This window comes from Strix uralensis, chromosome 5 (genome assembly GCF_047716275.1).
Source record: "Strix uralensis isolate ZFMK-TIS-50842 chromosome 5, bStrUra1, whole genome shotgun sequence".
Lineage (NCBI taxonomy): Eukaryota > Metazoa > Chordata > Aves > Strigiformes > Strigidae > Strix > Strix uralensis.
The window spans coordinates 25,463,577-26,040,292 of record NC_133976.1 but is presented as its reverse complement, the minus strand read 5'-3'; the positions used below and the strand labels follow the sequence as shown (position 1 = coordinate 26,040,292).

Sequence of the window (576,716 nt, the reverse complement as noted above, 5' to 3'; positions counted from 1 at the left end):
CCGGTAGCTCTGACCAGCCGCGCCGAGCTCCCCGCGGTGATTCTCACGGTAACCCTCGGCAGTCAGCGCCTGCAAAGCCGGGCCCTTCGAGCACGGCTCGGAGCGGCCCCGGGACGCCGCCGGTGAGCGGGACTCCTCCGCCGGCGCGCTCTGCGGCACCCCCGAAGGGCTGCCGGGCTCCGCGCCCCCGGGGCCGCCCCCACCGGCCCCGCACCCCGCTGCCCTCCGAGATCCTAGAAGCCCCACACCCCCCTCCCCGCCGAAATAGACTTTCCTTCTCACGCCGGTGAGGGGGTGGCGGTCTCCCGGGGGGCTGCCCCCGCGCGGAACCGCTCTCCCCCCGCACCGGCGCTGCAGCGGCCCCGGGGCCACGCTCTGCCCGCGGCGCCGTGACCCCCCCGCGGCCTCCCCCTCCTGCCTGGGGGGGGTCGGCCCCCTCCCGCGCGCGGCCGCGCGCGCGCCACCACACTCGCTCGCCCACTCCCCTCCGCACCGCACACACTCACACCCCGCACACACTCACACGCGCGCACACGTGCGCGCCGCCCAGCAGCGCGCGGTCTCCGCCCCCCCGCGCACACACACACACACAGACATCAAGCACACCCAGGCGCACACCCGCGCACGCACACACACACAACCCCCACAGCCGCGCGCACAGGCGGGCACACCCGCGCACACCGCGCACTCCTCCGCAGGCACCCGCGCCCCCGAGTGCGCGGAGCGGCGCGGAGGGCGGCCCCGGCGCGCCCCCGCCATGCGCTGAGCCGCGGCCCCGCCAGCTGCCAGCGCCGCTGATCCCGCCCGCCCGCGGCGTGGGGGCGGCCGCCGGGCGCGGCCGCGGCGCGGAGCCGGCTCCCCGCTGGGGAGAGGTGCAACTGCCCGCGGAGGCAGGCGGGAGGCTGAGAGGCAGTCAGACAGGCAGGCAGGCGGGAGGAGGCAGAGGACGATTTGGACATGCTCATTCTCGGGCGCTTGGTTGCCTGCATCCAGCTCGTCTGCATCCTCAGAGTGGGTGAGTGATCTCTGCATGAATTCACCGCTGGGTTTCAGACCAACTTTTCTCCCCGGGCCCCGGTGGGGTTTCCTCCCTCCGACCCCTTCTGCGTACAGCTGCGGGCGCAGTCTCCGGCTGTGCCACGCCGTGGAACGCGCTGTCAGCACCGCGGGTGGGAACGTTTCTTCTACCCGTTTTTCCCTCAGCCTCCCGCAGCCGGGCTCCGCGGATGCGCGATATCCCCACGCCACCCCCGGCGCAGGCGGGTTGCCCCGGGGGGGGGCTCGCCAGCCCACCCTGCCTCTGCTCCCGCAGCGGCGTCTCGCGTGGCCCTCCGCGCCCCGCGGAACCGGTCCCCGCCGAGCCCTCCGCAGGGGTCTGACCCGGCGGGCAGCCCGCACCCGCGGGCAGTGGGTGTGCGCCTGTGACAGGAGGGAGCGAGGAGATCCCTGCCAAGCAGTTTTGACGTCGAGCTTCTCTGTGGACGTGGGGTGCAAATTTTACTTTAGCCTCTCGCACGAACTGGTTCGAAGAGAACCGCGGATAGGCGCAGAATTTCGGTCCAGAAAAAGACTCGTTCTCCGAGAGCGGGCAGCGTCAGTGAGTGCCCTGAAACAAGGTGTAACTGCTGCCTCGGAGAGCGAAACGCGAGTCGTCCGTTCACGTGGGACCCTGCATACAGAATATGGATTCATAGATTTTAGTAGGACTACTTACATAACCAAATTATTTTTCAACTCATTCAGATCTGTGCAGCCGGAGTGCACCCTCAAAAGCATGCAGTGCTCTGTCACACGGGATTATTATTATAACCAGCGTGAGTCAGTTGATGCTGTTAGAAGAGCTGCCTTAAATACTTCGTCAAATAAATATTAGGAGCTTAAGTGGTGGGTTTTGTATCGTATTGAAGGATCATTTTGAATTTATAAGCTTCTGTCAAATGGATCACTAGAAAATACTAGCTGCTTGTATTTAAGTATGAGGAACTTAGGAGCTTCAGCTCATTATGTACAAAACCAGTTTTACAATACGTCTCTCGTGATAAAGTAGGCACTAACCTACATTTTTCACCCAATAGGTGGTGCTGCTTCTGAAACCGTGAAGCTTTATAAACAAAGATCGGTGTTAGGTTACTCGGAGTGAAAACAGTTTAGTACCAAGTTCTGCTAGTTAGAGGAAACTACTTTTAAAATCTTGTCATGTGAAAAATATTTTTACCTCCTTTCTGAAAGTATAGTGGAATAATTCAAGTATAAATGTGATGAATGTAACTGACCTTTAATTAAAATGTATGATCTTTGTAAGGGCATTAATAGCATTTTACTGTCACTTTTAAACTAACCTCTTTCTAAAACCAGGGTACTTACTCTAAAATATTTCTGTTATACTAGTTTGGCAAAGAATGGCCTGTCATAAAACTTTTGATAAGTTTTCGTAACATTTTTCTTATGTTGCCAACCTGTTCCATAAGATCAGGTATATTCCCAAGACTATTTAAAGGACAAAATTAGCAGGTATTTGTGTATGTGTGTGGAGGTATATGAAAATATGTGAGTACGAATCAAGTATACCATCATATGGTCATAATGTAATACAACACAACACAATTCAATTTTGGGGACTAACTTCAATGTTCGGGTGATCCTACCACATGGCAAGCAATGCAAGACATAAACATAACTTTTTTATAAAATGTATTTTTTAATAATTTAATCTCATAATGTGGTTTTGTATAATGTATATATTCAAATACATGGTGTCCATGTGTGTGTTATATTCATGAATTTAAAAGATCTGTTAGAATGGAAAAACAAGGTTTTTTGCCTACACATGAGGTATAAGTGCGACTACTTTTTTTTTCTCTAGCCTGATACACTATTGTTTTCAAACCTGACCTGAAGGGAACACCCCTTCTAGATGGGATGGATGATTTGGTGGTTCATTCTGAAGACTCATGAGCTAGACTGCTCAGTGTGTTCGGTGACATGATTTTTTTCTAAAAAAGGCATACCCTGTACAGGTTATTAGACTAATTTAATCAGATTTCATTTGAGTATGTTCCTCTTTGAGTATCTCCCCATAACTAAACATGCTCTCATCAGATAGTGTTAGTTCATAAAAGTAAATATTTTGTCAGTATTTTGACATTATTTCCTCTTGGTTTTTTGTAAAAAATAAAATATATTATTGCATACTACCAGTGTATGGTTTTTAGGGCTTGCTGAGAGAGGAGCACAGGATCAGACAGGCTGGGTATTTCTGGTATGGAAGAAGCCAGACCCAGAGTTCTGTCAATGGAGTGTTGCTGAAGAGCATGGCAGTCTGCCTTTGCGTTCTGGAGACTACGCTTACTAGTTCGAGGCTAGGCAACATGTAGATCCCAGCCTCATTTGCTTGTAGTTTCAAAAAATGTTGAGTTCTCAGCTGATCACGTAGAGAGCTCTGCAGGAGGTCCTTTCTAATGAAACTGTTTGGGAGTTTTGCTGTGGCTTCTGGGAGATTCAGCAGGAAAATCTAGGTCTCATCTGTGTTCAGAAAAGACAAGAAAGCCACGTCAACATCACTGAAGAAAAACCTATTAGAGCAGACAGAGGCAAAAAGTTCTTTGGGAATGACAAGACAGTGGCAGTTCATTCTCTGTGTTATTGAAGACATGCTTAGGGGCTTGATTCTAATATCACTGCTGAGATATGAACAGCACCTTCCTCCACAGTGTTACTGAAGCCAAGTACTCATGTAATTATTTATGGAGCAGGGTATTATCTGAGAATTCTCAGTGAATGCCATTCAGTGAAGTTCAATGGAACTACTTGTGGAGTGAGATGCTATTCAGTCACAAGTAAGGGCACATGAGAAGTCTTGTGGGATTTGTGGACACTACTGTGTACTTAGAATAGAGATTTCCTATGAAGTCTTTCTGTTACTAAAATTAAAGGAAAAAAAAACCTGTGGACAATTCACTTGCTTTTCTACATTTTTATTTTAAATGAGAAATATATGAATCTGTAATCTTTAGGCTGCACATATCTTAGGCTGAAGATATTCTTTGAAATTCTGCCCCAGTTTACTGATGTGTTCCGTGTAACCTCCTGAAAGTCAATGGGGTGTGCCCTTTTTTGTAGTTTTTGTCTCATTGTGCTTGTGGAAAAAAATCTAGAGTCTTTTCAATAAGTAGATTATCTGTGACTGTGTAGGCAAGAAAATGTTAATAGAGAAAGGAACATGTTTTAACAAATTACATTATAGTTGTGGCTAAATTTGAATCAAAGAGGTGTAAATATTTAGGCAAGACTTAAAAAATATTCTTGCTAGCTTTTGCTAGAAAAACGTATGGGTAATTTCCCCAAATAATGTTAAAAGTCTCTCCAAAGTTATTTCATCTGCACCTTACTACTGTCACTGACCTCAGCTAGGGTTTTGCCTTTCAAAATGCAGCTAATTAAACTATGAATTGTTTACTTAGTTGTGTCTCACTTTAATTTTTCACTGTCTAGAAAAGATCTCTCTCTCACTTTTAGTTTGTTTCTTGCATCCCAATACCATGAGTTATTCACACAAAAGTAGTAACATTACCCTACATTTTCTAATTTTTATTATATAATTGACAACAGGACTGTATTTCCAAGCTGGCGGACAGCATACATCTCGCTACCAACAAGAAAAGTAACTTCTCTGTGCTTTTTACTGGACAGCCCCAACTAGTAATGATGAGAATCTGAAGGATAGCGTTGGTTCAGCTTTCAAAATCCAATCTCACTTTCTGTTCATTCTCATGTCTGCATGTTTAGATTCAGTTAGACCGTTAGATTCCCTTAGACTGTTAAAGCACTACGGGGTCAGAGCCTTCTTTTTTGCACTAACCTCTGACAGTATTTTTGTAGGCTAGATACTTGGCATACTTCAAACTCAATTTCATCACAGTAATATTACTGTATATTATTTTTAATGCTTTAGCATATTTTACACTTAATATGGCATGTTCTTGTGGATGCTGATGCATAGTTCCTATGGAGAAATTTAGTCCTGTCATTATCTAAAACATGAGCTAAAACAAAAATAAGAATTTTAGGACCGTTAAACCATCTATTTTCATCTGTATATGTTCTAACTGTCTATATGTTATGCATTTTTGTACCATAGAGATTGATATATACCAGAATCTAAATATACAGTATGGATTTATTTTAGGTTCAGATACTGACAGGTATGAAAAGTTGTGCAGAAATGAATGACATTTTGAAAATTAATATCAGTGTAACCTAATATTTATTCAGCACACTAGTCTGTAGGACATACCTAAAATAGTTAAAGCTGTAGTTTCCAATGTTGAATCAATACAATGTATAAGGGGAGTTTTCTAACTTGCATTTGGCATTACTTCATCTCTAAATATACTCTTCTATCTGAACTCCTGGAAAAAAACTAAATAATATATATAAAAATAAGGTTGTAATTTGAAACTTTATAATTATAATCTGGATTGTAAATCAGGATGTTAATTTATGAATGTAGGCACTTGCCCATTTCTTAAGGAAGGCGGTTTCCTTCATTTTCTGTGCTCATCATTTAAATGGTCACTTCCCACTATGAGTTCTCTAATTAGAAATTTAAGGGTGAACAGATTCTGTTCTTTTGCTGACAATTTCAATTCCTCTTCAAACGTGCCGTGCTTCTCAGTATTCCCTGTAGGGCCTGTAAGTCTGCAGCAGTTCCGGAGCCCCCCGCTCCCATTTAACAGCTCAATTCTCACAGCTTCGTGCACCATTTATGTGGCTTTCCTGTATGAGACATCCTTTGGCTATTCAATAAGCTTCTTTTCCCATAAAGACAAAAGTTACCTTTTTGAATACGTGTCAAGGCTTCTGCATTAGAAAGATAAATCAACATAAAGAACAGGACTTACAGTATTAAATAAACAAAATCCATTAAACGAAAGATAGCAAATTTATCAAAGAGGCTGGGACTGCAAATGAAACTTGGCTCCAGCAGGTTGTTGAGGAACTGTTGGCAGCAGAGTACTTTTGTAGGAAGGTATGATGCAGGTTGCTTGTTGAATACAAATTACTGAAGTTGGTCAATTCAGTCTTGAGGCTCAGGTGGAAATAACTGGAGATTTTAGAAATGAGGTGAGAGTTTATTTTACTTACTTTGCATCGCTGGCTGATATTGTGGAACTGTCTGGTGGAGGTGAAATAATAGACTTTAAGAAACATGGGCACTGTGTAAACATGTCACGGATTATTCTAGATGAGGCGTGCCTCTTAGAATCTCCTATTGCCTTCTATTTCTTGCCCATAATTAGATTCAGGTAATCTTTGATCCACCAGAAGTAGCTATATTTCACCCTAGAAATTAATATTTTTCATTACTAATCAAAGACTCCAGGAGCTATTGTTTAAGTTAGCTCATTTCAGAAATCCTTATTCTGGTAAAAGTCCCGTGGACTATGCTACATCTGATGAGGAAAGCTCAGCACTGAAAGTAGGACACCAGTGGAATTTAGATGCCTGAACCCAAAATTTTAATTAAAAGGGTCCCTGACTCAGCTAGTATGTTTTGGGGCTTCCAGGGAAGCTTTCAGGCAGGTACAATTCCTCTTCTGCATGTGTCTTATCTGACCCTATTAACGTGCGTCTCAGTGCCTCTTTCCCTCCTAAGTTTAATTGGAATCCAAACCCAAATGTTCTTTGAAATGACTTCCCTGATTCCTAAGTAAATAAGGTTTCCCTAAATAGATGCTGACAGGATCAGGTGTCTTGATCTCACTGCTGTTGCTACTTCAGTTTAAGACAAAGAACAAGGCAATTCTTACATTGTGGCACAGTGACTGAAGTGTTTCACCAAGGAAAGACAGTCCAGAGGGAAGACTTGTTCTGAGCTAAAGGTATTTGAACCTAAATCTTCTGTTTCCAGATGTTAGGTTTTATCAAATGACAGGACTCTTCATACCTTGTTTAAGCTGAAGCATTTTTCCTTTAAAAAAAAAGAAAAAAAAAAAAAAGGGTCAATTATAGGGAAGGGCTAGGGAGGAGGACAAATAACATCATTATGCCACTGTGTAAAATCATAGCTAACCTAGTTATTAAATACTTTATGTGCTTATGTTTCCCTCATCTCAGAAAAGGCACAGCAGACTCCAAAAAAGTAACAGAATGGCAACAGGGTATCTGTTTTCAGGAATGACTAAATAAGCTAGGACTCCCTGTCAAGAGCAAAGATAACTTAAATGTTTGTTTTGTAGAGCATTATAAACTCACAAGTGGTGGGAATAGATTCTTCACTAACTCTTCTAATACAAGAACAAGGGGACAGCAAATGAAGGCAGTAGGAGACAGATTTACAGATAAATAAAGGCGTAGTTTTTACTGCAACAGGTGATAGACTCGTGAAACTCTGCTGTAGGTTGCTCTGAGACCAAAATGTTTTGAGGGGATACGAGATAAACTCTTGAAACAGAAACTTACTGAGGGTTGCTAAGCAGATGGAAACCACATCCATTTCAGGATTTTTTGGAGGTGGAAATAGAGCCTGGGAGAGTTTGCAAGGAAATTTTTAAGCATATCACATAAGTTTGCCTTTTTCTTACTTTTTCTTAAGCATCTGCTTCAGGATTTTGGAGGCAGGACTCTGAATTGGTAGGATAGGAGAGCAAGAGAGAAATAAAAGTTCTTATGCCTGCTCCTACTCAGTATTTCATTATCCACTTGCTGGATGCAATGCATAAATCACTGCCACTGCATTTTCTTTGGTTGTGCTCTAAAAAGAGCAGGTTTTGCTCATTTTTTGAAAGTTGCAGATACTCCCAGAAGGGGATTCTAGGTTGCACTTCTGAAGAACCCAACCTCCCAAAGGTGGGCAGAGCTCAGATACGTTTCCACCAACTCAGCATTTTATATCAGCTGTCCTGGGCAGCTGAATGCTTTCTGGGCAAACCAGTTGCTTGTTATTGCACTCAGCTGCCTATCTCACCAAAGGACAGTGTAGGAACCTGAACTTCAAGGCTCTGGAGCCTTCTCCTAGTGCTTAACAGGTGGGTGATTCAGCTAAATGCATCTTGCATCTGGGCTTTTGTCTGTGTCAGGGCTCCTGAAGTATCATTTATACCACACCTTCAGATTCAGCAGCTAAAAGATGGGCTAGACATGGCTTGGCCACTTGGCACATAAAAAGCAATATTTACTTCTTTAGATTTTTATAGCATCCAGTTAGACAACAAGGAAACATATTTTTTTCCTATGGCCCTTTATGTTTCACTAAACTTACAGACTGTAGAAAATTCTCTGTGTGATGTTGAAGTACTAGAGATCCTACTTGCAGGTAGCATTCAGCAATGTGCATTTCTGTATGGAGGTATCAGGACTGCTCACCTGACTAGTGAGAGATTTCATTAAGAGTTTTCAGGTGCAGTATATCTGTTAGTACTTTGACTCTGAATTGTTACCCTCATTGCCAAAAGGTTTCTGCTAGATACTGGATTACCTGAAGACTGAAATATAAAGCAGGTATCGGTTGAAGAGGTATCCATCTTCACTGCCTTATTTATCTGTTTGCTGAGATAGGATAACAGTAAAAGCAGTGAAGAGTTGATTAAACAATAACATCAGAAAGGGAGAAATAAGAGATATCTAGAATACTTGACTGTATGAAATCATGTAACAAAATTGTTCTTCAAAATGCTGTAAATAAAGGATGCTGCATAAAAATAAATGAAATCAAATGTATTTTAGTGAATGAAAATGTATGCTTTTGTAAATGTCCTAACAGAATTTGACTACGAATTCCTGACTCGTTTAAAATTTCCTTGGAAATCATGAAATGTTCTTTAATTGTAACAGGTTTTGTGGGTTTTTTTAGAAGCTATCCAGGACAAATTCGAGTTTTTGCTTAAGTAAATGGAAGGATTTAGTGACTTCATTGAGATTTAGACTGGTTTGTATCATAATTCTTCAAAATATAATTTTCCAACTATAATGCTATTTTTTGAAAGTTGTCAAAGCCTTGGAAAAGCAAAATTTGTAGTGTTCTGCAGGAGCAGCTTATATTGAAGAAACTGAAAGCTTTTTGAAAGCTAAAGCAAGTATTTTGAGGAAAAATTAAGCCTTTAAAATCAGTGTTTAAAAAAAGATTCTTCATTTGCTTTATATGCTGAACTCCATGACTTCAGCAGAAGTTCCCAAAAAGAAACACATCTGCTTGCTTAGATGAAATAGCTAATGATCAGAGTAACAGCTGGCTTTATAAAAAATGACCTAATGTTACTCCAGACAGTTTGTCTTCTAGCTCCATCCCCAAACTGACCAACTGTGTTTCATCTATTTCTACCCATTTGAAAAAACAATTTTGTTCCAAGTGTATGTCAGTTGTTTCTATCATTCCCTTTTGTAATTCTTACTCTGTTAGGTGTGTGTAAGTATATTAACAAATTTGGGAGGCTAAGGAGCCTTCTGCCAGCCCCCTGGAGCACTGCTGTTAGGTGTGTGGAATATTTCACATTACATGGTGCACTCACCACACAACGCATCCACCCATCATCTGCAGAGTTTGGGGTGAGTCCTGTATGGTCTGTAGCTACTTCTTTCTTTGTAATCTTTGATTTTTGGACAGTAGCTTTGCATTTCATGTATCTTGCAATGTTGCAGAAAAATCCCAAGGAATCAGGTTCTTTTTGAGGGTTTTTTCTTTTGTTGTTGTTTTTCTTTGTTAACACACTTTAGGCTTGTGTTTAAAAAACTGTATCACTGCAGATACACAGATCATATCAGTGGAACTGTGCGTGAATAAATCCTGGATGAGCATCAAGGAGAAAAAGATCCAGATGAGCTATTTAAGTTTTAGGATAGTGCTGACACAAAGCCAAATGGATATAAACTGGAGCAAAAAGCCAACCTGTTTTTTTTTAAGAACAGAGTATCATGTTTTTTGCAAGATCCTGTGGCTCCTGCAATGGGAGAGAACCCCATCAGTGATCTAGGAGTCCCTGTCAGTGAGTACTGTGGTACAGTTTCTGCTGTGCTGAATAAGAAAACTGAGCAGTGTGCACCTGGCTGAGCCAGCCAGCTGCCCACCGCTGAAACAACATAAACCAGTCATTTCTTGTGATGGACTGATAACATTGTGAGCTGAGATACTGGGGACTGAGTGGTCGCTTAACATCTCCAGTACCACTCAGCATTTCAAACTGCACTGAGTAGTAAAAATGACTGAGTAGTCATAAATCTATCCAGGAAAAGAAATACGGTCTAATATGAAGTGAGAAGACTTTAAAATGTGCATTTTGGGTTTAATTATTGTATTTTGAGGCTGTTAGTAGTTCACTATTTTAAGTAAGATTACTTGCACAAGCACAAGGTAAGAAACCTCCTTTAAAGAAAAGTATTTGAAATCTCATGTGGTTGTATGACTTCAGGAGCTAGGGGTTTTGTTAAAATACTAGCCATTAGAAGATCTTTGAGAACCAGCAGTGCTCTCACTTTCTCACATGATACGACCATAGGAAATTTTAATTCATCATATTTCAGTGTCAGATTTTACATGGGCTGAATTCTGAGAGTATTCTCAGGCTCATCCACCCATTTCGCGTTAATTTTCTCCATGTCCTTTCACATTCTCATATAAAGGGTTTGGCCTCCCCGACAACCTGGTGAACACTCTCCTCACCATGTGCACATTTCTGCAAAGACACAGGCACTTATGTGTTAGTCTGCTAATGTGAAATTACTCTCACAACTTTGTAAGGGTCCTCCTTGATGGGTTTCTGCCCCTCTTTTAATGTGTATTTCTTACATGTCTGATACAATTCCTCTTCACTGATTCTTCCTGTATTTTGTATTATCACTAACTTTCTCCCCTTCTTTATTTGGGATAAAGGAAAAAGGATTAATATGTTGCTTACTGCTTTATCAGTATGGTAAAAAAAACCCAAGCACATTAGTCAATATAATATGTATTAGAACTAACCAAACAGTGGATAAAAAAAGCTAAATTCTGTAATTTTTTCTCTGTTTTATTTTCTGCACCGTTGTCTAATCACTTAACCAAAGGTTTAATTTTTGATATCTCTTGAGAGAGAGAAAACAGATTTCTGTATTTATCATATATATATATTTGAGTAGAGGTCAAGTCAGTATTACATTCAACAGAATTCATTCAGGAATACTTAAGACTGCAAATTATTCTTTTAATCCATTAGTGAAAAATCATAGAAACATAGAACGGTTTGGGTTGGAAGGGACCTTAAAGATCATCTAGTTCCAAGCCCCCTGCCATGGGCAGAGGCACCTTCCACCAGATCAGGTTGCTCAAAGCCCCGTCCAACCTGGCCTTGAACACTTCTAGGCAAGGGGCATCCACAACCTCTCTAGGCAACCTGTTCCAGTGTCTCACCACCCTCACAGTGAAGAATTTCTTCCTCATATCTAATCTAAACCTACCCTCTTTCAGTTTAAAGGTATTACCCCTTGTCCTATCATTGCATGTCCTTGTAAAAAGTCCCTCCCCACCTTTCCTGTACGCCCTCTTTAGGTACTGGAAGGCTGTTACAAGGTCTCCCTGGAGCCTTCTCTTCTCCAGGCTGAACAACCCCAACTATCTGAGCCTGTTCTCATAAGGGAGGTGCTCCAGCTCTCTGATCATCTTTGTGGCCCTCCTCTGGACCCACTCGAGCAGGTCCATGTCCTTCTTAAGTTGTGGGCCCTGAGCTGAATGCAGTACTCCAGGTGGGGTCTTATGAGAGCTGGTCACACTTCTTTTGATGCAGCTCAAGATACAGTTGGCTTTCTGGACTGCGAGCACACATTGTTGGGTGATGTTGATGTTCTCGACAGCCAACACCCCCAGGTCCTTCTCTTCAGGGCTGCTCTCAATCCATTCTCCATCCAGCCTGTATTTGTGCTTGCAATTGCCCTGACCCATGTACAGGACCTTGTACTTGGCGTTCTTGAACTTCATGAGGTTTGCACAGGCCCACCTCTGAAGCCTGTCCAGGTCCCTCTGGATGGGATCCCTTCTCTCCAGCGTGTTGACCACACCACACAGCTTGGTGTCATTGGCAAACTTGCTGAGGGTGCACTCAATACCACTGTCCATGTCACCAACAAAGATGTTAAACAGTACTGGTTCCAACACCAACCCAACCCCTGAGGAACGCCACTTGTCACTGCTCTTCATTTGGACATCAAGCCGATGACCGCAACTTCTTGAGTGTGACCATCCAGCCAATTCCTTATCCACTGAGTGGTCCATCTGTCAAATCCCTGTCTTTCCAATTTAGAGACAAGGATGTTGTGCGGGACAGTGTCAAATGCTTTACACAAGGCCACATAGATGATGTCAGTTACACTTTCCTTATCTACCAATGCTATAAACCCATCATAGAGGGCCACCAAATTTGCCAGGCACAGTTTGCGCTTAGTGAAGCTGTGTTGCCTGTCACCAATCACCTCCCTATTTTCCATGTGCCTTATGATCCGCTCCACGATCTTGCTGGGCACAGAGGTGACACTGGCCTGTAGTTCCCCAGGTCTTCCTTTTTTCCCTTTTTAAAAATGGTGGTTATGTTTCCTCTTCTCCAGTCAGCGGGAAGTTCACCAGACTCCCACGACTTCTCAAATATGATGGATAGTGGCTTAGCAGCTTCATCCACCAGTTCCCTGAGGACTTGCAGATGCATCTCATCAGGACCATGGACTTGTGCACCTTCAGGTTCCTTAGATTGTCTTGAACCTGATCTTCTTCATGAAAAAAGATTATGGGAAGCTATCCTTTAATCTGAGGTTTTTTCAGTCTTTTCTGGTTTGTGCTATCCACTGTGGGATTTGTAACGTGTGAATCAGCAGAGAAAATATGTTTCCATGTGGCAGTAGTCTTCGGTGTCTGTATGGGAAGTTCCAACCTTTTTGTGTGAGGTGATAAGACTGTGACACAAAATCTGCTAAAGATTTGTCTTGAGTAGTGGCTGTAGTCATGGAGGGAAGGATGACAACAGGAACGGATGTATACTGTTCATTAGGAATATGTGCATATCTTAAATGATTTGATTAGCTTTTGCAACTATTTAAGTGTTTACAGTAGGAAAAGAGATACATCATATTAAAACAAATTATGCAAGTGCAATTTAAAGCAGATTAAAGATACCCTTATTGTCCTGCTGAATGGGAGAAGACAAGTTCAGCTAAATCAGGTGAAGTTAATAAGGTGGTGATGCATAATGGATAGTTTCAGATTGCATGCAGTTGAGTGAAATAGAAGAAAATATATATGAAGCAACCAGAAAATGTATTCTTGTTTTTGGTGAATAAGGTAATATGAATTAATCAGCTTTTTCTGATATGATCTACACATTCTATCACAGCTGTAAACAGTGCATTTGAATAAAACTGTAATCCAGGTTTTCATGGAAAAATTATAACTATTGAGGGGTTTTTGTTCATTAGTTGAAGAATTCCTTGGATGTGCAAGAGTTTTTCTAAATATATGAAACCCTGGTCCCCTGAAATCTGCTGTTCACTTGAAATCAACAGGAAATTTGACCCACTCAGAATAGCTTTATGGTTAAATCAAAGAAGAACCACTCAAAATGCTGGGTTAGGCATCCTGCTTGTCGTGTACAGAGCGCAAGAGTTACAGGTACCTAGACTGGAATTCATAGCATCAGCGTGTCCAGTGCTGGGACATGCAAGCCTGGCTGGTAAAATAAAGATGAATGTAGGTAAGAAAGTATAAAAAGTAACAAACGGGGAAGTGCCTCTTAAGGCCACATATTGAGAATAACTATGCTGAAACATTTTGTTTAGACAGCTAGACCTGACAAAAAATGTCTTGGAATTCAGAATTCCAATAAGATGTTCATACTGGAGGCTTCTCATAATCATCTAGTAGTACAAAATTTGCCAAAGAAAATGGAGATGGCAACCCTAAACCTTTGCCATGTAAGTAGGTTTGAACCACAGCCATGGAGAGCAGTATTATCCACAGGGTGACAGAGCACAGCACAGTGCTGATCTATACCAAGGCTGAAGGTGGGAGCAGTAGAAAAGTTTGAAAGAGATACATCCAGTGTAATGGGCGAGATAAGGTGGTCCAGTGGTTCCAGGTGCCAGACTAGATTTTTGCCCTCCTTTCTTCACTGTGACCCCCCTACCCTGCCCCAGAAGCAAAAGCTGCTGCCGTGTGCAAGTAGCAAATCCCTGGTCTCCTACTTCTGCTGTGGGTCCCCCCATCTACCCCTGCCATGGCCCCCCACATCACTGTCTCTGTGGCTGCAATAATGCATCTCTCTGCTGGGACAGATGCAAATGTGGATGAAGGCATTTGGCTGCAGAGACAGTCTCTACTGCTGGAGGGGCCACTCTATCTGCAACAGGGGATAGGAGACAGGCCAGGAAATATGTTCTGTAGCCTGGATTAAAGCCTCAGGTCAGCAGTTGGACCATGCTGGGTTGTCTCTCAGTGGAAGGAGTGTGACATGGACTTCCAGTCCCTGTCTGATTATTTCTGTTTTTTATGTAGCTACTGTCCAATACAAAAACCACCAGGATTTCTGTTGACTCCTTTAGTTTTGAAACCTGCTGAAGAGTGCTACTGTATTTCCTAGCTGGGTTGGTCTGATGCTTATCTAGGTCTTCTGGGCCACTCTGAATAGCCACCAACTTACCCTGGATCCATGAAGTCTGTGAGTCTTTCAGTCTTTGACCAGTTCCTATTTTTTATGTTGCAGAAACTGAACCAGTTAGACACAAAAGTGTATTGCATCTCTACCAGAAAAGAAAACTCTGTAGGTGTTATCATTAGTCTGTGTAGGAAACGTATGCATTTGTACCACACCTGTTAGAATAGCAGGAGATTTTCTGCCACAGGCAGATATGGCAACCGAGTGAGCAACAGCTGCAGTGTCATGGAAGAATATACAGCATGTGCTCCTTTTTGTAGCAAATCAGCTGCTTTAGATGGCATAGAGACCCCAGATTCATTTCACCAGTGAGTCACTAAGCCTCCCTAAAGCACCATATCTCCAAGGCTTTCAGCTGAGGTAGAGCGTATTACACTGCTTGCAATACAGCCAAAACCTTAAAGGCTTAGTGAAACCTATAATTAATTAACACTTGTGCAACACTTAGAAGATATAGCTCACAAGATGGGCACTAAGGCTGTTGCAAATGATTTTAAATCTACAAAGCAACTTCCTAAAAACCTTTGAAATTGGCAATTACAATGTTCTGTCTTAGATGGAAAAGCTTTGATAACTCCAGAGCAGGAAATAAATGCATGACTTAAACTGGAGTGATACAGTGACAGAACAGTGGCAAACTGCTAATACACTGGCGTGGCAGAGGGCCAGAGGAAGATTTCCTGTTGCTCCTTCCAAAACTCAATTTGACGCTATTTCAGTATTTCTGTATTGTATAAATGACTGTGAAAGGCCTAGGAAGTCTGCAGTTGCATGTACTTATGGTCTGAAGATAAGACTTAATTGAAGAATTTTACTTTCATGCCCTCTTCACTTTTTTGAAAAAAATTTCTATGCAATTATAAGGCCACATTCTGATACAGAGCTAGTAATGAACCTAATAAAAATATTCTGACCTGTCCTATGTTCCAACACAGATACTTTAATGAGATTTAAAAATTATTGATAAGATTTTTTAAAAATGATAAAAATATGTCTGGAAGCCTATTGTTTTCTCTTCAAGGGTAGGAATATTTTGTAAAGAAACTAACTAAATGTAGTCTAGAAGCTTGATTTTGCCATGGTGTTTTCTGAGAGCAAAATATTTGAAGCTGTCATCTTTGCTTAACTAGCGCTGGTTGTGGGTTCAGCAATGATATCCACCAAAATGTTTCCCTAACTTACTCAATTTTTCATGAGGTAATTAAAATTTAAGAGGTTATGTGGTATAAAGCAGTGTAGTCTTTGCTCGTGAACTTTCTACACTTCCTCATATAACTTCCAGTTATTCATGGGTAGAAGAAAGAAAATAAGAACATTTTAAGAAAATAAAAGGCACTATAGAAAGACTCTGGTTTTAAGGATGTATGGATATTTTTAAGTTAGTGTAGTGCTGTCACATGCAAATAATGTGTATCTGTTGAAGGCATCTTCAGAAACAATTTATTTACTTTGATTAATTGCTTAATAAATTCTCCCTAATAGATGTTTGAGTAAGTGAAAAATACTCTTTAAGTTGCTTCTTGAAGGAACAAATATTATTGTAATGGCTTTATATCATAATAACAAAATGAAATTACATCCAGATAAAATGAGGGAAAAAATGTGTCTCACTACTTGTCCATAAGCTTTCCCCTGAAGGATTAAATGTTAGTGCTATGCCTATTGATGCAATACCAATGTACTTCAGAAATTTTAAAAACATTTGAGAAATATATAGCTAGTTATGGGAAATACAGGCTTTTAAATTACACGTTATACTTACTTCATTCCATGGACAGATTAATCCTCTAACAGGGATTTTACACGTGTTGGATATTTAAACAAAAATGGGATCAGAGGTTAAACTGGCATGTGGAGATGCTATATAATCAGGAAATTGCTATCATTTATTATTTATGTATCAATGACATCTAGGTGCATTTGTCAGTGACCAGGGTTTCATTGCGTAAGGTACCATATGAACACAGCAGGAATATGACACCTGCCCTAGGGAATTTAGAAATAAAATACAGAAAGAGAAGCTGGATAGAGAAGATGGGAGGCGCTGCTAAGAAAAAATCATATATTAGTCAGTATAAAAAGCATTTGAGTTGGTGAAGCAGTAATCTGTCACATCTTTTCTAGTTATTCCTGAAAGTGTGAGTTTTCAAAGAGGTATTGAATGGGACTGTCTCAGATCCTCATCTGTAAGGTTGAGGTAGTAATACTCTACTCAAAGGTGTTTTGTGTGTACAAGAGCATGTTCGCATTTCTAAAGCTCTTTCAGAGAAAAAAGGTTAACTCCAAGTCTCATGTCATAGGGCAGAGCCCTGCCGTGAGGATGTTATGCAGGTAGCCTTTGCTGTCTCCATGGTACCTAAACTGCGTGTGCAGGCAGGTGGGTTTGCAAGTACCTGGAGTCCCTGGTGCAGCCCCTTGTGTGCCATGTAAGCCCCAGGCAACACTTGCAGGTGAGGAGAAGCATTCACCTGGAGACCTAATGTATTCTGGTGAGTCAGTAGGAAACTGAAAATCATGAGACCTGGGAACTGAACCTGGCAGGCAGTGTCAACTCAAGCATTTCATTTTACCTTCTTTGCCTCAGTTTGCTGTTTGCAAAGCTGAGATAATATCCCCATACTTTCTGAAGTCAGTTCAGGAACAAAAGCACTGTGTAAATAGCAGGGTGCACATATAGTATACAGTGTGAGCACTGGCATGGGAGGAGCCGAAGTATGCTGCTTCTGATGAGAAGATAGCCCTTTCAGCAGCAGCACAGTCTTCCTCATGGTGTATGGCTTCACTTAGGTGAGACTGCATGTACGTTTACACCTGACAACTTGGGTCAAAATAGCTGATCTGAACATTTATCCTATGGTGGATCCTCTCTGATCATAATTCCAAATGGAAATTCTTAACCCTGTGTGACCCAGTGGTACCAGAAACCATGGTCTGCAACAAGGCCTGTTACCTCATAGTCCCAGCCTGAAAGTTGGCACGGAGAAATGTGGCAAATCTGATAGGTGTTTGCCATATAAAAGAGCTCTAACATCTCACAAAAGGAACAGTTATATTGAACAGGGATACCACTGATGTATCTAATTACTGTACTTTAATGTTCATATGCTGTGTATAGCTAGAAGTGTGTAGGACAGTCATAACATCCTAAAAAGTTGGGTCTTCCTCATGTGTAGCAGTCAGTACAGCTTGGGTCCACATGTCGTGTTTGATGATGATAATAATAGTAATCATAATAACGATCAGAATATCCTGTGTCATTCTTCTTCATGTATCACCCTTCTTCATTCTATGAAGGTGAGCATGTGAGCATGGATATAGGGCTGGTGGCTGTCAGCAGCTATTTTACATCAGCTGCCATCTGAGTTCCACGAGGTCTTGCAACACATACTGTTTAGGTGGTCCCTGGTGCCAGATGTATTGGTACAGCTTTTCTCTCTTATGCCCTCCATATTGCCAGGTAAAAAGAGACATGAGTCACCGTTCATGCTTCAGTGTTTGCTGTCAGTGACCACACTGCGTTGTCCTGATACATTATTGTTGTCTCCAATTCTGACTTCAGGGGGGTGGTGCTCTGTATCTGTTACTCATAATTCAAAAGTAAATGTTGACTTTTAAGTTGTGACCATAAGGAAAAATACTCACATGGACAAAAGCTTTAAATTGCACAGCAAGCAGTGGATAAAAACCTATCATTTTTTTTTTACACTCTCCTTAAAAAAAAAAAAAAAGAAGTTACAAATTAACAAAAGGACCATTCCAGATTTCTGTTGTCTTCCAATAAATGATGACTTATAGGGGGTAAAAAAAAAAAAAAAGTGGTGAGTCCTACTGACAAGAGGAAAAGTGTTAATGGTACTTTCCAGAGTCCTTATTTCAGAGTTCATAGAAATCCCACAGAGAGATTAAGAGAAAGGAAGAGAGCAAATGGAGGAAAAGAAGAGCAAAAAAAGAAGGGAAAAGGGGAAAGAGGAAGAAGGGAATGAAGAAGGAAAGGAGGGAGGAGGGAGAAAGTTTGCAAATGAGACACAATTGGCACTTGTGCAGCTTCTGTTTATCTCATGTTCTTTAAGTTTGGTGCTGCTGCAGTCTGCAACTACTCGCCATTTGTAACTACTAGAAAAGGAGACTGGAGAAGGCAGTTAAATTACTCCTGCTGTGACTTTTACAGGCATCGCATCACCAAACCTGGAGAGAAATGAAATGTAGTCACTGAAGCCCAAGCTTTCAATCTCAGTTGTTTTTAATGACTGGCTTCCACATAGTGAGGAAAATGAAGAGGGTAATGCTACCAATTTCTTCTTTTTTAAAAAAATGCAGCCAGATGGAGTTTATTGCAGAGCAGTTTGATATGTTCATTCATCACAACAGAGAAAAAAATTGTTCAGAGCAAGAGATGAGGAGTTTTTCTATATTTGCTTTTAACAGGAATTGTTTATATATCTTTCTTGGCATCATCACCACAGTGATCACTAATGATACACAGGTATGTAATACTTCTAGCAAATACATAGTGAATGAGTTATAGAAAGACACTTGTTGACACTTGTAAGGAGAAGTTAAGTGATGCAACGAGAGGAGCAATGATGGGTTTGGGGAAGGAAGAGACACCACTCCCTTGCCCCCTTAAGTGCACTTCCACACTTCCTTGGCCTGCGTCTGTGAGTGACCCACAACCCCTCCTCTGTTCTGCTGCTCATGGGGGACGTTATGCACTGCCCTTCCCCTCCTTCTCTTCCTCAGCCCCACATGTGGATGTGACCCAGATTTCCCTTCAGAAAATCCTGTTCTTTTAGAGGCAAGGAGAGTTCTTGTCTGACAGGGGAGAAGGGAGTCCTGCAAAGCAGATTCTGGGTAATTGTCACTTCATGCCTGTGGCAAGCATCCATGTCTGAGATTATCATTTAAATTCTGTTTATACAACATGCAGTCCCAATGCAGATAGAGTTCTGTGGATGTTCTGGCAATATTACAAATAAATGATAGTAATAGTTGTTAATAATTGAGTGCTGACAGTGATATTCAGGCCCTAATGACCATTGTAACCTAAAAATACCCCAAGGAGCTTTATTGTTTTCCAAAGACAAATGTGTATTCTTAGGCTGAAGGTACACAATATGCAAAACTAAGATTTGACAGCAAAACCCAGTGCTACTGAGCATGGCACACTGCTGCCTCTATGGACAGAATATAGTTATGCATTACAGATCAAACAGGGACTTTGCTGGTTTTCCTCAAAATGTATAGACGTTTGGTAATAACTTGTTTTTGTGAGGGAACATCTGAAGAGGAGTTAAAAACCTTGGACTTGCAAGGACCATGGCCAGGAAGAGTTTTAGCATGCAAGGGGGAACAGACAGGCTGGCATGGTGTGTAAATTCTGTAAATTTAAGTTCTTTTTCAGGGAGACAATATTTGGAAATAAGTTTCCACTAAATTTCACAACTATTTTAATTGGAGAAAGCAACTCTAAATTCTTTTTGATGCGATATCTATAATGAGTGCTATTTTAAGAATCCACCCAAGGCTTCAGTTGTGAAGAAACATGTGCTTGACTGGGTTGCATTCTCTCTCAAAAATAAAATTGGTGTTCTGCTTGCAGCTCTAAAGAGAAGATCTTTGTTCTTTTTCCTCCAAGCCAGAATTCCATGATGGCTGTGATGAATATCCTAGTTTTATGGGGAAAAAAATTTAAAAGAGAAACAAGTTGTCATTTCTTATGGAAAACATTTAAAAAAAATAACATGATGTTGTCAGGCAAAAAGGCATACTAGTGCAAATCCTGATCACAATAAATTCTTCTACTCAGTTCCAAACTGTGTCCATCAACTTTTTGATGTACATCTATTAGGCAATATGCTTTTTCTGACATAAACTATGTAACAAAAATTTGTTGTATAATAACTTATAATTCGTTGTGTAAATTTGTAAGAGTAAGATAATATTAGGGTAAGGACTGGTATCCAAGAGCTACGCTTGAATTTAAGTGACTCAGATGCTCAGAAAGAAATTAGAAAAAGCTAACTGCTCATGCAAATGACCATATAGCAAACTAAATAATATTGTTCCAAGTATACATAAGCATCTACTTTCTTTAATGTAGGAAAGTATCCAAAACATGGCCAAAAATGTGGAGTAATCAGTGCTTGAATGAGAACCACCTATTATTCAACATACACCAACGTAGCCTCCCAAGTACTATAAAGATAAAAATAGAAATTAAGATACCAATAAAACCAACAGAACCTTTTTTCTTAGTTATATTCTTCCATCTCCTTTCTTTCCAGTGCTAATATGGAGTTCATAAGAGTCCAGATATGTTTTAGTGAACGAATAAAACTTAATCCTAACATAAATAAACTAGTAAGCTGCCAGTATAAGAGCAGTGAGCCCATTCATTTGGCAATAAACCAGGCATTTCTGGATAAATTAAAATGCAACCCTTTCATCACTGCTTGATTTAGCAATTAGTTGACATCAAACTAGCAAACATGCACTAGACAGAGAATACAGAATGTGATTTCTCCATATTAATACTCTAATCTCTCTTTCATTGCATACCTTCATAGTAGGCAGAATTAATACTGATAGAATTTCCATTATTTGTTCAAAAACCTCCCAGTCATGTTAAAGTGTTAGTTTGCACTTACCTGACACTCAGCACAGATTAGATTTTCCTTCAACCTTATCTAATTATAACAAAATTAATAATGACAAGCCTTGAGAAAGTAAGTGCATGACAATTAATAAAGAAGTCGTTTAGATATGAATGAGTTTGCTTTGCTGATGGTGACAGGGCTCAGCCTATGAATCAGCAGTATGAGAGGATATGCTGAGAAAAGACAACCATGAAGATAAAGGTAAATTATGAAGTCCAGATGAGACCCTGGGGACTAGGAAGATAATATTGGGTAAATCAAATTTGAGATGTGGGCTGAAGCACAAACATATAGGTGAAAAGAGGATCTTCAGTTTGATACAAGAAAAAGGGAATGTTCGAGCAATGATCTGTGTGTTATATGCAGTCTCAGAGAATGATTCATCCATCATTCAGCCCATTGCTGGCAGCTTTCTTTCCCTGGGGAGTTAATTTGATGGCAACAGCCTGCCCTTAGCTGTCACTTTTACCAGGGCTGAGAAGCCTGTTCCTGTGGCACTGAGCTTACCGTGCTTGCCTGACACCATGTGTGCACATAAATAGGTGTCTGCCTGCTCTGGAGTAGATAGCCACTTAAGAGCAGGCCAGAGCAATTTGGCCATTAAAAACCTCTTGGTCTGTTCCCAGAATGACCTTAGGAAAAAGGGTCTGACTGCTTTGACGACTGCAGCTGTCTTTCAGCCATTGCCTATACGGATTTTTCAGTGACACGTGAACCTGCCCTGGCAGCAGATGAAGTTACAGGCCCTGCCCACTGAGTTGGACTTTGCATGATAAGGTGTATGAAAACAGATTAAATAGAGCAACTAAAACATTAGAAATCTGGAAAGAAGTGCATATAGAATGATGCTGGCAGGAAGGTTAACCATACAACTTAAAGTTAGCAAAAACCAGATGAAAACTTCTGAGCCATAAAATAAAGCAAAAAGAAAACAGAAAAATTATGAATTAAAGGAATGAGAGAAGGACAAATAGAAACTAGAAGACAGCAGAGTGAAGGCTTGGGTCCTATTCTCAATTAATAAAGAACTTCCTCCAGAAAACTTTTTTTTTTTTTCCAAAAGCTCTATTTTCATTTATACTTTAGGCTTCACATACACACGATAGTTTTAATTCCCTTTCTTGTGGAAAGAGAGATGAAACATGTCCTGTTTTGGAAAGGTGTGATGACTTCATTTTGATCTTCAGCCCAGGAGTGTTTTACCAATAGAGAAATAAAAATGGCCAGATACACACTCTGTGGTCTTCTGCACACTGACCTCAAAAGTGGGTGGGTTCAGGTATTTATGAAAAGCCATGGTCCCCTGAGAACTCTTATAATGAAAGCCAAGCATTTATATGAAACTTGGAATTACAGTAGAAGGCTAGACCTTTGTTAGTTTTTTCTTCCTAACCTCAGCTGTAAGATGTGTAGGAGATTCATGCTGCCATGGGTCCTTTCTTCTATTCTGCCTTGGAGTACAACAGAGGAGAGTTATTGCTGATCCATATGTTCTAGCCATTCAGGGACTAAATATCTTTCCTTTTTGGGGTGAAGGTTAGAACTTTTCTAATGTAGACTTTGATACAGTTATCTATTTCTTGTTGAATTCAGTTACCTGTAATACATGCCTCATGAGAACTTTCAAAAGGCACTGTTAGCGCAGATCGTAGCCAGCACACTAACAAGAGGTGTGCCTTACTCCTGCAAAGAGAGCGCTTATTTCTTCCTGCTTACTTCCATATGTCATTCTCTTCGAGTGAAAAAAAATGTTTGATTTCTCATTTTCTTCTCTTTTCTTGCTTTGGTATACCTGTACAGAAACCCATGGTTTGGAAAGAGGCAGTATTCTTCATCATAGGTTATATATAACTTCAAATAATCAACACTTGTAGCTTGGAGAATTTACATTTCCCATAAATGAAGCAGTATATAATTTATATATTGCTTTTTCACAGCAAAGCTATTTCCTTTTTATTGGGAGACTTATTTTGATGAAAGTCCCTTGAAGCTGATGGTAAAACTGAAGTAACAAGTTAATGATATGGAGTACCAGAGAATATTGCGTGAAGTATTGAATGCTGGAATGCAGAAAGCTATGTGGATATATGAAATATATTTGTTGTTAGTGGTAGGTATTTATGGACTGAAGAAAAGATTTTTCCAGTTTCTTTTCCCAGCTATCATATATTCTGTGCATGCCCTTGGACAATCACTTAGAAACTCAGGATTCATGTCTTTTTCAGATGAGTGTCAGGATGCTTGATTTCTTCCCAGATTCACTTTAAGAGCAGAGTTTAAGGTACAGCCTCAAGATTAGTTTTGAAGTCCCAGACAGAGGTCACTACAGACATGCATGCATGATTATTAATGTCAGCTCAAGGATTTTTACTTGCTAGCATTCTTTCACACACAGAATAAATGATTGAATAATTTACTCAGAAAAAAACAGTGCCTCTTACTAACTTCTCTATTTTCTTTTACTAAGAAATGTATTTTATTGTTTGGAAATAACTGTTAAACCCTGTATTGGGATGAGGAGATAATTTAAAGCACAAGGGGTGCTTTGCTTTAAAGGAGAATAAGGTAAGGGAAAAGTTTCTTCCAGGTCATTTGTGGAAATTGTGTTATAAGCTATCTGAATTGAGGCATTTTAGATAATGTTATGATTCTTTTGTACTCTCAGATCACAGCTAAGCTTAATGGTCTCAGCAAAATCCATGGCAAAACTTCCTGTTCCTTTAATGGAGCTACAGTTTCTGGCAGGGAGGTTTGGGTGGGTAAGGGAGACAAGAAGGAGCTTTGTAATTAGAATTGTTACATGGTAGTCTGACTTAAAAATAATTCACAGCTTGTCAGAGAAACTAGCAATTATCTCTGAACTCTGTAAAATTTCCATCCTTAAATATAAAAGAGAAATCTGTTCAATTTGTAATTATCTTTATGGGCTGTAAAAATAGGCTCCAGATAAAGAAAAAAATAGAATTTCTTTCATTAAAAACCACGAGTTTGTTAGATGGAAAGAGCTTTACTATGAAAATGTTGGTCAACTTAAAACCTCAAAGTGATTGTGTTAGGGGGAAAAAAAAAAGTATTTCATGATTAGAAATTCCTTCAGCATGTACACAACAGAGTCACAAGAAGGGTTTTGCAGGAGTAGAAGCTACTGAGAAAGGTTTGGAAGCCAGCAGAGGGAGGGTTGTGTGGAGGGAAGACACAATGTTGGTTAGCCCTAAATGAACTGAGAAGGGTGGAAGATTAAGGATTAGATGGCTCAGAAATATAAACTGAAGCGTTTGGGACAGGCTGTGCATCCATCGGTGCCTTTGGAGTAAGAGAATGTTCAAGTAAGACACTGACCTTCATGCTGTAACATACACATCACCAAGAGGTTAGCCTAACAGGACCTATCCAGATTCCTCAGAAAGAGCTGGAATTCTCCTCAAGAGGCACTTTGTAACAGCAGGTGTACTGCTGCTTTTTAAGAAAAGGTTCACGGTGAGCATTAGGAGCATTTGAATTTAGAAGACTAGAATCTCCCAAGCTCTTTTTAAAAATTAATTCCTAATAATGGTATATAAACATAGTTGCAATAAATTCAATATCTGGTAGACCTTGTCCTGAACTCTCCTCATTCAGAATCCTTGAATGCAAAATTACAGTGGTGTTTTATGGACCAAAACTGATTTCAATGAAATTTTTTAAACAAACTTTATAAGAATGATCTAGGGGGAGTAGAAGTACCCTCCTTATGTTCACAAGAGTCTGGTTATGTCAAAAATGCCTGTCATTTTTAAAAAGGTCAGCAAATCCAAACTGCATTGAGGACACTTATTGGTCATGTGAAGATATCATATCTTCATTTTGTTTTATGAGTGACAGATGCACTACTGTGACTTGCAGAGTAATTTTTTTGACATAAAAAAGCTCACTATTGTGGCATAGCAGAGTAGCATTTTTATTGTACATAGGATATTTCCAAACTGGTTTGATTTTGCAGCAAATTAGCCTAATGCAGTTGGATAATGATTATTTATTTTAAAATACCATTTTAAACAGTTACCTAAAATATTTTTTCCTTACTGTTTAACTAATTTGCAAGTTTTTACTGTAAACTGTATTTTAGGAGACAAAAGTATGTATTGTTTGAAAGTTTCATCACAATATTCATGCCAGTGAAAGCTTGGCTGCCTGTTTTCTCTGCAGACTTATGTAAATTTCTAGGGACCTTGTGTGAATGGAAGGAGTCTGAATTTGTGTCCATGGTAATCTGTTCAGTGTGTAGAGGAAGTTACAATGGCAGTAACCCATGAAAAGGATCAGTTGTTTTCATGGAGAGCAGTCAAGACATGCTTTGAATTCAGATAGTCAACTTAATCAGAGCTGGACATCGTTTTTTAAGGGTTTCTCTTTGAAAGAGCTTAATGCCAGTCACCTGCTACCGTCAAAATACATCATTTATCTGTAAAGGGGCATAAAAATTTAACAGTTAGCGGAAGAATGGATACATCCCTGAAACAAAGAAAAAAAATAATCCTGCAGTTATTTACGACCTCCACTTTGGCATCTAGAAGCATGAAAATGCCATAGTTGTCCTGTCTCATTACCTGCCTGCTGCCACTGGGAGCTGAGTGAATTCACGCAGTGCTTCTTTAGGCCTGGATTTTCAGCAGCGCCAGCCCTCTCTGCCTTCCCAGGTGTCGTGGGAGTGCTGCCTGAGCAGGGGTGGCCAACACATCTGGGAGGCAAGAAATAGAGGAGTTTGAGCAAATGTGGTGATTCAGAGTCTTACATCAACCTTCACAGGACATGACAAGAATTCAGGTCTAGGCCCCAACTCACCTTGCTTCTCCTCAGATATAAATGGTTCTGCTGGTACCGCTGCCCTGATAAGAAGAAAGTGACTGAGACTATATTCCCCTTTACGTTTACCAGGAGAAATCGTATGTAGCATCCTCATTTGGGTCTTCCTCCTGCATTTAAATTAAATTACTGTACAAGGAATAGTAGGATTGGGCAACCTATGTTTATTTGGCTATTCAGCAGAGACTTAATTTGCAAGATTAAATAATACCTATCTTAGCTACATCTGTTTCAGCTAGTGAAAGTAAAAGATCCCTCTGATCCATATCTTAACTAATTTCCTACAGGATATTTGCACAGTTTAATGATAGACTTGTATTAGGGATGGCTTGCTTTTGATGCTGATGAGGATGTCAAGGTTAAAAATAATAAATACAATTAATGTGAGGAAAAAAAAGTTCAGTGTCTATAATTCATATAAGTTTTTTTACAGTATCTGTCTGCTGCTACTTGAACATTTTATACCAGTGTTAGCTAAATGAATTTGCTATATTGCTGCGTGAAGCTGCATTTAGAGAGCATTGTAACTTCATTTCCTGGCCTTCCTTGGAAATGGCATTATCCAACAGATTTCCAGTGGGAAGAGGCAGGTCTTGCAATGCAAAGCTCTGAATTAACACAGCAAGAACAGCTGGTACTTGCCCTTAATCCAATTTAAGAGCTGTAAATTCCCAGAATTATTTTCATAAGAGCTACTACGCCCTGTGTATGTTCACCAGTGGAGATGTTTGGACATTAAAACTATAATGGGAAACATGGTAACTGCTCAAGGCACGAGGGAAAAGACCATTGATAGATGATCATGGTGTAAGCAACATCATCATTTCATCAAGATAGAGGAAGAACAGTTAGGTAAGTACTGTAATGGCTGGCATTTTTACTGGACATTCAAATTGTCTTTCTCCATGGGAGCAGACAGTAGCAGCAAGGATTTCCTTACAAGTTGCAATAAAAAGTAAGAATAGACAGAAGTCTACTGTTCAGGAATATTACTTGCCTTTACAGGAGGCATATGGTTCAATGGCCAGTTGAGGCTATTCTTCTGGTTCTCCAAGTCAAACACATTTAGATAAAGAAGAATGTCTAGAAACTATCCAGAGGAAAAAGCAGTATTAATAATAGCAGTAGTCACCTAAATAAGTGTTTGTAGATGAACTGGGTTTTGAGGATGAACTGTACAGTGAGGAGTCACAGAAGTGTGCCATTTGAAAATACCACTGCCTGTGAACTTATAGAAGGTGTACTCTGTAGTGTTGGTTGGGCCAAAATCTACTCTATCCTACTCTCTTACAAGGGGAGTGAAAGGCAGTACTATCTAAAAACAGCATTTGCTCTTTGAACGTGGTGGATATTCCAACACAAAAGTAAGAGTCACATAATCCCCAGTTCTGTAAGGAGGCTGCAACTGATGCATCTGAGATTTTTCAGTTAATTAGGTGTATCAATTCACAGTCATATTCTGCTGTCCCTGACAGAATTTCAGACTGTTAAGGGAGACATTGCTGAAAAGCATCTAGGGACACATTCCCTTGAACCCAAGCAAAGGAAGAGTCAGTCAATCATATCGCTTGCTCCAGCCAACGTCTCAAAGTTAACTTTGTTGTTTACCTAGATGCAAGTAGAGTATCTGTTATGGAACAGTAAGTGATACTTATTTTAAGTTTTAATAGTAGCTGCATTTCATCTAGGACAAGTACTACCACTGTTTCAAATGCCGTGGATCATTCATATGTAGTATGGAGATAGGAGGAATAGCCATGTTGGGTCATACCTGAATTCAGTATTGTCTGACAGAGGCCAGTGCAGATGCTTCAGAAGAACAGGCATGAAATCCCACAGTAGGTAGAAGTGAGATACTTCCCCAGTCTTTTCTCACACATCTCATCTATGCCAGGTGCCTTTCTATTGTGATAACTCCACATATTATTGATATCTTTATAACTATTTCAGTCTTCATTTGAAGGCTGTTAGCCTCAGTGGTTTCCTGCAGTGATAATTGGCTAGATGTGAAAAAAAAGTGTATCCTTTCACTGATTTTCTTGCTTTCAGCCTTCTCATTAATGCCCCTGGGTGTTCTTGTTCTTCTAGAGAGAGGGAGAACAAAAGTTCCCAGTTTTCATCTTAGCAACACTCATTATTCTTTATATTTGTTTTCTTCCCAAAATAAGCATTCTTAACCTTTTCCATCTCCCTTTATTTGGAACTTTTCCATGGTCACTTTCATCAGTGTTCCCTCTCACACATGTTATTGTGCTTAATTGTTTTTGAGAAGGCAAGACAACACAGAGTGCAGTTTTCCAGATGAAGCAACTCTGGTGATTTGTGTTAAGGGGCAATAATGTTCTTTTTTCACCATTTCTGACATATTTCCAAATTTCTGCTTGGACTCCAGCTATACACAGAATTAATAACTTGATTTAGCTGTTCAGCGATGCCCTGGTCTCTTCTTTCAGCTGATAGAATTAATTGAAAACCCAACAAAGTAAAAGTAATTTAGTCTTTCTCAGTGCCTTTTTTTCAATTATTTTTGCTGCTATAATGTCAAAGCCGAACATAATTTGGCATTGTTACATGTTTGCCTTGCTTGTTACAGGTCTCTGAACTTCCTTGAAACCATAGTCCTACCCAGTCTAAATAACTGAAACATCAGTGCATCACAACATTTTGGCATATCTTCTTGAATCTTTTAGTTTAACCATCTGTTTCCCTTTCTGGAAAATTAATAGACATTTTGAAGACTTCTAAAAAATGGCATTGCTATCAAAACTGGAAATATTTTTATTTTGGAGATCTTTTAAAAAACTTGTGCATTTTATTTGCTAAAGGTTGCTGTCAGTGTACTAATTTGGCACCCTTGCTGTTCCTTGAATGTCATTTCAAATTATATTGCAGTCATCACTCTAATGGCTCATTTGCTGTTCTCTAGGTGACCTGTCAGCTGAGCATGCTATATGAGTTTCTCAAGAAAGGCCTCTGCTCATTTGTGTTCAAGAGCTACTTTTCAGATTTGCACCTTCATTGTTTCTCTAAGCTTTATCCTGTTGGGTCATTTGGCCATTTTACATGTGGTCATTGAAATCTTATACATTGTGCTGACTGTTTCATCCTGCTACCCCTTAGGAATTAAATTTGCTTTTCTGTGCTAGGCTCTGTGGTATAGCTGTATTTATATATATATATCCATGTATTATTAGGGCTCACAGTTTGTTCTGATATGGAGTCAGCTGTATGTTCCTCTCCTCTCAGCAGTTTTATTTTCCCCACGGTGTTCTCCAGGGCCTAGAAATTTAAACCCTACTTACTCACTCAAGGAAGGGAGTTTTAACACTCTGTTCATTTTCTCTGTTTGGGCCTGCACCCTTAATTGGAAGTATTTGTAAGAAAACAGGCAGTGAGAGAGCTTCCAAGTCTATATGTAAACTTCCAGGCTATCCCCTATTCATAACTCTGCATTACTAGGCGTGATGTGTAAGCCAGGCTTCCTCCCTAGCACAATGGCAGAAGTGTCTAAATGGCTCTAGGACAAAGCGTCCTAATTACGTGCCCAAAGAATATTCACAGAAGACACTCGGATTCCAGCCTGTTGAAGTTTTTCCCCATACCATAAAACCTTTATATAAATATTCATAAGAGAGGGGGAGACAGGCTGACACACTTCACAGGCTGCTAATTAATGCCTTTACCCAGGGTTTTAGTGGTCTACACCTAGACCAAGGACAGGTGTCTGTTTACAAAGGGCTTTGAGGATTTTGAGAGCCTGCAATGGGAGTTCAGTGTTAAACCCCTTTCTAGAACTAATTCTTCATCACTTAAGAGCCTAAACCCCTTAGTTTTGTTGGGAGTTGAGATCCAAACCAGCAAAGAGTTTAGGCAGGTGAATTTCCAATGTGGGAGTGACTTTATCAGTCCTCTTGTAAGTTCACAAATCACTTTAGGTGCTTTGAAACCTACTTACAAGATTTAAGCATGCTCAAACCATTAACTCACTATACATTTTTAGATAATGTTTTCCCCTGATTCTGGTTGCTGTTAATTGACAGAGCAATTCGTTACTTTATTAATTGGCAATAAAAATAATTTAATCTTGGTAGATGAGTCATTGCAATTAACTGAAAACAAATTTAATAGGTATGTTGTATTTAATTTCTTGATGTTACAGCATTTAGTTTGTAGTAAAAATTTGCCAATGAATCATAATGACATTCTCAGGCTTCCTGATTTTTGTTTCAAAGATTTAATTTCTTACTGTTAGAAAGTCACAGTCAATTTGCAGTTGGTTATTGAGTGTTGACAGCTGACTGCCACAATATATGAACTTTCAGTTGCATTGAACTAATCTGAACCTAGGAGGATTGCTGCAGTGAGATTCTCAGTTCAAACTGTGTTATACACTCAGTGTAGGATTGCAAGTAACAAGAGGTCAGAACCTCCATTTTGTGGTTCAGTGCACAAATTAAGGCTTTTCATGGAGTGCTACCACCACCTGAGACCTGGGAAAAGGCTTTTTACTGTGTTAGTGAAAGGTTGGATTATATGGGGAATGGTTTTTGCAGTAAGGTGAAATTTCACGATTACAATGATTGATTAAACCATGTATCTATCATCTTATGGGGCTATTATTTCCACATTTTGGGTCAAACCTTGTTCAACTAGGTTTATGTCTGCTGACAGAATTCAACAGGGATTAGAACTGAAAGAATATGAACTAACAAAACAATATTGTGGTGTTTTTTTCTGAAATCACAAAGCTGTATTCTATCTCCTATTACTGTTATGTAAAATGTGCATAAATGAGATATTAGGAGGATGGGTGGGCGAGGGATGTATGCCTATATGGTGGTTTTGTGTTCACATGGGGCTTACATAGCTTCCCAGGCAGATTTACCTCCCCTCTCCAAGATGAAGATCATATTGATTAAATACAAATGAGCAAGGTACATGACTATATAGATCATGCAACTATCTGGTCAAAACATCTGAGTCTCCACTTCCAAATGTTATTTCTGTCTGAATTCCAAAATCACCTGTGAAGTTCCAGTTTTGTGGGTGATGTGGGACAGGACTAGGATGGGAGTCCTGTTTCCCTCATGGTACTCTCTTGGACATACATAAAACATGACACAGAATTTGACCTCAAAACTATATCAAATAGTAGATACAGCATAGATAATAAGGTACTGAAGAGAATAAAAAATGAAGTCAAGAAAGGAAATGTGAAGAAAATAGATTTTAAATTGGCATGAGCTTACCTTATTTGACATGTCCTATATTTTTTTTTTAAATCTGACAGAGTAAATAAATCAAGTGTTAATATTGGTGTAGTTAGCTACCATAAACACCTCCAGCAGCAATCAGTACACCTTTTTGTTTTCAGCAGTCTATGAAAGTAAAAATATTGTTCTATAGAGTAATATACCACATTTGTGTATGTTTGATGAAGCAGAGGACCAGATACTGACCATTTGCTTTTCCAAACAACGTGAAATATGCTGGCTAGCAAGAGCCTAGTGTGAGCAGCAAGTGCCTGGACTCTATGAGAACACAGCTGTGGTGTGGCTCTCTATTTACATAGCGCAGGATTTGGCAAATGTGGGGGAAAACCCAGACCATCCACTTCCCTGTGGAGGTACTATTCTTACATAAATCCTCTTAAACCCAAGATTAAATCTGGATTCCTTAAGGAACGTCAAGATATCCCCTTTTTTTGGTATTGTTTTAACTTTATGTGATTTCTTTTCCCCAAAAAAATCATAGGAAACTAAAATGATGATCTGTTCATACTGACTTACAAATTTTTGAAATCAAGTTCAGAATTGCTGGAGCGAAATGAGTTACCCCAGCAAAAGCAGAGGCCTCACTAATTGAATTTGGGGCTGTGTCCTTGGTAGCTGTAAGGTCTGGATGAGGGTTTTGGGAACCCCAGCCCCATCCAACAGCACCAGTCCTCCAACAAACAGCCAGCCCTTTCCCACTGCTACCACCTCTGAGCAAAGCTCAAAGATCTGGGAAAAACTCTGGTTGAGTGCACTAGAATTTTTTTTCTGGATCTATGTGACATGTATCTCTTTTTCCAATCATTTCTGGTTTTAGGTTGTGCCATAAAGGTTAAATTCCATATACATTCCAAATATGTCGGCGTGAAATCTCTGTTAGTATTAAACTGTCCTTAGAGTCAACAATTGTGGTTTGGCCTATTCAACAGTGAGTTTTCCAAAGGCTTTTCTAATTTTAAACAGCAGGAGTCAGATTAAAAAGGGAAACTTAGGTAGAAGACAGACACCCAAGTCCACAGTTACCCAAGTCCTGAAAATACTGAAAAATAGTTGCCTGACTTCACAGAAACCCCAGTTCTTAACCTGAAAGTCTCTCAAATGCTTAAAATTCTGCTCTAGAGTTTGCTGAGAATTTCTCAGTTTGGAAGTGTGGAGCAGCTTGGAGCCTACTTCATATCTAAAATATGCTTCTAATTTTAAAAATTAGTCATCTTTCAGGCACCCTTTCAAAATTAAACCTTGTCAGAACATGCTAAAACACACATTGGTAGTGTTAAGCTCCATGTAAGGTATTACTGACACTAATTCTCCTTTTCATGGACATCAGGAGACAAGTTCACTTCCTTCCTCTGCCTGGGGAGGTGTGAATTTATGTGGCAATTGCTCCTCAAGAGCACCCAAAGGCAGATACACACTATCTGCAGGAATAGGATAGAGGGTACTGCCCTGTGCTCCGGGTGAGGGGAACCTGAATGGGGTAGGAGAGAACACAAGTGGCCATCCGAATCTCTAGTCCCACAGTCAAAGAAGCTGTAGGGAAGGAGGGAGCATTCATTTTAGTTCCTCACCTCAGTGTATTTGGAAATACAGTGTTATGAATTAATTTAAAAGTAATTGCATTTATTCTGATTATTTTATCTGTGTAATTTAAAAGTAATTGCATTTATTCTGATTATTTTGTCTGTGATCTCCCTTATTAATAATTCTGCTATATTCTTGTGAAAAGAAACCTTTTTTTTTTAAAAAAAATGCCAAACATACATTAAGTGTCTTTGTTTTGCCTTTGGTTTGTGTTTTTAGCATGCCAGTGTTTGTCACATTTTTCTCTGTTGTCTCTAGCAATCATGAGACACCTGGTTTTCTTTTTCAAATGATATGTTTATGTAATCAGTTGCAATAAGGAAATGGCTAAAGGAAAAGAGTAAACATGAGATTTATAACATGGCACAATCATAAGAAATTGCAATATGTATGCATATATATTTATATGCCCCTTTTGACAAATCCTGATAGCTATACATATATCCAGACATAGCTATGCATATATATGACATAATTGTTAGGATTTGTCAAAAAATGTCAGGTTTTTCATCGTATTGTTTGCATTATGTTCATATATTTTTTATCAAATAGAGACACATAGGCAGTTGATATCAGGTGTCCATGATGAGCTTTGGATTTTTTCAGTCTTGATGTTGTGAGTGTAGAGCTTCCTCAAGGGAGTAGATTGGTTTTGGTAGGGCTTTATAAAAGGTATGTGGCATAATAAGAATACTTACACAAAAATCAGCCGGGCAACCTCTGTCTTCCCCTTTGTTATTGAAAAAAGAAATGTACCAAGACATTTTGAGTAAATACCTCCCTGAAGCAAAAGAAGATATTGCTATCTAAAGAACCACCTTTTAAGAAACTTACTGTAACAGAACTGGAGCAATAATGGTGGAGTAGAATTTGTAATTCCAGCCTCAAATAAATGAGAAAGGAAAATATTTAATAATTAAAGACTTCCTCCTTCAGAGAATATATTTCTCTCAATATCTCCCCCACCAGTACCTTCATAGGATTCAGCCTAAGGCTGTTCATTAGGGTCCACAAGATTATTTTAATTATTGAAATAGTTCACAAAAGAGAAAGTTTCTAGTAGCTTGGCTTCACAGTGCTACTGTGCTAAAAAGCATTTATTTCAGTAAATGCTCCTTTGAGATGATGTGCATAAGGTCTACTCTCAAGAGTTTTAAATATTGCCAAAGCTGTAGAGCTTTACTGATCTGTAGATGTTAACATTAACAGGCAGAGAGGCGTTGGAGAAACACAGTAAAGATTTTTAAAAACCTTTCCAAGAGCCAGTTAAGTGTGAACTCTGAGATTTTGGGTATAGGAGTTAAATTTGGTTTATTTTTCACTGCACTTCTGAAATGTCTATTGCAATGTTTCTTCTTTGTTGGAAAGGGGATTGTAAATGTTTTTACACTTAGGTCCTAAATATAAGAGGTAAAGCACATATTCTTCATTCCTAATTATATTTATTACAGTTCTTGACATGCAATTTTGCTAGAATTCTGAATCATAGAAGTTTGTCTGTGAAGTACCTAGAACATTGAAGAGGATCATTCAAATAAAATTCAATTACCATTATTATTGATGTTTAAACAAAGTCCAGTTCTGTTTTAACTCTACCTCTTTCCTACTTCTCTGGTACTGCTAACAGAGAAGTAAATTCATTTTGAAACTAAATGCCTATGGTTTCACTGACTTGATTGAGTTTTTGTTTGTTCATGTCTGGTCTGGATTTACTTTATATGATTCCATGAATTTACATGTGGTGCATTAAAAGACTATCTGGGTATGGGGAAAGGACTTTGGGTAGCAGCAGAGTTACATGAAAGCGTGTCCTAGGAGTCACTGCTTGATACCTGTTTTTTTTAGTAGCAGTTCAAATTTCTATCGTAAACACCAGTTTGCCTTACTTCATACGTGGGACAATAGTGTTACATCTTTGGGGAAATTACAATCCTCCCAAGTCCCTTCTGGTTTTGGCTTTGCACACCTTTTTAGGTGCTTCAGCAGCAAGCCAGTTATCTAGCTTTTCTGGGTTACCTAGTTCTGTAGGTTCTTAAATTACTGAGATATCTTTGTGTTTAGCCCAAGAGCTTCACATGCACTTAATTTCACTCACTTGTGCATGTTCAGAAATATCCGTTCTGGAAAGATAAGCACCACTCTCCCACATAAAACCTGTACTGTCAGCTTTGTTTGAGTGAGCAGACACTTGAATGCTACTTTGGTTACCAGAGAAGCCTTAACACTTACTATAGCCAATGCTTCAGCTAACTGCTAATGGCTATGTAGGAAGCTGAAGTGTATCAGACAATTTTGCTCCATCTTCAGATGATGTCTAGGTGCACAAGATCACAAATGGAAGGAGATATCTAACATTTCCTACTACTTTGCTTGTAGTCAGAATGAAGGTGGAAGCAAGTAACTTAAACAGATTGGATCATAGCCCATGGAATCCTGAGATCACTCCCACTTTCCACTGGCTCCTTAGGAATTTCAGGGGCCCTGTAAACCCCAGGCATGTAAAATTCCAATGGGGTAGAACATAAATTGGCCAAACTGAAGTCCTTGTTGCTTTTGCATATACAAATATACTGGAAAATTGTGATTAAATGTGATTTATAAACCTCAGCTGATACTGTAGGGATTAGCCTTTTAATTCGTAGAACTATTCACTGTAAAGTTGTGACAGGTTAAGTAAGCAGAGTGTGTATTAATACTCTGGTGCTTAATGATAACTGCTTTTAAATTAAACCAATTTATCTTTTTCTTCTTTTAAAGATTTAAACACAATTTTTGTTAGTAAATACACACAACAATTGTCAAATTGTAAGAGGACTTCTGTTTTGGCTTTATATTTAGTGCAGGAAAAGTCTCACTTTTTCAATCTGTATTGGAATGAACAGCCTACACTCAAGCATAATGAAAGGAACTGACTCTCTTTATAGACACCCGAACATCTACCGATGCATAAAATAAACCTACACAGAAGGAACTGTGGGTAAAAAAAAATTTAATATTTTTCTAAGGCTGTGAGAATTCTCAGACCCATCTTGACAAAAGATTTAAACACGACGACTTTCAGGGAGAAAGAATATATGAAATTGTAGAGGTGGGTTATTAAAGCATTTTGGTGATTTTAAGGATTTTACAGATGTCATTACAAAACTAAATAAATCCATAAGAGAGAGACTTTACTCAGGCAAATGTGGATCATTCTCTCAAAGGGATTTATAGATAGCTCCTGTCAGTTGGAACTTCAAGACTGTTAGCAGGTTGTGCTCTGAATCTTTTCAGTTCCTCCAGTATAAATCAAGAATTATTTCAGTTGAGGCAATGAAGCTACACCATCATAAGATAGATGAAAGGTATAGAAGTGGGTCCTGTGACCTTCCTGTCAATGGAAGGAGCTAAAATAAGGAGATGACGATTGTTGAAGAAGCAGTCCATTTATCATCAGAGGTGATTTTGCAGATTTAGCTGTGTTTAAGGTTCTGTGTTTACTTTCAAAAGTAGAACCTGCATAATAAATGTCTATCCAATCTATTTAATTGTATTCTTTTCATATTTGAAAAGCACTGAGCATCTGTTTTGCTAATCACATATAGCTTCTTTTTTGAATTTATTATTATTCCAGTTTTGCAGTTTGTCTTCCTCTCTTTGACTTCTTTGCAGCAACTTTGTCTGGTGTCCCACTTCTTAGCCACTAGCCCTGTACAGATTTTCTTTCAGCTACCCTGTATAACCATTGTTCTTATCATACCATTTCAGCTTGTTCTACAAGTTGTAATTCTTCTCCAGTGAAGAGATTTGTGTCTTAATCTAAAAATATGACTTTCAAAATGTTTTACAGTGTATAAAAGTGCTGATGAAGAGTAGAGATAGTAGATCAAGTAGGGCATAAAGACTGAGCTACCTCCCTCTGTTTGAATGAGCAGCATCCAAGACATTCACATGTAGAAATAAGCTGGTGCATCTTTGTAGCCTTCAGTGGAGTTGGGTCAGTTTGTGCGGTGGAAAATCTGAACCTTGGTGAATAGTCTTGTCCTTCTAAACAGTTCACTGGGCAAACACAATAGTATTTGAATAAAAATTTTAAAACTGCTTTGCTAGCTCAAGCCACTTTTTAATAACCTGTCTCTGACAATGACCAGTAGCAAATGCCTGGGCATTAAAATAGGGCAAATATACAATGAGAATTTCCCGGTATAATCCTCCCAATTTCATCAGTGGACTTAGTGAGCCAAAAGTGGTGTCACTGTGTTTAAGAGGTGTTTGTGGATTTCTCCATGGATTTTAAGAACCTTTTCAAAACCTGAGTAAGCTTCTGGTATTCATAGCTTCCAGTTTCTGCAGATTCAGTAATAACAGGTGAACATAGTAGAGATTTCATGAGACACAATTTATTTAAAACAAGAACTTCTGTATTTATCAAAAATTATCACTTATTTTCAGTGATTGCTCACATCCTTGCTGGCATAAGAGTTCCTGTGCTCTTCCTTGGCCTAAGAACCAGAGGTTGAATCCTGCCCATGTAAATTGAAATTCTCATCAGTTATAATACCAACACAGTCTTTATCTCCATGACTGTAATACATTGCCATTATCCACTTATACTAGATGAATGCTTATGACTTTGGAACCTGTCCTGTTTCCTCCCAAATTAGATTTTGGGACAGGAGAAAAATACTGAGTGACACCTGACTTCCCAGGACCAAACCATGTTGGCAATCTAAATGTGTAGTTAATAGTGCCTACCCCTGCTGTACATGCAGAGCATCAGTGCCCTGTTTGTAGAAAATCTCACAAATGCAGACGTTACTTAATGGTCCCAAGTCCCATAAATATCATTGTAATGCCAAAATCTCCTAAATGCTGGCTCCACTGCAGGTGCAACTCACAAAGTTCAGGCCAAGTGGAGGTAAAACCACAAGGAGGTTGTCCTTTTGTCCTCTTGAGTCTAGCAGCTGCTGTCTCTTTACACTGTTGTGGCAAAAAGGACAGACATAGAGGGCTGGTAAAATTACAGCATCCTGGTATAAATGACAGTGCCACATTACGTCTGAGCTGGTATCCTGCATAGCAAAGCAGCATGTTGAGTGCAGCGTCCCCAAACATAGCTTGTGTCTCAGGCACCATCCTCAGAATACCCTTTTTACCAACGCTTAGGAGAGGGGTCTCTGCTGGACACTATGGGCTTGTTGCCTCAGCATCTCGGAGAGGATTTTCCCTGACAGAATTCCAAGGTTTAAGGTCCCATTTCCACTTCTCTGACTCATTTTCGTGACACACAGTGCCAAGTGAAGAGGGTCTTCCTCACAGACATTTCTTTCTGTTAATCGTTAAAGCTATTCATTTTTTACCTTTACGTATGAATAAATACTGAGGATCAGACTGTTTCATTCACAGTGGTAAATCAAAAGCAACTCAACTGAGGTCAGTAAGTGCAAAACGAATATCAGACTCATGTCAGAAGGAATAAAACCTGGTTATTTATACTTTTTAAACTGGAAAAAATATGTACAAGATCTTATTAGTCCCAGCACTATGCTTTAACCAGAAACCCATCTTACCTGTTTGCCCCTATGAGACAAGGTCAGACACAAATCGGTCAGTCCCTGTAGTGCTAGGGCCTGAATAGTAGGCCCTGAAACAAAGTTACCTCTAGATGAACCTCACAACCAAATGTTATCCATTATTAGTATCTGCTAATTAGTAAAATCTATATTACCATTAGCATTTATTAATTGGTATCTGATCATTAACAAAATATGTATGCTCACTAGTGAAAGATGTAGCTTAGACAAAATGTAATCAGTAGTGAGGATGAAATGTTGTGAGAATGTGTATCCAGCTTCCCTTGTTTAGCCTTGTTCAAGGCTGAGAACCCAAGTGTTTGACCTTGTTAGAAACTCCCTTGGTTCTCCCCCTGAGCCCTGGCCAGGCTTTGGGTGGAATCCAACAGGAGGATGAAACCAGATGTTTCTGCTCAAAGAAAAGTGCAAGTCATTCTGACTTGCTGATTATTGGTATATAAGGCTGGACCCTCTTGCAGCGACTTTGGAAGCCTCACTTACGGATGGACGCACCACGTAGGTCTTCCCACTTGCAGAGAAAGGTTGTCCAAATCCTTGCTGCAGCTGGGGCTCCCCAGCAACTGCAGATGTGGATGTTGGTAACATATGCAAGTGGTGATGGATCTTTCTTAATCACTATTCTCCCCATCGTGTAGTAATGATTAGGTGCATTACCTTGCTTGTTCTTATTTTCTATAATTAACTGTATGTAGTAATAATTAAGTGTACTATTCTGTATTTTTCTTATTGCTTATTTTCTGTTTTACTTGGTTATATCCTTTAATTATTAACAGTAAAATAAGCCTACTTTTTTCACTCTGGTGTCTTAATTGGCATCCTCGATGAGCAAAACAGTCCTGCTACCCCTCAGGAGCAGGGAAGCATTTGCCACTTATTCCTGACTTCATGGGCCTTGGGCACTGGGGTGCACGCTGTTTGGAGACAATGTAAAAGGAAATAAGTCTCACAGCCTCAGACAAAAAACTGGCTTTGAAGGAGGGTAGAAAAAGGGAACAAAAAGCATTTAATGATATCTTGCATGTCTCCTTGACAGGCATAGAAAGATAACCTTAAAACTTTAAAATGTGATCCCACAATTGAGCTGCCTTGTTCTATGAATAAATCAACAATCTATGGAAACATGTTCAACAACTTCCTGGAAGCAGAAGAGAACATTAAGGACTTTTTTGCTTCATAAAGTAGCACCTCAGCCAGTAAAATTCAAACTATTTTGGGGACTGGCTGGAGATGTCAGTCAATGTCACAGGAGTCATGATGACTGTCAAGCTGATCAAACTCAAGTATCAGTCTCATAGATTTACATATAAATCCACAAATTTAACATCACTTTTGCCTTCTCTTTTGTGAAGATGTTCTCATTATTACTATATTAATTTAAATTAAATGTAAGGAATTTAAATATTTAAACAGAAGTACCTGCTATCATACCATGAGCAAAAGGGATCTCAATTTGTTAACTCAAAATACTATTTTTTAAAAATTAAAATATTTTCCTTCCAGCTGATCTCTACACTGTTAGCTGGTCAATACTGACAGTTTACACAGCAATGCTTTATAGGATGCATGGTTGCATTTTGCCAGGGCAGTTTACAGAAGTAGCTCAAGGGAAGAATTGTTACATTCACTCGTCCTCATACACTCACACACAGCTTTTCTCTGACACCCGTGCTAGCTAAGATTCTTCAGTCGCTTCCTTCCCCAGATGAAATGTGCTTTCCTTCCCCAATTTTCCCACATATTTGTGGTGGAAACAAGACCAAAACCACTGACTATCCCTGCAAATGTGAGAAGGGGCATGGCTGTGAGTGTGCTGTGAAGGGGCTGTGAAGCACAATAGGTGAATAGCAGAGGAAAGAAGGTGTGTGAACTCCTAACGTCTCCTGGCATTTATAAAGACTTTTCGTAAGATTTACTGGGTCTATAAGTGTGTAATGCACCAAAAAAAGTGAACCTTGCCCCTTTTTTTCTTGTTCATTGAAGCTATCGCTCCTTGTCCATCAGACCTCCGTGTGGAATTTTAAAAGTGGTGGGACACTCTCACGCCCAAACCCTTCTTAGTTAGCATATGAATGCTCAACTGATTGTTTGAAGTAACAATTAGAAGGACAATGGATAAAGGAGGAAACTGGAGACAGCAACTAACACCTGTGAATCAGAACTTAAACAGCTTTCTTTTACATAATTAATTAAAGAAGCAGACACAATGCACATTGACTTGAAAATGTGGTCCAAAGACAATGCTGGTGCATGTAAATCCCTTTTCAGTGCCATTACTTACATGTGAGGTTTGATCTTTTTGTAAAAATCTTAGTCATCAGTGAATGTTGCAAAGTGTTGCAAAAAAGGGGTTTTTTTTGGCTGGGAGGGAGAAAGGGAAGAGAAAAACATTTAAGGGCAATCGCAATTTAATGGAGGAGGCAGAAGTCCTGATGAAGTTATTAAAACACTTGGACTTCAGATAGGTAGCAGAAAGTCATTATAAGACATAGGCCGTTTCTAACCTTGCAAGTACCAATTATGATTTAACATCCTGTAATAAACTACTACATACATTTCTGCATTAAGGAAAAAGAAATGGATGCTATGAAACTGTTTCGTTAAATTGTATTTATTACAGAATGTGAGCAGAATTCTACAGTGCTTTCTCAAGGAAGTAATCCATATATGTGCCCAACGTGCTCATATGCAATTATTTCTTCAGTAGGTTATATTGCACTTCTCTAGACCAGTATTTAATGAAGCTAGTTAACATTATGACTCTCGAAATGACAGTCTCACAAAACCTATATCTGCAATTTACATATATTAATAAGTATTAGGGGGCATAGTCTATTTGCACACATCAGTAGTGTTGCTAGAGTTGTGCTGGCATAAAAAGGATGACAGTGAAGGTTATTCAGTAGTCAGAATAAATCAGTATTTATACAGTTAGATATTTCTCTCTGGAGAAATATGATGTCATTGAAAAGCATCTAATATCTAGCCTTCTCTCTGTATAAAGTTTATGGAGATACAAGTAACTTCACATACTTCAGCTACAATGTTGCTGATGATAGTACACAGTGAAATACCACTTTAGAATATTTTGTTCACTATCTTTAAATGATATCTATTACAAAGTTAGAGAAAATATGTGAAGTCCTGAGCACACTGAAGCAAAAGTTTAACTCACATTGACTTCCAAGTAATCTAGATTGGTTCTCTCTAAAGGATATTACAGAACATGGTTTCTTCAAGGGGGAGTTGTATTAATTTTAAAAGGGAAAGCAAGGTTGTGATGAAAAATGGAAAAGCAGAAAGACAGAAATAAAGGAGGGGAGGGAGAGAGAGAAGAAAGAGGAAGAAAGAAAAAAGAAAACGAAGGAGAGAAAGATAGAGAGGAAGGAAAGAAAAGAAGGAAAGAAAAATAAACTGAAATGCACTTGTTTGCTTTGTGTCCTTTGTTGATGGTATTTCTATTCTGGTTAACCAATAATTACCATTGAAGGTCCAAGATAAAGACAAAGTAAATAATTAATCAGTAATTAAAACAATGATTATCATGTTGGAGGGGGAGTATGTCATCTACACTTTATGGTCCTGTTAGGCTTCCAGTTTTTATATTGTAAATTCATTGCTATTTTGCAGATTTGGTGTACGGATACTATAGACAACAGCGGAAATTAATTGAAGAGATTGATTGGTCATATACAGGTAAGCAAAACTGTCTATTGAAGAACTTACTTCACTTTGATATTCTCATGTTTATTATTATAACTTCAAGAACCTGTTGTGTTTGTATACCATTTAACATATGCCTATACAATTGGTAAAGTAAAAATGCAGGAAATGGAATCTGAGAAGCTGCAGGAACAACAGGAGAGACTATTTTAATTTCTCACATCTGTTACCTTTGGAAAGTCCTCATTCTTAAAACCTTAACCTGAGACATGACTTACTTGATGAAGGCTGGGCCAATAAATGGTTAGATGCTCATTTATCATCTGAATATTACTGTTCTGGCAAGTTTGAAAAGCAGACAGAAAGGCTGAAACAAGGCACAGCACATTATGTGGGTAAGAACATATCCCTATACTGCATATGAACTTCTGCGCTTTGCTCCTGAGCACCTGAGCATCCTTTCCAGGTCCCCCCCTGATTCTCCTAAAAAAATCAGTTATTTGGGCTCTCTCATTTGCATAAGTAAGAAAGATATACCCTTAAATTCTGCACAACCTTTGCCTCATCACAGAAGGACTATGGGAAATCACAATTAGCCTCCTAGATTCTTCTGTAAAAGTCAAGCCACTTTCAGTAATACTGAAAAGGTAATTTGTCCTAAATGATAGGTATATTTTACCCAGAATATAAGACGTGGCTTCCTGAGGATGTGCATAGACTCTTACATTTTTAATGATGTAAGTTACTGTTACAAAAACAACCAATTTATGAAAAGAAATAAGGACTGACAAATTTCAGTCTTATATTTGGCTCAAAATATGTTCCTGTAGTTAAAGAAAGTTACACTATTCTTTTTTCTTTCTCTCACTCTCTCATTTTTGAGACAGCTTTTATCTTCCAGGGTAAAACATATCTAACAAGTTTTGAGCCTAGAGAGAATTGAAACAGGCTAGTCATAAACCCTTCAAAATGAGATTTATAATGAAAACTCTCACTTACACACATTGTACTGCAAAATCCAAGCATAAGATCAATCAGTACAGTATTTCGTGTTCAAAATCCATCAATTTTTTAATATTGCAGTTAGAGGAATGCAGGGATAAGCCTCCAGGATTACAGGTGACCAGAAGGCAATTTATGAGTTTACTTTAAAGAACAGCAAACAAGTTTTGCATAGGATATCAGAGGATAGAGCTCTTCCCTAGGCTGCACAGAGCACCCACCCACAGTGCAGCTACTGCAGCAGCCACAGGTCATGTTTGCTGGATATTTTGGATGGCAAAACAGCACAGACTCTGCAGGCCAGAGGATCCAGACCTGTTGGTTCTCTCCCTTAACAAGTGAGATACCTTTGTGTAGTCAATTCATGTGCTTTGCCCTACTGACTCTCCTGTTGGCAAAGCCTTTTCTCCGTCCAGACCTATATGGTCAGGTGCATGTGATGCACGGCGTGGCTGAATTCAAGAGGAGCCCAGCACTGTGCGCCCTGCCCCTGCAACCTCCTGCCTCTGCAGCATCCTGCCCCTGCAGCCTCCTGCCTCTGCAGCATCCTATCCCTGCTCCTGCCGCCTCACCAGACCCTCTGCCGAGCAGGCTCTGTGTGCCCCCAACACTCATAATACAGCTGGCTTCACGTGTGGTCAGATGTGGATTTTGAAAGCTTTTTGGGGGGGGCTGCATGTAGATCAGGTACTCAGTGTCTAGGTCTGGCACCTGTATTGTGAGCCATGTGGTATGTGGTACTTTCCTGAAAGACCAGGCAATTGGTTCATGGCATAAAGGGAATACAAAAATTCAGCTTTCACTTAAAATAAGAGAGTCTTCCTGAATGTGAAGAAAAATTACAAGTTTTAACATTATGTGTTGGAGGCACAAAAGTCTAGAGGCTGAGGCATGTTGATTTTGATCTCATTCATTTATTATATAATTTGTTTAATTTAATCTCATTATTTTATTCCTGGGGCAAGCAATATCAGGTACTGTATATATAACTACTATACCTAGCTCAGACTTAGGATTTTGAGACGTAGACCAACATGCATATTTCTGAATGGATGACCTGTGCTTTTTCAGTACATCCTTTCCTCAGACACCAGTTATATTCTTCTGTCTTATGACCTGCTCACAGAAAGACCTGAAAAATTAGCCTCTGTGTGCCAGTGAAGTGTTATGAGTGGGCCTGGGGATCCTGCAACCATAGAGTTTAATCCACCATAGCTAAGAAAAATCTGGCTTGGTAAAGACTGGCTTGGTGAAGTAATCTGAGTTTGAGCAGATGTAATTCTCTATATCAAATAACAAACTTCAGATACATTAGCCACAATGGGTCAATATACTCCTTTACTGGGATGGTGCTGTGAGATGAAAGTAAAATACAAGTAGAGAAATAACATTAATCTTACCTGCTGAAATCATGCAATTTCTGAAGGTGAAGTTTCATAATAAAGCAATTTCACATACTGTAAGTTAATGTGAGTCATCATCAAATTTTGATTCTTGGGTAAATGTCTAAAGGCATAAATGTTACTGGAAACATTTTGTAGTACTTCTAAGGGTTGTGCTTTAAGCCATAGACAAATCCTACTTTTGCAAGCATGAATTTAGTTTTTTTGTGTCCTGAGTTTGCATATATTTGCATAGACAAATACAGCATTAAAAAAGTAGAAGACACAAGTGCTCGCTACAGATACATCCAATTTTTTCAGGAATAAGTGGCTTCTAAGGCTAATTTATTAGTAAAATTATTTTAACCAACTTTCATTGTATTTTTCATTAAAACAGTGATAGAAATAAAAATTTTATGATCTCATAAATATTTTCAAATGATGTCATATACTAAAAGTGAATCAGCCATTTTTGTTGTAGAAAAACCAAGTGTTCTGACAAAGTTCATTTCCTCAAGTCAGTTACATACTAATAGATGACCAAAGATCATTTAGACAGTATTTAGCTGCACCACTAAGGTTAGGCAATCACATACTATTTCAAACCATAAAGTGAGCAATATGAGCTTCAATTATTTCTCTATCATAGAGATGAAAGATTAATTTTTATGATGCTTTGTTTATCTGCATTGGTTTTGCCAGAGGGAATGATATAATGCTCCTTTCTGTTTGTTTGGTTTTTTTTTTAACATGGCTGGTTTATTATAGTCTGTGAAAACTTCAAGTCTCAATGTTCACATGTAGAATTATCAAATGATACCACAAAGAAGTATTTTTTTCCCAGTGAAATTTCTTTCTGTTGTGGTTTCTTTCTTTTGGGATTTGGGTTCTTGTTCACAACAAACAAGTTATGTGGCTTAGGGATAAAAAACCAGCTGAATTCTGTTTAAAGCAAGAAATTCTAAACAGCCTTCCAGGAATTAGAAAAGCTGAGGGTTTTTAAAAAAAATTTTAAATTGAATTTACAATGTAAATGAGTAGCACAGCCAATTCAGTGTTCTTTGTCTCATCATTCACGAGTATTAAGTTCAGTTTGTTCTGACATTCATTATGTGATACACTGATACACAATTGCCGTATAAATACTGGCAACTCTGATCTTGAGGAAAGGGTGATTTTAGTATAAATTGTTGGGTCTCTGGGTATTCGAAGAACAATTTTGTTGTTTGCAAACACAATATGAATCATATTTCCTTTTTCTCTGGGGGGAAGCACCAGGAATCACAGAATCACAATGTAATTCAGTTTGAAGGGGCCCTTGGAGATCATTTGGTCCAACCCCCTGCTCAAAGAGGAGCGAACTTCAAAGGTGAAGCAGGTTGCTCAGACTTTGCCAATCAGAGTATTGAAAATCTCCAAGGAGGGAGATGCTGCAGCCTGGACAGTGTGTTCCACCGCCATTTTGAAGAATTTTTTGCATTTAGCCAAATGCAGTAGCTCTTACTGTAACTTGTGACCATTGCCTCTTGCCCTTTCCCTGTGCACTGGTCTGTAGATTGCCTTTACATATCAGTAGACTTCAGCTAGGTTCCTCCTCTTGTCTCCAGCCTCAGCAAACTCAGATGCCTCAGCCTCTCCTTGTTCGTGATGTACTCGAACCCCCTGATCATCACAGCAGCCCTTAGGTTGTTAGTATCCATCTCATACTGGGCTGGGGAGAAAGTCAAAATTGGATTCCACATTCTCGATGTCACCTTACTAGTGTGCAGAAGAGGGAAGTAGTCACTTCTCTTGCCATGCTGGCTGCAATCTTGCTAATGTAGCCCATTATGTTGTCGGTCTTCCTGGCTGCAGGGACACACTGCTGACTCACACACAAGTCGTTGTCCATCGGGATAATTAATTATGATCTCTTCAGGTAATTTTTAATATCAGGTGTATCTCAGTAGTAAAACTTGGCAGTATGTTGATGATGCACTTCTGGCCCTTACACCAATACTTCACACAACGACAATGGCTAAATGTAATGGCTTGGTTTTGCTCCCATGTTGAACATTGAACTAATCTTGTTATCATTCTGTGTCTGATTCAACACCCGCTGGAGATATTCCCCTAGTTTATCATTCCCTATTACTATCGCTACACAGACAAAATCTTAGTTGTCATTTGAAAGGCTGTTTTTGCCACCCCAGGTCCTGGAAACTTGCACTGATGTTGTCAAATATCAATGCCTGTAGTTTGGCTCAGAAATTAAAATGGCCTTATTTTCAGTGGTACTGAGAAAATGTAATTCTCTTTCTTGCCCAAACAAGATCTAATCTTCTATTTTCAAATGTTGTTCTATCATCTTTCAGTACTGAGGAGATTCTATTACAAAGTCACTCCTCATAAAGTTTATAGGAAAGTAGGTTGTTGCTTATACTGATAATAATTTACAGTGTATTTTGCTTTTTACTCAGCCTAAAAAGTGATCAAGGATCTACACTACCTATCTCAGCTGTGGCTCAAGAGAATGATTTTAACCTTGGTAGCTGATTCTACTTATTCTGTAAAATGTCTGCTGCTTCTATTACCCCATAATTTAATCCAGGTAAACTGGAAGGTTTCAGGCTCTCCCCTCATCCTCACCCTGTCTCCCTCTTGAGCAGCCATCTGCTGGGAGGATGGACAAGGCCAGGCTTACAGGTGTTCTTTCTGTCATGCAGCTGCAGTAGAGTAGAAGCTGTGCTGAAGAGTGTGTGAGTGTGGGCGCCTGTGCATGCTCCTTATGCAACAGCTCCAGGAGCAGGGCAAAGGAAGCTAGAGCATAGAGGTGTGGGGTCAGGGTCCTATGCATTGCAGGTCAGGATGGAGTATGATAGAGGACCCATTTCGTGAGCCAAATCCTGACAATCGGGCAGTGTGGGAGAGCAGGAGGCATCAGCTGGAAGTGGGATCCGGGCGCTGCCTGCTGAACCAACTGATTTAATGGACAGTTCTACCAGACCAAACTGAAATGTCTCCAAGAGAGCTCTGGCCAAAAGCTGACGACACCTCCTTCCTTCACTGGCTGGGTAAAACCATGCTCTGGGGAGATGATGCATACCAAATTAAGTTCAAATTTTTTCTTGCTAGCTAACTACCATGGCAGTATCAGCATAACTTTGTGAGAAGATCTGGTCTTTTTATCACCTCCGGTGAAATAAATCAATTTGTGTTTTATATTCACCAAGTGTAATCATGACTGATGTGCTAAATCATTTGTGATTAATAAAGAAAAGCCTATACTCTTGGGCTCTGTTGGTTTCTCAGTAAAGAATGCAGCATAAGAAATCAAAATAACATGCATTCTTTTATTAACTCACATAAAAATAGCTCTGCAGAGGGTCTTTTCTAGTCGACCTTATGCTTCAGAGGCTGTCATGCCATTTCTTGCGTGATAGCTCATTGCATGTATTTACATCCCCCAGATCACAGTCACTCATGGTTCCAGTGTTTTGTCACTAAATTCACAGGCTCATTAATTAAAAAACCTATTACATTATTAAGGTTTAGGGAAGGCTGATGAATCAGCAACAGAAATTACAGTGTTACGCATCTGTTCACATCAAAGAGACATGGTGTCCTCAAGCAAGAAGCTACATGCTGGCATTGCTGGACATAGAGAAATTCCTTTAAAGATATCTCAGTGTACTGAATCAACAACACAAAACATGTTATTCAACACAAATAAGATATCTATTCAGTATATTTATGAATTTTGAATTCATATGAAGTGATATAGTTTGGAAGAGTCTGTTTCAAACATCCTTTCTTTTCAATCACGAGAGCTGATCATTGAGCAGTAGAAGGATACTAGCAGCAAAGTGTAATTTATTTAACTTTGATTCAGTCAATACTTGCAGGATAAACTGAGTGGAAAACTGTTGCAAGGGGTTTTTGGGGAGGAGGGAAGAGAATTGAACCCCATTTTCATGGACTTTTCAAAGTTGCATGCTTCTAGGATGGGTATGAAGAACCGCATGTTGGTATTCATATTTGGCTCACCACTGGTAAAATTACAGCATTTTTCTTTCAATAAATATTTAAGTGATCTGTTTGCCCGAGTTTCCTGATAAGTAACTGTGATAAGACCTGTTCCTTATGACATTTCACGCCTTTAATGCTATAAACAAAGGAAACAGCTGGGTCATTTTCAGAAACTGCACAGCATCTCATTCTGAGCATCAACTAGATTATTGAAACGCAGGAGGGTTGGTTTCTGAAGTATAGAAATCAAAGGATGATGTATTTGCATAGTGTGGCACTGCTGTTTTGATAAGGTCTGGCCAGGGGTCAGAAAGATGTAGAGACTACCCATTAAGTAAATGTGTTTGGAAATTAAAAGCTTTTTTAGAAGTGCTGTCTTTGGGAATACACCAAAGTAAAATGAAAAAAGCAGATTGTGGATATCTCGCAGTAGACCACAGCCTCTGGTTAAGCCCCTTTGCCCTTCAAAATGATCATAAAAGTATCCTCATGTATATACTACTGAATGATTTCTCAGTGCATTCAATCTATGCTGCAGTGGAAAGGATATGTTCTCGAGGAGTACTTGCTTACAAAATGCAAAGATGATTACTTTGAGATCATCATCACCTCCATATCAATATGATTTATGGATCTGTGAAGTTTAGACCCCAGCAAATAACTCTACCATTGCTTTATGTTTACAGAAGGCCTTGCTTTACTCACCTGCTACAGCCTATTTGTTTAGGACTTTCTTACAAACAATTTTACGCAGGGGCTATTCTGCTGTATTTATAACAGTTTTGGGTTTTTTTCTAATGTATTCAAATCCCATTCATTTCAGTATGCACAGTTTGCTGATGTACTGAAATAAGAGCAATAACTAATTCTGTGCAATGTACTCAAAAATTTGAAACCCTTCACAATCTTGCTCTAACTCATTAATTCAGTTGTAAACAAACCTTTCTAGATCGTTTTTCCATGGGTCAATGAGGGTTAAAGCAGTCCTCCAAAAGGCATGGTTAGACAAGTCTTCGTGGCTAGGAGCTCAGAGAGAAGGAAGATAAGGGTAAGAGGATCCTGAGAAGGAGGGGGCAAGAGGAGTGTGGCCTCCCCTGTTGACAGCAGAAAGCTCTCATGCAGGCTCAGGTGCCCCTGAAGCCACAACCACCACAGGCTCAGTGAGGGATGTATGCTTGGTATATTGCAAGTGTTAAGTATATTAATTAAGTATATTAATTAATTAGTTAAGTAGAGCATACTATTTCAATTTCTAAAATTTGAATGCTAAGTTACTGCAAATTATTGTAAATGAACTTAAACCACATTTTCCTGCTGTACTTTGGAATTTTATTTTCAAATGTTATGACCTTTTTCCCCAAAAATAATAATTTTTCCAAAACTTTTCAATTTGAGAAACTAGAGAAACCTATCAGCAGTTCTATTTTGGATGAATCAGCATTTGCTGAAAAAAAAACCCTAAACCAGTGAAAAATCCTGACCTTTCTAAAATTAAGTTGTAGAAAAGGCACAGTTTCAGTTCCACAGGTCTGCCCCTGCCATGTGTAAAGCATGTCACCTTCTCATTTCAGAGGTAAAAATAAGCTTCTGTTTATCTTCAGCTGGATGTTAGATCCAGCCCAGTTTGTAGCTTGGTGGCTGGACCCTGTGCTCTCCTTTGAAGCATTAGCACGGTTGTTGCGTTTCTTTCTACCTGCTCACTCGTATGTAGTCCAGGAGGTTATGCTGATGTTGGCAAAAGCTAGTTCAATCTGCAGGCTTGCTGTAAGTGGTGGTAATTTGCGATAAAGAGGGTAAATTATTAAGGGGCAGGAATCATTTTTATTTGTATGCAGAATACTTTCTGTCAAGAGTTTCTGAGGGATGATGTGTGGTGTTTATTTATATACAGTTGGTTTATATGCGGTATCATAACTTACATTGGCACAGTAACACAGTTCTAAGAAACATGAATTATACAGGCATGTTATACAGTTTATTATTTCCAATGGGGAGATCCACCCTAGGAAGTTTTCCCAAAGAAATCCGTGTTTGTTTCTCTACCAGGGTAACAAGCTTTTCACACCACCCCAAAGAAATAGTGGGCATGTTGAAAAGCTGCTTACATCACAGAGGAAGTATGTAATCCAAAATTAAGGCTCAGTGCCCCTGTACTTGTCCTTGAATTTCACAGCCTTTCTTCCCTTTGCCTTTTTTCTACAATTGTGGTGCATATGAAACCACTCTTCCACATTTAAAGTCATCCCTTCATGTGGAGAAAGCCTGCTGAAAGCTGCCAAAATATATAATTGTTAATTTGCAGCAGTCCGCAGGACAGTGGCTGCGGCACTGTGCATCCACTAGATTTATCAGCTGAACTCTTCCCTTCATTATTTGGTTGCAGAATCACAGATGTTCAGTTCTGAGCATCTCTTTCAGCTGTGAAAGGTGCACAAAGTCCTTTTCATGAAAAGCCAGCTCAGGACATCTAGCTGTATACATATTTAGCTCAGCTCTTGCTATACTTCAACAGTTGTGCTTACAACAAACTCCATATTTGTCCTGTGGCAGCCTCTTTCTGTTCTCTTCCAAGAGCTTTCTTTATGAGAAATTAAACTATGGCTTGATCTGATATTGCCTGGTATTGATCCTATTTTAGGAGCCACAGAAACAGTTGACTGTCTTCTTCCATCCTTTATCATAGATGCCTCATTTAAGAGTTAAGCTGTTTTCCCTCTGAATGTGGTGTTTCTCTGTCAGGTTTACCTGATGAAAACTGTTAATCAGAGACATTTTTAAAAGGCAGTTAAGAAAATGAAGATATTAAAATAGAAAAGCAAAGACAGGGACAATGTGTTGAATGCTGGAAAATAGAAAGAGGTATGATGGTACTCATCCAGAGTACCATCTTACAACACATGCAGGACAACCAGATGATCAGGCCCAGTCAGCATGGGTTTATGAAAGGCAGGTCCTGCTTGACAAACCTGATCTCCTTCTACGACAGAGTGACCTGCTTATTGGATGAGGGTAAGGCTGTGGATGTTGTCTACCTTGACTCTAGTAAGGCCTTTGACACCATTCCCACAGCATTCTCCTGGCGAAACTGGCTGCTTGCGGCTTAGATGATCGCATGCTTTGCTGGGTAAAAAACTGGCTGGATGGCCGGGCCCAAAAGAGTTGTGGTGAATGGAGTTAAATCCAGTTGGAGGCCGGTCACAAGTGGTGTCCCCCAGGGCTTGGTTTTGGGGCCACTCCTGTTTAACATCTTTATTGATGATCTAGACGAGGGGATCGAGTGCACCCTCAGTAAGTTTGCAGACGACACCAAGTTGGGTGGGAGTGTTGATCTGCTCGAGGGTAGGGAGGCTCTGCAGAGAGACCTGGACAGGCTGGAGCGATGGGCTAAGGCCAAGTGTAGGAGTTTCAATAAGGCCAAATGCCGGGTGCTGCACTTTGGCCACAACAACCCCCAGCAGCGCTACAGGCTTGGAGAGGAGTGGCTGGAGAGCTGCCAGTCAGAGAGGGACCTGGGGGGGTGATTGACAGCTGGCTGAACATGAGCCAGCAGTGTGCCCAGGTGGCCAAGAAGGCCAATGGCATCCTGGCTTGCCTCAGAAATAGCGTGGCCAGCAGGGACAGGGAAGTGATCTTACCCCTGTACTCAGCACTGGTGAGGCCGCACCTCGATTCCTGTGTTCGGTTTCGGGCCCCTCACTACAAAAAGGACATTGAATTACTCGAGCGTGTCCAGAGAAGGGCAACAAAGCTGGTGAAGGGTCTGGAGCACATGTCGTACGAGGAGCGCCTGAGGGAACTGGGGTTGTTTAGTCTGGAGAAGAGGAGGCTGAGGGGAGACCTCATTGCCCTCTACAACTACCTGAAAGGAGGTTGCAGAGAGCTGGGGATGAGTCTCTTTAATGAAGTAACAAGCGATAGGACAAGAGGGAATGGCCTCAAGTTGCTCCAGGGAAGGTTTAGACCAGATGTCAGGAAGTATTTCTTTACAGAACGGGTTATTAGGCAGTGGAATGGGCTGCCCAGGGAGGTGGTAGAGTCCCCATCCCTGGAGGTGTTTAAGAGTAGGGTCGACATAGCGCTGAGAGATATGGTTAATGGTTGGACTAGATGATCTTCAAGGTCCTTTCCAACCTAGTTGATTCTGTGATTCTGTGATTCTGTGATTTACATGTAAGGACTTGGAAATCTGGTTTCAAACTCCTGGAATTTCCCTAGCTGTGTAAGGAGTCAATTCAGGGCTTGGGTGCATGATCATAGACTGACAAGAATTATTTTTACTGAGTTAATGGCAAAAACAAGCACACACCAACAAAACCCCCACCTAGCATTACCCCACCTGAAAAAAAAAACCAAACAAAAAATACCGTTGCTGAAGTATTTAGGAATACTGGATCAATGGTCCATAAGTTCTTTTATCTCAGAAAGATTGGATTTTCTGCCTGCTTGTACATGTTCTGACCACTTTGCATATACACAGAACAGTATGATCAATCTTTTTTTTTCAGCTATATTTTTTCTGTCAGTTTTCAGGAAGGCAAATTTTTATGGCTGGAGTGCTAGTCAGTGAAAAATTGCAAGCAAAGAGGTTTTTTTAATTATTACTCAAATGCATCCTCTTGAAAGCTAACTTTACAGTAGTATGCATGTTATGTGTGAACAGAGCTCTCTGAATAGGAGCACTAGCACACTACCTCTTTAATCTGTATTTTACCTGCTTTCAGAGTATCCAGAACAGATCAAAGGCGACCAGCACAAACACACAATAGACAATATGTAACATGTTTTCTTGGGCAGGGAGCACATATTTTAAATAATGCAACCATTCATTTTCTTCAGCTGTAAGTACCCACTTCAAACAGATTCAGCACGATATTGTAACTAACCTCTACCAATACATTTAACCACCAAGAAGAGATCTGTATACCTGCCAGTCCTAATGTGACCATACCATGTGTCTCTGATCAAAATGAGAACAATACTCATTCTCCTCTGCATAAAAGGAACTGATGATAATCTGTTGCAGTGACTTGATCACACATCTGAAGTTCCCTTTGAAATCATTTGTTTTGTCTAGGAAGCTGTGGAGCATATGCTAAAAAGAGCTTTTCTGGATGACTTCCTGTGTCTTCTCACTCCATCCCTTTCTTCCTACCCTTTCCATTTGACACTCTTTGACATATTGGCTTATTTCCTCTCTCATGGTGCTGCCACAACTTGTTTCCCTTTAGCATTATAAAATTTGACTTTTTCCCACCATCAAATGATTGTATAGGGTTTTGTGGCCTACTTCTTCCTGAGATTCATTAATGGCTGCACGAAGTAACTGTCAGTTTGGCACTTTATCTCCTGTGTTTCCAAGAGAAACTCTTTCTCCTCCCAAGTAACTAATGGAGAAAGAGCCAGCTGAGTGTTTCCCTGACTATCTTGCAATCTCTTCCAGCTGTCTTTTCCTAAATGTCAGGGACACTCTCCAGCGTGGTTACCATGGTGCATTCAGTTGACATGCCTGCAAGGGTTCACAAAAGCAGCACACCCACTGCACATTTTATAGGAACATACGATGAGGGAAAGCACTTACCTGCTGTATCACGGTTAAATAGAACGTAGCAAAAGGTGCTTTTTGGTACATACTCTGTATAAGATTGGCCCCAAGTTGGTACCATAAAAACCATCAATTAATTAAGAATATTCTCTCTGTCCCTCTGTTTGTAGTGTTGGTGTACCTATAGAGGTTTTACAAGCTAAGTATATAACCTTGCTGATGAGCTTGTGAGCTCAACAGGTCAATACATAAATGCTGATGAAGAACAGTGATATTTACACTGTGCTATATTCATTAACTACCTTCTATAAAAAGATTTGAAGGTGTTTTATATTTCCTTATAATTTATTATTCAATCTGAAACATTGTTATTAGCAAAAAAGCTTTTCTTTGATGTGGCTTCCTGGTGTGAAAGTCAATACAAATAAAGAACATCCTGCATCCAGCCATTGGAAAACATTATTTTTTAAACCTCAGGTTATAGCTAGCAGCCTGTAGACAGATTTGTAGTTGAAATAGCAAAACCCTTTTTAAAATGCTGACATATTTAAAAACTCACTTTGAAATCCTATGCAACTGAGTCATATTGTTGTATCTAAAATATATCATTCACTTCATAAACAGAGTTCAAACATAAACATGAATAAATTACTTTCTTACAAATAATAAGCTTTTTCCTTCTTTTTCTGTGTCCCAGTAAGTTCTGTTCCAGTTACTTGTTTCAGGTTAAGTAAGTTGGTCATACTTGGTTCAACAAATGCTTTGGTAGACTGGAAACTCGTTGCTTCAGATTCAGTGATCATAGAGAGAAGAGCTTTGAACTACAGTTACTTTGGTCTGTCTCTTTGATAAAAGTTTCATAGAAACAAAATATTCTCCCAGTTGCTCAACTTTAGCCCTTGTCAATGAAGTCAGTAGAATTTTACAGTATTCATTGAACTGCTCAGGTTTTTCTTATTGGGACCAGATATGGACTCCCCGACTCCAACACCCTGCTGTTACAAGCAATTGTGCCATCTAACTCTTGCATAAAATTAATCAAACTCTGTTTTAAAAGTAGTCGTGATATTTTGCTTCATAGTTTCACTGAAAGACTATCTCAGAACTCACTCTTTACTTTTAAACCTTATCTGGATTTCCAAGCTAGCTATATTAGCAGACCTTTGAGATCATCTGGTTCTTCTGATAGAATTGGGGGGTTAGTTTGTTTTTTGGAGAGTTCTTTTCTATTGTGGATATTTACCTGCACTGATATCCCTCTCCTGTTCTTTTTTTAAATTAAACCAAGATAGTCTAGTCTGTTGTCCCCTTTTGATCATTGCACAAGCTTTTTCTGCTCACCCATGATTCAGCTAAAATTCTTTTGTCTTCAACATGGGTGACGAGCATCTCATGCACTTATACCAGATGAACTGTCCCCAGGACTTCATGCAGAAATATTAATACTTTCCTACCTTTACTAGGAGTTGCTTGGTTAGAGTTTCAGAATACACTTCCCTTTCCATCATACTGTCTCTTTAGAGTTCTCTGAGACTGCCAGACGTGGTCTGATTCTCCTCCTCCCCCATGTTTTTCCTATGGTAAGATTCTCATTAGTAACGAAAACTCCCACTAGTAGTCTCTAAATGTATGATTTTACAAATTGCATTGTTAAATTTCATGCCACTTTTACAACTTCAGTTATCAAGGTCAGCTGTTTTTCGCATATGCTATACTGGACCTCCTTGTGATGGCATGTTTTCACACGTCATGTCATCAGTAGGTGTAATTAGCAGAACTGAGAAACTCCAGAGTTGCCCACACACCCACAGCCTACTGTCTCTCATTTATTGATGCTTACTATTTTTCTCCTTCTCTCATATTTACTAAACAAGAGAAAGTACTGAGTTGTTAGATACTATGGTAACAATTTTGGCTATTTACTGATCAATGACTTCCAGTTATTTCCTTCCTTCCTTCCTTCCTTCCTTCCTTCCTTCCTTCCTTCCTTCCTTCCTTCCTTCCTTCCTTCCTTCCTTCCTTCCTTCCTTCCTTCCTTCCTTCCTTCCTTCCTTCCTTCCTTCCTTCCTTCCTTCCTTCCTTCCTTCCTTCCTTCCTTCCTTCCTTCCTTCCTTCCTTCCTTCCTTCCTTCCTCCCTCCCTCCCTCCCTCCCCCCCTCCCTCCCTCCCTCCCTCCCTTCCTTCCTTCCTTCCTCCCTCCCTCCCTCCCTCCCTCCCTCCCTCCCTCCCTCCCTCCCTCCCTTCCTTCCTTCCTTCCTTCCTTCCTTCCTTCCTTCCTTCCTTCCTTCCTTCCTTCCTCCCTCCCTCCCTCCGTCCCTCCCTCCCTCCCTCCCTTCCTGTGTCCCAAGATATCTGAACTTGGATACCAGCTAAATAGCCGACTATGTTCTCATTCATATTCTACGGCTGGATTCAGCCTCACTTTAACTCCATTGACTTTATAAGCATGAGTCAATATAAGGAAGTTGGCTTGTAAAGTGTTCTGTATCCTAGGAAAAATATCGCTTATGTTGAAAGTTTATTTCCTGTTCAAGCATCATTAAATTGCAGTGATTTATAGTCTTAAAATAAATGCTCATATGAATATTAAATACTCAGCAGCTTTATTATGCTATCACCCACAGATAAATCCTATTTTGATAAATTCCTATGTAACTTTTTAATTATTGCTGTGTGAGTACTAAATTTTACAACTGCAATTACCTATATTCAAATTTCAAACTTTAGTCTAACAGCCTGAACTGAAGCCAGCCGAAATCAGTGAAAAGATATCCCTTAACTTAAAATTGAACTTTGAATCCATCCTACCTTACAGTTACAACCAATTTATGTCACATTAACAATGGTGTATATTTCTAAACAAAATTTAAATGTGTGGATTTTAGCCCTGATGGATTGGGTAGCACAATTTCTTCTACTTTCAGTGTGTAGAAATTATTAAATGATAGGAAAAAATCATAGCAAAACTTGGAATGTTTGGCAATTAGGTGAGGAATCACTCTATAATACCCAATGGCAATTAGCTGTGCCTATGCAGACCCCTCATTATTTTACATTATAAGAGAAATTACAGGCGTATTATCTTGATTCTACAAAGTTGATCATCAGTGAAAATTAATGTTGACATTTAATTGTCCTGAAGCTTCATATTCAATGTCTCACTAAGATGAATGGCTCAGTTTACACTTTCCAGAGCTATTGTTTCAGTCTAAGGTAGTACCAGATCCAAATTAATGCATGCAAGTATAGCTTTTTCTGCCCAACCAAGAATGATGTAGACTTTTACAAAGTTGATGGTAATGTGAAAATATAATTTCATAGAGCCTATCAATATATATATCCAACAAAGCTTCTCCCTGGATGTGGTATTCTTCAGTATTTTCACTAATATCTCGGATGACCAAAGGGGGAGAGGGTATTTGCAAATTCAGGGAGGACACCATGCTGGAAGTTGCAGGAATATTGGGTGACATAATCAGAATTCAAAATGAGTTTGGTGAATTGGAGAAAGGTTCTGAAATCAATCAAATAGAATTTGTCAATACAATGGTAACAGTAAGCACAAAATACTCCAATCGGGAAAGAAAATCAAGCATATAGATGCAAAATGGAGCCTATCTGGTTAAGTGGCTATATAGAAAGTTAGCTATAACTGCATCTGAATTAACAATACGCTGTTGTTGCAAAAAAGGCAATCCCATTTTGAGATGAATTAACAGGAATGATGTATGAGGCATGGGAGGCAATTATTCTGCTCTACTTGTCACTAGGAAGGTCTCAGCTGTACTTCTGCATTCATCCTTGGGCCACACACTTGCAGAAAAGACAGTGACAGATTGAGAGAAGGTCCAGAGAAGAAGCAAAAAGAATGATAGGCGTCTAAGAAAACCCAAACTCCTTGGAAAAAAATCAAGAAAGTAAGTTAGTATAGAAAAGGAAGTTATGATAATAGTCTTCAAATATTCAGAAGTTGTTATAAAGTGATCAGTTGCTCTCCATTCCACTGAAGTGACAAGGATGAATCAGTTTAATTTGTAGACGAGAAGGTCTAGGTGCAATATTAGGAAAAACTAACTCTGAGAGTAGCTAAACTCAGGTTGCTTAGGAAGGCTGTGGAATCCCTCTCATTGAAGCTCTTTCCAAAAAATGGGGAAGACAAAGCATTAGTGAGGGATAGTCTAATTATACTTGATCCTGTAATGAAAGAAAGGACCCAGATGACCTTTCAGTTTTACACATCTGTGATGCTTTGGGGCAACTTAAGATCCTATTGAATCATCTTTCACACAGCACCTAGTGTATATGTTGTTACATAGACAAAGAGAATACTACCAACCATTCCTGAGGTTACCGAGATTTTCAGTCCATTACTACTTTGTTAATCATCAACTATTTGTCTAAGAAAATTATGTTCTATGCTAGGTCATTTCCCCATTTTTGACTGTTTGAGCTGTGGGAGGAAGGACTGCAGGGACTATTCCAGACAAAAATGTGCTTTTTATAAGGAGACCCAGAAAAATGTATAACTTCTGTCTTCTGGAAAAAAAAAAATGGCAATCTTTTATCTGAAAGCCCTAGTATGTCCTCATTTTGGATCTGGAACCTTGAAGAAAGAGGTAGCTTTTATTTTATCAACTCACTTTCTGTCTAGGGCAAGTTTCTTGGGCAAGCTCTTACCATCATGCACTGACATACAATATGTGTTGAATTAATTTAATGTTATTTGGGTGATTGAGACTACTGTAATTATTTTGAGTGGAAATGCAGTAGGACCCAATGGGGCAGAAACTTCTGTGTGAGGGCAGTAATTTCTTAAGCCACTCAGACTTGTTTCTAGGTCTTGTCTCATTTGTACCTACAATTCAAATTTGACGTGGAAAATTTCTTGTAACTCTTAAGTTCATAACTTTTTGTGGGTCTTATCAATCACCCCTCCAAAGTTTTTGGATACGATTTTGAAACCCGAACTCATTTGCTTTACATGGATATTAAAAAGTGTTTTGTTTTCCTTTGGACTTTTATTGCAGACAATTTGAGATTAAATTGATTTCATTTTCTGTCTCTTGGACTACTGCAAGCCTGCAGTCATGCATGCTCATTGCTTCTGTCTAATGGAAAAGCTCTTTATGGTGGAGCACTGAGGGCTGACAGCACTTTCTTTTTCGTGCTGCTGAGCACCTCTGACCAGCTGGACTGTCAGCAGCTGGAACTTGCTAAATTTACTGTTGGAGCAGTCCGAGGGTTGGATATTCTGCATTTGTACAGCTTTTAGCCTCCTCTGTATTCGTGGGCACAGTGTGGACTAGCAGAGCCTATTGTTTCATTCAGCCTTCTGCAGTCCTGCCATAGCAGTGCAGCTGCACAGTGTCACCTGTTCACCCAACTAATGGCTTCTAGTGGATGCTCTGTATTCGTCCTAGCAATCACATTTTATGTTAATGTGATAATCTGAAAAATCGACTTTGCCAGCATGCTATCTCAGAATACCTCCACAGCTTCCTTCAAGCAGCACAGTGCATCACTGGTGCTCACACATTTGTCCTTGGTGAATCAGTTTTCTTCATGTCACACTTTTTTGTTTTCTGCCTAGCTGATGAGTTCCTTATAATATTCCCAGAGGTGACTGTACTGTGGTGTATGATGAATCCGTGTCCCTGGGAGGATAATGTTAGGTTTCTTTTTGTGTGTCATAATGATACTGCATAATGGAGCCAGAATATATGCCTACAGATGGAATAGTTACAAACAAAACCAAACAAAACTCAACAATAGCAGTTGTAGTCACTTTTTAAAATGTCAGGCTTGCACGTGCATGCCCCCATCAACCTTTCCTACATGTTCTTTAAAATACAAACCACTTTCTGTTTGCTGAGCAGGCCAGAGCAGTGACATCATTGTGTAAGTTTGGTGCATGCATTTATAATAAACTGACATGGTATAGGAGTACATTTAAGTAGATGCTCTTTTAACCTAAGATATAATAATACACACATTTAGGACCTTATTTCAGCTGAGCAGTTCCTTGAGGTTACTGGGAACCGAAGACACTGCAATTTACAGGCTTACACACTTGGCTGATTTAAAGACAGAGATGCAGTCAGGAAAAAACTGTCTCTGGCACTCCCAAACATCTTTCTTCTACCCTTTGACATCTTTCTATAACCCATGAAGTGGCTATTCTAGTTGTCAAAAATCACTGGCTTTTTTCTGGAAGCAGAGCACAGAAGTGCTGGTGTGTATGAGGAGCAGAGCTGTCTGTCTCTGCATAAGGGTATCATGTTCATCCAGATCAAGTATCACTTGTCCTTTTTTATTTTCAAAGGAAACATCCAGTGCTATTAATTAGTTAAAGTGAAATGAAATATACAGTCAAACAATAGTTTTCCATTAAAATGACCTTTGGAAATACATTCAATTTTCTTTTCACCTGTTTGTGCTCTCCATCTTACACACTCCAAAGTTTACAGCTTACAGTCTCCAAAGTTGCAAGCTCCTACATGAACTGTGACTACTCTATCTAATCTCCTACAGCTCCTTTTTTCTTCCTGGATTATGGTGCAATTTTCCTGCAAATCACCACAGCTCACTGGAATTGAGGTTCCAAATGCAGCTTCCCCACATCTCAAATTAGATTGTCTCTGAATAGAAGGCAAAAACTAGACCTAGAAGGAGAGACCAGACTTCAGGCTGGGCCCTTGCCCTCCTTCCCCTCCACTAAATGTTATAACTACAATGTGAGAGTCAGGCTTCTTTTTGCCTTGAGAGATGAGGTCTCTTGCTGTCCAGAGGCCACAGCAGCATAGCCTTCTTTGAAAGGACAGACACTTCTCTCTTTTACTGGTTAGGCGGCCTTTTCCTAATGTCTTGGCATAACTCCTTCAGGAAGAATAAACCCAAGAGTTCAAGTCACTGCTTCCTCACACAGTGCTCTAACCACTAGTGCAGAGGCAGTGGTATACTATCTGTGGCGATCATCCTCATTACCATTAAAAGAAAATCAATTGAACTGGACAGATTGGACTGCCCTTTAAAAGGTGCCTGTCTTCATTATAGCCAGCGAAGAGAGAGGCATTTAATTTATGAACATTGGATCTCCCCCTGCAAGTCCTTTCGCCTTCAGCTGTGTAGCGTATTTCACCGGTTGCATTAGATGCATTGCAGTAAGCCTGTGCACTGCCACAGAGAGATGGCCAAAAACTTCAGTGCCTTTTCCTTCTCAGTTTCCTCTTTATGTTTGAGTGAAAATATAGCATATGGATGCTCAGGAGAAAAACATCCTTTAAAAATAGGCAATGTGATTTTCAAACCTCAAAGGCTGACAAATGTGATCCCTCAGCCAAGTAATCTGTTTTTCTTGAAAATGACTGTCCAGGTTTCAAGTTGGCAGCAAGCATCTTTTAAACTCTATGCAGGGCAGCAAACCTGCAGTTTAAAAGCCAAAATCATAAGCACAGATGCAGCTTATGAAATGTTGAAATGGCTAAATGCTTCTTAAAGGTTATTTATATACCCAGTTACCCACTTCTTATTTTTAATCCTCTGCTTCAATGAAGGTTGTTTTTACATTCCACATCTCATGTAGGAGGCTGTGCAAGAAGTTATTAATAAAATATTAATGCTGTCATCCCACAGGACATATTGTTTATACCATCACAGATGCAGATTACATCTCAGATCAATGGACCAATTTTTTAAAAGCCTCTTTCTAAAGCAGCAGTTGGAGTATGATTACAGTTGTCCACAGTAGTTATATCATACAGCAAATTAGGAAATATATGTCAGGACCCATTATTCTAATGGGGGTCTTGTAAGATTTTTAAACAATGTAAGTAAATGCCAGACTTGCAAACCAATGACCCTCTTTGAAACAATATCCCGAGTCGAGAGGAGAGAACAAAAATATTGTTGACTTGTGCGTGACTGTCAAGTTAATGCTTCACAGGAACCCACAACACTAATAGCCCTTCTTGAATACAAGTTCTTCCTTTCTTTAGCTCCATCATAAGGTATCTCTTAAGCACTCATTAGACCAACACAGATGAAAATTGGTATATTTGTTTTCAGTGTCAGCTACCACCATTTCAGTCCTGGACAGATACAAAAGAGACAGCACTATACTGCTCATGACACTTTGTTTCTCGCAATATTTGTAAAGAAACATTTTGTTTTCAAAACCCGTTAAAACAGAGTAAGATCTTCTATATTTATGCTTCATCAAATGCCCAATATGTACAAGGATGAGAACTATAAAACTGTATAAGGCAGAGGATGAAAATTCTCCATCCTAAATGGCCATTTAAGTAGCACATCTGGAGAACTGCAACTGCCAAATTTTTAGCAAGCAGCAGCAGCAGCATTAACAAAGGAACCATTGTGGTATGTGTAATGGCAATATTTATTTTATGCAACTAGGAGTTTGTCCTAATACCAAATTAAATTATGTACCAAATTAAATTATGTACCAAATTAAAGGCAAGATCATGCTTTACAGTCTTTCAATGGGCTCTACTTATTATGGGACAGGGACTTGTCGTACCTAATCTGAAGGGGTGAGTTTATGCAGATATACAGCTGCAGTAAAGTCAAATGGCATGGGAATGCAGAGTGGGCATAGGCTGGGAGTAAAGCTCCCTTAGTACTCTGTGCCTGCAAGCTGAGGATTATTTGAACAGTGATCGAATGTTCTCAGGAAATGTGTTTTAATTAAATTCTGCTCAGCTAAGAAGTGAGACAAGGACACAATTGTCAACAAAATCCATTCTTGATGGGAGACTGAAAGCTAGTATCATGAGTCCCTCACAGTGTCTCTCAGTATTTTGCTTTGGCAGGATGGCAGTAATATTACAGGTTGACAGCACAGAGGCTGGCAAGGACAGCGCTCTTCAGGCTCTGCTTACTGATATTGCCAATGTGGTTACGGAATATAATTTTCCAACCTGTGGAGTAGTATGCACAACTCATCCCAAGGTTTTGTGGATCGCGTAAATGAGATGGGGTGCCCAGAATGGCCGTGCAGAACACTTGTAATGCCCCAGGAGCTCTGAGCTCTGGTATAGCTTATGGCAGCTCTGGTGAAGAGCTTTTCTTTCTGACTTGGCTTCACAAGTCCATACTATTTTTTCTTTACAACATCCAGAATAATGGGAAAAGGGTACTACTGTATATCTTCATCAGCAGCCTAGATGATGGGGCAGAGTGTACCCTCAGCAAGTTTGCTGATGATATAAAACTGGGAGGAGTGCTGAGGGACCTCAGCAGGCTAGAGAAATGGGCTGACAGCAACCTCATGAAATTCCACAAGAGAAAGTGAAAAGTCCTGCACCTGGGGCGGAACAACTCCAGGCACTGGTACATGCTGAGAGCCAACAAGCTGGAAAGCAGCTTTGCAGAAAAGGACCTCAGAGTCCTGGTGGACACCAAGTTGAACATGAGCCAGCAATGTGCCCTTGCAGAACAAAAAAAGGTTAATGGTAACCTGCGCTGAATTAGGAGGAGTGTTGCCAGCAGGTCATAGAATCATAGAATCATTCAGGTTGGAAAAGACCCTTGGGATCATCAAGTCCAGCCATCAGCCCTACTCTACAAAGTTCTCCCCTACACCATATCCCCCAACATCCCATCTAAACGACCCTTAAACACATCCAGGAATGGTGACTCCACCACCTCCCTGGGCAGCCTATTCTACTGTCTGACCACTCTTTCTGTGAAATTTTTTTTCCTAATGTCCAGTCTAAACCTCCCCTGTTGGAGTTTAAAGCCATTCCCTCTTGTTCTGTCACTAATTACCTGTGAGAAGAAACCAGCGCCCACCTCTCTACAATGTCCTTTCAGGTAGGTGTAGAGAGTGATGAAGTCTCCCCTCAGCCTTCTCTTCCTCAAACTGAACAGTCCCAGCTCCTTCAATCACTCCTCATAGTATTTGTTCTCCAGGCCTCGTTAAGGTCGAGGGAGGTGATCCTTCCCCTCTACTCAGCCCTGGTGAGGCCATACCTGGAGTACTGTTCTGGGTTCCTCAGTGCAAAAGAGTCATGGACATATTGAAGAGGGTCCAGTGAAGGCGATGGGCACAAACTGAAACACAGGAGGTTCCCTCAGAACATCAGGAAACACTTTTTACCTGTGAGGGTGACTAAGCACTGACACAGGTTGACCAGGGAAGTTGTAGAGTCTCCATCCTTGGAGATATTCAAAAGCTGTCTAAACATGGGCCTGGGCAATTGGCTGTAGGTGGCTTTGTTTGAGCAGTGGGGTTGGACAATGACCTCCAGAGGTCCCTTCCACCCTCAACTATTCTGTGGTTCTGTGACTCTGAGTAACAGTCTCACACAAAAGACAGATCATTACTAAACTGGAGAAGGAAGGAAATGAAAGAACATGGCAAGCTAAGAAATGACAAGGGTGAGTGAATCTCAATAAAAGTTTGTATGGCAACTCTGCAGAGAGTAGGAGTTTCAGAGACAACCACCAGTGAAGGAATTATTTATCAGAGCTGTAGTGTGACAGGATATTTGTAAAAGCAGAGGCAATATAGAAAAAAACCTAATTTTCAACAGATCTCCTGTGACTCACGGTCACAGACTGGCAGTATTTTTTGTGAAGTCAAAAACATCTTTTCTTTGCAGAAACAATTCCATGGAAACTCCACTCACTGAGTCTTCTAGATTTGATGTTTCCCCACAGGGAGGTAGGCTGTACTGGAAACAAGAGATTCAGGGTATTATTCTGATGAAGGGTATTATTCTGAATTAAGCTGATTCTGATGAAGGGAAAGGTTGTTGCTGCCTACAGCAGAGAGAAATTATTAAAAAAAATAGTTCACAATTACATATGCAAGAAGCTGTCTCTGCATTTTCTCAGAAACTTTCATTTACATAGTGCTTTTGCCTTGCTTTCCCACCCCCGAGCTCCCATCTTTTTCTAATCTAATATGTTATTCACTATCTTAGAATTGATGCTGAAGAACCATATAATTCATCTACAGGTTTTTTTGGTCAGCCCCTTCAGATAGAAGTCTTTGTGTAAATGTCATGCAAGTTGTTCACGAGTGAGACTAATATTTTCATATCTTCCAAACTATACCAAGAGATACAGATTCGGTACTTGGACTTTAGTATGCCTTGCCTCTGCGATATGCCTTAGCTAGAAACTCTGGCCTTCTGTCTCCTCTTTAACCATCATAATCTTTTGTCACACTTTTCCACCTCAGTTGCAACCAATGCCTGCATTAGTCATCCACAGCTACCCTGGTTAGGGAGAAATTTTACACAGGTCCTCAAAGAATGAGAGCACCGGGAGACTGTGACACATACACTGTGGTGTAGAGTGCACATGGTAAGCACAAGGGAAGTTCTTCCAGAAAAAAAAAAAAAAAGAAAAAATGTTTTAAAAGAGTAAGTAGTTGGTTTATACCTTGCATAACCTAGGTGAGGTTTTCTTCTCTGATTTCCCTGCAATCTGAGTTTCTTGTTTGAGAATATAAAAATTAAACATCTTCATTTGATATAGACTTCGGTCAATAGAGGTTTTGTGACTTTGGTTATAAGAGGAAATTTTTTCACAATGAGAACAATCAGCCATTGGAATAATCTCCCCAGGGAAGTGGTGGATTCGCCAACATTGCACACTTCTAAGATTCAGCTGGGCAGGATGCTGGGCCATCTTGTTTAGACCATGCCTTTGCCGGGAAAGGTTGGACCAAAGGATCCTTGAGGTCCCTTCCAACCTGTTATTCTATGATTGAATAGTCATGGAACTGTGTCAGAAATCTCTTAATGCATGCGATGCTATTTGGTGCTAAGTGCCATATGACATACACTAGCCATTGTGCTGGAATAGCAAATATAAAACAACCAGAAATGCATTATATTTAATTATTTGTAACAATTACTTGCTCTAATTGCTTTAGTAATAGTGGAGTTTGATTTGCCACAGAAACATGATGTATTTACATGAACAGACTAGTGATATACAAGGTGTTCTGTACGTTCTGTGACCAGAATAGCTGGCTGCTCACATGGATCTGGTTGTGGGACTGAGGTCTAATTCAAATGAGAACCAAAATACCAGAAAATAGAAGAATTAGACTGTGATTTAGGGTTTATGTGTGCCAGTAGAAGCTACATGAAGTAAATTTAAAGCAATATTGATATGAAAACTGGAATCCCCACTATGAACTTTTGGCTCAGAGGGATAGGCTAGGCAACAGTTTCTATTTGTTTCTCAGTACAAGCAGTGCAATGATTTAATTCTTAGTTTCAGAAAATATGAAGTAAAAAACAGGGGTCCTAACAGCAGCAAGACATTTTAGGCCAGTTTTATCACCACAAGACTCACAGAGGGACAAGAACTTACTGGCTGACTGAGATAGATGTGAGACCACAATTGCCCAGAGATGCATGAATTAAGTGTGTGCCTCTGTAGCAATTAATGCTGTTTCCATCCTCATTTCAAACAATTTCCACTGTAGGATAGAATGGAAAAGCTGTGAAGGTAAATGTTGTTAATGGACAGTGAGTTCCCCATCTGAGGTTACACCTACTACTCAATAGCTATTAGCTATGCACTCTTAAGAATACTCAGCATTGAAAGTGGCTTTGAAAGTTCTTAATACTGAAAGATTTTAAAAACTGGTTAGGCCTTTTTATAGATCTGTAACAGAAGAAATACTTGCAAGAAATGCCTACTGTGTAATTTACATAATGCTGTTATCACATCAAGGCTGGGTAAAACCTTACTCAGTGGAAGAGTTGGTAGTGTTTTTGAGGATACAGTAGTCTCAAAAAAAGACCAATCACATAATAGTATTATTTAAATTTAACATGGAATATTATCAGAGGAAGTCATATATGTCCATTGACATTGGTATAGCAGTTATGAAAGTTATCTGTAATAAAGTCTGTGGACAAAATGAAAACATAATGGTAACACTGAAATTATACTTAGTCCAAGTAAAGTAATAACGTGAGTGCTGAAGGGTTTGTGGAATGTTAGGAGGGGGTTGGTTTTTAACATTTTTGGAAGGATTTTTTATTTTTGGGGGAAAAGGGAAAGAGAATTAAAGTTTTTGCTATTGCAGTCAAAGTCCTTGCTAAAAAGCCATTTTGTGAACTAGAATTGGCTTTCTAAAGTACAAAATAAGATAAGAAATTGTGTAGATGAGCACACATAAAGCTATGGCTCCGTGTAAGAAATCCATATGGCTCGATATAATAGTATATAACAGATTCTTGCCCATTACCTCCTGTTATCCTTACCATTATGCAAACATAATATGTATTGAAATTCCCATAGAAGTGTGATACCAAATCCTGCTAAAAGATGCTAAAAAGAAATCCCACTTTTCTATGGCATTACGTTCTTCTAGAGATATGTGGGAGCTTCATTTTATAAAAATTGCAGCTCTATAAAAATGAGAACCTGGGGAGCAAAAAACCAGAATTACTTCTAATGTCCTTTTGGACATTAGGGTAATTTATCTGCTGGCATCTGCTGGGACTGACTGGCCAGTGATGTAATCCAGTAGTCTTTTATCCTTATATTTGTCTTGCTTTGGTTTATTTCTGTTTAGTCCTTGCTTTTCAGGATCTGTATGTAATTGTTGAAATAAATGCCTTTTGCTATTCAAGGATAAATGCCAACCTTTTTCATGGCTGTTCGTGGAGTTTTTGCATCTACAGTTCCACTAGTGTCGTTTAGTAGTGATTTTTCATGTATGCACAGCTGATATGATCCAAAGCTCAGAGAATCTTCTTGTGATTTATTTATATACTTCAGCAGGCTTTGGATCAGAACTTATGACTGTGGCCTTTATGAGATGTATTATTCTTGTAGATAGGCTAGTACTGACAGAAGTTATTTTCCTAGGTGATAGCAACATAATAATGCACATGTTTGGTAACAGGAAAAAGCACCCCTGTGGTATACTGCCACAGGACTTTTCAGGGAACTGAACAAACTGCTCATTAACATTTAATGGTCCAGGAGGGAGGGAGGAAAGAGGGAAGAAAGGGAGGAAAGGAAGGAAAAAAGAAAGAGGGAAGAGAGGAAGTGGAGTGGGGGAAGGAGGGATGTCATACCACAACAGGACAAAAAAGGGAACCATATTGATTTTCTCAGTGAAAACCAATACTGTTAGATCCATTGATCTGTTGAGAAGCTGAGAAGGAGGAAATTGCATGTTCTCTTTTAAAATTTGTTGTTGCATTTTGATTTTGTACTGAGTGCCTGGTTCTGCCACCCAGGATAATTTCTAAAATACAGCAGAGCCTGCCTTGTAGTAATGAGGACTGAAAAGTGAAGACTGTCTTAGTGCAATTCATTAGAGTTAGATGGTGATCTGTACTCTTGTAAAAATGAGGTTTCTTGCTGTTGAAGATGGGTTTCATTGTGCTCATCTCCTGGGACTGCATCAACTATCACTTATCAGACAGACACTAAATGCTGCACTTGACATAGATTATTGCTTCCTCTTTCTTTGCTCCAGCTGATGGTCCTTTAAAGTGCATTTTTTTGGTCTGTTTAAAATTGGTGCAAGCTTTGAGTCTACACAATTTTTGCCATATGCAGCCATTACATTTCTAACAGAATGGTACTTTCATGATATGGGACAGAGGGAGATACCTCCATAAGCTTCATTTATGCCCATGTTCACCAACAGAAGGACAATATACATCCACTTGTTCTCTCTGCAGTAGCTGTAAGTTTGGGAGTAAGCTTTACTTAACAGTAGTACAGCTGAACAGTGATGGGGCTGTACCATGTTGGAAAGCTGTTGCTTTTATTTTGCAAATCAGGCTGGCCTTAGAGGACAAAGCCTGTGATCCTCCCATTTTATTTGTCCTTCCTTGCTAGCAGTAGGCCAAACAGCTCAAAATCAGGTGGGGAGTCCTCTTCTCGTGGAAGACAAAACAGGCCTTTGACATTGCCATGACACAAAATGGACAGCTAATTCTATGATATCCAGCATGAAAAAAAGTGCAGCTGTCAGTATATGAAATAAAGTCATAGGCTACGTTCCTCAGCTCTGGCCAAAAGGCATTACCTATTTCTTAGGCCGGAAGTGAGTCAGCTCCATGTATTCCAGTTCTGTTTTCAGCTCTGGTTATTTGTGATCTTGGAATGATCTTTGTCCCTTAACAGTGTTGTATTCAGTTCCATGATCTTAAGTATTACTAAAGGTAAAGGAAATCTTTGTTACAACCTGAATTCCTTGGAGCAAGGTTTGTAATTATTCAGGCCTTCCAATTAGAGCTTCACATATTGTCAAAAATGAAATAAAAGCACGAGAAAGAATGTGTTTCTTTTTTACTGGACATTTACCGATTTGGCACTGTACCCAATTTCCTTTCTTAATACTTACTTGAAAAATATAGCTTAGATCTTAACACTACATTAATTATAAAAGATTACTTGGCAAGTTTTCATTATATATTGCTACATAATTTGCTAGCAGCACTTATATGCAAATTCAGGAGCAATGGAATGAGAATAATAGAAAAGAGGTATCCTAAAAGGTTGACTGAGTTTCTCCCATAATCCTTGTGCCAGTCTAAACAGCTATCACATTGAGTGCACTGCAAGTGGAGCATCAGTGATAATCTGCATTTCTCTGTCATAGAAGTGTTTGATTATATATTTTCTAACTAGCCTGCAATGGCCAGATTTATTGGGGAATGAAAGAAGGAGAAGAAAAACAGCAAACAGTTGCTGTATTGAAAGAAAGCTGTCCATTGGCATTTATCCTCCTACGCATTTTGCTCAGTAATTTGCTTAGTCTGACTATGAATCATCAGACTGACTCCCAGGAAGAAAAATCACCAGGCAGCCACTGTATTAATAATAGTGATTACAGTTTTCCGTAGTATCTCAACAACTGTAGTTTATTCTATCAGATTTTTTTTTTTTTCTGGGGGGATAAAGTAAAAAAACAAAACATTTTTCTTACTCAGTTGCTTTTTGGTTATTTTATTCAGCGATGTCTCAGTGACCATAGATGTGAAGGAAGCATAAAGTTTATGTTCAAATAAATAAACAAAAGATGAAAGAAGGATCTGATAATCCAAAAATAACAAAATGTTTCATCAGAATTTTCCTGACTTACAGTCTATGTTAGATTTTAATAAGGGGTAAGTGGTCCAACACATTTTAGATGAGGAACAAAGAAGATTACTATACCAGAGTTCAGCTGAAGTCAGGTTAGTGCTGTGCCGTGTTTAGGGTATTCTCAGTAAAAGTCCATATTTGTCTGTGTTTATACAGTACATATTGTCTTCTTTGCGTGCACATACACACAATACACAGAATACAATGTAGGTATGTTGATACTTAGATAAAAAAATGAAAAATAAGGCACTAAACAAAATAATAGATTAGGTGTTGTGGCTTGCCTGAATGCATCTAGTTGCAAAGCAGCTAGAATTTTTTGTTGATTCTGTTTGCTTTATTTGAAATATTACACCCTACAGTAAGAAACTGTATTTCATTAATTTCTCTGTCAGTACATATGTGCCAAAAAAAAATCTGTGTGACAGATATATTTGGCTCCTGCTCATTTAGAAGCAAGTTACTTTATTAGTGTTGAACTTTGTTTCAGTGCTATTAAAGTTTTTTGGAGTGGCCATCCAGTTACTCTGTGGGCTGACTCTCTTTAACCAGTATAATTTCATTTTTGAACGCTTGACCTAGACATTGACAAGCAATCCAGTCTTGGAAAACCCACAATTAAGTCACTGAGATGGGTGTAATAATTGACTAAGCCCAAACCCTTTCACCCGTTAAAGTCTGGCCTTTTTCAATCTGAAGAATTTTTATAAACTTTATGAGGCTGATCACGAACAAACTATAGGGGTAATTGGGGCTTTTGGAGGGGAAAAACACAAAACCCAAAAATCCTTACAATGAAGAGCAAGATGAAGCAGAAATGTTGTCTTCTGTTCAGTAATATATAAAATTTAAGCCTTCCACTTTTTTGATGACCAAAATGTTTCCCTAGAATGCAATGTGTTAGGTCATGGCCTTTGTAATATGAGCTATGGTAACATTCACAGTATTAGTATTAGCAATACATCTCTCTTTGGGCCAGTAGTGCACCCATCCAGAATGTGAATTGAAATAATTTTTCTGCCTTGGAGGATTAGAGACTGCATTGTGCAACTTTTGGTAATAAGCTAAATGCCATAGCTATTAATGGTATGAAGCATCCTGAGGTTTGTTGTTCTCCATCTCCTCTGTTCATCCAGTTTGGATGCACTGTATAAATAGTGAAGCAGAAATGAAGAGGGAAAAAAAAAATAGCTCTACAGTTTAGTGTTCAGAGCAGTGTTGATTTGGCATCTAAATTTAAACTTTGTCTGAGTATAAGTACCCACATTTTCATGGCCTTATTTCTGATTTCTCATATCTCAGATAAAATGCATCTGCTCTAAAAAAAACCAACTTTGAAATCACTTAACACTTCAAAGTGGTAGTTCAATAACATTTTTGATAAGGCAAATCCGTTATTAACAGTCCACACAGAGGGGATATCCTTCGTCTTCTATATGTGTCCAATCTGTATTTATAAAAGTAATGATATCATTGTGAAAGCAAAAGCTGATGAAAGATGGAAAGGAGGGAATTAAGCAGAGGTAAAGAATCCATCTCTCTTTTCTGCTGTCTTTCATCTATAACATAAACCTTAGGGTTCACATCAGTTTAAATCATGAAATAATAAATGAGGTAGGAGCAATGGAAAACCTGAATCAGACCTGTAAGTATTTCTGTACTACCCATTATTGTCAGTCTGAGAAGCAATGTTTATACTCTGTAACTGGTTAGAGTCTAAAACTTACATGGTCTTATATTGTAGCCCTATTTCTAACTAACAGTAGGTATCTAACGGCAATGATGTTAATCTCCCAGTGTTTCAAAGCTTACGCTTGTGAAGGAAGTATGGCTTCTCCACCAATATTTAAAGCATTTCTTTTTCTGTAACTGTCATTAAAGCTAAAGCTTCTTACAGTTCCTGAGGGAGCACATCCTAGGAGTATGCCTATTCACAAGAAACATGATCCTAATAAGAGCTAAGAATGCAAACTCTGTGATGTCAAAACAACAGTTACTGAAGTGCTGGGAAGTAGAATTTTCCAAGTAAAAAATCTCCTCACTAATGCAATTTTCTGACATTGTTATTAATCCCATAAAGCTCAAAGTATTATTTTTAAGATCGTATTTCTTCAGAAACTACATCCATATTCAGTATGAAGAAGTGCAGAGTATTCGTTTCACATATTAAGAATCTCATTCATTGGACTTGAGGTTTACATTTTAAGTTCTTTATGTATATTTTCCATTGATTCAAAAAGATATCTTCCATTTTTCGTAAATTGTATATTACATTCAGCCAGTACTGATACGTGGTAGTAAATAGCAGTACTCCTAATGAAGGTTTATAGCCCAGCAGACACGCATGTAGTAGTCTGTGAGCATGCTGAGAAACCCCTTTCCTGGCAAATTGCTGGGAGGACCACAGCCTACTCAGTTTCACAGTTTCTCTTCAGCCCTGCTCACTCTTTCTGCTTGCATGGGATACTGACACACAGAGAATTGTCTGACAGATGCTTTTCTTTCAAGTATTTTTACAAAAGACAGAAGTGCAGTAACACCTTGTGGGTCAGATCTTCTAAAGGCAGCAGCAGATGTAACTGGAGACCAAAAGGAGAATTGGACACTCATTGCAGGGATGGGATCATTGAGACTAAGAGTGAGGAGCAGAGTTAGGTATGAACGTTTCCTAGAAGGAAAGGGTAGGAATATTTTCTTTGGACATTCTGCCCTGGGCAAGAGTGGTAAAGATTGTGGTATAGGCAGTCTTCTATTACCTTGTAATCTGCTTTGTTCAGGCTCATTTTCATTCATTGTGAATTGTCAGTTACTTCTTCAGAGCTGACAGCTTTGACAAACATTGCTTCCTCTGTGCACTCTTCAAGATATATTGTGCACAATTTATTCTCCTCAGATTTCCAAAGCACAGTTTGGAGGAATTCATTTTCAAAGCTCAGTTTCAACAATATTTTTCAAAATGGCTGGCATGGCTTTGATTTATGATTTCCATCATAACACCTACAGTAAAACAATCTGCTCTTGTTTAAAAACATTTGGTTCTTTCGCTTTTACTTTGGCTTTCTGCAAGTCATGTAAACTGCAGCAGTTTCACCACCTGCTGCCTACACTGGATGCGTTTACATTAATGCTTTAGTTCAGATCAGGAGTGGACTTCTGAAGCAAATCTCCTGGCTGCACCCCACTTGCCAAGCTTTGGTTTGCAAGGTAGAGTTGTCTCACAGTGCATGACATGCGTTCATCTCAACTAATACTAAACAGGAGATGTGCTGCAGGAACGTGCCTAATGCACTTCAGTAGCTGATGGGCATTCAGCCCATGGGACCAGACAGAGCTAGGCTGAGGTTAAAACCTTCTGAGAGACATATGGTATGGACATCTGGTCCTCAACCCCAACTGTTTCACTCTATAAATCCACTTGTATTGGTCTGCACTACTTGCTAATACAGACACAACCATTATCTGCTCCAACATTTGCAGAATTTATGCATAAACATGTATTTTGGAGCTCAAATATAATTTGGATCATTATGACTGATCTCCAGTTCCTCCTGGAATTCTCTGTTTTCCTGCCCCAGACTGGAGCCTGTCATTGTTTTCCTGTACATTTCATTCCATAGCTTTTGATTAATGCTACAACTTCTCAGTAGTTATGCAAGTGTGATTTTCCACTTGACATGCGAAATGTACACAGATCTTGTTCCTCGTTACTGAGCTCAATATCATTTTTGCCTTAGAAAGAGAGCTTCCACATTGCCTGTGCTCCTCAGTGCTGAGATCACTTGCACTTGTTGTAAGCAATAATAGTATCCTTGCTTCTGTAACTTTTACAGCTACATCAGCTTCTGGACCACAAAGAATAAAACTGATTAAAAGTTGTCAAATGCCTCTTCAGATTTGCCAGCAGGAGCATTGATTTGGAGCATTCAGTTAATTTGTTGTAGCTGGAAGTCTTACCTGTTTTCCTCTGCAACCATGGAATACTTTTTTTCATTTATCCTTGGTTGATTTCAAGCTAGCATTCATGCAGGTATGACAGATATTTTTCTTTTTGTCAGCCAGAGAGTAGCTGAAACAGTATTTACATCTTTTTCATACATAATATACATAGGTCAGCTTCTTACCACGACTGTTGATGAGTGTATAGCAATATGTAATTACTTGAAAATAAACTGTTCTAAAAGTTCCTTTGGGGCACAAAATTCATAGATGCTGTAAGATTTTAGTAAGGTGTAAACAACAAAGTTCTTTATGAAACAAGAAACTTTTTATTATAATCAATTACTTCACTGAATTACCTTTGTTTCTACACAGAAAAAAGATTATAAAATCTTTTTAGTAAGCTCATCTCATAGGTTTGAGACCTTTCTGGGGGACAGGAAATAATGTTCATCTCACCAAGCATTCTAATTTCCCTCATTTCTTTCTGGTAATACTTACAAAAAGCTTCATATCCAGACTGAAAGAAGAAACTACCTTGGTCAGACCACAGCATCACCATACTGCCTACAACCAGCATCCTATGTAACTCTGCATGCCCTGGCTCAGGATGTTGTGATGGATTACAGTGTTGACATGACACTGTCTTCAGGACTGAACTAAGATTACTGTTGTTATCATTAGCTTCATGCTAGGGATTTGTTATTTTCTATGCTGAGGCACAGATAATGACTATCAAGTCAAAGAATTTACATTCTGCATAAAAAAAACCACAAAATATGAAATGAGAGTTGGAAGGAGATTATAGTTTCTCTGATTTTAATGTATTTGTTTTAACTGAACCTGATAGTAAGGAGGTTAAAGGGAAGGTGCAAAAATGGGATATCTGCATTCATCAAAAGAAGCATGGAAGAAAGTACCCAAAACTACACTAGTAGGAGAGAGAAAAGAGTAGTATTTTCAGTGACTTCTAATGTCAGTGGTAGAAAGAGCAGAATAAAGGGAATGTATGTTGGGAAAAGATTCATGATGATGTTCTGAAGGAGGGACTGCAGTTGAGCAATGGGAATCAGTATGTCAGTGAAAAGAGAAAGGAGATTTCTACTGCCTTGGGGCAACAGCAGGAGCTGGGCAAGTCTTGGGCTGTGGTGAAAGGAAGGAGCAAACGAAACAGAGCGTGGAGTGGGGAGCGCAGCCTAACTCTGAGGAGCAACCATGAACAGCTACCCTGGCCCAAACTGGCAGAGACTTTCAAAGAGCCAGGGAGGGCTCTAAAGAGTTTGCTGCAGCTTGGAAAATCACTGAGCTGGCTGAAAGCAGACCTGGAAACAAGGGCCTGTCTACAACGATGCACAGGGCAAGCCCAGAATTGTTCTTTCTGTCCTGTCTGACCATGTTTGGAGGCTTTTCTGTTTAAAAAGTTAATTGTTCTAGTTTATATTTAATTAAAAATGGCTTTTTTAAAAAAAAGTCCTTCAGTATTTGTTAGAAAATTCACTATAGAAGATCTGAGCAGATTCATCTCCAAGTTTTGGCTGACTTGGGTTCAGAATTCCTTAAGGTAAGCTTTTGAGAGAGAAGGTGAAATATTAGCCACTCTTCTTAGGAAAAGCACATTAGAAAACAGGATATTGCATTATTTGCCCAGGTGATAAACTGTAACTGACTGCTAATGTGCAGGAGAAGCCTGACTTGAGGAGCTGGAAGCTTACCCCATGTGCCATTCCCAAAGGGATCACTGCTTGCTCGGTACAGAGCCCTAATCCCCACCTGTGGGATATTCAGATTCATAACCCTATGATTTAAACTCATTTTGGTATGCTTGGCTGTTGTGCCTAACAGTTTCTTCTGTTGCTGTTTACAAGAAGTAAATAGGCTTATATACCATCTGACTTGCAGTACTTCTGATGCGGCAAGGTGATATTGGTAACTTGCTTGACTTGATACTTGTTGAATAATTTAGCTCAGGCTTGTTTCTAGGTAGCTAGCTATCCAGATGAGCATCTTGAATTACTGCCTATTGTCATGGTTACAGGACTGGCTGCATCTCTTCTTCCTTCTCTGAGTTTTCTGAGTGCAATATGAGGGCTGTCCTTGCCTGGGGTACAATATAGCAAATCTTCCACTAACAGAGTTGGATGTAGCACAGCAGCCTGTAAATGAGCACTGGATCTTTTCAACACGTCTAATAGAATTCAAATGTGTGCATTGGATGCACTAATATTATCTCTTAACTACTAGTAAGTGGGAAGCTAACTGAAGCAATTATGTTTTCCTAGGTCTGTGCAGTCAACTCTTGGTTTTAATTAGCCCTTTGAAGTGTTACCAGAATTCTCTGTCAGGAAGAAATATTTATATGTATGCAAACACATGAACATACACAAAATATTGTATTATTTATATTACTATATTATATAAACAAAATAATCTCAGAGCAGCTGCTAACCCCCCACACTGACCTGTAGAGTACTTGAGCATTTCTTATGGAAAATAAGTCTTTGGTGAAAGACATATCATAGAATCACAGAATCATAAAATGGTTTGGGTCGGAAGGGACCTTAAAGATCATCTAGTTCCAACCCCCCTGCCAGGAGCAGGGACACCTTCCACCAGATCAGGTTGCTCGAAGCCCCGTCCAGCCTGGCCTTGAACACTTTCAGGGAGGGGGCATCCACAACCTCTCTGGGCAATCTGGTCCAGTGTCTCACCACCCTCACAGTGAAGAATTTCTTCCTTATATCTAATCTAAATCTACTCTCTTTCAGTTTAAAGCTATTACCCCTTGTCCTATCATTGCATGTCCTTGTAAAAAGTCCCTCCCCATCTTTCCTGTAGGCCCTCTTTAGGTACTGGAAGGCCGTTATAAGGTGTCCCTGGAGCCTTCTCTTCTCCAGGCTGAACAACACCAACTCTCTCAGCCTGTCCTCATAGGGGAGGTGCTCCAGTCCCTGATCATCTTTATAGCCTCCTCTGGACCCACTCAAGTGGGTCTCCTTCCTATGTTGGAGGCCCCAGAGCTGGACACAGTACTGTAGGTGGGGTCTCACGAGAGCAGAGTGGAGGGGGAGAATCACCTCCCACAACCTGCTGGCTACGGTTCTCTTGATGCAGCCCAGGGCAATTGGCTTTCTGGGCTGTGAGCGCACATTGTTGGCTCGTATTCAGTTTTTCATCCACCAGACATGCTGTCCATGTCTATGTTGTCTATGTCTGAACTGGCCACAGTGAAATGCCATGCTGGCCCCTGTGCCCTGGAGAAGGTGCCCTGCTGCAGCTCAGGACATCATGGCTGCTCTCATGCTCTCACCCGGCAGCTGCAAAGGTTGATGGCTGGAGTGTGCATGCATGGCCCTCCATGGGCAAGGCTGGGCCATACAGCCAGGCTCTTCAGCCAGAGCATCACTAACCTTTTTACTTTTTCAGAGTAGAATCACTTTACCTTCTTCCCTCTGTGCAAGGATTTTTTTAAAGATCTTACTGCTTTTATTTATTTAAAAATCTCATTGAATGGCTGACTTCATTGGACAGAAGGAATGTTAATGACATTCATATGATTAAAAGAGTTATTTGGAAAGGAGGGTTTTGCAGTAATTCCCAAGGTTTTTTTGAACACCAATTCATTTCACCTGAAAGAGCTTTTTTTCCCCATTTTATTTATTATTTCTGCATATTGTGTGTGAGAGGGGTTTTGTTGTTTTCCTCCTTCCCTAGGGATTCATAAGCATTTATGCATGATGTCTAAAATGAGGCTTAACTGTTGAAGGTACAATGCAATGGTAGGTGTGCTAAGTATTGCTAGATGAGGCCTAAAAGAAGGGCAGGTACTCTGGCTGCAGATTGTAAACTGTGTTTTAACATTCCCACATTAAAAAATACATGGATGCCAGTTTAGATTTTAAATGTATTTACCCAAAATGTTTTTCTCTAGGAACTTTGAACCAAAAGAACTGGGGAAAGAAATATTCAGCCTGCAATGGTGCCAAACAATCTCCTATTAATATAGATGAAGATCTTACCCAAGTAAATGTGAATCTGAAGAAACTTAAATTCCATGGATGGGAAAAGGAAACTCTGGAAGATACTTTCATTCACAACACTGGCAAAACAGGTATAAAGTCATGTTTGGAGTTAAATGAGGTCAGAAAAGTGGTATAGGACAGACAATCAACCAAGGACTTTTAAGGAAACATTTTCATTTCACTTTTCCTTAGCTTGTGCATTCTGAATTTATCCATTAAATAAATAAAAAAAAAAAAAAAAAAGGTAATGACAATAGCCAAGCATAATAAAGAAATCATTAAAACACAAATTAGAAGTACGTGCACAGACAGATAGTCAAAGCAATCACATCATTACTATCATTCCATCATGAACACTTCATTGAAGCTAAACAGTAATTTAGCATTTGCTATGAAATAATGTTAATTATTACTACATATCTAGAATCTGTAAAAAGTATACAAAAATGATTTTTTAGAAGTATGAATACCTTACCTACTCATCTGGATTAGCATGGATGAGTTGTGATTTCAAAAAACTCAGGATGGGATTCATCTCACCTACACGTAGACACCTATAATGTAGATACTTGTGTCTGAATTAGACTTCTTACATTCAAATAAGAGATATAGGTGCTTTTATGGTCTGATTTGTCTTACCTACCTTAGAAATATATTTTAGAAAGAAATCATTTATGCCTACAAGTGCCTATTTCTCCCAGCTATATAAGAAGCTTATGGTGGCATTTACACTGTAAGATAAATTTTTTCGCAAGCACTTTGCTGTATAAATCCAGGATAGCAGTAACTAAAAGCTGCTTCTTGGAAATACTGTTTCTTGTTTGGGGCACAGGTATGGAGTATGGAATCTCTTAACAACTGTCTTTGACCTTCTATCAGTTCCAGTGGGATCCCTAGACCAACATTTTATTTTATTTTATTTTATTTTATTTTATTTTATTTTATTTTATTTTATTTTATTTTATTTTATTTTATATGATTTTATATGATTTTATTTTATTTTTCCTAATTTCTGATCTTGGCCCCATCATGTACTTCCTACATACTAGTCCACAAATGACTGACTTCCCTCTTGCTTTACTAGTTGAGATAAATAATGCATTTGTCTTTTCAAGAGATCCCCAAGCAAACATTCTTCAAAGTCCATAAAAGTGAACTGAACTCTTCCTCATCTACAACAATTCAGATATTATAAAAGCAACCACTAAACTCTGCAGTTAAAATAGTCTTCAAGGTCTTGAGGAAAGGAATGTAATGAAACTGAACTTCATTAGTGCTGTTTTAGCAAAAGGTCAAACAATTCACAATCACTGGAGGTGGGAAAGCCAAATGTGGGGCTTTGGTCTATTCCACCCTGCTCATTCCTTCCAGAAGACAAATGCTTCATCCCATCTGGTGTTTGTGTATAGTTATGTCCAGCTGAAGACCTTGTCATCACCTTCTCCCATGGGAGATTGCTCCACAGTTAAGGGGTCTCACAGACAGGACAGTCCTTCTAGGAGCTGGCTAAAATTTCTTTTCATGTGTTGCCTCATGATTTGTATCTAGAATTATGATAATAATGGTGGGGGATGCTTTCAGGAAGCTATGTATTTCAGGAATTTTTCTTAGACAGTCAGATTGGTGGCTAAACCAGTTTTCTGAGCTTCTTAATGTAGTTCTGTGGCTAGTTTCAGACAACAGGAGACCAGTATAATAGTGCATTTCACTAGATTAATATTTTATGAATTGCAACATGAAATGAAACATATTTCTCCATGCTAATAGTGAATTAGCCAACTTCTTATTTTGTTTAAATAACCAATTCCCTGTCAAATTCCTTATAAAATACAGGGAAAAAGGTGTATCATATTTACCTTTTAGCACATAATATTGAACTATGAGAGTCATAGATGCCTTGGCTGGCTTTTATATTGACACTCCTTTTTATTCCCTCTCTCTCTCTCTTTGTTCAGTGGAAATTAACCTGACAAATGATTATTATGTAAGTGGAGGTGGCTTAGACACCGTATTCAAAGCAAGCAAGATCACTTTTCACTGGGGAAAATGCAACGTGTCGTCAGATGGATCAGAACACAGTTTAGAAGGACAAAAATTTCCTCTTGAGGTAAAGTACAAAATAGATTTTGACAACTTGTCATTCTGCAAAAAGTAATACTGGTTACTAAATACTTTTGTTTATCACTTGATTAAAGTCTATTTGCGAATATAATCATTCACTTTATTTTTATTAGTAATCCAAATTACTAATAATTAAATGATGCATTTGAGAAGGGCAATGTAAAGCATTATTCCGTGACACGTTGAGGATGTCTAAACTGTGCATTTTCGCACATGGCTTCTAAGATGACATAAAGAGTCAGTTCTGCTAATTTGACAAAATTCAAGCTGCCTCTAACAGTTAAGCTTCTACAAGTTTGGCCCATCATATTCCACAGCAGTCGGTTGTTTAAAGTGTAAATGGACTTTTCAAAGCTGGGGCTTTGCTGAGAGCCCATGGGAGCTGCTGGACCTCACCAAGACAAAGTGCGGCCCGTGTCGCTGGGCTGGAAAGAGAGCTGGCAGTGGCATGCCAGGAGCCACCATGTCAGACCAGGTCCTGGGTGCAGCCACATTCATGGGCAGCCAGCACAGTGTACCCCTGGATGGTTTGGCAGAATAGCTTGCAGCAGCATAGGGATGAGGTGGAGGAGAGGAGCAGCTCTTACTGAGATCCATGAGGGCATTCTGCAGACCAACCTTTCAAGCCTCAGCATGGCATTGTGATCATTTTCCAGCTAAGAAGACCTAGTTGTGGCAGGCAACTGTCCTGCTCCTCACTCCGAGCACTTTGGACTTCTATGTCAGAGCAAAGCAATAGAGCCAAGGTTGTCCTATACTCTGTGGAGAAGTGTGAGCCAGAAGCTTTCCCTGGTCATTGTTGTTTCCTTTACCTCATTAGCCATTTAAAAATTCCCACTCACACTCCACCTGTCCTGCCAAGGTATCAAAGAGAATGTTCTCATCCATCATCATCACATCAAAAGGTAGTAGGAGCAGGACACTCCCCCATTCATGTTGGTGACGCAGCGCTGGAGGGATTTCCCAACTGCATCTGGAGAAAGAGAGGAAGGGGTGCAACAAACCCAGTGCCCATGACAGCAGTCAAATGTGGGCACAAAATACCTGGTAATCTTTTATTACCGATACTTCACTTACTGCAAGTCAGATGAAGTAGAGACATCCTGCCTTATTATCCATGTTTTACCACTGATTTCAAGATTCATCTCACCTGAGTACGCCAAGTTAGATGTCCAGTATCAGCAAGTTATCTCAGTTTACTGTATTTTCTGTGGAGACCATTGTGCTCCTTGAAAGGATAACTCCTGCATACTTAGTGGTTCTCCAAGAGAGGTCGTTTTTAGATAGCTAACAACTGGTGAATTCCATTCTATACCTTCAGATCATGCATGTGACATAGATAAAAAATCCATATATTTGTAATAAAACTTATTGTTTGGACATTTTTTCTCAAAATGGGAACATAAATAAATAACTGCATTGATTTTTTTTTTTAATTTTTGGTATATATAACATTTTAATAATTTTTTATTTGCAGATGCAAATCTACTGCTATGATGCAGATCAGTTTACAGATTTTGAAGAGGCAATTAAAGGAAATGGAAAGTTAAGAGCTTTATCAATTTTGTTTGAGGTAAACAAAATATATCTTTGTGTCATTAAACAAGCTTTGAAACATGACAGATGTTCAAACTTAACCAGAATTTAACTGGTTCTAATGTGTGATTGCTGAGTTAAAAATTTGCATATGTCTTTCTAATTTATTCTCACAGAAAAGCAAATGGGCAAAATACATTTGCTCTGCTTTAAGTCATCTATAATTCTCGTGGTAAACTGCAACTTTCAGTTTTTTTTCATGAAGCCTATACTGTTAAAAAAATGAAATTTCTTTTTAACAGATTGGACTAGAAGATAATCCGGATTATAATCCAATCATTAATGGCGTAGATAGTGTTAGTCGTTTTGGTAAGTCTGCCTAAATGTTTTATTAACTACTGATTAGACTAAATTCCATTTCACTGTAACTATGAAACCTTAAAGACATTGGGGAGCACACTTCTTTAGAGCTCAGCCATGTCTATTTTGTTAGAAAAAGCAAGTCATCTGGATAGACTAGAGAGTTGAGCAGTCACTGACCGTATGAAATTTAACATGAGCAAGTGCCAGATTCTGCACCTGGGACAGGGTGATCCTGGTTGTACGTACAAATTAGGGATGAGAGGCTGGAGAGAAGCCCCGCAGAAAGAGAGCTGCAGGGTTGCATTGATGGCAAGTTGAGTAAGTGTCAACAGTGTGCCGTGACACCAAAAAGGGCCAGCTGTGTCCTGGGATGCATCAAGCACAGCATAGCTAGCTGGTCAAGGGAGGTGATCGTCCCACTCTACAATACACTGGTGCAGCCCCTCCTTGAGTACTGTGTGCAGTTCTGGGTACCTCCGTATAAGAAGGACATCAAACTATTAGAGTGTGTCCGGAGAAGGGTGACCAAGAGGGTGAGAGGTCTCAAAGATGACACTTAGGAGGAGCAGCTGAGGACTCTTGGTTTGTTCAGCTTGAAGAAGAGAAGGCTGAGAGATGACCTCATCACAATCTACAACTTCCTCAAGGGGGGAACCGGAGGTGAAGGTGCTGATCTCCTCTCTCTGAGGACCAGCGATAAAACATGAGGAAATAGAATGAAGCTGACTCAGGAGAAGTTCAGCTTGGACATTAGGAAAAGGTTCTTCACTGAGAGGGTGGCCGGTCGCTGTAACAGGCTCCTCAGGGAAGGAGCACCTGGAGCATGGCACCAAGCCTGTCAGTGTTCAAGGAGCATCTGGACAATGCACTTAGTCATATGGTTTAGTTTTAGGCAGTCTTGCGAGGAGCAGGGAGTTGGACTTGATGATCCTTATGGGTCCCTTCCAACTTGAAATACTCTATGATTCTGATTTATTTATGCCAAGACTGAGTATTTGTAACAACAGCAGTAAGTGTATAAATAGAACTATCATGAGGAATTTGCAACTCTTTAAATACTAAATCAAGAGGAATGCCTGATTTATTCTGTGAGTTTTCTTAGTCATTCATTTCTGGGTTTTTATATGTGATTGGAAGCCAAATAACCCTGTTGCAGCCGTCTTAAGATGTGTTTTACAAGTGTGAAACCATATGAATATCAGTATTCGGTAGACTCAGTGGAGATGAGTTCTTTTTTAGTAGCTCCTGGGTAAATCTGAAATAGTATAATTATATTTATACTAGCATTATTCAAACCAAACGTTGACACTTTGGTATTTAGGAATTGCTCGTGGTTTTATGTCAGAACACATGGACTTCGGAGTGGTGCATGAGGAGATCGGGGCTCTGTTCTAACTCAGATTCACTATGGCTTCACAGAAGAATAAACATGAATGAGCCCTTTCTTGAACAGGGATAATTTCTTACATCATGGCAATGACCTTAAGTAAATGGCTAACTTTGTCTCAGTTTTCCTGTATGTAGTGACACTTGAGCTTTGTAAAGCCTCTTAAGATCAATAGGTTGAAAGTGTAAAAAGCTATTAGTCCACTATTTTAAAAGCTTTCAAAAGTATGATACTAAAATCAAGATTGTTTTTCTACAGAAAACAAACACCATTCAGCAAATACAAAAGGGAGCAACTTTCATAAATTGCAAAGACAGAGGAGGGGGAATTATAGAGCAGTTAAGATTCATTATCTTTGTGTGCCATCTTCTATGAAACACAAAGCAGAACAAGTAATACATCAAGGCAGACACTGTCCTACAGCCTTGGAAGGAGCTGTAAAACTGTCAGCAGTAAGATTCAAGATACAGCCACTACATGGCTCTTCAACAATCAGTAGAATATCGTTATCTTGAATAAAATGCAAATGAGCTTTGAAAATTCAGGTCATGACTAAATCAAGTTATTCCTCCTGAAGAAAAGTGAATAGCACACAATCTGTCCTTGTCTGCGATGTACATGATCTGTCCTTGTCTGTCATATCTGTATTGTGCTTATTTGAATCACAGTTGCTGAGTTCTTAAGCTCTGCAGAGGAGCAGTCCTGTTCCTTCTGGACAAACTCTGTTTCTCATCTTTCTCATCATTAAAGGGCATTTTAAAATCCAAAGTTGCAAAACGTATAGCAGGATTCTTAATATAAATGAGACATTTCATGTCCCCAAGCATCTATATAAGTGGCCATATATTTTTACTGAAGGAAGAATGCATTAACTAGACACATACCAGATAGCAATGATAGCTTCTGACTGAAGGTTGATTAACATGTTGACAGGAGAAATAGAAGGATGGGCTTTGCTCAACCCTGCTAAATGTTCCCTTTTCATAACACATGGATAAGAGAGAGAGGAGGAGCTAACTCTTAAACCATAACTCAGTGGAACAGTCGCTGCACAGAAGAAAAGCATCAATAATTTGAAGTAAACTCTTAATGTAATTTGATGCTCTCATCAAATTTGTCAGGAATTATGAAGTCAAAAGCAGGTCAGAAATCCATACAGGGCTTAAGAAGTAACATATCTGTAAAACCACAAGTTAATGCACAGTCTGAAAATTCATTAGATATTCATAATTGAATACTTATCAAATAGGGAGAAATTTAAAATCAGTAACTTTAGACTGAAATAAGGTATATAAGGTTCTACATTATTCCAAGGTGTAAAAACCCAAATATTTTGGATGCACCAGAAAAAAATGCAGATAATTGTCACAAGACTGATAATTGTCACAGACTGAAAAAATCTGCTTTGAGAAAGTTGGTACCATTTCTGCCGATTTTTGTTGCTGGACTTTACTGTCATACCAGCATGAACTTAGCTTCCTGTGGATGGACTCCCAGCAATTTCTCATGCATGCTCCCAGCTGACAAGGTACCAGCTAAACTGCTGACCTGAAAGACATGATAGTATTTTCACAGGACAATAAACAGAATGGTCATATGCTCCTGGAGGAGGTCTTTGCATCATTCTCTGCTTTGTGTAAAGCTGTTACCGTTTTTCGCTGTATTATCACCATTTTAAAAATCCCTGTTCCACAGAAATTCTGCTTCTGCCATCATGAGTAATATAACTCCCTGGTCCAACATGATGACAATTTCCCCAGGCAGTGGTTTTCTGCAGAGGTTAAGATCCTGAGAGAAACTCAACACCTTGACCAAGTTCAGGGAGACTTTGAAGCCATGTCATGAGACCAAAAACAGAGATTTAACATATTTTTTCTGTGAAGTTCACGGGTGAGACAAAGATTTGGCATCTTGGACATTTACAAGTAAACTTACAGGTGAACAGATTCTTGTGAACCAATGTACTGATTATTTATTACTGGAATAACTCATTACACCTTCCCAAGTAAACAAAGTTGCTATTGAACAATACTTACTCAAACTAAATAGAAAAGGCTCAGCAATTTATTTGTATGCTAGTCTCTCTAGAGGCCAAATTGTGAATAGCTTCAAAATTAACATGTTCCTATAATGATAATTCTTTTGGAGAGTGTGATTTCTATTTATTCATTGCTTCGGAAGTATTTAACCTATCTGACTCTAAAATAATTTTTTTCAGGAAAACAGGCTGCCTTAGAACCATTTACTTTGCTGAACCTTTTGCCAAATGCAACAGACAAATATTACACTTATAATGGGTCTTTATCAACTCCTCCATGCTCTGAAACGGTTGAATGGATTGTGTTTAAAGATACCATAAGTATTTCTGAAGACCAGGTAATTTGTTTAATGTATTAAAACCAAACAATTGTACATAATACCAAAGAAAAGCAGTTGCCATATATATGGTAAAAGCTTATGTGGCATTCATTCCCAGCCCAACAACATAGCTTTTCTTTTATCTAGTTGCAAATTTTTCATGTAGCCATTAAATTAGAAAGCCTGTATATTACTTATGAGTGTGTTATCTTTTCCCGTTTTTAGTTCAGGACTAGATTCTGAGTCATTTATTGCCTGAGAAGGGAGTAAGAACACACTTCCTAACTCTGCAGGCTGTCTGGACTTCTAGCCTCGATAAAAAGAGGAGTGCAAAACACTCTTTCCATATTCCCCCAGCCAAATGGTGGTGACTGGGCAGAGCATAGCTCCAACAGTAGAGGGGTTGAGAAATACAGGTGGAATAAAACATTAGATATACTGTTGGTACAGAGGAACAAAAGTTCAGTGCCACCCGGGAGAGCTCAACTGGGAGACTTTACCCAACATTTTTTCCCCAGGGTTTTTGCTTGTTGGCAGAATCTGATTAATTTGTTATGACTTCTGACTTCTTTTTCCCTCACCTCTTCTAGTTAGCAGTATTCTGTGAAGTCCTTACAATGCAGCAGTCTGGCTATGTCATGCTGATGGACTACCTGCAAAACAACTTTCGAGAGCAGCAATATAAGTTCTTTGGGCAAGTGTTTTCCTCTTACACTGGACAAGAAGAAATTCATGAAGCAGGTATTTACTGAATAGTCATTCCTGTCTTCACAGTTTGAAAGACAATTTTCAGTAAAAGATTCATCCTAGTATGAAGATACTCATTTTAAATTGTGTAGAAAGTAGCATGCTGTATTATTACTCATAAATCTATCACTTCAGGGAAAAAAACTAGCAATCATAAAACATGTCAGATTAAATGGAGCAGAAAATTAAATGCTTGTCTTGACCAAACGTTCAGTGAAGATCACATCAGTTCAAGCTTTCTTGCACTGTCCTTTTGATGTGTTTCAGACTTAAACAAAGCTGCCTTTACAGGAGGTGCAAGAGGATTTTGCTTTACAAACCCATTTGGTTCTTTGTTGTGTAATGTGGATGCTTTTCCAACAGAGGCTGAAGTGAGGTCACCAAATTCATTTCATGTAGTCTGCTGAGAAATTGATGAAGAGAATCCCAGAAGCCAGATTCTGTTCTCTGTTTTACCTAAAACCTCAGGGAAGTTTGTGAAGGTTACATGACCAAAACAGTCCGTTATGTAATGGGAAACAAGATCTAGCACTAAATATGGAAGTCGATGAGTTCTACACTCACAAACACAGAAGAATAAATAGTAAACATCTAATTTTGGGGCATTGTGTTGCTACTTTCCCTGGAGGTGTTTAAGAGTAGAATTGACATAGCGCTTAGGGATATGGTGTAGTTGGGAACTGTCAGTGTTAGGTTAATGGTTGGGCTGGATGATCTTCAAGGTCTTTTCCAACCTAGATGATTCTGTGATACTTGGGTAGGGATACCTTTAGATTCTTAAACTCAGTTGCGCTGTGAACTGTGCTTAATTAGACATCAGACAGATGCCTGAAGCATGCGGCATAGGTGTTCTCCAGATTAGAAAGAAGTGTGGTTTCATTTTAATTCATCTTGGTTGGGTGGATATTTTTTTTTCCTACTGGAAGGATCCTGTGTATGAAACCTGTGTGCAAGCTAGGGGATGTTCATCATTCAGAACTGCTGTTGTTCCCAGCAGGTCCCCTGCACAAGTACATCACACTATTTTGCCACAGTGCTGCACAGGATAACTTTACTGCTTCATTTCTGTAACCAGTCAATGACACTTCTGTTTTGACCTCAGCCTGTCATGAGCTCCTCAGATGTAGGCCCAGGATATGAATTTTTTTGCGTTGGTCTAAGCCAAGAAATACCTGTTCTGGCAGGGTTTTTTTGTTTAGGTACTAAGTAGCACTTGAAATTTTGAAGCTTGGGCAAGGAGTGTGGAATTGAGCTGTAGCAATCAAGTAAATTATCACAATTAAATTCATTGCTGTTTCCAAATAGACTTACAATGGACATTGCTGATTTGGCCTAACTTAAAGAAAGATCATCCTTCCCCAAATCACGCTGTTTAATGAAAGTCTCTGAGAGACAGGTCACTGTAATACAGACCACCTGTTCTTATGTCCATGCTGTCAGAAGGAAACAAATTTTCTCAGTCCTTTATAAATAGACGTCAATCTACAGTGAAGAAATGCCATAGGCAAAGGAACCTGTGAAGACAGAGACCAGGACTTCTTCTGCCACCTGCAATCCACTTGCCTCCCAGGTGGTTGCACTACAGTCATGGCCTTGACCCTTCACCTCAGTCACTGCAACAGAAGGAAACTACTTTGAACTGTGCCATCCTAATCTATATTTCCATAGAGACTGACAAGAAGAAAAGCTGGATAATACTGTTTAAGATAGGCCTCTGCTTCCTTCTGTCCACTTCATGTGCTGACACCTGAAGGAGCTTCCCATGTGCTGTCCAAAGCAGTGTGTGCATTAAAACTGCATAGCAGGTTGCTTCCAACCAGTTCCATTTCTGCACTATATCGAAGAGACATTCTATGAATTTTCTATCTTATCTGTGAGTTTGGTATCCATGCAGATAAGTAAAGCGCGTCCAGACTAAAGATAATAGGATCCTTTCTGCATCGAGTTATACCATTTAAATTAGAACACCCTTCCATTTCATGTAATGATAAAATGTGTTGTACAGAGCATCCAAAATTTCTGTGTGTGTAGACTTGTATAATACCAGATAAATGGGTTTCAGTCTACCAAGTTTAAGAAAAAAGTGTCCTGCACTCACATTGCTGTGACAGCAAACACATGTAGTATCTATTTCAAACTAGGTATTTAAAGTAAGAAATTGTGGGTTAAAAATTCTGGTTTGGCCATAAACAAGGAGGGACAGAAAGGGATCATGAAAATTTCAAGTCTTCCTGTATATATTTTACATTTGTGTTAACATTTATGTGCACTATGTAAATGCAACAACATCACGTACACATACATATGCATATTTGTGTACACACACACGTATATACAGACCCACAAATGCAATTATAGGATTTGTTTAATCTACAACATTAGAGAAACATTTGTATTTTCACCTCCATTTTAAGAGAAGAAAAATAAAAAGCCCTTAGAAATCATTAAACTTAAATGTTGAGATGTAAAAACTGTAACATGAATGCCTGAGTCCCCAAGAGTAAATAGGCTTATGTGTGTCATATTGCAGAGTTCTTGTAGTCAACAGAGAAAAAATAATCTTTGAAATCCCTTTAGACAACGCAAGAGAAATGACAAGAGAGGGCCTTACTCAGGTAGATAACTGAAAAATTACATTGTGTTGTGAAACCTAGAATCCCAATTTTCTCCTGTTGGATTCAGTGTAAACTCTCATTAGGCAGTAGGATTAAGTGCTTGTTTTATTGCTGTTATTAACACATGGCATTTCTTAAGTAGATCGGTTTCCTTAGAAGGGCTAAAACATTCTTTCTATTCAATTATAAACTAATTTCAGCAATGTATTGTCAGAAATTTTCACACAGTGACAACCTCAACATTCTTGGTATACAAACACTACTGAGGACATGGCAGATATTTCATTGCTCAAGCCTGCTTAGTGATACATGTAATTTTCCCGTGTGATATGTATGTATGCATATATGTATGTATATATTTAAGAAGATTAAAATAGCTAATCCTTACAGCCATACTTGAGGACTCAACTCAAAAAGGGTTTTGAAATTGTAATGCTTTATCTCCACCAACCTCAGCTGGCGTGAAAATCCATTTATAATAGAAATCATTGTTTATTCCTATAAACCTGAGAATCATCGTGGTAGCTGCTGGGCCCGTTACATAACTTCCCATCCGCTCCACTCTTCCTGTGAGTAAGTGCAGAAACACTATTCTTGTTAATCTTCATTGATTTAGTAAAGTTATAAAAAGCAATGGGTTCTTAAAATTCAAGGCTGACAATATAGAATCCTAGAGTCATTTAGGTTGGAAAAGACCTTTAAGATCATCTAGTCCAACCATAAACCTAACATTGCTAAGCCCACCACTAAACCATGTCCTTAAGTGTCACATCTACACATCTTTTCAATACCTCCAGGGATGGTGACTCCATCACTTTCCTGAGCAGCGTGTTCCAATGTTTGACAACCCTTTTGGTAGCGACATATTTCCTAATATCCAGTCTAAACCTTCCCTGGTGCAACTTGAGGTCATTTTGTCTTCTCCTATTGCTTGTTACTTGGGAGAAGAGACCGACACCCACCTTGCTACAACCTCCTTTCAGGTAGTTGTAGAGAGCAATAAGGTCTACCCTGAGCCTCCTTTTCTTCAGGCTAAACAATCCCAGTTCCCTCAGCTGCTCCTCATACAACTTGTGCTCCAGACCCTTCAGCAGCTTCATTGCCCTTCTTTGGACACACTCCAGCACTCAGTGTGTTGTAGTGAGGGGCCCAAAAGTGAACACAGTATTCAAAGTGTGCCCTCACCAGTGCCGAGTACAGGGGGACAATCACTTCCCTAGTCCTGCTGACCACAGTCTTTCTGATACAAGCCAGGATGCTATTGGCTTTCTTGGCCACCTGGGCACACTGCCGGCTCATACTCAGCTGGCTGTCGACCAACACCCCTGGGTCCTTTTCTGCCAGGCAACTTTCCAGCCGCTCTTCCCCAAGCCTGTAGAGTTGCATGGGGTTGTTGTGACCCAAGTGTCGGACCTGACACTCAGCCTTGTTGAGCCTCATACAATTGGCCTCAGCCCATTGATCCAGCCTGTCGAGATCCCTCTGTAGAGCCTTCCTACCCTCAAGCAGATCAATACTCCTGTCCAACTTGGTGTCATCTGCAAATTTGCTGAGGGTGCACTTGATTCCTGCATCCACATCACTGATAAAGATAATAAACAGAACTGTCCCCAGTACTGAGCTCTGGGGAGCACCACTTGTAACCGGTCACCAACTGGAGTTAACTCCAGTCACCACCACTCTTTGGGTCTGGCCATCCAGCCAATTTTCTTATATTCTGGTAAAAAATATTTCTCAACATATTTTCCCATGCAAAATGCAACTATGTAAAGCTCAGCAGCTATTTTAGTTAAATATTCTTGCAAGACCAAGGGTAAGGACTGACACCCTTACCATTTCACATACCACAGACAACATAAATTCCATTCTCAGATTCTCTCAAGACATTTCCTCTTGTTCAGGATACTTTCTACTCGCATAATGTACCAGGTGTCTGTGGCAAGCTGTTGGCAGCGGGGTCTGCAGGGCAGCCTCTGTGAGGAGAGGCCAGGGCTACCCCATGCCAGACATTGACCCACCACAGGGCACAGCTGAATCCCTCGGCCAAGATGGTGGCCTCTGGGAATAAAAAGTAAAGAAGGGGCAAAACGCTGCAGGACAGTGGGGAGTGAGGAAAAAAGTTTGAGAAACAGCCCTGCATACACCAAGGTCAGTGAAGAAGGAGGGGGCGGAGGTGCTCCAGGCACCGGCACAGGGATTCCTCTGCAACCTGTGGAGAAGACCATGGTGAAGCAGGGTGTCTTGCTGCAGCCCATGGAGACCCCAGGCAGGAGCCGGCTCCTGGCAGGAGCTACAGCCTGTGGAGAGTTGCCCATGCAGGAGAGGTGTTCTGGCAGTATCTGTGATCCCATGGGGGACCCACACTGTAGCAGTCTTTTCCTGAAGGACTGTACCCCATGGAAAGGACCCATGCTGGAGAAGGTTGTGAAGGATGGGACCCCATGCTGGTGCAGGGGAACAGCATGACAAGGAAGGAGTGGCAGGGACAAAGCATTATGAACTGACCACAACCCCCATTCCCTGTCCCCCTGCGCCACTCGGGGTGAGGAGATGGAAGAATCAGAAGTCAAGTTGAGGCTGGGATAAAGGGAAGAGCGAGGAGAAGATGGTTTTAGTTTTTGTTTCTCACTATCCTACTCTATTTTAATTGGTGATAAATTAATTTCCCCAAGTTAAGTCTGTTTTCCATGATGGTGATTAGTGAGCAGTCTCCTTCTCTTTATCTTGACATACGAGCTTTTTCATCTTATTTTCTTCACCTGTCCTGCTGAGGAGCATGAGTCAGAGAGTGTCTGGGTGGACTAGCCAAGGTCAACCCAGCACACCCATCTACTGTGGTGCTCTACCTCCATTGTAGAGATACAGTAGATGGAATATTGAAGAACTGCTAGGACTACTTGCCACACACTGCTGCAGAGAGCTGAAAAGCCCTTGAATGTCTTAATGTAAATGAAGTGGTTTCACAGCTTCCACAATTGAAGATCTGGATTTAAAAGATAAAAATCTCAAACACAGATTCAACTAGAAGTAGAAGAAAGAAACAAATATAGAAAAAAATCCCCTGAGTTATCCAGTGCTGCCTCAGAACTACACCTGGTTTTATTCCAAGCTCAGAGAAGCTTAAATCCAGGCATAATTATTTTTTTAATATATATATAAATAAAGGGCTTTTTGTCAAAACCACAGCCCAGACAGTTTTTGACAATGATTTGGCTAATGTACCCTGGTGCTTCCCAATGATGCAATTCTGTTTAGATTAAAAACTTCTAAGTTATATGGGTAGCATTTTATTCCACAGAAGAATAAGCAAAGACAGGTGCATTATAATGATCTGGTATGCAAAACCAGCATCTAAGTATTCACCCAAGGAAAGCAGAGACCTGAATTCAAGCCCAGCAGGGGTTTGAATAGGTCTCTTACTTCCTGTGAATAGCACTTTGCTGCCTGAGACTTGTAATCCAGCTGAGTGTACCTGTGATTTACTAGTAACAGACTCGAGAACTCCCTTTCTTGCAATCTCTTCGCCCAGATTTTCTAAAAGTCAGTATCAGAGCAGAAATCTTTAATTAGGTAAGTTGTTATGTGATCTCTGCTTTTCTCAGTCTCTGGAGAGGGAAAATGGGAAATGGCAGGAGCAAACTACCTCTGTGTTACTAAGACTGGCAGAAGAGGAAAGGAAACAGCACAGGCAGGGTGGCTGATGAAGAGGCATCAGAAGAAGGGCAAGAGACAACAGCTTGGGAAGGTACCAAGGTGAAATAATATGCAACTGACTGTCATGTAGGAGTATGATTGGTCACTGCTGACATGAACAGGATCAAGAATCAAAAGGAAGTGAACAAAAGGGAAGATAATTTTTTCTTGGAAAATAGTTGGAAGAACCGTCTGGAAAGAAAACAAATAATATTGGAGACACCAATCTTGTATCTTGAAAAGTTTCATAATACTTTTCAGTTAGTATGAATACAGTCAGAGATTTCAGAACCAAATTCACTCACAGACGAAAAAGAGAAAGGGAGGAAAAAGGACAGCATTGAAGAGTTTGGAACAGGGAGAAGCTTGGTACTTATACTGTGAAAAAGCATTTGGAGAGTTATTTTAAACACCTTCGAAAAGAAATAGCTGAAAAATATTTTGATTCATTAAAAAGGAATGAAATCGGAATTTAAGTCATCTTTAACGCTCAGAACTGAGAAGGGACTCATCTTTGCTGGTCTAGTGATTCCCTTTGGCCATCTGGTGGAAATGGGGTGGAATGGCAAGTTTTAGTAATGGAATGGAATGGACACAATTTGAGAGTATTTTCTTTTTTAAAATTTGGTCTTCCTTTCCATCAGTTAAAAGAATTCAGTGTAGTAAATAAAATGGCATGTCAGATACATAGCACAGTAGATTCAAAACCTGGCAAGCTACAGAATTCAGCTAAATTGCACAGACTAATACTGCCTCTACCATTAGCTCACACACACAAAAAAAAATAAAAGAAAAAAATTTTTTTTTGTTTATTTTCCGTTGACTAGTTCAGACTAGAGCCGCTCAAAACTGCCCACCTGCATACAGAACGGAAGTAATTTTTTCAAAATATTTTTTGAGGGGTTTGAATGCCCTCCTGTGTTCAAGTGGTAAATTGCAGAGTTAATGGAAAGATTTTTTTTCCTTTTTCAAAATGCAGTATTGTCCACCAAAAGCGTTGTAGTATCATAGTGTTTGCTTCCCTTAAGAGAACTCCAAAGAATCTACACTTGTTTCCTTAATTAGCTAGGTAGTTTGTTTTGCTTGCTTTTGCTAGATACTCAAAGTTTGTTTTAAACAGATTATGAGATTTGAAAAATTATGTTTCCTCATTTATTCCAAATAGGGAGTGATTATGTAATTACTTGTGCAAAAGTCAATCTAAAATTTTTGTAATAAAAATATATCCATGCATGGGGTTTCAACTTTGGTTGAAATGGTCAGTGGCTATCTGTCCCTGCTCTAGCTTTTGGGAAGGTCCTTTCTCATGTACTGAATTTTCTTTCATATGTGCCTTTTCAGTACCTACCATTTCAACCAAAGTTCAAACCCCATGCAGTTTCAAAGAGATGTAACAGGAAATGCCAGGGACCCCTGGCCCTCATTCTGAGACATCAAAACAAATCTAGTTGCTGTGCTTTCAAGTTGGGAATCAAAAGTTAATGAACACTTTTGACAGTCATCTCTGTTCTTCAGTGCTGTGTCCAAAACCACGGTTGCCCCACCAGCAGAGGGGATGATGAGAGCAAGGAAGGAGAATGAGGTCTCAACCCAAACCCAAATCAATCATGAATGATGCAGCTGTACATGATGTTACTTTATTTTTCATGTAGCACAACTTACTGGTAATTTTTCAGTGAGCTTCAGCTAAATAATTTACATTTTCTGCTAATGTAATTTTTTCATACATGTTAATCTACCTTTGACCTTGTATATTATCTTTAAGTCACACACAGGTACTTGGGCAATTTAAAAAACAACTGTCAGAGTCTCAGTAGATTTCTACACTGGTAATCAGTACATCTGATTGTCTAGAAATGTATCAAAATATTCAGCTTACTTGAATAAGATGAAAAGAGTATTGGAGAGAAAAGGCTGGAAGACATGCAAGGGTAGCTGCCTGACCAGGCTTCTTCTGGAGTGCCTAAAATGATTAGGTTCCAGACTCACAAAGAAGGTGTGCATGAGCCAGGCCCAGGACTGCAACAGTCTGATCAGACTTCTTCAACAGATGTCTACATGGTGCCTTAAAACAATAACAACGTGAAATCACTACCTGCTCACCTAATCATTTCTTACCCTCTCCCCGTTTTCCTTTTGTCTCTTCTTTAGGTACTATGAAAAGATTCAAACATCCTTGAGAGGAAATTCAAGTGTGATAGTTTAACCTTTAAAAACAATCTACTATAGATTACAGTCTATTGTAGCTTGTGAGAGAGTATGCAGCTTGTATTAATGTTCTCAGGAGGTGGCTCAAGATCTTAGTAGTCATTTGTACTGTTTAATAAATATCATATTCTTTCATCTTTTCTTTCTTCCAGTTTGCAGCTCAGAACCTGAAAATGTTCAATCTGATCCGAAGAATTATACTAGCCTTCTTGTTACATGGGAAAGACCTCGGGTTGTATACGATACCACAATTGAGAGATTTGCTGTCTTTTATCAACAGTTGGATGGAGAAGACCAGACTAAGCATGAGTTTCTGACAGACGGGTATCAGGACTTGGTAACTGTAAACTCTTCAAGATTCATACAAAGGGGGTGATGGCATAGCACTCACTGTTAATTACCTTAAGGGATTAAACAGTAGCTGGGAGCTGATTCAATGAAAAATTACTTCTTTGGCTGCAGCTCACAGAAGCTGTACTTCATTTTTTGACTGTGAAGCCACAAAGACAATTAAAAAAAAAAAAAAAGCGTCTCTTGCCCAGAAGAGATGAAGCTTTTGCGGATTACTGTTCTGATTTGGCTATACTATCCCTGAAAGTTTATGACCGTGTCAATCTTAGAACTCCTTAGCCATAAAACGCTTAGTCAATTAATAGTGATCTGTGCTTTATTGCTCACTGGTGTGCAAAGAATGACCTACACAAGCAACTAATAAGATTCAGTACAATCATATTGCTATAAATACTAAGTTACTGATTACAGCTTCATGCTGTTTTCCTAATGTGATCTGGTCCTCTAAACCTCTTTAAAGACTCATAACTTATCAGAGATAGTGTTATCTAAACTAGTGTTCATCATTAAATAATTACGTAGTTTGGTGTCTTCCATGTAAAAATTCACAAGATTTTCTTTAAAGTTGACTGAAAAACAATTGTGGCATAAAATATAAAAAACAAACATTAGAGGCCTAGAAGAAAGGAGCTTTATAGTTCATATGAAAAATGTGTTATGAAAAAATTAACATTTTCACATATTTGCTACTTACTTGTAAGTAAATGATTAAACATGTTTTTTCTTTTAGGGGGCTATTCTAAATAATCTGCTGCCCAATACAAGTTATGTTCTTCAGATAGTTGCTGTTTGCTCTAATGGTCTATATGGAAAATACAGTGACCAAGTCATTGTTGATATGCCTTTAGAGGACCCAGGTAAGTGGTCTTTTGAGCTTAGTGATCACTTATAGCTGAAAATCTGTACTTGAAGAAGTAGTTTGTTTGCAAACCAGTTAAAATGCGTGGCTATCAAAGTATGCTAAAATGAAATTTCAAAATCGCTGCAGTTAACCTTCAGCATGTTCTTTGCTACTGATATTTTACATGATGTAATTCTCCATTCCTTGTAAACATTACCTATGAAAGACTGCATATTAATTTTTTTAACTCTTAAGAATATTCTGAAAAACACCTTCCTGATTTCAAATCTCACAAGTGTATCATTCAGCAATATAATGTAGGGAAATAAAACCGTGTTTGGTATTATTTCTCTATGGCTCAAACATCATCCCAAAATTAATTCATACAGCCAAAGTATTAAGGAAACAAGTAATACAAACCAAATTTATGACTTATAAATATGTATCAATTGATTTTGAAATTTGATTTCTTATGATTACTTGGAGTTTGATTTCAAAGGGACTTGTGGCGATGGAATTCCCTTGCTTCTTAATGCTGCCTCGCAAAAAATCAAAAGGCCTAACAACCAAATCTTACTGATTTCACAGCCAGATTTAATTCTTCTGCCTGCTGGTAAATATGAAATAATTTGAAACTATAGCATGAAGCTTGATCTTGTCCTTAATAATTCCTCAAATTCAGTGGAAGTTTTAGCATCAGACCCAGTTCTTATCAAAGTGAGTGAGAGCTGTGTTTTTAATTAAGAACCCTGTTACTAATCATAGGAAAAAAATCAAAGATTTTCTGATCATCCAAGAAACCATTTTTTATCTAAAGGCCTGGATTCTTATTGTTTATTTATGGATTCTGTAAGTGCAGTTTTACACTTCATTAAGTCTGTTTAGCTACAGCAAAGTTCTTAGCAATGTTGTGATGTACTTGGGAAAATAGGTCAATTTTTCATTTCAAGGGAACCACATTCCTTTACACCGGGAAAGAATATGATTCTTAACAGTCTCTATCACATGAATTATGAACTAATAATGGTAATAGGCTTATAACAGTGCGTTTTTGTCTGAAGGAGGGGGACACAGGTTCAGGTACAGTACATAAAAATTTTCAATAAACATTTAACTTGTCTTTCAAACACAGTGTATTAAGAAGAATGCATTTTTTGGAGTCCTATGCTAATATCTACCAGAATTTTCCTATTCCTCTTCAGTTTTCTGACAAGTCCACAACAAGGTTCTGATATTCTGCCTGACATTCCACTTTTCTGTTTATCCTTTATCTACCTCTTAGATACTATTTCCTCCACTTCCTTTCCAGAATTTGCTGGTTTTGTGTTTGAAGAATTTTCTCAGATGAGAGTTCATCTACATACCCCCACATCCATTTCTACATGGAATGACAAATAAGCAGCATAGTGTTGTCATTATTAAACAATAGTTCAACAAATCAAGTCAGTGCCGTGCTGCCATCACAACTTTAAACTCTGAAAATAGACATTGCAAAACAAAATCCAATGTAGGCAGTATCCATAGACTAAACTGCCCTACTACTCCTGTTGTATCCCTGCTTTAAGGACAAGTTACATACCACTCTGCTATGTGCTGTGGCTCCTGTTGGAAGGAAGGGTGGATGCAGAGGCAGGAGGGAGGTGGGAGCGCAGGGGCTGGGTAACCACGGAGCCAGCACTGCAGGCAGCACTGCACAGTGCACCTGAGTTGCAAGCACATACTGCTGGGGAACAAACTCAGTGAGAGGGCAATGGGGTGTTCGGTAGTCTGCAGCTAGCCAGTGGTGTAGATACAGCCACTGATCATGGCATCACTGGTGTGTTTTCTGTTGAAGTCATGCAAAAAAAGCAGTGGCTTTGCATTCATCTCAGTAGAAGAAAGAGGGCCTTACATTGGAAATACACACTAAAAAACTAATTTCATCTTCCAGTATATCATCAGAAATCTCTCTGAGATTTGTATTCTCAGATGAGAATTTGGTGCAATAAATGTTATATTTAGCAGTTCTGAGTGAAGGTCTGATATTCTCATGCCTTTTCACACAGAAACACCACTCATTTCTTTTTGTTAAAGAAATGAGAAAATGTAATGGAAGGACACCTAGAAAGCATAACAATGTAAAGATGTGTCTGTATAAAATATGAACAGGTTAGTGTAACTACGAAAATGGTATTTTTGTGTTTTCTGTCATTTGAACATTTAAATATGTCTCCTTAATGTTGCATTAAAACAAATTAATGTATATAAGTATATTCTTATCCTGTGTTTTCTTGGTTTTAAATAAAGCATTGTAAAGAGGAGAGTTAAATAATCTGCCTATCAGAACTGTATAAACACCTGGGTTTTTTTTCAAATTTCAGGCAGTTCTGAAAATTTGCAATAGCTTCAGGTCTGCCTAAGGTTTTTATTTTAGTTTTCTAAAAGCTTCAAAATTGAGGAAGATTATTTCAGGTCAAATTAAGCATTTCAAGGATATTTTAAACTCAAAAAAAACCCAAAATTAAAAGAGAGAGAAATTTATAAATAAAAATGAAATACCAAAATTAATATTTTGCGTGTTTCAGAAAAATTGTTTCTTTGGGATGCTTCCTATCTGAAATGGACACAAAGTTATTAAATGTCTTTGTCTTCTTTTGACACTTCCACAGCAGCACATCTGAAAGCATTGGATAAGGAAAATTCAGGGGAAAATCTCTCCCATGTAATTAGTATGATTCCTGTAAGTGCACATTGCTCTATAAATAAGTTTTCTAGGTGCTGTCTCAACCCTGGATATAATTCTAAAATATGAAAAAAACTTCCATTCATTCCTAATATTAATGTTTATTTGCATACTTACTTTTACTAATTATTTACATCTGAATTAACTGTTGCAAATATTGAAAATATTTGTATATTTAATATTTTAATATTGCAAATATTAGACAACAGAGATATGAGAATGTAGATATCTAATGAGAAAGATTTGTTCAGATAAACTTGCTGGTTACAACTATAACATCAAATTGGTTTTGTGATCTGCTTTATAGATCTTGAGGCAAAAGGGGATTTCTTGGAGCTCCTGCTTGTGAATTTATGAAAGAAAAGTTATCTTCACCATGAAGACATGAAATAGAATTGATTCACATAAAGCATAAGCTAAAACTTTCATTTGCAAGAATTACTCTAAGTAAGACAGTTGAATTAAGATTAAATTCTTTGCAGTCACCTCCAGATAAGTTATCTTCCTGTAAAGAGCTAAGAGCTAAAAATCATGCAGAAGCATTAGATGGGCCCTTTTCCGGGAAGAATTCCGCTTTTAATGAGGGCAGTTTCAGTACACTGTGCAATATAAATCTGGTGTTCAAAAAACTCACAACCATTGTTTTAGCCTTTTCTTTTTGAGATGCTTGCAGGAGAGGGTGTTTCTCATGCCTTCTCCCCACCCTGTGTGGGTGCCTCCCATATGTGGTTAGTGAGGGCTCTGCAGGCTCTGGGTGATCCACAGACCAGATTTAAACCCTCTTGTTCTCATCAGTAAGAGGGAGGACCTCTTTCAGGGCGTGCTCTCTGCCTCAGTTTGTGGAAGCTTCAGGAGCTCTGATATGACATTGGGCAAATGATCATAGTTAAGACCTCTGCTCTTTGGGTTTTTCCTAAACTGTTCAGAATGGCAGCCTTTCATCTTGTGATATAGCATGTGTGAACATTAAAATTGTTTCCAGTTAGTTTCCATTTAGTAAAGCTCACCAGATTCCCTACATGATGTAGATGCACAACCTCCATTGAAAATTAAGGGAATCATGCACATGATTTAGTCAGCTTTGATAAAAATCCAACCTTTATTTTCCAATTTTTTGTTTGCTATTAGAATTGGATTTTGAATGACTATCTAAATGTGTGCTTTGAGTTTCTAGATAACATCTGTATAGCTCTGAAAGTTCTGCAGTAGTTTGTTGTGTAGTTAATATCGATGTTACGTGCTTTTGCTGACACAGGAAATGAAAAATAAGACTATATCTCTCCTCTCATCTTCCTTTGTGTAGACTTTGATTGGTGTTTATCAAAAAAACCCATGCTGGGATATGGCTCTCAAATGCCATCTCCTGCACAACAGCTCATGCTGTCAGCAATGCTTTGTGACGGTCTAACTATGCAATTTCTTTGTAACTTGTCTTCATGATTTTTGTCCCAAAAACCACTAAGCATATCTTAAATGTTTCATTTAGGAGATGCTTTTTTCTAATTTTGTACTGATAAATGTAGAAACTGAAAACTAATTCAATCAGAAGAAACAGGCTTTACTTTTGTTCTTACCATGGTGTTTATTACATAAGACAGTACAGAAATGAAAACAGTTTATGTTGTGCGCATTATTCTACAATTACAAATCAGATCGAGGCTTTTAAAAAGATTTGCATTGAACATAAATATAGGGAAATAGTTACCTTTTTTGTCTTTGTTCTATCATTTCTTCATCTGTCATTAAAATGAACTGTGAAAAGACCTCTACAAAACTTTCTAACTAATGATTTAATTATTTTATTTTAAAATGTAAGCTATAGAATAATCAATATGTGGTTCCAGAAAAAATAAACAAGCTTGTTCATCAACCTACATCAATGGGTTGTTTTTTGGAGGGTGCGGTTCTTCTCCTTGGTTTGGGATCTTAGCAGATTTCTGTAGTCTCCCATCAAATAAAAAACTCAGCCACAGGATTAACAGAGCTTCTGTAAGTGTGTGTCTAATGCTTTTGACAAATACATTTTCTGTGACCAACTAAATATAAATAGGGTTTGTAAAATGCCTGAAGATTTAGTGTTCTTAATATATACATTTTTTATATATGTATGTTAATGCCACTCCATGGAGACAACAGCAAGAAACTACAGATTTCTGCTGGTGGAATTTGAGAGCACATACCCTACTGTATACTCTAGCACAATTAGCACGTTTTATTTTTCTGATTGAATCTGATTAAAGATCAACTCAAGAATAGTGACCACAGAAAGAATGGATAGACTTTCTCTGTACTAAAAACATTTTTCAGATAATTCTATTGATTACATAATACATGGTATGGGTCTACTGTAGGAAGACTTTCAAACTACTGTCTACCATATTTGATTTATATCATTGAGAAGCCAGGGAATATCATTATCTCCTCCACCCTTTCCTCCCCTCTGCTCCCCTCCCCACCCTGTCCCGGAGCCTCCTAGGCTTCCAGGAGTCAGAGGTAAGAATTTTTCTCTATCTTGTTAATGAAAGGTTAATTCAGTACTTGGTAATTTATAAATGTTTGTTACAGAAGAACAATTTATGAAGATTTTGTGCAGCATTGTTTAGTCAAAAGTTTTTTGCATGCTATAATCTACAAATGAAACTGTATAAGCTTGTTAGTTTGATAAACTTTATCTAGTGTATGTTGCATATAATAAGTGTCTCAATTTGTTTTGAAAGGTAGATACGGACAGATCAAAGAGAATACAAATTAAGTCATAGATTCCCATCTGACTTTGCAGAGAGGAGAAGTATAAAGATGACATCTAGTGTATTGAGGAAACTTCATTTGGGAATTGTGGAAGAAATGCAGATGTGGCACTCTCTGTGACGCTGTTGTTAGAACCACTCCCCAGATTGAGACTGGCATTATCCCTTAGTGCAGATCAGCCCTCAGAACACATGCTAGCACTGACGTACAGACAGAGTGCTAGAACATTGCTTAGGAGAAAGCCTTAGGCAGATTCAGAAAGGGAATGGATATTTCTGTGGACAAACAGAGCAGTAAGATGAGTTAATGCTGTGGAAGGGGTATTAGATTTCATCACTGGACACCTATGCCAGTTCCTACCAGAGATTTGTAGGTTTCTTGCAACCTGTTTTGAAGCCTCTCCATCATCAGAAGTACGATATTGGATTTGGCCAAAAAGACAGAGAAAGAAGGTGAGAGACTAAACTCTCTAAACTTAGAGAGAAGAATTTTCATCTGTGCTGTAGGAAATTAATTTCTTGATACTGCTTCAGCTGTTACTTATTTATGAAAAGTGGGGAGGCCTCAAAAGCCTTTAATGTAGTTCTTCACAGAGCGCCGAGTACCTGTTTATTAGGGACTTTTTGTGGCATGTGGTACAACTGGGTTCATGTCCTTACATTAAATCAAGTGAAGTGGGAGTTTGAAAAAGACCTTAAGCACTGGACTCTAGGAAGGCTGGGTCTCCTTGGTCTGCCCTGATGGAGGCAGGCAGCCTCCTGCATGCTGAATATGATAGCATGGCTGTTGTGCTGGTACCTAACTCCAAGCCTGGGCGCAGAAAAGAGGAATTTGCTGCATGAAAATTATAGAACAGATCATTTTACAAGAATATCTTCAGGGCTTTCAGATTAAATGTAGAGAAATAGTTGATTCCCAGACTTATCTTTTTTCTCTCTTCTGTATTTCTGCATTAAACTGTACTTTCTCAGAAAACATGCTCATAAACTTGATTCTCCCTGGCCAGAATGTGGTTCCTCAGTGCAGATCCAACATGTGCTGCAGTATCAAATTAGAGCCAGGCAAATCTGTTGTGTCTGAACATGTCCTGTCTCGATGAGCATTGCTACCCTTAGAGCTAGTCCTCAACCCAGGTGGTAGGCCACTTCTCCAAACACAATCCTACAAAACATCTTAGACTGGGTCTCAATAAACATATTAACTAATCAGTTGAGTCCTTGCAGAATTATAATTCTGTGAATTTAAAATGTTGGATGATATGCTGTGTATTTTTGTTTTATAGAGGCTGATCTCATTCCTGAACTGAATGAAACTGAAGAATATGAGGTATAGCATTCATTCATTTTTAAGAGAGTATTTCAACTACATAGATTTCAACTTAAATTGAAAGGGTATTCTTTGAAAATTTACAAAACTGTGTCACCAACTGAACATATTATCTGCATTTATATATACAAACATATATATTCATATACATACAGCCTTCTCTTTCAGCTAGATTTCTTCATAGATAACTCTGGAGATACCTCACTATTTAGTTCTCTGGGGCTGGAGATACACAGAGAAGTAAGGGATATCTCAGGATATGCCTAAATATTTTTGAAAATGGGGCACCAAGTTACTTTCACCTCCAAGTGAAGTCTGACAAAATTGTTTATTTAACATAATCAAAGCTGTCACCCAGTGTTAGGCTTTTTAGTTTGTTTGAAGAGAAATCTGACTTGGACTTGCTTATAATGGTCTTAGCATATAGTAAACTAAAGTAGGGAGGAAGGTAGTTGTGCTGAAGAGTGAGATTCATGTGTGTCTGCTATCAGCTGAATTTAACAGTCATTCCAAAATTCTTGGAGAGTCATTTACTTTTCTTGAACTCAAGTTAAACTTTACAGTATAACTCTATTTTACACAATTTTGGATGTTTTTATGATAAACTCTGCAGACTTCATATTTGGTGACCAGGTTTCCGGTGTCCCGTCAAGGAGAGAGGTGAAAATACCACAGTGAGGTTTTTAACAGTCACTAATACCAATTTTACAACATGGACAGTTCCTTCAGTAAGACCTACATTTGTATCAAGTAATCCCTCAGAATTTTTATTTTATATTTTCAGTCTATGACCACAATATTCTCACTGAGTGGCAAGTCCTTGTTAGTTAAATAGACAGCCTGTGCTTCCCTGTCTATCTGTTTACCCTCTCTTGTGCTTGTGGACACTGAATAACCAGTAATACAGTTATTTTTCTGTTGATGTGAGCTACGTATCTAGATTATTGTATTGTGTCTGTCAGGACAGTAAGTGAGTGCCAGTGAACGGCAATTTATTTTTACTTGAACCAAGAAAGTTTAAAAGCACAGACATTGCCATACAGAAAGTAGTTTTTCAGAAACAAGGGCCCGTCCAGTCCAGTCGAGGTTTGAGGACACACAGTCTAGGTGTTGCTGTCCCTACATTTTAGGTGTTTAGCCCTTGGAATGAAATCTAAACCTGAGAGTCATGTCTGAGGTACTGTATATTGTGTGAGTGCACTAGAGGTTCCTGGTACAAAAAAGGGACTGCAGTGTGAAGCATGGCTCTAGCCTAGTGGTTAAAGCCCCCACTCTGGGGAGGCTGGATAAAAGCTAACAATTCTTATTAGCTGGGTGCCCCACTTGATATTTATTCGTCAGTGCTTCATCTTGGGCACTTTCTTTCCAAGGCTGTTGATTTTACATTCTTCTCTCTGCTGTGCCCTGTTCACTTCAGTGCAGGAGTGGGAGATCTACTCAGCCTAAAATATAGTGGAAACTGAGGATTTCTTAGACTAATATCTGTGTCCCAGTCTCCTATCTTTTGTGTGTTTTCTCTCAACATCATGCTTTTGAATAAAAACAGGTGGGTATTGCCACCACATCACCAAGCCAGATCTTCAAAAGAAAGAGGTTGCCAACTGTATTTTGAAGAGGCTCTGTCCTGCTGGTGCCTCTTAGGACTATGTGTGCCTATCAGATCAAGTCCCTTCAGAAACTGAAGGTTCCCCTCAATCTAGTTTGCAGAGTTGTGCTCAGACAGGTTTGTTCTGGTGCATTTCTAGATGGTGGCACAGCACAGAGCTGTGAGCGCTGCTGTGTCTTGGTCAAAACGAAAATGCTGAGCAAGTTAGATGCTTCCACATTAGGTTTTTTGATTTGGAGCAGGGAAAGTTGGAGAGGAGACGAAAAGATTTGAACTTAGATCCTCAAGGACGGCCTAAATCCTGATTGAATTTAGGGATGTAATTTTTTGTTTTTTTCTTTTTGGATCTGTCCTTAAAAGTCAAAACTCTAACACAGATTTTTCACAAAGTATCATTACTCATGTTCAGCAAACTAAGGGTCATAACAAGGACTACGTGGTATCACTCAAAACACTTGGGAAACTGTTACACTCATGTGGATCATCCTGAAATCTTTTCCAGAAAACTGAAGATTCAGCGGATTTAAGGACAGGTCATAAATATATTTTACAAATTCTGTTACAATGACAATTTAATTAACATCAGGATATTTGTGCAAATCTCTTAAGACATTCTGATAGCAAAACCATTTTTTCATTGATGTGTACTGCATATACAGTTGCATTTTATTAGGAAAGAGGTAGAGCTTTTTAATGAAGTAAATAAATACTATGAGTGGATTTTGTTTCTCAAACAGAGTAAAAGTAACACAATATTTAAGAAGTTGTAACAGAGGATTTTCTTGTTTGTATTGCAAATAAGTAATATTTTCCAGAGAGAAGGATACATGTTCTTGCAGCTAAATATTTTGCTTTAAGACCAACAGTCTCCTCAAGTGTTGTCCTGTTTTTCCTCTCTTATTTTTATGGAGCCCGGAAAATGTATTATTGCAGTTTTGGTTTTCGTTTGTGTACAGTGTCTATAAACGTTTTTAATTGTCTTTGGCTATGATATTTTTTCAAAGGATGAAGTTGATGAAAAGGAAACAGAGGTGGATGAAGAAACTGCAGTGATTCCTAGCACTGTCAGTACAATAAACCAAATGAGGAAAGCTTTCCAGGTGACTACATCCAGCTACAGTCAAGAAAAAATGGGGACAAAACCCAGTGCAGCTAAAGCAAATAGATACTTAACAAGAGAAGAATTGCATGGTAAGGATGTTTTCAAAGCAGTTTATTACCCTACTTCTCCACCTGTTAGTGAAATTTCTGACGAAGAGGAAGATCCTTTTTTGGAATCCCGAGCAATTACTGGAATTCCTCCTCAACTCATTGACTCCACCAAAGGCGTAGAAGAAGAATACATATACCTTTCTTCAGGCACTGAACCAACAAGAATAACCACTACTGGCCATAGTGACGAAGACTTCTTACTGTCTCCTTTTAAACCTCATCAGAAATCTGATGACTTTTGGAGTTCAGTTCTTACCACTTCTTCAGCACAGCTGATTACAGAGGAGACCTCCCAAGAAGACACCCTTCCTTCAGGAAGCCCAGATATAAGCATGAATGATCTTCTTTCCCAAAGCTCCATTAAGTATGTTTCAGAAGGTGTAGCACCCTCAAGCTCTGATGAGCCTACAAAGCATACTTCTTCCACTGATGGAAATTTATGGTTTCATAATGCTACAGATCTGACAACTCAATCTGTTGATACATCGGATAGCAGGCAATTGTCTCAGACCAGTTACACTGATGTAGAGGGATTAAAGCCAGCAACAGTGCCCTATTCCAGCAGCCCTGTGATTTCACAAGACACCTCAGATGCGGATTTAGAATTGCCACATTATTCTACCTTTGCTTTCTCCTCTGCTGAATTATCACCTCACTCTGTCTCTTCAAGCTCTGGAGAATATGGTTCTGCTTCTGCTGCCAGTGAGGTACTCTCTCAGACAACTCAACCAGTCTATAATGGTGAGATACCTCTTCAACCTTCCTACAGTAGTGAAGTGTTTCCTCTAGTCACCCCTTTATTGTTTGACTCTCAGATGCTCGACACTACCCCTGCTACATCAGATAGTGATGTGACCTTGCATGCTACACCTGTATTTCCCAGTGTTGATGTGTCATTTGAACCCACCCTGTCTTCCTATGATGATGTACCTTTGCTTACATTTTCCTCTGCTTCCTCAAGTAGTAAAATGTTTCACCGTTTGTATACAGTTTCTCAGATGTTTCCACAAAGTGCTACTCCAGCTGTTGCAAGTGATAAGGTGTCCCTGCATGCTTCTTTGACATTGGCAGAGGGTGATACATTAATACAGCCAAGCCTTGCTCAATATGCTGATGTGGTGTCACATCAGAGTACTCATGCTGCTTCAGAGACACTGATATTTGGTCATAATAGAACTCACATATTTTCTCAAGTTGAACCATCCAGCAGTGATTTAAATATGCATGTACTATCTACAATGTCTGAACTTCCTTATGCTTTGTCTAGTAATGTGGGCTCCCTCCAAAGCTTTACTGTTTCCTATGACTCCGCAGAATTTGTGCATGATTCTGTTGACGTATTTCGTCAAGATCCTTTATTTAGCAGCTATAACAATGTACTGGTGCATAAACCTTCTTCTGTAATGTCACAAGCTGATACTTTGCTACAGCCTACGCGCTCTCTATCTAGTGATATGGATTGGTCTGAAGCATATTCTGGTAGTGAGTCCCTTTTGCCTGATACAGATACTTTGACGGTACTTAACGTTTCTTCCTCTGATTCTGTAGATGAAATTACATATGAATCATCTGGGTTTAGTAATGTTAATAAGATGCTTCAAAAAGGTGATGTTATATATGGAGATGAGAGAGAACTGAAAATTTCCTCTTCTTTAAGTGAAATGGCTTCCAGTGCTGAAAGTAAAGGGATACCTGAACTTTCTACATCTGTTTCTAATAATGATGTAATTAAGCAGAATACGTCTCTGCAAGAAAGCCCACTTCCTGTTTCTAGCACAAAGGGAATCCTTCCAGTCTCTCTTGCTTTTCCCACTACTAAGATATTCGATCATGATATTAGTAAACTTACAGAAAATCACCTTTCCGTTCAGCCTTTGCATGTTACAACTCCGGCCTTTGATGACACTTTGCTTAAACCTATGCTTAGTGCAAGCTCAGATCAAGCTCTCTCTGCCCCTGCTTATAGCAAAATGTTATCCTCGACTCAGCCGTACTTTTATGAGACCTCAACTACATTAAATAATGAAGCATTACCGCAGTCCTCCTTCCAATCTTCTGGTGATGGCACTCTGCTTAACACAGCTGCAGTTGTGCCTAGTGATCCAATATTGGCTGAAAGCTCCAGGGTTCATAAAGATAGTTCTACATTTGACCAAATATTGCATCAAATGGCACCAGGTTCTGCTACAACTGAAACCATGCTGCATTCTACATCTGCACCTTCTGTTGCTGATACGTTGCCAAACACTTTTAGTAAGCCCACAGCGTCACTTCAAGGTTTACCTGTTTCTTATGCAAGTGAGGAATATGTTTCATCCAGTTTGTTTAACAGTGAAGATGTTCAGCAGGTTATGCCTTCATTGTACAGTAGTGATGTTTCATTACAGCTGACCAGTTTAGAAAGTACAAATGCCTTTCCCCCCCAAGCAGTGAATGCTGTAACAACTCCTTTCCTAATAGGTGATACATTATCACATGTAGCTACTCCTGCAGACAGTCATATCTCTTCAAGTGTTTTTGAAAGAAGTGAGGCTGCCAGTGTCTCTTCAAGTTCTACATTTGGTTTTGATCCTGTACATATGCCTGCAGTTGTTTCTGATTCTGACGTGTCCATTCATCACACTCTTCCTTTACCAAATGTACATATTTCTGTTACGGCTGTTCCTGCCAAAAGTGAGATCCCTGTAAGTTTGAGTAGGTTGCTGGTTCCTTCTAGAGAATCCTCTGGGTTGTCTCCCAGTATCATGTCCAGTACCGATTTGTGGCCTTCTGTAGTTGAGGATGACTACGATGAATATGATGATGGCTTCCCTGTAAGTAACTGTATCTCATGCACTTCCCATAGAGAAGCTCAGGATATGGTAGTAGAGGAAGAAAATACAAAGGTAAACAATAACAAGGATCAGAGTAACCTAATTATAAGCTCACATTCTGAGAAACCCGAAGAAGAAGAGAAAATTTCAACTGCTGCATCAGACAGTCAGATAAACCATGCCATGGACAGACATAATTATACATCCGTACCAACTTTGACAGCAAGTGTGATACCTAAGAAGCACAACGAATCAACAGTTTTGGAGAACCACATTCAGACTGCTAGTGTCCAGTTGCAAAACACATCAGAGTCTAAGTCTTGGGCTGTTTTTACAAGTGATGAAGAAAGTGGTTCTGGCCAAGGTACCTCAGATAGCCTTAATGATAACGAAACTTCAACAGATTTCAGTTTTCCTGACCTTAATGAGAGAGACACTGAAGGGGCAGTTGAAGCAGGTAACTCAGAATTAACTCCTGGATCATCACAGTCATCAACCTCATCTGTTACTAGTGATCACTCATCAGTATTCAACATCTCTGAGGCAGGTTAGTTATGGATAAGTCTAATGAATGCCGTGGAAAGCTGTGAGGGGATACTTTTGTGCCATAGAGAATGAGAAGGTTTATCTACATATAATAAAAGGAGAATATCACAGTGCCAGTGGGTGTGATTAAGGAAGCATTGGGGAACAGGGGGTGCATGCTGAGCTGGCTATCTTGTGAATGCTACTTCTGGCTACTTAAAACTGCACCTGAGATATTCTTCAGTAAAAAGACTCATGCTCTGCTTTTGGATAGATGTGTACTGTCAGCAGAAGTTGGGTGATGCATAATCTAAAATCAGAATTTGTTTCAATGTTAATTGTTTAATTTTAGTTTTAAAGGTTTGAAGGATGTAAGTTCTCTGTACAAATATAAGTGCTGCCCTTATGGAAATACACCAGAGGAAACCATGCCTCTGCCAGAGGAAACATACCTCTGAGATTCTGGTTTTTAACTTACAGCAGCACATTTCCTCCTTGTGGGTTTTTTTGTTTTTTCTAAGATGTATTGAGCAAGGAATAAGATGCTTCAGTTTGATTCTGATTCATCTTAACTCATAAAAACATTCATTTGCATTCTTACTCTGTATGCCACCTTCAAATTTCAGTGAGATGCAGACTTTTTGTGCCAGATTTGCATATTTCCAAAATACTTAGAGCCAGATTCTCCTGTACCTGCTTATATTTAGTGCTGTTTTCCTATGTAGTCCTCTTAAAGTCAGTGAGAGTATTTGTGATCTGTGATTCCAAGGATAAGGTCAGAAGGCAAAACTGAACCTCACATAGATAAAAACCTGATAAAGCATTTCTTTTGTATTTAAAAATGCATTGTGGAATACCTGAAATATTCAGACACATAATTTGCATTGCCTCTTGCTAGACTATTGAAGAGCCATGAGTAAAATCAGAAACAATCTATGGTGTTTGAAAAGAAAACAAAAAAACAGCAAGCAAGGTTAAATTGGTATTTTAGAAAATAAACTGAACTTCCATTAAGTACTCACAGCATCTGTAGAGGGCAGTATTATTCAGCTAAACCCACTAAGAAATGGAATCCACAAGGCTTGGGAAATTTTCAGCCCAGTGCTACAAGTACACAGTTAAATCACATGAGGTCGTATTACTCATGAGCAACAGAATACTAATACGAAAAGGTAATAAACTGATACTCTGTGTAGCTAGGGCTAGTAGAATGTGAAAAATAGAAAATAAAATAAAATAGAAAACATACTGAAATTAGTAGGAGTCCTAACAAGGTAGGTATTATAAAACTGAATCAATAAGTGAATTAGTAGGTAAGTAGTTACCACATTGTGTAAAATGCATAACATTGCTTTAAAAATCAGCAAAAAGAACATCAGTATTTCAGAATTTATGTTACTAATGTGAATGAGTGTTACCATAAGAGATTTATAGTTTACATAATGGGTGTTATTTGAATTGTTACTGATAGTAACTCAGAAGGGATTATACATTCCTGGAGTAGTAGTAATAGTAGTACAACAGACTTAGAGTTTGTCTTCTAGATATCATTGAAAGACACTATACAGTATCATTTCATGTACATTATTCTTTCCAATAAATGATGCCACATATTGTCTTTTAATAAACTGGAAATTCAATGTGAGCATGTCTAACATAGTCTCCTGTAAATCAAAGACATCTTTGCTTAATTAAATTATAAAGAAATGAAACAAAACCAAACCAAACAAAAAACCCTCTCAGCTGAGAATTTGTTTATGCATTGCAGTGAATTCACCAGAAACTGATGAAATATCTTCTTGTGACCGTTACAGAAAAAATTGTCGTTTAAACTTTTCCCCATCTTTGTAGTTGTTAATGCATATTTATGCTTGTTCTGAACTAGGGCTTTCTCCGTAAGACCTCTATGGCTACCTAAACCTTTCAACTTCAGTTGAAAAACTGTAAGAGAAATTAATATAAACAAATATGCAGAGGATCCAAACACATCAATTATTAAGAAGTGATGGAATCTACTATAGATGAGACCACCTTTTCAGCTGCCATCATTAGAGCGATGGCCAAGAAACACCCCATTACAGGAGAAGCCTGCTTTTCATTCCTCATAGAAAGAATCCTAATAGGGTTTGGTCATGCAGCTTGCAGGAACCCTGTCATCACACAGATAAGACTGGGTTTTACTCTGTGAATTAGTCCAGAGTTGGATAAGCAAGTGTGAGTGCTTCAAAGGGATTATATTCTGATCTCTTGTGCATACCCATAGTTTCTTCTTAAATCAGTAGAAAATTCTGATTTTAGCCTACTCACCAGAAACTGAGGGACAGATTTTTCAGAAGCAACTTGTGCCTGCAATCGCTTTGGCCACTGAGCTACAGGATTTAAAGAGTAGTGATTGATTTGGGTGTTAGAGTACTTTGAAATAAAACCAAGAAAATATCTGCAAGGTCAGAGCCTAAACCTTTCTGCATATAAAGCCCTGAAAGTCCCTAAACTCAAGAAAATAAAAGCAATCAGAGAGCTGCCTTGAAATCTGTACTGTGTGAAGCTATTTGGTTTTTGACATCCTATTTAGCACGTGTGATTTGTTGTCTTTTTTTTCAGATCCAACTCCATTCCCTCCTCCCTTTTGTCAGAAAGATTTTTATTCATGTAGAATTGGTCCCTTGAAATCCCAGTGAAGTGCAGCTGATTTCTAGACAGCAAAATCTGCTCCCATGCAGAACATTCATTGAATTTGGACTGTTCACAAAAGTAGAAAACATTCTTAGAAAATCTAGGGCTACAATTCTAGCAAATGCAAAAGTGGTTATTTCTGTGTTTTAATTCATATAATGGTCACAGATCACAGTAAACTGCACAGATTGAAAAGAATCAGTCATTTTTTGTCAAAATCACAGTTTTAAACTGTTTACTTCTTGAATTATGACGAAAGTTAAAAACGCAGGATTGGTCTTGTCTACCATTGTGCTCCCTTATTTAATGAGATTATGAAATTCATTGTTTTAATCTTCATACACATTCCTATGCCCAAATATTTCTGTCACCCGGCATTACAAGGCTAACAGAAACGTGAAATCTAGACAATATCTAAATAATATTTTGATCACCTGTAAAGATGTAGGTGGAGGTAGGAAATTTAATTCTGGCTCCAGTATAGTTGGGGGAGGAAGTACTGCAATTGGATTCAAGGGAAGGAGGATATAGCTGTAAAGCAAGTTACAGAATGGGTATTAAAATACTGAAGGCTTAACTGCAATGCAGCAAGCACACAGGGACTATTGTAAAAAAATTTTCCTGTTAAAATATTAGCCAGAGAAGTGATTTGCATTATATGAGAGACAGTTTAATATAAAAATGTTCTTTACCCATTCCCATTTTATATATTCAGATTCCTTAACTCAGTTGGCTTTCAGCTAATAAACAGATGAAAATAAAAAACATTCTTCTCCTATATTTTAACAACAATCTGCTATTCTTACAAAGAGATGTCTCCACTGCTGGAAGGCTGAATCACATAAGCTTGAACACTTTGCTTTACCCTCTTCTGCTTATTTTCTGTAAGCTGGTTTGCAAATATATGCACTTTCTGCAGTACCTAGTAAAAAATAGAGGTAAGTGGTTTTAAGTAGGCTCATAAGACACATTCACTTGTGCTGTGCATTTCTCAGAATTTAAACATGGACTGTTTCAATTTTCTCTGACTGCAGAGGCAAGTAATAGTAGCCATGAGTCTCGTATCGGTCTAGCTGAGAGTCTGGAATCAGAGAAGAAGACAGTTATACCACTTGTGGTCGTATCAGCCCTGACTTTTATCTGTCTAGTGATTCTTGTGGGTATTCTCATATACTGGAGGTAAGTTGTTTTTTGGTTGTTTTTTTTTTTCAGTTCTAAAGAGCTCTGATTTGAAAAATGTGATTGACATTATTGAGCTGGTTTACAGGAGGGAGACTGGATCTTGTCTCTCACTGTCTTTGTATTGTTTCCAGTGCTGCAGTGACATAAAGCTGGCAAAATAGGGTGGTTTCTCTCCGAAATGCTTAACTACAGTTCTTTTTGGTTGCAGAGGATGAAACCATTGCAAATAGTTTATTTCCATGTTGAGAGATTTTAGTAAACAATTACTTGTGATAATTAATGCCTAGAGGTCAAGTGACTTAACAGAGCACTGGGAAGAACAGGAGGAGGAAGAAAAATAAATAGGATGATATGGTTTGTTTCCTATCTTTCTAATCTTTTAACAGTTAGAAAAGGTAGTTGTCAATTTAGGATTAGAATCTATGATCAACAGGACAATGTGAATAAGCAATTCATATAGGACTGTAGGAGTGTGCTGTAGCTGACATTGTGTGCAAGACAGAAATGGGATAGTTTAATTATAGTGTAACAGTATAAATGCTTTAAGATCATTTACTGAGTAGCTCTTACAATGTGCTGTGATTAAAAGGTTGTTCTACTTTGTGATTCTGCCAAAACAAGATTTACCCCCTAGCCTTGCAAACCATTCAGCAGGTAGCTAAGGATGCATTTCATGTGTGCACACATGCTCAGGTTCCCTCATGGGCATGTTTCTGTGTGATTTGTTAAACTGATAAGACAGAAAAAAATATTAGGCTAAAGAGATATGATAGCTATAAGAAGTCATGATAACATAAGCAGTGAGGGCAAAAGACTGTATCTATACTGTGAAATAAAGCAGACCAGCTGGCATGGCACAGCTGTCTTCCACACAGCTTAAGTCTCTTCCCTCACAGGGGGAAAAAAACGGAGTGGCTACATTCACATCGCCTACTGGGGATGGTCTGTGCCCTGTGCCAACCCCAAACTGTGTCAAGTGTCATACAAAATAATGCAAGTTGGCCTGAGCTAAAAGCATACCAGGAGTCTAGTTAGCCATGTGACAGTATGTGGCAGTGCTTAAGCCTTTGGCTCTGTTTCATTGGTTCTAGATAAAGCCAGAGAGTCTTCCTAGGGACATGTCTGCTTAAGCTCTCATAGGGCTCATAGTTCATGCACAGCCCTAACACCTTCTTGAGTGTGCAGGTTGCCAGAGAGGAAACACAGTGGTGGTCCAGAAGAGGGAACTAAGTTGCAAAAGCTTCCTGCCATGGAGATTCTTGCCATTTGGTGATTGTCAGGCATCTGATCCTGTTAGTGCTTCTGCAGTGCTAACACGTAAACTGGCAGCAAGAAACAGGACCTTGCTCTTCCAGAACCTCTACGAACAAGGGGGAAGGCAGGACTAAACATCTCACAGATGCTTCCAGTGCTTGTTTCTTCTTTTTTTTTTCGCTACTCAATCCTGCTTAATCTAAAATGTATAAAAGCGATGAAGAACCAGGAACTAGACCCCAGACTGCCCTTTCCAAGCTACTGACTACTGTAATCTCTAGGCCGTGATGTCAGGGTTGTGCTTACTGACTTTTCTTCTAGTCTCCTGACACTGGTTTTCTATCGGCCCAGCAGGGTATGTCCCACATGGTGACAGAGTACAACCCATCCCTGAACAGACTAGGCTTAAGAAATTGAGTTTCAGCTTCCTTTGTTCCAGTCAAGTGTGCTAGCGAGCCAGACAGCCTTCAGCTTGATTAAAGACACTTTTGAGCACTGAATTTTCATATAGATTTCTTCCTTCCAAAGAAGTAGTTAATTGCCTTAAGAATCGCACAACTCATTTCTTAGTTTATGTCTAGTTGGATAATTAAACTGTCCATCACAGGATTTCCAGCGAACCACTTTCATACTGAGAACCTTTTCCTGTCTTTCATGTTACATGACATCAACATTCATATTCATCTTACTATCCCTGATGCTAACTAGTATGTGAAATCTCTTCTATTTGCCAAAGAACACCATCCATTTTAAGACCCAGATTGTACAGTGCAGTTCTAGTAATCCTGCACGTTACAAGCTTGTTTTTGTCAAATAACATTGTGTTCATTTTGTATTCTTTCTCTGGGAATGAACAATTCTGTAACATAGGTCTTTCAAAATAAAACAAAAATCCCTTTAGCAGTAATATCTTCTTGACTTGAATTTAATCTTTTCTGTATTTCTTATGTACTACAAAATAAAATATGGAGCTCTTTTTTTGTTAATCCTCAAGAAAATTTTCTTGGCATTATGATAACACCAGTGACATGTTTCTTATTTCAGAGGAATGAAACATAAAGAGTACGTATTGTAGGTAGGACTTTGTGGCCCTCTTTCAAAGCTGCTAAGACCCTCATTTCTTTTTAAAGCCTGGGAAAAATCAGAACTTCATTGCTATGCAGTTTTTATTAAGCCTGGAAAATATTATTATAAAGTTGATAGGAACTTTTATTGTTAGATTTAGGGGGTTTTTAAATAATTGATGTAAGCGGTCAGTGTTTCTTTTTATAATGCTTTTTTTTAATGTGGGCCAATTATTTTCACTTATTAAAGTTCATAAAAAGTTTAGGTTTGCAAGAAGTTATTCTATATTCCTTTGGCAATGGTACTCAAAAAATTGCATTGGTATATCCTAGCTGGGTATTTGAGTGAATAGTGCTTTGAGTTGTTTCTGCTATTACCTCCTAATTTGAATATGCAAAAGGTGTATTTAGTATGGAAAACTTGTGTTATTTGGTTTAAAAACAAATAACTACCAAGAGCAACAAGTTCTAGTTCCTCAAGGTTAAAAAAAAAGGCAAAATTATTTTGTTCTTCACTTGAATGACTTGTATTAGAAAAATAATTCTGTACCATCTGTTGTTTGGGTTTGGATTGTTTTTTTTTTTACATGAAATTGTTAATCAGCACTAGAGGAAATTCCCCAATCTCTTCACTATCTCATTAGGCACAACTTCAAGCTTTCTGTGATAAAATATTCATTTCTCTGACAGGGATGAAAACTTTTAATGGCAATATTGTCTAAAGATTGTCTAATTGCCGGTAGGAAAATACGCAATTTTGAACTACGCTAGTTCTGTCTATTGAATCTTTTGTAATTCAAACAATTTTCAAGCAATGTCATTTTCCTTTCATTTCTTCAGCATGATTAAGATTACAGTGGAATAAACAAGGAGAAGATTCTTTTGCCTGTTTAGCGGCCTTGTTGTCCGGATAGATTTTTTGCAGCTTTAGAGAGAATTGTCTGTCCAAATCTAGTGTCTATCCATCTCTCTCAGTATCTATCTACTTGATTGACTCCTTGCAGCAGATATGCAGCAGGGATATTTGAATCTCCTTGCTCTCTTATTTTCATTTCTAGATGGCTTCATCATTCCTATATTGCTGAATTAACCATATCTGTTAAGGTGACTTAAATTGAAAGTTTCTCTGTGCCGACATATAATAAACTGGAATTGCTTATATGTACTGTTTTGGAACAGTTCATAGAAGTGATGAATGAAAATAAACTTGATGAAATATGTATAGGAAGAAATGTCAGGCTAGTTGTGCAGGCCAATTTTTATAATGGTTATCATAAGAGCTTGGAAAGTAGTAAAATTGTAACAGTTGTCAGTGGGAGTTGTACCATTTAAGATTATTTTTCAACAAATATATGTGAATCTCAGTAAGACACTATCTCTAATAATGTGACCAGCAAACTGCTAATGCAGTTCCAGCTACATTTGCATCTGTAGACATACTGAATATCAACTAACTGACATGAAGTCTCCTAGAAGTAACATGACAGCAATGCTTCAAAAATGACCAACCCAATGACAGACAGAACCCTGAGTAGTCATTTAAATTTTAGCTTTCCTCTACCACCCTGTGTCTTTGAAACACAACTGTCAGAGAATGTTCATTTTCTTATCCATGACCTGAACTGATATGTTGAGTCCTGTGTTAGCTTTATGGGAACTGAGTTGAGAACCCTCTGTAAGGATAGTTAAACTCGCACATGCAGAGACACACTATAAACGTATTTAAATTTACAAAGACCACACTCATCCATTCATGAAGGAAAAACTTGTCAACCATGTGACGTCAAATTATAAATGTGTTAATAAAATTTTAAAAATGAAATTTCAGCTGACAAGCACTTAAAAATTAATTGGAACCATTTGAAAATGGAATAATTGGAATTGTTGGATTCACTGAGGATCCATTTAAAGATCCTTTGGATCCATCAGATCTTTAAATGATTGGAAACATTTAAAAATAAATTCTAATAAGTGTTTGAGAATACCTACTGGCAGATATCCTGTGAGCACAAAGACCCTGAAATTCTCAGAGAAAGAAGCAGTCGTGCCTCTAAGACCATTCTGGGCGAGCAGTGGATGTGCAAACCCATCCTGTCTCAGATGCCTCTGACTTCCGGGGTTCAACTCCCTTCCTCAGCTGACACAAGCAGTGAACACCCTGCACGTGTGCACACTCACACACGCTCAGCACTTCGCTGACAATCCCAGTCAAGCTCTGAGTAGTCCCTGCCCCAGGGGAGAAGTAGGCAGCACATATCCTCGGCCAAGGTCCAAGGACTTGCATGCCAGAGAAAGTGTCCTCCAGTCTGAGGCATAGTCTTGTCCCAAGTAGTTCACATTTAAGTGTTCATTCAGATCCTGTTAAACTGAAGAGCTGCTGCTGCATACCTTCCTGTACAGATACAAACACTCTAATTAATTCAGTGGCTTAGCACTATCTCCATATGTAAAGTGTGTGTTCAAAGAAGTGTGGTGTCTAAATTACAAATTACAGTTTTAGGTTGAAGATCTAAATGCTGTGATGAAAGGTGTAAATTAAATAATCAGGTTAACATTGAGTGATGGGACCTTTGTCTGGAAGTTTGAAATAGTCATCACTTTTTTCATTAACAACAAGTGATAATTAACGAGACATGATTATTAACATTAGGTTTAGTCATGAAGGCTTTCACTGCGGATGCAGAAGCAGATGGAGTGCCTATTTATGAGTCTTATTACAGGTTAAGTCAACTGCTATGAATTTGTCTCCCAAATGTGCTAAGGGTGTAATTTATTTTCAGTCACAATTAACTTGTTAAAGATTAAAGATACAGTGGCTCAGTGAGGGATAGTGAATGTATGGCATATTATGAAGACATTTTAAGTAATGCTTTAGATGTGAAAGCCATTATGCTAATTAAATTCTTTTTACCTCAATCTTTTCTCAAGCAAGGAGGTGACAAAACTCTGTAATGTTAGTCCATAAACTTTATGTATGATCATTGTTCATAAGCAGTAGGCGTTAGAGGGAGGGCATTTTTTGGCTTTAGAGCTCCAGTGTCAGGCTGTTTGGCAAGTTTGGTTGGTTGGTGTTGTTTTTAATGAACACAGTACATCAGCATTCTCTGTGCCCAGCAGGCAGGGCCAGACTTTCTGAAAGTGTTTAGTGATTTGAAGTAACTTTGATACTTGCCTACCTCTCACAGACATTTCACACACAGTCCTGAGACTAACTCTTGGGTGTTATGCTAACATTGAGACAGCCTCTCTCACTTCAGCAACCGCTAACTCTATGGGGTGCTAATGTTAGAGCCTCTTTGAAAATTAGAAAGATGTTCCCAAGCACATCCTGAATGTGTTCTTGGTCTTCATCCAAAATTGCCATTTCTACATAAAACTAAGTACATAATGGATAGTCTTACTTCAGACATGTAATACAGAGCCAAAGCTCCTCTATGAACATCACAAATATGTTTTTAGAGGATTCTAGCTGGACTCCAAATTAGTCATGTGAATCACCAGAACTATTTTGCATGCCATGATTTTCCCTTCGATGTAGCTGTCCACTTTTTCTTGTGTTTTAAGAGAATCTGGATTGTACACAGACAGAAAATGCCCAACAAATTCCAAAAGTAGGGGTATGTTTCCCAGAGGTTTAATGCAAATAAGCTTACCAAAGTCTTTATGATTTACATTAATGGTTCTAGAAAGAATGACAACATCCACATGTTCCCTATCTATTTCTCAAAGTAACTTCAAAATTTCTTTTTGATTATAACAATTATATGAGGAGTTTTATCAGTGCAGTGATACAGGAACAGTACAGAAGAATTTAAAATAACAGTGATTACACAAACTAGCAAACGATCATACAATAGCTTCAGCCAACAACTTTGAAGAAGCAGAATCTTATAAATATAAAATGAGATTAATATTTTCCTGATGTGTATATTTCCTTTTAAATGTAATGATGAGTGAATAATGTTTCAAATAGACTAAGTGACCCAGAGTAAAGATTGTTATTAGCATGTCTAATCATATGGAGATTTTTTTAATTAAGGAGGCTTTGCAATGCTTACAACAGCAGTTGGTTATTTAGTCCCTTGAATAGCTTGGACTCTTAACAGATGCTATTCTTATTATCTTCACATCTGGATTACAGCACAGATACACATAATGTTGTGGGTCATATTTCAGGTTGATTCCATTTGTATTCATACTTCAGTGTTTTTGCAACAGTGGTAGCATCTCCTGGAGTTATAAATTCAACTCCGGGAAGTCCTCCGTGGTTAAGGTGTCCTTCAGTGTTGTGATTACATTATGAAAAAATTGTTTAGCCCCAGTGAGAGTAGTTCCAGAGACACCTTTTTGTCTGTTACAGAGCATGTTGTCTTTTATTGCATTTCCGTGTCTGCAGTAGGATCTATCGATGAATTACCAGAACTGATCTCGTACACTGTTCCATCTTCAGGCTAGCATAATCACATGAAAGGGAACAGTAATGTGTGCAAACTTGGATAAGCAAGGAAGACCATGGCATTTTTTATACTTGGAGTTGTGCAGCATCTACAATAGCTCCTGATACAGAGTTCCTCTTACAGCTTTCACTATGTCTGATGTGTGCTCTGTCTTCTGCCTCTGGTATAGGTAAAGATGTATGAACTATGTATTATGCTGAATTAATGTAGCATCTTCAGGTTGTATGCAGAATTTGGTGGTGTGCTGGGGGAATATTTATATTATAGCAGTAGTATTTGACACTCCATTAAAAATGGTTTGCAAAACCATGATTTTCTTTCTTACTCAATAATGCCAGAATTCCAAAATGTCTCAGATAATTTTTTTTTTTTGCAATATTTATTTATGTTTCTTCCCCTCTAGGAAATGTTTCCAGACTGCTCACTTTTATTTAGAAGATAATACATCACCTCGAGTGATTTCTGCTCCCCCAGCTCCAGTCTTCCCAGTCTCAGGTATTTTTTGTCAACTGTTCTGTGGATTGGTGTTAGCCGTTGGAAGGTGCTGCTTTGTGTGTGTCCATATAAATTCTTCACATACTGTAACATCTGTAAATCGGAGATTTATACCCTCTTGTACTAATAAACACCGGTGCACTTGATGTAGGCAGTGACTAGTGTTACTAATATTCTCTCCTGTAGGTAGCTCAGAAGAGAAATGTCCTCACCTTACAGAGTTGTCTCAAAGATACGCTGTGCCATCTAGCCATTTGAGGTGTAGTCTCACTAGAGGTTTACACCAGCAATATAGAGGATTACACCAGGAATATATTCTGCTGTATTTCTGCCTTTAGTTGAATTTGTCACATATGTATAAAACATGACTTATTCTTTTTACCATCAAGACCAATACATGCCTCATCTATCTGCATTTCATTTGCAATTACAACGTTTTCTTTAATTTATAGATTTTACTAGTATAGTTACTACCAGTAAAGTTCTCTGTGAGCCTCTCATACAAATGATACACAAGTGCAAAATATTATTAGCATCTTCTGGTTCCATATCCACCACAGTTACTTGGAGAAACTGCTGCTTTTCTTTCCTCCTCAAAGAGTATCACAGGAGCACATGCAGCCCTCACAGCTTTTTTCAATCTGAGTAGAATGAAAAGTACTTTAAGTAGATTAATTCTACAGCAGATCCCAAGCCATGAGAAAAGGATATCTTGTTCCACAAGTAATGTTTTTGCAAACTGTTCTGTTACGCAGGGGGATGGGTTCCCTTGGAATGACTAAGGGAAACAAAATCAGCCCTTGTGTAGACAACTAGTAAACACATTTAATTAAGTAAATCCCAAACAATAGACTTCTGTTGTAAGTGAATTATAGGCATCTTTACATGCCTCTTGTATTGACTGCTATTGTTAGGAGATGCATAACCTTTTTCTAAATGGTTAATAGGCAGAGATATAGCTTGATTTCAGAAAACGTGATTATATATGAATGTCAAGTGGCAATCATTATAGGAAATCTCTGCTCTTACTCTGTGTCATTAACTATATTGCAGTACAACTGTATCATTTTCTTGCATTTCTTCCTGACCAGCTCACCTCAGGGAGATAATGTTTTCCATTGTCATAAGACAGAATTGTCCTTACAATTATTCTGAGCACTTAAAATATGTGTTTTCATGCTGGAGGTTTTCCTTCTGAAATAGTGATAAATATTAGCTTAACGAGAAAAGTGTTTCTAAGTGACTGAAAGATACATAAAATATTTATGGAAAAAGCTGCAAGCACTGAGGAAATATATTTGTTTTATTTTGCATGCAACAGACGTCAAGTGAGCAACTTTTGTGTTTTCTATTGCACAGGTGTTTCAGCAATGTACTTTTACAGCAATTGAGACTAACTGCAATATAATGGCAAAGAGCATAGAGCAGGAAGATCATTTTGTAACTGCTAAGTTTAATTTTTTATTATGACTAAAAGCACACTCCACATATCTCATTATATATTAAGTTTTCCTTTTCTGGGGTTTCATTGGCAGAGATAGGAGAATTGCAGTTATTCACAGAAAATGCCCTGGCATTTCACAGCATGATTCAAAGATGCATTCAGAACAAATAATGAATTACAGGGTAATATTAGGACCCACTATCAACCTTTAAGTAGTTTCAAGTGGTACCTGCCATTCAGATATAAAATATATTCCTGGAGTCAGAAGTGATTGAATTGGGAGATTAACACTGGCAAGGAAATAAAACAGTAATTACACCAAAACCTGAGATCTCTTTCTCCCTTACTGTCCTTGCTCTTAGGGTCATTTACCTTCCCTTCTGGTTTTGTATTTGCATATCATTAGAGTAAACATTTTATGCCAGGTTTCATGTCTGAAGTGTGAAGATAGTGTTACACACTTGTTCAGCTTCTCTTAGGCTTGACTGAATAAATTCACTTTTTGTATCCAGATCCATTCATGTAAGTGATGGATCTTAATACAAATCAACAAATTCTTGGTAACTGAAACCTAAAATTATTAGGTGGCCTAAATACTAAACATTTGTTGATGTAAATAACAGGTCCTTGTTCAATGTTTTTGGTGTTTCTTTTTCATATGAAACAGTGATTAAATTACAAATTGTTAAATAAACATATTTTTAATCCATGAAAGGCTTTGGAAAAAAAAAATACAACCAAAATTATTCTTCAGAACCAAAACTAGTCAAAATAATATCATCCTTTAACAGGTAATTAACAGATGACTTTGTTTACATAGCATATTTGCAGGAAAAAGAAGATTAAAAGTCCCAAAGGTTTTTGAGATGATCCCTAATGGATGTTCTACGCAAGAGTATTTTTCTGTATTAGTATAAAGTAAAAAGGAGATGTCCTGAAATATAAACATCAGATGGAAAATTCAGACTCAGTATCAGGACCCAGAAGTTGCATGAATCACGTTTATTGGTTGAGAATGTAGATATTGTCTTTGTGGGTGTCCAGAAATTCTTAAATTTAAATCCTTCACTTAAAAATAGAAGTATAAAGCCTGATGTGAAAATTTGCAGTCAGTACTCCCAGGATCAGACATAGGATTATTATCAATAGGTAATCACAGTATCATGGGGAGAATGGGGTAAAAAGCCCCTACTGGAAGTACTCACTAATGCAATAAAAGATGAAAATTGGTTATTGTTTCCTTTGGATGCCAATGCAAACATGCCACACATCAGTTAAAATTACACTACTACTAGCATGGTGTAATGCTGCATTAATTTAGTAGGTTTGGGACTATGCAGCTAGTCCATGTACTGTATCATAGTCCCACTACAACACTAATCAGCCTAAAGAACCCAGATGACTCTGCCTGATCATTATTTCTTTATCAGTATTATTCAGAGCTCTGAACCCTCTCCCTTTGAACATCTTGTAGCAGACTGCTAATCCTCCCATTTCCCCTTGACTTCACAGGGAGTTCTGAGTGCTCTTCAATTTACAGGCAAGCTCAGCATCTTGCAGAGTCAGCACCTTGATTTTGGGGCTTAAAGACAGAGCAAGACCTAGCAAGACATTTTTTATATCTTCTTTCCAAATAGTCATTTAGAAATGTGTAAGTGTTAAAGAATGATTTTAGAAATGTCAATGGTGTTAAAGATTGTTTTTATTCTTGTGGGAGTTGTTCATGCCAAAAATTTCATTTCAGGATGTTGTGTGGATTGCCTACATATAAACTTCTTCATATGTCACTGGCTTTTTATTCCTCATAAATATATTTTTTGTCTTTTCCCATCCCTAAGATGATGTTGGAGCAATTCCAATAAAGCATTTTCCAAAACATGTTGCAGATTTACATGCAAGTAATGGTTTTTCTGAAGAATTTGAGGTATGGCTCTATGACGTCATCTTTCTTCTTAGCACATACAAATAATGTTAAGTTTAAATACCTGGAAACAACTGGGCATGACATTCTGACTTAGGGACCAATTTCATAAACGCATGTAAATACAAGTACTGTGAGCCCAGTAAGGACTGTTTATGCATAAAGACTAGGGAGATTTATAAAAGCTAACAGGACTGGGATGCAAATGGGAATGTTTATCACTGATAAAATACTAAATGATTGTGTGAATAAACTATGCAAAGATAATGCAATCTATATGGCTTATCAGATACAGGTGTAGATCTAAAGCTTTTCCAACACTAATGCAAATTGAATTTTTCAGAAGCTACCCACATTTGCTTGTTCCATTTACAGAGAAAAAACAAAAGAAAGTAATAATGAGTACACTTGGCAAGACTTCTGATTAACAGGGGAGCTAATGTAGTCTTCATATGTGGTAGTGAAAGCTTTACAGTTCCTTTCCTAAAGTATATGGTTCATAAGAGGTATTTCAAAATTTTGAAACATATGCTCTCATGATATAATGTTACTATCACCATATGTAATTAATGAACTTCATTGTTTTTCACATTCATACACATTACAAGCAATTTAAAGATAGATGTGTTCTAACTTAAGCCACATATAATAAACATAAACCCAAACTCTGTAATTTAGAATTCTTGACACGTGATTTCTAACAAAATCAGTTAGTTGGTATGGAAACAAGTTTTTTAATTGATCTCTATTAATTTAAAATATGACTGTAATACTCCTGCTGCATAAACAACAATACTGAAAGTAAAAAACATAGTTCTGCATCTTTTGGTTTTGCTTTTGTTTCCCCAGTCAATGTATTGTGATCTAATGGACGAAAAATTCCATGACATTCACCTAACTTTCTTCATCAGCATTTCTTCTCCAATTCATTTAACATTCATAATATCCATCTGATTGTGGGACCAAACTTGTAAATACTTGTGAATGTCCAGTACACGTTCATAGGTTACGCACGTGCATACGCACTGACAAGACTGGGCTCCAGCTAGACTGGCTGTTAATAAGAGCAGATGTTGAAGGACTATGTGTAAATATGATGGTAACGAAGTTATTTCACCATTAGTGAGGACAGCAATACAGAAATCAAACTGTTCATCCTAAATTGTTCTTTTCCTAAAATTGTTCTTTTACTAAATTACAGCAGTGACACGAAGACCAAATATACTATGTCTCACTGAGCTACACCTGCACCATCTGAAATATTTCATGCTTGTTTTAACTATTACAAAAAACTTGATGTTCTCCTCATTTCTTGGACATCCTTTTTGGCTTTGCAGACTACTCCAGAATTAGTGTCCTGGTCTTTTCTCTACCAATAAAAAACTTAGAAGATGTGAAAAAATTGAAATATAGTCATTGTCTTTGCAGAGTTGGCATACATTTGGAGAGTACAGGGGTCATTCAGGTTTTTAATTTATATTACTATAAAACAACTCATATTTAAAATCTAATTTTCAGACTGGTAACTACTTTTCATAGATATGTATTTAAATAGCTGAAGGCAATCAATATTAAAATAAATCCTAAAAAGTGTTGGGAAACATTATTATAGTACTTTTAGTGATGATAACGTATTTCCTACTTAACAATGTGGACCTTATAAATGCTTGAGTTTCCTGTCAGTTAAAATAATCAATAAAATAGATTAATTTTGTGAGTCTTATATAATTTGTGCCTGTCTTCTTAAGCCTGTCTCTCTCTTTATAGAAACATTGGGTTCATTGAGAAACTGCTGGCAGACTGAGGGCTGTAATGCTGTCCTTCACTAGAGTGCCATGAGGCTGGCTGAGTGGCACGCTGTCCTGCTCCAGAGGTTTTACAGCTGAATGCAAAGAGAGCAAAAGCATTCCACAGAGAAACTAAAGCATTTATAAGGACCAGTAACAAATCCAATGAACAGTTAAATATATAAATAATCTGGCTAAAGTCAGTGATGTTGCTCCTATGTATAAGCTTTCACTGGCCTAAGGTCTAACATGAAAGCTAAAGACAGGAAAACAGATGCCAGTATTTTACCAGGAAAATTATCTGTTTCCTTTAAGAGTTACGTCAAAATATTCAGCTTTGTTGTTATTATGGAGATATATATTGCATGACCATAACTGTTTTTTCCATATAGTAATTGTAATCTGTATAAACACTTTTATCCATTTGTTCTGTGCTGTGCAATTTGATTTTTTTTTACTTTTTTTGCATTCATTCCCTCATTAGACACTGAAAGAGTTTTATCAGGTAAGGAATTATTTCACTGCATTTTTTTTAGCAATGAAGTAGTTGTAAAATGTCATAGATAATTGGGCATAAGGTTGTGGTTCTTTTTGTGCTGATTTACTGTATTTTAAGACATTTTATGTATCTTAATCCTTACTAAAGTATGACATACTTTTTATTTTCAGGAAATCCAGAGCTGTACTGTAGATCTAGGTATTACATCAGACAGCTCTAATCACCCCGACAACAAGAATAAGAATCGATACATAAACATTGTTGCTTGTAAGTAAATGCATCGAGTGGTGTTATAGACAAGTATAGATTTATATGTTATTAGAGGAAAAAAAATACCTCTGCACTGAAAGCTCTGGCTTCTGTTCAGCAAAATGCTTGGAGAGGAGTAGCATGATATTTCACATCTCTTCAAGTTAGTCCTCTGGCATTCTGCTGTTTTGATGAACATGTGTTAGCAAGACATATTTGTGTCTTCTGTGATGACCCAGAGGGAGTTGGGAGATTTCATTATAATGCCATTATAAAGCCAAAGAAGCTGTGTTTTGATTGCCAAAATTAATCCATCTTTGATCTGGAGTAATGATGATTTATCCTCTCTAGGAGCTTCACAATCCCTGGATATATATTTACTGTCGTATAAATATACTGGTTTTATGTTGTATTGTACCCTGCCACAAAGTAATAGATCAGCTTCACTAGCCAGGACACATTTTCCCATTGCATCACCCTTCTTCACTACCCCAGATTTTTCTTTTCTGAAACACATCTATTCAGTTTTGTTAATCTCTCTTCGAAGCTATTGCCTCTGGGATCTTGATCATTTTGGTGGCTTAATACATTTTTCCTAACTCTCTATAGTATTTAAAATTTGTTCTGATAACAAGAAGCTCTAAATGAAATATACGTTCAGCATTCAGCATCATTAGACCTTAATAGAAAAAGAGAGAGAATCAGCCCATCTGGCAGAAGACAATGTAAACCAGCATCAAGAAATCCCATTCCACCTGGCTGAAGATACCTCTAGAGGGGCGGAAAGTCAGGGCTTTTCCTCTGCCACTCTGTGTTTGTACCTGATTGTACAAAAGGTGCCAACCCAAGCAGCTTTTTTATCAAAGGGCAGTGTGCAAGCAGCTTAGGGCAGCTCAGGTAGCAAGAATTGCCCTGTGCAACTGGATCAAGTCTTTAGTCCTTATAATCAGTGCAGGCTACAGAAAGCTTCAGCTCTCCCTGAGGTAGCCACTGCTGACCAGTTTCTCCAAGGTCCCATTGCTCTCCAGTCCTCGTTCTTTGACTTGGAATTACTGGTGCCTACTGTCATTTGAGACATCCCACTGTGCAGGCTTGGCAGTCATGACACAGGATTTACAGAAGACCCATGCCCCTTCACAAGCAGCAGCTGGAGGCTGTAGGGGAATATGTCACAGTGCCTAAAATGACCCCAGGTGCTGCTGTTCAGGCAACTAAATTCTGAATCCCATGAATCCTTGGATTCATTAGTTTATGCAAACTAGAATTTTGAATCTGATTCATACCTAAGCAGAAGATGTTTCATATGTGATTGTCACTATATTAGTCTTGTGTAATGTAAAAATCCATTTCAGTATTTTTTTAAAAGATTTCTTATAGACAGAATATAATTCTTGCAGAAAACTATGCTTATTTTCTCCCTTGTTTTACTACAGATGATCATACTAGGGTTAAATTAGCACAGCTTGCAGAAAAGGATGGAAAACTGACTGATTACATTAATGCCAACTACGTGGATGTAAGTGCCTTTTCTACCTGCCAGCCTATTCATCTGTCCGCCTTTTCTGTAAATTCTGACATATGAAGGTGAATAGACTTTTTTAAAAAAGTAGCACAATATTACAGATTTTGTTAAAAAAACCTTTGATGATCTAAGTTAAGCCTATGAAGTTAAAACACAGGTAAAACTCCAATTCTTTCTTGAATCCATCTTGATATTGTAGCAGCTGAAGCTTAGTGAAGAGTTTTATGAAGCAGAAAATGTTCTGTCACATCTGAGTCGTTTCAAAAGCATTTCGCATCTGAATGTTTGTTCTTTTATACATTTTTGGTAAGTGGTTAATTCTTCTGTCTGAGATAATCTCATGAGAGGAAGATGCCATTTGGCTGAGAGCCTCACCTAGATACTATTTATTCAGTTTTTGTTACCCAGTAATTTACATGTGAATGATCTTGATTCATTTTTTAAACCACTATCATAACAGATGTCTCATAATCACTATCATGTCATGTTCTGCTGGAACACAGGCACTTGAACATACATCCTATTTGGTGGAATGATAAACACTGGCATAGCAGTTGCATTTGTATGTCATCTGGTACCGCAGGGTTTCTGCGATTTGGATAGTTATAAATTCAAAAGTACTTAAAAGCCTTTGAGATTCTTTAAAAATAGATTCATAAAATGTCATGTACTCCTCCCAACCTCCTTTTGTTTGCGGACTGTGATTTGACAAGTGTCATTTGTTACATTTCAATTTAGGGCTACAACAAGCCAAAAGCCTACATTGCAGCTCAAGGACCTCTAAAATCGACAGCAGAAGATTTCTGGAGAATGATATGGGAACATAACGTAGAAGTTATTGTGATGATAACTAATCTCGTTGAGAAAGGAAGGGTATGAGTACCTTTGTCTGTTGTTTATTTCTCTGATGTTGATAGATCTACCTCTAGCAGAGTCCTTTCTCTCTTTTAAAAATCTGTATTAGGCATATATTGAGCAAAAAGCACGTTTATAGTAGTTGCTTGTACTAAGATTGGCTATAGAAGTATAAAGTTGAGGATTTGTAGTATGAAACTAAAGAAAACCCTTAAACTTAATTGTTAACAACTGAAGTCTTGAAAATAGCATGTTCTAACTACAAAAAAATTGTCTTATACTGAGAAAAATACTTCTTGTATGTATTTAGGACTGTGGACCTTGCGCCACATTCTGCTAGCAATCTGCTCTCTGTCATTCTTTCTCAGGGGCACCTTAGACCCTGGAAAGGAGAAGGTCATAGTTCAGGTGAATTTTTCTGGATATTCACTGGCTGCTCACTGTTACATTCCATGGGACCCACAGTTCCTTTCCTACTACATGACTAACTACATGTTTGTCCAGTGAGACAAACTGAGGTCAAACCCCATCACAGGATTTGTGTTTCTCTGTTATGTGATGGGAGTATGCATGTACACTGGGGTCACATGAGGAGACATTGCCTCACACTTGCCACACACTGACAGCAATGTGTAAAATGCATGTAAGTCTTGTCATATGACCAATTAAGCATCTATCAGATGATGCAGACACAGCAAATGCAGATGAGGGCCGCACTGGGAGTACTTTATTTACAATACCATGCCTCACGGTTTAACCCCAGCCAGCCACTAAGCACCACGCAGCCACTCACTCACTGCTCCCCCCTTCCCAATGGGATGGGAAGGAGAATTGGAAAGAAAGTAAAACTCACAGCTTGAGATAAGAACAGTTTAGTAACTAAAAATATATATATATAAAATAATTACAATAATAATAAAAAACTATAATAATAATTGTAATGAAAAGGAATATAATAAAAAAGAGAGAGAGAAGTAAAACCCGAGAAAAGACAAGTGATGCACAATGCAATTGGTCACCACCCAGTGATCAATGCAGACAGTCTCCAAGCAGAGATCTGCCCCTCCCATCCAACTCCTCCCAGTTTATATACTGAGCATGATGTTCTATGTTATGGAATATCTGTTTGGCTAGTTTGGGTCAGCTGTCCTGGCCATGCTCCCTCCCCACTTCTTGTCCACCTGCTCGCTAGCAGAACACGGGAAACTGAAAAATTCTTGGCTTAGGATAAGCGCTACTTAGCAACAACTAAAACATCAGTGTGTTACCAACATTATTCTCACACTAAATCCAAAACACAGCACTGTACCAACTACTAGGGAGAAAATTATCCCAGCTGAAACCAGGACACCATGCTATAAACATGTACTCTTCTAGTATTGCTAGAGAAGGCTATATGGCTGCCCAGCCAAGAGGCTGGACATCACAGCTCTCTCCTGTATATTCTGGCCACACACAAGCTCGCCCTTACCCTCGCTGATCAGATATAAGTATACTCTCCCCATGCTGTGAACCAACCAAAAGCCACATATGACTTCACTGACTTGAATGTGTTCCTATTATTCCTGTAGACTATTATTTTCTAGATTTTGGAGTGCCTACAGAATTGCAGGTTCCACAGTATTAGAGTGCTGTAGCTCTGATAGTATATATTAAACCTCTCTTTTTTTTGAGTATTCCAAATAAACAGCCATCTCTCTTTACAGCAGAAAATAAATACACATTATTTGTTCTCTTGCACTGAAGATCACGTCTATTATAAACTGGGTATATTGAGAGTCCCTGTATGTTTTTGTGGTTGACTGGGCTCTTAAATTTGAACATTTCAGCTTGCTAGTTCGACATTTTGTTTTATTTCTCTTTTTCTCTGTTTTTCATTTGCTTTCTAACAGAGAAAATGTGACCAGTACTGGCCTGCCGAAGGTAGTGAAGAATATGGGAACTTCTTGGTTACTCAGAAGAGTTTTCATGTACTTGCCTATTACACTGTGAGGAATTTTACTCTTCGAAACACCAAGATCAAAAAGGTTTGTGGCATCCTGAAAACATAGTTGGGCAAAAGGGAATGTTAAAAGTTGCTCAGAATATTTTTAAGGCAGTTTGCAGCTCTTTTCTGTTGTATACATAAAGCTGAATCCTGTAGGTGTCAGCCAGCCAAGGTGCTTGTCAACTTCAGTTAATTTGACCAGACCAACAAACTGAGAAGACTGTAGTACTGGTGTGATGTAGGACCATCAGGGAAAAAGCAGTGAGAACATTGGAGAACTGATGTGGACTTTGCCTGCCTGGTGAGCAGGAAGATACTTTTTCAGAAAGAGAGCAGCTAGTAGAAAATGTGGTATGAATTAAATTATCCACCTCAGCTATCCATTTTCCTTTTTAAGGACAGGGGAATCCACGCCTTGTTTTATTGTAATCAGAACCAGCATGCTCTGAGCTCAGCTGTGTGACACTGGCTCCTTTGAGGGGCATTCTGAAAGCTTAATTTACTTCAGCCACCAAGACAGACATCTAGTCTCTCAGCCTCCCCATACAATTAATGGCTGAGTACAACGCTTACTGTCAAGTAATTTATTCTGCCTATTTTAGGAACCAATCTTTGAATGAGATGACCTGCTCTCTGAAGGTGTCCCTGCCCCTGGGTTGCTACTGAGGGAGGGAGCTTAGAAAAGCAGCCTACACAAGACTGCTTCCCTTGTAGATCACTAAAGCTGAGTGAGGTGAATCCTATTCTTTCTGTCCACACACCAGAGAAGCAAAGTGGCAGAAATAGCTGGTGGCTTTTAAGAGCAGCTGTAATTTGTTATCCCTCCAATGCTCTTAACCTTTCTCTATGGCTTTCTAAGGGACAGTGCCAGGTCACTCTTCCATTCAGAGGGCAAGCTGATGGGGAGAAGCACAGGCCCTTCCTCTTCTGTTTGAAAGCTGGAATATTCAGAGCTAGGTGGCATGCTGTTAACTAAATAGGGACGCTGCTAATTCAAGAGCTATCAATCAGGTACAGAAATAAAATTATGAAGAGTTGCTGTTCAGATGTTGTCTGCTCACATGTAGAATTCTTTTTCTGTTGCAGGGTTCCCAGAAAGGGAGGTCTAGTGGACGTATAGTAACTCAGTACCATTATACCCAGTGGCCTGACATGGGTGTTCCAGAATACACGCTGCCCGTGCTCACCTTCGTGAGGAAGGCATCGCATGCCAAGCGCCATGCTGTCGGGCCTGTTGTGGTTCATTGCAGGTGTGGTTTTTATTGCCGTAAGGTTCGCTCTGCTTTTGTTTTGCAGAAAAAATAATTTTTCAGTGGTGGGTTAAGCAAAATTTCACTATCACATTTAACAATTCCTGATGAAATAAGATTAATTTCTTAGCTGATATTTCTATCCTTGGTAAGGCCAACTAACCAACTGTGTGTGCCACTTCTATAAATCTGTAAACAAGATGATGCTGCTCTGCACTGTTCCTTTTTTTCACAAAAAAGCTTTTCTTTTTACTTTTTTGCACACTTTTCTATACTATTCTTTTGATTGCTATGAGCTTACCAGATACATATATCGCAGTAATTGTTTCATTTCTGCAAATATATCATTAGGATGTTTTTGGCTCATGCTTTCTTTGGTGCAGGGATACTCTGTAATCCTAAAAGGAGCTCTGTCCACAAGAGAAGATTCACTCTATTCCTGGCTGAACTACAACTCTGCTGTTTTTAACATTACTCTGCACTCTAGCAGTCATTTGCAATGGAGGAGCATTCTGGGGAGCGGTTTGAGGTCTGCATGTGCCGCAGTGTGCAGGCAGGTGGTCTGTCAGTGCTCACTAAAACTGGGCAGCTCAGGGAAAATTGGTTAAAAAGGGCTTGTAGGGCCTGGAATGACTTCACAATGCCCGTGAAGGACCGGGTTATTGTAAAATATATAAGCAGGTTCTGGTTTTCCACTGTAGTACCTCACCTTTGATGGAACATTTGGAAAGAGAACCTCCTCATGAATTCTGTCCTTCTGGAGCTGACTCTGAGGAAGCCAACAGGTAAAGTCTCCTCACAAATGCTGCAAATGAAGATATTTTCTTTCTGGGATGATCTAATCTGACTGAAATCTGTTTTTAGCTTGGAAAATGAAAATTCCACATTTTGGTTGTTCTGCTGCTATCTAGATCCTGCCTGTTCCTGGGATGTTCAAAATAAGTTTCCCCAAAATACCAAGTCTGAGATCTGTGCCAGTGGGCTGAGAGATCAGTAATACAGTATAAGTCCATTAAATTGAGTTTTTAAAGAGTGAACAGTGGTAAGTCGTGTGGCTTCAGTCAGACCTCTCCATTGGGTCATAGATATAGATCACCTCTGTCTGTTAGACAGTTTTATTTGGCTTTTAGTTCACCTGTCCCCATGCACAATGGAATTTCAAAGGAGTCATCTCATGTTAGAAATGTAACTTTTATTTATCTTTACAGGCTATATGGAGGACACAGATGACGAACTTCATGAAACTTTTTTTAGCTATTTTTATGTTTTGGTACTTTTCATGTTTTGTCTTTCATAACAAGTACAGATGGTGTCTGGTAATCTTTACACTTTTTGTGTCTAATAGTGTGTCAATAACCTGGACCTTACAGTTTTATATCATGTTTATTTAGACAGTTTATTACAGCAATCTGAGCTCACACTACCCATGCTTTGTGCCACCTCTGTGGAAGAAATTAGGTGACTGAATTAGCATGTACAGACTGAGCTTGGATCTGCCCGTAAGGGACCATGCAGACCCAGCACAGTGTTGCTGTCAAGTGACATGGACGAATACACATAATGTTTCCTCATAACATAGGGGGGAATTACATCTATTTCCCATATATGACTAAATTACAAAAAATGACCTCTTGACCTTGTACTGCCTACCCAGATATTTTATAAAATAAAAAGTTGGGTTTTAATCTTATGATACAGCTGGTTTTGTGCTAAATGAGTCAGAGTTCATAACAAAAGTGCGTTGATTAACCCTTTCTTCTGTATCTTCCCTATTTTAAAAGGGTTTCAACCATTGCTTGCCATCTTAACTGTACCTGGAGAGCCCTAAGCTTGTTCTTTTACAGATAGTCCTTCAGCAGCTCTGCCACTTCCTGGGGTTTTCCTCAGTCTGGTATCTTTGAAATCTCCTGTACCTGCAATAGGTGGCATAATGCAACATCCCCTTTAAAGTGATGTGTGTTTCAACAGAAGAACTTGGGCACGTAAACTGTTCCCAAATGTTGATATATGCCACTCTTTCTAGGTATACTTGACAAAGTATCCTAAGAAATATCAGAGACCTGAAAATTGCAGATTTGCAGGAAACACCTTAGTTCTATTTCAATTGATACTTCAAAAATTGATAAAAATCTATACTCTAAAACTATTTGAGAAATTATCTTTAGTCTTTTCTTGCGCAGAGAAAAGATGAGTTGTATTTTGATTCGTTACCAGCCTTGAAGCTTTAGCAAAGTAATAGAATATATACAATTTGTAGAGGAAAACCGTCTCTACACAGCAGTTTGTTGAAAAAGCTATGTATAAAAAATAGTTCTTTTCATTATTGTTTTACTTCAGGCTCAAGACTGGTTTTTTGTTTTATAGTGCTGGTGTTGGAAGGACAGGCACATACATAGTGTTAGACAGCATGCTGCAGCAAATTCAGCATGAAGGGACAGTCAACATATTTGGATTCTTAAAACACATACGTACCCAAAGGAACTACTTGGTGCAGACTGAGGTAAGACAAAAATATATATAGCGAGAGACTATTACAGACTATTTCTGTTTGCAGGAGGAGAGATGATACAGTCTTCTTTTTTGGCACCAGACAGACTGACAACCAGTCACCAGACTGGACTTTCCCTTCTGCTTCCCTTGTTTTCATACAGGCATCTAGTCTCGCTTAGAGCAATGCACTAGAAATTATCCATCTCTGGGCTCTTGCCTATTTATTAGGGAGGCCTCAGAAGAGAGGAAGTCCCACAGCAGCACTTTCTTTGCAGGACATGCATTTTTGTCATAGATTTTTTTTAAGGAAACACCATTGTCAGATGTTCAGATCTTCACGGAATCTGATCAAAGAGTTGATATCAGGCAATAAAAAGTAGGAAAAAAAGCTATTTCAGACAGGTGATTATCTATAGCTGCTTTAAGCAGAAGATTATATATAGAATAGTGAAAGACCAGAAGAAAACAGTAAGGACAACAGCAGGGCATTTGAAAGTCTATTTCAGGTTTCAAGAACAGGTGTTAGATTCCCCAGTGACTTTCAATAGAAAAAAAGGTAATCAACAGCAGCATGGGCACTTGTTCCAAAGGATGTGAGAGAGAAAATAGAGGATAGCGGTAGGAACTGGGAGTGATCGCTTTATTGCAAGAAAGACAGGGAGAGTCGCATAACAAGCTGACTTGAAAATTTGACTCAAGGCTATGCTTGTGTTTTTAACTCTGTTCTGCGAACATGAAATACCACAGGTGGTGGGGATTTAGTATTATATCATATATACATTGCATGTGTAGTTCAATTGTGCTTGTAAATGTGTACTGTCACTGCGGAAAGACAGTTTTCACTGTAGACGATCACTTTTGAGAAAACTCCCCTACAGCAGCATGCTGTGAAGAAGTACTGACCACATCAGAAGTGGCAGCTTAGCCAGAGTTGTCATGAGGAATCTGAAAATAATTAGAGCTTGGATGTTTGGGTTTATTTTCCTAGGAACAATACATCTTCATTCATGATGCACTGGTTGAAGCGATACTCAGTAAAGAAACAGAAGTCCTTGAGACTCACATTCATGCCTACGTTAATTCTCTCTTGATACCTGGACCAACAGGAAAGACCAGACTGGAGAAGCAATTCAAGGTGAGCTTTAGGCTTGCAAGCTGGAATGACTTAAAAGTAGGTACCTCAATACAACTTTCATTAGCTTTCTCTATCTAAAATTTAACTGCTGATCTTAAATTCAGAGCAGGTTAACAAATGCATGCAGTCAGTTGGGACAGAAGAATTATTTGCATACTCTTAAACAAGGAATTTAAAAAAAAAAAAAAAAACAACTCAAGAGCATGAGAAATAGGCCAGTAAGTAGATTTTGGAAAATATAACTACATGCCTTTGCATGAAGATCCTAAAGGTAAAACAACAGTCTGGAAAGATGTGTCATTCTGGCTAAAATGTCATGAGCTATATTGGTCAACCAGCATATTCGCATCAGTGTACAGCACTGACTAGAAGACAGACTTCACCTCAGCAGGCGATAAGTGAACATTTTGGTGCTTGTGGATGTGGAGATCAGTGTGTACATGCACAGGACTTTGAGTCACCCAGAGAAAGAGCAGACCTAGCCAGGTAACAATTCACTGACTCTTGGGGAGAATGGGAAGTCTAGCTCGCTCACTGGGTCACTTACAGAGGAAACACAGAAAATCATACCTTTGCAAATGAATTTGAATTCAGAGAAGTAAAATCACACTTAAATGTTTTCCAGATTATGTGGCAAAACAGACTTTGCTCTCCCTAATTTAACAGGAAAATGATTAGAACATTTCTCTCTAAGGATTTTATTTCTGAGGAGGACTGCATAGGATAATGTGTATTCTTTCTACAATTAGCTATTGGATCATAAGTAAAAAAGCAGATAAGTCTGTAGATAATGTCAGTAGATAATGAGGCTATGAAAAATCTTAATGTGTTTATTTTCTGAAGTATTTAGGTCACACAGGCACAGTAACTAGTATTTCTTCAAGATAACGAACAGAACAGAATAGGAACAACATACCAAAGGATTTTACATTTTGCTGCTATCCTGGCTTGAATGATCCAACAGTGTTGCACTCCTTTTCCTAGGAAAAAGTAGGGACTCTTATCTCAGCTGTGATATTCTTGGAGAAATAAGCATCCCACCTTTCCTACATGGATGAAAGAATAAAACACGTAATATATACAAACAGAGTGTGTAAATAAATATTATTAGAAAGGGACATGTCTCATTCAATCTCATTTTCCTTTGCAAGCTAAAATTATGAGAATAATAACAAAAGTGTGGAGTCTTGTTTTACTGAAGAACTGGTTTAGATGAAAAAAATTGTGGTCTCATTTGTTTTGATGGAACTCCCTGTTTTGCTGTCTGTTTTTCCAAAGCAGGCAGCTTCTGAAAGCTACACATGCCCAGACCAAAACATCACAGAAGAGTCCTTTGAATTCTTTTGAACATTCTGATTAATCTGGTTTATTCTACTAGCAATTAAACCTCCCCCCTAAAACTAGGAAAAACCTGCTTTCCAAACTTATTTCATGCCTAAGCCATGTATATACACCATTGTGGTATATATATATATACTCTCGTTCCTTCTCATACTCTCGTCTGTTTGAATTGTGTTAATTGAAACAAGTAAGTCAATGAGACCCGCCCAGATCATTCCTATTTTCCTCTCACAGGTTTGGAGAGAAAACTGGGAAGCTCAGAACTGGGATATCTAGAACTGCATTGCACCAGGAGCTATACTATCTGTATAGCAAGGCAGATTTTTCTGCATAGGCATTTACTGTTTTCCAAAAGTATGAAAAGTTACAGAAAGAGCTGTGCAGGCAAAATTGAAGTGACACTGGGGTGAAAACAAGCGGTGGGGGTCTGCATGTGGGAAAAACATGAAGTGACATCTCCTTCAATTACATGCTTATGGACCAAGGGCTCAAGAATATTTTGAACTGATAAAATAGTGAAAAGATTCTGATGACTTGCTAACTAGTTTAGCCAGATAACTAGATGCCTGAAGTTAACCTGCAGTATGTGCACCCTTCTGTTTAATGCAGCTAAGGAAGGAATGGCTTTTGTGCAGTGACCTGGGTTTTTTTTAATTAATTGTTTCAGTTACTGAGCCAGTCTAACACACAGCAATGTGATTATTCAACTGCACTCAAACAGTGTAACAGAGAAAAGAACCGAACTTCATCCATCATTCCTGGTAAGCTTGTTCAAATCAGCTTCTTGGGGTGGAAAAATGTTTACAAACTGTGTGTGTGTCAGACTTTTAACTTTTGCTCAGAAGGAGCTGAAGACATCTGCACTGGTGTGGAGCAGTGTTTTGTAAAGTACTTTTAGTGAAGAATTTGTCTAAGTACTACATACATAGGAAAACAAAATAGACAGCTGGATAACGCTTTATCCTATCTTAGTGTTATCATTACTGTGAGATAAGTGAGATAATTGCTATAATTGCTTTAATATATGAGCCATTGCAACTGTACCATGCTTTTTTTTTACAGTGGAAAGATCTAGAGTGGGTATCTCATCACTGTCTGGTGAAGGGACAGACTACATCAATGCTTCCTATATTATGGTAAGTCATTTAACTGTGATGCTGAAAAACAGTGTCCCATTGTATAGCTGTTGCCAGAGCTGCCATGTGTCCGCATTAGGGAGGCACAGTACTGATTTTGAAAGTTCCTTTCTTCCATTATTCACTCTGCCTGAAAGAGTTACTTCCCCCAGGAAGTATGATTACTGTTACTATTTTTTTAAAGTTTGGTTAAGTGCATTGAATTTTGACAATCTGTAGAACCAGAAATTCCATCATAGTTTTAAAAGCTAGCAAAGCCAAATGCCAGCTATGGAAGAATCTTTTGAGATGAACTAAAAGTGTTAAATAACAAGTTAGTTTTTAATGACTGTACTGTGGTTTGCCTTCCAACCTGCTCATCTTACAGAGCTTTTGCAACTGGCATAGCCCAAGGCACCATAGCTCATCAGCTTTCCATTATCTTTTTGTTCCCTGGGTTTTCTTCAACTCTTTTCCCCTCCATTAGCTGAGAGGGAGGAGTAAAGGCTTCCTGGACATTCAGGAAAGATATGGGAAAGCTCCCTGCAGTGCTCTGTATGCCTGATCCTTCATCAGGTGCATTAGTGCAAAGGAACTCCCCTTTGTGGCAGGAAGTTGATTTGGGACATCTGTACAAATTAAGAGACTGCTTGGGATTTTTGCAGATCTTTCAAGTATTCTTTTGTTTGTTTTGGGTTACCGGCTCCTCTGGAGCTCTGGCTAATGTAGAACAATTAGCATGTGTGTATAAATTCATGTATTTTCATTCTGAGTTGGCTGTTCAAGTCTCCACTGATTTCTTTTGTCTTTTTTTTTTTGATCAAATGTTTTAAAGTTTTAAAAATTATTTCAATGTAATTGATTTTATTCTTTTCATCTGGAAAATACCGCAATGGAAGTTTTATATTCTTCTAATATTTACAGGAAGCCAAAGGAAGCACAAGTCTGCAATTTATTTTCTGAGTCTGTTGATTTTGTTTTGCAGGGTTATTATCAAAGTAATGAATTCATTATTACCCAACATCCCTTACTACACACTATCAAGGATTTCTGGAGAATGATATGGGACCATAATGCCCAGCTAATAGTCATGCTTCCTGATAGCCAGAACATGGTAAGTTTTGTGGCTGATTGTTATGGGTTTATGTATGAATATTATCAGTATTACCATTTTGAAATATGCAGGACATCAGACAATATCTTGGATTTTGAAAAAAAAAAAAAATTAGTAATACTGTATTGAGTGTAAAATCCCCAAATAATCTAGTGGAAATCTGGAGATCCTTCTCTGGGCCGATTGCAAATGTCATGAGAAAGTATTGAATCATTCCTGTATAATTTATAAAAAGCGAGAAATAGCAGAAGCAACCATTATACAAGGTTAGTTTTCTCTCCAGGACTTTTACTTTAGTTGTAATATGGCTCCTTCAGCCATTATTAGGTAAGGGGAGAAATATGAGGTTGTTTCTCTTGCTCATCTCCTGTAATTACAAGCAAATGTTTAGCAGAGATTTATCTGACTCTAAACAGCAAAGGAAGCTCACATGTTCATCCTGCAGGTGTAATTTAATAACAAATGAATATGTTTTTCAGTTACTAGAAATGCAGGAATATCTGAGAGCTTTTAGCCTGGTACTTAGAGAAACCTTGAGGTGTGAGAGGGCATCATGTTTGGTAATAAGTTTGGAGGAAAGCCATGCAAAGGCTTTGAAGAGTCTTTCATGATTGGAAAAACATGTACAACCAAGACAATGTTTGTTTTTTTCCTTCTCATCAAATGTTTTATGAATGTTACACTTGCTATAAAACAGATGGATTTTTGAGTGAGCCTTTGTAATAAGGGAGGTAGTTTCGCCAGGAGGTGCTGATTCATTATGATCCCAGTAAGAAAGGCACTCAGACTCAGTATCATTTAAAATGCTATTTATTAGAGCTAACACTATAAAGGAGAGGGTAGTATAGATAATCTTACATCCCTTCAGATGCTGGGAACCCCAAGTTGTGCAGCATTGAACATATCTCTGGTCAAGGTACACCACGCCATGCAGCTCCCATCCATAGAAGAGTTACCCCCATTTTGGTCATTCAGGCTGTTATAGGATTTTCTTAAAAGAAAGCTCTGTTCATCATTTTTGCTATCAAACAGGACAGATGTTCTCATGAGAACTTCTTGCTGCACTTTAGATAATTCCAAGGCCGTGCAGGTGGCATAGTCACCAGTACTGAGTAGGAGGTGCGTGCAGGCTCCTCCTGCAGTCAACTGGCTAAGTTTATCCTGTGGCCATGGGCTCTGGGCAGCACAACACAGCCTGAAGGCCAGGCCAAATGGATGGCACAGTGCAGCACAGCACACGTTGACTGTTATGTGGATCGCTATCTCCATGGGGTACAGTGGTCTTCTGGTCAGGTTCACTACAGAGGTGTCTGAAAACCATCACTTGTGACGTTTGTAATCCTACTCAAATTTTGATTTGTCAATTTAATTCCAGCTGGCTGCATTGATTATGTATGTGGCACATTATTTATTATGTGAGATTAAGTTTTATTTGAAGTGCTGAACACTAATTACTTTTATATTGGTTGTTTTTTTTTCCTGGAGGCTGAAGATGAATTTGTATACTGGCCAAACAAAGATGAGCCTATAAACTGTGAGAGTTTCAAAGTTACTATGATTGCTGAAGAGCACAAGTGTCTGTCTAACGAGGAGAAACTCATAATCCAAGACTTTATTTTAGAAGCTACACAGGTAACACTGTCATAAGCCTGTAACTCAGGATTTGATTTGTTAAAGGTAATGCCTACCTTTTGTTACATTTTCTGTGGTAAATCAGTGGTAAAACACGCAGGGAGAAAGTAGCCTCTATGGGTATTTTGGTGACATTGTGAATAGGATAGTCCAGCCTCCACAGCGGTAGGATTATGTGTCTGGAAACTGGAGCTGGTCTAAAACAGGGTGAAGAATAAAGACAGTCAATCTTTTACCAAATTGATTTATGCTTTTTTCCCCTCTTTTAGGATGACTATGTACTTGAAGTGAGGCATTTTCAGTGTCCAAAATGGCCAAATCCTGATAGTCCTATTAGTAAAACATTTGAACTGATTAGCATCATCAAAGAGGAAACTTCCAACCGTGATGGACCCATGATTGTACATGATGAGTAAGAACTGCAGCTTTCAGTTTGTTTTGATGTTTTTCCATAAAATCATCCTTTCATCTAATTTAGAGTGAAAGCTGCTGAAACAAGGCACAGAGTCTGCACCTAACAATATTGCTGCTGCTTCTGTTTCAGCTGCAACAAGAGAAATGTTTTTATTTTATCACACTTCAATGTTCTCTTTTCAGTTCTATCATTCTGATACTTCAGATGATTGTCAAGTAGGGCACTGGAAAGGAAAATCAATCAGGACTTCATTGTCTATTATTGAAAGAAGTAAGACTATTTAGATGAGGCACCTTATGCTTCTCCAGCTGCTTAATAAAGACCAAAAATACTGAAATGTTGAAATACTGAGGGACCTGAGGCCTTCAGAATTTGGTTAGTAGAGGATTGTAAGGAAATAACTCTAAGACTGGCTTTAAAGACTCTTCAGAAGTTGTAGCCAGGTGTTGTGGACGTTGTGTTAAGGCACTGCTGGGCAGGCCTATTTTAGAAAGTGTAAAGATCACATGACAGAAATTTATCATTCAGTTTACCTGGGATTTTCTATTTTCTCCAGCTGTAGAAACTCGCTTCAGTTTCCAGAGACTTTTTTTGTTGGTTTTTTTTTTTTGTTTTACTTTACAAAGGCATGGAGGGGTGACAGCAGGCACTTTCTGTGCATTAACAACACTGATGCATCAACTGGAAAATGAGAATTCAGTGGATGTTTACCAGGTAGCGAAGATGATAAATTTGATGAGGCCTGGAGTCTTTACAGACATTGTAAGTAATAAGCAAAATGTGTGCATAGGTTTTTTTCCTATGTGTGGTATTATTAGCATGCTTAGATCTCAGGGCAACATTACTGAACCTTTGGCATCTTAGTTTCTGCAGGAGTTCATCAAAACTGTCTTGTAGAGGTGCTGTAGTGGACCTGCAGCTTATTTCAAAACAAAGTATTTCCCGTGAAAACCTGTTATGTGGTTATCAAGTGGTCATATTCAAAATGTGCAGAGCTGCCACCATCATCATAAAAACTGCACTATGTCATCTAAATGAAGATTTTAATTCAGCAGGAATAAATTTGTACTCCAAGTAGGCCCTGAAGTGGTTACCCTAGTTTTCCATTTCAGGATGGACTTTAATCTTTCATGATCTGTTGAATGGTCACTTGACACCATTGTCACTGTGCTTACAGAAAGAAAAAAAACATGAAAAGTATAATAAATAAGAATTACTTACTAAGTCAGCATCATACAAATGAAAATTCATCACAGAAATTATAAACTACAAACCCTGCCCCTTTGGTCATACCACTACTACAGATCTGACTGCTATAGAGCTACAATGAGTGTAATAAGGAGGACACTTTTAAGAGTGAAACATTAGGGTTACCATTATCACATTTTTGACAGCAAAAACAGGACATGGCACAGGACTGACAGATGTGTCTGCCCCTTGCCCTGCCCAGCTAGCCCAAACTGAGGAGCCTGGCGGACAGTGGAGTGAAAATGGGAACTCTTCCAACCTCAGCAGCACCATCAGGACCTTCATTCCTCTTGCCCCAGGAGCTTGCAGCAAATACCTGGGCCCTTTATCTCAGACTTCTAGTTTCCCATCCTCCTACTGCAGATTTTCAAATTCATTGCTCTTTCTATCCCATATCTCTTAGTCCAACCTAATAGTCTGGACCCTAAACCCCACTCTATTTAGTTTGTCTTACTGCTCCTCACTCCTTCCATCACAGAAATTCTTTATCCTCATATATCCATCCTAGAACCCAAAATATTCCTCTGCCCTTTCAGACCACCCGCTGTTACCTGGTGCAGCACAGCCTTCGCTGTGTCTGCTCTCCCTGCACAGAGCATCCAGCTGTTTCCTCCTTCCTAGCCACACTGCAGTCCCGCTGGCTTCTGGCACTCCCCATGTCCCACTGCTCCCAACTGAGACCCTCCACTCCCTCTAGGCAGTGGCCTCCTCAGTGAATCTTTCCAGAAAGTCTCATCTCTCTTCTACCTTCTCTTCCTGGCAGGATCCTCAAAAACATAAAACAGTAACTGCAAGTACCAAAAAGAAAAAAGAAAATAAAAAATCTGCCTGTATAGATTTCAGAGCACAAAAGATGAGAATGTATTCAAGGAGGAAAAAAGCCAACAGGCAAACAGTTGCCCTAATCCTGACCCCATTCAGTCAATGGGAACTTTGCAATTGACTTTAACAAGGATGAGATTCAGCACATAATATTTCTTTTAAAATAGTTTTCTCCCCTACCTGTTTTGCATTCCTTAGTGTTGTGCTTTACATTGTGTGCAGGGGGAGCCATTAGTCAGAAAATTAATAAAGCTGCTAAGTAACATGATAAATTGTGGAGCACAGTGCATTAACAGACTGACACATCAGCTGTTAATTAATTTTGAGTAACAGGTAATCTAGTGTTATTATTTCTGACAACACACTGACTATATCCTCCTTTCTTCTCCAGGAACAGTACCAGTTTCTGTACAAAGCTATTCTCAGCCTTGTCAGCACAAGGCAAGAAGAAAACCCTTCCGCATCTATGGACAGTAATGGCTCAGCTTTACCCGACGGAAATGCAGCTGAAAGTTTAGAATCTTTAGTTTAATTGACACATCAAATTAAACACATACATACCTACATCACACCAGTCACACCTGGAATTTACCATTATTATTTTCAGTTTTATACTTTGTGGGGGGTGAGGAAATCTGTCCAGTCACTATATATATAATCAGATCCCAACAGTTGCTCAAAGTCATTTCTGTTACATATGACTTTACTGTGGAACTTTTATCATTAACAATGTGTGCCTTTTCTTGAAAGATTTCTTGTAATACGTTGTTACGTCTGGACTAACTTGATTGACTTTTACAGTGTTTCTAAGAATTGAATTGTGGTATGTTTTTTCAGTATTAGTTTTTGATTTCTCTGGCTTTACTTTTAACTTAAAATTATCATATTTATAGATGTTAGGGGATTCTCAGTTACAAACATGTCGTGGGTTTAGTATTTGATTTATTTGCTGTATTTATAACATTTTACATTTGCTAGAAAGATAACTTTTAATATAGTAGAATGTAAATAAAATACTGTTCTCCGTAACATTCAACATTTTAAGACTACAATTAGACATTTAGAATAGTAATCTGATACTTACTGTAAATACTGCTACTTCTGTAGTGATCCATGGACCAAATTTATATTTATAATTGTAGATTTTTATATTTTACTACAGAGTCAGTTTTCTAGTTCTGTGTAATTGCCTTGTTAAAATGATGTAGTCCAGTATGTTTTTATTTTAACAGTCTTCTGATATATAATTGTGCATCTTAAGCAATTAACCTTCATATAGCTGCATGTGATTTTAACTTTTTGTGGGAAATAGAAATCATTTGTTTTGAAATGAGAAGTTTTTATGAGAATAACACCTGTACTTGGCATTGTTAAATTGTTTTTACCTATGGCATTGAAAAAATAAATATAAATATTCCAGTCTGTGCTTAGTGGTCTTCCACATATGGTAAACAGTCTTCACTGACATGTAAGAGATTTTTTACTTAGAAGAATAAGGACTCAAGGCTGACCTGGAGACAGCTGCTCCTCCCGTGGAATCTGTGAGTTCAGAAGACACTTCCGGAAAACTGTTTTGTTATTTGATCTCTACTCCACTTCTACCCGTACCCATAGTGTCCACATTTGCTCCTTTTTTAGGCTTTCCTTGCACGTCTCCCATTCTGGTCGCCCACAGGCTAATGGGCTGTCCCCAGCTTCCAAATTGCTGTAATTGCCCCCTCACAAGACTTCTCCATGCTGTCTTTGCTTCAGATCATTCATTCAGCTGCTGAGCTCTTTGCTGCCTCCTGTGGCAAAGCAAAAGCCAAATTCTGGCAAAAGCAATAAAGCAAGTAATCTCTGCAAGAACAAAAGCAAAATGTTTCAATTTGGCCACTCAATTATTTTCTGCAACCTTCTGAACTGGCAAGAAAAGATACTGATTGTACTGCACGTTGCAGCACAGATGAGGATGGAGGAACCTGGAGCAGAATAGGTCTTTGTTTAAAAGTAACGCAGGCCGTTGGAGTAGCTGTTTTCTCACTTTGGTACATCTAGTTGCTACATAGAAATACTAAGAGCAGAGATGCTGTTCTGGACTAGAATGCCACAAAAGCTAATGCACACTACCTTAGATGAAAACTGAGGATCGGAGAAGACAACCTGATGTGGACTTGGAGATTTTAGTCAACCAAGTCCTAAGGCAACAGTGTGTGAGGGATCTCAGTGTGTGAGCAGATAAATCTAGACTCCTTCAGCAGTGTGGGATTGAGGATAGGTGGAGCTGCAACAAAGCCAAAGCAAATTTAGGTTTAAAGGAACCTAAACAGTGGAAACTTCAAAAAATCCTCATCCTGTTGATACGTGAAATGAGAAGGTGCTAGACCAGGAGACAGAATGGCACAGAATGACACAATAGCTAGCAGAAAGCAGACTTTTTCCTGCTCTTTTCCTCTTAAAAAAAAATAAATCATATAGACAAAACAATCAAAAGAATGTAATGTAGAGTTTCTTTTGTAAAACTGTGTTAATGTGTTTGAATTCTCTTTTACACTTTGACCACTTCTGTTGATAACCACAGCAGTGCAGTCCCAGAGGTTATGGAGTGGCTGAATCCATTTGGCTTGGGGCCCTGGGGGTTTCCCCTTCCCTGTCCACCAGAGCCAAATGCAGGATGATTCTCCTGTCTCAGCCCAATCCCCCTTGGCAGATCTGGCCAGGGACCATGCAGGACACGTGTTCCACACAGGGAGATATACACACGTACATGCACACACACACACACACTGAGGCATGGATTTAAGAAGAGGGCAGCAATCAGGCAGAGGGCATGAACAAGCAGGGGTACTGCCCAGCAGCCCACGTACATGCATGCAGCCCCTTTTACCCCTCTTCTCTCCATTTTCCCTTGCTTATTCTTTCCCTATCCACCTTGATCTCTCTGTTTCTCCACCCTCATCCCTCTGTCTCTTTGCAGATAAACGACCTAATTACGTTTTCTTCATGCGTCTCAGTTTAGTTACAGCCATACAGAAATGTGAAATCTCTGGTGCTGCCACTTAGATCATCTCAGCTGTACATGGTATTATCAACATGGTTACCTGGTACTTCTGGCCTTGCAAGCTTTTCTTTCCAAAAGGTCTCCACCAGAGTTTGGCCTTCCCTCACATAATTCTCCATGAACTGTCTGTGAAATGCAGCCAGACTTCATGCCACTCATTATAGCATCTGTCAGCTGCTCACTCTTGCTCTCTTCAGCAGTTTCCCCTCTCGTGCCCAACAGTTTCTTGGGATCTGTGCAAGTAGCTCAGCATCAGGCCAGGCGTGCAGATACTAGTACTTGCCACTTTACTTCAGAGACATAACTAGTTGATTGCATAATTCAGAAATGAGGCAACCTACTTTTCTGAGCCAAGATATCTTTATTCAGGTTTTACACTTCTTTTTTTTCCCTGTGGTCCTTGTCATACCTGCATATTTGCTAATTCTGAAGTCCCAGGAGAATGGGACTGAGATACGGCTTCTAAGTGCAAATGAATTTACAGTTTATCCCTAGCCAAATTAAACACCTTTGTAAAATAGGATCTAGACTTTATTTCTTACTATATTTGTGTTATTTTGGGGGTGATGCGAGGTACATACTTTTATAACTGTTGAATTACACATAAACTTTCTTCACAACTTTCAGGCACAAAGTTGGGTAACACAAAGGTGTGTAGTGATCACTCTTTGAGGAAGGGAAAATCTTTTCCCAGGTAGCCTGGGCGTTCCTTAATATTTCCTATAAACCACTCAGGTTGACCAACACCCTCCACTTGCACATCTAGTCTAATATAATGCCCCCCCTCTCATTCCAAAACCATAGACACAGTTTTTCCCTTCTTAATCTCTAGGGGTGCCTGTACGAGAGGTTAATTGTGATCTTATGGCCATGTGCAAACCATATTCCATAATCTTCTTACCATACATTTCTGCTCTTCACCACATTAGCACCCAACAAGAGAAACTGTTAATACTCATGTGCTACTTCTCCAGCCTCTTCTTTAGAAAAACTGACTTGTAGCCTCACGTAACTTCATGCTTTTTATTTTGATATCTTCTATTAATGTATTTACAGTTTCATATAGTTGTACATACAAAGTCTTTTTTAGGCCAATTAATTCTACTATGTTTTTCAAGCCTCTGTGGACCAAAAGCAAAAATGGGATCCTCCTTTCTAAAAATCCCATCTTGATATAACTGTTCCTTTCAACCTAAATGTTTTGCAGACATTTTAAAATGATAATACAAGGAATCAGCTGTCATTCAAGGTTTCTTCCAGAGATGTTTGTAATCACATTCATCATCTTAGCATGCTGACAAGTTATTTAAAACATAAGTGCTTAGGATAATCTCTTTACTCACACATATTGGTTCTGATCTAGAAAAAAATAAGAATCATAAAAAAATCTATAATCTTCAACCGTGATGGATTACAGATTTTAATAAATGCGTGTCAGTTCCTTTCTCAGACAAAGGCCATATTCTAATTAATTTTTTTCTTCTAATCCAAGATACAGACTAAAAAGACATATAGCCTGCCTTTCAAACTGGGTCAAGTGTGGAAAAGATATTATGTATCTCCTGTAAGAAATAGGATATAAATAAACAATGTCAGGTGTTTTATTTACAAAGCTCTAAGTCATGTGTGCCAAGGAAAACTTGTTTAGTGAGCTTCCTCCTAAGAAATCATAGGTGAGTAGAGAGTTAAAAAAATAATTTACTAACATCACCAACTTTTTAGTGATTGTGGTGTTGTGATTTAACACCTGTGGAAAAGCTTTACAAAAGTCATCAGTAAAGATGAGTAGAAGTTATACAAACTCATAGCTATTAGTACAACAGTGTATTAGTTAAAGACCTTAGTATGGACTTTGCAAATCTGTTGACTGAACTACTTAACGATCTTTTATCACAATGCTTTACCTGGCACACTTCATTGTGATATCCTAGGATAATGTATGTTATTTCAGATAGGTTGAAATTTTCTGTGGTAAATGTTTACTTCAAGATGAGTTTAGCAAAGTTAAACTCATTTCTCTCTCTAATTGTTCTGAAGCATAGAGCAAAGCAGGGCTGGGGAGTAGAGGGGCCATGTGGTCTTGTTGGGATTAAAAACAGAAATGGGGACCCAACTACTACTATAAGTCTGAGGCATCCTAGGTTACAGTCTTGGTTTTCACTGCTTCCCTGCAGCAAGGATTTGGTCTGACCACCCATTTCAGTTTCACAGGGCTGTGTTTTGGTGGATTAGGGACTTTACTTTCAAAGGGACAGGAGGGAAAAGAAGTCTTTCAGGACATTTGGCCACATTTCCCCCAATTTCCCTCTGTTTCCAATTGCATTCTTTTCTTTTTAGAACAAAAAAAAGTAGAAAAAAAGCCAAACCTTCTGGCTTACTGAACTCATTCCCTTGTTTTAGCAAAGTCAGATGCTGTGACCCAGTAATTAGTCACAGTGTATTTGAGATGGTCTGATTTGCCTTGATAAATTCTGTTGGACACTCAAAGCTAAATTTCTTTTTTCTTCCCCTCCTCATTAGTTTTCCAGCCTAATCACAATCACTTTACCCCAGATTTTTTTCCCCTTAAAAATAAGCTTATGCCCCTTGTCCGGCAGTCACACTTCTGTGCTTCTGTGTTATCATTGCTTCGAGAACAAGTATAGTGAAGACAGGGTGGAGTGTCTTTCCATTAGAATCAGGGGGAAGGCCAACAGGGCAGATGTTGTAGTAGGAGTCTACTATAGGCCACCCAACCAGGACAGAGAGGTGGATGAAATATTCTATAGGTATTTAGGTAAAATCTCATGATCACTTTCCCTTGTTCTTGTGGGAGACTTTAACTTCCCAGACATTTGCTGGGAATACAACACAGCAGAGCAGGACCAGTCCCAGAGATTCCTGGAATGTGTGGGAGATAACTTCCTGACACAGCTGGTGAGTGAACCGACCAGAGAAGGTGCCCTGCTGGATCTCCTCTTTGTGAACAGAGAAGGACTGGTCGATGATGTGACGGTTGGAGGCCAACTAGGGCAGAGCGATCATGAAATAATAGAGTTCGCTACTCTTAGAGAGGCCAGGAGAGGGGGCAGCAGAACTGCCATGCTGGACTTCCAAAGGGCTGACTTTGTCTTGTTTAGGCACCTGCTTGACAGGATCCTTTGGGAGACGATCCTGAAGGGTATAGGGGTCCAGGAAGGCTGGACACTCTTTAAGAAGGACATCTTAATGGCACAGGAGCAGGCTGTCCCCAGGTGCTGTAAGAAAAGCCAGCGGCAGAGAAGACCACCCTGGCTGAACAGGGAGCTTTGGCTGCAATTCAGGGAGAAAAGGAGAGTTTACAGCCTTTGGAAAATGGGGCTTGCCACTCACAATGATTACAAAGATGCTGTGAGGCTATGCAGGGAGGAAATCAGAAGGTCGAAAGCCCAGCTAGAAATTAATCTGGCTTCAGCAGTCAAGGGTAATAAGAAATGTTTCTATAAGTATGTGAGCATCAAAAGACAGACCAGGGAGAGCCTCCATCCCCTGCTAGACACAGGAGGAAACATGGTAACAAGTGATGAGGAAAAGGCTGAGGTGTTTAATGCCTTCTTTGCCTCAGTCTTTAATAGCAAGACTAGTTGTATTGAGGGAATCCAGCCTCCTCAGCCAGAAGACAGATAAGGGAGACCGACCTCGCCGCATTCCAGGAGGAGATAATCAGTGACCTACTGCATCACATAGACATACACAAGTCTGTGGGACTGGATGGGATACACCCGAGGGTGCTGAAGGAGCTAGCTGAGGTGCTTGCCAAGCCACTTTCCATCATTTACCAGCAGTCCTGGCTGACTGGGGAGGTCCCGACAGATTGGAAATTGCCAATGTGATGCCCATATATAAGAAGGGTTGGAAGAATGATCTGGAAAAGCCTGTCAGCTTGACTTCGGTGCCCGGGAAGCTGATGGAGCAGCTCATCCTGAGTACCATCACACAACACATGTGGGACAACCAGATGATCAGGCCCAGTCAGCATGGGTTTATGAAAGGCAGGTCCTGCTTGACAAACCTGATCTCCTTCTACGACAGGGCGACTTGCTTATAGGATGAGGGAAAGGCTGTGGATGTTGTCTACCTTGACTCTAGTAAGGCCTTTGACACCATTCCCACAGCATTCTCCTGGCGAAACTGGCTGCTTGCGGCTTGGATGATCACATGCTTTGCTGGGTAAAAAACTGGCTGGATAGCCGGACCCAAAGAGTTGTGGTGAATGGAGTTAAATCCAGTTGGTGGCCGGTCACGAGTGGTGTCCCCCAGGGCTCGGTTTTGGGGCCACTCCTGTTTAACATCTTTATTGATGATCTAGACGAAGGGATTGAGTGCACCCTCAGTAAGTTTGCAGATGACACTAAGTTGGGTGGGAGTGTTGATCTGCTCGAGGGTAGGGAGGCTCTGCAGAGAGATCTGGACAGGCTGGAGCGATGGGCTAAGGCCAACTGTAGGAGTTTCAATAAGGCCAAATGCTGGGTGCTGCACTTTGGCCACAACAACCTCCAGCAGCGCTACAGGCTTGGAGAGGAGTGGCTGGAGAGCTGCCAGTCAGAGAGGGACCTGGGGGGGTGATTGACAGCTGGCTGAACATGAGCCAGCAGTGTGCCCAGGTGGCCAAGAAGGCCAATGGCATCCTGGCTTGCCTCAGAAATAGCGTGGCCAGCAGGGACAGGGAAGTGATCTTACCCCTGTACTCGGCACTGGTGAGGCCGCACCTCGATTCCTGTGTTCGGTTTCGGGCCCCTCACTACAAAAAGGACATTGAATTACTCAAGAGTGTCCAGAGAAGGGCAACAAAGCTGGTGAAGGGTCTGGAGCACATGTCGTACGAGGAGCGGCTGAGGGAACTGGGGTTGTTTAGTCTGGAGAAGAGGAGGCTGAGGGGAGACCTCATTGCCCTCTACAACTACCTGAAAGGAGGTTGCAGAGAGCTGGGGATGAGTCTCTTTAATCAAGTAACAATTTATAGAACAAGAGGGAATGGCCTCAAGTTGTACCAGGGAAGGTTTAGACTGGATATTAGGAAGTATTTCTTTACAGAACGGGTTGTTAGGCATTGGAATGGGCTGCCCAGGGCAGTGGTGGAGTCCCCATCCCTGGAGGTGTTTAAGAGTTGGGTTGACATAGCACTGAGGGATATGGTGTAGTTGAGAACAGTCAGTGTTAGGTTAATGGTTGGACTGGATGATCTTCAAGGTCTTTTCCAACCTAGATGATTCTGTGATTCTGTGCTCCAGACCCTGGAAAGCAATGTAATTCTCACATACAGGAATATCCAAGGCAGAGAAAGTGTGAAACATTGAGGCAAGGAAGGGAGTCCAAATGTTAACGGGGCTCAAGCACCTTCAAAGAAACTGGGATTTCATCTGTCATGGAGAGCTGGCACTAGAATAAATTCGAAAATGAAAAAATAAGAGATACACAGTAACAAACAATCTGTTCCTTGGAGCCTGATGTGAACAAACAGCTTAAGAGCCTTTCAGCCCAGGCCGTGACAGCAGAAATCAAACCATGTATTCAGCCGAGCACGACCCTCAAGCTGAGTTAGGCAGTAAGACACCAAGCTTTCATTTCTTCCTGGGGCACAGGGAGACATTACACGCCTACTGTTCTATAGTTCTCCACTTAAGTAGTTGTCCTTGTGCCCAAGCACAAAACATGTGCTAAAAAAAATTGCATCTGTTAAGAGATGACGTCTAGGTACAGATATATATATACACATATATTTATATATATGGGTGTTAGATGTGGATGATTAAACAATCCTTGAAGAGTCTTCTCTTGCGAGTCTAGCAAGAAGTATAGGAACGTATTTCATGTACGTAGGGAAGTCCATACGTAGACACGCTTTCAGTATAACCATCTATGTAAAAAAACAAATTCCATTCGTATACATCTCATTAGACTGTAAAGATGACATGACAGCGAAACACAGGTTTTCAGATTTATTTTTCAATTGTATAAGATACAATTATCTTTCCAATAATATGCAAAGAGAACTCAGAAGTCTAATCTTCATACAAAAGCTGAGCAATAAATTCATTTAAGTCTAAACTTAGAAAACAAAAAGCAGCATTGCACTGGGAAACAGAAATATATTCTGATACAAAATTTCATATATAGTAGCAGTGTTTCTTGAAGAAAACACTGTAGTGCTCACTCTTTTTATGCTCCAAAGAGATTACATACTGTTTAAAAATTACAATATTCTTTGCATACTGCATTTCTTAGTCAGAAAAGCAAGCAAGGTGCATGCGTATATACAGAATCACAACTCCCTGGTTGTGAATTTGTGGGGTAAAGGAGGGAACAGAGAATTCTCGAGTGAAATCCTGGTCTCACCAAGCAACTGGCCTGGAAGGGACCAGAAGATACAAGTCTAATTTTAACCCTTAGTTGTAGGCCTTTAATCTGCCGGGGGAAGGAGGAAGCAGCAGAGAGCAAAACATTCACTGCAGGCTCCATCCTTACCCCAGCTGCGTGTACCAGCCATACAACAGGCCAACAGCCTGTAAGGTCAGTGGGAAGCAAAGCAACTTAGTGGAGCTAGGATTTCATCCAATACATGCATGGCACTGTAACAGAATCCAAATTTGACAGTACAAAAGCATTCAGTGGTTCAGTATAAAAAGCCCTCCTCTTTGACAATAGACTCTGCGCTTCATTCTTCCTTTTCCCTTTGGCTCCATTCACCCTCCTCTTTGTTGCAGTTGCTACTTCATTACATATGCACAAAGAAAATCCAAATCCTGAGTAGCAAGACTTGGAGATCAAAACTTCAGCTATTATTATGGCTGCTTTTCCTACCAGGCAGAGCAACACCTGGAATTCCAGCCACTCGGGACTGTGATAATAGCACTATACTCCTCAGGAGGTAAAGGGCTGTGCGTTTATCAGCAAAGTGCATTTGTGAGCAAAGCTGAAAGCAGACAGCTTCCAGCATCAGTATTCAGCTTTAGAAAAGGGGAGTTCTAGGCAGTTGCACAGGTACCAGCGCAAATGGTATCTGCCCACACATTACACCTCACAGACCTAACTGGTGAAGTCTAAGCCATGTTTCCATTGCAAGGTGATGCAGAAATCCCTGAGCAAAAGCCACAGAGGCAGCCCTGCACTGGAAGGAGGCAACTGCTGTTTTGTCAGAGCCTGCACTCAGGCTAAAGTTCAATTCTGGGCTGATGCGGTAAAACTGCCGCTAGAGCCAGACTGGCACATCTGTGCAGCACAGCACTTAGCATCAAATGAGCTGGTACGCTGGCAAACTCTCATCAGTCTAAAGTGGCACTGTATTGAGTAGTATGGATAGGCTCCCAAATGAACGCTTCAAAAGCATGATAGCAAAAGGACAGAAGCTAACTCAGAAAGTAGTGATTTAAACCTCTAAGCCTACTGCATTTCAAAGCTGCTTATACTACACAGCCTATTCCCTTTGTAACAGTACTTAACCTAGACAGGCACACAGTGTAAGTGGAAAGAGTAAACGTGTCATTTGGAGCTGCTTCTAAGCACATTAACTGTGTTGTATTTCAGAACATCCTCCCTAGCTGCAGAGCTAAATGCTCATGTTCTCTCTTCACAGCACAAGGCAACACGTAACAGCAGATATTTCAACATATTGCAACCAGCTTCCATAAGAATTTCAATAAGAAAGCATATCGGGGGAGGCTTGCTTTAAACTTCCTCCCTCCACCAATTAATTTAAGTTTACATTCCTAAGAGAGGGATTTCAAAAATATTAAGATCTAGATTTCAAATATTTAACAGCTGAACATTTTCAAGATTTAACAGGATCTTATTTGCTAGTAGTGCAGAATTTCTCAGCTATTTCTTGCATATTGTTATTGTGAAAGCATTTACAAATACTGTTAAAAGGGACAACAAGACTTAAATTTTAAGTATCACTTTCATGTCTGTTATTCTGATAGATTATTTTTACCACATGATCAAGCTTAATCAATGGAACTCATTAACCAGACTTTTCCACCACAAAAGAATTCACTAACAGATTTTTTCCTCTGCTTAAAGTTGTCTCAATAACAACCCTATACACTTAGGAGATAAATTCTATTAATCAAAAAAATAAAAACCAACACCCTCCCAAGATATTTTAGGAAAGATCTGATTGATGATGAAACATGTATATGATAGCATAACAGTTTTAAGAGGAAAATACCACAATTCATGCATCTGGGTATCTACAGTTTCTGCATCAAAGTCAGGCAACCAGTTTTATGGAAGGCATCATTTGTGTGGGAAACAGCAGGTCCAAACTGAGATTCTTAAAGCAGGGGCAGGAGGACAAACCAAACAAAGCCAAAACCCGATTCAATCCACTGCTTCCAATTACTGTTTGATAACACTGTGTGTACTGTACACGATGCCTTCTGCCCGAACACGTTCAAGTATTGGTCCATAAACATTCTTCGTCAATGGTATAACCATGCCTTTGGCATCTATTTCACCTGAAATAAAGATAGGGGGGGAAAAAGTGTTAAGTGCTCTACTGAGTTTACTCAGCAAGGCTTTGATAACTGGGGGGCTGCAGAGCGGCTTCTGTGGGGAGAGGCCGGGGCTGCCCCGTGCCGGACACAGCTGGTTCCAGCCGGCTCCAACTGACCCACCACAGGGCACGGCTGAGCCACTCGGCCACAGATCGGGCACCTCTGGGAAATTTACTTGAAAAAGGGCAAAACGCTTCACAGCATCGAGGACTGAGGAAAAAAATGTGAGAAACATCCCTGCAGCACCAACATCAGACAAGGAGGCAGGGAGGAGGTGCTCCAGGCACCGGAGCAGAGACTCCCCTGGTGAAAACTACGCTGGAGCAGGTGAAAAGCATGAGAAGGAAGGAGAAGCAGAGAGGAGCTCTTATGGACTGAGCACAGGCCCCCATTCCCCATTCCCCATTCCCCTGTGCCGCTTGGGGCAGAATGAAGAGGCTGACGAGTCAGGAATGGAGACGTGAATTTGAGCCTGGGAAAAAGGGGGGGAAAGGTGTTGTTTTAATTTGCCTTTTTAATTTTTGCCTATTTTAATTGGCAATAAATTAAACTAATTTTTCCCCAAGTTGAACCTGTTTTGCCCCTGATGGTAACTGGTAAGTGATGTCCCTGTCTTTACCGATAAACTCATGAGCTTCTTCATCTAGTTTTCTTCCCCTGTCCTGTTGAAGAGGAGGAGGAGTGAGAGAGTGGCTGAGTGGGTGTCTGGCAACCAGCCAAGGTCAACCCACCACAAATGCAAATATCAATTTGCAATTACATAAATTTTCATTTTTATACTTTTACATATCTATATGCAGATTTATCAAGCCCAGCATTATGTTCTTACACAGCATCAGTACTGTATCAAAGAATAAGGAAAAAAAAGTTTGAAACATAGTGGCATATACAGCTTAATTTGTGGAGCTGTGAAACTGCAGTTAGGTGAAAAGCATCTAAACTTCACAAGTTTGGATTGTTGTTTTTCTTAAATAACAACAAACAACCACCCAGTTCTTGCTCATTTCAGTTAGCCAGGACAAGAATGAAGTTCTAACGATTAAAAGCAAGCAAGGGGAGATCACACTATTTTCTTAAACATGGTGATGACCACAGAGTCTGCCTGCTTATATATACCCAACATGTATCAGGCAATATGCCTCAGGCCTCAAGTTTCATCAATCCAGAAAGCACCAGTGAAAGTTGCTAGCTTGTTCAGCACAGGTATACGTTAGCCTGCCTCACTGTGGCATAATCAAGTGTAATTAGATGTTAGCCTGCCTCACTGTGGCATAATCAAGTGTAATTTACCATGCTAAAGGTTTCCTTTACACGAGTGAAACATTTAAGATGTTAAATGACTAAAAATCTCTACAGATTAAGTAGTAAATTAACAGTTGTCACTGAAACATCCAAACATGCAGATCAAAAATTCCTGTAAAGAAGACAGGAAAAGTTTGATAAATTAAAAAAAAAAAAAAATACACACATATACACTTCAGAAACACTATACATCTGCTTTTTACAGGCAGGAAGATACAGAGGATTGAAATACTGTTACTGAAGTTTGAACAGTCACTTACCATCTAGAACCATCTTGGCAGCAATAGCTGTGGGATATCCTACTGTTTTAGCCATCGCAGAATATCCTTTGTTATCACCATAGACAACCAGATCGATAAATTTGTTTTCCAAATGACCAGAAGGATGCCTGAGACCGATTTCATTTCTCATAACAATCATATCTCTCTCTCCAGTACCTAAGAGAAAACCACACAAACTATTCATTACTTCTATTTCAGTCATATCAAGATAAGGTTCCTGATGAGAAAGGCACTATGCATACACAGCATGTATACGAGGGAAGTTACTTAAAATAGGGACTATTAAGGAGGACAGAATATCAGGATGAAACTAAAAATGTAACAGGGAAAGAAAAGGATGAATTGGGGGAGTAGAGAACATTACAAGACATTAAAAAAACCTAACATGAACGTTTACTAATGCAGGTGAACAAACCAACCCAGTTAAGGCTCAAAGCTGTGGAAAAAAAAAAAAAAAAAAGAATTTCTCACATACCAAAGGGCAGCTTCATCTCCATGTGCTTTGCAAGAGCACCCACAATGGAATCTGCTGCTGGAACTGGTTCATCTCCCAATAAACCTAGCCTGCCAGAAGAAATGAGACAGTTTTATACCATTGCCTATCGACAGCTTAGTCACAGTTTTGTAATTTCCAGCTTTTTCAGCATACCAGTTTAACAGTCTTGACATGGACCAAAATGGCTAGAATTGCAACCCCTTTTTTTTTTTTTTAATCTTTAAAAATAACTGGAATATTTTACCATTCCACTGCCTCCAGCTGACTTTTGTCCTTTTCCAGTTTGCTAAATACAGCTTCTTTAAGCACATGGTATTCAGCAGGCGGCTTAATTCCAACCAGTTTGCACATGAGCTCTTTCTGCATTAAAAGAAAAAAAAAGTTCCTGAAGGCCTGACATCTGTTCCCACTCCTTTTCAGTCAAGGTTTTGAGAACCCATTGCTCCACTAAGCTAAGTTAATATCCAGGGCTTCTGAGAAGACAGGTTATGTGTACAGGGAAAGCGAGATAGTTTGAAATTTTTAATTGCAACAAGTGAGAATAGGGGTCATCTTTTCCTGAAACACTTTGTACCCCACCACTCAGCTGCTTCCCCCTACTTTTTAGTCTTATCCCTTCCTCTGGCAGTGAAGAAAGAACACAGAAATCTGCATAAACAAAGGAACACTAGGATGATGTTAGGGTGAAAGAGAAGCCACCTGTTTAAGAGTAGGGTCGACATAGCGCTGAGGGATATGGTGTAGTTGGGAACTGTCAGTGTTAGGTTAGTGGTTGGACTGGATGATCTTCAAGGTCCTTTCCAACCTAGATGATTCTGTGATTCTGTGACAGACAGAGATTCAGGAACTTAAGGATATCTTTCAACTGGTCTAGAGATGGAGAATGTCCCTTTCAAAAGGAAGGAAACAGACTGATGAGATGAAAAAGGCTCTGGCAATCCTGGGCATATTACCAAAAAGCTTTCTGAAGTTTTTTTGTGCATATCTGAAGGCCATTTTGTGCTATCTAGATGCTAATTATTGCTTGCTTCATTCACAGCAAGACAGATAATAAACAGAGCTATGAAAAAGACATAGAGCAAGCAAGATCTGTTTAGAAGCTCAGGTTAGCCTATTTACAAGAAAACTAAAAACACAAGGCAGAGGTGATAAAAGGAAAGTACTAAGATGTAACAGCATTGCTGAGAAAAGGTTTGCACTGAGACTAATGAGTTTATAGTTATTTTCACAGATTATATGACACTCTCTTTAGCCACTGAGGCTAGAAGAACTGGAAATTCTAGCCATCTTTGTGTAGAAAACTTGAAGATATCAACATTAGAACTGAAAGTGGACAAAAATAATCTCAAAAAAAAAAATTCCTAACCCATTTTATGATGCTGGTGGACCATTTTACAGTCACTGAAATGGACACACTGATGAATTGGCAGCCCATAAACTCCTGAGTTTGGGAAGGTGGGAAGTGCTGTATGTTAGTCAAAGACAAGTAAGACTGGGCCTCTTCACCTTGTGCTTTTTTGCTTTTGAGAACACTAAAGAACACTTGAAATAATGGCATCAACAGAAAAATACTGTGCTCTCCTCAGATCATCACACAGCATAAGCCTGGTATCTTTTTCCAGATTAATGCTGATAAAAGCATGAGGAAGAAAACAGGAGGCAGATCTGAATTTTGTTCACCTGAGTAATAAACAAAGTTATTCTTTCAGGCATTTGCAAAATGGAAGAAAAATTTCTTACAAGACAGACAAACAGATCTGACAAGTAGCGGTAAATTCAGCTCTCTTTACACCACAGTGAAATATGAAATTCCCTGCTTTGCCCAGAGACAATCAAAATATTGATTGTCAAATGTAACAGCAGCACATCATAGGAGTCATACCTTGGCTGAGATTAAGATGAAGTGAGGCATCAGTAAGCAAGACAAAAAAGCAGGATAGCAGAAGAAAAAAAAAATGCTTGTACAGAAAAAAAGATTTTAATATACTCATATGGGCATGATCTCTTACTTCTTGATGCCCTAAAAAAGTACTTTTACACTGAAGATGATGGGCCAGTACAAATATGAACACTGCAAACACTGAGGGCTGGATTCTGACTAACAGAAAATTTAGGACAATTCATAAAAATATTGTATGGGTCCTCTGAGGGTCATCTAGCCTAATGCCCTACTTGAAGCAGGAGTACCACCAGCACTCAACTCAGTCATGGCTTTGTCTAGCTGAGTCCTGAAAGCCTCCGGTGTCAGAGACTCCAGAGTCTCTGTGGCAAATCTGTTCCAGCACTGTATTACATTCCTGCTGAAGAAAATCTTCCTAATTTCCCGGAACAAAAAGCAAAGACCACAATGCAGTACAAGATTCCCACTGCTAAGCACACCCAAGCCTAGCAATAAGAAAAATGTTAATAAAACAGAAGAGAGAAGGCAGAGTAACCAGAGTAACTCACCCAGGTGAGAGGTGGTGTGGTTGAGTTTAGCGAAGGATAAGGATCTGGGTTAATTAACCCTAATTTTACAAAGCCTCCCATAGTTTTGGAGTATCCCTGAAATAAAAGGATAACATGGTTAAAAATAAAAGTCCTTGGTTTTAATGTAGTGGTGGACACAACCACAGTAGCGTTGAGACTTATTCCCATGGAAGACAGCCACAGTAACATGGTGCCCGTGGGGTAACTGCTACAGAGCAGTACCTTCCTCAGTCCCTCTCCACTCCTCTCCCTACTTTTTCAATACCCTCTTTAATGACTTATTATTATTCTGCCATCAGTACTTCCATGGCAAGTACATTGGTTCATGAGATCAAAGGGCTAAGCTGGCCAGCACCAGTTCAAACTCCAGCACATCATTACAGATGGGGTTTTATCAGTCAGCTGGCCCATAAAAAAAACCTACTGAATACAGAGAGCCCAGCACTGAACTCACCTCACCCCAGTTTTACACCACTGTGATTGTACAGACATCAGGTAAACTGAGTTCAAATATTAGAATCCTGTATCTTTCCTTTAGGAATATCAGAGACAACCAGGACAGCAGTGGAATGGTATTTAAAAGGAACTGCAAAGCCTGCACAACAAAAGAAGTCTCAACTGTTTTCTGCTTATTTTTGTTTGTATCCCATTAACACTCCCACACAGTTGCCAGATACCTGGAAACACTTACATGAAAGTGACTAGAAACACTGTAAAAAAGCAGAATGGTGGAAAGAGGGCTAATTATTATAGGAGCCACCTTCACTAGCACTAAGTTATCAGCTCAGATGGCCTTCCAGCGAGATCCTTCTGTGACACCTCTTTTTAAACTGACTCCATTAGCTATGTGAACTTAATCTAGTAAAGGGATTCTGAGGAGATGTTAGCCTCCACACTGAATGCATTGCTTTCTGCTCTGCAACAGAGCAGCAAATGCAAAGGACCAACATTAACTTCTGCCCTGCTCAGGACTATGTTCTGGCATGTAGGTACCACACAGGCAGAGGTATGGCAAGCTCTTCCACGCAACCCTACCAACATCACCCCAACCCAAAGTGATGGGCCTGCTTTGGGCATTAAGAAAACAGCACTAACCACAGAAACATCATTCTTGCAGCACACTGATAACAACTCTTCGTGTCACCCTGACATTTTTGCTTTTTCTTGTGCTAACACTTATACAAAAGAAGAAAATTTTACCAGGCATCAAATGGAAGAGTAGATACTGTCCTATTAAGACTTCATGACAAAATAGATGCCTTCCACATATTTTTAGCTTCTGAACAAGAGATCGTATCTAGACTGACAAAAAGAGAGCTATTGCAATTTGTAACCCTTACTCCCTCACATCGGCCTTCCACCTTCTGTTGCTAAGCAAGCCTCCCTCCCTCCCAGAAATAAAGAAAAAAATCCTGTTGTATTGCAACAGAGGAATTAAGAGAGAAAGGACATATACATTCCTCAAGCCATGTACAAAACAACAACCTAAACCTTAACAGACATATCACAACATCCATAAAAGCTTTTTCAAACCTTCAATATGGTTTTTAGGTTTGTTCCTTCTTAATATATAATGATGAACTAAACAATAAAAAAAGAAATCTGAAAAAAAATACTGTTTTGATTCTGCTTTGTGCACCTAACAAATGAAAGGAAGAGAGTCTATCAGAAAAAACCCACATTTATCTCTTAACATTTTACTTAACTGGATAAAATGTTAAAGCTGCTCAAATTCAAGATTTCCAGTTACTTAATGAAAAACTTTCTCAGTTTGATGGAAAAACATAATTTTCTGTGAGATTTTTACATTATGTTTTTCACAGAAACATAAGCAAACTGTAAATTCAATTTATCAACTTTGAGAATAAATCAATTCTTAAAAATATGTAACAGCAACACACATCACACAAACGCATCAGATTTAATTTTTTTAAAATCTTCTATTGATTTGACACCAAATACAGAGCCAGAGAAAAAAAGAAACATAGATACAGACTATGCAAGCCAACTGACCAGCTGCCTAAACCAAGTGAAACTTATTTTTCTGGTTTGCAACAAACACCTGTTAAATAAACCAAGTAAAACTACATGGAAAAAAAATGAGAGAAGTGCTTTCAGTTATCTCTCAGTTGGGATACTGCAGAGCTCATAAATAGCACATACAGAGCTATAAAAGGGCGACTTTCAAATACACAGTTTTCTTGAAACAGCAACATTCATCTCTTGAGGAAAACAATAATTAATAACAACAACAACTTACTCTGTATCTTAAGGTGCCTCTCAACAAAGTGTGAGCTGTCTGAATACCATACGGCTCAGCATATTTTGTACTGTCTCTGTTAGGAAAACCTTCAAGATTTAATCCTGGGAAAAAATCCATCGGAGTAACAGTATCAAGTAATGATCCTCCAGCTGGAATATTGATAATCTAAATGTTGTGAAAGAACAGCAGAATTATTTCAGTGCACTGTTATTTAATAACAGAAAAGAGGAAGTATGCTCAAAATAGGAAGAATATGCATAGTGTTTCTGGTACAAACAAAGGCCCAACCTAAATAAAGCAGTTGCACAAGCCATTTAAGCATGTGCTGTGATGGAAGAGCGTGCACTATGTCAGCCATTACTAAACAAAGGGCTAAAACAAGCAACATCCACTGTTAGTTCCTGCTGCACTTATATTAAAATGTCAGGTTCCCATTTCACTGACATTAGTGTAAATTTGGAGCACCTCCCCAAACTACACCAGCATGAAGAGAGATTCTACCCATAGGCTCCCTGCTTTTCGGTCAATTTTTTTGTTCTCTTTTTGGGGGGGGAGGAGAAAGCAAATGTAAAGAGAAGGATGGGGTTTTGTTTCTTTTTTTTTTTTTAAAGATTAAAATAAATCAGGTGATATCACACTAATATAAAATTGCTGCCCATGTGCATCTTTACTCGCAGCTACAAAGCACAGAGAGAATGCACCGTTGAAGGAAAACAAAGTAAGGTTGACTAGTTCTATTATCACTCCCAACCAAAGCCTTGAACCCTGCTTCCTTCAAGCAGCTGATGCACAGATCTGCTATGCAGCATCAGTACAAACTCATTTTGTGACTTCTGAGCAAAGGGACAAGGTTTCCTTCTAGAAGAAAGACTAAAGCAATGAAGTCCGCAGCAATGCAGAAAGATCTTACTGTATTTGTCAGGCAAGACACCAGTGGGTAAGAACCCTGCACAATAGTCAAAGACAGCTAAGGATTTAGTGGCAAGGAGGAAAAATTGCACTTTTTACTGACAAGCTCACAAAGTGCTCTCATAATGGATCATTCATATTCATGATCTGATTTTTCCTAGCAATGGGTGAACCAGGTCAGAATTAAACAAGAAACATTTTCACATTCTCCAAGAGACCCTTTCATCTGAAACTTACGTGTTGTTGCTTTTTAAATAATGATCCAATGTACAATCCCTGAATTTCTCCTTTCTTACTGCAGTAAGAACACTAGAGCACCAAAATGTCATGATAAAACATCTCAAAAGATTTCTCAGTTTCACAGATCAAAAAGTTTAGACAATTAGCTAAACTTTACAGTAGTTATACAAGGCGGCCTCCTTGACATTTGAAGAGCTCAGTAACTACTCTGAGCAAGTGGGAGTGATCAAACAGATAGGACTGGAAAGCAGAAATGTGATAATGGCTTGCAACGGCTTTGCACAAATCATTTATGATCTTTCCATAAAACAAATGCAGTGACATTTGCTAGGTTAAGTATACTCTAATGACTCCTGCACAAACAGCAAAACGGAGCTTATATAAAACACATCAGTAAACACTGTACACTTTCACAAAACCCACTCAGTGGGTTATTGCTATTACAGACTGCACCAGAAGAAAAAGAAATCAAGAGTTCTGTCATATACTGTGCAAGTACAGAATGAAGCTGTTTGGTTTACAAACATGACTAGACAGAAAAGCAAGTAGAAGGATGCACTCTCACCTTTGTTTCACAGAGCCAAAGACAGGGCACTTAAGTGGCAAAAGCATCACACAACAGGGATGGAAGCTGAACCCAGAACACCAACCTCAGTCCTGTGCTTCAGTCATTAGAACATGCTCCTTCTTTGCTATCAGTTTCCATATAGTAATTAAGAATTAAGCTGGCAGCAGCCAGGCACCATCACGCTCCAAACATAGAATTAAGTGATATATATAACTTGCTTAGGCAATTGACTGTCACTGGTCTGAAAGTAAACACAGCACCTTACAAATCCCAAACCCCTCCTTAGCCTAATACCACCTTCTTTGTCTGGCTTTAAATAGAAATGTTAGTATTACTTCACCTCTCCATTTTTTAAATATGTAGCAGACTGAACTGTATTCAGCAACACTCCTTGTGGGCTCCAGCTGAACTTGTATCTCAGAGGATTGTCAGAGTGCTCTGGAGCTGGTAGGCCACCACAGAAAGAAGTGTAGGACACAACCTGTCAGATTTAGCCACAGGAAAGAAACAATGAAGAGCAGACAGACCAAGACGCAAACAGTACAGAGCTACCCTACAGAATCCCCATTAGTTCTTAAACTTTCTGTTGACATTATCTCCCAAATGGGCCAAATCAGATCTACAGTGGACAGGGAAAACCAAAGAATTTCACTGAGCAACAGTGTCAAGGTGTCACACTGCACGCACTGTCCGTCAAGGAGAGGAAACCAAAACATACACCGGGGCAAAGCCATCTTAGTTGATGGTCTCACCAATTGGACTAATTGGCACCAAATTCCCAGCATCAGAAGAAGTAAGGTGTCCAGAGTCCATTACACACCAGTGACATGCCCAAAAACTGGGTGGTGTTAAAGGAACAACTAATAAAATCTTGGCAGAACTATGCACTACCTGTCAACCTTACCGTAGCACCAACTTCTTTAGCCTTGTCAATACATTCCATCGCCAACATATGGTCAAGACCAGGATCCAAACCCATTTCGCTGATAACTGTAATACCAGCAGCTTCTACACTAAAAATAACAGAAATGCAGAGCTGTCAGAATATTCACTGTTACTGGCCTTTCATTCAGGAAGTTTGTCCAACAAAGGCCCAGTGAACCTTTCCCAGTACAGTAAATTCTGGGCTCTGCCTGCAGCTTGTGGAAAAAAAACAGAAGATGTTAACACCTGAAGAGTGACAAATGTGTAAGAGTCATTCTAGCCTTGGTTCCTCTTACTTTGCTGCAACATCTAGGAGCTGGTGGAAAAATAAATTCACACCCCACATTATCCTAGACAGTGCTATAATGCAGAAAGGTAGTAATGCAGAGGACAGCACAGAGCTAGTCGTAATTGCCCTAAACAGCTCTTGCAGGGGGAAGAGAGACTGAAAAGCCTACTTTCCCAAATTACAAGCATTTGGGTTTTCTTTTTGTAACAGTTGCTTACACTCCCAGAGCAGCTCACTTATCACAAACTGAGGTGATTTATTTTCGAAATCACTTTGTGTTTTGACAAATGAGAAGTGTCTTGTCTTTTTTTTTTTTTTTTTTTTTGACAGCATGATATGACCTCTTGGCATCACAGCAAGAATGGGAACAGAGGCCCCTAAAGCTCCCTCATTGCCTGCAGCACTGGTTCTCTACCTGTCTAGCTTTTATCTTTTGTAGAGACACAGCATGTACAACTCTCAACCCACTCACTTGAATTCACTTCAGAGTTTCCAGTACCGTGACTGAAAGTAGCACCTAGATGAACCTCCAGGCCCAAAACAACCTCCAATCATAAAATAAGTAGGACAAGAGAAATGTTAGAATAGTTAGAGCTGTCACCAATTTGAGACTAATACAGTGGGCCTGTCCAGAAGTTGTCATGAAGGAGGATATTACTGTAGATACAATAAGCCAAGAATGAGTTTTTATTAAGGGAATGCAAAGGGCAACAAACAAGCTTGCTGTCACTGGTAGAACAGGACAGTCCAGCTGCTCAGCTTGAATATTATCCCAGCTCAAACATCCTAACAGGTTTGAGAGGAGAGGGGAAGGCATAATAGCATGGAATAAGATGGGGCGTCCAGAAAAGTATGTTTCAGCGTTTAGAGCACTAGTCTGACCAAACTGCAGTATGCACTCATTTCTCTGCTCTGCTACAGCCTCCATATGGCAACTCTGTGGAAAGGTACTTAGTCCTCCATCATAGAAACAGGAAAAAGAATGCAGAAAACAATAATTCACAGTAAGTGTTGCACACGTAACAGCCGGCAAAATATTCAAATACACTAAATAAGGAAGCAACACCAGGGAGATACTACTCTCATACCTACCTCTCCTGGAGTTCCTTCATAGCTGGTGTTAAATAGCTGGCTGTTACCAAGTTCACTTTGTTGTCAATACATTTCTTAGCAACCAAAGGATGTGCTGAATAAGGCAGCAAACTACAAATGAAGGAGAATTATGCAACATCAAAATCCAATCAGTTACTTATGCTGTCACTGGAAAGTTGACAGCACACTCACAAATGTTTTTTGTATGCCTACAAAAGAGCTAAGTAAATGCAACAGTCATACCTGCCTTGCCCTGAGCAGTTTCATACCCACATAAGTGAAACACTACTCCATCTGAAGAGCATTGTTGTATACACTCAGAACAGGGCGCAGGACAATAGGGGAGTCATTCTTTAGACAGCATCTTTTGTCACACTTCTCTTTGTAAAAAACAAACCACTGACCTCTTTTCAAGGCCACCTTCTAAACAGACATGCTGGAGGTTTGGAAGATGCAAAACTGTAAAATCATCCTTGAGAAAGCTTGCATTACAATGATCTTGCTGAAGTACTTTGTGAAAAGCATGCTCTATATGTAAAGGAAACAATACTCATGACATCTGTGCCAAAATGGACAAAATGGCAAGGACTATGAAGTAATTTCCTCCCCTCTTTCAATACCTGGAAAGATATCTTTCTTAATGGCATATTCATGAGAAATGACCAAGATGTCAGAATTTTGCCTCCCCTTGCAAACATGCAGATTTGATCCCAGGAACACACATGCTGGTGGACACAACTGCCCCCTCACACTAAGAAGGCTGTCCACGTAACTGGTGAACACTTCTAAAGAGATGCTGCAGTCAAAGCCCCTTTGCAAGTCCTGATGCCACGCTACATGAGAAGGCAGTTGCCAGTTACAACTATTTACATGCACAAATATGACCCCAGTTCTTGGGCATTAAGAAAAAAGTTACCATGTTGATTTAGGTCAGTGAACTAGCAGAAAGAAGCAGCATCACTTAGGGTTGAGCCTGTCATGTTTTACACAGAATTCTGACCTGATCACAAGGTCGTGTTTCTTCACCAAAGAGGACAGCTTTTCCTCGTGTTTAATGACATCCATATGAACTGAAGTAACGTTCCTGTATTTTTTCATCAGTTGTTCAAGTTGTTCCTTCATGACAGATGCTGTTTTAAAAGTAAAGCACATCAACTGTTACCTAAAGATGAAGGTAAGACCAAAGCACTCCCATGTATAATTGCGCTTTACACACACCCCCTTCTTCCCAAAGAGAAGCAGCTGCATCGATGTTTTTCTTCACTAACAGTTGAAGAGAAATCTGACCTTACTTCCCCTAAAGTAGTCAATTTTATTATCAATTGTCAGTGTCAAGCCATAGCAGCTATAACTCAAGAATAAGAACCTACAAATACTTGCTCTCAGAAGTAAAGAAACACTCACTGCTAAATTGTGTAAGGAGAACAGACTTGTAACCAAGTAGCAACTTTGTGGGTGTACTTAAAAGTAACAGAAGTTTTAACTGCAGTTAAAACTATCAGCAGACTAGGTCCATACAAATTATTTATACAAAACTAGAAGTGATCTCCCTTCTTTTCCACTCTATCAAGAAGTAAATCTAGAACATGAGTACAGGACTGTTAAACCTGTCTTTGTGCAGTAGGAGACCCCAGAACCCACAGGCTCACTTGCATCATGTGCACATGTCCTCCCAGCATGGTTTTCTACAGCAGCACTGTCTACATTTGCCAGGTAACTGAGCACCCACATGGTGGGAAAACAAATAAACTAAACAGGAAGAAGCACACATTCACACCTAAGTGTTTTTTAGAGAGAGGTGGAAAAGTCTGCTGAATATATGCATCTCTTATGCAGAAATGGGTCACAAAAGTGTCATTAATTAGTCATAAAACCCCAACACTTTTATTAGAGGCTAGGCAGGGTTGTGATCCACCCCAAAAGCATAGTCCCATGTCTTTAATTCTGACACCTCATAAAAACCTGTGTCAAGGTATATTCTAGGTTTTAAAACACATACATACTGGAGGTTCAATCCATGATATCTCAGATGAACATCTGACACTCTTTGGTAATTGTCAAAATGTACTGAAAAAGACATTACAAAGTTTTCAAAGAACAAGTGACCAGACCACTGATGGAAGAACAAAAGCAGATTCTTTTAGAATCCTTAGAAATACACTGTTATCTCAGATCCAGAAGTAGATCAATTAAAGTGTTTGAGGGTGAAGAATACAAATAACAGTCACATAAGAGGGGTGCTTGGATGTGTATGTTCAGGCTCGAGAAAAGTTTTAGAGAAAGATCACAAGAAAGCGGAAAGAGCTGTAGAAAACACTTCTATTGATATAGGAGAAAGTGGCTCATCTGAACTAGAACAATAATCCTACCACATGAGGTCTGGGAAAAATAAAATAAAAATGACCATCAGAAAAACATAACAACAGCTCTACAATGCCAAATCAAAAGTACCACTAGCCCATTCAGGCAGACTAGTTTGGTTTTGGTTTTTTTTGGAGAGAGAGTATTAGTGGAAAAACTGTTAGGTGTAGGGGGTCAAAAGGATCAGACAAATGAAAAACTTCTAAAATGGAGAGAAAGAGAACCAGAGTTAGAGTAACGAGTGGGAACTCTGTGACATCCCACATACAGCACTATGAAACCAAGCAGCAATTTGTCTTTTCCTTATTTATTTGGTGGACAATCACACAGTAGAGTTGATCTTCATGCTTTGATTTGGGGAGACATCACCCCTTGGGTCTACCAACCCTTACTTAAATCAGTCATCCAGAGGTCTGCTTGGCAGAACAAGGTGTAGGAGAAAACTAGAATGCCAGAAACTCTCAAGATGCTCCTAGATGTATTAAATACTATTGGCATTCATGAGCTCATCCGTTTGCTGGAGAAGCACTACACAACTAGAAAGGTAGGGGGAAAAATAAAAAATAATTGCCTACCCCAGAAAGTGCCTTTCCTTGCAGGTTTACAACCTCATTTGAAACAGAATAATTAAATAGCATTAAAATAGGCAGAGGTTTTGTTCCTGCTTTGATTTTCACATGAAAATACAGAAAAGGTATGCCTGGTCCTTTCCAATTTGATGAAATACTGTATTGCATTGACTCTTAATGGAAGATGGCAGTGGGAAAATTGTATGCCCAATGTGTTTTAAAAGTAAACTGGTTTTGTATTAGCATCATCCTGCTGAAAAACAACCATTTTTAATTAGTGCAACAATTTATCTTAAGGCCTGAAGTGTTTTAGGTACATATTTTCTCCTGGTTTTAAAAATGGTCACTTCTCTAACCTGGCCAAATAAATGCAGAGGTGAAGTATTCCATCAGTTTTTCATGGTAGTAGCTGTTTCTGCAAAAGCACAAACTACTTCACTGAAAAGCAAGAAGCTGACAGAAGTCCAGGAGGGGAAAAAGTCCAAAGAGGAAAATTTGTTTCTCTTTTTCAGGCTGTGCTTGGTTTAAGTGACAGGAAAACCTTAACGTTTTAAGGTCTTGATGAACATACAGGTTCAACATAGCTAACTAAGAGATTTAGTAAATAAATACGTCCCCAGAAAAGCTTACCCCATCCCTCATTCCATGTAGCTAAATACTTATAGATAAATCTGGTTAAAAAAAAAATCTTTCAAAACTGTTTCCGTACATTTTAACAGAATTCCTATTTATAGCCAAGAACAGCTTAAATAACTTAAAAACAATTCACATCATTCACCATTTTTAACAAAACAAATATAAAAACATTGAGATTTTGCTCAGGCCCAGATTCAATCTGACTAGTTTCAATTCTTACCTTTGGCTTAGTCCTACCAATCTTGCATTTGCTAATATTATCACTAAAAGGGAGAAATCCAGTCTCCGCCTGCCTCCCCTTGTTCTTTCCTACTACCTTGCTCCTACTGTCATCAGCACTTCATATTACAAGGAAAGCAGAACTGAAAAAGATATTCAGGTTAAAGCAACCAGTATTTGCCACATCTGACTTAAAGTGAACTGGTTCCCTGTCCCAGCTCACCATGCTGCCAGCACAAGGACAGCAATGGGAACACAGCCAGGTGAAAGGAGTGGGCACTGAAGGCAGCAGGTGGGACACAGGCTTAAGAATTAAAAGCAACTGTGCCCCTAACTTAGGGCCTTACTTCCTTATGGTCTTTCCAAAGTCAATGGGAAATAATTATTGCCAGATGGTGATTCTCTGTACCCTACCAACCAACTTGTGCTGAGGGAAAAGAGGTAAGCAAAATCATCTCCAAATTCAAACCAAAAGAAGTCTGGGACCATGAAGGTTTCCCAATTAAGATTTTCACCATTTGGATTTAAAGTGGTGTAGCCTAACAGTAGGGAACCAAATGTGGCACTGTGATGTGCATTTCATGCTTTCTTCATCTACCTGCCTGCTGTCAAATATTAGACAAATATCATCTTTGTGTCTCTTTCCTTCTGAGCATTTTTTTTGGTGTGTGCTGTAGGAACTGCATGTTTATAAGCTTCCCAGATAAGAGGCACCTGCTGTGTTTGCTCAGTGTTTGCTTGGCAAAACAGATCTTTCAGTTCACCTGGTTTCCCTTACTGCTACTGTATTGCAGGGACTAGATGCAGCCTCCATACTAATGAGGGGATGGACACTGAACACTGCTGTAATCCTTCACCACACCAGGCGGTGCTAATAACAAGGGTGCAGCTTCCTTAAGAGTTCCCTTCTTCTTTCTAGTAAATCTTTTCCCAGGGGTTAAAAGTACTATGGTAAGCACCGCAAAGGGTAGCAAAAGCAGCCAAGTATGAAAGTAGCATGAAGGGAAAAAACAAACCAAAACAATAACAACAAAATTCAACAGAAATACAATGGTAAGTTTTAAAGGAAACCATTTCCCAGCAAAATATCTTTCAGACAATACAGCCTGAGTTTTAAATCTGAAATCACAGAATCAGGGTAAAGTCATCATCAAGGGTACAGAAGAGTGTTTCTGAGATGCCCAGCCTGAAATATGCTACAGATAAAACCAAAACAGAGGAATAAACAAGCAGGCATGTGGGGATGATGGGAAGGTCAGGGTCTGAAGGTTTACCACCACAGTACTGGTCATACCAACAGCAGGGGCTTCACTCATACAGCTGTCTATAAAAAACAATTTCCTCTTCAGTTTGTGTGAGGCTGAAAACACAGCCAAGCACCAATTAAAGTGACTAGTTACAAAACCAATTCCAAGTCCAAAGCAGGTTAAAAGGAAAAATACTTCTAATTTCCCTATAGGTTACACATGCAAACAGTAAACTTTTAATGTGGCTATATCATTTTCAAATCGATTATATAAACTCAAAATGCTCAGAAAGCTATAAAATCCTTTTCTGCTGTGCATAATAACAAAGATTTTCTTTACCTGTTCTCAGAATCAGATCCCTGTATTACTCATGAGAAAGGTTCTGCCACACTAGCAAGTTGAAATAAGAAAATTTTTCAATGAAAAACAAGCAAAGTCTTACATACCAACTGTGATGTCAACGTCAGAATCTCTAGTGAGATATTCAAGTACAGGGCCAGAAACATAGCCAGATCCGAGCAGTAAAACCCTCTTCTTATTACCCATCTTCAGTGACTGAGCATATTCCCTAGGAGGTGTTACAGGCAAAATTAAAAATCACACAGAAGAACGAAACTGTAAGATGCTAAAGCTAACAGAATAAGCATGTTTTAGTAATTCTACAAACCAAGAGCTCTATTCAGACCGAGTCAAGATCCTGGCTATCTAACCCAAGACTGACTAGTACTGCTTCCATTCTTATGCTGTGTAACTTCTAGTTTCTTTCCTCCAATACAAACATGATCAAATCCATCAACATCTCCACTGCTTTTCCAATTGCTACTGGCTGTTCAACAAATTTTTCCTCAGTTGTCACTGTACTTTTCCCAATAGCCAAATTACTGTAACCTGATCACTTGAGGACGACCAAGTTGTCTCTGTCACGTTGGGCTGTCAGAAAGGGATTCCAGGCTCTGCCTAGCTCCCTTTACGTCACGAGTAACTGTTAAAGTATACAAAACCATGTTGGTGAAAGTGTATTTTAGTTAAATTATACTAGGTTCATATTAGTCCATCATAGGAACATGATAGTCAATAAAAGTCAAATAAAAGTTAATGCCCAATTAAGAAATCTTGTTTGCAGACAAGAACTCAGATTTGAAAAATCATCACAGACTGTTTCAACTAAGCTTCTACTACTCTCGTAAATAAATTTAAGAAGTAGCTCTCCTGTTGACTTTCAATATAAAATGTATTCACAACAGATTTTGCATTTCTTTTTGCCAACCAGAATAACATAGTTCAGCAGTTGCCTAAATATGTTCTCATAAATGTATAAATTTTAGTAGGAAAACACATTTTGGTTATTTTTCCTTTTAGCTTAAATTTGCATTAGGTTGTAAAATAAGGATTGTAAAACTGTTTGTCTAAAGTGTCATCACTATGCAGATAAAAACTATTTAGCAAATAAAAAAAATTTTCTTAAAGCACTTTGTTGTTGAAGAAAAGGAAGCTGTTCATCGCCCTGTTGTTTAACCTAATTCATGGAGACTGAGGTTTGGCTTTTCTATCCCATATCCTGAAAACAAATTTCAATAAATAGGTAGGACCTTCAAGGATACAGACTTACGGGAAACTTCGTAAGTCTATAAGCAAGTTCCTCAATTTCCCCTTTATCTACGGAGAGTTTACACAGGCATATACTTCATTGTGGATTATGCCACCGAAAGAATACTGACCTCTAGCTGACAAGCTCATGTCCACTTTGCTTAAAGCTGTTGTCCTTAGGAGAGGACTAAACATATGTCTACTAAATAACATTTGGTTCAGACCTTTTGGGGGCTCGACGCAACATCCATAAATCAATTTTCAGTTGTGTTTTTTCAGTTCAAAAACCACCAAAATAATGAAGGATGGTGCTGCAGCCTGCCAGAACAATAACTAATAGCGTGACAGGAGTGGTATTGCATGACCTAAAGCATGGCATAAAGTACCCGACCACATATGGGGGAACAAGGTCTCAAACAATAGTGTTGAAAGACCACCCTGAGTGAAGAGAGTTAAATCAATACCAAATATGTTTATATCATCTGTCTGAAGCACATTCCAGCCTACTGTGTCTGAATATTTGTAAATCTTAAATTACTGTCCAAAATTCCAGATGTTTCATACTCCCTTCCTGCACTTTCAGGCTTAATTATTTTTTTTTATAAGTCATACTTTTCAATTCATTAAATCTGAATGGGATGTACCAACATATCACCTCTCTAATCTATCTAAATTATTACTACAGATTACTGTACATTTTCACTTTTTCTTAAAAAAGTTAAATCATTATTTAATCCATCCACAGAAAGCCTCCTAAGCCCATCATACCCTTTCATATGACAAACCCAACGACCTTCCTCCTCCTCCTATCAATTCTAATAGAACATCCTCTTCCACAGCTACATCCTCGTGGACAAGGGAGGAGAAAGAATTCCTCTCTACCCTTTACTTACAGGGAACAGCGGTGGTACGCAGGAGCTTGGAGCAATAGTGTTAACAAAAGGGAGACTTCCTATATGAAGCTGGATTTTGCAATCAAACTTCTTATCATATATATTAAAAACTTCTCCATTGTCTAGAATGAGGTCATACTTGGGTCAAACACAGCATGTCTGCCCTAGGACAGGCACAAACATAAGCTTCCAAATGACCCATCAAGAGTGGGAACAGAATCTATACAGTCCCAGAAAAGAACATTCCAGATTATGCTTATTCTCTACATACAAGTTTAAATAATACAGTTATGTCAATCTATGAATAAATAACAGTAATACTTAGAGGTCCATATTGTTAATGAGATATGCTATTGCAGCTGTGAATGAGGAACTGGGAGCAGGTATTAAGCAAGTAAAGGTGAAAGGATGGAGAAAAATTCAGTAAATCAAAACTGCTCCTGCATTCTAATGGCACCCAAGACAGTTCAGCTTATACAGTCTGGCAACCCTATGTCTGTTCATGGACTTCCAAAAGGTATAAACGTCTAAATAGAGCCCTCAGAAACTAAACTAGACACATAATACTTTGTTAGAGTAATAACACAAGCCACACAATTCCTACAGGCTCTAAACAAGAGCCTATCTCTAGCTAAACCATCACACCTTAAGCAGTAAAATCCCTGCTTTCATTTGCATTATCTCTACAGTTTGCAAAGTAAAGGAGGGTATTGTTAGCAGGTCTTGCTTTTCTGACAGCTAAGTGAGCAACACCAATGAAAAACTGAACATCACATGCAACACACAGGTCCACAGAAATATCAAAAATCTACCAGAAAAACCCCTTGGGAATGAAGTCTCTGGATTCTCAGGACAGTTAACACAAGACCATGCAAGTGATTATGGAGAAAGCAAAAAAACCCACCATAGCATCATGCTGTGTGAGGAATAAGAAAATTTGTTATTGAAACAGCTTCTTGAGGTGGTCTACCAAACAGCACACAACAAAAATCACTGTGAGCAGAAGTCTCTGAGAGGCAAACAGCATATTGCTTTGGGTGGAAAATGCACCTATAGTTCATCATGAACAAGTTCATAACCAGAACTCATGCAGTTCCCAAAGGGTTTTGGAGAAGTTTGGCATGCAAAAGTCAACACACTATGCTTTTAGTGCATAGCGCGTGCAGTGCTTGTGGTCAGACCAATTTCAACTTTTATATGATACACAGTGCAGCTGGGATTGAGGACGAACATGAAGCCAGAGGTACCCACTTATTGTCAAATTAACGTTTTTCATAGGTAAACTATAGGTGTTTGTAAATAATAGGGAGCAAGGAGAAGGGAAGGGATACCCAGGTTATTTATACTTTTGTTAGCTTAATCCACTCAATGCTACTTCTTTCATGTTACCACTGGCAGATAACTACTGACACAGGGTGTGGATGAAGTGGTAGCTAAAGCTGTAGCTACAGCAATATAATGAAAATCTGAGTCTCACAGAGGCTCCTAAATACATCCAGTCACAGAACAATGCTATACAACACAGCACTTGAGCCATAATAGAGGAAACTGGATTCAAGGTATATTAGAGAGCCTTGTCCTTTCAGCCATTCCTTTCAAAGGACTGTATGTTATATTCATTTTAAAAGGGCAAGGAGTAACAATACTACTGGTACATGGCTGTTTTCTGCCTCTGGTAAAGCAGTCTTCATAATGTATGAAAGAAAAATGACCGTATTCTCAACTTCAATATAAATTACTAACAACACATGTTAATGATTTAGGCAATGTGCATGAAGAAAGAAGGAAATCATCAAGCTAGGAGACATTTAGACACAGTGCAATGTAACAGTATTCCACCAAAACACAAGGAAATAAATGCAAAAGGGGAGACAGAATGCAGACAAGTTTTTTTAAAAAACCTGAACCAAATAAATTTTAAGAAGCTATACATTACCTGCTCTCCCTCAATTTCTGGATATATTCATACTTAGCTGTCAGTGAGCCATTGGACGCAATCACTGCCTATAAATACATGAAACAAATCTTGAGCATTTTTTGCACCTGTATGTTTTAAAGCAGAGGAAGACAACCAAAGTGCCAAATTGCAAAACTTACATCTCGAACAACAGATGAGTAATTCTGGCTTTCAAGAGGTTCTGAGCCTTCTGACAACAGCTGTGGAGATAAGTTATTTCAAATCAGGTCATTTTATTTCCCATAATTTTTTTTCAGAGTAAAACATCAAGATTTTAAGCAACATTTAAATTCATGCAACAATACCAACATCTTGTATATCCAAAATTCTCTTGGCCCTGATCAGTGTCATTTGCCCTTTATGAAAACATGCAAATTCAAACAGCAGTATGATTGTGAGTGATTGTTGAGTGTCCCAAGAAAATCTGATTTAGACCTCTACTGCAGGGTCAAGAAGCAATGAACTACCTGCCAGAGCCTGTTTCCTGCCTACAGAAAGTGTTCTTGACAAATCCCCAAGACATCCAGGTCACTAATGTCTCATTCACTGTTGCATTTTGAAAGTATTGCCTCAAGACTTAGAAAACTTTTTATTTTTTTGATGTACAAAGTCAGTTATGTTCTACAGCAGATTCCTTCTGAATGTATACAGGAGACCAGAAAAGCAACAAACAAGCAGAGCAAAGTTTGAGTCTTCCACCTTCTTGTTGGGACACATAAGACCTTACCATCTCTTCAATATATGGGAAAAGCATATCGCCAAAGTACTCTGTTGCTTCTATAGGAAGCTGTGCTGGCAGATTGTCGATGGTACACATCAGAATCCCAGAGCCTTCAACACTGAAAGAGAGAACACAGCTCTTCTAAACTACTTCTCCTTGGTACCTGAAAGGTACCACCTTTCGTGTTTTAAACGCATGATTTTGCAATATAAGGTTCCACTGTACAAATTACAGAGGAAAGCAATAAAAATTAAAGGCTCTCCCACCTGTCATGAATAATATGCTGGTCAGCATCATACATACAAAATGGACTGTCAATTGTTGTACACTCCGTCATAAATTCTATCGATCCCCCAGTGTCTGCTGAAATGTCACATATTGCCAGAAATCTAAAGCAATTAAACAAAGAAGATGAAGTAACAGAGCATTATCCAAATTACTAAAAAACATAGGTATAGAAGATCACAAGTGAATGGGAAATAAAAGAAATGTGAGAAGATCTATCAGTCTTGTAGTTACATTCATCTTAACCAATTTAGAAGTCAGCACAACACAAACAATGGCATCCAGAAACATAATGGAAATCCAGCCCTACTGTAGTCGTAAGATTTCCATTCATATCAACAAGATCCATATTTCATGCGTAACTTCTCAAAGACCAGAATCCACTCATCCATCATTTTTTCTCTGTACTCTGTGTGCTGCCAACACCTCCCATTCATTATCCATCTACCAATTCTCCTGAGCTGTCACTGGGCAGTCCTGCACTAGAATAACTTCACCATCATAAAGGGAAACATAAAGAAGTGGCTGTCTCCTTTCAGTTCACGGATAGCTGGCACAGGTGGAGCACTCATTAGCCTAACTCACTACCTCTGGCTCCACTCAAATTCTTTATTTGTCATGTGAGAGAAAGATGTCAAGAGTGGGCAGAAAAGAGACAAAGACGTGCTTCCTCACCATATCCTCCCCAAATTCATCCCCAGGCTGTCTCCCAGAGAACTATTACACAGGGCTGTTAGAGAAAGGGTGGCTCCCACTCACACTGAAAGGAGACTAACCCTGGATTTGCATCCCACACTCCATCCTTAAAGCTATTCAGGGTTGTGAAGGATTTCCGCTACCTGCTGGAACAGTTATTGAACTTGTACAAGCCAAATGACAGGGTAGGAAGAACTTAATCAACAAACTCTGCTCAGTCATAGAAACTTCTAGCAATAATGGTGCAGTAGGTACATTTCCCAGATGTCACACTGTTTGTATTGATTCTGCACAAGGATCAATGGCAGAACTACCTTTGCAGTAAGACAGCCGATACCTGTCAGTCATTTGTACTGTAATGTTTTCAAAAACTCCAAACTGTGAAAACAAGACTGCAAAGCACAGAAAAACAAAAGCAGAATCAATGGGGCATTGTGCAACAGCAAGGGGAACAACATAGGAAACAGAACATTTGGTAGATACTGTGGTGAAACTGCCCAACATTATGACTTAATCATGGTGCTGCAGAATTGTTACAAGTGAATTGAGGTGTCTTACTTGTGTGGTAACTCAGGACAGCCCTCTGTTGCACCAGCAGCAGATCTAACTGGCACCAGCAGGTTCTGAGCATCCTGTCGACTTAATAAGCGAGGAGTATGTTGTTCCCAGTATATGCCATTAATTAAACAAGTTGTGTAGGGTGCAATCTGCAAAGAAAGTTACAGATGCCTGATGTTCTCATCTATTACTTTAAGAAGTTGAAAGCACCTGGTCTAGTGTTTCAAATGAATGCTCTCTCAACCAATGGATATGCAAAGGTGTAGTAACTACCAACCCAGGGAAAACCTTTCATAAAAGAACAGAAGAGATGCTCACATCAGTGTTAAAGCGAGAAGTGTAAAGTTCTGGATGTTTATCATAGTCTACTGGATCATAAAGTCCATCACGTTTCCTTACAAGATGATGGTGACGACTTAACACTGTCCCATAGACTTTTCTGAGGTCTGAGGTTAAAAAAAAATAAAATAAAATAAAATTAGCTGTTATACTTGGACAAAAAGGGTTCAGTGTTTTCAATCACTTTATTGTCACAGCATACCTCCAGATCTGGAAACTTCCTTTAACTCATGTGGTTCCACAAACTCACATGGGAGGGCATTGAACATTTCTTGAGCACCCTGTAAACCATGAAGTAGGATTCAGAATGAGCAGAGAATATAAAGGTAGTGTAACACTGCTCATTTGGTGTGTGAAAACAAATATAAAAATGCCACACACAACTTGACAGTACTGCTAGAGAACATCTTCAGAGATGTACAAAGTGTTTCACACATACCCCCACTTATCCAAAACAAAGTCGCCTGGGCTCTATGTACGAGGAATTTACATCATTTCCCATTACTGCAGTATGCCTGACACATTACCCAATGCCTCATTTATATTTCTAATGGCAGAGCTGGGAGGCCTCAACTCAGCCACAACAGATGGTTTTGCTGCCATTCTGAGGAGCAGTTTCTCTTCAGGGAAGGCCCCTGAAGCCACTCCTCACCAACCAGCCTGTTCTAAAGGCAAAGAACTTCAAGATGACTTTCCCAATGAGCTGTGATCATAGAACAAAGGCCTTTGAGACATGCCATCCTTTTGTCCAGAAAGCACACATTTACATATGCAGTGATTCACTTTATAGCTGGATTTCACTTTATAGCTAGTTAACTGATCTTTCTTGGTAAAAACAGGGGTAAGTCTTTTTCCTGTGTTATAGAAAATAGCTCCAAAGTCCAGCACTTGTAAGCCAAGTCAATGCTATAAAAACAGATATAAAAACTCAGCATGTATTAGAAAAAATAATTCTTTAACCCTTACTTTAATGGGGTGATTCAACATATCTTGGGAGCCCAGAGTCAACAGAGAGGAGAGAGGGAGACAAAAATCATGCAGGTGGAAAAGGAGAGAGGAGCAGTAAGACTTAACCCATTTTTCATGATAAGAAGTTAGCATGATCAGCCTTGTCAGGCATTATCTCATCTTAAAGGCATTAGTTTAAGGTAGTTAAACTTTCTTACTGGCAAAGGAAAACCTGAAGGCCAAGCAAACAAAATGAACCCATCAACCCATTTAACCTGATATGTATCAAATGCCAATAAGTTCTATTAAAAATAATATAGCACTTCGTCTTGAGACAGAATTCTTACCTTAGAAACATTACCAGTGCCTGTGAACACAAATGTTAAGGGCCCAACAGACTTCGGCATCAATCCCAGCGAAATTTCATACCCAGCATCCCGTACTGCCTGCACAGCCTGACTGCTATTCCTGTAGTTATGTGCCATCCCAATGTGCTGAAATCAAAGACAAAGAACCAACAAGATATTTTCCATATTCAAATACAGATAATTAGCAGATGCTCGATTGTTATTTTGCTGAAGAAAAATACATACACGTGTACTCTTACCATGAAGGGAGTGTGATGTCCCAGGGCTAAAAATCGTAATCCCAATCCATGTAGAATGTTGATCATTCCTATTGTTAAAAAAAAGAAAAATCAGACCATCAGTGTTAATTATGAATATGCACGGTTAGAAACTGCAGAGACTGACTGAAGTCTAAAATCATCCTGGATATTTTTGCCCATGTTTTAATGTTAACATTTTACTTCTAAAGAAAGTCTACATAAAACCAGAAAAGCAGAAATTCAGTAGCAGATCATGACCTTAAACCTGCTCTTGGCCCACATTATTCAGTTCAGCACTGTTTAATACATGGATATCCTTTCATGAGATGCATCCACATCACCAGATTCCAAAGAAGGAGATAATAAAGAGAGTCTCCTGAAGAAACAGAGTTGAAGTTCAATAGAAAAGAATGAGAACCATGCCTCACAAAAATCAGTGTAAATGGATAACAGTGACAAACAGATGTTCAAACTCACAGGACTGACAGCAGCCGTTTTGTTCAAAAGCCTATTCAGTTGATCTCTTGATATTTAGTCTGATTTGGATTAGTTGAATAGACAAATGGGATTTCAGGACGACATAAAATAGTAGATTTGCCAGGAATCCACAAGACTATCTGACATGTAGTCTCATCAAAAGTAGGGAGCACAAAACAGAATGGAAAAAAGCTCTTAAAAGCAAGAGTTAAAAATGCAGTTAAAAACGCATTGCAAGCCTCAACTTTCAGGAAACGTAGACAACCAGAATTATTACAAGAAGTTACTTGTTGCAAGCCTGCCTTTACTTTATGCACTATACCTGCTACACCAGCCCACTTTCCAAAGGCCACAACTCGCATTCCTTTATGATCAACCATTTTTTCATAGTCAAACAGTCGAATTTCCTGAAAATACATAGCAAACTGAGTATTAAAATTTTCAGTGAATGCAGTCAGTGGCACGTTGCTCTCCTAGGAACTACCTTTTCATATGCCTTTGTCATCCTTCATGATAGAGGCTGATGGGCATGTATTAGAAAGGCAAATAACTCATAACAAGTATAAAAAAACCCACCTAGATGTTGCATTAAATTCTTGTTTTAAAGAATCTCTGCACTGCCGGTGCAGTCTTGGCACAGAGCTCCCAATGAGCCACTCCAGCTGCTGCAGAGCCACTCACATTCCCTGCCAAGGGGCTGCTCATTTCTCAGTAAACTGGCTGCCTCCCTCTGTAACAACCAATACACACTCTAGCTTAATAACTTTCCAACAATCCTTCGTGCTCACACAGCATGAATCTCTCCTGAGCATACCATGCTTGCAACTCATCTGCCTTATGCACATAAACCGAGTAGCACTGCAAGCACGAGATCCTCTGAGCAAGAAATACTGAGCTCCAGGAAAGGATACTGCAAACAATCCTCATTATCTATCTACAAATATGCATGCTGAAAGTAACCATACTAGGCAACAAGCTTTCGATCACACTTCAGCATTAAGTTCAGTTTCCACCCTATGCTAACAGCCAATTGTCTTCACTGTGACACAATTTACCTGTCTTAGAATCTCATCCAAAAGGGGCATGTTTGCCTCTTGGGCTTTAATAGTGTGAGAGAAGAAGGCATAGTTCTTTTTAGGGATTAATTTGTCCTCTGGAGGTCTCTTCACACCTATTATCAGAGAAGCCTCGGAAATATCTTCTTGAATAATGCCACCTGCTTTGACGTAATCCTATAAAAAACAAAAATCAAAGTGAATTCTTCTGTTTTTTCTCTATTCAGATCTCAGCACATATGCAACTAGAACAGAGGACAAATAGATAATTCTACAAAGCAGAAACAAGCTACTGCATGTGATACATTCATAAACCTCTTTATGAAAAGGGGTATCAAATATCAAACTGAATTTCCATGCTAATATCCTATTATACAAGGCCAAAACATAATTATGTGTTAGCAAAATCCTTCATCTTAAATTCACAGATGACAAAAACGATATTTTACTACATTTAAAGTATCTTATAGTATTGCAACAATGAACAGTCATTTGTAACGTCTTGAAATACTTGGAAATAACTGTAGAGAAATCTGACAAATTAATCCAAAGACTGATGACATGTGATTTTATAAAATTGTATATGACTAAGTCCAAGCTGAAGAGCAACTTCTAAAAGAATGTTTTTCTGTATCAAAATTGATTTCTGTTTTGCCTTATCTCAAAAACATATTAAAATTTCAGCCTTCAATATCGTAGTTGTGTACCTAATGTGATCTGTGCTTTGGTGAAAACCAGCACCGTGCCTTAATTAAAAGGTGGTATGTGCAAGTGATCACTAATTCCCTAATTATATTTCAATTTTTATCTGTTGGCTCAGATACCTTACAGCAGAGTATTACTGCTGCTACATGAAGTGTAAAAGCTCTCAGCCCTCAAGCTCACAGAATTAAAGAAAAAAAAAAACCTCTGTCCTCATTTTACATGAGGAATGGGACTGAAGTAGGAACGGGATTCACCAGACTCATCCTCTCTTTTTTTTAAAATATGCTTAAAGTGTTGTCTGCATACAAACAGAAGACAAAACCACCAATGTTAAATGAATTCCTAAGTTTCTACTTCAAGACCACTCAGAACTTCTTCAGAGACAGATGAAAGGGCAAGAAATCAATAAAAACAACTCCAAAAACCCACGAGTGTGCCAATACTACATTAAAAGGCTAAACAAACTACTCCTTTTTCTCTCGATGAGGACACAATGACTTCCCATTTAACAACAAAATTAGTAATATGTTTTCTCTTGTATAGCCTTTGAATATTATTTTTCCTGTACTATGGTTAATAACTGAACTACGGCTTTGCTTATCCCAAAATGGGACCTCACCTTTTCATGGATGGCTCTCCGGTTAGATGGCTGCACCAAGACCTTGTATCCCATCTGTGTCAATTCCTTAACATGCTTTGGTGCTAGAGGTGCTCTTCTTTCCCACGCATTAACGTCTTCTCTCCTGATTGCCAGCACAGACTTACGATGGTGCCAACACCTAGCGTGATGGAATGCACACCTACCATTTGTGTGACTAAAGGCTCGGAGCATGGTAAAGCCTGATGGCAGCAAAGACAAAGTAGTAAAATAATACATGTATATATATGCTTCAAACATTGTTTGCGCAAAAGTTCTGGTCTCCTTTTACATCTGCTGTAAAACACAAACCAGACACTTTATACTCTAGTTACACCCTATTTCTGGGAGACATGAATTTACTTTCAGCGTACTTTGTTGCATCTCAGTTTGGTGCGGTTATTACAGAAACTAATTGTTTCCACTAATGTAAAGGAAGGCTTTTAAAGTGTTTAACATACCAAGTTTTTAGTTACACAGCTTAAAAAGAATGCTGGAAACGTAAAAATGCTCTTCAGCATGCTAAGAGGATCCTCAGAGAGCATATCAGTACATCAAAAACAGAGGAAGTCTTGTCACACAGTCACTATTACTGCACACTAAAATATAACGATGAGAGCAGTTCATACCAATGCACTGTACCTCAAACCCAAGCCTGCAGTGAAGCAAACTTCCCTCACACAGAGGAGTTCTACAAGAAGAAAAATGCCACTTTCAAGAGGGAGTGAGCTGCCTTGCATTGCCAGCATGTGAGGGGAAATCAATGCAGTAAGCAAACACTCCCTTGTGACCTCTGGCAGGCCAGGAGTTACCCTCCCTGTGTATGCTCAGGCTTAGCCACAGAGACACTGATATCCTGTATCAGTGTAAAAGTGAAAGTAACTTTAGAATTCAAAGCCTGCAGAACTGGCGAACCCTCTCTGGCCTCCTCAGCACGGCTGACCCAGGGAGCCGAACTGCGCCAGTTCTTCATCACCCACGCTGTGGGAAATGCTCCACACAACTTTTGAGTTTCACTGGGACTGAAACAGTGCTGAGCAATACAGCAAAGGCAACAAAAATAACCAAAAAAAATGCATTTGATTACCGCACACAATTTGAATGTGATCCTATTTCTAGAGTGAGTTTAATACACTTATACGAGCAACTTGTGCCTCCACGTACTACTCGAGACCCAGCTGAACTAATGCGCCCAGCGCTGCCAGTGCGTTTCGCCCCCCTGAATCTGCAGCTGTGGGTCTCACAGGGCCCCTCCAGCCTCCTGCGAGGAGGGGCGACGCGCGGAAGGAAAATAAAAACCGTCAAGAGAGGCAGGGAGAGGCAGGGAGGAGAGGCAGGGAGAGGCGGGCAGGCAGGGGCAGAAGCGCACTGAGCGGGCGGCACCGGCCTCAGGAGACCGGGGCCGAGCGGCCGCCCTGCCGGCAGCGCTGCCCGCGCGGAGGGCACCAGGCCGCGCTCGCTGCCGCGGGGAGCGCCGGGGGCCGCTGGGTGCGCAGCGGGGCTGCGGGCAGCGCCGTACCTACCTCCGGGCGAGCGGGGCAGCGGGGCAGGCGCGGCGGGTCGGCCCGGCTCTCTCCTGCGGCCGACGGCCAGGCTCCGCCGACGCCCAGGGCGGCAGCCAACCGCGAGCCGCCCTCCAGCTACACCCTTCGCTGCCCGCCAATGGGGAAGGGCTCTGGCCGTGACGTCACGGCGGACGCTGTCGCGCCCCCTCACCGCCCCCGGTTCCTGGAAGGCCCGGCCCGATCCCCCCTACCCCCCCGGCGCCTGAGGGGCGCCCGGCGGCGGCCCGGGCAGGCGGGAGCGGGCGGCGCCGCGGCCTGCGGAGCCCCATGCGCCGCAGGGAGCCCCGCGGGCCCCACGCGAAGCCGTGCAGGCTCTCCGCCACGGCACAGCGGTGCCCGCAACGCCCCGCACCGGGGCCTCTCCCCCGCCGTGCCCGGGGCGAGCGAGCAGAGGCCGCACCTGACCCGTCACAGCCCTGCCCTCCCCAGGGTCTCCTGCTCAGACATTTTCCTGGTACACATCGGCTCAAATTAATTATGTACGTTCAGTCACGTTCTTCTGTTCAGTTGTATTTAACATGGTTTGGAAACGATGAAAGTTATTTTGTCTGACAAATAGAAATACCGGATTTGTTAGGTATGCGGTTGCCAATTTTCAGCTGGAACTCTGTCCTTGAATTAGCTCCTTTATGATGGGCCTCAACTGCTAAATGGGCTTATCACAAAGAATAATGAGATGTTGTAACTATAAATCATGAAAATCATGAGGTGTAAGAAACCAAAGTAAAACCAGAGTCGTGTACTGGGTTTGTGGGGTGAAGAAGAGCTTTTCTGTTACAGAAAGGCAGGCTGCATGCTGTGGAAAGTACACCTTGGCAAGTCTTCAAGGGGAAGATGTGGTTGCTGTTACCAGTCTCTGTTGGAAGACGTGAGGACATTGCTACCAAGTGTAAGAACCTGAGGCACCATGACTGCACTGGGCAGAAGCCACAAGGACCAAAAGGTCTGAGGAGAATTCATCTACGTCCCACTTTTCCACAGCAAGATCTTGCTGTGAGGAGGGAGAAGTTGGAACTGTGGCACAGCCCGCTCCAACTATACTAGCCACTACCACTTGACAACCACTCTTCTTAAGAGTTAAATTTTGAAGGTACTGCCACTACATGGTGGCACTTCAGAGGTACCTCTTCATAGGTTAATTTCTCCTTATAGTTTTCTTACTTTTCTTTAAAACATGCCCTTTTTTCATTATATTATCCTGAACTTTTCCCTCTCCTCCTCCTGCTTCTGGAGGCACTGTTCAACTGACAATGATAATCTGTGACGTCAGTTCCCTGATTTAGATCCAAGTATGTTCCTAACTCATCAAGGCAGGACAGGAGAGCTGGAAAACAGCATCAAGGCTTAACCTGCACTTCAAGTTTGCTACTGTAATACAAATTATACAGGGAGGTGAGTGTTAGGGAATGAGACCCAGAATGCATCAGCAGAGATTTTAGGGGTGAAAGAAGGTAAGGACTGGAGGGGAAGATCTGGGTTATATCATTTCAGACCGGGAGGTGAACATTAAGGAGTGAGACCTGGAATGGATCAGCAGAGATTCTGAGGGTTTAAGGCCTCAGTAGAATGGACAGAATCAGTGGGGTTTAGGGATACTGTACAAGTACAAACTCTTTCTCTCCACTCATGAACTCCCACTCTTCCCTGCCCAACTTCAATGTCCAGAATGTTTTACAATCTGCTTTACCTTCCTGCAGGTTCTTCATCCCTTTCCTTTCCTTGCTGGAGAAGAAAGTTATGACCTCCAACTAATTCCTGGACCCTTCTTCTCCCCATCTCACTGAGGTATGAGATCTACATCACACCTGGCCCTGCAGAAGTTCCTGTCCATCCTTCTGCTCTTCTTGGGAAGACATCCATTGCAGTAGGTAGGGGCTGGGTCCATAGGTGGGAAGAAGTGGTCAGGGAGAGCTGGCTAGAAGGACTTGAAGACCACTGGATTTGGGAATCCTTCTGCCATGAGAACAAGGACAGCAACTGCTCTTGGTTTCCAACCAAAAAGAAGTAAATTTAAAAGCTATAATAACAGCAACAACAACAAAAAGACTTTCTAGATCAGAAAACAGGTTATCAAGATACAGTCTGTGAACATACCATGGACTGCAAACTGCCCTCTTGTTTGGGGTCAGAGGATGATCGCATACCTCTCAACCACCTGTGGTGGTTTAGTCCCTGCCGGGGTTCGAGACCACGCGGCCGCTGCCCCTCCCCCACAAAGGGAGTGAAATACAAACCCCGAGGCTGAGATAAGGAAAGGTTTAATACAACAGCGCAACAGCGACAAAACAAACAACAATAACAGTAATAACAATGAACAGAGCAAGATATCTACCGATACAGCAGTGAGAGCAGAGAGATGGTATAACACACGCGCTCACCGATTCTCCCGCTCTCCGGCGCTTCGGCTCACGGACGTGATGTCAGCATGGTATATGAATAATCCGGCTAGAGCTTCCCCTCACTGCTGGGGAAACTTAACCCTATCCTAGCTAAACCAGGACACCACCCTACAGAGATCAGCTTGGGCAGGAAGCTAAGGCTCCAAAACCAGCTCCTACATATAACATTATTAAAACATATGAATCAGTTTCAAATGAACATTGAGGACCCAAAAGAATTGGGATAGATTTGTCTGTCAAGCAGTAAGAGACATGAAGAGTCTTATGTTCTCTTTGACCCCAAGAAACTGTGAGACACAATGAGCTTTTTGCTTGGTCCCAAACACCTTAGGAAATACTGCTATTGCACAAGGGCGTTGTGCATATGCCCCCATATTTCTCATTTCCACTTTGTGGGCCTATTAAAGCACATATAGTTCTATAAGCTACATGTGTATAGCATAAATATATCCATGCCTTTTAGAAATTTTGTCTTTTTTTCTGCCTTATTGATAAAATTTGCTGAAACTTCTTAATTGGAGGCAAATTCAATTGAACTCCAGAAAGTGTAAACTAAACAGAAAATTATAAGAATTATGCCGTTCTTCAGTTCTTGCACTGAGTGATTCTAAATTACTCGTAAGAACTGATTTTTCAGAGAGTTTTTTTCATTTTATGATTAAATGCAAATACAGACTTAGGCAAGAATGGAATTGTTAGTATGTGCAAAGTTGATTGTTCTTATCTTTACTCATTCACAAAATTCAACTGAAATATGACTATTCTTCTTGCAAAAGCATGTAATTATTTGGTGGTTGCAGAATTTAATTCAACCATGACACAGAAAAGATGCAATACTGGTGGTCCCTCATAATTTTGTGTCATTTCGTCATATTGATTACTTCATATTGTAAACTAGTAGAAAGTACATGACTGAATCCATCATTATACTCCTGCATAGCCTGTCTTTGACTAAATTAATGAAAGTACTTTAGGAGCTGCTTTGTTGAATGAATTGGGAACCCAACTTTTATCATCCCCAAATTTGCTTGAAGGGGGTTTTTGATTATTATTTCCTAAGTTTTCAATTCTTTTGGAAATTCTTTCTTTGAGTAAGTTGTTATCTCAAGGCTGTCTACAAGAGTTTCTTATAGGTTTAGTGCCAAATTATGTCTCAGCACTCTTTTAACTTTTGCAGATAGGAATCTGAACCCAGAGGAATGAAGGTTGAAACCTACAATATGCTCTGTCTTGCACTGCAGTTCCCAGGCCGGAGCTGGGAGCTCAGCCTTTGCGCTACAAGGAGATGCATGGAGAAAGGTATTTACAGAACCTGAGTGGGAGCCATCCTGGCAACTCAGCAGATCATGCCAGGAGAAGGCACTGTGCCTGAACCTAATGCTTCTCAGAAAGGAGCTGACTTCTTTTGCCAAGAGCTGTCAGCCATGAACTCTCTCTGGGAGTTTGGCACCTTTGTTGGGCCATGTCTGCCTTCCCAATGGAGATGTTACACAAATACCCTCCCTTGTCTCACATGCTCTGGTTTGGCCACTAGCCAAATGCTTAGAGCACTCTACTAGGAAGTTGAGGCCTGTTTTCAAAGTTGCAGTGTCATTCAAAACATTGACTTAAAAGCATGTGTCTGTAGCATAAGCACTAGAAAACTGTTGTTTCTAAGGGGACCCTCTCAGCTTTTTGCATTGGAAGATACTATGTGTAAATGACTACTTATAAGTGAATGGCCTTATATCTGAATCACCACTGAATGCCCTAACTACTGGGATGGTAGTGAAAAACTTTTTACAAGTTCCCACTGTCCTTTGTGGGGACCATGATATGATCTAGACACCTACTGGATTGGTTCCTGTAGATGAGAAAGGTAGGTTGGTTCCTAATTTGAGAGTGTTTCTTGGATATACGCAGGAATGAAGCTCCAGTCAGCTCTGCAGACACAGAACTGGATTTTAAAAAACAGTGGCTAAAACCTTTTTTTTGACACCGAAGCATTTCACTTTCAAAACATTTCTGTTTGAAAGAACTTCATTTTTAGATTCCTTCATGTGTATATAAAAGAGACTTCACTTTTAGCTAAAAATCTATATACACCACTTCACCTGGGGTCAAAGTATTCTTTGTATAATTTGAAATTATTTGGGTTTGTACATTTTAGTTTACTGATCCTTTTAGAGTGTTCATCTAGTGAAGTTCCAGGGTAGGCCAAAACAGTCAACAAACCGATGATCAATCCATCTCTAGTCACAGAGGTATATTTGGTGACCCTGGCTGTATCCAGCAGCAGAATTTTAAGTGCAAGTAGGAGGAGCGGAACCAATAACGATGTGCATGAGGTGCTCTGCCAAAATGCTAATCAGCGAGCTGATTCCTGCTACAGATTTGCCATCTCTCTGAAGGGAGACTGAGAATTTTATCAGCACCATTTAAGTCTTCTCCTGTATCTAAAACAGACCAGATGAACTGCACTCTGAAAGTGCCTATTGTGCTCCATAGAGAAAAAGGCAACCTAAGTAACCAGCGTGGACTCATGCTGGGACAGTGTAAAGCCAGGTAAGATGAATCTCACCTGCACTATGCCATGTTCCAGATAGGGAAGGCAGAATTGCTTAAAAAGAATAAAACGAATCTGAAATTCAGGCTTTACAAAATATGCTAATATGGAATTGGAGTTGTTTTCTGTAATAAATACCTCCTGGTTCGGGTGAACTGTGATTCCATCTGTCTGACTATCCCTAATTATAAGGTCTAATTCTTACCCAGCTGGAACGCTTTTTACTCAGCACTGTGGGGGGAGTGCTGACTTCCATTACAGTAACAATAAACTCCCAGAGCACCTAGAGAGAGGTGGACTTCATAGATTTTATTTTTAGAATATTAAGGATAAATCTTGAATCCACTGAAGTCAATGAAAAACTCACACCAACTTCTGCTGCGCTAAGGTTTCTCCCTAGGTCTCAAATGAACAGGTGAATTGGCATCCTGAAGAGATTTTTGTAGACTGTTATCTACCTGTCAAACTCTGTTTCTCATTTAATTCTGATTTTAAACTGCAGAGATCAAGAAGTTCCAAGAAGCTTTCAGGCTTTCAGTCAGAATGAGGCTATTGAAAAACATGACCTTTTATTCAAAAGCCACTACCTGCAGTGGCTGTTGACTGCCACTGTGAATACTGACCTCACAGCAGAGTACTCATCACTGAACAGAACAGAGTGTTGTGTTCTCTACAATCATGTAGAGAATATATTTACATTCCTATTGCCCAGCAGGGGAAATTGCCATCTCTCATGGCTTACATCACCCGCAAAGAAAGACCTTCTACTTTTAGTAACACCTAAGATGTACAGTATATCTGTTCACATTTCTACACACTGGAATTCACAGTAGCATCATATATGTCCCTGTTCACCATAAAACTTGGTACTTTTGCATTTGCAGTGCATATTCAGACTGCTGCATCAAATTGAGATGCCCTTTTAAGTCATTCTCATAATTCCTAATACCCCACATAAGTATTTTAAAATTGTTGTGCAAATAAACCTAAACACAGAAAATTACAGCCTGTGATATCAAATTAGTGAAGTTGACTCATTAGAAGACAAGTACTAGGTTGATTGCAAGAAACTGCAGCACCTCAGTTAAAATAATCTGTCTGAAATATACTTCCATAAGAATCTTCATTGAGTCTGTTAATTAGGCTTACCGATGCTCATGCTAGTAGGGCTTTCAAGTCAATAACAATCTACCACTAAGTATGGATCCATAGTGTGAATAAAATCAAAACCAGGGCCTTCTTTTGAGAGAATCAGGGTTTAGTGCTTAAAGAGTCCATTAAAGCAATTATGCCATAGCTGCATTAAAAGTGCAACCTTGCTTCTGAGGCTCCTTCAGCAAATAATGGTTGTCCCTGCCTCAGCTCCTCTAACAGCAGCTTGTCTCTGTCAGAAAGTGCTGACCTTCTAAAAAATCACAACAAAAACCAATATCTTTTTGTGTTTATTCAGCACTTTCCATTTTTGTACTATTAATGTCTTTATCAATTTGGCAGTAGGAGAATGTGTATTATTGACATTGCAAAGCTGGGAAAAATGACACAAAAATTATGGTTCAACCCACGATTCACATTCAGATCAATGTCAGAAGTTCAGGACTTCGTGACCAGTGTTATTTTGCAAGAGTTCTTGATTCTTTATGGGCCTTTAAAATCAGAGATTTAAAAATTATTTCAACAAAACCATGAAAATAATAGGAAGTATGTAACGTGTATAGTGACAGGTTCTAGACCAGCACAACTACCTCTGTAGCTGTGTAGTAAAAGAGTTGAACTGGCTAAAAAAAATAGCTATTTTTTTAATGAGGATACTTTTCATTCTCCAGTACCACTCAGCAGACTCAAGCTACTGAAGGTGTGTGCAGGCACAGGAACAAAGTGGGACAGGGATGGGAGGAAGGAAAGATGTCTGCTTAAGCCATGATTGCTGATAAAAAAAAATGCATGCTAGACTATTGCCTCAATATGCTGGGGTTCAGCCTTCAATGAGAAATACCTGTTGGAGCAGATCCTGAAGTACAGGGTGTAACCAAAATTTTACCCAAGAATAACAACCACCTGTTCCAAACTAGGTCCCCAATGTGTTCCCACATGTAATCCGGGTGACAGTACACAAAAGGGCCAGCCTGCTTTCAAATGACATGTAATTTCTGGGTGTCATAATAAGGCAATTCTAGAACATCTTTGGAAAAGATTAGTCAAAACATTTCTGTGAAGGCACTTCTACTTTGACCCAATTTGTGTGCATACTGAAACACAGAAATTACTCTTTAAATCTGGTTTTCAGTTTTGTTCAGTGGTTCAGCTGTAAACCAGACTGGTTAAATCGGAAGGAAAATTCTTACATCACCAGAAGCTATTGGTAAAAATCAGGACATGATCAAATGGGTCTTTTGCATTGCTAATTTCTGTGGTGCACTAAAGAAGAACAAACAAGGATGCAAATGGATGAAAATAGGCATATCATGAATTATCATGCTTCCATTGTTTCCTTTGTCTAGTAAGAAAAATATCAAGGTGCAGAAAAAGTTTACCTGTTTGATTATACATGTAAATAAAAACATTTCAATTGTCAGCCTGTGTGTAGTGAAGCTAGTATTGACCTCAGAGCTATATAAATAAAATGTGCAAATCACTTTATACAGTATCTCCCTGTGTAATAAATGGCTCTCACTGGTTATGGTTTATGACAGCCCACCAAAATGTAAGGTTGCATTGTATACAAATGACTGGGCTTGTTTTAGCTAGTCTATAATGTTATTGGAAAATGGAGATGAGGATCCAGTTGCCACCAGATTTTCCCATATTATGATCAAAATTCTTCTTTGAGATGAAAAGCAGTTGAAATCGATCCTACTGAGATTACCCATTACGTGTAATTGAGATTACCTTCATCTCTTCAAAGAAAGAGGCCACCTGGACACTTCCCCTCAGTTTTGGAGTTGCAGCTTCCCTGTAGCACAAGAAGCGCAACTGCATTTTGGCCTATACAAGGAAGTTTCTTTATGGTTGTCTACAGTTGTTTAAGGTAAAAACTGGTTCTTGAAATGTAACATGCAGTTTATTCATGCAAAGGTGCATAGCAAGCACAGATCAGTTACATGTATCCACATCTAATTAAACTTTCTTTCCCAAGTTTTGCCAGCCTCTGTGCAGGCAGCTGCTTACATTACTAGCAGGGAGACCAAACCGCTGATGGTGATTCTCTTCTCGTCAAAATGTCACCTCCAGCATCTGAAACCTGATGCTGTCTGCTGGAGAGGTAAATATCGAGTTACGTTCTTTTAATCCTAAACTCTGGCATTGTGAAGGAGGAATGAGAAAATAGACTTGCTATGCAGGATGTAAGTATGTCATTTGCCATTTCACAATTAATTGTTCTATTATTAGTGCTTCTTTAAGAAATGAGACCTTTGCTGTCTTTCTTTCCTCTGAAGTTCTTGGTAACTCTGTATAGTCCAGTAGAATCAAACTACTATGAGGAAGAAGATCTGATAGTCCTAAAAGTAATGAAATGTCATCCGTGTACCTACCTTTCCCTCCTGGTTATGGAAAGAACCAAATGAGTAAAAGAAGTGCAGAGAGTGTTAACCCCTCTGTCATGGGCAGAACATAATTGCAATACTTTTACTGGAATCACCATGAAGAATTATGGAGGACAAAACTCCACTCTCGTGTCATTATAACTACTTCACTTTTCTCTACCAGAGCATTAGCCATGTACTTCTTCTATGTCTGGACGAAAACACATTCATGTATGTCACAGTAATTTCTACATCCCTTCTGAGACAGAGAAGCTAGCTAGAACTTCTTTGAATCCACAAGATGAAACCAGGAATTCAGATAGTCCTTCAGAAGAGTGGAATACTGCTTGAAGCCTGCCTGCAAGTCCATCTTTGTACCTCTGTAAGATCAGACATAGAAAGATGCATGCATTTTGCCCAGTTGCAAGTCTGTCAGTGTCTTATCTGTTCTACCAGGGGCAACTCTGGTAGCCCTGCACTTCCTACAGATAGTCAGAACATTGCAGCCCCACCTTTTCTCAGCACCACCACCCTCACAAAAAGTGGCACAGATACCTGGTGTGTCACTGCCCTGCATAACAAGATGTATTGTAACCGTCTCCCCTTTGTGGAGTGCTGGGAATCAGCCAATTCTCTTGCCTTGTTTCTATTCTATAAAACTAAAGCCTTACCCAGACAGGTAGACAACGAAACTGCCTACATCCAGCATGACCAAAATTGCCTTCTCTAGAGTCAGTGCCTCCGCTTCTTAAAAAAGCTAGTGGATGGAGATTTGGGTCATATGTACATACTGGACTGGAAGGTGATCTTCAGGAAGCTGAGTATTTCTCTGACCTTGGATTGTTCAAGAACCACGTTTTCAGATTAGCAGCATGAAGGCCATCCAAAGTGTTTGCCTGGTATCTGTGTCACCAGCCTAACTAGGGTACTCTCTCTCCATCCTTCCCCCATCACATAGTTAGAACCACACTGCATTTTCATCTGTCTTTTATCCCTTAATCTTAGTTTTCGTTCATTGATTTGCTCCAATCATTGAGCTTCTTCTCTTTCAGTTTCAACCACTTGGAATAGCCCATTTTCTGACTCAAGCAAGAGGACTTTTTTGCCAAGTTGGAGTTTAGTTTAGGGCAAACTCTCAGAGATAGGGCCAGCTAATATGTTCCACCAACTTACTACTACAGTTGCTTTCAATATCTTCCTCCTCTGATACCACTGGCTAGTGTGTCCCCTGCCTACTACTTCTCACCAAGCGTCTTTGGTCTTTGTCCCAATCTGGTGTGATTCCCTGCTTGTTTACCTCAATACAGCAGAATGATTACATGAACCTTGCTTAGATTTTTTGAGTCTAGCCTGTGTTTCTTCACATGTCTACACCGACTGCATCTCATAAATTGTCTTTTCTGTGTGTCCTCTTTGTCCAGAGAAAACCCCAACTGTCTTTGCTGGTTTGGGCGGTACTTCCTCTTCACTGAACCTCTTTTGTCTCAAGCCTGGTGTCCCCAGCCTACAACAGCTGAAGCGCAAGTTTCACTTGAGATCGCACACAGATACACACCCACAGACATGCACACACACTCCCTCTAAAAGCTCACAGCTCAGGAAGCCAGCTTGGCTTTCCAATTAATAGCTCCTCTGTTATTCCCTAAAGGCTCTTAGTATTTTTCCCTGGTGAGATCTTATCCCTGGCATTGTTTTATTTCTTCCTTGCTCTGTCTTACAGTCTACTTCTATTTATCAGAGCAGTATTTTCAAGCTGAGGTAGACACCAACATGAATTAATGAATAAATCATACTAATCTCATCTTCTTTCTTCGCAATGTGAACTTTCCACCCCAAAATTTGTTAGCTGATGAAGCCTGCACTGAAATACTTTTTCCCTTCTTCCTCTCCAAAATATGAAGCGTTTTTACATGATTGTTAACTGTAAACTGTGGTACATCAGGGTAAGAACCTGAATAGTCTTGTAAGTGGGGCAAAGCCTGCTCTGCCTTCCCATCCATGTAGCTATGGAGATTCCTTTCACTCCACCATCTGGAGGAGTGCAGTGCAGATGAAAAAGAGCTCTCCACAGGGGGAATATGAGAGCCATGAACAGGACCTAGACTAAAAATTCTAATACTGTGAAGGTTTTGCCATCTTTTTAATCCCCCTATTTTACTATGTGAATTTTATGACCTGGTTCCTTTTCCCTTGGAGCTGATTCCACCTGCCCAGGAATCTGCCCAGGTGCCTGACACATAAAATGCTTCTTTTGTGCTGCCCTTTAAAAAATACTTTTGTACCCCATAAATACCTCATCAAACATCATATCATTAACCAAGGCACATTATCTTTCTATGTGATTTCCAATATTTAGACTTGAAATCTGGTATGTTTAAAAACACCATAGGAAAAATTATAGACCCACCACATAAGTATATGTGAACACATTTATATGCACATACACACACACATACAAACACATGTGCGTATGCATACTCATACTCTTATGTCTTCATCTTCTGCAGGAAAGCATTTAAAATACATCCATCATGCACACATTTGGAGAATAAAAAATGTACTGAAAACTAGTGTGCCACATAAATTGTTCAGTAAGAGTGAAAGGATTAAAAGCTTCACATTCTGTTTATGAAATCAAATCTTTGTGTGTCTGCTCTGTGCATCCCATATCATAAGATAATGAATAGTTCCATAGCAACAAAAGTCTACCACTAAACCACTACCTTGATTTCAATTCTTGAACAGAAAGAACACAAAAACAGAAATACCAGCCCTAAACTTGAGATAAAAGCAATGATTTAAATAGACTGGTTCAGAATATCTCTTTAATCAGAAAATTAAAATGTTTATCATTTTATCATTGGAAAGAAGGACATTAGAATGAATCAAATAAGGCTGCTTTTGGGTTCACAAATTAAATATGGTTTACACAATTATAAAGTTTTTGAGCCACCTCAGCAATTTTTAGCGATCAGGGTATTGCTTTAACATGATGTAGAATTCAAATTACTAATGGCTCTGACACTCTTCGGCAAAATACAGGAAAGGGTCCACCTATTAGGAAGATCAAGAAGGAAAACAGCAGCATGTATTAACTGACTTAAAAGCAAATGATTTTGCTACTAAAAGAGATTCTAATAAACTATCAAAGTCAAGGCACAGGATGCAACTCCATTTGTTAGTGGCCAAAAACAAGCCAAGAAAAATTCTCATGTTATTCAAAGTGATTATAGAACCATTTTCTCTCTCTGAAATATTAGAAACCAAACCACATTTCCAAAGAATTAAATAACAAGCTCCCCATTCCTTTTAACAAGAGTTCGCTGTTCTTCAGACATAAGGTCTTACAGTTTATATATTAGTTTCTATATGCATAAAAAACAGCTACATGCTTTCCTAACAGCAATATCCCTGGAGACTTCAAGAAGTAAGATACTGAAAGCAAAGACACACAATAAATACATAGTTAAATATACTTCATACATAAGATCCTTGAAGCATTTGGCCATGTCCTATCTGCTCTTTTTCCTAAAATACTCATGTACGTGTTATAGTTGGTTCCTCCTCCAGATACAACACTTGAAAATGCTTAAGTAAATTAGTATTTCAAGTACAGTTATACTATTCCCTTGAGATCCAACAGGCCCAATTCTCAGGATATTTATATCCTTTTAACCACTTTGCAATGTAGTGGGCTTCTAAAACCCTTCAAATCTGTATAAACAGCCCCTCTGAGAATAACCTTTGTTTAAGGAGTTTCTTTTTCTGGTACAGTACTGGGATAGGGCTCCAGAGCACCCTTCTTCCCAGAGCCCTGTGCCAGGAGACACAGCAAGAGGTGGTAGGTGGCACAGGAGCATGCCAGGAGCCTATCGGGCGTTCGGTGATCTAGAACTATGCTCTGGTTTCCAGGCCTCCTGCAGAACCTCTGTACATTTACAACATCCTTAACAATCACTGAGAAAAAAAAGCAGGAGTCAAACCTTATGGTGACAAAAGTATCAGTGATACTTTATTCACAAGTTGAACCCTTTAGCTATGTGCTTGAGGGGATGAAAACATGGCAACGACACGCTAGAGTTTGTCATACCTTCCCAGCTATTTTCCAGGGCAGAGTATAATATAGTATTTTGATCTAAATTGGACTCAATATTATAATGCTTCAGGAGAGTACTTTGCCAGAGATGCCAAACCATGGAGAGAATTTTTTTATAAATACATACATATGTGTGTATATATATGTTGTGTGTGTGCATGTGTGCGTGCATGTGTGTGTATACAGAGAGAACCATCTTCTGAATTTAATTAAAATACTACAGTCTACCAATTTTGCTTTCCTAGAAGAAAATGCAGTAGTTGATCATAGAATCATAGAATCATTTAGGTTGGAAAAGACCCTTAAGATCATCGAGTTCAACCATTACAAATACGTTATACTTTATATGCAATAACTGATGGCAAGAGTAAAATCCCTGATTATAACAGAAACAACATGCTTTGGTGTAATAACAGTTCAGAAATTGAAAAAAAAAAAAAAATTAGAAGTGACCAAAGTGAAGGGTTTTCCAATATTTTACTTAACAAAAGAGTTCAAAGATTTTGATCGCTCAGTTCAAACTGAAGAATCTTGATTCAGCAAAAATGAAACTTCTTTTATTTTGAATTATTATTAACATTCCAAAATCAAATTGCTTCAGTTTAGAAATAAAAGTTTTTTAAATAATAAATATCTAAATGTTTGTTTTTAAAACATTTAGGATAGCCATGGAAAAACTCAGTAAAAATAAAGTCCTGAGTTATTTAAGTTAATGTAGATGTCTTGATATTGAAAAAGAAGACTCCAGAGGGCGGGAAATGTATTTTTTAAGTGGCACAGGTCTCTGAAACCCGTGACTATTCTTTCTGTTGAGCTGAAGCTTATCCTGTGCAATTCCTCCCTGACATAAAGCCGAGGGATTTGATCAGCATTTGACATTCAGCAAACAAGCAGCTTAGGCAGTGTCAAGCATTACCCAACTCCAAGTGATGTTACACTCTGCCAGTTCCAGTGTGAAAGGAGGGTACATCCAGAACAGAGGTGAAACACTAAACAGCTTCTTGGACTGCTGCAAGGTGACTTGCCAGAGCGAGTTTCCCTCCTGTCAGGTGATCCTGTGTTGAAAACAAGTGTTTGCCATGAGAAATTTAGAAATGCAAGATGTGATTTTTAATTCCTTTGAAACAAATTCAACCCAGAGCATTGACTGCTGGCTGGCTCTGCGGAAGAGCTCCCTCAGAGGGACTGCTCTGGAACAGGGACCTGGAAATTGGCAGTGTTGCTGCTGGGAGCACGCTTGCCATGCCGACAGCAGGGAAATCACAAAACCAGAGAGGAGTAGTCTTTAATGACAGCCGATTTCTCAAAAAACAAGAAATATTGCTGTGTGTAAGAGGGGAGGATGTTAGTTCCTATAACATGTGAACAGGTGGGATTTCTTGCCAATTTTAGACCAACATATAATGTGTACGATAGGGAAAATATTTCCACTGCAACTGTTTAAAATGCTGGTATATCTAATGAAATCCATGCACTGCCACTTTGCCAGCTCTTCTCAGCAGTACAGGATATTTCCACTTGATGGCACCAAACTTTATTTTTTTTAAACCTCAACTCAAAACAGTTCTCTATCAAAAGAGATGCTGAATTCCAAGGATATAATCAGGAAAAAAAATGTGCTTTTTTTGAGCACATTTCTTTTCTTAAAAATCTGAAGCTGTTTGTAAGGAATACAGTGAATTTGTTACAGTGGCTTTGTCTCCTCTATTTGACCATGACCATGTAGTCATTGAAATCACCTATTTTTTTTTTTTACCACTGCTTAGCAAGTATCTCCTTTCAGTGAAGTAAAGGTTTTGTTATCATACTGTTATAAGAGTCAGTTCTTGAATGCGGATGAATCATGCATTTTAAGATAAATTTTGGTTCTAGCCCCATCCTTGAAACTCATCATGCATTTGTTTGGTTTAAAAATGAAAGGCACCCATACAGATCATAACAAAGTAACAGCCAATTTTTTAAGGGCTGAGTAGCAGTTTTGACTCCTAAATAACCTGTTGCTTATTAGTAGTAATTACTGACTAGTAATTCTCCAATAGCCTTAACTACTTTAAAAACAACTTTTAAACTTTGCTTGTATGTTCTATTTAGGCACTAAAAGTGTAAGCAAAAAAACCAGTAGTTTAAATAGTTGTCCAGTTCTTGGAGATTTCACAAGCTTTAGACAATGCTCAGCATCATGTGCAATGTAGCAGATAATAATATATAATGCACTGGATAATATTAGATTACAGCAAATATCCATTTATTGTTTCTTATCTCCTCTTTCAGCAATAAGCCGGTAAGGCAGGGCCAAGTCATGTATCTGTGCAGTACCTGCATGGGGGAGGGAGGACGGCCCAGTGCACGACTAAGCCTCCCAGATACTACAGTGACACAAATGATGTACAGAACCATCTGTTGAGGTTCTACAACTGCAAACTAGCATTTTAGACATGTATAATGAGATCTGTCACGTTTCTGTCTGGAAAACAGAGAATGCAGTGCAGCACTGGGGTTGGAAGGGTAGTTCTGCACAGGAAGAGGATTGGGAAGCAGGGACAGATCGGTCCTGTGTATGTCCTCATCCAAAATTAGGGTACCAGTTAAGGGTTTTCAAGACAGAAGGTAATACCAAAATTCTTCTGCCACAGACTGTATCTTTGTCTGTGCCTTGTAGGAGTAGACTCTGCAATGCATGTTCTGTACAGACATTGTGCATATGTGCAGTAGACAAGCACTTAGGATGTGCTGTATTTATTGTACAGGTGCAAATCAACTGCTTAGTATGTGCAAAGCAGGGCTGACACTTCCCAGATATGTCATGTTGACTGTGTGTCCATGACAGAGCTGTTCTGTGCATACATATGCACCATCACTTAGATGTTCAGATATGCAGCATGATTGGAGCTACTGTCACTGCCGTGACCAGGCTGCTAGATGTCTGAACGTCTTACTCAACTTACAGGAAAGAGGACAAGCTTAGGTATAGGTTGCTTTCATCCACATATCACCGTCTCCTTCTGACACCTGCTGTCTTTTCCTGCCCTCGAGGTCCAAACTTCCCAGTTGAGTCCTGAGTCTGCCTCTAAAGGACTCCTCTGATCCGTAAGTTTTAAAGGCTTATCCAATGCAACCTGTTCATCTGCCTCCAGTTCATGAATCTATGATCAGACTGATTTCCTATCTTCTTCAGAAGTATATTTCAACTCCAATTTCCACAAGATTTCTCTCTCTTCTGAGAGAAAGTAAGACAGTTGCCCAGTCCTGGTTCCCATCAGGAGGATTTTCACACAATCTTAGCTCCATTTGAGACCTGTTCTTGAGGTCAAACCCCTTTTTTTGAAGGGTTCTTGGACCAGGAACTGAACTTAGTCACTGAGATCAGTGTCTCGCGTAGGCTGGCCTTCCTCCTTTCCTCTGTGGAAGAACAGCATGGATGAAAGCCCAGTCCTACAAACGTGTAAGGACAGCACTATTCATTGAAACTCAGTTATTGTTTTAAACAACTCATCTTCTATCATTTTGTCTAATAACATCACTCACTGCAACTAGCTATTCATTTGACTTTACGCTCTTCTGTCATTTCTTCCTTGCACACTGCTGCCATTCAATTAGTACATGACAATTATGGTGTTTCATTTTCTGTTAGAAGCTGAAAAGAACTAGTGAGGAAATCTAAGAGCCTGTGAAAAGAGCATGAGCCTCCTTTCTGGCTCTGGAAAATGCAAAGAGCAATCATTACTAGCCAGAGCTTTATTAGAGATGAAAAGTAGCAGCTGAGAGAAATATTTGTCTTTTCCTCACACAGAGGAGGAAAACTCCTGGCACCATAGCATCTTCCCAAGGCACTTCAGCTATCTAGAGTCCAGCCCACAGCTGTTTCTCTGGGAGCAGAGATCCTGCCAAGGCATGTCAGCCCCAGCACGCACTCCATTGCTGCCGCTCTGCTGAACTATGTGGGGTTTAATTAACAGATGTGCTTCCCCAAGGACGGAGGTCTGACAGCCAAACTCATTCTTCATGAGCAAGTTAATCTCACTGTAAACCCTTAATTTTCCCTGTTTAACAGAGGTTGGTCATGTTAGTCTTAACTCACAATTAAACCAGAAGTTACTAATGCCACAAAAGAAATAAACTCTTTCAACTACCCTTTCCCCTCCCATATTCCAACAACTACTTTTGCCTGAGTAGTATCTTGACAACATCCCTATGATTTAGCTCTCATGTTTTAGTAAACATTTACCGCTGTGCCACACAAATTCTGCATCCCCTCATTTTTATTACTGAAAATTACTTCAAATTAGAAATAGAGTCATGGAGCAAAGAGAAAATATACATGCCCATGCCAAATAATTCTGCAAACATCCTACCCATATACTTTTGCCTCTGTTTTTTTCCGTCACACGGGCTTTGTGTTTATGGTTGATGTTATGAATTGTTAGGAAATTACTGTCTCTGCGCTTAGATTCTGTATGATTCTGGCTGTAAGATACTGCTTTGCTCACTTTCTTTTTAAGGGTATTTCTGACATGGTTTTAGTAACCACAGTCAAGTCTAGGTGCCACACGCTAGTCTAAGTTTTCAGAGATGTGTTCTGGGCCATTTTGCATCCATATTAATTACAGTGGAAAAGCTCAAGCATGACCCAGGACGGCCACATGTTTTACCTTTCCGAGGTGGGAAGCCAGCTGACCCTCTCTGAGACAGGTGTAGAAGATGCCCAGCAGTAAAGACAAGCTGGGACTCTGGGCTCCAGTAAGAGTTTAAGCCCTGAGGTAACACAGCAGGCATGAGCCAGGGTACGAGAATACATATTCAAATTGCTGTTTATTCAGAGGCCTTTCAGTATATCTGCTTACAGTTCTCCATTGCCATAAGCAGTCTCACCAAGATGGTATAGTATCAGCAGAAGAAAAATTAACTGACCATGGCTGTTGTGCAGATTAATGCCAGAAATGTGTTCTGCAAGGACTTGAGAAAACAGAAGCTGCTGAAGAGGCCTGAACTAAGTGGAAGGAGTTAATGGTGTTAATCTGTGCAGAATCTGAAGGAGCTAAGTGGTCTGCAATCCAGGAAGCTGCTCATTTCCGAATAGTATTGGGCAAAAAGATATCAGCAGCAGAGCAAGGGTCTCAAGTGGTAAACTCACTGAAGCAGAGAGGGAAAAAAATCAGATAGGTTGTTTATGCCATTTGAGTCTTATTGTTTTGTCAAGAAAAAGACTCTTCATACAAAGAAGTGTTTTCTATGAGAGAAATCGGGAATCCCACAGAGGCAGCTAGTGAGTGGGTAACCCAGTCATACCTATTAATACAAGATAGCTATTTCACTGATAAATGTGACATGATGATGATTAAGATCACAAGAGGATGACACTCAAAAGAAATATAAAAGAAATCACTAACATAGGACAACTTCATTTTAGGAAAAATCATTAGGAAGCCAGAACAAGCTATGCAGAAGAGCAGGGAGAAATATTCACTAGCACCAGTGACATACATGTTATAAACCAGAAAGGTAGTACCATCAAATAATTACACGTACACAAAATGCAGCAGTATGGCACCAGACACTAGCTTAGAAACAGAAGCATGTAACAAAGGCAAAGATGTTACAGGTTTTTAGCAGATGTGGGTTATATCATGCAGGAAAGGAATGTGTATCATTAGGAAAGCTATGTACAAAACATTTTACATTAGCATCCCACACAGGCAAACAGAAGAAACAGGTCATACAGGCATACAACTGAAGAACATCTTCAAAAAACTTAATGTAGCAGCAGTGAAACTATCTTCCTTTTGGCTACTATACAAACTAGGAACTGCATTGTGGTAAAGCATATGCAGATATCTAAACAGATCCAGAAAAAAAGATAACATTTAAAATGGATGTTGAAATGCAAATAACTGCATCTCTTGAGAAAGAAGGTAGATAAAGTTTAGCCCATACCATGAGACTATTATCTATTGGGAAGTATGGCTAACAGGATATACAATGCAGAAGGTGCAGAAGGAAAATTCTGAGACCACCAACAAAGGAAATGCATCAGCCTTGTTTTCCACGCAGGAGGACATGCCTGCAAACGGAGCACATGAAGGCTGATACTTTTGCTAAAACTTCTACTGGTAAAGGACATCTCACAGCTGAGGAAATGGGAAAAAAAGCTATTGAAAACAGAGGGTATTGTTGTTATTAAGAAAAATAATTAGTCATGGGATTTCCGAATGCTGTCTATTTTCTGAAGAATGCATAGTATGTGGGTGGAATTAGGTAATGTGCATGTGGCCACGTGCCTACCAGAAAGGCACAGGAAGGTGTTATTCAGCCAACCGAGCAAAGGGTGCTTACAACTATAGGCACATACCCCAAGATGATTATCACTACTCCTTCTATACACCATGAAAAAAAAAAAAAAAGAAAGAAAAAAAGCACATCTAAAGCACAGTTCATGCAACCGGTTTTAGAAGAGATGGGTCATGCTCTAGAAATGCTTATTTCTCTCCAGTGACTCTAAGGAGAGTCTGGACAGGTAGATCACTGGTAGAAAATTAGGCTGTGAACACCTTCTATTAGGGAAGATTAATGTCAGACAAAGTACCAAAAGAAATGCTTTCCAGTGATTCTCTGTATCTGTTTGGACAGAATTCCTGAAAGGAAAAAAAAAAAAAAAAAAAAAAAAAGCATGTATTTTGAAGACTTGCTTGTAACACTTGTTTAGTTTGAATATTTCTAAGTCATTTTTCCTTGCTGTGAGCAGTTTGACCCAGGATAAGATGTTAAGTCACGCTCATCACTTTTTATAGAATCAGTGACATTAAATACTGGAAAATGCAGACATTGTGAGTATAGAAAAATATATATAACAACTTTCTAAATGCTGCTTCAGGCCTGTGTCACCACACCAGACAGCACCAAAAACATGGTCCCACATCTGAGTGGACCATATGGTTGAAGAAGCCCTGGCAGCTTCTTAAAGCTTCTTAAAGTTTTCAGTCCCGTCCTCCCTTCAGCACTCCTCAGAAAACGAGAAAGCAGACTGCTGGCTTGGATATACTGTAGATGCCCAGCACAGGTTTTTTCCTGTAGATGTGTGATCAGTCCAGCTCTTCCACGGAAGCACCACCTGAATTGCATAAACACAGACATACACAATAGCTGCCTCTGTATTCGTAAATAAAACATGCACTGGACTGATTTGCAAGCACTTAAACTAGTTGGCACAAAACCAGACTGCATCTATATTATCCAACTTTTTTACTCTCCAAAAATAGAGTGTCTGCATCCAACCTGCCCAGTGGGAATGGTCTCTGGCCAATACTAATCCCTTAACTGTGACTGGGAATTGTTTTGGCTGGCCTAGACTAAACCACGGTAATGACTGGACTAACTAGTCTGACAGTATGGACCACTGAGTTTCAGTGGCCAAGAGCTTCCCTGGCTCTATTTAAACAACTATTTGGAATTAGCCAATACAACCAGTCACATGGTTGCGTGGCAGGACCTGTACAGAGTTTTCCTTTTACTAACGCAGAGTCTATGTCTCCATGATGGTGTTGCTTATGAGCAGTTTCCATTCTGATGCTGCACTGAATAGGAGGACTTCATGCAAGCCAAGTGCTCATGTGCAGGGGTCCTTGACAGAACCAGGGATTCAGGCTGGGATGTTGAGTAAGACACAAGAACCTGCTCTCTACAGGAATTCGTAAAGCCCCAGACACAAGATGAGTATACAGCTACAAGTCTGAATGAGTATACCTAAAGTATTTTTTCCTCTGTGTGTGTGTGTAAGGGAGAAAGAGGGGTGGGGAGAAAGAATTAACTACTTATGCAAAAGGAAATTATGGGAAAAACAAGTTTCTAATCTTGGGTTTTCCCAAAAACCTCCCACTGAATTTCCACTCTTTGCTTTCAATTACCAGCCACAGAAAACAATTGCTTAAATCTCTGCCCTTCACAGCTGAATCATCAAGCAAAGATTTAGTTCAATTGGATTTCACAGAGATGACAGGATCTGTCAGTGACTTTAACAATGAAGATTTTCTCTTATGTCTCATTTTACATGCCAAGTTTCTTTGTGCTTAGCTACAGTCTTAGACATGATCAGTGTAGTTCCAGTGCAAAAGCCTAACTTAGGCTCTTTCTTCAGAGCGGGGAGGGATCTGTTGCGTATTACTGAGTTTTATAGCCATAACAGGTGCTCTAGTCACCCACCTCATCATCGTGAGGAGCATGCTCCTCTTAATTAAAAGAGTGTATCATTCAAGGATATCTTGTTATGACCCACTTCTGTGGGTAAATATAAAATGATGGCATTAGTGGTCAGATTGGGATTTAAAAAAACCCACAGTTTTGAATTCCATCTGTCTTCCTTGACAACAGGTTCCTTCACTGCTGTGAAGAAGGTTCAGGACAGAAGGAGCCAATAAAGAGATACCTTCTCAACTCATAGATACTGAACCCTTGCACCTTTCCTTATGTCAAAGACCAGGAAAATCTCCCGGCTGGGGAAAACAAAAGAAACAAAGCAAATGGGCATGATACTCCTTCACAAGGATCCCATGAGTGCTCAGTCTTGACAGTGCCCACCAAAAAGCCCGAATACCAAGGGATTTGTCCTCAGAAAGCTCAAAAAAGACCTGAGTTAGATCCCTAAGCCATCAAGTCCCATTTGAAACCTACTCCCTTTTACCAGATAATAGCTTATACAATATATCACAAGAAAATTAGCAATCCATTTGCGGTGCTATTAGTGTTAATAGCTAATGAACTATAAAAGCAACACAGTTGTTTGGTTTTTTTCTGATAGATTAATTTAAATTTAACCTTAATTTATTTAGATCTCACTGAGAAGCTGCTACCTTATTCTGAGCTACAACTGTTGCAATTAGCAGCAGTATCCCACTGTGAGTATAAGACTGATTGCACGGTATACGTCTGCAGCCCAATGACAGTGCCCAGATATCTATTGAAGAGATCAGACTACTAATGCCAAAAATGCAGGATTATCTATAAATATTTATTCAGCAGCACATTTTGAAATGGACTATAGCACAGTAATATGTGGATGGAAAAGATTTTGTACCTTACTTACTATACCCACCATTGTTGCCCATTTTTACAGATATAAACAGAATCTTTAGATTTTGGGGATACACTTCTGTCTTCCTCTCTTTCTATCTTCAGAATGCTTATATTTGGATTTTAACATAACATCTTCACGAAGTAATTAGATACCAAAGTGGATAGTATTTCAGCATATTCATATTATCATCTTTCAAATAGCCATATCTCATACTGGTCCTACTGAAGTTGGTGGAAAACTCTAAGTTTTAAGAAGCTTCTGTCTAAGCTCATAATAAAATAAGTTATTTTCTTAAAAACCACACAGCACTTGTCAGTATTAGATAAACCTTGAGAAATGGATTAAAAAAATCTGTATCTAAATTGTAAGGATTTTCTGCTGCTCATACTGAAGAATTTGTTTTTACAAGAAAACAGAATACAGGTATGGTATATCACCAGATTTTTAAAAACAGTAAAAAAGTAAAGCTCTAAGATACCTGAGAACATCCAGATCATTTAGGGTATGGTGTTCCTCACAGCTAGGAAAGCCCCATGGAAATGGAAAATTATTAGTTACAAACTAAGGTACCATAAACCAGATTTTACTTTTTTAGATTCCTGATAACACAGGGTAATTGCCTACCAAAAATTGTCTTGTCTGACCAGGTGGACTCAAAGGAAAGAGTTTTTTTCCATTCACTTTAATAGGATTTAAATTCCACTCTCAGTTAAAAAAAAACAAACAAAAAAAACCCAAAACCACAGAAACTCCTCACCCAAACTCCAGAGACCTACAGTGTGATCAGAACAGTATAATTTTATGTTAGTTCTTCAGTATTGCAGCCTGGCATGAGCCCCAGTTCTCGAAATCAAGGGTCTCCAAACTGCAGTTCTTCATTGCAAAAGGATCACACACCCTACAAGTGCTGCTGCTGCACTGAGGAGATGTCAAATGACTTACAGTGAGTTCATGCTGGCACGTGGGCTGCCAGACAATTCAGGTCCCCAGTGGGGGGAAGAGGCAAGAAAGCAGGAGTGTGCCTGCAGTCATTGCCACCAGCCCATCTAGGTCTCAGCTTCACATCTGATCCAGCCGCAGCAGTCTCAAGACCACTGTGAGACGGCTCCTAGTGCTTCCTCTCCTCTTGCTTCCCAGGTGTAAGGCACAGGTATGATGGCTCTCAGACATTTGAAGAGGTTGATAGGTATCCAAGTGTCAAGAAGGTTGTATGCACTTGTTGCAAATGTTTCACAGATAAAGCAAGAAGCATTCCGAAGTCTTTTATGTGAGTGGGAAATATGGGGAGGTTTATCTAGTCATATTTGCTTATGCTAGCCTTTGCTAGGTAAACACAATGATTCTCCAGGATATTATTTTCCAATACTATTTTTGTTGGAAAGGTACAGATATCCAAAAGAAATTCCTCTCCAAGGAAGAGCCCTTTTCAAAAGCAAACAAAGGACAGGCTTCCTGATTATTCCAAATAGTTGCAAACTTCAAAATAATTTTGAGATATTTGTTAAAGAGACAGAAGAAGTCTCCTATGAGTTTAATTTTTCTTCACTGAAGAATCCAGAAGCTTTCTGTTCCCTCAGGTATGCTAGCTACTAGAAACAGCAGCTGCTTTGACATTACCTGCAACGGTTACAGCCAATCTGCCCAGGCTCTTTGCTAGGCTGTAAAGTCTTCACAGTTGAATACAGACACAACCGTGGGCTCCAGAAAGAGTCATTCCAGCTTGCATTGACAGGAGCCTAAGGTTTCTTAAAATCTGCTGGGTGCAAACAAGAGTTACATTTGATAATGAAATCTAACAATTGTCAGAATTCAGTTCATCCAGCATGAAAAAGTCCTTAATCTGCACAACACAAGAGGTACCATACCCTAATCCAAGGGGAAAGTTGAAATCAAGCAAGCCATACAATATTACATGAGAGCATTTTTCATCTCTCTTCTTTAAACTGAGACGCAGCCAGGCATGCAGGACATAGAGCAGGCAGTGATGCACGTACTTGTGAGGCAGTAGGACTGGGATTTCATCCCTGCTTCCAAGGCTCCTTGAAAACATCACGTGCGCTCCAGGGCACCCACCTAGAACAGCAGGTCTGTCCCCTCAGAAAACCTGACCCAGGAGGGCAGGGGAAGCAGTCTTTTTTGCTCACCGTCCTGCTGGCCCCAGCAATGTTTTCATTGTCAAATGCAAAGCGAAATAGGAGGCTTGGAGAGTGCTTTCACTCAGCATACTCCATGGCCTGAGGGCTAGGATGGTCTAGGATGTCAATGCTGGCATTGTGAGTCTGACCACCATGCAGGGTACAGGCTGCCCATCCTCCAGCTACGTGGATAAGCAACTTCACCACAAAATTATTATGCAAAGAGTGTTCACTAGCGCCATTTGCTGGGATTTCTTCTTGTATTCCCAGAAGTTGTAATAGAGAAGAGGGATGCTTCTGTAACTGGATTGCTTCAGGAGGCTGCTAGAAGAACTGCAAACTATCTGCAGTGAAGGCAGTATCTAGCACGGGAGGAACTGAATCTCTTTTTCTTGCTGCTAAAGGCACCCAAGTCTCTGCATTGATGGTGTAGAAAATACAGACATTTATGTTCGTTTGCTTCCTGTTAAGATGCCCAAAATTCTGGTGTAAGCATTGCCCAAGGTAGACACACTGGTTTGACTCATACCTTGAACAAGTTTTCTCTGAATTGAACTTTGCCCAAAAGAAAACAAAAATCCGGAAAATCAATGATTCATAACCTAGTTACTCCATGTGGTCTTTGGCAATCACTTGATTAAAAAAAAGGGGGAAGGGGGTAACTGTATCTAAACCTTGGATAAGACTGTGGGACACTTTAGAAGTTGGTGCTTCATGCTCCTTAAGAAATGAAAAGAAAAAAAAGGCTAAGAGCTCTGTCAAAGAAGCAGACTGCTCGTACAAAGAGCACGACCAACAAAACTGGCTGGGAAAGCAAGAATGCCAGTTAGTGAATAATCTCATAAATCCAGAGTTTATCTCCACTGTGCACTAGGGTGAAGCCAAGATCTTTCGAAAGTATTGCAATCCCACCCTGAGTAACCAACAGTCCTTTTCTGACACTCAGAGAATGAAAACTTGATTCCCAGAATCTGGAATAGCAAACAGCCTGGGGACTGGGGAATGCTCCTGGGGTGCCTGACATCCACATTTAAATGATTCCTATCTGTTTATGGGTTGCTTAAGCATAGTAAGATCATTTTTAATTAATCCACATTTTAAAAGGTGGTTCTCTTGCAAAATATTGGTACTGAACACCTGTAATTGGGCCAATCACATGCTGCAGATCTGGGACTTAAAATCCAATCTCCAACTCTCTTTCTGATCCTATGACTGTTTGTCATTTGTGAGAAGAGAAGCAGTCCAAGGAAAGTAGGAAAGACCAAAATACACACACTGACACTATAGCACAGGACAGACACTACTGAAGTGCGTGGAAGCACGTGAAGCAGAAGGGGCATTTGAACATGACTGTGACCTCCTCAGGCAAGAACCCAACCAAGCAGACTCTTCCTCACCCTTTAGCTGGTTATCTCTGGTTTCAAGCAAATTCCTCCCAATACAAGTTTTTATACTGATGTTTTATCAAAATCTACTTGTAAACTTCTACAGAAAGTTATAAATGCTGATTTGTCAAAGAAATTTCTACAAAAAGATTCAGAAAAAAGAATTATAAAGTAGCACTCTCTGTAATTAGTATAGAGACAGATGCAAGTTAAATACAGTAAATGCAACTCAGCTGTGATGTACTCCTTTGCTTGCATAAATTAAATAACTCTTTGCCCACTGTAACTTCCACTACAAGTCTGTCTGGTGTGCAATAACATTCAGCATCAGGGAGGAATTAGAACAATTTCTGACTACTTTTTCAACAAATATGGGTTTTGCATTGCTGACGACTCAGCTGCCTGTCTTGTGGCAGATCCATTTTGGGTAACTCAGTCTCTGCTGCAGTTGTAATCCTTGTGTAATTTAATATTTTCACAAAAATTGTAACTGTACACTGCATTTGTAAAGGTATGTGAGCAGAACATACCTAGAGAACCAGCCCCTTCCAGAAGAACAGAAGAAACACTGTTTGTAGGGAAGGGTGTCTCTGCTGCTTAGGACTAGCTAATCAAAACAGTCCATGACTTTGTTATGTGAAATCGTAATAATTACAGGTTGTCTACAAAAGTGATTATGAATTTGTTTTGGTCTTTACCTAACATTTCTAGCCAGTTCTACTGTAGCTCTTCAAACTGGATGTTTGAAATAATTGAAAAATATCATCTAAATTCATTTCCCTGCATCTCTTGTACTTCCCAGGTTCACGGGATAAAAGAACATTACTGGACACAAGCAAGTCTTGGCCCTCAGCTTTTACTGTTCAGTTAAAGTAGACCAAATTGGGTTTTAAGATATATTCCTATTTATGACATGTAGATTAATGTATTTGCTGGCAAACATAAAAGAAACAAGATTATGTGATTCCTGCATTCTTCATAATATTTTTTTATTACTTATTTTAAGAACAAACTTATTGTTCCTTTAAAATATAGTAGGTTAAAAAATAAGATTGCCATTTCTGTTTTATTTTCTGGTGAACACAGGAAAAGAATCAATCAAAGCCTTTTCGAGTTAAAGCTAAATGATTATTTTTCTGAGCATATTGTGGTTCAGATTTTAACTTCTTCAGCAGAGATTACTTTTACAAATTCTTGCTTGCTCAGAAAAAAATTCATCTGAACGTATTTATCATACACAAGCTTTTCATTATTCTTATTTAGAAAGAAAGTTCTTGTTCAAGATTATTTCTTTTAAATCTGAGTTAAGCAAAGTTTTTATGTGGAGGTATAGACTCTTCAGATGTTTCATGGTAGTATCATGAGGTTAACAGGTGTTTTAGAAATATTTTGAAAGGTTTAATTTGTGTCATCAGTTGTATTTAATCCCTCTAAGCTAAAATACCATGAATCAAGGTTTCTCTTACATGTTGTGTCAGTCTGCAACTGAATGTTATAGTGCCATCCCTAAAAATAAATGTTTAGCCTACCTGTGCAGCTGCAATAAGCTGCTCATGTTTACATTTGCAGTGTATCACTTCTTCATCTTCCACCCAAAATAAAACTTATTATCTGTAAATTTTTCATAGAATTATTCAGGAGAAAAAATTTAGGAAAACAGCTTCTCTATGTGTTTTGATTGGTAACTGAAGATTATTTCTCAGAAATCACATAATGATGGTGAAAAATTACCCCTCTCAAAGACAGAAAGGGAGGAGTTTTTGTATTTCCATAGGCAAGGTTATTGGATTTAATACTGTGCCTAATCAAATATTCAAGGATTTGACTATAACAGAGTGACTGACAGTGGAGCCATTAAATAGCTTCCATAAAAGCTTCAAAGGAGTCCTGAGGATAGACGCTGCTTGCACTTTGTAATACCACCAGAGGTTTTAAAACAAGAAGTTGTTTCAAGAGTCGTAGATTACTGAAGCAAAATGACAACTTTCTGCAAGCCCACAAGGCTAACGGTGAGTCCAACCGGCTGTTGCAGGGAGCCGCAGTGTGCTGTGCAGACCCGAAGTGGTCATCCAAAAGTAATCCAGCCTGCAGCCTCGGACCAGGAAGAGAACGGGGACCCAGCTGGGAGCACAGCTGGAGCTACCACTGCTCTTACAGGAGCTAAAACTACCACTGCTTTTATAGGGGAGGTGGGAGTTACTACTACAGTTGCCAGCAGGGTACAAAACAATTCTCCCTCTGTAAGTATGGTATCTGAGCAAGCCAGTAGCCAAATAGTCAGTGGGTGGAAAGACTTACATACGCACAGAGCTATAATTATTTCATATTAGCATGTCAAAACACCAGGCACAAATTAGGTCCCTCTTTTCCTTACCAAGCACCAAAGAACAAAATGGTGACTGTCCCATTCTAAGTATGGCACATGAGGTGCAGAGTAGGAGCTTTCTAATTTCTAGTTTTCAAGCACTGTCCAATAAAACTGTTCTGGTACTAAGCTGTGACCAACATACCTTCCTTTGAGGTGGCAAACTGGCTCCAGATGAATTTGTGACACTTTGTCCCTCTGTTTTCACCACTGTGGTAATAAAGAAGAAAAAATAAAAAGGAAAATTAAAAAAAGAAATGCTTCCTTGACTAAATATTGTCCAATACTCATTTTGGGTACCCAGACATATGCTGGATTTCTTTGTCTCTTTTTTTTTCCTTTTTTTTTCTTTTTTTCTTTTTGTCTTTTTACTACTAAAGCAGTAGTAAAGCAAAGCCAGTACCATTTCTGCTTCAAAAAGAACTTTGTATCTGACTCTATAAGAAGATCCTGCTGTTGTTCTATTTTATTTCTACAGCAATATATGGCAGTTTTCGTAATTCTGGTAGCTCTTTCAGGTACACAGCACTTTCAGCACTGACACATGTTAATGTAACTGTAGCATCTGACAAGCACAGAAATTCAGTTCCATCTGAGAAATCCTGGGCCAGGATGGGGGTAGAGAGCAACAGCTCCTCCTTTACAGTCTCCCTGCTCCAGAGTCCCACAGGCATCAACCTTGTCTCCCTTTTATTCAGTACTGAAGTGAAGCTGTTGTGATTGATCGGGGGTGGACTACAGTGTCACCAGGATGCTAATGCTCAACTCTGCGACTCTGTTTTAGCAGATCCAGACACACCAACACCCTTCTCCTCCCAGCATTCGTGAGAGACTGAGGCTGACCAGTTGTCATACAGGATACAGATAATATGGGAATGAAACTGACTGTCAAGCAGGAACCAGAACATATAACCTTGCCTTTAGGTACAGATGAGTCCATTTCTCCTATCAAAATTATTCACAATAAAAAAAAAAGTATTAATCTTGTCTGTGGTAAGGAGAGCTGTTAATAGCTCTAAGCTTTGGAGGTATATGAAATTACAGCTTTGTCTCTCATGATGATTTCACCAGCTTTGAATTGCCTCTGACCATTAACTAGAAATTCACTTAACCTGAGATTAATCTTGAAAGACAGGAAATGAAAGGTAATGCTGCACAGGCCTTCCGAGACACGTATTAATCCCAGCCTTTGACACAAACATGGTTTTATATAGCGAAATAACAAATGAGCTATCCTTATCTCCCTGTGAAGTCCCACGTCTGTAGTGTTTACCTCAAGAAATCTAGGAAGGAGAAACACTTATCTATGCCCATCACTGACCTTCTTTACTTCACCTTGGAATAAAACTAGAGTGCCTCATTTCTACTCCATTTCAAAACACGGTCACTCCTGGATGCGGGTTCCTTAGCAAAATAGCATTTTTCATCAGGAAGATACAGAAGAACCCAGACTATGCAGTGATTGCAGATCTTTTACAGGAAGAAAGTCAAAATACCAGTTACTGTCTATAAACTGGTCTACGGCCAAGCAACGTCGGAAGTTCTCTCTCCCTCTCTAACCGTACAAAAGGAATAAATTAACTGCTGCTGCCTGGGGAAGCCTGAGCCCTCATTTCTCCCAACACTTAGAAAACAGTCTGGAGAAACAAGATAGAGCAAGAATTGCAAGGCATCTGGGCAACCAGAGCACACAGTCTTCTGTGGTGTCTTCAGGCCTCCTGTCAATGTTTGATTGGAGACTGATGTTATGCACTCATCACAAGGTGAACAGATTAGATTATCCTTGCATCATATATTTACATTCATATCCTTTTGTCATGATATGAAATACTTTATGACTGTTCCAGTATACCTGCAGTGCTTGAATAGTTTTGAAGTGTTTAAAATTTATAAAATGAAGATACTTAGCACCTTGCCAGGATAGTTGCCAGTATCTTGTACTATCACATTTGCTAAGCAATAGATGAAAGTTGGACTTCTGCTGCGATTTATTTCATTCAGGCAGAGGCTCACAGAAATGGCACACCCACATAATTTCAGTGGGACCTTTGGGACATCTTACCTTTACGTCCATGTTGCAAAAGTTTAACCTTTGGCAAGGAAGGAAAGAGGAACTAGTAATGCACTGAAGTCACCTGTTGTGGCCGGAATTTATCCCTGTTGAAGCTCAAATGACCGTCTCCCGGCTTTGGGCGCCGGGCGGAGCTGGAGGGGAAGTGACCACAGGGACGGATCCTCAGGGGACACCCAGCCGGTCCCCACCGCTCTGCAGGACACCCCTCCTCTCTGCCCCCTTTCGACCCACCTCCCAGGGGTCACTTCAGCCGGTCACTCACCTCCCGCATCCCGCTACCCCCCCGCCGCAAATCAGCATGGAAAAGCCGGGAGGGGCTCCCCGTTTCCCCGAGGTCTCCGAAGCGGCGACCTGCTCCGTGGGGGACCCCCAGGCCCCTGCCCAGGCAACGCGTGTCCGTGGGCTGCACTGAAGTCCCTCCACCAGCATCACCCGCCAGGCTCCGGGCTGCTTTTTCCCGGGAGTGAAACGGGGCGTCCCCTCGGATCCCCCGGCTCCGGGGGGCGTTGAGCCCTGCCGGGGTACCGCGGGGGTCTGGCTGAGCTGCAGATCCGACCTGTTGCTTTGCTTTTTACAAGTACGGTCGTCCGTTCGGAGGATTACTACAGTAACCCGAGATGTGTGGCAGGAAGAAGACCCTTCCTCTCTCAGCCGCGTAAGACAGCGCAGCTGAGACAAGCGCCGCCGGCCTAAACTTTAAGGCCAGACCTGCTGGTTGCAAACACCCCTGAGGGGGGCGGCCCGGGGAGGGGGGCGGGCGCGCCGCCTGCCAAGAGGTGTCCCCCTCCTGGATGTGACTCTTTAGGCACGATTACAGCCATTTCGTCTCGCTCCTTCCCTTACAGTCGAAACGCAGGGAGGACTCCCTGTGCTGCAAAACCTAGGCGGGAGCAGGGATGACCCGCGGGACCAAATCACCCGTTTGTGAGGGGTCCGCTCCGGAGGGTCCCGCAGACGTGACCTCCAGGTTCCCCGAGAACAGGGCAAACCCCCGGCGCCCGCGGGGTGCCCTCCGCCTCTCCCCGGACCCCCAGCGCCGCCGTCCCCGAGCGCTGCCCCGGAGAGAAGCACCGCCCGGCCCCCCCGCTGTGTCCCGGCGCGGCCCCCCTGCCCAGAAGGGACCCCCCGAGCCCGAGGCGGGGGAAGCGGGAGGTGAGCGGGTACGCCCGCACCTCCTGGGAGGCAGCACCCATTTTTCGAGCCTGCTTCTGTGGTGACCCCGGCAGCGTTACAGACCCGGCCACCGCCTCCTCCCGCCGCCCTTTCGGCACCCACCGACGAGCCGGCTCCACTTCCAAGGCTCAACTTGGCAGAGTCTGCTGAGCAGCTAATAACATAACAACCCGGCTTTGATCAATCCGAACTAATTACCCCTCTTAATTAAAGTCTTTAGCGGTGTTTCAGTGTTTTGGCAAGGAAGCGGGAGAGGTTTGCCGTTAGACAGCACTAGCGCCGCGCTCCCCGCCCGCCCGGCCGAGCCGCAGCCCCCGCCGCAGCAGTTACTCGTGTTCAAATATTTATTTCCACCAGGTCAATGAATTCTTTTTTTTTTTTTTTTTTTTTTTTTTTTCCACGTGCAAGAATCAAACCGAAATTCAAATCCGTACACAGCGAACCAGCTCTGTTCATATAGATACGATATTCAGGGGGGAGAGGGAGAGGAGGAAACCAAGACGGGAGGGATAACCAGTGGGCAGCGGAGGCAGGGCAGGATCAACACGATGGAAATATATATACATCGAAATAATTAAAGTGGTGCAGCGTTCCCGGCTCGGGTAATACAGATCCCAAATAAATACAGCAGAAATTGGCTTGGCGCTTTTTTAAAAAAAACATCTCTCCACCTGAGATGCAATGACAACAAAAAGTCTATAAAAAACGCCCCCCCCCCCAAAAAAAAAAAAAAAAAGGAAACAATCAGTCCCAGAAACGTTAGTGGCGATGGAGAGCATAATACACAAAACCGCTTAACAGGTGCATGCAAAGAGGCGGGAGGGCGGCCGGAGCTGCCACCGGCGGAGCGGCGCTCCCGGCCGGCGGCCGCCCCTCACGGCTGGAGCGGCAGCGGCGGCGGGGGGGGACCCTGCAGCAGCGGCCCGGGCGGGGGGGGCTGGTCGGGCCCCCCCAGCTCGGCGGGGGTCCGGGGCAGTCCCAGGGCGCTGTCGTGCAGCTTGCGGACGTGCTTCTTAAGGTCAAAGTTCCTGCAGAAGCCTTTGCCGCAGGTGGGGCAGGTGAAGGGCTTCTTGTCGTTGTGGGTGTGCATGTGGAAGGTCAGGTTGTACACCTGGTGGAAAGCCTTGTTGCAGATATTGCACTTGAACTGCTTCTCCCCGCTGTGAGTCAGCTTGTGGTTTTTGTAATTGCCTGGGAACGAGACAAGAAGAGCGGAGGGACCTGGGGCTGAGAACTGGACGTTGTAAAGAGGGGGGAGGGAAAAAAATAAATCCCCAAACCCTCTCCCATCCCCAGAGCTCGGCTTTAGCCGAGAACGACCGGCGATCTCTTAGCCAAACACCCGCCTCCCCATCCTGCCCGCGGCTGCTCCTTTGACAGACGAGGAGGGAATTATCGAATAAACCAAAATCACGTCCATCGCAGAAATAAAACCCCTGCGTTTAGCCCTCCCAGCAACACGGGGAGAAAAACTAACCCAACTCCTGCACTCGGAGGGGAAAAAAGGCGGCGCAGGCGTTTGCCGAACTTGCGCGGGAAGCTGCGCTTCGCCGTGCGCGGAAAACGGGCTGCTGCCCGCGGAAAGGTGCCCCCGCGCTCCTCCGAAAATGAGAGCCCTACCCCGCTCCGTGGGCCGTGCCATAGGAGATGTGTCTGGGCTAGCGATACTTTAAATTAACCTAAGTCTCTAATAACAGAAATAAAAACCAAAATCAACTCTCCCCTCCCTGTCGCAAATTGTCCCGACGCTTGGCCTCGCCTAGGGCGGCCCGGGCAAGGGAGAGAGCGCTGGGGACTGGTACCTTTCTGGTGAAATCCTTTGCCACAAAATTCACAGACAAAAGGTTTGTAGCCGGCGTGTATCCGCGTGTGCGTGTTCAGGGTCGAGCTCCGGTTAAAGGCTTTGCCGCACTGGTTGCACTTGTGTGGCTTTTCCTGGAAGGAAACAAGCGCCAAGTCACGGCTTGTTGGTTGGTTTGCAGGGTCTGTGTGCTGGTTTGCGGGGTTTGTGTGTCAGCTGACGGCTCGCCGCTCCAGTGCGGGGCACCCCCCGGTACCCCACCGCGCTCGGAGCAAACGAAATCCCCCAGCGGCTCCGGCCCAGCCGCCCCCCGCTGCCTTGGAGCGGCCGGACAACGCCGGGCTCCCCCAAAAGCGTGAGCGGAGGGGTGTCGGGACGGCAGGGAGGGAGGGAAGGATGGATGGAGGGAGGGAGGGAGGAAGGCTCACCTGGGTGTGGATGATTTTGTGCCGGCAGAGCGTGCTCGCCTGTCTGAAGCCCTTCCCGCAAACTTTGCAAACAAAGGGTCTGGCTCCCGTGTGCACCGGCATATGGCGAGTTAAGTTATAATGTGCATTAAATACCTTGAGAGTGAAATCAGACAAAAAAACCCCTGCGATTAGAAGTCGAGAGCGCCGAGGGGAAGCCGTCGTTTAAAAATAAAGCAAGCAAGCGACCGACAACCCCAACCCGGCGGACAGACGGACGCGGGGTAGGAGGCTGGGGAAGCAGGGGGAAGGGAGGCGGGCTGCGGCTCTACTTGCCTTTCCACAAACTTCACACGTGAAAACTTTGGGCTTGCTGCTCGGGGAGCCGCGGCTGAACTCCGAGGTCTTGTAGGCGATTTTTTCCGAGAGGATCTGAGCGCTTTCTTTCATGTAGTGCTGCAGCTGAGCCTGCGATAAGTCCTTGAAGGCTACCCCCGCCGGGTACTTGTCCACGGCCGGCAGCACCAGCTTGTTCCGCTCCGCCAGGTAAGCCTTGGGCTGCGGGTGCAAGGGAGAGCTGAGGAAATAAGAAGCCACCGGGTGGATGTTGACACTGGAGGACGGGTGACAAGGGCTGTCGCCTCGGTTGAAATAGCACAGGGCTCCCATGGCGTGGAAGGAGGAGTGATTGACCACTCGGGGTCTTACCAGTTTGTACTGCTGCAAGGGCAGGGCATCGCGGGGGAAATCTCCTTTCAAGCTCAGGGCACAGTTCAAGAGATCGCCGCAGCTAAAGGAGGGCGAGGAAGAGGAGTCTACATGAGCCTTCCTGGGTTCCGCTCCGGCCACCGCAGCTTTGGGCAGGGGGTCGTACGCCACCGGGACAAAGGGGATCATGCAGGGGATGGAGGAGTTGAGGTGCAGCGCGTGCTTGGGGTCGCCTTTGGCCACGGAGCCGTGGAGGAGCTGCGGGACGGGGATGGAGCGGGGCTCTGGCGTCCGCGCCATGATGCGCTCAATGGAGAAGGCGAGGGGCTTGGGCGTGCTGATCATGTTGCTCCTGGCAGACAGGCTTTCTCTGGCCGGAGGAGTCGCTAGGATTTTGGTCGCCGTGTGGTGGCCACTATTGTCCATGGCTGGATTGCATTTGTTCGCCCGGTTTGAGCCGCTTTGGTAGACGCCTCTTTTTTTTTTTTTTCTTTTTTTTTTTTTTTTCCTCCTTTCCTCCTCTCTCCTCTCTCTTTTTCACTCTCTCTGCCCCTTTTCTTGTCACTGATCTGCAAGGAGGGAGACCAGCATCGCCGCCGCCACCATCACCACAGCCTCCGCCGGCGGAACCAGCCTTCTCAGTCCAGTGGACCCATGCCAGCCCATCACAGTTTACTTTGGCGCACCAATGACTCGGGACAATCGCTACTTATTTCTATCAATAGAAAGTGTTGTGTCAATAACGCAGCCAAGATCTCGCCAATCGTTAACTTCCAAGAGGAGAAGGTAAACTAGATAATTGCTCAATTCGTTTCCAACAGTCAACAGGAAAAGTTTTCCCCCCCCCAGTCAGCGGCTACTTGTCATTGGCGCCCGCGCCTCCCCCGCCCAGGGAAGGAGGCGTCTCTCCCTCCTTCTTGCCTCTCTCCCCTCTGCCTCCCTCCCTCTCTCTCTCTCTCTCTCTCTTTTTTATTATTATTATTTGCAATCTGCTTAACCAGGCTTTAGAGGCCAAGCAAATCCGAGATCAATTTTCTTGTTTGGCTTTAAGTGACATCATCTAAAATCATTGTCCAAGTGCTAAATAGGTTTGTGAAACCCAATTCAAGGGCGAGCGCCAGAGTATTTGTCAAACGAGGTGCTGCAGAAGAAGCGGCTGGAGGGGAAGCAGTTTGTTTCCTTGCCACTTTCCAGCCCGAGCTTCTTTGTGCGTGGGGGAGTGTGTGTGTGTGTGTGTGTGTGTGTGTATGTGTGTGTGTGTGGCTGAGGGAGGGAAGGAGGGAGATGGCTGCTCTGCTCCTGGGACTGCTCCTGGTCTGCTCACTGCTTTAAAGAACAAGGTCAGGTGGCAGTGAGCTTTTGGAAAACACAGTGAACAAATGAGCGGGGAACTTGCGACAAGCAGCCAGCGAGAGCAACGCGTGGGGATGCGGGAACCACCCGGGCCAAACCCAAGGAGTGCTTGTGAGCACAAGGGTGAATCAAAACCTGGGACTGGGGAGAAGAAGGAAAAGGGGGTAGGAAGAGAAGGAGGGCCTTTTAAATCTCAAGCACTATTTAGAGAGAAAGTAACCTGCATATACACTAGGTATAGATTCTCTGTCCTTACATAATACATGCACAGCACAAATACCGAAAGTTCGGGATCAGTAGAGATGCACGAAGAAATACAAAGCGCACACACTGCTTATAGGTATCTATGCACCTAAACAGAGGCGCTCCCCGTGTGTTTAAGCGAAGCTTGGCGGCCCTGCTCCGGACGGGTAGCTCCAGCGCCCGAGTGTTTGTACTTACAGCGAAGAGGGTCGTCGGGGAGAGGAGGGGGCAGCGGTGGGGAAGGGGGTTTCTGTATTCACCCCCTGTCCCACCACCCGGCAGTGCGGAGTCAGAGCAAGCTCCCGTTCCTCCCGCCGGCCTGGGCTGCACTCGGCTGGTGACCGAGCGGCCGCTACCGAAATCCCCGGGAGCAGCCAAGGGTCCCTCTGTCCCCCCCCGCCCCCCCACCCCGAGAGTGGGCGGCCGGCGAGGTACCGTGGGGCAGAGCCCGGCCGCTTCCCCGGCGGAGGGGCCCGCGGGGCGGCCTCCACTCCCGCGGCCCAGCACTGCCCTTCTCGGGGGCCGCGGGAGGAAGGAAGAAGGTCTCGGGTTTGCTAGCAGGGAGAAGCCCCCAGCGAAGCAGGGAGGCCCGGCCCCCGCTGCTCGGGTACAGCTGGGGAGCCTGCAAAAGGCTGCGTCTGCCCCCACCCCTCCGGCCCAGGACAACCCACTTGCGGGGAAGCGAGAGCGGGGAGGAAGGGCTGGGGCCCCGGGGAGGGAGGGATGGAGGGATGGAGGGAGGCATCCTTGCCCTCGGGGCTGTGACCGGGCCAATGCCGCCCTGGGCCACCGCGGCCCCGGTTGAGGAGGACAGGCAGCGGCTCTCGCACGACGGTACCTCCGCAGCCGGGAGCTGCCGTGCGAGCATCGGGGAACTGCGGGGGACGGATGAAAAGATGTCCCGCGGTCCCCGGCACAGGCGTCGGACGGCGGCCGGGGCGCGGGCATCCCTCGCTGCGGAGGATGCGCCCCGCACACCCCGCGACCTGCGTGTCCGCCCCGAACCCTCGGTGCCCAGGAGCGGGGCAGGGGACAGGAGCCGGGGCTGACCCCGGGGCGTGCCTGGATGGACACGGCCATGCGGACAAGCGTGGGGCGGAGAAAGGACACGAGCCGGGCCGTGCCGAGCGGATGCCCCCCTCCTCGGCAGGGGCGCAGCTGCCGCCGCCCCCCCGGCAGATGGGTCGCGGCGTTAAGACCGTCACCGCCGCCCCAGATCGGGTTGCCGCGGCCGCCCTCCTCCTCTTACCTGCTGCTTCCCGCACCGGCACCGCCAGTCCCGGTTCGGCCGGTGTCACCGACCCGCGGGGAGGCGGGGGGGGGGGGAGGTACCCGGGGGGGCCGGAGCCGTGTCCCCCCAGGGCCGTGCGGGGCAGCTGTCCGCTTCGCCTTGGTGTCGGTGTCTGTCGCTTACTTTGTGTCTGCCAGAGGAGAGTTTCCTCCTTCAGAGCAATTTACGATTAATTCAATCTAGGCAAATTTCCTCTTGATTGGTGCTGAAGAAGGGAATTATTGTTGAGTGGGTTTTAGAGGCTTCAAATCCCATATACTTAATATGTTAACAGCTTGCTCTTAACTGGTCTTTTTGGGATTGACTTTTTGACATGTGTTTGAAAGTAAAATATGTAGTGTCATTTGAGCAGGGTAAATATCCCAAAGCAGCAATTACAGCCCTGCCATTACAATTATACTGGCCTCCTCAATACTGAGATACACTTCTGGAGAAGCGGGAGCTTTATTATTCGTTACTTCTTTACGGATATGCCTCCCTTTCTTTTCGTACTGCACACGACAATTTATGTTCGTGCTTAATTATTAAACAGCGATCTAAAAGCCATAATTTTTTTAAAAAAGAAGTCTTTTTTGAGAAGTCATTCTGTTCCGTCTCGGAGACGGAGCCTCGCTAGTGCTGGAGTTGGCCGCAATATAGACTTACTAAAATTGATGTCGATAGATTTTTTTAGTCCTGTCCCGAGCTTTGCCTTGCGCTCAGACCGCATCTTTTTAGCGATGTTACCTATCTGCCGAGCTGCAAATATCCTGCAGTCGTGCTGGTGCAGGGAGTTTTTTTTTTCCCGAAGCAGAGAGATTTTACAGGCTCGGAGGGTGGCAAAACGTAACCTCTCGGCCGGTTTATTTCTGCGGGGGGCACGGCGGGGCCGGGCCTCTCCCAGGCTGGCGGCACGTACCGGGTCCCGGCAGAAGCGGCCGGCGGGGGAAGGAGCGGGCCCGCCGGCCTCCCCGAGTTTCACGCCGTCGGAGGAATTAAGGGTAAAAGTTTTGCCTCGAGTTGATTTCGTGTTCCGCCCGGGAAAGCTGCTGTTCTCTTTTCCCCTGTAATCGGTTTTGTGCTTCATTCGCTCCTAAGCTATGTTCTTGATATTGCTCACTTGCATTATTATCATAACGTATCTCTACATGCACTCGAAAGCCGAGTCACCGGCGAATTCATCTCGTCGTCAGGATTATTCCAATCCGATCCCAGAGGCGATTAGAAGGAGGTAAAATACCGTCTAAAGCCTAATCTTTAATTTCTTCCTCCTTAATAAAATGAATAATTCCATTGCGGTTTTAAGTAAAAAATGAATTGAAAAGGATAATAACTCCGCTAACCTTCTGCTGCGTGTATTAATCTTTTCCTGGAAGTGTTTTGCCGCAGCCCTCCCGCCTCGCAGCTCCCCACGGCTGGGGAGGGCAGACACCGACCAGCCGGGCTCCGGGGCCGTTTGTCCGGGCGAGCTTAACGCGGAGGGACCAGGGAGGGTTCGGAACTGCTTCTGGACGCGGGACCGGCGGACCCGACGGCGCCTGGGCAGAGCCCGATTACTGTCGTTATTATTGTTGTAACAACCGTCATTAGTAGTGCCACCAGCGCGGTTCGCTACAAAAGCTGGGCTTTGCTCTCACTAAATCCCGATCCGAGCCGTCCCCTCCCGAGCCGTCGGCTTCGGGAAGGGGCGATTTACCCCCGACTCGGGGCAAGAGCTCCCTCCTCCCCTCGGCCGTGCCTTTTCTCCCCGCAGCCCGCCGACCCCGTCGCCGAGAAACGCATTGCCCCCGCCTTGTTAAAACTTGGCGTTAGCCCCTGGCTGCTGGACTCGCGATTCATTCTCTCTCAGGGCTTGTTGCTTACTGTCTTTTGAAGGGAAGTCAAAATATAAACGGGGGAAAGAGTTACAGCGGGGGGGAGCAGACCCCGGGATTACCAGGGTGGTGGGCCAGCTGCAGTCCCCCATTTGTCAGCCGGCGTTGGGGGGGATCCAGCACCGCCGTCCTTTTTCGTGGGAACCTGCTGCTGCCGCTGCCCGCCCGGCTGCTGGGGCGGGGGACGGGGCTCCCGGGCCCGGCGCGGCGGGGCGAGGGCGGCAGCAGAGCCCGGGCGCACCGGGCAGCAGCCTCGGGTTCTGCCGCTTCAAGAGCGCGGGCAAAGGCTCTTGGGCTCTGCCAGATTGTTTTGAGTTGTCATACTTCGGTGTTTTCTCCACCGACATTTTCTCCGAGGGAAAAAAAAAAAAAATATATATATATATATATGTATGTGTATCTATACCTTCTGAGTCTAGGTATAGTCTCCCCATACAGTAAGTGCGTGTCGGCATCCCTCTATATCAGTTCCACCGCAAGGAAAAGAATAAAGTATTGCTATTTTTAACCGAATCCATCACAAAACAGTTGACACTGACCTGCCAAACGTAAGTGTTCCCGGAGGTAAAACAAAGTTTGACAGTACAGTACGTCTCGTACAGACCCTCTAGACCGAAAACCAAACGGGTGCAAATTAAGCCTTTTCACGTATAAAGCCTTTAATCACATATAATCGAAATTACAAGTGACCCTCTAAAGCAACGCTCCCGGCCCTCCCGTAATTCATGCAAGCGATTTGTCTAAGTGTGCCAGCTACGAACGTGAACTGCAGCAATCACGTCTAATCTAATCAGTCCGTCTGTGAGGGGACCCAGCGGTGTCATCAACTCCAAAGGGCCCTTGGTGGAAGTGGCTGGGAGAGGCCAGCGGCAGCTGGAGCCATGAATGACACTTTCTCATTTGTTCCTTTCCCAGTTCAACAAATGTTTAGCCCCGTTGCTGTTAAATGAACGCCTTGCGCTCTTTGGCTCGGGGAAGCTATTTATTTTTAAGATTCCTGAATAGGATCAGGAGCAATTAACTTATTTTTGTTTCTGTTTTCTCCCAGTGTATTGGGAGCTAACCTGAAGCAGAGCAAAGAGCTGGTCGGCTGCATGGGCGCCTGTGTGCTGCCTTCCCGGCACCGGAGTGCGCCGGGCTCGCCTCGGCAGCGGGGAGGAGGTGTCCGCCAGCTACCGCGCCGGGGCAAAACCCCACTCTCCTGCGGCCGGCTCCGTTTCGGTGTGCCGCTACCGAGAGGGAGAGAGAAGCCGAGTGAAAAGCAGGAAAATAAGAACAAAAGCCGGAGCCCTGCTCCGTCGCAGCGGCTGCTGGACGGCGCCCGGAGAGGGCTCCCCACCGCCCCCGGCTGCTCGCCCGGCACCCCTACCCGGGCACGGACACGGGGACAACTGAGCAGCCCTCGGGGGACACACACCCACGACACTATTCCCCCTAACGCAAAAAACTTAAACTTTGTTTGTTTTTTGTTTGTTTGTGGGTGGTGGTGTGTTTGTTGTTTGGTTTTTTCTTTGGTTGGTGGGGTTTTTTAAGTCGCTATTAGAACAAAACGCGTCTGCGCTGGGCCGGGGGCTGCGCTGGGTACCCCAGGCTGGCCGAGGTGCCTCTGCGGGTCCCACGGGGGTCCCAGTTTCCGTCCCTTTCGCACAGAACCAGTCCAGCTCTCCCTCTGCCCGCGGACTCCTGTTGCTGCCGTGCGGCTCCCGCCGTCTGAGACGCGCCCGTTCGCTGTCAGACGTTTGATTCAAAACCCCTCCGGAAGATGCGTAACGGGTACTCTCTGTGCAGGAAAAGTCACCAGCAGCCCACCCCACAGCCTCACACCCCCTCCCCGACACCCCACGCTCGCTGCCACGGCCCTCTGGGAGCCGCACTCGCCGCCCACGGAGAGGTGCGCCCATCGCCCCCCGCGCCAAGGGTTTGGCGTCTCCCAGGAGAGCTCCGGCCCCCCACAAGCCTGGAAACACGCGGGGCCTGGCCCGAGATCTCTCCGGGACCCCAGAAGCGTTGAGTGGGTGCCGTATTCCCCAGGGCCAAGGAGGGAGGTCCTCTCCTCTGGGCGCCTTTGAGGAGCGGCTCGCCCCCCTCGATATAGCGCTCCCCCCAAAGCTGCGCCGGCTCTTGCGACGGGCGCTCCCGCTCTCTGCTCGGGATCGGGTTTAAAGCGCGGGGCGGCTCTGCGAGCGGGAGTCTTACGAGCGGGGAACAGCCGGTGCGGGCGCAAAGGGCACCAAGCGGGAGCCGTGCTGCTCCCACGGGCGGGCCGGACCGCGGAGAGCCGCGGAGAGCCGCGGAGAGCCGCGGGGCCCGGGGCGGGCCCTCTTAGCCTCGGCGGAGGTGGAGGGCTGAGCTCGGCTGGAGGTGGGGGACCCTGGGCCCCACACACACCCTGCCGCCGCGGCCGTTCCCCCTGCCTTGCCTTGCCTTGCCTTGCCCAGCTCCTCCTTGGCCGGAGGAGGGGGCAAGCGACAGCCGAGGGGAGTGAGCTCTCGGCCGCGGGCATTCCCCTGCCCCGACGGCGGGGAGCTGGCAGGGGCAGCACCTCTCTCCCGCCCCGGCCCCCAACACTGCCCGCAGCGCGGGGCGCGCACCCCTTCGTGGCTTTCCCTGGTTCGACAGCCCCTTTTATGCCACAAAGATGCAGGGGAGTGAGTTAAACGAGGCCGCCTCTGCTCCCTTGCTCAGGGCTCCCTGCACGCCGCTCCCGCTTGGGAAAACCGGTGGAGCGGCGGCTGGGGCAGTGCTCCCCCGCGGAGGCGCCCGCGCAGCCCCGCGCAGCCCCGGGACGGAGCGGTGGGAGCCGCTGGCTGCCTCGCACCAAGACGTACAGCGAGAGGTGATGCTCGCCTGCCCCCGACGGGCGCACACCTACGGGAGTGTGCTGAGGTTTTCAACACGCAAATTAAAATGTAAAGGCAGACCTTGCTTCCATGTCAGCGGGGTTTTGCCGCGGCTGCTGGCGGCAGCGGTGCCTGACTCCGAAGCTGTCACACAGATACTCACTGGCCTTCTCAAGCTTGGCGTTGGTTCACGGTTTCACAAATCTAGTTACTAAGAAAATATGTGAATTAATAAGAAATGGAATGACCTTTGGAGTGCTGTCATTTCTGTACCTGCCTTCCTATGATGTCTGCTGTGCTGCCTTTCTAATAATAACTTATCATGTACTTCATGTCTGAGTTAATTTCTCTGAAATCACAAACATAACTTCTTCATGGTTACATCATCTTTGTGGTTTTGGTTTTTTTTTTTTTTTTTTTTTCTTTTTTTCTTTCCTGTTTCTCTACTCATCTTGATCTTACTAACAGACATGTCTTGCAAGTACTGTATGTAGATGAAATTGTATAGCAAAGCGCTTGACATATGGGGTATACATGTATCATGCTTCATGAAATTTGAGTAACTCAGACCCACTTCAAGCCACAAAAATTCACAGTTGTTTGTTTGTTTTTTTTTTTTTAAAGATAATGTCAGGACATAGAAAGGGTTGACTGCTCCCTAAGGGACAGGGAGGTAGGGGGACTCCCCAGGGCAGCAGGGCAGGGGCCCACCAGCCAGGACCGGTCCCACCCCCTCCAGCCAGGGAGCAGGGCAGGCCAGGGCAGGGGGGAGAGCAGGTGGCAACCCAGAGTCCAGATCATTGACATAGTTGTGATGATCAGGATGGTCTGAAGTCAATCTGTAGATCAGGGTCTGGATCAACAGGGCCCACAAGGAAGCACAGGCAGGGCTGTAGCTGAGCAAGAAACCAGCACACCTACTCCATTGCTAGGGCAGAGACTGGCAGCCCTGGACTAAGCTGAGGTGGAGTCTCTGGGCGGAGGTTGTGGATGGAGGTCCCAAGTGAGGCCAGTCAGGACTATGATGGCCTATGAGTCCTTTTGAAGCCATGACAGGTGAAATTGCTATAACCTACTCTGTAATTGTCCAAATCAATAGGGAGATTTGTTAGTCTTACCAGGAAATCCTCAGTGTGGGGGCAACTTGAGACAGAGGACAAGCCCACAGAGGAGGTTAGTGTAAATCAGTATGTTTCCCACAGGGCTTTTTGGCTAGCAGGGCTGGGCAGAAGGGTTACTGCCAGGTTGAGAGTTGGACCCATCACCTCCTGAGCTGTGCTGGTAATGGCCACTTCTGTCCCAGTGTTTCTAGTTCCCAGTCCAGGTCCCCATACTGCTAGTGACTTGCTAGGGACAGTGTTCAGTTTTGATATTGCCTCCTATGCTCGTGGCATCTCAGAACCTTAAAAATCTCCTAAGGCTTTCTTCCTGGCAAAGCCCTGCATGGAACTGCCATGCCCCTGCATCAGGAGGCCTCACCAGGCACTGTAGGACCATTGCGGTGACACCTGCCTTCACCAGTTTGCAACTGGCTCCTCCACAGACACCTCCACATGGTCTCAGGGAGGTAAAGATGGTGGGGAGAGGGCAGGCAGGGGGATGTCTGAAGAGACAAGCTCCCTCTGGGCCTGACTAGTACTGATCCCTTTGCTTCATTGGGTTTGGGAGGTGGGTGTTACACTGGGCAGCCTGGCTTCCTTGTACCCTGCTGCCTGCCACAGCCAAACTGGGGCTGAGGCTGCGGCTCCTGGCCCGGCAGGCTACCCCTTACTGAGCCTGGGTTTCAGCCAGAGCCCCACCTGGCCCTTCAAATGCTGTCAGCTTCCATGCACTGGCATGACTACAAGAGATGAGAAAGGTATATGCAATTCTTTTACTGTTGGCAAAACCTAAACCAGCAAAACCTTCTGGGAGCCTGGGAATAGTGGAAAATACTGCTGAGGCTCCCTGCGGTCCCTCCAGCCCAGCAGAGCTGGTACCACGACCGATGGAGGGGACTGCTGTGTGCACCCTGCTTGCCCCTCTGGCTGCCCTGCCCCACAGCAGCCACCTGCCACCCTGCCGCTCCCCAAAACGTGCATTGCACTGCAGCAGCATGCATCCTGGGGTGGGGGTGCCTGCACCCCTGCCCTCCCAGTCTCCCCAGACACCTTTCGGCAAGCACTCAGTCAGGGCACGAAGAAATGAGAATGGTCTCCCTCAGCAGCTCTCATTTCTTCCTTTTTGCTGAATTCACCTCAACTCACATGTAGATGAGGCTGGTTTGCTGCAGGAAAAAATTGCCACTTTGGGTTTCTCCCTAAACAGCTAGGAAGAAGCGTAACTTGTCCTTCCCTGCTTGGCTGAGCTTCCAAGTGTGCTGAAAAACACTTTCCTTGAAGCTCTCATTCTCAGTTCAGAGAATCACAGAATCATCTAGGTTGGAAAAGACCTTGAAGATCATCCAGTCCAACCATAAACCTAACACTGACCGTTCTCAACTACACCATATCCCTCAGCGCTATGTCGACTCTAAACACCTCCAGGGATGGGGACTCCACCACTGCCCTGGGCAGCCCATTCCAACGCCTAACAACCCGTTCTGTAAAGAAATGCTTCCTAATATCCAGTCTAAACCTTCCCTGGTGCAACTTGAGGCCATTACCTCTTGTCCTATTGCTTGGTTACTTGGTTAAAGAGACTCATCCCCAGTTCTCTGCAACCTCCTTTCAGGTAGTTGTAGAGGGCGATGAGGTCTCCCCTCAGCCTCCTCTTCTCCAGACTAAACAACCCCAGTTCCCTCAGCCACTCCTTGTACGACATGTGCTCCAGACCCTTCACCAGCTTCGTTGCCCTTCTCTGGACACGCTCGAGTAATTCAATGTCCTTTTTGTAGTGAGGGGCCCAAAACTGAACACAGTAATCGAGGTGCGGCCTCACCAGTGCCGAGTACAGGGGTAAGATCACTTCCCTGTCCCTGCTGGCCATGCTATTTCTGATACAAGCCAGGATGCCATTGGCCTTCTTGGCCACCTGGGCACACTGCTGGCTCATGTTCAGCCGGCTGTCAATCAGCACCCCCAGGTCCCTCTCTGAGTGGCAGCTCTCCAGCCACTCCTCCCCAAGCCTGTAGTGCTGCTGGGGGTTGTTGTGGCCCAAGTGCAGCACCCGGCATTTGGCCTTATTGAAACTCATGCTCAGTTGAAACTCAAACTCAGTTCCTGCAGCCTTGCGTGCTTGCAACGGACCCCTGAAGTCCTGCGGTCTGTTCTTGCTGGGAAACCAGGAATTAGTCATGTTCCCACCAAAAAAAAAAAAAAAAAGCTGCATTTTTCATAAGTTGTGTGATTTTGAATGATGAAATTTTGAATTCTTTCCAGATCATATTGAGGTCATAGAAAAACAGGTAGCAGGCACTGTCTGTTTGACTGCCAGTGAGGGGTTTTTGTTTGCTTTTTTTCTTTATAAAGGTATCATGTCCTTGGATATTTGTTTGCTATATATTTGGTTTGAAGAGCAGACATATATTCACTATAAATCACTATATAACCCAAATATAATCTTTAAAAAAACCCTTGTTCTCATGAGGAATCATACAACAGTTCAAATGGTTTGAAATATTGAAAACATCTTTTAATTGTGGAATTCTATACAAACTTGGGTAGATACAGAAGTGGTCACGACAAAATGTGTTCTTATTGCCTGAAATTTTTCACAGAAATAGAAACATTGATGGCAAGCTTACTGACATCCAACATGATGAAATATCTTTAAACTTGCAAATGAATAGACACAGCAACACTCCTAAGTAGTTTGTATGTGTTTGACTGTTCTTGAAGTCCTACTACTTATATACCAACCTCAAAATACAAAGAACTGAGATTAAAATTTTTAATGCACACCACATAATAATGTAAAATTAAGCACAAAAAAGGTAAACAAAGTGTAATCCTGAAAATACACTATTTTTTTACCTAGGGCACTGACTTATTCCAAGAATTATTTTCTGTATAGTTGTGTTTTAAGTGAGGCACACATTTTGTTTTCTGCACAGGACATCAATATCTGATGGAGATACAAGAATGAATGGTAATGAACAAAAGGGAATGAAATGTAATCACAAGTGGAACTCAAACTTCATGCCAGTGTTCTTGCAGCCCTAAGCAAAGCTATACATTAAAATATGCTACAACCATTGTTCTCAAAAAGTCCTTGGCACTTTTCCTCTGATAATACTTTCATTTTTTTTTAAAAATGGAGCAAATTACATTTCTGCACCTATGTCATAAGGCAAAACTATAATTGCAACTACAAGGACAAGTTACCAAAAAACCCCCAATCCAAAGACAATCTCCACCCTCAGGCCATCACCCCCAAACTCCAAATGCTTGGTGAAATAATATCATCCTTCCTCCTCATCGCTGTCTTTCATAGTAATGCCCTGAAGTCCTCCCGCGTCTGTGACTGAGACTGTGGCTTCCTCTACGGTCAGACGGCTGTGAACAGTGTCATAGGTCTTACTGTTCAGCGTTCCCTCCAGCACACCTTGCAATCGGAAGTCTCGGTAGGTTTTCTGTGGCAAAAATAAAACATCCTGAATTGGACCCGAGCAAGTCTGAGCAGTCTTCCACTATACACTGGCCATTTCTAGCATGCCAGTGGCTTCATGCACCCTGCAGTCAGGGACCTGTCATCTAGAGTTTGGTAGATTTTGTGGTCTTAAGTTTCTGGGCTGCATGAGGTTTCTGTAAAATCTAGCGTCCACAAGTCACACTTTGATGGTCATTCCTTTAAGAGATTGTGTTTTGTACTACAGTTCTGTAACTGTATGCAGATTTCATAGTAACTTCCATTTTTCTTATTCAATAAGAAACAAAGAATTTTTCTAACTGCATATTGAAATGTGAATTGGCTACAGGTAGTTCTGTCATTTCACAGAAAATATAAGTGTCTGACTCTCCCCATAATATGATTTTATTTGCATTTATCTTTACATTTATATGCCAAATGTGGAAAAATAACATAAATTTTATATTATGATCTATATTCTATAATGTGAACATTTCTCAGGTGACTGCTCCAGCCAATTAATTTACATTCTAAGTCATCCACATTTTGACTCAAATCTACATCTTTCTGTTTTTTGTTTCTTTGTTTGTTGTGGGGTTTTGGTTGTTTTTTTTTTTTTGAGAAAGTTTTGTTTCCCTGGTATTCAGCCTTCCTATGAACCAGCAGATAGGTCTTTTTTCTTTGACTTTCTATCAAGAATTCTGAGTGAAATTATTTTATTCATTGATGTTATATTCAAGTGAACATATGGAAAATCATCTACTCTGTCTTCCTTAAGTTGTAACATACTTGAAATAATATTTTCCGAAGTTAGCTTGAAAAGCTTGAGAAAGACAAGTTGATCTAGCTAGTTTCTTATTTTGTATACAGTTACTACAGGCTCTTGGTGTTTATGGAAGACACTATGAAAAAAAGAAAATGGAAAATAATTGAGGGCTATCAGGCCCATTCCTCTGTCAGAGGAGACTGTGCACAACCCTTAGAGAAAGAAAAGAGAAAAGAGCTGATCTTGTTTCACTCAGTACTTCAGAGAACTGCAAAAGACACCTCTGAAAATGGGTAACATTCACCTGGGAGAATTTTTTCTGCCACTATCTATGATGATTATTTAAACCTTGTCTGAATCACTGCAACAGAGATTTATTTGACTTTCACAGGTCAACTTCAAAGTCAATGGATGCAGCTTATGTTTTGCTCACACACTCCTGCGAGTACCCTGCCTGGTCTTTTTGAAGTGTCACCATTGCATTCCCTTTTTACAACACTGTGCATTCAATTTCCTTTTAAGCTGCTAACAGGTCCTACAGCAATTTCTTTCCGTTTTACATTGTATTCCTCCCATTCTCAGACCAGCACTCTGGGGTTCAGTCATTGCTCTTCTCTTGACATACTTTTGCAGGATAATAATGTTCACTTCCAAGCTTAGTTTTTCATTTCTCCCTAACTTTCCTTGGTCCTTGACCCTTCTTTAGTTACATCCCTCTGCATGTGTCTCAGACATGTAACGATATCTTTATGCCATCATCCTCAGTCTTGGCTTTAATGGGAACAAGCAATGTTTTCTTCTTCTGGTCATTCTTAATAATGCCACTACCTTTGCTGCATCCAAACGTGGAAGAATGAGTAAGAACTCATCCCATGTCCCTTATAAATGACCTCCTACTTCTTTTTTGGAATATTTCCAAGAGATGACAGGGGCAACACAGGCTCCCAGTTTTTTCAAAAAGCAAACAGAAAAGTGCCTCCATTCACTCTCAAGTTTGGAAGAACTGTGCCTCTCCACATGTCCCTCCCCAGCTGGGCTGCAGGAGTGAAAGTTTCTTATGATACTCTTCTTGAACCACTGCTTCTTACTTCCCAGCAGCCTCCTGTCTGCTGAGTTCCTGTTTTACCAGTTCTGTCTTCTTCACCCACCAAAACACAGGTGGACAAGTTTTTCTATCTTCTAGTACATTGACCAGTACCTCTATGATTGACATCATCTTCTTCAATCTCCCATATCCACAGATGGTGCCATGGAATAACACACTTAGAATTTATGTGCAAAGTAAACCAGGTCTACAGGCACAGAAAGGTTGCTGCTGTAATCAGTGTGGCCCCATCACAACCAGGAGCCCACTTCTGTGGAACAAGGATCACCAGCGTGCCAGGCTGCAGAAGGAAGGTTGGTTACAGTGCTGCTCATTCACCTGAACTTCAGTTTTATAAGAGCCTCTTCTAATCTCTGGGTGATATTTAACTGGTATAACTTAGTCTACCCATTGTTAGATGTTGCTGGACACAGTTTTTAGACCCTATAACACTTCCGCCCCCCCCCCCGAGGATGATTACCTTCACTTGAGAAGAGCCTTAAACCTCTCACAAGAGCCATTCATTTTGACCACAAATAGCAAACTGCTTTTGCCATTTTGGCATATAATATAATGAAGAGCCAGATACTGTTCCTAGGGAAATCAGTTAAGGTCAGAAATAGCAAAGTTAAGCTTGGGTGATTCAGGCAGGGAGCCATGATGTCATCATTATTATGACTGTTTTTTTGCATATCTCTCTCTCTGTGTTTTTTTTTTTTTTTTTTCCTTTTAACTAGTGAATCCTGAAAGTTGCAGTTGCAATTCTGGTGTCCACAAGCTAAAATGCTTCTGACTTTGCAGTCTTGCATGAACTTAATGAGAAAATATTTTGAAGAAATCAAGGTCACCATTGACAACAGCTGCTTCTTATTCCACATTTATACAGATAACAAGAATGTTCAGAGTTAAACAAGACAGAATTAAAAGGAAAAATCTGTAATGGCTTTCTGTCTCTTACCTAAGGCTATTAACTAAGATCTCAAAGGGATTTAGGATGAAACTTTCTTTTATGGTAGGTTAACCCATAATTGCCGATTGCAAGGTATTTTACACTTTGCTCCGAAGCACTTGACATTGGCCAGTGTAAATGACTGAGGACTGGACTGGAAGGATTGGTATTTCTATTGATACTTATCCCAGAGTACAAAAGATTAGAAAATGTTATCTAATATATTGAATACTGTTTTCCAACTGAACCTAGTAATCACATGCGCATGAAAAAGAAAATAGTTACTTTTTAGGAGAGTGGGAAAAAGGGAGAAAGAACATTACTGGGATTATTACAGTAAACCAAAAAAATCAGTAATATGACAAATAATGATTTATTAGGAATACCATACAGCATTGCTGTACAGCCAGTAGTAATCTGTTAAAATTTCTCAGAACGATCTTAATTGTCACTGAGTCCAGAATGGATGACAGTTACTAGTGCATATATAATTAACATTAGAGGTTTTAATAAATTGTTTTTCTTCTGAAATTTGTTACAATTGTGGAAAAAAATTCCCAATGTAAAACTACATAAGTTCACAACTTTATTCCACATTTTTTAACTTATCGGATGATCTTAATTAACATGGATGATCCTATCCATGTTAATTCTTTATCACTTTTCTCTCTTTACTATGCAGTCTAACACAAACACATTTTATTTACCTTCACTATCTTGATGAGAGTCTTCAGCTGGTAGATGTGAAGCTGAAGGTCTAATCTGTCAGCCAACCACATGCATATGACTTTCATGGAGCTGCTATACCATTGCTGAAAAGAAGGATAAAAAAACCCCCCAAACACCAAACAACACTTAAGTATTCATTTAACAGATTTGGTAATGAGAGGTAATGAAACACTTTGAAATGATCACAGATCAGCCCTTGAAGTCAACAATGATATAATTTCCTGTTAAGAGAATTGCATGGGTCAATAGGAAATCAAATAAGAACCTAGACTGTTCTTTACATGAATTAGCAACTGCCATTTTGTCTTTCAGTTACAATATTTTCAAGCAAAATAGCATTATGCACTTTGCTATCTGTCAGTAAGAATGAATAGTAAATACACAATTACATGAGAGAATTGACAGCTAAAACAGCAAGGGGAAAAACAGGTAGGGTATGGAGAGAGAGAATCTGCAATACCTAGATTTTCCAATACAAACAGGAAAACAACATCAAACTGTATGTGATCTGTCTTGCTTTTTTCTTTTAAATCACTCCTTTATTAAGTAAAAAAAATCAGAAATACATGGAAACTGTATTTAAGTATGATCAAAACACCAGTCCTCCCAAAATAACTGCGTTAAGGTTTTGTTTTATGTTAATTACTAATTATAATTGCAGCCTACCTTATTTCCTTTTTATGTCTTAGGCATGGGTATGTTTTCACTCAAAGCTTCACAAACAGATGGGGTAAGAATAAGCTCTCTGCTGTTGGTGTCTATGTTACCGTAAAAAAATGCTCAGATCCAAATAGCAACTATAATAGTTCTTTCACATTAACTGGATTAAAAGAGATTTTACTAAACATAGTTGTAGCAGTTTTCCTCCCCCTCCTGCAAAATACCAACCAGATGTCATTTAGTCAAACTGTAAAAAGGAAGGGATTTTTTTTTCATTTTAGCAGTGAGAGATTATAAGAGTTTGTGTCATAGCTCTGTTTCTAGTCTCTTTCCCCACAGGGAAGGGGCTTAAATTATTTTCTAATGTGATTTCCTGTGTCTTTACAAAATACACAGCTATGCAAAGACAGGAAACACAGTGCATATTTTAAAATGCAGCGTGTTAGGCAAGGTATATATTGTGAGTAATTCAAAGGAAGGATCTAACATGTCTCATCAGCCACCTCTACATTAGCAAATAAAATAAAACATATATTGAAAAAATGAAGACAAATTACTGTCTACTGGATGTAACAAAAGACAGAAATAGAATTCTTTCATCAAAATGTAAGTTGTCTGGAAAAAGCTTTAAAGGCATACAGTGAATATATGTAAATATTTTTTCCTTACAGGATAACAGTCTCATGTCATTGTAACTATCAGTTTTACAATAACTTTGGAATAAGATTTTAATTTAATAATGTCTTCTTTTTATTTTATTTAATGCATTAAAATGTATTTTAATTATAAATAATTAGAAATAAATTACTTTTACATATTTTAGAGTTTCTCCTATTAATTTACTATTTTACGTAAGTGAAAAAACACACCACGCAAAATGCGGCTAGTTGTATGTTTCATAAAAGTAGTTTGATTTATTCAATAAAATGTGGGACTGACTGGATATCCATAAAATACGTGTTTTTTTATCACTGAATGACATCCCTATACTATTTACATATTTACATTCACCCCAAACATGCATGCTGGTTTTGATTTCCTTTATAAGTACCTGTAAAATATTTCTACTGTGACAGAGTTGTTATTGGTGGCAGCTGTAAACTATATGACAGGTGTTGTATGTATACAGATGTCTAGAAAATAAAATACAGTTGAACTTATTCACTTGGGGAACTCTATTGATCTAATAAACATAGAAATTCATAAGCCAAGCATTCTACTCAGAATAGCTGTTGTTATTTGCCATAAGATGAGCTCAATTATTATATTGTCACTCAGACTCTACAGTTGTTAATCTTTAACATAATCATGGTAGAGAGAATGATTTTAGTAGTGGAGTTTTATCAAAACTGATATTCTTCCATAAAAAAAATCAAATAACACATCCATGATGTATTTAGTTTGTATCAAGCTGAAAGCAGAAGGGGCTCAAACTTGCTCACACAAACAAACTACAAGACAGGATCGAAAATTCTGTGATTGGTTTCCCCACGCAACATCGCTGAATGGTGCCAGATCACTGAGAATAGACCCAGTCTCAGTTTTCTGGCAAAACGTGTTTTAAAGCCCAGCCAGATAACTTAATTAAGATGGGTGCAGTAAAAATTAGAATCTCCATACATATCTGTGATATGCTTACATGCACTGAAAACAAAGCTAAGAAATTGGAGGAAATTAATTTTGCTACTCAAATTTGTGAAAGAAAACAATATAATATGTTTTCCTGACTAGTTTTGATACATTAAACTTCCAGTGAAAATGTTTATTTTGGCGATTGTGAAATAATATGTGCTCCTCTGTCAACATACCTTGTTCAGAAAAATTATGACTGCTGTTGTATTAGAAAAAGATGTATTCTTATTTCAAATTGTCACAGTATTTTTAATAAAAATCACATCCATCGTATTTTTAGAGTGTTCCTAGAGGTACTTGTGGAGACGATTCCTGTTCACTATTGGCCTTATATCCACTAGTTTTGAGCATTTAGTATAGGCTGAAGCTGCATAAACATAAATCTGCTGGACACTGTAAGAAGAAAAGTAAGTATTTCGCTATCCCTTCTTTTGGAGCCTGTTAAAATGCACAGCACTGCAAATGCCTCTCAGAGGTGGAATCCAAGCCACACATTTTGACAGCCATGAGCAGGGATGCATCTACTGTGACTTATGGGAATCTATTGCAAACTCAAAAGCTTCAGTGATTAATGGTCCTGAGATTGTACAGATTTTAAGTAATAATAATTATTAAAAAATCCTTCTAACTGGTTTTAAGAAAAAGTCACTTTTCTGCTAGTAACAATAGTACTGAAAGGACACTGTGACTCTTGCAGATGTCAATTATATGGTATTAGTGCCATATTCTTTGCTGTTGTCTATACAAGAATAAAGCAGTAAGTGTTTATTATATATTTTTCACATCAGCACATAACAGCAGCCAACCTCTTCAACAAAAATATGTTTGCCTCCCTGTTTCCCCCCCTCTTCTTATTCATAGCTCATCCAGCTGCTGTAAGGGCATGCATTACTCACTTCATTTTCCTGAGATACCTCTTTTAAAGTAAAAAATAAGAGAAAAGGAAAGGCTAGGGTTGACTCTGTGAGACCCCTGTATTTATTCACACTTATTGTGCATGACTGTAGACTGGTAAATCATATTAGCAGCCCGTCTCCCCATCAAGCTGCTACTTGCTTTCCAGCCCTGGGAAGGTTCAACAAATCAACAGGAGCACGGAAAACAGAACATCAGTCTAATCTAGTGTTTAAGGTGAAGTTTTCAAACCCAATCTAAGAAGATCTTTAGAGCAAGCAACAAGCTGAAGGGCTCAGAAGGTGGTATTGACAATGAAAGAGTGTTGAAATATTGAGAAGCGCAGCACTTGTGCATTTTTAATAACAAGAGGGTCAACAAGGACACAGCTCCCTCAGTGCCAATAGTTGCCACACCAGGGCTATAAACGCTCTCAGTTCATCAGATTTCTTAAACAGTTCATCAGCTTTCTTAAACACCCTAAACCTCCTCAGCGGACCTTTAGTCTTAAATTAACAAACCAAAGCAATGAAAGAGGGTGCAGCTTGAATGGCCAGCATTGATCCCCAACGGGGCTCAGCGCGGCTACAGGCACTGAAAAACTCGCTCCATTGTCGGGAGGAATTGACAAACCTCCTCGCCTAAATAGTCCAGTGAAGGCGGGCTGGAGGCACGCAGCTGTAAAGGGCTCCCCTCGCCCCGCTCCCAGCGCTCACAATGCGCCAGGCATGAGCTCTTTGTCAGGCCCAGACTCTGCAATTTTCTAACAAGGATTAAAGTTGTTTCTCGGCAGGGCCAGTGAAAAGCGATTTAGCAACATACCGTGCTTTCTTCAGGCAAGTTAAAGAGAAGTAGTTAAGGAATTTCATTATTCTGTTGACCGGTGGAAATACAAAACAAATATATTAAATATTCACCATCTTTCTGGGTGCCTGAGCTATAACATTCGCAGAACGGTTCAATTAAATATAACACTTATGGGCTGAAAGCAAGCACTTCAGATTTATTTTTGAAGTTTTGTAAAAAGGTGCAGCTGTTTGCCACCTGGAAGGAGGCTCAATACATACTAATACACAATGCTTTAGTCCTTCTAGGGCTGGTATCCCTAACGCCTGAGACACAAGACCCCGTTGCGTTTCTATATCTTGCCTGCTTTTGATAAATGGGCACTGTCAAAATGCTTTTTCTGCTGAATATGGCAGGGGGAACAGCTTTTATAGGAACTCCATTTTATCTTCCTATGGAAGCCTTTATTGTACTATTGATCAGGAACTGAGTCGCTCAGATGACAAGGGGATGTTTTTATTTCCTCCAGCTCTACTTTTCCTACCAGGAACAATAACAAAAAGTATTCTCACTGAAGAGATTGTACATCAAAGGCAGCATAACCTAAAATGCATAAGAAATGCTATGAGCATGTTAAATGCTAAAATGCCTAGTTCTTATTAAAAGGCAACACTAATACATTGTTCCAGGATTTTGATAGCTAGCATCAGTAGTGTGCCATGGAACTTTTAGAACATTTGGAAAAATGTTAAATGACAAAAGAATAAATAAGATATTCCTTCAGAATGCAAACAGCGAAAGTTAGGAAAAAGTTCCTGATTTAAGTTTTATAATTTGTTTCCATCTTTGTAAAATAGGAATAATCATACTGACCTCCTTTGTTGAATGTTAATGATAATGAGGGAACCAAGTGTTACTTGTAGTGCCTTTGACAACACTCAGGTTTAGAAGTTATAGCTGTATTTTCAAGTTTAGGTGTAGATATCATCCACCTAAATGAAGCTTTTTACCTGAGTAGAGAAGAGTTCATAAACTCTTCTGAAGGCTGGAAAGCCTTGGTAACTCTAAAAACCAAAAACCTAGGGAATGATCTGTCAACCTGTGGGCCACCATGATACATCAGAAGGTCACCTGCATCTTGTAAATACACAGAGGAACACCAAAGTAAGAAATCAAGTCAGAAGAAGTAATTAACATTCAAAATATCTTTATATCTGTTGCAAAAATGGAAAATATTTAGTTACAAACAAAAAGCAACAATGAAGTAACTTTGCATAAGATATTTATACTTTTCCCTCAGGTTTAGGTAGCCTTTTGATTAAGAAAGCCTGAGAAACCTTTGAAGGTTGAAGCAACTGTAGGTAGACATAGACAAATGTCTCAGAATGTAGAGGTTTTGTTGTACTCTCTTCCTGCCCTATCAATTCTGATTCCTGACACAGGCGATTTATGAACTGGTCAAAACATCCATTTGTTCTGCTGAAGGGAGACCAGAACTTGTTGAGTAGAGATGTAGTGCCCTTCCACCACTTCCTGCTGTATCTTCACTCCCCTGGGAGTAACAAATTATCTCCCCAGTGACTTTTCTTTTTCTAGATCACACTGGTCATAGATGTGGACTAGTCTGTGAGGCACTTCCAAGTTGCATTTCCAATGTGACCAGAACAATGAAGGAACAGAAGCTTCTCAGAGAAGAGAAAGCTCTCATGCAAGACCTTTCCCATCCCACTTTTCAGCTCCATGTAGCTTCATGGTGACAGCCACTGCCCTTCTGCGACAGGGCATCCAACTCCACAAGAATGTGGTTTCTCTATACACAGCCTCATAGTGCCACAACATAAAATGTTGAGCTAGGTTTGACTCCAAGCACTCAACTTACAGTGACATTCCTGAAAAAATATTCTCACCAAAATTCAGAATTTTGCCTTTGTGAAAAGCCCATGCAAGGGTGGTATTTTGTGTGTGTGTGTCTCAATGTCATTCTGAATCAACAGAGAAATTTATGTTATTGAGATGTGCTTCTACATTAGAGACAGTAAGAGTCAGTTGGCAGAAGTGGTCATTTAGCTGGCCTCTGACTGTAGAAATAAAAATTATACCATCCCTAGATACAATAAAATTTTCACGTATGCTTGTAGCCTGAATATGCTTACAGCTACCCTGATGCTTCTGGCTGTTTGTTTTTTGGCAAGATAGCAATCTTTCTGTTTAGAATATCGAAGAAGTTTATATTATTTCTCTGAAAAATGAAAAAAATCTCCACCTTTTGATTCAAAGCACTGCTATGACCAGGGAAAAAAATTATGTGGCTTAAATTTCATAGCAAAATGAATACAGAGGGAAACAGCTGACATTACGACTGTGCCAAGAGTTAGAATTGTATCTCCACTTCATGGGCACTGATCACGCTCTACTTACCTAGATGTTCACTTCCTGAATATTTACTATATCAGGACACATTACTTTTATTGTTATTTACAACATATAAAATACAGTCAATACAAGTATAAAACTGAAAGGATGTTTTAATATACTTTAGCTTTCATCCAATAATAGTATATAACCATCAATATGAGGATATCGGACCTGGAAAGTTTGGGGGCTTAATTTTGCATTTTCTTCAATGTTCACAAAGTTCAAGAATAATATTGGGTTTGGGTGTCACCATGATGCCACTATTTTTATTCCTTTTGCATTTTTTTTTCTCTAGGAATTTTCATTTTAAAAAAATGAAAGAAATGAAGATTAAAATAAGCACAGATAGAAAATCTATGGAGTTAGCCTTGCTGGAACTGTGGGTTTATCGGGCAGTACAAACAAATGAAGCCTTTCCCATACACCAAAAATCAGATGTTTAAAAGCCCTTCATTTGGAAAATCCAAATGATTAAATCAATATGAAGTGTAATATGAAGAAATCTGTATTTATCTCTGCCCCCCATTTTGCTTCAGTTCCTTCCCACATTTTCATTCAAGGACCTGTCCAAAAGTCCTCCATTGCTGTATCACTCACTTCTGCTATAATGCTCCCAAGCCCTGATCCCTCACATGCTTCTACTTCACACAGAGCCCCCGACACACCCATCCCATCAGTGTCTTATGCTTCTAATGTTCAGCACCACTTATCAAGGCATCTTCCTGGAAACATCTAAGGCTTTTATCCAGCTTCCGTGTTCTGGTTCCTCCTCTAGGCCTGAAATGCTAAGCTAAGTTTTGAACTTTGGCTTGGGAATGTGCAAAAATGTTCACAGCCTAAATTACAGCTACATGTACCAGGAAAGGAAAAGTGAGAAAGAAACCACATACTGCTGTCTGCTTCAACACTCATACATATTCTTGTGATAAAGGGATCAGGACCAAGACTTCTTTAGATTGGTCATTTCAAATTACAAACTCTGTTTGGGTACAAACTGCACTTTCTTTTTCTCCGCCCCCCCCCCCCCCCCCCCCCATTTTCCTTTTCTTGTGTATGTGATTGTATCAGATTTATTAACTTGCCTCTTGCACCCTTGCTTGGCCAGGGAAGAAAGGTTTTCTTCCTTCCAGTGGGACTCTTCCTTTGGTTTCCTTCTGCCTTTTTTGTGCTGTTACTCCAAAGAACCTCTCAAGGAGCTCAAAAACATTTTGTTTTTCTTAAGAATGACTAATTGATGAAACAAACACTTTAGCCTCTAGTCTGTCTCTTCCCTGCCTATTTGAATGGAAGATTCCCACTGTCACTCCCAGAGCAATCAGGAGAAAAGTGAAAGGAGCTCAACAGAAAGAGAAACCCAAAACCTGACAGAAAGATCTTGTTCAGCAGGACTCGTGACAACAAACAAGTGAACAGTTGCTGGATGTGATATTTTGGTGACACAAGGAAAGAAATTAGGCAGGCTAGTTTTCAGAAATCAGTAATGAGAAGAAAAGAGAGAACAGGACTCACTTAAAAGCATATTAAACATCTTTGAAACTTCTAGGCAAAAAGAATATTGTTCTGAAATAACAAATAATGTCTAATGTAAAAAGCTTATCTTTTAGAAGAAAAGTCAATTTTTCATATTTTAGGCTTATAATTAGAAGTTGGCTAGTTGCTGTGGAACTGCTGCCAATACACAAATAAATATACACTTTTAATATAAAATACATAGTACTCATCTCTCTCTGTGTTGTATATTGGTTGCTAAACAGCGATTTACAATATTTATGCTACTTTATGACATTTGTGACCTTCATTTTTTTTATGGCTTCTTCACATACGGTAGATGCGCTTGGAAACTTGTAGTTTGCAAAATTAGACATGCATAACTTCCTTCCATATCTGGACATATGTAATGTTGCTGTTCTGATTTTAAATACTAGGTACTAACATAATGCTCATGACTACAAGAGACTAACAGCACAAACAGTTTCCCCACTGCACTCTGGATACGCAGTGCATCTGTGAACAGTACTTCCATAGGTTATTCTGGTGCTAAAACTCTCCAGAGCAAACATTGTCAGTCTTGCTACAGTGTGTTGTGTCGCAATTTGGGTCTATCTGCAAACATCCTCTAAGGCACAGAATGGGGAACATCACTTGAGTGACCTTGAAATGAAAGCCAGCTTGGATCCTCAAAATAAACAAATGAACATAACGCAAAATGACCAAGTTGTTACTTATTATAACACCAGCCTCTTGCTATCAGGCTCTAGTTTTAAAAACCATACGAATGCACTTAGCTGCACAAATGCTAAGCAGTCTTCCTAAGTGCATGCGTAACCTTAGTAAGATTAAAGGTTCAGGTTCACTCTGCCTGTAAGGTATGTAGCTTTTGGTCAATCATCTGGGACTCCTCAGGGAGTCCTTGGAGTGAGGCATCGGCAAAGAGATCACAGGAAAAGATCTCCTGTGAGCTGCATCTCTCCCTTAAGGTGAGTATACTCTTAATCTCTGTACCATGTACCAAAAGTGAGGTGAAGTGAAGCTGAGCCAAAGTCTGTATTGTAGCTTTTACACTCACATTAGCAGTTCTTGTCCTAGAGTCTACTATTTAGAATCCTTGCTCCATGTGGAATGAGGTCAAGTACATATTTTAATTAGAGTATTTAAAGCATCCTAGGTTCCTCTGGGTGAATATTTACAGGCAGCTTATTTCTTTCCACCTCAGTAATCTTGACTCATCATCCATTTACTCTGTATGTTATTGCAATGGCATATGACAGGGATGCATGCGGCTGGGAAGTTGATAGGGAGTTGCTCAGTGGTGGGGCCACTCCTCTCCTGTTCCACATTGCTTGGGCACCACACTGGACCGCTGCTCCAGCCTCCTGCTTCCCTTTTGCTTCTCTCCTCCCCTCATCTCTTTGGAGCAAGTGGCCTTGGATTGGGCAGGTGCCTGGTTTTCTCCTTTCCACCTCTGACCCTATTGCCATGTGCACTCTTTCAGCTATGCAGAATTTACAGCTGTGTTGCTTTTTCTTGAGGTGGTTTTTCTATTAATTTGTACTGTTTTCCTTGTACACTGTCAACACTTTTAGTACAGTATAATACAAAGGATAGTCAATGCAGTGTAAATTAAGAAAATATATGATGAAATACTTGAAAACGATTTAAAAGAAATCATCTCTATATAGGTCAACACTTTTGCACACTGAAATCAGCACTAAAGCTTCAGTTCCCCATGATCAAACAGTTTAAGAAGCTCTTTCCACTGATGAATCACTGACTTTGTCAGAGCACTCTGCAGCATCCTCACCTGGTACTATTTTGATTTACAACAGAGCAACCTCTTTCTGTTACTCCAGGCTCATTATAGTAAAACTAGGTTATTCCTATGCTTTCTGGCACTATATTTCTTGTAATATGATCAACAATGTGGTTTTCTGTCTGTCTGTGAAGACTTATGCAGACTTTTCCTTGATTTTCCTTTTTAAACTAAGCTTGACCCAAATGAAATACAAGTATAAATATCAAACCTGCAAGTAAGGTTTGAGAAGCCACAAGGTTCTCCTGCTGTTTATACGTGTGTGAATTACAGTACATCAAGAAATCAATATTCCCTAGATGGTGCTTGTGCCTGGCACTTCATGGTGAACAAACATTAGGTAAGACAATATAAATGGTACAATCCTTATTGATTTCTCTTGACTGTGTAGAATGTGAAAGCTGCAGCCACAGTTAACACTTACTGACAGACTCATCTAAAGTTTCAGTGCTATTTTATATTTTTATAGTTGTCCACACTCAATTGATTCCATTAAGTTGCTAGACACATTTCAAGCCATCCAGATAAGAAAAAAAAATGCAGTGCCTGGAATGAGATGCTGCTACTTTGTGCCTAGCAGGATAAAAAGGTTAAAGGACTAAATTGTGCCTGGATGTTGGAAGGAGTTCTCTTTTATTTGAGAGAATTGTTATTGTTTTTAGTGAATGGATACTGTGAGTGATGGATAGATGCATTTAACTAAGTTAAATAAATGAACGAACAGTATAGACCAGAAATGTCTATGGGGAAACTGTACTGGAAGCTCCCAATGTTATAGCCCCTCCCCAAACAAACAAGCAAAAAACCCTCATAGTTCCACCCTTGATTGATAAAATTCCCTCAGAAAAAATATCAGATGGGCTTTAAAATCCTGAGTTTGGGATTTTTTTTTCCTTCTTTTGACTCATGACGCACATTTTAAATTGCCTTTTCATAACATTTTATTTATTTATTTATTTATTTTCAAAAGAAGTGAGCTTCTCACACAAGTCAGGGAAATTAGGGGGTAGGACAGCATAAGAAATTCTGAATATCAGGATATGAGATTTAGTGCCCTGAAAAATAATTCTCTATTTCCCTTTTATACCCAAAGAGTTCTTTTAGCACGATATCAGAGTATCTATTTCATAGTTTCTTACTCCCCCACTGGGAAGATTTAAATAATATGATTGAATTAGTGTGAAGAAGGTGTCAGACATTCATTCTATGAATACTCAATGAAGGCTGGACTATGGGATACATAAAGTCTTGAGAAATCCTTTTTATATCTTTTTGGGCTGTTCGGTACACAACAAGATGGAAATTCAAAAATTAAAAATGGCATAAAAAACGAAGAGGGGAAATGTATCATATCAGAAACATATCAAAACCAGTCATTGTGTTACAGTTTCCTCTAGAGGAAACACTCTCAGTTACAGTGTAAAACAGCTTACAAAGTGCTGAATATTCTGATCCTGAAACAGCAAACTCTGAAGCACATGCTTTGCTTTAAGTGTGTTGTGGTCCTATTGATTTCAACAGTACTGAGCTTTGCTGGATTCATAGCAGCATAATCAGCACACTCCAAGAGTGGGCACTCCTCAGCATATTCCAAAAAAAAATAATCAAAGAAAACTTATATACTATGTGAAATCAGATGAAGGTTACATTTTTCAGCTTTCATATGAACTGTTGTTCTTTTATAGAAATTTATATCTCCAAAGATGAGGTGAATCTAACCTGAAAACATCAGGAATAATTTAGTGACCTTTGAAAAGACTTTGAACAGTAAATTTGCTAGATGTTGCTTCCATCTTGCAGAAGAGTTTCATATATTTGAGCATGTTAATATAATTCACTTTTTCAGTCCACATTTGGTGATACTGCCTACAGTTTTCTCCAAAAAAGACATGACAAACTCTTTTAAAATTACAGGAATGTCTTTAGATCAAGAGAAAACTGCAGAGTGGTTCTTATATTAAAAGCTTTCTATTTTCCCTATAAAATATTAGACATAATTAAAGGTGAGTTAAGACTTTGGTGAAAATCTAAAGAGCATCGGCAAATCTGAGCACTGCTCAGCTTTTCAATTGCTTTTCTACTTCTCAGTTCTTTTAAATGGTTTTCTATGGCAGGAACATTTTTCTTAATTAGTCACAGCTAATTAGTGTTCTGGCATAGACAAGTAATCAGAAATGTCAGAGCTGCAAGGCTACATCTCCCTAATCCTTTGATAATAATTTAGCCTCCTGGGAGGGCCTCAAGCTGCGGTAAGTAGTGGCTGACAATAAGGCAAAATTAGGTGGGCAGCAGACCATTAGGATAGAAAAATAAAAAGCACTACCAAATCCTGCTGAGCACCATCAGGCAACTAACTACACTGCCAGATGAGGTGCCTGTTTAAGCCTGTGTTGTTAATTAGCTGATTCTACCAGACCTGCCACATATGTCCAGGTGCACCATGCAAAGATGTGTATTTCTGGGTTTGCGCCAAAGGACAATTTTGCACTGTGATCAAATTTCAAGAATCTGAGAAAGAAGCCCACATATTTCTTGAAGATTATTCTGAGATATCAAAGAAATAAGAAGATCAACAAGCTACAATCCATTTTTGTTGAATCTCTTTTAAGTAATTAGGCACGGTCCTCTCATGTTTCTCAGAGGTTAATACAAACACGGCTTTTGATTTAAATGTGGCCTTTAACCAGTCCTAGTCTCAACTTGCTGAAGTTGCCTTGGCATGTAATCTAGATCAAAAAGTAGACCTTTTGTCAAATCACACACTTGCAAATAATTACATAACAATGAAAGTAAAGATTACTTATTAAAATTAATGTGACAGGAAGCAATTTGAGAATGAGAAAAAAAATCACAATTGAAATTTTCTAGAAAAACATTGTTGAATACAAAATACTACAGTAATGGTGCTTTTGAGGTAGACATGGAGAACACAAGGCATTGGTACTACAGAAAACTCACATTTAAAATAAGTGTTCCTCTTAGCTGTGTAACACCAACTGAAGATTAACTCACTTGCCATAGAGAAGCATTTTCACATTTTTAACACATTTTTTGTAAAAGGTCAGGAAACTTATAGAAATGATGCAATTGAATAAAGCATTTGGTAAAAATGTACTTGCAGGTATGATGGCAAACAGAAATGAATCAGATGAGTACTTCATATCTCCATTTAGGCATAGAATGAAGTACATGACATAGTAATCTTTGGAGAATAATTACTACCTCAAATAACCTCAAGTACATCATTGAACTTAAATCATCCATCCTTGCTACTAATGGAAAAGGAAAATAATGTGATACCAGAACACTACTAGCAATTAATTAACATTCCAGGAAATATACAAGCATTTTTTTCAACAGAAAAAGAATATCACATTACATCTGAACTTTTGAAATACAAAAGCCAAAACCAGCTACGTAGATCTGGAGTGCTTAAGCATTTATACTACTCATAAAGACGTTCTGTCTTTCTGCGCTCCAAAGACAGTTGTATGAGTTCCCTGCCGTTAACATCTCTTACACTGCTTGTTGAATTGCTACCCCGCAAGAGGCCACAACCCCGAGGAAATTCTCCTACATGAGCAGTCCCTCTGAAGTTAACAGGACTACTCAGCCACACCACACCAGTTTCACACCCAGAAGAGATGGGCGATCAGGGCCAAAATCAACATCTGCTTACAGGCGCCATCTTGTACAAGGTAATGAAGGGACCTGTTGCCAATGATGACCTTACAGGATGCGCACTCTGACTATTTTATGTTTATGGTACACTTGTGAACAGGTTTCCCAGAAATTAAAACTTAAAAAAATTGGAAAACCTTTAAGTTGCATCAATGGCTAAACACTGATGTGTTAAAACCGTTCTCTTAAACCGTTCTTTATTTCTCAAAGCAGCAATCAAATATTGCATAAAGATTTCATTGTATATGTAATTGGATATATATTTGTATATATAATTGGATATGTATATATAAGTCTTAATAAAATTGGAATCATACATCTGTTTACACTGTAAGTTTTTCACAACAGACCCAACACAAATATAACCTATAAGATAATGCTCTTAATGGCAAATAAACCAAGAAGCGTTTTGAAGGGAAAATGTTTGAAATTAATTTTTTCTGTGTTTGGACAAGAATATTTATACTTCATGTGTGTGGTGGTTTAGCCTCTGCTGGGGTCTGAGACCACACGGCCGCTGCCCCTCCCCCACAAAGGGAGTGAAATACAAAGCCCCAAGACTGAAATAAGGAAAGGTTTAATACAACAGTGCAATAGCAACACAACCAACAACAACAACAACAATAACAGTAATAGTGATAGCAATGAACAGAGCAAAATAGCTACCAAATACAGCAGTTTGAAGCACGATGTACAAAACCACGAGTGCACCGCGCTCCGCGCCAGGAAAATGTGACCTGCCAGGATGTGACGTCCGCATGGTATCTGAATAACCCGGCTAGAGCTCCCCCCCACTGCTGGGGAAACTTAACCCTATCCTGGTTAAACCAGGACAATGTGCAATTAACAGGTACAAGAAAGCAAGAATCTACCCAAGAGGCACTTAGGAACTACACATTACTACAGAAATTAACTATTGCATTGATGTTTTAAATAGTGCTTTATGAAAAATGACTTATCTTTTTTAAGCTGGTTTGTTAACAAAATCCAATTTTGTTTTAAAGGAAACAGTTTTTAATTTATAAGTCTAAAGTAATTTAAAATGCTCAGGAGTTCAAGACTTATTAGTTCCATCTTAAAAATTCAGGTAGAAACATGAATCTAAGCCTAGTCAGCGATGAACACCTGGCACGTTTATGGACACAGCACTGCATTTATTAATGGTAAAATTCCCATTGATTTTGATAGCGTAGAACCAGATCCCATGGGAATTTCATAGTGGGATATTTTTTACTTCTGTTAATTTTGTGATCAGATACACAGCACTGTTCTTTGATAGGCTGCACAAATGTTCTTACATAATCCATCAAGCAGATTATCTTTATAAATAAGAGGGGCCTTAATAATAATTAGTAATATTTTAGATTTATTCTGTAATTCTGTTCTAAATACCTCATTTTCCCATTCACCAACTGCTACTTTTACAGCCTTTTCTAAAAATAAGTATTTTTCAAACACCGGTTAAAAAAAAAAAGTACAAGTTTGTTTCTAAAACATTTTACTAAACATTATTTTAAAAAACGAGTTCTTGGTTTAAGTGATTAAACTTTAAAAAAGTTTCAGTGGGTGATGCTTTTAACCAAATTTGTAATCATTAAACACTGTAGTGCCTGTCTTCATGATTTAGTTGTTATACATTAAAGCTACCTATACTGCAGCATTAATGGTAGAAAAGTTTGTTTCATTTGAGTTTGTTAGAAAAACTTGTCCCAATGCTATTTCATCGTCTTGGTTTACTTCAGTGGAGAATGGGATTGGAAGGAATCACGTGAATCACTGATTGAATTGAGCCTTCAGAAATCATGAACATGAACCAGACATTTAATCCAGAGCTACTGCAGACCATCCACATGTACAACACATTACAAAACCTTTCTAGTGCTCTTTAAGATCTGTGGTGTTAAAAAACAAACAAGCAAACAAAAAACCTCCCACAACTATAAGTTGCTCCAGCATGACAGGAGGAGATAAATGTCCTGTGTTCCTTTGACAGGAAGGAATTTGATAGGTAAAATTCCCAGCTGATCTTAGGAAGAAGACCATGTCCCAGAGCGCAAAGGAAGACAAAAAGTTCTAAGTGTCCCTGACAAACTGACCAAGCAAAAAATCTTTGTCACTCCAAATCTGGTGATTCATTTTGAGAACAATAAGATGGCACACTGACCTGGGAGAGATCAGTGCTACTAGGACCACCAAGCCACATTGTTCTGCATGCCTTCTATACCCTTTCTGGAGGAGATAAGAATGAAATGCACCCAGAAGACAAGTTTTTCAGAGGAAAGGAAGGAAAAAAATAACCACCTTCATTCTGCTGCATGTTCAGCAGAGGTACTGAAGGATACGATTTAAATGGTTTAAAAATGGTTCAGAAAAAAATAGCAGCCCAGTCTTCTTTAAATGTCCCCTGGAGATTTGAGCTTCTCATATGTAAGGATTCATATCACAAGCTTAAACTCCATTCTCCTGATTTTCACATTTTGTATAGCATGGCAGTGATTTTCCAGGCTTATCAAGCACCACCATAAAAAAATGCGCAGTTTTTGTCTTCTCCCTAGTTTGAGACTTCTCAGGTAGACAGAAAATTTTCCAACTTCTAGCCTTAACATATGGTGACCCACTGGCAGACATTTGTACTTGTATCAATACTATTATATTTAAATGATCTTTGTTAGGTACATTACTTCATTTGATAGACAACCTGTTCTCTTGGTCACTGTAATCACTGTTGGTATATATCAGCCCTGAATCAAGTCAATGAAATCTGTGCATAAATAGTTTGTAATAATACATTTTTGGGGATTAAAATAGCATCTGAGGCCTGATCTTGTCTATATTTATAACTAACAGCTCTAGCACACAGAACAGTCTGGGTTTTTTTAGTTATTCTGGATGAGGTGTTTCCCTGTCTGAAGCACAGACATGCACTTTTCCTATTTCGCTTGGCTGATGATTTCTTATCTGATACAAATACAATGTATTTTAAGGGGAAATCAACTGTGATTTAAAACTGTAGCCAGTCAAATGTCTTGAAGCATATTTACACAAAAATGTGAATAATTTTTTTCCTTTCTTGAAATATAACTTGATAGAACTGGGTTTCTAAACAACACCTATAAAGAACACTAATTAAAAAAACACTTCCAAAAATCATGGGCAAAATCTTGTTCAATCATACTGTTCTAAATCTGAATTAATCTCAGAAAAAGTGAGTTAACACAGTGAGATACCATTGTTTTAAATTTCTGCATGTTATGAGCTTACTTATTCGTTAATGCATTTATTTGAATCTGTCCAATTGGTTATATCTCCTAGTCTGATGTTATGTAGATATGTGATACTACCATATATAAGGAAAAATAAAGATATACATAGATGTTTGATACACAGAATACTTATCATGTACATCTTCTTTCTTTCCTTACAGCTACAAGCATTCCATGACAGCATACAACGTGTACTACTGAGTAAAAGGAGACAAGAATGGTTTTGTGTCTCAAAGACAAAAGTGCTATGTCATGACTTGCATCCATACAAGAGATGTTTTCTTGTGATGAAAAGCTTGATTGTTGAAATGAAACTTGGAAGAGGTTCTCGACCTATGCTAACCCAATTGTACTGAGGCCTTGTCCCTGGGTTAGTGCTAGATGGTCTAACCCAAAATCACGCCAGGAACCACGCTAATGGCTGAATGGGTGATCACTTGCAAGTTCTCAGGCCTGTACCCAGGACCTGGCCAGTTTACTGCTGTGGACATAGCCTAAGGCTTGGTCCAATCCCACTACATCAACAAAGTCAATGTGGTCTCTCCAGTGAGAGTTAGACTTGGCCTTAGGCATATAATTTTATTAACATTCAGAAAATCACAACATAAGCAAAAATAACCCCAAAGAAAAACAAAAAAATAGAAACTTGAAAATGAAACATATGCTTGCAGATTCAGTGCAAAAGCAAACTGAAGCAGAAGTTGCTAATGTGGTTTTAGTACTTTGTGAAGGTGCCAGCTGGATGGATGATAATTTTTCTACCCCTGCAGGGCATCAAAGCTTTTATAAAATCATTCTTTTCACACATATTAGCACTTAGCTTATTAAAACAGATGATACTTTTTTTTTGTAAAGCTGCCTGGGAGTGTCTGGAGATATAAAATCTGAGAGATAAGTCTCATTTTGACCACCCAGTCTAACAAACAACAAACACTGACATGACATACCATGGCTGAGAGTCTATGTTATGGGACCTTCTGTGACTGCCACAACTGTAGTGTCACAGTAAAGGCTGTGAATTGCTGTTATGAAAACATTTGCTGTAACTTGCATAATTAAATGAAACTGCCAGCAAAGCTTTCTAAAATACTTAGGAGATGACACACAAATAAATACATTTCAAAGTCTGTATTATGTTCCAGAGTTTGTTTCATAATAAATTGCATTGCACAGTGCCAGAGATTACTTCTTGACCTGCTCAAATTCCTACATAAGTGACTGACATCACTGTAAATTGATCCAAATTTATAATAAAATAACTTTTATTTTAGACATGTATACTTGTGTAGTGCTTTGAATTTATGCAGAAGGTAAAATTTCAGCTGCGTACAGCTTCTCCTTCATACAACTCAGAAAGGGACATACTAGACATAAATTAGTGGTCAGAACTTGAATGAGCAGAAGTATGCCCAAGAGTATTGCTAGTGGTCTTACAGGAGAGCCTTGTATGAGAAAAATTTTGGTAAGAGTAGGTTATCATTTCTAACAAAAAGAGGAGGAATCAGGGCAAAGGAATGAGTGGAGGGAGGCTGTGGGAGCCAGTATTGAAGCTGAGGGAAGTTATTGCAAAGATACAGGCTGGCTAGCAATGTGTGGGCCTCAAGAATGAGGACAAGGATTACTCTGAACCTGCAGAAGTGGGATTGGAATTTTGAGAACAAGTTCAAGAATTCAATAAATGTTCGGTCAGCTTTTAAGAAAGTATAGGTCTTAAACTAAAAATCCATAAAACAAAATTCTGAAAGTCGTTCCATGAAAGTATCAGTCAAACCCGTAGATGTACCTGGCAAAAGTGGCCTCTTTTTGTATATGAGCAAGCAGTTATATGTCCAAGTTCTTTATTTAGGGAAATTAGGTCTGCAGTGGAGCCCACAAACTACACCAATCCAATTCTCTCTATTAATACATTTAAAATCAAAAGATGGAATAAAATTGGACTACTCACAGTGGAAAAATGACTATTTCAAATAACCTTCTACCAGTTTTATTTATGCCTTCTAGCACTTCAAAATTTCATGCAGAAAATGCTTAAAGAAAGGACACCCTTGACAGCTGAAGATGGTAAATAAAAAAAGAAAAAATGATCAACAGGAGAGAACATCTGAATGGCTTGTTGAATATCATCAAAACGCAACGTATCCCTTCTGATGTAATAGTCATACCAGCAAGGTTTGCAAGGGAAGTTACTTACATCAAATAACTTCTCTATGTACATTTCCTCATTGACCTTTTCTCGAAGTATATCCTGGTTTTGTCGAACAAACATAATGTAGGTGTCTGCTAGATCCATCCCTGGTTTCTGTGGAGACATAAAGTAAGGGAGAAAGTAGTGGGAAAAGAAGGAGATAGACCACTCAACAATTGAGACTTATAAGCAGTTATGCTTAAACATATGAAAACTGAGATTATGTTACAATGTTCACACATGTATAAACTGTATTTACTAAATCTGCTGTGAATTCTGGGTTAGTTACCAAGTTCAGGAGGGTTCACTATTAATACATTTCTCAGTGTTATAATTTATGGATGCTTGCAGTCACAAATCTACATTGCCATATGTAATGGAATGAAGTCTCGGCTCTGGCAATTTCAATGGCAAACTTGGACATTTTCTCCTTTTTCGTCAGTGAGGCTCTCATAGCTACTCCACCCTCAAGGTCCAGATACTGCTATCACATTCAGAAAATAGTTTAAAAAAGCATTTGGTTCCTTTTTAATTGCCTCAGATTTGTTGCTATTTACTTTCAATGTACAGCTGAATTTTATGTTTGAGGTTAGCTTCTACTAATTCCGATTCAAACTAAGTTCAAGCATTTTCCCAAGAGCAACGGCATAAAAAGGTTGGTATGTGAGTAGACCTGTAACCCTATTTTTCTGAAACTGTTGTACTGGCACAATTAGCTCAGAGGATGACTAGGGAAGGGCTGAAATGTTTCCCTTCTTGTACCGATCTCTGTTCTGTATGAATAGCAGAGTAGGAATAATCTTCATATCACACTCCCAAACATGGGACAGGCTAGGACATGTGGTCTGTATGTGATACTGTGTCGGGTCAGCCAGAGTGGTGGCTGAAACTGCTCTCTCCTGCCCAGCTGAGACTTCTGGACCTCTGTAGCCACTGTTGCACACTAAAGCCCCTAACAGCCTGCAACACCCCTTTTCCTGGCAGCATATGCAGAGCTGATCAGGAGTTCATCTTTCTTGAACAGGAACCAAGAATGAACATAAGCACTTTGGAAAGTCTTCTGGAAATGCTCTGTGTGAGCAAGTTTGCAAAAGTATCACTTGCTCCCAAATAATAGTTTTTAAAGTTCATCATGCAAAAGAAGGCTAAGTTTTATAATACTTTACAGCAAGCCTTAGCACAAAGTTATTTATAAAGAATTCCAATTTGGCCAAGACTGACTCTGCACAGACTAATTAACAGCTCTAGGGAAGGAGGACAAAAGCAGCTATACCCAGCCCCTGAATTCCCAGGCATAAGTTGTCTCTATTTCTTAGAGGCTATCATTGTCTGAAAACAGCATACATACAAAGCTGTAAGAGTAAAATATTTAGCATATTTTAAAGTTCTGTATGCATAAACATGCTCATATAGTTAAATAGATACATATAACTTTATATTGAGGCTTCCTTTCTACTCTACAAGAGGATAACTTTTAATTTTTCTCATTCCTTATTATCTTGTATGTAATATATTATAATGTATATGAACAGGTCTGAGCACAAGAGGGAAGGAAAGGTGCAACACGTCCAAACTAATACCCGTCCAGAAACTGCCATTCAGTAATAGGATGAGAGCATTTGCCCCTCAAAACTGCAGTGAGTGAAACCTCTTGGATCATGAGCTGCATCTCTTTTTTCCTGAATCTACATGTATAGGAATATGATCTAAAATAAGAAGGTTTTCTTTTTCATTTATACATGTGCATCAGTGGCAGTTTCATTTCTTAAAAGTAACAGTTAAATGTGGAACGATGGCCTGGTTTAACACTCCTAGCATCTCCAAAACTCACACTGAAAAACTGAAATGTCTCCTGCACATTTGGATTGGTCATTCCAGAGGCAATGAAAGTTAATTTCAAAAACTTATCACATACATACATGCCTACATGAAACTCTTAAGAGGAAAGCAGGACCATTTATATTTACATTCAAGTTACACACCTTGATCCTAAGCACAGAAATGAAAACATAAGATTACAATAGATGAAACAGTTTTCTGTTGGAAAACCTGGTTCACAGAAATCAACAGATTTCTTTCATAAAAATGTGCCTTCATTATAAAGTGACAGAAATGTTTTTAGATAAACTAAATCATAAAGTGAAGGAGACTTAAAACAGAAAGCTCCATATCTTACCTTAGTATACTCATTTGTCATGGTATAAAAGAATACAACCAGCGTTGAAACCTTATGTACTTTCTAAAACCTGATTAACAATTTATGGGAGTTGGACTAGCTTTAACTTGGAGGGATAATGGGAAAATATTTTGAAATCTCCAGGGGTAGGTGAAGGAGATAATCTAACAAACGAAAGGCTGATTATAGTTCTTGAAGATATATATTCAAATGTATAAATGAATCTTCCATTGAATGCTAAAACCTAATGGTTCCCCGATTCATGCAATTTTTTCTTTTACTACGTTCAATAAAAAATGTTGATCCTGCAGACAGCCAAACCTGAAGAATAACCTTTCCCATCAGCATTAACTCTCCCCTTATCTTTGAGATGTTTACCTAGTCTTGAAGCTGTGACATATGGGAATTTCACACCTAGTGAATATATTTTCATGTAGCTTGTGGCACAGGAGGGTAATCATTAAAAGAATATACACAAGTAAGTGTAACTGCAACAGCTGGTGACATTTACCAATTAGAATTACAGTTCTTTAAAACACTTCATCCTTCTTTAATGTGTGCAGGATAATTATCTTTGAAATTGCTGTGGAAAAAAAAATTAATTTTCCTTTTAAACAGTGTCTGCCCACAGTAGAAATATGTCTGGGTAAGGAAGATTATCAATACTCCAACAGTATGACTGTCTGTTTTAAAATCTCACCAAAATCATTGCAAGATACTTCATTATCTCTTCATAATGCATGCATTGACTTTACTTGTTTTCTCTAAATGTGAAAGAAGAAAAGAAAGCATCAAAACAGGCTTAGTGCTATATATTTCAGTTTTAACTTTTTTTAATAGGGATTATGTATTTGATGGGGACCTCTGATTACACGATCCTCTATTGCTCTATTCTGGACTATTAAACTTCAGAAAAAAAACCCAGATTAATGTAGACTAAAAAAACCAAGCAACAATTAAGCAATTGGATGTACCTTAAAAAGAAAAACAGACAGAAATTGACGTATATTTCATGCAACTCTCACAAGGGGCATTTCATTACTAATATCAGACAGATTTAAGCAACTCAGTCTCCACATCTATACCCAATATAAAAAATTCTGTTTCTCTGAATCTCTGGCAGAACATCTGCTGAGTTAATGGGAGAGAGTTATTTGCACATCTTTGGGAGAAGAATTTAACCTGGTATATTTATCCAGATAAGTGTAAAAAAAGGTATTCTGCCTGAAAACTTCCCCAAGAAAAAAAGTGGGTTTTTATGATAGATAAAAAGTTATTGTAGGCTTGTTTTATTCAGAACAGCAGACAAGATGTTTTGCCTATCTGAAAATGAAAGACAACCAAACAAAGAGATGAATAGAGAAACTGGAAACACAAAGACATCAAATAAAATACCAGGAAATGAAGAGTTGTAAATAGGGTTACTTTGTCACTGGTTACACAAGTAACTGAATACACTGGCGAGTGAATGAGTTTAAACAAGGGTGTAGGCTTCAGCACATTCTTTTTTAGGGTTAATCACTAGTTAACCTGGCAAGATGAACATGCTGTTTGGGGGGAAAAAAAAACCCCTTGTTAATTATATACTGCAAGTGCTCTTACTTCCTGCTGCTGCACCTAATCCCACAGGTGCAGGTTGTCTCTTTTACTATTCACTGGTAGGTGGGTCCAGATCGACAGGCACTTTTTCATAGCAACAAATTCAGATAAAGAAGAAACAGCTTAACTTTCCCCCTTTAAACTGGAAAACACTATCATAGTGTCTATTTAATAAGAAGTCAAATTTCAAAATACATTATTCCAGTTTCCAAGATGATGTAGAAGCTGTATTATGATTGACATACATTGCTTCCACTGGCAAAATTTGCCTGAGGCACGTAGTCAAAAGTAATGCTGCATTGCCTTGATTTCCAGGCATTCAAATATTTTGCTGCTGAAAGGTTTGCAACAAGCTTAATACTGCCATGAAGATTAGGCTCTTCCCACAGGAGAGATACACCTATGTTTCTGTGCATTTTTTTGCAATACTGCAGTCTGTCACAAATCTCAATAAAAAATGTAAATACTTGAGTGATGGTTATTCTCACTTTGGCATTTGTCACAGAACATTTCTTAGCATCAGAGAGTATTAAACTAACTTGTACCCTTGATATGACCAAGAAAAAACCCCTATTTTTACTGAGTTGCTATCCTGTCAAAGCATTAATGCTTCAAAGATGAGAACAGATGTTAGAGTCTAACTATATAATAACAAACTTCATCCCATTTTGTGTTTGCTCTCCTCTCCACCCCCTTCCCCTCCCCTGCATCCTGGAGGGAGACGTTTTAACTACAGCGTGGATGTAACAATGAAATGAAAAGGAGTGATGAGCTGGAGGGGGTTATTGTGAGAACACAGGAGCTCCTTATTCAGTGTCCACCACCAAATGAAAGAGCACGTTAGAAAATTTCACTGCCTGAAATTTCTCCTCTAAATACTGCAAGGCTCATCACTTGGGCTTTGGAATGACAGAATTAAAATATCAATAAAATATTTCTGGAATAGAAACTACTTGTACTCATGACAATATCCTCTCTCCCTTCATTTGTTACAAATGAAAATACATAAGCCAGGCAAGAAGATATATCATTCGTATAATCAATCTATTATAAAGGTAACATTTTATTCTCACATGGTTATCAAAATAATATTTTTCTTAAATGAAAAAATACAATGCATTTTCCCTGCCTCTAAAACATCTTACAGGAAAAAAAACAACCTTGGCAAAGGCCAAAATTGTATTTTGAGAACTGTCATGCAGAATTTAAGCTGTGATTCTGCACTGCAAGCATTTATGCAAACACATTTTCATATATGTGTAGTTTCATTGCAATCATGGGGCAACAGAGGCATGCAAGCGTCTGCACCAGGATCTTGATTCTGTAGTGCAAAAGGTCTTCGAAATGCTACAGTTCCTATGACAAAATTAGGTATTAAAGTATCCTTTTTCCCTGAAAATAACTATGTTCTACTATGTTATTTTAACTTTCCTATTGATTAGCAGCCATCCTTCTGATCTCAATTTAAGAGGTATCTCAAAAATACTGCTGACTTAAAACAAATGATGGGCCAGTTCCCAGGTTTGGCTAATCAGAGGAAGAGGAGGAGGAAGGCAGGAGAAGCCCTGAGCATGAGGATAATGACTATTATGTACTCTTCATTTTTAAATAGAGGTCTCCAAGTAAATCCTCCTTAAAAATGAATGGCACAGTATGGCCACACCTGAATAAACTGATTTACCAGAAAAAGTAGTTTGTTTCTTAAAACCAGCTAAATGAGGCCATGCAGTACAAGTGTGATATTTGGAAATGGAGGTATCTGGAAGGTCCCAATGTGTATCTGCCTGGTAGGAGGCAGAGTTCCTACTTTGGCCTCTACAGGACCCCATAAGTCAAATGCTGGCACATGTGTGAGGCCCCTTTTCATACCTTTGATCCCCGCATAAAGGCAAGAGCGGAGCGAGAGGACTGGCATTGTGTGAGCTGTGCACTGCTGTCAGCCCTGGGTCCTTCAAATGGCCTCTCTACACTTGGTATGACAGGTGGCCTACATGAAGTGAGGGAGGATTAGGTTCCTTCTGTGGCCTCTAAATGACTGGCATAGATTACTGGCTCCTACAAAGGGATTTAAACATACCTTTCTGAACAAAAAGCAGTATATACATATGCATGTAACTGGATGCTCAATTTGTATGAGTAATTGCTCTGGTTATATTTGTAAATGAGGCAAATGTGTGTAGAAATGACCAGCTAGAGACACAATTATTTGTGTGCAAAACTGACTTACATGATGAGAAACTGAACACAATGAAATTATCTACATGATTGAGGAATAATAATAATTTGAGATTAACAATATACATTTTTTGCCCTCAATTCTACTGCATTCTTTCCCTATTCTCATTAATTAACTGGCTTTGTGAACAGAATATTAAAAAAAAGAAAAAAACTAGACAGGTTGTACTTCTACATCTCCTAAGGATTGATTGGGTTTTAAGAGAAACTAACAAAGAGTTATAGTGCATTTGGGTGAGTTGTTTTTTCAAAAAAAAGTAACCTAAATCAGCTCCTGATTTCCCAAACATCAAAACATAGCATTAACAAGAGAACAAACTGCATTCTTTATGCACTACTTATATTTGTAATGTTTGTGTTATTTTCCTTTGAACATTTGATTTCTTTCATGTGAACAGCAGCCATAATTTCTTTCACTTCAGAGCCTAGCATACTGTGACAATTACCAACAAAAAGAGCACAATAGCAACTAGATTTTTAGGATATCATAAGCCATCATTGTTGTTATTCTTCTCAGTCTATGTTATTTTGCACTGTTCCTAGTATTTCTGTTGGTGTTTCAATTACCAAAACATACACAGTGTCCATATAGCCCTATACACAATGGCTGGGAAAAGCAATGGGAGCTCCTTGTGACTGTGTACACCCCACTTCCTAAAGGGCATTCTGAAAAATGGAGACTTATGTTGAATGTTTTCTTAAACAGGTTCAAAAAAAAAAAGATGAAACTCTTTTTTTGGATGGAGTTATTCGTAATTCTCTGGCAAGATTAATGAATGGAAGGGTAAATAGCAACATTTTTACAAACATATCTGCCAAATGAACTGCAAGTCTGTGTCTACATTTCCCACCCTGGTTCCAAGAAGTTGAGGGATGCCTTCTGGGGAGTGTGCATCTTCATGCCCAACTATTTAAGGTCCAAATCACCTCCCAATATTAATAAAAATAACCTTTTCCTCAAAATGACCAAGAATAATCTAAGAATGTCCTCTTTCTTTTTGAATCCTTTATTATTTCTATTTTTATTTACCTTTTAACTTTTTTATCCCCTTTACCTCTCATCCTCTCTAAAATATTCTGCTATTAGGAAGTATTTCTTTACAGAACGGGTTGTTAGGCGTTGGAATGGGCTGCCCAGGGCAGTGGTGGAGTCCCCATCCCTGGAGGTGTTTAAGAGTTGGGCTGACATAGCGCTGAGGGATATGGTGTAGTTAAGAACTGTCAGTGTTAGGTTAATGGTTGGGCTAGATGATCTTCAAGGTCTTTTCCAACCTTGATGATTCTGTGATTCTGTGCTCAGTACTACCTTCATTTTCTTGTAACACCTCTTTGGTCTAATTAGTTTCTTCTTATTTCACTATAAACCAGCATATTTTTCCCTCTTTGCCAAATATTGAGCCTGGTAATCAAAGATCAAAAATTCTGTTGAATTCATACACTCCAAAAAACTCCAAAGGCCTTTTCTTTTGCCCCACCAACTTCCTTCTCTCCAAGATCCACCAAGTGATTAACAGCTCTGTTTCAGGGATCCCAAGGACAGTGCTAAGATGACCCCGTGAGATCCTTGAATGGAGGTGGGGCACAGGGGCAGAATGCAGTCATATAAAAAAGTGCAATTTTCCACATATTTGCAATTATATCAAAAGAGAGGGCCTACTGTAGTCACCTTTAAGTCACTTTCACACAAGAAATTTTAAACCTTATCAGTTCAAAATACAGCCACACGAGGCATTTAATTAGATTCAGTGCAGGTTCGCTAGGTTACCATCACACGACCAAGAGCTCAGTGTAAATTCCTCACCCTGTGCTGCTCCCCTCTCCACTTCTCACTTCAGATGTGAGCCCAGGAGATGACCTTGTAATGTGATGACTTACAGCCTCCTTTTGCAGTTGCAATTTGTATCTTCCACAACCGCTGATTTTAGCTCCTATTCAGAGAGGACACTTGCTGTCAGTTGTGACAGTAACGTCTCTTCTCAGCCTCAACTGCATTTTCACAACAAGGGGAAGAATGTGAAGGAGCAAAACTAAACCCCAGACTATCAAACTCCTTCAATCCAGGAAAAACATCCTCCAGAATTTGGAATATGTTTCCTTGGTCAGATCCATAGCCTCCTTGAAAGTACAGTTTACACCTGTAGTTTACAACTGCAGTGCTGTAGTCCAGTTCACATCTTGGGCTGTGGAAGAGGTGTGTGAGATAGCTGAAAAGTAAAGGGGCTGTAAAAGTGCAAGGATCCTGATAGTCTGTCTATAATCTGCTCATCTCTTCAGGCCAAGTGACACCATCCAGCGAATGTGAGAAAGACAACGGGGCTCCAGCAACCACCTCCCTGCTCTGCCTTCCCCTCTCTCCGGAGCAGTGCATCCCTGCGTGACCTGACTCGCAATACTCCCCTGAGCTTGTGGCAAAGGTATTTTTCAGTCTCATCTTTATTGTAAACTTCAGCATCAACGTATCAGGCCAATGGTAAAAGATGACATCTCTTTCTCATAGATATTCTATGTACTTTGGAGAGTTTTTCATGTTACCTAAAAGAAGTCAATGAATTTGTAGTTTGTTCAGTAATTTTTTCTTTAGGCTTTTGAGTCTTAAGTGCCTCACCAACGAACTTCTGGGGCAGCTCCACAGTGCAATATATGAACAGGAGGTATTCTAAATTAACTGGATTTGATATGAGATCATTCCTTTGAATGCAGGACTGGGCCTACTTTTTTTTCTTTCTTATAAAACACAAGAGCATTTATACAATTCAACAAAAAGTCCACATGTAACTAAATATGAAAAAAATTCTGAAAATATAATCCAAACAGAAATGTTACAATTTGCTATCTTATGAATAAAACAAATATAGCAAAATAACAAATTCCAGAAACAGGTATTTTTCCTTTTTAGTATTTAATTTAAGCTTGCAAGTATTATATTTTTAAGTATAGAACTGCTGAAAGGATTTCTGGCCCCCATACAGTCTAGCATATCCAGTGTTCTTCTAGATTTGTAATTTTATTTCTTGTAAGGCCATTAAAATAATAATTTTAGTCATGTTTTTGCTATGCTTGGAAAATTAAGATTGTTTTAGAATCACATCAAAAAGGGATGAGAACACAGACTTGTGAGAGAACAAAGGATATTTATTGACAGTAATAATGACAATATTTGATAACTTCTTCCTTGCTTTTTTAAAAAGATCTACTATGATACTCTGATAAAAATATTGCAATAGCTGAATTTTGCCTTTATATATAAAAGAGCTCCAACAGCTATCCTTTATAGTTTTTATCTGTGCCACACAAACATTGCATAAGCTATGGTAAATCAAATAGAGATTTAGCAAGCAAGAGATTAAATAAGCAAGATTAGATCCTGAAGTAAGAAATCAATAAATAATGGATATTCAAGTATGATGCTTTTACTTGTTGCTTATCCTGTATATTTGAACAATTTAGCCAAATGATAGAAACATCCCTACAGAAGAGTATCTAAGTTACAATCCTCACTCTTCCACAACTGAAAAAGTACATTGAGAATAACCTTTCTAAGTTTTGCTTTGAGAGTTACTCATTGCTTGAGGGAAATGAAATGTCCTCTAAGGGCTGTAGTGGCTGTTTAAATACTCTGTGTAAAGCTATAATGAATCTCTGTAGGAAAGCAAAATGTCAACAATAAAAAATGTGAGCTAACAAAACCCCTATTTTTTTAAATTTTTATTAACACTAGAAAAAAAAAATTAAAAGGGTTGTACTTACAGGAACGTCAACATATTTTGCAGCTGCTTTCACCTTTAGAAAATTAAAAATAAAACAACACACAGTAAGTGCTTATTATTACAGATTGCGTACCATTTCAGAATTATGCACAGAAAGAAGAACAGAACCATTGTGAGTCCAAACACTTACAGTGAATGAAACTAATGATGAGAAGAAAGTGCCTTCATCATATCTTGACAATTTAGACAGCACACCTTCTAACACTGAAACAACCTGGAGGAAAAGCACAGAGAAAATCTAAATGCACAATATGAAAATTAAATATTTGGAATGGGAATGTGAGTTTGTCTTCTTCAGATGTTTTTCAGCAGGGCAATGCAAACTGTAAATTTGGTCACTTTCTCCATGTCACAAAGTGCTGAAATCAAGGACAACATTCTTTTCACAGCTTCACCTATCAATAGAAGCAATGGAAACCATTGAACCACTGCAGAAATAGAAACCTAACCCAAAAATTCTCCTGAGGTGGGTCTGCTACCCAACACCACTTTGCTGACTCTAGAACATGTGGTTAAATAGAGGAGTGTGTGTATCCAGCATGTATTTTGGGTAGAAAACACATGTTACTTCCTAGGACCACAGTTTCTAAGACCACAGCTTCAAAGATGATGGAGCACAATTGTTAAAGGTGGTGATCTCAATATCATGTTTCTCTTATCTTTGCTACTGAATAGAAACCCAGCTCTGATTTCACCCAACAGTTTAATAGCAGAAGAGTTTTCTGCCAACAGCATGTGCTGTTGAACTGCTACTACATGTCTAAGAAGGGGCAAGAAAATGTATGCCCCAAGTCTCTGGTATGGTATGGTTCTCCTCCTCCATACTTTCACCTGCAATTCTCTGAGTAGCGTGACTCCTCAGCAAGTGCCATGAAAAGGTGTTTTTGACGAAATTTATTTCTGACAAAAAAAGTCTTATTAAATGCATTAATTATAGCCTTAATCTTTAAGCTCCCCAATATTAGCCTTAAAGCAAGCAAATCCCCTTTGTCATGTCCCTCTGTGATGTTTTGTTGAACAAGTAATTCATGGTATATAACAGAAAATATCTGTCAGTTGTATTCGTGTGCATTTACTTTACACATATGAATTGCTTTCCATTTTATATAAAAATTGTTTTAAAAGTCATCCCTTGCTCCCAACACAGTCATTCCCACAACCATGAGTATCATTTTATGAGTGTGAGTACAGAACAAAATTCCATCTGGCATGCTGTTAATGGGCACTGTAACAGTGTCACAACAGTGTCACCTCCAGAGGAACTGAGATCATCACTTTACAATAAGCCCTGCTCTTAACAGTTCAAGGAGCAGGAGCAAGTGCAAAACTACATTTGTCATTTATCAATCTAACCTGTCATATTTACAGTGATTAATTAAGACACCAGTATGTAGGTGCTGATCAAGGAATAAAACCACATCACGAGATAGAGTGGCAGTTGTTTCTGCACCCCATGCACAGTATAATTACAGTCCCTTTATTAGACCAAATACCAGCTTTCTGCTTTGCCATTGCATGCCTGTGAGAAGCTGCTGTTCATACTTTAAGTCATTTTATCTGACTGGCCAGGATTGTTTCTGCAGAAGGGTGTTAAATCTTATTGTGCAAAGATCCACTATGGAAGGGGCTGATCCCACAAACAACATGGTGTCCACGAGGCCAACAAATGGTTCTAATACAAGTGGGACATGAAGAGAGCAAAGCACTGCAGTGTCAAGGATGTCCATTTAAATGAAAGGCTTAGTTATGAAGCTGGAAACTTGTTTTCTGAGATCTCAGTGTATGGACATGTGAAGCTCTAAGAGCATTTCTGTGTATAACTCAAATTCTCTGAATTGGTTACCCTGAGACACACTGTGCTTTGTTTCACTGTTTTGTGCTATTCCTGTGATTTGTCAAATGCTTTAGCTTGGTAAGGCTTGTGTGAAAAATGCACAGTATAGTCTACCAAGTAAAGACTCACTGAAGTGAAAGTACTTTTTTCATTTTCATAGATGACTTGCAGCTAAAAACGATTGAAACACTTATTCCACTGGAACATGAAGGAAATAATACAGAGGCAAAGGCTTAAAAACAGTGAAAATAGATCAGATGAAAAAAATGAACACACACGGATATCATGCACATTGATGTGCAATTTTCCTGCCCAAAACCAAGACTGAAACATCAGCCTTCCTCTGTACCCTCAAAGGCTTTCTGCCTTGATATAGAAGCAATCAGGATGTCACTGGCATTTCAAATCTCAAGTGAGGAGAAACTGGTTAAGTTTCTAATGATTGGTCAATGACACAGAATATATGCTTCCTATTCCAAGATTTCAACCTCTGGTAATAGTATATGTGATAACTAATAATGCAAATCCCTCTGTATTGACAGCAGTTGTCTCTAGAATTTCTTGTACATATATCCAGGAGGAATATGACTATTCTCTTTCTCCTATAATCTCAGATATTAAAAAAATTAATCAAAAGGCTTAACTTTTAATATCGATTTGCCCTGATTAAATTCCCCTTTCTTCCTCTTCAATAACACTAAAAACATAAACTGACAGGTTAGTTCGGAGTGATGACAGGCAGCGTATGAAACTCAAAACTGTCGAGTTGAACCATTTGTAGTTATGCTTACATCAAAACTTGACTTCAGAGAAAAAATGTGTGGCTTCTATCAGTAAGTGGACACATTTTGCTTAAACTTCTACAACGATTCTACAAAGCCTTCCTCTTCAACTCCTGTGCGAACATGGTGGGTGTCAATCCGAAAAGAGATTCCGGCTCCCCACACCCCCTGCCAGCAAGCTGTGACAAGTGAAAATGAAGGCATGATGAAAATATGACTAGAGTCTTATTTTTTGTCACTAACTCACAAATTGTAAATGTATGGCTTATTTCTCCTACTTTGAAAATTGGATATTTCTGGGTAGTTGCAATGCAGAGATAACAAAACTTCTTATAAAATCTTTCTCTTCTCTTGTTATTTGCTGTGTCCTTCAAACTATTAGGGAATGAAAGCTTTTCCTTTATATCAAGCACTTAAGACTTTTACTGGAGTAGAGGTGTTACAATAACACAAGACATTGTTTAAGTTTTCTTCACTTATTCTCCAAGTCCCTATATCATGTCAAAACATATTTTCTTTTTAAATATAAAAATCTACAAAGTCAATTTCCAGAAATAACAATGTATACAATATTTTTAAATTAAATGGTTTGTGGAACAAAATCTCATTAAAAAGTTATACCGACACTCTGGATGTTGTCCATCTCTAAATACAAAATTTAAATACTACTTAGTGATAGGAAGAAAGTTTTCATGTGAAAAATTAAACAAAAAATAAAACATGCTATTACTTAAGATAATATTGACATAATCAAGTCCTACCAGTTCTACTAGCTGCTAGCAGACATACAGAAGAGAAACTTATCTGATTAGCAGCTTGCACAGAAATTGTTTACCTAATGGGTTATAAAATTTAATTTTGTAAATTCAGTATTATTTGCAGGACTATTATTTACAAATCATGTTGCTATCCCCTCAATCTCACGATCACTGTGTGACCTTTAAAGACATTTCAGAAGTTCAAGAGATATATTTTCTGCTTTATTATGAATTAAAATCTAAATAGTTTTACCTTTGAAACAAGAAGTGATATAATTTCTTTAACAGTTTCTTCAATCAAGTCATCTATTTTTGAATGGTATTGTTGCTGTATTTCAAAAGATAAAGAAACATTAGCATGTATATGAACACACACTTTTATCATAAGTCATAAATGGTACAAAGCTGATAACCCTGCCAGATCAGATTTACTTAAAATTATCATTTTGAACATCAGAAGAACAAACCCTTGAAAATGATCCACCCAATCAACACTTTCTTACATTCTGTGTTGAAAATTTTCCCATGTACACTGTTGAGTTAAGCAGCTAATAGGGTTATTATTTAGATGAATTGAGTTCTTATTCTTATTCAGGCGAAGGAATGTGAAGGATACTTTTTGTCTTCTCCTATATAATTAAGGTGGCCATGTATTTTTTTCTAAAGGGTTGGTTTAGCTGGAGAAGCAAAAAGACTAGAATAAGATTTAATTAATACAGCATTTCATGTCTGACAACTCTCATTCATAAGTTATTTTAAATGTTCTCTAGAAATAAAATGAGCTCCAATTGTTCATCCTAAAAGAGCCTTTCTGTTAGCACAGTGAGCTGCAGTTTATACAAATCTTACAATATGGTCAAGCAAGGGCAAAATTAAAATTTCATCAACAAAGCAGAATAGATGGTAACAAATTAATAGGCCATAAAAGGCATAATAAACCAGACTTCATTCTCCATAGCTTTTTTCTTTTGCTTTTTCATAAAGAAGGTGCCTTTAAGTAAATGCTTTTAAAATAAATCTGAAAGACTTTTTAGATAATTCTACAGAGTTCCCTCCTGAAATTAACAGCAACTAGGGATTCCATTCTGTCAAGGAGGCACATCAATTTAAACAGTAATTCTTCCTTTAGAAACATTTATCTGACAGCAAAGATTGCCCCCAATAGCCACTTCACAGAAAATGTGACTTGTAAAGACTAACCCTATCTTCATAGTTCAAGGCTACTTGGAACAGCTTACAGCATAATGCTCAGAGTAAAAGTACTGAGGTCAGTATAAACATTAGCCTAACTTAGCAGCTGCCAGCTGAATAGTTTTCAGAGTTGTAAGTTTTCAAAGGCAATTTTTTGTCCGTCTCAGAGTTGCCATACAAACCAAAACATTAAATCTGATGTGCTTAATATATTTAGGAATGCTTTTCTAAATAGCACACCTACCGAACTTATAAATTCAGAGAGAGTAAAACTATGAAATGTGTTTGCCTGCACATATGTATCTGTTCCCAGTACCAACACCAAGCGTGCTAATTTTTGGTTTTAATTTCTTTTGAAGTTTAAAACCACTTAAAAAATGTGAATACATGTCTCAGACAAACATCAGCAGACATCCTGGAAGTCTGAAAGAATGTATTAGAAATACATCAAAGAATTTTCCATGGTTCCAGATATATTTTATTCTAATCATATTAATGTCTTGACCAATGTAATATTCTCTTGATACGCTAAGGACTTCACCCCAAACTGTCTGACATCTGTTGCTTACACAGTCTTCAGAAGGCAATCGTTTCTTACTCTCTGAAAACAATAAATTATTTTTCTCCCACAGATGCATGTCAAAACCATACATATTCCTATGGTCCATGAAAAATCAGTGGTCCCTCCCATAAAGTGTTTGCAATTTTACCTCCACAGCACATTAAATTAACTAAGATCAGTTCCTATATTTTTGCTTTTTTAATTTTTATTTTCTTTTTTTGTTTGTTTTTTAATCTCACCATACAGCAAATACAATTTTGTAGGAATGGAATATAACCAGTAACTTCACTGTGTGACCAAGAAAAACAAAAACTAAATCAAATTATTCAAAAATCACAAGCTTCCAAAATCATGACATTTAATTAGAAATAATTTAAATTTTTTTAAATCTGACTTTAATTTTCTTTTATTCAAGAGCTATTTTGCAAACTATGAAATCATACATTTTTTAACCCACTCCTCCCCAATGCCAACTTCCACTAAAACAGCCACCCCTGACAAAAGAAAACTTCAGATCCTTGTGGAAGATTATTTGACTTCAGGAGACAGGCTTTAAGAAGACGACAAATGCCGTAGAATTTGTGATAAAATTGTATGAGCTGACAATGTTGTATGCATGATCCTGAAATCAGCACCTGTAGGACTGCAGCTTTTCTGTTTCTGTCAAGCTTGCTCAGTGAGAGCAGACAAATCTACATCTTTTCTAAACACATTTATGGATAGTTGTTCCTTTATACTCCTCTGCTGGCTGATGTGATCACAATCCACATGGAGTCTGAATCTAGAGAAGTCAGCTCCCACAGCTAGATAATCTGAATACACGTTGTAGAGCCTTTCAGCATCATCCCAAAGCCCCTGAAGGGGGCTCCTCCTTTCCATCTGCCCTAGAGTAACTTCCAGTAAAATATGAAATACAGCTGCAGCTGTAGGAGGTACATGGGAGAAAACTATGCTTAGTGGCAAAGCGTGTCAGGAGATGTAACCAAACAGGGCTGTCTTTTGAGGACAATCCAGCTGGTCTTCCAAAAGTGGTTCTCTGCTCCTAGTAGCATTTGGAACGAGACAAAGTATTTTAGCGCCTTTTGACACTTGTGGTTTTGGAGTTTGTTCCTAAATCCTGTGATGGTTAGCTGAGAACTGTAACTTGCTCATTTCTACAATATATTCAATTTTATTTTCCATTCTACCTCACTATCTTCCAATATTGGAGTTAGTTTTTTAATTACTTTTTTTCAAGATTTTCAAGCTAACTTTCCTTTGTTTGTTTTAAGGTTGAATGGCTGTGAAAATAAACTGCGCACGGTCATCTGAATGGAAATTGATACTGCCAACATATAATATTACAATATTACATACATATTAAATTGTGTCTGCACTTCTACAGTTAGTCTGAGATAAGGCGGTTCTCCCCTGGACCTGCTTCTTAAACCCTCCTAAGGCAACTGCCAACGAATGCAGAAGGCATCCAGCCAGCTGAGCTCTCTTTAAACACAATGTACTGATCATGCCTGTAACCAGATCATGCTGTGCTTCTCTTAAGATGATACCCAGAAGGCAAGGAGAGGAGGGAGCTCCCTCCTGAATGGCAGACTTAGTGACTCTTTATGAGAGTGGGCTTAACTGGCAGGCATTTGGGAAAATGGTGAGCAATGCATGAAGTAACGTAGGAAAACTTGGGGATTCAATCAAATTTAAACTCTAAACTCAAGGTGGCTATGATTGCTAACCATGACTAGAATGCCCTAGTTACATGGTAGGTAAGAACTCCCTCCTATCCAATAAGTCAGGGTGAAAACTTCCTGCATCTGACTCTACTTGAACAAGATATACAACTGCTTATAGCTCCATATAGGGAATAAAAAGATCATGCTGTAGTCAAGGAGATGTTTGAGTCTAGCTGTTGAATTAAATAACACGTTCCATCACTTGCAGAGGAAGTTCTAGAAACTGTCAGATAGATATTCAGTGTTAAGTTTTAGGTGAACGTAGAGCCCTTTAAAAATTCTAACACAGGGCTTATGGAATGCTTTTCTTGACTGGCATAAAGGACCATGTTCAAAACTAAAATGAAGATGAAAGAGGACAAGAGAAAGAAAGGTAATATGGAAAAGGTTTCAAGACCAAGTGGCCAAGTAGGAGTACCTTGAAATGCCAGAGCTCCTGTAGAAGAGTCAGAGATGCAACTGTTTCTGTTATGTGCAGCTCTCCTGCCTGCTTTGACAGATGGTCAGATTCCAGAAGTATCTCACCCAACAAATCTTGAAGCATTTTAAACAACTATGATATTCGCTACAAGCAACCAAAAAGCCATTTTGTCTTCAAAAAGAGCCTTGGGAATGGAAGAAACTAATAGACAATAATTCAAAGTTTATGAGAAAAAAGGAAGTTTCCACATAATCTGATGATTTCTGATACATGAAAAATTTAAGGCTCCTTTGGCTTACTGAATGAATTGGGAAGAAGATTAATTTTGGGATTTTGAAAGAAGTATGTATTTCATCACAGGTATGCTAAATTGTCAAACTCTTGTACTGAAAAGAAGCACTGGGAGCATCTGGGGTCATGGTCAGACCTAGCAGGGAACAAGTGCTGTATTTCTGTATTGGTGTTGTGAAGAGTGTATGATGGAGCTTGAAAATCTAGAGAATGGGAAAATTTCAGAAGAGAATCAGGTGAGGGTCTGTAGTCCAAAAGGTAACTGTGAATGCTCAGCTTTGGCTCTGAGGGGGACTGGCTGACAATGTAGGAGGCATCATCCAGAGCAGGCGAGAGGAATGGTGTGACTGTGGAGAACGAGTCTATACTATTTGTCTGCAGGTCTTTATGGAGGTACTGGTATTGCCTGTCCCCAGAGAAGGGTGGGCATGTGTGTATTTGCAGGTTACTGCTTGGACAGTAAGTAAAAGGTGAAATGGCATCACCAGTCTAAGGCAAAGAGTTGCTAGTTGTGGTTTACTTCTGATGAGCCTGAAACAAGTTGTCTGTTGCTCTTTTGCCTCACTGAGGGGTGAAAGAGTCCATAACTTTGTGACTGGGTAAGACAGGACACTGGGTCTGAAAAACAGAAGAGTGAAGAATTCATCTGGAACCTCCTTAAGAGGATGACCAAGTATAGAAGAATTGAGAAGCTGATGATCAGTCTGTAGCAAGGTGAGGCTGTAAAGGAATTCCGAGGGCTAGGCTATCAAATTAACAAGAAAAGCAATATTACCATTTAAAATAAAAAGTGGCTGTTAACCAAAGCAAAAAAACACGTTAAAAAACAAGGAAAACACACTTACCCATTGACTAGCAAACTGGCTCATGTCATGGAAAACCAAAAGGAAAAATAAAGATGACAGGGTAGAACAGGAAAATGATGAATGTCTCATTGAATTGGAAAAAAAAAAAAGACAATTACATCAAATATGCTAACTTAAAAAGATGAGTCAATAAAATGAAAAGCACAGCACAGAAATGGAAAAATCAACAGAAATAATATGACCAAATAATGTAAACGTGAAACTGCCCAAAACAGACATACTTTTTGTTGCCAAATTCTGACAAATGTTTTTACCTTCACTCCAAAACCAAATTAAACAATTACACGCATTATCACAGCAAGAACAGTTTTAATTTTATGTTGGTGATGTCACCAGTCTATGCAGTATGCCCTTTTCCACTTCACACTGATGAGAGTGACAACATGGGAAGGACAGTAGTCAGTGAAGTCTAAATATCCTTCAAAAGCACATCAGTGCTCCATTGTGGAGGATCTACAGTTCTGGCAGCAGACTACTGCCAAAATGGCTCCCGTCCTTGGAGACCAAATAAAAAAATCCCGTTAAATGACTTGATTATTTCTTTCCTCTATTTTCACCATGTATACAGGCATGAATTCTGGGTATATGAGCCACTTAAAAACAAACCTTACTCATTTAAAACCTGGCTGCAAAGCACAATGTCTTGGTTCTATTTTACTATTATAAAAGAGTCCTGAAGTGGGCTGTTTCTCTGCTGCAACCTAAGAGAAATTCCCAGAGGGGCTGTGAGTCAAGAAATCCTCTGAATGTTCAACAGACACAGGTCAAAGCAAATAAATTACAGAAGTACTGTGTCTTCTCTGGTGGGAGATGAGGGGTTGTACCTTGCATGATGCTTCTAGGAAGCAGTCTATGCATGCTCCTGTACAGACAGATTCAGCTAGTTTGAAATTAATTTACTAAGGACTGTCTGCAGTGTGAGATGTTTAAGATTAACTGAACACAGGAATTAAACATACAAAATTCCACTTACCTCTTGCCCCCCATCCAGTATGCAGAGTTTAGCCGTCTGTTTTTTGGCATCAACTAAAACATTAAACATTGTACACAGAGAAGAAGGGATACGCAAGTCCGTTGATTTGTTTGTCTTTTGCAGCTTGAGTTCAAATGCAATTCTTGTTCTGTTTATTAAAACACAATTCATAATATAAGTCTCTCTGGTAATTCTGAACAACCAGTGTATAAATGTATAAACCTCACTAAACGTGTTGGTTTAACAATGTACATGCATGTGAGAACATCTTAGAAACAGAATTCTGTAAGTGCAGAATATCCACCCATTCAATAAACGATTGCATTGATGGTAATCTCAAGGTTCTGCACTGCTTCAGCTAATTCAGTTGAATAATAAAAGTATTATCTTCTTGCATACTAGATAACAATATGCTTCCTTGTATGATGACTAAGAACAATTTAAAGCAATGAAAATACCCCACATTTTCCAGCTCTTCTATGTTAAAATGCAGTTTATCATACCAAATACTTGTTTCTAAGAAATATAATTAAAAAATCATCTTCTGGCTTTAATAGAAAAAAGAATTGTATTGAAGGAGTTTATTATTAAGCAAATATTAATATTCATATTGAAAAGTAAGATATATCAGGAGATACATAATACAAAAAAACCTGTTTTCTTTTCACATCAGTGTAAATAAGGAGCAATGTCACTACAATAAATTATAATAGTTCAGAATATATATAGAAGTAATGCCTTATTTCCACCCTTATTTTTAAGTGTGGTACCAGAAACTGACACAATATTTTAAGAAGATGGGCACAGAAGCATCCTATTTCCATTTTAAAAAGTCTTACAGATCATATTAATATCATAATAACAATAGAGTAGTTCCATCATTCTTTTCTGAGTTGCTACTGTCTAATACAATCCATCCTACGGATATAATTTATTTTCTTTGTTACCTGATGTACAGTATCTTTGACCACCCTAAAACATATTTAGTGCATTAACACTAGTATGTCATGTATTAACTCTAAAATATTAATACGTTTTATATATTGACACTAGGATAATTCTGTAATATTAATTAAACCTTCATTTATTGCCAGCAGAATATTCTTATTCTCTACAAAAGCAAGCAGCAAAGATGTCAGGATTGGTATCACAGACCAAAAATTGATCCATACGGAATTCTTTTTGTGTTGCCTCTGTGCTAATAATTCTGTTCTCAGCTTCTGGTTGTGATCCTGGCAGCGAGGCATTTTTAACCTATTTTGGGTGTGCCATTGAAATCCACGCAGTCAAATCTGTATGGTGCAAAGTTTTAGATAATGACATGTGGCATTAGATTTATTGCCTAGGAGAAATGCAAGTATTTATATTAACACAATTGCCTTTCCCACATTAATCTGTAATAATCTTTAAAAGACATAAGATGAATTTGAAAAGATTAATTTTTCAATAAATGATTTTAACTAGTACTAATTATATACATTTTTGTATTTTAGTCCTGTTGATAAGAGTCCCAGTGTAAAGATTCTTTCATTTTTTTCCAGGCTCGAAGTCAATACAATCAATATATGCTACTGCTTTTATGGTTGTTAAGACTAAGATTACACTGGTAGTGTCCCAGTTCTCTGAGATTTCATCATTTTTCTAAGCTTTGTTAGATATTTGTAGTTGACTGAGCTTCTATGCCAAATTCTTTAGAGCTGATGGATGTAAGCTTACATGACATCAATCTTAGTAGATGTCTCATATCTTCCTTTGCTACAGAGCTTAAACTTTTATTCCATTTACTATATCATCCTCCTTCCAAAATCAAATAGAAACATTTGTGAAATGCTTCTGCCTTTTTAACCATGATTTCATCACTGTAGCTGTAGCAACAGGCTCATACACTAAGCCTGAGGTTCTCCTTGTTCCTACCATGTTTAACAGAAAATAACAAAATACTACGTTATCAGATTTAACCTTAGTTTATGTTAAAGGTTCTCTGTTTCTTTAGCCTTCCTTATTAATGTTGTATATTTTCTGACCGACACTATTAAATTGTCTACACTTTCTCTGTTCTTTCCCCATTCTTCTACTTATTTTTTTTAAAATCAGTACTTTTATATGCCCAGACTGAGCTTTCTCTGTAGGCGGGATCATGGCTTCCGAAGCACCTAATAGGAGATCCCTGTAAATTTTCTAGACATACAGATATTTCTTCTAAACTCAATGATATGTACTGAAAACTATGGCAGACATCTTTTTAGATCACTTATGCTTAATTTAAAAGAATATACTCATAATTATAAGATACATCTCAAGAAAATAAAAACACTGTTTTCTACAATCTCCAGAAGCTTAGCAATATAAAACTCAGTTTCAGTTGGATGACTTAGAGATAACCTTCTTTTGTTTATTGTATAAATTCAGAAATGCCATATACTCTAGTTTGTAATACATTTCTTAGAGACAGTAGTCTAAACCAATGACAAAATAAGTAATATTATTAACTGAAGAATAATATAGTAATGAAGAAGGGAAATGGACAAAAAGAAAAAGGATTTCTTCTAGCAAAATTCTGAGATTTGTTAATATTTGCCACAAATATGAAAAAGAGATTTGGTTTATTAATTTCCAAGGGTCCATTCACAACATATGTAGAAATTCTCCTTGGTATTTCCTAGATGTAGCCAAATTGCTGATTGCCAGATGCTCGGAAATACACACATGTCATGATCTCTTTACAGTTGTCCTGATTCCTATGACAGGATTCTGGTACAGATGTACCTCTGAGAGCCAGTATGGCTGTTTCTATGTTAATTTTCAAATCTCTCCCAATTTTTAATTGATTATTTCAACTGTACCTTTTAACGCAGGCTTCTATCATGTCAGTGGCCATGAGTTTAAGTCTCTGCTCTAAATGGTGGGCAAACTCTGGTTCTGGCCAGTGAAGATCAAAAACAAACATCTGCAGAGCATCCAGTTTCCAGAAAAGATCTTCTGATGTAGCTGAGCCATTGCTATAAGAGACAAAACAAAACAAAGTCCCCAAGAAACAGAATATAAATGTATGGATGTCTATCCCAGTTCCCACAGAATTATCTAAGGTAGTAAGATTTCCTTATCACACCATCTTCCTCCTTCACTTCACTTCACTTCACTTCACTGTATCTTATAGCATAGTTGATCTTATTCCAAGAATGTGAAAATGGTCATGGAAATTTTAAAATAATTACCATTAGGGTGAAAAAAGTAAAGTTTTCTCATCTGTTAGCTGAGAAATATGACAGGCTAGGGAGGTAGATGGGATGTCGGGGAACATGGAAAACAAAGTAGCTCAAATTTCAGATCAAGACAGGAAAAATAAAGGGTACAGGAAATATTAATTATTGAGGACCTTTTCGAAACAGTGAAGACTTTGCACATGTGTTTTCTCGCCTTCATAACTCTGGTAGATAAGCCTACCAAAGAAATGAAGATGCAAGTAGTAATATTGTAAAAGATATACTCAGACAAATAGTCCCTTGATAAATGCTCATTAATTCTAACTGAGGGAATAACATCAGATCCTGGTGGAAAAAAGAGAACAGAGACTATTTAAAGAATTTGTGCACAAACAAACCAGGGGATTAATATGATTAATATGGCTCTATGTCATCTCAGACTATCCACATAGTTTTAAAGTTCTTCCACCTTGAACTGATTGCTGAATTTAAAGACTTTTGCTTGTGATAAAATACAACAATTTAAGGCTAATCTTAGGAGTAACTACAGTCACACTTCCACTGTCATCACGGATTGATTACATTTTCATGATGCGTTGTATTGCAATGCCTGGGTTATTGTTTAAGGACAGTTCTACTACACAGCATGGCATTCCAGGATGTTAGTGACAAAAGCAACCAAAACTCAGCCTGACAGTCCCAATTCAGATCCAGATAGTTTAAATATGTCACTGCTGCTATTTTCTTTCTTCTGCCTCATGACAAGATAACATCATTATCAAAGAGTTAAGTGACCCCAGCTGTCATGGAAGGAGCCAGTGAGTGCTGAGTGTGCTCAGGACAGATCAGGGTCAGATTAAAAAACAAGCAAAAAAGATAGAAAGGACCTCTAATATCTGACCACCTAATGCACCCCTCAGGCAGTAGCACCACTACTGGTTTACACCAGGTTAGCGAGACAGCGGGCAGTGAAGTGAAGCAAAGCACAGCTCATGTTTCAGGCTCTGAAGAGGCATCATGGATGCAGCAGGAGCACTGCTTTGGTCTCACAGCACCCCACCACCTTCCAGACCCACCCAACTGCCCCCTTGCTCTACTGCCTTAATGCTACCAGAGCCATCGCTGTCTTCCACTGAGCAATGCTGTCTCAGTGCTGAGAGGGGCTGGAAGCAGGAGTGCCTGCCTAAGGAAAAAGCTGGCTCCACGCGACCAACTCTGACTTCAGCTCTGGTTTTAAATGGTGTATGTTTTGATATTTTCACTATGCATAGCAGGATATTCCACAGTTTTAGACGGGCTTTTGTGAGTTCATGCATATTTTCCCCACTTATTTTAAACAATAATTGCTGATTTTACATTATATTGTGCTCCTGAAAGAAAACAGCAGAAATGGGAAAAAGGCCCATGGGACTGCTCAGGTTACAACTTGCATAGGGACGTTACCTGTTAAGGCTGGACCTGAAGAGGGAGCACTTGTATACACCGCTAAGTTTAATTAAGAAATAGAAATAACAAACCACCAAAACTTCTCAGAAAGTTTATAATCCTGCTAGACTGTTCTTTAAATTATATGATAAGCAAATATTGAAGATACCGTTACATCTGCTGTGTGCACTGGCAGTGAGTGAAGTTGTAGATACTATGTTATACACATTATTTAATTCAAAAGTGACTAAGTCAATTTTTGAGATGACTGGGGCAAAAGAGTAAGACAAATTATACAGGGACAGAAATGGGAACAATCTCAGTATATATATATCACAGTTGTTAAGAACACATTTTCTAGAAAACAAACCATACTTTCTCAAGAAACAGAACTATTGTTTTTCATCATTAGATCACATAATTTAACCATTTTTTATTCTTCCATAGTGTTTTCTTTTTCACCTAATGGAATTCCAAATGAAATTCTTTAGGACTCAGGAGGACTAATGTGCTCTCCATAATATCAATGTATTCTTATGCACGTTCACTCCCTGGTAACCACTTAATTTGGTTTCATTAGACTACCAAGTAAAGTTTCACAATTATAATAAATGCAATAATAGACACAGGTTCATGAAACACTAATTCATTCTGTGAGAAATGCTAATTGATTCATTCTCTTTCCATATAATTTTGAGCTCCCATTCTTCAATTTTTTATTCAGCATTGTCCAATAACATATGAATCTGACTAACATATTGTACTAATAAGATGGGGAAGGAAAACAAAGGGCTACAACAGAAACTATTTGTTCCTAGTTCACACCCCCAGACACAATGTCTAATTTGTTTGTTCAGTATTGCAGAAAACTGTGATTTCAATCACCTTGTTACAGCTATTTGTACCAGATACTTGTTTTATCTGTATTTTAGAATTTTTCCTGGCCCTTATTCAGTAAAAGCATCAGAAACAGTATTAAGTGTCAGCACATACCTCAATACCCCGAAGTAGTTGTACAGTCTATAGATTTGCTTTCCCTACTAGGAGCTGGTTATGTCACTTCAGGGTTTAATACTCCATAAAATGTAACATGAAGAAGAGCCAAATTCAGTTTTAATGTCCTCCTGGCAGCAGGAGGAATTCCTGTATTAAAATCAAGCCACCAAAGCATTTGAATCTCCATCCATAATTCTAGAACCATTTTTTTTTTGTTTTGTGAAGGGACAGGACACATTCTTGGCTATTGAAAAGTTTTTATTTCAACACGTATGGTAAAGCTACTCTAGTCTAATGAATGGAATAATATTGCTCTACCAGGAAACTGAACTGGTACTCTTTCTTTAAAAACTATATTTAATATTGTTATCTGTATTTTTAAAATTAAGCACAAACTTCACTGTTCTGTTGGTCAAAACTTAAGCTTTCAGCCCTAGTTCTTTGTGCAAAAGGTACTGTCTAGTTGTCCGCTCTTTTCAATCAAGTCACGGCAGTAAGAAGTTTCCAATTACTAAAAGAGGCAAATATTATGCCCATCCTAATTGTTTGGAGGTTTTTTTAATGGTAATTTAACTTTGTATTTGGTCAGACTTTGACTGGCAGAGCAGACCAGAGGTCCATTTTAATGTGAATTATGTTATGGCTTTATGCTTTGCATCATACTGAACACAGCAAAAAAAGGTCCAAGACATAATGCGTCTTCAAGACCCTGCAGAATATTAAACTTAGGAGCTGCATACAACCTTCTAAATAATTCACTTATCTGCTGACAACTGAGAGAGGAAGTTTCTCACTAGGCTTGCCAGCTACCTAAGCAGTAGCAATTAATCAAACAGTCCACTAATAAAGCACACTGGCTGCAAGATCAGCACGCACATGACTCCAGAGTAGATGCAGAATATATAATTTCTTGAGTAGATGTGAAACTCCATAGGGTACCTTGGGATATGAAAATATAGGAGAAATATTAAATATCAAAGGACATTCTCAATCAATCACAAGATTCTAAAGGAGCTGGCTTCCATTCTTGTAGAATTTACCAAAAGACATGATGGTGATTTTATAGATTACTGCAATAATATTTTTTTAAAATGTTATTACTGAGTTACTACCCATTAGTATTTTGTGAGGTGTGTTTACAAAACAGGGCACCAGCTCTATGTCCTTTGTGAGCCCCCAGCTTGTAAGGTCCAGCTTTACTTCCTTTATGCTGTCTCAAGACATATTGAGTCAACTGAGAATTTCTTCAACAGAAAAGGATTTTCAATAATTACAAAGTCAATGGCGCTTAACTGCATCTCTCTATTTTTCACCAGCAGATGAGGGGGAAGGATGGAGCAGAACTTCAGCAAGTAACAGCTTGTTACAGCTTTGTCCCTCAAAGATATTAGGGCAGAGTTACTTCATGGTTCCTCTTAGTTCAGGAGTGAGGTAACCTGAGGATCAAGCAACCAAAACATATTTCTTGTCTTCTTTCTTCCCGCATGTTAGTATTTTTGGAGAAAAGAAATTTGGCCCCCTATATAAATTTGTCTTCCAGAACACTGAATAGGAACTAGCTGTATTCCAAACTCCTTAATCCACAAAAAGTAGATCAGCTAAATTTCACTACTCCATCAGCCCTATGGCTATACTTTTAAACAACCATTCTTAAAAATGCAGACCATGGCCTCCTACCACTACGACAGGAACTATGTGGCACTACAGATACAACCCCCCAAAAAAGCGCTGAAACGCGATCTCCTGACTTATTCAGCATTTACAAACACACAGCGAGGTCCAGCATGAGAGCTCAGACACGTTCAGACCAGATCCCTTCATATCACAATCAGAAGACTGTGACTGCTCCAACTGGTTCCTCTTGTCACTCATTATAACTGAACCATAGAAGAAAAAATACAGCTGACACATTTTCTTTGATGTTCTGGTTGGAAGACAAGACAGGACTATTCTCCAGCAAGCATGTATCTTATTCCATGTTTCCCCAGCCTCGAGTTTTGCCGAACCTGATGTTCTAGAGTGGCACCAGATAGTAAAAGACAACACCAGCTCTGTATCTACAATATTTTCAGTCACTGAATCTCTCATGTCTGTACTGATAATAATAATATGTAAATTAAACCATAAACAATTGTAATCACCCACAAATCTAACTTAAAAACCAGCTCCAGAAGAGGCAGAGAAATTAAATCTAAAATATGAAATGGAACAAAAATGCAATTTAAAGTAGTACATTTGAATTAATTAATAAGTAAGGAAAAAACCCCTTCATTCTGGTTGATTAGAAGCTTTTACAGAATATTCAGACTCTTTTACTCTTTAAGAATGTTGTCTTCAGCCAGACGGAACAGTAATCCACAGTGCTCTGCATGTCTAGCCAAGGTGTCCTCTGAGTTGTCCTCTCCTGAGACCAATCAAGAAAAACAGACTACTACTCATAACACTTTCCCCTTTTCATATCTTCCTTTCCAATGCCCAATAATAAAAGGTTAACCCAAAACAACTGAAAATGAGGTAACGATCATCCTAAGTGCTGTTATAAGCAGTGTACATTTATTGTTCCAAAACATGTGATCAAGGAAAAAAAAAGCATTGTTAATTAAAAATTATAAACAATCTTCTCTAGTAATGTTCAAAAGAATTGAAGCAACTTTTAAGTGAAGGAGGGGAAAATCTATTTTCACCAATAAAGCACACAAAGAAATGCCTAACTGTGAATATATTTTCACCTCTTCTCAGCAAAAGTTCTTAGGTAGGCACGTAACAGCTCTGTTGAATATGAATGGACTTAAACATGAACATAAGAGCCTGAACATGAACATTAATAAATCTTGGAGAATATGAAATCTCTTCTTATTGCAGAAAAAATAGACGCAGGACTTGGCATTTTCAATAAACACTGAACTATAACTCAGCTGGCTCACAGACCACTTTTTCTCATTTCTTTTGCCTGTAGATTCTTCACTATGTAATTCAATCTGATAACGATTAATTGGCCAAAATCATCACTTTCAAAGAGAAAAAGTCCAGCACAACTTAGTGCTATACATAGTCATCTTCTTGTCAAAGCATCAGATGGGTGGCCCAGAGGAGGGAGCACAGTGGACTGGGAGAGAAAGACTTGTGGGAGTCAGTGGCGACAAGGTGCCACCTGCAATGACTGACAAAGCAGGGCTTGGGCTCCTGAATTCAGGTGCCTTTGCTGACTCCATGTATAACGCATTATGTCATTCTAGTCCATTTAAGGTGGGTATTCATCACACCAAAAGGGAAAACTGACAGGAAACACCAGGTTTTGCTTAACAGGTATTGGAGCCTAGGTATTTGATTACTCCCCATTGTAGAATTTAACTAGAAAGAGGAAGCTTTGTTCTTCCTGAAAGGATGGGATGGGAGAAGTGGGGAGATATAAAATGCTCCTCCTTTCTTTCATGTAATAGTGAAAGTAATCCACTTCCTCCACCGGCTACTGAGACACCATTACCAGCAGGAAAGAGGAAACGCATTAGCTTGGGAGGAGGAATAACTGGCTTATGGTGCCTTCACTTTTATTTTTTGATCCAAATACAATACATGGACATTCTGAGAAGTTACTTGGCTCTTCAGTAGAATGTAGGTAGGCTGATTCATAAAATACTATCTGAATTCCACAGTATTACAAAGGTAACTTAATACTACCTGCAATCTTGAATGTTAATTTATACACATTTTATAAAATACAACTTCAAAGCTCTATGTTTAGGGAAAAAGAACATGAAGAGGTGCCTACAATGGAGCCAGCACCTTGGCACACTTCTTGAATGCTGTGCGAGGTGGCTGAAAGGGGATGATGACCTTACAAAGGCCACACTGCAGTGGGGACACCACTCATCCCCACTTCTCTTGAGAAGCAGCAGAGCAACAGCTACTGCTGGCAAACAATTACAGCACATGTCAACCTCAGTGTTCACTGAATGCTTTGAAAACCTCACTGATTAGTTTAGGATGTTATGCATACTTTGCCATACACACCATGAGCCTTCATACCAGAAGATGTGCAAGGGGGGTGAGCCGATGGCTGAATTTCACTGTACTTGCACATTTTTTGACAATACAGTCTAGGAATTTATTGCTACATCAAAACCTTAATTTAGGAAAGATCTACTACTATAATACTCCAACCAGAATCCATATTTATTATATATTAATTATAAATTCAATATTCAAAATACCTGAATTTTAATACGTACAAGTTATTTTTGCTAGATGGGGCTGCTAGAATACAGACTGCAAGAAGACCATACCTAAGATTATAAGAACTCTTAACTCTGAAACCTATTCTCTAAAAAAATAAGTAACCTTTGAAAGCATGGGAATAACAGAAAACAATTTGATTAGCAGAAGACCAATTGTATTCAAAGCTGAAATGACTTGCACAAGCACATCAGGAGAAACCTAGCATTATTACAGTAAACACAAAAGGTAACAAAGTCAAAGATTAAGAGGAATTTTGTCAACTTTTAGGGGAATTAGCAGCAGAACAATAGTCATAATACTCAACAGACAAGTGCCAGAAGTCTGGAAGAGCACAACTCCCTTTTTAGAATAAGTCACATGGAAAAGACGAGGGGCAATGGGTACAAGTTACACCTCGGAAGATTCTGATTGGACACAAAAGGAAAATTTTTCACAATGAGAACAATCAGCCATTGGAATAATCTCCCTAGGGAAGTGATGGATTCCCCAACATTGGTCACCTTTAAGATTCGGCTGGACAGGGTGCTGGGCCACCTTGTCTAGACCATGCTTTTGCCAAGAAAGGTTGAACCACATGATCCTTGAGGTCCCTTCCAACCTGGTATTCTATGATTCTATGAACTCTTGCACTAATGGATCTGAGCGCTTGTTATGAGTGTTTAAGTCCATCATAAAACTTGAGAAGACAATACTTGGCTTGAAATCACATTATCAAGTTTTGCATCCTGAATGTGTGTTTTTTGAAGTCTTTCACATTCATCCTTTCCTAATATAACTTTAGCTTAAATAAGGTTCTTCTTGAGACCTTCTCTAATGTATATGAATGTGTCCTTACACAGAAATCTAGCCTGTAACTATAGGAATATTCCCACAGAACAGGGCATGTCTGCTTTTTGCTTTTTTTTTTTTTTTTTTTTTTTTAAGAAAAGAGCACTGAAGTGTTGGGAAGAAATAAAAAAGAAATACATATTTTTTCAAACAGACAAAGAAATGGATGTACTTCTATTCTGGGTACTTAATCTTTTACTATTTTCCTGTAACATGGATATTAATCTAATGACAATATTTGCAATCAATGATTTTCAGAACCAATATACAATGAGTTAATCAAACCCATGCAAAAATATGATGGGCTGCCTCACTTTACAAAACCACAATTATCCAAAAGGTTCTCTACTGCTTACTAATTCAGAAGGGTCATTAAGTTGTTTAGGGTATTAAACACCATTCATACTATGACAGACCTTTGCCAAGTTGGTTTTGTAAGTTATCAGGTTTAAGACTGCTACATTTTAATGCACCAGAAAGCGCAACTCACTAAGAGTCCATGCTTGGCTCACTCCCAGGAAACAATAATTTCCAACTAAGAGATCATAAACACCATGCAATCCAAATACAGCTGCACAGAACACTAGCAAGGCCATGCAGAGCTGACATACAGTCAGAAGGTTATTGAAGAATACACACGTGGAGTCATACAAAGAAGTCATCCAGGTTGGTGTAGTAAAACTAGGTATTTGTGGAAGATTAAGAGTCAAACTTGGAACTTTTGGAAGAGCTACATTAGGAAGACTGTTGGTGATGCTCCTGTGAAGAAATAAACAATGTAGGAATACAATAAAAAATAGAATATTTAGATGACAACGGGGGAGAACACCTGATTAGACAGAAAGCTATAGGCAGGTGCCTTGTTCAGATCTTGTAGAAAGCACTTACTTGACAGGTTGCCATGACTCTTGTTCAAGACCTCTGTGAATGGACTGGGCAATTGATGATTCCATGAGGTCGATGTAACGGATGACCATGGGAACAAAAATTTCTTGCAAGTGCTTGTGAAACTTTCCATTGCACAAAAATGCTTTAAAGACAAACAAAACACAAATAAAAACTGTCAGGCCTTTCCCTATTTTATTTTGCAATAGGAAAAAGTATCTCTTAAAATGTTTTAGTACACAAAAGCATTTTAAGAGCAAGCTTGTGTAGGAAATACAGTTCATAATAGATAAATGAAGTGCTCTGTGAGGACAGTGCAGTACATTTTAAACTCTCACTGTAATGAAAACTAGGCACATACTGAAGCTCTTTCTTGAACCAGAACATTTTTGCATCTTGTTAAAATTAATAATGTACTTTGCTGAATCTAACCCTTAGCAATTTTGTTCAATACTTAGACACCAAGACAAAACAAAAAAACCAAACCAAACAAACTATTTGAATGTCATTCAATTATTTTTATTCTCCTTATGCTAAGAAGAACAAAGGTTACAGTAAAACATTCCAGCCTCACTAGGCTATGTGCAAAAATATAGAGGTATACAGCATTTCCTCCAGACTGCTTAATGGAAAAAGGCAATATATGACATATGAGTGTTTCGGGGAATAAGAATAGTTTACCCATCTGCTCTCTGTCCTTGGGAGCTGGTAAAGTCCTGAATCACTGCCTATAGCTGCACAGGACATTCAATGAGCTCTTGAATAGAAAACTTGTCTTGGTATGCCTATGCCTGTCCATACATAAAAATCTCAAAGGCCAGAGCTCACCATGAGAATCCTGGCTTTTCCCATCCTGATGTGCACAAACCTCATCAAGAGCCCCATGAACAAAAGTACCTCCCAGCCAGTCTGTGTTCATGTGAAACGGCCAAGCTTGCCTCTCCTCTGTCCTCTCAGCTGTCTCGCAAAATTTTAAAGAACACTAACTCTATGCTTGCCTTCTGGAAGTTTGCAAATTTTCTGGTGTGATTATCTCCCACATTACAGCAACTGTCGTTTCACAACTTGTGGTGGTTTGACCTTGGCTAAATGCCTGGTACCCACCAAGTCGCTCTATCACTTCCCCCCCCTTCCCCTTTTTTTCTCAACAGGGCAAAGAGGGGAAAGAAAATAAGATAGGAAAAAAACCCCAACCCTTGTGGGTAAAACAACAGCAGTTTTAATATAAGCAAAGCGAAGCAAAGGTCCGCACGTGGAAGCAAAAAAAAGAAAACAGATTTATTCTCTACTTCCCATGAACAGGCGATGTCGGGCCTTCTCAGGAAGCAGGGCTCCGATACGCGTAGTGGTTGCCTCGGAGGACCAAGGGTGACCCCACCCCCTTCCTCCTTTCTCCCAGCTTTATACTGAGCAGACGTCATATGGTATGGAATATCCCTTTGGTCAGTTCGGGTCAGCTGTCCTGGTTGTGTCCCCTCCCAAGATTTTGCCCACCCCGTCCCACTGTGGGGGGGGGAAATGTCGGAAAGAGCCTTGGTGCTGTGTAAGCACTACTCAGCAGTAGCCACAACACCAGTGTGCTATCAACACCCTGCCAGCTCCCAGCATAAAACACAGCACCATGAGGGCTGCTACAGGGGAAAACCAATTCTGGCTCAGCCAGACACGGTACACAACTATTTAAAGTAAGTCCTGAAAACTAGTTGCCTGAAGCACTTGGGAAAGCTTACAACATGTAACACACCTAGAGGTGTTGTCTTGCTTTTAAAAAGAAATGGAGTTGACTGGTGAGCATACTATAAGCATGAACCATATTACTCAAGAAAAGTGAAGTAGATATAAACAGTAGAAAAGTACCTGCTTCGCAGATGGGATTTACTGCATGAAAAACTGTATACACAATGCAAACTGAAGATGCTTAAAACCTGAAAACTAGTTTGCTACCACCACTGCTTGTCCCTGTACTCTCTGAAAAGTTATCTTAGCAAATCCTAAGCCTTAGCACACTAATGTCCTGTCCCACCAAGGGAGTATATCAGTTTCATGTTTTGAATGTGTCTGTGTTCACCCATTAATCCAGCATTACTATTAGGACCTATAAGGATATTCCCATGTGTACATGGAAATCATACAGGCAAGCAGAACCACAGAAAGAAATTTTCATTATTTTGGTAGCCCTTCTTTTCTCCCACCTATTTTATGTTCTTTTAAATTCTCTTGTGGGTTTCTCCTCCCACCTGTTTCTGCATCCAGGCTTCTATTTGATTTGGATGGGTACCACAACTGCATTTTGAGGAGGCTTCCTCCACTTTCTAAGAAGAAAAGCCTGGATCATGGGGCTCAAAACTTTGGAAACCAACTCATAAAATTACAATCCCTCTTGTTCCACTACTTGTACAACTCCATGTATAACATATAAAAATAATTTCTGTAACTTCCAGAAACTCCTTTGCTTTCCATTCCTGAATGATGTCCACCAGAAACTCAACCTGGGAGAGATGGAGACTATTCACAAAATGTGTCATCAAGTTTCAGTTCCCTATTGCTACTTGTATTGCAAGGAAATGCTTTTGTTGCTGATTCTGGTCACTAATATTATTTTTCTTTTTTTGAATAGAGTGATCTGAAAGCAAGAACTATTTTCTTGAAAACATCCTTGTAGATAATGGGAAATTATGTATCAATCAGTTTTACCTAAGGAGAAAATACTAATGCGATCAGCCCTCTCTAGTTTTGTTCACCTGCCTCTCTCTTTCTAAGAATTTTGAAACTTTTAGCTAATTTCAACCATATTACACACAGGGGTAGAGATATCAGATATACGAATTTTCATGAAAAACGGCAGCTAGGTAGCAGGCAGAGATCATTAGGGTTTCCACTGAGAAAAAGGCAGCAGCATATGCTCATCTCTTATTAAACACTTGAGAATCCACCCTTGAGAGAGCACCTATGAGTCCATTACAAACATACTCCATTATTTACACTGCTTCTAGAACGACTTGTTAACTAGTTCTGTCATAATTATTTGTATATTGGGCACTCAAAACAGTGTTATTATTTCAATGTTTATATATCTTAAAACTGCAGCATCTGTGACCAGCAATAATAGCAACTGAGAAAGATTTGGGTATTGACACAAAGGTTTCACAGTAAACAGCTGATGAACATTGCCTTTGAGAAACAAAAGGTGGTATCAAGCTACATATCAGGTTGATTTTTCGAGGCAACTTTGAGCTTAAAGACAACAAGAATACAACTGTGTTAGTTAAGTCAGTATTGCTGCTTTATAGTGAATCAGTGCAGGACTGGCATTAATCTGGAAATCACGGTTACTTGAAGGGATGAGCTTGTAGTTTACTGTTTTCTGAGCACACCGCAGAAATGCTCTGCTACAACCCCTACTCTGGGAATTACAGTAATAAAGCCTCATGGGCAGGAGGGCAACTCTTGTTATTCTGAAGTCAGAATAAATTTTAAAGAAGTCACAGGCAATAAAAGCTGTTCAACTTAAAAAGCTGAATCATTTTCCTAACATCCTGACATCAGTCTTTGCAGGGAAGTGAAACTTTCCAAAATGATGCCAAGACTCTTAATATGACTGCACCTCCATGGAGATCCCTCTGCGAAGGTGGGCACACACACGAGAGTGCTGTTTTGGTTCAACAACTCGGTGAGCATTCTGTTTTCCCAAGGCTGAGGACATGGCAGGTCTGATTTATCCATCTGGAGATCTCCATCAAGGATTACTGCAGGGCAGGGAAAGAACTCAAGAGCACAGGGGTAAGTGATATAGCTGAGTATCATCAGCAGACTCATGGCACTCTACCCTATGATTAGAATTGATCTTGCCGAAAGGTACCACCTGTGCATCAAAGCAGATGGGAAACAAGAGATCCTTGAGGAAATGCCACACTTCAAATCCCTCAACTACCACTTGTCTTCAAAGTTATGTAGCTTAATTCTCCATTGTCTTGTCAATATAGACACCCCGCACCCTCTTCATATGAGCCATCTCATATTCACACAAACAACAACAAAATGAAAGCCTAGGCCAGGGCAAGATAATGCATAGACAAAATTAATGGAGAACGGATTACAGGAACAGAAACAGTTCCCTAAATGAAAAATTCTTGAAATACTGAAGTTGAAGATGAAAGTTAATAAATTTTTACATATTTGGTAGCTGAAATATATTAAAATATGACAAGGCCACAGATTAAAAGTACAGGCTAATAATCCAGTGCTGGAATGAGGTTTCTCCTCTAATAGTATGAAAAGAATCTACTGTGCTTGTGTATAACAGAAGCTGCGGGGCTTCTTTTGCTTCTACTTATACAGGCATAGATGAGGAGTTATCCTGGAGTCAGCATGTTATGCTGTCCTCAAGAGCTTCTGAAGAATCAAAGGAAAGGAAGAATGTCACAGGTTAACACGAGTCTTTTCCACTGACAAAATTAGCAGTTTGGCAGACGGTCTATAATTATCCTGCTCTCCATAGGATTCTTGGGAAGGTATCACTTGGATTTTCTGGCATATTTTTAAATCTAAAATAAAACCAGTGAATTTCAAGAAGGAAATTTCCTTAGGACTCCTTATTCTATTCATAGCAGTTGAAAATCACCCAATAACCTGTAAAAAGAAAGTTTATATTTCCATTCTTTTCCTGTTTCTATTATATTCTGCCTCCACAAAGCATTTATTAATCAGTTACTTAAATTGTGGTGAAAATTGCAAGTGTGTCAGCTTATGTACAAATTGCTGTGTATTTTTACATACAAGGCATACTTTAAAAGTGAATTTTAGAGATGTACTATGTGGAAGCAAGCTGAAAGTTTATTTCATCTTTACAAGACAGAGTGACATGAACAGCTTTTTGCACAATTTTCTTGTGCCTAAAACTCATTCAGTCAAAAAGGTTATTGGATATTCTGTTAAGTGATAATGCAGCTGGAGTTAGCACTCAATAACAGTAACCAAAATATGTAGCTCTTATCTGAAGGCAGGTTATTATTTCAAAGCAGCTTCTAATAGGACTGAGCAAAAATTGTAAGTCACTGATCTAAGAAAAGATTCCCATTACAACTAATGAGAAGTGTAAGTTTTGATGAGAGGTATTGGTGTGGGTATAAAGTTTGCCCTGATTACCTTAAATCCAAATTGTTTTCTATCTCCACCCAGTAGTTTAAAATAGGGACTATGATGTTATACCTAAATTGTAGTACAAAAGTGGTACACAGGCTGTAACAAAGCAGGAAAGTGATGCTGTCTTTGGTCGTGTTTGCCACTCTGCTACTAGCAACAGTAATAGTGGAGAAAACATATCACAGAATTACTGTTTGAAATCAATAGCCATGATAACAGCAATGGCTTTCAAGAGGCTAACACCCAACATGCTGTTTTTTTAAAATCAGCTTCATCAGACTGTCTACAGGTGTAGCATGACTGAGTTAGAGCAAGTACACAGACATTTCACTGAGTAATACTTGATGGAAAATGAGAATTATGAGTTAACTTTATAATACTCCTAGTTTTGACTGACTTGTGCCAATGTCGTAATGCAATAATGCTGAGCAACAGCACGGTACATAGTGTCAGTAAGTGACACTTGGAAAGAAAACTTGTCAGGGAAAGAAGCAGAATATTGAATATACAATTCAAAAAACTCTAAAATAAGCCACATATATAGACACTTCATGTAACCAGGAATATGCTGCTAAAAGATATCTCTGACACCATCTTAAATGAAGAGGAGTTAATACATCACAGAATCATCTAGGCTGGAAAAGACCTTGAAGATCATCCAGTCCAACCATTAACCTAACATGGACAGTTCCCAACTACACCATATCCCTAAGCGCTATGTCAACCCAACTCTTAAACACCTCCAGGGATGGGGACTCCACCACCTCCCTGGGCAGCCCATTCCAACGCCTGACTACCCGTTCTGTAAAGAAATGCTTCCTAATATCCAGTCTAAACCTTCCCTGGTGCAACTTGAGGCCATTACCTCTTGTCCTATTGCTTGGTTACTTGGATAAAGAGACTCATCCCCAGTTCTCTGCAACCTCCTTTCAGGTAGTTGTAGAGGGCGATGAGGTCTCCCCTCAGCCTCCTCTTCTCCAGACTGAACAACCCCAGTTCCCTCAGCCGCTCCTCGTACATGTGCTCCAGACCCTTCACCAGCTTTGTTGCCCTTCTCTGGACACGCTCGAGTAATTCAATGTCCTTTTTGTAGTGAGGGGCCCGAAACCGAACACAGGAATCGAGGTGCGGCCTCACCAGTGCTGAGTACAGGGGTAAGATCACTTCCCTGTCCCTGCTGGCCATGCTATTTCTGATGCAAGCCAGGATGCCACTGGCCTTCTTGGCCACCTGGGCATACTGCTGGCTCATGTTCAGCTGGCTGTCAATCAACACCCCCAGGTCCCTCTCTGACTGGCAGCTCTCCAGCCACTCCTCCCCAAGCCTGTAGCGCTGCTGGGGGTTGTTGTGGCCCAAGTGCAGCACTCGGCATTTGGCCTTATTGAAGCTCATACAGTTGGCTTGAGCCCATCGCTCCAGCCTGTCCAGATCTCTCTGCAGAGCCTCCCTACCCTTGAGTCGATCAATACTCCCACCCAACTTGGTGTCGTCTGCAAACTTACTGAGGGTCTGTCTTACATGTCTGTCTTGAGGCACTAAAAACCTGATGAATCTGAATAATGAAACAACTACAGAAAGTAAATTGCCCTCTAGAGCAGGCCCCTTCATAATTTATAGGCTCTGTGGACAAAAAAGTAACATGATCATTACAGAAAATAATACGCAATCCTGGAACAACCATGTCCTCTATCCCTCTATGAATATCCAATTCTGGAGAGATATTGGTTACTGTTATAGCTGTACAGTCTGCAAAGCTTTACACAACCATAACTGTGTATGAACAATAGAAACTTTGGAGATTATTAAAATGTATACTATAAAAGGAGCTACAGTATTTTTTCCAAGCCTTTACATTTTGAAAAATCACAACAAATTTATCTACAATCTATTACTCATCTCCACAGTAAGTGTCTTTTTTAAAATCACTTTTTGTTATTTGTTAGCTCTTGTCAGAAAAGTGGAAATATTTTATGGGATAGGAAGACCATACTCCTCTATCCATTTTTTAAAGTAGTTCTTCAGTTAGACTTAACAGGTAAGCAATCACTGATGACTCAATGATGAACTCTTAATTGTTGTGGAATAAGGTCAGAAAAAATGGAGAAGCTTGAAGTGACTCAAAATGGAGTCCTTCATAATAGAAGTGTGAAGCTTCAAGTAGGACTGCCCCTTCCTCCCCCTTTTTACTTCATGAAAAGTTATATGCTGTATTGCAAAATGCAGTTTTTTCTCATTGTTAAATGAATATTAGCTTCAAAGTATTCAGCTTGAATCATGTACAATATTTTGTAACCTATTAAAATAACACATTTGAAATTATTTGAATAGCAAAGACTATGCATTTTCATTATCTCACAGTCTTTCTAATATTATATTTTAGTGACATAGATATAAAAATAGTCTTACATGTAAGTTTTCCTTAAAGCTGTAAATGTTAGATTGTTTCTTTATTGTTAAGAGTTTGCTCATGTCAGGTTTACGTGGAAACTGACTCCTGCATCAAGGATTTAGAGTTCATTTAAAGCTCTTGAGATGGAATAACACGCAGGTGTCAGTCCTCCAAATTTCACTGAAGATTAACCTAATATGCAATATGGTGACCTAACAGTTCTTCATTTGAAAGAAATCTGAAAAGTAATCTCTGATATAGCTGGAGAGTGAGAATAACCCAGTGGGATTTCCACCTCTTCATTTCCTAATGAGTTTTTTGATAATGAGAGGTGACTTTGCCAGTCACTGTGGGCTCTATTATGGCTAATTTACTCCACTTCACTCTCCTTGTTAATTATTAACACTAGCCTTTTTATCCTCATGAGACCACATTCCAGTTTTTCCCTTTTTAGATTTTTTTCTAAATCTATCTTTTTGAAGGTGAGAGTTTTCAGGAGAAGGTTTTCACTTAGGGTGAACACAAATCATTTATTTCATTTTGGAAGACTGTAAAATTGATTATATAAGCATGGAGATCTCTTTCTAATGGCTTTAATGCACTTGCAAGGTGAAAAGGCTGTTAATTACAGAATAAGCACTGAGGTATGTTCCACTTGGGAATCAGTTCTTGGTAGAATGGTCACTTGCCACTTGCTAACATATCCACTGATTAAAAGGTGACTAATTTCCACAGTTGCTTTCCAATAGTTCTGGGAAAAAGAAGTGTATAATTTTCCAGATGGCTTTCACTTGCCAGAAACTGTAATTTACTGTATTTATTACCATTAGGGAATTCCTGAAATTGGTATACAGGTGTGACATTTCATATAGCAGTTGTTTCATATCCTTCAGTTAACATTTTACAATCTTTCTAATAATTGCTTTGACATGAAAGTTTTCATAAAATGTCTTTCCTAAGGCTGTTTTAGAAATTTAGCATTATTATCCATTTAATCTTTTAAGGAAAGAAAAATCAGTAGCCTACCAGCAACCTCTTTGCATGTGAGGACAACCCCTGTTTCTATCACTTCTCTCAGGTTGGAACCAAAGCACAAAGGAACACAAATGACACAATAATGTAGTTAAAACTGGTGCCATAAATCCTTTTTGTAAGACTACTGTAAAATACCTCCACAGCTTTCAGAAACCAAATAACTGTTTTAAGTGCACATAACATCCCAACTAGAGATGTGCTTCCTAAACTGAAAATGTAAGATGGTGTGGTGGTTTAGCCCCTGCCGGGGTCTGAGACCACGCGGCCGCTGCCCCTCCCCCACAAAGGGAGTGAAATACAAAGCCCCAAGACTGAAATAAGGACAGGTTTAATACAACAGTGCAATAGCAACACAACAAACAACAGCAATAACAATAACAGTAATAGTGATAGCAATGAACAGAGCAAAATAGCTACCAAATACAGCAGTTTGAAGCACGATGTACAAAACCACGAGTGCACCGCGCTCCGCGCCAGGAAAATGTGACCTGCCAGGATGTGATGTCCGCATGGTATCTGAATAACCCGGCTAGAGCTCCCCCCCCACTGCTGGGGAAACTTAACCCTATCCTGGTTAAACCAGGACAGATGGTAGGAAAGACACCTGAATATAGGCTTCAGGTTTTTAATCTGGATTTTAGATGATTAGACATCCACTTAAAGGAATGTAGAATCCACCTTGCAGGAATCTACCTCTTATGAGATCTGCACCAAGACTGAACAATTCCTACACCCTTCTGGGCAGACCTCTAAATTGATCTTAAATTACCACCAGCATGGCAATTTTAGTATGTTTCTGTAGTTGCAGTTTGTGCAACAAAGGATCCAGATGCAACATTCACGGACATCTTAAAAACAAACTAAGGGAAACACTAGCAGAAAAAAGAAATCATCAGGAATGTGGCATTTCATGTATTGGTAAATGTCAGGTTATGAAAACATAATTCATGAAAAGAGACCTCTAAGACTGGATGTTAATGTTCTTCTGCTCTGTCCTAGACCACATCCAACCTGGTGCAATAACAGTGACTTTCAACAATCCTGTTTAAGCTTCAGCTTTAGTTTGGTGGTCCTGTCCATTTGTCCCTTTCCCTCCATGACGTTTGTCATCCATTGTGTTACAGTGACTTGTACATTTGCTAGCTGCTCCGTTTCATGATATGGTGCTGTGGCCAAGAGGTGACCTGTACCGAGTGACCTATATATTTCAATAAACACTTGGCAGCTAAGGTTAACAGTAATACAAAGGTAAATAATACAGGTTGCAATATGTGTAACCTTGTAGAAAAGCTCTTGAATACTATTTTCCATTCTTTCAGTCAAGCAGTTTCCATACACGGAGCTAAAATTCTTAAAAGCTATTGAACTTCCACAGAAATAAAATGAATTTTCCAGGAAGAGTTAAAAATTATTTAGTCTTTCAATGAAAAAATCAAATGTTAGAATAACTTGAATCGTTCAATAAAAATAGCATTTGGATCTTCAAAATAATTTTTAAAAAGTATGTAATTTTCTCATTTTTAAGAAATAGAATATGAGTAAACATATAAAACATAGCACAAACATATTTTTTTCTTTATGATGCCTTAAAATGTTAGATGCAATTCAATGTTTTTAAATTAACACCTAATCAATTTTCTTTAGTGTCATTGGTTATTTCCTTAATTCCATTATTAAAATCACTTTCACAGAACACATGCCTAGGACATCATTTAACTATTACAAAAAACCCCCACCTCTCTCTTCAAAGATGAATAAAAGCAAGATAATACACCTATCTCAAATTTTGGTCCCCAACTCAAATAATGATACAACAATACACCAAGTGCAAATAACACTCTGATTTGTTGTATGTATCTTAATCCATTCATGCTAAGCCTATAATACCTTTATAGACATAACTAGTCTGAAAGTAGTTTGCATGAAGGCTTAGAAGGAAATATTAACTACAATTTTATTTAAGCAGTATAGATTAAATATGAAATATCAAATACATATTATGTTGCTTGTACATCACTGATTTAAAACCGAGCAATTTGTGAACACTGAATGGTTAAGGGATTGCCAGAATAAGGACTGAAATGGTGCAAGGATAGAAAGAAACTGCTCAACTTCCAAGAAAGGGAGCACCAGGAGATATATGATAAACACAGGCTCTGTCACTTTTATTTTGAGAATTATATTATTTAGAAACACATTTCTAAGGTGTGGGCACATTAAAAAATCTTACGCACACAATAAGTAAAAAACTTAAGATCTTACTGTCATTTCTGAGGGCGTTATTCAGCAGCTGGAAAAGTGGGAAGCTGTCCCAGGAGTCCTGAGGCTGCGCCACGAGTGCTGAATCCATATCAACAGAATACAGAGACAAAAACTTCTCTGCATGCTCAGCCAATAATTCTGGCCACCAAGCAAACGCCTGCAAACATGACAAAATAGAATTATTAAACACGAGTCATAAAGCAAAGAGAGGTGGTGTATCTATGGCAAAATACATCTGGGTATTTCACTTCATGTTGTATCTCATTTGGGGAGGATGAACAGGACAAGTGAAAAATGTGAAAATATTTTATAAAACCTTGTATCAAAAATGTAAGAAATCAAATAGATTATGTTGTGAAAAATGACATAATCAGAACAAAAATGTAACACAAAAAAATCAAAAAAGGAGTATAAATCCCTGCAACTCTTTGCCAGAGAGCAAAGAAAAGAATGAAGGCCTCATCCTTGAAAAGTTAGTGTATATGTTTCTTTTGATTTCATTCAATTCTAAGGCTATAGGTAATCAGATTAATTTGTTTTTCAAATAAATTCTTGTGAATACATTTTGAAGTCATTTGTTAATCAGAAGGGATGGTTTTTATGTGATTTTTTTTTTCCTTGAAGTATAAGGGCTTTTTTAATAGATACAGAGTGCTTTTTAATTCCTATTTTTGCCTTAAAGATGTTGGCATCCAGTTTTCCTTCCACAAATGCTATAAATACATCTTTAGAAATTCACTAATGTCTCTATTTAACTTAACAACATGTTGGAATACACAGTTTTCCATGGTAAAAATTTAGATTCGTAGGTAATCCTAGGTTAAAAGAACAGATCTGTGAAAAATAGTGTGTCAGCAAGTAAAGCCAGCTCCACATTAAAGACTGCTTCACATATAACTCTTGTATCTTTTTACCCTCACTTAAATCTAAGCTTTGAAAGGTCGATATTGAAGCTGAGTATTGGATCAGAGGAAGCTGTATGATCCTGGAGTTAAAGGTGAAGGTGAAGTGAGTTTATGAAATAGGATGAATATCACATACTGCTGAGTGTTTTGCTCAGAGTTCATGAAAATATCTGACAGTGAGAAATACCTACATATACTAGATAAGAACATGTCTTTGCTTGCAAACTTAAGCCCCTCATTTTGAATATCTTTGAATCTCTATTTTGAATACCCATTTTGCATATTTTTGAATTACCAGCATGGGACATATGTAGCTTGATCTATGCAAGTGCTGAGTTCCCACAACTTCAAATAAAGTCATAGAAATCCTTGCTTTCCTTTGTGAAACGCAGGTCCTAGGTAATGTAGAATTATGTACTCAGGCCTGAAAGGCATCAAATAAAAGACAACTTCTGAAAAGTGGTCTACAAGTATGTTTTTGCATTCTGGACTTTCTCATGACTGCCTGTAATTCTTTTTGACATGGGGCAAATGGAGAAAAGATGAATTGGCAAGAGGATTTAAAGACATGCTGAGCACCCTCTGCTATTACTGAGAAGTACTTTGTGTGTTGCAGTGTCGGGATTGAAGGATGCTGATTTGCACCACAGTGAAAAGGACAGATGAGCCTTCAAAAGTTTTGGCAAGAGTTTGAAATGGAGTCTTCTTCCTCAAACTGGAAGAAGCTCTTGTTTAAATGGGAGCTCATTAAAGGAACAGACTCCTTACCTCAGAAAATAACTAAATGCAAAGAAATAAAGAAGAAAAGAAACGTATACAGTCATTGACAGGTGTCTCTTTTAGGCAAGCAAAACTCTTCTCAGAAAATATTGCCAAACACTCAAAACAAACCAAAACCAAAACCAGAAAAGCAGCACATTTTCTTTCTATCTTCTTCCCTTTTGCAAATGACACTTTGAACTCAGACAGAAATTCTTCTGACCCTATCAAGAATTACCTATCATTGCTTAGGCAGCAAGAAAGAAGAATAGCAAAACAAAAACTACAGCTAAGATAGTTGTTCAGTCATTATGGATAATATGAAAACAGGCTAAAGGCAATTAGCAATTGGTGACACACATTCTAAGAGAACAAAAACACTGACTTAATTAAAGGAAGACTGAAGTTCTTAGATTCTAGAGACACACACAAATGCAACCATACAACACCAGAAATCATAACAATTTATGCTATACATTCAGTGCACAGTTCCATGCTATAAACAGTGAAAAATAATGTTCAGTTCACCAGGAATCACATACCTCTCTTCCCTTTGGGAATCCCAGAAATTTGGAAGTGTTATGAATTAAAAAAAAAAAAAAATAAATCTAGTATTAAAAAATGCAATACACTATGTTAGAGACTACTGATCCTTTTTGTCAACTGCATCATCAAACACTGAACATTTACTTAAACATTATGATGTGAAGTCATGATACTTAATCTTCAGTTTTGAGTAGGGAATGTATAATTTTGTGATCTTGTTCTCATATATATTTTAATACTGAAATTCTGCATGCTCTATAAATTTCAGTAAAATTGAACATTTATTACATGAATGAAGGAAAGAAGAAATAAAATTATCTTTATTCTTTTCAAGCTGTCTTAGATTAGATTGAAAACTTTTGCTGAACTGATTTTTCTGAAGGCATGTGCAATATGCTTACCCTTCTGAAAAATACCACATCTCTGACTGCAAATAAGTAGTATGGAAAATAATCTTTGAACAGAGATGTTTAATCATACATGTATGATTTGATCTGTTTCTTCTGTGTTCTCTTCCACAGAAGTCTTAATATTCTTACAGTAATGCAGGTCCGCAAAAGACAAAGACAACAATATATACATTTTATTGAGTAATCATTACAGAGTAACACAGTGGCAACAGTAGTGTAGAACATGACCTCCAGGGAATTAATTTCAAATCATCGAAACAGCTGTTTCTTCGGTATAAGATAAAACATCTATAACAAGTTCACACATGACAGATGTAAGCTAAAAACTTGATTCCATAGTGTGATATAAAACCAGATGTTTTGAATGACCATATTTATAACTATATATACTAAATCATGTTTATCCCTTTACATATTTTCCCAAAAAATATTTATTGAGTTTTCTGAGAAGACTTTTAAAACAATTTCCTGAACCTTCAAAAACTGTATTTATTAATTAAATGTAATAATATATACAATTGTGTGTAGCTGGTCAAGTTTATTTTTGTAATTCCTTGATATAAAAAGTGTTATAACTCTAAATATTCTAAATATTATGGTTTCTGCATCATGAAGCAAAAGACTTGAGAGTAAGAAACATGAAATTGTTCTGTTTTATTTCTTCTATCTTATAATGCCATTTTAAAAAGTGCAAGTTTAAAAGCAGTACTTTTCCAATCAACAGAAGAGCAATGTGAATGTGATTATTATACCCATCATTATATTTACATTAAAATCAAGATATATGCAGTATGATGAAAACTAGCATCCAGTTTTATTTTCTTTCTATTTTGAATGAGAGGTGAAAAGTTGGAAGGAACAACTGTATAAGGCTATGAATGTTTTCCATACCATTTCACCACCTCCAGCACAAAGATGCTTTCTCTATTTTATGCTCTTTAGTTTTCATTTCTAAACCTACAGTTCATTCAAGCGAATTCAAGTAGAGTTTTATTTCACTTCACTTTTCATAAGCTTCAAGTCTCTTATTCCTCTGTAAATGTGAACTGCCTTAAACATATGTCAGAAAGTAAAGCTAAAATGTTTCTTGACAGAATTGCTTCACATCAGGGGAGAAAAAACCTAGGAACAAACCATTCTCTACAGCATGGAGTAATGCAGTTACGGCCTCACCTCTGAATGATGCTCTTCATTTTGCTGCAATACTTCGATACAGAGTTCCGCAAGGTGAAGAATCTCTTCCAGTTTTCTAGCAGGTGTTGCTTGGTTCATGGTCTCTATATGAATATAAATTGTAAACCAAAATTGCTTTACTTCAGCTAGGATTTAACAGTAAGAGAAAACAATGGCAGAAAGGAATGGGAATGGGAGTTACAGTTTTCTGAAGTATAAGAAATTTTACACGTTAAGGACAATCATTTAATACAAGTAAATGCAGCTGAACGTCCAGATCACTAGAAAGAGAAAATATTTAATTCACAAAAGAATCACTGATCATTATAGACATTATGTGAGAACTAACAGGTGCATCAATGTATTAGATGCTCAACTTCTGCAACAAGCAAGTTCTCATTCTCTTCAAGGTCAGATATACAAAGACAGCAAACAGTAGAGATCTTTTTTGATATTGTACTGTCAGTACAATACCATCTCACTACATGACTCACTGTTGTCATCAGCAAGATTCATGCATTTTGCAGCAGTCAAAAATTCCAAATGTTTCATCTAAATAAGACATTATATTTTAAGTGTATTTAAAAATAAGAAAATTACAAAACACAGTAATTATTCAAGTAACTAATTATTCAAATAATTAATTTTCTACCTGCTGTCCAGCAATAAGAGTGAATCTGCATTCTTTTCAGTACTATGGTGAAAGTAGCACTATAAAATAAAGATATGACAGAACTGACACAAGCCTACGGAAAACTACACATAAAAGAAAATGAGGACAGATACAAAAGTTAGAAATGACATGAGGATCACTCATTCTACAGAGTAGACTTCAAAAATAAAGCAAACAACAAAGGTAAAACAAATGTAACTAAAATTCTTACAGTACAATTAAACTCAGTTTAATTTTCAATTAAAAAAAATTCATAGGACTAGATCCCAAAAAAAGTCATGGGAGGTAAGGGAAGACACCAATTGAAATTTTTTTAGAATCATAGTTTAATCAGTGAAAGTAATCTGTCCAACTACATAATTTGTATCATTAGGAATAACTTCAGTATTGGCTATCTGAGCTTGTTTACTTAACAAAGCTCGTCCCTAAGCATAAACCATGGGATGGAAATGATGTTGTACAATATAATCATATATAAAGTATAGTCACATTAACCAGGTTTGCAGAGGACTTATGAAGCTGATAACACAAGGTGAGTGAGGGTCTCAGGAATCCTATTTTCTCATTTTTTGTGCATGTTCATAGATCACACGAATAGAAAATCACACAAATGCACATCTTCATATGCAGAAAATTCTGCTGACAATTCTTTCCCACTTTATGCATTCATCATTACATAGAACATTAGCAGATTAATTACAAAACTTACATATCTCCTTGGTGTCAGTAAGAATATCAAACTGCATGCACTAAATGTTTTTAACACTTAAAATTTCTGTCAGGTTAAAACCACTTTTTAGACATCTTAAAGGCAAGTGACCTTGTCCAGTTCTTCAGCACTAACACACTGATGGATAGTACTTTGATGAAATATATAGCTTTAATGCAATTTTTGAAGAAACATTGGATTAGAACCTCCAGCAAACATCTCCTTAAAGGTTACTACAAAACCACATTGTTTTCATGCAAAAACCAAAGCAGGCAAATTAGTTACTGAAGCGACTAAAAAATTTTTTAAAAAATCTTATTAAAATAGACCACATAAGCAGACATGTTGAAATAATATGATTTCTAAAACCACAATCTAACTCAAGAAAGAATTATTGTATGAACATGTACCAAGCACAAAATAAACTCCAGGTCACAAAACTACATTCACAATGTCAAGATCACGGTTATTAATACTGTACTAAATTTGCAAATTTGATACTGTGGAACAATAATATGAATATAACCACAACTATACTAATGTACTATGTCAAATAAGATTAGAAAGGATTGGTCCAGCCCCTATTATTTAGGTTATAGCATAAAGACTACTGTTGGATTCAGACTTAAACAGTGATTTCTATGCTTATCCTGGACTGAAACTACTGTTTCCTCTAGTAGTGTGTCCTCTCCTCCCTGAACACACAGCAAGTACTATTCATACAGCTGATACATCACTACCAGTATCACTGATGTTAATGAGCCTTAGGAATAAACTAGTGATATTATTAGAGAGTATGAGTGGCATATCTGATTTCAGCACAAACAACTCATTTTATTACAAATTCAGCCTGATCTTCATAGACCTTACCACTAACCAAGTAAACAAAACAATTACTTTAATAATTGCATCCATTCCTAATGAAACCAAGTAAGCTGTAAACAATTCAAAAAATATATCCTAGAAGGGCTCCTCTAAATTAGTAAGAAAATAATTCTAATAATTGCATTGAATCCGATGCTGCATTTTTGCATTGAAGTTCACTTATTCCACACCTGGAATAAGCCTAGAATTGTCTATTGAACAGACATCACTATCCATAGGGAGAGCAGGAGAAGGACCATAGATTTACCAGCTAACTGTGAGATTATCCTGAACCACCTCTGTGATGAGATCATGACAAAGAGAAACATGGTCTCAGGGAACTAGTAATTCCATTGGGCAAGGCACTGAGGAAATGCAGTTCTGGTCATCTGTGTTGAAGTGATGAACTTTGATCAGAAATGTCATTGAAAGGATAAGAATTCTGAATTTCAATCAGAAATGGAATTGAATGGAGAGTCCAGGGGTCTTTTTGTGTGTATTTGTTTGTTTGAAAGGCATAATAAATGTAATAAAATGAAAGATGAAAGAGGGGATCAGAAGTGTTCCCACGCAGGCAATGTGGGAATACAGTGTTCCCACAGTGGGATAACTTGGGAAGGAGAAGACCTGCTTATGATCAAGGATGATGCTGGTATAAAAATAAATCAGTCATGATAAATTATTTAAGCCAGAAATTGTGAGGATTTCAGTCATTATGGGACTAATGTTCAGTAATAGTTTTTTCAATAGAATTAGTGTGTCTAGGAGGAAAAAGAGGACAAAACCTGTACATTTCCCTGTGAAGTCAGTATGGCAAGTTTCTGAATGATGTTTCATGGCAGGAATGACTAAAAATGTGGGCCAGATTAGGCTCAATGATTCCAGCTTCAAATTTTCATGAGATTCCCCATGCTTTTTATTATTTACTAATTTACTCTGAAACTATTTATTACTTGCTAAAAACATGCAAATTACTCTTAATGCTTCATACAGCTTTTGACAATATTTTAAAACTCATTATTTTCCTAGAGATTTATTGATAAGAAAAGGTGGCAGAGAATTCCACTCACTCTGCATCCTTGGACAAATCTCTAATTTTGTTGTTGTTTACAGAGTCACAGAATAAATCAGTATATGCAATTTCATTTGGATGGTATGTGCTTCCCTACATTTTGCTTAGACTTCATCTAAAGCTTCCTTTTCCATCTGTAAGTTACCACATCAGTTAGTCTTTTTTCTCTGTATCTAAAGACCTTTCACTTTCCAAATCTAGTGGATATGTGTTATGGATAACCACCATTTACATGGGTGTATAAACAAGGGTCTATGAAGTAATTTGACAGAAAAAGAACTAAATATTAACTTTTTTTACCAAACAAGTAGTATATTTGAAATACGAATACCAATAAACTGTTATATGGAAGTTTTAGAACCTCCAAAACATCTGAGAAAAATACTGTGCTTGTCTTTATAAGCATAAAAAAATTACAGGAATGGAAATCAGTGCTGTCAGTTTTCATTATATTCATGATGTCTTTCTCCCTACAATTACTAAGGGTTGTTAAGATGTGTTTACACTGCTCAAACTAACATGTTGCAGCAGGAGTCGAGTCAGTAAATATGCTGCTTGACATCTTTTAGAAAATAAACAGAAAAAGCCATCAATCATCTGTTTTCAGCTTCACATTCTGTTGAAATGAAAAAGCAAACGAGGCTTTGCAAATAATGGATGATTTCTCAAGTACGCATTATCAGTGAGTCACAGAAGCACCAAGAAAATATTGTTAAATGAGCTAAGTTAACTAAAATGCTACTGAAATGACGATTGCTTCATGGACCGATAGTGCCTAGGGCCACAAGCGACTGTCAGATCATTCAGTCTGACCTCCTGTGTCACACAGGTCAGAGAACTTCTCCTTGTTCCTCGTTTCTTGAGCCCATCAGGATGTCTAAAACCTAACAACAGTATGTCTAAAACCTAACTTAAGCTTGCTTTCCAGAAGAGAGTTTATCCTTGAAGACAAATGTACAATTCACTTATTTTCTTTTTCTCCCCAGCATGTAAGCTGTTAAACATGTGTGTTTAATTTCTCATTGGCATTTGCTGAGCACAGGAATCTGCTGATTAAAGAGGTGATTCTCCTCCTCAGGTATGAGTACAGTGCAGCTAACAGGTACCTGTCTCTGGCCTGCCAGTCTCCCCACTGTGGCACAGCATACATATATCCCTTACTAGTTTTCCCTGTCTAGTATTTCATGCTTCCTCCTTTTCTTCAAACAAGTGTATCCAGACCAAGACACTCAGAAGAGCCAACCTGTCTCCAGACCAGAGGGTCTCCCACAGACCAATGTCAGGGATACTGGAAAAAGGGCAAGTATGCTGAGACCCCAGGTTCACAGTCCCAGTGGGCTTACAGGTACCTTCACATCCAGACACCTAGATGGGACTGGAGACTTCTGTGGTGATGCTGCAGTTTAGGATTTGGTCCAGCTCATTTTATGCCAAATTGCAACAGGACATCCAGTTTGCATGTTGATCCTTCATGTAAAACAACTGGCATTTGTTTTAACTTTCCTTGGCACTGTGGCTTTGGTTGCTGGCAGCGCTCAGCTCTTGTGCTACCTAACAATAATGCTACCAGCATTAAAGCCTGAAGAAAGTGCAAGATGTCTACTAATGGAGGTGTCTGACTGTCAGCTAATTCATTTCTATGCGTGTGCCAGCATTAGGCCCACAGGAGGGCAGATAACGTGATGACTGTTGGCTGTCAAATTCCTTCCAGGATGTGCACAGCAGTGCACAGCCTGAGCAAGGTTTGGAGTTTCTGAAAGAATATTGTCTGTTTGGATATTGTGCAGTGAAACCTAAATCTTATGTACTTCTCAAATCCAACTGTAGTGCATGGAGTCTAAATGAGCTACCTTTTATTCTATACCAGCTCTCTGGTCAAGGAATCTAACTGATTCACTCCAAATAGGAGCCTGAGAGTCAACTCATATTGATGCAGAGGGAATGACAGGGAAGCCTTGCAGTAAAGCAGGTCATTTGAGCTGTATGGAGCCAACTCTGCTCCAGTAGGGCCCATTAATTCAGATTGACATGTAAAACCAGAAAGATTGCTTCTAGACTTGTATCAAAAGCAGTACAAACATCAATAAACTGGAGTTAATATATGTTAATAGACCTGAACTGACCCTGAAGAGTTAATCTGCAACTGGGATAATCCACCCACAGATAATTTTGATTTGCCTGTGGTGGATTTTCTTGCAAATACTCACAGAATTAATTCTGCATGAAAAAGGAAGGAGTGGACATCTGGGAGGACATCCTATATTCTTCTGATTAAAAAAAAATTCTTGCCTTATATAAATAATGGAATTTAGCTTTAATTATGAAGTTGAAACTAGTCTTCCCATAATTGCTTTCTAAGAATTCAGTAGCATTTTTAATTCTAGGGACAAAAAAACTTTAGAATTCATTACCATTATCACCTATGTGCAGAGAGATTATGAGATCTGTAGAAAGAGTTCACATCTCCTAGTCTATAACCTATCATTTCACAAAGTGGGTCACAGTACAATATTTTCAGTTTTAAAAATTGATCATAGTATTCAATGGAATTACTTTTTTTGGAAAATCACAGGTTGGTTTGGTTTTTTGTTTTTGTTTTTGTTTTTTTTCAAAAAAGGAAATCTCGGCTCATGGAAAAAAATGGAAATAACAAATCTGAAAACGTAAAAACAGAAGAAAAAAGGCAGAGATGAAAAGAAGCCTCAATTTTTAATTGCACTTAATTTATGATTGTTTGTATTCTGGTTTTGGCAACACAGATACAAGCAGTTCGTATTTTCTTCCTTTCCCTCACTTCTAATTTATCTTCAAAAGAGGAAAGAATTAATGTTCTCAGCACTTTCTGTTCCTGTGGAATAAAACTCAGAGGTGACAAACATGACAAACTGAAGGGCTGCATGAATGAAGAGACCTGAATAACTGACATACTAGACTGAGAGAAAACTGGCACTTGAAAGTGCAGACTTAGTAATAAGTGTTTTCAAAAAATCTAATAATTTTAGGAGTCTAAATTTTAGGGAGTTACTGAAAGATGACAACAAACCTAATGCTGCAGGTAACGAGGAAGGAAAAGTGATGTTGACAATTATTAACTTTAAAACAAATTTTGAAGAAATCACTAACTGAGGACATAAAATGAACAGAAAACAATAAAACGTAACACACATTTGCAAAGTTAGGTTGCACTAGACTTGTGCAGTAGCTTTTCTTGATAGGATATTTTTTTAAAAAAGAAATTCAATAATCTCATTTATTCTGACTTTAATAAAGCATTTGATACCATACCTCATGGGAAAACTACCAGTTAAGCTGAAGAAAATGAGGATTAAGAAAGAAACTGTGTTGGATAAAGAAGCTGTCTCAAGAGAAAGGCAGCAGATAGTGTTGAGAAAGAGCAAAGAAAGGTTTATTGAGGAATTCCTTGAAGATCCACCTTAGGGCTGAGCTTCCTTAATATTTTCACAAATGATTTCAGAATAAATAATAGGAGTGTACTGATAACAATGTTATAAAACACTTGCAATAGACAGCAGGGTCAAAATGCAGGAACCAGAATTGGATAATTCCAAAGAATGGGAGAGAGAAACAAAATTTGATACTTTAAGGAGGGCAATCTATTTTGACACACGAACAGCAATAAACATTTGCTATAAACTGGGAACTTGTCAGCTGGAAATGATCAAAATGCTGAAGACTGGGTTGAATGGCTGTGTGCCACAAGTATGATATAGACATCAAAAGACAAGTGTTCCTTGAATATATTAGATTAAGCATTTCTGGTATAATAGTACTACTAGTACTGTGCAAGGCATCTCACGGGAATGACTTTGCACAGTTCTTGTCACCAATGTTTAAGAAGGTCGAATTCAAACTTCAATAGGGCTCCTAAAATGATAAAGATGAAGAACAGGAGGCTAAAACACAAGGTGATGAAAGCCTAGGTTGCGTAACTATAAAACTTGTCGAAAAATGTATCATAGTGCAAGGAGGAATTGGAGATGATGAAATGCTAATGAAGGAGGGAACTATCCTTCCTTCATTAGGGATATAGAACAAGGTTAGTATGCTAAAAACTAGGAACTAATTTGACTGTAAGGTGATTCCTACACCTATAGAGCAAACAGGACTTGAAATGGCCTTCACATGGGTGAAGCATGGAGTGGAAAAGGTCAAGAGCAGTGACAAAGACTGACTCAGCCCAGATGTTAAGAGAGGATGTGGGTATGTTCACAAAGGAGTATCAGGACATGGACCTAACAATCCAGGGGTTCTTTTCTAGACCTCTGTTCCAAAACTGAAATCAAGGATATTTGTCCATATCGTCTTTCCATTTAGTTGCCCAACAGAGACCAAGAAGGTGTTATGCTGCTATGCAACTCCTTCGTTTTTGTTTGTTCAGTGAAATCAACATGCATGGATAGCTTTAATCAAGTCCTCTTCAGGTACAATGACTCTCTCCACTTGCTTTCACAGTTTCAAATAATGTTTGTAGTGTTCTTTTTAAGTCAGATAGATCCTTCTGAGCCTAGAGGGCATTTACATACTACCCTTTCTTTAGAAACTTGCATGTAATGAGTATGTTAACGATTGATGATGTCCTTTAAAAACCAGCAAACTGTTGAGTTGCTCCTGACCTTCTACTGTATGGAGTTAACAGTCATTCAGCCTTTGGCAGTCTGTCTGATAGTAAGAAATATTGGGATGACAACTGTGATTTAAATGTCTTTGAGCAACTGCACACTACACAGTAACTATTTGCTCTGATTTTAATAGAATCTATTCTCATTCCTTTTATTAAAACTGATTGACAGAAGGAGCCCAGTATATTCAACTGCTACAGACTTTTAAAAATAATGAGTTAAAAGACAACTACCTAATAATTCAAATCTTTACAATCTATTGCCTCAGAGATGAATATCTACAGACAATGACAGATACTGCCCTCTTCGCTTCACAGCCACTTACCACTCTAATCCCTAACCCAGTTTCTTTATTTCTCCACAGCAAGGTAATGCCCTTGTGCCAAAAAATGTATTTACATGGAAGTTTCCATCATTTCTCTTGGGCAATGACAGCAGCACTAGCAGAGTCCATTACTCCTCAGACGTTCATATTTCAAATAAATTTAAATGGGAAAAACCATTCATTTCTGAGAAGGAATAAATAAAGTATTTCGTTACTCTGTGTGTGTGTTAATGGATGTGTATAAAATATAAGTGAAAAATATGAATTCTGTATAAGGAAGGCCAACTGTTTTGAAGGAGAGAAAACAGGTGAGAGAGGCATGCAAATTTCTGTAAGCTGTTAATTGGAAGCTATACAAAATGGACATGAAGAATGCCATTTGTCTCTGGCCTCAGCATCTAGCAGGTCGAGTTACGTTCAGCATTATCTATAGGAAGAGTTAGCTCAAGTTAAATACTGAATAAGACAGGAAAATATGCCATACACAAAATGATCTAAAACGTACTTTCAGGCAGCAAAATCTCAAAGGCATCATTTGCTGAAATGAAAATGTTTTATATTTAAAAAGCGATTTTCACATGTTGATGCGGTATCATCTCGTTGACAAATTATAAAACCTTGCTGCAAACTACAAGGGCATTAAATGAGAGTTCTTAGACATAGTTCAAAATTATAATAGTAGGTTTGCTGCTGTTTTCCTCATAATGGTAATTATACTGACTGAACAGATTAGCTACTCCATGAGAATTTCAGCTGTACGTGTCATAAGGAATGACATGCTGAACCCTGTATAAATGTCATTGCAAATATAATTTTTATTGAAAAAAGCTGTTTTATAGTCATAATAGTACAATGACATGGGAGTGCTAAATAAAATGTCATCCTGACTGCAAACAAATCCTGTTGATGCAAGTGCTGCTTATACCACTGTGTCTGCCATTAAGAAAGTAACCACCGTCTTCTGGGAAAGCATTCAGAGTCTTGTTCAATTGAGACTGTGAAAATGAGAGCACTTGGGGAATAGACCCGGGAACCTGGCAACCACGCTGCTGAAAAAGGATTCTCGCAACAAAAAGAATTTGCATGTTCACCTCTGTATTTCCTAACAAGGACACTCCTGCAATTCAAGATTCTCTCTACAGTATCTAGTGCGTAAGTTAAAAGGTAAATAATAGTTATCAAGAAATAGTTTTTCTTTATTTTCCACGACAATGCAGTATATGGTATTAGGGCTAAGCATACTGTACATCAAGTTCATGATGATATCTGCAGGAGTTTAGTTCTGTCAGCCAGGCTAAAATATAACTTTATTTGGATTCCTTTCAGCTGCTTCATCTTTTGCAACAGAGAAATGGGTTCAATAAAACACAAAATTCTGGTGAAACACAGTCTATTTACTCCTTTCAATAAAATTAATTTGTCTGATTAATTTCCAGTTGCATTTTTAGTCAGAAGCAGAATTTAATTAAGCAATTAAATTATAAACACAGCCTATAAACCTCTACCTTCACCTAGCTCACAGTGAATTTCCATTTACTCATTATATGTGATAGGCTTTCCTCTCATCCATTCTCTAACAGTTATTTGCCAGGTCACTTAAGGGACAGCTTTGCTGTCCTATCTTAAGAACATGGCAATAGTTTCTAGCAAAAAGTCCATAAACCTAATGTAAAACAACTGAAATCAGGTACAGGTTTTTTTGGTTTTTGTTTTCTGTGCTGGTAACTGTAGGCCATCTGTGCATAATGTTCTATATTTCTGACATAATGAGCCTAAGAAAAAATAAGAATAGCAAGCGTGGGGCACAAGGAAGATTTGTACTTGAGGTGATACATGTTACATTAAAGTGTACAGCTGAGGTTTTAGAGTGTAAAGGTCAAAGGACACAAGCTTTAAAATCAATTTTCTCATTTCACAAATTAATTTCAACATTTTTCTAAATTTCTAATTTGAAGAGATATTTTCTTCAGTACCTACAGACGTAAAAGTACTAAATGTAATTTTTGTGCTATCTAGCTTTAGATATCTTATCTAGTAGGGAAACTCTCTTAGGGTGCATTTGTATTTGATGGTGTGAGATAGGTCCTTTCATAGGGAAATTGCTGAAGGAGCCTCCAAGCACTCTGAATCACCTTCTTAATGAACCTCTCCCTGTTGATCAGAAGGGGTTGGGAGATTACTTGATCAATTGGAGTTAGTATCAACTCATCTTAACAGGCTGTGGCATGAATACCCATACCATCAACACACTGCTCTCTTTTTTAACAGTTCCAAGTAGAGCTGTTGTATTTCCAGGGCATTTAAAGCTTTCAAATGAAAACCAAAGTTTGGGGAACCAATGGAATTTTTTGAATCTTCAGTTATGAACACAGATTTTAAAAAAAGTAGTTTTATAATTTGCTAGTATTTTTTTCTTGTTTAATGGCTAAAGAAGCTGTTCCTCCAAAAATGGACCATCTTTTTCCCTTCCAGCCCCTCAATGGCTCTACTTTGAACTACTTCCATGCAGTCTACGAAGTCATCACCCCAGTCTCTTTCCAGATGGAAAATTATTTCATCCTGAGAATGCTACGAACTCAATGCCCCTTTCCATAAATGTGGTTGATATTATTTGTGGAAATCCCACAAAGCATCATGATCAGGCTTCCATCGGGTCTGTGCGTACCTCTTTAAAAAAGGTAAGACAAAGCAGTGCATGCATCTATTTCACAGTATATATACGCACAATCCCTCATACTTCTATGCAGCCAATACTACTCAGCCACAAATATTACTTCAGCTATGCTCTTTTTATGGTCGCTCTTAAATATTGGGATATAAGCACTCAAAGAAACCTCTCTGCACTACTGGAGAATATACACCACTTCAGCTTCATGAAATTAGGAACATGAAGAACTACCATCCTCCCAACCTTCAGCTGTAACTGGAAAAATAAACATATCGCCAAACAAAGCCATGTCAGAGAAATGTAAAACCAGCTTTACAAAATTAGTTCTATCAAGACCTTCATCAATAAATCAGTAGTCCCATTACAAAATGGATACCATTTTTGCTGATGACCATGAAACTACATTTCTCTAAATACACAAACTGATTTTGAATTTAACAGCAAACTTTTCTGCATCACTGAGTTACACATCTTTCACAGAAACTACAATTGCATCATATTCCAAAATATAAAATTATCTAAACTGCTAATATATATGCACATCATAGTTAACTTTCAGTGTAAATGAAGAATGCATGGATTATACTACAGCAAAATGAATTTTAATGTTCACACATGTTCTGCTCAATATCTTTGTATTGTTGAAATCAATAAAAATAATGAAACAAGACACAACACACATCTGTAATACATGCAGACATGCACACAAATAGTAATCACCTGAGTCCTTTTCTGCTGTTGCTAAATAAAAAAAAAAAAAAAAAGAGAAGAAAAACATCATTACAGAAATATAACTATTTAGACTTAAAACCTTAAAATCTTCAGTATAGCAGTGAGAGTCCTGACAGTCAGCTCACACAAGTGATGGGTTTTGTCAGCTGAGGGAGAATGGTGTATGTGTTTAAGTAGTATATTTATATTTCTAGTCCTGCGTAGTCTCTATTTTGGGCTCATGGGCTGAGTTTGCATCCATATTGTGCCTGGGAATCTAGACACATAAACAATAGTAAAAGAATATAAGAAAGGAAGAATATAAGAATATTATTTTTGTTAGAGCCTTCTTTGCATCTCTATCTTTTAGATAGCTACTAGTGGTCTATAGCTGATATTATCATGCAATAGTTGCATTTTCACTGACTGATATGATGTTGTTCACTGAAGAAATATTCAAAGAATAGGACAAAAACTCCAAAAATGTATGACAGATACATTTGAGGACATCAGTAATGATACAAGGATAATGACTACATGCTTTCTGTGTGCAACTTGAGGAGTAAACAATTAATGCAAACACTAACATGAATCACTTTTAAGAGAAGAACGTAATTTCAGTGCACGGATACAGTAATGCTCCCATAAACCTAATGAAGCAGAATGGACCCTATTGCTGAAAACTATTACATTTATACTGGCAAAAATGTAGGATATTTGTAATGACCAGAGTACAGAGAGAGACCAGTACCTGTCTCATTGCTACTGAAAACCAATGTGTTTAATTTTCTGATGTTATGATGCTGGAGACCTTCACTTTCAAATAGTACTCTATCCTCAGAAAAGTACTCAACCTATCTCTTATTGAGGTACTAGACTTATATATGCAAGTATCTATTGTGCTGTGGGTTTACAATTACATGAGTGTAAAAATACTTACAGAAATACAGTTGTGTTTCAACCAAAAGACAATAAATCGTAAAAGAAATCTGCAAATCAAAATATGTCATGGGATGGACTGCAGTTTTATGTGCTGTTCCAGCTTACTGCAGTGTTAGGAGTGTGCATATTTTAAAGTGCAAATTTGCTGCTTGCAGTGGAACTGCCACAATTCTCTAGGATATAGTTAAAAATCTTGGGCAAGGACGTATTTACATCACTGTAAAAAACTTTTCCAATCCAATTTAGTGTAAGTGAGTTTAGATACCTTTTGCATGCTTTTGTCATCTTTTAAAAATGCTTCTATTTTTATACCCATTATTTCAACAGGTTTGCTAAAAGACCTAAAAACTGAACATTAAAAAATCCCCTTTATGAATACAGAAAGACAAAACCTAAGGAAAACAGTTATTTTTGTTTTTTCATTCTCCAGAACAGATTTAGTAGTCATCCTTGTTTCTTTAACACAACATGATATCATAATTAATTATGATAAACTGGTTACTAAGATGGTTTCATGTTGTTACTCCCATGATATAATACTGGTTGCTATAGTGATGAGATGGGTTTTTTGTTAATCACTTGTGAGATTGGTTAACTCATGTTTTTCAGAGAATTTGAGCATAAATGGAAACAGGGAAAAAAGTTGGCTTTATAATATTGCTAAACATATGAAGCTTCTTCATTTTGCTGCTATGATAACTATTTCTTCTAGTGCATTGCTAGAAATACACACTATTTAAAAAAGCATAAAATTTGGACATTTTTAAAGCAGAATTCATCTTCCATGTATTTTCCTGTTAATTGACTGTACCTCAAAAAAATCAGCTGTATAGATGTGCACACACTGTTTTCTACTCCTGAACATATCTGTTCAGGTATATCTCAAGCTTTCTGTGCTTTATGGAATAGAACAGATGTGTCTTGACAAGACATATGACTATTATGACTTCCTTTTTGTTCTATATAAGGTTTACAAATAGTAAAATGACATTGTGTATCCAAACCATTTTTTTGAGCAAAATCTTTGTTAATTTCAGGATATACTTTCTAGAAGATACCTAAATTCCAGAAAACCTTCTGATTACCATCAAATCTGGTATTTTGTCCCATTAATTCATTCAGAAAGGATGTAATTAAGGTTTTAATCATCAGATTATTATTATACATCTGACAACACAACAGCAAAACTAATCACACTTATCTATCTGTCTGCTTTATAAGTCCATCAAAAAAGCATCTATACCCAGAGTTTTCAAGCTTCAAGGTACTGTCACTGCTGCAAAGGAAAGAATTTCTTGTCAGTGGTTTAATTACTAGAAATAGTTAGAGAAATAAAAAATAACCCATAAACAACCTTTTAGATTTATGGAGAACTCAAAAGTAAGAACAAAGGGCAACTTAAATTAGGAAGTCCTAGTCTTCCATTCAGACAGGGTCCCAGGAGGCATATTAAAGCAATGAATAGGAAAAAGCTCCATAGTTCACCAGCTGAGATTTTAATGAGACATTTCCCCTTGCTGTGGAAAGGGTTTGTTCTGGAAAGGGAAAAGGCTGCTCACAGAATATTCAGTTAATAGGCATTGTTGGCTTTTACAGCCACTTTGGCAGTTGATTGCTGTACTAACCTTCTATTTTGGCATATTCTGTAAGTCGAGTGTAATTGATCAAGGCAGCCTTCTCCAGACATTTTCTAACCACTTTCTTCACTTCTTCTGCTGGTATGGGAGTGGCAATATCTTTCATTAAAACCTGCACCAGAGACAATTATACCACTTGGTTATAGTCATTACCCAAAACCCAATGGAAAAGGATAAAAGTATCCTAAAGTTACTACAGATCTGATAATGATTAAAGGCAGAAATCAAAAAGGAGCTATTTCAGCTGGTGGAACTAGGTATTTGTCTTTGAAGGTTTCTGTTCAACCCCGGTTTGACTGTCTATATGGTATTTATATACAATACCTCTACGGTTTGGCATTTTGCAGCATGCCAGTCAGTCTTCATTTGGGTGACACCAAGAGCAGTATAACAAGAGCATTCTGTGGATGGGCTAGATCATGCTGCCCACTAAAGATGTGGAAACTTGCTTGGTTCTCATCTGTGGAAAAGCTTCCACCACTGCGTAACTGTTGACTCTTCAACAGTGTAAAGGAGAAACTGTGAACACCACCATCAGAGCTAGCTAATACTGACTTGCTTTTCTTCCTTCATAAAGTGATTCAAATTCAAGATGTCCTTGATGTGAAAAACAGTCATCCATAGTAGTCAGTGAAAACACTGAACGACTGCTGGAATATTTTATTATGGACAAGTAGAAGAACAGATCATATAAAGCTTTTCAAAACCTGTCAGCTTTTAAAGCCTATTCATTTCTAAAATATAGGACTTAGATAAACTGGATCGCCTGTTGCAAGAGAAGTAAACTGAGAATGTATACCTCTTTATATGAATGCAACAGTATATACTCTGGATTACTACAAAAAAAGGAATAAATATTGTTAATAATTCACTTGCATTTTTACTTTTATTCTATACTCCATTAACTTTCAACAAGCAGGTGTAAACAAAACTCAGTATGTTTCTACCACATTTTAACGTCAATAATAAAATTTCAGATAACTCACAACCTTTTAAAGATGCTTCTTCTCCAATGGATCCCCAGACAAACTACACCCTTATAAAACATATCTAAAAACTACTGTTAAAGGGAGGGTACAAGAGATACGGTCTGGGGAAGGATATGGTAGAAGTAGAAAGACATTGCTGCAAAGCAGACTTCTTCCATTACTTGCACATGCATATGACATATCTACCTTTGTTAACCTACTTCTTTTTAATGAACGACTTGTGGATTATCAAGGGAAAATACAGTATTCAAAAATATTATGGATTTTTTTTTTCAAAATTTTCAAAAACAGGTAAAATAAAATGTTTCTAACCCATTCTGCATCCACAAGTATAGGAATGCACATTTATTCCCAGTCAAGACTGACAATGGTATTGCTTGAGCACCTGGTAGAGTACCATAGCCATTTGTAACAGCAGGAACAGTGTGAGGAAATAACTGTTTCATATAACACAAAGGAATCTACACAGCACTACAGTTAATGAGATTATAAGTCAAAGAAGACATATACCCACACTCTCTACATGTTTTTGAACATGGCAGAGGTTTTCTAAGATAGAATCTCTATCCATGAAGTGTTCTGCAGTGCAGAACAACTGACACTCCCCAGGACCAGACCTCTATGATTTTGGCAAAACTACACAGACTGGGATCTAAGCTTTTTTTGAATTCATACCTTCATCAGGCTCCTGCTGATACAATTCCTCTGGAATCTCTGCTGGAATATAAAGTTCTCTTTCCTCAGAGATGACTGAGATGCTTTTACTATTACCAGGTCTTCTCTCTTCCAGTCAATACAAGAGGATTTGCTGGGCAGGAGCTTATATTTATAGCTGCCCATGTCGGTTTTGCTGCATATAATTTTTTCTTCTTAAATTGACTCAGATTATGCATTTATGGAAGATTATTTGGATTATATAGAAGCTTTTTAATGTTACATATCAGTACAGACAACATCATCAGCATAGAAGCCATAGAAAGCAGGAAAGGGGGGGCTGTAGAGTAAACCTGTGCCACTTTAGGGATAATGCTGGGTAATTATTAAATTATAAAGAAAAAAAGAGTCACTACAGTGGCTTGAAGTGAAAGTCTAATAAATAAGTCCTACAGAAAACAGCTGTTTGCCTCTGTGGAAGACAATGAGAAAAAAACTTCCCAGTGAACAATTAAAACCAGTAGTAAAATAACTGAGAAGACATGAGTCTGCTTTCAGCAGCCTGAAGGCAAAAGAAAAATGCAGGCTTAGTACTCAAGCAGAATTTAAAATATGTTCTCAAACTTACCCTTTCAAGTAATGAAAGTGTGGCTTTTAAAGCTCCTTCAGGACGTCCAAAGGGGAAGCAGTATCTTAAAATGTAAAAAAAAAAAAAAAAAAAAAAGAGGAAGAGAAAATTATCAGAATTATAATACATAAGTTCAGAATTTATTTTGGGATGTAACTGTACACAACTTACATTAAATTATGTTAGCAGAAGACTTCTATCCATGAAGTACAAATGAAAGCAGAAGCCCTCTTCAGTAGTCTACCATGGAGCATATGTGTAGTACAGAAATATCAGCCCACCAGCAGCTCAGAAAGAATTTAAAAGCCAAAAAGCATCACTTCCACTTTCTCAACTATGAAAGATACTTAATGGTCTCTGATGAGCTTAATTGGAAAGAGGTAGTATTTCTCATGTAGTCATGACAGCTACTGGAGATGTGAAGTAGCGCTCTGTTTATTATATCTTGTTTTAATATTGGATTAAGAAAAAATGTCAGCTATTTGGGAATAAAAATGCCTGCATATATTCCATAATTTTCCCTATTATATTATAAATAGCTTGGAAAAACATTTTATGTTATCTTAAACTTTAGCAGCTACAACTTAAACCATAGCCACTTCTGTCTCATCTAAAATTATGTAAATTAAAAAGTGATCCCATTCATAGCTTTGTTTTTCATTTTTGTCTACTGAATTATCCAATATATCAGCTCAATGAGACTACAGTGCTTAGGCAACTGTAACCTCTCTTAATCCCATCTCTAAAATCTTGATGGGATATCCTCAATTGGAAAAAGACTTTTTACTGTGCTGAGAGTATTCTTATTATTACTTACTGAGAATGGTAGCCTCATATTCTAAAGTTTTCCAACAGTAAAATCTTTTCTAATGATAAAAGGATTCAGACCAGTGAATTTTAGATATACATTTTGGTCACCCAAAATAAAGCACTGCAAATGAGGTCAAAAAAGGATTTTCTGCAGTGAGAATTCCAGTATTTGCTTTGCCTCATTTTATTTCTTTCTTACTGTAGTGCTAACAATTTCTGAGGACAGGTTAACAAATTAGCAATGCAGATTTAATGACCCTTAGGCGTTAAGTCATCTTAAAACATAATACAACTTTAGATGTTTTGTCTCCTCGTCCCTTTGCAGTACATTTCCACAATCCTTCACTTGCCTTTCACGCTTATTCCTATCAACCTCTACGGGTTTGGCTGTGGCAAGGATGTTCCCACAGCTGCGGGGATCTTTAAGGATAGGGAGACATAGATGGTGACAGTAGTCAATTCAATTATTAGACATATGGATAATTGGGTCTGTGTCATCCAAGAGGACCAAGCAGTAAGTTAGTTGCTGGGTACAAAGGTAGTGGACATCAGGAGGTGTTTATATAAGTTACCTAGGGGAGAATAGAGAAGGAGCAGCATTCATGGTCTACATTAGACCAGTAATATACAGAAGTGTAGGAGGAACACTCCAGAGATAAAATTCATGCAGCCAGGCAAGAGGTTAAAGTTCAAGACCCTCATGGCAGCTTTCTCTGAAACATTGGCTCTTCCACATTTGATGCCTGAAAGGCAGGCAGAAATCTGAAGTCTCCGTGAGTAGTAAAATGACAGAGAGGAAAAGTTTAAGTACCTTAAGAACTGGGAAATACTTTAGATGAGAGTCACCAGCACAGGACAGGCTGACTGCATCTTAATCGTAATGGAGCCAGGCTGATAGCAATTAAAATTAAAAAGGCCATAGGGGAGTATTAAAACTGGAAGCGGTGGGTTAACTAACAGGCATAGGAGAGCATTTTTTTTAGATGGGTGTGACCTAGTGACCTAGGTGTGACCTAGTGACCTAGGTGGACATAGCAAATGTTCAGTGCATCTCTGAAAGGTGTGAAGAAAAATATACTCTTCAGTTAAAACTGTCCACAATGACAGCTGACCATTGCATGCAATGCTAAGCAATGGAGTGAGGGCAAAGCTCAGAAAAAAAAAGAAGTGCTGGTGATTCTTGAAAGTCTGTACCACTGACCCTCCAATTAGTATGATGAGAGTGATTAGGAAATGTTAAGTGATATTAGAGGAGCTGCAAATTGATGACAAATAGTAATAGAGATTTCAACTATACACATGTACGCTTGATCAATGTCTCATTAAGATGAGATATAACGATAATCTTTCAGGAGACAGTTTTGAATTGCTTCCTTGGACAGCTAATTTAGGACCCGCAAGAAAAGATGCCATTCCAGATTTGGTCTCAAACGTGAACAGGACATAGTTTGAGAGGTGCAGAACAGGAGAGGTGTTCTGTTGTAGTGATCATAAAACAACAAAATTTAATAATGTAGCAAAAGAGAACAGGCCAAAAAAAAATTCAGTACATGTACATTCAGTGCATGCTTTGCATCAATCTTTACTGCTGAATGTATTCTTCAAGCTACTGAGCATTTCACAGTTATCACAACAATTTCGATGGATAGAAATATGGAGTGTTTTTAATACCATGTTTTCTTAAGCAAGCAATCTCACAGCCAAGCTTATTCTTTGTTAATTAATGATACAGGTGATCTTTTTGCATTACTTGAGTCAAGGTTTTATTTAAAAGTCTAATGTTAATTCTTTATCAGGATGTCCTATATTGTGACTCTATATGTTTTATAAATTCAGATTCCAGGACACTATTGATTCTTCCTTCTACCAGTATTATGCCAGTATCCTCATTTAAATCCAGACCTAACTTTAGTTCCAACATTTGTTCAGAGAAAGATATAATAATTGCTCTTCAACTGGCAGAGCATTGTTTGTCTGTCTTGATTAAATAGGATTTTAATGCAAACCTGAGAGTCCTCTGAAGGATAGAGGCATTCATCTATGAATGACACATTTAATTGCTCTCAAGGAGGAGCTTCTAATGTTGTTTGAATTTCCTCAAAATCCACCAAAACTAAGGCAGAAAGATCCTATAGTCACTGATATAGCCGAAGCTCATCAACATGCTTTAGTGTGTAGGTAAGCAGACATGATGGGTTTCACCTTTATTTGTTCCAACTCAAATAATTATTTAGACCTTATTATACATTTTGTAATTAGTCTCATGCACATGAAGGCCTGAACAGAATTACTCTGAAGATGCCCAGACTCTCTTGTTCACCCATCTTGCTTCTCTCTCGGTACATATTCAGAAGGCTTCTGATGCTTCAGTATTTTTTGGGTCACAGCTAATTTCACTGACTTCATCATTGTGTATAAGTACCTATATTAATTGGAAATTCCAGCAATTTTGTTTCTACCATAAACTTGACAGGATATGATCATAAGTATGCCAAAAAACAGGCCAAACAGGCCAGAGGTCTTCTCCCAGCTCCAGTACACTTTTTTTTTTTTTTTTTTTTTTTTTTTTGGTAGCAAGCATGAGAAGATTGTCACAGAAACAAGTTTTTCTTCCCCCTGCAGATGATGTTCTTTGTCAGTACTCTCCTCCTGCCTTTCCAAGGCCTGGGTAGGAAGCACTCTGTCCTTTGCTGCTCTGTATCTCTTCTCTGGCAAGAGCTATTTAATTCCATGGAAGACAGGAAACAGGAAATGAGTCAAGGAAGAATCTTTAAAGCAAATAAAGGAAGGGAACATAATTTTTTCCCCCAAAGGAATACCCTCCTTGGAGAATCCTAGCTCTCTTTAGTTTAATACAGAGATGAAGTCCCAAGTGAAGATTGCTATGTCCTCTATGCTCAAAATGACCTAGTTATCAACATGGCAGATACCAGTGAATACTAGACATTTACCTCATCAAACCAGAGAGGCATCCAACAAACTTATAGCCAACCTTGCCAAACAAAAGAAAGCTGTTTCACACAGCACTATTTAAACTGTGGGACTGGTTGTCATAAGGTGATACAGAGACAAAAAATTTCTATAAATACATTCTAAAAAAGGATTAGATTGACAGAATAGTGGAAGATATGTTGGCTTAGGGTGATAAACTAACAGATTTGGTAGTCTACATGCCATTTTAATGCTAAGCTTCATAAACCATCAATCTTAGAAAATAGAAGGAAAAATCACCCAAGTTTGCTCACTTTCTTGTACTCCTTCCCTAAACATTTACCGGTATTGACAGTCCTTAACATATGACAAACTCTTTATTGAGGATGATGGACCTTAGCTGACTTAGGAAAGGTAAACATATCATGAAACCATGAAAATTATGTTAGACATCTAGAAAAGTTTTAGCTGCCATCTATCAAAGATGTTATCTACTCAGATGACTCTTCTGATCAGTACTAAACCAGAAATTGCTATGGCTCAGTCATTTTCATTCAGACAATTTTCTCTCTTAAGAGTTATAGAAAGCTTAAATTTTAAAAGCATCAACAAAAATCAGGCCTATATTCTTGCACAATCTTTTCTACCATAGAAAAATATAACTCACATGATACACAAATTTTAAGCACAATCACTTGTGTCAATAAATTATTCCGTATTTAATATATTCAAAATTTCTTTGCAGGTAGACTATTTTATTTTCACTCTGCTTGTTCAAGACCAAAATTGAACACCATGAGAAAATTCTTCCAGAAAAAACTTAGTATTCATTGAATAAACTATACACTCACCTGAAATGGCTTATTTGGTTTTCTAAAAGGGAGGAAAGTCTGTCCTTAATTTCCTCAAACCTTTCTTTCTCTTCAACAGATACTGTTCCAATTCCATCTGGCCTGTAATATTAAATATTTAATAATTGTTGATATCTCTTCAAGCTGATTTCTCTTTGAACAGTGATCTTTATTTTTCAAGCTTCCAGTTAACATGCGTGCTAACTCTCCTTTCCTCTTTCCCATTGCCTTGAAGGATAAACAGTAACTTGTGAATACAGTTAAAGAAGACTGCAAATAGACAATTTAACTTTTGAACTGAACTTTTAAATTCAAGTCCTAAGTTTCTACCTGATCCCAGTATGAACACAAAGTAGCATATATTTCTCCCAAATAATTCCCAAAGATATTTAATATCCTTTCTCAAGAAAATGAGTACTATTGGCACAATAGAGGGGCCTACTCAGATCTTGTTGAATTTCAGCTCCTTGAATCTTCCAGATACTTTCCCAGAGACACAATATGGTTGAAAGTGATTTTAAAATAAAGATGTGAGGCAAATTACAGCAAGAAAAGCCAGAGCAGGCAACACCTAGGAATCCCCCTGCTTAGAGTGAGCATAGATTTTTTGATCCCCCATCCCATATTGACAAATAGCAACATGTAACAAAGACTTCCATATAAATATAGCATAAAGGATGCAACAAAAAAACCAGTCTTTAAAAAACAAAAGCACTGGCATTTTTTTAAACATAAAATTTAAATCCCCAAAATTAATAATAAGCCTTGTTAAGCACACACTTAGTCTAAAGTCTTAGCCTAAAGGTGCTATTAATGTATTTATATTGAAATAATTACCAAATTTTTGCCATGCAGTCACAACTTCCCCACATACAGCATAATTTAAAAAGAAGTATCTGAAAACTTCCTTAACTTCCTTAAGTTAATCTCTTAACTTCCAGCTCCAGAGTAACAAAACAGCTACTGCTTCCCACCTGAGTTTATGACCCTGACACTAAGTGCAGATCTGCCCAGTACCTCCTCCAGAGCCTCCAAAACTGTTTTTCTAGACTGAGAAAGTTTCTAGAACTGAGAAAATTGTAGTAAAATGACACAAAGAAAGACAACTTTCCATGAATGTTCAAAGAACCATTCTAGGATTCTATGAACATTTTGTTTGCTAAATTGTTACTTTAACTTTCTGCGATATATTTATATCTAGGAGGGATAAGTTGCCACCTGGTCATGACATAAATAATTCTCTCACCCTTTAAATCACTTATATTTGTGATCTGTCAAGTCAAGGTGGAAAGAATGCCTGAACTCCTTAAATTATTGTGAAGACAACAATAAAAATCAGATATGGTGGAGATATGAGTAACCAGGCACATCAATATACTATTGTATAAATTTGATGTGAAAGAGCAAATAACTTATCTTCTCTCTTTTGACGGATGCCAGGATACTTTACCTCAGCCTTCTGACAGATGGAATGGGCTCAAATTTAAGTAAATTGTACTGTCTGATTTCATTGTCAGGAGAGATCGTGCTCTGGAGTGATAAAGCAAATAGTTCTGTCATATTAAACATCACTGAGGCATGTCATATATATGACAGAAAAGACCTAGGGGTCCAGATAACAGTAAGTGAAAAAGGTGAGCCAGTAGGATGTCATATCTGTCAACCTGCACTAAGGCTAGGATTGCCACGTACCAGGGAGCTGTCACTTCACTGAGTTTGTTGTCATAAAGAACCTTGTTGACAACACCTAAAATTTTCAAAACTGTTAAATATATCTTCAGTGGATGTCTGCATAGAAGCCAATGTCCCAGAAGAAAAAGAGAGTACACAAAAAGGTGTTAGAAAAATGTACCATCTATAGCACTGAAAAACTCGCCTCTTGAAAACGTGATTTTAGAAAACAGCACAAACTCTGAATCATTATTTTATTTCTTCCTGTTAGCCTTATTGCAACAAGCAGAATATAGAAATGCATTTTCACAACACAGTTCTGAGACACATATTGTGCTGGTGATCATTTTTTTGCTACTCTTGGGAATATCTATCTACCACTGAGAAAAAAGAATCCACAGAAAAAAGAATCTGACTCTAAGATGAGCTGAGACAGAAAAAATAGATACATAGTTTCAAAATTTCCACTAATTTTGTCTTCTAGATCTTTAATTGCTTTAAAGACAGAATAAAATAAAATAGCACTGTTTTGAGCTGGTTATTTTTATTTACAGACTATTGTGCCTGGCAAGAAAATCAGACTCAAGCAGTCATTTGGTTTTCAAAGGATTAGGCCATCCATAAACTATGCAAGAACTATTTTGCAACTAAACCCAACAAATGAGCCTTTCCTACTGTCCCAAATGTTATGGATAGTGATTTGGACTTATTTTTTCAATTCAAAACCAGTGTTCAGCTTTCTTATTGCAGTGTGGGACCTCTCTTTCAAGAACTCAGCCAAGAAAAGTGATGGATTGTCTTAAGAAGAATTTTCATTTTAACATTATCTTCTCAAGAAGGTAAAGGGAGAGTGAATTTTCCTTTCCACCACATTTTTTTCCTCCTTATTCTTCACAACTGCTTTTGGGATTAGAGAACTAGGTGAAACAGTGAACACTCAAAACCTGAGTAGCCTTCTCTGTCTCACTTATATTAGTTTTCCATTTTTTGAGAACTCTGTCAATTGTATTTGGATTGGTCTGTCTTGTCTGCTTAGATCACAGTCTAACTGGCACAGATGTAATGTTGTCTCTGGTCACATCTCAAATTGTTTAATTCACTTGGACTTAAATATCAAAAGAGATTTGAAATAAATACCTCATGAACTACAGCTAGTAAACTCAAGTGGGAAGTAGTTGTTCGACCATAAGACACTTAAATAATGACACCAAAAAAAGAGGTTGACCAGAATTTTTAAAGAAACTTTTAGTGTGACAATCTTGCAAGATTTCTGTCATGATGGTAGTTACTCTAGGGAAGCTAACTGATTAGGTGGTGGATTTAGGTTTTCCTCTGGGAATGGACTGTTTTTCCTCACTTGATATAATACGTTAAGGCTTGGAGTACCCTCCAGAAATATTTTGATGTCTAGAGGTCTTAAAACATGTAGTAATTTGCAGAGGTCACTTGATGAATTGTACGATTAAGACTCTTGTGAATAGGTATGGCATGTGAGATAAAAACGGTATACCAGTTCCAATGGGAATTAGATATGATGGACACTGGGTTGACTGTAGATTGTTTCCAGCCCTCAACTTTGGAAACAGCTTCTCCTAGTGGCCTCTCAGAGAGCGAATTGTTACCTTAAGCAAAACTGCTTTGTTGAGACAGCCTTGTGAAATACTAACTGAACATGACTGACTTTTTTTTTTCCTCTGGAATATCATCAATACTGGCACTTTTTACATATTTGCATATTTAAAAAATGTTTAAAGTCTTTTCAGTGAGCTTTCCTCATTAAAAACATAGACCATCACTTTGGTCTGTCATGAAAGAATGTATGAGGAGAGGAATGCACAGACTGATATTCTAACATGTACACACACGCACATAGATGGGAACAGTAAGGCTGACCAAAAGAATCTGCTAGAGAAAAATGAGAAATTATGATGAAAAACAAAATACAAGAAAAATACTTCAGCTAAGGTCTTACTTCAAGACATTTATATAATAAACTACATTTCAAGGGTGTAGGAAAAACAAAAACAAAACTTAAATGTCATCTTGGCTCCTAGAAACAAATTGTTTTAGAAGACTTCAGTGCTTTCTAAGAGCACTTGTTTTTAAATTCAGGATGCACAATAAAATGAAAGAACAGTGACAACTTTTAAATTAACAAGATAAAACTTTGACATCTTGTTTCTTAGTAAACTGTAGATTAAATTGTTTAGGATTTTGATGTAGAGATTTTATTATCTATTTATAGGACTTTAATATCCAAGGACTTTAATACCCAAATTTTCCTTTAAATCACAATTGTATTAATTAAGGTTTTTGTAATGTTCATCATTTATGTTAGACAAATCTAAGAAAAACAATTATTTACATTACCAGCTTTGAAGCAGGCAGAGCAGACGTCTTTATATTAACAGAAAATGAAGAGAGCAAATTATCACGTGGCATTTAAACATTGCTTTAACCAGCAGGCACTTGAAGACTGAGCATTTTGTTGTTTATATTAACTATTCTTCAAACATTCTGACAAAAAAAAAAAAAGGCACAATAGAGCCTTCTGCTGTATGCATTTCTCAGGCTGATCCTACATCTGCTTACAGGTCATACCCTCCTTTTCACAAGTGAATGAAAAAGATCAGTTCTGAAGGCCACTAAAACAGATTAAAATGATAAATCAGGTTAATTTTACTGATCTTTTATGCAGTCATATTTTAGGTGGGATTCATTAATGCCCTTCTACTGAAAAGCTAAACATGTATTAATATAATACCATTTTCCCCAAAGTATAAGGGTATGTATAGGCATTAATCAGTTGAAATTAATGACCAAAAAAATGTATAATGTTTAGGGAAGGTGAAAGCGTGTAATAGCATTAGCTGTTCCTTCACTGTCTAAGATGGCAAGTATCACCTTAAATATGCAGAACTTTGTTCTAATATTTCTTAATAATGTGTGAATTGTGATTAATTTTCTATTGACAATTTCTCTGAGGCTTTTCAGAAGCAGATTTCTTTTTATACATTGAAAAATGTGCCTCTGTTAATATAGTGAGGACACATTTTATTATAACATTATTATAGTTATTAGCACTTTCCAACACAGGACAGTATCCTTCCTTAAACCAAAGGTGAGGTCAACATGACTTCACTTGGTACCTGCAACAGGGTGAGGAACACTGCTTCTAGCTTTGAACTCGGGAGAACTCTACTGATTTCTTTTGGCTATTTACAACAGTAATATATAGAAAGCTCTGTCACTAATTGAACAACATTAATTAAAAAAACCCCCAAACGTAACTATTTAGAGGCCTCACATCAGAGGCTTGGGGGTATGACGCACATAAGTGAACCACTTAAAAAGGAGAATACAGATTAAATTAAAGATTTACCTTCCTCTGTGCAACATATACCTTGGAGATGATCAGCTTCCAAAAATGAAGGAGGAACTGGATGATGCAAGAGGCTTGGCACAGGGCAATACGTAAAACTGAAAGACCTAGTGAAAACGTTCTATTCTCAGCATTGCCCAACGAGTCTCAGAAAAGGGGAAGATTACATTCACTTGAAGAAAAGGGATATAAATGTCCAAGGATCAACTAGTTTCTCCAGTTCTGAGAGAACACTGTTTCTCATCTAGAAGCACAAACTCACATAGCATATCAAACCTAGAAGGTATATTTTCTCATTCTGTTATTCTGGGGAAATGGTGATTGATAACAACTTCTGAATAAAAACATGGTTTTGAGTATGAGAAATCCACTCTCAAGATTTCCATTATAGAGGACTGATAGAAAAATGAGACAAATTACAAAACCAAAAGACTCTTGTTGAGTCTCTAGATGCTGTATCAAACATGAGAAAGAATGTATATAAGATGCTGTTAGACTGATGGAATATAACTCCTGATATAACACACTTCCCTAAAGATCCACACTGTAAGGGATCTCAGGCTCCTTCCTCCAGCTGTTGGACAGCCGTGGAACAGATCTAAGATTAAAGCAGAAGGCCCAATTGCCAGTAAAAACCAGTGAAAGACCTCGCACCTGCTATCATTACAACACAGACAAAACATGTGAGGTTGAGAGTGTAAGAAGCACAGCAGAAAGAGGAAGCATTTTCAACTGCTTAAAATTGAAAGATTCACAAAATTCTGCTAGCAATGGTTTCTTCGAAAACCATCTAAGAATAAGTCTACATGCTCTTCAAATATTTTTATATACAAAATTATACATATAAAAACATAACACTCTTGGGAAGAGATCAACTGGACAAAACCTTTCATGTCAGATGGTGACCATGTGCAGATCAATGGTGAAACTACTGACTTAAATTCTGGAATTTTAGATTAAATCTTACTAGATATTGTTTATGAAATACTTAAAATGAAGGAGAAACCAGCAAGATACAGATAACCTTACTTTAATTCTACAGTTAATTTTGTCAGAAGAGAAGGAAATACCTATTCAGAAGCTCCACAAAAAATGATTAGAAGAGACAGAGCAATGTAATGACATTATTTTCCTTATTTTTACAAAGTTCCTTGTCCCAGATTTGAAAGGGATGATTTCTCTGAACATTCTTTTATCACTTGACATAAAGTCTAAAATTGCAATAAATGGTTCTTATCACAAAACATTGAAAAATGAAAAGAAATATATGAATACATAGCACTCTCTGAAGTTTCCATAGTTTCATTTCTCTTATTCTATGTGTTCTTTTACTCCATTTTAAGATATTTCCTCCAAGCATAACAGGAGCAGGAAGCCTATTAGAGAGTGCCAAATGATGGCAAGGATCTAAAAGAAGCTCTCAGAGAGGGCAAGGCTATTGCAGGGATATGAAATGAATTCTCTGCATTGGTGTTTATTATGAAGGAAATTAAGAAGACTCCTATGCTGGAACTCTTCTTTGTTCACAGCAAAAAAAATCTCTATTTGCAGCACAGAATTTGTCCAAAACTGAAGCAACTAAGAAAAAGCTTATGGAACAAATTAGAAAAATCAACAGCAGTAAGTTGCCAGGGCCAGAACTGAATTACCTATGGATGTGTGAAAGTTCTCACTGAGAACTGCCTTCCTACTGAGGAATGGGAGGTAAAGAATATGAGATCAATTTAAAAATCAGAAGTTTCCAGGGGAGGTAGGGGGAACTACAGGCCAGTAAGCTTTACATACATCCCAGAAAATTAGAAGGAACTATAATATAAGGATATTTAAGGATAAAATTGAATAAAATTCAGTAATACTATCTACTGTGAAGAAGTCTGTATGGCTTTGAAGCTGTAAGGCAGAGAAATCTTACCTTCTGATCTTGAAGTTCTCTAAAGGGATCAAAAACAGTGGATGAACATGACCTGATGAGTACCATGTACCTGGATTTCCAAGAATTTTTTGTCAGAGTCCCTAACCAAAAGCTTGTAAGGCAATTAAGCAGCCACCGAGTAAGAGTGAAAGTCCTTACATTTACAGTGAAAAAAGAGAGAATAGGAATAAATGGTGTGTATCTGCAATGAAGGCAAGTTATCAGTAGAGTTCTGCAGGGATCTGTGCTGAGACCTCTGTTATTTTACAGTATTCATAAATGGCTTGGCAAACAGCTAAGAACTGAGGTGATAGTAAATGTAGTTGTAATGATAGTTATGTGGCATAGTGTGAAATTCCAGAAGCACCTTGTGAAACCAAGTAGCAATAAAAGAGCAAACAATGATCAAGGTAGATAAATGTAAGGAAAAATCATTTGCTATTCAGGACAGAGATCTTGGTGTTCTGATGGATAATTCCATGAAACTGTCCTTGTCCAGTAGCAGTCAAAGAAGCAAATCAACACTGGGAATTACCAGAAAAGGACAAGGAATTAGCAGAAAACATCCATCTAGTGTAATCAGTGCATGGTTCACTCATATTTTTTGAATCTTAAATAGCAAAGAGACAACAGAGGAGGATGTTTTTTTTTTTTACTCTCCTCTGACTCTTCCAATCGTAACAGAGAACGAAATGAGATGTGTAGGAGTCAAGTTCAAAGCAAGAGTTCTTCAAGCAAGAGGAGGCTGAGTTCTGGAACTTGCTGCCAAAGGTGTTGAGAGTGCAAAGGGCTTACACAGGTTCAGGGGTGCAATGGACAAGTACCTGACACAGACACTCCATGTTACCGAACAGGCATATTCTGACCTGCAAAGAGTTGGAAACTGAAAGAGCAGTAAGAGGAAATATTGCATATGCTTGCCCTTCACTTACTCCAAGCAGGTCAATGCTGGAGACAGATGACTGACAGGCTTAGAAAACCTGACTCAATATGACTATTCTATGCAAACACACATGCGCTGAAGATTTCAAAATGAAGACAGAAAGAAACTATTTATCTTTGGTTATAAACTGATTTTTGTAGCGTTACATTCACCTTCACTTCTCATATATGAACTTCCAATAAATCATCTTTCTTTCTGAATAGAAAAAGGTATAACCAGAGAATATGCTTGAATTTTGAATTTTTCAATTCAGTCTGTAACTCAGCAGGTGGAAGGAAGTCACTTTGCACTTCATGTGATACCCACCAGCATCCATTTCAGACAAGAGGGACTGAATAGAAGTCACAGCATGAAAAGTAGACAAAAGTGAACGTGATGGGGAAGAAAACAATAGCTCCTACCTGGACTGTTGACTGAAATGTCAGCGTTCAGGAATATCCTGTAGTTCCTTGTTCTGCCCATTTCACTTTCACCAGAGATACACAAGTGTATGCATAATAGCAGTGTGAAAAGTTCACTTGTGAACTAATAACTTTAATGGGGATTATATAGTGAAACATTTCAGAAGAAAAACATTGTGAAGAGGAACCAAAGGAGATGCTATTGTAAAGTTACATAGCACCAGAAGCACAGCCAATGCTGTTTTTATTTACTGGATTTACTTTATTTACAAGCTGGAGGAAAAGGGATCAGTTGATTCAGAAACACTGATGTGCTTTTGTTTAAACACTCACCAAGGCTATTCTTTTACTAAAATATTTTGCTTTTTGGATATTTAGGAAGAGAATGTCTTAAGAATGTCATCCACAAAAGCAGAAGTATCTTTTCTACACAAGCAGTTTGTTAGCTCAGTCATAATGCTCTTCCCAGCAGGAAAGGAAAGGCATGAATGAGGCTTGAATTCCTCAGTCTAGGACTCAGCTTATTGTGTTTGACCCTGCATAAACATTTCTGTTCCCAAACCAACAACATTGGCATCAGAGACACACTAAGTACCAGTATGCTTGATAATTCTGTCAGAACTTGTTACCTATATCTTTATCTCAGGGAAGAAAACAGCTGGGGACTGTTCTCTCATCCTGAGACCAGGTGGCAAGGTCTGCTGCATACAGCCTACACCAGAGCTCAGTTCAGGTCTCCTCTGTGCTTCACAATGTCCCTGAAGCTCTAGGACAACAATTTATATTTATGCGTTTATTCGAGGTGTTTTGAAATAAAACCATGGCTATTGTGTTATAGCCTGCAAGAGCATTACAGCCAGCAGCATGAAACAGTTCATATTTCAAGTCCTAGGGTGCAGCAAAAGAGCATAGGGGATACCTGAGGGTTCAAAATCTGCCAGAAGAGTTCTGGAGACATGAAGGATGGAAAGAGACAAAGCTGATTCATCCTTGTTCATGGTGTTTACTGGGAGCAGTATTCAGTACATGCAATCCCAAAACCATGCCTGGGATCTTATAGAGTGCCTATGACTAATGGACAGTTGGGGCCCATTGTACGAGACTGCTTCCTCACCAGTTTTATTTAGCAAATCAGATGCAGTCACTGGTGTGCTTAGCGTATGTACTGGTATGGCCCCGGTATATTTTGTAGATTTGCCCTGATTTGTGCTTGAGTTTCTCCTCACTAGACTACCAGAAATGAAGGCGAGTGACACATTTATCTGATCATTTGACTGATGTCGCTAAATTGCCTACTACTCTATAATTCATGCCTAAAAGAAATTGATAATTTGAACTACAGATATGGCTGCATTTCTACATGCTCCTCCATCACCTGACTTCAAGATCATTTTTGATGATCTTTCTCAGGCTAGTGGAAGGTCTAAGATTCCTCTCTGAACCGAAGGTGAAATATAAATTGACTACATCATGCCCAGAGTATAAAGCTCTTTGTCTTTGTTCTGTGGTCTTTCTAATTCTCAGCCCGACTTATAAAACTAAGATGTATAACGCCAGGGATCAGCCTAGAACTTTGGCCTGTCGTGCATTGTCTGTGAAATTCTTTTTTCCCTTTTACTATTTCTTAGTGCTGCGGCAGATGAATGAGTGGATGTATTATGTGAGTATATGTGTGTCTGTCATCCTCAGTGAGTGTGTCTGCTTCTGTCCTTGACTTACTTTTCTTCTTTCTTCATGTTTCTTTTTTCTTCCTTTTTACAATATCTCAGTTCTAGTCAGACCCTCTCTGTTCAACACTTCTTTTATTCCTAAAACACTCATAATGCTATTCAGAGAATATCTGTACAGAAGGAATAGACAGAATACAAACAGAGTGCTTACCACTGTGTAAATGATGTGCTCCCTGAGATATTTTCATGCACTGCACGCACTGCTGTCCTTCACTTAAATTATGAAATAAAAAGAAATGTATCTACCTTTCTTTTGAATTCTTGAAATAAGTTTGAGCAATTATCACTGTGTATTTGTCTTGTTAGGTTGAAACCAGTAATAAAAAGGCTAGAAACAACAAAGACTTAGACTCAATAGAAAATATGAATGCGTCAGGTTCTTCAAGAACTGACAAAAGAAGCATGCTTTTACAGAGAATACGTTACCAAGTAAAAGCCAGAAAATCTCCTAACTTACCAGTATGAACGTTAAGATTCTTGAGAGTATTTCAGGCACATTCAAAAACATTTTAATTTTGGATATTATTATCAAGGATTACATAATATTAATCTCCCACTACCAAATCACTCAGGTCACAAATGCCCAGTTCCTGTTCTCATGGATGAGGCTTTGTCTGAGCCAATGAAGGAAACAATATTCTTTTTAAGGATTGTGCCTTCTTCACTGGCTCGAGGACAAGTAAAACGGCTTTTGTGACTGACTGGTTGCAAGGCAACATAAGCATACATGTTGGGAAGAATCCTGATCCCTACCAGGATTCAGTTTTGGGGATTTACTGACAGCATCACAGTAATTGCTTTTGGGGACTATAAGTAGGTTTTCCCCTAGTGTCAGGATTGGATCAGTTGATGGGGGGAGATCTATTGGGTTTTCCCTTGTTATTTTTTAACTTTTTAAACATATTTCCTACACCAGTCTACAAATCTAGTGTGCATAGTGGGGTATAAATGCATGCTGTCCTATAATTTGATAGACTGCCTGCTCCATTCCCCACTCTAGTACAAGGAAGACATGGATAAACTGGAGCAAGTTCAGTGGATGACCAGCATGACAGTCAGAGGCCAGAGCACTTGCTATGAGGAGAGGCTGAGAGATCTGGGCTTGTTCAACCTGAAGAGTAGGTGGTGTCTAGGGGGACTAAATGACAGACCCCCAGCTGCTACTGTGAGGTTGACAAAAGACAATGGATATAACTGCACTGAAATAAGACAGGTTCAAACTGAATAAAGACCTGACTGGATAAATCCCTGAGCAACCTGGTCTGACCTCACAGCTGACCCTGCTTCGAGCAGGAGGTTGGTCTAGAGACCTCCTGAGGTCACCTTCAACCTGAGCTATCCAATGATCCTGTCTCCAACACCTGCTGTTTAACAGCAGAGCTAGTTCCCTCACAATTTGGAATAAGACATAAATGAAACAAAAGCTTCTTTTAAAGAATGCACTTAGCACAGCAAAGCAACAGCTTAATTCACAGAATCACAGAATCATCTAGGTTGGAAAGGACCTTGAAGATCATCTAGTCCAACCGTTAACTGAGCACTGACAGTTCCCAACTACACCATATCGCTCAGCGCTATGTCAACCCGACTCTTAAACACCTCCAGGGATGGGGACTCCACCACTGCCCTGGGCAGCCCATTCCAACGCCTAACAACCCATTCTGTAAAGAAATGCTTCCTAATATCTAGTCTAAACCTTCCCTGGTTCTTTCCAAGTCTTTCACTTGCAAGTGGAAGGAAGACATCATCCCAAGAGCATCACTGTGACTAACAGCTCCTGAAGCAGCCTACATCTTTAGTGGAAAAAATTCCAGAAGTGTCCTAGCTCTTTCTGGTTGGCCATCACACCACATTCCCAGTATATGTTTTCCCCTGTGGCAGCACAGACAGAAGAACTCAGTATATTTTGATTAGTTGCCAAGATACAGACTGTAGAAAAAGAGTCACAACTTCCCTTAAACTGAAAAAAATTTTAGAATATTCACTGGAAACACCATTCACTAACACAACATAAACACGGAATGAAGAGACTACCTTTTTAACAGGCTATCGTTTAGCCTTGAATCAGCCTGTCTATACAATACCCAAGAAAACACACTGCATTAAGACAGTACAACTACAAGGAGATATTTTTTTTAAAAATAGTAATCTGTATAGAACATCCGATACCCCTGAAGAAATTTTCATGAACTGATTTCTGTTGTGTGCAACTTCCCTACCTGGTGAATGCAAGAGCCTATAAATACTTTTGATTCCTCCTAAGGCTATGAATTTAAAAATATATTATTCAATTACCTGTTACCATGAACATGAGAAGCACAAAATGCAAAACTGTAGTGGAGCAAGGTTGGATCAATGACAGAACCATTTTCTGAATGTTCAATCAATTCATTGAGATAGCAAAGATGGCGGTGACAGCCTCTCACTCCATAGCGAGCACAGTATTCGTCTAATACAAAGACTTGACCTGGGCTAAACCAACCCTGAAAGAGAGAGGCAAAAAAACCCACAACATTTTGAGATTTCTTTCCCTGCTCACAGTTTTTAAATCAAACAAAGAACAGAAGCATATATTTTTATGTGGATTACATAAACTTTTTACACTACAATGATTTATATCTGACTAATGCTGATGACACTGGGAGCTAGATCCAACAATAGCCCTCTTGCTGAAAGGAGTAAATGTCAAGAAACTATTTGCAGTTCTGAGTTACCACCACTATGAAATATGTAGTTTACAAAAACATGCTAATAGATCCAAAGTCTGGTACAGATTCAATTATATCAAAATCCAATATAAAATAACACTTCAAAATAATTAATTTTGATAAAATACTTAATTATAACCTATGAGAGAACATTTGGGTAATGCTGAGGGACATTAACATGGACATTAAAACACAGTTTCTGGATGGTCACTTCCCTGTGGCTGCAACTTTACTGGGAGAGAACGACAATTTGACCATCTACCTTGTTTCTTATGTAAGATGCATGCACTTATAACAACTTTTTAACAACTTTTGCTAGTAAAGAGATACAAAGCTAGGTAGTTTGTTAAAAGCCACCTGAGTAAGATGAGTATGATTTGACTTTAAATAATAATTAGATTTTCTGGGGCATACTGAGGGCTTCCTTGGGCAGAGTCTTGATGAAACCAGAATGGTGTAACCCTGACACAGACAAAAACAAAGTACAGACTCGTTACCACCACAAAAACATTCCTGAGTGAATCCAGAGAGTAAAAAAAAATAATTGATTCTTGATGTAGAAATGTAAAACAGAAGAAGAGGCTTGGTTGCCTTGTCGCACAATATGAAAAAAAATAGCACAGTGATCTTCCAAAAAGCAGCAGGGAAAAAAACATAAATCTTGGGAAAGCACAGCTCCTTCATAGCTGTTCTAAATAAGCATTTTTCTTTGTTCTTTTCTTAATTGTGGTGATATTTCCCTCTCATCATCCCTGCCAAATGGTTAAGAGGGATTGAGGAACACCTGAACTCAAATATACAAATAACTTGGATAAGCAAAATGATTTTGCAAGTCATTAATTTATAACACCAGTTTAGTAGTTTAAGAACAATATTTCCCTATTGCTTGTGAATACTTCTGCAAGCTCAGATGTCTAATATTTATACAAAGTATCAGCAAAAATACTATTAAACAGTACTTAAAAATATATTCACATCAGGTTTAAATCATCTATGTTTTAACTTTGCTAAAAGACTTGCATGAGGCAGGAATTTAAATTTTATATTGTCCCCCAATTCTTGAATTTAACATAGTATTTGCAAACAAGAACACCTCAAAGTTATTTCATAAATGTGTTTGCTCCTGATTAATTTCTTTGAAGTCAATGTTTCTACTGCCTTTAAAGAGCTTCATCTGCTTCTAGAGAACAGTTAGCTTTATTACAGCACCCAGAACAGTCCTCAGTGTTTTAAACTAATATCCAGTCATGCTGCAATGATTCCTGTATTTCACAGTGTTTGCTAGAAAATATGGTATTTTACTGAAAGAAGAAAGAAAAGAGATTTTAACTGAATTTCTGCAATAATATGTATCCTAGCCCTAGATATAATAAACAGTGGTTATTGTGACTGCTATTCTGTCAATACGTCGTCATTGTCACTGATATGTCTCTACATTTTCATGGAAAACATGACAAAATGCTGCATGTCAATGCCTAGCACTGCAAAAGGAAATAATTATCAAAATTTCTGTACATTCTTATAGGGAGAAAATTGTGACAAGAATATGAATTTTTAAAGAACTCATTACTTGAACTACAGTCTCTGTAAGAGATCTGGTTTAGTGTGGTCATTTTCATATAAATATGTGCCTTCACTGCCCTTGTTCAACCCCATACCATGCATAAGCCTCACAAACACATAGCAACTATATGCTACAGAGTATTAGATAACTGCATATCTTTTTAATTGTATAATTGAAAAAATATTAAAAAAAGAAGCTTCCCAATACCGAGAATGTGAAATTAGTTTAGGTCATATAGTAATTTAATACAGAACCATGCTTAATATCAATTCTTACACATTTTTGTTTTTATTTTTACAAGTTGTATGTGTGGTTACTCTATATTTATTGAAGTAAGGGGATGCATTGTTTCCAAAAGTGATAGGAAATGAGCTGTTCAGGAAAAAAAAAAATCACGCTTAAATGTTCATGTATTCTATTGCTACCTTGATGTTCCCAATTTTTAAAATTAAAAAATATAGTTAAATATGAAATTTAACAAAAAATGATCACCCATTCTACTTATTAAAAGCTGAATTTTAAAAAGAACAATAAGAAATACATCTGCTTTATGGTTGCTATAGCACTGTGTATTTCACCTAACCTCTTCTAAAAGTTCCTGATTTCAAGGTTATATTAAGTGTCTTACTATATTATTATTATAAAAAAAGATTTTGACCCCAATGCACTGTTAGAAAGCTAACCATTTTCTCTTTGAGTGCCAATTACTTTGTACAGATGTACCTTCAGGCCTCTTTGATTCAGTGTGCAACCCACAGACAAAAAAATGAGTCCTTTAACTTTTTCTATACATACTTATCTGGTAGTATTTTAAAAAGGAAGCAACTGGTCATCAAATAATCATTTTTTCCCCCTTTTTTACACTTGCAAACAAACCTAAAAAACCCCATCATTATCTCTGTATTACATGACTAGTCAGACCAATAGAAAAAAGAACTAAAAAAAAGTTATCCTTTTTTGTCACTGTTGGGATAGTAAAGTGAAAAGAATTATGTGCTATGAGGCATTTCAGGTCCTTAGAGATTAGTATTTCAGGTGAAAATTAAAGCCTCGGGAAGGTACAAGGTCTGACCCACACAAACATAGTTAGCAAGTGTGTATAATCTGATGAACTTCCGCAAGATTGTTGCTGGTTCTCCCTGCTGAAGACAAAACTTGAAGCAGCCCCATCCTCAATTCCTAGTCCACAGAGCATAGAATAGAAAATGTTGTGTAGGAAAGGGAAACTGCAGCTGCAAATACGAAAGCATGTTATACCAGTATCTTATATTTTATAGCTGTCTTTGAAAGTGAAAAACATTAATTTTGATACAGAGATAACATTTTATTTGCTTTTGTTTAATAATTATACTGACATTTGTTATTTGCAATTCAGGTAATACATATATGTCCACATATCTATATTGCCTGTGGTTCTGCTTCCCTTCTTTTGGCATTTTTCCTTCTTCACACCACAGTGGAATGAAGAATTACAAGACAGGTGAAAATGTCTGACATGAGGCAACTACATTTGTACCTTAAAATGCCTGTACAGGTGTCAGTAAATCCTACCACAGGAGCTCTTACCATTATCAAAACCTTCTGTTTTTATTCAAACCTCCATAAAGGACATGATAAATTTCAGCTGATAAAATCAGAGACAGTTTGGGTCTCTTTGCTTTCTATTGAGTGGCACAGCAGCAGCTTGCAAGTGTGTAATTTTCAAATTTGAAACCAATCGATTGGACCCTTTATTCCAACTACAACTGCAGTTATTGAATGAACTAGGAAGAAAGGACTACTTTGTAACAACTATTTCTCACTTCTTTATATCTATCTTCCAGCCAGTACTCACCAAACAAGAATAGGAGTCATTCAATCTGTGATCCAAGGTCTGCCTCTGAAGCAGTCTAAAGAGGGAAGCATGGTCAAATTTGCAGGGATTAGCAGAAATAAACTCATCCATGCCATGTTTCTGACCACGGTCTGTATCTGTTCATACAAAGGAAAAATGTGCAGAACAATACATGTGAGTGAGCTTGCAGATTTACAAACACAAGTGTACACATGGTATGTCTCAATATATAAACTTGAAAATATCTCAAAGAAATGAGTCACATAAGTAGATGCTTGCAGGTAACTTATTTTAGAATCTTGTTTTTTAATCTGAAAATATTATTACTCAATTATTTTTCTATCATACCAATCTATGGAGTGTAACAGTGAAAAAAGAAAAAGTTGCTACCCACTGACAGATTAAACAAAATTTAGAAAGACTACCAGAAAATACAGTAGAGTACATTAAAATAATTCTTAAAGCATGGTTTTCTAGTGGAGCTCTTCAAATGTCACATTTTACAAAACAGTGTTATGAGTATGAAAAAAATGTGTTCTATAATTTCCTGGGTTTGTGTGGCTGTCTTTCTAATTTTATCAAAATAACGAAATAAATATCCTTCCCTCTGTTGCAAAAAAAAAGAAAAGGTTTATGCACTTATTTCTTCAGATCAGAAAGAGCATCTTTACTGCAGATCAAAGTACCACTTATAGAAATATTCATCATGGCTTGAAGCCTACTTCTCAAATGGCAAACTGGAGCAGAAATGAACACACTGGCTTGAGCTAGGTCATTTCCAGCCTTCTTTTTGTACACAGCTTTTAATGAGACAAGCCTTAATGTAGTAATGGCAAAGAGCTCCTTCAACCTTCCAGCAAAGACTAGTGAAAAAGGGAGCAGCATTTTTGTGTAAATACATCGAGAAAACATACCATCCCAAATGGCACTTCAATCAAAGGCCCAAATTTATTGTTCTTCACAGATTGCATCTTTGAACGCCTTTAAACCCCGCGGGTTTATCAAAAGAGAAGCTCTAGTGATTGCTTTCATTAATGCTATGTTTTGTCAAAGTCCTCAATGTGAATTATCTATCAAGTATGGACAGAAAAAGCCTTACAGTGCCCAAAAGGACTAGTTATGTATTAGCACATTAGCTGTCTTGGATTCTATAGACTGTACTGGGGTAAACAGTCCTATCAACTTAAAAATTGACTTCCCTTTTCAATAGGGTCTTAGCTCTTTGTTCCTTTAAATTCAAACCCAGCTCTTTTTATATTCGTTACTAGAAAAGTATAGATCTAAGTGTATCCTAAATGCAATTTTGAAAACCTGCATAGTACAAACCTAAAATTTCTAAAGAAAACGAGACAAAAGTTTATTGATTAAACCCAATTATAGAGTCAGGTTCATAATAAAACTCAATATTGATCTGTGGGCATGATGCTAACATAATCAGTCACATTTAGAAATTTAGCCCCAGATCATATTGATCCATGTCAAGTCCAACTTTCAGCTGTATTTGTGGATGGGAGAATTATTTAATTCAAACTGAAGGATCTGCAGCATCACATCCTGGAAAGATGCAGAAACTAATTCATATCACTTGGTTTTGCATTGTCAAAGCAAGAGTCACATCCATGTGACAGATTTCACCAAGGTGGATGTAGCAAATAAACAGTATGACAATACATCGATGGTGTAAGGTATGAGACCATCATCCCAGAGAAACAGCAGCATGTATTTTTAATGGTTTAAGGATGAGTAGCATATATGATTACATAGATTAACAATATTTCCATGAGCATTAGACTAGCCTATCATTAATGACAAACAGCTCATATTTTTGACAAAGGTACATGAAATGCTCTCCCTTAATTAGTGCAATTTAAATGTATTTAAACACATGAATTCAAAGATAAACAACACATTACTGAAAGTACTAAACTACAATGTGAAGTTATCCATAGTTTTCAAAATGATCTACACACAGACAGAAGTTTTGCAAGCCCAATATCACATTAAACATATTAAATGTCTGGTTTCTACATTTCTTGTAACTTTTCCTTCTTATATGAATACCTAATTTATTGAGTCATTATTTACAATAAGATGACAGAAAAAAAAAAAGGATTAATATTTATTTCTGCCATTGATCTCGTATAAATTATACACAGCTGAATCTTTCTTAAATTAACTGGCTTGATTTTTTTTCTCTGGTTAACCACACAAATATAAAAGATTCCTCCTTTTTAAAAGAAAATCTGTGTAAACACTGACAAGTAATTAAGTATTTTGAAATCAGGAGACTGGATGATGCAAATGAAACAGATTCAACATTCTGATACAGTCATCGAGATGATCAGAATGTATAAGACCTACTGAATACAATGCAGCTTGTGTAAGCAGAATCTGCTATTACATAATTTGTGCAAAGTAAGCAAAAATATTTACTTAAAAGTATAAATACTTGCTAGATTACATTCTACAGAAAGATCCATGACCGATCACCATATTTTTAAGTGAATGAAACAACACAAATAACATTGTCAAATAGTAACAGAAGATCTGTTACCAAATATATTTTAGCATCAGAAAACCAAAAACTTACCTTTGCCAGCTGCAGGTAAGCAGGAAACAATAGAAAAATAAATCTAGTGTAATACACTACATTTTATTCTACTGCTATGATATACATATAAGACAACTGGTAAATCTTTTTGAAACAAAATGGATTTTTAAAAAAATATAAGAACTTGATCAAAGATTATGAGGAATCCATAAATGTTGTATGACTGTGATCTAAACATTATTTAACACCCTACTTTTAAAAATCATTAGAGTGTATTTTTCGAATTCCTACACAAATGAGCTTTAGATGTCCTGTTCAAGCTACATGCAAATTCAAAAGACATAGAGTGATATATTGTGATACACAGTTAAGAAAAAATACAATTCCATTTTATTCTCTACACTTTCTCAATCTTGGGAAACAGTGTGAAGATATTTGGGGAGAACTTTGAAGCAGTAATACTTCTGCTTTTTCACAATTATTTTTCTTCGCTTCTTAATGGAATTTGTTCTCCTGCTTTCAAGTTGCCTCAAACTCATTGTTTTGGCTGCTATTTCCATATTACACTGTCTGTTTCAGGTTGTGTATTTATTTCAGCTTTTGGAAAACGACCCTTTTTTTTTTTTTGGCTCAAGGTAGGACAAATATATATATATTTTGAAACCATGGTAAAAACTTACAAAAGGTTTAGCAAATTCTTTGGGTGTTCTTTTAGACAAGGACATTCATTTTGGCAGAATAGCATCCTGAATATGCCTCTTGCCATCTTTGCAAGAGACTTCCAATTTCAGTCCAGCTGCAAAGGCTATAACAATCATCACATCCTCAGTGACTCAGTAGAGTTAAGTGAATTAAAATGACCAAGAATTCCATGTCCATGGCACAGGCTCAAGTAGTTCCTAGTGATAACAAAATCGCTAGGCATCATTTCTGTTCCATTCCAGCCCAGAAGCAAATACAGGTTTTCTGTAGCATTTACTCTGTGCTAGGGTGAACGACGGGAACTGGCCTTGCAAAGCAGTGATCTCCTCCCTTTTGTGGCTCTCAGTGACATCTCTGCTTGAGTTGAAGCATTGTGGGAGCAATTTGAACTAGCTCAGGCAGGCAGGAAAGAAGCACAGATAAAGACAAGGTATCTAGTGTTGTAGGGATTAAAAAGATTTAAAGACTAGGGAGTAGTAGGGTAAGAACTATGACTGATACAGGAGAGGCTGGAACTGCTTGGATGAAGATGAAGGTGCAGATGCTCTTTGCAAAAGACAGTGGCAAGACATGCATTACATTCCTTCAAGTGCCACTCCATACATATAGTGACAGCTTACATTGGGAACATTTTGACTCTTGATCATTGACCAGGGCTCCAAAGTGCTATACGCTTAGAAGCACAGGCCAAAGAGACAATCTATGTCCCCAGAACCTTACCATTTAAATATCAGACAATGAAGTAACAGTTGGAGAGAAAATGGCAGAATATGAGAAAGCAGGCGGCCCATATGGCCTGACCGTCAGGCGGGGGATAGCACGCTATGGACTGCCAGTATTTTGCCAAAGGACAGATTTGAAGAAGATACTAGTTAGTTTTTTCATGTTTCTGAGTAGCACAGGAGAGAGCATAAAGGTGACTTACTGACTGACTAAGGTGGTGGAGGCCGGTGTTAACCTTTTCTTTCTAAAAGGGAGATGGGGGTAGTTGGAGGCAAGCAGGAATGGGACATGAAGGGGAATGGGGGAACATCCAGGCAGGGTGCAGTTACTCCACACTTTCAGGGGGCAAAGTGTATGATGGATATAAAGCTGCCAAACCTACTGAGAAAACGTCAAACGAAAAAGTATCTTTTTTCTGTTTGTTTCTAAAAGATTTAATTAATTGAACATACAGATACAAACATTTCAGAACTATTTTAAAAGCACTGCTTTACAGGAACATTACCAATTATTCCAAAACTGAGTAATGCCACCATACGGTTAAGCAGTGGTATTTCTTGTGTGTATGTATTATGACACTAGTACCTTAATATTAATCATACTCTGGATTTCTCACAGAGTCTCTGATGTAGCCAGTTCAAAGACTGAGAGTGATACAAATAACATTTAAAAGAAATACGAAACTAATAATTTATTCCCATGTCATTAAACTATGCTAGAGAGAGAAACTTTATAGTGCTTATCATGGGTATATCCAAACAGACTGAACATGTTAAATTTTCATGACTAATCCCAAAGCATTTCTTCATTTGGCAAATTGCCTGCACTTTCTTCTTGATTACACAACACTGACTGCTCCACTTGGATGATTTAAATGTCCACACAAGTTCCCTACGTGATGCTCTTTTGGTCAGATGGATGCTTCATTTGGAAATGTCTTCAGTGTTGATGTCATTGAATTGATGTCTTGTAATACCAATGTATGGTCTGTGTATTTGAATCCCTTTGCTACTCCCTTGCTACTTAATAAACAGGATGTGATGTTTTCTACATGGGCTCTAAACAGCATTTTAATGAAAACTGTTATAATTGATCTCTGCAAAATCTCAAATTATTTTCCTTTTGTGAGTTGTTTTGATAAGTGACATCATTCCAAAAGAGAGATGAGGAAAACTATACATCTCAGATCAAAGGATTCCTCAGCTAACTTGGTTTTCCAGTATCTGTCTTCTCTCCTTTCTTCTCTGCAAATATTTTCACAGAGACCATCTCTGAACTCCTGGTGGTGTAGGATCAGAATGATGTTTGGCATTGTGATTCTTCATTAAGACATGACAATCCCCTCATGTGCTGCTGTTACTCTTTTGTTACAACCAAGTTATTAACAGTGTTCATCACTTCAGCAGCTCTTCTAATTGTATGAATAGATCTCCTAATACATTGCTCATTAAGAAACGGCTAGCCTCCTGCACCTTTATGTGATTCAGATGAATCTATTTTTAATTGACGCTTTCCCCAAAACATTCATGTCCTTGGGGAACTTCTGTTTTTTTCTACAATCATGCATCCTTAAATACTCTGTCCTTTGCATTATAGCATGCTTATTCAGTATTGTGGAACTGAAGAGCAGTCTCTTCTTTGCTGACATTACCCTGTCTTCACTTTTATTTTGGAGCCAGCTAATACTACAAAAGTGCAGTACCAAGTTGCTTTACTTAGAAATTAAGAGATTGGCTAGTATTCATTTTAGAAGTTGGACAGGTACAATAGTAGTTTGATTCCAGTGCCACATTTAAATGTGTATTTGCCTCATTGGTAGTATAGAATATTAAGTTTCTTCTAAATGCAGTACATGAATGATCCTAAACTGCTATACAGCATCAACAAGGAGACTGCACATTCAGATCAGTTAGAGATCTGTAGGTTGGCCTTTTGGAGTGTTGCTGCTGTGCACATGCAAGAGCAACATTTCCATTTTCTGCATTTGTGATAATTGCTGTAAAGATCAGTAAGACCCTGGCTGTCGTCTTATAATCACATGTCTAGTTTCTTTTCAGGAGTTCCTGATGTGTTTGTTTTGATCCAGCTCTGAGGTGGTTGTGTTTTGTTCACCTCATTTTAAGCACACTTTTGTACAAGGAATTATCTTATGTAGAGCACCAATAACTGCAAAAAATACAGTCTTTGTTATACAAAAGGAATCTCTTACTCCTTCCTTTCTACTACTTTCTTTTATACAAAAGGAGTTCATGGTATAGATCGCAGGGATAATTCTACCACAGCTTACAAAAACTCTTTAAGAGTTTTGAACTTGAAAATATAGAAAACAGTAGAGGCTGTGAAAATTTACATCATTTACACTTATCAATTGGTTAAAAATATTAAATGTTTAATGAAATGTTTGCCTTTGACAAGTTACCATTTTCAGTTAATAATGTAATGTTAACTTTGGAAAGTAGAATTTTGTCTACAAGGCCATGGAAAATGGAAATGTTAGTATTTATTACTAGCAAAAAATTAACCTTGATACAGCTAGGTACGTGGCATAGTAATCATCATATGATGTTCTAATTTCTTTAATGACAACTTTCAGTTGTTTTTTGTATCTATCAAGAGAATTTCAGGATTAGAGAAGATATTTCATAAACACAATATTTAAAAACGTTGAAACATGTCTCCTGAAGTTGTTTTTTTCTCTACATCCAGCAGTTTAAAGATATTTAAATTTTTTCAAGTTATTGGAAGTGTTTTTTGTACATTTTATCAGGATGAGTGAGTTGAATTTCTTATCTTTTTAGAGGATGAGGAAGATGGGAACAGACTTTCAAGGCTTGAATATTATTAAATGACATTTGTTTTGCAAAGCCCTAGTTGGTTTTCTGCTTTCTGTATGTGGTAGGGGCATTACATGATATGCTTTTAAAACTAAAACAATGTGATCTTGTATTGGTTAGAAATGCTTACATGATGTATTAATTGAAGAATAAGATACATAAAAAAATAGTTGACAAATTCCCTGGTCATAACTGTATTTCCTAATACTAAAAATGTATCATAATAAAGAAAAAAATGGAAATTAATTTCACTTAATATATATAAACTAGCTCTCATGTACTTGGTGTTATATCTTGATTAAAAATAAAACACTCTCAACTTCACGCAAACATTTGTCTAGGGGGAAACAAACTGAATTTAGGAAACTGAACATATTTAAATCTGACAAAGGGTCAGCTATAGATTCTCCTTAGGAGTAAAACTGTGTCCCAAGAAAATCAGCATAGGATGTGTAAATGAAGCAGGAGTCTTAGAAAATTATTTAAGGTTGTATCAGTAAACCCTAGTCTTGCAGTTTCATAAAAACTCATTAATTTATGTCCATTTCTTCCTCAAGTGCAAAAGACAGAATAATGAAATTTTCTTCATGTAAGCAGAATTGGAGATATTACAGAAATCAGTCAAACATTGATTCTTTCAAGACTAAACCTCACATTAAATGAAATTTCACAAGTTACTCTGTTGAAAATAATTCTATGAATTAATTACAAAAATGCCAACATTGAAGTGCATTCAAACAAAGGCCAATAATAATTTAACCACGGAGTTTTGATTTATATACAGTTCAGTCATATCAGTTTGTGCAAGTTGATATAAAAGCATGCCAGAAAAATACATGATATTTTGAAGCTTTTGAGCTTCCATTAAACTGCCTTTAAAAAACCCCATTATCTTCCCTATAGTTTCCACCTAAGAACTGTAGTCTCCCTAACTGTCTAAGATAATATCAACACATGTCAATCTTGGTTTTTAATTCTTTACCACTAATTTTATGTCTAGAAACATAATTTCAATATACCTAAACTTGCACTTTTTTGTACCTTTTTTTTCTATAACTTTCCTTGCCCTGTAGTCAGCATTTTTTAGTTGCTTTCACTTTCATGTAAACCCAGTGTCCAAGAAGAGGAGCAATTCCTTGGCTGCTGCTGACTACAGTCACTTCTGTCCTTTCTAACTGATGCACACAAAGTAGAAACATTAGGAGAGGAACACAGTGAACTCCCAGTACCCAGCCCAGATCCGGGTAACGGGGAGGAGGTGAGCAGAAGCACTCCTCGGCTGTCGCCCCATATTTGCTTTTGCAGTGTTACTTACATCCTACAAAATACTTCACCTTAACACCCCCTGTGATAAATGGTTATTTTGCCCTTCCAAATTGTTTCATAATAGAAATTCAACAGACGTCAGTGCTTTTGTGAGATTAAACTATGTTTTTTTCAGTGTTCATGACAGCCCAGTCAGGATTTTACATAACTATTACTGAGTTTAACAAGCACATTTTACTGCCTTCTAATAGCAAAATGGTAAAAGATTAATTACAGGATGAATGGAAGGCCGTGAGACAGAGTGATAGCAGGACTGACACAGGAGAATGGTTTTGGGTCAACCCGCTATAGATTTCAGATATTAAGCCAAGTTGAGTCTAAAACATTTATCTCTTCTATCACTCCACATATACACATATATGATAATGTAGAAGGATTATTGCATACAGTCACATGACATTTTAAAAATTTGATGGCTATTACAAAAATCCTTGGATTGCACTCAGCGTCCAGAACAGAAAAAGAAAAATTATATATGTTTCCTATGTGCAGATATCTAAATGACAGAATATTTCCAAAGAGATTATATGAAAATTTCCAGATATGGTTAATTATGCTATCCATCTTGATTTTCTCTGAAACAATATTTTCCTCAAAGAAAGATGAGAAAAACTTAAACCTGATTATTTTTTGAAAATTTTTTATATGTAGTTTAATATCACACTGAGGTGTGCAAAAATCCAAGCAGTCCATCTAGTGCCTTTCACATCACAATGTACTGTCTGCATAGCGATTTTAAAATGACTAATATATACAATGTATGATAAAATGACCTAAATCTATAAAATTCTGAGAACAGATTGATGCTTTTCTATTCAACACTACACTGGCTGGCTATTGAAAAATATAATGTAAACTAAACACCATCTCCATGGTAATATGTGGGTCAACTGTAATGAATATGAAGCTAATTGCTGTATTTTCATGGATTATAATAAAAATAATGACCTGTAAATCAGGATTTCCCTCGATGGTAATAATAATCTGAGTTAAAGAGCTTCTGGCTAACAACAAACTGCTAGGCACATTTCCCTAGTGAATGACTGCTGCTTAATTAAACTTTATTGAGGGAGCTGCTACATATTTTACCATCTAAAACCAAAACCAAAGCCACAAAAGAAAAAGAAAGCGAACTTACAAAGTGGGGATATATCTGTGTTGACACTTCCTCCTTTAGGATTCATCTTCTGAGCTTGACTTGCAGGAATAGGCTTATATGATTGACCTGTGGCTCTGTACATGGCTTGAACCCAGAGTATTCTATCCTGCTCATCATCACTGGCAAATATCACGGTATCACCTTCTTTAACAGCATTGAAAAACATTCGACCACCCTGAAGACCTGGAGCAGGAAGTAGGAAGGTAATCTTACTAAATACAAGTTACTTCTAGATCACCATTAATGTTTATTACATTATTGGTTTTCCTCTGTGTATGTGTGTGGTGGGGTGGGTGTTAAAACATTTTACAGGTGTTAATGACCTAGAAATATGATAAAATCTAGAGCTATAAGGATCAAATGGTAATACATGGAAGTCACAGGAGAAAATATTTCCAATTTAATACCATATAATATAACATAACATAACATAATATAATATAATACCATTTCCAATTCAATTCCAATTTATTTCTTATTCATCTTCTCTGTGTCATATGTTATTTTGCATTTCTCTAACATATCCTCCTTCCTGGCATCATTTTCTTAGTTGTAACTCCCCGCCAACTTTATCTCTTCTTGAACAGAGGCAACTCCATACCTCTTACCAGTGTTGCTGCTCCTTCTTTGGTCCCTTTTTTTTTATTCCAGTGTTTTGTTCTGAGAGTACATAACCAGAACAGCACACAACACTCAATGTGGCTGCGCTGAGGAATTTTTTATGACAACATTGTTTTGGCTTTCCAAACACCTTCTGAACATTGTTTGTGTTCTCAATTATTCTAAACATTGAGCCAATGTTTCCCAAGATCAGTCTTCAACATCTTAGAAGCCATATTCATAATAAGTCAATAAGTCAAATTCATAACAGTCCACTGTGTAGGTAGAGTAGAACTGTTTTTCTCCACATGATTTCCCTCTGTCATTTTAATACTGACTTGTGCAGATTTTTCTGATATCCTCAAATTTATTTTTGATCACTCTGAGTAATTTGTGTTTGGCAAGCATTGTCATCATTCACCTTCTTTTCTAAATAATTTATGAATATACTTCACAGTACACTGCCACATGACTCCACCATCAAAAATAGAGAGAAAAGGTAAAGACTGACTAGAATTAATAATTATTTCCTTGTATCATATGTGGTCTTACAATGTTTCAGACAACCTTAGTGCAAGTTTACTGTTCATTCTTCTTACAATAAGCTTCTTTCTAAAAGCATGATTTTTCACACCAGAAAATCCTAGTGGAATAATTGCCAAAGAACCTTGGGGTATTTTGCTGCTAGATCAAAACGAGCAAATTGAATCAGCTGTTTTACACAAACATATCATACTTCAAAATCATGAAGAGTACCTGTGTGAGGAGCTGTATAATCCACAGTGTATCCTTCAAGCTGCATCAGTTCCTGAGGCTCAGATTTCTTTTCTCTGTAACTGCACATCGCAAATGTGTATTGGCTAACCTGAATAAGAAAGGACTTCTTAATTCCTGAATTCCATTCCAGAATTGTATAACACATGTACTATGGTCTAAATTAGCTTTCAGTTGTACTGAAGAAATAAACTCCATTTTACAGTGTAAAACTTTGCGTTCTTTCCCCTTCCTGCCATAAACACGTCTCTCTGCAGTTTCCTGAAATACAATGTTTTTTTGGCTGTTGCTTTACGAAAAATCGAAAGGAAGCAAATTAGGTTCTGGTAGCAAAAATACTTGGTACTGTGGTACTGACCAAACTCAGTCTACTGTGTGAGAAAAAAAGTCCCATAATCCAAAAAGCTGGAAAAAAAAGGACTTTTATCTATAAAAGGACTGTTTGTAGAAGGAGTGACACAATTATCATGCAGCTGTAAACATGAAAACATAATCTGGCCAATTCCAGTTAAAGATGGTAAGTACTAGAACCTTCAGTTTGATTTCATAGTCTAATTTCTGCATCATAGTCTAATTTCTGCATCTTTTGCACCTGTGTTCACACCCATCTGCAGGTTGCTTGTCTCACTGGATACGGCACTGTGTAGGCCAAGCAGCTTGCAGCTGGCATGAACAACATCAGTTACTTCTCATCAAGTATAATTATTAAAAAAATAATAAAGAAGGGAATCTGTCACCATGAGGTTTCAGACTCCCTAGACACAATAGAAAGTGACAAGGAGAGCTGAGGAATAAGTGACTGAAGAGATAAAGAAAGGAATATAAAGCTGGGAGAGGAAAAGCAATCACTGAAAGAAAACTGAGGTGTTCCCACCCTTAAATGAAGAGCTGGCAAGACTATAAAAGGTGACCAGAAGAAAGAGCCTGTGAATCTGTGAACACTTGAAACTTAAGGGAACTGAATTTACATGGACCTCTGAAACTCTCATCTCCAAGGACTGGATACCAAGCCAAATGACTTGTTTTGAACTATAATATAATTTCTTAGATCTGTAAAGTTATGCAAGGATCTAAGGATGGGCAAGGAGCTTGTCTGATAGACAATGGACAGTCTTTATCGCAGTTGCTGACTGCTCAGCTAACTGTTACCTAGATTTATTGCTTTGGCTACAACTCCAGGAATGATAATTTTTGAAGTAAAATTTTGACAACTGATTTCAGTTTCATTCATATATTCATCAATGTTGTACCTGTACACCACTCCACCTCAAAGTCTTCAAGTTGAAAGACTTCAACTGCTATTGACAAAAGATTTTTCACTCTCTGTAAAAGATTGATATTTTTGGAAAATAAGGATAGATATAATCTGCATAATGCTCTAAAAATATTTAATTATTTTAAGTATTTGGGGTTTTTTGAAACAGGGTGTATGCAGTGTATGGTGACTGAACATCCTCTGACACAGTGTGTACAAGCAAAAGGAACAAGTGTAATAACTCTCTCTGCAAAATTGCCATTAGGCCTTGAACGCTGAACTGATGTCTCCAGAACCACAGCAGAAGTCTACAGGTGAGAGAAATTAAACATAGGTATTCCAGTTTAATGACTACATTAGTTGTGAAGGCAGTTTTATAGGAGATAAGAATTTGAGACACACTGTCAGTCAACTAAAACTCAGTGTCAGCTTTCCACATCAAATTTAGTACATTCACTTAAGTGGGCTGTACCAAGAAGAGCTAAATATAAATAAACACAAAAAACAGTCTAGCCCATCACTTTCAGAAATTCAGATTTTCAGGCTAGAAGGGACTATTACAGCCAGCCAGCCTGTGCTCCAGCATGACATACAGGACAGAATTTAACCTCATTGTTTGTGCACTGAGCCTATAGTTTTGCTTTCATTTATACTATGTATTTTAGAAAATTACTGTATTTTGGTTTAAAGACTTTAAGTTATCCCTGAGCTGGTAGGGCAGGGTCTGGCAGCCAGGGCCCAGCCAGGAGCAGGGCAGCCACGGGCACTGGGGCAGCTCCAAACCCAGGCATTGGGCACCTCCCTGGGCACAGGCCAAGGCTGGGCCGGGATGTGGGCCTGCAGGTGAGCCTGGTTCAGCAGTGCCCATTGCTGGGCAGAGCAAGGCTGTGGGGAGATGGGGACCAGCCCTGCCGTGGTGTCACTAGGGCATGGGATGATGGCCCTGGGAGGCTGAAATGGGGTCCTCGGCTGTGGGCAGGGTGGGGAGGCCCTGGAGGGGCTGGGCAAGGACAGTTGGGGCTGGTGGTCCTCTCGGGCCCTGACACAGGGCTCAGCCCCTCTGCCATGTTATCTGCTCTAGGCCCAGAAGAAATATCACCTCTGTTACAACTTGGTATTTCCCTGTTTATATTCCCAAGAACCATATTTTCCCTCATGCACAAACACAGAGGGAGCTGTTGGTTAGTCCCACACCTCTAAATCCTTTGCAGTTAGCACTGTATTTCATGAGAACTCCCTCGTTTTCTTGTAAACTGAATGTACAGATCTAATTTTGATACCTGGCACTACAGTAAAAACATTTTTCAAATTATTCAATTTTGTTAAATGAAATAACCTGGCAAGCACCCACATCACGCACATTTTCATGCAAACAACTCCGTATAACCACGCTGTACAGACAAACTGAGTCATCAAAAAGGAAGCTCACAGAACTAATTGTGGAAATGCATAGGATGCTTGTTTTTTTCAGATTTCTTCAGCCACTATATGTTTTTGAAGATAGGTTTGTGGAAGATTTGAACTATGTGTCTGTTCATTTTTAACCTCACCTCTATAACAAGACAGAGATTATAATGCTGTTGATTTACTTTGTCAAATGTATTTGAAATGCATTCTCTTATTTTAAAGGAACAATTTATTAAAAGATATTCATGTCACATTCAGCCTTACACTTCATCATGTTGTTGAAAATCAGACATTTAAAAGTCTTTCCACCAAAGAAGCAAATAGAAAAAGTCCAGAAAATTTTGTCAGGGAAAAAGAGTCTCAACAAAATAAAGAAATACAGAACTTGCCTCATTTGTTTATACTCACAATCTCTTAAACTCTTTTCCTTATGGTTATTGGTGGCTGCTATCAGTTATTACAGAAAGAACCACCAGAACAATTTGACATTACACTTTTTAATACAGATCTATGCCTGGGTTGAAGTGTATTATTAGAAGTCAAAGAAGCTGTAGGTAGTTTTTCTTTAGAATTCAGCAAATTAGTATCAATGCTTCATGCAATAATGGGTACTCAGAAGTCAGGACTATGTACAACACATTCTCGGACAAAATCAGAATGAAACCACCTTCTTAAATAGTAATTCTTGACAGAATAAAAGGCAATCCTCTTCCTACAACTGCATTTACCTGAATTTCATAATTTTCCAGAGGTTCAAACACCTGACTACCAGCTGTTCTACTTACATTGCAACAAAGTGGAAAACCAACAACCTGTGCATGCATGACAGATAGGGACAGAGATGTGGACATGACTTATGAGCTGTGTCACTAGAGGATGTCCCCATAGGGCAGAAAGAGCCTGTTTTAATGTGCTGGGAGGAATTGTTACTGCAAACCTGGAGGCTGAATCTGTGGTCCCTGCTACAGGGAATCACTGAGCAGCCCTCTTCAGGAGTTCAGCAGCAAGAATTAGCCTGCGTGGTTGGCGTGTTTAAAAAAAAATATACATGAAACAAATGACTGACTTTTCAAACACTAGAACAGATAAAATTAAAATGACAGCAGTGAATCTGCATTCAGATTATTGGAGGAAGATATTATCAGACAGCAAATGAAGTAAAACACAGCATGTACAGCTGAGGCTTTTTACCTAATACGTTATATGTCCCCGTTTCTAGCTTGAAATGAATAACCTTTTAGAGAAGTGACTGGATTGTAAAAGGAAGAAAAGCAAATATAATGAAGAGGTTAAAATTTCCAGACTCTGTAACCTTCCTATAACATTGAGCTGTTCTTTCAGAAACCACTAACAACTTCTAGTATGTGTAGCAATAATGAAGGTGCACATTACTCTCATCACGCGCCTGGAAAATCAACATTATTAATCTAATTTCACATCTGAGTTAAATTTCTAAAGCATGTGTAAGTCACTGATATCCTTTGTCTTAGAACTGAATTTCATGGTCTTAATATTTTACTAACGTAAGCTAAAAGCTAATCTATAGAGAATGACAAGCTAAAAGCTAATCTATAGAGGATGACTCATCAATATGTCAATAATATATCAATACAGCAGACTGATATTCATTACTTAATACTTATTTCACACATATTGACTTCAGTTTATTGAAGGTGTATGTATCATGGCTGAACTATATAAATGAGTCAGAGTTGTCTGGACAGTAAATATTGATTTAACACGGTATTTTTTATATATCCTTATTGTATTGATAGCTGCTTTAAAATGAAATAGATGTCTAAATCCTATCACAGTTGGAAAATTCCTGTAATATTCTCCTCTAGTATTTGAATTTCTGCATAGAATGCAGAAGGTAGTTAAAATTAACTTGGCTAGAATAAACTGGTCTCCCAGATGGCTCCATATCACATGCACATAAAGACTACGCATCTCTTAGGTGCACACTTTAAAACTCAGATGACACCTGTGGCTTAGAGGAAGAGAATAAGGTGTTTCTTTTTGTGAAAGGGGGGATGTAAAGTAGGAGGAGTGTTAAAGGAAAACATGAAGGACAAGGGTGCATCTAGCCTTTCCCCTCCCCCCCCCCCCCCCCGTAACTTTTAAGTTATTTTCCCTTCACATCCATGACTTAACAGCAATCTTATATAGAGATCTTCTCAACCTTTACAAATCTTAATAAAGTCACAAAAAGTCCTCATCTCTTCACAGAGGACCTTGGTAAAATCAGAACCCAAATGAATTCAGTAGACTTTCCATAAGATCCTCTTCAACCTTACAACCATTACTCACTGATTATCAATATGCAAGACAATTTCTATTGAAGCCAGGGAGAACACTGTGTTGACATCAAGCTTACCAAGAATAATATGTAAATACTCTCAGCTTTTAACTTTATTAAAGACCTTGTTCAGGATTTTTCTTTTCATCCTTACAATTTTTAGGAGTAGGAGAAGACCAAGTGACTGTGACTGACAGAGTGGTAGAGAAAGGAATCAGGCTTTCTGTAAGTAGTTTTAGAAACTTTGTTCTTAAAAAAGGCCTCATTAACAGGCTTCATCCATGGTATGATGTTTATTGAGACTCACACTTTAACAGTTTGCTGTCAACAAAACAAAGAAGAATAGTGTTTTCTGATCTGACTCAGAAGAACATCAAATTTGTAACTGCAATCTGAAGGCAAGCACAAACAGAAAATAATGATTTTTCTCAAGACTTACCAAAATCATTCATTTCTCAGTTTTGACCACTCAAAATCTACTTTTTTATTCCTATGCTATTAATCTCACGTTAATGTCACCATTCACTAGCATGTTCTTAGCACTTACAGTTCTAGGTGCAGACAAAAAGTTATGAAATACCAGCTGCACATTTTTGAGGCCAAGAACAATTGCTACACTAGATTTTCTGTAAAAACTACATAATTTTACCCAATTTAATATTGCAAGGAAGAACAAAAAATAGCATTATTCAAAAAATATTTACGAGGAAGTTCTTAATAGTAACTATTGTTGCTTTAATTTTAAAGGCAGGAAATCTTTTTTAAGATAGAATAAATTAAACAGTAAGCGCAATCCACTTTGTGAAATACAACTTTATGTTAAATTGAGTGCTGCTAGAAAGCTGTTAACAGAATGTTTCAAGGTCACAACAATTTAATTCAGAAATATCTGGGTTTCAGTTGAAACATTGCTTAGTGTAGGGACTCATTTATATATATGTAAAACTCAGTCACTTTTCCATTTACTACATATGTGAATTAAAAAAAAACCCCTTGGATGTCTCTATGCTGTAAGAAGCTTGGAGTAGTGCTGCATATGTTGCCTGAAGATACTAATTTACTAATGGTCCTAGAAACCATACATAAGAAAATTGATAGTCTAAGACTACTTTTTAAATGAAATTTCATGGCAGACTACTAACCTGAACAAGAACAAAGTAGCGTTTTTTCCACCGTTTCCAAACCTTCTGTCCTAGAGCGTACAAATATCTGCAAAGGAAATAATAAAGGGAATGTTTTTCCATTAATAAGAAGCATGATATTAGGAGGACCCAATATAAATGAGTATATTCATTTGCTCTACCTACTGAGATGCTTCCTCAGTGTTGTCACGACTAAGAAGTTATTTTGTCTTCTATGTACTCAGACCATAAAAACGCAAAGAGATATTTCTTTTCACTCAAAATAAGACAAGAAGCAGAAACAAAAGTATCTCATGTTTGAGAAGGGTAACCTGCTTATCACTTATATTTCACCAATTGCGTATGAATATATAAAAAAATCTTAAAGTGGAACACTTTTGACTACACAGAAATACTGAATGTTAGAAAAGTTAAACTCCCCAACATATTTTATTCCATTTGGTTTCCATAGATTTGCTAGTGTTTCTCTAGTCTGTGAGAAGTCAGTCTCAGTGTCAGCTTGGGAAATGCTCAAATAACAAAATGCCAGCAGACACAGAAGACTAAATTTTTTTCAAGAGTAAACTAGAATCTAATTTCTCAAACAGAAGCACTTCACTATAAATACTCTTAGATTACAAAAATCTCCTTGTCATCTGGGCAGTTTCAAGCCTTTGAATCGGATGATGTAATCAGAAATATCAACCAGTGAGATGTCAAAACCACAGATACTGATACTGTTTGGTGGTAGAGGAAGCACCATCATTACCCAAGAAGCTGCAGCAAGTTTTATGGCATTATAGTGACACTTTTTTTTTGTCACTGTAGTTATGTTGCACTGTTGTCAACAAAGACAGCAACAAAAACAACAGGAAAAGGATGAGCTGTGGGATTGTAATTAAGAGCCTACAAGTGGTAAGGAACTGCTGCTTAAAACCTGACAGGAGTGCAAAATATTACCTATGGGATATCCCTTTTGGCTGGCCAGCTTCTATCAAGCACATCTAGTACATCTAGGTGGGTCAAACGCAGAGCAAAGATCCAAATTGTTCAGACCAATGAATGCTGGCTTCACAGGGCACTCTCCAGAGGATGGTGGCACATATACTTTGGAGAAGTTATAATAACTAGGATCAGAGATGGTTGGTTGGATGATTGGTAGATGGACAGGTGCCTTTGTGGTAACGGGATAAGGTCGGTTGCCCTCTATTTTCTGATCACTTCTGGGGCTTTGTTGCCTGCTCGTTTTTAACTCAGTCAAAATCAGACCAATGAACCAAGATCTCAAGTTGAACAGGCAAGATACAGGCAAAACCTTTTTTCCACCTGTCCTGGGCATACACTCAAGCACATTCTTTCCCACTTTAGGTATCACAAAGGACAAATTTTTGTCTAACATGAATGTTCATCATAATGCTTATTAACTGTGGTGGTTTGTCAGATTATGTAGTGGCTCCCTCATTACTACGACAATGATATCTTGCACTTTTTCAACTCCTGCGACACTTGTATTGAAGCTCTGCCTTGTTTTTTATTTGTATGAGAGAGAGGACAACTGGCTTTGTGTACATCATTACCACTCGATGTAGCCTTCTTTGAATAGTCCAGATCCTGACACACTCTTTTTAATTTCTTAATTCTGTGATTATTATAAATTGAATAAAAAAAGGAGAGGAGTAAGAGTTATGTCAGAAAGGGTACAAAAAAAGGGTCTACTAGGGTTTATTTGGAAGTTTATAATGTTTTGCAACTAAGGAAGCATTTACCTCACAGAGTGATAGGCGCATATTCCCCCCCAAAATATGAACTGTTTTGCTTTTCATATCTGTTTCAAAAGAACCAGGCATGTTCCCCTAAATTAGAGCATTTACTTTCCCCAAAGCACACCACATTGCTATTGCCCCATTAATCTCTTTACTACTACTATAGGGTGGAGGGGGCATGACTGATGAATTTCACTCAGCTTGGAGAATTAATGACCAGGGGGGAGAAAAGTAAATGGGTCCACAGGTGGTCTTTGGGCACTCTCAGTCCTAAGCCTGCCCTGTTCTTCACAGTGACTGCCACCGCATCCCTCAGAATACTGCGTAGGTTTCTCTGATGTATGTTGGAGGACAACTGCCCCATGGACTGCGAAGACCAACTGAGAATACACACTTCTCAAATGCTACAGTTTAAAGATATCCTGACCATGTTCCCATCCTCTTGTCATGTCTTAAGTGACTTGTAAAGGAGCCATAGATTCTTCTTGCTCGAGAGTAATCCCAGTATCATCATCAGCAAGTAATCCTGGTATAATCAGCAGCAGTGTCTTTATGTTCTAACAGAAACAGGACAGAAAATGAGTAACCCAACCTTATAAGCACCAGGTTTAATCCATTATTTTTCATTGTTAACTGATCCTGGTATAGAAAGATACTTTTAAAATAAGAGATCTTAAAAGAATATTTGCTATCAGAGAAAAGGTTGATTGCTTTTTAAATTATTTTTCATGTAACATATACCACATCTGGTCCTGCAGTGCAGGCAGAACTATCACAAGTTACAGTAAATTCAAAATTATACAATAGGAAAGCATACAAAAATTAAATTAAATAGCAACATACACTTTTTATTCCTCCTATAAATCACTTGCAACTAAGGTGTTAAGTAAGAGCTTCCTTGGGAAGCAAAGAAGTAGAATATTAACTACTTAACTTTAAAATCTGCTGGTTTTAGATAAGACTAGGTAACAAAGAAAACAGCATTCATAACACAAAGCTGGGGTTTAGTACAGAAGTGCAAAGCCTTATGTTACTTGGTTTTACAAATCACTATAAACACACAGTTATAATCTTATGTTATTAATCCCTCTTCCAGTGCCATTTCTAATAGTGACAGGTTTCATCTAATGTAGAAAGTTTCAGCCATTTACAAGGGATATATCCTGTGCTCATCTTAAGCATGAATGCTCCTGAAAGATGAGATTAGCACTCAAGAGTCTAACATTTATATCCAGAAGGAGCAAAACATCCAAGACTCCTAGAATCCTCTTTGAACTTCTCCTTCCCATTTATTTTCTATTGAAAAAAATGGGAAGCAAAGGACCTAAGAATCTTGTTAAATTTGGACAGTATTATCTAGGATTTGTAGAAACTGCAGTTGATGTCTAGAACGAAACAGTCTATAAAAGTCACTTTCCAAAATTAAATGACACTTGGGTTTCACAACTGGAGCAGAGAATTAATAGGTTAACAGATTCAGAAGTGAACTAAGTCCTAGAGCTAAATTGAAGAATGTTTTATTTTTAAGGTGGGGAACAGCATAATTTTTCAGGAATCTCAGGTATATGTCAGTACCACAAATCACAGCAGACCCTCACAGTCACCAACTCACAGAGCTGCAGCCTGCTATTTCTCTACCCATATGTGTATCCGTATTCATCTACAAGCCCCGCTCACTCTCTCCAGCCAAAAAAATGTGCACAAGATGCATAATGATAATTGTTCAGACTATTTTAAACACCCTCAGCAGCAACAAGAAACACACAACAGCCATTCCTTCAAACACTGCACCTTTCTTCAGGTAAAATTTTCTGCGCAATACAAAGAAGCAACTGATATTCAGAAGTAGTCAATTTCATATTTCTAAAAATTAACCACACCATTTGCTACAATTTTTCTCACTCTAATTTGGGTTCCAGAGTTGGGATAATCTAAAATAATTATTGAATTATTACAGTTCAGCCATACAATGAGAAGGAAGATACTGAAATAGTTCCCCTGTATCTGAGCACTGAAATAGTAACTGCTTATTATTAAATAGATTTATTTTGACTTCTCTTTAAGATCATGTTTTGAGAGTGTTTAATGAGTAGACTGACAAGAAGTTAGGAATGGTTGCTGCCTTCTGATGTACATAGAAACAGATATAGACGGCAGACTTTTATTCTGTAAAAATACATTAATAAAATAAGATATATATACATAACATCTATATCTGTATATATGCACATTAGAAAGCATATTTATAGTTACTATGTATATGCTTGTTTGAGTTCTTCAGTCTTTTTATATTATTAACATTATTTCCAGTAACTTAAGACTAACACACCTGCTTTTATACAGCACATAGAAAATAGGACCTTGATCAAACATGTTGAGTCATTAAGTGCTACCCCAATGTAAAGATTTTCTAACACAGTTTTGGAGTAATATGAAAAGGCAACCAAGTGTACAAACCATGCCATAACTTTCCTGAGAGTTTTGCTCTTAAAAACAGTTCTACAATTTTCTTTTCTTCAACATTATTTAATACTGTTTTTCTTTCTCTTCACTCACTCCCAAACTAAAAGGCAAAAATCAGATTTGTATGAAGTCATAGATTTACCTGATTATACCGCACAATGCTTACAATATAGTAGAAAACTCTAATATTTAAGGTTCATTTTCTTGGAAAACAAATAAAACCACAAGAAATTACATTTCCACTACAAACCACAGAAACACTTGGATAAAAATGTTTTATACATCACCCTGTCTCAGTATCATTTTCTCCTCCAGAAATAAAATAAACCAACTGAACAATGATTTTCTTTAAAAAGTCTGAGCATCACTTTATTTTAAATATATAAATGTTGAATATTTTTCAAAGTGCATTTCCTTGTGCTACAAAAATGCAAAACCATATCGCTAAATATTATAGTTCAGTTTCAATTATGTGATGGCATACACAGGAAAGAAGATGGCAGCTTATTTGCTCTAAATCCATGCTGCAAGACTGCAGGGTTCTACTTTTTGATGAAAAAATCAGCACTAATGAATAGCTGAAAAACATAATCGAGTGTGGAATACCGGAGCTATTCACTGCTGGAGAAATGTGAAAGGACTTACTACTTCTACAGAGATCATTTTTAGACTGGCCTTTTTATTCTAAGGAATGAAGCAATCTATCTACATCTTGAATGATAAATTCTCTACTTGTAAAAGGCTTCATTTATCACAAACAATGAAAAAAATACAGAAAGAAAAATCAATACATGTAGCAGTTTAGTCCAGCAAAGGCCTTTCTTAAAGAGAAACCTCAGTCAAGGTTGAAAGAGCAATTAATGCAGTCTCAAAAATCTGGGCCACTCTGATAGAGTTCGGTTAACATGTGGCAGAAGTAATCATCCACTTGTGAAAATGATTTTCAGTTCATTCTCCAACACCTTTCAGACACTCATGATCCCATTTAACTGACAACAATACAGGCTATCTGTGGGCATCATTGCATTCGCTGTGAGAGCCAATGGGGACCAAATGCCCACAGGCACTTTCAGTCATCCCTGCACACTTGCATAAAAGGAATCTTCCTTGCATCGCATTCCTTCTTTTATTTAGCCCCGCAAGATTAAGCCATTTTTTTGTCTTCAGTTGAGGACGAGAGAGAAAACTGATTCAAGACAACAATATGACTTGGGTCATAAGAAACCTAGCTGTAAACATTCTCAGATTCATTTTAGTACTCTTCGTGCTCTTGAGAAAGAGAACTAAATAAGACTTCAACAGATGGAACGAAAAAATCAGCTTAAACTTCTGCTGTAATTATGCCTGCTAAGGATAAAGAAATGTTGAAGAATGTCAAGTAATACAAACATCACAGCCACAGAAAACAGTTCCATTTATTCCAATGAGCAAGATACTCATAATATGAACAGGAAAACATGTGGGGTTTTTTCCCCACTAAACAAATTTCACTTACAGTATAAATGGTTATTGGTGTGACGGAAGATCAGATATCCCTAGATTCTTTAACAGTGATATCTTACTGCACTCCAGAGCGCTTCAACATTTGTGAATATGCATGCCAGTACTTATGAAATCTGTGAAGTAACTGCAACGGCAACTTGAGAATTATTAATCCAATTTATGTCATATCACGAAACCTATTTGGTATGTAAACTGGGAGTGTTTGTCAAGACAGAAAAACATCCTTTAGCCTTGAGAGAATTCAGGCAACAAAAGAATGAAATCCTTCAGATGCACCATAAATGTAGGAAGTGCTCTGTTTCTAATGTATTATCTAATTTTAATGCAAACAGCACAACTGCGAAACAGCTGGTTGCCGAGGAGCAGACATCCACTCTGTGCTTTTTGATGCAGCTTACTTTGGACTGCTCTAGCCTGAACCCACGGACCAAATAGCTACCAGTGGTTGCAACATATATGGGTGCACCCCTGGAGCTCATCTCTTAGTTTAATTTCATCTAAGATGATAATAGTCTGCGAACACAAACTGTTCCGCGATGTGCAACAAAGCACAGTAAGCAAGAACGACTAAGAGATTGTTTTTAAAAGTGAAAATCTGAATTTAAATGCTAATGTTGATGTAGTAGAAAAAGTTTCAATTGCACTGTTCTCCCTTGAGCATCCAATTTGGCTGCGGAAACAGTTCTTTACATTGCCAGACCTTAAATCAACTCAGAAGCATCCTGAGCACCCAGAAGCATCCAGCCTAGACATCTTTCCATTCCACTCGAAGCACATGACACTGCAATTAGAAAAACTGGTGACCCTTTTTCCAGCCAGGCAGTGATATTATTTGTTATCTAGAAAGCCTAAATGGCCGAGAACCTGTTAATATGAAAAATCTACTTCTGTTTCTAGGTCATACGCTGCCACTGATGGAATCAGTCAAAACACCCTGCTCAGTGTCACACTGGTATAAAACAAATCAATGAACTAAGCTGCCAACTGAAGCAAATACAATTCTGGAGTCCCAGTGTTGAAAATAGCCCACTTTTGGGAAGAGTGACAGAGACTAGTAAGAGCAGCGAAATCTTTTAGGAATGATATTTGGCTTTGGTTATCTCTGGCTGGTTATAGATTTCTTTTCACTGTTTAGAAAGCTACTTCTGAATTGATATCACTTTAATTTTGTAAAGAATACAGACCTCAGCAGAGATTTTTTTTTTTTTTTTTTATAATAAAACATATAAGCAGAACAAGATGCATACATTTCCATCCTAAAGACTCTCAGGTCTAAGTATTTTCATAACATTTGTTGTCATCATCCTAGTAGGCATTTTAAAGTCCTTATGAATTAGTATAAAGAGGTATATTTGATCCAGCAAAGGCATGAGGAAATATGTTACAGCTGGTATCCCTGTTTGTGATTTCAAATGAAGCACAGAAATTATGATCATGAATTAGTCTAGTATTTTCCTTCAATTTATTCACACAGAAGATATTTATTCAGAATGTTATAATGTTTTAAAACAATTTTTAAAAATTCTTGACAGCTAGATTTTTTAAAAAAATCCCTAAAATAATCAAAGAAAAACAGTATTTTAAAACATCACCAAAGTTTTGAAACAAATCAGTTTAACAAGTCCTAACTTATCTATCATTATTTTCTTAATAGGAACATTGTTTGACACTTGAGTAGTGCTTTATAAACTTCAGGTAATTACTCCTCACAACATGTCCAGTGAGGGAGGTTAGCATTATTACATTAGCTTCTGTGGGAGAAAAACCAAAGCTGAGAAAAGCAAGAACTGTTCAGAACCTGAGGTCCTACGGCAGCAGAAGAAACATTCAGGAGAGCCTCACACCAGTCCTTATCTTCCAGACACTGGAAACTGCATTTCAGAAGCCTGTAAAGCTGTCCAGCCTTTTTACTCTATATGTCAAAACGTGCAAATTGTGCATGAATAAAAAACAAAAAAAATGTTTCAAAGGGAAACAGCAAATTAAATATGTTTGTCTTTGCAACTCCACTATTCCACTTTCAGTGACCATGTTTCCCCTGTATTTTGTATGGCTCCAGTGTAAACTACTCAGGGCATATTTCATCTTCAGAGCTTTGCAAATTACGCTTTGGAAGGGCCCTTCTGTCTCCATGGGCTATACCAGACTGCTACAGTGCCAAGATTCTAAGCAGGCATTGAAGTTAGTTGCCTGAAAATAGATGAAATGAAGGAGGTTTTCTGTACCTAGGCATCATGAAAAGTAAATGGAAAATGTTTGTTCTTTCAAGTCTGACAAAAAGTACTCATTCTAAAGCACAATTCAGAATAATATATACTAGTTTGCTCTTTTCAGTCAGTGCTATGAGGTAAAGCTTCTGTGGATGCAATGACTGAACTTAGCTGATAATGAACAGAGACTATGTTGACTGTAAAGATTCAAAATCCTTGCCACACTTGGTAGAATAAAATTCTTTTTAGTTGTGCTACTACAGAGCAGTCCAGACTGAAAAGTGCTAGAGTACAAGTTAAGCAACAGTGTAGAATATGCAGTTACCTTCTTGGAATTCAATGCTATCTTTGAAATAGCAGTCTCTCCCAGCGTTGCAAAAATAAAAAGATTTTTATTGGGAACTATGTGATTTTCTTCTGGATTAAAATTTTGGCACTTCATGCTCTCATACATTGGAAAACTGCCTTTTAATCTACCAGACTTCACATAAACATTGGAACCAACGAATACCACTTCTCTTTTGATCAAACATTCAACAGCAGAAAAACACATAATGCTGCCTGTATCAGTAGATGCAGACTGTCTCCATTGCATCTCTAGTAGCTATAAGGAATGTAGAACAGTGCCAGACATTAATTTTCATTCTCACATAGCAACGTAACTATTATGGCTTGTTTCACAGAATCACAGAATCATCTAGGTTGCAAAAAGACCTTGAAGATCATCGACTCCAACCATTAACCTAACATTGACAGTTCCCAACCACACCATATCCCTCAGCGCTATGTCGACCTGACTCTTAAACACCTCCAGGGATGGGGATTCCACCACCTCCCTGGGCAGCCCATTCCAACACCTAATAACCCGTTCTATAAAGAAATACTTCCTAATATCCAGTCTAAACTTTCCCTAGCACAACTTGAGGCCATTACCTCTTGTCCTATTGCTTATTACTTGGTTAAAGAGACTCATCCCCAGCTCTCTGCAACCTCCTTTCAGGTAACTGTAGAGGGCGATGAGGTCTCCCCTCAGCCTCCTCTTCTCCAGACTAAACAACCCCAGTTCCCTCAGCCGCTCCTCGTACGACATGTGCTCCAGACCCTTCACCAGCTTCGCTGCCCTTCTCTGGACATGCTCGAGTAATTCAATGTCCTTTTTGTAGTGAGGGAACCAAAACTGAACACAGGAATCGAGGTGCGGCCTCACCAGTGCCAAGTACAGGGGTGAGATCACTTCCCTGTCCCTGCTGGCCACGCTATTGCTGATACAAGCCAGGATGCCATTGGCCTTCTTGGCCACCTGGGCACACTGCTGGCTCATGTTCAGTCGGCTGTCAATCAACACCCCCAGGTCCCTCTCTGACTGGCAGCTCTCCAGCCACTCCTCCCCAAGCCTGTAGCGCTGCTGGGGGTTGTTGTGGCCAAAGTGCAGCACCTGGCATTTGGCCTTATTGAAGCTCATACAGTTGGCCTTAGCCCATCGCTCCAGCCTGTCCAGATCTCTCTGCAGAGCCTCCCTACCCTCGAGCAGATCAACACTCCCACCCAACTTGGTGTCATCTGCACTGAGGATGCACTCGATCCCCTCGTCTAGATCATCAATAAAGATGTTAAACAGGAGTGGAAATGTTAAACAGGAGTTTCCGTGAACTCAAATGAGTTACATCTCATGGTGTATTTTAGGCATTCCTGGACAGGTTTGTGAAAGAGAAATTCCATTGCACTGAATGTTAGTACACGCAAAGAAACGTACCTGGCTCAGAAAGTCCTTGTTCTGCAGACAGGTGGAGTCTGAAAAAGTACTGAGACTACTCTTATAAACTTTCCCAGTCATCTGCTGCTGGCCACAGCTGGAGACAAGATACTGGGTTAGATGAACATTTGGTCCAAGAAAAGAAGGCGAATCTAATGTTCTGACAGTCTGCCTTGGAAAACCTACCAGTGCAGAACGACAACTGTAGGTGATCCTTTCATCAAGAGTCAAAGTCAAAAAAGTACTTTTATACTCCTGCCTGCCTTTTGATGACAACACAGGAGTAAGAACAAGGAAGAAAGCTTTCATATGACCCAGTCAATCAGTTCTCTTAAAATACCCATTTTAAGAAACTTCCCCATACAGAATACATGTTGAATTTTAAAGATGCCAAAGAAACAAAAAGACCTCTGATTCCATGTCACTTCAGCTCTTTAGAAGAAACTTTATCTTTGAAAGAAGGTAGAATTGGCCACCCAAAAGCATATTAAGGCCTGTATCTTGTTCCCAACAGGATGCAGAGGGAAGCAGGTACTGGATGGAAGCATGCAGTTATACATCCCCAGAATTTTCTCCTATACTCACGCTATTACTGGCTCTAGGAGTTTCTTCATCTAGAAATGGTATCTCTGTATTTGCTTGTTAATGGATTTGTGTTTCAATGAATTTCCATAATGGTTTTCTCAACCCTTTTAAGACTTTCAAAATCTACACCTAGTAGCACAGTTCCACATCTCAACTACCTGTGCCTAGAAGCAGCTCTTTTAGTTCGCTCTAAAATTCCCCCTGCTAGTATTATTTAGTGATTGTCTTGTGGCACTGGAAGAGACTGCTTCCAGTGTACAATAATTTCATTAGAATTGTTAAAATGATTGGATGTTTACTTTTGGAAATGCCACACAGAAACAAACAATCTAAAACTGAATTCCACAGGAGCTATTGTAGGAAACAAGAGAAGCATCACTGAGAAATATATTCCCTTTAAGAAACTTACTTTAGTATCCCTTCATAGAATTCGGGATTTTTAAAATGGATTAAGATAATTAGGAACAAAATAAAAATCCTAAAGAAATGTTAATAAGCTATGAATATCTTGAAAATGGTTTTGTTTTGGGTGGTTACACGCACACAAAAAGAAAGTGATACACAAGAAAGATATAAGCTTATAACAACATCCTGGATTTGCTCTTTGTCAAAAGTTCTTTAACATAACAAATACATAGAAAATAATAACATGCAAATGCACTGTCCCTGCACGAGTGTTATTAAACTGGAGCTGATTCACATTTGGAGCTGTAGAAGTAGGACTTCAGGAATACAGAATTTACCACCTGTGGGGGAGAATCAGAGCCATCTACTGGGGTCAGCCCATTTCTGCTGCACAGGATTGCTCTGACAAGCAACTGTCTCCCCAGAATATTAACACTAAAGTGATATTCAACAGTAAAACTGCTGTTACATAAAAATAAAATAAAATTCATAAAATCAAAGAGAATATATAAGTTGTAACACTGATGAATTGGATATGAGGGGAGGTTTGAGTGGTTTCTCCTCACTTGTTTTAGAAATACTTTTTTAAAAATAGCATTTTTTTGTATGTTACACAAAGGGTAAAATGCCTTCTTTCAGTGTTTTGGTGATCAATTTAAGTGGAACAAAAAGTATAATTAATCTTTTTAGTATCACTCATTGATTATTGTTCAAATCTGAGATTGAGATTTTTCAATCTCTTATAGAACTTTATATATATTTAGACATACATATATAAAAAGACAGATTTCCTGCTATAACTCAGTCAAGAGTTAGAGAGCAGAGTAGTTCCAGTGTCCCTTAAACCTACTGGAATAGCTACCTCCACTCTCCAAATATTTGATTTACCAAAATACTATACCAGAGTTTATTGGAATTTGCAGAGCTCTAAATTTCAAACTAGTCGTTAATAACTCCCACATTAAATATTGTAAAACCTTCTTCTAAAATTGTATATATACATAGAAAAAAAATCACTTTTATAGCTACTAAGAAGCTACACTTGGAAACTTCTAAAATTAACATGCAATTGCTTTATATGTATTGGTGATGAAAATATGCACCCTTCTCAATTCTAAAAGCTTTCACAAAACAATATAAAAATTCAAAAGTGAGACTTATTAGCTGCATTATAATCATCTTCCCATCTTCTCCCTTAATTTAACCATGCTGCCCTCCTGTGGATGTCAGGGTATATATAATGCAATAGCTCAGTCCATGAAAATCTAGTTCAAAGAGCACCTGTTTGTGACTGACTTGATGAGGAAAGAAAATGCCACTGTGAACCACAAAAAGTGGTTAAATTAAATTTCAGGGCAAGGACTGTGAAACTTATATTTGAAATAGTTTTAAAATGAATATTTTAAATAAGTAGAATGTCTTATTATTCCACAAATCATGTATATATTGGAGCATAGAGTCATACATATTAATAATACATTTATTCTCAAATTAGGGGGAGAACATTCATTGCATAATGACGAGTTACTTCATCCACTGAAGTGCCAACAGAGTTGAACACATATATTACAAAGATCATCCAACAACTCAAAAAGCATGGAAACCATTTGCAAAAGTATTTGGTAAACTGTACAAGTGCCAATTGGTGAAACTGTAATTTTTCTTCCTGGTACTCAGATACCAAATACATCTTGAGGAATTACTGAGACAAAAATGTTATGTCTTTAAAGAAAAAATATGAAAAATGGTTTGGAGTAGAAAAATCTAAAATTAAGGAGAGGTATAATCAATTATTCAAAGACATTATCTCATGCAGAAAAATATCTTTTTTGATCAATTACATTTCCATAACTTCTCTGTTCTAAGAAGGTCTGTTAAGATTTAACTGGAAATTAATTTATTATGCACTAAAATGTTTATAGAATTTGAGCTCATCTATGCTCTGTTAGAGTTGTCAGATTTGTTAAATCAGTGGTTTAAAACAGATCAGTACGGAACAGATACCAAACCCTCTATAGCACAATAGCTGGAGTAACACAATGCTACTGTTTCTCTTTTAGACTGAATTTGTAAATGCTGACAAATTATGCTTAAATTCTTAATGATAAAAAATGCTTAAAAGAATGCTTAAAAATACACTTCTCTTTCCAAAAAAAGACTAAAATTTCTAAAAGCTACTAGAGTGATACTTTCTGATTCTAAAATATAATGTTAGGAAGTAAACACTTTTTCTTTAGAATCTTTTTTGTCTTTAACTCAGAAATAAAAAAATGAAATGCTAAATTTTAAATCAAGACACTCCCTGCCAAAATATTTTATGTATTATTGAAAAGCCTGTGAAATAAATAAAAAGTCTCAAGAAAGAGAAAAACCGTAAGAAATTGTTTTGGACAAGACAAGACACTTAGTCTAGTCACATGGTATTTTGTGCCAATTAACGAAGTTGCTAACGTGCCATATCAATAAAAAACAATTGACCTAAGTAGTCAGGCTAATTAAATGAAATAAAATAATTAAATGCTTCTCAATATATAATAAAAAATTATGGCTGAAAGTGTTCCATAATGTTGTCTTTTTGTTTTCCTATTATCTGCTTTTCTGCCATGTTTTAATCAGTGTATCTAAATGCATGAAAGATAGATAGTGTCCAGATGTTAATGTGTTGGTGGCAGGAATCAGGTGTTCAATTAAAATGTATTGAGTGTGCAAGAAAAAAACTAAAGCTGTCCATTAAGTAGAATACATACAGCTCAATTAAAAATGAATGTAGTATTTGTGATTAAATTGAACACTCATATGCTATAATGGCAATAAAATTTTACATGACATGATTGCTTTGTTAACTTAATCTTAATCATATAATTCTAATCTAAGGATCAGAGTTACTTTCTGTTTGAAAATGGATCCGTTGCTTCTCAATATACAAAATAATGGGAAAGCTGCATTTACACAAAATGCTAGTTCCTCTCCTCTGATGCTTTTTTTTTTTTCCCATAGGTAGTGAATGAAAGAAAAGCAACGGTAACTTTTTTAGAGATCCTAGCCTAGCACATGTTCTCAGTTACTGGCAATATATGCTATATTTAATACCAGCCCCAGTTGTGTTGCTTGCATAGCAACTCCAATTTTGATTGAATGAATTCATTACTCAGAATGTGCTTCTAAATGGCTTGACTGAAAGATCCTTAAAATGACATCCCATGCCCATGTAATGTGCTATTGGTTCCCAGCCTACTACCCTTAACCTAAAAGGAATCATTCTGTAGTCTAAGTCTTCAGACCCTTGCTTCAGACTTCAGCTTGCCCTTCAAAGACTTACAACCAGATGAAAAAGTCTAGAGTCACAGACATTGTTTTAGAAAAGAGACTGGCTGTCAGGTGTCCAGCTGTGAGGGGAGCACATCCTGAGGTAGCCTTCGCTAGGACAGCACTACTACAGAGTGAGACAAGTTTCTTATTCTCTTCTACTTGGCCAACGGCATGGTGCATTCCACTTAAAACTTTGAACTTAAAATGATTTCAGAATTTAAATCAGTGGTCAAAATCACAAATGCAGGAACACATGATAAAAATAGTAACTTCTAAGTCACTGATTTACTGAGCAAGTGTTACTAGTTTTGTATTTGGGATTGTGTTCACTTCTCTCACAAGAAACATACAGCTTTTCATGTTTGGAATAAACTCTGAAGGAAAGCAGATGGCAGTTTTGGGTTGGCAATCTTCTAACGTTATCAGAGAAGCAATCCATGTAGTAAAGCAAGGGAAGCTGGTCTGACCCAAATGGAAACTTAGCAGCAGAACTCAAACCTACACCTACCAGAACACTTCTCCTGGCAATTTGTCCCTGGTTTACTTCATACAAGCAGCATGAAAGATAATCTTAGAGGTCTTTTCTGTCTCTTGCTCCAAAGACAAACCATGCATAGGATTTAACATATATGCATTTTTCATTTACCTGCTCTCTTTTATCATTTATGCATAAAGTGAAAAAAATATCTCACATATTATGAAAAGACAAAGCAATACTACATTGCTGAACAGACACAAAGTTAATTTAGGATGGGATTAAATTAAAACAGGTTTGTGACAGTAAGCATGCTAAAAAGATTATTTGTAGTGCAGGGTGAACTCCATTACAGTTTTTATTTATATAAAAAGACAGAGCGAGCTAATCATGCAGAACTCTGTATGAAAGCACCACTACACCGGTGACATTGCAGAAACCACCAGCCTACCAAGGTGATGCCATCACGTTGCTTATTTGGGGATGTAAGATGTACTTGAGGACCCTGACAAAATGGTGCAGTATGGTACACAGTTGTGTTGACATTTAACAGGATGTGGACTATTTAAAGGGAGCCGGCTGTGATGAATATACTATTAGGGAAAACAACATTATTGCAGGGCCAGGGGACTCTGTTACTATGTCAAAATTAAACACAATACTGTAATAATTGAAATTATACTACTGTGGAGAAAAAAAACACTAAATCACATTTATAAAAAGTTACCTCTGCCTTTGCACCCAGTATTGTGTTAAAATTATTTCTGCCCATACAGAATAGTGTATTATGAATTGAAATCCACCCTCAGACACAGTATAGCACAACTGACCTTACAGTATCTAACCAAGCCAGTATTCTGGCACATAGAGAGGATTAGATTGGTTACATACTATTAGTATTTAAAACGAATTTTGCTGTCTTAAGTGCCTTTAATTTTTTTAAGGGTCTATATCCCAAAAGACAAAAATTAGGTGAATTTTCCTTTCCTACAAGTAACAGATGGACAGTGCAAGTGACAGAAGGACACAACAGGCAGGTGGCATGCCCCCATCCTTGCAGTTAATAGTACTGGCACTCTCTGTATAGAAACAATGTCAGGCTATGCCAGACCATATGCAATATCAATGTATGTCAGGGAGAAATAACTCTTTCTTAAATTCTGTGTCACAGATTAGTGAAAGGTACCAAGAAACAAGTCAGACCACCTGACAACAATTTCATATCACACATATCATGCATCTTTCACCTGAATGATATGTGTGCTATGCTGATTTGTAGTAGAATAAAGCAATATAAACAATATCTAAAACAATTCTTTCAATGATGTTAGGTTCTGCAGTCTGAGAAAATATGAAGATTGCTTAGGCGATTATGGGAACTATGTGGCTATGGGAACTCTGTAACAATAGCATAAAGAAATTTAAACTAAAGAAGTCAACCTGAACATTCCAGTCAGACCAGAATCTCCTCCATTAGAGTACAGATCTACTGGGAAGTTCCCACTGCTCTGAACTTACTAATGAACTTACTAATAGTGCAAATTTTAGAATACCTCTGATATAATAACCATTTTTTAACTGTTCATCATTTATTGTAGTAAAAATAGGCAGCCTACTCTATGCTCTTATTTTAGTAAGACAAATGATGCATAGGAAAAAAAATGACCTGCCTATATTTCACTTCATGTACATGTAGTAATTAAACTGCTCAGATCATGATCTTCCATGTGAGGACTTAATAAGACACATATTTGGCTACAACATAACAACTTTTACTTTTTTAATACTACCTTCAATCCAAATAGCACTGAATGGTCAACTCATCTATTCTTATCGTGTATAAGAAAAACACTTATATGTAAATTAAACTGAAACCAACGTTATTACTTAACGGTTTAGAACAAAAGCCAGTTGCAAATCACACTAAAGTTTAGATTTTCTCAATTCCTCACCTATAATTTAATGAACTTAAGGTCTATTTTCAGTTAAATATTAGTTCATTATTTGGTCTTCTAAGTTACCACCAGCTTTCTTATTTTTAATGAAAATATAGAAAAATTCCTTTTTACACATTAATAGCTTTCTGAAGTTGTGATTTGAGCATTTTCAAAAACAGGTAGGACTGTTTAGATTTTATTCTTTATATTTTAAAAAAAAATTCAATAAAGCAAACATTTACATGCATAAATGTAAGGTTTCACAGGGGCATGCATTTATTGTGTTTTCAGGATTGAACCTCTGCTTGAACCCTTAGACATGGGCATCACTAGAAGCCATTACCCAGTTTTGCTCAACTACTTTTAGGTACTTAAATGAAGTACCAAAATAAAAAAAGGATGCATCTACATTAGTAACTTAGTCTGAATAAGGAATGTGCTTTTGAAGATAATCCATTGCCCACCCCCAGTTGCAGCACTTGGTTCACATTGCAGAACTGATTCAGAGCATGTGAACTAGACTCCTCTTGCATGAAATGAAATCAGATGTGGTGCTCAGCTACTGCATCTCACATATTCCGACCACTAAAAGTCAGTCAGTTCAGGACAAGACCAGACAGAGACTGAACTAAAACCACAGAAAGTCTTATAAGGTAATTATCAGGTCCTCAGCAACCAGTCACTTCACAGATCTGTTTTGGGCATACTTCACACTTGGCTTCCTTTGTAGTCAAGGAGGTAGATGCCAAAGCACAGCTCAGGTCTTCCAGATTTCCATCTCTTTGAGTTGGGTAGCATAATTTTGGTAGCCATCAGTGCCTAAAAATACTTCATAGGTGCCTCAGTTAGACAAGTCCAGGTTACTGTTCTTTGCACCATTCATCCTTTAAGTCTTCTCTCTCCATGGTAGAATCATCACATGCGTTCTGCCATCTGGGTATAGGGCTTAATCTCATCCCACTGCTACAAGTAGCTGTTGCTAAAACGTAATCAGTCAACCAGTCCCTCTCACGCAGTGATGCTGCTTTCAAATTTCACTCCAGTAGCTATGAATTAGGCTTCAGACACATAAACTATGATGACAAGTCCACAGTGATGTGCAGCACAGCTCATCGCCATCTTTACGGTCTCAAAGTGACCTCTTCTCTAACGTGATAAACTGAAAATTACTGCCAAAGTTTTTTTCACTTCTTTTTTTCTCACACATGCACACAAACACCAGGAAGTTTAGATGGGAAGAGATTTACAGTTGAGAATTGCTGACAGAAATTTGACAGCATAGACTAGAAAAGTCTACCTAGCTGTTCTGTGGGTCACTGAGATGCTCAGTCATAGGTTCTGAGATCTCACATGATAAGAAGAAAAAATTGGCATTTATGTCTGAATGTAAGGCACATTAAGTTAAACAGTAAGAGATAATCCATGCCAAAAGAATAAGAGTTTAGGACCCAGTGAGACTGTGACACAAGTGCATTAAAGAATGCTGAGGAGGGGACAAGGTACAAAAACCTGTACGCAGGAAATGGACCGCTGCCAACAGGACCAGCTCACTCCAATTGATTATTTTGTGAGGCTGAATAAGGATTTTAGCAAAGATGAACCAAAGCAGGATTTGACACACAGGCAGTATTGATTGGGGGATTCTCCATACCTAATCAATTATGTATACTCAATTCTAGTGAAGGTAGGAAGATATTGAACAAGTATTGTTAAAGTTGTGACCTAAAGACAATACATATACCACTGAACTTGTATCATTTTGCTCATCACAGAGCTGAAGAAAACCCATCTTAACATTTTCAAAAGCATGTAGCTTTTTCAGTGAGATATAAGAAAAAGGAACACTCTATATGAACAGTTTTAATGATTTTTTAAATGTGAGAGTAGATTTAAATATAAATTTATGTATCTATATTTTTATATAAAAATGATTTAAATAAATTACATATTCATGAGAATAGATTCTTAAATCTATTCTCAATTCTTTTACTTTATGTTTTAAAAAGTTTTGAGTAAAAACAAAAAAAATTTTTTTTAAGAAAATAATTATATTTTAAGATTTCTGACTAATAATCTTCTTTAACCCATAGATCTTTTTCATTTAAAGTCTGTTGTGGTTAAGCTAAGTAAGTTTGGATCTAAATTTATATCTCAGCTTTTACAAATATTTCAGATTAATTACTATGGAATGAATGAAGAATGACACCTTAATTAATAAGGCTTCTCTTGGCAATTAGGATTCTCTTGGCTTCTCTTAGCAATTAAAGTGGCAGTGGCATATCATTAAGGTCTTCAAGATTCCTCTGCCTCCACAGAAGCAATTACTGTGGGAAGCACTGAAAATCAGGCTCATAGCTATAATCTGTTCTCTAAGGATCTAGCAGCAGGATAAACACTTGTTTCTTCCTTCCATAGTAATTTTGCATTAACCCATCATCATTACCCAATCAATCATTAATGTAATTTTAATGTGTCATTTTTCATGAAGTGCAATTTTCGTTTGTAAAAAGTAACATTATAGTCAATTGTAAAATTGTATAATATTAAAATAATTTAAATGAAGACAGTTAACACATTAGCACTTTTCTCCATGGCAAAATGCTAGCATTTATTTAGTACAATGAAATACTCGTGTTTAGCACAATTTAAACTAGCATAACAAAAAATACTGCTATGAGACACCTTGGAATAATAATAAGTAAGGCATCCATACATCACTAAAAGTGAATTAGAAATTAAGACATTCTATCATGCTGCTTATAACGTACACAGGAGATCTTTACCTTAGTATATACAAGTGCATGTTGCCTTATGAATGTAAAAATGAGGATAGGTTTGTCAGAATCTAGCAAGAAATACAAGATAACTGTAGCTACATGAATGACACTTTTGACCCTCTGACTAATCAAAAGATATACACCATTGTTATTGGACCCCAATTTAAAAATGTTTATTAATTATGGGCCAAAATTTGATCAATATTTCTGCTGAACTGTAAAGCCACTGGTTTATTTTTAAAATTTTGTGTTAGTTTCTTAGTAGTGTCAGTTCTTGAAACACTTGGGTTTACTCTCCGCTGCGCTGAGTCTTGTCTTGCCAAAATGGATACTCAGGGTCTTGGATGTTTGGAGTCAGCAACTGTCTGAGAGTTACTGCTGAAAAGAAAGATAATCTCCTCTTCCTAAGTTTTAATAAAAAGTTCATACAGTTTCAAAAGAATCATGATAACTTCATGCAGCAGGAAGATAGTTACGTTACAGATGAGCAATGCCAGTCTTTTCTGGTTGAAGGTATTCAGCAATGACTACATTTCATGAAGTATTCTTAAGTTTGTAGCCAGGATAATTTTCATTTTAGTTTCTGACATATCCTTCTGCAGGATCATTCACTGAGTAGAGAAAATATGCTCTACACATATAAACATGTGGTGCTGGATGTTAGATGACATTTTGGCATACCTTGATGTAAAGAGCAGACATTCCTGAATATGCAGTGGTATTTGCTGTGCTGTATACTCCTGTTGCTGCTCACATTTTTTACTGAAATCCTTTTTCTCTTCAACAGTCAACTGTGACTGAAATTCAAACAAAGCCTATTTCATCAGCTACACATCTTCTGTAAGTGGTGTTCAGTAAAGCACTGGCATTAATAGTGATTGCTCCAGCACTGCAGAGCTACCTACAACTACTACATTTTTCTTCATCAGTCCTGAGATTTTGGATTATCATGCTAGCTCTAGGTTGAATATGGACTGGAAGATGAAGCTTTGCAGCTCATAACTCTTCTGTCTTCAAAGCCAATGAAACTTAACTGAAACTGATACTTCTTTATGCCTTCCTATCAGAGACTACAATGAGATCTTTTGTCCAGTGTCTCAAAGGTTCTCTGTATATGGCAAGCAATATGAGGTCACATTGTCCGTGCTTTGAGTCTGAGCACGACCAACTCTAATTCAAAAGTGTTGCGACCATGTTGGCGACCCTAACAGTTCCGCAGTGCAGGTGCTGGCATCACATTGTCAGTTTTTGGTCAGAGTGGAGAGTTGGCCAAGTATACTCTCTCCCTCTCTCTCTGCTGCCAAGTCCCATGGCCTTCTCAAATGATCACATTTGAAATACTTTGTTAGATCAAAAAGAAACCTCTAACTCACTTTTGCTTCATAAAGTTTACTTGAGAATTCCCTTTAGATATCTCTGCTTTTGTTCATCTTCCATATTACTGACATCCCCATTAGCTTATAAGGAACTCTTTGGAAAAAGAGTTCATCTACACGAGTAGATGAGAATGAGGTTCTTAGGACAACTTGGGCACTAATTTTGAGGCCAGCTACACTCAGCAAACATTGTCCCATTTGCCAGCAGTAGGAGAAACAAGAAAAGCTGAGCATACTATAAATTCATGGCTAGAGGGAGTGACTAAGTTTTATTTAGATGCAGCTGACTTGAATACGCACTTGATTCCTGTCATGGGATCCTCATCCCACAGTGTTTTAACATGTTATAACAAGATTTCACAAGGTAACAACTGAGGCAGCCCCAGGAAACGGGAGCATTTTTGTTTATGTGGTTAGTGAACCAAGACTCAGGTGAAGACTGAGGCTTTTGTTCACGGTAGGCACCCTTTACCCACACATGAAGAATGGGTGGCAGAGGATTATCTGTTCATCAATGGCACAAAGGTGGTTCAATAACCTCCCATTTGTATATGGATTGCAGGTCATCTCAAAACATTGGAAAACCTGATGTTGCAAACGGCAGTGGGCAATCTCTGTCAGGTATCTGTAGAAAGATTTACCTCTTAAATGTATTTGAGACTGATTAGGACTAATTATAAAAGAAACTGTAATAGAAATTATAAAAAGCATTGATATGCTCCACCCATAATTCTTGTAACTCTATTGTTCTCATGACATGGTAAGAAACAACACTACAGATGTTAAAAATACAAATCAAGTGTGTCTGATAACAAACTGAACAATCTATATGTGTCAAGGACTTCACAAACCCTAAACTACCACCAGTGCAAACAAAAAATCCTCACAGGAATTAATCGAAGTAACATTTATTTCATATAAAATATATATTTAATTTCATTCATCTTCTTAAGAGTATATACACGGACAATATTTTATCTATAAAGATCAATATTTATAGCTAGTAAGAAAACCAAGAAATATCAGTAGAAGTGAAGGTATTTCTCTGAATGGCATGGTTATCTGTAGCAAAATCATCTTACTATCTATCAAAGTAGCCCGAGTTTCATTTAAAATAAAAGATGACTTAGCTTTTTAAAAATCACTGAGACAGCTATGCACAGTTTATCTCTGACCTGAACTTAGATTTGAGAAACTGAATTAGGCAGAAAAAAAAAAGTTTGCCTTACCAACTCCAGTGTATCTTTCCTTTTTTTTTTTTTTTTTTTTCTATAGCCAATGTCTTAGCATTGATAAACAATCCTGTCAAGGTATTCCTCCCTACCTAGTGGCTTTTGAGAGAACTTGGACAACTCTGACATATCCTAAATTTTGAAACTTTGGGCTGCTGTAGTGAGGCCATATGACTTAATGGTCAGAAAAGGCTTCCAAACTATCTGATGTTATGTAAAGTTTGCAAAATTCAAACAAACTCAACAGTTCCTTCCATTTGACTTTGATTATGCTTCCCAGTCTTGATGTTTACAAACTGAAAAATAAGCTTTCTACTAAAGGACAAAGAACCTTGCTCTTTGAAAGCGTCAGCTGAAGTTGGTGCTGCTACCCTTTTTTAAGCTGGAAGAAAAAGTGCAATAGCAACAAACAGAAAGCTAGATGGTGCTAATATACTGACTTTATGGTTTCAACTAGATGTGCTACGCACAAACTTGGAAGGACAAATGATGTAAACAGATACAGAAGAGTTTACATATGTAGATGAATAAATGCTATAGTTAGATAAATACCTGTGTATCTTAATATTTGGTTGAAGCAATTACACTGTGTTGATAACAAACGAAAAAGAGGAACTGGAATCAGTCAGGTAGCCCCTCTCCCTTTTGTAAGAGAAAAATGTGTCTCCACTAATGAGAAAAGTATTTTCAGTAACTGTTGAAAAGTAATTTAGAAAGTTATTGGTTTTATCTAATGGAAAATAATACTAATTGAAGAAGTCTATGGTGCATATTATCATATCATAAAAAGTATTAGGAAGCAATTTGACATTTTAGCTTAGCTGAAATTTGGTTTCTTTTTCATCTTTTGTGTTGGTATAACAAATTACTTAGTTATTCTGACATATCTATGTGTTTTGGCTCAGAGAAAGGTCTGAAACTGGTTTTAAATTCAGTATATGCAACACAAAGGCCTATCTGTGACAGAGATTATGTGCACTTGCTAAGAGAAGTGTGATTATATTCCTAACATTTTACTTCATCTGTAGAAGTAACCCAGAATTGAAATAGAGTCATTTCAGTGTCACCACCTTGCACATTTCTCTGAAATGACGATACTGGGAGCACATCTCATCTTCAAATCAGCCTTCAGATTACAGATCTTGAAGCTACAACACCAATTCTGCTTTTCCTCCTGCCCTTCTTTGCCGAGTGACCATGGACAAGCAGCACATAAGAGATGGCACCACCACTGTTCTGGCTAACTTCAGTGTTGCTGTGGCTCTTCTTAGTTGACTTATGAGCTCACTAGTAGCCATGATACGGTTTATCCTGGTGACAGTCACACACTACAACCCTACCCACTGAGAAGCCAGCAGGCCCCAGTGCTATCCTCAGCTCGGTCACTGAATTGCCTGTGACCTTGGGCGCTCTTTGCTCATTCCTGTACTTCATTTCACTCATCTGTAAAACACAGATAATTATACTCGCCTTCCTCTCCAATGAACTTTTAATCAATGGGTTTCAAGTGTCATAAAAATAAGAGGGGAAAATTACTTATCCTCTAAATCTGCATCTTGAAAGACTGCTAACTAGTGCATTCGTCTCACAAATTTCCTTTAGCTCTAAAATTACAGCAGCAGGAGGAGAAATGTGATACTTCAGTCACATACAGCAACCAGTAGCTATATTTATTGTTTATAAATGCTTTCCTAAGAACATTTCAGTCACTTCCAAGTGCACAAGAGAAAAAATTTTAAAAGGTTAGCAAATTCATGGTGATTTTCACCTTCTGAAAATACAATATAATAATAATAAAAAAGAAGTTGTGAGAGAAAAATGATTTCACAGATTCCTGACAATTTCAGAGAGTACAAGTTCGAAAAAGTCGCCCAAACAATTGCTTTACAAATGAGAGACAGGGAGAAAATCTGGGTATGTACATACTGAAGTGCTTGTAGAATGTATATTCCAAATACAAAAGTTTAAGAAATTAAAGGGATAACATTTCTGTATGCAACATGTCATAGCAGAAAGCAGAAGAGAACTTAAAAGAATGAATTTTGCCTTCCAAATCTTGGAAAAATTTCTGGACAAGAACTATGCTGAAATGTTTTACTTTGGAAGTCAAACCCAAAGTTTGTATTGCAAAGTAGTATTGCAATACTACTTTGCAATATTATTCTGTTCAGGCTGTTCAATTTGTAAGAATTTCATTTCATGTTATTATTTATTTTCTTTTTTTTCAGTATGACTATTAAGCATTACTAATCCTTTTAAAGCAAGTTATTTGAAAAAATCTCAGTATTCCTTTTTTGTTTCTAGATTGGAAGGAATAGAATAATACTCTTTAGTAACCACTAGGCTATGCTAACAGACAACTTAACTGACACAGAACCTACTTTTAAAAATAATGCATGCTTTAAATGCACAGGGATGTGCAAAGGCACATTAGGAAAAAAAACACCCATTAGAAAAGGTATTTACAGTAACCCACATATCTTGAGTGGATTAACCTGTCCTGCTTGGGTTTTCAACCCTAATTTAACTATGAGTTAAGGAGAGCCAAGTGAGCCTTCCTGAAGCCAACAGTACCTCCCTAATGCTGCTATTCTAACTCAACAGAAATAAACAGGGTTTTAGCATTTTGTATAGGAAGCTTTTAGGTTAAATTTTGCTATTTCCTCTGATGATTTGTTTTAGGTTCAAGACTGCAAGAGAAGAAATTAAAAGAAATGTTAAAAAACCATCCTTTTGTATGGATGTTGGCTTTACTACCTTAATAAAGAAGATTAAAAAAATATGTTGTACATGCTCTGCATTTTAGACAAGGAAAGGGTTACCACATTCTGTAAGAAGATGATAAATAGATTACAAATTATGAGAAAGGAATGTGAAGTATCATGAATTGCCAATAATCAGAACTGTTCTACAAATCCCCATTAATAAGTGTCATTACTCAGAATTTCTAGATGTGCATGCTTCCCCTTGTAATCTATTGACAGGATTTAGATGGAAGATGATGGTTATATATCCTTTGGGATGTTGCATACTTTGAGAGCCTTTCATGCAAGAATAAAAACATTTATCTAAAATAATAGGATTATGTTTACTGCAAGATGTATATGAATATCCCTTATTTTTTAAGCATATAACAGAATGCATATAAAAAAATCATGGACTGTTTCCTTGATCAAGTGTTTTTTTAAAAATCACATTAGTGGAGTAACACTAGATTAGCTGTATGAATGTGTCAACATAAACACTAGTGTAAAAGTAATGTGGTTAGCAAAGCTACCTCTTTTTTGCAGAGGTACAGATGAACTGCAATTGAGATTCATAGCAGTGTTGAGTCATAAGGATTTTTATTTCTTGCTCTTAGAAAGGTTACAATTTATAATTTAAAAAATCACAAGTTTATAATTTTATTTGAAATATAATTATTAGTTATGACTGTGGAAACCCAAAGAGGGAACATGATCTGAAGGTGCTGCAGTCCAGAATACTATTTGTGAATTAAAAATCTCAGTTTAAGTACAAGACAGTATAATTTGTAAAACTGAATATTCTTGAAGCATAAATGCGAGACAGGTTTTGAAGTCCTTCAGCATATCCCCTGTGCCAATAAGTAAAGTCAGTTTTAAATAGGAGAAACTTTTCTGAAGGAGTAAAACTTTAAACTCACAAATAGCTTGGGCCTGTGGGTTTGCTGACCCTGCAGAAACTGAAATATTTGAACGTAGCTCCCACATCTGAAAAAAAGTCTCTTATTACCATTATTCTTTTAAAAACCATGATACAGCATTAATCTAATAAAACCCCTTTGTCTGCAATTGGCTGTGGGGTAAAATTTTGATTTAAATTTGAATAAATGTTGAGATTCTCAGCTGAAAGGCATTATCAGATTGCCTTTTTCTCCTGTGAGACAAATATGAATCTTCTATGTTAGCTTGTTAATTCAGATCAACACAGAAAATGTAAGTTGTCTAATTCAAAGATGGGGCAAAGATAAAGCATGAGATGTTTCTGAAAAATAAACTGAAGAATTAGAAATTCCAGCAGCAAGGATGATCACATTCTTTCATCCTTTTATTTCCCACCTCTTTGTGTATTCTATGACACTGTGCTTAAATATCTGACCACATGCCAAAGATAATAAAATAAAATAAAATAAAATAAAATAAAATAAAATAAAATAAAATAAAATAAAATAAAATAAAATAAAACCTCGCAGCCCTGTTCACTATTCAGGATAGCAGCAGCTACCTTCCAACTCTTCAACACTTTATTTTCTCCTATGGCCTGTTTCATTGCATGATATGCTTTACACTGCTTTACAGAGAGAATTGAGTTATCTGCTTTCCTACCTTGTGGAGGTTCACCAGGGAGCTGCAGAGCCTGTCTCCTCAACAGCACTGCCTGGCAGAGCATGAGCCTCTGGCCACGTGTTAAAGAAGTGACCATACCCCACTTCCCCCAGCTCATGAGGTGTGCAGAAACCTTTCCTACCAGTTGCTTCCCAAGATTTATCTTCAAATATCTATGACACTGGGAGTTGATATTATTTTCACTTCATAACAGGAGAACTAAAGTACTAAAAACTTCAGGCTTCAGATATTAAGACAAAGATCTAATTTTTAGGATATTTGAACTCTAACAGCACAATGTATATTTACAGCTCCGTTTCCACTGATTTCAGCTAGTAGCTGTGAGTGTGGGGCACCTCTATGAAATCAGATTCCAGTTTATCAAACGGGGCACAGAAAGCAAATAACATACCACCAGTTACTATAGGTGGAAATGTTTCAGTCTCTTACAGGCAAGTCTTTCTGTGTAGCACAAACAGGGATAAAAGCCAGTTCTTCCAGGCATCCCTCAACTACCTTAACTGCAAAATACTCCTTTGCCTTCCAGTAAGACTGTCCATCATCCACTGTGTGTTTCCAGCCTCTTCACAACTGAGGATTTATCTGCTAACACAGTATCAGTTCAAAACCAGAATAGCTTTAATGTGTGTGTTGAAGCAGGTGGGAATCCCTCTTGAAAAAAACAGAAAATTACTATTTAATACTTATACTCACCCAGGAAGTCAAGAGAAGGCTGCAGAGACTGCCTGGATGATGGCTTTTCATAACATTAACGGTTCCTGACTGTACACATTAGTAATTCCTCTAGCAGGTGGTTTTTTCCCTCCAAATAAACACCCTCTTATTTCCTCTCACTGAAACTCCAGTGCCATCATACAGTATTTCATCAATCTTTTCAATGGTTATTGGAGGAATTATTAACCTTTTATTTCATTTAACATATATTTATGGTGGAGGAGTCCATACAGCCCTCCCTCAGTGCCCTAGCTTTTCTAGACAAATGTGTAGGTAATAATCATTATAGCTAATGGTTATAAAGAAAGGGAAACAATGACTGACCTACAACATTTTTGGTGGGAAGAACAGTATTTGCCCGGACAATAGTGACAGCAGAGACCCTGAAGTAAAATGAAGTACCAAACAACTGTGATAGGAGATTAGGATTCAAAATCGATGTGAGGAAGTAACCAGCAGCAGCAGATTAAAGGGATAATAATTGAATTAAATTATTGAAAGTAATATTGAAAGTAAGTGTTTAAGGGTTGTTTAGATGAGATGCTGGGGGATATGGTGTAGGGGAGAACTTTGTAGAGTAGGGCTGATGGTTGGACTTGATGATCCCAAGGGTCTTTTCCAACCTGAATGATTCTATGATTCTATGATTTGATTGGGCAATCCATTTAATGCTCAGGCAAGAAGACTAGTGCCATAAACCATTATGGAAAAGCAAACTGGGGTGTTAAGAAGACCCTCTGAAGACCTCAGAAGAACAGCTCCCAGCCAAGAAAGCCTCTGGGGAAATCCAGGAGCATGATGGGAGGAACCACTGGAGCTTTGTCCTTGTTGCTGGACCCAGGTCAAAATGAGTTGCATGTTATACTGTAATTGGCGTTGCAGACAGCATGACTCCAATGTTGTCAGTGACCTGATCAAAAACGGGGACTTCTCCCAGTCACCTGTTGGGATGCACATGGGATGTACATGGGAGCACAACATCCCTGATGTTGATGTAGTGTGGAGTATGCAACCGAACCAGGTCACATGCAGGTTATATGTGTCTGTTGTGTATTCCTCATTACTGGTGTTCAAATCATCCCATCCCCATGGCTGCCTTTTGACAAACCACTGAAAGACGCAGGCAGCACCGTGCCACTCCTGCAGCATTCACTACTTCAACTGGCTGAATACCTTCCAGGAGCAGGAGGCTGAAACCATGCTAGTGGACTGAATCTAGACAAGGATGTGCCAAATTACCAAACCATTTCAGAGCTGTTTGGCCAGTGCAAATGAAAGGGGCAGGGGGTGGGGACCGACAGGAGAGCACCATGCTTTAGTACAGACAAGCACTCTCCTCTCCACTCCAACTTACTCATGTCAGTCTGGTCTTCCTGCTCTCACGTTATCCCATTTCCCTTATTCATTTCACTGCAGCCTTGCTTCTGTTCTCTCATCTCAGTCCCAGTCTCCAAGCACAGTAGCTCCAGTTCCCCAGTTGGCTTCACAACTGTTTTCCCTCTCTTTCCTCGCAGCTGCCGGTCACCAGCCACAGTTCTCCAGACAGCAAGCCTTATTGTTACAGTCCTGAACATTTGTGTCTAAGTGTCCCAAAACCAAAGTGAGGGATGAGGTTGATACCTGGGAAATTTCAGCCCAACCAATTACAGCTTTACCAAAACTTAAATTGTATTTTTTTTTAAAAAAGTATTGAATATAGGAAATTTTGGCAATTGCTGATTGCTGTGTGTATATAATGAGCAGAATATTAACAGGAAGATTAATATTAATTAAAAAGATTAGAAATCGAAAATAATTCTAAATAGTATGGCCACTACATTAATTCTACATTAACATGTTGAACAGTCCTCTTTTTTTGAAATGTACTTCTACTTAATTCAGAAGTTAAAAGGATGAGAAACAGCCCTGGTAATTGCATTGTAACTGCAGATACAGCCTTGCTTACTGTCAGCAGCACTACCTGTTTTTGCAATTGGGATGAGGAATAGCAGTGGCAGTTGGGTAGGGGAGCTGTCTTTATGAATAATCTATCCCATATTGTTTCAGCGTTACGACAGAAAAAACATCCTTAAACTGGTATTCGCACATAAATTCCTTTCAGGAGAAATACCATACAGTGGACAGAGAAAGAAAAGGGGAGACTATCTTGCAAGTACTCTCCCATTCAGGTATATAATTAATCCTATTTTAAGGGAAAAAATATTCCTGAGTACTCCAAACCTTATGTATAAAATGAGGATACAACACAATGCCATAGAATAGGAACTGTAGTACACATTTATAATGTTTTACAAACCTTATATTTTTAGCTACCTATGCTTAAACACAGACACAATGAGGAAAAATAATAAATACAGACAGCCAGAAAATGGACACTTACCCACAGTGCTTCATATGAGGTGGTTTATCCATTCTCACCGCCAGTTTAATTTTCAAGTCACTGTCCTGGCTGTTTTTGGGGACTATCATTTTATGCAGATCAGGTGACTTTGGGCTATTGGATGTTGGATACAATACTACCTGCAAGACATAAAATAAAAAATTCAACAAGTTGATACAAAAAAAAAAATACCTAGTTTTTAACAGACACTTCTAAGCAATGAAGATTCTTGTTGCATCGCCTCCAATCTGAAAGATGACTAAAAAAGGTTTCATAAATCTACTAAGCCAGTTGACTCAATCTTATTGTAATAGATTAATTTTCAGAATAAACTAATTAATTTTCTTACAAATGGGAATTTTCATTCTAGGAGTTAATAAAATTTCCTCCTCTGTCAGTTCATTCTGAATTAACAGTTTTAAACAAAAAAAGGAACAGTTGACTCTTGAGAATGGTCATGTACAATTAAACTTTTACATTACTCAGTGCTCTGCTGGAAACTGTCTATTGAAACAACTTGCTGTAGCATTATGCAACAGATTGCCCCTCCAGCAGTGACATTGCTTGAGTGAAGAAAAACAAAATATGCTCTTTCTTATCAACTCCATTTTTTGATCATTAGCATTAATAAAAGCCAATAACAGTAAAAATTGCAGAAATTGGAGATTAATTCCAAGGCATCTTTGCTGCAAATGGAGTATAATAAACGTAAGATACTATGTCCAGTTCATACGTGGTAAGACACAAACTATTTGTTTAATCTACAGTGGCTGACATATTAAAAAAAACCCCAAACCACTGAATTTTAAATATTTAGTTTTTAAAACATTTATATAAATTTCTTGATAGTTTTACTAGCTAACCATTAATTTTAGATTATTATTAGTCACAAGCTGTTAAATATTTATTTATTTACCATCTAGAAAGTTTATCTATTTATAGTCAGTACAATTAAATATTTTACTTCATTAAATCCTTACCCACAGCCACATATTTAGCAGTTAAATGCTGCTGAAACATAATTTCCTTTCATTCTTATTATAAGCACTTCTTTTTAAATTAAATTATTCTAAACATGCTATTTAGTAGACTTTCATAACATTCAGTGAGTTCCTAATTACCATTATCACAAAGCAGTATTTCAAAAGTAACAACACTCTACAAAGCAGTGTTCTTCACATCTTTTATTTCTTGAAAACTAAAATTAATCATAACATTAACCATCACATTAATTTCTTATACATATTCCTTGTGCCTTGCGTCATATATATTAAACACAATATATTCTCCTCTGAGTTATTAGGAAAAGTTAAATCAAGGATTTGAGTAAGAATCTCCAAGCAAGCATAAATCTAACAGATATTATTAAGCCAAAAATATTACAATAGTGTCACTCAGATCTAATCATCTGAAAGATGACGTAAACTGAAGGCCTTCAGCTTCTCATCTCAATATTTTGCAGAAATGTGTTCCTGCATCCCGTTAATATCAGGAGCTCTAGTGAAGCACAGAAATATGATGCATCACCCCTAATCAAGTGTGCAACCTTTATAATAGCAGCAGGAGAAATAATTTGTCAGAACTATTGAGTACGTTCAGTACCTTTCAAAGAGATAGGAAAAGAAAAAGTATATTCCGGTTTTAATAAATCAGGAGGCTACTTCTTTTTTTTCCTTTTTGCAAATGCATAGCAAACACTATTTACAACAGAGCCTATTCCTTCATTCCGAAGAAACGAGTTACTTTTCATTTTGAGTAAAAGCCATCCCTTAAAAAACTTTTAAAAGCATTATGAGTATGACAACCTTTGAGTTCTGAAGCAACAGAAATGATTTTTAGTTTGTTTATCTTTTAAAATGCAAGATTATATAAACAGAATTATTACTCATTGTTTGCATTTAATCACTTGGCATTCACATAGAACTGTAGGTGATGTTACGAAGTTTTCTTTTTCTACAGGCTGCAGTTCCTATTGTCCTGTAACAGCTTATTATGGCTCATGCATCTCAAGAAACATCTTCCTCCTGTCAACTTCTTGAGTTTTTAGAATACTGATGAAAATATAAGCAGACAAGTGTATAATTAATTCATAACTTCAGTACTGACAATTCCTCTTCTGAATTTTTAAAGAAGTATTTTGGAGCTTCGTTTTCAAACCTCTCACAAGGAATAAGTATCTGGCAGAATATTTAAATATACACTGTGTTGTGTTTGCATTACACTTCATCATGCCTTCCAGCTTTAAACAATGACAGCTAAAAGAACTTTGTCATCAAACTTTTTATCATTACACACAAACATACACGCACACAAAGCATTTGACAGGCACTGATTATCTTCACAATAACCTTCATACTAATATTGCCCTTAAGCGCCAGCTAACCATCGTGTACCATATCATCAGGTGACACAAACTGTAAGCTCCCAGGAAATCACTGAAACCAAAACACTAGGCAAATGTTCCTTGATAGGAAAAGTAAAAAGTTGCTGAAATTTGTATTAAAGGCATCCTCTCCACTATGGCACACTGCAAGGCAATGTCATCGCTGTTGTCCATGGAGAAACTTTCTAGGCTATTCTGTCTCAGATTTCTTTTCAGCACTGCTTAAGGGCTTTTAATCTTCTAGTTGCTGTTCTATAACCTACTTTAAAAAATAAAATGCTATCAACTCATATGTCTTCTCTGGGGGATATAAAACTCACCTACAGGATACTCTTTCACTGTGCCAAAAACTTCTAAATGTTTCATAAAATTCCTAATATATCATATATTCCTGAATTAAATTTATTTCATCTTATTTTATTGTTCTTATACCTGTGAATATCACCATAGTAGAATTTTCAGCAGCAGCACAGAGAACTATGAGCTGTTAGTGTAGGACCATGTTTACAATAAGTAACTGACAGATAATCTGCATTAAAAAGTATAATGAACTATTGATGACCAGAATGTTACACACCAAACATAGCTGCTGTGCATTGCATTGCTTCAGCTGATTTAAGGCAAATTAATAGTAACAAAACAGTAGGGGTTGCGGTAATTCAGTAAATTCAATCATCTCATGATCACTAAAAATACTTGACCATGTGGTCCTATTATATCTAGTATTACACTTTCTCAGACCACACTGTAACTGAAAAAGGGGCAAGTTCACTTTATGCCTCTCTTCATTGGGATGTAAAATAAACACAGAAATCTTAAATATTATAGAGCAACACATTTATGGATTTGTGCAAGGTGATGATCTCAAAACACTGTTTCTTAATTGTGAATGACAAAATGTTTCTCTCCTGGACTTAAAACATGACAGAGTGAAAGATATGAAGCTAATATCACTTAATGACTTAACTAACCATCATTTATTGTAACGCAGTTGTGTATTTAAGTTCCCAGCTGGATCACAATAGAAGTTATTTGAAGTACACCTGAGCCAAACAGTCAGTCCAGCCAAGCAACTATTAACTCTCTTCTATCTTTGGCTCATTGATCATATCTTCTTTTAAAAGTATGAAAGAAAACTTGAGTTGTCCAAAATTCTCTGAAAGCTCGAACAAACCAAACTTGGGACACTCGCTTTCTCACAGCTGATAACCAAGCAGAAGGTTCAGAGTTAAAAGCGCTGTGCAGAAATATCTCCTATCCATATTCCCAAGTTTAGATAAAGCTCTGAAGCTAACCATCCCTGTCTGCAGTTGTCCTGTTGTCAAAAGAAAATGCAGCTTTCAAAAAGGACCAATGAAGCTAAGAGGCAGACAGACCGGCACACTGTAAGGACACTTAAGAAAAATCAAGAGTCAAGATAATCTCTACTTTTTCCCCCATCCCTCACTTGTGGCTGAGTTCAGTTTCAGTCAACCTGTGTCCCCATACCCTGGCTGCTCCCCCTCCATATCCCATACTTCCACCCCAAAACATGATATACATCAATTGTTGAACCCAAGTGCTGGAGTCACCCACTCTTTTGACCCAAGTATTTGAGATGAGATAGGTTTTACTAGTTGCGGTGGTCTAAGACACATTTTGGGCACCAGACCTTGGTAATCATGGTAATTCTGAGCAGACTATGATCAGTTTTGGCTCACTATCACAAGCAAAAAAGATGAAAGTGAAGAAGATCTGCAGCTGCTCCTTAATGCTCTGGCTGAGAGGCAGATGACACTTAACATGCTATTACAGAAAATCCTTACATCACCTTCAGTACAGCTCACACCACACAATCTTAGAGAAAACAGAGATGCAGCCCATCAACAGTCTCTTCTTCATAACAAAGCCTGGGCCATCTTCAAAAAGCAGACCAAACCCTTAACCTGTCCCCATTACAAGGGAAGTGCCCGATGCCTGGGGCTGCCCTGGTGTCCTCCATCCTGCCCTGCTCCCTGCACCCCAGGGAGCTCCTGCTGCTTCTGGCACTCAGCTTTCCCTTTCTTCAAACTGCATGGTCCCCAACAGGAAAGCCAGAAGATTTTATGAGACAAAAGAAGTCCCCATGCCTGATGTGCTCTTCCAGAGCACAAATGCTGCTACAAATGATTGCTTTCCGCCATTGACCACACCCACATTTTCTTAAGGTCTGGCTAAGTTACAAGCAATTGAGAACTGAATCTTAAGTCACATGGCTTTAATCATAAGCAGCATTGCCAGCTCTGTTCAGAATAAACAATACACTTGTGGTCATACAAGAAACCCCACGATGAACTGAAGAAACCAAGTTCTCTAACTCCCATGCTCTACCAGAGACACTTTTAATTCAATTTGTGATTATTTAAAACTATCAAAAATAGCGAGTGCCTGACACATAAGATCATATGCTTCCTCAACACATTTGTTGAAGTTTTCATCACGCAACAGGACTAATTCATTCTAGGGAAGGCTTTTTCTTTCATGCTTTAAAATGTAATGATTTGAAAAGATGCCAGTGCAAGTAGAGAGGACAGGCCAATTTTATGTTATGAAATAAACACCCATTATTATTTGGCACGTGCACATTTATGCTGCTGGTCCTTGTCTGAGCAAAGATCATAGGAAAATTTCCTAGTTAAATATACTCTGTTTTAGTGATTTAAAAATAGCATTATAGACCAAAAATTATTGAAGCTGGTTTGGTATAGGAAATGGATGACAGTGCAGAGATCCTTTGATGTTATGTTGTTTGTGTAACTCTGGCCCCAGCCTTACTTAGGGGACACTTATCAGTTTTTTACAGAAATGTCTACTGACTCCTCTCAAGTTACCTTCTCCCCTAGCTTGAAAGTCTGAAGCTGTTCTGAGTTATGCCAACCCCTTACCCAAAGACAAGTTTATGTCAGAAAGCCAGAAGCTGCTGTCAGTGTGACAAGAAGGGAAGTCCTCTCAAATGCCCCAGCAGCAGCCTGCCAAGCACTGCACTGCACTCGTGTCCTCTGAGCGTTAAGTCATGATGTGCTGCTGCCAGGAGGATAAAGCAAAAGAGGCTCAAGGGAAGGGACAAGATTTGAGGCAGAAATGGGAAAAGGAGATGGCTCTCTCGAAAGTAAGTCCCTTAGAAAAGTTCTCACCTAGGGAATACCTAAACAAAGGGTTAATTTGAGCTTGATCACCAAGGGAGTTTATGAGTATTTTACACAAGCTCGATCATCTCACCTATTGAGTGATCTCTTGCTTTTCAGCTATGATTATACTACAGCTGAAACACTGAGACAAGGCTTCAGGTAACAGGTGGTTAAAAATAAACAAAAACCAAACAGAAAACCTGAACAGGTGCATGGTGAGAGAGCTATCTAAAATAGTGTTGTTAACAAAGAACCGAAAGACACTGCAATTTATGCAATCAATGGGACCTCTGCTGATGCTGCCAGCTGAGCACTTACCTTAATAGATCTTATAATTTCTAAAAGTTGTCTTTAAGTCCTTCCCAAAGAGTCTCTCTCCCAAATCTAAGAGAGAGCATTCCTGAATGAAAAATATCTCAAGAATTTCTGATGAGAGGCATTCTCAGAGAAGCTACTGAGAAAACCCCTGTTAGCATGGAAACAATAACACTCAGCCAGACATAGCAGGGTGCTGACAGGCAGACTGCTCAGGGAGCAAGAGAAAAAGGGGAAGTGGAAGTAATCTCTTACCATTTTCCAAACTAAAAAAAAGACAGAAAAACTGAGACTTGCGAAACCTCAGTCATTTCAAAATGTGATGAGGAAACACATTCCCCAGGATGGCAGGCTTCAAATTAACATAGTCACAGTATGAAATTGTCTCTGCTCAGGAGCTCTTCAAACGCAGCACAGAAGATAAACAACATGCCCAGTGCAGTCGGCATTCGGAAAGCAGGCAATCATGCGAGTACGGGTACCTAGTCAGTACAGCTATTTTATAATGTCTTTAAATCAAACTCAGAGTAACAGCACCAAAGAAAAAAAACATAACTGCACAGCTAATTATTGCTGGCTGCAGCTGACTCTGACAAGCAGGTTTTGAGACAATAGTTCTCTTTTAATTGAATAGTCAGAGTGACAAGGCTGAAATATTCTTATATTCAAAAAGTATCAGCAATCAAACACCACCTGCTGTTCTCACATTGTATTCGCATGTGTGCTAAGCAAGCACAATGGCTGTCACTTTGAATTACTAGGTTTAAACGTCTTCTTACACAAAGTACTGAACAAGGAAAAGTGATGTCAGATCCCTGAGTTTCAGAAACCACCAGGCTGATTTTTTGGAAGTATTTACTCCAAACTCTGAAGGCTTCTTCACGCTTCCTCAGTTGTTGCATGTACTAATGCAAACATCAATTCTGCGCACACAGAAGTTATTTAAGTGGCCAGATCAGTGTCAGTCACGTAAAAACTGTGCCATGCATTTCAATGATATTTCAATAAAGTTCTTAACATTTGCTCATTAGCTTCAAAGACGCAGCCTGCCTCACTTTCTAGAAGTTAAATTCAGTAGTTCACTGTATGCGGAGGTCCGCACAGACATAGACAGCGACTCCAGAGGCTCAGGTTCTGCAGAACCAAAATCCAAGTAACATCCTTTCCTCTTCTGCACAGCACATGTCTCCATTTTTTCCTTCAGTGGAAAACTGAGTTTGTCCAACTGTCCTCCAGTTTTTGTATAACAGAGAATGAAGGTTTAGGTTTGTTTTTTGTTTAAAGATACTTAAAGTGGTCAGCAGGGAGCCAGAAGAATATCCCCCCAGCAAGCAAAATCTTCTCTTGGCATTCATGACTGGATTTATTTTGGGTTTTTTAGAGGAAGAGAGCAATGTCAGACAAGTGACACAGTAAGTACTACTCCCTGTCAAGCACATCTTAAATGCCTTGAAGGGAGAAGATGGTAAGTACAAACAACAACCCTTCAGTTGCTCAGTGCTCACCTGGTGACTTCTTCAGCAGAGCTTGAGCAGCCCCCAGCCTCTGCTTCCCAAGAGGGAGTACATAAAGCTGTAAGTATGGTCTGCTCTCTCTACTGAAAGCATGAGCCTGCATCTCTTCTGCTCCACCATGAGCTTGTTACTTCCGAAAATCAGCAGTGTCTCCTCCTGAAACTGAGGAGCTGTAGTGCCGCCATACTGAGATCTGTGCCTACATCTTAAGTTCCTAAGTGTGAGAGACTGCCATGCGCTGATGGGGTCAATGGAAACGCCTTCTCCTCTGCAGCTCTGGGGAAACCTTTGCTGGCTCCATATTTCACACCTTAGATATGTCTTCATAAAAAGCCAATCCCTTGGTGGCAAAAGAAACCCTTTGGTATGTGATGGAAGTTAAAAATTCAAATCATGTAGTTTGATGTCGCCTTCTATTTCTAGTTATAGATTAAACAGAACAAAACCTTTACAATAACTCAGGGTATGAGAAATGCAAACTTCAATAATGTAGAAAAGTGGTATCAGGTGATTTGAAGAAAGTACTTGACAGATGAGAATTAATGTCCACAGCAAGCCTGCCTCACAAGGGGCAGGTTTGAGTTGAATTTTTAAGTACAGAAAAAATTCCAGCAGAAGGATCTTCAAGCCTTTTCAGAGCATAATAAACCTAGCTGAATCAGTTGCACTCCTGCAAGTCACTGACCAGCCATAAAGTTGCCAAACTTTATTAGAATTAAACTTATCCAGTGGGATCCTGCATCTTTTCAAAGGCTACCTGAATTTAAATCTCTCAAACCTGAAAACAAAGACACTGACAACAAAATGAGCCTTTGAAAACTAAAACATATACCACGAATGTACACAGAACCTTAAAATTATTTCGTAAAAGTTCTGTCAAATATTCTCCTGATCTTCCCTGAAGCTAGCAATCACCACTCTCAAATACTCTGGTTAAACCAGAGAGGTAAGTTGGCAGACTCCCTCTTCTCCTGAGTTGAGTGCCTACCACCACCAGCTGGAAGGCGTCTGTCAGCAGCCCCGCGTATTGCCAGACCTGGGAGGTGCAGGAGGACAGACGCTCAAACAGCCTGATGCACAGCCAACACGCCCTTCTTCATGTTCTTTTCCACTGCTAAGGACCACGTGCTGTACATAAAGTCATTGTGGGAGTTCATCCTTTACTGACTTACCTTTTACAGAAGGTATTTCTTGGACAAGGATGGGGGCTGGACATTTCTGGTAAATCAGGAATGGATTATAAAATGTAAAATCAGTATCCAAACATCTCTCAGGTACTTCTGTTTTCTATGCCCAATCTCAGCACAAGCTTTAATGCAAGGGGAAAAAAGGTGATGGCCTTTGCCCTTTGTGACAAGGGGAGGAAAAACCCAGCATAAAGTGATAATTTTAGGAGCCTAACTCTGGTACAAACTGTCAAATCTCAGAGCATCTGATAAAAGCATGCAGACTCTCTGATGAAGAGTAACAGGAGAATAAGAATCAGCAACAGAAACAGAAGATTCCTCTTCCCTCCCTCACCTTTTTATATCTTGCTTTGTCTCTGGGAAAGCTGGGTCAGACTCCATCCAACAACAGGGCAGTGAGCTCAGCCCTAGCCCATCTCAATTGCCTGTTTTCTCTCTCTCTCTCCTCACCACTCCCAACCAAGAAAGGAAAGTTATTACCTTCTTTAAACTGGTTTGACCAGCTGACAAATACAGATTGGGAAGGGAGAGGAGGCAGGGAAAAACCACAAATCAAACTATCTGGGTTAGTTAAAGTGAAAGCTATATTCAGTATTTTACATTTGAAATATTTCTGTTCTTTAAAATAATTTAAAAATAAATTTTAAATCTTTTTAACATCCTGTCCTAGAAACTCAGACAAGCTGCAGACCAAGCCCTATACCTGAACTTTGGCTATTCAAGGTTACAGAGCAAGAGGATTCTGTTAACACCTGTGATTCTTAGCCCCTTTATTCTGTTGATGTTTCTTTTCTCCTCTGACTCCTTGGCAATGACTATACTGGCTACCACTCACAATGACCACATAGTCCCCTCTCCACTGCCCTGCATCTCTGCATTTTTCCTTCTTTGAAAGGACTGAGTAAGCAGGGACAGAGAATAAACTTCTCAGTGTTTAATAGCACTATGCAGTACCTGTAAGTCCACCCTTTCAGTGACTCTTTTCGTTGTTTTGAATCCAGATATGCTGTCTCCAGTCTGCTCAGCTGTACCTCTGTAGCTCCTCTGTATCTGCCACGATGCCTGCCTGGCTCCTGCCAGGGTGTTACCCCTACTGGAAACCTTCCCCATGCAGACCTCACCTTCACCTCAGCCATCCTTGACCAAGTGACCTTGGAAGCCTCTTAGAATGACATGAGAGGAGGCAAGAAGTAATACTGGGCATACAGTCTTGACCTTAGCAAGTGACCCAATGTGTGGGAGAATCTGTCTTTGTGCAGCCACCTGCACTTGGAGGACACAAAGTGGGGAAAAGCCCTGCTCTTCCCAAGAAGCTGTCCTTGCTTGAATGAAAAATAGCCATGACTGAATGCAGAACTGAGCATTAAAACGTGAGCTCTCCTCCATGCAGTACATGTCAGAGTGGAGAATTTCAACAGCAGATGCAGGGGTGAGATTTGCAGACCCTCTCTGCCTGAGTCACACTACCGTCATCTTTCTATGACACACTATACTCTCTAGCCCCTGGTTTTGGCCTAAGAAGGATAAATGATCCTGTCAAGACAAGGGAAATGTAAAAAGGGAAGGGAAGCTCATACAGTACAAGATTGAGAACTCTTATTTTAGTCTGACATATTATCTCCATCACTCCTTCCCCTGCCATTCTTCCACACTTAAGTCCTTCCTTCCCTTTCCCCAATCGTTTGTATATTTATTACATGCCAAGTCTTCTCTCTTTCCTTGTCACTCCTAATTTGAATAGCTACAAGCATTGGTAGGTCACCTAGGAATTAAAAAAAGTTTTAAACAAGACAAAGAGAACCATCATGGATCCCTGATGCAAGTTTCTGAAAGGTAATCCAAGTCAACACATCATGTTTTGAACACTGGGAAAAGTTACCCTTAAAAAAAAAAGCAGTTTGGTACAGCTGCAGCAGGGCAGGTGCTGTACTGAATACCTTATACCATTTTATGGCATATTTTATAAATACCCACATTTCTACGCATCATTTCTCATATATTTCTTGTTTCTACATATAATACTCACTCTTCCCAGCTCTTTATCTTCAAGTGCCAGCACCCCGGTGCTTTCTGTAAAGAGTTTTACTTTGACAACAGGCCGAGGGTGAGTAGTGGTGAAATCCCCTTGAGTTCCCCATCTGCAATAAATAAAAGAACAGAATTTAACTGGCGCAAAGGACAGGCCTGAGAGTGATAGGACTGTAATCTTTTGTATAGAATATTTATCAATGCACTCCTAGAACTTAATTTCCAAACTTTTGGGGGGAGAGGGCAGGAAAGAGAGGGGATGTACATTTTTGAGCATCCAAGATTAAATATGTACATGGGAAAATTGGCTTTTCTCTGTGATAAGACAAATCAGGGTTTTTCTGTATGATTTTTGTCATAAAAAACTCAACCATAAATTTGTTAATGGCGAAACCCAAAGAACCGAAATTATATCCTCATAGGGAAAAACAGAACCAAACAAGACAGCAAAAAAAGAAAGAGAGCTTTTTTCTACTAAATATATTATGTGCACTGTCTTGTGTATACAAGTCAAATTAATTTAGCAAAGAATCATGTCTCAATTCTAAAAAAATATATTTATATGTTTAACTTAACCAAACTATGCAGCAAGAGACTTAACCAGAGAAAACCTTATGTTTTATGAGATGTTACAACTTAGTATAAGCACGTAGGAAATATGTAAACACAAATGCAAAAAATGGAAAAAACCCGCTATTTATCAGAGTGATTATAGCTCTGCAAGGTAATTACCACCACAAGTCTTCATCCTTTTAGAGAAGCTAAATTATGCAGACAAACTTCTAGTCGTTAATCTCTTATCTCAGTTAAGACACTTGGTTTGTCAGCATTTACCCCATCTCTGTGTGCCAGTGGTTCAAAAAAAGAAAAGTAATATGAATTAGATTGCAACTTCCTCTGACAAGCTATTCCATTTTCCTAAACAATTGCATGGTACTCATTGCATTGGTGATACTGATTCTGATTGTGCTACTAGGCACAAACAAAATGCAAAAAGTAGGTGCAGCTCCAGTTTCTCTTCATTTTTTCCAGTACTTGAGATATTATGATTAGCAGAAACCAAAGAAATAAATAAAATAGGTGACCTTAAGTGCATGCTCTATAAAAGGGTGTATTACACAAGCTGAAATCTTAAGAGGGCCTCATTTACAAAAAGCACTATTTTCATTTTGCATTCAAGAATAATTTAGATGGATTCTCCATTGCTGGAAAATGAACAAACAGTAGTAATCCTCCAGCAAAGGGATCTAATAGGTGAAAAATCCTTCAACTAACATGAGCTGCAGACTTCAAGATGAAGTCTAGAAAGTAATAAGCAACCAAACCCAAAAAGTTTTAGGAAAGCGGTGGTTTTGTATAAACCAGTCCTACAGGTGACTGCACACATGCCAGACTACAAAAGTGAGGTTCACTAAAAATTAATGGAATCTTAAGTTACATTTTGTCTTCTTTGCTTTGTCTATATTAGATAGATGCTCCCTCTGTGACTGTGGTGGACACAGCCTTAGCCTCAGCCACAGCGGTAACTGAAACAGGGACTCTGACAAGAAATTACCCTCCTGAGAGGGAGAAAATGCACAGTCGCAGGACAATACAATGCCTAGCACTGCTGCTCTTCCCAGCAGCAGTCCCAGGGGTAGGTTTTGTCACAATACAGAAATGAGATTCCAAGCTGAAAGCATCTGCATAAAAGTTGAGATAGTCGCATCTTTAGTCTCGCCCCCCAGATCCCACTATTCAGGAAGAATGCTGCCTTGCAATCACAAACACAATCTAAGCACTTCGTTAGCTGAACTCTTTCTCTCTCCAGCACCAGGATATTTGTCCCTGAGCTTCCAGAAGCCTTGAACTGTGCACATTGCAATGGGTAGGACCACCCAAATAATCAAGAGAAACTCCTATTGAAATAACAAAACAAAACAAAAGCCTCTCTACAAAGATCTAGTGCCAGCATTACCTCACAGACAGAAGAAAAGAAATCAGAAGAGGTCACGCTGACTAAAGGGAAGAGAAGAGACCCAGCCTGTTCAATGAAGAGAACACCACTGGCAGTGGCTCAGCTTCTGCATGCTGAGCAGCAGGTACGTGCTACAGCATGTGCTGGGGTCTGGGCACCCCAGCATCTGGCTCCAGGACCTCCCCAGAAAGTGGTACAGATCTCTCTGGAGACACATACTGAGGCTCCATTTCTTCAGGTGACAGCAGGGAGAGATGGAGCACATGCAAGCCTTGCCCAGGGAGTCTGGCAGAGTTTGCTTCTTCTCTAATTTAGATGCACAATGAGAAACTGACATGGATGGGACTAACACTGGGTCATCCACCTGTTGTTGACACTAATGTTGCACTGGAAACCATCTTTAACATCAGATCTGATCACTATCCTTGACTGACATCTTTCTCCTACTCTTTTTCCATCTGCAGCAGTAAGTGAAAATCCTGGGCTGAAAAGCAACAGTCTGAATCTATTCCTAAAGCTCAGTGTTCATGGTGGGAACATTCCACACATTGATCATCACAGTCCTTGCTGACCAGGACTTCTGCTAACTCTCATAGCCTCTTAAGACCATGTCTTTGGAAGTGAATTATCTGGTAGAGCAGATGGTCACAGACTTTACTGCCTAGACTTTAACATCATTCCTCATGAAAGAGCACGTGAGGAATTGTGTTTTGTTAGAAAAGGCAAATCCATGACTGTATTCTTTAGCATTACACTTACTTGCAGGCATCTGATATTCCTCCCAGTTGCCAATATCACAGCAAATGACACAAGGCTCACAGCTCATCTTCCTTATTATTTATTGTGGATTACTAGAGCACAAGCCCTGTTTCTTTGGAGCTTTGTGTTTTTGCAGATGTATCCTTCCTCCTACCATTTGAAATCAGAAGTTGGGAGAAAGCAGCCAAAATAGAAGCAGTATCATGTTCTTCCAAGAATGAACCTGGGTATGAGAGACCCGATAATCCAGACAGAAATTGAGTTTATCTATATGCTGTACATTTAAAAGCACATTATTATTTTATTATGCATGTTATTAATGCATCAGGCATTAACTGAAGGGGAAGTTAGAAATTACAGTGTAACCAAAATGTGTAATATCAAACACCCAGCTACAGGTGAACCCATACAAACTGCTGTTAATAACAATTTGCAATTTGCATTTTTCTGTTTTGTCAGTACAAAATGAAATGTAGTAATAAGAATGGCCGTACTGTCTGCATTTTGCACTGTCAACACCCACTAATAAACTTTTGTCTTGTTAAAAATAAAATTCTGAACTGTAGACTGTGTCATGAATATAACAAGATACCGGGCACTCAACATTTATCAAGGGTGATCCAAAACAAAGGATAGACTGAGCAAAGCATGCAGGTGTACATAAGTTAGCCTATTTTGAATTAAACTTTACTGTTCTGAAATCAAATTAGATTGGTGCTCAAGTTCTAACAGCTTTCAACTTCATTTTTTTGGTGGCTATTTATTTTATGACACCTGGTTGGACTCCATTCAACAAATTAATTATTTGTTTGTTCTTCCTGTTTATGAATAATACTTCATTTTAACCAAATTCCATTGAAATGGATATCACACTTTCAGCTTCTGTATCTGAGAGGATAAAAAGAGATATCAGATTTTCAGTGTACAGATTGTTTAAAATTACCTATAATGTAATTGCAAACAATAACTTTGGAGAAGCTGCTGTCCCATCATCGTCTGTGACTAAGAATTGTGTAAGTAAATTGCATCAATCCTCTATGTAATGCCAAGATAAATATACCCTTCCTAGCCAAGAAATGTGAATTTACCAAATCACTTATTATTTCCGCTGTAAAATTCTGTAAACTTTCTCCACACTTTTGGCTATTTATTTTCTAACTATCTGTCTGTTCAAGGAGCTGTTAAGTTTAATGGTGAAAAATCGGTTAAGAGGATACCTAATAATTCATGGAATCAATACCCAAACAGTAATTATCATGATGCAAATCTTGAATGCCATTACTGTAATTTCTTATTTCAATTTATAGATTTCATGTGCTAATATAATTATATATACTTAGTTTCTCAAAAAAATAACATTTTTCTTCTAAAACACATTTGTCTTCTGTCAAATGCATTTATTAATATCTATTGAAATGCTAATATTTCCTGTTCTCACATCTGCTTAATCTCATTGGAGTGGCTGTAGTGGAACACCTCCTTTAAATTTAAAAGCTAAGCTGCTAGGTATAGGCCAGACAAATCTGTATTTTTCTTTTAAGGTTGGGGTTGCACCCTAATATTTTTCTGGAGAAAATACAGTCCTTCTCAGAAATGTCTTTCTGATCCACAGATTAAAAGTCAACCACCATACAAAGGATTGTTTGTATTATTTGTAAGACTGAATAACTTTTCAGTTGTTTAATTGAACAACTTTTTGACTGTTTTTAAATAAGAACTATCAATGTGGCCTCCAGAATGTGAGCACTGAATAAAGTTACTTTTCTTTATATTTTAACTTTCAACAAAAATAACAGTGAAATATTTTCTGCAAGAAAATAAATCCTACAGCTGAAATTCATACAGGGGAGCAGGTGAACCTGTAGGTTGTAACTTGGTTTTCTATGAAAACAGAAGGAAATTGTATGTACCATCTTGATCTGAGTCAAAGTATGTTGCAGATAATTTATTTCAAGCTTGCTCTGCCATGGAGATTCTGAACTGTGGAAGGAAGAGTGCAAAGGAAGAACAAGCAAATTAATTCACCTAATTTCTGAAATTTCTATTTACAAAAAGTATATATTTAGTAATTCTTAACATAATAGAAAAACGTAATGCTTTATATTTCTAATAGCATATGTTTTAACTACCAAGTTTATGTAAGCAATGGAAACAGCAAATCAGCCACTTCCACACATCTGGAGGAGCTGTTGATTTATGAGTATCTGTTCAATGATTTTTGCTAATGTGAACAATTTTGGTGCTGAATGAGTCTAGATGGGAAGCGCAAAATTTTTGTCAAAACAAGTGTGGATCTCATGCATTATTCATATTAAGTTAAAAAATTCCCATTATTGTCTGTTGGTTGGTTGTTTTTTTTTTTTTTTTAATCTTGCTGGAAAAGTAGTCAAAAGTAACAGTAATTTCAGTGCTAAATGTTGCAGTGTTCTCACTGTGCTGCCAGCTGCAGCCCGTGTAGTGTACTTGAGACCTCTAAAAACACCAACTTTAAGTCTAAAAAATACCCCAATCCTGCCTCTCCAGGCTCTCATTTTGCCACATCATTTTCCTTTGTATACATAATTTTTCTGCTTTCACCTACTCATTCTCTTTACTATAGAAACTACAGTGATTTGATGTTTGATCATCTTCAACCATAAGCCCCAGTCCTTTCACCATATATACACTGCTGTCAGGGGTACGTGGGCTGATACTGTAACTAGTGACAGAGTCCTTTGCCAAAGTTGATTTCCCTTCACTGCAAAAGTACCCACTACCAGCAAGGAGGCGGATGCTTATTTCAGACAAAGATTTATCACTGTTTCACAGAACCCCCTCTAAGCAAATTTGTTTTTCTACTTCATTTTGGAATACAATTTCATATACTGGAAATAGCAGCATATTTCTCTCTCAGGTTTTCTACACTAATCATGGTCTCTGTTGGTCAAAACTTTTCATTATGAGTTCTTAAGTCTCCAGTATTACATGGGAGTGAATGTTATAAAATGTATTATTCTAAGGAAATATCTAGAAATTTTATTTTAGCCCTATTTATTGGAACATTTCCTTTCTGACAAAGTATCAAGTCTACAGAATTTTGCACCATCAGGAATTGATTTTCCTCAGCCAATTAGGAAATATTCTCCTTTCTGAAACCAATACCAGAGTGTATTGGTCTCCTTGGTGCTTCCTTTTGCATCGTTCTAGGTTTGATGCTTGGTTTGAATCTACTGCATAAATCTAACTCAACAGGTTTCTTAATTCTTCATTAAATCACCTTGTCAGGTCTTCTGAAAGAGTTTTCTTATTTCCTATCCATACAGGGATGCGCTACAGAGCTAGGATGAGCAGCAAGACCCACCAAAATCAGTTTGTTAGGCGTCCGACTGCTCCACAGGACTAAAAGATTTACCAGAGCTTCATCTTTGCACATCTCAGAGCCAGACTGGAAATACAATGTTCAGGTCTCCGTAACATCTCCATGTCTTAACTATTTCACACGAATCTATACCAACTTTGTTGTTTCTACTTGGTTTAGAAACATACTTTATAGAAAAATAGGTATCTATCATCTTCAGGTTAGAAATCATGCAGTGCAAGTCATGAGATGAAAGGCCAGGAAACAAAAAGACAGATGAGACAGCACCTCCCTGACACATCTGACTACACTGATACTTTAATCTAGTTCAAAACACCTTAAATCCAGGTCTGACAAAAATTCTGTTGTTAGTGAAGTAGTGTGTGAATGTGGAATTTATGAAGTATTGCGTATTACTAACTACAACTGCATATATACAGACAGAGAGAGAAAAAATGTGAGAGAGCAAGCGAGCCGTTGTACCAGCAGTGCAAGTCATCCCACAGTGATCTGACAATAAATCTTTAATTTAACAAGGAGGCTCCATTCAGCCAAACAAAAATAGAGTTTAATCCATACTTATCTGATTCTGGCTTTTTTACTGAGACTCCCAAAGAGAGTATTAGTTGCTACTAATTGCTGCTAGTTCTTCTTCACTAATAATTGGACAAATACAGTAAACATTTCCTTTTCTCTTATGAGCACAGAAATACCCATCCATTTGGCAATGACTGACACCAGGATGCTACGCTAAAAATCATAGCCTTAATACTAACAGCTGTCTCATACAACCCAAAGGCATGTTTATTTTCTGTCTTTTACATGCCTTACAAAATAATGTGAACATTCCAGCTTCTCCCTTTGATGAAAGTTCTTGAAAAAGGATGTTGAAATGTTACTGCACAACCAACAGTAGTTTATTATGCAGCATGAAAGATTTAATACAGTAATGATTACTCCTTATACGCAACATTACAACCATTATTTTTTCATATATATATATATTTATGTATGTATTCTCCATTACATCAGTGGGATCTGGAATTCATATTTGAAATCACAAGGGAAAGGGTTTGTATGTTTGTATCTTTCTATAATGCTTATAATGTGGTTTAGGTCACAAATATTTTTCTTGGGAAAAAAAACCCCAAATTTTCTTATTTTGATGGAAGTACAAGGAGCATATTTTCCTCCATCAGAGCAAGCACATCAAACTGCAGCTGAAAGGCAATGCATAAAGTTCTAAACAAATCATAATGCAGAAGCACAGACAAGTCCCATGCTCAGGTAAACTAAACTGCGAGCTTGGCCAATTATCTTGGCCTTTCATCACTAACCTCATCTAATCTTTTATGTGCCTTGACTCTGTTGTTCCCAGTTGTGTTACTGCGATTCCACTATTTTATGCAGAAATCCTGCTGAGAACCACAGATCCGTTGTTTTACAATCCCTACTACAGAAACACTGATACTTTGCATAAATACTTTCAGGGCTGTCAGCTAGTGAAGGAGCATTACAATAGTAATGGTTTTAACCTTGAGTTTCCCATCAAAATCTTCCTAAAACTACAAAATATAGATATGAGAAAGACAATTTGTTCTACAGAGATGGATGACAGTAGGAAGTAGTACAGAAAAAAGGGAAATTCTGGTATAAGGATGGAAAGCCAGACAACTGCCTTTAAGTGTCACCTTTGCTTCCACCTAAGCAGAGTCTACACTACTGTCCCTTACTTTTTCTTTTTTTCCTTTTACCATTTCTCATTTATTTCCATCTATATGGGAACTTTTGACTCAGCACACTAGCAGTTTGAAATGCAGACTAACAAGCCATCTCTTCAGCACTCCCCTTACAGAAAAGTTGGTGTTTAGCACCTGTAGCTGCAAATACTAAGTAGCCCGGTGTTCAATTTCTGAATGCACTGTCAAGTCACTAGTATAGTCACTCAGAAAGAGTGAATGCCTTTTTTTTTCTCCCTGTAGATTCAGGCTTTTAGGGTGGTTGTTACAAAACATTGGCAACCCCTTCTTGGAACACTGCTCTGAAGAAGTGAAAGCTCCGAATTGGACGCTTACTTCGGCAACAGCAAGGATTCAGTGTCTTATGGATATGCTATATTGTAAAGTCCCTTTACACAACTAGGCTAATATGAAAGGAAGAACAAAATAATCTAGTCATATGGTTTTGCTTTTGGTAAAAATAGTAACTGTTTTAAGTAAAGGAATTAACAGAGCTCACTCAAAATTACTAACCATTTATCACAGAGATAACAATGGCCTAGACACATCCATGTATTTCTTTTTTAACATAAACCATTATTAATATCTGAAAAAAAATTACTTGTAAATAAAGACAAAATTGTGAATAGCTTTTCTTTAAAATAAAAAAGTGTCTAATACAAACCAGAAAGGAAAACCAGAAGAAGGTTTCAACACATAATAAGAAACTGAGTAAAACCACTCATTTAGGCTTTCTACACTGAAAATGATGAAAGTGCACTCTAACACTACAGAATGCTATTTTGACAAGTATCGTCATCACAAACATAAAACAGTATGAATAAATTATTACTTAGTCTTGCTTTCCCATCTCATTTCCAATACAGGCAACCAAGACAAGTCAGGGTGAAGATTTTCAAGGGTGTAACAAAACTGACACACTGCCAGGTGTTGGGAACCATTGCTACGTATTGTGTGAAGAATTCATGAGAGGCATTAACTCCTATTTCCCACCGAGTTTAAAACCAGCTAGGGGCTGGTGATGGACACAAAGGCAAGACATGGTCATTTATGCTCTTGAAATTTCTATATGCATATTTACTTCACTTTTGCCTTGAAAAATATAATTATTTCAACATTGTTAAAAGTTGCAAATCCTATTTATTTCATGTTATTTAGTATTTGTGTGACACTTTAAACCTTCAAAATGTTGTACAAATGTTGATAAACTGACAGTACTTTGATGAAGCACATAGATGTTGTCATCTCAGTCTGAAGATATGGGAAAACAAATCACAAAACAGACTGACCTATCTAGGCCTGCACAGTCTACCAGGGAAGACCCAGGAATCAAATAAGAAAATTTCAGTATTCCATCTGGCCTCATACTGCTTCTCTTTTATTCTGAAAGCCTTTCTTACTCCTCTTTCTGACTCCTACTGTTCTTATCAGCTGTCCACATTATTCTGCCTTTGTTTCTGCTGTCCTCCTACTCAGTTTGCTGATATTGCTTTCAAGCAGGCACATTAACCTGAAGACTCATTCCTTATACGCTACGTAGTTATTAAGAAATTTCAAGATCTATAATTTTTTTTTCTTCATCTGTTCAGTGGACTATTCTGTATTCTAAAAGTACTGGTCCTCTTGACACCTCTGAGGATCAATGCACATACTAACAGAGAGAGAGCGAAGAAGAGTCTGCCCATGGTGGGTGAAAAACAGTTTTCTGAGTGTCATGAGCATTTGAGATGTACACAGTATTCTTAGCCTGAATACGACTCAAAAGCAAAAATTTTTAAACCCTTTTCCTCAACCTTTCTCTTCACCCAAAAGAACAAACCAAGACTAAATAAAACCATAAAATTTGTTCCAATTCAAGCACTAGTCAAACATTTAGCAATTATTTTGAATGTACCTGTATTATATTGCTTACAACAAATATAAGCAAATGTTTGAAAGGTCCGTTCAAACCAAGATACAAGAACAATATATTGTGAAAATGTAAAATGGGACATTCAGATCATATCAAAATTTAAAAGGAATCCAAAGGAATTGTTTCCATTTCAACTATTGCCACTAAACAATAATTAAAATTTCTAAAGATGAGGCAGGTGCAGATCACTTTGAATGACAAATTTCAAATCCACTCTACCAGACTATTCCAGAGGAGACTGGAGGTAAAATTTGAGGTAATCCTTCCCAACCCCATCCTTTTTTTGACAGGCCACCATCCCTCTACGTGACAGTTTACAGGCTGCCTTTGCCTTCATTTTGACCCAGCCACAGACCAGGTAGCTATGTTAGTATGAGGCTTAGCCTGATCCAAAACATTTTTCCTCTAAGCAAGATTTAATTGGCTTTGGCTCAACACCACGCCATTCATAGTCAAATGCCTTCTGGCTTGAAGCTGGATCACACACCTATAGATGCTTTAGTGCAGCTTTACAGAACGCTTATGTCTGTCTGCAAAATATTAGTCACATTTGCTGTGGATCAGGTGGGATTAGGTGGGAATGAGAATGGGAACAGATATATCATGTACAGCGTGTAAGCACATAAGCAGTTATCTCCAAGCCCTGATTGTTATAGTGAAAGGGATTAACAGTGGGACATGCATCTTCAAGCCCCAAGGTTTCCAAAATGCACTATGAAATAAAACGGTATCAGTCTTGCAAGAGACATGTAATGTCATTATACATTTTAAAAGAAGACAGTCACCTCAAAACAGCTATTCTTTCCCGCAGTGACACTAGATGAGGAGGGTTAACATCCCGACTCTGAAGAGAACCTATTAGTCATAAAGCCCCCATTCGACCGGCTTTCTGCCTGGGGTCTAAGTGCTGCAGCAGAGGCAGTGCACCAAAGCCGCGGTCTTCAGAAGTGCAAACATCACACCTGGGCAGAAATCTTGGTTGCTTTCAGTCAATCATTAGCATGCTGAGCACCAGGATTTAGGCAGAACAATCAAAAAGATTACGGTGAAGGAAATTAAAAAAAAAGATATAACCTCATGGCAGAAGGATTATGTTTATTGCTAACTATCCAAATAGAGTAGAGATTACAACCAACATTCATTATCACTTTTCTCCTCTCATCCCAATTTCTTCTATGCCGCACTTATCTTGATCTGACAAGTGAATATTCCCTTCTAACACTGGTGGTTTTCACAAGTCCCTTAGGTACACAGACTTACAAGAGACTATTCTGGCAGTTAATCATAGAATCACCATAAAATTTAGGCTGGAAGAAACCTCTGGAGGTCATCTAGTTCAAACCCTACTCAGAGCAAGACCAGGTAAAATCAGGTTGCTCAGTTTATTATCCGGTTGAGTTTCAAATTTCTTTTAACATTAAGAACCTGTATGTAATTCATATTTCTCTGCAGTAAGAGAGGTGAAAAATCTCTTAGACAATATAAAATAGTAAACAATGACAGAACATAGCACAGAAGTTTACTTATTTTAGAAATCCCATATCTTTTTCCTGTGGATATCATATTGCTCTTTGTATTTGAACTGATTAGGTATTATTTCCTTTCTTTGAGGAAGGAAATAATTGATCAGGCATCAAGAATAACTGAATAAAATTTTCATGTAAATTTTCAGCTGAATCCATATTCTTTTTGTGAAGCTCCTCCATCATTAGTCCAGAACACAGGCTGGGATAAATGTATATTTTTTTCTTCTCCATCTTTTCCTTTGCAGAACCAAGAAAATGAGATAATTTTCTACTGGCAATTTCTTTTTTCCTCTTCACAGCTGGATACTAGACTGACATATATGGTATTTGCTCATAGCATCCAATTTTTTGAAAGGTAATTTCTTCCACCTTATTTTGTGAATTGCTCCAATCATGACAATCCAAAAAAGAGAGACTTACGAAAGAAGAAAGTCACCTTCATATGACAAGATGAAAACCATGATGGAATTTTTCTTTTAAAGATATAAAGGTGAATCTTTGAACAAGTTATAATAATCATTAATCAACTCAATCAAACCTAGTTTATGAAAGCAGATACACTTTGATTCCTGTCATGATCCTTACTCCACTGGCTTTCCTAAAATTCCAAAATACTTATTAAAGGATGACACTCATCTTCACCAAGTTTTCAACACTGTCCACAAAAACATAATTATGTCTCTCGGACTTTAGCCTTTGAAATGTTCTTACTAATAATACACAGAGGTTCTTTAACATACAACCTCACTTTTGTAAATGGTACATAAAATGTATTTATGTTTTAAAGAAAGTAAGTCTGGATGCCAAAGTAGGCTCAACAATTCTACTTTGTTATCCTCCGTAAGATCAGTCCTGGATTTCACAGCACTTACGTGTTAATAAAAAACTTCCAGAGATAATAGTTAAAAGAACAGGTGAAATCCATCAAGTAAAAGACTCTGTTCAAGAAGCTAAATCCTAAGAGAATTTATCCTCAGTAGATACAATAGGAAGTGTATGAACAACAAGTTAAGCACAGTTAGATCAGGCACTATGAAACTGCAATCTCATTATCCCTCTGTAAAAAAATCTCATGTGCAAATATACTCATTTCAACAAACAAGCATGCAGACAAACAGCAGAAAAAAACCCCCACACCTTAAGGAGAGCTGTTGGCTTGCCCGCCACAGACTAGTTTGATTACTGCCTATCTGATCAGCAAACAATTCTGTTTCCGTCCCTCTTTTCTTTCAATGTTTAGTCTCTATTTTTATACTTAAGACTCAAATCAGTATGAGGCAGGGACAACTTTTTCATTCTACTTTTCCTCCTGTGCAAGAACAATAACATGGATTCCTACACATGTAAACAATATAAGGAATGATTACTGAAAACTAACAGTATAATTAAAGCATTACTGACCAAAATTAATCTCACTTATGCAGGTGTATCAGACACAGAGCAGTAGCAGATGGGAAAAAAAAAAAAAAAAGAGTAGGTGAGCCTTCTCTTTCCTTACATACTGTACACCTGTGTCATACAACCATCACCTAACTTGTGGTTGCAGGTATGATCATCTCTTTATTTCTCTTAATCAAAATAAGAAAGTTGCAGATGATGAAGACGTGATGAAGAAATAAAACTAGCTGATGCTTGAAACATGATTTTCACAGTTTATCAGTGTTGTCTATCCTTTTTCCCTTCAGAAATGTCATCTTAGGTTATATCCTCAAACATTCTATTTAAAAAGTATTTTTTTCATGAGCGACCATGTCATTTAAGGAAATTCTAAATTTTAGAAATTAAGCCTTTTTTTTTTTTTACTTAAACTGTTCTAGATTTTTTTTTCTAAGTAATTTTTAATTATGTATCCACCAGTTCTTATACTTCAAACTCTTTACAGAATTAACGATAGTAGAATATTGCATAAAAATAACATGAGCAGCATTTACTTCATTTGTGCAGTCTTGACCAAGGTTCTCTCCCTCCTCTGGTCAGGTATTTAATCACGCATTCTTCACATACTTCAAATATATAATAGCCCTTTTTATAAGGCTTTTATACTGGCTGCAAAATATGATCATCTTATTTGTCTTGTTTACATAAAGAATATCCTGGCTCCATTAAAATTTTCTCATCATGCAAGATATGATCTTTCTCTATTGCATAAATATGTGACAACAGAATGTCACTTGTAGTGCTAGAAGATAGCATATTCCCATCTTTTATCCTTAGGCATGACTATACATACCCAAAAGATGACACTTTAAAGAAACCACATTATTTAATATTCTGAATGAATAAAAATCAATGATAAGAAAACATGTGGACACCAAGCTCAAGACATGAGACTAAAAAGTAAGCCAAACAGTAACATTTGAAAAATGAAATTAGCACTGGATTTTTCCAGATGACCCCCTGTGTCGCCACAGCAACAAAGTTATGCAAAGCTTCATACAACTGAAGGGGTCCTCTGAAGGCTCTGCTTACTGATCTCTGGCAGAAAAGGTCACAGGCTATGTTGGAGGGATTTTCAGCAGAGCTAAAAGGCAGGAAACAGTTGGAAGGAATGAAGACATATTTCACAGGCAGTAATAAAAATTTTATAGGGTTTGCATGTGAAGCTGTGTAACTGATCTGTTTGTAGAACTGTCTAAGACTTAAGCTCAGTCAAACTATATTGTTCTATAGCATCTGCGTTTTAGAATAACCATTAGCTACTCAGCAACATGCATATAAACAGTGCTTTATTTAGCTTGTTAAAGAAGAAAATGAAGCACTCAATATAAGCTCACAAAATTATTATTCAAAGAGAGAGAAAGTGGACAGGGGTTAAAAGCTAAGAAACCAGAAAACATGTCTTACTGATAAAAACTGTGCTTTCCTCTCTGGGACTCTAATTAGGTGTCTCCCCTTTAAGAAAGAACATTGTTACTAATTCCCTTATTACTTTTATGGTAGCATTCAGGGATTCAGAGGAATAGTTAAAAATATATTCATAAAAATAATTGAGAAAATATTCAGCATTTTGGAACAGTGAATAAATCCTGAATTAAGTCTCTGCTCAACTCATGCTTCCATTAATCTCCGCTCTAAGGCCACAATGGCTTGCACTCCATTTTGAAGCATTCGTCTGAGTATCTCGTTTTCTCCTTTTCACTGTCAAAGCTTTTGAAACTTCTGACTGAGTAGTAGCATCGCACTGCATACACTGATGTTTTGCAGATGAAAAAAATAGGCATAAATAATTCTTTATACTGCTTCTTTTCACAAATGTAGCTACCAGTTCAAAACGATAAACCAACTACAGAAAATGTGTCTGACAAGCACATGATTTGGAGCTCTTGCCAGCAGTCTCCCACAGCAGGCTGGTGGTAAATCATTCACTTTTCATCACTGTCTCATTCTATGCTTAGTACGAGAGCTTTGCTATCCTCTTCCAGCTGCATGTCCTGTATAAAATCTGAAGTTATGTTCTCATTTATCTGGGATTTGTCAGTGTAAATATCTTGCTGCTAGTGATTTGAAGAGTTGAGCTGAACTACAGCTCTCGATTATTTTTTTTTTTTTAATGAACTTTGTGTTTTCTCCTCCAGCCTTACTGATTAGTTTCCTTCATATCAGAATGACAGTGCCAAAAATTATCCCAGTAAGGAGCCAGCTCCAGCAGCAGGCAAAGTAGGCAGTAGCCTAGGGCAGCTGACAGCTTGTTTTTTCTGTATCAGAAAAGAGATGGATTGGTGTGCTTGCCCAGCTAGTTACTGGCCTCTACTTACATGACTTTGCCTATTGCTGCCGAAGGACTGAGAGGGAAAGGAGGCATCTCTCTTCCCAGTAGTAGTACCATTACTAACATCAACAGAGGCAGAAAGTCACTTCTGTTTTCACCTCTTCCCATACCTCCTCTTTGCAGGAGAACATCCAACCCTTCACTCAGTGACTGATCCTCCCCATCATCCCAGCAGGTCCCTATCAGAGAATACTGATGAATGCTGGAAGAAGCAGCGGGGAAGAGGAGGCAGATGACTGTGTGGGAAAAGGGATGTGTTGGTCATAAAAGTAAGAAAGGTCTTAGAAGGACTGGATACAAGTTGGGATAGGAGAGAGAAAAAGAGAGACACCTTAAGTCTTCTGAAACTTGGGGACTCCTCCCTGCCTATAACAGTATTTCCTAGGCTCTCTTCCAGCAGTGTAATTTTCTGATTAAACTCTGCCAAGCTCTCTTAGTTCCCTCTGCCACCGACCAAAACAAAAAGCAATATTGATACTGTCAAGAAAACCTGATTTGGCTCTAACAGAAAAATTAAACTGTGGAATAAAGGACATCCCATTCCACAGGCAGCTTCCTCCATCCTTTTTACTGTTTCCCCACAATTTGCTGATTTCATGCTTGTCTAATTTAATATTCTGCTCTGTTGCCTCAAACTACTTATAAACTACATGTCTCTATATGCTCATAATCATACTGTATGCTAATGTCTCATAATTACTCCTGACAGAAATGGAAAACAGTACAAATCAGAAGAGCACAAGAACTACATAGATTTTAGAGCTCTATCAGCTGCCCCCCTTCAAGTTATACGGTTTTGTAGAACAGCGGGTCAACAGCACTGGTAACTCCCATTCCTGTCCTCCCACTGTATGGTTCAGGGCATCTCCCAATCTTCCTAAAGATGCATAATTTTTTCCATACAAATCCATATGCATTTGGTTCATACATCACTTATATGGAATAGCCTGTAACCTGTCTTTCTCCCGTATTCAATCAATTCATATCTATTGAGCCTGAAATCTTCTAAATCAGTTTACAAGCTCAGAGCAGGTCCTAACATTATCCCTTTTCCTAGAAGTACTTCAGTTGTTCTCCTATTGACTCCATTTATTCTGGAACCTCCTTTTCACAAAGTTTCTACTTTGACAGGTAGGAAAATCAATTGATCTGTAATTAACTTTTACCAGATGTATCTATACACAATGTATATTACAACTGTTACCTTAACCTGCAGCTCTCAATATGTAATAAGTAAACCATGAACTAACCATGAACCAAGCCTGCCATATTTTGTTCACCATATCTGGAAATAGCTAGAGAGAAACAAACCCCTTAGTATCTACAGACTGTTTTCTGGAAGGAGAGTAACTGTGCCAAAGAATCAAGTATTTGTGTATTCTATGTGATTTAGGGAGATTTGAAGACCCACACCAATGACGTGAGAGGTTAATCAAGCATTTAAAACAGAAGCTAACAAGTTCAAGGGTGAGGAAAAAGAGAGACACACCATCAGAAGAAATGTGAACCTTGACTGTGACAGTAGGCAAAAGTTGGCTGGCACTCGTTACAAGGAACAGTATGACAGCAGCTCTGAGTCTGAAGACAAAACACAGCTTGGAGATGTGCCCTCCATGAGAAAGCCTTGTGCCTCTCATGGGACCCCGAGCCACCAGAACTCCCCAACAGGTCCACAAATGAGAAGGGGATGTTGCATACCCACTTATGACCTTGCCTCAGTGCGTATATCTGTGTGTCTTTTGTGCTACTGTTGCTTTTAGAAGTTCCTCACATAGTACATGCAAATGATAAGACTGAGCATTCCTATGCCCTGGAGAAGGAACACAGCCAGGAACTGTGACAAGTGAATTTTACATCTCATCCCACATACTTGGAGTTCTGCAAAGCTGTTTGAGTACGTTACTGGAGTAGGTTGCTGGTTTATTTGCCAAGGAAATTTGCTGCAAGTAGGAGAAAGTCCACCAAATGAGATCTCCTCCTCCTCCGAACCCCAGAAAAAGCAGATAAAACTGTCTATAATTTTGCCTAACAGAACTCTGTATTTGTGCTCTGAAAGGAATAGAAACTACGATCCCAACTGTTGAAGGTGTTTTCTCAGATACTGTAACAACTGCAATTTCTAAATTGTCTTTCACAAGGCACACTATGGTGCCAGTAAAACCCCAACACACTGTCTGGAAAGTTATCTACAAAAGATTCCAAATGACATTTTAACAGAGAGAAAAGTGTCTGAAATCAGTGTGTAGGTCAAACAAATCAACCAAAAAACACACTTAATTTTCTTCCCCTCTGCCTCTCTGACTGGTTCAACTACAGATGGCATGATGTTATCCCCCTCCAAGTTAGTTTGCTGACTGCCTCCCTCAAAAATTAATTGAAAGAAGTGGATCCTATAATTTAAAATGAAATAGGCTCAGCAGGTGAGTAAGCTTTGTCAAGACTGATTACTGAGTATTGATTTTCCACCAATTGTACAAGTTACACTCCACAAGGCCACCTGCACATTAACCTAGAATACATAAAACCACCTCAGGCTAACATCTTACAAGAGGTTTGTATTTTCAGAGAATGCAGTCTCTAGCTCTTTACCTCACACATACATTCAATGGCATTCATTTGGACAGCATTCAGACTTTGTATTTAATTCACCATTAATAACTATTATCTGTATTTTCATTTTTCAGAAAGAATTTAAGGTAACTATCCAGGAAAAAACTTCATATAACATAGCGCCAACTTAATTGTAAAAACTGTAAAGATGGTCAGTTAGGTACTCCCATAATATGAAGGAAAGAGATGCTGGATGTAGCAACAGCAGAGTGGCTTACTGTGGCCTGGAAGCTTCTGCTTGGTCCGTCTGAAGCTTCTCGCCCCCTTCTACTTCCATGGTGCAGTAGACAATTCGATTGGGAGCGACTGACTTTAAACCTTGTACTTCCATTATAACAATCTGAGAAGAAGCAAGCAAATAGTTTACCCTTCATAAAACATTACATAGCACAGCTATTGCGGTACTAAGTTCCATGCAGGTAAAAAAAAGAAGAAAAATCCCCAAACCCCACTTACTCAAATCTTCACAGACAGAGAAGAGTTTTAATTTTGCCTTCTTTTTCTACTTTCAACAATATATAGTAGGAATTGAAATTTTTGCTCTGTTTCTACTTGGACCATGATCAAAAATTCATGCCAATCATAATTTAAATGCTAGAAGTTGAATTTGAGATTAATGTCTAAATATAATTCTAAATCTTAATACATGAGGAAATGTATCTTTTAAGCAGTCATCTAAACAACTATTTATAGAGTGAATAGGTTACTAAGTCAAACTTTAAACAAGACAAGAAAGTACACTGATGACATCTTGAAAGGTTAATTGTGGTACTGTGACACTGGAGGTTGTAACCCTTGAATCTCTGAAGTGATTTAGTGGTCTGCTGAGCACGAAGCAGGTCAGAGCATTGCTATAAGCTGCTGTAATTTCTTCCCCCCTCTACCTACCTCTTCTCCTTCTCCCAGCTCAGTCCTTGCAGTCAGGTTCAGTGTGTATATGGGGATGGGGGGGAGGAGAAAGGGAAAAAGCCACCTCTACCAGCTGTGCCCTGAGAAATTTCCTCACCAGCGAAATTCTGAGCTTGGCAGATCCCATAGCTCTAAACTACTCAGTTATAGCTCAGAAGAGCCAAATGCAGCCCTACTTCAAATGCTCTCTGCCTTTTATAAACTTTACAGTTTGTCACAGTGTGAAATTACTGGAATTTTTACACTTCAGATGTTTCTAGTTCAGAGATTTGAGAAGAAAGTCAGGTTTCCCTGCTTACTTTGGAAAAGCTACTTTCCTTTCCAGCCCCATTTAGGCCTATGAGAAGAAACTGGGAAAAATGTAGTCCATTTAATCAGCAGAGAAGCTGTCCTCAACTGAACTATACACAAAAACCAGTATTTGTTTGATTGTTTTAAAGGTGAAAAAAACAATTACTACTTTCAGTCTCATCAGAGGCAACTGGTTTCTTAGGTCAGCAAGCAACTACTAAAATATTTTGCCATTAAACTGTTTGCATATTTTCCAATTAGTTTTAATTGAAGTATGTTAAGCCAGACTTCACCCCTAGCTGTAAAATCCTTTGTACTTTAAAACTCCCAGATTCTTAGCAATACTTAGATGTCTTGTAAAATTGCTAGTTTCGCAACATTAGTGAGATGACAGTCATTGATCATTTAGAAAATTTTTACATCACTCATAAATGATCAACACTGCCTATTACACTTTATAAATAGTAACAGCAATTCAGGGAGAATGAGGTAATCACCTCTCTTTTCCATCTTTTCTGGTCCAGGAATTCACATATTTATCAAACTGATCAACAATCACTGAGAAACTGCACTAGAGATCCTTCTAGCCAATACTGCCTATACGGTCTTTCCACATGCCAAATGTATGTCTTTGATCAATGTAGACTCATATTTATTAATTTTTATGTTGATACTTCTTTTCCTTGAGCTTCCAATTTAATTGCACAGTACATTTGTCTTTGGTAGCAATTCTGGATTCCAGCAATAGAAAAAAGTTGCATTTCATTAGGAAGGAAGGTGTCACTAGCTCATTTACTAGCTCATTAGCTGATAAACAGCTTCCTAAATACTGGTTGTCTATTTCTGAAACTGTCCAACAGCTGAAGAACATAAGTGATTAAGTCTTCTTCTACTACTTTGATATTTTATTTATTTATTTTACAAACTTCTCCAAAAAGGCTATTTGAGGCAACATCCAACTTCCAAAAACAGTCACTGTTGCTTGCAGTGATGCGCAGGGGTGTCTCTCTCTCTCAGGGGTGCAGACGCAGCACACATGATGGAGATGCACAGGAGTTATAAAAATACTTTATCATTTCATATACTTCAGTACTAAGACCTGCACTCCAGTTTTAGAGGCTTGATGAACTAATACTTCTCGGTGTAAGAAATGATGTATCTTACTACTCTATGAAAGTTGATGTTGGGCTTTTACCTTATTAGCTAGTGATAAAATTGCATACAGTGGGATAAGTAACTTCTCTGTTATACGAAGGATTTAAACTTTATCTGTCCAGTTTTGTCTTTTTTTAAATTCTATGTGTATATTGGTGACATAGGAAAGAAAAATTGATCTGAATTTTCAACATTACATGAAAAAAGCAGATATTCGTTTCATTTGAGGAAAAACATTGTTTAAAAGATAAACACTTTTTGTTTGTTTTAAACCATTTAGCAATTGAAATATTTATTTTATAACATTATCCATTGTTTTAAATAAACTAAAGCCACTTCAAGTGCATAGCACAAGTGTGGCACCTTGTGACCAACAAATACACTATACACACTCTGGAGATGTTTTGATTCTATTACTATTGAAACAGAGATCAGCATTTCCTTGATATGCACGTTTGCAGAATTGAACCTGAGCTATGACGCTGTCATCAGATATGTTTAAGTAACTAACTCTATTTGTGGTTTCCTCTTGAAGTCAGTTGATGTCTATATGGATTAGGACCGGATCCCTATAGACAAGACTTCCTGCATAATCTCAGTAAACACGAGCTAGTTTCTTGAGGAAAATGAAGAAATTTATAAAAGTCTGTTATGACCACCAGTAAAAGAAATATTTTTTTTATTTATTCTCTAAATGCTTTCAATGAGAAAACATAACTGTTTGTAAAATTCTGTGATTAAGTTCCTGATGACAACAGTGTTTAATTATTACATTCAAAAATATACTTAAGTATAATGTACTGCAATTCATTTAAAGTTATATTTGTGTGGGAGATTCAACTGCCCACACTGCTGCGGGCCCAAAGGCAACTACTGCTGCAAGGGAAAAATGCATCATATAGCTGTATTCTAACTCATAATTATCAAAGAGACAAAGAATAATTTACTTCTTCACCATAAAATTTTAAAATTACCAAGGAAGGACTAATAATAAAAAAGTATCAAGACATAGATATCCTAGTAATTCAAACTGTCAACAAGTTTTCTGCGAAATATGTGATTACCTCTAATGTGAAGGAGAGGACCACATCAGACTTCGACAGTTGAACCTCATTTTCATCTCCTATGTCCAAGAACGCAGAGTTCTGTGATCGCTTTAACTTCTGCAGTTTAAATTCCGGCCCACCTTTAGACACTGGAAGACTTTCCAAATTTGCCATCAGCAAATTCACCGAAGACCGCAACTCTTCTATGTACATGTTCTCCATTTCTCTTGTTACGAATTTTGGGAATTTTCTTTCCTTCAAAGGTATATTTTAAAAGTTAGGGAGTAAAAAAAAATCATCCCACATTATACATCATATTAACTTGTTGATTTTCTCTCAGTCAAGAGATATTTAATTAAAAAAAAGTCTTAAATCCAGTGTCTATGTATTTTTATATCTTCAAAACAGTAATGGGAAGGCTAATCCCACCCCATAAATACAGCTAATTTTGACAAGAAGAAATGTAATTTGAATTGAGAATTCCATCATATTCCTCAATTATACTAGATAAAAAATCTCTTTGAAAAAGTCAAAAAAATAAAGTAAGGGGCACATATAAAAATGGAAACATTTGCCGCCCCCAAATCATTTAACCATAAACCCAGGTTGAATATGTACACATTAGATATTTCTAATACATGTGTTTTAAGCACATCAATTGAGAATATACCTTTAGTGTTGCCTTCAAATATTTTATAAATTGACAAAATGAACTGTCCACTAATAATTTTGTTACTTCATCCATTTCTCATGTTACTAAAAATAAGTCAATCACATTTATGCTTCTAACATAAAGCTGTTAAACTACAACCATCCTATCACTGTTTATTTCTATTTAATAATAGGTCATTCACTTTGAAAGTAATGCTGAATTATTACACAGAGAATTACAGAGAGAATTTAAAAATCACTTTATCCTCTGTAGGAGTTAGATACAGTGTAATAGTGTTTAAATAGTGTTTAAACTGAGTGGAGTTCCTTAGGAGTCAGTACTGGGACCAGCACTATTTAACATCTTTGTTGGTGACACAGACAGTGGGATTGAGTGCACCCTCAGCAAGTTATCAACAACACCAAGCTGTGTGGTGCGGTTGACATGCTGGAGGGAAGGGATGTGCCATCCAGAGGGACCTTGACAGGCTTGAGAGGTGGGGCTGTGCAAACCTCATGAAGTTCAACAAGGCCAAGTGCAAGGTCCTGCACATGGGTTGGAGCAATCTCAAGCACAAATACAGGCTGGGTGATGAGTGGATTGAGAGCAGCGCTGCAGAGAAGGACTTGGAGGTATTAGTGGATGAAAATCTGACTATGAGCCAGCAACGTGTGCTCACAGCCCAGAAAGCCAACCGTATCCTGGGCTGCATCAAGAGAAGTGTGGCCAGCAGGTCGACTGAGGTGATTCTTTCCCTCTACTCCACTCTCATGAGACCCCACCTCCAGTACTGTGTTCAGCTCTGGGGGCCCCAGAAAGGACATGGACCTGTAGGAGTGAGTCCAGAGAAGGAACACAAAGACGATCAAGGGGCTGGAGCACCTTCCTTATGAGGACAGGCTGAGAGAGTTGGGGTTGTTCAGGCCGGAGAAGAGAAGGCTCCAGGGACACCTTACAGTGGCTCTCTAGTACTTAAAGGGGGCCTACAGGAAAGATGGGGAGACACTCTATCAGGGATTGTAGTAACAGGACAAGGGGTAATGGTTTTGAACTGAAAGAGGGTAGATTTAGATTAGATAAAAGGAAGAAATTCTTTACTGTGAGGGTGGTGAGGCACTGGAACAGGTTGCTCAGAGAAGCTGTGGCTGCCCCCTCCCTGGAAGTGTTTAAGACCAGGTTGGACGGGGCTTTGAGCAACCTGGTCTAGTGGAAGGTGGCAGGGAGGTTGGAACTAGGTGTTTGTTAAGGTCCCTTCCAACCCAAACCATTCTATGATTCTATGATAATCCTGTTCACTGAAATAAAATGCAAGCTATAGGAGAGAAAAATAGGCTTGGCTTCTAAAATTTACAAAAGGAACTTATAAATCTACCCAATCATCACTAATTTGACTTGCAAAACTGACTCATAGTTTGTTACTTGCAATACTAATATAACCATTATGAATTTAGTCCTGATCTATAAATGTAAACTATATTATATATACTTAAAAAGTATATCACGTGCAACCTGTAGCAAGACATAAACATTATCATTATACCCTAAGCACAGCATAATGCACTTGTGTATATAAAAGATGATTTATTTTAGTTCCAAAATACATAATCCCAAATGTGCAAATAATATACTCAGTTTCACCACTGGACTTGCTGATGAAGGAAATGTAGGATCACAGAGCATATGACTTTCCAAAAAGAACTTTTGCTTTCTCCCTACCCCCGTTGACACAGATACTCTAGAGCAGAAAGAAATGCATCTGCCAGACTGTTTTCAAATGATCTTCTGCCTAATTTTAGAATTAGAAAGTGGAAACACACACTATGTATCGTCCCACTCAGTCTCACATGAAGATACGTTTTTGGGTATATGAAAGCAACCACTCACCCTTGCCATTTGTTCTGCCAATTGTAGTCGTCCATCTAGTTCACGTCTGATCTGGGCTGCTTGCTCATCTCCGTTATCCAACTTGGATAGAAAACAAAAATAAAGTTAACTGTGAAAAGCATGCACTGTATTTTAACTTTATAGAAAGTAATGTAGATAAAAAGAAAATAGAAATGAATTGCACCCTTTTGGTCCTAAAATCAGTGAAACACTAAGCAAATACATGGCTTTGAGTGTTACCAAGATGAAAGGAATGTAAATGGGCACCAGTTACTCAAGGCAGTCAGGGTCTCTGAAGGGTAGCTGGCATTCCCTTGAGTTTTTAATACTCAGGCTAAACAGAAGCATTATTTCTTTATGAAAACAGTAGCTGAAAACATTTCTTCATGAAGCAGAAAACTGGACTGACAGACAGGCTCAGAAAATGATTGCAAGGAAATCCGCTCTTTGGTGCCATGAGTTCCTGCATAGGAATATATAGGTACAGGGAAAGAAAAGTGTGTGGCTACGCCTTCTAAGTATGGTATTATTTCACTCACGTAGCTCTTTTCCCCAAATACTGGCCAACTGCTCACATCAAGGCATATCCAGTTTTTGAGACTCCAATATTTCCATACCTAGGAAACAGTCATGACTAAATGTCTGACTTCCATCAGGGAAGTAAAGGGGAACAACACATCTCTTCACCTCAACAGAACAGCTGGGTCTCCACAGGAGGGAGACTCCCCAACTCATTTTTCACCGCTTACTTTGTAAGGGGGGTGTGTGTGTAGGTGAAGTGGGGCTTCACCTCAATCCACTGAACTGCACAGCTGGTTAAGAGGAAGAGAGTGATGCATCTGGAAAAGATCAGGCACAACTTGCCTTCTTACCTGAATAAATGCCAAACAAGGACAAAGATAGGAGTCCCAGTGGAGGGCGCTCTCTGTTCTTAGGGCTAACCACAGGCATGATGCGACACACTGATAGTGCATTTAGTATGCGGCTAAGGTTTAAGGATACCTGAATTGCTCTTCACTAAAAATCCTTTAAGTTGATTAGGAATGTAAACTGGCAAAAATTGGTTCTCTAATTAAATGAGATCTTCAGCTAAAGAACGCACAGTTAGTTTGGTAAATGATTCATTACATTAAACTAAGGTTTTTAAGTAAGACTGCATCAGGCCAAATACACCATCTCCTTTTCAATGCTCCTCAGCTAAATCCATTAGATCTTACCAAACCAAGGTACTCATGAAAATTAGACAACTTTTTTCTCCCAAAATCCAACTTTAAAAAAGGAATAATTAAAAATACACTATCCAGTGCTTATGGGTCAATTACAGCATTATGCTTAATGCAAATCTGACCACATTTAGCAACAGGATGAGAAGTTTTCCACTGCTGGTATCAAAGCGATGACAGAACATACAGTCTGTCACCTGTGCAATCTGGTGTCTCACAAGTTCCTTGCAGGAAGTGATCCAGACTACCAGAAAGCAAGAGAACAAAACCTGATGGTGTCCCCAAAAGAGGCTCAAGTCTAAACAAGAGAATAGAAGATGGATCATATTCTAGACTGGAAGGGTCCTCCCACTACATGTCTTCGTAAATCTGCTCCTAGTTTGACCGTGAGAATAAATGGCAAGAGTGTTCTCGATGAAAGCAAATAATTTAGGTTTTCCTAATACAATTACAGTATTTAAAAAAAATTCCCAAATTTGTATTCTTCCATTTCTTATCAGAGTGAGAGACTGCTTATTGAACTTGTCACCAAAAATATTTTTAACTTCTGTTTTCCTTTGTATTATAACTACATAATTTTTGCAATTATTTATGTTTAATCAGTACAAAAGTCAGTCTAATCTGAAAAACATTTTTTTTTTCCTTTTTGGGCTCAGAGAAGGTCAACATGATTTTAATAATATATCCCATGACAGGCAATTGCTTGAAAAATATCTGCTTGAAGGTAATTCTGATGACTGAATTTTGATTTCTGCAAAAAGGAAGGTGTGGGAGAGCAGAACAAAGCTAAAACTTTTTTCTGTGTCAAGGCACAATTTAAACTACTGCCTCTATTATTAACTCATTTGAAGAGGCAAAAGCTCTTCTTTAAATGCTGATATTTAGTTATTTTTCCATTTAAAAAACACATGAAATGATCACTTAAGTTAATGAATGTGTAACCTCGTTTTGTAAATTTTAGCATTTTTTTCCTTAACTATGCATTGCTTCCCACTATCTGTTTGTACTTGAGTACTTAAAAATGTGCTGATTTCCCTACTTACTTATTTTTAAACTTCAGTCTTCTTCCTGAAAACTTAATACATTTTAATGGCTTTGCCAATGTATGTATGTAATGATGTTTTGTAAGGTATGAAAAGAAACTGAAGAGGTGAAACACCAAAGAACACTGCTTTACTTATAGAAAAGAACCAACATAAGAATGATTGGTAGGTCATTCACAGCTGTCCTAATAAGAAGCAAAGTTGCTGATATTAGTATTTTTGCAGTATGCAAAATGAAGTGACAATAAGAAAAATAGTAACTTTGATATCACATTCCATCCAAGGTCATTCTACTTGTTTTTATTCTAAATTCAACAAAATGCATGAGAAACAACTTTGCAAGCAAAGCAGTCAATGATTATGAATCTGTAATCAATCATACTTTATGTATCTACTGAATCTGAAGTGATAACAACAGTAAGACTGAGTAGATTCTGAAAATGCAGGTGGTATTTGGAATTTGTGAGTTGTGCCCACTTCTTTTACATAGGGAAGACACTTGATACAACCCACCATATGGGTGGGAAGCTGTGACAAGGGTTAACATTAAGTGTACCCTGTTCCTTAATTTCTTATTTGTGGATCAAACTCGTACTGAAGACATCTATGGAATACACAGTTATGACAACCATTGCAGTAATTTTCAAACTGTTAAATGAAAACTAGAAAAGCATATGACACTGTGCACAGAAAGTAATATAAATGTAACATTGCAAAATAGCAACTCAGATTCTTCTCAGCATTGCAACTGAAATTTGGTTTAAAAAAAATCACTAACTGGTCATTACTTCCCACTGTTAAACATGAAGGCATGCTTTTTAAAAAAAGTTATAGCCTTAGAGATTATTTTAGAAGAGGCTACATATAAATTCCATGTAATAAAAGCTTTTCAGTGTTCTGCAGTGGTAGTATAGCTATTTACTGACTGCACCAACACTAGAGATGATCCTCAGGTCACTTAAACCTCACATAACCAATTAGTATTTTAGCAGCAGGGGACCTCACTACAGAAGACTCTACAGACACCAGAAACCTGTGTTCAGTATAAAATACATTAGAAGTCCTGACCAAACAAACCAATGTTTCCCCTAAATGCCACATATCTGGCTCCAAAAACTAGTAAAACCTAGGGAAAGACACTGGCTCCCCTTTTGAGGGCTAGTTAATTCCGTAGGAAAATTCCCAACAGAGTTCTTTTTGCAAAGATGATTATTTGGATTTTAAAAGCTTCTTCAGAAATATCAGTTGTTATGAATGACTACACTCTGGTGAATAAGAAGCTACCTTTTATTATAAAAAAAAAAGAGTGGTAGCTCATCATCTTTTTTTTTTTTTTTTCACTGCGGTGTTATATAAAATCATCTTTCTAAAATAAACCTGCCACCGCTAGACATCAAGCTATTCATTTAAAAATGTTTTTATTCATTAATGCTTGAAGTTGCCTTTATTTTTTCTCACTCTGAAAAGGGCAATCATTTTTATTACAAACTTCTTTATTAGTAGAGATGGAGTGTAAATGTCCTCAATATGCAAGTTGCCCAACAATTCTTATTAGAGGATGTTTTCAGTTGCTTATATAAGTGTCAACTTCTAAAAGACAGACTGAAGTTTTCTACTCCAAATTTCTGCTTTAACAATTTCAACCAAAACACTCCACTGCTTCTGAAGAGGCCAGGGAAGACAACTCAGTGCTTTATCCATAATAAGAAAAATGGTGACCATCTTGTCAAAGAGCTCTAGCACCATCTTGCTTTGAAGTAAGGATCTGAAATTTAACAGGGCCCCATCTGTGAAAATCAGCTCAACTCTGGACAAGTTATGAATCTTTAAAAAACAAACTTTACAGCAGTCAGGCTACAAACAGCCACTAGCAGAGGCTAAATTAGATTCAGCATTCAGACTCATCTTCAGGTCCCGTTGCTCTCTATCTTGAATATGCATGGGGTCTATGCTCCTCAGATTATTTGCTCATTTAAGAAAGACTGTAAGCTTATCTGAGTTAAAAATCACTATTTGGATCAACAGCACAATATCTTGCTCGATAAACTGTTGTTTAATTTGTGTGCCTAAACAGCACAAACCAGAAATACATATGAATGAATTAACATTTACATATTTTAACAGGTTAGAAAAGACTGCGTACTTTGTGATTCCTATTTAAATAATATTTTTAAAAACATACTTCAAAGGCTGTAACATATCTGTGCATTTTGGTGCACTGGCAAAAAATCTGCTTAATTTGCAACAGCAACTTAACGTAAAAAAGGTACTAATGCTGCCAAGAGGTACTGCACTAAAGCCCATGGAACTCATTTGAATTCCTTTACATGCAAAGTCAGATATCCTACGCCAAGAAACAAGACCAATTTGAGTATGGATGAGTTACTGACCTGCTGCAAGTTATTCTTCTTTACGTTCAGAAGTGCTCAAAATAACTAATAGCTCCTCCCAGTGACTATTTTATTAATGTTTGGTTAGCCTCCTTGCAGCTTCCTAATTCACAGTACCATCAATGTGAAATTACCTACCCATAGTGATAAAAATTTATCTACATCTAATGACTAAATTGACAGTATACATATCTTAAGACTTGCTCTTCTTTCTACAACACAAAATCCAAAGTCTTTTCACTCTGTGGGACAGTAATGGTAATTTTTTTTTTATAGCCACTTTTTGCCAACATAATCAAGTCTGGGCCCCACTGAGCTGACAGGTTATTTGTAGATGCCCACATGAGGTAACTTGCAGGGTTCATCCCTGACTACTGTCTGACAGCCAAGGCAAAACCTGTCAACATACACCAAATGGAATAAAGGGCTTGGATTTAAAGTGTTGTGATAATATAATGCTGAAAAAAAATTGATTTCTGGTATTAACTAATGGCATCCAGCAGCAAGACTGGAAGAGAAAGCAAAGGCCAGAGAAGTCCTAGTGCTCATTTTTTGCTGTCAGTCAAGTAAGCAGCAAGCAGGCAGTGAGTATAGCAGATGCAAATACTGGCGTTTTTCAGACCCTTGTCCTTGCTACTCTTATCTCTGACTCTAAAAAAAGTTTTGCTTCAGACAGACCTGCTGCCTCTAAGACCTGCAGGATTTGTTCCCATTCTTATCTTTACACAGGCAGAGTTGCTCTAAAGGAACAGACTGGGAAAGAGATTAAAGTTGTCTGCAGCGCTAAGGAGCCGCCGTGCGCTGAACACAAACAGCCTGTGGAGATTCCTGAAGTTTCCCAAGCTTGTGAACCAAGATTAGCAGCTATGGATGTACAAGTAGAAGGATCAACAACTTCCAAGTCAGGCCAAAAACAGAGCGCCCAACTCCAGTCTACAACAGCAGACACTTTTGTATATGAATTCAACAGGACTTAACTTCTGAAGATCAAAATCATGACAGGAGTAAATTGCTTCCACTTCCTATAGGAGGGAAAAAACAGATTTGATTAAAGGGCAGGATGTGTGAAGCAGCTTTCTGAATGGCTTCTACTGGACCTTTTCACAAACCTTCTGCCTCCTGTTTCACAGTAAGAAAGACACAGCTGTAAAAGGAAAGAAAATATAGTCACTCCCCTATTTCAGAGGAGGCTCTGACGTTTAGCTTCAGTTTTAAAATCTTTTATCTTCCTTGTGTATAGATTATACAGAGGATTAATTCAGATTCATAAAACAGATTTAAAAAATGGTATTTAAAAACTGTCTCATGTTCTCTGCGCCCTGGAAAGTCCCTCTCATATATCATTCAAGTGGATATGCTGATGGCTGACCCTGCCTGTGTGATGGTGAAATCCTGTGGATTTCCCACAGAACTCTGGTAAAGACAAACTTTAAAAACTCTGTTCCTAAATCTTCCTCTTCCCAACTCACTCCTTTTCCCAGATAACATGCTCAAACAACAACAAATTGATAGTTTTGGCAAATAAACTCAGAGATGTGTTTTAGAATATGTGCAACACAGAATCAAAGTGAAACATAAGAGGAAGGATGTCAGAGAGAAAATACCTGTTAAAATAAATGGGGGAAAGAGCACCTAATTTTAAAATTATTTCTCTTGTGGAATACCAGTATACATATTTTCAGCCAATTCTAAGTCAAAAGACAAACTCAGCAACCACTAAAAGCATTTCTTCTTTCAACTTGTCTGTAGTAAGGAGACTTCTAAAAGCTAACAGGCCCAAAGCCCCTATGAGATGTTCAAACAACTTTTCACAACGCACCACCAGGCCGCACAGCCTTTTCTTATCAATTTTTCTCTAGTAGAGCACAAGATTGCCTTTCAGACAATGGACAAAGCTGATCATTCAGTTTTCCTGTAACATAATGCCAGCAAAAAGCTCAAACATCAGTTTGAATTAATTTGTTTTAATACAAATCCTTACTGACTACAATAATTTTTTTTCTCAATTTTTCTTTGGGGGAAGCAGCAGTTTTACAGTAATATAAATATTGAAACTAGGATGGAGGGGGTATAGATGAACAAAGCATATCACCTTCTCTGTAGCCAATATGGTTAACAACAAGTAATAATGCAGATAAAGAGCAAGGCCAATCAACAGTCAAATACTCTACAGTGGGTTCAGTTGGATAAAAAAATTAAAATCCATTCAAATCAGTGCTTTCAAAAGCTGTGCCTGAGTACCTTCAATAAGTCTGTGAGATAAAACACCTTGCTCAGAATTTTCTTACAAGCTCTATACAACGCCAGAAGCTAAAAAAATTCATGCACAATATCATATGGTGAGAGGTTTTGGTCTCTGAAATATTTTTATAAAGTTCTGGACCTGCTTATGTGATTTCAATGTTCATTTATGTATGTATGACTGATTAAGGTGGCAGAAGATATAATTTATACTAATTGTACTCATTAATTATAGTGATTATATATTGATTTAATTATTGATAAAAAATAGTTATCATAAAAATATTAAAACTGAAACAAAATCTGAAGTCGAGATTACATTAATTAATTCAATGGAAGAAAAACATTTCCACGTTCTCAGAAACAAAATTGAAAACTATACAATTTTAAAATCTTGGACTATTTTTTAATCAATCGCTGGATGGACACTTTGGAAGTCTCCAAAATAATCAGAGCTGAGACTCTGATGTGGCATTTCCTTACATTCAAGAAAACACATGAAGCGCGGTTTTGAGAGTTTCAGCACGAGCTGAAAAGTTGTCTCTTGCAATTAGATTTCAGTTTATTCCGGGACTACCAATACCAAAAACCCCAATGAGACTTGAAAATAAACAGGCGAGGAAGTACATAAAGTATTCAAGCTGATCACAATATATGTAATGGGAATAGTTAAAAATTTGTACTAAGTCCACTCCACTCTAAACTTAACATAAAGTACATGTCCATAGGTCAAATTTTCACTGTATGTGGCCAACTCTGTAACTGGTAAGACATTTGAAGAACTAAATACACATCGTGTATGAATGAGAAAATCTCCAGCAAGAAACAGTTTCTTTTACACTGCTATGTACAATGCAACTTGATTCAATGACTGTTTCCCTAACAATCATCTTTCATATTTGACTGCTATTAACCTTTTAGAGAAACTGTAACAAGTTAAAAGCCTTTTATTAACAGCTAACTCAATTAAACTCGCTAGACAATCTTAGCCAAAATGGTATGTCCCAAATGGCAGAGAAAACAATTTTTAAAAACAGCTTCAAAGGATTCTTGAAATGCAACATATATCTTCTATTTAATATTATCTTTACTGAAGAAAAATGAAAAAGAAATTAATGGTTCAAAATTTGTCCTAGCCCGAATTAAAATAAGTCTTCAATATTTTATTGCATATTTTCATCTGCTGACTCGACCTGACATTTTGTGAACAGGACACTTGGAAAAGTAACGCAAATGTCTTTGCACAATAAAGGATGAGTTTTTTGTTTGTCTATTTGGATTTGAACGGACTCTTTTTACCTACATGAGCTGAGCAGAGAGTAGGGCTTCCTAATTTTCACTAATTTATACGCATGGACTTTTTCACCACACAGTCATACCATTACTCTGATCAACTGCCCGAATGAAACATTTTTTTTCATTTTATTTTATATCATTGAACTGAAATGAAAATTGGTGTTCTGCTAACCTAAATTCCAAGAGCTAAGAGATCTGTTTCTCTTGGCCAAACCTTGACATGTGGTATGTAAATAAATAAACAAAATTCAATAATGCACACAAATCACCATTTTGCCTAGGTATTTGGATGATAACCTTTGAAGAAAATCTACTAAGGCCTCATATTTACAGAGGAAATCACTCTCTCAGTAGTGAGTTTGTTACTACTTTTTCCTCTGACTTAATGCAAAAATAAAAGTTGAAGCTTTATTTGGTTCACAGAGGCTGCCAATTGTGCAATGTGGGGTTTTAGTGAAAAACATACACTGAGCTAGATACACATATTTAAAATATTTATTTATGCACAACAGTCTGTTTATGCATCAAGGAGAGAAAAATCAGACAGCAGGTACTTAGTTAATGATTTGTCTTTAGATAGCATTTCTTGCATTGTATTTTCATTATAGCAGTTCTCTGTAAATATTACAGACTCTTTACATAGCCTTGGAATCATTATACTACTTGGACCTTACTACCAGCAGATTTTGAAAGGGAAAAACCCAATAAAATTAAAAAAGAAAGCTCCAATCCTTTGCATGATTCTTGCTTGTTTGTTGTCAAATTGGTTCATATCCCAACAGCACTTATTCTGATGCATACTTAAAAGGAATACAGCTGTTGCTTTCATGAGCACTACATTCATGCACTTTCCACTAGGTAAACCATCAAGATTTAAATAATAAAACTAAAAGCAATTAAATTAGTTTATCCTATTTGTAACTATATTGCATTTATAAATTGTTTAAAAAAAGGTCCAAGAAGAACCTATTTAAGTTCAATGCAAGTCAAGAGCCTTGGCTTTCCCAGGTAAATAATGGGTAGAGATGCAATAAAGCCTGCATAAAAAAAAAAAGAGAGATTATTTGTTTTAAAGCTTAAAAGCATTTACAGACAATTGAAAGAAACTGAGGCTAGGAAACTGATAGAACATCTAGTTTACAGAAGCCATTCCACTTCTATAAATGAGTTCTATAAGAAGAATTTAAAAAAGGAATTATAAATCGTGCTTTATTCTAAATTGCTTACTTTACAAACTACTTTTTTTTTTTTTTGGCATTTTGACCAATCTCATAAAATTATGCTATTCTTCAAATAATTAAATATGTAATTATACATAGGTATAACTCCTGTCTCATCTCCCAAATTCTAAAGGAAATACCTTCCTATTTTCTCTCTGGATTATACAATCATCTTACATGCAACAGACATAAAAAACACCCTGTTAGATCAGACAAAAAGTCCATACATCCCAGAATTGTGGGTGTAACAGTGACAGCAAAGGAGGTTATTCAGGTAAAATGCTGAAGCCTTGTTGTTCTCCAAAGTGCATTACTCTAATGATAGCCTGAGGAAGCGTGAGGGATGTTCTAAGGAACATCCAGGCCTAGTCCTATTAGCATCAGTTTATGGACCTGTTCTCCAGGAACTTGTCCAAACCTTTTTGAACCTCCTGCTGCTGTCTGCCCTCATCGCTTCCCATGAAAAAATGTTCTTGAAGTTCTCCAGAGGCCAGATAAGGAAGCATTGCAACCATTTTAATTCTCCTACAACGTCCTTGAGTGTCTCAGTTTCTAGTGGTGTGGCATTTGGTGAGTGAAGGTACACATTCACCTTGGCCACTACCTTCACAACTTTGGAAACCTCCACCATACTCCTCCCCATCAACCTTCTCACCTCCAGACTGAAGAGCTTCAGCCCTTTCAGTCTCTCCTTGAAAGGCAGCTGTTTCATGATTTTCAGTGCCACCCTCTAGTCCTCACTGACCAACCCTATATCCCTGAGATGGGGAGACCAAAGCTGCACACAATATTCAGCGTATGGGCATAAGAAGGTTATATACAGCAGGAAAACGATGCCACTGTTGCACACAGAACTAATGATTTCATCACAGGGAACCCAAAGTGTCTTCCTCAAGCTGTAATTGCCCATGCTCAGTTCAGCATCCTGTGGGCATGTGCTTGTTTATTTCTCCTCTAATGTATTACTTTACATTTAGCTACATTAGAGCTTATCTGTCACGCTTTTGCCCATGCAGTTTTGTGAGGTCCTTCTGGAATTCCCTGCAACTAGCACAATATTAGAGTACACCAAACAGTTTAGTATCATCTGTAAACTCTGAGATTTCCCTTCCACTGCCTTCTCCAGGACATTCATGAAGATGTTGAATAAAGATGGAACACTTCTCCTAAATAGAGCGAATCAGGTAGAAACCACCCTTAAACTCTCTAGGAACCAATCAAAAGGAAAAAAAAAAGAAGAAACTTCCCCCCAAACCCCATCTAAAATATCAAGATTGCACCATAAAAATACCACCATCAGGACTTGCATCATTTACTGCAGAACCTGTCATTCAGAAAAAAGTGTCAAGACAAGTCAGCCCACTGACTGTTTAAGAGCAGCACTGTTTTTAAATCAACAAGTATTAACATTAAACTCCATAATTAGATGTGATTAGAATCACATTAGGATCCACATTAGTGGCTCAGTAGTGGATTATAGAAGAGAAAAAATATCTTAGCATAGGTCAAAAGTGTCACTACAAGCAACAGAATTTTTTGTCTCTTGCTCTCTTGGCATTTGTGATGATTGCACAGATCAATAGGCAAAACCCAGGTTTGCCCTTCTTACTGGTTGAGACTACAATATTCGACCAGCTCTCCTGGACAGGATGAAAACCTGAGAAAAGCATGTTGTGCTGAGACAGAAGGAAGGAGAATATTGGCAGGTTCTTAGTATTTACAGACATGCTCACTCTAAAGAATATGTGTCACAGATAAATCAAGGACGTGGATGCAAAGGATCATTTTTTTATTAACAGGAATGAAAAAATTAAGATCTGTTATATGTCATACTGCAAATCTATTTTATCTAACTGTATCTTGGTTTTCACATCCACATATTGGTGTTCAGGGATGCTGTCAAGACAGACTCTACACACTCATCACAGTGCTGTCTTCCACACTGTAAAAGTCACTCCTCAGTTGCCAACTATGAAAATGCTTTCCACCCCAACTTTGCCACCAAAAATTATGACTTTCCACACAAAAAAAAAAAGTTTAACTTTTATTTATTTTCTACTCGAGCCTTTATCTTGTTATCTGTATGGGTGTTCTAGGCACAGCTAGAGAGTGCAAAAAGCTTCAGAGCTATGCAGAGAGCCTATTTTACCATCCAAATAAAGTATCTTTTAAGTCAGAAATGTAGGGTCCCTAGGAATCAATGGAGAGACAGAGAAGCCTCCAGAGAGTTATTAAAAGCACTTAAGCAGTTATCTACATGACTACCATAAATACTGTGGAGGTCCCAACTGGTAATCTCTGGTGAGTATGATGATCAAAGAAATGGGCGTTCTTGTTCTCCCTCTCACCTTCCCCCGGACCCTGCTGAAATAGATATTGGCTGTCTCATTCAATGCAAGTTGCCTTCAGGTTCTGTCTAGGGAACACCCTCCCACATCCACCCTAATCAGGAAGTGATGGGCCTTAAATGAGCTATGATTCATGTCCTGATCCTCCTTAGAAAAAGTCTTCCACTCTCCTCCTCTCCCACCCCCTGCACAGAGATTACCATATCCAAGACAATCCAAAGATTAGCATGCAAACATTGTTGGTATGTAACTATTTATGTCCTAGATGGGCTCAGAGCATTTTTTATTTTCCTGAAGTTATCCTTGCTTCAGAAGGAAATCCCCTCTCCTTTTGCTTACCCTCCTCACTCTCCAAAAATATCACAGAGAATGTTTTCTTGCTTTATTCATCACTGATTAGATTTTCTTTGGAGTGTTGAAACCGAAGAGAATATATGCAATTAGGGCAATAAATGTTAATGAGCATTGCATTAAGTAAGCAAAAGCACCTTGAATGTCATGCCAATATTTTTTCCCAAATAATTACATGTAGCTGACTTAACTAGATAGAAAACTTAAAATTCAGGCTGACAACTCATAATGGAAGGACTGATTTATCACAGATTTTCCAAAAACTATATACGAAGTTGCTTTCAAAATGCACCATAAAAAAACCAACAGACCAAAACACTCAGCCACGTATAAACAGTTCTTATTTCAAATAGGCAAAATGTTCCTATTTAGTTGAAAGTCTGTATCTGTATTTAAACAAATACAATATCTGATCATATCAGTAATTAACAAAAACCCAGCTAGTAATTTCTTCAAGAAAAACTATTTAAGAAAATCAGTGGATAGAAAGAAATATTGGTCAAGTTTTTTGTAAATATGATGTGGAGAAGCTAGAAGATGACAGAAATAGAATCCCATTTTCTCCCTTTCTGTTCAATTCTGTAGCATCAGCTGATACTATTCTGTATTGCTACCTTTTTCTAGAAGTCAGTGGTATTAGTGATGTGTACATATCTATCCCTGAAAATAAAAATCCCAAATAGTTGAGTAAGGACTAAAAATTAGATTTAATCCAGAGGTTAATGTATAAGAAGGCAAACTTCATCTACAATTTGTGTTGCACCATTAAAAACTGACTTCCATATCTATGAAGGTTCTAATGTTTTGAGTGAGGTCCAAAAGAAAACAGATTATAGATCTTCAGTCTATATTCTGTTTATTTAATGATGAGGAAAAAACACCTTAACAAGGAAGATGAAAAAATATTGCTTAAGAGCATGTAGCTAGTATACCCTTAACAGGGGGAGCTTTTTTTTTTGGTGATGCAAGAAAAGAGCCAACATCTGTTTTCCATTACAATCAGCTGTTATTCTTCTGAAAAAGTAATGTAATTAGAAATTTCCCATAAACAACTTCACTGGTAAAATAAAGCTTAGAAAATAGGTCCAAGAACAAACACCTCATACATCAGTTATCCCAAAAGAAGGACCAACTCTATTTAGCCCAGCCTAGAAACATATTTCTCCAACTTACTTGAAAATACCCTAGTGACATAGACTCCATATTGTCTCTAAGCTAACTCTAGGTAAAAGCTAGTCCAGTATTTAAGAAGCTTCATACACAATTCAACTGACCAGGAAGGAAGGGTCTACTTAGTAGTACTCTCTAGTACTTGGCTAGATCCCAACTGACAAGGCTTTGATACCTAGCAAAAATATGAACAGTAGTATTTAGGTGGTTGCATCAAGACTGCGTATCACTATCAGCTCCTCCTATCAAAACTCTCATCATTTTTTATCTAAGTGCAAGACACAGCGCTTTAGAAATGTTGGTTAGATAGGCAATTCTGCGGTTATCAAGTCCAGCCTCCCACTTGACAACAGCAGATGAGTCAGCTGTGGCTGTATCAAGCCAAGTTCTGAAAACCTCCAAGATGGAGAATCCGCAAGTTCTCTGGCTGACCTGTTCCCTTTGCTCTGCTACCTTCATACTTAAGTTTTCCTCCAATGATCATTCTGAATATCCTAAGTCACAGCTTGTGACAGTTAACTCCTGTTATACTATCTTCTACTACACAGTAATAGTGCCATCATCTTTGCCTTTGAAACTTCCCCCCAAGTTGCTCGCAGTAGGCTATTAGACCATCCATTAGACTCCTCTTTGCCAGGCTACACAAGTCTATCTTCCTCACCACTGCCAGGCAGAGAAGAACAACTCCTTGTCTCTTACCTATGCTGCTTTTAACGTAGCACAGCATTATCTTATCTATAATGAAAGGATATTGTTGGCTTTTACTCAACCTGGCATCCATCCTGCAAACCGCTCCCCACCTCCTGCTCCTTTTCAGCACAGCTGTGACTCAACCACTTGGTTCCTAATCCAGAATCATGCCCAGGGTTACCTTGCGCAAGCTGCAAAACCTTCCACTTCTCCTTGATGAACTCCATGGGCTTTCTGTTAGCTTAATGCTCAAGATCACCCTTAACGCTTCAGCATGCCAGCTGAACCACCCTTCCCTTCAGTTTTGTACTGTCCACAAATTTGCTAAAGATAGACTTTGTCTCATCATCCAAGCTGTCAATAAAAACACTGAACTCTGGAGTACTCTGTTCCCAGCTGCCAACCAGGCTTTTAAACCACTGCCTACGGCCCTTTCAGCATTGTGACCTAGTCAATTTTCAAGCCCTCTAACAGTCAACTTGTCCAGACCATACTTCAACTTACAAACGTGAATGGGTTGAAAGTCCTACCGAAGTCAAGGTACATTACCATTAACTGTTCTCCTTATTCACATAGTCATTTCATGAAAGATAGCAGTGAGGTTGGTCAGGCATGATTTGCTCTTGGTATCCCTGTTAACTAACAGTGACTACCTTTACATATGTGAAAATGGATTGCAAGAGGTTGTGGCTCCAGTCTTTCGAAGGACTAAGGCAAAGCCTATAATTCTCAAACTTTCTGTACAACAGGATGGCTTGTTCCTGAGCTCTTAGTATGTTTTCTTAAGAAATCAGTGAACTATTGGGTTCCTTTTCCCCACATTGCAGTTTCTTAAGGGTCTCTGCATAGCAATTCTTTAAATTAGGAGTAACTTCACAGCTTACCTTCTCAGCCTTCCTCCAACTCCTAACTGTCTGCTGGTGATTTCTGCAGCCCAGCTGCTACCTGTGGTCACATTCACCCCCAACTCTTCCCTATTTGTGAGCAGCAGGTCAAACAGCACTAATCCCAACTGCTCCTTTTCTATTTGTGTTCAGAAACTGTTACCAACAGAGTCTAGAAACTTCCTCAACTGCTTGCACAATGCCATGTTAACCTCCCAGCAGATTGGTGGCAGGTGTCTGAAATCCACCATGAGGATCAATGCCTGACACTAGGAGACTTCTTTTAATTGTTAATAGCCTTATCCTCTTGGTCAGGTGGTCTGTAACTGACCCCCATCACAACATAACAATACTACTTTCCCTGCTGATCTTAACCCAGAGACTGGACTTCTTTGTTGTCCAAATGGTGTAGACACTATTATGTAGGCATTAGTGTAGACACACTTACGAACATTCTTCTTTCTGAGAGGAAACATTATCATCTTCCTTGTAGCCTTCTACCATCCATATCTTCTCCACATGCATTGCTTTCTCATTTAACCCTGAGATTAGCTCCCTATCTTCTAACAAACCTAGTTTAAAATCCTCTGTGTTAGGTTAGCAATCCTGTCCATGAACATGTCCGTGCTTTCTTGTCAGGTTCATTCTATCACTTCTTACTAGTTCTTCTCAAAACAAGATGCCACAACCAAAGGTCAAAGCCTCACTGATTACATCAATTGTACAGGTTGGATGTGTCACCTTGGGCCACCTTTGCTCTCAGAGTCTTACAGTCACCTTTGATCTCCTCGGGGTCACATGACTGGTGCTCACACAGACAAGCAGCAAAGGGCACCAGCTGGAAGGCTAGATAAGCCTCAGGAATCTCTCTGCAACATCACAGATCCACACTAGAAGCAAGTAAAAAGGTCTGGCCAGCAGCTGGGTGCCTTTGTTCTGGACAGGGTGGAGTCACCAAACTCTTAACACTTGTTGCTTCATCTTTTTGCTGGTCCCAGTCCCATGATCTGAGGTGTCCAACATGCATTTTTCCCACAACAGGACTCACTCATCCTCCTCTGCCACCAGGGTCCTGAACCAGTTTTCTAGATGAACAATTGCAGCGAGATAGGGAGTCATTCTCCTGCTGATAGAAGTTAAAATCTTCCAGCTTCCATCCTCCTGGGAACATGGGCATGGGAGGAAACTACTAACATCAGACAAGTGGGAAAACACCAGTTACAGAAAGTCTGCTATCCATCTGTAAAACGTAATAGTTGCTCCAGTATGGTAAAACTGAAATACGGGTTGGATTAAGTTTCCCGAAGGAGGGATAGGTGTTTCAGGCAAGATCCTGCTGTCTCCAGTCTCCTGAGGAAAGACAGTACAGGGAGAAGACTGTGCCAGATTGATTGGAGCATGATTTTACAGTGCTTCTAGGAATAAAACAAAGATACTCCAGAAATTGTGTGTACCTTTGGAGGCTCTCTCAGACGTGGCTCAGTATTATATTCCCTCATTTATGGGCAGCCCTAGTGTTCCCACATTAGAAAAGCTTGGCACTGCACGACCAGTTAGGAAAACAGTTTATTTGGAGGTGATGGAAGGACTTTTCCATTACTTCATTTGCAAAGGCTATTTCTTCTGCCATAGCCCCAGAGCGCTTACCATAAAACAGATCCTTTCAACAGCAGCTAGAAGTCAACATTTCTACTAAATATGTGGTCTCAATATTATTTCAGATTTTTCCTGTTTATAGCTAAAATGCATGGAAGTCAATTAATTTGTTATCTCAAGGAACAGATTCCCATAGAGGACACAAAGTACACATGAATCCTATTTTTACTCTCCTCTAACTCTTCTCCTTCCCAGTAGCCTGTAAAGTTTTAGACTGAGGGTTGCAATTATTTTTTCTTCTTTCTACTCATGTTACTGACCAAAAAAGTCTTACTTCAGTTGGCCTGAGAATTTTTCATGCCTGTAGCAGAAAACTAAAATGAAGATAATCCACCTACCTATAGAAGACCTACAGAGAAACAGGCACTTTCTTGTAAACATGTCAGAAGTTTGAAATTATGAACATCTAATCACGAAGCAGACAGCCTCAGTACTGACACCAGACTCAATCTAGATGATATGAACAACTACCTTTGAGTCTTGTAATATAAAATACGGGAATAAATGACAGGCCAAGGAGCATCTCCCTGCATGACAGCTCTTCTGTTGAGAATCAATCCTCTTTTAGGGTGAGAGGGTGTCTGGGGTGGACAGCTTGGAAGATTAGAGGTTGAGAGATTAGATCCTAGAGATTAGGACAGCCTCAGCAGAAAAGACAGCTGAAAAGGTGACCTGAGAGTTCTCTCATTTTTAGGACAGCCACAAAAACACCTCCCTAGAGGATAAAAAATAAACACACAAATTATAGCCTATTCAGGGAGCTGCAGATCCCTCAGCCATTTTACATACACAATTACTCTTGCATAGGACAGTCTATCCTCTATTATGGCTGTGCTTTGATATTTCTGTTTAAAATATGTATCTACCATATATATTAGCTGGCTCATTTCCAAATTTACCTACATCTTTCCCTCTGGAGTGACTGGAGTGCAGGAACCCGTATGAACCTTGTCCAGGCAGCCAGTTGCAAAGAAACTTCCTATCAAGAAGGGATGGCTAAGAGGGTTCTCCCTTCAAAATTACAAAAATGGGCGGAAAAAAAGCAGCTAAGTTTCAGAACTAAACATTCAGTATCAGTGAGTGAGAGGGATATGGAAACATAGGCTCATTCTTTTACTGTGGCGTTTTTAGCTGCTTCTGCTGGCTTCACACTGGCTGCTGAAGACACCTCGGGACGAAAAACCCTGCAGAGGAACAAACCTAAATAATACAGAATACTACCATGTCTTAAGCAGAACAGGTGACAAATTCATGCTACAGGTCATTAAGTTATTTAGCTTGCTCATAAGCATTCAAATGCACATATAGGCTAGTAATCAGACACATCAATAAACTTAACCATCACTCCGGAAATGTGGCTCTAAAAATTATTTGTTTTCTATTTATTTACCTGAAGACACAGAATCTCTCCTTAAAAACAAAACTTTAAAAAATTAATACAACAGCCTTTGGGAGAAAAGATTTATTTTTATTGCTCAATACCAAAGTAGAGGAACTTTATCCTCAGCTGGTAATATTAAACATGATGAGTCAAATGCACCGGCGATGTTAATGTAAATGCAAGTTAAATGCTGGATATATCTGGCTTCGAGTGTTGAGAAGCTTAATTCCATTGGATCTGGAACTCAAGATAATGTCAAAACAGCATTAATTACCTCATGAAGGTTCCAAAAGAATATTTTAGGGCAAGAAACACAGGGAAAGGTAAAAAATAGAAGCAGCTTAAAAGGATCTGCTTTAACAAAGCCAAACCCAACTTCCTTATTTTTTTATGCTACTATGCCCATTCTGCTGCTGTTTTCCTGCACTCACTGAATGCCAAAGACAGTCTTAGAAAACAAAGCAGCTTGAAAGAAAGATCTGCAGCCAAAATCCCAATGCTGATGATTTCAATCCTCAGAGGAGGCACAAGACAGGCTAGGGGTAATTCTCAGCTTCTCCCTGCTGATTCTCAGTCAAGCCTGGCTTACCTCTTGTGTCAAGAAAGGTGATATACAGGAGAAAAGGCCTCGAAGGATGCTGACTTAGAAAAACCAAGTAAATTCACTAGTCCATAAGTGCTGGTAGTCTCTCAGGCTACTAGAGACCATACATGTCCAACTCCTTCACACAGATGCAAACAAAACACAAGAACAGATGCCACAATATGCACAGAATGCTCTATAATAGAAACACCCACATGTAAATTTTGTCTTAAAAGTGATTAAAAGTGAAAAGCTATCCCTCAATGTTTTTCCTTAACACTTATACTGAACAAGTAAACTTTTGAACATATTCATGGTTTTCAGATGTCCCACTCAAGTCTTCCTTTTAAATGTAGATGCCAAAGCCAATTTTTCTCACCCAATAGCTGACTGTAAGAAGGATACTGCAATACCTCAAGCACTGAAAATGCATTACTCTTGCCAACACATTTCTCTCTGGTATTTTCTCAGTATTCCTTCAACTACAAAGAAAAATATTTTGAAGTACTTCTCCATTATGTAACTTGCAAGGCTTTTAAACATTGTTCACAGTCAGATATTTAAACATGCTAAAAAAGTAACTTGCTTCTCTGAGGATGCTTTAATATTCTTTCCATCATTCTTCTATCATTAGATTAAATAAGAACAAATCAACATCTTTTAGGGCAGTCAGAGACTTTTTTTTCCAAAGTAAACTCTGCTATTACAGAAAAAACACTTGTTTACAGGAGCTAAAACTCGCCCCACCCCGCCGCCCCCCATTTACATACCGTCAGTGTGTGTTAACAGACCTGAATCACTTGGGGGTTCCAAGACTTCCTTTTTCATCGGAAGTCATGTTATTAAGCTGAAACTCCAAACTGGCCTGACATACATTGTTCAGCTTAGCTCTGGATTTCTCATGCTCTTATTACAGAAGTAATCTTAGGAGAAATATTTGAGGTTGTAGCACTATTTTCAAAAGCACTGAAACTTTTGTTTTGAGCAAGATCTCTCCAGACCTCTTGAACAAATGAAGCACCTCAGCAAAAAAAAAATTTAAAAAGGTAACTGTTAAAATAACTTCATATTAAATGCCTACGTGCATGTAATCAAGAGTGACATCTCATTAAGAAAAGACAACATCTAAAATCCTGTGAGAAATGACAACTTATTTCTCCATTGAAATATTTGGTTTGAATTATTCTGCCCTCTCATGAACAGACAGCAGCAGATCTTTTTTCCCCTTGAAAACAGGGAAAAATCAATCAGAAAGCAGATTCTGTTATGATGAGGAGGGCATGGGAAAAGATATGTTCTTGTATTTACAGGTACTAGAAATCAATAGTGTTTATGTGTGAACAGGCCTGAAGTGTGAACATTTGAACACTTCTGTTATCAGAGGCATGAAACACTTTTCAGGTTGACAGACATATATGACAGTTTTAAAGCACTGACCTGTTCTGTAAGGAAGCATACTGTATTGCATGTGTGCAGAAACTTTCCAGACTCACATTTATCATATAAAAATGTAGTCAGCACCTGAATACTAGCTATAACTTTATAGCCTCCCACAGTCACATAAAATTACTGCTTGTCTTCTCCCAAGAGATCACCCATACCATTGCAGTCCCTTCTGCCCCCAGAGAGCCCAGACAGCTTCTCCCCTCACTCCTGCCCTACCTGCTGTCTACTCTGCAAACTCTACAAAATTGCCTTTTATCTAGAGAGCAAATAAACCCTGCCCCATGCTGGGGGCATGCATTGGCTACCCAGCAGTAACCTCTTACCAGGTGAGGCCTGAAGGCAGCAAATCTTCTGTATAAAGCAGGTGATCAGCACGAGGTTGTTTGGTTGGTTGGGGTTTTTTTTAAAAAAAACCCAGGAGAGTAGGAATATCTTGGGCCAGGTAAAAGCACATTTTCAGCCCAGAGGGATGTTTAAGACATCAGTGGATGTCTTATCTAACACCTGATGGTACCCTGAAAATATAGCAATGGACCTTGCCAACATTTTTCAGAGGTTACTTTGTTGTATCAGGTATAATTTATCATGAAATAAGTAATGCCAGTCATTGGTGACCATCGGAAAGATACTGGCTCAGCTGAAGCCATGGTCACATTATAACATCTCACAGAGCCAGCATTTTTTCTTTTGACTAAAAAGACTCACATATATATACACTGCATAACAGTATGCTTTCTATAACATACAGCCCAAACCACTTTTTTTTTTTCCTGTGCCTTGCCTCAACTTAAAGAATTAATGAATCTGCTTAAGTTTTGGACTACATACTAAGTGGAATCTTAACACTTGTTTATTTCTGGAAGATTGTCAACTCTACATTGAAACTTTCTGTACAAAGATATCATTATCTTTTGTGCTTCATAAAGTTGCATTTGTCCCTATAATTTATATAGGGTATGAAAGTTTCTAAGAAAAATATCCAGAAGTATGGGAAATTCTGTGATCCGTGAGATAACTGCACTACTTTTCATGATTTTACTGAGGAAAGGATCAGAACTACAAACATTTAAAAGTCATGAAGGCCTTGCTGCAAATTAAACTGCCCTTAATTTGACTTATTTCCAAGACTGCATAAATTAACTGGACTTCAGTGAAGTGCTGGGCGAAAGAGTCCACTTGTATTGAGCACCATAAGCAGACTTCAGTTTAGGAGAAATTCTTGACAGAAAATATTCTCATAATTAAAAATACAAAAATTTATTATGGAAGATACAACATAGTTCATCATTCTCAATATTAGACACTTATACAAAGAGTTACATCTTGTAAAAGCTAAAGATAGCAAAGGATGTAAACCAGACACAATACAAGGCTTTTAAACAGAAAATTATATCTTGCAGCAAAGTACTATCTAAAGCTATTTCCAGAGGAATTAGTTTGTGGTTGATTCCCAAAAAGTTGACAGTAGAAGACTTAGCAATTAATTCTTCTTAAAAACTGTTACATTATTCTCAAAATTATTTATTACCTGTCAGAGAAGAGAATATGACTTGCAAGAACTCTTTTCATTATGAAAACCAGTGTTGTTCTCTCCTCTCTGCACCCAAGACAAGGGCTTTAGATCAGCCAAAAAAGTCAACCTTATAAAGGTACTTTCAAAATAAAATAAACTCTCTGTGGAGTTATGATTTACCTGGTACAGAAATTCTGGTACTGGTGAAGTGGTGTAATAATAGTGCATGACCACACATCAGTCTGAGTCTGACTTTCAGTTTGACTTTCTGCGTCAAAGTTATCCTCTACATCAGTGAATAATTAAAAAAAAAAAAAAAAAAAAAAAGACTGTATCATGTTTGATCTCTACAAATCAAAGAAACCATAACAACTCATTGCAGCCAGGCATCTCAAAATCAAGTCAAGGAGCTCATTAAGTTCCAGCTAACTGGCAATTTCTTTATCATAAAACACATCTCAAGACAACACAATGTAAATAAAAATCAGGTGAAAGTGGTAACACTTACAAAATTGAACCTTTTAATCACAAAGAGATATAGGTGGTTGGCAGCAGTTGCTGGCCTTGCTCTAAATTGTAAAGTTGAAAACGAGTTCATAGAAGTCTTCAACGTCCTAATGTGAACGTTCTGCTAATGTTCACTACCTAAGGACAAGCTTGGGCATTTAGTGTATGTTAAAAGATTGTGACAAAAAGTTATTCAATGAAAAATGCATAAAATTCTCAAAGCTATGCGGACTGTGTTTGACAACGTCAGAGAGCTGCTCTATTACTATTTACTTTATTTTTGATTAAGTTCTTGCGCTGATTGACTGAACTGTTTCTCACTGCTATCACACAAAGGATGGAGAGTGGCAACCTGTGTGGAACCAGCGTAACCCACACCCCAGCAGAATTGTCTGATTAAGAATTGAAGGGAATGCTCCATTTAGAACAGGCTGGGGAGCAAAAGCTGATGAAAACCAATAAAAAGTTTCTAAATGCAGAGAAGGTCACAAGGAGGATACTGGCAGACAGTACCTCCTACTGTTACAAATAGCATCCTTGTCTGCTCAGCAGTCCTGTAGGTGCAGCGTAATTTACTCTTATCATCGACATTGTAAGACATTTTTCTGTTTCCTATTTCCGGAGGGCTGGAAGGAACAAAAAAACAGGGGGAAAGAAAAATACAGAGTTTTCTGCACAAAATATAACTGTATGATTTGCTGTTAAGGGCAGCTGTTTCTCCGAGCTGCAAAATACACAGAATTTCATATATCTGATCCTCTGCTAGAAGCAGAGGCTAGAAGCCAATTCGTCAAAACCTCTATCAAAAATACAATTTTAACATCTGTTTGGGCTTTCACTTATCTCACTGCTCCCAGACACTATTGATTATCATTATCTGCAAGTCTCTAGTATTCTAAACATCAGCAGCAAAGGGAAATGAAAGTGAGCATTTTCATACAAAGACAGATAGAGGCTTCTAGGGCAGAATGAAAACTGCTGGTGCTGACTGAAATCTGACTCTAACTTAATCTCATCTTCTAGAAATACATTGTCAATAGAAAGGAATAAGATACAGCCTAAACTAAAATATTTATTAAAACTATAATGAAAAATAAGGAATTTCACCAAGGGAGAAAAGGCATTACATTATCAGAGACTGGTTGCTGTCTGCAATACACTTCCTAGGAGGGCTATGTTGTTGTCGGTTTCTTTGCAACAGGCTTCTTCTCATACCTTTGCTGTATTATGTGGTTGACTGGACCACAGGAACAGGATATGAAATATATGGTTGGTAGAAGCTCTGTTGGAGAACATAATTAAAGTTTTTGCTTTAGCACAGTAATCTCATCCTTGCCGTGGAAAACTATAATCTTCAGAAAACTAGAACCTCAAATAAGAAGGGTATAGGCTTGAAGCCTTTCCCTCTCCATTCTTCCCAGCTTGAAATACGTACGTGATTCTATATCTGTTCCCAAAGAAGTAGGCCTCCCTTTCTTCCCCTCCTCCAATACCTATACAAATCCAGGGTAAACAATGTGTATTTTGGAGACCTGCACAGGAGATTTTACAACCTTCAGTGCTCAAAACCAGGAAGAGCAAGAGAAGTCTTCTCTTAATGTCATTCAGTCATCTTTGCACACATCAGGATGACCAATCAGTCTTTATCCCTTCCTACCTAACACAAGATTATTTCCTCTTTAATTTGCAATTCAAAAATAGAAAAGAAGATCATCCCGTGCTCAAAATTCTACCGTTGGTAGAAGACAAAAACGAGTCACTGCCATGTTTCAGACTCTCCATAGGTTATGGACCAAGAACAGACAGAAAATTGTTGCTATTTTCCAAGTAGTTTTGTTCCATCAACATTCCTACAATTAAGAACCAAAGTAAAGAAGTCTTCAAGTATACAGATACAAGAACCTAGTGGACTGTATCATCAGAACCACTTCTAGACTAAGGGAACAATTTTTTTGTTTAATTGTTCAAAGCTCTACAGTCACGTTTGTTTGTGTTCCTCTAGCACAACACAGACTAACAGCAGATTTTGACCATTCACAGTGACATATAAAGTAAGATTTAGCAATCATCAGACACCAGAGGAGGGAGGAATCCATACAGAGTTTCTACTGTAAATAGCGGGTTATCTATTCTGGGGAAAAAAATTGTTAATTTTTCATGTTTTCAGATATTGGAACAGCTTGCCCAGAGAGTTTGAGCAGTCCATCTCCATTCTTGGAAATTTTAAGACCTGATTGGTTAAAGCCCTCAGTAACCTGGTCTGTCCTTACAGTTGACCCTGGTTTGAGCAGGAGGTTGAACTGAATGATCTCCTGAGGTCTCTTCCAAACTGAATTATCCCATGCCTCTATGTTCTATTGTACGAAAAACCCAAATAAGCAGGATTATCCCCCAAGATTTCAGTGCTTCATCTTGTTACCAACCTGCATATCCCAGAGGTTAGCTTCATGACTTACATGTATGTGAATTAAGAGACAAAAGGAGAAGGATGGGGCAAACAGGAAAAAAAGAAGGAATATTTTCTATCTCTTTCCATTCAAAACACTGCTAATTCAGAAGTCTCCTTCCACCCTGTTGGTAAAGAGCTCACAGTAAAAACAGAAAGCCCTCAAAATTTGATGCAGAATATTATAATATTTTCATTACGAAGTTGGATTTACGACCCTGAGAATCATTAGACACAACAGATGTTTCAGTCATAGAAGAGTTACATGATTTCATGCCACACTAATACACAAATGAAGTAGGCAACAATGTCCAAGAATCCTCATTTGTTCCCATATTAAGATGGCGCATAACTACAAGCCAACCTTCAGCATAATATATGAAAAGCAGATTAGCTGTAGTCTGGCGTACTATTTTATAGACAGAATAGCTATGGGAGCTCAGTTTAAATGCTACATCCATGCTGGCTGGTTGCAAGACTTTCATAAATACCTCGCTTTTTTCAGCTTTCTCCTCCCTAAATAACTGCTAATTTATAGTTGCATCACTATGAAAACTGGCCAGATAAAATATTTTTACATACCATTTACACTACTGATTAGTGATAGATTATACATATAAATCCAAATACAACTACTGAATAGACTGGTTGTCTTGGTCTCAGTAATTTATGGGGAACATCACTGTTATCCAACAAAGCAACGAAGTAAAAACATGAAAATCAGCTTCGTAGATAGCGTTTGAAATGAAGCACATTGAGTTCTAATGTACCAACCTTCCAGACACTCAATGGCAAAGAACATCCTGAATCCAATCACCTGCCACCTATCTATTTATGGCAGCAAATTTCTTTTAAAGATGTACACACATACACACAAATGTATGCATATACATATGTAACTTATATGAGGGTATGCAGGTATATAGACCATAGAACATTCTGCAGAAACACCCAAATCACTGGAGCTGTGACACTGTAAAAGGACTTAGGACATAGATCCCTGTAGTCTGGCATACCCTTTTTCCAAGTGCTCTCCAGTGATCAGATGATGCAAAGATTCCTTTCTGAGGGGTCTCATCTCCTTGGACTGTGGAGATGTACTTAAAAATAAAGGCTTCTACACACAGGGAGGAAGCACTTGACCTGTTGGCAGGTGGGAGATATTTTGGACATAACAGAACCGAGTGACACCAATACTTACTTGGCAGGCATTATAAATCAACTGATGTTCCAATTTTTTGATCCCTAGAATCTGCTGAAACATTTCATAAAGCTGTTCCTTGCTCAGAATCAGCTCCGATACAGCACTTAAGGCCATTCTATTCGGCTGTTTGCAAAAGTCCTCTTCTCCCTTGTAAATGGCATCGTATTTGGCTAGCCAAGAACTTAACACTGTCTCTTTGCTTAATCCATCAATTTCTGGCAAACTTCGGACTCTCTTTTCTATGTTTTTCTTAAAAACATCTCTGAAGTCATTTGCAGAACATCCTCCACTGTGGACCATTCTTGCAACTCGGTCACTCTTGAGAAATACCTTTTAAAATAAAAGAAGAGGAAAAAAAAGAAACAGAAAAAGTTAGGCATGGACACAAACACAAAACAATCCCTTATAAATAGATTACAAGCTAGTATTTTGCTTCTGTGTAAGATGGATTTATAAGAAAGAATTACACAGGTCAAGTTTGCTATATTTGCTATAGAGAAACAAGTGACCACATTGAAAAAGTAAGTTTCTGCATTGAATAAGTACTTAAACTAAGTAGCTTTTATGCACAAATTTACAATAGCTAAGCTAGAATGAAGTTTGAATTAACAGCAGCTAATTTGAAACTTACCTACGAGACTTAATTAATCTTTTCTCCGTGAAAAGCACAGAAGTCTAAAGTTACTTGCAAGTAACTCATGGATAAACTACACTGTCTCAAATGATCTTTAAGCCAGCCAATAATCTCACAGAAGATGAGACAGAAATCCGGGGAAAAAAAAAAAAATAGAGAAATACTACAATCAATATTAACACTAGAGAGAAGAAAAAGTCAGAGATACAGGAACTGATTCTACTACTGTAGATACAATAGTGGAGACACAATACGGGATTCTGTGTAAAAAACCAACACAAAAACCCTCTCCCAAGTACACATACTCTTAAGATACAACAAGGCAAATTACAACAACAAACCAATTAAATCAGCATCAGCATTCTGCAAGAACTTTTCAGTGTTCAAGGATGGTTGCATCCATTTCTTCTAACACAGGAGTTGGCAAGGTTGATCCTTCCAGCCACTGCGTGTGGCCAGCTCACTTCTAGTAGCAAGTCTCATGAAACTGTTCCTATACAATATGCAACCAACAAAAAGATGACCACTGCAGCATGACCAGCTGTGTAAACAACAGATGTGTGCCTTGGATAAGGGATAAACTGCATCATGCCGTTGAACAGGTAACTCAGGGAGAACCACCTGGCTTCCTGCAGCAGAGGGAGATGGGTTGAGGCCCTCCACCCTGCAAGGCTTGGCAGCTCAGGGACTGCTTGGGTGCCAACCAAGCACAGCTGAAATTCAAAGAACAGATGTGATACCATGTAGTCTAAACAGATTTCCTATCCATCACCTTTCTGACTTTTCTTTGCTCTCTCCAATCAGATGCTATGAAGTGAAAGATGAATTAACTACGCATTTTCAGATAGTCATTTTAGTCACCAAGAGCTATGAAAACACAATGAATGGAGATGATAGCACAGTAGAGCTCTGACTCCATATGCTATCGCATGTTGGAAGACAGTACACCTAACAACCAACCTAAAATACTACTGTCCTTCATTTGGAAAATACAAAACAGAGAGTAGGAGAGGAGCTAAAAAGCTGAGCAGAGAGGAGTACACAGGTGGAAACAGATAAAGAAAAACATACTCTAAAAGTTCCAGTGCTTGTTGATGCATCCCTGTAGTGTATTTTAAAATGCAGTTACTTACAAAATATATCTTTCAACAGATATCCTAACTGACATTGTACAGAAGGCTGCAGATTAAGCCTAAAACTACTTGCCCAAACAGATTACTCAAAAAACCCATCATCAATATCTGCTAATCACATTTTATGCTCTAATTGTACCATGATGGATTTCCCTTTTTGGAGACATAAGTATTTAAGGTTAAATTCTTATCTGTAACGGGACCTGACACGGTTACTGTCAATTAATGCCGATATTAATTTCCTCAAAATGGTACACAAATATTGAATCTCATTTCCAAACAAATAATTATCAGAAATTCCACTCAGCAATAAAACTTATCAACACAAACAGGTACAAGGATATTAAGCCTTTCCTTGTTTTAATGGTCTGCAATTATGATTCATTCATTCCTCCAACAGCTTCACTAGAAAGCAAATAGAAAAGAAAGTATTTTTAAAACGATAACTTCAAGCTAACTTCAGCTACTTTGTACCATTCATAAACAACATCAAACCTTCCATCACGTTAGTTTGCATACCCAATGAGAGAAAGCAGATGCCGAAGGGTGAAATAAAGAATATTTATAGGCTCTTCCCACCCAAAATCTCATGTTTATCCAAGATTACACAACCCTATGTATTGCTAATATAACTGGATCAGTCTAACAAACAAAAAAAAAGTCTGCAAAATACACACTGTAAGATCATCAGAATTCACCTTTCATTACCTTCTTTCAGTTACATTATTCAAAACCATTAAACCAGAATGGAGGGACTGAAAAGCTGCTAGTGCTTCCCTTGACTTATGAACCACAGTACTGAAAATTTGTTTCTGATTTTGAAGTTGATTTTCTAGGAGACTGCAGGAAAAATCTGCTCCATTTTTTCAACACTTACCTGTGGGAAAGGGAGCACTATTCTAACACTTGGTGCCTGCAACACTGACAAAATAATGGCGTGTTCATGCTGGGCAAAACAACAGGTATGTGCAAATACAAAATACAATTTGCATGTATCCCTGACCTTAAAATGTTCCCTTCTGAAGTGTTTCAGGTCACAAACTGTATTTTTATTAAATTATTCCAAGATAATTCTTTTGCAAAAGATACAGTGGATATTAAAGGAAATTACTCAAAATATAAACCCAAGGTGTGAATAACAGACTACAGAAAGTACATGGTTGGCTCTGAAAAAGAATTCATTATACCTAAAGCTCTTACTGTATCACTCCTTTTTGAGCAGCAATTTACCCAAATTTTTCCTGAGGGGAAAAAATGTAAAATCATCTTTAAAATGAACTACTTGTATTTGAGATAATTAAAAATAAATAATAACATTTGAACTGAAAGACTCCATTTTCAAGACTTTGTTTGCAACAGAAAACCATAAGAGAAGGAAAATGCAGTTAGGAGTGTACCATATGTGCCTCAAATTTGACACAGTAAGATGCATTAAAAAGCTATTAAATGTCTCATTATTCCTGTTCCTGAAAGACATATGGTACACTTCATGTTAAATGCAAAATCCTTTGCTTCAGTTATATTTCTAGAGATTCGTCTCCTCAGTTTCAAAGCCTTTCTGAGCCATTTTATGGCTGCTTTTTAAAAAAAAAAAAAATCTAAATATTAGTTTAGGGGAATTGCTACTGTATAGAGAATGGTATGCCACCAATTTCATGTCAATGAAGTTACTGTTTCCATCATTGTTCCAGTAGCCCATCTGCCTGTGGGTCCAGTCTAGGGATACATACATGCTTCACAACACTGGTGGTACTCTGTTGGCAGCATTCAGTTTTAAAATGAAATATATAAGCTTCTGTAGTAGTCTTAATGTAGTTTGCCACTTCTTCTTCAATGTGGATTAGATGCGCAGCCCAATCATCCCCATTATGGAAAATATTTGTGTTGATATCTATCTTTAAAGCAAAATACTAAGTAAGTGCATTCACTAAATTGTTGGCTCTTCTTCCCTTTATTCTTGTATCTGAAATGTCTGATCATTAGACTAATTAAATAATCATTCAAGACCCTACAATGTTAAAATGTTATCTCAAGTCTCTCAGCACTAGGGGGGAAACTGGAGAGAAACAAATATTAGAGGTTTGAATGTAAAATATAAAATACCAGAAAAAGATATAGTGGGGACAAAGAAATCTATTTCTACTGGGAACTAGATTTGGGAGATAAGCCATAATCGTTTGGAAATCCTCGTATTATTTAGAAATAATTGGACAAGAGTCAAAGTTTTTAATGACGTATTTCCTGTTTCTACCAATGTTTTCTGGACTTCCTCAAAATTCCTGGAATAACACACTTTGTCAGTCAGCATTTGAATTTTTAGTATCATTATTGGTTCCTTGAATCTAGGTCAACATCAACTCTTCATGTTACCCACTGCTAATAAACTATCAAACACCAAAAAGAAACGCCCTATTAACACATACAGTACATTCAGGAAGAAATAGATAGTTAAAAGACAGATTTTGATGGGCCCAATATACCCCCTTTGAGGAACTTGTTCAATTCACATTATTTAGAGCCCTTCTAAATATTCTTGGACTGAGCCATACCTACAGCCTTTGATAGATAAAGTTCTCCTCATATCATAACCATACAAAGATGATCAGGTAAGGAATTAAAAAAAAAAAAAATCCTTAATTTCTTCTTCCCTTATAATCACAGTAACAATTATAATTTGCATTGATCTACTGAAGAATGGTTTAAATTCACTTTTTTCCAATCATTATACATTTGCAATTTCATATGTTACAAATGCTAGTAAAAAGATTAATTCAAAGGAGTCTTTAGCACTAGATAGTTACAAAATACATAAATAAAATACAAAGGTGCATTTCTGTTTAAGAAAGATGAAAAAGATGAAAAATCATCATTTAGCAGTACCTACAACTTGAGAAGATATTGGAAATATTAAACACAGAACTGTTTTTTCATCTTCTAGCACATACCCCTTAAATAACATTTCTATTTATTGAACATCATACCAAATTTAACTAACTAAATATGCAGGCAACACAAACATGACAAATTGTCCACTGTGAAGCCTAGAAGAAAACATAAGCAATATGCAAAAGAGTTTGCATAAACTCAACTGTAGATAACCTTTGCCTTTTATTTGTAAACAAATGAAATATGTGGTCTATTAGGCCATGCATTACAAACTTTTACATGTGTTTTCTTTCATTTGAAGGACACATACTGATGGATTCTATTAAGGTCACCTTTTTAGCCAGTTTGGAAGAAAAAACCCCAACACAGTAATTATAAATATCTATAATGTTTCTACCAGTTTGTTTCAGTGGTGTTATTAATAAAAAATAACATTTTGTAATTCTGCAACACATATCAGTAAAGCACGACCTTACAGCTACTTGCTTGTATATCAGTTCTAGCAGAGCCTGACTCAGCTCTAGGCACAGCACCAACTGGCAACACACTAAACTCGCACTGACCAAATTATTTTACAAGCTCTTTTATTCTCTGGCAGCAAACTTTGCAAAAGGGTTTGATAAAGAGAAAATTTATGATCTAAGCCCCTCCACTTTTTAAATAAAGGACTGCAAAAACAAACAACAAAAAAGTGCTCTAAACAGTACATTATCCCAAAAGGGAAAAAATATATACACCAGGATATTTAACCAAAATCTCACTTTCATATTAACATTCTCTTCCAAAGTAAACCACAGGAAGTACCCCTCCCCTCCATTATTTTTAATTGCAAAAATGTTGTGGTTACAGTAAAAAGCTCTTGCAGAACACCACTCACACGTGTGGTATATGCAGTGCTACACAATAAAAATCCTTGGTTTTGTAGGTAATAAGTTATAATGGAACACTTTTTTCAACATAAAACTGTCTTCTTATTAACCATGTGAAAATTGAAATTTTAGTTTCAGGGAATGTGTGTGCATATATGTGTATTATATATATTAAAAAGCGTATGTGTCTATGTAATGCATGTGTGTATACACACACAGAGAAATGCACTGCAGTGAGTCATGTTCCTCCATCACCCATTTTGGAGACAAACTGAATTCAGCTATGACTTATTGCTGCTTATGTTTTGAGTAGAAGTTCTGTGTGGTAACATAGGATTTTGTTTAAGCAAAACTTGTTTGCTCTTTTGAAGTTCAAAAGGGTACCGAGAAGGGCAGAAGGACCATAAGAATCATTTCACAGTCTCTGAAAAGGAAACTCCTTACTCATCTGGCCTCTGTACTCCTTCTAGTAGTGCAACTGCACTGACATTCTCAACTTCATTAAGCAAAGTAGCACTGGGAACTTCATTTGCCACAAGAGCAGCTAGAGATTTGTCTTCATTTTTGACAGTCACTGCTGTTCTTCTTGTTTTGAGGAGATCACATTTACACTCTAGACACGTCCTGCGTCTTAACAGCCAGGGCTCAATGGAAAAGATGGCTGCAGCTCAAAATGCACACTACGTCTCTGGGACAGTAACCTTCTAGACATACTAGACATCATCTGAGTCAGCTTCCTTATCACCTTTCTTTACAACACATAGTTCAAGCTGACTAATAGCTTTTTTCACTTCTGTTAAATTCTGTCATTACTGAATCCAAGCTCTTGGTATCCTAAATATCACAGCACAGTAGTAGGTGGAATAGAACACCACAGCTTTTATATACAGAGAGGGCCTCTAAATAATGGTTCACCCAGGAGTTGTGGTAGATTCCTACTTCAGTTACCTTGATTAGTTGTATGCCATTCTGAATTAAGCATAAAATGTCCTTGTCTTCCAGACTATCAACAACAGCTGTAACAGTTCCCTCTGCACTGGTGTAGACAATAGGAAATGCTTCATTACCCCCACTTGGATACTTGTAAGTGCTCCAATTGATGCTGCACACTTTATTTGGCTTGTGTAAGTACACTATCTCCTCCTAATTAGGACTATCCAGGTCTCTGCTTCTGTTGGCCTCCTGAAGCTTGCTGCAACCACTGCAGTCTGGTCATTTGGGTAGCACCACTGATCCAGACACATTCTTTAATGGTGAAGCTCTTCCAAAGACTACACTGGGTGCTGACTCCCACATGGTCCTCTTCACCTGAAACAAAATGCTTAGGCAAGCAATTCCTGATGCATGGATGGGATTGTGATCAAAGCCGACAGGGCACCATCAAGGCTGCAAAGCATAACCACTGGGAGTATCTGGCCTCTCTTCTCCAAGCCCCAGTCACATCCTGTTCATGAAGAAATACACCTTTAGGGCATTCTTCCCAGTTGGAGCTGCAGCTTGTCACAGAGGCTCAGTCTGCTTAGAGTTGTGTTGCTTCACTGTATTACTGCCACCAGTGATGGCATTACTGCTCTTTAGCTGGTGGGATTCTCCTTGGACAGGTGGGATACACTTCCCACTCCTGTGTTTTGTGATGCTGCCATGTCAATCTCCTGTGCTTTTGTGTCAATCTCCTGTGATTTTGGTGAAGGTGAGGACAGACCCATGGTCCTCAAGATAACAGCTGCCCCAATTTCATCTTCCTGCCATTGTTACATTGTTACTTATTATACAATACTTTAATCCTACATTCATTGACTATCAATGCCCCCACATAAACCTTTAAACTTTAATCTCTCTCAGGAAAAAAAAAGAGAAAATTTTACTGTAAGGCATGTAAGGAAAGTTCTGCCTCTGACATCATACATGCCACCTTTCAAGTGTTTCCAGAGCTTTCAAACTGTATTCCACACATAAATTATATGTCTATTGCTATGTGAGGGCCAGACACTGTCTCTCCTACACCAGCTCACAAAGACAAAGTTATCCAGATCTCCAATATATTTATTCATGCCAATGTACTGCAACTGACATTTGGGGCATCCTTAAAACACACTAACATTAAAACTGAACTTTTCCATATAACTAAGAAAAAAGGTTGTCAGATAAGTCTTACAGATATTTCTCTTTGGAGATTTTTTTTTTTTTCAGGAGAACCCTATCAACCAGACACAGACATACAACCACAGAGCATTTTGTCCTTAAGGAATCATGCTTGTATTAAGGGATATTTATTTTTTTTTTACTTTCAGCTTGCTTGAAACAAAGCTAGAACTGTATTAAGATTAATGGCAACTATGTCTTATTAGAAATTGTCAATTAAAATTTAAAAATATAAATGAATAGAAGTACCTCTTTGATAAATACTGAACAAGGGCAAAAAGGACTTTGACAAAAGTCCAAGGAATACTCAAGTTTGTGAATGCTTTTCAGGTTTCTGATGTACTTTTCTGATGTGTTCTCCACTCAAGCTCCTGGTGTGCTTCTTACAGTTATCAGAACTCTTGAGTTTATGACACACACAACAAATTTTTAAAAATGGCCAGCAATTTTCAGGGCTAAACTGAGCTCTAAAATTTCTGCAAAACACTATAATTCTCTTTCTAGGAACTAAAAGGAATTGAAATAAGTTCTTACTTAAAAAATTGATGTGACATGCATCATCATGCTGTACTACAAGCATTACTTTATGCAAAACAAAGCATAGGACATTTGATGTGTGATATTAAATAGCACCTTTGCTGCTACTGAACTAGCTCCTCAAAGCCTCTCATACAACAGCTCATTAGCAACTTTCATGCCATTCAACAGCTCTCACCCACTTCTTAAGGTCCTTTCTGTTCCACAGGAATAAAAATATTCCCCATTTCAGTCATTAATGTGAGCAATGTTCTCTGGGACCAGCACACACAGCCCTCGGTAGTTCTAACAAACTCTGAAACCACACAATGCATCACATCGAGAATCGGGACTAGTTTGATGAATGTGCAGAAAAATTCTGACAGTTTGGAGAACAACTTCCACAACTACTTATTTTAGGAACAAAGGCTTATGCCTAGTAGGTATTAACATATATTATAACCAACAGTGTTTGCTGCTATACCCTGGAGCTGCAGAAAAAACCCACTGTTTCAGATATGACGTTCTCACTACACTTATGAGAGAGTCTGGCAAGAAATAAAAAATACTCCAAAAATTACAAAGTTGATGTTGAGATTAGGTTTAGTCTGATCAACTAATCAGACTACAAGAACAAGATCATTTTCAGCCAAAAATCAATAGGTTATGCAGTAGCTTCGTACATCTAATAGTATATATTAATTATTTTTATGCTAGTTGAATAAAATTACTGCATTAGCCATTGAAACAGCATTTACATTCTAAGAGACTAACAGTTACCAGTGCATTTTAATAACTACTTTTAATAACTATCATCTGCTGAACATGAGTGGAAATTGAGCTACTTACCGAAATTTGCTCATTATTTTGAAATCAGAAGTATTTTTTATGTTAAAAAAAATATATATATATATAAGAGTGGCTTGCAGGTCTTCCTCCCTCATTCCTTTTCACCCCCTAGAAATATCCTCCAGGCACTATTTTGATTTTTTTTTCAGTGAAATTATGAGTTAAAGAGCCATTTTTCTTTATTTGTGTAAGTCTTCAGAACAGAATCCTTACCTTCAGGTAAAAGCAAAACATACTCAAATTTTAAGAGATCACACTAATAAACTCATTTCTCTATTTAAGTATTCCTGTCATGATTTTGTTAATCACATGTTTCTTCTCCTAAAAGTATACTACACACTACAGTTTTTTCTAATTCAGGGGAAAAAATGCTTAAATAACAAAAATCTTCAATTTTGGTTAACAGCAAGTTTGTTTTTAAAACCTCCTTAAAACATCACATTACATTAAGGTGAGAAAAAGAAATAAAATTTAAAGTAATAAACCATCATTGTCTGAGGAGACATAATATTAATTTAATATTTTTCCTCTTTGTTTTTAAATATGTCTATTATCCTTCTGGAGTATATTAAGCTATGATTTCTTCTTATCAAGAGTAATGGTTCAGAAACCATCACAAGTTAATGTTTTCTTTGACCCTTTGGGGCAATATCATAACTGCACATTGGACATTTCCCACAGCTTTGCAACCAGCTGTCTGTAAAAAAACTCACCAAAACCCAAACTCTTGAGTATTAAAATGTGTGCTACTTCTCTAGGCTTATATGCTTGTAAGCATAATACACAACACTCTGCACTGGGATTCGTTTCTTTGCCTCCTTTTTCAAATTGGCCCAAGCAATTGCCCACAGTCTTCCCAAATTTCTGTTCCTGATGTACTCATGTACTGCAATGTTCGTGCCCTGGGCACAAGAACAAACAGAGCTATAGTGACAATCACCATAAAAAATCCACAAAACTATTTCACCCAGAAGCATTGTTTTCTCCTGGATTCATTTATTAAAGTTATCCAGATGCCCTTTTAGAACAAGCATATTTATCCTCCTTTCAAGGCTGACAACAGCAACAATAGTTTTTGCACCCTGGTGAGATATAGGAAGTTATATCCTGTTGCCTGTATGAGCATAGTTGTGGATTACTTTAGCAATAGCTCTACTTGCCACAGGCACGGCTATCTTCCCTTTAGAAGTAGAGTCTGCCTTTCTGCCAAGCCCCAGAATTCACTGGCTGGCTGAAGTATGTTGAGGGACTTTGTGCACTGTTGTATCGGTCCTCAGGTGGTATGAGCACTGTGGAGGAGTTATTCTCCAAATATCACCTGGATGTACAACTCCAAGGTGATCCAACTTCCCTCCCGAGTGACTTTGCTCACACAGGTAATGAATGTTCGATCGGTGTGGGCTGATCCACAGCAACATATTCATTCAGCACTGACAGCCAGAAAGAGACGAATCCTCTTCCCCAAAGATAAGACTCAATTACCTTCACGCTAGACCCTGCATGAGGGTAATTACAAGCAAGCAATTACAAAAATGACTTCTCGTCTTCCAGCTGTCTATGTGAGGGAGAAATTAGCTGATAAACAGGTAAAAGGATACCACAAATAGATCTGCATATTTCAAAATGTTGTAATGCCTGGTTTGTTGAAACATAAGAAACAGCCTGCTGTTAAAAGAAGTCTCAGACTGCACAGAGTGGATCTAGAATAAATCATTAAGTTCAATAGTTCCAAAACAGAAGAACAGAAATGGTACTCCAGCTGTCAGCCTGCCCAGGGGCAGATGCTAATTACCATCATAGCAAGAAAAACCTAAACTCCATGCTAGACATGATGTTTTCAACATCTATCTTTTTAATGTATTGAGCGATACAGACCATAAGCACAAGTAAAAGTATTTTATACTGATTTTGTACTGAACAACACACAACCCCAACGGGAGAGAGAATAGTTTTATGCTTTGAAGCACACATCTGTTTGCCTGCAAGTTAAATGCAGGGGTTGTCTTGCTACCAAGCCAGACCAGTTACCAACAACCTATTCTTATCCTATTTTCCCAGTTCATTCAAGACTTTGCAATTAAAGAAGACATGAAACTACTTCAGCACAGAGATACAAAGCAGAGGTCTTCCTTGACCATGTATGGAACTTCCTCCTCCACTGTGTAAGGCTGCAACATGCTCACTGTCCTTGGTTATATCCATCAACACCTACTTGGCAAAGAATTCATTTTCAAAGCCACTTTTTGCCAAAGTGCATTTTCTCAGTCAGTACAGTGAAATTCAGCAAGCATTAGGAGCTCATCAACACATTTCTTCCAGTTTCTTCCCTCTTTACAAAAGAGCTGAAAACTTGCTCAGTATGCTGATCTTGCCCTACCAGAACTCCTCCCTTTGGAGACCAATGGAAAGCTCCAGGTGGCGAGAATTTTAGAGGGTCTATTTTAGCTACCATAAGACAGAAAAAGGCTGTGAAGTTGAATGTGTATCACAGCATGCCTTGGAGATATCGCTGAAAAAAGACTTACTCTCACTGCACTATTGATTCCATTCATTTTCCAGCAAACAAATTCCAGAAGGAAGGTGTCTGACCCTAACTATGAGGGAAGAAAAGTGAAGGACAACAAAAGCAGCTAGAAATAATAAAGCAGAAAGAAGAAAGAGGAAACTGAAAACTAAAAGAAATAGACTTCAAAAAGGAAACATATATACACAAAAATACTAAGTCGCAAACACCGTCATGCCAAAAGTATTAGAAAAAACATTTACTTAGCATACTTATTTATTTAACAATCACAGATGATGATTAGTTTATGCATAACTACCTCCTTTCGTACCTGCAAACTTGAGAAAAACACACAGCTGTTCAAAATCAATAGCCCACATTTCCATTTGCCTTGCTGAGGAACTCCTCAATTTGCTGACTTTTTGGAGTTTATTTAGTGCTGTACAAAATACAACAAACCCCAGCACTTTATCTCTTATGATAGCGTTTATCTCTTAGGATACAATCTTTCTAAATACAAAATCCAATTTCTTGCATTAACTTTGAGAAAAAGTGAAGTAAACAGGCAAATATAATAAGGAAGGGAAAACAGTCTTCAGTTCACTGAATCTTCCACTCGTTTTTATTCCACTTGGCCGAAAAGTGGAAGTTATGTAGGTGACAGTTTTCATCATTGGTATTGCACTAGGCTCATTTTGTCAGAGATGAAAAGAATTGGCTATTTCATTTCCCTATTACCATTAATGTTCTCCTGCATTAACCATTTTCACCTAAGTATGGATTAATAGCTTTGAGTTTGAATGAACGTACTACTAGATCTCTGTTTTTAAACATAATACCAGGTAGCCTATAGTCAGACTAGCTCTGCTGAGATCCTTTTGGTGCCTATTCTCCACCACCACCCTAAATACTTTCATTTAAAATGAAAAGGACACTGTTTCAGAATAATTCTTTTTTACTCATCAAGATCACTTTTTCATTTCCAATTTATATATTCTGCCAGTGCAGATGAATGCTCAAAAAGCACATGAGCAAAGAGAAATTGGGCTGAAACCATCTGAAACATGACCACATAACATTATTTATTTTCTGTCTCTGCTTTAGCAACTGAAAAAGTGTCAGCAAACTGACAATTTAAGCAATTAACCTGCCACTTTCTTCCTCTGTAGTATTTAGTTTTGGTGGTTTATTTTTTGGTGGGGTGGAAGGGGTGCTTTTGGCTGGGGAGAAAGCATAAAGCATTGAGTTCACTCTGTGTTCTAAGGAAACTGGGAAAAAAATCACAAATACTGCAAAACTTGGATAGTCCCTAGAAAACAGAGACAAGAGTAGACCCTCTTAAGCCTTGCAAGCCTTACTGATGACAACTTATCTTTCAATATAGCATCTTTGTCCTACTGTGATCCCCAGGATTTAAGGAAGCAATACATACATGGGAAACGCAGCCCCTTTCCTTGGCATCCCATGAAGGATGACATCATTTTAATAGTATTTTTGAGAATTAGATGCAGCATGCAGAAGTGGCAGAGAGAAAGATCACTGAGAAAGAACCACAGCTGCGTACTTTCCATCCCAAAACCAAAAAATAAGGCTGTCTGTACCTGTTGTCTACTGTATGACCCAACAGCTGCTAGGATAATCCAACACAACTGTTTAAAAAATAATCCCATCATTACTAAAACGATGGAAGTAAGAACAAATAGGCTGCACAGGAGAAAAGAAGGTAAGACAAGTATGTATGGAGACAAGTAAATAAAGAACAAACACAAACCAGAAGATTAAAGGAGTAAAACCCCATCTAGTTCATAATTTATCAATGTCTAAACTCTCAGCAAAGAGAAAAATGCGAAGTCTTAGTATTGTATCTCCATCTGTATTTATGCATTAAGAGAAAGGAACCATTCAGAGAAGAATAAGGACAAACAGTCCTACAATCCATGTTTAGCTATGCAACTCACCCATTTTAGACCCCTCTCCACATGCTGGGAAAGGGCATATTCATGGGGAGGAAAACTCAAGAGCACTAAAGCAGGCTCTATTCTGAAGCACTCCCTGGAGGAACCTCTCTCTCCACAGTGAGGACAGAGAAGCTCACAGATTCACTGTCCAGACTGTTTTACAAAGCATCTCAAGGCAAGTGGTGTGAATACTTTCCAGAAGTTTCTAAACCGGCCAAACAGAAGACTTCAAATTATTTTGGGAGAAAAAGGATGGCACAACACAGTCAAGTTTAAGTGCAAGCTGATGTGACAGATAATACTTGCTTTGTGATGACAACATATTTGGTGGTATAGAAATTGCCTCCTTGCCCTCCCCAAAAGACAATCTGTACTTCAAAGTGTTTCTGTTTTAAGAGGAAGACATGAATAATGAACTATGAGTGCAAATGCAGGCAGGGACAATGCATCATGAAAATGAGAGTGCTTGGGGAATTGTTTATTTTGTTTTTACAGTTAAAAGGCATTATTATTTGTCTGGACATTTCTCTTACAGCAATACCATCTCATCACTCATTATAATATATAACATTTCTATTCTGGAAAGTGGTACAAAGGTTATACAGAGATGGCAGACACCAAGCCACTGGCATGTAGGATTTAGCTGTTAACTGCAGTCTTATAAATATTTTTACTCCAATACAACTTTATCTTAAAAAGTCAGCCTTTATCATAAACACATTCTCTTTTCTCCCCCATTATAACGTATAATCTTTGTGTGTCAAAAAACAACAATACATTTTCCTTGATTAATTTTTCACAAGAGTGATCAATTCATGGTGTTGGTAGAAAAGTTATAATACACATAAAAGTTTCAAAACGCATTCTGAATCTTAAATCCTTCTTTAGATTTAATAATCACCCAGCCGGCTACACTTCAGACAGCAACGCTTCAATGGGAAGATTAATGAACATTTGGTCTGCAGTTTAATCCCTCCAGATTTTAGCATGCAAAGTGCAAAGTTTTATAAATTAGACTATTTTTATGCATTCCAATCATGTGTCAAGGTCCAAATAGCTTTAATGGCAACTTTGAGGCTTCTTAGTCATAGTTTCCTCTCTTTTTAGAGTACTTAAGGTTTTGAAAATACTAATTCACTCCACTACAGTATTCTCTAGACCATTTTGAAGATTACTTTTCAATATATCATCTCAAGTCAGAAACACCTTCAATTTCTTATTTTTTTATTTTATACAATCATCAGTTATTTTGCCTTGCTAGCAATATATCCTATAGCAAGGATTTAACTGAGCAAAGAATTTAAGACTCAAAAATGAACAGTATCTTCCCTACAGACTTCCCCACGCTCCCACTGCCCCTGACCTCTGTGGTACCCATACTGTTGAGATATTGCATAAAGTCAAAAGGATGCTACAGTTGAGGTAAGGAAATCTGCACCCAGGTTGGGGCAAACAGGGGAGACGCTGTCTGTGAGGCTTTGTTCTCCTCCCTGAGCATTTCCACACTGATGCCTTCCCTTTTCTCTGCTTCTGGAGGGAGATGATGATAATAGCAGAACAACCTATGAAACTTCATTTGCAGTTAATGGGGCAGTCTGAAATGATTACAGTCAGAGGAACCTCTTTCTTAGAAATAACTTTGGTTGCTTACCAAGGGACAAAACCTAGTTGTCAAACCAGTGTATTTCAAGATCCTGCAGACAGTTTTGTTGGACAATTACACATAGCAGCAGCAGGGAAAAAAAAAAAATCTTCACAGAGCTCTTATAATTGAGCCTCTCCCCCAGCCCCTGCAAAAACGTCAAAGCCCAGAACCTTTTCACTTCACAGTTCCCAGCAGTGGAGAGAACTGGGGGTGGAAAAAGAAAGGAAAACCACCACCACCATGATGTTGAAAAGTTTTCCTTTTCCAGTTTGCTCCTAGACCGGTTTCAAATTCACAGTAAGACGACTTCATCTCTTTTATCCAATTATGGGCACAGGTTTCAATAAACTAGAAAGATACAGGAAGGTATGCTTATTTTTTAGCTTTTTCTTTTAAATGCCAGGAGTAACTATACAGATATTCCAAAATATTTTCAAACTAAGCCAGTCAAGAGCTTTGGCAAGAAATGCAAACGGTCTACAAGTCAAATGTAATAAGCAAATAAACATTACCCTCCTGCTGGAAAAACAGTGCTACTTATGCCACGATAAGGCTTAAGTTATTTGGTTATTGTGACTAGCCTCTTAGTCAACATACTAATGCACTTTTAATGTGCAGACAGAACAGCACGCATCTCTTGTCACCTCTAAGGTTAAACACTGCCAAGCCAAAGTCTGATCACAAATTCTTCTCATTTTAGTTTTCGTATTGTTATTCCACTCAATTTCTAGTCATAATTCCACTAATGCATAAAATTTTTCATTTTTATTACAGCTGCTTCTAGACTATTCTGAAAATATATTTCCTACTTGTCTAAGAAACAGACTTGCACTGATCTAAGTAGTTTTTATAAAAAAGGTAACTCAATTCTGTGTCAGGCTATTTGGAAACATTTGCACTATTCGTCTGCCAACTTCTGAAACACATTACTCATACCAAGAGCCTTCTGTCATCTTCTAACACAGATTTTCTAATTTGATGGTCCGAAAAGCCCAGAATAATCCCTCAAGGTTTTTTATATTAATCATAAATTTTATGACAGCCAGAAACAATCTCCTTATCATGGCCACTTCTACAAATGATTGTACCTTCCAAGGCGCTTATATTACAAACAGATAAACTTACTGTGGAATTTGCATGCATACCTTGATCATTATTTAAATAAGGAAAAAAATCAGTAACAAAGCAGTAAGCCATATATTTAGATTTTATATTGTTGGTGTTGTTACAGAATTAATGCTTCCACTCAGTGAAACAATTCAGATTATCTCATCCTTACACTAAGAATTGAGCCCATAAATCATGAAACAGGCAAAAGGCTAGTGAATTTGAACAGGTAAAGGATAAAAATTAAGAGAAGGAACAAAACAGTAACAGGAGGCAGCCTATTAGAAGATAAGTCTAATAGTTGCTGCAGTCACAAAGTTGACACCTAGCTGCCCAACAAGAGAAAAAAGTGAACTCTCGATATCATCAAGTCAAGGAGGAAAGAGTTTTTACAAGATTGTTAGATACTAACTACAAAGCCTGGCACATTGGAATAAGGCTGTGTAGCAGCACTGCCACGTCCCAGAGCACATGCTAGTGGAGCAGCCACAACTAGGAAGATGCATGCATCTACAACAATGCATGCAAGCTACAGCAAATACAAGAAAGCTGCCTTGGCATTACCTGGATGCCCTCATTCTCCTCTCTCGGTGCATCCAATCGGTTTTGGCAGTTACTACTTCACACACTGACAGAGCCAAGTTCGACTTCTTTAACTTCCAAAATAATATTTTGGCAGGGTGCATTTCAAATCTGTCTGCATTAAATTATACCAAAAATCTTGGAGCTTCTGGGCACAGAGCAAGATGTGGTATCGCTCTTGTAATCGGGAAGCAATTAAAACTGCAATGTCATCAAGTAGGAGACTGGCAGTGAAATGATCATAGAGGCAGCTCATAAACACATTGTCAAAAGGGATGAAAACTTCACTGTCACTCTCAGCCTTTGATCTTTTGAGATGCAAAGAACAACTGACACCAAAATAAAACAACATCCAGCTGAGCAGCCACTGCTAGGTTTGAACAAACCCTAAAGTAAAACTTCAGCAAAGGAAGTTACATTTTAATGTCAGCAACAGAAACAGATTTATACTTAAGTTTGGTCGCATCTTGGCTTTCATTTGAATAAAGATTCATGATAGTTCTCCAGCACTTCTTTCCTGTACTTAATTGAAAGCAAGATGCTACTTTTGTAACTATGCCATTTGAGATAAGACTCTATATCAACTTTGTCCCACCTTCAGTTTAAATTGAGCACATCAGAAAATATCAAACCTTCCAAATTGTAAAGCTATGTTTTATACAGAAATTCGAAATTGTAATCTAGCAGAAGGAAACTTTGAATACCAAGAACTCAGATCCACTGGATAATCCTGATAAAACAGTCCTTGAACTCAAAACTTAAATCTTCTGTCCAGCAGCCCTTTAAGGTGGATCCCTTTTCCTAGGGTTTTGTTTTATAGTCTAGAAACTTTCAATGGCTTCCTGGTCCCCAGGAAAGTAATTTTCCTCTTTATTGCCTGTTAGGCTGGGTCTGCTCCCTGCTGGAAAATCCCTAGAAGATCTTCCATCCAGGAAGATGGAGCCTCCCCCTAATCAGAGGTGTCCCCTGATCCAGTGTGCAGCAGCCACTGAAACGCAGCCCAGTCCCTTTCTCTTGTCTGCCCAGACACGCTTAGAAGTAACCACTAAACTGAACAAAGGCATGAAACGAGATGAATCCTCCACACCACTGTTTTCTTCATCAAAAACGCTGTTTGTGAACAGTGCCCATTTATGAACATTGTGCCCATCAAGTTACCGGTAAGCAAGTCAAAACATGAGGAAAAAAAAAGTGGTTTTGTTACATATTGTCAAATATTGCATGGTTCCAGCCCAGAAGTATCTTAGTTTACTGTAATTTGCTAGAATGTTCTAGATATTATGCCTTTATTCATTATGCTTCATCTAGTGGTTTTTTGTTTGTTTTTAATTTTAGAGTAAACCTGAGGCCAGGCTTCCATCCTGCAGTATTATTCAGAGAAGAAACTGAAGGATTGGAGAGACCTTCACAATAATCCATTATACTGAACAGACTTTAGTCTAAATGCTATATAAGCAATATGAATTTCTGATTCCAACACAGCCGTTGAGAAAAAAATCAATGTCATCAATCTAAAACCCAATGGAACTGAGTTACTGACTTTTTCATCTTTTTAGATGACATCTTCTGGTATTTCAATTGGGATCAGAGGACAGTAATTAAGTTTTTCTCATTTTATCTAGTTGGGAACTCTGGGAACATAGCAGAAAAAAAGTCACATGTTCTAATCTGCGCAAATAGGAGTAGGAAAGAACTGTAATATAGATATGTACCCCAAGCACACAGAGGTGGCTTCTCTCCTGAGTTTTTCTTTTTCATTCCTGCAGGTGTTTAATTGGGTTCACTTCACTTTGTGTCTGTAAGAATCACAAGCTACACAGTACATGGAACACATAATATTAAAGCTTTCACATGTCCGAACAGAGTCATGATTATCCGTATCTGAAAGTGAGAAAGTGTGCATGGGGAGGGACGTTTCCCTTTCACTATAAAAAGAAATTTGCTATCTCTTGAGTGGACAAGGTTTTAGGGCTTCTGATACAGAAAGCTGTAAAGAGGTGAAGAAGCACTAGAATTGTCCAATTATTTTCCAAAATAATGTTAAACTAAGAGTTCTTTTAGTAATCAAGTCTGAATTATTGTATGTATGTACATGAACAGAGTCTTTGTCACCTAAATAATGACATCTAACAAGGCTCCTTGGGACCAGTGCTGTTTAATATCTTTGTTGGTGACAGGGACAGTGGGATTGAGTGCACCCTCAGCAAGTTATCAACAACACCAAGCTGTGTGGTGCGGTCGACACGCTGGAGCGAAGGGATGTGCCATCCAGAGGGAAGGGATGTGCCATCCAGAGGGACCTGGACAGGCTTGAGAGGTGGGCCTGTGCAGACCTCATGAAGTTCAACAAGGCCAAGTGCAAGGTCCTGCACATGGGTTGGAGCAATCTCAAGCACAAATACAGGCTGGGAGATAAGTGGATTGAGAGCAGCCCTGCAGAGAAGGACTTGGGGGTGTTATTGAATGGAAAACTGAACATGGGCTAGCAATGAGCGCTCATAGCCCAGAAAGCCAACTGTATCCTGGGCTACATCAAGAGAAGTGTGGCCAGAAGGTCAAGGGAGGTGATTCTGCCCCTCTACTCCACTCTTGTGCACCTCCCCTATGAGGACAGGCTGAGAGAGTTGGGGTTGTTCAGCCTGGAGAAGAGAAGGCTCCAGGGACACCTTATAACGGCCTTCCAGTACTTAAAGGGGACTTACAGGAAAGATAGGGAGGGACTCTTTATCAGGGAGTGTAGTGATAGGACAAAGGGTAACAGATTTAAACTGAAAGAGGGTAGATTTAGATTAGATATTAGGAAGGAATTCTTCACTGTGAGGGTGGTGACAGACTGGAACAGGTTGTCCAGAGAGGCTGTGGATGCCCCCTCCTGGAAGTGTTCAAGGCCAGGTTGGATGGGCCTTTGAGCAAACTGGTCTAGTGGAAGGTGTCCCTGCCCATGGCAGGGGGGTTGGAACTAAATGAGTAAGGAATCTTACGCAGTTACCATGTGTTAAGTCTGATAACTCAAGGGAAACCTAGCTTATATTTAACTGATATATCAAAGGAGGTAGCTTTCAGTCTTAAAGGCTCCAATCAACCATCTCTTACAGAATTCTACCCAAAGAGCCAAAGAGTTAATTACTGTCATTAATTACTGTCATATTAATTTTTTCTTGTGTTAACAAGAAAAATAGCTAAAATCTGTGTCTGTTTTCATTAGACTAAACCTGATTTAATAGGAGTTACAGGTAGTATTTACAGAAGATGCTGAGGAACACCTTTGGCATTTTAATTTATAGCTTTTTTTTCTTTTATGAACTATATAAAGTACTAAATCAAAGGCAGAGAACATGCACCTTTGCCTTGGTAACTATGGCTGCTTTTTTTTTTTTCCCCCACCTTCAACAAATACTTATCAATCTCCTAGGCTTCATGTATTTTCAGTTATACTGATTGTTACTGGTTCCAGCTGTTTTACTCTCATTCATAGTTTAATTGCAGTCTTTCCTTCCTCCTGGATATGGTTGCTTTCATCCACCATATTTGCAATCATGGTTTGAGGGTAATCAGCTTTTATGAAACAGCTCCTAGTCTTCCACATCCATTTTCCCACTCCCAAACAGTGAATCTTATCAGTTTCTTAAGCTTAAGGAAGTTAGTGATTCTGCTGCACTTCAGGAACTGCAAGAGTAGTTGCATTTACTCCAGCAACCTTGCTGAAGAGTCTTATCATTGCAAACTGTATATATACACATAAATATATACACATGATGTCCTTTCCTATGGCTTTTTTAATTCTGCTACAACCTTTTCTGGAGATCAAACAAATATAGCAGTAGACAGCAACTAAAGTCGTACAGAATAATTATGGTTTTGTTTTCTTTCTTGAGTAGTCTTCCCTCTGCCGAGTTAACACTTGCTCTTTACAGATCATAGTTTGCTTCCTGCCATCTGAAAATACGCTGCACCTTCCTGAAGATGTCTGTCCCCTTCCCTTGACTACAGGGAGCATTTGCATGACTACTCACTTGAATTTTATGGCTGAATTTACTGGAAATTACTTTCAGCTTTTAATTTACATGCTCTGCTTAACTGACATTTGTTTAGATTGTTCTTTATTATTTAGTAACTGTTTTTTACAGATGTTTTTCCTGTTTTTTCTAAGATATGATGCTATGATTTCATTTACAAACAATGTATTATCCCAAAGTGATTGCTTTCTCCTACAGTTTACTTTTACAAATCTGGTACAATCTTTTTCTAATTTTAGGTACCAGCAACCTAGTTCTTTTCTGGCTTAGGTGATGCCCATCTTTTTCATACAGCTCTCTGACTGCCGAAACTTTTGCTAGTTCTTATCAAACCTCCTCCTCTTCACAATGTTTTCCTCAAGAACATACTGAAATGCTCCCAGCACAAGGCACGGGGCCAGCTAAACAGGCAGGACAAGCTTCAGAATGCTGCTATGGAAATTCTACTCTTTAATCCTATTTTTATATGACCCAAAAGAGTTCCTTCACTTTAGAAGTCTATCCTGTATGAAAAAGCATTGCAAGAAGCCATAAGAGGGCTGATGGTATTTTACAACCAGCTACATGAAATCTCCAAAGCCATGTAACTATAAATTTTCCATTATAACTTTTCCCCTCCTTGAAACAGAAATTAAAAAACAAGCTTCTCCCATTCTCAAACTTAAATCAATGACCTGCATGAGATGCCTTCTCTTTTTTGCGAAGCTTAATTTTGCTGAATTTCTAATCTTTCAGATTGTTGCTTCCATTATTGCTCTGACAAAAAATATCCAGAGCCCCAAGACATGTATAATTCGAACTAATTCTTAACATAAGCACTACCTTTTTCTGGTTTTGGGGTGCTTGAGATGGATTTGTTGTGGGCAGGGCTGCTAGCTTTTTACATCTTCTCCTTGAGGCTGGATATGTCCTTTCATTCCCTACCCTTGGTTGCCCTGTTTGTTAATCAGTACAATACAGTGGATGCTGCCCTGGCCAGAGTTTCTTTTCCAGAAGTGTGTCTCAGGATGCTGTTAGCAGACAGAAGGGCGCTGCAGAGCAGCACTGGGTGCCTCGTGCATGGCAGAGGTCTCGGACCAGCTACGAAACTCAGCCTGTCCAGCAGCATCTCTTGAGGTCAGCACTCTGCCCGTTGTGGCTCCAAGCAGGTGAGCAGCGCAGCTGTCTAACATGGCACGGAGATCCAGGAGAGGGACGACAGGAGCCAGAACGCGCAAGAAGATTTATTGTTGCTCTGGTTGCGGCTAGAGCAGGTAAGCAGCATGCTGCAGAAGCACAGCCACTGTTTAAATGAGTAGCAACACCAACAAACCCAGATTAAAGTTATTCCTGAGGGCTCCTGACAGACCACTCCATCTACCTTTCTGAAGAATAATTTTTTGATGTGGCTGAAGTTTCCCTGTTACCCAAATGCTGCAACAATACTTCTCATCTGCTGCACTGAGTTTATTTTCCCAAACCTAGCTTTCAGCTTTCTGAATGAGCTCTCAATTAGTTATGTAAATCTGAAGAAACAAACATTCAGCTCTGCTTATGGCAACCTCTTGCTTCTTGCCATTTAAATTCACTAGCCCTCTGTTGCAGAGTATGCATTTGATTATCAATCCCATCCCTCACAGAAGGGAAGGCAGCACCAGCAGTTTCTGTGTGAAACATGAACTTTATGCTAGAACTGTAAATAACTGCACATAAAATTCCCACAGAGTTTCGGTCTGTTATTCCCCCTTCAACTGAACAGATGAGCACTGGAAAAAGCCGTTCTAAATCCTGCTTTTTAAAGCACCGTGTCTGGCTATTATTCAGGAACTCAAAATATTTTAAACCAACCTCCATGTAAGGAAGAAGGTGGGTTTCTGAGCCTTGCACATGATGTCTTGAATCTTGGCACACATCTTCTAACGAATTGAGAGGGATTTCTAGTTTAAACAGCCCTGTCAATCCAGATGCAAGCACCAGAACCTCAGCATTTATCCAAAATGTAGCCTGATATGCTGTTGTAGTCCAGAATAAATAAATTTTTGTAGACTGTAGTTGGATAAGTCCCTTGATGGAGCTCTATTAATTAGCTAAATGTGTGCTGAATTTCAAATTTAAATGGCCTCCCGTGTCATTGTTCTTCATGAATGCATTTTATTTCACTCCTGGGCCATGCTCAGGGAATCTGCCTGACCCATGGTCCAGCTGACAGGTAGAAGCTGGATCACTTGGGATCACATAGCTACATGTAAATTACCTCAAGCGCTCCAACAACATTTTTATAGAAATCTTTAAAAGTGTGACTGTGGCTTTTTCAGACCTCCATTTTAAAGCATCTATACATTCCACACCCACTTTACCTTCTTTCACCATAACGCTAACTCAGTTACTGAACAAAGTAAGAAAAAAAACCCCAATCCCCCAAAACTACAGTAAGTTATTTTGCACTTATTCCAAATATCTAAAGTGCAATGGGCTTCTCTCTCCAGTAGATTTCAAGCAGAATAACAACTGTTTCAGGATCACTCATTTGCACATTTTAGAAATACGTTTTAAATGTGAAAAAATAAATGTTTTAAAGAATCAACAAATACTGAGCTAAATACTTTCATTAGTTCAAATATTCTTAATATAAATATTATTCTATGGCTACATTGGTATCCAAACAGAAGAATGTCAGACACTGAAGTCCTGAGCATTTTCTCAAAGCAATGACATTTGAGCATGCAGCAGGTGGCTGAGACCTTTCTGCCACCTGATCTGTGTAGAGAAGGTGATAAAAAAAAGAAGCAATGCTTCTTTAGCATGAGTATCAAGAGTCATGCTTTTTTGTGCTGAAGGTAACAAATTAAATTCCATCTTGCAGGCTCTCAGTAGGCTGGCTATAACATTATTTTGACAGGATAAGTAGACAGGGTTTTTTTCCAAATCATCAGCTCCTTTGTTATACCCTGTTCCGCGGAAAGGGAAAGTCATCTTTACTGAAAGCTGTTAACATGTTCTCACTGCTGTTTAACCATAACCTTTTCTAACAATTTCACAGCTTCAACTTAACATTCATTAACATCTATTCTAACTTAGGCTAAGGGGCAAATCAAGCCCATCTCCAAAAATTAAGTTTGCAGACTGTTTTATAAGTTATCTTTTCTATATTGTTAACCTCTGTGTATTTTAAGAGCTTTCATTAAAAAAGGCTTTATTTCCCCCCTAAACTAATATTAAGGACTTCTCATTACTGCTTAAACTGAATCATAGAATGGTTTGGGCTGGAAGGGACCTTAAAGATCATCCAGTTCCAACCCACCTGCCATGGGCAGGGACACCTTCCACTAGACCAGGTTGCTCAAAACCCCGTCCAACCTGGCCTTGAACACTTTCAGGGAGGGGGCATCCACAACCTCTCTGGGCAACGTGTTCCAGTCTGTCACCACCCTCACAGTGAAGAATTTCTTCCTAATATCTGATATAAATCTACCCTCTTTCAGTTTAAAACTGTTACCCTTTGTCCTATCACTACACTCCCTGATAAAGAGTCCCTCCCCATCTTTCCTGTAGCCCCCTTTAAGTACTGGAAGGCTGCTATACGGTCTCCCCGGAGCCTTCTCTTCTCCAGGCTGAACAACGCCAACTCTCTCAGCCTGTCCTAAGGGAGGTGCTCCAGCCCCCTGATCATCTTTGTGAGCAGAGGAGAGAGGGAGAATCACCTCCCTTGACCTGCTGGCCATACTCCTCTTGATGCAGCTCAGGATACAGTTTGGCTTTCTGGGCTGTGAGCACACATTGCTGGGTCATAGTGAGATTTTCATCCACTAACACCCCCAAGTCCTTCTCTGCAGGGCTGCTCTCAATCCACTCATCTCCCAGCCTGTATTTGTGCTTGAGCTTGCTCCAACCCATGTGCAGGACCTTGCACTTGGCCTTGTTGAACTTCATGAGGTCTGCACAGGCCCACCTCTCAAACCTGTCCAGGTCCCTCTGGATGGCACATCCCTTCCCTCCAGCGTGTTGACCACACCACACAGCTTGGTATCGTCAGTGAACTTGCTGAGGGTGCACTCAATCCCACTGTCCCTGTCACCAACAAAGATGTTAAACAGCACTGGTCCCAACACCGACCCCTGAGGAACACCACTTGTCACTGGTCTCCACTTGGACATTAAGCTGTTGACCCCAACTCTTTGAGTGCAACTATCCAGCCAATTCCTTATCCACTGAGTGGTCCATCCATCAAATCCATGTGTCTCCAATTTAGAGACAAGGATGTCATGCAGGACAGTGCCAAATGCTTTGCGCAAGTCCAGACAGATGACGTCAGTTGCTCTCCCCTTATCCACCAGAACTGCAACCCCATCGTAGAAGGCCACCAGATTTGACAGGCATGATTTGCCCTTAGTGAAGCCATGTTGGCTGTCACCAACCCCCTCCTTATTTTCCATTTGTCCTAGCATAGTTTCTAGGAGAATCTGCTCCATGATCTTGCCAGGCACAGAGGTGAGACTGACTGGCCTGTAGTTCTCCAGGTCTTCCTTTTTTCCATTCCTAAAAATGGGGGTTATATTTCCCCTTTTCCAGTCAGTGGGAACTTCACCGGTCTGCCACTGACTTCTCAAATATGATGGATAGTGGCCTAGCCACTTCAGCCGCCAGTTCCATCAGGACCCACAGATGCATCTCATGAGGTCCCATGGACTTGTGCACCTTCAAGTTCTTTAAATGGTCTTGAACTTGATCTCCTCCTACAGTGGACGGTTCTTCTTTCTCCCAGTCCCTGTGTTTGCCTTCTGCAACTTGGGTGGTGTGGCTGGAGCACTTGCCAGTGAAGACTGAAAAAAAAAAGTTGTTGAGTACCTCAATCTTCTCCATATCCTGGGAAACCAGGTCACCTGTTTCCTTCTGGAGAGGGCATACACTTTTCTTAGCCTTCCTTTTATCACTGACATACCTACAAAAGCTTTTCTTGTTGCCCTTGACATCCCTGGCCACAATTTTCAGTTTACACAAGCTCCTGTTTTGCGGACTCCCCTGCCACCAGTATTCATTATCATTATACTTTTTCAAAGGATCAAGTCTGGGCTCGTACACAAAGACAGGGTTCATGTACTACTTCTAAAAGAAATGTCTCATTCCTTGACACCTGAAGTTATTCCAGTCCCTGTAGCACATGTTATTTACCTACACATTTTTTCAGACCTTCAGGACCACTTACTCAACTTCTTAACTGTTGAATATGAACATGTTTCGGAAGCAGCATTTGCCTTCTGTCTCACTTGAGAAAAAGACAGACATACATTTCCTTCGAGTAGAAGTGATCGAGTTTAAAGAAAGAATTATTGTGAAGCCTACAGCCATTGTGAATCTTCATATTTTAAAAGTCAGGAAAAATGACTATGCATATTCAGAACAAGAGCCATAAAACACTGCTGAGACTGAAGACACCCATGGTGATCAATCTGATTCTTAAGTGATATACACAATTTATTCTTCTCAGAGTTAACAGTAGAACCAAACTCTGCATTTCACAACCACAGAGTTAAAACATCTTCCCCTCAACTACTTGGAAATTTCTCTGTGACTCCTATTCAAAGAGGCCTTATCTTTTTTCCACAGGCTGTCTTAGAATAGTTATGACAACTCATACATCAGTTTTTCCTCTTTCTGACATTTTTTGGTAACAGAAGTCTGACCCCTGCATCATCAGCCTGTCTTGTAATGCTGGCAGACAATTCAGTCTCCTCTTCACAGACCTACAGAATGCAGTTAGATACAGGCTGCACATGTTGGGTCATGATGATCAGACTGGCACTTTGGAAGGATAGTAGCCCACTTGCAGTTCTCAGACGCATCTTCGTGATATTTCCAAGGAAACAAAAGCTGCATACTCATTCTGGGTTCATCCTCAAATTGCAGGACAGTTATCCTTTCTTAATGCCAGAAACAAGGCATCCTTCCAGGAGAGAGCAGTACTTTTCAAGCAGACCCTGGGTTGACATTTCAGCTCTTGTTTCAGAGATATCTACAAAAAAGACTTCACCATCCATACACATCTGGGCTAATGGCCAATACCACAAGTCCTGTGTGTTCAACTTGTTCAACACTGGTGTAGAACTATGCTACACTCAGATTAGTATAATGATGACATCAGGAGCTCTTCTGCAGTTGGAATAATCTTTTAGGTTCAGGTGAGAGGTGATTCCCAACAGTGGTACTGCACTGAGGACACAGCTGAGGGGAAAGGGAGTTGCAGCAGATTTTGGTATTCACTCAGATGATACATGCAAATGATGAGCTTTCCTGTACCTTATCTGAGGCATCACATGCCAACAGAATGTGTTGTTAGGAAATGACAAAGGTGTAGTTTTAGCCATGCAGCTCTGCGCATTTGAAAATCCTTCAGACAAAAAGATTTGATGGTGTAGCTGTCATATGAAGGAAAAAAAAATGGCAAAAAAAACCCCATTGCAGTGCCAACTGAGCTGCAGAGTAAGCTAAACATGACTAAGATGAAGATATAGGGCTGCTGGTATAGTTAACTCTGCATGTCACACCCAGAGTACAAAAGGAATGTATTTCTCTTTAGGTACAGACACTTGTCTCAAGTTCATCTTTAATTTCAATGGAAATTTTCATGGAAATGTGAACATAAAAATAGGAAAGCAGGCAATCCTTTTTGACCCTTCTCTGAAGTGGAGGGAAAATGCCGTTAAAAGTGATTCACATGCTCAAAGAAGAACCCAAGTAGGGAGGAAGGACACTCTTTACCTTTTCCTTCTTCATCAGTTCTTCAGGAGCAGAGATCGACTTTCTGAAGCAGTACTCACTGTTACTTGGATCAGAAAAGTGGTAAATCTCTTTCATGCTGAAAGATGAAAGATTTAGCTTACTTTCCAGTGAGCCTTTCACAGAATCATTCAGGTTGGAAAAGACCCTTGGGATCATCAAGTCCAGCCATCAGCCCTACTCTACAGAGTTCTCCCCTACACCATATCCCCCAACATCTCATCCAAATGACCCTTAAACACATCCAGGGATGGTGACTCCACCACCTCCCTGGGCAGCCTATTCCACTGTCTGACCACTCTTTCTGTGAAAATTTTTTCCTAATGTCCAGTCTAAACCTCCTCTGTTGTAGTTTAAAGCCATTCCCTCTTGTTCTATCGCTAATTACCTGTGAGAAGAGACTAGCACCAACCTCTCTACAATGTCCTTTCAGGTAGTTGTAGAGAGTGATGAGGTCTCCCCTCAGCCTTCTATTCCTCAAACTAAACAGTCCCACCTCCTTCAATCGCTCCTCATAGGATTTATTCTCCAGGCCCTTCACCAGCTTCATTGCCCTTTATGGATGTGCTTAGTAGTCCAATAGGGAAACAGAGCTAAAAGCATCACAGTCTGCACAGCCATGGTGGAGCTGTGGGTTTCAGCGCACTGAGACACACGCTCACTCTTATTTCCCTCTGAGTCCCTTGCCAGGAGCAAGACACAGAAGACCCATCAACATAACGCATGCAGAGAAACAGAGGGAGTTAAATGGAAAGCATCACTTTTTTGTTCCCTTGTTTAATTTTCTCAATTGTTTTTGCTGCATGTCTGAAGCACAGTCAGAAGGCTGAGAGTTGGAATAAGGCAACAGGGATCATTTACAATTAATCACCAATTACTGCTGCAAGTCTCAGATGAGAATCTGTATTTCAAAAGAACTTTCTTCTCCAACTACACAGATTACATCAGTTACTGGGGCCCCAAGGACGAGCCTAATCAGTCTTTTAACAATTGAACATTTGTATAGTTGTTAGGACATGAGAAGAAAAAAGGTTGTATTTTAAGATCATTGCTGTAAGTCCATCATTCCCTTCCACCATAAGCTGAGAAGAAATGGATGGATAGCAAGTAAAACGAGCTCCATTATAGTAAGGAAAAGGAAATTAATTGATTCCGAAGCTAAGACAACAGGGCTTCTAAAACTTTACCCATATCCCTCCTTCCTATCCCCAAAAACAAACTTCTGAGAAACCCAAGACATAAGAAAAGGAAACATTTCAACAACTGATGCAAGTCTCGCTTTCCAGACACAGAAGACTTCCTGCACAGAATATGAACACAGTAATAACAAGCTCTTCCTGTTGTTGAAAGACAAAATTGCCGGACTGGTTAATTGCCTTATGCTGTTACCAGTGATGGAAAGCTGGACATGTGGAGGATGTCCCTGAGCCCTGATGACTGGAATTGGAGAGAACACTCATGGAAATCAATGCACAGGCCTCCCCTGCCCCAGTATTTTTCATCAGACATCTCCCTCGACTTTGATCTGACACAATATTGCTGCTTGAATATTATTAAATTTGGGAAACTTCTAACGGTCCATTGCCCTTTCTTAAAATCACATTTTGTAAAAGATTTGGCTGTGCGCTTTTTTCATAGTTTTCTGCAAAGTTTTATTGAACTACTAAAAGCTCAAAAGCCAAATAAAAGTTTAACTTGCTTCCTATTACAAAAGGTTAGACTTTAAAATTACTGAATTACTTCCTAATTAATGGCAAAAATAAAGGATATTTTTTAATTTGCAGATTTATGTCAAGTATGAAACTGCTGCACTAATGCCCTGGAGGAAAGTGCAGAGAGATCACATGAGAAAGTAAAGCCAAAGGGGTTTGATGTGAGCATTTTGATACTACTGATCACATTGCACGTGCCACAGTCCATTATGACAGTGCAAGAAAAACAGTACAGAACTAGACTGTAGCTTTGCTTTGTTTCATTTTGCTTCCATCTAATTTAACTACTTACAGAGGTAATATGCTTGAAAGCATTAAAAACTAAGGGACAGTACTAGGATATCGACTCTTGTAATTTGTCCACGGATTTCTAACACAGCATTCTAAACTGTCCGGACATAAACAAACCAAGAGAGAGGAGCTATGAAAGACCAAATGAACAAACTGTAATTCCATATATAAACTGACAAATGTTAGTGTTCAAAGGAAGATTATAGAAGACTCACAAGTGAACAGACTCAAAACTGGGAGATAAGTATGCATTTGTAGCTAATTTTATGCTCATCAGGAAGAAAGGTCTGAGAAAATGTTTCATTTCATTGAAAATAAAATCTGATCTCTGATTAAAGTACTTCTTACTCTTAGACTTGGAAGGCTCTGCTGCAGTAGTATCTGCATGTGATGAGCAGAGTAACATATTATTCATGGTGCATATTTATCACAGTGAAACTGCAGAGATACAAACGCATACAAACAAAGGATGCCTGCTGCTCTCAAAGGAAAAACCTTTCCTAGTTTTAGGAAAGGTATACTAAGAACAGAAAACTTAAATCTAACAAAAACATCACAGTTTCACCCCCAGGGGATTATTTATTTTCTCATGCTGGGCTGTGAACCAGCATGCTGACATTCTGAACAGAGGGAAAACACTGAAAGGCATGCAATGCTTCCAAGTCCCAAGCACCCAGTTGCAGCTTTCTAGCTGGGAAGTGCTGGCCTAATAGCACGCCACAGGTGAGCATCTCAACATTTATTTTGCCATTGCTGCTGAAAAGATCAAGAAACAGAAAGAAGATGTCCAGAGAAATCGTATGCACATCTAGGACTATATGAATCTATAAATACAGATGTAGAACTTCATCTTTTGACTATTTCATTTCAGAAGGGAAAAAAACTAGACTCATCTTGCCAGTCACTGGCAACTGTGGAAGTGGGCATGCTGTGTGGGACTCGGCTCTGAACGCTGGTGTATATCTCCATGACAAAGTGCTGGCAAGCAGGCAGACAGAAGCTAGTTCTGCACTAGTTAACTGAGGTACGGCAGACACAGTAGCTCTGTGTACAGTCGCCCTACACACCCGCTCAAAACACCTGCAGATGGAGTTCCAAGGTCCATGGTATTTCCTATCCTGGTACAGTCGCTTGTGAATCCTCCTGCCTTCACATCAGCCTTAAAATTCATATCCCTGCTGATCACTCGCTTCTGTAAGGACCATCACCTAGCTCTGTAAGAGGAATTACAAAAGTAAACCAAAGCAGTACAAGGTATCAGAACCACACCAGAATCTGAGGCTTTGTCTGGAACCCTAATTTAGATATAAGAATAAAAGGTCCAAAGAGGGACCATAATATATGCCTGATACCAAATTATTTACTACAGATTAAGTATATGTAATTTGCTCAGCATTTTTGTTTTGCTAAGGAGGCACAAGACATACCCATTTATACACAGAGTAATACAATGAAAGAAAAATTGTACAATTTACATTTAAAAAACAGCAAGCTAAGCAACAAACTTAAGTTAATAAGAAAAACTGAACTAGGAAATTAGGGGAAATGGTTTGATGGCAAGGCCAAGTGGAAAGAAGAACAGTTTTCTTAATGAGGTAGTTACTGTTCACTGGCAGTGTTCAAAGCAGGCATTTACTAACTGGAACAGACTGGGTAATCTATTTCTCTTAGTATGCTCCATTTAAGATAATGTTGTTTCTTGCTGAGAATCTTGGGTGGATAGCAACTTTATACCTGGATTTAACTTTGAAGAAACCTCTTTCTTGCCCTGTGAGGAGTAAAACCTTTTTAAGGCAACATGAAATAGAAAAAGGCATCTCTATGGCACCATAAAACTTCAGAAAATAAAAGCTTGAGAAGAATCTCCTTTTCCAACTGGCTTTTCAGCAATACCCTACGGTGGGAAATATAGATAAATCAAAACCTGAAAACAATCACTAAGAAAATACTTACATCATCATTGTCTGTGTTCTGCCTTCACAGTTCTCAGGATATAAGAATTTGTTGTCATCTTTTGAAATGAGTAATAGAACAGAAATGAAATAGGGTGGAGAGAGATCAGTGAGAATTTAAAACCTCACTTCTCATTTACTGACTTCTGGATTTCAGCCATGCATTTGCTGACCTTTTTTATCCCTTACTGCCACGTTCTTTCTAGCTTGGTTTACTCAGAGATTATCAATTCACCATTAAGAAAAAAATGCCACTTTTCCAAGACATTACTTTAAAGTTTAAAAGATTTTGACAAGTCACACATCTCTAAGGATTTGACAGGTAAAGCTTTCTATCACAAAAATAAAACGGTAAGAGAGGTTCAATCAAAATATGCAAACAGAAGTTATTTATCCCACCATCTAGAAATCTAAGAGTAAATGAAATAATATCCAGAGTAAATACTAGTCCTAGAATTTCAATCTAATGGTACATGAAAATAGGAGGTTTTCTCCTTTACTGTTTGTTTGCTTGGTGGCTTGGGTTGGGGGTTTCTGTTTGGTTGGTTGGTTGTTTTGTTTTTAAGATCAGGAAATCCTTTAGCTATTAGTTGCTTGAAATTTAGTAAAATGATTAATTAGAAAAATATATCAATTTTCTACAGTGGATCTCTAATCAAAACTTAAAGTCTGAAGAAACTACGTGAGAAAATTCCAGTGCCTACAGAGTCAGGAGAGAGAGACACTGGTTGGACTAACTGTGGCTCAGAGTCCATAGGCACCTTTTGGAAATTTTCACTTGTATTCAGATACTTCAAATGTACTATTAATGTGAAACTATGTGCCTCCCTCTGGTCACGGAGAAAGATAGCAAGTGAGAGATTGGTCTGAATATCTATCTGACTGCTGAAAGGAGAAAAAAAAAAAGTGTCCAGCTGCTCCCCATTAGTTTGGAGAGTCCCTGAGATACTGCTGACTGGAATATACAGACATCACAATATAAAGGTACAAAGGAAAGTTGTCTGGCATTAACATAACTCCTTTAATGAAGCATTTTGCAATATTATTTCCAATTCTAAAGGGTCTTAAGGTTAGCTCTGTGCTGAGATCTGGAAAAGGCAGTGAGAAGGATAACTTAAAAAGATCAAGAGTTGTTATCCTTTCATCATCTAGTGAAAGAAAAATCCTTCCAAGTACTGATTTCCAAATTAAAAAAGAGAATGAAATTTTATTATCTCCTGCAAGATTTCTGCAGCACTGATGTTAAACTGTCATGTTTCTTATTAGTAGCAGGCTAGCTGAAAAAGACCCCACTGTTTTCAGTTGTCCACAATACAGCATCAACAAAAATGCATATAGTTCATGTCTCAGTGCAACATACTGTTAACTGTGCAAAACCAATATCCAGAAGAGTTTTGTTTTCCTTTGAGACCGAGGAAAACAGCACTAGGATTAGGAGAAAAATAATTAAGCAATGCAGAGCAAATTCACTGTTGTGTAATGATTTGAGCCATTCCCGGTTTTCTAACTGTTTTTTTCAGATTAACAGACATTCAGAATTTACCTAATAAACAAGTAAATAATGTCACGTAAGGCTTACTACAGTAGAGACATACCTCACTACCCAACATTAATTACTTCTGCAGTGCAGTGTCAGATCTACAAGGCATCCTTATTTGCCTGTAACAACAGTGGTCACAAAATGAACAAAAAAGGATACCATTACTGGGAATTTTTTTTCATCTAAATTCAATAAGCCATTTCTTTCTCTCTTCCTATCAGCACACACCACTTGCAAAGCTAAGGATTGGTACAATTAATGCACTAAACTATCCATCAACTACCTACCTCATTTAGAAGTTTGAAACTTCTGTGGAGAGAAAAGGGAAAGCGCTTCCCCTACTATTTAGAAAGCTGTAGAGAGTAGATCTGGATCATACAAAAGGAATAGACTTTTATGGTAAGGGTGGTAAGGCACTGGAACAGGTTGCCCAGAGAAGTTGTGGATGCCCCATCACTCTAAGTGTTCAAAGTCAGGTTGGATGGGGCTTTGAGCAACCTGATCGTGTGAAAGGTGTCCCTGACCATGGTAGGCAGGTTGGACTAGATGATCTTTAAGGTCCCTTCCAATCCAAATCATTCTATGATTCTACAACATGCTCTTTCTTATTGTTGATTTTTGGTTGTTTTCTATTTTTAGTTCACTTTTTTTCTTAAAACCCTCCCACTAGCCAGGCAGTGCCTATCCATTAGCTAGTTTTGTACATGAATCTCCTGCCTCATCAATTTTCACTATTGGCCACACCTCAGTTCTTTCCTATTGCCTGACTGTGGCAGACCACAATTTAATTTGCCAAGGACTACAACACCTGAATTTAAGTAGAAATTAAGTTAAATATGATGTCTGTATCACAGGCAAAGTGGTACAGTCAAACTAAGTCCAATTTTAAATTCTGAAAACCCTTCACAGTGCTAACTGCTACAGATCCTGCATTTAACATTCAGATTTAAGTAGTATACAATAATTATGGCATAGAACCACATATTTAAAATAAAGCAGCAAGAAAAACGAGAAAAACAACAGTTTTTCTTCACAATGCTTTAAGAAGAGAGTTGAAAACCTGAGAACTTGCAATCATTACAATATTGAAAAAATTTTCACAGTATTTCAAATAGTCTTTACAGTTCTTTGCACCCATTTTACTCATATCTGAGTCTGCATAAATTCAAGACTAAAGAATTAGTACTGTGAGTTTAGCCCAATGGATATACTCACCTATTAAAGGTATGTACATTAAAAGGTGGTGAATGAACCTCTTAGGGCTCTACACAAGGGCATTTTCCAACCTCCATGAAAAAACATGCAAGAATTGATGAATGAAAGATTATCTATTATTTTACTGAGAACTTCTTTAAAAAATGGGTTGAAATATGCAAATAAAGACTTTATTTCATAAGTCACTTTCTCAATTTTACACTTAGCAGTGTGTCCAATATAATTACTCATAATAAATTGCCATATGATTGAATTTTTCTCTTTATCCAAAAAGCATCACCAACATCTGATTCTGCTGATTAGAATCTGGCTTAATGTCTGTAATGGAATTTTCCAAACAAAAAAATCCTGTGTCAGTTCTGAGAGAATGATTACAGAAAGAGAACCATAAACATTTCCATATCTTCTCTAAAACTAGGATGGAAGAGGAAATAATTCCTCAAGACAATCTTAATTATATGTATACAAAAATGAATCATGATAAATTTCAGTAAGACTTTCAGTGTGGTGGGATGCTAGGGGGAGATTATGCAGAATATGAAAATAACCATTTCTGCAGAATTAAAGAAGAGTTTATGCAACTCTTCCTATGAATTGTTTTCCTATCAGATCTTTAAGATAAATCAAAACCAATGCCAGAATATTAACAGAAAGCCTTAAAAACCACAGCAGCATTAGAAAAGACATAATGTTGGAGGATAAGACCACAAAATTGACCAGTGTAAACCTTCCCACATAGTTCTGACACAGGAGCATGACTCTATTACAACACAGTGAAATCAATGCTGAAATTCGTATTTATTTAATAAATTACTCTTTCAGCAAATCTTTCTAGAAGAGTAAATGGAAGACTGAGCCATAACAAGTTCCTAAATCCTTGGAACTTACTCTTAGATTCTTAAGAGGACAAATTCAGAACAAACCCAGTAATTATAGACAGATTTAGTGACTCAAAACACCTGCAACTAGTGATAAAGGATTTATGTCACATGCCCAAAACAAACCTTCTCTTTTACATTCAAAGAGTTTGGTGTCAAAAATCAACTACAGTGATGAGAATACCCTGGCTTTGCAAGCAATATTGTAGTAAGTCTTAAACCATGACTACTGCATAGAATTAAAGGCAAATTAATAATTGTCAGAGTAAAATAATTACTGTGCAGACCATGTATTTGTTTCCTTCCATGTCAGATAAAATTGAACTGTAGCTCAGCAACTAAAGTATAAGGAAATTAACACTGAAGCTTATGAAATGCTCTACGACAGAAACAAGCAAGATGTCCATAATTCAAACTACTAACAAATATCACCAAACAGGAGATGTGATGAACCACATGTGGAAGACAGAGATGAGAGCATCAGAGTACAGCATCAATAGAACACACAAAGAAGTAATAAATATTAGTATTTTCAACAAATGGGTAACAAAGCAAATGAAAAAGGCACAAGTGACACATATAAGTGATGATATAAGAATACATGGTAAGATGCATAACATTTTATTAAAATGCATTGAAGAGGAGCAGTAGCTTGCACTAAGTCTACAGCTGCATTCCACCACTGCAGAGTTCATCAAACCTAATATTGCATACTGGTGACTATCTACTACAACCCTAAAAAGAAATTAAAAATGACTAGTAAATGCTGACTCAAACTGCACAACTGGAAAAGGTTGTGGAAGTCTGGAAAGAAATCTCTGGAAAGAATGGAAGATTCAATTGGCAGGGGCGGGATAAACAAAAAAAGAACCGAACTACAGCTGCTAGATGAGCTCACCATGTATTAACGCTGGATGAAGATTTGACTAGCGCATGGTGTCATTATAGTCTTGACAGAGTTGACAAGATCTTTGGAGTCTTCTGTTTGAAACTGGACAGCTAAAACATTTGTACAGTTCAAAGTGGTGAATGGCTGAAAATAGCTGGAAAATTTGCGTCTTCCGTTTTATAGGGCTATCTTAGATTATTATGCAGAGCCTTTCATTGCAACAGCAGATATGCTGAAAACATAGTTCTTGATGTGTCAAAAAAAAATCTCATTAATATGAGACACAAAGAATCTTAACAGGACAGTTACTGTTTAGGCATTTACTTTAAAATCATTTTTATTCACTATCACATCCTTTCCTAAGAGCAGGCTACTTCCTCTAACACATCAAGCTTCTTACACAGCTTGCTGAAAGAACCATAAACATTATGTACTTTTCAATTCCACACCACGTTCAGCATCTTGAGATATTCCACTCCTCTGAAACCTACTGCTGGGCAGCTAACTAGCTCAGCCTTGCCCTGCACTATCTTCCAAACTGTCCTTCCTCCCAGTTTTAACTTCTTCATCAGTTATACAGAAGAAAGGACTACTTTATAACAACTTTTGTACTGTTCTGGCACCCCCTGCGTAGTATCTTGTGAATGTTCATATTCTCTTGTTACACCTGCAAGCCACGCCCATCCTTTCACAAGTATTTTTATGAGATTTCCTTCATTTCAATTGACATGGTACTGATCAGACCATGATTTGGAGAAACGTGAACTGAGTTCTCACATCTCTGTACAACAGGTAAAACATTTGTCCATCCCGTCTCTTCTTTTTTTTGTGCAACATAATTTAATGTATATAAAACCAAGCTAGGAAATAAGTCACATCATCTTCTCCATGAAGAAAAGTTTCATTCACTAGCAAAGAATAGCTGACAGAGAAAAATTACAAATAATATATAAAAAATAAAGCTAAAATATTTGGAAAAAAAGATGTGGTAGAGTGAAATATGGAGGAAGACCCTTCAAAAGAAATACAAGAAATACATACAGCCCTTATGATTCATTGAGCAAGTCTGAAGTTAGATGAGACAAAACGAATTAGTACTACCATTTGCTAAGAGTAAGAAATAAATTCTCTAGCCGTATGCTGTTGATGTTACAAAAAGGACAGTGAACTGTCCTCTTAGTATGAAATGGGACCTGTCAGTCAAGTAAAACCACATCTAAAGATCTGCAGTGGTGGTCATCGGCACTGAACATGCCTGGGACGTCACAGCAAAACTTGAAAGCTGGCCCAGCTGCATTGAAAGCTTCTCTTCTTTGGGAAGGGAACATGTGGTTCCTCTCCAAAACAACTCTGCACAGTAACTAAAAGTCAGAAGACATATTTCTCAAGATGATAACTTACGACTGTGAAGCGTTGATTAAAGAGGTAACTTAAGACATATGGAGATAAAGATAGCAGTGCCTAGTTGGATCAAACACTGCCAGAAAGTTTTTTAGCACCAGGGGTTTTTCATTTTGTCTTTTCATTTTTTTTTCCTCCTTCCTCAAAATGGGTGGATATTTTCCAGTTCAATTTATCTCTTTTGCTCAGACAGTGAATTTCAACTTTTAAAATGACAAAGCTGGAGTAGGAGGAAGCTGTTTCTAGAAGGTTCCTTTCCTTGTATTTGCATTAAAAGAAATCCTATAAACTTTTTAAACAATACAGAAAACAAAGCACATAACTTACCTCATAATAACTTCGCACAGCATTGCAAAATGCTTCATCTGCAACGATTTGTGTCTCCCCATTCAAAAAGGCCTGGAAACGATCCTTCAGTATCTGCAGCTGCTGCTTATTGAGCTATGCAAGAAAAAAAGGAGAGGGAAGAGATCAATAATAAATGCAGTCAGTCTTAAGGTAAAAATATGCAGCACTATACACACTTGGAAGCTGTGTACAGGGAAGAAGAGGCAGAGGCTCCCTGGCCACCAGGGTCCCTAGTGCATGGCAGCTCTTCAAAGTCCCACCTGGGCAAGTCAGGTTGCTGCAGCAAGTCATGCATGCACTCAGTGTGCAACTAAACCTCTACTCTTTCCCTTGTGTCCTCAGGATGCTACAGGTAAGTCTGCATGGATACTTCTGAGCAATATTTTATATGCATATGCTGAATAAAATGGCTGACCTTCCCATGGCAGCAGCACCAGCTAATAAAACTTAGCTCTTAGCTCCAGTCTTCAAATATTTCAATTTTTTTTCAGCCTTCAAATAAGTGAAAAACAACTGACATGCCTCATTTTTTTTGGAGTAATCTAGGTGCTGCCGTTGGCATGTTTTAACAAGCATGCTTACTGTGAAGAAAATGGATGAAACGTGCTCCCTGTGAAGAAAATGGACTTTTAGCCACTGATGTTATACCACTGTGAATGACATTAAACAGCTAATCTCGGGGAACAGCAGCCACAAGGCTCCAAGACTGACACCAAATTACATTTGGTGGACTTCATATCAAAGTTGAGTGCATTTTGAAAACAGACTCCCAGTAGAGAACATTACATGATTAAATCTCAAAATCAACCCATTTTTATCAAAGTTTAATGTTACAGGAAAAAGCAAATCTGAAAGCTCTCCAGGGATCTAGACACAGGCCTTTTGTCAAGGTTCCTATCAACTCTTGAAATATTTAGTAAGATATTTCTCCTTATCAAATCTGTGAGAAGTTAGAATACAACATCAAAGGAGACTGCCACTAACATACCAAAGCAACAGTTAAAAATAGTTGTTTTGCTTTCCCAGAACTTAAACATTCATGTAAAGCCTTTATTCCAGTGAGTATTCCTGAACTTTAACATTTAAAAATCCAAACACAAATGATTGCAATTTCTTTTCATCCTTCCTGTATTTTGCTTAGTTAAAAATAAATGAATAAATAAATGTATAACCAGAAATTGAAAATATTTTTCCAGAGAACAGAAAGCTATATTTGTAATGGCTAACCTGCAACAAGTAACATTACCCCGATTGCATGATTGTTTCTTACAGAAGAACTTTTTGGCATCTACAGTAAGTATGGTGACCTTAGGCTTTCAGGTCTCTAGTGTTGACACTCTGAAGTCATTTAAGCTACAATACTCTTAGAAGATTAGCAAAATTACTCCTATTCCTGATAATATGCCTACCTTGGACAATCTCTACTTCAGATCAAGGGAGGATTTTCATCCTACATAATGTTTGTCAAGTCATGTGCTTCCACGAAACATGCAGCAATTTACTGCAAAACTCTCCCAAATTGTATGTAAGCCTGAAAGCTGTTCTATTTTCACAGGAAACAATACTATAGATGCCATCTAAATACCTGATGTGAGAAATCTTCTGAAAAATTGTAAAGTGTAGGCAGTAGCAATGCAAAGTCAAAGAACTATGCCTTTGAAAAAATCCAAGCTAGTTAAAAATATATAATAATTCTGTTCCTCATCTTAACGATGAGGAACAATTAGCAACACAGAACAAGCCCCAAGAAATCCCTACAGAAGAAAAGGCCTCCCACTAAGGCAAGCAACAACAGAGGTTGCTATTACTTGGAAAAATTTCCTGCCTCCTGCAGCAGTCCAACACTGACACATTGCCACTAACACGTTGACCACTGATAGTTAAAAATCAGTGGGAGAGAAGTATTTGTGTTATGTCTGCACATACTCCAAAACTGGCATCTATCCACCTGCCTGCCAGACAACCGTTTCTTGCACAGTATCTGCACCACAAAGGTTAGCTGTTTCTAACAGAAATCAAACTTTATTCCCAGATACGCAGGACAGGTCTTTCTTTTTATTCAATTCCCCTTATTCTTCTCTCATTTTCTAAAGATATTGGACAAGTTGAGATATCGAAAAGTACAAATAATTAAGGATTGTTTGAGCTTGTTTTCAGCAGACACTTGTTCTCACAGGGGACTTAAAGAGCTGAGCGCTCCCACAGACTGTGCACCACTGCTGAGCAAGCTCCTTCATCCCGTGGAATATTCACAGCTCTGCCACAAGAACATGCGGGCTTCCTTCCAAGGCAATTATGGAAATGTGTTTTCATGCTTGCAGACTTTATTCTTTAGGTGATTTGCTTGTCTATTACCCACATATCAAACAAAAACATTATGAATAAGGCAATGAAATATAAATTTAATTCTGTCTTCCTCATTTCTAACCATCATAGTTCAGCAAACTGAAATGCCTTTAAAATATTTATATATGGCTTTCATATTCACTACTTCAGTTAATAAGTAATTCTAAGGGTTCAGTGGCATTTTAGGACTACTATACATTTCTTATATTACTTATGTTTTAGTGTGAAATCTGGATGCATACAGGAATAAAGTTCTGCAAAACTAAATAATAATAATAGTTCCAATGGAAAATATTAAAAGCTACACCTTGCACTAAGGATGATCTGAAGTCTATTTTACAGGTCCTAAGTACTGTCACATATAGAGACACAGTTGTGTTAACTGTCAAGATAGAGAACAATTTATAGTAGTCTGCTGTAGCATACAGTTCTTCTGGGCTTTTTATTTGTCAGAATATTGAGTGTACAGAGAATTCTCAATTATCTTTCTTTTTATGTTTGTCATTTTTAATGGTTTCATTAACACTCTTCAGTTTGCAGCCAAGTGCCTTTAAAAATGAAACAAAACAAACCAGTAAAAGTAGTAGCTTAGAAATGCAGAGAAAAGGGGAAGTCTATTTGCATAGTATGTCCTAATAGCAAATGGAGAGAAACAGGCATCTGTAAAGGACATTATCTCTTGGACACTGCCAAACAGCTTAACCTATCCAAGTCTGGGCTACCTTTGAAGTTGTCGACCTTGGTTAACAAGGAACAAAAGATAAGAACATCATGCATAATCAGCATCCCAAGTGAAATCCTTAAAATTAAGGGCAACAAGCCTAGCCAGATTCCCTCTGGCAAGTCAAGTTCACATAAAGGAGCTCAAAATCCATCTGCAGTAGCACTACCTTTCCACTGCATGTGTCCTTTCCTTTGTGCAAGACCTGTACATGTTAGACCTTTGCTTTCATTCCCTCGCTACTTCTTTACATTTTTACTGTCAGCACCTGTATCAGCATTTTAATTCTAACAAAGAACCATGAACAGCAAAATTAAAATAAAACTTGACATTACTACATGCACCCCCAAATGTAAACTGAACTCTGAATACCACGTGAAGTGTACAGCAAAGTCTCACTGATTGTGATGCTTTCCAGCAACCTGCTTCAGTTTTGTATTGCTTTTTTGGATTTTACATTCTCAGTGGTATGCAACCTGTTGTTGCACCTGTGTGATACTTCATAAATAACTACTGCTGCTTCATGGGAGAATGTATAACTAAATTCCAGTGACTCAGAATATCAGGTTTGATTGCATTCTGTGGAATGACTGAAGATAAGCTAAGACAACTTTAAGGGAAAACAAGATTAACTGCCCTCAAATTTGCGTTTTCTTTATTACAGCCATGCAACACAAAAATTTGTCTTCCTCTCCATCCCTGTGCCTTTCTCAAAAGGTAACATTTATTTTTTACTTTACATTTGCTGACCTTAGTGGACTATCAAAGAATGAAAACATATATTTAAGATAGAATAAATTTCTCAAACAGCTATTTAATTAAAAATAACTTTTTTTCAACTTGCAGCAGCAATTTAACTTTTCATAATTTACAGATTAATACAAAGGTATCAAAAGAGCCTCAAGCACTTAACTATTAAAAAAATTCTCACCTTGCATTTAACATTTCAAAGAAGTCTTATATATGCCAATATATTCCTCTTTGAGCACTAATTTAAAGATTTGCTTTTTCCCTTCTAAAGTGAAACTTGGGTATGAAGACCTAGATGCATGTCTGTTAGCTCCACTCATACCTTTCAACAATTTCAATAAATGGATTTTACTCAGAGTTTAAATTCTTATATTTATAAGAAGTTGCATTTCAAACAGATCTCGCAGTTTAGGGAGTTGTTCCAATGTCACAGATTAAATAATAAACTCCAGCATTTTGAAGGAAAAATGAAGCATGTATGGATTTCTAACAGCAATACTGTTTATGTTCTCTTCAAAAGAAAGAAGGAAAAAATAAAACCCTAGCTTCACAGAGTTTTGATACTAGAATTAGAGCATTTTCGTCTGCTTCTCACTGCCTAAGTACACAGAGCAGCTCACTAGTGCCCTAACACATGCAGCCGACAGCAGCTGGCAAAGACAAAACTCACAGCAAAACTGTCCTCTACAAAACCTTGGCCTTTAAAACTCAAAAGGTTAAAATATGGCCTCTGTGTTGGCCACAACCAGCCTCTCCCGCCTTGCCCCAGACCAGCGCGGAGCCTGGCTTGCACACAGTCTGCAGCTGACCTTACTCCGCACAAGTGCAGCCAGCCACAGAGCTGGTACTGGAGGAATAACATTCTGAACCATTGCCACCTTGTGGCAATTTTAGAAAGAGCAAAGAAATAATCACAGGTTGCATCTTCACACTCGGAGCTGCGATCTGTGCGAGTAAGCCTCTGACCTTAACACAAGCAACCACCGTACTGTGAAATTACCCTTTCTCAGACCATGTGGGTATTTTAGGAAAATAGCAGGAGGTGACGACTGACGGCAATTACAGCTAGAGCTAGATAAAATACTTGTTATGCAGACTACCAAAAGAAAGGGGTAGGGAGGAGCCAACCAAAGAGCCACTCCCCAAATTCTCAGCTGCAATCTAGAGGATCTGTAGCACCAAACATGACTTAAGTCCCTGAACGCTTCCTAAAAACAAGTAGCATTGTTATTTCAAAACTATGCCATTTTGTCCAATGCCTTCCACAGCAGCAGCTGCTTTTGGACAACTTTACTTTTTTTCAAAAAGTAAAGTTGTCCAAAAAACTATACTTTTTGAGAGCAGAGTGGAAAAAGAAAAAAACCCCATGAGTGTTCCCTTAAATAGCTGTCTCTTTTCCATTTCAGTCAGGAGATAAATTTGCAGCTCCTCTAATACAGAAATGATGGTACAAACAAATCCTTTTTCCATGCAGCTTCTCAGACACTTCTTTGAACATAACTTTGTTTCTGGTCCTGCCAGGCTCTTTGTCAAGGGGGGAGAAAAAAAAAAAAAAAAAAAAAAAAAGAGTAGAAATTATGCCAAGGACTAACCTTCTGATGTCATGAACTGAGTTTCGCTATAGGATGATTCATACCACTTGCCTACACACCTTCAGCCAGACCCAAACCTGGATGATGTAACAGGTCAATGCATTTACAGTGATGCTCAATTTAACACACCACTTCCAGGATGGTAAAAATTCAACTACCAATAACTTCCTAGCAATTCACACAGACATATGTTCAAGGCCCTACACACTTAACTGGTCCACATGCACGTCAAACCAAGTTTTCAACCTAAGCTCCACATGTTTACAAAAGGAGCTTTATGTGCTTTACATGTTTTTGTTGGTTTTTTTTTTCAGATATTGTTTTGCATGATTTCACTCTGCCTTGGAAGGTAGCTGGTTAAGTGTCAGTCTAACTGCCATCTCCCTTGTCTCCCCACCTTCCCAAATCCTCCAACCACAGTAGCATACTCAAGGATGTTGACCTCAGTGACTCCCTCACTGCACCTCCTCTGTAGGGTCTCCCAACTCAGCTCTGCAGGGGGGTACCGGTCAACCCATCACAACAGGCTTTCCTCTTCACAAATAAGCCTTAGAAATGGCAGAACAGCATCTGACAACACTTGAAACAACTCTCACTGTACTGTCAAGCCAGACTGAACAGCCACCCAAGTCTTCATCCCAGAACAAACCTGAAGTAACCTCAGCTTCCCATCACCACCAGTGGTGGTGGGGAGGGCTTTATCCACAGACCTGGACTCTGGAAAGCCACCCAGCATGGAGTCTTAGGCTGAACCCATCATTAACCTCTCCTTCCAGAGAAACAAAACACCTGTGCCACATCATTGGCTGTTAATGAGCTTCATCTCACATCAGCAACAGAATAAGCCTGCAAAGCAAGTAGCCAGTTATAAACAGAGATTCTGACTCCATTTCCCCTCCTCCTCCTGCACCTTGCTTGCTCTCTTCCAGTATCTGCCTACACAAAAATATTAGCTGTGTTCAGAGCAGAGACAGAGAGTGTTCATTTTTAGTGAAGTGAGAGATTTTCTACTGAGGAAGAAGACTAAATAAATACTATTAGAGAATCTCAGCACTAAGACAGGGGTGATAGCTGTGGTTGCTGTGCTGAATTATGCAGGTCTTCATTGTGTCCTATAATAATGGTCCTATAAAGCATGTGGGTGGCACACACTATATGCTGTCCTTTACTATTCATTGCATAAACTGGTTTGATTTTCTAAATAATGGATAAATATTTTGCTGTCACTTAGCAACCTTAGCGGTTCTTTTGTTTTCTTAAAGCTGAAGTTATTCCAAGTAAAACATTATCTGTAAGGATTCTGTTTGCTGTTACTCAGCGCAGACTACACTGTGTACATACTTGTCATGTAACAATTCAGTGCCTCATAGAATCTAATAATAGATTTCCAAAATCAGCTAATACTTTTACCAAACAAATTTGTCATTCTTTATAGTCAAACAAGCACAACATGGCATTTACCTTTTGTTGGTCTGCCACTCGTTTAAAAACCAGAAAAACTACCAATAATGTACTGGTCATTCAATTCCACCTACAGGGTATTTAAGTTAGAAATATTTTCTGTATCATTAAGTCTGAAACTTTAAATATTTTCATTGTCCAGAGCAATGTATTCAAGATTCTGACAGGATTGTAAAACATTTCACAAGGAACAGGGTTTGGGGGTTCAATTTCCTCAGGGAGTAGAGGGGAGGGCACAAAAATCACGGGCAGTGTGCAAAGGCAAAGTCAAAGTCTGATTTATGTGAAGGAATTCAAGTGTACCACACTGACTGCCAAAATACAGAACTGAAGACAGCTTCTAAAAAGGTCAGATTGGCCACCTGAGAGGAAAAGAAAAATAAGTGTTTTGATAATGAGGGGGAACAAATATCTGGGGGGACATGGAATCAGACTTTCCTAATTTTTGGACAGAAGAATGAAAAGATACAAACAAATCCAGAAAAATTTAACTACATAGAAGTTCCTCATGGTAATGGTAGATTTCTTCGTTGTTGAAAAAAATTGTCAACCTTTTACAGACTATGACACCCTAGGTAAGAAAGCATGTGCTATGTCTTTGCCCTAAATATCACACCCCAATAAAAGCTATTTCCTCTGAGACGAGGTTGTCAGTGCTGTTGCAATCACTTTCTTTGTACTTACTCCTACTATCTGAGATTTGCTGTAGAATTTAGCTGACAATCATCAGCTAGATTTAGATTATTGTATTTGTTTCTTCTGTGAGGCAGGCTTCGCTGATCTCCTCTGAGTCTTGAGTGGCTGCATAGACATGCTACAGCTGGGTGAGCTATGCTTTGCTGTCCCTTGTGCCACCACTGTTTGGGGACATCTCCCATGCAGAGTACACACTGGCAGTCTGGCTTTACTTCCCTGAGGTTGTCAGAGCCACAAGAAGACCAGTCATGCCCGAAAGCTACACAAACAAAGCCTCCAGCCAAGAAAGCTGATGATGACTAGTGTAGGTGACCATGAAAATTAATGCCTAGCAGAGATGCACAGTGACCCTGAGCATGGTGGGAACCTCAGCTGCCAGTGCCTTTCCAGAAACAAAAACCGAGGGAAGTTTTAGAGGTAACTGCTGCTAACATGTAGATAGATGTACAGCTCTGACTCATGGTATACGTCAGCAGTTCAAACTGTGCTGGACTGAATGGATTTGCATCACTTCTTACAGCACAGCACCTGTCTTCCTCCTCTGCATCTACATCATCTTTTCCACCCCATATCAACTTTGCACCCCCATAACTATTTGTCAGAAGAACTATTTACTCCAAGAAACCATCATTCTCATTTTGCAAAGCTTCTCCACATATAAATTAAGCTATCAGAAACAGCTTTTTCATACCTCAAAAGTGTTGAACTGAAGAGCTTTGTTTGCCAACAACATTACACCAGGATATTTTGCCAGCAAAGATCTCTAAGTGTAGCTGAGGATGCTACAGCAGAGCTGCTTGAACTAACGGAAGCATCAGCAAAATAATGTTCCTCCAACCTGCTCTCATCTTTCCAAGGTTGACATTCATGTTCCATTTCAGCCCACTTTCTAAGGAGACACTGTAATCATACAACCTTTCCTTGGTTGTGCAAATGTCAGCTTTTTCCTCATACACATAACTTCTGCATGCATTTCTCAGTTTCTATCAGTTCTGAGAAAAAAAAAAAAATGTGTGGAGGTTTCACAGACAACAAGATTTTCCCTTCTCCGAAAAATGGAATTAAAAAGAAACCCAAATTATTCTTAGTGATGGAAATGCAAGCAAAACTAGAAGACTGTAATTTCTGTTTGGCACCTGGCAAATACAAGTCACATGCCCACCACACTCTGGCAAACATGTTTCAGGACTAGTTTGGCTTAAATTCAAAGAATAGAAAGGATAACAATAAAAGTTGGGATAAAATCCAGAACAAAATATCCATTTTATTTTGGGTTCTAATACTGTTTAAAAAAATATTTAACCAAACTAGGTATTTTTACAAAATATTTTCCACAAAAGAATATCTAGTTTCATTAATAAGGAGCATGGTGTTCATACTCCATCTACCTTCTCTGTTAGGCCTGTGAAACTGAGAAATTTAGGATGGATGGGACCTCTAGAATTCATCTAGTCAAACCTACTTCTCAAAGCAAGGCTAAGCTCTAAAGATACATCACGTTGTTCTGGACCTTGTCCAGACAAGCTTTGCGTATCTCCAAGGATGAAGATACTGCACATTCTCTATGTAACCTGCTCCAATGCTTTTTCTGAAGCTCCTGCCTGGCCCCCTAATATCTAGTCAGAAATTCCATATTTTGGCTTTGTGACTATTCCTTCCTCTTCTTTTCTTGTGTACCCCTAAAAAGAGTCTGTCTCCATCTTCTCTATAGCCTTGTCCCCCTTAACAACTAGACAACAGTCAACCTCTTAATCATCTCCAGACTAAACCAACCCAGACTTCTCCACCTCCCCTCATGTATCAGGTCTTCCACTTCTCTAAGCATCTGAGGGGACCCTGATGAACTTCTTCCAGTTTGTTGATACCATTCTTCTACTTGGGGACCCAAAAATGGACTGAATATTCTAGATGTGGCCACACCAGTGTTAAGCAGATGGGAAAATAAACATACTTCCCTTGACCTGCTAGCTGCCCTCCTGCTAATGCAGCTGAACATGCAGCCAGCCTTCATTCCCCCAACTCACATTCTAGTTGCTCTCCATCAGGATTCCCAGGTCCTTTGCTGCAGAAGACCTAGGCACTCAGTCCCTTGCCTGTAAAGATATGCGGGGCTCTGGCTTAAAAGTGTGACTTGCCTTTTCTCTGTCCTGATTGTCTGGAGATTTTTGTTGACTCATTTGTCCAGGAATTCAGGAGGCCCCTGAGCAGAAGGCCCCGGACCTTCTGCTACCACGTGCTCCTCTCAATTTGGTGTCATCTGAGGATGTGCCGAGGCTTCATTCTGTTCTATTTTCCAAGCCAATCTATAGAATTATTTAGGTTGGAAAAGACCATTAAGACCACTGAGACCTACACTTTATTATACTTTTACATGAACATATTTTTGTCAACCCACGCATACCCTCCCCCAGTTCGTCATCCCAACAGAAACATGAAAATACCACTTCTTTATGGAGATTGGAAAGATAAATTGACAATACATAAACTGCAGCACAAATGGTTATTTTCAACTAAAGTTTTCTGGCTTCCCTAGAACTGGATAGGAGGTCCACATCACTGAATCACTCTTCAGGTTAAGTGCAATAAACTCAGGTTTAAAAACTATCTCATTAATTACATGCCTTCAACTCCAACTAACAAATTAATGTCATGAAAATTTAACAAGATTAGTGGATAACAGATATGTGTCAACACCTTGCCAAAGTACATCGTAGGTACCAAAAATTGTCTTGGGAGACTACACAAGTTTATGGAAGAGAAATCTACTGCAGATTATATGCACAGAAATGCTACATACTAAATATAACTCCCCACTCCCCCTCATCTGGTATAGGAAATTCCTGAGATTAATAATTATGGGAATTACCACATACATTGCTTCATTTTCAATCTCTGCCTAGGCATCTGATTAAGGCCACTGTTAGTGTAGTTGGCTAGATGAACTGTTTTTTCAATCCAATTAACAAACAGAAGAACCTAAAGAAACAGAGGTAAAGCCTGGCCTGTAAAGTCATTAACAGTTACGTTGTCACATCATACAGACACACATACTTTACACATGACCACACACAACCCAATTTAGCTATGGTATGTTAGAACTAGGATGCTCAAAGAGCCATAATATTAAGCACCACAGAAGAAACAAAAAAATACTGTGCTAACCCAAATGACCTTCAGTTTTGGCTGGCAAGGACATCACTGCTGCAAAAGAGACTGCAGCTCTGAATAAGCTATCCAGGTATCACCTCATCTTGTACACTTATTTTTGTCATATACTCTCCTACCTTGGAAACCTGTAGCGGGAGAAACTTCCACTTTGAAATCCTTCCCCAGCCTCTCAAGGTGAGCCTTCAAACATTTCCATCTCCTACTTTTCAATGAGCCTCAGGAATCCATTTATCACAAACAACATCTAGACACTATCTGAACAATAAATACAAGCACCTGCATAGCCATCACAATAAACATCCTCTGTGACAGACACATCCAAATCCCTGAATACATTTATTTCTCAGGACATAACATGATTTTGAACCAGCACAGCAGATCATCTCATGAAAACCACAGAGATGAAACTAAGCAACTACACATGGCAACCAACTCACACAAACATTTCCTTAACAGCAAAGAGAGCACTTCTCATGAAAGTGCACCAGTCTCTGACCTCCCAGCTCCATCTCTCAGAGTTATTTCTGACATCTAATTTTCATAATCTTAGAGGATTGAAGTACTCATAAACCCAAGAAAGTTTAGTTTTGTGTTGCATTATAAAATTCTACCAGAGAAATATCCAATAAGTAGGTAAAAGCTTTACCATGTCCCCCCCAACACCCATGTGCACTTTACATAACTATTGTCTAACACATTCTGATTGACTACCGTAACATAGTTCAGTGAAGAACAAACATCCCCATCTAGCAGTTTACTCCAAAATTTTATGCTCCTGTCTCAGAATTTGAATATCTCACCTGCCTAAAAGTCCCTCCCCTTTTCCCCACTTCCCCAATCATGCAGGCTGGTCTCACAGAAACCACTCATTTTCCACCACAAATCTTGTTCTCCTTACATCCAAGAGCCATGATCACTATATCATTATTCAATATCAGGAGTCTAATACACTCAAATGGAAGTTCTTAATAAACCACTAGGTTTTGCTCATCAAGATATGTAGGAGATTCTCCATCATTTGAAGGCTTGAGTACAAAGGAACATCTCCCTGAACCAAGTGTTCTAGCAGAAGGAAAGGATTTGAAAAAAGAAACAACAGGGCACATTTTTACATGCACATAATCAGGAAGTCAGACTAGATCATCACAGTCCTTCTGGTCAGTTTGCAGAAAGTTCTCAGGGCTTAATTTACGCAGCTGAAACTACCAAGTAAGCAATACACATTTTATAATGACATCTGATTGCAGCTTTAAGCAGTACTCCACTTAGTTTCAAATTCTCAAACATAAAAATAAAGCCTTCCAGAAAAGATGCAGAGGTAACATATGATCCTTGAGCATATTACAATCAAACATGTTTTGTCAGATGTCTATATACACCGGACTCAATCTTTTCTATACCAAAATACATAGACATACTATCCAAATTTACACACTTCGTCATACTGACCCACGTATCTGCAATGCAATATCAAGCATTCCACAAGCTCATTTCAGTTATACATATATAAACTATACATGACTATGATGTCCTCTTTTGTCAAAGCGTTGTTTTAATGTGTGAGTTTACACACAGTACTCAAACATCTGTTGACATCTTTTTTCCACAGCATATTTATTAACAGGTAAAGTAAATTTATCAAATAATGCAAATCCACTCACCTTTCTGGAAGAATGAGCTTGTCTCAGAACTGTATGCTATAACATTAAAATGTAGAAGGAAAATACAGTATATAAATCTAAATGCACAGTTTTCACATTCTAAATAAATCTGTGAGACTTCACACATTTCTTGAGAGGCCCAAGAGATTGGTATACTAATTCTATCCAAAGTTATATTTCCCTGGGCAATCTTTATATAACTAAGAGCCACAAGAAAACACTTGATTAAAATTCCCTTAAAAGGATAAGTACTCAAAAAAATCTCCCTAGAATATCACAAATAAATGGCTGTCCATTCTGGTTTAAAGGTTCCAAGCAATGGGATCCTCATAATCATTAAACTAGGAAATTGTAACAGTAGCTAAGAGATTTTATTGTCAGACTTTTCCTGAGAGTGATTCAGAACTTTCTCTTTTTTTGCTGCATTTTAATCCTATTTCTAGTGCTGCCTTTTGCTACGCCAAGTGATTTCCTCTGCTTGGTACATATTCATACCATCCAAGCCTTTCAGAATTTAGTTTTGTTTATGAGCATCTTTTTCCCATCTCATCATTGTTTCTGTGCCTTTTTTTTTTTTTTTTTCCTGGAGGGAAGAAGCAGCTGCATACGTTAAAAAGAAAACATTCGTGTTCTTTTTCTTTCATAATCAAGGCTTTGGATTCTGTTTCCTTTTTTTCTTAATTAAATATTTCCCTCTTCTTAAACATTTGAAATGAAGTCACAGTATTTGCTATCACACCACCTACTAAATATCATCCACAAATTTCATTCCTAAGTATTAATTCAGTCTTCCCTTGTGAGAATACTATATAAAGCAACACAACATGGATGCTCCTTGGTTCTCACTAAGTCCTTCTGTGACCTGATGCGCACAATTCAGGCCACCACAATTCCCGTAACTGCTGAGCTATAATTTGGTCTCCAGCACGTATGTCCTTGCACAACAGAGTGGACAGTATTAGCATGTTACATTTTTGAGGAAAATACCTGGTTTTGCCACCTCTGCCATACAATGTGCAGGCTGAGTCGGAGATCAGCCCCTTCTTGACAAAGAGCTGTGGTGGAGAAGGGCAGCAGGGACGACCCTCTTACCTTGGGAGCCACTTGCCCCTGGCCGCTGTGGTACTTGTCAGCACCCTGTCTCCTGCATCCCTGGATCCTCAGCCCAATCCTCACCCACTGATATGACTCCCTGGCTTGGCCTTGGACCTGTCTCATCACCACGGCTTTCCCAGGGGACCACCAGATGGAAGCTGACCCTGAACACTGCCTCCAGACATGATTCTGACTCTGGCTCCCCCGCTGGCATCCCAGCTTGCCTACCCTTAAGGGCTGGCCTGCTCCTAGTGCTCCCCAGTGTCCCCTTCATTTCCCCCCATGGCCCTCAAAATTATCTCCTTCCTAGCAATAACCCGGGGCCTCCACATCTGTTCTCCCCTCTTTCCTTACGCCTGCCTCCAGTTTTGGTGACCACAGAGCTTTAAGTATGCTGTTCCCCACGTCACCTCTCCTCCTTCTCTTCTGTCAGGCATGCTCTCAGCAGAAAGGCAGAACACCACTCTGAAAAACAACTACCCCTCACCCTAATGAATAAAAATGTACCTTTAACATTTGGATCTACATTACTCAAAACACAAGCAGAAACTACACCATTTACAGTATCTCCCTGTAGATCTACATCCACCGCTACATAAAGTGTATAAGCTATTCACTGATGTTATCAGAATAGCTTTCATCAAGATTTTCAATAATTTCTTTCCAAACATAACCCATGCTGTATCTCTGTCTTCCCCATTTTTGTACTGTTTTCAAAATTGTGCAGTCTTTCAGCTTTCATAAATCAATTTTCTCCTTATATATCCTCTTCCTCACAGATGCTTCAGAGATTTCACCTCTGGATTCACCTCAGCTCACATGCACAAGTAGATCTCATTCAACAGGCTCATCTAAGCAGATGACCTACAGTTCTCTGTTTCTTCCCTCACCTCAGGTTTCACTTAGCAAAACGGACTGGTGTTACATTGTCATTATGGTATCTCTCCCATGATGCCCAGGTGTCAACCTGGGACCTGTACAGCCCTCCTTAGAGGCTCCCAACGTTGTCCACACTGGGTCCCCTTTCCTTCCTTTCCTCACCACACATGGATGGATACTGCAGTTCTCGACAAGGACTACAAATCTAAAGCAGCTTCAGCCCAGACCTCCTTCCAGGCAGAATTTTTGCTTCCCCCTAAATAATCTCTGTGATCCAGCTTTTCCTACATTCAACACAAGCTACTTACACTTGAGTTATTATTTCAAATTCTACCTGATGAGCACAGAACCACTGTCTTCCAAAGATGTGATTATTCACCACTGCAAATACCTGCTTCTTTCTTTTGCCATGAAAAGAAGGTAGACAGTTCAGATACAATTCAGTCGTATCACCAATTTTACACTGATGCATTTTTCTAAATCAATTAATAGAGAAACTTTGGGGTTTAGGTCCTAATATTCTTGCCTTAGGATACTTATTAAGTTTTCAAAACAGTTTAATGAAGAAATTCATGTCATTTACAGCTGTATTCCAGTAACTCATTTCCCATACAGCCCTTTTGTGCAAACAACAGGGACCACCAGACATATTGCAATGCACAATACAAAGCACTGAGAGAAATTTAGTTCTGTGAAAATAGAGCATAGACCTGAGAGAGGTCTGGCCTTAACCTTATCACTTATCCTACTTAAAAATAAGGAGGAATAAAGTCATAGCAAAATTCTGCTTTCCCACAAGAAATAGTACTGCAAGAAATCACCTTTCAATTGAAATTTCAACTTAAAGAAAAAATAATCCAATATCCAATTATAAAAAAAAAACCTCATCTCCAATTATAAGAGGTTAGATTTATGTAAAATTTCAGTATCACCAAAACAGACTTAGAGAAAACAAAAAAAAAAACCAAACCCAAAAGATAAGTTTAATTAAGGTGTTCACTCTGCAATAATGTTAGCACTAATTTAAAAAGTTATTAAGCTGCACTTATTTCCATAGAAAGTTATTGGCAAAATGTATTTCCTTTATTGCAGTCTTCGATGCCTTGAGGGAACAGAGTTAAATGGCTGAGTCAGTCAGTAAAACAGCAAACCAATTCTGTTACATCACGTTCTCCTCCACGCTCTGAATACTAAGCAGGACAGAATATTAAAAACAAAAGCTGAATGTCTGCCAGTTGAAACATGACTCTGTACCATGCCTGATGTATTGATAACTTCCTCTGTCTTCAATGAGTAAACCAAATGAATCACAACAAACAATGAGGCTGTATGGTATAATACTACAGGTTTGTTTACTCCGTACATGTACATTCAACTCAACAATAAAGGTAGTTACTAAAATTCATTCCCCCGGAAAGAAATTTTTTCTTAATTTGCAATATAACAAAGAGGATCCACAAGTAATGTTACCTCCAAGGTCTTCATTCTTACTCTGCACAGCATACAGCAAGTATGCTTTATTTCCCTCCTCTTTTTGTACAGCCTCCATATATCAAATAATGAAGAACAAAGGCCTTGATACATTCTCCAATGTAACAATCCAAATAATCTGGTTATGCAAAAAATTACTTCAAATACAAATACTTTCATTACAAAGACATGTCAATCTGAAGATTTACCTATAATTAACTTTTTTAAAATATGTTCTTTTTTATACTCATGGTAGCATTCACGAGTCTTTGTCAGAACAGCCCATACCTGTGAAACCTCAGTATTCCTTTCTTGTATTAACACTCTACACTTCCCCACTAGGAAGTGAAAGCACAGTACACCTGCAGGAATGAGGCTGGAAAGAGGAGTGACAGAAAACTTGACAGTCTTATGTTACTGATCTAGACTGCACTAATTCCCAGGGCACACTGTGGAATCAGGTTTGGTAAAACACAACAAAAGACCAGCAGGGAAAGGCAACAGCATCAGATGCAAGCTGGGTGGAGCAAGGACAGACAGTACAAGATTCAAGTCAGAGAGTCAAGTCTTAGACATGTTCAGCAGGTTGTTACTTATCAAAGCATTTGGATAGAAGAAAAAGACTGTCCTTTGACTTGATAAAGTAACTCAAATATGGAAATCATTTTATAGCAACAATACTCTGCTGACCCTCAGCTCAACCCAGGAATGAGCCAACAAGTGATCATGTTCATTTCCTCTTCTCTAAAGTTTGCTAGAGATTAAATCACTTAAACCAGTGCCAGGGTTTCTTCTGGAACGACAGAACACAGCAATAGGTGAATTCCATTTTTACCACCTCCAAATTTTAACTCATACAAGATATTTCTTCTTCCAGAGGACAGTACAGCACCTAATAACTTTTTCAGATAAATGTATTACCAAAGTCTAGAACTTGGTAATATATAAATATCCCCAATTAGCTTGTCACAGATTGTTCATTAAGATTTGAAAGGGAACTGGAATGACACAGTATTTTGGGGTATGTGCATTTGTTAAACTCAGTGCAGAGGAAAAAAATGAGTCAGATCAAGATTAAATAAATACTGTAGAAGTCTTACATTTCTGATTAGGAACTAGCTAAAGAAAATAGACAAGGGAAAGTACCACACAGTTACAGGAAGTCTAGTTGTAAGAAATATTATTAGACTTCAACAACCATTTATTTAGAAAACAGTCTAGAAAAATTATATTATAAACACAGTTTGATAACTGCTTGGATTTTATTTACTCAGTAAACAACTTTGAAACAACTGGTTTTAAAACTTGGTCTGAGGTTATGAAGCAGAGGATGGAGTCTGTCAACCACCTTTTGCACTTGATGAAATTCCTTCACTACTGACATCCTAATGCAAGACAATAAAACTTAATCACGTATTGTGCTTAGTTTCTGCTTACACTAGAACAACTTACTTTATAACGTTAAGGAATAGAGGGGAAAAAAGTCATACACAAATGAAATTTGTTAGCCGTGAGCAAAGAACAGAAGAGAAGTCTGAAGTATATCAGATTCACCAGGGTTTCTGGCACTGAAACTAGGCAGCTGCAAGGCAAGGACAGGGCTTGATACAATCCAAGCACCAAGGGACAACGTCCTGTGCCAGATTTTCACAGACAAGTACAAAAACGAAGAAAAGAGGGAGCAAAGAGCTGTAAGAACCCTAACTGAGTACAACAGCAGAGACTAGCCCTCAGAGTAACAAGGGCTGCAGATAAGTGAGCAGAGATGTGGGCTCCGACTTGAGTTATTCCTGAATGTTCATTAAAAATCTACTGGGAACGCTTTCACTTCAGCCCACTGAAATTCATTCCCAAATTTATGAAGTGTAGAAATGGAACCAGTGAACTCTTCTCAATTTACCTTTACTTCCACACTGACAAGTATTTGCAGTATAATGTGTTTGATTAACATACTACAAGTTATAGTTCCAAGAGTCATTTCACTCCCTTAAATTGCTACCATCCTAACATATATAAAAATTAGGTATCCAGGCAATCTAGGAAGAGAAGAAAGAAACTAGACATCATACAGCTCTTTGAAGATACACAGGCACTACTGCCAATACCAGAAAAAATGTTTTAGGTTTAAACTAAAAATTACATCTTTGCTTTTCATCTAGTTAAAAATCTCAAAACCCCTGGAGAACATAAAATCTGCCAAGTTTAGGATGATGGGTGGGGGTTGTTTTGCTGTGGGTTCTTTTTCCTATTAGTCAGTGGGGCTGTTCCAGGCAACATGGGAAACACATCGCCTAACAGGAGTTGTATCCTCTACATCTAGGATGCCCCTTTTCAAAATCAGTTACATCAAAATACCTTATTCTAGATACCACAAAGGAGAAAATTAAAAAGCTACCATTCCTCTCTTCCCAAAGTCCAAACATTTGAGCACAAATTTTACAATGTGCATATAATAAACTGAAAAGGGTTTTCCATATGCGTTTTATTGCCTTAATCTTCTACAAATCTTTCTATTTTTTCCACCCTCACAAGGAGCAAAGTTTTCCTAAACAAATGGGTAAAAAAGGAATGAAGTAACAGTGTTAACCGTTTTCTGTCCAGTTAAGAGAGTAGAGAGAGATAATGAAAACAAGCAAGCACAGACATACCAAAATTGCCTAGTTGACTATCAACAGCTAAAACTACTGGTTAAATTAAACACTGGAAAAAGTTTTCACAGAATGACAGAACCATCTAGGTTGGAAAAGACCATGAAGATCATCTAGTCCAACCATTAACCTAACACTGACCATTCTCAACTACACCATATCCCTCAGCGCTATCTCTACCCGATCTTAAACACCTCCAGGGATGGGGACTCCAACACCTCGCTGGGCAGCACATTCCAACACCTAACAACCTGTTCTGTAAAGAAATGCTTCCTAATATCCAGTCTAAACCTTCCCTGGTGCAACTTGAGGCCATTCCCTCTGGTCCTATCACTTGTTACTTCGTTAAAGAGACTCATCCCCAGCTCTCTGCAACCTCCTTTCAGGTAGTTGTAGAGGGCTATGAGGTCTCCCCTCAGCCTCCTCTTCTCCAGACTAAACAACCCCAGTTCCCTCAGCCGCTCCTCCTACGACATGTGCTCCAGACCCTTCACCAGCTTCGCTGCCCTTCTCTGGACACACTCGAGTAATTCAATGTCCTTTTTGTAGTGAGGGGCCCAAAACTGAACACAGTAATCGAGGTGCGGCCTCACCAGTGCCAAGTACAGGGGTAAGATCACTTCCCTGTCCCTGCTGGCCACGCTATTGCTGATACAAGCCAGGATGCCATTGGCCTTCTTGGCCACCTGGGCACACTGCTGGCTCATGTTCAGCTGGCTGTCAATCAACACCCCCAGGTCCCTCTCTGACTGGCAGCTCTCCAGCCACTCCTCCCCAAGCCTGTAGCGCTGCTGGGGGTTGTTGTGGCCCAAGTGCAGCACCCGGCATTTGGCCTTATTGAAACTCATCCAGTTGGCCTCAGCCCATCGCTCCAGCCTGTCCAGATCTCTCTGCAGAGCCTCCCTACCCTCGAGCAGATCAACACTCCCACCCAACTTGGTGTCATCTGCAAACTTACTGAGGGTGCACTCGATCCCCTCGTCTAGATCATCAATAAAGCTGTTAAACAGGAGTGGCCCCAAAACCAAGCCCTGGGGGACACCACTCGTGACTGGCCACCAACTGGATTTAACTCCATTCACCACAACCATCCAGACAGTTTTTTACCCAGCAAAGCGTGTGCCCATCCAAGCCGCGAGCAGCCAGTTTCGCCAGGAGAATGCTGTGGGAAATGGTGTCAAAGGCCTTAGTAAAGTCAAGGTAAACAACATCCACAGCCTTTCCCTCATCCAATAAGCAGGTCGCCCTGTTGTAAAAGGAGATCAGGTTTGTCAAGCAGGACCTGCCTTTCATAAACCCATGCTGACTGGGCCTGATCATCTGGTTGTCCCACATGTGTTGTGTGATGGTACTCAGGGTGATCTGCTCCATCAGTTTCCCAGGCACCGAAGTCAAGCTGACAGGCCTGTAATTTCCCAGACCATCCTTCTGACCCTTCTTATATATGGGCATCACATTGGCCAATTTCCAATCTGTCGGGACCTCCCCAGTCATCCAGGACTGCTGGTAAATGATGAAAAGCGGCTTGGCAAGCACCCCACCCAGTTCCTTCAGCACCCTTGGGTGTATCCCATCCAGTCCCATAGACTGTGTATATCTATGTGATGCAGTAGGTCACTGACTATCTCCTCCTGGATTGTGCGGGGGGGTCGTTCTCCCAGTCTCTGTCTTCTGGCTGAGGAGGCTGGATTCCCTCAATACAACTAGTCTTTTTATTAAAGACTGAGGCAAAGAAGGCATTAAGCACCTCAGCCTTTTCCTCATCACTTGTTACCATGTTTCCTCCTGCATCTAGCAGGGGATGAAGGCTCTCCCTGGTCTTTCTTTTGCTGTTGACATACTTATAGAAACATTTCTTCTTGTCCTTGATTGCTGAAGCCAGATTAATTTCCAGCTGGGCTTTAGACCTCCTGATTTTCTACCTGCATAGCCTCACAGCATCTTTGTAATCACTGTGAGTGGCAAGCCCCTTCTTCCAAAGGCCATAAACTCTCCTTTTCTCACTGAGTTGCAGCCAAAGCGGTCTTCTTTGCCGCCGGCTTTTCTTACAGCACCTGGGGACAGCCTGCTCCTGTGCCATTAAGATTTTCTTCTTAAAGAGTGCCCAGCCTTCCTAGACCCCTATACCCTTCAGGACCATCTCTCAAGGGATCCTGTCAAGCAGGTGTCCAAACAAGACAAAGTCAGCCCTTTGGAAGTCCAGCATGGCAGTTCTGCTGCCCCCTCTCCTGGCCTCTCTATGAATAAATGTATCGGGTCTGGCTGAGCCAGAATTGGTTTTCCCCTGTAGCAGCCCTCATGGTGCTGTGTTTTATGCTGGGAGCTGGCAGGGTGTTGATAGCACACTGGTGGTGTGGCTACTGCTGAGTAGTGCTTACACAGCACCAAGGCTCTTTCTGACATTTCCCCCCCACAGTGGGACGGGGTGGGCAAGATCTTGGGAGGGGACACAACCAGGACAGCTGACCCGAACTGACCAAAGGGATATTCCATACCATATGACGTCTGCTCAGTATAAAGCTGGGAGAAAGGAGGAAGGGGGTGGGGTCACCCTTGGTCCTCCGAGGCAACCACTACGCGTATTGGAGCCCTGCTTCCTGAGAAGGCCCGACATCGCCTGTTCATGGGAAGTAGAGAATAAATCTGTTTTCTTTTTTTTGCTTCCGCGCGCGGACCTTTGCTTCGCTTTGCTTATATTAAAACTGCTGTTGTTTTACCCACAAGGGTTGTTTTGTTTTCCTATCTTATTTTCTTTCCCTTCTTTGCCCTATTGAGAAAAAAAGGGGAAAGGGGGGGAAAGTGATAGAGCGACTTGGTGGGTACCTGGCATTTAGCCAAGGTCAAACCACCACAATAAAGAACTCTTATTTCATGATCGCTGTGCCCTAGTTGGCCTCCAACTGCCACATCATCCACCAGTCCTTCTCTGTTCACAAAGAGGAGATCCAGCAGGGCACCTTCTCTGGTCAGTTCACTCACCAGCTGTGTCAGGAAGTTATCTCCCACACATTCCAGGAATCTCCAGGACTGGTCCTGCTCTGCTGTGTTGTATTCCCAGCAGATGTCTGGGAAGTTAAAGTCTCCCACAAGAACAAGGGCAAGTGATCATGAGATTTTGCCTAAATACCTACAGAACATTTCATCCACCTCTCTCTCCTGGGTGGGTGGCCTATAGTAGACTCCCACTGCGACATCTGCCCTGTTGGCCTTCCCCCTGATTCTAACACAGACACTCCACCCTGTCTTCACTACACTTGTACTCAAAGCAATCATAACAGTCCCTAACATACAGTGCCACCCTACCACCTCTGCTTCCTTGTCTGTCTCTTCTAAAGAGCTTGCAGCCATTAATTGGCACACTCCAGTCATGGGAGACATCCCACCATGTTTCTGTGATAGCCACTACATCATTATTTTCCTGTTTCATCAAGGCTTCAAGCTCCTCCTGTTTGTTACCCACACTGTGTGCGTTGGTATACATGCACTTCAGATGGGCTGATGTCCCCAGCACCTTTTTGCATTTAGAGGTCCTAAGTCTGGCCTGAACTTTCACAGGTGTTACCTGTGATCCATCAATATCCCTTGCATCTTTGTTGTGCTGCATGTCTCCACCCCCTGCCTCCACTGAGATGGCAGGGTGAGAGTCATCGCTGGCACAACAGCCCACAAACTCTGGTAATCTACACTGCGGCTTATGTCTGGAAGTTCCAGTTTTGTCCCCTTCCCCCTTCAAATCTAGTTTAAAGCTCTCTCAATGAGCCCCGCTAACTCTTGCCCCAAGATCCTTTTTCCCCCTCTGGGACAGGTGCATCCCATTTTGCCGCCAACACTCTAAGTAAAAATTTAAGCCTTCAAGGGCTTACTATGAATCACAAATGAACCCATTAATTATCTAACTCAGCTCTTCCAGAGGTATAGCTTTTGCTCAAGTCTCTATTCCTTAAGAATATTTTTAAAAAGAAGTCCCAAAACACATGTAGTTTCCCATATGGTTACAATTACCTGAAGTCAAGAAAATAGGCTATATTTCAAGGAAATATACAGTAACTAGGCTAAATTATAACAACTGTATTTAACTGATTAATACACTAGAAAGCAGGCAGAGATTAACCGGGGGGTATGCTGACATTATCAAAAGTCAACTCTGTCATCATGAGTATTTCTCACAGTACAGGATTATTTCCAATGTCATATACAGTACCAGTGGTACCTTTGCAACTCCAGCTGTGACAAGTGCCCTTATGTTCCAGTGCACAGGCATGTGGCATTGCTACAGTGCAGCTTCTTCTCTGTTTTGACAATCATGCTCAGTTCATGGTTCTAAATTATGTCACAAAATAAGCTTGCCCCATCCCTCCCTAACTGGTATACCTAAGCATACTTCCTTCTAGGATTTTCCCAACACTCGCGTATTTTTGGGCAATGTCACCAATGCTCAGCATGCCCCACGCTTTTGAGACACATCTGTTTTCTTGTCCGTGTCTGAATACACCATACAGTTGGTACGCATATGCCCAAATAAATCAATCCAAAATTTATTGGAAGCATCAAGCATATTGTACAAGGACACACCATTTGTGTATTGCTCATGCACAGAAACTGGGTAACTTACCTTGCAAACATCTTTGCATTCTTTAAAGGTTCCTGATATCTGAACCATGCTGATAATAGCAGAAAACATGGATGTCACATTCAAGGTACCACAGATAGAAGATCCTGTGCTAAGGCCCTTAAAAGTGCATATATTGATTCTACAATCTCATCTTTCCTGCCTGTACCAGCAACTGAATTCCTGATATAGTGTTTCTCTATGTAAAGTAGTTTAACAAGATTTTCAAAACTCTAAGAGTCACAGTATATTGGAATTATGGGTGCCAGTACAAGGTTTTTAGCTTACAGATTGCAGTCATCCTCCAGAACTATGCCTTACAAATAGTTGAAATTCAGAGTTAATTATGCTGAAATCCAAACTTAAGACTAAAAGCAAAAAATACGACTGAGGCAATCAAACACAGCTAGTTATTCCTGCAGCATTGCTCAGAATAAAAAACACAAAACATGATGAATCTCTTGTTTCTATTAGAGTCAGATCAAACTCACGAGGGAGCAAATGTCAAAGCACGTCTGAAAGCACCAGTTAAGCAAAGCCCACAGCAGAACAAGATAATGGCTCCATACATGTCCTAACTGTGTTTCTAAGAGTTACTAATCCACTTCTACTTTACCACAGCGATTTTTTTTTCTCCTAAAGAAATATTTTAGAAGTAATGTCCTGACTGACAAATCATAGCCTTTACTGTATGAATGGGGAAAGTAGCTGTGGAGACTTACTATTTCTTGTGGAAGAAGTTACATCTGGGGGACAGGGGGGGTACACTGGTTCAGAAGAGTCGAGTGCTTAGTCTAGTTACTCAGAAGTATGACTTACCTGGATTGCTAAATATGGAGTCTTCAGGTTTCAGTGACTCTAGAATATTCCTATTTATTTTATTCATTTTATTAATGCACTTTGTTTATTTTATACAAGATGAATTACACTCAAAGTGCAAAGGATTTGAAGGAAAGACTCCCTAATGATCTAGATAGGTCTGAAGACCCAACCTTACATTAGGCTTCTCCATCACTAGACATGATGGCAAATAGCATTAAATTCTTACTTATTTTTGAAGAACTTACATTTCATGTTTTGCCTCTGTGGGCCAGATAAACAGGTGAATATATTTTCTTCTAGTACTTTTGAGCATCTGTTTGCCTAAAAATCTTCATGTGGACTCTTTTGTTAACAACAGAGCATGGTTTAGTTGATGTTGTGTATACACATCTGAAATTTATCATCCTGACCAGAGAAACAGTATGTTCACAACTACAGATTACATTTAGTCATACATCTGCAGCACAGTTAGCATATGTCAACTATGGTAAGAAATGTCTGCCAAGATTCTCCATATACAGATTCAGATTTTTTTCTGGTTCATCAATATGTAATTCCTTATCACCTTCTCCACTTACTCTGCAAGAAAATGTGGGAAGGAGGACAGCGAGTTCTTGACTGGTACAGTTCAAGTGAGTTTTAACTCAGAGGCTGAGTACGACAGGAAAGCAGACAAGCTTCTCATGGAGCAACTGGATCTTTCAAATGGGTTGAAAAAGGTATTAAAAGAGTACTGATTAGAATCTTCTAGTTCCCTTAAAACAACTTTCCACCCTAAAATGATCTTTCCCACCCCTCCTGGTCCCTACTGGACTTCTGCCTTACGCTATTTGTCTTTAGTCCATTTCACCACACTCTCATTTTCTCCCTGACTTCAAAGGCCAAAGGTCCATCCATCTTGAACGAGGCTTTCCAGCATCCATGACTACAGAAAAGTAGATGCCAACTATTTCAACACTGGTAGAATCTACCCTTGAAAGAGGAGAAAGAAAGGGTTTCCTCATACAAGCCCAGCCAGGTCTCTACCAGCACACAGGACTGTAATTTCAACAGAAGAACAAAGCAAGTAATATTAGGAGGATTGCAACAATATGGAGAGCAGGAAAAGCCCTCATGCAAAATGGTATGTTTTTGTGCTTTAAAACACAGACTCCAATATTTATGTCTCATCAGCGAGATGGCACTGTGTCCAGAAGATGACGAACTGCAGTACTGGCTTCTGCTACCAGAAGAAAACAAGTGGCAGAGGCAGAACTACTTGCTTCTGAAAGGCTCTCTGATCTCAGCAATGGAGTGAGTACAAAATCTCCAATTCCTAACGAACTTATAGAAAGGAGGAATGGCAAAAAGTAGATGCATTAGCAAGGCACTACAGCTACTCCCCAGTTGAGAGCTGCCTATTCGTTACCACCACTTACACACCAACATTGACCCAAATGCAACAATTTGAGTATCAATGAGGAAAAAAAATCTCAAAGTTCAAGGGCTTGCTAAACTTTGGCTTGAAGAGAAAATATACAGAAATAGGCATGATTATTTGAAAATTGCATACACTGAGTTTTAATTTGGTGTGTTGTTTTTGTTAAAGGGTTTTGTGTTAAGGTTTTTTTTTCCCTTGATCTCCTGTTTTTCTCTTCAGCATCTGATATTTTTCACTGAAGAAAAAAAAAACCACTTCACTAGATCAAGTGATTGAATCTTTTTATGATTTTTGGCCAAAACTGTCTCCAATAAAGCTACATTACACCTATTTTAAACATTCTCAGTTTGGAGGAAAGAACTGATGCCCATTAGCCGGGTTGCAAGCTGTCAGGATTCCAGTATTGCTTTTAGCTCTTTGCATAAAATAACACATCCAATTTCTCTCTCATTTCACTATTTTAAAATATTTGCTACTCCTACAAATAAGTAAAGAAGAAGCTGGTAATGATCTGTAATTTTCACTGCCTAACATTCTGTCCTTTTAGATAAGATGCATGCAGTATCCCATAGAAACTATGAATCTCAACATTTGCAGCGAATCCTCTAAATTAAACCAAGGTCCTAGACTTCAGACTTATTTTGTGGCTGCCCTGAAGCTTTGTTTAGATTCAGCAGCTATATACATCTGAAAGTCTCCTGGCTTCCCATGTAGAAACTAAAAAATTGCATATCAAGATGTTTGACCATACAGAGGACCAAGCACAGTCAATATATTAATAGCAGCACTGTTAGCCTGCCTCTCCTTCTGCAGTAACAGACATTTGCAGGCAGTTCATAGTATGTTCTCAAGAACTGGAATTCTTGTTCTGAGGTTTAAAAATGGAGTGATTATGAAATATGTTATTAGGTAAAAGAAAAAGAGCTGCATACTGAAGTTATGTTTCAATTACCCATCCAAATCACAAAAAACAAGGACTCGAAAACCCCAGAATTAAAGTTACCACCTTAACTTGCCTCCATTTATCTATACACATTACTGTCGCACTGACTGATATCACAAAAATAATCAAAAAATTTTTCTCACATGACATTAGTCTTAATAAATAGCATACACACAGATGTATGTATGTTTGCCTTCCCTGCATGTCAGGTACCTATCTAGAACACAGTTCCCATCCTGAGGTACCCCAGTGACTCAATGACAAATTCAGCTGTTGACTGTGCAGACAGTTAAGCTGTTTGATCAAAAGCTCAGTAAAGTTTTATAAAAGCAGCAGATATTTTAATTAAGTCAGGAAAACTGCAGTCAACGAACACAACTCTAGCTCCACAAAGAGAGCATTTGTCAGGACAGAAGCAATGGGTTGTTCAGTCCCAAAATCTGATTGCCTCGGTGAGGATGAGATTAAGAATGCTCGTTGTATACCATTTGTTGCTGTAAAAATAGGCAGTTAAATAACTGATGGAAATCCAAACTAATCACTTAATTCTTTTCTGCGATACGGTGATCTCATTTACGCAGATGAAGCTGAATCTCAAGAGAAAGTTTAAATAAATAAGCAATTGTGGAAAAGAACTGAACCAAGAGTTGAGCCAAGTATTTTCAGATCTGTCCTATTAACCAAAAAACTTCTATTAAACCTGTTGTGCAAGACTGCTTCACAAATTCCTTCGTAGAAAATCAGGGGGGGAAGTAAGATCATTAGTATTCTAATTAATGAGCGGAAAGGATGATGGTTGATAAGTCTGGTCAAGCATATTGACTATAAAAGATACATGCTAGTGTTGAAAGAAGCAGAACAACTAGTTAATGAACTCCCTACATCCTAGCAGTCCAAAGAGGACAAGAAATCAATCCAAGTGACAAATTCTAAATCTTAGAAAGTTGGTTTTGAGTTCAGATTGAAAATTCTAATACAGCAGTAGGTATTATTAACAACTAGAAAAATTTGCCTTTATTTCAGAGTAGTCAAATTGTCCGTTCCAAACCTACATGAAACATGAGTTCTAAATTTAACAAACTAATGGCTTAATCTGCAATCACACATGCGCTCAATCATGTTTGCAGTCTTGGAACTTTTAATTTGAAATATCAATAGAATCTAATCATGTAACCATCCGTTGTTCCAATATAATCAGAGAAATATAGGTTGGCAGGAATGCCTGGAAATCATTTAGTGTAACCCCAGGACAACAACAAAGCTAACTTCAAAAATACATCAAGTTGTCTAGAGCATTAACAGGGATACAGTTATCCAGAATAATTTAGAAATCCTTCATTTTTAAATCCCACATTGATAAATTGTTGCAAGAAAGTTTTAAAGAAAAAAAATAATAAATTATTTCAACGTTATCAAAAGAAATGAAATTTTGTCTGTCATCAGTAAGCTTAGACCAATATTTAAAAGTCTTCCTGAGATAACCAAATCAACCCAATATTTACCATCTCTGATGTCTCTCAAGACACTGCCTTTCTACTGTCCTAATTTGTCAAATGCATTGGAATCATGGTATGTAGTAGCTTCCTGCTTTTATAGTCTTTATTTTGTAACATGGTAAACAAACACACAACTGACAGTTTTTATAGACTACCATAAAATGGTCCCCATCCCCTTCTTCCTTTCACACTGAGAAACTGTGACAAACCAGCTAATCTTATCTGATTCATTAAAACTGGGAAATGCTTAAGAAAATTGTGCTGGGTTTGTGTTTGTAGTAGGGATTTTTGGTAGCAGGGAAGGGGGCTACAGTGGTCGCCCCTGTGAGAAGCTTCTCTAAGCTCCCCTGCCTCCAAGTCAGACCCACCTTTGCACCAAGGCTGAGCTAATTAGTGATGATGGCTGCATCTCCATGATAATGTATTTAAAAAGGGGAACCTGGGAGGAGGAGTGGGAATTGTGAGGAGAACACCAGTGTGAACACTGAGGTCAGTGGAAGAAATAAGGAGGAAGAGGGGGACATGCGCCAGTGCAGAGACCCCACTCAGCCCGTGGTGAGATGGCAGGGCCACCCTCCCTGTCACCCATGGAGGTCTATGGTGCAGCAGATGCCCACCTGCAGCCCGTGGAGGACCCCATGCCAGCGCAGGTGACTGCACCCAAAGAAAGCCAGGACTCTGTGGGAAGAAGCCCCCGCTGTTGTAGTTTGGCGCTGGGAGGGCTGCAATACACAGAGGGGACCCATGCTGTAGCAGCTCGGGAAACATCAGAAAAAGTTCACAGAAGACTGTCTCCTGTGAGAGGGACTCCACACTAGAGCAGGGGAAGAATGCAAGGAGTCCTCCTCCTGAGGAGGAAGGAGTAGCAGGACTGACTGCATCCCCCCATCCCCTGCCCTCCTGTGCTGCTGGGGGAAAGGAGGTAGAGAAATCAGGAAGAAAGCTGAGCCTGGGAACAAGAAAGGAGTAGGGAGAAGGTGTTTTTAAGATGTGGTAATGCTTCTCACAGTCCTACCCTGTCTGTTAAGTGTTGTTGTTAGCGTTTGAATTAATGTTTTTTTCTTCCCCTAACAACTGTCTTTAGCCTGTGACCATAATGGATGTCATCCCTCCCTGTCCTTCTCTCAATTCCAAAGCCTTTTGCTTTATTTTCTCCTTCCCATTCCTGAGGGGAAGAGAGTGAGTGACTGACTGTGTGGTGCTCAGTTGCCCTCTGGGCTCAAACCATGACAAAAATATGCTTTTTCTTCCTCCTTTTCTTCTACCCCTGCCCCCCGAAAAGAAACAACAGCCTACAAAAAATGGTGAAAAAATGTGTAATCTTATACTTAAAACATATGAAACTGTTAGATTTGGGAGTTCATAAGCTACTGAAAGTCAAGACAAACTTTCAAAAATCCCCCAAAATCCAGCATATACATATATATTCATAAGAAATTAATAAATTCCCTAATATTACTACATCAGGAAATGCTAGAAAAGGTAACTCACCCAGTTTCTTTGGGACATCTCAGTTTACACCTTCCTTCTGAGATTTCATAGAAGCATTTAGGTCAGAGCTACAGGAAAGCAAAAGGCAGCAAGAAAGGTACAGAAACCATACAGAATGCAAATTTGGGTGAAAGAGGTAAAACTAGAAGTAATAAACATGAATGATATAAATATGGGTCACTTTTCCATGTTCCATATGGGGACACAGACCCAGATTCAACTCATTTTAAATTTTTTTTTAATTGACAGGGTCGGGGGTTTTGCTATTTCTATTTTCCTGGTGAGGAAATTATTTGAGACATACAGAGGAGAACAAAACATAGCTTCATAGCTTTCAAGCCTTGGTGTTTACATCAGCACAGGTAATTCCCAGTTTTACTTACATTTGTACAGGAAAGCCCCACTGAGACCAAAATTTAAGATCTGCCATCTTCTCCCATATTCCTAAAACATTGCTTAAAAGGACTAGCCTCTACTCCACCTTCTACCACTCTTATACCTACAGCAGGGTAGCATTACTATGCAAGATCCTAAAATACTCCTCAGTGAAGAGAGACATCCTCCAGCAATTTAGGATGCTGATCAAGATACCACAGGTCCTGGGAAGAATTCAAACTCCTTAGTCACTGAAGAAACATTTCCAAATATGGAGGAATCCGTCTTAATAGAGGCTTGTTGCTGTCTTGTCCTGGACAGGGCTTTTTCCAAAACCATCCTTCCTTTAGAAGGCAGCTTACAGATGAGGGGCTGCCTAATTTCCCAGGCAAGATGTGTAAGAAACACACAGAAAACAAAAAGTGAAATGTTTTTCCTTCTCTACAACAGACTGAACTGAATAACTGATCATCCTGCTCCAGGATAGTGGGGACAGGTCGCCGTTAAGAACTGGTGAAAATCCAGACTCCATGGAGCAAGTGACAAAAATCTTGGGTTTATTCCTTTGTTCACAGTACAAAGCCCAGCAAGTAACAGTGCAACCACTACAAGAATGAAAGGCTTCTATACTAAAGTTGATTTGAGATTAATCCTAAATTCCTATCAGTATGACAAAAACAATGACACTTTAGCAAGACAACGAAGCAGAGGTAATGCACACAGCACGTAATGGTCTTACAGCTTCAGAAGGGGAGTCAATAAGAACCATGCACGATTTCTATTAGTTGAGTCAAAGAGGCCCAGTCCCAAAAAATGATGATTTTCCTGATTAGTGTCATCTTTTTTCATCTACAAGTGCTTTTTTTGCAGAGATATGCAGAGTGAGCTCTCAGAGAAGGGCCTTTTTCCCCCTACATTGCCAACATAGATTAAAAGTTAGCACATTACTGAACATTATGGTAATAGCAGAGGCTGGTGCTAACTCTTTTGTCAGGAGTTCTTTACACTGACACTTTCTACCTCTGGGAAAGAGGATTGAATTCTCTCACTTAAAAATATCCCACACAATCACGAATATTTCATCAACAAGGGGAATTGCAAAATATTATTAGAATGATTGGATTTTAATAGCTTTTTCACTTGATACAAATAGTATTACTTTTTTTTTTCCTTTTTAAAGAATTGTAGGACCCCATTTTATACATATGCACACATGCTAAAGGTTTTAATATACTGTCTCATGTTAGCAGATGGCCCTTCGATGTTGTGTTTTATTAGTTTGTTTTGCCCAAGAAATATTTGGCTACAGGAACTGCAGCATGTCATTGATTTTATTACATCGGTGAATTATCTCAGAGCCTGGTAATACAAAATGCTTAGGCAGTTATTCATTTAATTTATGTTTTGTTGTTGAAGAAACCTCTTTGTCATTCCCCCTGCTATCAGTCCTCTACTATCACTCCCTTCTCATCACTCCCAACTGATAGTTTTCCCATGTAACATCCTTGCCATCAACTCATTTTCCCTGTTTCCCATCCTTTTGATGTTCAGAGTGGATTCAGCATCCAGCCTAGCTCACATTTCAGTCCACGCCCTGGCTCATCTCCCTTCCTCCGGTCAGCACTGGTGGCAGACTCCCTGCCAGCCACCAGGCTCTGGGACAGCTGCCAGCCTGTTTTTTCTCATGCTTACATACTCCAGCACCTCTCCATCTCACTGTGCAGCATGAAGCTCGTGCGCAAGACAAATGTAGGAGGGGAGTGCTGGTGTAAGACCACCCTTCGTTACTCACAGAGGCACCTGGCACACCGGTAGCTCCTCCATGTCCTTCTGTCAGCTGCCAAGACCATAAAGCACACCTCCCTGGTCTGAGCACACAAACACCATTAATGAAAAGCACACAATGCAAGTGTTTTGCACAAAGCAAGTGTGACATATTTACTTCTAAACAGCTTCTCCTGAACACTTTCAACAGTTGCTCCGAAATAATTATAGTAGCTTAAAAAAAATTTAAAAAAAAAAAGAGAGAAGTCTACTTTTCAGCCTTATGTAGGTCATCCAGTGTTGGAACTTAAAACTCTCAGATCCACAACACAGTTGATAGGAATGACTGGAGGGGAAGCAGCATGTAGAGAAGCCCATATGGGCAACATATGCTCCACCAGGAAACCACTAACTTTGTGACAGCACCAGAATTTTCAGGGTAAGAGATGTTTAGACGTGGCTCCAAGAACAGAGTGTGGTCTAAAGATGGGAGGCAGCATATCCAATTATAAAATATCCCATTAGAGTCATCTGTGGGAAGAGAACAGGCATGATCCCCCGCTAGAATACTAAACAGCTAAATGTGCTAAAACACACAGGAACACTAATACAGCCAAGGGTTCCTTGCAACAATTCAGTTCAGAGGCAATGAAGTCCAGCATTTTCTGTCTAAAAGACAACATAGACTAAAAAAAAAAAAGTATGGCACATTTTAAAATTATGACAATAAGCAACAATTTATGTATTATCAAATGCAATGTTAAAAGTTTACCCAAGTCCTTTCCAAGAAGGCAAAAACCAGAAAAGTTCCAAATAGTCCTTAGCAGAGAAAGAGCTCAAAACCACCAGCCAAGAAAAGATCTGGTGAGCCTGGGAAAACTGACTGCTTAGGACAGGAAAATTATAGTGATCTATTCTTCCCTTAACAGGTGATAAATCCAACTTGTGTCACATCTAAATATGCAAAACCTAAAACAGAAAAAAAAAAAAATCCAGTTTTCATCAATTCTTCAGGATCTAAAAAAAAAAAAAAAGGAAAGCAGGGAAGTACTGTTATTATTGACCTAATTTAGATAGGAGAGCTAATTAATAAAAACAAAGAAAAAAAAAAAGAAAATTGCTCTGAAAAAGGACTTTTAGCAGGTGGAAGAATGTGTAAGGGAACTATTACAACAGCCAAAGCTGGTTGTCACCTCTAGGTAAGATTCACTGGTGACTATGAAATCCAAACATGAATAATAAATTCTGAGCCTGCCATCATTTTTTATTTGATGTACAGAAAGGTGTGGAAAAGCCTCCACACTTCATATGTTGGATGATTGTTGTAAGTTACAGAGCTAAATTCTGTTCAGAACCCAGTGTGAAGCCACAGCTTTGAACTGTAAAATGGGTGACTAACAGCTGCATCCCACAAGATAATAATACACAAAATCTTGAACAGTTATGAAAGTGTCTAAAACTACTGAAATACAGCTATAGTCTTTGAATGAGTGGAGTTGTTTTGAGCAGAGTAGATAAAGTCACATTTATTAGTTTTTTTATGTTCTGCTTTGACTAGACATTCAAATATCTTCAAGAAAGCCTATGATTTTCTATAAGCAAAAATTAAAAAGTAAAGTTAAGAATCGGGGGGGGGGGGGGAGGATCAGAAGGTATTCTAAGGTAGCAATCTATTGTTTCTTTCATATTTCTCAACTTCTTGGACTGAAAGACTTTGATCATAGAGTTATCAGTGTGAAGACAATTCCAACAACTAATTTCTTCTCCTTTTACAAACTATATTTAGAGTACTTCATTTATTTATATTCTTCCATTTAATATCAGGGAACTAAATTCTACTAGCTGAAACATTGATGTATTAGTGTTTACATCACCGTGTAGCTCAAATGATTTTACAAATGTTTTATGGAAACAGAAATCTGGGCTGTTTAGACAAGAAGAAAAAGCTCCTTATCAAATACTTTTATTGCTGTCTAAATACGTAGTACCTTATAAATATAAGGTACCTTATAAATCCTTTATAAAAGGCATTGTTTTCTTTCAAAAAACCAACCAAAACCACATCAAAACCAAAACCCAACCAAACCCTCCCCATACCTCCCCACTGTATCATAACTGCTACTTCAAAAGCAAATAATTCTATTTATATTACCAGTGCAACTTTCAGCAAGCAAGGTCTGTAAGATTCAAGTTTATTTCTACTCACACTACTGAAAGTAGCCAAAGCATTCATACACGCAATAGAGAAATTCGTGATCTCCTGGCTTACTGAAGATTCCCTGAAGATAGAGGACAGTGTGTGGTTATCTTCTCTACTTACACTTACTTCTACTATTTCTTTTACCTCCCCTTTTTCCCCATTACATATCTCCCAAAAACATATACTTCATAGCAGAGCTCCTGTAGTGCATATTAGGAGCATATTTTATAGATAGCACAGTATTTTAAGTATTCAGGGCTACACTTTTTGCCATTTCATTCATACACATACAAATACACTTATCCTATACGTCTCAAAACCATTTATATTGTTGGGGTGACTCTACAAGTGCAGGGAAGTGCACTCTACAAGTGCATGTAAGGGAATACAACAGCCGTTCCCCCCCGCCCTTTGCTTATTTATACAAAATGCACTTGAGGAGATGGCCATTTAGTTTTAAATGTTATCACAATGGAAAAGAAAAAGGGAGTAGAGGAAAGGGAAAACCAGCAGTTTGCTAAATGTTATCTTGCTTAAACAATACATTCTGTATTCGTATATGTTCACAGTCTCACAGACCACCACCCCCTCTTTTATAGACTAGAAAGTATAAAGGTCAATTATCCCCCTAAAACTCTTGCATGCCAGTCAAGAAGATTTCTGGTTTGAACTTCAGGGTATGCAATGGATACATTATGGAAGAAGAGTGTGTGGAAGGAACAGCACAACACTATCAATTTTCTTTCCTTTCCTCTCCCATATCTTATTAGTAAGCAGTTACAAAGCCTCAAACCATTATCTTAAAGGAAAGTGCTAGCTAATTATGTCTTTATCCACATTTCTTTATATTCTACTTGCACAAAAGACAAAAGTCATAGTTTGCATTTAAATGCAAATTACTGAAGATAAGCCAAATATTCAGAATTTAAGAAAAATCATTTCCTGAAGAAAGAGAAACACAAAAAAACCCTGTAAATATTAAGAAGCAGGGGACAATTTACTTTGTTTTTAAACAAACAGATCTCACTTAACTCTGAATGATGTAGCAGTTCATTTCCTGACAAGAACTTGTGATTTAAACTCATCAGGTTGAAACACAGCAACTTGTCCGGCCCTGTGCCAGAAGTCCATAGTCTTATAGCTCAAAGCCCTTTCCAGTGACAATTTCTCTCTACAGATTCGGATGCATATGTTATGTCAAGACACAGATTTCTAAGTTTATAGAGTTTTGGGAGAGCTTTCAGGGATTCAAATAGACAACCTAGATCCTAGGAATTTTCTAGGCTCTGTCTTTTATTGAGCTAGAAATGTAGGAGGAAAAATACCAAATCTTAAGGCCAGACTGGACAAGTGAAGGAGCTCACTTAAATTCACAAGTAGAAAGTCCCTGATCCACTCAAGTAAAGCAAAATGAGACAGTCATTAACAGGAAAAGGAGACATTAATGAGTGTTTAAATTAGTGACTTTAATTATGTTATTAGGTTTTTTTAGATTGCAGAAGGATTTTAAATATTTAAATTCTACAAGAAAAAAAGATCACAACAGGGCAAATGCATTTACAAAAACATTGTATGACAAACTAGAAGCATGAAAATCACTATTAGTAAGTTCTACTTTTTATCAGTAATGCATTTAACTGAGATGTCTTTGAATAGATATTTATGTCCACAGCTGAACCATCAGCTTCAGCCACTTCCAGTCAGTAGAGACAAACAGGCCTAGCACAATCGCCTCACCCTAATGCAGATATCTACAGATGAGACAAATTGCAGCCCAGAAATGCTTGCTTTTCCTCTCCCTGCCATAACTACTAAAACTTAAAAATGAAAAAAATAAAACAAATCCATTATTTTAAAAGTAAATGTAATTTGTACATAAAAAAACCCTCCAGCTCACAAACTGTCAGAAACATATTAAAAGATATTTTAATTAAAGAAGCCATTAAAATTGACCATACTGTAAGTATCAAATAAAACCTTACCCAAATCCTAAAAAACAGTTTTTTCCCTTATGCTTATAGAAAAGTCCACCTGAAATCACCGCATCTAAAAAGGAAACTGTGGTATCATTTGCATCTGTAAGCAATAATGGGAAGATGATTCAACTCCAGATTTAGAAAGACAAATATAATTTGAAATGTTTTTTGGTTAAAATTAATCAACAATTTCAACTTAACATCAAGTTGCACTACTACATGTATTTGGATGCTGCTCAGTTTTTAGCTGTAGATTACTAGTGCATTTCTAATTGCATTTCTTTAGCTTCCCGATTCTGACTGTAGAAGTTTTACCTTGTTTTACAGATGTAATCTTATCACATATTTTTTTTCCCCTTGTTTTGTATCTCAAGAGATCACCTACGCTAGAAAAGTCAAGGTGACTTCTCCTGCAAGAGGAAGAATGTAATCTCTAGCAGTGATTATTGCTAGAAAGCATTAAGTCCTGTGCTTCCACATCACATGACATTTTGAAGTCCCCTCCATTAGACACCTACCGTATAGGAACTACACTTTAACTTGCCAAAAGATGTCATTTGTACGATTGGGGGTTTTATTCGTTTATTTGTTTTTGTATGCAAATACAAATCATAAGGACTCAACAGTATAAAGGAAGTTACAATAATTCTTACGTTTTCTATTGTTTCAGAACAAGATCTCTTAGTGCTAAAGAGTAAGCTATTAAGAAACAATAAAACTGAGTTTACAGCAAGATTACTTGTACTTCAGTAGAGCTTTTCCTTCAAGCATATTAACAGTGTCAAAGTCAACCGGACTATTCAGATAACAGTTTAAAACACTAATTCCATTCCCTGTCAACATTTCAGCCTGATTTTAATCAAAGTAATTTAATTCCTCCTTTCTGCAGGAAAGTACAGGAATGCATGTAAATGAACAGAATCAGGCTCACATGTAAACCTTCCCATATGCTTGAATACCAGTCTATTGGATACACCTAGCTGGCTTTCTCTGCTACTTTGAACAATAAAAAAGTGTCTTGAAATCCAGAAATACAACTTGATTGCCAGTGTACCCCATAACAGATGTAGTACTTCATGCTGTACAAGTAACACTGAGGTCAGCTCTCCAGGCACTGGCAGGAGTTTCATCCTTCCCTGATTCTCACACATCTCAAGCGCTGATCTCTCCCCCACCTGCTACAGCCCCAATAGTCAGCTTTCTCCACACCAGCTCTACTTGTCTATTAGTTCTCAATGCCAGCCCAAAACTAAGCACCCTCTCAAGTGCATCAAGTGGGAGAAGAAAGAACTGAAAAAGCAAGAATTTCCACTATGCAATGAAGTGCCAAAACCTTCAGCTTTTCCAAAGAGATTTAGTCCCCTATTCTTCCTTCCCTGACACATTAAAAGCTAGGAGGGATGAAAGTCAATCTCTGATCTCCCACAGCAGTACAGGGTTACCTTTAGAGACACGGTGCTGCAACCCAGCTCTCATTTCACCTCCTGGAATTGATCAAAGCCACAATGGACAAAAACCTTTATGTTCATGTTTTCTTAGTCTCCTTCAAGTAATAGCTAAAATCTGAGACAGAGAAAAAAATAAAATAAGTAGCCTCCCAAGACACCTCCAACTAAAACAGGTCTGTTGTATTGCAGCCTCAAAATTCCATCCAGTTTGTGTATGAATACTTGCGGCACAGATACTGCAAAATAAAAAACCCCACCAATGCCACTGACTCGAAAAGGGAAGGGAGCCTGCTTTGCACCTCTGAGGGTCTAGCTTCACACACAGAGAGGCAAAGTTCAACTTGCATTCCCCCTCTTATTTTAATATTAAAGAAGAATCACGAAGAACAGAAATAATTGCCATGAAGCAATAACATTTAATACAAGGGGATTTAAGAGACCCAGAAAAGCTTCCTCCCCACCCAAGTTTTTATTGGCAGAGAGAATAAAAATGAAATCTCTGTAAAGCCTACTGTTTTTTCCTCACAAATTGTTTATACCAATTGTTTTGTTTTAAATAAAAAAAGGAGCAATATGACAAAGGACCATGCAGTTCTTGATTGAACACTGTCCCGTCTCTGGCTGTCGCAGCAGATAAATAAAAAGAGCATAATATCCAGTCAACCTAGATCTATAAAAAAACCAAACAAGAAATTAATTATATCTTCTCAAATAAGAAAATGAGAAGGAAGATGGATTTAAATGTTATCAGAAGAAAGTAATCAAGATTATTATTCTACCAGAAAATACCCCAAATGCATAGAGAAGAATAAAACCCACATCCAGAGGGACCTGGACAGGCTTGAGAGGTGGGCCCGTGCAAACCTCATGAAGTTCAACAATGCCAAGTGCAAGGTCCTGCACATGGGTCAGGGCGATTCCCAAGCACAAATACAGGCTGGGAGATCAGTGAATTGAGAGCAGCGCTGCAGAGAAGGACTTGGGGGGTGTTAGTGGATGGAAAACTGACTATGAGCCAGCAATGTGCGCTCACAGACCAGAAAGCCAACTGTATCCTGGGCTGCATCAAGAGAAGTGTGGCCAGCAGGTTGAGGGAGGTGATTCTCTCCCTCTACTCCGCTCTCATGAGACCCCACCTGCAGTGCTGTGTTCAGCTCTGGGGCCCTCAGCATAAGAAGGACATGGACCTGCTTGAGCAAGTCCAGAGAAGAAACACAAAGACGATCAAGGGGCTGGAGCACCTTCCTTATGAGGACAGGCTGAGAGAGTTGGGGTTGTTCAGCCTGGAGAAGAGAAGGCTCCAGGGACACCTTCAGGAAGTGTAGTGATAGGATGATAGGTAATGGTTTTAAAGTGAAAGAGGGTAGATTTAGACTAGATATAAGGAAGAAATTCTTCACTGTGAGGGTGGTGAGACACTGTAACAGGTTGCCCAGAGCGGTTGTGGATTCCCCCTCCCTGGAAGTGTTCTAGGCCAGGGTGGATAGGGCTTTGGCTTAGTGGAAGGTGTCCCTGCCCATGGCAGGGGGGCTGGAACTAGATGATCTTTAAGGTCCCTTCCAACCCAAACCTTTCTGTGATTCTATGAAATAAGCGATCACTGTGTTGTGTAAATGGATAGTTCACATAATAAATCTGGCTCTTCTTATGCATGATTAAACATAATTATATAGATGTTTTGCTATGTTCAGCGAGACTGACAGTACTATATTGGAAACCCCTTTAACTGGATCACAAGGCAAAAATTTCAAACAAATTTTTAGGCTGCAACTTCATACATATCTGTCTGCAGTGATCCCCCACCTCTCAACCAAGCCAATTCAGCAACATCCAGAGGGGTAGCCCAGACAACGCCCACTGCTAACAGTACAGCTGTGTTTCTTGGAAAAGTTATAATACCTCTGTACGCTGAGAGAGGATTTTAGAGCATGACAAAAGAATGTTTCCTGAGTCCAGAAAAGGTATTTTGCCATCTACATGAAAACAACCTCTGGTTTTATACAAGATATTGTGCTGGGTGTCCATGTCCAGGCGCTGGCAGCGGGGGCTGCCCGGCAGCCTCTGTGAGGAGAGGCCGGGGCTGCCCCGTGCCGGACACGGCTGGTTCCAGCTGGCTCCAACTGACCCACCACAGGGCATGGCTGAGCCCCTCGGCCATGGTGGTGGCAGCTCTGGGAAAGCATATTTAGGAAATTGCAAAACACTGCATGGCAGTGAGGAGTGGGGAAAAACACATGAGAAACAGCCCTGTGACACCAAGGTGAGAGAAGAAAGAGGGGATGAGGTGCACCAGGCACCGGAGCAGAGATTCCCCTGCAGACCATGGAGAGACCGTGGTGGAACAGGTTGTCCCCCTGCAGCCCGCAGAGACCACACTGGAGCATGTGAGACCACAGTGGAGCATGTGGTATTTCCTGAAGGACTGCAGCACCTGGGAAGTACCCATGCTGGAGCAGGGGAAAAGTGTGAGGAGGAATGAGCAGCAGAGAAGAGCTGTTCTGGACTGATCACAGCCCCCCATTCACCTTCCCACTGTGCCACTTGGGGTGGGGAAAGAGGTAGATGAGTTGGGAATGAAGGAATGATAATGAACCTGGAAAAAAGATGAGGTGGGATGAAGACAGAAGGCATTTTAGTTTTCATGTTTTTCACCATCCAACTCTATTCTGATTGACAATAAATTAAATTAATTCTCCCCAAGTCAAGTCTGGTTTGCCTGTGATAGTAACTGGTAAGTGATCTCCCTGTCTATCTTGACACATGAGTTTTTCCATCTTATTTTTTCCCCCTGTCCTTATTAAGAAGGGGGAGTGAGAGAGCAGCTGGGTGGGTGTTTGGAAGCTAGCCAACGTCAACCCAACAGAGCTATAAAAGTCTCATTTCTGTATACTCAGTCAAGTCTTTTGCAGATGTGTACCCTGAAAAACCTCCAGCAGTTAAAGCCTCCCTCTGCCGCCAAAACCCCAAGGTGCTGGCCTGCTCTCTGACACAGCTAACAAGCTAACAGAAGTTACAAGGGAAAACTCCAAACAGCAACACTGCCTTTGCCAGTCATTTCACCTCCTGTCCCCTCAAATCAATGAGACCACCCCCCTCAGCTCAGGGTATCCTTGACACTAGGTACTCAAAGATGGTAAAATAGAAGGTGACCTGATGAATGAAGAAAGGAAAGAGTGGGAGGGTGATGAAAGGTTGGGAGATGACAACTGGGGCAAAGAGAAAACTAGAACTGGGGGAGGTTGCACAACAAGGCTGGCACAGGACCTGGAGGCAGCACAGGGAGGTTGAAAAAGGACAGTGCAAAGAAACGAGACTGGCAGGAGAGCTCCATTATAGCATAATTCTTAGCAGGAAAGCAAAATTAGTCTGGAAAATGAGCAAAAACTGGGTTGAAGAACCCCTACAAGTCAATTTGGTGAAATAAGAAGGGCTGCTGTCTGTGTGACATACACACACTTCAACACATGCAGGAAAAGCAGCAAGCACTGGCAGAAGGGAAAGGCTGTCCACCATGGCTAAACCAAAGTCAAACCTCAGCCTGTGCTCACCAGCAGCAAATTGGTCCTTCCCAGGAATGTGGGCAGTGATGATGTTTCGTACAGTGCTCTTATTACTGTTACATCCCCTCTGATGGGGAGCGACCAGTCGGGATGGCAGAGGGCTACCTGTCAGGCACCCCAAGGGGCAGAAAGAGGGCCCAGAACATGTTGGAGCAGCCTTACAGCACCACAGCTTGGCTGCTGCATGAGGCTTCCCCCACCAGTCCCTTCTGCTGCCAGGTGGCTGCAGGGCAAGTCACACCATGCTCCTGGCCTGACACTGCAGGATGGGCTCCAGCAGCATGGGTGTACTAGAGTGGCAAGGGGAACTGCAGGGTTTGATGGACAGCCAGCCCCAAGGTCCAGTCTGGAAGCAGTGATCCAGTGAAAAAAAAAAAATTGGTCAAAGGATGAATTTCCCCAGCAGGTGAATGAGGGGAACCAAATCCACACCTACACATCCTTAAGAGTCCTTCACCACTTCCCAGCATAAAAGAAATTATCAAGATAACCTGTTATCATTTGGAAATAGTCAGTACAGTTGCACTGAACCAGGACACAGGGAAGTACCAACAGTCTGCAGGAAATAAACTCAAGATCATTTAGAACGAATGCAAACTTTCAGCAGGTTTGAAATGCTTCCCTTTGCCGTCTGTAGTCCTGGATTAATTAGTATCAAATTTTTCCCAGTACATTAAGATTTTTGTAAAGTGTCTGTGGTAAACTGCTTATTGTAAATTGTGCAATTCAGTAAACACAATGGGAAACATTACTGCACTGAACATTATTTGTTTAAAAAAAAGTCCTTGATAGCCTCTAATAATTCAAATAAATCTTATGATTAATACCAAAATATGAATGCAACCCATTCCATAAATTATGTGGGATTTTTTTGTGATACATCAAATGCAAGTTTTTTCTTCCATTTTTGTCTGTCTCCATTTCTCCTCTAATAATTTCAGCCTCCATGGAAATGTATTGACAAAGGACGTTTTCAAGTAACTTGATTATTCATCACTGAGTGATGTTATATACTAACAACATTTGGCCTTTAAGCTACTATGATCACTTATGTATTTCTGAAATACAGCATCTTTCTTATCCCCTAGAATTTTTTCTTTTTTTAAATAGAGTCCTCTACAGATGAAGAGCTATTTAGGGGAAAAAAAAATCCACCACACAGTAAATTAAGTGATTGCACAAAAAATGCCTTTCTGACAACATAATCGCTGTACTATCCATGTGAAAATACTGCAACACCAAAAAGTTTCAGCTTCTTAATATCTTTTCTTAAAGGAGTTTACTGTGGTTTCAAAGTTACTTATTTTGCCCTGTAGTCATCATTCAAAGGAAAAAGAGAGGTCAAGATGGTATGAGAAAAGAGGAAAGTGCACAGAACAAACAGGTTCACCGATTGCAAGACACTTTCAACAAGATTTCTGGCCCTTGAACAGTGATCTAAACAAAAGTTTTCCCCTTCTGCTCCATGGCCCATACCACTCTCCTCCTGCACACAACTTCTCAGCCTCTCAGCTCCATGCTATTCCAGGCAGAGCGTAGACTACAAAAACTGTACACCAGGTTTCCCAAGACTGCAGCTGAGACCACCAGCCACATCCTTCTTAACTTCTAATACAGTTCAGAGACTTCAGTCGTAGGACTATGTCCATGTTTGCCAGCAACGTCATCTTCTTAGCTACAACCCTTCATAAAGCTTCTCATCTGCTTTTTCACCGGCATTCAGGTCTGATGTGAGCCTGGAGTCCTGTAAATATTAATTTAGCTATTACGGTGACAATTTGTTCTTGTGCTTTAAGTCACGTGTAAGCTTTCTACACCATCTGAAGTGCTGTATACCACTGTATTACAAGCAGTAATTATTTGAAAGACTGCATCTCCACACCACTTTGGTTTATCCCTCTAAAACAGCTTATTCTTTTCCATCACTCACCTAAGTGAACTCTTCGATAGCAAAGAGTTTGCACAGCAGAGTACTAGGCAGCACACCGAAATCATCTTTACCCTTGAGAGACAAGTAGCAACACTGATGGGAGAGCTCTTAGGAATTCTCAAGTGCCAGATCTTAGAAGGATATTACGCTTGAACACAAGATTTGCAGCAAATGAAAAAAGAAATCAATTGAAACGCTACATTTTGCCTATGGTGTGCTTGTTCCCACTTTATAAGAGTCTCCTCTAAGTAACTGCATCCACGTGCTGAAGGCAGACTGTTGTTACGGGCACGAGTTCAAGCTAACAGAGGTATAATTCAGTCCCCCCACAGGTGAAGTCTGATCACATCCATAAGAAACGGGAGGCAGCTCCAACCCCAGAGCACCAGGCTGTGAACATGTTCTGGCAGGGTCACTCCTTTAACTTCTCCAATCCATATTACAGCTAAACAGAAGCCAGCAAAAGGCTTCAAGAGAACCAAACAGGAAGAGATATTAAACATAGTGCCAAAATTACTTTTCTCCATAGTTGATGCAATTTAGAAGAAATTACTAAACAAAACTATTCCTTTCCCACAAAGATCTGTGAATAATGTTAGGGTTTTGGTTTGTTTTTTAAACAATAAGATATATGAAGACCTGTAAATACAGCTTAAGACTTCACAAATATAGGCATTTAAGCTGTGACTTTTCTTTTTTAAGGAAAAACATTTTATACTGTGGCTCCAAAATAAGCTCATCAAGCTGACCAGATTGCAACAACAGTGGTACGTAGTCAAGAGAGAAACACAATAATTTCAAAAAAGGAAAAAAAAAACAACAAAGAAAACCCCTATGTAATTTAAATTACACATTTAAATCTACGTTGCATTTAGATTCTGCAATGGAAGACAGTCTTCTATGAACACAGGAATAAACCAGTCAAGAATTCAATACAAAAACTTTCCAAAGCTTTCCTGACCAGAAATTCCAGCAGAACAGTGCATACCTATTACAGTGTCCCATGGATGATACAAGTGAACACAGTTCCCAGAGAAGAGGAAAAAAGGGATTGAGAGCTCCACAGCAGCACAAATATAACAGACCAGAATTGGTCATGGAAGGACCATCTACAGCAAGATAACATAGATTTTTATGAAGTATTGACTTCATATTGAAGTATGAAGAATATTGAAGCTATACTCCATCGTCTTTTGGGTCTTGCAGATTATGTTCCTGTTCTCTAAAGGCAGCAAATTACTTAACTTTATATTTTAATTTTCATCTTTTTTAGTTACCTCATATGCACCTTCAGCTACATTCACTAAATAATTCACTTTTACAGATGTCTTTCTCATAACATTTCAAAACTCCTTGGTAATCCAACTGGGCTTTACTAGCTAGCCAGCTGAAAACAAAACAAAAACTATTAGAAACAAGTAAGCTTTTAATAACAATTCTGCTCTGACGTTACTGAAATACAGAAATCCCACATCTTGATCTTTCCTGATATTAGAATTCATTATAATCTGCACGTCTCTTTCTTTGAACGGAACACTGATTCCCCAAGGTATCGCCTCTGATGTATAAGAAGTCGAAGCTTGCAGGGAAGCAAAGCATTCTCATAAAGGCATTATATCTTCCTTTGAAACAGAACTGGGAACTTGCAAGTTTAATTTTCAAAAGTCCACATCCCAAGAAAGTTTGCTTTTAAAAACTGCAAAAAGGAGGTAGAGCTTCTGTTCTTATTTTAAAGACAAACATACCATAGCATGTTGTGAAGCAATAGGAGCTGCAGCATGAAGTTATTATGAAAGGTTTCAGAGGCAGCAAGCTACCTTGAAAGGATTTTCTCTCAGGAGAATGACTGAAAATAAGATTAATACTCTTGAGAAAGCAGAAAGTAAACAAATCTTATACAGAATGATATTCTGTTTTTCAAGATAACTCATTACCATAGGTAGAACTAGCAGTATTGTCTCCTAAAATCGGACTTTATAAAGTTAAGAATTGGGCAGACTAATAACTACTGCCAAAGCTAAAACAGCAGCGCTGTGGTAGCCGCTTCTCTACAGATTGAAGATTTTAGGGAGAACTATCTTTTCTAGGACCACCTAATTCAGCAGAAGAAAAAAAGGAAGGGAAACTCATCATGAGAGATTACTTACTCCTTGAAAACAGTGTTTCTAAAGCCCTAAAAACAGGAACAGGCAAGCAATCAACACTGAACAAGCAAACAATAAATAAAAAAAAAAAAAAGGACATCACACCAAAAAAACCCCAAACCAATAAGCTAGTTGCTACAGAATAAGGCCCTTTTTCAGGGGAAAAATAATTGTCAAACAATTATTTCTAAAAAAATGTATATGTATTTTGCTAAATAAGGTTTGATATAATTTGATATCCCATTAAAAACATAACCACTCTTTTCCTCAAATAGAACAGAGCAAGTTGCAAGAGGCATATAGGAGGTACAGGAAAAAAACCAACTAATTGGGACAGACAATTATCAACATTAAACACAAAACAAGCTACAGAAAAAAAAATCGTACTTCTTAATCAAATAAATGTATTTTCTAACTATTTTATTATACCTATCATAGAAAAGGGTGTATGTCCAACTGACAACACTCGTCTGTTTAGTCAAGTGTACTGGAGTAAAATTGTCTTGACTTCAGATAGCACAGTATGCCTTCAAACTTAAGGCCTAACTGTGTTTCATGACCCTGGAGCATCCCAGCCCACCAGCTGAAAAGACCTTGTCAACAGCAGTGTAATACAGCAACATCGATGTACATGTGGAAACAAAGATTCAAGTTGACAGAGAGATTCATCTTCACAGACAAGTTCTTGAACTCCCATTAGACCAGAAACTTTTAAATCTCATCATCTGGCCAAAATTAAATGGGGTAGCTTCATGGTGGTACTTGTCCCAGTAAATATGGGGACATCATTTTGGGAAGTGATGTTTGTTTTCTTAAGAGAAAGCAGAGGTTTCTCATGGCCTCCCCCTTTTCATGCAAGCAAAATAATGTGTGAGTCCTATCACTTTGAATCTGATGAACTCTGGTCTTGAACGAAGAGATTCCATGAAAAATATAGTGTGGTAAAAATGCAGCAGACCAGCAAAATGAATGCAACACCCAAAATCAACTCTAGATACAGTTTTTATTGTAAACAGTTTGGCAACTCTTCAGGATGCAGGATATATTTCCTTATGACAGTCACATGGATATTCCTTACTACGACTTGGATTGTAGCCATCACATGCCAGCTCAGCACTTCCCACTAGCCAGAGACCCATGCAGCTCTGTCCCACCTACACTGCCTACAGCTGGACAACTCAGCATGGGGAATTCTTCCCTACACCTATGGGACTTTTTTTCAATATCTCCACCCCTCACCCTCCCCATAAGAGTGGTCAAACCCCTGAGCAGATGTCCATACAGGTCACAGTCTTCATCCTTGGAGGTGTTCAAATTCCTCCAGATGCTCAGTGGAGATCTTACCCATTGAATCAACAGGCGAATGAGTCACCTCACTCTACAGTAGACACCTTACAAATGGCCCAAATGAGTGGATGACCTAATGACACTAGCCTCCGCTGACCAGATCACCACTAACTAAATGGGAGTCCAGACAAATGTGCCCAGATTTACAGATCTTACTGAACCTGTCCCCTTCCCAAGCTTTTCTTCTTGCACGAGCAAACCGATTTCTCCAGTTAAATAAAAACACTAAAACTAGCTAACTCATTTCTGAATCCCTGGTTACATCCATGACAGTATCTGCTACTTCAACATTACAGCACTTGAAGTAATAAAGCCTCGTATGTATCAAGTGAGAGAAATAATCCTACTGTATGGACGATTTTGTAGTTTACAATAATTAGGTATATTCCCTGAAAGTTTTCTGCTCTTTTATTTGTAAAGTATATGAAGGGTAGTTGCAGTGCACAGTAGCATAAGGAACGCAGATTCATTCATAGCATGAAGGACACAAATACTGTACAGTCACTAAAAAGGCTGACACAAAACTTTACATCTCTCAGTTTCCATCCTGATGCAGCATCACAGGTTGCAAGACACTCTGAAAGTGGAGCATTTTATTACCCCAAAATACCAGATGTTTCTGGCATCATGACAAGACAGCAGCATGCTTGCAACACCCACAATAATCTACAACTTGTAGAAAACCAACACTTAAGGGAAGTAACACTTAAGGACCAATGCCTCTCTTTAGAAAAGATACTCTGTTTAAGCCAAAAATTGGAGTTTTTTGTAACAATTTCATGAATTATTTAATCATAAACAGTATCAAACAACAGAAAAATAAGGAAAAAGAAACCAAGATTCTCTGATTCTTCTGTAAACATCACCTCATCTTTTGACAAGGGAATTTTTCACCAGTATTTGATCTCCATTTCTGCTAACTTTCAGAGCTATGGAAATAATGCATATTCAGCCTAAATTCTTAACCTCTTACAACCAGATGCAGGACTTTCAGGCATATTTAGCAACACCATATTGCTCCTATGAACAACTGCTACGAAATAATCTTAAAAAAAAAAAAGAATGATGACTATGTTGCTTATATACACTGAAGTCCCAGACTCACATGTTAAAGAATAAATTCACACTCTCCATTAGCCATCTGGTTTAAAGCCAAGTATTTTTCTCCTCCACCCAGAAATCTTGTATAAACATAAGAATAGTACATTACTGTTCTTTCAAGATGAACACACCTAGCAAAAATCAACAATTCCCTCTAAGGCAGATTCACGAACACATTTTATGAGGATGAATTTGCAGCCTGTCCATTTCTGACAGCAGTCAGAAACAATACCTATTTCTGAACAGGAGGCTGAAAGAAATACCAAAAAAAAAGATATTTTAGAATCTGGTCATGAGCTGCTATTGCCACACACTTAATTTTCAGGGCAGTAGTTCCCACTCATAGTGGTATGACCTCACTCAAACAACACTAAAGTTCTGATTACTTCCAGGTTATCCCACTGCTTTTACATCATAGGACAACCAGTAATTGTTCAGCAGTATATTAGCTCAACAGGCATTTTAAAGTCAAATAACGACAGATTTGCCTCACTCAACTAACATTTGATACCAGTGTTTAAATTATTCAAGTCTTTCAGATGCTTGTCCCTTCTCTAATATTGAATGTTATCTTTACAGTCATAAACAGTAGGCTCCCATCCATCAACAGTCTTATAATTCCTATTAATTTGACTAAATTAGTATCTTCAAAGCAGAATAGCAAAAAAAAAAAAAAAAGGACAGTTTGAGGTGTTTTTTAAATTCATGTCTGACCTTCAGAGGCACTGTTGTCAAAACAGGTAAAATCAATTAAATTCATTTTTGAAAAAATATAAATTACCAGGAAAAACCATACTACTCAAACTAAAAGTATACTGAGTTCTAACAATTATGCCAAAAAACTATCTGACAATTTTCCTTTGCTAAGCCTCTTGCAGTTTATTTCTACGTCAAAACATTCACGCAAGGGTGTCCATCACTACCAGTAAGGGAAAATCCAGATTGCCTCCCCCAGAACAAATTATTCGCCCTTTCATCTGCCTGGCCTCAGGCCATGTATTGACTCCTCTGCTAGTACTTAGCCTGCTCCTCATTCAGTCACCCCAATGGGAGATCTGCAGGCTTTGCTTGCATGCCTGGAGCTTTCCCCCAAGCCACCCACTGGAGCGGGACAGAAGAGCTGTAACCTTCAGTCTCAAGAGGGTTTTTTGCCCGCGGATCAATCAGACTAGCAGTTTCACCAAACTTCTAGCAAAGGATAACTGAACCTCTAAACAAAACTGAGGCACCGCCAACCTCTCTCCGCTCCTGATGACATTACTCCTCTCTTGTAATGACAGTTAAGGAAGTACATTCTATACACCTTCCCAAAAATAGAGACGACTGGTGTATCATCATCTTGCACACATCTCCAAAATTTCTCATTCTGATTACTACTGGGGATAATGCAGAAGCTCACATGCCAGCCATTTTGCAGTTTCTGCCTGTTTTCCTCTACATTTTATTCATAGGTACCTTTTACAGATTCTCACAGTACTGCTTAGAAGTCAAGATTTGCTGATTTCTTTTAACCATGACACTTAAGGGGTCAAAAGCATTTCCATCTTGTTTCAGACTAAGACAGTTTAGCCCAGTACTCTGCCTGTGACAAAAGCTAGCAGCAGGTTCTGTAGAGGAAGACACAAGATCTTCATGACAGACTGGAGGCAATTTGCCTTAAATAAAAATTTCATCCTGTAATAAACAGACAAGCTTAGACCTTCAGTGTTCACAGCCTGAAAATATGTTTTGATAGTAATTCAAAATGAGGATAGTCTAGTCTGTATATTAGAGTTTTCTGAAGGTAGGAAGAAGTTTAGAAAAAAGATAAATTCCTTCCTCACTCAGAGCAACAGGCAGGAAAGATCCTCCCAGCACCCAGTTCAGAGTGACCAGAGGGCCTCAGTCCAAATAATAACATGTTTCACACCAAGGAGCATCACTCAGAACAAACTGCAGGGGTAGCAAGCCTTCAAAATATATCAACCAAAGGAACCAAGCTTGGAAAGTGTCTGATATACCAATCCTACCACAAAAATATTAACAAATAAATGAAAACACCATGAGATAAAGAGTGATAAGAGATAGTTTTCTCCACTTGCAAGATATGTTTAGTTTGGGGCTTTTTGTTTTAAATACAAGTTATCCAAAGTTTTAGTCACCAACTCCAGCAAGTTATTTGCTGCCACATTTGCTGTTCCTCAATGACAGCAAGGACAGCTGAGAAGACTTCCCTCCTGGAAACAAATTATCAAAATTATAATATTCAGATTACATTATCTCAATTTTTTCATTAAAAATCAGGAATGAGGATGGGAGTTGCACTGCTGCAAAGTATACCATGAAACATCAGCAGCTGCAGCTGCATCCTGTAATCTCAGTGAGTTTCAAGACAGCTGTTGTAAAGAAAAGGAAGAGAAGGAACACACAATTTTTTTTACCAGAAGTGCTCCTCACTTCCATCACTAGGTCTGTAAAATACCACTTCCAGGGAGAAGCAAACCAGTGAAATAAAGGGGAGTGGGGAAATCTCTCAGTCTGGGAACAAACCCAGAAATGTAGACTCAACATCTGACAAAGACAGTGAAAAACTAGCAAGTTTTGAGTATTAATAGTCCATGCTCTTTCTTAGCTATTTTAATACAATGGCTGGCTCCATAGCCATACCATGTTACATTCCTCCAGACAACTAGGAGGAGCTGATATTTGACATTTGCACGCTGACAAAGACACAAACCTGGGGGAGGGGGACACGACACTATTTCACCATTTTTCAGATCTGTGTAGATTAGGAAAAAAGCATACAACTATATCGGATTTTTAATTATGCACCAGTTATAATTACTTGATTTCTGCTTAAAGGAAATGGCCAAGGAAATTTTCTCACTCTGCCTGATGCTGCCAAACCTATTCAAGAATGACATATTTAAATTAAAATGTTAAAGTTTATCAGCCTTTTTTTTTTTTCTTCCTACTGCTTTATGATTGCAGAGTGGCATGATTTTTCTCAAAGTCTACCACTTAAAAAGCTTAAGAAAATCTCAGAAATATTTATTTCATAGTGTTGCATAATGTCATTATTAGCATTTTATTTCAAATCATGACTCATGGATATTCATTCTGAAAAGCTATAACATAAAAGCACTAGGAAGCATGCAGTGAGAGACCAGAGCAATAATGAAAACAAGAATGGAAATCAATAAAGAGAAAAAGAACTAGAGCAATGGGACCTGGACCATATCACAGGCCGTAATTCACTGGTGACTAACTTAGACTGAATGCTAACGACTGTATGCTGGCAGGAACGCATTTGATCAAAACCTACCTGACACAGCACAGAGCTCAAAAGACAAATCAAGCAGGTCTCTCTGAAGCTACCATAATTAGAGCTTAGCAGTGTGACCATCTTTTGTTCCCTTCTTAAAAAGAAAAAAAAGAGGAAAAAAGAAGAAAATAGTCTTAAAGCTATTAGTCTCTGTAAATGCTTAGTTACAACTTCACAATGTATTCACAGAGCATCTACTTGTGCAAAATCCCACTGAAATGAAGGGAAGTTCACTTGCTCATGTTCCCTAAAGGCCAGGATGTGAGCAGGGCATTGCAGACACCTGAATGGGAAGAGGTTAAGTGATTCCAGGACAGCTCACATATTTAATAACACAAAAGCAAATGAGATAACATCAGATGTTTGAAAGAAACAATGAAAGGAAGTTGGCTGAAAGCCTCCCACCCTTCCCCCCCGTGACAACAAGCACACTCAAAGACAAGCCTAACAAAAATGAGCCAACAGGGGAATTACTGGGGTAGAATGAAAGCTGTAAAATCCAAACCCAAGGGAGAATAAAGACACTTTCAAACACGGACCACTACAGGTCTACATTTATAGAGCAGTTCTCTGAGGTGATGGGGAGTGCTACCAGGGAATCCAGGGAAAGAGACTGGGCATGTCACCTTGGCACCACAAAGCAGGAATACAAAGGTACAGGCAGCAAGGACAAAATCCCAAATTGGTAGGTTAATATGTTTCACTGCTCAGTGAATATGCTCTGTTCATCTCCAGCCTATGCCCAAGCAAAAGTAACTGCGCTTCCTCTTGTGTGTGTGTGAGTGACAGTGTCTTTCCTTCCATCACATTTTGACATGGGTGGAAGCCACAGCTTTCTCCTCCAGACAGCTTAGGACCCACTTTAATCCAGTGAGAACCCACTGATTGGCTGCAGTTTACATTCAGGGTTTATTTTCTGTCCTTGGGTCTTTCATTTAAGTTCACACAGAAGAAAAAACACTATCTTACCTTTAAATAAACTCACCACTAAGTTCTTTGCAGGTGGATTTATGACAACTCTAGGAGACAGCTGAACTGCAGCTGTCTGCTTATGAATGGAGCAGCAAACTGTATGAAGAAAATGGAGTGTCTCCAGGTTTCTTTTTAAACCTCTGATGAGTTAATTCAAGTGAGGTACACAGTCAACCCATCAGTGTCTGAAGTGACACCAAAGCCTTATTCAAACTAGTAGGAGTGGAAAACCTGCAATTTTTTCCTCCACAAAACACTGCATAAAAGTTGGGGGGTTGTTTGTTTGTTGTTTTTTATAATATCCACTTGTTTTAAAGGGAATTTTTCTAACAGTAATAAATCAATTTTGGAGAAAAGAAATTGGACTAACCTTGTCACATACAATTACCAAGTACCCTTCCCTATTAGATCACCAGGAGGGGCTGAGCAACAGATCTTTAGATGCTCAGCACAGGCCTTTAAGTCGGGAGTAAATCCTTATGTTTTATCCTGCAAAAGCTGCTTAAAAAGATTTCGGTACACACTGTGCTGGGAATTTATGCATCTAATGAAAAGCAACAGAACAGGATTCCCGATCTCCAACTCCCTCACTGCATTAGAAACATGCCAGAGGAACAGAGCTGACACTCTTGCATAGCTATTGCATAGTGAACTTGGATGGGGGTGTGTCTGCTATTCTGGAGATGCAATTTCCTTTCCAAACTTCAGATAAAAATCAACTTTCAATATTTCTGTTATTTGTAAAGTGACAGTAGAGGACCAATACTTAGCTATCCTTCATGTTTTACACAGAGGGCATAACAATGAAGGACTGAAGCATACAGAAATCAAAGCTTTCAGAGGGAGAGATTGAGCTTATTCCTTCCTCTAGCTCCCAGTTCTGCACTCTTTTATCAAGGCTACCAAGTTAATTTGACAGGATGCCTCTTCCCCTTTCTAAAGCTTTTCTTCCTTCTAGTGCAAAGGAACAGACAACATAATCTTGAACGAAAAGACACAGATGCTGTTCTGTAAAATCCAGTACAGACGAGGAGTGTGCAAAGTGGAAGAGAGTTGTGGTCAGTGAGGTTTGATTAACTTTGTGCAAATAAATCTCACAGGAACAAGAACCACAGTTTCAAAGTGATTCACTCATTCCCTAGCACAAAGTGCGAACACTGTTCCCAAGAAGCACAGAAATAATGACTGACATTCAGAATAATTCACAGTATGTTCTTTGTCCCAGTTTTTCCCAAAATTATAATTACTTAGAAGTGCTGAGCAGGAGTAAGGCAGACAGGCCAAGGTTCCTTGCAACCTTCCAATGTGGGAGATGCCTGAACTATACACTATAGGCAGGATAAAAGATGAGGTGGACCCAGGGGTCACTCACTGGTGCACTCAACCACAAAGTTGTGGTGTCAGAGGAAGTTAGGCAGGAAGCACAAATCTGCCTTTTGTCGCACAGAAAACCAATGTATATGCATGTCAGTAGGTTTAAAAACAAAAACACTGGCTCAAGTGTGCTGGCTAATACTTTAGAGGGGATAATTAACTCTAAACACTGTAGCATAACTGCGCCATTATACATGTTGTCTGCTAAGAACATTCAAGTCATATACAAAAGTATAGTCAAGATTCACAAGTCTAGATGCATTCTGTAGAGAAATCAGCACATCCTGACCATTTAACCTCCAGTGGTCAACAAAAAGTTTGACCCAACAGATGTTTGTTAAACCTCTGCTCTGCAGCATGCCAAATGTGGCCAGGGCAGAATGTCAGAAGTAGCCTTTTTAGAAGCTTACTGGATGACCCGGAACTCAGGACTTTTTATAGCAGTTGGGCTAAAAATGAATTAAAAGGAAGGCACACAGCAGTGCTGCAACTGAATACATACGAATTGTGCCACTGAACAGTCTTTGTTCTTTATCACTGTAGCACTTAATTATTTTGAGAGCTTGCTGATATGCACAGTTATTGAACATGAATCTGGTCTCAGCAGTTTGTATTTTGTCAGAAATATCTTTTTAGCATGGAAACTGAGAAGTGATAATTCATTCTCTACATCAAGGAATTAAGAGGAGTTAGTCAATTCAGTTACCTAGACTGAAAAGTTGAGAGACTTGACTGAGGCGGCGTGGAAGTTCTTTAGAAGAAGAGTCTATCATCAACAAGAAACTTGTCTGGCATCACTCAAAGAAATCTCCTTCCCAAAGCAGGGCAGCAGGTCTCTATATTCAGTAGAGCATAGACTCCTCAGGAGAAGGATATAAAAATAAGGTTAGAGTCAAGGTAATGGGGCAATGTCTGTCCCAGAACTGGAAGGTGTAGATATACAAAGTCACAGATTTGCCAGAATTATTTAAAATATGATAACATCAAGTAATCCGTTTACTTTTTATTCTTGCTTTCTGGCTAAAAGAATACTGTAGATCTTACCTAGACAACAGTTAAGTAGCTGAGATACTGCTACAAAGGGGAAAAAAAAAAAATCCATAAAAACAGGAGGGTAAGTGTTAAAGGAGAAAGAGCAGGCCTTCAGAAAGGTAGCTGAAAAGTTCTGGACAGCTGTACCTGCAAATTAAACATAAATGTAGTATTTCCATACTTGTTACGACAGAAAGGACAGAAACATGACATTGTAATCTTCTGATTTTGAAGATTGATATTGAAATTCAAGGCTGGGATGCACTAGGACACACAGTGGATAAGAAAACCGTACTGGAAAACACAGCCAGCATGGGAGCTGTGGTAACATAAATGGGGTGAAATTCAGCATCACACACTTCAGGCCAGGACTCACAAGAACTTCTGCAAGACTTTCATTCTCTTTGGCTGCTCTGAGCTGAAGGTGCCTCAGCGCACCCCAGGCACCACGCAAACATGGAAGGATAAGGAAGGTGCATTAATTCCAGCTGCAAAACATAAAGAGAAAGGCCATTAGAATTATAAGAGAAGGAAAGAGACTACTGCCTGAGGGATGGCTCAGAGCTTGGATTGTTTCATACAGCAGAACAAGACACCATTCTCTACTAAATCCTTCAGGAAGGAAAAGCTGTTATTTTAACTGAAGGGCAGAGCTGACAGAACAGCATGTGGGTATAAAACAAACTGCAAATGCATTTAGTTGGGAAACAGAAGTCTCACAACTATTAGAATAATGAAGAACAGCAGGGATACCTAACTGAAGTTTTACCTGCTCGTATAAGAGACAAGAGGTCTCTTTTTTGGACATGTGACTGCATCAACCCATGAGCTCCCTTCCCATTTGGTGTAAAACTATGATACACAGTAACTTGTTTGTGCATTGAAGACATTCATAAGCTTTGCAATAATTTTCAAGATAAGCTTTCTATCCCACAGCAAAGCACTAATTTCATTCAGCCACGATATATGCTAGAGTGCTTACTAGGTGCACCTGAGGCATGGTAGCTTTGTTAGCCCAGCTTACTACATGTTCTGTCAAAAGCAAAGCATTTAATTAAACAGGTATCACTAAACGCACAAATATCGTAGCTGAGCTGTTTGGCAGTAGTGGTGCTATTCTCTGGTAACTATTTTGTGACTCAAAGAATCTTCTGAACTGATAGGTGGATAAAATACCTGTTTTAACACATGAATTATTGAGGGGAAACCTGCAGATACCTACTTGTGCCACCTTTCAGAGAAAGCCCTTATTTTGGTTTACCAAGTTGTATGCACGCAATTTACAAACACATACATGAAACTTAAGAGCTACTAGATAAGAAACAGTGTCCCTAACTCAGCCTATCTCAAAGCATCCACAAGTTTGACTCTTCTTTAAAAAAAAAAAGTAAAATTTCTCCTGCATTAAATGCCATTCCCTCTTTAAAACTATATTAGTTTAGTCCATTCTGATCTCTCACTCCTCTGCACTGATTACACAAATTTATTTACTTACTATAGAAAAAAAAATCAAATTATGTTAATGTTTTATTGCACTTAAAATTATTAGGCTTAAAATTAGCAAGCAACTTAAAAGCATTTTGATATAGTTTTACGACTTTGATAGTACCCTAAGTTCTATTATTTTACTTATTCATATGAATGACTGTAGTATTACCTAACACCTGCCTTAAACACACAAATGCATATACTGTCCAAGGATGGGTTCACTCCATTGACAAAACAACACAGTTTCTCACTCTGAATCCTTCATCTTTTTTGAATAAAAAAGGTTAGAGGCTACGTAAATTCTTCTGATGCCATTATGCAATTCTGTCCATTTTCCAGGCTCTCCAGCATTATAGACTGAAATGGCTTTGCATCGCTGACCATCTGTATTGCTCAGAGCTTCAACATCTCAAACCTCTTTTCTCAATCTCTCAGTTTACCTATCACTCCAGCTATTATAATCAGTATGCATTACCCCATTTATCTTAATTAGCACTGAGGCAGTGTGATTCTGATCACTGATATGAAGAAGCTGTTCCACTCTAACCACATTACTATTAAAAATAAAATGGGCCAACTTCTTTTTTTCACCCCAAAGAGTGGCTTACGACAGCTGTGCCAGTTGCTCTGCAGCCTGACTAAAGTCAAAATGAGAAAAAGGTAAGAGCTGTCTGCACAGTGGTACAGTGCAGAGTGTTAGGGCTTTTTTGACTTTTGTCTTTTTTAACCACACAATCAGGATAGTTGTTTTCTTGTTAGAAGTAATTATTTTTCCATTGCAGGCAAAAAAATATAAATTGAATCAAATTAGGAAAATAAATTATCCTTCACACCGAGAACGCATACTATGTTTCAATCCAGAGCAAGTTTCTGCAGCCAAGGTATAAATCATAGAATGGTTTGGGTTGGAAGACACCTTAAAGATCATCTAGTTCCAACCCCCCTGCCGTGGGCAGGGACACCTTCCACTAGATCAGGTTGTTCAAATGCCCATCCACCCTGGCCTTGAACACTTCTAGGGAGGGGGCATCCACAACTTCGCTGGGCAACCTGGTCCAGTGTCTCACCACCCCCACAGTGAAGAATTTCTTCCTTTAATCTAAATCTACCCTTTCAGTTCAAAACCATTACCCCTCGTCTTATCACTACACTGATAAAGAGTCCCTCCCCACCTTTCCTGTAGCCCCCTTTAAGTACCATCAGGCTGCTTTAAGGTCTCCCCAGAACCTTCTCTTCTCCAGGCTGAACAACCCCAACTCTCTCAACCTCTCCTCCTAAGGGAGGTGCTCCAGCCCTTTGATCATCTTTGTGGCTTCCTCTGGACTCATTTCAACAGGTCCATGACCTTCTTGTGCTCGAGGCCCCAGAGCTGAACACAAGACTCCAGGTGGAGTCTCATGAGAGCAGACTAGAAGGGAAGAATCACCTCCCTTGACCTGCTGGCCACACTTCTCCTGATGCAGCTCAGGATACAGTTGGCTTTCTGGTCTGTAAGCACACATTGCTGGGTCATAGTGAGATTTTCATCCACTAATACCCCCCAAGTCCTTCTCTGTAGGGCTGCTCTCAGTCCACTCATCTCCCAGCCTGTATTTGTGCTTGGGATCACCCCGACCCCTGTGCAGGATCTTGCACTTGGCCTTGTTGAACTTCATGAGGTTTGCACAGGCCCACCTCTCAAGCCTGTCCAGGTGCCTCTGGATGGCACATCCCTTCCCTCCAGCATGTCGACCACACCACACAGCTTGGTGTCTTCGGCAGACTTGCTGAAGGTGCACTCAGTCCCACTACCCCTGTCACCAACAAAGATGTTAAACAGTGCTGGTCCTTAACACTGACCTCTGAGGAACACCACTTGTCACCGGTCTCCACTTGGACATCGAGCTGTTGACCACAACTCTCTGAGTGTGGCTATCCAGCCAATTCCTTATCCACTGAGTGGTCCATCCGTCAAATCCATGTATCTCCAATTTAGAGACAAGGATGTCATGTGGGACAGTGCCAGATGCTTTGCACAAGTCCAGATAGATGATGTCAGTTGCTCTTCCCTTATCCACCAACCCCGTAACCCCATCGTAGAAGGTCACCAGATTTGACAGGCACAGTTTACCCTTAGCAAAGCCATGTTGGCTAACACCAATCACTTCCTTATTCTCTATGTGTCCTAGCACAGTTTCCAGAAGGATCCACTCCATGATCTTGCCGGGCACAGAGGTGATACTGACTGGCTGGTAGTTCCCCACATCTTCCTTTTTTCCCCTTCTTAAAAATGGTGGTTATGTTTCCCTTTTTCCTGTCAGTGGGAACTTCACCAGACTGCCACTGACTTCTCAAATATGATGGATAGTGGCTTAGCCACTTCAGCTGCCAGTTCCCTCAGGACCCACGGATGCATCTCATTAGGTCCCATAGACTTCTGCATCTTCAGGTTCTTTAGATGGTGTTGAACCTGATCTTCTCCTACAGTGGCCAGTTCCTCCTTCTCCCAGTCTCTGCGTTTGCCTTCTGCATCTTGGGTGCTGTGGCTGGAGCACTTGCCAGTGAAGACTGAGGAAAAAAAGTTGAGTACCTCAGCCTTCTCCATATCCTGGGTAAAGAGGTCACCTGTTTCCTTCCAGAGAGGGCCCACATTTTCCCTACTCTTCTTTTTATCACACACGTACCTACAGAAGCTTTTCTCGTTGCCACTGACATCCCTGGCCAGATTTAATTCTATCAGGGCTTTGGCCTCCCTGTCCTGATCCCTGGCGGCTCAGACAGTTTCTCTGTATTCCTCCCAGGCTACCTGTCCCTGCTTCCACCCTCTCTAGGCTTCCTTTTTGTGTTTGAGCTTGTCCAGGATGAACTCTGTGTTCATCCATGCAGGCCTCCTGGTGTTTTCGCCTGACTTGCTCTTTGTTGGGATACATTGCTCCTAAACTTGGAGGAGGTGACCTTGAATATTAACCAGCTTTCTTGGGCTCCTCTTCCCTCCAGGGCTTTATCCCATGCTACTCTATCAAGCAGATCCCTGAAGAGGCCAAAGTCTGCTCTCCTGAAGTCCAGGGTAGCGAGCTTGCTGCATGCCCTCCTCACTGCCCTAAGGATCTTGAACTCCACTATTTCATGGTCACTGCAGCCAAGGCTGCCCTTGAGCTTCACATTCCCCACCAGCTCCTCCCTGTTGGTGAGAACAAGGTCCAGCATAACACATCTCCTCATCGGCTCCTCTATCACTTGGAGAAGGAAGTTATCATCAACGCATTCCAGGAACCTCCTGGATTGCTTACGCCCTGCTGTGTTGTCCCTCCAACAGATATCAGGGTGATTGAAGTCCCCCATGAGGACCAGGGCTTGTGAACATGACGCTGCTCTTATCTGTCTATAGAGGGCCTCATCTGTTCGGTCTTCCTGGTCGGGTGGTCTGTAGCAGAGCCCCACTATAATGTCACCTGTCCCTGCCCTCCCTTTAATCCTGACCCATAAACTCTCAGTCAGCTCCTCATCCATCCCCAAGCAGAGCTCCATGCACTCCAGCTGGTCATTGGCATAGAGGGCAACACCCCCCTCCTCATCTCCCCTGCCTGTCCTTCCTAAAGAGCCTGTATTCTCCCATTCCAGCACTCCAGTCATAGGAGCCATCCCACCATACATCCTCAAGTACAAAAAGAAACCAGGTATTTAAGTCTTATGCCTGTAAGACTTTAAGAGCAGGAATAAAAAAGCAGAAATTCAGTGTACTGATTTCAACAGGGCACACTGAGCTAGCCCTAAGGAATCAGATCAATTCTGAAAGCTCAGTATTAATAAAAGATAAAACCTCTACTGTTAATAGAAGCCATAGGAACATCTTTGCTTCCTTATCACAAGGTTTAGGAATTTAATTTTACATGAAGTAGCTACCAAACTGAGCCAAGGCAGAAATACACATCTACGGGGTCTGGGGTGTTGGGTTTGTTGTTTTGGTTTGGTTTAGGGGGGTAGAGAGTGAGTGTTGTTCATTTTTAAAGAAAGTAAATGACAATTTACAATTTTTACCACAACAAACAGAAAGAGATGTTTCTGAAAAGGTAGCAGTATTAAGTGCCTTGTATTCAGCGTTTTATGCTCAATGTGTAACCTCTTTAAAACAGAGTAGATCATAACTTGCTACAGAGTACTCATTCTACTCCCCTTATATCCAGTATCTATAGCTTTTTCCCCTGCCCGTCTCACACATCCACACACACTCTCTCCTTCCTTTTATATATAACCATACATAGGCCTTTTTTTTTGCATCCCATAAGGAATTGGGCAGACCCACGGCATGCAGGGAGGCGGGGACGCGCCACCAGCAGCAGGACCCCCCTGCCTCAGTTGCACAGTGCGGTCACGGTCTCACAGCGCACACAAGTCAATTGTTTCCCCTTTTCCAGTACGTGAATACATTCAGAGTTACAATACACAACATTATGGGACCAAAGACATACTAATCAATTGATTGAAGCCCAGAACAAGTAGACAACACAATGGAGGATATGGAATTTCAGTTCAGGGTCTGCTCCCTCTGTGAACACGAACCCCATGTGAAGGGGGGCTCACTACAATGATCACAGATGAATCAGTGAGAATTAAATGTAATGCCTGTCTGGAGGGGCATCACACAGCAGCGGGTTGGTCTCACAGCTTAATTACTTAAAGGTACTCATGTCCTTCTCAACTGCCTCCATGTGCAACTCCATCGCTTCAGGGCACCTCCAGCCTCCCACCTCGGCCTCCAACAGATGCTTAGAAGCAGCACAGGAAATTACCCTTAGGGTTCAATGCTTCCAAGCATTTACAGCTTTTTTATTACTAAACTAAATTTCTATAAATATGTCAAAGTAATTGAGGACCTTAAAACACTTTAAGTTTATAAATTTTAAAACACTTTAAGTTTATAAATTAAGGAGTGCCCAATTAGGCAGGAATGCCCAAACAGGTGCCTGGATAAAACTTAACCCCTGATTAGCCCCTTTAAAGAACTGCTTACCGTAAAAAAAAACCCTCATTAATCCAGCTAGATTTTTTTTTTCACTGAGGAATATAAATCCTTAAACTTTCCATTTCTGTTCTGTTAGATGTAATTTTCAGATTGCTATTTTTTCAAGAACATAGAAAATAGAAATCACAGTCCATTTGGTGGCCCGTACACTTGACAGCCAACAGTTGCCACACATACACATGCTACTAATCAACACAGAGAGGATGTTACCTAAAGGCCCTCTCCAAGTATTAAAGACCTCACTCAACCGTACAAGCAACACACTACTGCAAAGCCAACTATTAAAACAAAATACAGCATGTCAGCATATTTCATAAACAGGTTCTACTGAAGTCAAACATTAAAAAAAAATTGAAGAGAGCATCTGATATTAAAATGGAAATACTGTTCCTATTCTATCTGTCCTTCTGCCCCCATTAATCCCTATCTCAGCACTAGAAAGTATAAGCACAGTGACCTCTTGCAGATCAGTCCAGGTCTATCTGCAGGATTAGATTCAGTGGATGGCTCAGGGTGCCAGAATATTTTCCAAGGGCACTTTATTTGCTGTCTGAAGATACTCTTGAAAATGATTTCTCAGTCATTAATTATGCATTCAATTTCTTATAATCAGTTCTTTTAATTAGTATCCCAGGCAGCTTTGCTGAGGATCCCACACTTTTAGTAATTAGGGGCAGTTTGTTGCCCCTAATTAACTTCAGACATAGCAAGACTCTATTCAGCTGTTTTTATGTTTGCATTGCATATTCTGTCCTGCTTTACTGGCTCAGAAGGGAGACCGCCCTTTTGTGCTATTTATCTCATTAGGTTCCATCTCCCTTTCTTGACTCTGTGTTAGTTGCTGTATTTTAAATCTGACCCCCTCTGAAGTCACATCTACACTGGCAAGCAGTTTGACATCAGAAAAGTGCAACTGTACAATGAAACAGTTCACACTAAGGACCTAACAACACCCACCCTAAATACATTTCAGGAGGCTTTACCTCAGTTTGGTTGCACAGACTTAATGTGCTCCCAGAATGTAACTTGTGGTTTACCTTTGCCCACACACAGTCATATTCATGCAGTCCAAACCAGAACTCTGCAAGTGGGACGAGGAGGGTGACTTTAAAGCACACTCCTGATCCAAGTGAAATGGTGATGCAGATCATGATGTTGTCACTGATTAAGTGTGTTACCTTTGGGGATGATCTTACTTCCTAAAAGTGTCTCAATTATCTCAGCAGATCATACTTCTGCAGCTCCTGGACAGTAGCCATGATCACTGCACTACAGCCCAACACCATCAGGCATGGATTAGTAAAATACAGCAGTCAGGTTTAGAAATACATTTTCATAAAGAAGAACTCTGCCACCTGTACAGTCTCCTTCCCCTGTGTGCTGCTCTGCATAATTAAGTGGACTTGTAACAGATACAGATTGTAATACAGCAAGAGGGCTTTAACCATTTTACTTATTTTATCACATCTCTGTGATCTCTTGAAGGCCATTCCAGACTGAGTTCTGACTAACAAGTGTAGTTACCAAATTAATGTGTTAATAATCTATTAGAGTTTAAATACACAGAACACATAAAACAGCTAGTGGTTTACTAAAAATCTGAATAATTTTGTTGCCATTTTAAATAAATAATACTTCTCTTTCTTACATGATGCTTTTCATCTACAGACAGCAAGTTGTGTTAAAGTAGCAGAAAGACAGTTGTAATCCAGTTGCTCCAATGCAACTTTGAAGAAGAGCCAAAGACCACCGATAATGCCTAGCCCTGTTCACTGCGTATCACTGTCCTTCCTAGTGATTTAGAAAGTAAAGAGGTCTTAAAAATTTCCAACCTCAGCCTGTGGAAGGTGGAGGCAAAGAGGGGAACAAACAAATCTTCATCTTGCAAGTCCCATAAGGTACTAACCATGTCTGAGAGAGCCGTGCACCAAAATACTCACATATTCTGATACCAGTGGGTGACTGATGTGCAGATCAAGCAGATCGCCTTTAGATAACATGGTTAAGAATGACATTCTTAATTTATTTCCTTTTCAGCAACACATGAGCAAAATATATCTATATATCCACAGGCTGCCAGATCTCATAATTCTCATACCTTTATAGGATGCTTTGGTTTTTATATTTCAAGTGGTAAAGCAGAAGGCTTATATACACAAAACATAGCTAGTCATTTCTGAACATTTATTATCAAGGAAAAAGGCGTGGAAGCATTAAGGGTACCTAAAAACTTGGATAGCAGAGAAAGAGAACTTTAAAAGTTGGCCTTAAAAGTCTCAAGAGATGTTTCTGAAGTAATTTAATTTGGGAGCAAAGCATGCTGAAAAGAACCCCAAACCACATAAATGAGATTGGTAGAGTTTGTATCACAGAACATTTAAGCTAAAATGTGTCTCATTACTTCATAACCACGTACTAGCACTCTCAGAATCTCAACCATTTGTAGCACATACATGGTTACAAGAATCATATTGCATTTGGTGTTAAATCACCACAAGCTGAATCTAAGTGTCCATTCAGGCAAATATTCCAACTCCGCAAGTTGAAGATTACTAGAAAAAAAAATTTCTAATGGAGTTTGCTAACTTCCATCTCCAAATAATACTGCTATTTGTTGCTCTTCCATCTCCACTGGTAAGAGACTGAAAAATCCTCTGTCTTTTAATGACACTCTAGAAAGGAAGAGAGTCAGAGGGGAACTGATTGCTAAGATGATTTAATATCAGATCTATACCAAACAACCACTTCTTTATTTCTTTTCTTTGCTTATGCTCCATCCATAAGGAGATCAAAACAAAAAAAAATTTAAAACCTGGTCAATATTAATATTTTAACACTAATGCATATTTGATGTATTAAACAGTTGGAATGGTGAAACATTTGTAGAACACTTTTGAATGAGAAACGGCCGCCAGTACCTTGCTACAAGGCCTCAGAATACATAATTTAGAAATAAATGAAGGAACACATGAGCAATAGGCACAAACTAGGGATGCTCCCCAGCAAAAGCCAGCAAGATAAATATTCAGCATAGACTGCCTGGAGGTGGATTTTTTTTAAAAAAAAAAAAAAAAAAGCCTCATGAATTCACCATAAGAAAAACCTAAACACGTAAGAACTGCATTCTACAGAAAAAAAATTGAGACCATGAAACACTGTTTTCCCCAATGAACTATATCCTACAACTCTGATTTCCACAGACACCAACTTCTGAGCACCAAGTTTCTCATCAACTATTTGCCCTTGCTATTCTGTATTACACTGACATGGATATTGAGACTATTCACTTTTTTCCCAGCTTAATCCTTATCTCTTCTTCTTAGCCCAATATCTTTCTTGCAAACTCTTATCCCCAAGATATTCCTCCTTCGTTTCATACTGAAAAGCATAACTCTCACAACCAGTGGATTTCTATGCCACAAATCCATTCCTCTTAACTTTGTCACTGTCCTTGCTGCACAGTTCCTCTACTCCAAAATTAATTCAGTTCTACGTGCTTTCTCAATACCTTCAACTCAGTCCATGAAACTCTCCACCACTGATTTCCATTTGCCCCCTAATCTTTGTATATGTACACCACCTCTTTGGAGATCTCATTGATACACTATCTGAGCTTTGTCCTTTCTTCCACATCCTATGTCTGTGGCCCATACAAGTCTACTCAAAGTACTATCCTAAGGATTTTTTCTGTGTGTCTATACTATCACTCAGAGTATCCCTCCAGCACTTTGATTAAACAGAAGCTGCAGGCCTCTATTTCCAAAACCCCACAGCCAAGACAACTGAACATAAACGAATAATGAATGCATTGAGAGAAAAATGGAAACAGAGCTGGAGAAAAATTCTTGTACAATCTTCTAATTTTTCTTCACCAGGTCATGTAGCTAAAGAACTACTCACTGTAGCTCTGTTCATTCTTCACAATGCTGTTAATTAATGCTTTTCCCCTTCCTGACAGGAAAAACACTCAAGAACATTCTTAAACTTATGCATACAAGTAATCACTCTTGAAAAGAAGCATATGCTTTATGTCCTTGCTGCAAAATAAATAAGAACCAGAAATAAATTCTTTTGGGCAAGTACCATCAACTTCTAGAGAATTTTAAACAAAAAATGAAAAGCCTTCAATGCTGTGAAAATAACCTCCAAAACACAAACCTAAGCTGATGCAGCCTGGTACCCACATGCAAACACTCTGCCTCTCCTGCTGCTCAGAGTTTCCCCCACACACCAACGAACTGAAAACTGCCTTTTCACAGCTGCTATTCTGAAACCTGGGGGAATCAGCTGCAATGCACAAAAACTGGGTTGCTTTCAATTCGGTGCCAGCACTTCTAGGCAGAAGCGAGCACTGGAGATAGGCACTAGGCAAAGAGAACGGTCCAGCAGATGCTGTTCCTCTCCCTGTCTCCTCTCCTGAACAGCAATAACTAGAAATCAAGGAGAAGTGTGAGTACCAGACCTGTGCATGCCACAGCCATCAGCAGGCAGCAAAAGAAGTAAGTTGGAAAGAAATAGAGGCAGCACCTTTGCAGCCACTGCACCAAAAAAAAACTGTATGAAAAGAGACTTGAAGATTAATAAGTTTAAAAACCTCAGAGGCTGGCGCCCAGTTCAGACAGAATAATACACTAACTGGGGCTCCGTACAGGTAATATGGGACCAGAGCAAGGCACAAAGACTAACACCCCAACACACATCCTTCAATCAGCAGAGGAGAGCCAAACACCCTCCTAGTAGAAGATGCGTCATCCCATCTTTCCCCATGGACACCTCTTGGGTTGATAAATGGGAAGTAAGTTTTGTCCCTGAGCTGTTAGCTTTCCAGTTCTAGCAAGCATATGAATAAAAGGGAAGCAGCAGGATACAGGGATGTGCTAAGCTAGCAAAGTAGGAGACATCTGCACACAAAAAAGAAAGGATAACAGGCAAGTAGAACACAGAGATACATTAAAAAAGCAAAACAATATGTACCGAAAGCAACTTCAGGATGATATTTACCAATATTAAAGAGAAATGCTACAAAGCCAGAAAGAGAAAAACCAAATCTAATAAGCAGTATGCAAATGGAGAGGTGATTGGTTAGTGGTGTCCCCAAACATGAACTGGTGACAACAGGTATGCATGAGGGAGCAAGGGGGCGAAATGGTAAATTTGCTTTTATAGAAATACATAACTCAATGAATAGTCAGCTAGCAACCCACAAGTATTTTCTGGCAATATTCTGCAGTTAAAAACATGATAATATTTTGATATACTGCCCCTCTCCAGATAAAGGGAAAGGAATATGGTTCAGAAGAGAAAATAATATTTTCACCAGCTTTGTTCTTCCATGGCAGCAATGAGTATGTTTCTCAGATGATGTCACAGAAAGTTATAAGATTATAAGTTATATAAGTTATAAGGACAAGATGAGCCAATTTGGTATTTCTGTTTCTCTGTTACCAATGGTTTAGATACACAAAATATAATGTGAGCATAACAACTGCCTGCAAAAGGTGAGAAATGCAAGGCAGCCCAGCCAGCCAATTCCCCCATATTGTTCCTGCAGATAGCAACAGTCAGCTGATCCTTCAAACTCCCTGTCAGCTCCTCTCTGAAAAAAAAAAAATAGTGTCTTCCTCAAGCACTTTACATGGTGTATTTGCCAACAGAGTTAACACATTTGTCAAACTGCATGGGTGACAAAAAAAAAGAAACAAAACAAACAACCTCAGGTCATTCATTCAGAAAAAAAATTAAAAATTTTCCCCCTCAAATATTAATAGTTAAAAAATAATCAAAGGCAAGTATGGGTAAAATATGCAGGGAAAAGAAAAGAAGCAAGCAAAAGAAGAGACTGATGAATTTTTCAGCATAGTAAACCAGGTTTGCAGACTGTCCCTAGATGTCCACTTCACTACACAGCTGTTTACCAAAGCCTCATTTTCCCAGCATGTTGCCTAGCTTTTGGCCAAGCCACACCAATCAATGCTGAGCTGGCAGGACAGCAGAAGAATTTAAGATTAAAACAAAACTCTGATGGACTGTCATTTCTGAAGTGGTGTTGGTAACTAGAAGGCTCTGCTTCTTTCATCATCCTTCAGTATTTCTTCAGCTACGGTTGACTCAATTGCCCATCGTAAGCAACTTTCCTACTGCAAGAAAGAACAGCTTCTTCCCAAAGAGCAAGTTCTGACTGGGGTGAAAGGATCTATTTGCAAATAATCTTGTCTCAACATGTACAGGGCTGTGTAGGCCACCATCTTAATGAGCTTTGATGGGATTTACCAAATTACTGTATACTCACCTGACTGAAAACAAAATACACGCAGCTTAGAGCATCGTGACAAGGTGTTATCAAGGTGTTTGTGATGGGAAAAAAACGAGAGGCAAATGAATAGATTTAAAATTACTTTCTGAAACAATTCACAAAATAATTTGAAATTTGTAAAGGAAACGTTGACGGTGGGAATGGAAGATGTCTTCCTAGAAAGCTCTTTAGCAGAATTTTGACCAGATGGCCAAGTTTTACAGCTAAGCTCTTCCTCTGATATGTGTCTAGAGTTTCTGGGAACAATGGCTGTGGATGTACTCTCCTTGCTACCTTATCAGTGGGGAAAACAGCATCTTGTGAAGGAGGCTGAGAAGCTGAGACAATTTTTCTTTCCCAAAACACACTCAGCCAATAAATAAATAGATACACATCACCAGTTAAAAAGCAAGGAAAAGTGGGGCTAGGGGCAGGAAAAATAAAGACACTGAAAATAAAACCCTGATCCAGAGAATGACGTCTATCCCTGTAACTAACATTTTCCTGATAAAGTTATTTAGTGTACACATATCATACCTCTCCTTTAGAAGTAAAGTCCAGGAAACAGGAAATAACAAACTCATGGAGTTTAGCTGAAAATAAATTACTGATTACTACCATTCCTACTTTTGAGAATTAACTAGAAGTCAATAGTTTTGATCTATTCATGATTGAGCAGGTGGACAGAAGAGAAGAAATCGAAGGAAAATAGGTCGTCACATATTCAGGAAATAAACTCATTTAGTTATGATTTCTAAACAGCCAGCTCAATTACTTCTGCTACTTACCACCTATGAAAGAAAAACTTGAATTATCAGCTTTGATGTACTAAGCCTTTCATGCACTACAAAATCTTGTTTAGCATAAGAGTGTTCCTCCTCCTCCAGTCTTGAGTTTGTGTGACCACTTGATTACTAGAGCAAATTTAAAATGTTGAGGAAGCAAAACACTGGAAGAACACCTTTTTTGTTAGTTAATTGTAGCATTTCACTGTCCCTTCCTTCCACAGGAACTTTAACTCTGATTCATTCCCCAGATACAGAACCCGCCTTTGGCATACACTCCTTGAGTAAAACTGAGTATGTACACAGAAGCATACAACTGATTAGTACAAACCACAGTTACCAGAGTCATCATCTAATCACTGACTCTGTGTACGTTCACATACACTACTTTCCCTTAACGGAAGACAGCCACACAGGGAATGCATTTCTTTTCACCATCTAAATCCCATTCTATGGACAAATTCAATCTGTTGGTTTGAGATTCAGTTTAGGTGGGGTAGGAGAGAAGAAGGAAGAAGAATGGAATTAGTTAACTGTTCTATTCTTCTCTTTTGTTGGACAAGAAAGGAAGTGTGGAGAGGCAGAAAAAGAAAGATGCTGAAATACGTTCCACAGGACTCATTAAAAAAAAAAAGTGGAAACTACAAAGTGTCTTTAAACCAGGAACAGACAAACCTTGATAAAAGTATGACATGTAATGCATTGATGCATTAATATTTCTCTAAAAGTTTGGAAAATACATGACCAAATGTCCATAAATATCTACTGAATATATGTTACTAAGTACATATTAGTTCTACTCTGTAGAACTAACTCCATCTTTGTCAGGATCTGCTACCCCACCTTGAAAAAAAATCATGCCATGCTTCAGTTCTACATCTCCAGTATTAGCTTATTCTTTCTCCTCCACCACAAATCTACCAGCAACCAAAGACAGGATGTAATAGCAGGTCACCAACTAACTCTGAACAGTTAAAAAAGAGTATTTCTACCACATATCCTACAGATTAAAAAAAGAAATGCAGCTGAATTATAAAAGCATGTGTTTCAGAAAAGTCTGGGCTGAAGTACATTGAATCTGGCATTAAAAACAAGTTAACAGAGTTGATGGACTCTGGTGAGTTGATAGTTCTTTTTTTTTTCTTAAAGTTGATTTTTTTTTAATTAATCTTAGCTCAGCTGTATTGTGATTGATAATTTTACTTGTGAGAAGAAATAAGGATGAGAAAGGACAACAGAGGAGTGAAACACTGCCTGCATTTAAAATTATTTAATTAGTGTAACTCAGTCCATTGAGTATGATGGTTTCAAGATACTGTATATAGTACTTTTTAATATGATACTGAAGCAAGAACAGAAGAAGCCAGCCATATTGTAAAGCATTTCCTTACTGATACTACAATGCAACTGAGGATATTTGATATATGAATTCCATCTCATTCCCTTACTGGATAATATGTTCCACATTAAAAAAGCAAACTGCATTCTGCAATATTTGCTCAGCAATATGCCAAATGAACTGGCAGAAAGAACAAATTACTTCTGCTCTTAAGCAGGGTGGATACTATTCTTAGGTTATCAGGAAGACTGCTGGTGCAAAAGCATTACGAAGGGAGCACAGACAGAGACAGGCGGACTGGGCTGGGAGCTGGAACCAGAGCATCACAGGTTCTGGTTTGAAATCATACCTTGGATCACTTATCCACTGATGATGGGGCAGGACGTGCAGAAGTTAACAGCTCCAGTTAAATAACACAGGTAAGGAATCTCAGTCCAGCTCACAACGGACAGCCAGCCATGTAACAGGAGTCAGACATGAAGTGAAAGAGCAAAAGATTAAGGGACACTCCACATCTGTATCATACCTTGGCAGTGAGAAAATTCATTCAGGAAATAAGACAGACTTTTACCCTATGGAATATGAGTCCAGCTATCACACATCTAAAGTGTCTTACTAAAGGACACAGTGTAAGACAGGTGGCTGCACTCTCATTTCTAAGGCAGACACAGAGCCACCATACAGCACAGAGGGCAAAAATTAGAGCACAAAAGAGTGCTCCTCCGTACGGCTCTCAGCAATCCTGAACTATCAAAGCAGATTTTCTGAACTCTCAAAACTCAGGACCAGTTCTGCTATCCTATACTTAGTAATTCACTGGGCAATATATCAAATTGTCAAATAAGAGGAAGGATGTTTATGTGCATTTCATTATTTCTAGAGAAAAGTGCAGCCTCTAGAACTAATTTTTTTTTGTGTTATGTCTTATTTTAAAACACTAGTTCCTGACCAGCAAAAGACAAATCATCCTTGTTCTGCAGATAAATTCCTAAATATGATAAAAATCTATTTCTACATATATTAGTTACACCAGAAGTCAGAGTTCATTTAAAACCAGTAATTAGCGAGAGCAGTATTTAAATTTAGGTATCAAGTCAATTCTGCAAATCATTCCATTCATTGCTCATATGTTAAATCCATAACTGTTGTATTTCTGTATTCACTGCACATCAGTAATCTCTTTTCATATCTTATTAATAAAAATTATTAATACTGTAGTTATTGTTAAAACACAGTTCCCGTACTTGGTAACTGAGATCAGTCAGAACTTCTAATGGTTCAGTATCTTCTGCAGTTGATAGGCACAAGTTGTAACTTGGAAGCAGATGAGGAAATTTCATCAAGACGTGGACAATGCAACACCGGAGCAGGTCACACAGATGGGCTGTGGGATCTCCTCTCCAGAGGCTTCTAAGCCTCCTGCTTGAACCTAGACTGATACCAACACTACATCAGGTCAGCTTTGGCTTTGTCCAGTGGGAAATCACAGTTAGGTGACCTCCAGATATCCCTTCAAAGTATAATTTCTGTGTTGACTCTGTTTTGGGGTGGGAAGTCCTCAGGGGGGTGAAAATTCTCATTTTGGCAGATTTTCTTTAGCTGCCTGCTTACAAGATATCTTTATACAGGCTTTAAAGTACCTAACAATAAAAACAAAATGTTCTTCCAGAAATAATCTTATTATTACCACCATGTTAACTTGTCAGAGAATTCACTAAGCACAAATTACCTATAGCAGGCATAATTCAGACACCTCAAAATATTTAGTACTGGATTTTACAAACCCATCCAGACATGGAAGTACCAAGATCATAAGAAGCCAAGTGGAACCGAATTCTTTTATCATTAACCCTCTGGAAAGTGATGTAGAAGAGGTTTTTTTTTGATTTGGGTTTGTTCGTTTTATATATATATATATATTTTACTTTCAGTTCTGTAAAGTTTTTAGGCCAAAGATTTCAATAACTCAGCTTTCAAGTGGTTATCTGGAAATGCAGTGCCTTGTTTCAAAACTTTAAGTACTGTAAGTAACAGAGAATAAGCACTATTACAGCATAAATACCTACCAGGTACCTGCCAATTCTCAAGAGCTTGTCTCTAATGTACAAGATGCAAAGAACAATTTTGGTCAACCTTCAGTAGCAGGCCATTCTCATCACAAACACGTATGTTAATTGTTTCTCTGTACAGAGAGGCCGCACTTAATAATTAATGAAACAAAATAGTTTCCTCGTTCACCTCTGTATTATGGCTGAATTTGCTCGAGTTGGGTACAGATGGTCAGAATACGACTTGCAGGAGGCACCTCTGGGAGGTTTAACTCCATCCCTCACGCAGCGCCGAGAGGCAGAAACATCTCCTCCCCGGTGAGCGCCCCCCCCGGCCTGGCGCCCGCACTCTCTGCTCCCATTTCCTCCGCACGGCGACTTTTACGCGCCGCTTTAAAAACTTAATCGACTGACGGATTTCTAGGCGAGCGGGCTGCTTTGGAGAACACGGCTTTGCGACACCCTGCCCTAACACCGCCTGCGCTTGCGGGGCCGCCGGCGGCGCCCCCCCCCCGCCCCGCCCGGGCCGGCGCAACCTGTTGCGGGCCGGAGCGCGGCGGCGGCGGCAGCGCGGCCCTCGCCGGCGGGCGGGCACGGGGTGCGCCGGCGGGGGGCGAGCGCAGGCGGCGGGGACCGGAGCAGGGCGGGAGAGGGGGAGGCGGGGGCTCACCTTCTGCTGCCGGCGGGCCATGTCCGTGGGCTGCTTGGCGTTGAAGGGGTGCGCGATGCACCTCGCGATGAAGACGTAGAGCTGCAGCCGGAGCCGCTTCTCCCGCTCCTCTCGCTGCAGGCGCTCCTGCTCCTCCCGGCCCTCGCTCAGCACCGAGGGGCTGGGGCTGGGGCTAGCCGCCCGCGCCGCGCCGGCCTCCCTGCCCCGCGGGTCCCGGGGCGGCGGCGGCAGCGAGCGCGGCGAGCCGCCGCCCGCCGCCACCAGCACGTCCCGCCGCTCCTCTTCCAGCACCTCATCGGACTCCTCCTCGCTGGAGGAAGGGTCCAGCATCGCGCTCGGGGGGCGCACCCCGCGGCCGGGCGCGGAGCGAGGCGGGGAGCAGCGCGCACCTTTCCGGACACGTCGAGTTTACACACAGACTGTTTCCGACCGGCGGCAGCCGGCGGGCGGGAGCCGAGGGGCGGGGAGGGGAGGCGGGGTTTGGGAAGGGGGTCGAGCCTGGGTTGCCGTGGGAATTGCTCCGAGCAGCTCCCGGCGGAGGCGGGGCCGGGGCCGGGCTAACACCTTCGCCCGCCCCGGCGGGGGGCTGCGGCCCGCAGGTGGCTGGTCCGAGGGCGGCCGCGCCGCACCTGCCCTGACTCCGCTCGGCTCGGCTCGGCGCGGCTCGGCTCGGCTCGGCTCGGCGCCCTGCGACAAGGGCAGCTGCTGGCCGGGAACGCCCGTGGCCCTGCCTAGCCCCGCTGCGCCGCTCGGACCCTGCCGGTCCTGGCAGCGGCTGGCCCGGCTGCGCCCTGCCCCGCGTGGGAAACGCGCCCGCCGCTCGCCAAGCCGGCTCAGACACACGGGGGGACACCGTGCTGGGGGGGAGCGGTGGACTGTGCCCCCCACTCGGCTCGGCTCGGCTCGGCTCGCCGCCGACCCCGAGCTCGCTGGCATCCTCTGCCATGTAGTGTGGGGGAAAAACGAGAGAAATCTCAAACGGCCCCAGAAAAAGAAACCACTGAAACCATGCCTTTCTGAGATGAGGAGTGAGCTGATGCTGAAGCATGCATTGCTCTCTCAGGATACTTCTGTTGGGAGCCTGCTGCCACAAATAGGCAGTTCACATCTCTCTGAAATCATTGTTCCAGGCTATGTGCGGATCCAGCCAGGATCATATTTACAGTGGTTATCTTCACAGTTATGCTGTGAGAAATATATGAAACCCTGCCTCCATCACTCTCTAAAATGAAGTAGAAAAGGCTTCATGTGAAAGCAAAATTTCTGGAGTTTCATTAGGGCCTGATGGAAAGGTAGCTCTGGAGAGGAAAGGCACATCGGGTTTCATGTGGATCAACAAGTCCTTCTCTTGCTCCCTACACACCCGTGCGTGGTGGTGTGTGTACCAGGGAACCACTGAACGGCAAAGGATCGGGGGTCAGGAGGACAAAGGCTGGAGAGATGGACTGGCTCACAGAAAGGCAGTCTCCCTGCATGCTGCTTTAAAACAATGACAGCTCAGACTCTGTCCACACAGCTCTAGGCCTCTGTTTGTCAGCAGTGGCAAGTTTTCAAATCCCTGAATGAAAACTCAACAAAATCAGAAAGCCTACCCAGTTCTCACTGTGTGAGCTGGGCTGGGTTTAGAGTGGTGAAAGGGTCTACTCCATTACTAACATTTTGAAGTGTCCAGTCCCTCCAGTAGGAGATTTAGAAAAGGATATTTAAAGACAGCAGTTATCTCCTGAGTGAACCAGCTTTCAGAAGGTGCAATTACTCCTGCTGTGGGCAGCAGCTGTTAGCTAGATGGCAGTACCAAGCACTGTCAGTCTGGGTTCTGCCTCTGGATCTCTACCAGAGGAATGAGGTGGAGCGCTGAGGGAGAGCCATGCTGACAAACACACTGGCTTTCTTCAAAGTGTAGGTGCTAAGTGTAGCAGTCATATAAAAATAGGTGGGTTATTTATATGGTTGGCTCATGTCCTTAACATTAACTGATAATAGTAAGCAAAATTTGTGAAATGCAGAAAGGCTGTCAGGGAAAAGTATGAATGTCGACCTATTGAACATCTCTGGTCACATGTCCTTAGTGCAGGAGTTGTTAAGGCCAGTTTTTGTGGCTACCACCATCACCAGTCACGTGCTTGTGTTCCTCATGTATCATTGCAAGTAGTGCCAGTCCTGTAGTAGGTAAGAGGTAGTTCCATAAGACATATGGAACTGGTTACTGTAAACTTTCCACTAAGAGGAATGCAATGTACACTCAGACTTGTGGGTGCTTTTTGCAACAACTTGTTCCCATTCTAATGGCAAATAAATATACAGTAACACTATAAAAAACTTGCCACCTAAGATATGCAAAGCGCCAATTGGAATATGAACTCTCTGAAACTTCAAAAGAGTCAGCTCCCAAACATTTTTAAATGTAATGGCTCAGTCCAGCAGTGTCATCTCACAACTACTGCTGCATTAAGGCCAGGATGATCATGTTATCATACATAAGATTACACAACTCTTCTTTACAGAAAAGATTTTGTTTGCTCCACTAGCTGCCTGCACCTTTTTGGAGGGAAGGTATCTCTTATTTTCCTTCATGCTTTGTATCAGAATCACAGGGTTGTTGAGGTTGGCAGGAACCGTCTGAGATCATATAGTCCAACCCCCAGGGCAGGGTCACCTTGGGCAGGTTGCCCAGGGCTGAGTCCAGCCATGTTTTGAATATCTGCAAGGACGGAGACTTCACAACCTCTCTGGGCAACCTGTGCCAGTGTTTGACCACTCTCATCGTAAAAAAGCTTTTTCTTATGTTTAAATGGAATTAATTTCCTGTATTCCATTTTGTGCCCATTACTTCTTGTCCTTCCTTGGGTACCACTGAGAAGAGTCTGTCTCTGTGTTCTTTACTCCCCTCCATCAGGTATTCATAAGATTTCCCTGAGCCTTCTCTTCTCCAGGTTGAATAATCCCAGCTCTCTCAGTCTCTCCACATAGCTCACAAGCTCCAAGTCATTAATCACCTCTCTGACCTTTCACTTGCTCCAGAATGTCCATGTACCTCTTATACTGCAGAGCCCAGGACTGGACCCAGCCCTCTGGATGTGGCCTCACCAGGGCTGAGGAGAGGGGAAGGATCACACCCTTGACCTGCTGCTGACACTCATCCTAACGCAGCCCAGGAGACTGTCAGCCTTCATTGCTGCAAGAGTGCACTGCTGGCTTGTGTTTGGCTTGGTGTCCAGCAGGACCTAAATCTTTTTGCAAAGCTGCTTTCCTGTCAGTCAGCCCCCAGCCTGTACTGGTGCATGGAGGTTTTCATCCTCAGGTGCAGGACTTTGCAATTCCCTTTGCTGAACATCTTGAGATTCCTGTTTGCCATTTTCTCCAGCCTGTCAAGGTCCCTCTACATGTAGTGTATCAACCACTCCTCCCAAGTTCATGGTTTCTGCAAACTGCCAGAGGGTACACTCTGTCCCATCATCCAGGTCATTACTGAAGATGTTAAATGGTATTGGTCCCAGTATCAATGCCTGAATGCACCACTACTGACTGGCCTTCAGGTGATCTTCATACCACTGATCAAAACCCTCCAGGCCAGACAGTTCAGTCAGTTTTCACTACACTTCACTGCCCACTAATCCAGCCTGTCTATGTTATGGGAGACAGTGTTGAAAACCTGGCTGAAGTCACGATAAATGACATCTGCTGCTCCCCTGCCATCCACCAAGCCAGCCGTTTGGTCATAGGAGCCTATCAGGTTGGTCAGGCACAATTTCTCCTCCACAGATCCATGCTGGCTCTTTCCAGTCACTTTCTTGGTTTGAATATGTTTGGAAATAGTTTCCAGGATTACTTGCTCCATCACCTTCCCGGGGAACAAGGTGAAGCTGACTGGCCTATAGTTCTTTTTGCTTAGCTTTACTGAAGATAGAAGTGCTATTTGCTTTCTTCTACCACTTATAACATCTATTTAAAATGTCTTCCCTAGAGCTGCATGGAAAGGATGTCTAGCAAGGCAGCAAAAGTCTTGTACTTTGCTTTCAGGCCTCATCTCTTCTCACTGTATATCTCCTTATTTCAGGAAAAAGATAAAACCAAGAACAATTTAGAGTGTGATTTCTATCAGACCAGGCTCAAAATAGAATGTTCTCAACCTGGAATTGACTGCATTGATAAAATGAATTGACAATATCTATCAGCATATCTAACGGTTTAGGATGAGCACTCCTACCTTCTGCAGCTACTTTTAACACAACCCTGTATTTGATATTGTGTGTTTCCAGTCTGTAAAGCTACTCTCATCTAATGGTATTTGAGTTTTTGGTTCTGATCTCTCATTGGCTCTTGGTGCTAATTTTTTGTCTGTGCATTTAAATCTAGAGTATCTTCTTTTATATTTCAAACATTTCTGCAGAGCACGAAAGCCACCCTTCCTGAATTCCCTTTGTCTACTTTACTGATAATGTTACTATCAAACATTGGTGGTATCAGTCTTGTAAGAATCAGCCAGAACTTGCCCCTGAATTCCTCAGATTCTTGTGTTCAAATGTTGCTCAACCAGTTCAGTATGCAAATGTCAGTGCAGAATGTTTGTATTCAAATACCTATAAACTTAAAAAATCCAACCACAACAATGCAGTCATTCATTTGTTCTCATTACGATAATCTAACCAAACCCATTTTATTTGTGCCTTCTCTTCACTTTGTTGAACCTCAGCACAGATTTATTTACAGTTGCACTCATTCAAGTGCAATTTTTTCTGCTTAGATGTTATATTTTGCCTAATTTAGTTTGTAAAGCATATTTATTTTAACAAAATGGTGTTAAGGACTGGACTGTTCTTTTTTCTGTGCAGGGAAATGAGTGTTTTGTCAATAAAGCTTTCTATTTAGGGGATAAAATGCAGTAATTACAGTGGTGAAAAACTCGGGTTTGAACTGATCTAAGATTTTTATTTCAAGATGCAGACAAAAATTTTAGCTATGTTTTCAAATCCTTCATTTAGGGAAATATGTGACTAAAAATAAGGTATATAGGAATATATTTATGCTCAGTAAAGATTTCTTATTATAGAATCAGTGCCTTGTAATTCACTTATAAACTGTCATTTGGTCATAAAACGCATTATTATTTTGAGGCTCAGTAGTTCACACTAACGAGTTTTAGCTTCATGCAGTGCATTGTCAGTTTAGACACTCTTTGTACTATTTTTCCCTAATGCTTTGGATTACCAAATCCTGTGATTAAGCAAGAATCTCACCTTATATTATTTGTAAACAGGTCATAGCCAAAGCCAGACATGACAGTGATGTTTCTAGGGTGCTTTGTAATTGCTTTATCATGGGAATATACTACTCCAGGCAGCACTGAGTGGTGGGTGAAGTACCAGCTCTCCCTTTGCCTTACCCACTGTGACCACCTTTGTTTGTATACCATGAACAGGAGAAAAACTTGAAAGCATGAAAGAATACTGCCACAAAAGTACAAAACCGAAAAGTCAAGAAGAAGATATAGCCACATTTTTATGATCATTTTCTAAATAATATAATGGTGAAGCCGAACATGTATTGGTTTTGTGGCCTGGCTTATAGTTTCTGAAGGTGTCTGACTGTTGACACTATTGTCCATTGATATATATGAGTTTTTGCCCAGGCAAGAACATATAATAGGGATGCTGAACAGGTATATAGAATAGGTAATGTGGGTTTACAATCCACCTGGAAGCATATAAGTTTCAAAGTGCAAAAGAGATTGCATTCTTTTGATGATGAGCAGTGTCCAATAGATCTTCATAATGATAAATCTATCAGCATTCATGTTCTACCAGTGTGCACTGCTCAGCTCTACGGTGTGAGAAGTTTGTGCATAGATGATATATTTCCCAGTCCTCCAGCTTTTCCATGCAGCAGATTATTTTATTCCTTTGTGAAGAGTTTGCAAGAGGTGGCTAAAATTTCTGGAGGAGGAGGTTTCATTTTTGAAATATAAATTTGTTTCATTTCAGGAACACATTTTTCCCAGAGGTATGTCAGATGGTACCTCTCCATTAATTTCAGGTGTTCTATGCATATTCAAGTATTTGGATGGAGATTTGTGGAAAGAAGTCACTAACTAAAATTGTGGTGTTGGACACGACTAAAATGGGTTTGGCAGTAGTATCTAAGTGCTGCAATGAACGGAGCTCTTCAGCTTGTGCTGACAAAATAAACAGAGCTTTCCATGAAAACTAGGCTTGCCAGCTATTTGTTTCATAGTGGGTCTCACTATAGCACTGTATAGGTGGTGGAACTCTCTGTGTAAATATTTACACAGCTTCTTTCTGATGCCTGAAAAGATGGGATTTGGTTTTTTGGTCCTCTCAACCACACAAGCAAGTGGCAGAGCATTTACAGGTTTAAAAGGTGGAGACGACATTACATCATGTTTTTGTTACATTTACATCACACTCTTACTCTGCTGCAAAGTCTTTCTTGTCCACCACAACCTCTTGCATTTGCAGACAATGATAGAATATATTCTTCTCCTACCTAAATCAAACACTGATCTCTATCAGAATAGCAGAGCTTAGGAAAGCATTCCTCCCAAATTTGATTTGACTCCCTAAGAGTAATCATTAAACCAAATGGCCTTTATGTCCTGCTATTTTCTTTTGGTGTGCCAGAACTGGATGCTTATGAGCTGGATAGGTCTCAGACAGGAGCACAGGGAGAAATAAAGAACGTCCACATGCTTTATTCCTAAATAGCTTTTCTAGCCCTTAAGAGAAATTCCCGTCCTCTCCTCAGCTGAGTCCCCAGGGGCAGCTGAGCAGGGTAAGTGTTATCGATAGCCGATCCATATAAAGAAAAAAATGAAGTTAGATCCAAGTATTTCCACACATAGTTTCCAGTTTTGTAGCTCAGGTTTAGTTCATGCATATGTATGTAAATGTACAGAAATATATGAGAAAATGCTAATCATATGTCCTGCTCTGACATTTTGGAGGCACTACATTACTCACAAACTGTGCAGCATCAATGTAATGAGCAGGTTATTGCTAAGAGGCCAGATTAAAATTTATGTCACATCATCACTTAGTACTAAAAGCTGTTCTAAAAAATGGAGATTTTTGAATTAATTTGATTCAGGGTAGCCTTGTATCTGAAATGTAGTGTTGTTCTCCACACCTTAAACTCACGTAGTTAAGGCAATCTGATTTTTCAGTGTGGCGTTGAAAAAGTGACATTAATATCTCCTTTAAAATTCTAAAGAAATACCCAAATCGATTTTTCTTAAATAAATGTTTCTATCCACAAGAAACCTCTCTGCCCCACAACCTGTCTTTATTGGCAAAGGATCATATACACTACAGGGTCTATTGTCCTGTTAGCTTAATAATGCCAGTAGAAATCTTAAAATTAGTCTTGTAATAGGTTAATGAACTTCTGAGTTAGCAACATCAAGAAATTTGCAGAGCTGTTGTTTAGCCGTAATACATTAATCCTTTCATGCAGTTGTTATTAACACACAGATAGCATTATTTTTACTAGGGATTGTTACTGCTTTCTAAAATACTCATTTTCTCAGCAAGCCCAGATGACACAAAACTTGCCAATGTGAGCAGTGTGGTCTTGTGAGCAGTATAGTGGAACGTGGTATCTCTTATGGGATGACACAGAAGCTGCACTTGTGATGCTGCCAGATATTGTTAGCGAGTTCCAGTGAATCCTGTCCCATCTCCAGAGGAATGTGCTTGCTTAAGCCCTTTCTATTAGCAATAATAGAAAGTAGGCTTGGAAAGGATTTTAAGAAGTTACTGGGATTGTACTTCTGCTCCCAAATAAGATCCACTACACCTAACTCATTCATGACTGATGCTTGTCTAACCTTATTCTTAGTACCTTCTAGTATTTTAATCTCCCTAGGCAAACAGTTCCAATGTTGAACTCTCTTTCAATTCAGAAAGCTTGTCTTAATGTTACCGGAATCCTCCCATTCTGTAAACTTGTGCCATGCACGGGAACATGCAGCCTAGCCTCTGTTATTGCTGCTCGAAAGATCCCAAACCAAATTCCTGCTCACCCTGCACTGTATTTTCTCAATTCATGGACATGCAGGAGGACAAAAGCACTTTGCCTCCATTCCCTTTCCTGGGGGAGCTGTTCTGCTCAGTCTAGACAAGGGCAGACTTTAAGAGCTCTTCCTACGTTCTAGGGAAAGACCCTGAGGGGGAATCTTTCTGGGTGCAAGAGGAGCTTGTCTGAAAAAACCCCATGATGTGTATCTTTTTATGCTGAAGAGAAAAGGCACTTGCAAAGGGGGCCTGATCTGGTTATCCACTTGATACCAGGGCCTGGAGAAGGAAGCACAGGGTGGGTTTTCAGGGAGGCAAGCAGAGGTCAGGCATGCATTGAGCCAGGCTCCATTCCTCTTCCAGGAGCTGCTGCTGGGTGTGCCCCTGCCAAGGACTCCTGGTGCTTTTTGGACTGCAGCAGAGGAGACCAAGTGGCTCATTCTTCTGCTCCCTTCAGCATTGCCTTGGAGCTTGGTCCCAGCCTTGCAGAGAAGACAGGAACGAGAGGGGACAGTGACTAGGAGATGCTGGGGGGAAAAGCAAGAGAAGGAGTTTGCAGCCTCTTGCCAGCAATGATCTTGGAGCCACTAAAATCTACACCATGTCTCTGAGCGATTTTAAGCATAGTAGTCTCATCTGTCTGCAGCGAACATGGAAAACAGTTTATTCCCTTCCTATTTATAAAAGGTTTTTGTATAAAAGGGAATTATCTTCCTCCTGCTCAGCTTTCTGTGGGTGACACGATCCCTCAGTCTTTCTGCATAGGCCATGGGTGCAAATATCCCTGTTTCTTTACAGTTGAAGTACACTTTTCCTGAAGTGGCACTCTCAAAAGGCAAGTCAGCCTTACCACATCATGCTGAACAGACAGTATATGTTATAAGCTTACATATGACTGTCTTTTTAATACTTCCAATGGCAGAGCTGCCTTTTTTCCCAAACACTGTGAGCTGAGCAGCCATCGATGTCATTCTGCTGTGTTAGAAATGTGGCCCCACTCTCTGGTCAAAGCAGGGATTTTGTGTGGTGCTATTGCTGGTGAGAATGGCTCTTTGATCATGAGAAGAGTAGGGGTGAGATGGGGAGAGTGACAACAGGGATGCAGGAGGGGCTCAGCCTTTCCACTTTTTCCTACTCTTACCGTGCAAGCCTGCCGCTTTGCATACTGGCCACTTAAAAATTATTTTGAGGTTATTATTATCCTGTTAACTTTGTTTCATGTGTGAGCTCAGGTTCCTGGCTGTGTATGTAAGTGATTAATTAACTAAAAATACAGTTTCTGTGGACTCTTACCAGGAACAGGGTCTGTAACTGAATAGTGCATTGGATGACTGCTTGCATAGTTCACTGAGATCTTTTCTTGTTTGTTCTAAACTCTGGACTTGTCTCAGTCTAGTCACCTACAATGAATTTGTCTTCCTTTATGGTGTATGCTGGAGTGCAGGTGGATTGACAATGTCCTTTTCGTATCTTCCATTCCATTTGTTATGGGAAAGAACAATCATTCAACATGGCCCTGTTCTGTACCGCACTGACCGATGAGTGGAGAATCAACCTCTGGAAAAGAAAACAGATTAACTTTAAGCACTGGTGCCCTAATGTCTAGAAAAACAGCCAGAGTGAAATCTTTGTTTTGTCAAATTCTGGATAATGAAATAAATGGTACAGAGGGTCATTAACTCATATCCTAAATGATTTGTGTAAAGAAAATATTCCTAGATGGCAAAACAAGATTTGCTGTTTAAACAAACCATTCTGCAAAGATGATGAGATTGTATGTAAATTTCTTCAGGAGTTTGAAACAGCAACAAGAGAATCTTGTGGTTATGACTAGGTCTTCCCATTGCATGCAAGGAAACCAGCTTTGGTCAAACTCTTATGGAGTGATATATGGTAATTTTCTGTTTCACGATGAAGGGAGCATTTGAACACATTGGCAGACCTTTTACAGCATATGGTCAAAACAAAAAGAATCCCTGCTGTCAGAGTTGAAATCTACATTTTGAGTACTCGGACAGTCAAAATTTGCTCAGATGCCAATGTATGAGCTTGAATTTGATGTATTTTCTTTTAGAAGAATTCCTTGCAAACAGCTTATGTACTTTATTGAGCTAGAAAAAAGTTGGAGAGAATACAGATAGAGGCAGTTGTACTGAGCATACCCAAAGGCTGAACTCTGGAAAGGGCAGAAAGCTCATCACTGTGATTATGCCTCTTTGAAAAGCCTTCTAATTATACCCAGTTGTCCGTGTTTTGAATATAAATACAAACAACTTAGGAGTTGATTCAAAGTCCACTGATGACAGAAATAGCCCCTTTTTTCTCTTCAGTGGGCTTTTCTCCATTCATTTTAGAAAGGCTCCTAAACTCTGCCCTGCATTTGAACTTGAATGAAGTTGCTAGTTGGATATGTTAGAATATAATCATTTTTAAACCAAGGATAAGAAAAGTCCCGTTAGTGTCTAGATTTGTCATTTAGAAGACCTTCTTACAGCCTTTCTGAAGGAGGATATTTTTAGACCTAGCAAGCTGGAATAATTTTTTTATCAATAATTTTTTTAATTACTACTCAGTGGCTAGACTTGAATAAAATATTTCTTTAGGTTTTAATTGGAACCAAACCAGTAATTTAAACCATGTAAGTGGAAGTGACATTGTACTCTTTCCTCTGCACCACCATGCGAAAATTTTCTTTCTCATGCTCTCCACCTCTTGATCTTCTAACATGATGCCTTGGCTTAGCTGAAGCTCTGATTTCAATATCATTGTTTTAGTACAATTTCAGTGCAGATTTAATACAGTTCAGTTCATTCCTCGATTCTTCCTTTTTTCTATAAATTTTTGGCTGTGTCATGAAGTTGCATTATTCATGCAATTTGCCACAATCTTAATAGTATCTGGGTATGTTATCTTTAACTTCATCAACTGCGGTTAGTATATTAAGTGTGGATTCAGCTTTCATATTCCCCCATCCCCTCCTAAAAACCCCTGCCCTTCCACTTGTGGAGGGAATTTGAAGTGTCTGTACTCTAATGACTTGTCAAAAAGGAGGCAATTAAAAAGAGTGCAATGTGAGTCTGGCTTTTTCCAGATCTAATGATTTGAAAGGCAATATTATGATTTGGGATCTTGGATTTCCAAGAACTTGGGCTTGGTACTACTGCATTTGGCTGTATCCATCTTTTTATAGTGTCACATGGGCTCTTCAGCATTTTGTCTTCTTTCCACTGTCTTTACTGGAACAGTGTTTGTAGTGTCCTGGTGACTCTGTCAGGGAGGATGTAATAAATTCACTCTCCTTATCACACAATACAGGTAAGATTTTGATTTATGTATGAAATGAAGCTCTGATGTTATTCTTCTGGAATTACCACCTTTCTGTCTGGCAGTCAGCTGAAAGGAGAGCTGGAAATATTTACCAGATAAATAATTCTTGCATTTGCTTCTAAAGTAAGGACATACATATGAGCAAATTTTCCTCTTTTTTTCATCTTTTCATACATATGATATTTTAAGTAAAGTGGGCATTTACCAAGTACATTTTTCAATTAATTCAGCTGTTCTAATTTATTTCTACTTTTGTACAAAAACTAATTTGAAGAGAGTAGAGTCCTAGGTTAAAACATGTGCTTCAGTACAATTTATTGAAATATATTTGACTTAATGATAGATAATACAAGCAGAAGGTGAAACATTTACTTCATATTGAATGTGTCTAAATATTTGTGTTAAACTAATTCCAATGGCAAAAATCAAATACAAATATAATTTCTTTTTGCTGTCCTGCATCTTGCAATCAGTGCTTTGGATTACAGCCTTTGGGGATGGTTGCTAAATCGTGACATGAGATTAGCGTTAAATGGAAAGTTATCAAAATTAAATGGCAGGAATTATGACAAATTCACCCACCATTTGTTGCTACTAGGTATTGCAGCTGGGTTTTTGATCTCCAGCACCACCTGCCTGATCACCTGGTGAACATGTTATTTTACTGTTTCGATGTGAAGCCTCAACACTGCTATCCATTATCAGGAAACTGCACTTGCTGTCCATTGGTTTCCAGTGGAGTTTAAGACATTTATTGTAAATCACTAAGATGTAAGTGGCCTGGAATAGGCCAGTGTGAGAGAAGCCAGCAACATGCTCTTAATGACCTAAGACAAAGAAAACCGTTCTCCTTCTATGCCCCTCAGTGATGACATTTCAGGAGGCTGCAAGGATACAGTCTAGTAGGATTGGAGGCTGTACAATCTAGCAGGATTGGAGGCTATACTTCCTAGAGAAACAAAATCCTGGACATAAGTTATTTGAGAAATCAATTAATGTTTCAAAGCTCCTAGGATTTCACTGTATGTACTGTATTGTTATTGAACTGCCAGGGTGCCTAGAATTTTAAGTTGTATTTTAGATGTAATTTTAGATGTATTTATAATAAAATATAATTGATAACAATAATGTGATTTAAACTATTAGTGTATGATATACACACACAGACATATATCCTAGAAATGCTTTTTCCACAATTCAGGAAGGTATTTAATTTTACATATAAACTTAACCCTAGTCAAGCAAGTACCTACAAAACTTTAAGGCTGTTGAGTTTAATGAGACTAAAATCTACATTTATGGTTAAACAGATACTGACATGGGTTCCCGAAGAGGCATCTTCTTTTTTTTTAAAGGGTAATATGTCATTTCCCTAGAATCAGATCTGCATTAGCAGAGGGAGCCAGGGTTTGCGTACAAGGTCACTGTTGATGAGTTGGAACATTCAGTGATCTCCCATGCTTTATATACTTCAACAAATAAAGCATTAAAGTCAGCTAATGCTTTGCTTGCCAGGTGACAAATGGCAAAAATAAATTGAATTAATTTAGATTTTTGAAATGCTGATGGAAGGAATAAAGGTACAGTCTGGCTCTTACTTGCACAGAAGACTCTTTATGACATTTATGACTAAAAATGCATGAAATGAGAGAGAACATTTAGACCTCCTTTAATTACAGAATCCCTTAAGTAGTGGGGAGTTAAACTGGAAAACAGAATTGTCAGTCCTTGCTATTTGAATGTTTTGGTTTTTTTTTTTGTTTTTTTTTTTTTTTTTTTTCTGGTGCTTCTAGAATCACCAAATTAGGAATGAATTTAAACTGTCATGGAAAGAAAACTGAAAAAGATAGTCAGTATTATTTAGAATTGCAGAGAAAATCTTGAAAATATGACCCTACTTCATCTTAATGGCTCACAAACCAGAAGACTAATAAAATGAGATTTAAATGGGTTTTTTTAATATCATGATTAAGAAATTAATCTCAAGTGTTTTGAGATCTCTTACATGAAATTTTAGTATCTATTGGAAAATGTGATACTAGAATGCTGGGAATAATCAGCATCCTGATCATAGACTTGGTAGTTAAATGGAAAATTTGCCAAAATTAGTGTGTCAGAACAATGTCCTGTCCTATTCTCAGAGCTCATTCTGATTTTTCACATATATAGCAAGCGCGTGGATAATTCTGCCTTGCTATGTTGTGTTGGCAGAGAAACATTTTTGCCAGCAGAGAAACAGTTGCACTCATTAATCTATACAGAAATATCCATAAGATGGTGCTGTATCTTAAATCTGACCAGAGTCATTTGCATTGAAAAATAAAAAGTATGTTGCAATTGTAGCTTAGAGCTCTTGTTATAAACTGAGCATTGGTAACAATATCTTTGGCAGACATATTGCAAATGTTAGTTTCCAGTCACTCCAATATGTTAATTTACTTGTATTAAAATATTAGTCACAGCATCTTTGTTCGAGCCTGAAAAATGTAAAACCAGCTGAAAAGTAGTTTCAGTGGTGCTCAGGATGTGAGCTGCCAGTAGCTTGCTTTCGCAACTGAGTTTCATTCCATCCTTCTCTGCTGAAGGCAAGTGATTGTCCAAGGACTCCTCCAGACATGGCTTTAATGGAAAAAGAGACAAAACAGTGCACTGGGAGTTCTATTTAAAGGGGTAAGATGAGTGATAATGGCCAAATCTGGCCAGCAAATGGAAAGACTGTGGGAGAAATGAATATGAGACATTATAACCGCCCACACAGGCAGCGAGAGCAGAAATTTCATGTGCAGCCAACACATAGTATTGCAGGAATTTGGTGAGAACAATGGTGTCAAATGGAGGACTGGCTGGAGAGCAACCAATTACAGCATTATCCTGCTGGAGCCTGGGTAGCTCAGTAATCGCCTTCCCCCACATCTCATGGCTGGAGTAATGCAGCCAGGGCTGAGCTGCCAGTGGCACCATGGCTCCCAGCCCGAGCCAGCCAAATTGCTGACTGGAGGAGGGAAAAGAGACTGCCGGAGAGGGAAAAGAAAAACATCTGCTGAGGTCCCTGCAATTCCATGTGTGTTTCAGCTAGAAGGCTACAATACTCCAAAGACCTTGTTGCACTGGGAGTTCTGCCTGCATGAATCATTCAGGTTTGCCCGTACATTTTTCTCCCTGCTCGTTTCTCTGAAGGGGTGAGATGACAAGAGCAACTGATAAATCTGTTTCTCAATATAATTTATTTCAGTATGCATTTACTTCTGGAGTTATTTGTACATAGTCTGAGTCAGTTTTTCTCCTTGAAAACAAGAGTCAGGCAAGACACAATATGCAAAATGGCTAATGCAGAATGAGAGGAAGAAGGAAAGATGGGTTCGATGCAGCATCATGCTGTAGGCAGTAGGGAAAAAAAAAAATGGTGAATGAATTGCACTTAGTGTCGGCAGTGCACCTGAGCTGGTCCAGGCTAGACCAGGAGGTGGAATATGCCAGTAAGAGACTTATCATATCTTCCCTCTGTTTTTGAGGGATTGGGATGATATTCTCTGCAGATATAATTCTCCTTTGCCTTTTTGTACAAACCTGTGACCCTGTTGATTCCAGACCTGGTGAAACTCTGGTTACCTCATTAGAGAAACTCCTTTCCAGCTGGCTAATGAATTTCATTCACTGGTAAATGTTATGTAGAAAAACCTGTATGCTTATACTCCTAACTTTGGTCTCTAGATTGAAAAAAAATCACTACTTTTGGTGAAAGATACCGAACAAACTTGAAAGATATTTTCATTTTTCTCCTTGCTATTTAGCTGTTAAGCAAAAACTGAAATATCATTCTTAATAGTACATAATCATATGATAACACCTCTCTGCAGGCAAATTAGTTCTTGAACCAGTTCAGATGATCAAGGAGGAAAAGAGAGAAGCATAAGCCACTTCAATGCAGATATAAATTGAAGGCTAAATATATATATATATATAAAGCAAATGTAGTGTATGCCAGGTCATTCATGAGATGCTACAGGATTAGTTTCAAGAGGCTACATGCTAATGTAAGGCTAGAAGTTCTATCTTACATCATGTAACAGATGCTGTCAATATATTTTGGTTTACTTTCATCCTGTGAATTCTTGTTAAACACACTTCAGGTATTTTTCTTCCTTCCTATAGTGCCATCTTTCAAGCAGCATTTTGATTGCTTTCCAGTGTAATGATGCAAGACCTGATTATCGAGACAGCTAACTCTGCTGATGTGCTGTGTTATTATAATGCCACCTGATACCTCGTTCATTTGATACATTAGGTAGTGTACTACATCAACAAAACAAAGTGCTCACATCATTTCTACAAAGATGGAATGTTTCAGTGGCAAGCATGAATTCAGGGTAAAAGCTATATATATATATAGCAACACCAAAATCCCCCTTGGCTTTGTCTTTTTCACTTTATGAAACTTGTTAGATAATTCAAAACTAAGGAGATCTATTGAAAAAAACAATGAACTCATGAACTCATCCATTATGATCTCAACATGACAGGATTCTTGGTTTGCTTTATATATATGTATATACAATCATCAAAATAAGAAAAGGAAAGAGTAAAGTGTTTACGGAATTTATTTATTTTATTTTTTGTAAAACAGCTATCTCCAGGAGACCTGATGACTAAATGCTGTGCTTTCAGTAGGTATATAAATGACATACAAACAGAAGTAACTTCTAAAATAAATTCTAAGATATACCATAAAAGTCATAGGTGCTTGCAGTCAACAGTCTTTCTGAAAGCTGAAGACATCAGATTGTCACATGAGGAATAGGTTCCCTGAGCAAACGTCCCCCCTGGAGAGATGTACACTAACAAATCCCATGCAACAGCAACAGCAGAAGCAAATCAATCCTCTGAACTCAGGTTCTGTGACAGAACATAAAAGGGAGGTAATGAATCAAGCAGTCGGGTCCCATACCATTATGAATATTTAGGTATTATCTTCTGTTCATGATGTAGGGATTCTTGAGGACATCCCAGGCTGGAGTCAGACTGCATCTATTTTACACCCTCTTACAGTGCCTCTGTAATTCCCCAAGTATCTACTGTGACTCATGGTCACAGTGATAACTCATGGTATTTGCCTGAGGTTCCCTCACTTACATCATTCCTGTCCTGGACTGCAGTGTTGTGTCTCTGCTTGAAGAGAGACTGCACCTGTGTATGGGACAGGGATGGAGCATGGTCCATTCCTGCGGGTTCATTGCTGTGGCCCTGCTCTCTCTGAGCCAAACTGCAGCTGCGATGGGTGCCCTGAGAGGCAAAGAGGGCAGTTGTCCAAGAGGGGTGAGACAGCCTCATAACTGAGGTGCACACAGTGTACCTTCAGGTGTACAACACGCCTTTCACACACCGCCACTTCTTTTCCCTGGACAGATTCCTTATTCATGTTTGTTATTCATCATGTTCTGGCTTGTTGCTCAAGCTCCTCCAACTACACCCTTTATTCTGTGGGCACTAGTGGTTTGGCGCTGGTGGAGGTCACCTGGCTGCCTGTTGCTGCCTGTTTGACATCCTTAGCAGGCTGCATGTAGAAAGCAGAGACTTGTAGCTGTGTAAAGGTGTATGATGTTGGACTCCCTATCTCTTTGGAAGTGGACTGGGGGCCAAAGTTTGGGCATCCTTCACAGTATCTTTTCTATGTACATATATAACCTCTTTGTCACAATCTTTCTGGGAGTGGTCATTTCTTCAAGTGGAACTCTGCAATGGAAAACTGCTGTCAGTGATCTGACCATGGGCATTCTCAATTTTTTTTCACCTTTACCTACCATCACACCTAATTGCAGTGCTTTCCCTGCAAGGTCATCAGTGGTCTCCTGTGTGACAGTTGTGGTACAGTTTCCTGAAAATGCTTTCCCAGAGGCACTCCTTCCAAATGGATGGAAAGTCACTGACATCTCTAAGAAGCTCACTGGGCAGAGGGCTTCTGAGTGCTGTGACAGGCTGAGCAGCCCTGAGCCTTCTTTCTTTTCCCTTGTGTCTTCATGCTTGAGTATTCCTAGTGTGTTTGTCAGGCACTCCTGTGGCTAGATAGTGAGGATGAGGAGAAATTTAGCTTTCACATGGTAACAGAAGGGCAGCTACAAATATGGATGCAGCTTTGAGCTAAACTCCTTCCACTGAGTTAAAACCATCCTGCATAGGTGGCTGCTGATCTGGTTGTCCCTGTGACCTTAGAAGTCAGGGCTGCTGAGACTGGGGAAAATCTTCCTATTGCCAACCACCAGCAGAGCAAAGGAATCTCCATCTCCAAAATATATTGGTTTTTATGTCCATTGTCATGTGAGATCTTCAGGGTATGTAGAGGACAGTGTCATGAAGAATGATCCCATCCCAAAGCCACTGGATCCTACAGTTACAGTTACAGTTTCATATTGCTAGTCTTTCCCAATGGTTCAGAAGGGTGACCTTGGTTTCTGATAAGCTGTGGGTTGGTGGTCTGGTGTAGAATTGTCCTGGCTCTATGTGGACAGAAGACTCACTGAGAGTGATGAAGACTATCAAGAATTCACAAAGAACAACCAACAACCATCCAGGCTACCCAATACTGTGGCAGAGTGGAGGAAGTGCAGGTGCTGAATCAGTTGTGAAAAACATGCTTAAGATTAGAAATATTACAACGGTGGTTTTCGAAGCATATATGAACTTCCTTAAGGAGGTGGAGAAGCTAATGTAACTTGATTCCTGTGCCACATCATCTGCAATAAAGTGTAATCCTCTACTGAGATAAGGTCTGTATCCTATTCTTGAGTCAAAATATGACAGCACAAGATTTGCAGAGCACTTGGTGTGCAGACTTTACACTATGATTGGGGTAGAGAATTTCAAAATGTCTTTAGCAGATTCAGTGTAGTGGAGGTTTCATCAGGTGCAGCGTGGGCCTGGGAGACTACAGCAGGACTCTTCTGAGACAAAGGCTGCAACAAACCAAGAGAGCCAGATCTCAGAGGAGCAAAGCCTGGTTTGTGCTGTGGTCAGAATGTCCTTGTTCCATCACTTCTACCTCTTTCAGTGTCACAGCACATAAGTGTTAAAGCATGGCTAGTGCTGAGAGGCTCGGAGGTATTTAGAAAGGAAGCTCTGAGCATAATACAGAGCTGGAAGGGGGACTGGAAGCTGCTCATTGTATGTTTTCAATACATTTCACCTGACACCCCAGCTGAGAATTAATTTGCATGGACTCTAGCTTTACAAGGGAAAAATACAGTGAAAAGCAGATTTGCTGAATTACCACTTTGAGAGCACACTTGAGCAGAACCTACTGTGCTCATTTGTCAGCTAATTCATTAGGGTTCATGTCATGCTGTCAGGGTGCTTGGCTGTGTTCTGTAATGGCATTTTTTTCCTCTGCTGAACAGCAATTTTGCAATCGCTGCATCAATTATTACCATGTAAAATATTTGATATACTATTAGATGAAAAGTAAACTTATCTTCTGCTAGGAGTTGCATCAGAATGTAATAAATGAACTTGATGCTCATTGGGCTTTACAGAGAGAGGCACTAGAGTGCAGATTGTCTAGAATAAAACTGCCATCTGGAAATTTTGTCTGAAGCCTGATTACAATTGAGGTTTAAAGGAACACCTTTTTTTTTTTTTTTTTTCTAAAAAAAAGCCTATTTGAAGGAAATGTATCTGTATGGGTAATACAAGAGCCTATCTGAATTCCAATATATTCTGATAAAGTGGAGGTGTAAACCAATATCTCATCTGTATCCCTTGCATATCTAATGTTCAACAGGATCTAAATAAATTTATAAAATGCTCCACAGTATATCAGATAACTTGATTTCACAGAATCACAGAATCATCTAGGTTGGAAAAGACCTTGAAGACTATCCAGTCCAACCCTTAGCCTAACACTGACAGTTCCCAACTACACCATATCCCTCAGTGCTATGTCAACCCGACTCTTAAACACCTCCAGGGATGGGAACTCCACCACCTCCCTGGGCAGCCCATTCCAACGCCTAACAACCTGTTCTGTAAATAAATGCTTCCTAATATCCAGTCTAAACCTTCCCTGGTGCAACTTGAGGCCATTCTCTCTTGTCCTATTGCTTGTTACTTCGTTAAAGAGACTCATCCCCAGCTCTCTGCAACCTCCTTTCAGGTAACTGTAGAGGGCGATGAGGTCTCCCCTCAGCCTCCTCTTCTCCAGACTAAACAGCCCCAGTTCCCTCAGCCGCTCCTCCTACGACATGTGCTCCAGACCCTTCACCAGCTTCGTTGCCCTTCTCTGGACACGCTCGAGTAATTCAATGTCTTTTTTGTAGTGAGGGGCCCAAAACTGAACACAGGAATCGAGGTGCGGCCTCACCAGTGCCAAGTACAGGGGTAAGATCCCTTCCCTGTCCCTGCTGGCCATGCTATTTCTGATACAAGCCAGGATACCATTGGCCTTCTTGGCCACCTGGGCACACTGTTGACTCATGTTCATCCGGCTGTCAATCAACACCCCCAGGTCCCTCTCTGACTGGCAGCTCTCCAGCCACTCCTCCCCAAGCCTGTAGCGCTGCTGGGGGTTGTTGTGGCCCAAGTGCAGCACCCGGCATTTGGCCTTATTGAAACTCCTACAGCTAGCCTTAGCCCATCGCTCCAGCCTGTCCAGGTCTCTCTGCAGAGCCTCCTTACCCTCAAGCAGATCAACACTCCCACCCAACTTGGTGTCGTCTGCAAACTTACTGAGGGTGCACTCGATCCCCTCGTCCAGTTCATCAATAAAGCTGTTAAACAGGAGTGGCCCCAAAACCAAGCCCTGGGGGACACCACTCATGACCGGCTGCCAACCGGATTTAACTCCATTCACCACAACTCTTTGGGCCCGGCCATCCAGACAGTTTTTTACCCAGCAAAGTGTGTGCCCATCCAAGCCACAAGCAGCCAGTTTCACCAGGAGAATGTCGTGGGAAACGGTGTCAAAGGCCTTACTAGAGTCAAGGTAGACAACATCCACAGCGTTTCCCTCATCCAATAAGCAGGTCGCCCTGTTGTAGAAGGAGATCAGGTTTGTCAAGCAGGACCTGCCTTTCATAAACCCATGCTGACTGGGCCTGATCATCTGGTTGTCCCACATGTGTTGTATGATGGTACTCAGGGTAAGGTGCTCCATCAGCTTCTCGGGCACCAACGTCAAGCTGACAGGCCTGTAATTTCCTGGATCATCCTTCCAACTCTTCTTATGTATTTGCATGTAAAGAACACGGATCTAGGTTATTTGACAATTTTTATTTGTGATAGCAAAAGATATGCTTTGTGTATTTTCCAGGTTTTGTTTTTTTTTTTTTTTTCTTGAAAATCCTCATAGAAATTACATTCTTCAGAAAAATAGCCATAATCCTCCCTAGAAGCTATGTGCCTGAAGAAATTTCATTTAAAAATAAGAAAGGACCAATGATTCAAGCAATTATGTGATGTGCTGTTACTGAGGAGCCAAGGTCTGTCACAAATGTGTGGTTTTCCATGATGAGATTTTAATAGAAAAGTGTGAATCACAGCCAAGTTCTCCCAGTTTTTTGGCAGTAGTTCTTTAAATGACCCAACTGGCCAACATTACATGTGGTTCATTCTCTTCTTCATCTGTTCTCTAAGGAGACAAATGTGTGAAGTGCAGTGCTTTGCTTTGATGGGATTATTGTTCAAGGTTATTTATTTATTTATTATTATATAATCTGCTGTTTACTCTAAAATAAGGTAGTTTTGAAGCTATTTTCTTTGCAGTTGAAGCAACAGGGTGAAGTTTGTGGCTGACCTTACTGCCTATGGGAATTCATATCACATTTTCATATGCCTGAAAAGTCTGAGTTCTCTGTAATGATGTAGAAATAAAATTCTTTTGTACGTGAGGTATAAACCATGATATTAATCCGGAATTTTTTATTTATTGTATCATGGAGTATTGTTAAGAAAAGTGTGAGTCCTGTTAACCGGAGTGGTACTCTAGGAAATCAGTGCTGCATGTGTACACAATGGTGGTGTTCCACAGTTACCCAGGTTGTTGGAGGGATGGCCAAGTGCACTTTGTGCCACTGACCTGACTGCTTTGTGCCAAGGCAGGTTGCTGTAGCCTGGAAGACACTCCATGAAGGTGTGTGTAAGGGAGGCCAGCTGCTGGTCGCCAGGATGGAGTGGGGTCTCCCAGGCAACTGAAGCCAGTCGGAGATTCTGGCTGTGAGAGTTTAGTGACACCAAGAAATGAGAGAACATGCCTTAGCAACAGGCTCAATTGGCTGTAATGAGTATGTACCTCTAACCACAGATGGCTGCACAGAAAATTCTTCAAAGTGATTTCATCTACCTGCTAACATTGTCCTTCCTCCCCTGGAGTCAGAGCCAGACTGCTGGTCCTTATGCAGGAGAAAATATGTCTAAGGACCAGGCAATTCACTGACACTGATGACATTAAACATTTTTAAGGACAGCTAGAGCTGTGTGTCATCTGCATAGCACTATCATGCACATCTGTGTCATTGGCTCACCTACTGCTACCATGTATGCGTTAATTTGGATTCCCAATAAGTGTTATTTTCAACAGCATCAATAGGCCTCATTGGGGATAGGAGACAGGTCACAGGCAAATATAGAAAACAGATTAAATAGCAAGGTGCTCACAGGGCTGGCTTAAAGAAAATCTTTAATATAGATTTCTTGGTACTAGTATTATCACCTAGGTAATAGATAAGACTGAAGTATGCATAGTACAGACACCGTCAGGACTGGTTGCACCATAATATAGATGCTTTAGAAAGAGGGACAACATACAAATGTTTTTCAAAAGAGATTTTTCATTCAGTATTGTGCATACCTGTATCAATTCTTCTCTGAAAATTGTATCATTCTCTCTCATCTCTTCTTCCTATATCTAATTATTCTCATCATCTACCTCTGAGCTCTTTACTTTTATACAGTGTCTTTGGGGGGATAGGGAGACTAGAGCCATATGCATCATTCTGTCAATTCAGAGAACTGCATTATTATACTTTTGTTATTACTTTCCCACACACTCCTTTTAAATTCTAGCCATTTGTTTGCTTCTTAACTGCTCTCACAGACAGATCAGAGATTTGTATTGCACTGTCCACAATGATTCCTAAATCTATTTCCCGAATGGTTACAGTTAATTTAGAACCAAGTAGTGTGGCTGCATGGTTCAGATTGCTCTTTCCACTGCTCATTAACCTCACATTTATCAACTTTTAAGAAAAGCTTAATCCTTTTACTGTTAATTAGATTGCATGAACATAACAATGGAGAAAATGTATATACTTGCAGCTTTTTAAGAAAGAAGGCATTGAAAACTCAGTTTTAAATGAATCCCCTATCAAATAAGAATGAAACCCTGCTACTTATTGTGTGAAAGCCAATTACTTTTGTTCACCAGCCTTTAGAAAGTCTTTGACTGCTAAGAAAAAAAAAAAAGAAAGAAAAAGGGACTTTTCAGGTTAACTTCGGGAGACTATTTGTACAGGCTTTCTAATGTAATAGAAAGGACTGATAAAGAATGACACATTCAATACATAATGTCTGAGTTAAGTACAAATATTCCTAAGGTAATATATATAATTGCGGTCATATTCCCTAATAACTGTCTGTATTTTCCTGAGATCAACCTGCTTTCAAATTTCTGTTCCTTTTTCCCAATTAACATTCCAAATTCTGCTCTCCCTCACCATTCCTGCCCAAGGCAACTTAGTTGTTCATCCTAATATTCTTTTCTGTTCACATCAGCATGGCGAAAAGTGTGCTCCAAAATTCATCTCTATCTTCAGGATTTCTAGTCACATAATTCCTAAATTACTATATTTCCTCTTATTATATAAAACTGAACCTTCCCTTTGAAGCCGTACATACATTTTGTCCCAAGAGAGCACAGGAGATAGCTCTTTTGCCTTTTCTGCTCCTGACAGTTCCAAAAACATTGCAGTTGCACAGACATAAGCAAAGCAGAATCTGACCTGCAGAAACATTTCCACCAAGCAACATGGCTGGAAGAAATCAAAAGGATCATGGTGTGATTTTCAGTTAACAGATTGCCTTTCCAGGGGTAGTCATTTGAAAAATCATCTGTTTCATTGTAAAGGAACATTTGATGTAGAAGTTGTGGAGATGCTGTCATTTTGCAAAATTATTTTCACCAGGATAAAATGATGTATAAAGAGGTAGTTAGCTGTGTGAGCTTTCCATGTTTAATTTTTACCCATTTGATCAATAGACTGCATTATTCCAGGCTGCATTAGACTTCTTTCATTTCCTGGAAGTAAAAAGGCAATCATATCACAGGACAACTATGTCATTATTATTTCAACAGACTTTGCTTTTAACATAATCATATAAAAAATAAATAGTGAAAATTCTGTGCTGCCAGGGATAACAACTGGCTTTTCAACTTTTCAGAAGTGTTACCCATGGGAAAGAAAAAAAAAAAAAGATAGCCTAATTTTTAAAGTAAGAGTGGTAGGAAATGGTGAATATTTTTATTTTTCAAAATCTCTTTATATTTGTAAATGTAGAAATCTCTTTGCTTGACCCACATGTTATTCTTGATATATCATCTGTCAGATTCTCAACTGGTAGAAATTAATGTAGCTCATTGAGTGTAGCAGGTCTGCATTTTTTCACCCTAGTTGTATAACTTACCCAGAGCAAGAACATGGATATAGAAGGAAGGCAAAAGTTCATTATTATTAACAGTGTTTGGATATACCTGTTGAAATTATGAGCTAAACACTAGCTGTAAGCCATGGAGGGAAGTCTAGAGCTTTCACAGCTGCTGTTCTGCATTGGTGAAACATCTCTTGGAGAGTCAAACCTCTTCATAGCAGTTTTCAGCTGCCCTGAGCACGACTGTGAAAAATAAGAGTAGTTTGATCAGATGAGTCGTTGATGCATTACAAATACTTTTATAAAGTATAAGCAATAACTATTGTAGGTCCATTTTCATATCTACAATCAATTAGATAAAACCTATCAGCTGAATTGCTGACTGTCCCTTGGATTAGTTGCTTAGACAGGTTAATAGGCTTCACAAACTCGATGTGTCAGCACTGCTAAAATACTCCAAGAAAAATACTATGGCAGGCTCTGAAAAGGTGAACCTAGAAACATCAGCATATAACTTGTTTTAAGTAAATACTGGGTTCCCATTGTAGCAGCTTCAGCAATGACATTGACCCACTGCCCTGGTGTTGCAGGATTCCTGTGTGGGGTGATGAGCTGGTTTCTGGGAATTTACATATTTCCCCTAGAACTTCTTTGGAAGTGATTGCAGCTTCTGAGGTGAGCCCTCTAAAGCATGTCACTGGGCAAGGGGGCTTTGAAGGCCAACAAGAAGGCAGTGGAGCTCAGTTCTGAAGTGAGAACACTGCTACGGACACGTACTCACTGTCTTGCAGGGAAGATTCAGATATCCGTATCATGTGAGGATCGGAGCAGTTTGGCAACTGAATACTTTTGCTTTCAATATGTTGCTCAGCTCATTCTCCTGGAAGGATTAGGAGAAAGCCTTCCCTGGGAAACCTCCCAGGTTTTGTTTTCCTAACCCTTTCTTTGCTCACACAGGTTTTCCTCTAAGTGAGGATGTTAGAGACTGTAAACCTCCCTGCAGACCTACTCCTAAAGTAAACAAATAAAGAAGAACAATATTGTCAAAACAGGCATCTAGGAATTGGACAGTTGATACTGGAATTATCTCACAGCCATCTGGCTTTGAAAGGAGGAATTGGCTGGCAGTTCAGCTCTAAAAGAAACAAACAGTTCTGGGTATTTCCCACACACCTTTTATTTTTTATTTGTAGGTACAGAAAAAAAGTAATAATCAGTTCATTTTTACTATATTGAAGAAACCTGTCTCTCACAGTATCTGCAAAGAAGTAAAAGACCACAGAAGACTAAATTCAGACTGAGGTGCCTCCTGTTTTACTTGTAATTTTTCATAATAACTGTTTATGACTTAAACAACCTTTTTTTTTTTTTTTTTTAATTACATATCAGTGGCACACTCTCAGACCCTTCTTCCAGGGGAAGAGGATAAAAATCTTTGTAAGACTCTCCCCCTTTAGATGAAAATGTCTGACTCTTCTATGTGGAATGAGCAGCCATGCAGAATGGGTTGACTATGCAGTTGTGGGTGACACAGCCCTAATCCTGCCAACCCCAGTCACTGAAGTCTCTTGATCAAGTGTTACTCATTACTCAGATATTGCCAGCATGCCTAGCTCCAGCCTTTGTTCGCCTTATGCCTCCTGAGGGAAGAAAGCCATATGGTATGGAAGATGTCAGGGCCATTGTGTGATAGGTGTCTTCCACTCAGCCGATGGCTTGTGCTGTCCATGGGTGATGGTCGGCCTTGGCCGCAGATGCCCATCAGGCTGGCTCCGAGGTGCATCTCCTGTGGGCTGAGAGCTTGCTCCTCTGCTTTCCTCTTGATGGTTCTTGAGAAAACATCTGACATTTGATAAAAAATTCAAAGTCATCGCTCTGTATTCACATTTCAGGTCATATACTAGTTTCACACAACATTCTTCAGACATTAGGCCTTAACCATAGATTAAAGAAGTCAAAATATTTTTTACTGACTTTACTGGTTTAAGGCTGAGCTCCTTGCTTTGATTAGAAGCTTGTCAAATGGACTGGTGAAGTGATAAGGCCTTCAGTGCAGTGTGTGATAATTTCTCTTTGTTTGTGTGTGGCATTTTTTCAGTGACGTTGCTTTTTTTTTCATTCAACCCGCACATCACTTGGATTGCTTGAAGCCATCAGACTTGATGATTTCTTTGCAAAATGAAGTGGAAAAACATATACAGTCAAGACCAGACTCTAAAGATAGCCATTGTTTGAAGTGGTTCAATTTAATTTGAAACATACCACATCAGTTCCTATTGTTAAGTTTAGTATTTCAGCACTATGGAACCTGATGAGATGAAATTGCATTTGCACTGTAAAATCAGATTTAGCTCTTTGAGCGATGAACTGGTGAGGGATTGTATTTCATTACACATATTGCAAAAAAAGAGCATGCTTTTTCATACAACAGTAGCTTGCACACAGCCAGTTTTTGTTTGTTTGTTTGTTGTTTTTTTTTTTTTTTTTAATATACATTTGTTTGTTAGTGGTCTTTGGGTCATAAAGTGCCAGTGCCTCTAAGTTTTCAGCTCCCTAACTTTGCCAGTGAACTTGAATCTACAAAATGGTTACTATGCTCCTTTAAAATGTTATGTTGTTTTCATAACTTTGGATTTTCTTACACTCTGTAGCTGAATATTGTTGTTCATTTAAGTGCAATGTGATTAGCTGTCCTTGAAAATACCATCTGTGTCAGTTTGATTGTGTGGCAGAATGCCAGGAGTCAAAGGACACAAAAACATCCTCTACACCCACCAGGTGCATTCTGCAGCAGGTATATATTTTCAGGCTTGGATTTGGGAAAATATTCATAAGAAAAACAACTCAGATACATCTAGTTAAAAAACACTGGCCTAAGGAGATGTATGAGTTCATGTCTTGGCATTTGCATAAAAAAATGTTTAAGTGTGCATATTTTCCTAAATCATGACCTTAGATTTATTCCCACTGAAGTCCAGGAACTGAATCAATGTTGGACACCTAGACTTGGGTGGCCCAGGAATCCCTCTAATAATTTGAGTCTGCCATTAACTAGGTTTTCAAACTCCTTGAAACATTTCATGACTTAATTTCCTTAAAACTGCAGAATCCTCAGTTTCCAACACAAACATGCTTTCAGTTACAAACAGGAATTTATTTGTTTACACACAATTTAAAATTGAGGTTTTACAGATC

At 39.0% G+C, this 576,716-nt stretch overlaps 4 protein-coding genes across 24 annotated transcripts; 1 reads left to right on the top strand and 3 right to left on the bottom strand.

The window, feature by feature from the left end:
* Positions 1-859: 859 nt before the first annotated feature.
* On the top strand, positions 860-144,782 carry PTPRZ1 (protein tyrosine phosphatase receptor type Z1). Of its 7 annotated transcripts, none has more exons than XM_074870173.1 (31): positions 860-1,015; positions 42,216-42,281; positions 78,147-78,326; positions 80,193-80,344; positions 81,836-81,931; positions 82,197-82,263; positions 85,863-86,020; positions 86,593-86,743; positions 95,418-95,602; positions 96,347-96,473; positions 103,210-103,253; positions 105,864-109,341; positions 113,117-113,261; positions 120,443-120,534; positions 123,817-123,902; positions 126,171-126,191; positions 126,356-126,452; positions 127,868-127,950; positions 128,695-128,829; positions 130,704-130,838; positions 131,885-132,048; positions 132,750-132,833; positions 134,413-134,548; positions 135,527-135,673; positions 137,682-137,775; positions 138,077-138,150; positions 139,115-139,243; positions 140,729-140,875; positions 141,145-141,287; positions 141,917-142,052; positions 143,752-144,782. In XM_074870173.1, exons 1-31 carry the CDS (start codon positions 958-960, stop codon positions 143,890-143,892), a joined length of 6,951 nt encoding a protein of 2,316 aa, XP_074726274.1. In that variant the 5' UTR covers positions 860-957; the 3' UTR covers positions 143,893-144,782. The 7 variants fall into 7 exon arrangements, with proteins under 7 accessions (XP_074726274.1, XP_074726270.1, XP_074726276.1 ...); XM_074870169.1 differs by having other exon boundaries at positions 105,864-109,431; XM_074870175.1 differs by lacking the exon at positions 132,750-132,833 and having other exon boundaries at positions 105,864-106,812.
* A 7,560-nt stretch (positions 144,783-152,342) lies between these two features.
* Positions 152,343-183,867, bottom strand: AASS (aminoadipate-semialdehyde synthase). Of its 6 annotated transcripts, none has more exons than XM_074870168.1 (24): positions 183,767-183,867; positions 182,226-182,446; positions 180,902-181,078; positions 180,169-180,253; positions 179,370-179,437; positions 179,110-179,256; positions 178,017-178,095; positions 177,794-177,921; positions 177,476-177,624; positions 176,203-176,325; positions 175,943-176,054; positions 175,356-175,415; positions 175,195-175,262; positions 171,225-171,346; positions 166,747-166,876; positions 165,747-165,857; positions 164,346-164,454; positions 163,782-163,922; positions 161,722-161,889; positions 159,441-159,536; positions 157,237-157,352; positions 156,972-157,060; positions 156,476-156,652; positions 152,343-154,874 (listed from the first exon to the last, which is right to left on the bottom strand). In XM_074870168.1, exons 2-24 carry the CDS (start codon positions 182,436-182,438, stop codon positions 154,756-154,758), a joined length of 2,787 nt encoding a protein of 928 aa, XP_074726269.1. In that variant the 5' UTR covers positions 182,439-182,446; positions 183,767-183,867; the 3' UTR covers positions 152,343-154,755. The 6 variants fall into 6 exon arrangements, 5 of the variants coding, with proteins under 5 accessions (XP_074726269.1, XP_074726267.1, XP_074726266.1 ...); XM_074870164.1 differs by lacking the exon at positions 152,343-154,874 and adding an exon at positions 154,881-156,327 and having other exon boundaries at positions 183,767-183,847; XM_074870166.1 differs by lacking the exons at positions 182,226-182,446; positions 183,767-183,867 and adding an exon at positions 180,423-180,576.
* Positions 183,868-215,439: 31,572 nt separating this feature from the next.
* On the bottom strand, positions 215,440-218,329 carry FEZF1 (FEZ family zinc finger 1). Its single transcript, XM_074869341.1, has 4 exons — positions 217,110-218,329; positions 216,795-216,929; positions 216,368-216,500; positions 215,440-215,756 (listed from the first exon to the last, which is right to left on the bottom strand). Exons 1-4 carry the CDS (start codon positions 217,905-217,907, stop codon positions 215,440-215,442), a joined length of 1,383 nt encoding a protein of 460 aa, XP_074725442.1. The 5' UTR covers positions 217,908-218,329.
* Positions 218,330-228,651: 10,322 nt separating this feature from the next.
* CADPS2 (calcium dependent secretion activator 2) lies at positions 228,652-549,940 on the bottom strand. Of its 10 annotated transcripts, none has more exons than XM_074870153.1 (30): positions 549,535-549,940; positions 478,095-478,208; positions 440,294-440,626; positions 414,705-414,785; positions 412,187-412,423; positions 408,986-409,107; positions 391,157-391,268; positions 380,586-380,725; positions 351,358-351,424; positions 345,237-345,345; positions 343,860-344,063; positions 334,586-334,722; positions 330,775-330,962; positions 318,441-318,542; positions 313,849-313,912; positions 311,566-311,689; positions 309,008-309,028; positions 297,337-297,440; positions 293,544-293,700; positions 282,719-282,860; positions 282,470-282,589; positions 273,986-274,141; positions 271,143-271,290; positions 270,149-270,163; positions 265,368-265,442; positions 261,871-261,954; positions 261,721-261,753; positions 251,970-252,077; positions 233,116-233,220; positions 228,652-229,613 (listed from the first exon to the last, which is right to left on the bottom strand). In XM_074870153.1, the coding sequence occupies exons 1-30, from the start codon at positions 549,862-549,864 to the stop codon at positions 229,443-229,445; spliced, it is 3,903 nt and encodes a 1,300-aa protein (XP_074726254.1). In that variant the 5' UTR covers positions 549,865-549,940; the 3' UTR covers positions 228,652-229,442. The 10 variants fall into 10 exon arrangements, with proteins under 10 accessions (XP_074726254.1, XP_074726263.1, XP_074726262.1 ...); XM_074870162.1 differs by lacking the exon at positions 549,535-549,940 and adding an exon at positions 548,061-548,079; XM_074870161.1 differs by lacking the exon at positions 549,535-549,940 and adding an exon at positions 531,585-531,603.
* Positions 549,941-576,716: the final 26,776 nt, after the last annotated feature.

Excerpts from the sequence above, each read along its gene's own strand:
- PTPRZ1 (XM_074870169.1), top strand. The coding sequence starts at position 958 with ATGCTCATTCTCGGGCGCTTGGTTGCCTGCATCCAGCTCGTCTGCATC. Across the intron at positions 1,016-42,215 it reads CGTCTGCATCCTCAGAGTGG|ATTTGGTGTACGGATACTAT; the intron begins GTGAGTGATCTC and ends GCTATTTTGCAG. Across the intron at positions 123,903-126,170 it reads GTTTTTCTGAAGAATTTGAG|ACACTGAAAGAGTTTTATCA; the intron begins GTATGGCTCTAT and ends TTCCCTCATTAG.
- AASS (XM_074870168.1), bottom strand. The coding sequence starts at position 182,438 with ATGCTCCGAGCCTTTAGTCACACAAATGGTAGGTGTGCATTCCATCAC. Across the intron at positions 181,079-182,225 it reads GGAGAGCCATCCATGAAAAG|GATTACGTCAAAGCAGGTGG; the intron begins GTGAGGTCCCAT and ends TGTTTTTTATAG. Across the intron at positions 177,922-178,016 it reads GGAAGTTTCCAGATCTGGAG|ACCTCAGAAAAGTCTATGGG; the intron begins GTATGCTGTGAC and ends TTTTAACCTCAG.
- FEZF1 (XM_074869341.1), bottom strand. The coding sequence starts at position 217,907 with ATGGACAATAGTGGCCACCACACGGCGACCAAAATCCTAGCGACTCCT. Across the intron at positions 216,501-216,794 it reads ACAAAATCATCCACACCCAG|GAAAAGCCACACAAGTGCAA; the intron begins GTGAGCCTTCCT and ends GTTTCCTTCCAG. Across the intron at positions 215,757-216,367 it reads CAAAGGATTTCACCAGAAAG|GCAATTACAAAAACCACAAG; the intron begins GTACCAGTCCCC and ends TCTCGTTCCCAG.
- CADPS2 (XM_074870153.1), bottom strand. The coding sequence starts at position 549,864 with ATGCTGGACCCTTCCTCCAGCGAGGAGGAGTCCGATGAGGTGCTGGAA. Across the intron at positions 334,723-343,859 it reads CACAGATATATCCCCACTTT|ATACAGACCGTGGTCAGAAA; the intron begins GTAAGTTCGCTT and ends TTGTATGAACAG. Across the intron at positions 271,291-273,985 it reads ATAGAAGCCTGCGTTAAAAG|AACAAGAATTGCATTTGAAC; the intron begins GTACAGTTGAAA and ends TTTAATAAACAG.